We start from the raw sequence: 430,001 nt of genomic DNA, 5'->3' as shown, positions 1-430,001 counted from the left end.
CTGAAGACTGCTTTTTCTGACCAAAGACGTGGGCAATGTTTCTGGGATGAATTTTAATAGCTGAATATTACTGAACAGGCTGGAGACTCTGCAGGAACCAGAAATTGCAAGGAGGACCTAGGTTTGCTCTTTTTCCAATTATGTACTTTTTCTTCATAAATTACATTAAAATCCTGTAAAAAGATGTAAACTGGTTTGACTTTTCCTTGCAAGGTTACTAAGGCAAACAGAAGAAAAATTGAGCCTTTGTTCCTCCTCCCTACACAGTCACACACAGTCAAAGTTAAAGTTGAACCAACAAGTGCTTGCTGATTGGAGATGCCTAAAGCTCTCCCATGTCTTGCTCTCAGGCTAGCAGAATAAGCAAAAGAATAAGCCAAATAATTTTATTAATGCACTTCTTGATCAAAGAAAAGAGTAAGGCAATCTTCATTGCTTCTGCACTGCAGAGAAAGCTTTACTGAAGAAGTGCAACCACCAGCCCATCTTTTTTAGATTTTCTATAGTGCTAGTTTTCCAAAATATTCTAGATCTGTTATTCACAGCCAGTTCATTCCTGCTCTCTTCATTAGCTGCATCCAAGAGGTGCTGTGGGTTGCATGAGCTGAACCATGAGGACACAGCACTTGCTCATCACAGAGTGCAAGGCTCATGCTGCCTCCTACCTCACACCCCTCTTTTGTCAGGTCCCTCTTCCATGTTTGGCACTTGTACTGTACACAGCTCATTGGTGTGACACATGGTCTCCTCAAGCCACCACATCTGACACAAGAGAACATGAAGCAGGAGAGGGGCTGCAGCACTGTCTCCTTGATGAGGATATTTCCCATGGTGACACTATCCTCTCCCTAACCCACAGATATGGATTAGGGCCATGACTGTTCCCTCTTCTCGTGACAAGTGGCACATTGCATCATCCAACATGAGTTGTCTCTCAACCAGGAAAAACAATGCTGTGCTTGAACATGAGGTTTTTGACAGCTGCTAGTACTTCCCATGCTCCCATTTTTAGCTGTCCTTTATGCACTGCAGCCTGCACAGGCTTCATTAAAAGGTATGAGTTTGTCCCCACTTACCTCCTCCTTCCTTGCACTATGATCCTGGGAGATTTGGGAGAGCCTGCTGTGGGAGTCACACACCGGGGGACACAGGAGGGGGTGCCTGTTTCCCTCCAACACCGCCTCTGGTCTCACAAAAGCAGGCACAGGCTGGGAAGGGAGATGTCCAGGCTACCCTCCAGAGAGTGGAGAGAAGGAGCCTGTTTTGTAGTCACACTTAAAGGAGTTAAACTCCTTGCCCCTCCCGAGGTTACTGGGAATTCTTGCTTTTGTTTTCCAGCATTTGGATCTTACCTTATTTAGGGAGGGTCAACTAGCTATTAGATTACCTACTCCTTTTTCAAAACAAAATGGAAACCCTGGAGCACACATAAAAAACCTTTTTGTTATTTTTTTTTATTATTTTATACTCTCTAACATTCAAAAATAATTAGATAACAGCTATAATGGCCTCACCCACTCTCGATCCTTTCTGCTGCCAGAATGTTTTGTGTAATAAATCATGCGAGTGCTACATTATTCCAAAGCTAAAAATGGAGCAGAGTCAAGAGGCAGCACAGAGCTCTAAATACAGAATGCAGAGTCGTATTTGATAACATCTGCACTCAGTCTGATTTTAAGCTTCCTCAGGTTAGGATAATGAACTCAAATGAGAGGGGAAAGGTTCACGGGGTGATTACAGTACAGGCTGGCTTTTAAGCCGTGTTTCTTTCAACTTCACTTTCACCACATTTTGATTTAGATTGGGTTAACTCCTGGAAAGGATTCTGCTTAACAGAACACAATGAAAGCATCCTTTACAGCTCCCCAAATCCAAGACAGTTGTTGAAGTGTGCTGGGAGAGTGCAGGTGAATAGCAGGATGCAATATAATTTTTCCTCAAATCAGAGGGATGAGATCATTTTTTTCCTCCAGGCCTGGAGAGAGAGCTTCTGAAAAACAGTCCCACAAGCTGCACTGGGGCTAAAATACTCATTTAGACCTTAAAATGAGTAACAAGCACTGATCACAGGAGTGGACTTGATGAGCTCATTCTAGCTAAAAGCAAACATTATTCCAGTTGCCCATTACTCTGAAGCCCGTTCCAAAGCATCTTCATGTGAGTAATGGCTATCCATACTGAATAAGTAATCAGGCTAAAGGTGACACACCCACTGCCTTTGCCATGCTAACCTAAAATATCATCTGAGATTCTCCTAGGTTAGGGATGGAATGTAACTCTCCAAAGGCTTGTTGCTTAGAAGAGGCTTTACTATCTGCTAGGGAAAAGTCTGGTAACCATCATGAGCAGAAATTTTAGGCTTTAAGAACAGTCTTAGTTAAAATAGCTGATTTTTTTTTAGATAGCTAAACACATACTTTGTAAACTATCACTAGTTCAGATTGGATAAAACACTACGTTTCATCTATTGACAATGAAAAACTTTTGGGACATAGTCATACCAGGGAACCAAAAATAATAAAGCAAACAAGGGTTTTTTCCCCACGTAGTCCTAACATCTAGGAACTGAAGTTCAGTGGGAACTGAAACTCACAGAGAGCTAATGAAAGTACAGCTGCAGGCTGTTAGCCCAGGAAGTTTTAACACCCACTGTTACTGGAAAACACATGGGCCAGCTCACAGATTTCTGGCAGGTTTTTACTGCTGCACATTTACGCTGTCAATAACCTTCTGTGATGCAAAAACATCTTAAGCGTTCTTTGCATATCCAGATGGTGTTGTTCTTTCCAGGCCAGTCTGCTAGATATCTGATTTGAAGATAGCCCAGCAGGCTACTTAGATCTTCCCCTCAGATGACTCCACAGTTTCTTCTGTGACTGATTTACTGAAACAAGAAACAATAAAAAGCAAAACTCGAAATCGCTACTTGCGGATGTGCACAAACTGCAATCATACTGAGAAATCAAATGGAGCCACCTCACCAAGAACTGATCAAATATATGAGCACCTCTTCTAAAAAAAGAAGAGTAAAAAGACAGATAATGACTGACATGATTTGAATAAATGAATATTAAGGCCAGCAAGACTATTATATTCATCAGCCAGTCTGAACTGCAAAATAGCAACCAAAGTAAAGCTCAGAACTTTTCTGTTTCCACCAAATTATTTTTAAGCCTATACACAGGCTTTCATTAAGCACATTCATTTAGTCCTTTTATCATCCTGCACCATTCCAGTTTTATTACTAATTACAGATACAGAAAAGGAGGATGATTTTATTGTGCCTTTCTCTGCATGCTTTAAAAGCAGATTTACAGATTTTTGATCTGCTTTCTGAGGGCATTGCTTGGTATTCTGACCACAAACCTGCACCAAACTGTAGCCCCCCAATGAGGAAAACTTGAGGGACAGCTAAAACATAGTGCTTAGCTCACCAGTACTTTCAATCTGTTTTCCACTTTAATAAATTTTCCTTTTTAGAAATAATTTTAGCTGTTCTTCCTGTAAATGCATTCTCTACACTGTTTTCTCTCAGGTGCATATTAACATTGCAGAACACTCTTTCAAATACTTAAGACAACTGCCAGTTAATACCAAAGCATGGACCATCAATGATAGCATCAGTCTTCTTCAGTTTACTCATATAGAACATACATCTTCCTGTCCACCTATTATCAGTAGGCAACCTTAAGGAATGTAACTCAAAAAAACCCCACCCAAACTTAAAACCTATCTTTAACTTCTAACATGCAGCAATATCCCCATATATCTAGCAAACTAGAATCACTAAATCAATGTCCTCCTTCAGTCACTGATAAGTCTTAGATGCACCGGGCTTGAAGCCAGACCCAAAATATACTTTCAACCTGGAAGGGCAGAAAACTGCAGGGACTAGGAATGTTCCAGGCATGAGCATTGCCCTAGCTGCTAGGGTAGAAATAGGAGATGCAAAACCAAAATTATACTACAGGGGCTGATACTCTGCCCTTATCTCAGTTTCAGGCTGTTTAGCAGCCAAATACTATTTCTAATAAACACGACAGTCATGAAGACTCTATAAAGGCCCTGGAGAGCTTCATTCACAGAGGCTAGAAGAGCTCCACAGCTATTAAATCATGACAGAATGACCCAACAGAACAAATTCCCTAGTTGACCCCAAGTTTTACACACAGTTCTCAAGGTAGAAATCAAAACAAATGGTCAAGTTCTTGAGCTAGACCTAAAAAAAAAAAAAAAAAAAAAAAAAAAAAAAAAAAAAGAGTTCTTTTATTGAGTTCTGGTGCAGGAAGAACATCAGTCTATAAGAAAGATCTCTGCTAGAAGGGAAGGACTGCTCCTGTCAGGAAGTATTGGGTTTTAATGTATGGGCTGTTTAACAGGGCAAAGATGGTAATGGTGCGTGTGTGTCGAATCATGAACTCAGTCATGTATGTAAAATCCAGAGACAACAGAAAAAATAAGCATTAGGGTATCTTTTGCAGAATATATCCTTCAACTGAGAATTTTTTTTATAAAATATAACTCCTATCTCCATGCTGTGGATATCTGGGCTCTTAATCTAAAAATAATTGAACAGTTTCTCTCCAGTTCAGGAAATTTAATAGTATTAAGTGACTGCAAAGCAATGTACAACATTCATAAACAAGTCAGGAAGACTTCAGGCTAATACTGGCACTGTCAACTTGTAAAATAAAATGAGAAATTAAGGTTGTTGCCTAAATTGCACTTGTGTAATTGATTCCTTTGGAATACTGAAGAATTGAACAAAATTATGCTCTCATTCAATTTAAACACTAACAAAAATTAACATTTGAACTTCCAGCTAAGCAGCCAGGAATTACTTCCCCTGCTCATAGTGCATTGCTCATACTCTTGCTATAAATAAGTAGCCTAATGACATAGAAACAATCCAATCAGTCAACACAGAGACACAAAACTAAAAAATATTTTAATACTCTTGCCATTTTACCATGCCAAAAGTTAATTAGCAGTATTAACATTCAAGTTTTGAGACCAAAACGAGGCTGGTTTTAATGGCTATAGAAAGTACAAGGCTGCAGAGCAAGGCTAGTCAAAGCAGAATTTCAATATTTTTAAAAACTAAGAATCCCAGGATTGAAGACCTTGCTTTAAAAAACCAGCCAGGAGATGTTAGATTGTATGCTTTTAAAGCTTTTTTTCCTCTGGTTTACGGATCTCAATACTAATATTATCCCAGAGACTGAAACTAGAAGTGGTATTTAAATACAAGAAGCAACTGTTGCCATTTCAAAAACAAGACCCTTTAAAACCATCAGAGTGTAATGAGCATCCCTGTGAGTGCATGCTGCTAGTAATACATGCAACTTGTTGAGCTAATATTTAATATTCATGTGTTCACCAAGGGGGAAAAATTAATCTTTTAAGAAAGTTGCTGCATTTAATATTTCCCATAACACAAAGCACACGGTTTACTGACACATCTCCAGGAGGCTGTAAGAGGAAAAAAGCAGCCTCCATTCCTCCAAGTGTGAGCTGCAGTACTCCCAGATCCTAGCAGGAAGGGGAGGAGGCAGCTACCTGCCATCCCATCTCTGCAAAGTGGACCCAGCCTCAAAAAACGAAGAGAGCCTATCTTGTAAGAGCAAGCCCTAGGTGGTGGGCAAAAAAGAGAGTCACCTTTAATTCTAATCCTAGACCTTACTGTTCCTCTGGGCTTTTCTGGTCTCCTCAAACTGATTTCTGCAGCTCAGCAAGGATGGAGGCCAGTACCCTGGCAGGCTTCAGTCCCAAATGTTTGCTGGAAGGCTACAGGAGGTGATGTTCCCTCAGCTGCCTGCATGCAGACTGGCTTTCTACCAAATCAGTATCAAACACACTCATAGAAGTGACAATGTGACTGGATCAAGGCAAAGAACTCAGCAGTCAGCCCAGACAGCTCCATGTCCACCAAAAGATTTGGTGGAATCTTCTTCACTGATCCAAAGGACCAGCCCTTAATAGCAAGCTCTGTAGCAGCCAACCAAGAAATCTAGCTAGAAAAACTGAATGGGAGATACAGTGGTCAAGCTGGGATTGGGTTTTCTCCCTGTTTGAAAAATTCCAACAAGATCACTTTGTGCACATACCAGTTAAGCCCTAACTGAGGCTATCAAAACCCCCCTAGGTAGGATGGGGTATCTGTTGCACATAAGGTCTCTCTGGAATTATGAATGCCTGCTTGATCCTAGAGGAAACCCAGGATACTTGTCCATCCACCGAGATCATGACAATGCTGTTTTGGATGTCATCTGCTCAACAGAGATCTGTTTTGGCCAGGCAATGGGACAGGATACCCAGAAAGGCCATGGAACCTCCATCCTTGGAGGTACTCAATACCCAACATTGGCCTACCCACCTGCTTTAATAAGACCTGTTTTAAACAGGAGGGAGAAACAGAGGCATTGGCCCACCAGGTTCTGTGATTTGTCTCTCCTCCAAAATGAGCAAGCTGAAATTGAGCAAGATATTAATGTGAAAAATAATGAAGGTAAAAGTCAAAAGATGTTATACTTGGTCAGGTTCAGACAAAAAAAAAAATCTTAAACTGAAATTTTTGAGGAAAGATAAGAACAGACAAAGGTTTTGTTAACTCCTGCTCTGCTGTAATCAGACCAGCCATTTGCAGTTCAGCATAGGCAGATATTGATTTAAGAAAAAGGCTTGAAATTTTTAAACTAAATAAAACTTTTAAACAGCAAGAAAAATATTCTGAAGTGTCTTGTAATTAAACTATTAGAAAGCATCCAAAGGAGGGCAATGAAGATGGTGATGGACCTTGAGGGGAAGCCCATGAGAAGCAGCTGAGGTCACTTGGTCTGTTCAGCCTAGAGAATAGGAGACTAAAGGGAGAGCTCACTGCAGTGTGCAGCTTTCTTGTGAAGGGAACAGTGAGGGCAGGCACTGGTCTCTTCTCTGTGGTGATCTGAGAGAATAGCCTGAAATTGTGTCAGGGGAGGTTTAGGCTGGATATCAGAAAAAGGTTCTTCACCCAGAGGATGATTGGACACTGGAACAGGCTCCCCAGGGAAGTGGTCACAGCACCAGCCTGACAGACTTGAAGAAGAGTTTGGACAACACTCTCAGGCACATGGTGTGACTCTTGGGGACAGTCCTGTGTAGAGCCAGGAGCTGGACATGACAATCCTTGTGGGTCCCTTCCAACTCAGGATAGTCTCTGATTCTGTGTTTAGTGAATTCTTTTATCTATTAGAGCTCAGTTCAGCTCTCTTGAAGTTGCATTCCATGCATCTATTTTAGTGCAGTTTGGATCACAACCTAAATTAGTTGTCTGATCAACCTGTCTTTTAATCACAGCAATTTGGATATCACAATTGTAACCAAAAGGAGTCCTTCTCAGCCGTTCCACTTTTAGTGAGGTCCCCATGTTTTGCAGGAGGTTAAGTGACTGCATCAATTCATGCAGTAAATCAATGAATTCAAAGTGCTCCCTGTTGCCCAAGTTCATCCAGCTGACTTGCTTTCTATATCTGTGGCACCTAAATAGCTATCCCAGACACTTGCTATATCCTGGGCAAAGACGAGTTGTCATTTAAAAGCTTCAAAATCTTTGGAGTGAATTTGGGCTGATGTATCTCAATCTCCCAGTAGTAACAGCTACGGGCAGATCATTGCTTTTGCGTCAGAGATAGGACTCTGCTCTCTAACTCCCACTATTTTGGAAAGTAGACTATCACAATTTCCACTGCCACAGTAATTCTCTAAATAAAGGACAGTATATTCAGCAGTGATTATTGAAAGGAAGTGCAACAGAAATTTTCCATCAAAAGTAGAGACAGACAACACAGTGTCTGTAAAAATGCTGTGAAAATAGAAATTAGATAGATGATAGTTACCTCCACAGAAGAGGCAGACACTATTCAGGAACTTCCATTCAGCGGAAAATTTTCTGTCTTTGTGAGAGCAACAAATAATGCTGACTGATCAGAGATTGCCTGGCCTTGTTGAACTTTAGTTCACAGGAAACATGGAAACAGGACAGGAAATGAGCTCTCTGTTTGCAAACACTCAGAAGGTTACAGAGTGTTAGGAAAGAACTAACATGGATTTATCAGAGACAGATCATGCCACTCTTTCTCCTATGACAGGATAAAAGGCCTTTCTGTAAGACAGAAGTAGGAGATGCTCTACATCTCCAATGAATATACAGCTTTTTATGCTCTTTCACAATAGAAAACGTCCTTTTCAGGGGTTTCCTGCCAAACAGAAAGGCTGTGTTGTGTGGTACTCACTTAGGGCTCGACTGAGACAGTGAGACAGAAAACATATATTTTCTATGCACATACAGCATCTGGAAGGGACTGCAAGTACATGGGAAGACAGACTTAGAAGTTTAAATTGACTGGAATGGGCTTGAAATAAGATGATAACATCATATGAACATACCATATGTGCAACGTATCAGTTATACAAATTCGACATGGAAAATGGGCGGATGAGGAGATTAGATAGCATCAGAAATATGTCTGCACCATGGTGTTTGAAAAACAAATGACAGACAAACAATGACTCTAAAACAAACTTCACCTTGGAATCTATAGACATTTGTTTCACCTGTAGACATTGATCCATCAGCAAGAGTACTGAGCAAGCCTGGGCACTACACTTCTCTAAAAACACTACAACAGGGTGAACAAAAAAGAACTCTGACAATTAAATGTAATGAGAGAAATAATGAGTTGCATTGAGGATGCAAGATTTTTATGTTTCAGGTCTCTGCCACTGCTCAGGATCCCTCACTATGTTACATCTTCCACATGATTTCCATTCACATTATCCATCCTGCATCACAGATGGGTCTAATGAGATTTTCCATATTGCAGCATGGGAAATTTGGTTTCATGGAAACCCCAGTTCCTTTAACAAACACATACCATGACTCTTGTGGAGAAATGCAAGTGCTAAATGGGACAGCCAGCATCAGACCTATAACTGAGGTGCAGAGTTCAGATCACCCCCACTAAAAGCACAGCTTGTATGTTTTACCTTCTTGCCTACACCCTTAATTTCAATGTATAGGTAGAACAAAGGGGAGGCTGTGACCTTCAAGGCATTCCCTCTGTCCCCCATGACTCCATTGATACAGAAAGGACAGAGAGGCACAGCAGCAGCTCAGTAACATTACTACTTCTACTGTAAAGTGACAGGGAGAAAAAATATCAGTTAAGAGGGAAAAGGAGAGGCTAGAGTGGCATACTGACAGAGATAGAGTAAAAAAAGCCAGTGGCAGGAGAGAGTCCCTGCTAACTGAAGAACTGCTGGCACCTGAGAGTCCTGGAATCCAAATGTGCTCATGGGCAACTGTAGCACCCAAAAGAGCTCCAACAGAAATAAAAGCATGTCTTTTCCTTTTGTGTTAAGATAACCAAACATACAAAAACACCCCCAAATTTAAAAGCAACAGATGTCTTGAAGCAGCATGGAAATTCACAGGGGCCCATGCTTGTTGGACTCAAGTCAAAAACTTAGAAGATTCATAAAATACCCATAATATTTTCCTACTGTGTGATATTCCATACATCAATGGTTTCAGCTCATTAAGTGCTTGGAAACACTATATCTTCAGAGGAAATGAGTTAGAGTGTTGGTTCAGGAACCTCAGTTCCTCAGGCTGAGGGAATGCTATGGAAATGTTTGAAGAAGACAAGTTAGTCTCTGACCAGACAACATAAATGCTATGATGACCAGATATGATGTTATGTCAATGTCAGTAGGAAGTTAAGGCCACTCTGCACTGTCTCAGGGAGTTTTTTAATTTACTGGAAGCCGGCAGAGTATGCCCTGCCCTCACTGCTCCCTGGGGCTGGCAGCAGTCTCCCTCCTGCTGCTCTCCCAGCTCCTGCCTTACATAAGCAAAGGTAACCCAGAGGTCATGGCAATCTCTGTCTGAATACATGTCATAAGAGATATCTCCTGGCTCAGGAGCCCTTTTTTGTTTGCTTCAGATACTGCTGCCTGATAAGAGAAGCAGAATCATTTTAGCCTTGAGAATGGACTGTGCTTACAAAGGCATCCCCATCTCCAAGTCCTTAGTTATCAACAAGCTTGGGCTGGAGGACAAGCCATCTCTCCTACAGTTTGCCATGGAGGACAAAGAAAAGGGTTTCAACCTTCATCACAAGCCCACATATTTAATATGTGGTTGTCAGAAGTAAATTTCTGATCAACTTGATGAAATGAATTTATGTCTGATTTTACGGCTACAGGCTGAATATTTGCTCCATAGGGCACAGGAGAAAGGGGGAGACCACAAAGCTTCTCACTTCTTTTCTCCCTAGCTCTCTCCCCATTAATCAAATCATGCCCAGTCTTGTGGCATGCATGGTATGGTAGCTACATGGCCAAAGAATCTCCCTCCATTTTGGATCTTTTCTCTGTCTGTGAGAGCCATTCTGCAACTCTCCAACAAAAGAAATCTCCCTCTCAGAACAGCCAGACCTCAATTACAGATGAGTCTGTGTCTACATAAGAGACATTGGTTTGGGAAGGAGAGTTTAAAAGACTACAAAACAGAAAAACCAAAGTGCAAAATCTACAGGTGCTGAAAGAAACCCAGTAATAACCTGCTGGAGCACACAGATTCACTGGAATGAGATTATGTGCTGTCAGTTTCCATCAGTCCTCTCAACTGATTGCAGCATTTGATACGTGCAAGCAAGATTCTCAGGCGAGGGCAGATGAATACAACTAATTTCTTCCATCATTTGAAAGTCATTAGGATTAGAGCACTACATGCACCAGAAGCATCAAATTAAGCACCCATAACAGGATCAATCCCCATTATCCCCTGGGTTTTTGCAAATGAACACTGCAAATAATATATATTTTAGTGAAAGCACTTATAATTTGTTTTCTTGATTAGCATTGATTTAATTATGCCCATTTTTAAACACAAGATAAATTAAATTTCTTTTTTCACACAGCTAACAAATTAGTATTTCATTCCTCCCTGTTACAGTTGCAAAATTATTATGTGAATGTAGAAACAAAAATCCAGTTTTAAAATCATATCTCATTTCGTTGCTATTAAACTTATTAACATTTACATTACTAAGGATTACTTGAAACACTAGGAAAGTACACTTCACAAACAACCAGAAATAGCGGGAAAGGGGGGAAATGCAGCAGTACAAACTTTCAAATATTTTTATCCATCTGTACTATATGTAAATCAAGAAATGCTCTAACTTCAGGCTCCCAGCCTGTCACAGCACTACACAGATTGCTAGATCGAGGCATTCAGAAGCACAGAATGGGCTGAACAAACTTTTATGGTATTTTGATTTTTTGACCAAAGACACTCAATCTAGAATACCAGGACAAAACAAGTATCACCAAGCATGGAACAAACAGGCTCTGTGTGTTTGCCAAGTCACCCGACTATCATAATCTTTAACGTGAAATGTAATATCCTGCTTTAGGCTTGCTGGATTTCCTTACAGAGTAAAACAATTGGCACTGGGAGAATAAATCTGGGGAATACATCCCCTCATCCACTATGCCTCAGAGAGATAGCAAAGCTATTCAAGGTGCTGCCATGTATGTGAAAATATACAGAACAACAAGGAGAGGAAGCAGAAAAACACTCCATAACATATGGTTTATGTAAATTGAAACTGAAGTCTGTATACAGAAAATGAGAACAAAATGCAATATTTATTGAGTTCTGTTCACTTGGAACATAAAGCTGGAATTATAATAAGAGGTGTTTCAGATATATGTTTGAATGCCAGGAAATTACTTCTCTACAGTTTTGTCTAGTACAAAGTATATGCTAGTAATTTAGCCTCAAATTAGCATTTCTATGTCTCCTAAGACTGGGGGTTTCTTTAATCCAGGCCAGTTTATCTTCTGCTACCATTCTATGTATACACAGCATCTTTCACACAGTAATAGAAAACAAAACAAATCATCCAAAAAATTCTTAATAAAAATTGGTAAGTATTTCTAAATGGCAACATCCCCAGGTGTTACTACAGACAACCACCACATATTACCCCACAAGTGGAAAAGGCCAGAAGGTAGACTTAATGCCAGACTTATGTATTTCCAGAAGGACCTATTGCCACAAAATATTAATTTATTTTCTCTCTGTGAAAGAAGTACACAAACACTACTGAAAATAGAACTAAATGTTCTTAGCCCCTTCATACCTCATTCTATGCAAGTCACTTCAGAGCAGCGTCCCCCCTCTTTCACAGTGGTACACAATCTCCAAAGTAGCTGGTAAGCTGATAGACTCAAAATATTATTTCTGAAGTTCTTTTTGAGCCACTATGATACTGCAAAGCAGCTGTAGCCCCAGTCCCACAAGTTGCTTTAGTCCCTAGTCACAGCAGATCATTAAAACAAGGAAGGCATTTTATACACTCCATATCTTAATAAGTTAGAAGCCATGATTCTATACAAAAAGTCACCCCTGTGGCCCTCTCACAAGCCACATACACTGTCCCAATTACTTCAACCCAATTGTGTAATTTGGAGCCAATTATTTTTTCCCCCAGGTAGACAGTCAGGATTTTAATGGAAAACATGCAGATGCGAATATCCAACTGTGTGCATTCTCTTATGTATATGTTCATGCTTCATAAACCTTCTACCACAATTTAATTTTCACTGGATCATAAATATCTCAAGAAAATTGAACTCAGAGGATTTTCACAGAGTAAACACTTTAAACCTCAGAGCTGGAGTCTACTCCCTGCTGTTATGCAAGCAGCTTCAAGCAGTGAAATACATTCTGGGGCTACCAAACATCAGACTTGTCACCTAGTGATTGATTTCTCCTTCTTCCCAAACAGGTCACATATTTGTTTCAGTCAAGGATTGCACATTCTTATCATCTACCACAGCCAATTCTTTTTTCTAGTCTGTGGGCCAGATACAAATCAAAATTCAAGACAAACACTCCATAGTGAATCAATACTCACCAACCAAACACCTCTCTTGAGAATGGTTATGCAGAATATTTACCATCTGATCTTCCCAGAGGAGTGAGGGACAGCTTTAATTCTGCTTTGCATCCCTTTAGAGCAAACTACTGAAATATTCAGGTAAACATGAACCCAGCCTTTGCTCCCGCCTCACCTTTTTCCCAGCCAGGGCTGTCTCCCCCAGGAAACTCTAGCAAAGGAAATTTTCACCTTTATGGCCAAATCCCAAACTTCTGTGACAGAATTTACAACTAGCAGAAGTGGCTGTTAATAATCCCTTCAGAACCTTGCAAGGAATTCAAGCCTGAATCCAATTCTGCAATCATTACTTCTGAAGCCACAGGACCCTTACCAAAGGAGAAAAATCTTTTTAAAAATATCAGAAAAAGCTGTGTGACTGAGTCATCAGTTTAAACTTGTTTCATTCCAAAGGTACTTCTGAGAAGTTTTTGTCTATCCATGTGCTGTCCTAGGGGAAAAACAAATACAGCAATCTCAACAAAAAAAAAAAACCTAGAAGAAACAAGTTTTTGTATTGACTGCAAAAGAATAGCCAAATTCATTCCAAGGACAGAACTAGGCTGGAAACTAACACGAGAATGTAGTTCCAGTGGAAAGAAAATATTTTGACCTGAGAAGAAGTCTGAAGACAAAAACACCTCAGATAGGAATCTTGCTTTAACCAAGAGTCACTGCTACTTGCCCAGACAGCTGTAAATCAGGATCCTGTAGATGCAATAAAAATCAAAAAGCTTATATACCAACAAACAAAAAAAACCCCAAACAAATAAACCCCAAAACCAACCAAAATTTATTCCAAAAGACTATGAAAATGGTATCATCTCTAAAAGATGAAAGGCATATTTACATGCCAATTTACAATTTTTAAAATCATGCCTATTTTCCCCTTGTTATCTAGTTTTCAAATTATTATTTTTCCACAGTCTTCTCAAGAGCTACATGTCTGGGCCTACGTGTAGCCAAGCAAAGTCAGTCTGAGAAGAAAAAACAGCTGACTGCTTTATTCTCTGAAAAACACAGGTGAAGACATGTTTTCAGGGAGTGTGCAGACATTTCTGTATTTCTCACCCCTCTAGTGCTTACACACCTTGGTGTCAGCCTCAGGTAGCTTTCCAGACCTTCATCTGTCATAGTATGTACAAGACACTGTAATAAAGAGCCAGCTCTAAGCTTCTCACTTGCAGTCAGCATTGCCAAGTGCAACTCCATGCAAAGGGCAGCAGAGCAGATGCTTGAGGCACCCCACTGAAAAGAAATGAGTTTTCAGGAGCCAGGGAAGACAACCCCGAGGTGCAAGGAAGTTGTGAAAGCAGCAAGAAGCCCTTTTGGGGGCTGTGATCAGAGTCCTTTTTTTCTCAGAGGCCTATGGGATATCTCACCCCAGTAAACTGCTCCCACTACGAAGCCAAAGCAGTTCTTGAGGATTGTTGTGCTGCACTGGTGGCTGTGTCTTGAGGCAGCAGGTGCCAGAGCAGCATGCACGTGACACAACATGTGCTGGTAAGAAAGCAACACGATGATCTGCTCCTCTCCTTTCCCATGGAGTACTGGGCACTGCTCATGGTCTGCACACACACAGGTACAAACATGCTCATTCCTGCCCTGACATCCTTCCACACAGAGGCAGAACTCCCCACGCTTGGTGTGTCCTTGCTGGTGTGTGCAGAACCACACACAGGACTTCAGCTGAGGATATGGAAAATGCTCCTCTATGAGCAGAGATAAGCAAGTGGAAAAAGTGAGCAATGGATGAGAGGAATAAATGTGATGTGATGCTGAGATTCTCTGAGATCTCAGGCACTGGGATCTGTGTGAGGGCCCCTCAGTGGCATATAAATCAGTTCTTCCCAGCAGCAAGGGAATATGCAACATTAGGATTCCTGATGGGCTAATTTAGTGCAGACAGAGCAACAGCTTTAACATCCGATTAAACATACTTCTCCACCATCCACTTTGATCTATTGCCTCTAACAACTGCCCCAGCTGCCTGTAGTTAAAAGCCACACCTGTTGTGTGGCTCAGTTTAACTGTGGTACTTGTTAGCCTGGAGGATGAAAGTATAATGGGGCTAAAATATGGAAACCTCATGGAGGCTGTGAGAATCAGTAGCAAGTAAGAATGGCAGCTTGGATGTAGGTTTTGGCTCAAGACACTCTCTTAACAACCCTGATGAGGGCTATAGCAGCAGTGACCCCTTCCATATGTACCTGTAACTGTTCCTGTATATACACGCCTGTGCAGTCTGATGCTTAAATTTGTGTTCTAGTATCTGATACTGATTGTCACAAGGGACTTACGGCGTGTCCTGGTATGGCCGTTATTCTACCACAGACAGATAATCAATAGCATCTCTTCCCATGACTCCTGAGTGCCTACGGGTGCTTTTTCAGCAGCAGATGCAGAATATACATATCCCCAAGATGTGCTAGAGAACAGATAGCTAATGGCCAGCTAATGGCCAGCTGCATCAGCAATGTCCTGAGGCACGCTGCCACCTTGTTGTAGTTTAGAGAGATGGCAGCAAACACTCTTTACTCCTCCAGCTTCGTTCACAGCAACAGTACATGGCACCCAGAAAAGTGTTGCTTTGTTGTTGCAGAGGAAATGAAGGGTGATGAAGGTGCTGGATACTTATCAGTAGAATCTGAGAGTTCTGCAGGACATGACAATTCAACTTGGATGTATTGAAAAAAAATACTTTCCCCCTTTCAGCTCCTGTGGTACAAACATACTTAAAAACACATTTCATTTGATGGGTTCTGGTGTGTCTAGAGCAATACATGCTTGTCTAAAAACTGAAATAATGTTCCACAACAAGCAGGATAATACATCTAGACTGCCTAAGTCAGCCTAAGGACGTTCTCAAAATCTGGACTGTGTTGTTCTGGGTAAATTCAGTATAAAACACTGCCACTCACTACACATAGACATGAAAAAAAAATCAACCTATAGGAGGCAAAGGAATGAGGAATTCAATCCTTAAGGTGAGTGTGGTCTCTTGACATACCTGCCTGTTCAGAATATCCTCTGTGCATGTCTTGGAACTTATACACATATACAAGTTTAATAGGTTCAGCTTAAAATAGCTGGTTTTAAGAACTGTATTTTTACCCACATAATCCTGGATTAAAGTGGCTTAAAAATATATAGTCATATAGCTTTATATCCAGTGATACAGAAAGATTCCTGTAAATTCACACTGCCCTGTATCATGGTCAGTCTTTCACAGTGGTTCACTCCAAGGTACAGGCTGGGCTTTTCTTAGTATTTTCTGAGGTACTTGCAGAGTTCATACCAAGAATCTGGGAGCAATTACCAAAAGGCAGACAAAGCAAGAGGGCAAGTTAACTAGTTAAAGAACATGAAATTTAAATCAAACAACCTTGTTTCTGTGCCTCAAGATAGGATTCCAGATGTTTTGTAAGGAAACAGAAGACAAGACAGTAAGACATCAGGAAATACGTCTAAGCACTAATGATTTGAAAGCTCTATTCTTGTAAAACGGAATGATATAGTTCAAAAGTAAGGTGACAGAAAAGATTTTAGAAAAAAAGATGAACTAATTTTTTTAGCTTCAATCACTTAAAATGCTTAGTGAATTTACTTAAGAAGATAGTACATTCTGTTCAGACCTTTCCTAGTATCTTTTATTTTCTGGCAGTCAGCAAGAAAATGTTACCTTACATCATACAGTCCTTTGCTCAGAGATGGTGCTGTTCATCCCATTCTTTCTTTCCTTCACCTTAATTAGAATTGAAATTGTGTGATCTCAACATTCAGGAGATACATAAATTACAAGGGAAAACCAGCTAAGGGCTTGCCTGCATGTGTTGCACGCGAGATATAAGGCAATACTCTTTCCTTCCCCTCTGCTATTACAGCGTTTCCACTGCAGAATGTTTGGCCACACTAAGATATACAATACTACCAAAGCTATTTATGAACTCTCCTATCAGTGTACACACACTGGTAACAACACAAGACTGCAGTAACCAGAAACACTTTGATACAACATTTTTCTAAAGGAAACCTTATTCCCTTGATTTCTGCAGGAAAGGGAGGAGCTGCTCCAAAGCTTCAGGCCTGTGGTTAAAGCACTGATGGAAGACTAGAGCTCTGTCTTTGAAGATGAAATGTCATTTTGGATGCTTATTTAAAACTAGGTTTAATCAATTCATTTGTATAACAAAGAGAGTAGCTTCTGAAAAGTGCTCACCAAAAGGAAGTGAATCCACAGACACAATGTGAAGAGCTGAAAACAAAGTGATGCAGCTTATCTCAGGGACCTGGCTCACCTTGATTTTCTTATGTGGTTTCTGCCTAATACTGTCATGCAAAGGCTCTTCAGAACCCAGGGATGATTTTCAAAACATCCAGCTCTGGCCACTGATACTGAGAGATTTCACCTGTCACAGATTTCTCTAAAATTTGTTCCTGTATCAGCTTTTGCTGTTTGAGTGATATAGTAAGAGGAATAATCACTGCCATAGCACTTGGCCTTGGTAAGTGAAAAATTGATTGATATTTTTCTTTTCTCCGACCCCCCAAGAGAATTTACAAAGTGGAAACAAGCATTTTCTAAATTCCTAGCAAAACAAAAAATTCAAAGGCTTCTCAACAAAATCATACATTATTGCTTAAAATTTTAATGTTAATAAAAATAAAACAAAGTAAGGTGAGTAGAAAAGCAATTATACCTTGGATTTTCAGATCAAAAAATCTGACTAATGTCTCATTCATATAGAATGTGATAGGGCCACCAAATCTGCTTTATCTCTTGGAAGAAAATCTGTTCCACTTTATATCCATAAAGATTTTATTAACTTAACTTTATGTTTTATTCCATGAAGGAATTAAACTAAGGTAAACTGGCAGTAGATAATCAGAGGCAGCACAAACCCTCAGCAATAATTTGAGCTGATGCACACCCCTGGTGCTATGAGGAAAGATTCTGGTCCACTGCAACATCTCCCTTCCCTTCTCTTTCTCCCAGTCTTATGCTTGTATTTGGCCCCTTGTTGCGGACTGATAATGTTGCATATTTTGTAAAATTAGTTCTTGTGCTTGTAAATGGAAATAGTATTTCATCTGGTATAAAAAAACCATGCTGAGGTACCTACTGCAACTTTATTTTCTTCCTATATTTTTGTGTTGAACACAGTGCTGAATCTTCAGGGATTTGAGCTGTTACTTCTAGATCATTTGATATAACAAAACAAATAAACAGTCCCCAGATAGACACATGAATGGAAGCTATCATCTTTGCTATTAAAAAAGGGCTATTTAAGTCGTATAGTACAGAAAAATAAAATGCTTCAGCTCCTCTCAGACACCATTTGGGAAAGAAATATTGTGTTAGAGACACACCAGTATCATGGTTTTACTTGCCACAATTGTAGCAACCAGGTTTATTGGAATAGAAGGTGCAAACAAGGAGTAGCGGAGCCTGTCTGGTTTTCAAATTATTTTGTGCCTTTGACAGCAATTTTTATACAGCTGCTTTCAGAGCTTCCTCTTTCTTGTTCACCAAATCACTCTGAGAAATATCGCAACAGGAACAAATAAGTCCTTTTAAAACCACACTAAGAACATCACCATGAACTACATCTTTAAATAAACTGCTGTCCTCTTTAGAAGGAAGTTCTGACTGTGAGTTATTCTAATGTGAAGGACAACAAATGGCATTTTGACTTGTATTTGATGGGTCTTTCCCAACACTAATGAGGGCATCCTCCTAGCCCTCCTATCCAGTGGTTGTTTTTTCTCCTGCTGCTGGGGAAAAGAGACAGTGAAACTACATGAGTGCCTTGTGGGTTACAGAGATAGTTTGGGGTGCAGGTGAGCTCAGCTCATGGTGCTCCCAGCTGTTAGAGCCACCTCGTGAAACCAAGCCCAGCAATCACTTCTTCCCAGACAGACTGGCCACTGCTGCTGCCCATAATGAAATTCTTCAGCCAAACGAAAACCAGAGGGGAAGGGACAAATCTTCAACCCCTTTTTGCCTTTTTCTAGCTCCTTCCCCTTCTGAAGATCTTAAACACTTGACTGTCAATGGTAAACAAGGAGACAAATCAACCCTCCACTTCTAGCCAGCTGGTAGGTAACTAGCAGCACCCAAATGGGCACTGCACCATCACAACAGGAAATTTTCTTATGTCTTGCCAATGTTATGACACAATAGGACCTTGATTCAGCAGGATCCTCCTCTTTCCAGATCATGCAGAAACATTGCAAACGATAGAAAATTAAAATTGCTGCCTACCTGTAATTCAAACAATCAAAAGTCTCTGATGTTGATCTGGCCCTGCTGTCCTGTAGCACAGGAAAAAGCATCTGGCAATATACATATTGCCAAGTTGTTTATTACTGAATCATACTGCATCCATACATATCCGAAGCCACCTGTTGCTAGGTGCTGATTTATTTAATAACTTAATGGACTTTGAATAGTTTTCAGAAAAGAATGCTGGACCTCCATGTTGTGTTGTTATTTTGTTCAAATGAAGCAACAGTAGCTGAAAAAACTCTCATGACTCCTCAGCACAGGTAGGAAAAAAATAATTCTGCATTGTGGCAGACCTTGAAATCAGATCAAAGAGCAACTGTGAAGCACCCTCTTTTGAACTGCAAGCGTAGGTGAAAAGAATTATTTACCCCAATGCTCTTGAAGTGAGATTAGATCTACAGCTTGGAGAGACTGGTTCAGAAACAATCATAATCAAATCTTTCACAAGACGTAAACTGTTCACTATACAATAAATCTTTGAACTGGATGATCTTTGGAGATTTATTCTCTCATGCCTGCAGTCCTGTAATTTTGCATCATCAAAGTGAAACTGAAATACCCAGTAAACAGATAGTTTTTTCTATTTCTGGAGACTGTTTTGCATTAAAATGTGCCAAAATATCTTGCGGAGTCCATTAAGTGGCATTCTTTTTTGCACATGTTTCTCAGAAACCACAGTGCCCCCCCTGGAAGTCACAGAGCCCTCAGGATGCTTTGTGGACTGGGGGCTGTGGTAATTGCAGACCAGCAGCCCCTCTTTCAGGGTATGAAGACAAGACCTGAGGAGTGTGTTTCTTTTGACGAAGCAGACTTGTGGCTGGTGAGATGGCATGCGAGATAAGGTTTGTTATACTTCCCACAGGCATACTTTGGAGTCTTCTTGCATCCACACTGGTGTCCTCTCGCTGCCTCAGGTGGCTGATGTTCCCCTAAGCACCTCCCTCCCAGACATGGCAGAGCATGAGAGTGGAAAAGCCCATTGGAAATTAATTTCCACATGCACTTTGGCACAGGGATGCCCCATGCTGAAGGACCTGGCTGGTCAGTTGGGCAGGCACTGGAGGCACGTGGCAGGCACCGTGGGTGTGTGGCACTCTGTGCCCAGGGCTGGTGGCATCAGCACCAACCCCCCCACAGCTCAACTTTCTCCATGACTGGCTGAGTGATGCAAAGTCAGCAGGTGGCAGAGCCTGGGTATGGTCTTCAGTAACTGAGATCTGAGTATCAGACAAAAACCAGGGCCCATACTTTCACTAAACACTGGACTGGAAGAAACACAGAACTGGGCTCAAAACTCATCGCCTCTTGCTGCTGGTTAAGGAGATGGATCTGAACTCCTTATTCACACAGCCTTGATATTGGAGGTCTCAACATAGATCTGAAGGGACCCAAGGTACTGATAAATCTAGAGAATGGCACTGCATTTCCCCATAAGAACTTCTGTTTTATTCTGTGCTACTGGACAAGATTTTGAAAAAGAATGAAACAAATACTTGCTAATCTTTACAGTTTCAAGGGCAAAGCTATATAGTTACAGTTCACTCATGCTCTAGCTCTTCTGAAAAGGGGATGGTTACAGTGAATCAGGTTAGTTTCTGTTCTCTTTTTATAAACACGACACACAGGTTTCTCACAAGGTCTGTGCATCCTTATTGGTGTGTCAAGTAAATGTGATTTTGTTATTTTCATAAAGTTTAAAAACCCATGAATTTACAAGCTCATAGCAATTTCAAATAAAAATATATATTCACATGTCTGAATATTGTCACCTGTCCTTAAAAACAGGTCTAGCAAGTGCCTGTAAGCAACATGGTGAGCCCTGGTGAGCTACGTACTTGGCAAGAGCTTAAGGAAGTGAATTTTTCTAAAGTCAAAATGCAGCACCTGCCTGAACTGACCACAGCTGATACAGGCAAATCTCCCTGTTCCGTGAGTTTCCCAGTATTCCAGCTTCATTTCAAAGCCCCCAAAGCCCTAGAAAACACTCCTGGCCAGCTGCAGGCACTGGTGTCTTCTGGCAGCGTACATACAGATCTGCACTTAAAGCATGTTAGGCCTTACATGGATCTACCTGTCTGCCAGCTGCAGTGTTCACAGAAAAGTTGATGCAGAGCCTGTCTCCTGAAGGTCCCCCAGGAACCTGCCTGTAAGAACACCATGAGCCCTTGTCCCTCCTAAGAGCCCAATCTGAAACCACATTAGGGATGGCAGAACAAGCTACTCTGTTTCACTTCTGTGGGTCTTGAGTAGCCAAGGTCTTGTTGTAATTATGTATCTACACAGAGTGTGTACTCTATACATCTATACAAGTAGAATATTATATTACATTGTTACATCACAGACTAACTTTGATATAAAACAGCCTCCCTTAATCTGAGGGGAGGCAATAACTCTCAGAATGCGTAAAGCAGAAGGTCTCATGTATCGTACCTTACATGGAAATCTTGCTGATCTATCCATTTCCAACTAAATTCATCTAATCACTTAGAGGCAGTGAAGTAAGGATTTAAGAGCAGCTCTAGAGCCTCCTAAAGTCATCAGATACCTCAAGGCTTTCTGGAAGCTTTGGATTCAGAGTGCAACAGATGTTTAAAACCTAAACCTGAGAAAACTGAATGTACAAGAACAAATGGGACTGATCACAACTGCAGATGCAGAGGTTGTGGCAGCTTAGTCTTGTACTGAGAGAATCTAGGGTATAGGATGTGATAGGATTGGTTTCTGTGAGGAGATGGGGCTAATCTATTCCTTGCAGGGAATCCAGATCCTAGTAAGAGCTCTCTCATAAACTTTTTTTTTTTTTTTTTCTCTTGCAACAGGCGTTGGAAGGATGCAACAGAGCAGAAGGTTGAAAACTCAATTATTCAAAGCTCTCCATTGTACCACACTCCTGTCAAGCACAGCAGGGTTTTGAAGAACGACAAAAGCAGGTGACAAGCATTCAAGTGGTAGAACTCACTGCAGAGCCCTGGACACTGCAAGACAATGCATTATTTTACATTTTAGACCCTATGCCACTTCCACTTCCAAGGCTGAACACCCAGATTCACACATTGATCCTGCAGCAGGATCCATACAAGCATGAAAGCTGACATAACATTAATTACTCACGCCCATTAGCAGAACCTCTTTTCCTGCACAGCTTGTAGCATCCATAATAATTTTCCAGGGGATGCACCAAGAGGTGTAACTGAAACAAAATGACCTCACACAAGAAGCATGGAGAGCACATCACTCTCTGTCTTGCATGTTTAATCAGTTTGTGCAAATTCTTGTACATTTGTGCACCTTTGAGGTAAAATGTATGAGAAAATCAGCATTATTCTTTTTATGATATAATTTTCCAAAACTCAATCCTCTGTTAAAAAAAAAAAAAAAAGAAAAAGTGAAAATAATACAAAGGCTGCAAATGTGTTAAAAAGTAAACAGCATAAAAATAACCAACTTATTTACTGCTGGTGCAATTAGAAACAGATCAGAGTTTGGGTGTCACAAACTACAATGCTTTGGCAGATGTACAAAGGCCTAGCAAGATATCACATGGTCTCTTCACCTCACACTGAGCTGAGAAAGCTGAGAAATTTTCTAATGTAGAGAAATAAACCAACACTCACTGCACATGCAGTGGTGAGATCTTGTACTCAAGTGTAAGCAAGCCCTCAAGGCTGGCAATCGGAGATGTTGGAGGCAAGTAAAGGTCAGCCCATCTTTGTACCTGGCCATGAACACCAATAAGAGGGCTGGAAAACTACTGTGTTGCTGCTTTATACCTGAGACCGCTTAGAGGCCAGGGAATGTTTAAGCAAATACCTGTGATAAAAGACTCCTCTTTCTGACATAAGAAAAAATAGGAAGAGAGAGGAAAGATAGAAGAAAACCACTAGAAGACCCTGTGGAATGTGGTGCCTTGCCAGCAGTATGTGTCTTGGTACAGCTGTAAGCCCTCCTGAACTTAGGGGGCTGTACAGCCACAGGAAGTGTCTCTTCAGCTGCAATCCAAAAACCACTTTCTCTGTTTGTATTATCCTGAACACTTCCTAAATGTTTTCTTTCATATAAGAAAACCTGTCATTGAAGAATCTGGCAGAATCCTGAAAAGCTTCTTTCTTTGTCTCTCAAATTCATCAACACAATGCCAAAGGTAAGAAATGCTGTATAGAATTAACCTTCTGTCTCCATAAAAAATGCTTAAAAAACCTGCTGTCTCAAAAATACATTAAAAAAATTTACACTTTTAAAACTATGAGTCAAATGAGACTTCAAAACAAAGATATAATAATTGCTCCGTTAATATCCAACTTTTAATGAGAATATACTCATTTTTTGAAGTCAAGTTTTTTTCCTAAAATTTAAAGCCCTTTCTTTCAGAGAACTGGAGAAGTAAAATCATTCCATTCATCTTATAATGCAGTGTGAGAGTGCATAAATGCAAATGTGCTGCTGAGCATGATCAGCACTATACACCTGAGGATCACATTCAGCTGAGTAAGGTCTCCCAGTTAAGCAGGGAGCTCTGGCATCCAGCCCTTGCACATGGAGAGAAGGGAGCTGGGAGTTCTGGGATATGGCCCGTGCAATCAGCACACAGCTTGTCATGGCAGGTTCTACATGGTCACAGACATGTTTAGATATTTCAGAAGTTTTTTATGGCCTACCATATGTGTCTAAAGTCACCTGAATCTAGACTGAAATTACTTACCAGGAACTGCTCCAAATGTTGTAGTTACTTTATTTCCCAAATATATATAATTTTGGTATCTAGTAGCTTGTGTCACACCAATAAACCCGTCATGTGAATACTCCATTGAAACTGTTGATGCTGTTGAAAGATTGTATCAAGGGCACAGAGAAACATTATTAAGTTCCATGCCAGTGCGTTCTCTAATTTTTGTATAACACATACAGTCATTGTTTGATGAAAAAAAAAAAAAAAAAAAAAAAAAAAAAAAAAAAAAAAAAAAAAGCTTTATTACAATGAAAGGGAAATATCAACTAAACAGAAATAATGTCAGGCAGAAGCGTAAATCATAGGCAGGTCTGACAAGCCAATACCATGTATTAAAATTGCTATGGATGCCCTGAGGCAGAGCAGCACAGTTTTTTTCAAGTGTTATGAAAATAGACAATTGAAAGTACACTGTAAATTTGTTCCAAAACACGTTCACCTTCAGCTGGCATTCAGCATGAATTCAGGCACTGAACCTGTCACCAGCAGAGCTGTAACCGTCTGTTCCCAAGAAGAACCTGACCCAAGTCTGTGAGTTCAGCCATGCAGAAGTAAATGCTGCAGTATTGCTGGAATCATGGAAGGAAATAATGGGAAGGGTTTCACACGATCTTCCAAGGCAGCTCGTGTAGCATCACCTGCATTTTTCCAGTTTTCATGTTTGTCATCTTACATTGGCTGTAATTTCCATACTTTTGACTTGATTTAGTTAGCCTAGCTCCCTATGAAAATCAGATTCCCAGGATCAGTCTGTTTATAAGTATGTAATAAACTTCTAATGCTGGTTTCAGGCCAGTCAGACAGATATTGGAGAGATCTCAAATATGATGAGCTCTCTGTGTACTTTGTAAAACCAGAGTGAAGGATGCCAAGGTTTTGATACTGTTGGCCAATTAAGTTGAATGAAGCAGCCTGCATGTAGTTGTCAAAATATTTGACAGAACAAAGGCCGTAAGTAGAAGTATGGGAACTGTATAGGATACATGATAAAACCAGAAAATAGTAGTTTTATTTAGTTTTTAAAAGCCTATGAATGAAAACGCTCAAGACCACAGGAAACCATAGGAAACTGAGTTTCCATGGTATTCTCTGTTGCCACAGGACTTGACATACACACCTTTGTGAACAAGAAAAATTTATAGCAACAGTTATAAGCTACTACTAATGATGTGATTTTCATTACTAAGCTTTATTGTCTTCTAAAATAAATGGGATTGCTGCTGGAATCGGAGGGAATTTAACAGCCATGCTGGGCTGGTCATCTCTGCACAAGGCTTAGTAAAGATGCTGCATAGTGTCTATGTGCCTAAAAGAAAGAACAGTCTGTATAAACTAGTCCAACAGAGAGTTAGAACCTAACTAATGGCTCCTGGTTGATTTTAACTCCATTGCAATCAGCAGAGGGCTAACACTGGAGATGGCAGTGGTGATGGCTGTGTGAACTGCACTGAGCAGCAGAGCAGTAACAGCAGAATATCAGTCCCAGCTGCTCCCAACACATCCATCCCTGTGTCAGTTCTCATTCCAGCTCAAATAGTAATTTCCACAAGAAATGGATTTCTCTGCTTTCAGCAGGGCAGCAAAGAAACTCGTATTTCTTAATATCACTTCTGGGACTTCTGCATTGCAGTTGTTGGAAAAAGCTGCTACTTTTAAACTTAAAATTTAATTAAAGTATTTCCAGGATTTTTTCTCCTGTAATTTAGTGACACTTCTCTCACAGGCTAACCAGAATTATTTGCAAACTGTTATGGCTACTGCAGACAAAAGAGATCACCAAGCTGCAGCAGTAGCTGTAATTAACACAGTAACTTACGTCAATATGTAATTGACTTCTCAGGGAATTCAGAGCAGCCACACAACCAAGCAGCTCTGACAAGCTCTTGGCATCCAGATAGCAGCCACTCCTGCCACAAGCTGGAACAAGAGCAGGAAGAGACCGAGAGGACCAGTTTTTTCTGCAAGGATTTTTCTAATATCATCTTCCCTGGATGCATGGTCACATCCGATCCATGAAATCCACCCTGCTTATGGATCCTCAATTTAGGTGAGCAACAGTGATGGCAGAATTTCAAAGCTCTTGGCCAGGAAGCAATTATTTACCATGGCATGAATCACAGGACTGCAGGACTAGGTATGATGAATATGGGCTGCAGCTACCAAGATGATAGATTGTGCCGTCAGGTTGGAATGCAACATCTCAGCACAAACAGGAGCCTCAGGCAGTCACACAAGGAATCTGGGAGGAATGGGCTTGGAGCACAATTTTTGCTTGTGACAGCAATGTGGTGGGTAATTGTAAAGAGGGAACAGCTCTTCTTTGAGAAGCAAGCTAATAATTGCATTTTTTCTCCGTAATGAGTCCTGATTATGAAAGGTATAGTCCACTATCTGTGTGATCAGAAACACAGACAGTGACAATTTAATAAAGTTAGAGAGCCCAGCCAGATGCATGCCATGTTTTGCAAGGATGGAACACCAAACATCCATAATCTGAAACGAACCATAAGGTGGCACTGCTTTAAAACATTACCTGAGAAGATTTTCCCTGATATTTTCTATGCTCTACAAAACCCCATAGAGTTCGCACTTTTAATTTAAGTGAATCAAGTCATCCTACAGAAATCTCAGTGATACAGTGAAAGTGCACATCATTGCACTTGTATAATAATATGTACTTTCACACATATTATTTTCTCAGAAATCTCTAAGTTTTGTCCTGAAAACCAAAATGTCTCAGATACTTTTGTTTAAGCACTGCAACACCCATTTCAAAATTTATATTTGTGTGTGTAACAGCCAGACTCATCTTCTCTTTATACAACCTCTGGCATGTAAGAGCATAAGAATTGTGCTCTTTCTCTGTGCATGGCAACAGCCAACAAAGACACTTCTAATTAATTTTCTAGTTCACATCTAATGTGCAGGACAATCTGCCAGATAAAAACAGCCTTTGCAAGTGGAGTCGCAGGAAGTTCCTAGTGGTTATGGTAAAATGAACTACAGAGATACCCTGTGTCTATTGACTTGCTGTTATGTTAGACCTGGCCACCATTTTAAATGACTGGTGAAAGGGACACAAAGCCACCTATAAAAAGGAGATTACAATCAGTCTGAGAGAGAATAATAGAAGAGTGTGATTCTTAACAAACTCCTTGAATGCAAAGATAAGGACCCTACCGAATCTCCGAATCCCATCGGCACAGAGCACCAGCTGCTGGGTTTGTGTCAGGGTACAGTGCCAGTTTTACGTAGCACAAGAAAAAGAAATGGGTCAGAAAATAAATGCTCACCAACTGCAGAACCTTCTGTTGGGTTGTCATGTAAGAACCTAACTGATCTGAAAATAACAAGGCCATGAGTTCAGGTCCCCCTTGATCTTCTGTATCCAGCCAGTCTCCTGCCCTGCAAAGAACTCCTCAGCTTTCAGGCAGTCCTTTACTATGAACAATGCAAGGTCTTTAAACCACTGTTATTTCTGCAGTTTCCACCACAAAGTATGCCTCACCCACCTCCAGTACCACATGCTATGAAGAAGAACACATTAGGGAGAGATAGCAGAACTACCTGAGCTCAGCTTTAGATATTTTCTTTCTTACAGGTACTTTTGATCTTGCTTACATCCCAAGTAGTGACCTTGCACTGGCATCCTTTCAACCAATGGACCAAAGTGTTCAAAAAGCCAGTGACGTGATGGACAGCCCACAGACCTCTTTCCAAGTTAACCACATGGTAGAATGATGAACCAGTGTCAGACTACAGCTGACTTCAATTGCCAAAGCTGACATGCAATTGCCAGTGAATTAACCCAGGCTGCATGCTGACAAACAACATCGATCATTGATGCATTTCTTTGGGTTCATCTATTCATTCTGCCCACGGAGAAGAAGACACACTCAATGCACAGTCTGGCACAACGTAAAGCAGTAAAATGAAACAGCTGGAGAGGCACCACAACTGTCCATGCACATCTACATGAGGATGTTCTCACTTACTGTTACCTTACTCACATTTCAAATGGGAGAATAGGCTACTTCATACCAAGAATGTAAACACAGATCCCATCAGAGTGTAGTGACTCAGATGATTTTGAGCTGATCCCTACCATTCTGGCAAGGTAATGGGAAGCTTATATCAACTGCAGTTGGCTGAAAAAACTTCCATGCATTTAAATACCAGAAGACAGCAATAGTGGGAGACAGGAGGATGGATGAACTTGTAAATATCAGCATTCAGAGTTAATAAGATTCTACTAGTAATGTTCATATGATGAGTTTTAGTCTTTTTTTCCTATTTTGATCATCCAAGAGAGTCTTTATTTCAAACATAATCACGGGTGCAGTAAATAATTCAAATTAAGTATGATTTTCTCTAAATGAGCAAGGAAATTAGTCCAAAACATTCTGAGCTTCAAACCTTAACAAAAAAGAGAAGTATTTATCTTTAAAACTTGAAAATACAATTTTTAGAGAAAGCAAAACCTTTTTATCTTTTTTTAAGTCTGCAGGTACACTGTGGAAAGATGGCACACTGCCTTTCTTTAAGAAGTAGGGCACTAAATTCTCCTTTTCTGTCCCCAGTCATAGCTAACTGAGGAGTATCAGAGGCAGAGAAGCTCTTGGACCTACCTGACATTTACAGATCTTTTTGATTTAGATACTAAGAGCAGTTACCAAACCAGAGACCAAACATTCAATACTATTAAGTCCTTTGAATCCAATACAAAAACACTTCAATTACACAAGCTTTCTGTCACCCCAGATAAGGTCATGATTCTTAATGCTCCATATTGAATATTCCTGCCATATTTGGAAAGCATGATTATCAAAATTATCCGTTGTCCTTGGTGTCTCATGGATAATTGAACTTTAGACATTCCATGCAAAACAGGTTTTGTACCTCATTAAACAGACCTGTCTGCATTTCCACAATGTAATCCCTGAACATAATCTGTGCAGTTTACATGCTCGTGGCTGGAAACCATGATTATGGTAACTATAAGCTAAACTCGGCTTTAAGTCAGAAAAATCTAGAAACTCACAAATCCAGTGGTAGGGCTCCAGCTTTGGAAGCAGACTGATTTTCTGTGCTCCAAATAGCCATGCAAAATGGCACCATTTTTTGTTATGTTATTCAAGCTGTTTAGCTGAACAATGTTTCACCCATGTCTAACTTACACTGGGCACTAATCATCACTTGTTTTCAGCAAGAGGGAAACTCCAGAAGGCAAATCTTACACAGCTCAATTGGTTTAAACTAGTACTATAAAAATGTGACACACAGATGCTAATTCTTAGTCTGTTGTAGCAATGCATGATACTTAAACAGAGTAAGCTCAGCATGCGAGTTCACATACCTCCTTTTCTAGATACTGGTGAGGATTGCACAGAAGTTCTCAATATGAATTCAATCCCTGTGTTTACCCCAAACACAGAAGTACACAACAGTACTTGTGAAGCAACAGACTCACTGTAAGACACACAACCAAAGTCTGAGGGAAAACCAAACATTTTACACATTGACCAGACCATCTCCTTGGGAAGCACCCACAGAGAGCATGGGAATGTTCATAACTGCCAAAGCACCACAGGAGTCTTGTTCCTGGGTGGCAGCATGTACCCCTGGCTAACAGAAAATTCTCAAATACAGCATTTATGAAAACTGGGACATCACCTGCCCCTTTGTTTTCAGCAAGACAAGGGATACATTACTCTAATCCTGCACTCTGTGTAATTTTTGTCCCTCTTTAACACCTCATCTGAAGAACCTCCTAGAAACATAAAATAGCTGAGAGAGACCTGTACCCAAAGTCCAATTCACAAGGCAATGCCATGCAGAGGTGATGGCTCTGAGGCGCCTTTCAGGAAAGAAGTGAGAAAGTGGGGTGCAGTGAAAGAGAGGAGGAAGAAAACATCTGATACCTGCCTCAGCCCACTGACTGCAGAGAACAAGGAGCAGCAGTGAAAGCCAGAGAAGGGGATCAGAGAGTAAGCCATGAAGGAATCAGGAAGAACTACACAAACTTCACATAGATGGAGATGGGGACCAGGGCTAAAGAAGCCAGTCATAGAGCCTGAAGATAAATCTGAATGGATGCAGCACTGGTGGATGCACCCCAAGAGGACAGTAGTATGGTTGAAGGTGGGAGGCAGCATTTGTGGGAGCACCTCCTTTGGAAGGAGAGCAGAAAGGGAAATGCCCACAGAAATAGTTATCATGGAGCTACCTCAGGTACAGGAAAAATGGCCTTTGTAGCTTCTGAAACAATGTTACTGTGAGTAAATTAACCTGATCAGCCACTGAACAAACTGAGGTGTCAGGCTGTAGAGTTCAGAGAATTTGAGTAGAAATGTACATCAGAATCAGCAGGGATACAGATAGTGAGTTTTGTGCTATTTAAAATGCCTCAGAAGGGCTGTTTCATGGATACTCCAATATGCAGATATTTAATTTGATCAGAAATGTAATTTTCTGTGTCCTAGTTCTTCAGTATACCTAAGTATTTGTCTTACAAGATACTACTCCACATGAATCTCTAGATTTATGCTATGTAAAGACACATATAAAAGTCTTGAATTATGTTCACTGAAAGCTGATCAGAAAACATTAGTGCTACCAGTAAAAGAAGTAGCTTTTGTAATACAGTGTTTGTATTAGTAATCCTGACTAGGTTTTCATTTTTACCTGAGCTTTTTATTTAGGAAAGAAGATCCTCCCTTCCAAAAAGAAAGTTGTTTTATACAGCTAGAATTGGTTTATAGACTTCACTTGAAAAAACTTAATTCATCATCCTGAATTCTACCCTTTAGTGGTCAAAGTATTTCCACACATGCATTGCTCTAAACCGTAAATCCATCTGTGGGAGGGCAGTTTCCACAGGGGTGCCTGGTTGAAGTTGAGTTTAGCTCTTTGCAGGATTAAGTCCTATGAAGCAGAAGTAGTTTGCAATACAGCAGAGGTCAGAGTACAGTAATTCTCTACGTGAGGCTGCAGATTATATCTCATGTGGCAGGTTGCCAAGGAGCTGCTAGGAGCAGAGAACAAATACAGATGGGAGGAGGTGGATGCAGCAAGGGTAGAATTACACTGAAATGGTATTGGCTGCTAAGTGTGACAATAACAAGCAGGAGGAGGGTACAAAGACCAGGACCTACAGTGACCAGGAAAGGACGCTCCAGCAGAACTAGCAGAAGAGTCCCTGAAGGTCCCAGCAATGCTTCCCAGTGGCTGAATTTTCACACCACAGCTCTGTTAGGCATTCTCAGCCCCAAAACACCCCCCTTCAGCTACTCTCTTCTCCCAACTACTGCCCAGAGGCCCAAGGCTCACTCCTCACATGTTCTGAAGGTGCTGTCCCTTTCCCTCTCCTCCATCCTCCTTTTCAAACTGAGTAATGGGGAAGGAGAACTCACATGAAAAAAGTCTGAAATTGCTAAACAAGCTATAAAAAAAACCCCAAACCTTAGTAAGCTCAGTGATAGATATAAAAAATTCACAGTTTTTCCCTGCAGAATCATTCAGCTATTTCAAAGCTGCACTGGTTTCCCAAGCACTAGTTAAGGAACATTTCTTTGTTCAGGAGAGCACTGATGCATGTGCCTACACAAGTGTATGCTTTTACAACACAGCAACTTAGAAAGGCAATTTCTAGTTGTCTTGGATAAGAGAGTCATTTAAAACTGTAGGTTTTCCCCTTGGCTTCTCTGGCAATCTTTGCACAGGAAATTTTTCTCTCTTGCCATCCCACATACTGTAGTGATAATACATATTTACATCACTTCATGGTGGTGTCATGAGGATTCATGAGTTTCATGAATGCCCATAAGCACTCTGAAGATGAGATGTCCTACAAGCAGTAAGTTTGCTTGTAGGCAAGGGCTTTTTAATGCACACTCAGCCATGTGGTGAGTATCTCTCCTCTTTCACTGCCTTTGTTAGCATCTCAAAGCTGTTTGCCAAAATCTGTCCTGTGGAGAAGCAGGACCAGAGTATAGGCCTAGGGGGCTGAACCATTCAAATGAGTAGTCTCAAGCACAGCAAAAATACTAAGAACACACACATACTTTAAAAATTCCTACAGAAACAGTGCCAAGGAAGAAAATGTGCTTATGAAATTAAAATGGACCCTAGAAGCAAGAAACAAGTAAACTGATGGGGGAAAGTATTACCTTTTTCTTCATTTGATTCAATGCCATGATTCCCTCTGATTCAGTGATTTGTATCTTCCATTTCTAAATTGTATTCTGTCTAAATATAGTTATCACAGAGAACAGAAAACCCAGCCTGAACACCTGGGCACTAGTTACAGGCAGGCTATTCTGGAGGTGGTGGATCAGCACACCAGAACCAGCATTCACAAACCACCTCCAGTGTGCTCAGCATTGCTGAGAATAATGACACCAGCAGTTGGTTCATCAGGCAGCTCCTCTTCCTTTCTCCTGTCCTACCTCACCCATGGAAACCTGTCCACATACAGTCCCTGGACCTAGAGCTGGAAACAGGAGCTCTCTGGTTGACTTCTCAGGTACAGATAGCCTTTTGTCTTCTGTCCCTGCAGTGCCACAGTCAAGCAGTGATCCCACACTCTCATCCAAATTCACTGAGGAACCACAACTGGGAAACTGGAGCAGGCAGGGCAGGTTCCAATAAACTTGAACCACTGGCTCTCGAGGACATATGAAGTGAGCACAGCCACCCCCCCTGCAAACAGGTGTGGGTTTGTCCCCTGAGCATCCGGATCTACTCTGGCTGCACCAGCTGCACACAAAGGCGGCACCAGCACTCTTTGAAAGTGCTAATTGTTGTAAGTGCTACCTGTGTTACTCTTACAGTAGCGTTCCTATAGCAGCATTTCCAATGCCCAGCTTGTCAAAGCACCAGATTGCCCTCTCTTGACAGCAGTTCTAAAACTGTACACCCATACCTGAGAGTCTCTAGCGAAAGAATGTCATAGGGGATCCATAATTCAACATCAAGCAGTGCAAAAGCAGGTCAGGACACATGCTGGCACTGCCCCGAGCCCACCTGGGGTCAGGGCGACTGAGGTGTCAGGGACAAGGTTCAATCTGACTGCAGCTGCCCAGGACTCCTGCAGGCAGCTGCTCTCCCTCCGTGCAGAGGTCAGCAGCAGGAGTAGTACTTCTGTGCTCTCTGCCTTGCACTGCTGGATAATGGGGCCCAGGGAAAAAAAGGAATTTAGGCAGCAATGTGGAATTCCAAAGCTTTTAAGAGCTGGCAAGTAGAATATTGCCGCCTGTAAGTCTGAATGCTAGTTTGCCACAGGAGACTTTATATGATTTCTGCAATTCTAGGAAACTTTTCTTTAATGAAAACATTCTGTCACCACCTGTCAGGAATAAATTTAGGCAAAGAAAACAAGACAATATTGAAGTAGAAGGCAGGATCTTGCAAAACATCAGAGCTGATTCATCCCTTCCCATTCTTCCTCCCCATCCTACTCCAGGCACCATGCCGAGAATACATTAATTTAACTTGCCTGGGGATTTACATTAGATTACTATCTATTACCAGGGACTTCAGATTCCTTTATTCTCCACCAGTGCTGTAAGAGAGTACTGAATAAAAGTAACTTCACCTTTTTCTTCAGTTATTCTGGCGGCAGAGGTGCCAGGAACAAAAGTCTCGACTACTCAGTCCCACCCCTAGAACTGGTATGTCAGTGTATTAGGATATAGATCTGTTATTTTTGTCTCAACATGCATGAATTACCTGAGCATTATATATGTAGATATACATTCTTGCTTGCTAAATCTGCACTCCTACTTTTTAGTATCTGAAAACAGTAGTTGAAACAAGTCACCTGTTGTAGGACTAAGTTAAAAACTACTCTTGGATAAAAAAACCCCTCTTGAATCACACATTAAAAGAACGAATGATAAATAACTATCAGAAAATTGAGGCTTCTATTGTCACCCAAGGCTAGGGATATTTGATTTTTCACACCCTCAACTCATTCTACACAGTTTCTTCAATGACAGCACTCAGGATTGCAGCCTAGAGAGCTCTCTGGCTAACACTTTTCCCCAGTAATTAAAAAAATTGAAATCTATTCATGTAATATAACACTTATCACTCTTCAGAAGGACCTTTTCCCTGCTCCTTTCCCTCATTCATTGGTCTTATGCTCAGCTGCCCTCCTGTGCAGGTGTTCTGCAAAAGCACAGTTTGCCCAGACAAGTAGTTGACCTGGCAGCAGCGAGTGGCACTGAAAGCCTCGACAACCAGCCCTGCTTTCAACATCAGAGAAGAGAACAGGAAAAAATAAAGATCATTGAGTCCAACCTCTGACCAAACATCTCCATGCCAACTTAACTGGATCACTAGTGCCACATCCAGTCGTTGGTTGAACATCTCCAGGGATGGTGACTCCACCACTTCCCTGGGCAGTCCATTCCAATATTTGACAACATTTTCAATGAAGAAATTCTTCATGATATCCAACCTGAACCTTCTCTGGTGCAGCTTGAGGCTCTGTCTTCTTGTCCTGTTGCTGGTTGCCTGGAAGAAGAGGCTGACGCTCACCTGGCTACAGCCTCTTTTAGATGGTTGTAGACAGTGATGAGGTTCCCTCTTGAGCCTCCTCTTCTCCAGGTCAAACATCCCCAGCTCCCTCAGCCACTCCTCACACGACTCACTCTCCCAACCTTTCACCAGCTCTGTTGCCTTCTCTGGGCACTTCAGCACCCCAGTGAATTCCTCACAGTGAGGGGCTCAGAACTGGACACAGGATTTGAGGTGTGCCCTCACCAATGCTCAGTACAGAGGGACAACCACTGCCCTGGTCCTGCTGGCCACACTATTTGTGAAATGGGGTCTAACTATCAGGCAGAACCAAGTAGATTGAATCTGCATGGTAAAAAAAGCAATGGAAAATACATCTCTTCAGACTTAAATAGAAAAAGCAAGCAAAAGGATAAAAAAATCCCCTTAATTTTTGAGCAAGTCAATATTTATCACACATCCATTTACACTCATTAACTCAAGTAGGCCAATACCAAAGGTTTGCCACCAGGGGATATGTCCTTTTTAAACAGTTAATGGAGTTTTAATTAATTGTGTTACCTGAAAGTATATCTTGACAAAAAATAAGATAATTGAAATGCATTAAAAAGTGTGTTTATTAATCTGTTCAGAAACAAGCTGGAAAAGGCAAAGAGAACACGTAACAAAACAGTTTTTAGAACACCTGAAAAGAATGGAGAACTACTAGGAGACTTGCAAATTTCACTACTGGTATGAATAATTGTATGCTAGCAATGCCCAAGATTAACAATAAAACAAACAAACAAACAAACTACAACAACAACAAAAAAAAAGGAAACCCAAAAAATGAACTAATTTACAAATAAAAAGACAAAACATAGAATATCTGATCAAACTATCAACCATTAATACTGTATTGCTGCAGGGGAAAAAATATTTCTTTTTCTCCTGGAAAAGATTTTGATTTCCCATAGAGAATAAAGAGATTTAAGCCTTTTTTTTTTTTTTTCTTTCTCCCAAATAGAGGTTACTTTTTCATTGGACTAATAATATTTTCCTTAGAAATATATTTACTGGCTTTTGCTTGTTGAGGGCTTTTTAAATAAAAACATAATTTTCTATTTAAAACAGCTTTGATAAGAATAATATAGGCTAGTGAAACATTTCCTTTTATGATGGCTGCTGGCATTCAAGGTCAAGTTCAACTACATTAAATACAATGGCTTAAGAGAAATTGCTCAGAAGAAGGAAAACAGTGACCAAAGATCCATTGTCCTGATTTTAAAGGTCCTGAAGCCTCACGAGATCTGTCAAGATATGCACAGATGTTGTAGCAAGACAGAAAAGGGGAGCTTTATCCATTTTTTACCTCACAACTGGAGACTATTAAAGGCTTTTGGAAGTTTTACTTGCTCTTCAATCAGCTCATTTCTCCCTTTTTTTCCCATGCCTATTTTTTTCATATATGTTCCTTGAAGTTAAGATTTAATTGTTTTGTCAGTAGGACAACATTCCAGCATTGGAGAACATATAGAGGAAAAGATGGCCCTTCTCTGTGTCTTTTGTGCTAGAAAGTGCTTTGTCTCCTCCTCAGAACAAGAGGAAATGGAAATATTCATCCTGGCACAGGCAAGCTTTCAACAAACCTGCAACCAGCCATTCTGACCTACCCCTGCCCTGAATGGCAATCTTGAACAAAATAAATTACTTTAATCAAATCTTTCTGGCTTTAGTTCAGTGAAGTCAACATGTTTAAGATACCTTAGCCTTCTTCCATTCCTTTTCTCACTATTTCCATCTCAAATTATGCACATGTTCTCTGAGACAACATAGACTCAAAACTTTTCTCAGCTGATAGGCTTAATCAAGGGTATGTCTAACAGGTTCAGTGTCTCACAAGCAAGCTCAGCAGAAAATAAAGTTCAGTTCTGTGTTGCTAGATGGTAAGGAACATAGTGGTTCATATTAAATAGATGCATGTATCTTGACTGGAACAGTGGCCAACAGTGGATGTCTTGGGAAGACTCCCATGACTAGAATAATAACCATGTAATGCTGCTCCCCAGAATATTTCCCAGCTGCTGGAGACCCGTGGGTCAAGGGGGTTTTGAGTCAGCAGTGTTCATGTTATCCCCAGGGGCATATTCTATGTGAATTTAAATCCATGGAAACTCATGCTCTCCCCAACACCCAGTGGCCAGGAATCTCACAGCTCAATGCAGAGCCCATTCCTCTGCTCTGAACTTGAGGGGCCTGATGGTTTCATTTGACGGCTCCAGGTCTTTTGCTGACCGAGATTGAACAATCAGTCACTTTCTAATTCTTCCTCCCCGTGTCACTTATGCCTTGCTCTCCTCTCTGCTCATCAACAGATAAAAATATGACCAGTAAGAAAGACAGTTGAAAGCACATCAGTCATTGACATGCCATTTTAGAAAGTGAACCCAGGGACTTTGATACATAAATCCCATTGACTTTTCATTACATTTTGATTCCTTACTGCCCACTCTCAAAGAAATTTACTCTAGAATTTTCTTAAGAAAATAAATCTTAGGACAGATTTTAAGTAGACAGTAGATATAACTGAGATATCCCACTGACATTTCTTTATCCCATGACATTTCCAACTTAGGACCTCGAAAACTGCAGAAAATTCATCCTACCTTTTAAACATCCTATTTTACATTGCTGAGCAGAATGAAATATCTTCTATTGTCTGCCACAGCACACACCACTGCTGAGCTTGAAGTCTCAGCCTCATTGCCTTGGTCCCCTTTACATCCTTGCCACTCTCAAGTCTTCAAGCACTGGAAAATTTTCACCCCATTTTGATCTGTTTTTGCATCATAGACACTGTTGGAAAAGATGAATCCTGCTGCTAATCAGTTGAATCACAATTCAAAAAAAAAAAACAAAACAAAACAAAACAAAACAAAACAAAAAAAAAAAAAAAAAAAAAAAAAAAAAAAAAAAACACAGCAGAAGCAGTGATGGGAAAGATGAACTCCTTAGCAAAGAGGAACACTTGAGGTAAAGGCAGGAAATCCTCTCTAGTCCTTCAAAACCAATGCTGATGTCCCACTGAAATCCTCATGCACATTATGAGATCTTTTAGGCACCTGCAGGCACCTAAATTCACTGCAAATTCACTAAAATCCACTTAAATTCACCCCTGTCACAGCATGCCCAACTGTTGAAGAAATCTCTGACTGTCTGTTTGTCCTGCTTCTCCCGAAGGCAAGAGGCCCCTGTTTGAACTGCCATTCTGCTGTGTCTGGAGCCAGGATTTATTCAGTGCTCCCTCCTGCCAGGGTGGCCTGTGTCTTAGCCAGTTAAATTGACTGCATGTTAACTCGGCTAAATCTAATGCTTAAGTAAGTTATGTGTTGTCATGGATTTAACTGATAACACATTTCATATTCCTCGAGGGTAGTCAAAATAGTAGAGCCTCTAAAATAGCTGAAAAGGAAAATCTCTGTATTACCACAACCCTGAAATTTAGTCCTTGACTGACACTATTATATACTATTTGAAGGCAATTTCTGAGCAGATAAATATTACAAAAGGGCACACTTCTTCCCCAGCAGAGCCATAGTGCCACTCTCTCCCATTAGCACAAATTGTCCCAGTTTTTTCCCAACAAGTTGTAAACACCAGACAATGACAACTTGGTAAAAATAAAGCTTTCATTCTGCTCAAACACCTGATGAATAAATTTTATAGCAAGCACTGTTCTGTACTTGTCAAGGTATATTTGTCTCTCCTCACTACCTTATCACAGAACATTAATAAGCCAGACTGTTTCCTTTCCCTCTCCATAAGTGCTCGCAAGAGTAGTTACTGATTACTGAGTATCAGAGACCAAACCCATCTAAGAGTATTAAATTATACATAAAAACCTCAAAGTAGCACACAATTTCATCTTCATTACAGACTTGGTTTAGCCCAGCCTGGATTTTCAGTATATTCTGCTCATACTAATTTCTTAATTTTGTTGTTCCTAACTGCTAATTTCTTGTTGGTGTATTTGATTTTCATTAATTTCCAAGTGTAGGTGCACCTTGCCTGAAGAAATAATACTGGCAGTGTTTGACATGTGAATTGGTTTACCCTAGTGAAAGTGAACAAGGTATACAGAGAGATAAGGTATTCAGAGAGATAATATAAGGAGACATAAGTGAGAATTTATAGCTAATATGTGCTTCAGTGATCGGGTGAGAGATTGCTGAGACTGAATAAATTAACTTTGAATACGGTCAATTAGGACAGGTAGGTCATCTGGCAAGAGAAACTGAGAGGAACAAATCCAAAGAGACAAGACTGTTGAGGTCTGGAGAACGGGCTTTCCATCTGTTACCTGGAAATGTAGTCTGTCCTCTCTGTTACTGCATTCCTGCAATAGCTAATAGGCAGCTTGTCTCCATTAACTACAATGCCAGTCTACTGTATTTGAATGACCAGGAAGGAGGAGGTATGCAAAACCAGGAAAACAACCTCAGGGATCTTCCCCCTGCTTATATATGCATTTGTATTTTACTAATAAGAAACTAAGTGAGAAGAGGGGCATATAGAAGAAAAAGAATCAAATCTTTCATGTGGAATGAAATCAAGTGGACCAGCCTCAGCTGACATTAGTTACACATCCAGCTGCAGCACCCACATATTACACAACAGGGCTCATACAAGTAAGAAAGTAGTTGGACACGTCTATGCCATCTCTAACTACTATGAGCAGCTTGAAGAGCAAGAGGAGTGGTAGCCAGGAAGATCTGTACACACAGCTATCACATTTCTGAAGTCTGAAAAGAGTGTGTAGAGACAAGGAAAGGGAGGGGGATGACTCTGTCTGGAAAGACTGAACTCCCATAGCGCATCTCAAATATGGTGTTAGGACAATTACTAATCAATGACCTCACTAGTACTCCAAGGATTTCAAAAAGTGCTCCCTTTGTGAAGAACAGGTTGGACACAAGCAACTGGAGGAGCCAGAAGGGGTGGTAAGCAGAGGCAGGCACTCGGTAAGACCTGTTGAGCTAAGCTCCAGGCCCAGCAGAGAACCTTGAAAGCAGCAGGCTAGCAGAGCATTGCTACTGCCCTTCCTTCCCTGTCCATGGTGCTCTCTGTGCCGTGCTGCACAGCCCTGACACAAACAGTGCCAGACCTCACTTAGCCTGCACTGCTCTGCTTTCCTCCACAGACTACGGCAGAGACCTGAGGAGCACATGGAGGATTGTCTGCCTAAGATGTGCTTCTGGACCCAGCAGCAAAGGAGCAGAGGGTGCTGCACAGAGCATGGCTGTGTCACTCACATCACTGTGTCACTGCCAGCTGCTGCATGTCACTGCTGGCCTCAGGTCACCAGCCCTGAAAGACTCCATCCCCTGCAGTGACTGAAGCATGGGGAGCAGGCAGCTCCTCGGGGACATCAGCTCACCTGGGCAGCCACGGGCTCAGCTTAGGGAAAGCTCACCCCATCCACACAACGCAAGGGCAGCTCCCCTGAGGCACCAACATTTCACTGATTCCACCCATCTTCACAGATCCTTTTTCTCTGCACTACACTTGAAATTCAGTACACCTCAAACAGAAAGGGGAAGGACATTATTTCATATTTCCAGCCACCAACCCCAGGTTTTTGTCATGTTAGTGAGGCACCCAAAACAACTCTTTTACTTATTGCTCCTTTATGAGCACTGATGGCACTGGAAAACATGAACCAAATGGAAAGCGTAGATTTAACACAAAGTTTTTGACCCATAATAAACCCCATGCAAGAGGTTGACCCTTCCAACTCAGTGACCCAGCTTTTATTTATATATTTACTTACTTTTGAAGCAATCACTGAAACATAAACTGCATTTAGAGACAGCAAATCAGAAGGATCTCAAATGTTAGGCTTCCTCTTGCTGGCCATAAAATCACAAGACAGGGGAACAATATAAAAACAGGGAAAACAGGGTTTCTCTGTGTTTTATGTTCCCTTTCTCACAGATATAAAAGCAAAAAAAGGGGATGTTAAGATGGAAGTGGTAGAAAATCCTCTGGAACAGCAGAGAATAAAGAGGAGACAAAGCAGTCAACACTGAAGTTTCTCCATCCCAGAGAGCCATGACATGAAATTAATTTTACCGTTGATTCTGCACATGATTACTGATTTTCCAAGACATGCTAAGGACTGTGAACTCAGTGAGGAAGGTTGCCCAGTGGGATGCCCAAAGCAGAACCGGAGCACTCCTGATCCAAAGTCAGAGCTGCAATTTCTTTTTATTTCTTGCTCCATTTGTCTAAAAGGAGACTTCCTTTCTCAGATGATTTGTTATGCAGCCTTCATTAGTGCTAAAGTGTTGCCTAAAAATCAGAAATTACAAATTTTATCACTTTAGGCTAAAGTGAGCTTGGTTTAACGTCTCTTGGCAGTGCTGTGGTTGTGTACAGCAGGAATTTAGCACAAGTGGCCCATAATTCACATGGAGATCAGTCTGCAATGGACAGCTCATAAACATGCAGCACAAAACAGGCTGACAGTATAAACCAACCCTCAAAGCCTGATTCAGCCCTTGAGCAGCCACAGAATTAGGTATCACAAATAAACAAGGCTCAAATACCTTGTATCCACAATCCCCAAGGTAATTTTGCCCTTTAATAAACACTTAATTTCAAATCTTGACCACACTCTGCATTTCCTCTCCTTATAGCAAAGGACTATGATGGGCAGTGGAAGAAGATAAAATTCAGAAAAAGCATTTGTTCCACATTATTCACTAAGAGAGAGCAGAATTAATCAGCTTTTTCTTAACCAGTTTGTCCAAATCATATAACAAGCACACAATAATTAACACTATTAGTAAAATACCGCTGTTTGTAGAAGAGATTAGCAATACCAGCCTTAGGGAGTCCAGCTAAGCGGAGGGTTTCTCCCAAAACAAAGAGAAATCATCTTGTTTGTTCTCTGTTCCCCGGGCTCTGCCAAACCAAGCACAGCCTTTGCAACCTGGATCTGCCTCAGAGCAGCTGAAAAGGATCCCGGGCTCCAACCACCTCCTTCACCAGTAAGTGATGGAAGAGATTTCCCATGTCTTTTAACATGAATTTTGAGAGACTCTTACTACTCCAGTTGTCTGAGCTACTGCACACTTGGGCTAATGGGCCTAAGCATGTCACAACAAAATTTGGAGAGATGACACGAAATGGGAGCAAAGCAGGAACAACAGTGGGACAAGAGGCCTGGGCAGTTCCGTGACTCACTGCTTTGATACCGCGCCTTCTCCACCGGCACTGCCCTGTCACAGCCTGTCCCAGAAGGGAGCCCCAGCCTGCCCAGGACGGAGCGTCCCTTTTCGGAAGGAGCGGTGAAAATTGTGATTGGAGCTGAATGTCAGGGACAGGATCCCCACTGACTTTAATAGCCCTCGGCTGCAGTTCCACAGTGGGGTCTGGTAAAGCGCCACGCTCTCCTGGGCTAAGAGCCTCGGGTTATTTTTCTACACCCTTTCAGCAGCGCCTTGGGCAGTCATGGGAGCCTTGGCTCGCCTGCCCGCAGCACCGCCAGCGCTGCCCGGTGCGGCCGGAGAGCTGCTCCCTTCGCCCCAAGCCCATCCGTGCCCGCGATCCCACAGCCAGGGGATGGTCTGTGGCCGTGCAGGAACAATAGCGGCGGGGAAAGCCCCCGGCCCCCGCCCCGCGGGCAGCCCCGGCCGCTCCCGGCGCTCAGCGCTCGCCCCGAGCCGCCGCAGCCCTTCCGCGGCCTGGGGAGCCCCCGCGCCCCGGCCCCCGCCGCCCCGGCACCCACGGCAACTCCGCCGGGAGCGCGGCCCGCCCGGGGAGGCAAAGTTTGCCCGCACCCGGGGCCGCGACCCCGCTCCGCGCCCCCCGCCCCTCACACCGCGCCCCCCGCCCCCCTCACACCGCCCCGCGCCCCTCACACCGCGCCCCGCCCGCCCTCGCTGCCGCCCCTGCCCCGCGGGCCGCACGCTCCAGGGCGCCCCCTGCCGGGGCCCCGCTCCCGTCCCCGCCCGGTCGGTGCCCGAATCCGGCGGCGGCCCCGCGGGGCTCCCCGCGCCTCTCCGCGGAGCGCGGTGCTCACCTTGCGCAGCATGCTGTGCGGGCAGCGCGGGGGGCTCCCGCCGCGGCGCCGCGCTCTCCCGCCCCTCCCGGCGCGGCGGCCCCTCCGTGCGCACCGCCCGCCCCGCTCCGAGCGGCGGCTCCGCCACGGCTGCGCCCGGCACCGGCTGCGCGCCCGGGGGGGCCGGGCACACCCACCCCCGCCCCGCACTGCCCTGAGACCCCCAGGGAAAGCCCCCCTTTGGCCGGTCCGGGCCAGAGCAGGGCAGGGCAGGGCTGGGGCCGCCCCCGCCGGGGAGCGAGGGGACGCCGGGCTGCAGGGCGGGATGGTCCGAGGGGCCGCATCGCCCCAGCCGCGTTCCGCCCCGGGAAGCTCCTCGGACCACGAGCTTTTGGTGCTCGAACCCCGCCGTGCTCCGGCTTCTCGCAGCCAAACAAGTCTCACCCGAAGCAAATGACACGCATCCCAGCAGCAATTTACTTTTCCTGAAAGCTGTAGTACACCGCCAGAGTTACAGGCTGTTCTGAAGGTAAAATAGAATCCGATCTCCAAAGGTATTTATTGTTAATTATTGCACACTTTCTGTGATAGTGTTCAAAGGGAGAGGCCGGGGCTCCCGCTGTGGGCTGTGTGGGGTGAATCGTGGCTGTCCCATCTGCACACACTGCCCCGTGTGCCCAGCAGCCCAAAATACAGCAGCGGGGTGTGCTGTGCTCGGGAGGACAGCACCACACATTTCAGATTCTGAAGGATGTGACTTATCTTAGCGCTACCCATTATTTCAAGTTTTCTCTGTGTCCTGGTACATTCTTCAGGTAACTTCTCAGGAAACTTCAGTCCTGTAAGCATATAGCAACCCACAGAAATTAATTTCTAGCAAGATAGTTAAAAATAAAAAGCAGACAAGTTAGGGTAAACTGCCATCACATTTACACTTGAACTTGGTTTGACAGGAGCAGTTTAGCTGAAGCAAGAGAATATTCACTGGCAGGCTGGTATTAAGTTTGTAACATTGTCATGGAGAGCAGCAAGCCGAGTACTTGGCCATCAAATTTGACCATCATGTCTGTGATGCTGAGTCAAATATTGCTGCTTTTGATCTTATGGTATATGGTGTCACTCAGCACAATGCTGGCTTAAGGTGCTGAAATGGGGTTGTCACTTGAGTGGAATGTGCAGTTTGTTATGTTGGTTATGTCAGTGCCAGCTATTGGGCTAAGATTTGCTGTGCTCCTTTGAGCATGATGATTTGTGTCTCCTGGTGCTGGTTGTGAGGTCCTTCTTCACTCTCTTCTGCCATCCAGCCTCGGCTTTCTCTGCTCTACAGTCAAGTCTGATTGCACAGTCCTCAGTAGTGCTCCTATTCACTTGCTCATCTTGCCTCTTCCCTTTCTTTTGTCTCCTGAAAATGAAAAACCCTGAGTTTTGTCAAAATGTCTGTTTTACAGGTACAATGGGATGTTTTCAGAGTCACCGTAGATGACTGTGCACAGAAACCAGTGGTGTTTCCAAGAAAGCTGCCTGCTACAGTCATTAACTCTTCTTGGCCATTCCCCTGTGCAAAATGCTGACACATCCCTCTTCATGTACCTGCTGTCACCTGATTGTGACAGACTCTCAAACAGATTTCTCCCAGACATTTCTCACTGAATTGCACGTCTTGCTTGCAGGAGGTTTGAGTCTGTAAACTTGATATAGCTACTAGTTTACCAATAAGTGAAATGGGATAATAACAAAGAATCAGCAATAATCCTAGACCATAGATGTGGGGGAATCTTCTCTGGCTATTTAGCTTGTTTTCTTTGTAGTTACACTCATGAAAATATATGTGATCTGAAATCACTTGTTTTCTGAAGAAAATCTCAGAGTGTGATTAAAAAATAGTTGAAATCCTGAGATTTGCAACACTAAAATTACATGTATGGGGTGCTTAGCATCCTCCAAATGTCAGTGCTGGGTATCTTGGCTTTTTATCCATTAGTAGGGTTCAGTACTTTGGAACAGGTTTCATCTCCTGATAAGCCAGAAACTATCCAAGGTCAGCAACTGAAAGAGATTTTTCAGAGAACAATCTCCTTGGGATACCTAACAACAGATTGTGGAAGTCTGGTTCCCATCTCAAGGCCAGAGCTTCTGTCTTCTCAATTCAGGGCTGAACCATTTGCCCTGGAGATGGATCCTGATGTCCAAAGCTGTGTTAGATAACTCACCTCAGTGCATGTTTTTAAATTACCTTCTGGTAACAGCTGTCTCCTTCTCACATTGCTGACCTCTGTATTTATTTTTTTTTTTCTGGAGCTGTTAAATTTTAAGTACATCGCTTTATTTTGAAAATATAAGCATTTTTAGATAGATGAAAAGTTTGGAATCCAGACCTATCAAGAAATGTGGTGGGTATGGATTTTTGATACAACTCCAGGCCACATGGCCGAACAGCATCAAATAATTAAATTTACTGATTTGTCTTGTCTGACATAACATCATTTCAGGGCCTCAGGACTGCTTATGTTTCCACTCTTTCATCCCATCACTGTGTTTTTGGCTTTTGTGGTGTTTTTTGCTGGTTTTTATCAGTTGTTATGACTGTACGTAGCCCTTGGCAGCCACATTCTCCTGCCCCTCTGCTGCTGTAAGTTTATGTTCCTCCTCAGTACGCTCGCTCTTACATCAGTCCCTGTGCCCCTTTTCTCTCACAGTTTTACCCTACTTATTATGCTTGTTCAATACCAGACATCTTCAGAGGAAGTCTGGACACAAAGGAATGTGTGATTTGGTGGGATTGATCCACTGTCTCCAGGAACAGATCCTGTACAAAAACATACTTCCTCCTCCAAAAACCCTCTAACAAAAATTATGACTGACGAGAACTGTACAATTATTTTCAAGCTTGTTTTGACAAAGCCATGTTAGTTTGCTCATCTTCATAGAGCTTTAGCCACATGCAATAATGTCACTTAATCAGAATATGACAGGTGGGAATTCCACCCCATGCTGGACAGCTCAGATGAAGTCCAGAAAAACTGGAGAGCAACTGGCATTCAGTATGGACACACCTGCTTCTTATTTCCTCTGACTTTCGCTCATATTTTTTGGTGTCTTCCTTCCACAAAACTTGTCAAATCATTCTGTCTGTATTTCCTTCCCTCCAAAAAGCTTTAGGTAACAGCCTTCTCATATTTGGGTGATTTTACAGTTTTACATTACCAGCTGAATGGTGCTACCCTATGGTCCTCTCAACTCGTTCTCACTAAGGAATTTGCCAATAACACCAACTTTTTGTTATTCTTAATGTCATACTATCAGTGCCCAAAGCCAAACATGAAGAAAAGGTGACGCAATTTCCCATAAAATATCACTGTATACTAATATAATCTACAATCCTTAAAATACTCTAACAATGCCTCTATGTGTGCATTTTGTTGGCAGTTTTGTCCTTGTGGAGGAATTAATCATTTTTTCCTGGACCAAACCACTGTGCTTCTGACATGTACTGTCCCACTGAGCTGTTTATCTGCCAAAGTGAAATTCTGGATAAATACATGGAATCTCCCAGTTCTGCCTGAGCAAGACTTGTGCTGATTGAGAGAGTCTGTCTAGAGAAACACAGCTGGATGGCAGCCAAAGAGGTAGGGCCAGTTTATATCATCTTCCCTAAAGACTACTACAAATTTCTTCTGCCCTGTGCTTATTTTCCAGTTTTTCACAAATGAACCGAAAGTCCTGAAGCAAAATACGTTCCTTGTCTTGTCCCTCTGTCACTGAAGGCCAGTTCCCACAAAAATGACCCCTATTACTGTATGATCAACATTTAAGAGGTGAAAAAACCCAGAACATAAATTACTTTTATCCTCCAATCTTTGTCCAGTGGTGTCTTCCTTCAGCAGCTCCTTGTATTGGGAAAGACTTTTTTCCTTCATCCTGTCACTTCTACAAGAATCCAACAGCCCATCTGCTAGTGCTGCCCCACCTCTCTGATGTACAACCTCCCACAGTGGCTTTACTCTTCCTCAGCCCATTAGCCAGCTCCCTCCAAACATCTTCCTCAGTGGTGTTGACTCCACTGAAAGTAAAAGAACTCTTACAAAAGTGACATCTGAGCTTTGGGCTGACAGTTTTATACTGAAAGTTCTGGTGTCTAGAAAACTGATAGTACACAGAGCATTCTATGAGAGCAGTTCAAGGGGGTACCCTGGAGCACACCTACTATCACCAGGCTCCAGCTTCACGTATGTGGATGCAAAGATTTTTTTTTTATTTTTTTTTCCACTGGTGTTTGCTGAATAATTCTGTTGGATGCAAAAATGAAAACACATTGTAGAGTGCAACCTGCTCTTTAAAGGCAGCATGCTTGAAATGCCTGTAGCCAGCCTCATTTCTGCAGGTTTGGATGCAAAATGTTGCTATGGGAACAAAACCATCTCTCCACCCAATCAGCTGAAGCAAGAGGTGGGGTTTTTTTTAAACAACGAGATTTTCTTTATCTGCCCTTCACCTAATCAGTCAACACAAGAATGAGAACAATGATTTTCACAGCCAAACCGCTGAAAACGTGACTCACTGCCAAAAAAACCCTATGAGCTTCTTAGGTCTGGGAGATTGACATCTTATTGTAGAACATGAACAGACAAACTGACAAATCAATCTCATTTGACAGTGCAATCAAGGAAAGAAATGGGTGTGAAACTGTTCAAATCTAACTAAACCTGACTTTGGGAGGGAAAGCTTGAACGAGTCTTCAAAGGAATTGAAAGAGGAATAGTGCTAACAGAAGAAAAGACTTTACATGATTGTGTGATTGCTTCCTTTACCCTGCACATGTTGCAGCTGGGTTTGTGTGGTGATTTTCTCTTCTGTAAGCTGGTCCTGCCCATCCCATCACAGGAGTGTCCAGGCTCCTTTTCACACAAGGTACAGCCTGCAAAAGCCACTGTCAGCATTGACATCCCTCAGTGACCAATGGGACAAGGCTTGAGTCTGCTCTGTCAAGTCCTTCACAGTGGACTCAAGCACTGATCTCTTTATTACTGTTTTAATTCAGCCAAGGTGAGCCAGAGACCTCCATCCATGGCAAATTAAAAGTAAAAGTTTGAGCCTCTCTTGTCTGGAATGGTGTATTAGCCCTGTGGCTCTGCTAAGGTTTAGCAACATATTTAACTACAGCAAGCATTTATTTAAGTCCTGCCTCTGGTCAATCTGTAAGCAGAAAAGATATTTCAAAAAAAACCCCAACAATTGAAACAGATCAGTAATTTTGGGGTAGTTTTCAGACTAATTCAAACTCTGTTTGTTGACAGTGATTTTTTCAAAATTTTATATGAGGGGAAAGTACTAAATTATTATTGTTATAATTGTTATTATTAATAATAATAATAAAGTTTTAATTTTTTTAAAATTTGCCTAGCCGCTTCATGAATGGGAATAAAGTCAGTCTTTATTAATGACTGAGTGAACTGTCAATCTTCACTCCTTCTTAGTTATTAAAATGAATAAAAGCATAACCTTATCAATCTTGGATTCTGTACACATGTCACATGCTGTCTCTCTCCTCCAGGAGCTGTCAATTTAAAGCTATGAGACAGCTCACAGAAGAAAGGAAGTAGCTGTCTGCTCACAAGGCCCATAATAAAAATAAAATAACACTATATGCCCAAATACAAAATAAAATGTGAGCATCAATACTAAATGTAGGAAAATGACCTGTCCTTTGTCATTAAAAATCTGGGAGGTACATGATGTTTTTCCTGCCTGTATCAACACTTCCACCTGTATTTACTCAAGGAATTTGACTGGAATTGTAAAAATTTGGTGTTATTCACTGTTCACAAAGCAAAAGAATTGGCTCATCCTTGCTGAACAGTGTGTTACCACAGTTGTAGTGTAACTGTTAGCTTGGTGTGATTTTTAGCTGTTGTATTCAGGATCATTGAAAAGCACTTCATGTTTTCACTTTTCAGACAGCTATTCAGTTGCTTTTGCTGCTAGTACTGATTCACCTGATAATTTTTCATACACAAAGCTAAATCCTGCTGTTATTTACTAGGGCTTGTGTTCCCATTGAAGGCAATCCAGATTCATAATACCAAGACATTATGATGATAGCATTGGCTGAGACAAATACAAAGCTTCTCATGCTGGAGGTGAATTCAGGATCTTGTCAGATCCCAGAGTATTTCAAGTCAAAATAAAATTGCCATATTTAAAACAGAAACTCGATAGATTGTGTGTTTGCTGTGCCTGCAGAGGAGGGAAATACTATAATATATCCCTTTCAGCCTCTATAGAGAATGGGAAATTCTAAGAGCTCCATTAGAGATGCCTCACGCTTTAGTCATCTCTGCTGCTTTTGGCTGGAATAGAGTTAATTTTTTCAGTGCTGATAACACAGGGATGTTGTAGCTATCATTGATCAATGATCACACAGCACCAAGGCCTTTTCTGCCTCTCACCCCAGCAGAGAGAGGGCTATGGATGCACAAGGAGCTGGGAGGGGACACAGCTGGGGTGGCTGACCCCAGCTGAACACAGGGATTTTCCACACCATATGGCATCATGCTCAGTATATCAGTCTGGGGAAAGAAGGGGGAAGCAGGGGACATTCAGAGCAATGGCATTCATCTTCCAAGTCACTGTTATGTGTGATGGAGCCCTGCTCTCCTGTAAGGCTGAACACCTGCCAGCCCACAGGAAGCAGTGAATTAATTCCTTTTTTGCTTTGCTCCTGTGTGGTTTTTGCTTTCCCTATTAAACTTTCAAGCCGTTACCTTCTGATTCTCCCCCTGATCTCAGCAGAGGTGAGCGAGCGGCGGCTGAGCAGGGCTCAGTTGCTGGCTGGGGTTAAACCACAACATCATCATTACACAAATCATACATTGGGAAGCATATGTTTGTGTTCACTCACCTATGAACTCAGAGCAAACGGCCAGCAGCAGTAGGGAAAGCAGAGGAGTCCCAGCAGCACCAGCTGGACTGACTTAACTAATGAAGTGTGTGTAAACAGCAAGCATCCATCATCAGACATTATCCTCAAAGCCCCCTTTCACATCCAGTCATCTCCTTGCATCCGATGCTTCTTAGACAACCTGTGACATCCATGGCCTGAATCCTGCAAATGACTAGACTGAGTAGGAAATGTGCTCTGTAAACATGCTGTTCATTATAGCTATTTTACCTACTGCCAGATGGATTGATTTGAAATGGTTTATTGCTTACTCACCCTTTTGCGTATTTGGATTAGAAGAGTTAACAAATTGCCTAGTAGTCAGGAATCAAGTGCTTCAGGCCAGCAAAGATTATGAAACTGCCTTTTCTGCCTCCATAGGCTGTTGCAGGGGAGCTGAAAATTTTACAGGGGGGTATTTTTATCTGAACAGAGTTTGGCTTTGTTAAACAAGCTGCACATTGCACATAAAACCTGTACTTCAAGACTATTGGTAGGAAAAACAAATATGAAAAGATTGTAGCTCATTACTTGGCTATGGTATTTTTATTTGGATATATTTTAAACAACAGACAGAGAGAACTAGATAGATAGAGCTTAGTAAAAGAACTCAGCTGGGACATACGAAAGTTGATATTAGAAAGATATTTTTTCCCAGAAAAGACAATTGTAGCAAACATGTATTCATTCAGTATCACTATTTCAACATCATCCAGTACTCATGAGATCAAACTTATTTCAGTGATGGCATTAGTACCAGTACCAGCACTTACTAGTAAAGCAAATACAGACCAAGAGAACCAGGTAAGCGTATATTTTGAAGCACATGAGTAAGCTTAAGGAGCAAAAATCTATTGAAAGGAATAAAATATCACAGACAGGTAAAGCACAGCAGAGTTAATAGAAATACATTATCCTGCGGCTAAAGAAACAAGCTAAGCCAGACCTTACGCTCCCCTCCAACATTTTTATGGGATGATGGTAGGTAGCTACCCTGCTACTTACAAGATTAGCTGTATGTAACTTCACTGAACTCAGCACACTGAGCTGAGTAGCAATTTCAGTAACTGCTATTCTGGTTCAAGTCCATAGATTTTCTAAAAGATACAAAAATATGTTTGCATTTGAGTTTACCTGCTCCATAGACATAGTTATTCTCCCCGCAGCTGCTGGAAAAATAAGCCCAACTTTTTCAGAGTTGGCTAACTCAAATACAGAGCTGGTGTGTCCAGGAAATATTTCCCACCTCTTAACTGCAGTAACGTTGGAGAATGCCTGCCCTCTGGAAGGCTGCCTGGGCTGTAGATATTTATCAAATTGGGGTTTGCCTTCACTTTTGCATTCTCTCTGAGCTTACAGAAATTTTGATTTTATTTAAATAAACAGATATTAGTCCTGACTCAGGACAGTATTAAATAATATCCTTAATCATTTTCCTAAGGTGCTTAAAATTTACTGTGTATTGAAATGCTTCCTTGTACTGACTCCATATAGGGTGAGACTGTTCTGAAATGACTTTTGGTCTTTCCTAGCATTGCTTTCCACTGCCTCTGTAGAAGAAATGCAATTCGGAAGCGTCATTCACTGTATTCCTTCTCAATCCACTAGTAGTATCTTCTCCATGTGAAGGGTATTTTGAGGAGCAGACCCTCTCTCATTACAGCTTACCAGACAGGGCACAGCTCTCAACCGCCCAACAGTAAATCCACACCAAACTATAAACAGGACATAACACAGGGCATTGAAAGCACCACAGTTCACTTCAAAATCATAATAATGACCTACTTTTTATAGCAGCAAGGATTTGAGAACATGGCAATTCAGAACAAATATTGTAATTCAGAGAAATATTGCTCTGCCTTTCCCAGTTGGTACCTTCTGGTGAGTATTCACACGTGAGATGCTTATTGCCTAGCTCAACTGTTGGAAAGTTGTTTACCTCCACCTTGCCTATAGGCAGGCTCCTTTCATGAGAAATGAACTAAATTTACTTAAAATAAGTAGAGGAATATCCATTCCACTCAATACTCCTTCCCCACCCAATAATTGGAGCTGGTTCCCTTCTTACAGAACAAAGACTATTTTAAACACCAAGAGTAATAATAAGGCATAAATTTGGCAAAAAAAGGTGTAACATTTTCCAGAGCCATTTGGAAAACAAGACAGGCTCTTTAATTACAAAGTAGAAATAAAGCTGTCAAGCATTTGCTGACAGTTTTTCAAAATGATCTTTAACACACAGCACAGAGAAAATGTAACTTCAGTGCCCAGTGTTTGATCAAAGTTTGTCTGCCATCAATTAGAATTAAAGAATATATGAAGTCTGAGGGTGACATCTGGTATTTCAACACAAAAATGGAAACTCTCAGGCTTCAAAAGGCCTTTGTCAAGATAATCTCCATTTAAGGCTTAACAATGTAAACTGTGACCAGACTGAAGACTGCAAACACTAGAACACACGAAAGTGAGACACTGAAAAGATGACCTTTATTTAGCTGGCATTTTCTTATCTGTTAACACAGTGTGCTGTGAGCAGTATATGGGCTGTGCAGAGCAAAAGGGAACGCCATGGATGGCTGTGTTGAATTATCCGAGTAGTGTAATGTTTACTGCTCCATAAAACCCATCATATGGAAATCAATTCCCATCACAGAGGTTGTAGTTATATATTTTGGCTGTTGAATTGTAAATTGAATGGTGGAAGCTTAAGTTCAATATATAATGTGTCTTAATATAGAATTTTTTATTTTTGTTTTTAGCAGTTACTCTACACAGCTATGACTTCTTGTTTTGAACAAATGCAAAATATAAATAGTCTGTGGCAGCATGTATTAGACTGATTCAGCTCTTGTAGTCTGGCAGGAGAAGGGCAGAGAAAGGCCATGTGCCTATTGCAGTGGCATTCAGTCAAGCCCTAGCTGGACATTACTTTCTGTTTAGAAAAAGTAGGTGAGATCTTGGCCAGCATGAAGAACTCATAATGATGAGGCAACCTTTTGCCTCAAGGTTTGGTTTATTATTTTCAAAAAGTTAGCTGTTAAATGTGGTAAATACAAACACTGTTGCAGAAAAACTGAAACTAGGGAAACCCACATGGCCATATGCACTCACCAAAACAGCTCCAGCTTTTATTCCCGTGAAGTGCTCACATGCCCTGCCCCCTCTGTACACCTGGAATTCCCTCCTGCTCCCAGTGCTCGCTGCCTGCTGCCTCATACCCCATGCTGACTGACCAGCTGGGACACCTAACATCACAGGAAGGGTCACAGAAAGCAGAATCTAATGAGATAGTTTGATTTTATTTTAATTCCGTATGCTTTTAAACTGACGGGGCCAATGTGGCATACAGTATCACTGACGATCAGGGAATGCAGTCCAAGCATTGCTCTTGAGTCTGTAGAAATGGAGAAAACTGAGAATAGCAAGAGATTAAGAGCAGAGTAGGAGTTTCCATCTTTCTTTAACAGTCCCCTGACTATATCTACCCCAATAAAAAGCACTTGCATATGAGTCATCAATCATTTTAAAGCCTGTATTAGCTTGTGAGCAGGTTATGAGCTGAAATGATTAAGAGTCGTCAGAGAGGGCTGGGGAACAATTGCTGCTCCATGGCCTGTTCTTCCCTGTAGAAGTTACCAGTCTTATCAAACCTCTAAGAGAATAGATTCCTTAGTTCACAGGTTACCCTGAGTGGAAAACCTTCTCACCATTGCCTCTAAAGGTCAGGCAGCTCCTGCTCAGGAGGTTTGCATGCCAGCTGTGAGGCTAAGGTCAGTATAGAAGTACACAGAGAGCCAAACATCTTGGGAGAGTGGCTGGTTCAGAACTGAGTGGCGAAAGTGCTAATAAGACAGAACAGCTTATTATTTTTATTTGGAAAAAAAAATAGGATTCCTATAATTCATATAAATTAAAGAGGATTTGTTCTTTGATCATCTGGAACTGGGGAAGATCTGTAGGATGAACATATAGGATAACCTGGCATGTTTAGATGCCCATGAACCTCAGGAGTAATAGAATAGTTGGCTGAGGATTCTTTTTCACTGACCTTGATTTTGAAGGCACTGGGGGAATTCCAGGAGACTGAAAGAATACTTATGCTGTGCAAGTATATAAAGTGTTGAAGTGATTTGACTGAGATAAACATCCCCTAGCAGTGACAGGGAGTGTAGAAAAAACACAGTGGTAGAGACAACAAAGAGTGACAATACTCCAAGAATAAACAGTAGGCACAGAATGTCAATTGTGGTGATTTTTCTGAGACTTGCCAAAGAAATTGTATTTCATCATTTCAGATTACAGGTTTGTACAGGTACCTTTGGAGATGTAGCACACCTAGGTGATTGCAAGGAGGTTAATTTTGTACTGTGTAAAACCTAATGAAAAGTTAGCAATATACCATGTCAGAAAAGCCATTGCTAAGTGGTTTAGAAACAACAGTTCCTATGAGTATAGTTTTATTTAGCTCTTCCCTCAATATTTCAAGTATATGCTCCATGTTGTCCTCCCTCTCAGTGTTTGCTATTATATAATTCAGGAGCTCTTAGCTAGAGGGAGGTGTCTGAGAGTGGAGCTGGTGCTGCAATCAGCAGGATTCAGGTGCAATGAGAATGTCAGGGTACAAGGTAGGTCTGGAGCACATGGTGAGCAGTAGTCTGCACTGGAACTAGAGGAGCCCAGGGCTACTGCCAGGTGCCAGACCACAGCCAAGCTTCTTGGATGGACCTGTTCACCAACTGCCTTCAGAGCAACCTGAGTTCCCTGAGCAATCCTGCAGCAAACAAACAAAAATGTCTAGTATGTCCTTGAGTACTTGCTGGAGGCTTGAGGGGAATAAAGCAAGCGTGAGGAAAAGGATGAATTTTACACTTTTTATACAGGATCGGTATGATAGGTAATCCTCATTCTGAAAAGACTGATGAAAAAACAGAGAGGGTAGAGAACCACAAAAAAAATTACAAGGGCAAAGTGCTTTTCATGGAGAGACGGAGAGTTACATCTGTTTAGCTTGTCAACAAGAAAAGTGAGAAGTGACTTGCTTACAGTGTGTGAGTGCTTTCCTAGGCAGAAAATACTGGGCAGTCATCACTTCTCACAGCTTGCAGAGAAAGACAACAACAGGATCCAGTGGCTGAAAGCTGGAGCCAGCCAAATTAATTTAGAAATTAGGCCCAGCTTTGTAAAGATGCCTGCTTAGTAAACACATGAACAAGGAGAGACTGTTCACAGAGCAAGACGGTGCTTTGTGAGAGATAGGCTTGAGCCAAATGAGACATTTCACTCAACTTTGAATAAAATAAATGCAAGTTAGTGATTTCTAAGAGGAAGGATTAAATCATAAAATAACAACTTAAACCCCTCCCAAATCAACATATGAGGTCTACTTTGCTCAATTGGACATCTGTCAGACTAGAAGAACAAGGGGAGACATTTCCAGTCTCTTTTCCTAACCAAAGAGTCACAGATAGCTGAGAGAAAAATGGCCAAGAATGATGTGCTAGGAGGACGAAATGGAAATCTTCCATCTCTTGCTCCTTCATACTGGTAAGTAATTATGGAACCTTCCTGTTAGGATGTCTGGGGGAAGAAAATGAAAGACCATCTTTAATTATGTTGGCCATTGTACTGATGCATTTGCATTAACCACTCAGTTACATTGGTGATGAGCATCATCAACATCCAGAAGGGGCAGCCTTGCAGGATCAGATGAAAGAGGAGAGGCAGAAGGCTACTGGTGTGAGAAGGAACAGCAGATCCTGATGAAGGAATTCTGGGGTAGCACAAACCACTCGGCTGTGGCTGATGATAGATGGACAGGAGGCAGCATGCAGAGCTGCCATGGCAGCCCCTGGAATGAGGCAACACAGGATGGAAGGTGGCTGATAGTGTGCAGGAAATTGAAGGGAAGCAGGAAGGATGTGCAGATGCACCTTTGAGTAATAACACAAGCTCACTGACTGTTCAAAAGAAGCAAAACTATTACCTTTAGAGAGCTTCCCCCTGCTTTGCCCTCAACTACAAAATCTGTTTACACTACTGGCCTCCCACTGCCTGCTACAGTCATCGCTGTAAAAGCAGCGTGTCCTGCTGTGGAGAAACCAAGCTGCATGGAAAAGTTCACTCCTGAATCTCACCAGCTATTGCTACAGTGCTCTCAACACCATGGGGCTTCCCAGCAAAAACTGAACAATCCAGCATAGCGAGTGAAAAGCTTTTCAGTGCTCTTAGAAGCTTCACTAAAATGCAGAGACAAAACATTTATGGAACCCATGGGCTTGGGCTTTCTTGACCTACTGTGGCATGGGTTTGGGGGATTAAAATAAAAGAAGAGAATTTCAGGCAATGCTGGAGGTGAGAATGGGTCCCCTGTAGACTTAAGATATATAAAAGCTAAATAGCTACCAAAAGACAGTTACAGGCTTAAGCAAACTCATGTGATAAGCACAAATATTCCTGTATAACATGTCTATATAAATGAACACGGGTTCATTAACACTATTTAGGAGGTTACTGTCTTTCTTAGAGGAGTTTATTTTAAATTATAATTCTTATTTAAATGTTATTTTAACTGATGCAGAGGGGATGGGCAGAAAGGGGAGGACAGAAAGGAGGACAAGACAGTCCTACAAATTCACTCACAGCTCCTTGTTAACACTGACAAGCTCAGAAATTATCTAATTGCCTGCTGATGTCCTCTTCTCTGAAAGCCCTGTATGAATTACAATACACAAGTACTAGTCTACAGCAGCTTTTAAAGACTTGATTTTATGCAGCTTACCGTGGGTCATAGAAATGGTTTGTTTCCTTAATATCTTTCTGCAACAAGATGCTATTTTGTAAATTGCAGAGCATGAAGCTAATTATACTGTGGAATCATGGGTTGTGACATGTGGGTGTTCATTTTGCCCAGCATGGAGTTAGACAAATGGATGGTCAATCATGGCTTGCATTTCCCTGTTGCTGAGTACCAGCAATTATAATCCTGATTAATAGGAGCTACAAGTACAGATAAGAACCCACTTGGGCTTTAAAAGAAACAAAGTTTACAATGTGTAGTTAGACAAGTCCTACAACAGAGATTAATTGCTGCTCACTGCTTTTCTTTTGCAGATACATCACTGCCCTCAGAGGCTCGTTTTAGAACATCCAGTCAGTGCTTCGCCATGATGGACACATGCACTGTTTTGATGTTTGCTTTTTGAAAAACAGTTTGTGCTTTTCTTCAGCTGCCAGAAGCAAACCTGCAGCCATAGCACGGGTGAGTAGGTGGCAGGGTTACTGCCAGCCCCCTGTAGCTCTAAGGTGGCTGTTACGGGGGTGAGTTACACAGCAGTTACTTGCTGTCCTCTTTTGTAAGCTGCAGTGGTGAGTGGCAGGCAGCAGAGAGGACTGTGCTTTGGAGAAGCTTTCCAGCTCTGGGGAGGAAGGCTGTTATTAGCACAGAGTTGATAGATGTTCTAACGATGGTTTATATCCAAGTGAGGGGCTGGCACCTTGCCAGGAGGACAGATTTGTTGGGGCTGAAGGGTAAACAGAGCCAGGTATCCACTTCTCAACTCTGTGCTTTGTTGGGGAATGGTTGCTGTGGATTTGTGTGAGCTACAGCAGGGACAGCACATGCAGATCCAGCTCCAATGGGTAATACAAATCCCCAGTCACCGGGCAAAGCTCCACGTTAGATTTGGGATTAATGTCTGTGCCTCTGTTTTGTTGTTACAGATGTAAACAACCACAGAGCACTGAGTTAGAGCAGAGCAGACAGCCTTGGTGCCGACCAGGGGGCAGTGCCTGTTTCCTGAGCAGCCCCTTCCCGGGGCAGGCACAGCACTGCCTGCAGCCAGCGCCGGGCCACCCACAGCACCCACACATGCACCTGCCTATCACTGACTGCAAGTTTTGCAACTCACTTTGATGAGTGCAAACAAGAATATCCGTGATCAATTTAATTCTTCATTCAGCTCTGATAATTGGTCACAGCAAGTGATAGTCAGGTGCTGAATTAAGTTTTGCCCTCTCAAGTTCTGTACTTTAAAAGGAGTCAAAAGTCATGCTGCTATTTGCTGCGGTTTGAAGTGATCCTGGAAATATCAGCGTCTGTTGCTGCTTTTCAAATCCTAAACTTCAATGGCTAATTCAAGCTCTAAAAATTCAATAACTAACAGATGTGTAAGGAATTTTTTTAAAGAAAAATCAATCAGAAAAAATCAATCAGAAATTATTTGAAGTCTATAATTTGAAGTCTATTGGAAAGAATTTCAAGTTGATAAAACGCAGATTAACTTTTGCTGTCAGTATTTACAGCAACAACACTCCAGGACAGAGAGACCCAAACTGAAAAATCTTATTTATAAAAATGAAACCAGATTCCACTGGTAGAGGAATGCAAACTAAGTAGCAGGAGTTAAAGGAAAGCCAGGTAGATTTTGGTGGTAGATAGCCACCATGACTTCCAGGTGCTGGGCAGAGCACTTGGTAGCACCAGCATCTTGCCCTATCCATGAAACAGAAGAAAGGTAGTGCAAATCCCTTGTTTGCCTCTGTTTCTATTTCCAGACTAGCTCTTCTGCTTTAGATTCAGATTATTAATGAGTTTTCTGGGGCACAGACATCCAGAAATTAAGCTTTGCTATACCCAGAAGGCCAAGAGCACTGCCAAGAGTCGGCATCTGATTTAGACTCATGGTGATGGGGCTCAGTTTGAGATTCAGAGGTGATGTCCCCTGTCAGAGGCAGAGACGTCTCTTTCTCAGGGTGGCTTTGTGCTGAGTGGACCAAGCCACTTCTAGGCTGGGTCCCAGAGAGATGTGAAGGTCAGACTGAAGATGTTCAAGGTCAAGTGAAGATATGCCAAATAACAAAAATGTCCTTCTTGTGCCAACAGTGATCTTGCTGCTGTGTTGCAGGCTGGTGAGCTGTATCTGAGGCTCATGCATTTATTTTTTTTCTCTGGAAAGTAAAGCAGATCCATGAATTCCCCAACATCCAAGGTAAATAAATCCTCATTGTTTTTTGTTCTTCCTTTTTTTTTCTTTCTTTCCTTTTTTTTTTTTCTTTTTAACACAGCTGTCTCAAATGAAAACATGCTATGGTTTTCTTGATTTCTCTGGCCACTGCTAGACACAAGGAAAGTGCCACACACATATTGCTGAACTCGGTTTTGCCTCACAGGATTTTTATGGATGGTTACTTTCAAAAAACAAACTATTAATAGGCCTGTGTCTGAATGCTCAACCACGTGAGACTTCATCTGTTACATTCAGGCTGTGTTTTGATAGATTGTTATTCCATTAACTAAAAATGCTTTGGGCTATGAAGGATATAAAACAGTCCTACAACCACTTGCCCTAAAACTAATATTTAAATATCACAGGGAAAAATTGAGTAGTCCATTAGAGGAATGGGAAAGGAATTATATCACAGACAAAGAGAATGAAATAGATATGAATTCTAGCAGTACAATGTAAATGTAAAACAATGTAAAACAAAAATCTTTGGAGCTGTGATTTGTTTAAGTGATGCTAACAATACTACAGATCATTTAAATAGATTTTGTAACTCTGTTGTTGCCACAGAGATTAAATTACACTAAGATAATAATGTAGTTTGGGGATAATTTACATAAAGAAAAAGCTAGGCTCCTAAAATTTCAGTTCTCTGCATATCCTTCTTAATGGGAACAAATTCCAAAACAATTTTGATTTTAGAAGTAATTTGTGAAGCTGTCCAGTGATCATTGCTCCTGCTCTAAATTCCCAGGCAGAAATTAGCCAGTAACTTTTATTTTCATTCATGCACACAAACAAAAATTCTTGCTTAAACTCTTCTGCCTCTTTTGGTTTATAGTGCAGGATAAACCAGTTTAAACGAAGAGATTCATGATTTTAATTAATAAGTGAGAAGTTTTGATTTGAATATGAGTTTTTAACTTGCATTACATATCTTTGCAATTTGATTTGAAGAAAGTTTAGCATTGTTTGTTGGAAACTTTGTAATGCAAATTTCCATCTAAATATAATCTTGATGCTAAATGTGGTATTTTTTTCTTACCTATGTACCCATGCAGCTTTGTGTATACAGATCTTGCTTGGAGTACATATATTCGAGTTCTAATTCTTTTTTTTTTACTCTGATAATATTTAAAACCAAAGAAACCATTAATCAGAACATCCAAGTAAAATGCACAGAGGAGATATATAACTCTAACTCTTAAAGTGCTTTTTCAGAAAAACAAACCCTCTCATAAATGATTATTACATACATATATTTTGAAAACAATGCTGTTGTTTTGGTTTGGTTTTTTTTTTTCTCAAGATCCTGGTTCAATTCTACACTTTATGTTTGTTGCCTGTGAACAAAGCTAAGACCACCTGCAAAATTCATCAGCATGTGAAGTGACATTGCATGGGTTCAAGATTTATGATTCAAAACTATAAGGAAATAGCCAGAAAAACCAAAACCTGGTTTTGGCCCTTCAGCAAAGGGAAGTCTCTGGCAGCTCTGTTTTTTTCTGCAGATTGAGCACGGTCCTGCTGGCAGCTGGGTATGGTACACACAGCAAAGCACTCCCTTCCTGGCTCCATGCTGGAGCTAAGTCACCACCAGCTCTGGCACAAGGGCCTTGCTCTGCTTGGCAACCAGAGGGTGGTGTTCAAAGCCCAGCAGGTCTCCAGGACAAAATGCCTGCTGGGCCCTTCCCCACTGACATGGGCTGCTCTGATATCTTCCACTGAGACAGGCTTCCCCTTGCTGCAATCCAGCATTTACTGTGGGATTTGCATGAGGAACCTGGAGTGGCATTTAAAGGCTGCTACTTTTGCCCACACCTACTACTTTTGTACACTCCTTGTAAGCACTACCTGAAAGCAGAGCCTTTAGATTTGCACATTTTTTAACCTCTAAGCAAAGCAAGGATCTGATCCCTCTCTGTAATCCAGTTGCCATCAGAATAATAGGCCCCATAGAATTATTAAATCAAAGGTTTCACTCTGAATGCATTACAGCTGTGAAAAACATATACTTCAGTTTTCAGGGCTGATGACTTCCAGCTCTATTCAAAATAATTGCCCCTGTAATTCCCAATCAAGACTGCTTTCCAACACCAACTTTAGCAGGAAACATCCCAAAAACTGAAGCCTGAGGTTAGATGACATAGAAATATGAATTAGTGAATATCTGAATGTTCTCAGTGTGCCCACCTGACTCTGGTGTGCAGGAGTCAGTAGTACAGCACAAGCTGGGCAGGAACTGACAAGGCCTCCTACCTTCTCCTTTCAGCACCCTTAAATGCTCTAGGATGTCCTTGCCTGTCAAAAGTTTTCCCTCTTGCTGTAGCTGAAATGGTTCGAGATGGTCCCCTGAAGCTCCTTTCACCACTGTTCTCTGCTGCAACACATCGTGGGCAGTTTGAGCTGAGAGGGCAGAGAGGGGCAGGCGTGGGCAGCAGCGAGGCAGGATGCAGTGTCCCGGGGAGGGAAGGGCGCTGTGCCAATGCACGAGGCTGAGCTGAGCGTGCTGGGAGCACAGCAAAAGCCTGCAGGAGCTACAGCAATGGGCTGCTCGGGACCCAGGGGATGTGGAAAGCTACTGGTACAGACACAATTTCAAAATAACAGTGGGTTTCAGCAACCTGCTGCTCCTGGAAGAGGTACCTGTCTTCTTAATAAGCCTGTTCCCATATTCAGAAATTCATTTCTTTTAAAACTCACATTTAGTGCAAGGGGAATATTTCTGTCAGTGCTTCGGTTGCACTTGGTTGAAGACACTGCTGCGACACTTGGCCAGCTTGGCATTTAAAATGTCATTTACACCAGAAGGCAACTGAACCAGAATACAGGAGGCAGATATCATAAGCAAAGGTGAACTTCCGTAGCTGAATGAGGTTGCTGATAAAAAGACTGATTCTTCTGCGTGCTTTGTTTCCTGTATGTGCCTTGTGCAACCTACCTTGGAGAAGCAATGCTACAAGAGATGTAACTGAAATTTTGCAATTAATATCCAGCATTTGTGGTACCTGCTGGTTAAAGCAGGATGAGCAGGTTTCTGTCCTCTCCAGAAAAGGGATTGATGATACTTTCTAAACCAAGCTACCGAGTCCTAGACTTGCTTCAGCCCAGCAGGCTGGGAGGACATGCCCATTTTTCTCTCTTTCTGTAGCATGGCTGAACACAAAGTTGTTCAAAACTGTTTGCTACCTCAACCCTTCTGTTCCAGATGACAGCAAAAGGACAAGCAAGCCAAGATCTCTTCTTTCAGCACGGAACATGTACGAAGAGTTACTGCCTATCCCCTAAGTACAGAATCTCATTCCCAAATGTACCTCCTGATGTGCATTTAGGATGCAGTCCAACAATCCACAGGACCAAGAAAGAAGAGGAATGAAATTGGTAGAAGACGCATCAAAGAGAAATAGAGGGAAAAAAAATAGAGTTAATTGCTTTACCTGTGTTTGAGCCTATGGGGCTTGTATGGATAGATGAGTGTCAGTGATGAAGCTCTCCATTGGCGCCGGGGCAAACTTTGTTCCTAAGGTGAAATAATCTATCGAGATAAAAATGCTAAACAAGTCCTTTTCACTTATGCTGCTCAGTATGACTCAAATTGCTTTTCAGCTGTGCCCAATGTTTTTGCTGACTTAAAGTAAATTAAATGTCATTCTTTCTTAATTAGATAGGTTAGGAGATGCTGGTGCTACTTCATACTAATTTAAAGACTAGAACTAATTTAAAGCTAAACCCCCCACCTTTAAACAATTAATTATTCCAGAATTTGATTTAATAAGGAAGGAAGCAACTGAGGGTTAGTAGCCCAGTCAGGTGGGCATGCAAAGGAAAACCAGCCAGTGTAGAGTCAGTCGTGCAACCACTCTGGGGGTTATTGGGGAGCAAAGTTTTTTTTCTTGACAGGCAATTGCAACCAATGTAATACATCCAATCCCCTTCTCAGTCATCTTTAACGACCATTTCTGTCAGTCGTTACACTGAGTGTAATTGTTAAGGTGCTGGCAACGGGGGCTGCAGGAGCCTCATGTGGGAGAGGCCAGGGCTGCCCTGTGCTGGATGCAGCCAACGCACCACAGGGCACGTCTCACTCCGGCTGCCAAACGGGAACACCTCTGGGAAAGAGGATTTGAGGTGGGACAAAAAATATTGCATAGGCAGAGGATGAGGGGGAAAGAAGTGGACAGCAGTCACCTGAACACCAAGTTGAAAGAAGGAGGAGGGTGAGGAGGTGCTGCAGGTGCCAGAGCTGAGATTCCCGGCAGCCTTAGGAGGAATCCACACCAGCAAGCAAGCATTTCCCAGTTCGAACCTGAGCCTGTGGAAAACCCATACTGCATTTATCCAAAAGGACTGCAGCTCATGAAGAGGACCCAGGCTGAAGTAGGGGGCAGGAAAGCAGAGCCCACAACAGCTGTTACAGACTGACCACCATTCCCTGAGGAGGAGGCAGAAGAGTCAGGAGTGAAGGTGTGAAGTAGTGCAAATGGAAGGTGGTGTTTTACAGTTTCTTTGTTTCTCACAAATTTTAATTGGCAATAAATTACAGTCTCTTTTGCTCTTGATGGTAACTGGCACACACTCTTCCCATCTTTCTCAACCCATCAAGTTTCTCTTTTCTTCCCCAACCATCAATGCTGGGGTGAATGAGAGGCTGGGTAGGCACACCCCCCATCTGTTTTCCACAGAGTAGGACATCAGGTACAGGCAGCCTTGTGGAGAGGGCAAGCTGTGCTAAAACACATAAGCAGACTGGAATAAAAGTCAACCATTAGCAAGATACAGAGAAAAGCCACAGCCCTGAACAACTGTCTTTCGAATGTGAACTTGCCAGCTTCACGTTTTTGAAACTGAATTCTGGCACATTTTACTTCTCTACCTCCTAAGAGGTGTGCAATATTGAACTTCCAAACACCTTTAAAAATCTTGCCACAAGAGAGCAAACAGTCCATCTCAAACCCTTATGAAAACATCTTGTAAGGAACCGGTACAGCAAAAAAGATTTTTGTGACAGAGGGCCCTCTTCTTATGGCTGAGGTCCCTTATGGGTGAGATGTCATTTGATTAATGTAGCCTCACAAGTTTTATGTTATGTTTCATCCCATACGGGAATACAGCAATGCTTTTTGCATACTTATGCATATACTTATGAACATTTTATGAACAAAAACTATAATCCTGACCGGTCAGACTATTCTACTTGTCTTACACAAATTTAAAGAGATGGCTTCACAAAATAGTATATTCTGCTAAATGACACAAATACGAGGAGTAACTATCACAGGAATGGTTATCATGCTAAAAAGAGTTTGAGAGCTACTTATGTGAAGACAGGACACCAACAATATGAGAAAAAGCACAGTAACTTAATGAGATTTAGACTTGTCATGTATTCTGTCCTATTCCCAACATTTTCTCACTTGTTTCCCTGCCCCCAATTCAATAAACTGAACTACAACTGCTATAGGAGGCTTTTATTCTGAACAAAACCAGTGAAAATACAATTTACACTGAAAGCCCAAGCTGAGATAAGTCATGTTGTTGCTGTTGTTATTTGCTGGCTGTTTTAGGAGGGATCCACTCGTGAATCTTCTTGCGAGTAGTAGAGTAAGGCACATACTGCTCAGGAGTGCCACTCACATTGAATTTATGGTTCTCCCAGATAAATTTACGAGCAACTGGTGGATGAGTAGTTGGAGGGTCATCTGTCATTGAGTGCAGCCAGCGATGCCTTAAGAGGAAAAAGACATATTGTTATTAAGGAACATCAAATGATGTCTACCAAGCCTATCTCCTGACTCCCAAGGGTCCTTCTCTGAAGACACACTAAGTATTTATTCTGACAAGGAAAAAAATAATTTTAATTCAGCATGACTTTGAGACTACAGGTTATTGATTTTAATTAGTTTCACAAGCATAACTGGTAAGTAACAGTTCTGCCTCCAAACAACTGAAAGCACACCTAAGTTCAAATTTCCTGTTCCTTTGTACACTCAGTATTTGGGCAGAGTATGTTGTCACTTGTTTGTACAGCCTTCACCAGGCCGCCAGGTTAAGGCAGGCACTACAAATGACAAAACCACAAGGTATGGGTTTGTTGCCTGGGCTTTTTCTTTATTAGGTTATGGAGATTTGTTTTGTTTTTAATTACCAGAGGACTATGCTGCACAACAATTTTAATGCCATTTTCAAAGCATACGTGAGGCTGCCACCTGGGATACATATAAATGTATATAAATGACGTAACTACACCTAAAACAAGCACATAAATATTTACTGACTGCACAACACAATGATTAATACCAATCAGTAATAGGGTAATTACCAAGTGATTCCAGTGATTAGCCTTTACCTATGAGCTAAATGTCAATTTTCCTCTGTGCAAGCAACACTAATAATCAAGCAAATCATTCTCCCTAACAATTTACTGAAACACTGCAGCAGGAACTGAGTTGATTTCATCCCTTTCCTATTTCAGTGCCTGAAGCAACTTTCAAATATGAATTACAATTCAATTATCTGTCAGTTTACATGTATTTCATACTGTGTGCAGTTATGACAAATGTGAGGTTATGATATTTTTTGCAAGCTTATGTATTTTTTTACCGAGGTAGAATTAAGGAGACTTCTGCTAATCAGCTTTTGCAAAGACTTGACCTAAAAATATGAAGTAATCTTTTCTAGTTCTATTAGAAAACCTAAAAATTGCATCTTCAGCCCTTAGCAACAAATCCAGCACACTTGATTTATACAGCAAAACAAAACCATGATAAAAGTGGTGAGAAACAGACTGACAGGTATTCTAAATCCAAAGAGATCTACAGAAGGTTGGTAATCTTTTCAAATTACTTCTTGACATGTATTTAAAAAAAAAGAAAAAAAAAATCACAACTTTGGCTATAACTTTAGTACAAAAATGTCACTTTAAAGAAAGTGTCAGCCTAAAGTTCTTTTTCTAGAAGCAAAATCAAACCAAAACCCCCAAAGTAAAGCCACACATTGTAGGACTAAGGGCTGCCAGGAAACTGGCTTGAACATAAAATCAGATGGAACCATAAGATCATTTAAAACAAAAAGAAAAATCTGTGTTTAGAGGCAAAGAACAGCTTCCTGTGGGAAAAATGATCCACTTTGGAGTTTGGAAGTTATACACATGTTTAATGCTCTTCTGTCTCTGCTCTCCTTTGCAAATCTGGTCTCATTCAAAGTGTACATTTTGCACTGCTTTTATTTTTTTAAAAAAAGATGAATGGCTAATGATTTCCATCTGGAAAAAGGTGGCCCCGTAGCACTACTAATCATGATGTAGTCTGATGATACAGGATCAGGTCTTGCTCAATTTTAGCCCTGGTGTTTTAAACCAGCCTCTGAAATGCCCTGGCCACACCACACAAAGCTCTCACCTTGGGCAAACTCTCTTGCCCGATCACAGCTGTCAGAAGAGCTCTGTGCACTACAGTCCTTCACAGCACCTCAGGCACCAGTGTCCTGTGACAGCCTGCACCAAGGCTGCCAGAAACGCTGCAAATTGACAGAGGAGCTCTCCATTGCTGACACAGAAACACAGAGTTTGTGCCATGAGAGAAAGGGCAAAAGAACAGTCCATTCTGCTAATACTGACTCGAGGACTGCACTTCAAAATGCTTGGCAGTATCACTCCAGAGGAGCCCAGCTTTTCAAAACTGCTTACTGTAACATTTTATGCTGGCTCTGGCCAGGGTAGAGTTAATTTGCTTTTTAAAAATAAAAATTAAGGCTCTTATTGCAACGTGCAAGGGATATTAATAAAGTGAATGAAACTCTTATGTGACTGTGCTGCTTTGGGCTGGGGTAGAGTTAATTTCCCTCACAGCTGGCTGGTATGCGGCTCTGTTTTGGATTTGTGCTGAACACAGGGATGATAATATAGAGATGTTTTTGTTATTGCTGAGCCAAGGCCTTTTCTACTTTTGTACTGCCATGCTGTCAGGGAGACTAGGGGTGTATGTGACTTAGGGAGGAGACACAGCCAGGACAGGGGACCCCAACTGATCAAAGGGATATTCTGTACCACATGGCATCATGTTCAGTATATAAAGTAGCGAGAGGAAAGAGGTAGAAAGGGATATTTGGACTGATGATATTTATCTTCCCAAGTCCCCATTATGCCTGATGGAGGCCTGCTCTCCTGGAGATGGCTGAACACCCACCTGCCCATGGGAAGCAGTGAATAAATTCTTCTTTTGCTTTGCCTGTGTGCAGCTTCTGCTTTTCCTATTGAACTGTGCTCATCTCAACCCATGAGTTTTCCAGCCTTTTCCCTTCCAGTTCTCTCCCCAGTTCCTCTGGAAGGGGAGTGAACAAGTGGCTGCCTGGGGCTTGGTGGCTGGGCCTGGGGTTAAACCACAACACAGACAATTTAGAACACACACACATGTTCACCTAGTGATGCTTCTGGTAACAGTGGATAAGGATCCTGCACACAAATCCCTCTTTAGGCACCTGCCATCACACCTCACCATCCTCATGCTCCCCAAGTGTCACGCACACCACCAGGACGGACAAAAACTTGTCAGAGAGAAATCCAGCTACAAAGGCCCTGAAAGACAGGCTGGAGCCAGCACAGCACTAGAACTCTACTAATGCTCAGCTAAAATCAACTATATTCCAAGTTTGCTTGATATCTGGCACTTGTCATTACAAGTGTACCTGTCACACATTCATTCCTTGAAACAACAGAAAAAGAGAAAAGTTTCATGATATCATTTAACAGAGTAGCTTTACCTGTTATTTAAACTATTGTTTTGCAGCTTTTTAAGACTAAATTCATAAAGTCCTTTAAAATACAGCATTTTTCAGTAATTAATAGTAATTAATATCTTTGGGTTTAAGATTTTCTGGATTTCTGTAATATCAACATGAAACCAGGCTCAAATTTAAATAGATCAGGAAAACCAATCCTTGAATTGCATTTTCTCACTGGAAAGTAGAAATAAAATTGCTCACTGACAAGACATGCCAGTACAGTCACAGGTATTGAAAAACATGAAGAGATTTCAAAAGTTTGTTTAGACAATCAATCCACTATGAATTATGCTTACACTTAGGAGTTTCAGGGCATAACCTGGTCACAAAAGATTCCCCTTAGAAGCACAACATGTGACTTACAAAAGCATTTTGGTTTGCAGAGTCTGTTCTCTCAAACAAAAGCTCCCACTTTCCACTTAAAATCTTGAAAACTTTATTTTGGGAAGCCTTTCCCCTTGACACCTGCCTCAAAGAATCATTTGAAGCTCTGATATCTCAGACTCTACCCCCAGATGCTCAAGAAAAGCTTTTCATGCACTAGATTGAACAGCATGAATGAAGAGATATGATATCCTGCAGATGGCCAGATTTCTACACAAATTCTGCCTATAAATCCATCTTGGAAAAAAAGGATTCAAAAGCAATTAATGACTGAAAACCTACAAAGAAGGAGTCAGCTTGCACAGAGCACAGAAAAATCAGAAGGATGCAAGCGTCTCTGAAGAGGCTGAAGCAGCTTCCTGAATCAGTGAGCAGTCACTAGGAAGCAGACTGAGGCCAGCAAAGCCTTTGCACTTTTTCTTGCATAGATAGATAAAAGACACCTCAAAGTATCTTCAAAAGCTCTCAAGACTATGTAGAATTTCTTCAAAGGTTTTAACAAATATTTAAAAGCAAGTTGATTTTAAATTGAAGCCACAAGGGACTGGAGCCAATTATATGATGCACAAGCTGTCAAACAAGAACTGATGTGACACAAACTCAGCAGCCTCTACCATATGTGCATTTGCAAGGTTCGGGCACAGCCTGCGTCAGCTCACGGTGTTTGCCAACTTGCGAACATCCACTTCTTGCCACAAGTTACCCATGCTGCAATGAGACAAGAGAAGTGAAGGTGTGGGCTCAGGTCATAGGGCAGAGAAGGAAAAAGGGAGAACAAATGTGTTTGTTTACACATGGGAGATAACTTTAATTTCTCATCCAAGCTACTGCACCTTAGCAATGAGATGGAAAGCATTTAATCGATTTATAAAACCCCATAAATTTACTGTGAAGCTACTAGAAGGGTGGAAATTTTCCCAATCCCCTTCCTTTTCTGTTAAATCTTTCTGTTTTGTTTTCCTTGAATGCAAACTTGAAAAGCAGCATTTTTACAGGAGAATTGCACATTTCCTTACATTTTCTAGTGTGCTGGCACTTTAAGCCTGAGGTGCTACATTCCTCCCTGTCAGATCCACTAAAGAGGATGCAGACTATTAAACTGAAGGTAAATTTGCAATAATATGAAGTAAACACTCCTGGAGCTCCTTCCAGAGACGGCAGATTTGCACCATAAGGAAATAAACCTCAAAATACAGGTCAGACACCACAAATACACAGTACAGTGCTGGCAAAATGAATTGTCCCTACAAAAGGAAAAACTATTCTCAAATTACAGCTCTTCTTTCCCCACAGCATGACACTGACAGAGCAATTTATTTTTAACTAGTCCGTACACTTACAACAGTTGTCAATTTGTTGGTTCAAAGGATCTGGCCAAGATGCAAACCAAAGTACATTAAACCAGAAATACACTAAACAAATAGCTTAAACACAGAGGCCGAGGATTAGTGATGCTGCAATGGAGACATCCATGAAAGCACTAAACAGAGTCCCCACAGGCACGGCTATAAAGGGAATTCACTTCCATTGTTTATAGTCCACAGAGCACACACCATCAGCGTGTTCAAAAATGGAAGCGCTGAGCTCCTGCAAACAACACTGACTAGTAAGAACAAACCAAGTATTTGGTTTCCTCTCGCTGTCTAAAAGTGAAAAAGATGAATCTGTGTAGGGAAAAAAATTGTGCCAAATATCTTGTAAAGCATTACAAGAAGATTAATATTTGTCATTCCCAAGGCAAATATTAAGGAACTCTTTTAAAAATCTAATTAACTTGTCTCCAACAAATTAGATACCAACATCTGGATCTTAGAGGAAAAAAAACCCCAGAGTTAAAAAGAAGTCAAATAACAACAAAATCAGAATAAACCACAAGCCTACATATTCTAGTGTGGAAACATTTTTAAAAAGCAACAGTCTCGATTCCCTGGAGAGTAGACATATGTCAAAACAACACTCTGACTTCCTTTAGAATGTACAATTTCAGTACATCCGTTGTCAAAAGACATTACATCAATTATTTCAGAATACCAAAAATACTCAGTAGCTCCTAAACTGGTACTACAATATGTTATTACATATAAGGTATTTTTTCTTGATGATTTTTCTTTTCCTCAAGTATCTGAGAGAAGGTAAAAGGTAGCATTTTTTTAGTTGTTTCCAGAACTTTTCAATATACCAAAATGTGTCTTCCAGTTCGTCATACATGAGCTTCACTTGATTGTACTTGAACCATCATTCACATTCTACAATCCTGAAGGCACACAACTTACTGCAAGAAGAGGACACAACACCATACTGAACTGAGCTAAATTAACTGAATTCCACAGTAAAACCATTGATGTTTAGAGGAAGCATTCAGATCACACCCACCTTTAACAGTGGTACTTTAAATAGTTCCCAGCTGACCCAAGCATGACAAACTTGTATCATGCTATTATACTATGGACTAATTACTCTCTTTGTTAATATAAGTAATTTCATGCAGTTCATTTCCAACAAATTTCTGGGTCCAAAATAACCACTCATTACCTGTTGCACAAATCTAGTGTAACACTGACACCAGCTTGTACAAAATATTGTCAGTCTCAATTCAAAAGTCTATGCCATGTTAAAAATTTAATGCAATATAGCACCAGATTAAAATTTTAAAAAAATCTTAAAAGACAGCATTTATTCCCAGTCAAAATATTTCTATTTTTAAAGATGTCTCTAAGCTGTATGCGAATATACATCAGTGATTTAGATGTGCCACAAGGGTAGGATTCCTATATAAGAGCAAACATGTTATCATGGGATATACAACTTTATCTGCAAGAAACACTATCCCCCACCTTATCCCCAAAATATTTGCTACCTTATCTGTCCCCACAAAAAAAACCCAAATCTGACAAACCTCACTGGTACTGCACGACTAATTTTCCTGACAAAAAATACCTTAGAACACAAGACTGGTTACCCTTTTGGGCCTCATTACACTCACCAGTTTTGAAAATAATGAAATCTTTACTGCTTCTTTTAAAAGATTTTTTTCTACGTTGATAGGAAAACAAGTTTTTTTACCCCATTAATTTCTGTGAAGTAAACAAGCTAACTAACCCTTGAAACATCACTTTGATTCTCAGGAAGAAACCTTTTACTGAGGTTTGTAAAGAGGCAACAAACATCCCACAAACACAAGCAAGGGGAAAAAAACCAAACCAACAAATAAAACCTGTGTGAAACAAAACCTGTACCTCAAAATAAAGAAGATCTAATGTCACTTCCAAAAACAATGCCATTTAGTTCTTACCAAATAAGACAGAAAAAAGCACTAATCACATTTTACATAATGTAAGGCTGGGAGAGCTTGAAACAAAATTGACCACCTAGAGAGTCTACCCACACATTCCTCAAATGTTCCAGTCAGAGCCATAATTTAGAAAATTTTATAATCAATCTCAGCCTTGGCACAGAACATTTGTCACAGGAGAAATAAAAAACAGTGTTTGCTCAGTCTACCCAAACACTTCTCTCTTGATGTCACCTTTTGCTGCTTTGTGGCTCAAGTGCTGTTCCTGTTCCTTAAGAATCGCATAGAGATTATTTTTACTAGTATACACTGTTACTTTAAGTGGTGTGAGTTTTCTGGGAAAATAAAATAGAGTCAACAGCAGTGGCCAGAGACCTTCTGGAACTCAAGGCTGTACAGAATTATTATTGAAATGCATGAACAGAAAATAAAACTCTCAATAAAAAATACAGTCAAGTAGCAGTCAACATATGAAGCATCCTCGCACCTCAACGGCAGTAGGTTTCAATATACATTGAAACAACTATACTGCTAGTGGCTGTGGGTTAAGGAATGTTGTTCCACCACTGCCATATGTTCCTTAGGTTTTTGCTTATGATGGCAGGAACAAATATTTTACTTCTGGTGGCCCAAGGCCTTGCAAACCGTTAACAGGGAATCACAAGTAATGAAGAAAATTAGAAGACTCTCTTGACCTGCTCAATCTGGCTGGCAAAATGCTTTTCTCAGTTCAAAAAGCAATGAGTGCCTCTGCCAGGAGAGTAAGCAATAAGTATGAATGCAGTTCAACATTCGAAGTGACGAGTCTGAAATCTTATGGTCATATATAAGACAGCTACAACCACTAAAACTTTTTTTTTAAATATTCTGCTTTGTAATATGAGAAAATATAAAGCAATTACACAATTAGTATCCACCCACATCATTAAGCTAAATAGTTTACCATTCAGGAGGCACCATGCTTCCATCAACTTCCCAGAAGGTATTTTTGCCATTCATTTCATCAGTATATACAACCCATCTGTGCCGACCTTAAGTAAACAAACAGAAATATATTAGCTCAAAAAAAATTATTTTCTTATAAAGGAAAGAGTTCAGGAAAACCAAGGAAAAACATTTTGAGTGATAGTATCTACCATAATAGGCACTTATTTTTAAGCCAGCACAGCTTTTATTTTTCCAAGTCTTCTGTATTTACATTGTTATTGTAGTTTTAGATGACTGAATCTAACACTCTCACAAGGTAGCAAATATTGGCTGTTCTATAAATGATGGGAAATAGGAACTTACAGAAGTGCCACTTACAATCTAAGACTAAATTAAATTTTAGCTACATAAAACTACCAAACAATGTTAACAAGCAAGTGCTTTCCCTGGTTACAGTCCAAGTTAACCTACAGTCAGCAGTTAGCTTGGCCTGACCAGTGAGTCAATTGCTTGTGTCACCTGTGTTGCTTTAGGTGCTGCTTTTTCCAGTACTCTACAAGCTTGACTTAAAATCCCATTACTTAAAGTGATAGTAAGTTTAAGCCAAGCTGTGCGCTTTGCCCTGAAGTGATCATATAAGTGAGTAAAGCTGTGAGGCAGTTTAAATGTAGTTCACCACCTTTCCCCACCTGTTAAACTACCAGCCTTTAGGTCAAGGACCAAATTTAACTCTCAATCACCTTATCACCTGGCTTACCTACACAGAGACCCTATGACAGGCTTATACCATAGTCATTGTTTCAGACTGACTATTTGCAAATGAATTGAAGGATGCAGCAGAGGAACAAAAGCTGTCAAAGCATTTCTGTAAGTCTAAGATTCACACAAGGCAAGTGCAGGGAACTCAGGCAGGCAACAAGGTGTATTTCACTAGCAGAGAGCACACAAGCTATGTGGGAGCTGCACAGTTGAATGGGAGGTGTTCACATTAGCACACTTACCAAAGAAGTTTCTTTTGTCTTCATAGTATTTGTTTCCATATTTGTCAATTCCTATGAGATTACCAGTCTTCAAATCATTGACCCTGTGAATTATCAAAGCAACAGTTTCAGTTGGTGTCCTCTCGGAATGAAACTGGGACAGAGGTTTCCTAAGGGTTACTAAAATCTGTATACATGCATGCAACAACATTTTTTAAAAAAACTATTCAAGCTCATGGATTGCAAAACAATCACTGATTCCTGCAACAAATGTGCACTCCACTGACAGGATGATAAAAGCAACAGCAGAAGGCCTTCAGGAGCTCTTACTTATTTAACAGCACATTAAAGCACAAGATAAAGCAACTCTAAAATGTAACAATTTACCACCTTAAATATGGTGAGAGTCTCAGAGGCACAAGTTAATCCACTTAGTAGTTAATGTTACCATCCTTCCCAACTATTAGTAGCTACTATTTCAGCCTGGATCGCCATTGGAAGTGCTCAGCACTGAAGCAGCACAAGAGACCTCACATGTCTGTGTGGGGAGTAACTTCCAAGAAGAGAATAGTAATATTTTAGGCTGCTGCAGCTGCTTGCCAGGAAAGTACATGCTAAACTCTAAACTATAATTGTTACCTTCTTGTTTCTGTATAATCGTGAAAGACACATGCATTTACCCTGCAACTCCGTGAGACTTACACTGACCCAGATAAAGTATATGCAAGTTTCAACTCTTTAGACAGAACACATTTTAATGTTATTGTAGAAATCAATAATTAAACTGAGCTTAGGATTACATTCTAGTGATAAAACCTTAAAATTGACCTAAGTGCTCTTCTCCCTCTATATCTGCAATTTTGCTTTTCTTTTTACTGACATTCATCCCAGGCAGAATTAGACAGGGAAAAGTTTCCTCTCAAAGGTTTTAGTTGTTGCAATATTAAGCACACTCTCAACTCAATCCCAAGTGAGAGGAGGAATGTGCTCAGATGAAGTTTTTTTGTTGTCTTTTCTCCCAGGGTGCATGGCAGTGACAATTATTCCAGCAGGTACTCATTTTAAACCTCTGTGGGGGCAGGCAGAAACATTCTCTGACACATCTCTCCTCTGTCAAAGAAACACTCAAAGATCTCTCAAGCCTGAGTTCCCAGCTTCAGAAAAAGAAGAGCAATTCCACCGCTGCTCTCCCTTCTTTTTTCCCCTCTCCTTCTTGTAAGTGTTTTTATGCCCTTGTCATGACTTCATGCCCTGAATACCAATATCAGACACTAACAGTTATTTATGGCTTCTCAAGAATATTTTCCAGCCAATTTCACTGAATTTTAAATAAGGAGAATGTTTCCAGCCACAAAGGCTCTTAATAATTTGACTTTATAGCATATAAATCTTCTGCAGCTGCCTCAGTGGAAAATGTATAGAGAAAAACAAGGAAGAGAAATTCATTTCAGAGAAATACTCTCCTGACTTGGGTAAATAATTTTTTTCCAGTTAGCAGTGATTACTTCTGAAAATCCACTGTTGCAAGAAAGAAAACCTTGATAACTCCTCCTTTAAACACCAAGCCTATTCCTTGAGCTGGGATGGAAGATCTAATGGCTTGAAAGGTGAGCAGGAGGCAGCAGCTGTTTGTGGTTGGTGTGGTTATGGGGATCGGGTGTGATTCCCCACCTGGTACACTCAACTTCAGTCTTCTGAAGGAAAAAAAGGACAGCACTGCCTCCAGTCTAGCCTGCTCTCTGTCTGTGTGGTAGAAAGGAGTCAACGCAGCCTTGGATCTTAGACTCACAAAAGATCTGAGGAGACATTCATTAAGCTGTGCTCAGGAAGAGGCACTCTGATGACACCTAATACTCAAACTCTTTCACACTTTCATTTCTCCAGCTCTATTTCTTCCTGAGAACTGTCAGAGTAATCGCTACAGCCTACTGCTCTGAGAAAGGAAAGAGAAGGAAAACAAAGTGGAGGAAACAATCTGGGGGAGGGAGGGGGCATAGGTGTGTGACAGAAAATAAGAATTATAATTGCAGTAAAGCACTAGCCAGGGAAACCATGTATTACCTTACTGCTCAACAGGGACTAAAGCCACTATATGAAAATACTGATGAGGCCTCATCAGCAACAGTGTAAATGTTATGTTTAACTCTTCAAAAAAGATCAATTTAAGCCACAAGAAAAAACAGAAAAAGGGCCATTATGATGTGTATGTGCAGGAGGAAAGCCTTCAAGACAGCTCAGAAAGCTTGGCTTCTTTGTTCCAAGATAAGAAAGCCCTTAAATATAGCAGGGAATTTTATATTTTCAAATCACTGCTATCCCATATTTCTGACTTCCCAATATTGATTAAAAAAAAAGCTTTTTAGCATGTGGTCAGGCCTAAAACATTTAGTGGATATATCCTAATATTTTTCCAGGACTAATGACAAAGACAGCACAGGTTACTGACACTGCTGAATTCAGATCACGGACTATTTAGACTTCCACCCTACATTTCATCAAGGATCTGAACTAAAAAACCCAGCACCTTCGTAAACCTGCAGCTCTAGTTTGGGAGCAGCTTCAAGCATGCTGTATCACTATTCAAAATACCCGTCACAAGAGAGAGATGAGATGCGAGGGAGGGAAAAAACCAGGATAAAGTTTAATGTGGACAAGTGCAAGGTTCTGTAGTTGGGAAGGAAAGTACTCAGACATGAATGGAAACAAAGGCTGCAATTTATTTTGCACTAAATGCCACTGGGGCTGGAGGGCATCCAAAGCCGAGCATAGGTCAGTGGTGACAGCCCATTGCCAAAGGGCAGCTGTGATCTGCAGTTTGAAGTGAATTAGAAGAAACAGAGCCAGGTATTTCTCTTGCTTTACCCCACGGGATTTCAGCAGCTGCACGGCTTTCAGATTTGTACAGGCCAATGTTATATGTGTGTATTATAAAATTGGCTTTTCGCAAGATGTATGCTATATGATTAATAGCATAGTAAAGATATAAAGGTATAAGTTTATTTCTGCTATTGGTAAGACTAGATATAAAGGGAGTAGTTGATGTAGCAGCTGCTTAAACTGTCTGTTTGGTTGGGATAACATCCAGTGAACATGTAAAGAAGACTCTGCTACTGATAACACCAACTATCAGCATCTATCACCCGCAGCAAGCACAGACCAAGGCCCAAGCTGGACGCGATAACAAGGACACAGCCACGAAACACGCATGCTCTAAAAAGGCGGACCCAAGGAGGGACCCTGCAGGGCAGTTCCTGGAATATGGAAACTAGTTTATGGAATTTCATATATCGATATAACGAGAAGGGTATTTAACGAGTATCCCTGAGAAGGCAAGGTGTGGACTTGGCTGAATGCCAAGTCACCCGGCCGGCCGTTTTTGGTTTTTTCTTATCTCCTAATTGTCTTAATTATTTTATTAAACATATTCCTTAAAATTTACTAAAAAGTGAACCTCGTTTTTCACAATTTGGGGGCTCGTCCGGGATATACCTCATCCCTGAAACCCCAGGAAATCCAGAAGGGAGGGAGGCGCCCCGCCTGGGTTTTTGGCGGCCCAAAACTTTGTTTTTCCTGGTGAGAATTGGGGATTGCAGGTAAACATCCAAAGAGACAAGCAAGGAGAAAGAAAAAAGCAAGTAAGAAAAAGGGAAAAGGCTCCCTAAAACTGCAGTATTTTTGCTCCATAAAAACCTCGTGCACGAAGAACCTGAGGAAGAAAATGGTTGTGAGTAATTCTCAGGGGAGCGGGTTAAAAGGGGGGTCTGTGTGCTGTGTGAATGGGACACTGGCTGGATACCCCAGACTGGTGAAGTGAGTGTGGTGTGGCTTCTCATGCTGTTCGTTATCTCGCAAGGGAAACGGCTAGCATAGAGGTGAAGCAAAAGATAAAAAGTGTGAATGCGACCCCCGAGTGATTGGGACGGGATCCCAGAGGAAAGAGGGGTTGTAAAAAACCCCGGGTGGCTGGGACGGTCCCAGGGAGGGGTTGGACCCTCAGGAAGGGAGCCGATAGTTTTCCTATACAATCCACTGGGAAAACGGGATACTGGGGGGGGGAAACGTTTGAACCCCCTGGTCTGGGACGGGGTCCCAGGAAAAGGGGCTGGAGCCCTTAAAGGAAGAAAGCAAAGGACACCTAGACTTGCTGCTGAATTAAAAGGGTTATGTAAGACCCAAGAGCATTTAGGGTTTGGCCAAATATAGGTATTTTGGGGGTTTTGCCAGATTGAGGATAGAAACACAAAAAAGCCTTGCAGGTGTAAGGTCCAAGACACCTGGGCTTTGGAAAAGGCTGCCAGGTTGAGGAATACTAAAGGCTTGAAAAGTGTGATAATCTAAGAACATCTGGGGGTTAGTCAAATACCTATGAGTAAAAACTAACAATTTTTTTTTTAAAAAAAGGGTACCAATCTTTTTGTGTTGTCTTTGTGTAAGTGGAAGTAAGTGCAGCTGAAGAGGTGTGCTTGTTGTGGAGTTTATTTGTGTTAAGGAAGTGAATTGTTGAAACGGTTAAAATGTCTGAATGGAAAAGGGGGAACTGCAAGGGAATTAATGAAGAATTCAGGTTCAAGAGGGCTGTCTAAAAAGAGGATTGGTGCAGTTTTGCAGATTAATGGGGAAATTCATTTTGAAGAGTTTTTATTGTTGTTGTTATTGTTGTTCTTGAGTGAATGTATGTGTAATATAGACTGCTGAAGTAAAATAGGAGTTTTTGTTTTGAAAGATAGAGTATGCAGCACATGGTGCTGTGCTGCTGAGCTGATGAGTTTTCTGTGCCTCGGGGGAAAAAAGGAGGGGGTGATGTTCGGGCTGTTGGATGGCAGAGAGGAGACCAGGCAGTGACTGGATGGAATCCTGAAGGTGGGACAGAAGCTTGGAGAGTCTTATGTTAGAGGTCTTGAAAGGTTTTTTGAGAATTTTGGAAATTCTTAGAGGTCTTAGAAGTTGTTTTTGTTTGGTTTGGTTTTTGGCCTTTTTTTTGGGAGTGCATTGAAATTGCCTAAAGAGATAGCTATAAGACATCAAATGCTGGGGGGTGACCTCAGAAATAGGAAGGAATAGTTTTAATGGAACAGGAGATTGGAGTCAAAAGAGTTGTGAGAGTTCTGGTGTTTGATAAGAAGGAATTAGAAGAAGAAGGAATTATGGATGAAATTAGATCTTTTGTTATTGGGAATTTTTTTTAAACAAAATTAATGCTCAAATGCCATGAGTAAAATGTATGTTGGGAGTCCAAATGCAACCCAGATTGGAACCTGAAAGTAACACCCTATGAGATAATGATTAAATTATGAAATAAAGAGAAATTAATGTTAAGAGGGTATAGCTTTACAATTGCAAAAATGGGAGAGGAAGTTCTTTAACCCCACAGTGGGAAGATGCTTTTTCAGGTATTGCAGGCAACTGAAGCTGCGGTATGGCTGAAAAACTAAAGCTGCAAGTTTTAAATCAACGTCAGCAAAATCAAGAGACCGGTGTGAGAACCCAAGAATGAACTGTAGCATCTAAACCAGGTGATACAAAGTTGAATTTTAAACAGAGCTGAGTGGTCATGAACTGGAAAAGACTCAAGTAAATTTGGAAGTTTTGGACAAAGGACTTTCTCTGTTTTACTTCTCTGCATAACACCTAAAAATCAGTCCGGTCTGTCAAATGCTACCTCTGTTTCTTCACAGCTACAAAGGAAATGGACTTTCAAGTAATTCTAGTGTGGGGAGTTGAAATTGAAATATGTAATATTGGTTTTTTTTTGAAAGTGTTTATGTCACTCCACTGTATAATATTGCAGGTACATGAAAATCACAAGAAGAAGACGGGCTCCATATCCCTAACATTTTGGCTAATTTATTTTAGGTTTTATATCTTACAGAACAAACAATATGTTTTTGCTTCTTTTATTTTTTCTATTTTTGTGTGTGTTTAAGGTACTTCTTTCATACTAACTTAAAGGCATTTTATTACTTATTAATCTGTTTTGTTTAAAGAAGGAGGGCAGAGAAGAGCGCCTATGTGAAATACCAAGAGGATATGTTAGTGCTCACAAAATATAGGGTGAACTACTACCCGACAGAGTGGGAACTAAGGAAAGAGCTTTCAACTAAACTGGTACTGTGTCAAAGTTAATACAGGAGCTGTGATTCCTTTGTGTACACACACAACATTTGTAACCAATACAGGACATTCTTCAGTTACGCTGGCAGCGTTGTCCCCACAACAAGGTACAGATAATTACTGATAGAAATCTAGTTCTGTCAAGTTTATTCTCAAGAGCAAATTTTTCTTCTACTATTTAGAAGTCATGAGAAGGGATATAAAGATTTGTTCTTCAAATGGGTGGATCAAAAATAATTTAAGGTACTAATTATATAACTTTATAAGGTGGAAAAACTTTGTCATTCGCCTCTTAGACAGAGGTTGAGATGTAGATATTGGTTGAGAAGTTTTTTTGTTGTTGTTGTTGTTTGTTTGTTTTTTTTCTTTTTCTATGGGCAGTTCTTTGTGTGTCTTTGTTAAGAAACTTTTGAAGGTGTTTTGGTTTTCTTTTTTTTATATATAAGAAGATGTCAGATTTTCTTGTGGAATATAAGGAGAGATAGTATGAATGACAAGATACTTGCTGCTTGGAAATATTATTGTGGTATATGCAAAATTTTTCTAGTAGTTTCATTTATTTCCCTGCTTGATAAGTTACTATGAATTTTGCAGAAACTGTTTTGGAAGGTTTTTTTCTTAGTTTTCCAGCTGGCTGCAGATAAGACCTAGCTCACAAAACTGGTGGTGTTGATTGTCAAAGGGGGTTCTTATCGAAGTTTCTAAGGAGTATCTAATCTTTCAAACCAATGCATGTCAAATTGAGTGAATGTGTTTGCCTTAGATAGAAATAAATCCTATAGTGTATGTACCTTTCTAAGTTCTCCTAAATAGTGAAGGAAAATCTTCTAGAATAGCAAGAATTCATTGTCTTCCTGCCCTAAGAATAGGCTGAGCAGAGGATTGGCCCAACAGAAACCTTCAATATGATAAAACTCTAACATCAGAAGGGGTAAAAGAAGTTTCTGTTGTTTTTTTGTTGTTTTTTTTTCTCTTCTTTTCACTCTGTATTTTAAGTTATTTTTTTTGCTGAGTAAATTTTTTTCTCTCTTTAAATTTCTTTTTAACCTGTCCCTCAATCCTAGTTACAGTTAAAAGGTGGAAGCTTTCAAAAATTAAATGGTAGCAGAAGTGATTCCTCAGAGAGGAAGATGACACCCTAATTTCAGTAAAATGATCATGCGGAAAAATCACAGTACATGGAATAGCTGAACTAAAGATGCAGTTTTACTCGAAGTGCAGCTATGGCCAGCATAATTAATTGTCAGTTCTAAAAAGGCTTTGCAGCTGGCCTTTGGATTAAAAGACTTTACTGCCTTTTGGTGATGCATGTGTACATATATCTTGGTAAATGGGGATTACCAGTGCCTGTTGAGTGGGAAATACCTGAGGAACAGTGGAGAGAATTACGGTTAAAAAAAAAAAAAAAAAAAAAAAAAAAAAAAAAAAAAAAAAAAGAGTCAAAGGCAATTTGTCTGAAAACTAACAAACAAACAACCAAAAAGAATTAACAAGGAAATAGAGGGCAAGACTGGGTTGGCCGCTGTACTTGCCACCAAGAAGATCATATACTCCTGCTGTGGGTAGCAACCCCATAGGCATGGAGGGTGGAGGTATAAGCCATACCAGACCTCTGTCATTCCTTTTTTTGTCACTTCACTCATTCTTTGTCTTTTGCCTTATAGGATATTGGCAAAATCATGCTACAGATACTACTGAAAGTTCTATATGAAAAGACACCGAGGTTCCTTTCTTATTGCACATACCCGTATCGACAGTCACTGTTATAACCCATCCAAATTAGATAATTGGGAAAATATTAAATTGTGGAAAACTTAAGGACCAGTGGTGACTGGCTGGAAAGTAAGTGCCTATGAGAGGAAATAATGGAAGCTAGAAAACAAGAAATATGGCTCAAAGCCAAATGAATTATAAAAAAAGAAGAGGTGGGGTTTGTTATATGTGTGTATTATAAAATTGGCTTTTCGCAAGATGTATGCTATATGATTAATAGCATAGTAAAGATATAAAGGTATAAGTTTATTTCTGCTATTGGTAAGACTAGATATAAAGGGAGTAGTTGATGTAGCAGCTGCTTAAACTGTCTGTTTGGTTGGGATAACATCCAGTGAACATGTAAAGAAGACTCTGCTACTGATAACACCAACTATCAGCATCTATCACCCGCAGCAAGCACAGACCAAGGCCCAAGCTGGACGCGATAACAAGGACACAGCCACGAAACACGCATGCTCTAAAAAGGCGGACCCAAGGAGGGACCCTGCAGGGCAGTTCCTGGAATATGGAAACTAGTTTATGGAATTTCATATATCGATATAACGAGAAGGGTATTTAACGAGTATCCCTGAGAAGGCAAGGTGTGGACTTGGCTGAATGCCAAGTCACCCGGCCGGCCGTTTTTGGTTTTTTCTTATCTCCTAATTGTCTTAATTATTTTATTAAACATATTCCTTAAAATTTACTAAAAAGTGAACCTCGTTTTTCACACCAAGGAAGCCCTTGCCAGGCTGAGGTGACCGGACGGAGGAGCACGACGGCGGACACAGAGCGCTGAGCGCAGCCACAGCGGAGACACGGCTGTGGAACAGGGCTGGGGCTGGGGCCGACACCGGGACAAGCGGCCCGGGCAGCACCGACAGCTCAGCGCCCAGGAGCGCTCCAAGGCGCCTCGAGAAGAGAAAACAGCCGCGGGTCCTGCCTGGGGCCGCTCCGAGCACAGCATCCACCCCCGACCGGCGGCCGCTCCTGGGGCTCCTCCCGAGGCCCGCCCTCCCCGGCCCGCGGGCCCTCCCCGGCCGCGCCCTCAAGGTGACCCCGCGGGGCGGTGGCGGTGGCGCAGCGGGGCGGGGAGGGCCCGCCGCCCTGCCGGGCCCGCGTTACCTGAGCAGCTGCAGGATGGCGCCTCGGGCGCCGCCGTGGCCGCCGATGTGTTTCAGCGCCCGCTTCAGCACCTGCACGTACTCGGCCATCTTGGGGCGGGCCCGCCTCCCGCCCCCGCCCGGGACGGCGAGCGCCGGAAGCGGAACCCGGAGCGAGCGCCGCCTTTGGGCCCTGACGGCCGCCCAGGGGAGTCCTGTGAGCGGGGCGCTGCCGCTCGGCTCCCCGTCCGCACGGCCTGCAGCCACGGAACAGCCGCCTGCCGCTTACACCTGAGGGTTAGCGAGATACAGAGAACTTCAGGAGAGGGAGAAAGCACTCTTTATAATAGAAATATCTACTGACAATCCCTTGTTTCATACAGGTCACAAGACCTGTGGTGAGAAGAGTTACCAAGACTTGGCAGTGAGAATCCAGGGCTGCCCGGGTCAGGAATCCGGGCCAGGGCAGGTGACTGCGGGTGATGCTCAGAGGAGAGCTCAACAGAGCTGTCCCCAGCCCTGGCAGGCCGAGGAATGAGAATCTCTTGTCCCAGTGCCTTCTCCTGGTTCTGCACCAGCAGGAGGAAACACTTGATCTTGATTGCCCTGCTGTGAATGTTGGCAGGACTTTACTGCTGTTGGTACAAGGCTGAGCAGGCAAGGGGCGGAAGCTATTTCCCTGACCTTCACAAGGCTACTGCTACACAGGCCAGGCAAAAATACATCTATTGTACTTTGTCAGAGCAGGTGGGACTTGAAAAAACACCTGGTGAACATATTGCCAGTGCTGCAGCCACTGCTAGCTGATGAGCAGAGACCAGCTGTAAAACAGGGAAAGGCCAAGCTGCTGGACACCATCACTGTCAGAACCGGGGTTTTGGAAGGGACAAAACAGGAGTTGGAGTGAAAAATTAAGTAAGTAGACTAAAACTGAAAGGAAAATGACACTGGGAAAAAACCTGTGTCAGCCAAGCTCAGTGTGGAAATATATCCATTTCAATGAGAAGTCTAGTGCTCTGAGTTTCCACTCATTTTTTTTACTTTTAACACAAGTGGTTTTGTTTTCAAACACAAAACATGGACCCTGCTGATTCTGTGCTCTGTGCTCAAATGACAGCATCTCGTTTGTGACAAGTCTTAGGCTTCCGTATGCTCGTGGCATTTGCATTTTCACAGTCCAAAGTTAGAAAATTTATTAAGTATATTAAAATTTGGTCAGATAAGTGTACATTAGGAGGCATATAAACAGGGACAAAATTTACAGTTAGAATTCACTCATTGTCTTTAATTTCATCCACAGAAACCATTATTTTGATATAAACTACTGATGATGGAGTGTGTAAAATATGAAAGAAGTGTAGTTTAAATTAAGAAGCCAACTTTGGAAAGATTGTATAGGTTCAATGCTTATGCCAGTTTCTAAGCCTATTCCTGATTCATGTAACTGGGATAATTTTCACTGTGTAATTCCATGAGTATAATTCCATGAGCATTTTCTCTGCTGGCAGTGAAATAATATATTTGTTCTGGGGTTTTTCCACCAAGAGTTAAAATTATCTGGATCCATGTGGCACTTTGATCCATGTGGCTCTTTGTCTTAGAGCACTGTGGAAAACAAGGCATTGTGGCACAAAGCTGGAAGAATGGATCAACTTCTTAATGTGACTTTCATGCTACAGAAGATTTTGTGGGGAATACTTTCTTAGCAGGAACATTTTACAGCATCTTCTTCAAATTACATTTTAAATATCTTTGTACTATTTTCTCCATTACTTTAGTCAAGTGAGATCTACACTACGAATTTCATTACCTCGTAACTGCTCAAGTCCCATCACATCTACCTAAATTGTTTCTGTTAATACATCACTGTGCATGAAAAAAGAGAATCTGACTGCTGTGTTTAAAAAATTCTCCCTGAACTCAGTGCAAATGTCACAGTTGAATACAGGAATGCAAATGCAAGTATGTTTTCCTTAAGGATTTACTGGGACATCTTTGGGAGACAGCATTGAAATGGTGTCTCTTCACTCAAGATGCTTGTCAAACTCATGCACTCATACGAAATATTTAATTCCCAGGGTTTTCAAATTTAAGACTCTCGTTAGATGTTGCTTTTTTTTACCCCAAAATTAGCACACTGAACCTCACTGCCTCAAAAATTCTTGCTAAATATATTTAACGCTGCCTTGTTTTTTCTCCTCTAGTTTAAGTACATGTCACAAAATTAGTGCCAGAACTCTTTTTCAAGCCTAAAATACCCCTTTTCAAATCTGAACACAAGTAACTAGCTTCTTTCCTAATAAAGCTAACAACATATTTTTTGAAAATAAACAAATCCATTTCCCAAATTACTCAAAGGATGACTTGTAACTTCCCTTCATTTTGTTAGCATACAGCCATCTTACTGAATCTACACTAAACTACATAGTTTAGTTTTTCCTTTAAAGAGCTTTATTCAGTGGTACAATTGATCTTGAAAAACTTAAGTTCATATAATCTCAGAAAGTGCAAAAGTCAACTGATCTACAGAATAATTTAGTGTTTACATTTTACCTTAGAAGAAATCTTTTTATTACATTTGCCTATTCCACTGCCATTTCCTCTGTTCTTAGTGTGAAAAGTCATGTAAATTTACTCTGCAGTGGTTCACAACTGTGGAACATACATTTGCAACAATAAATGGAATTCCTTTTCTTAATTAAACCAAGAAAAAATCCAAGAGAAGAAAGACTAACAAATAAGAGTATACGATGCTCTTATTCCTGCCCCATCCTTCTAAAACTGCAAAATTCCAGAAGTCCAATCCACAACACAAATCTCCACAATTCAGTGTCCAATAATAATCTAATCCACTCTCTAATCATAGTGTCCCTCACTTAAGTCTAAGCAGTGAAATCTCTAATGCTTGCACTCAAATATTTTTTTAGTCCTGTCATCCATACATATTTCCCAAAATCACAGTGAAAGTTTTTGTCACTTGGGTTCCATTGACTGAAAGTTAGAAGATAACTTCATAGCCTGGAACTAAGTGAAATGTTACCAAAAAAGTACATACCTCATCATTTTCAAAAACATTTGAGTATGTAAACTGTGAGAACAGTTTAGGTTAAAAACCCCTAGAATAATAAATCTCCTGGCACTTTCTGGGAAGTGTCTGGGTTATTTCTCTAGCAGTAACTCTGCCTTCATCTTTGATTTTCCAAAATTCTCCTGGTTACAGAGTGAAAGAAAAGTTCCTTCTGGAACTGTTCCTCAGGTAGCTTTTATAAGCCAAACTACATGGCTCTTCAGTTTGCTCCCTAGGATGCAGGAGAAGTGAAGTCATCATAAAGGAGTTCAGACACCTCATGAACAGCTTATTAGAATGGATTAGACTGCAGGTCTGTAAAGGACCAAAGCCACGGGGTTGGCTGCTCACATCTCTTTCGCAAACGATTTTCTTGTCTAGAGAGCTGGTATTGCCAGGAGGTTCAGAACATGGCAGTTTAGTTCTCTGGATGTCCAGCAGACAGATCTACTGAGTGAAACATTGTATTAATTCAGAAGGACCCATGGTGGAGGAGTTCCATCTGTTTTCTCTGTTGTCACAGGCAAATCCACCACAATTTAGTTAAAAGCATTTCCATAACATCACTTCTGTGCTATCCCCTTTTCCCCATCATTTCACAGAGAATGCAAATATTCCTGTCTCCTTATCAGCTACCTGCCACCTCACCTTAATCCAAGCACAGTTAACTTGAAAATATATTTGGGCAAGCATTTCTACAAGATCCAGTTATTTAAAAAATCAGGAAATGCATCTGTTCAACCAGTAACAACAGCGACAAAAACCCTTAAGCATCGAGATGTTGATACTTGAAGATGGTGATGCTCTAGCAGTCCAAATGACTTGCTTTCACCTGCAATTCAGTGCCTCTGAGGGCACAATCAATTTTTATACTCAAGCTAAATGCACAACCCTGACTTCTTCTCATAAAGGTCACCTAAGAGAAAATTGTATTCTGTATTAAGCGTTGTGTATCAGGGCGAGGGTAGGGCTATCCACAGCATGTATTAACACAAGAATTGCTACACATGGGAAGAAAAACAAAGCAGCCATAGATGGATTCCTATGATGAAATAGAAATGTTCTTTGGAGTTACTTGGCAGAGGTATTAGGCAAAGCAAGACTGGGTGCTAGGGATGTTTGTTGACAGAAAAAGACAAATGCTGCAGAGGTGGCCAAAAGGCTGTGGAAAGTTATTAGCAGAAGAAAGAGTAGTTCATTAGCAAACTGACTAGAGTTCCCCAGCAGACTGGGGAACAGGGCCCTGTAGAAGGTAGTGGATCCAAAGGAGGGCCACAAAAATGGTCAGAAGGCTTAGAGCCCCTCTCCTATGAAGACAGACTGAGAGTTGGGGTTGTTCACTCTAGAGAAAGTCTGAGAAGAGCTTCTCGCGGCCTTTTAGTAATTAAAGGAGGTCTACAAGAAACGTGGAGGACATCAGGGCCTGTAGTGACAGGACAAGGGGCAATAGTTTAAAACTGCAAGAGGACAGATTTAGATTGGACACAAGGATGGAATGGTTGGACTCAATGATCCTAGAGGTCTTTTCCAACCTTACCGACTATGATTCTATGAAATTCTATATGATAAGGATAGTGGGCACTGAAACAGGTTGTCCAGAGAATTTGTGGATGCCCCACATCCCTGGAAGTGTTCAAGGCCAGGGTGGATGGGGCTTTGAGCAACCTGGTCTAGTGGGAGGTGTCCCTGCCCATGGCAGGGGTTGGATCTACATGATATCTAAGATTCCTTCCAACCCAAGCCATTCTGTGATTTTAAGTACCAAGAAAGGTTAAGTCTTCAAAAAAGAGGCAAGATAGAGCCTGGAGTAAAATTTCTTGGGAAAAAGACTCTAAATGCTTATTTCCAGCTCTCATAAGTAGTGAACTGACTGCATTATCCAAAACTTTATCGTTTACCAGTGTGCCTTACATTTTCTCTCCAGTGTGTCAGTGGGTAATTAATTTACTTCATGATAAAAACATTTCAGAATTTAAACATGGAAAGAATGGCAATTAGTTTCTCATTTGGGATAACATTCCGGGTTATCTGCACAGCCACACAAATGCCACATTCATTTATAATAGAAGATGACAACTAAAAACCTTACACTTTTTAAATTATCATTGAGAAATCAATTCTGAAATAGACCAGAACTTGTGCTGATTTTTCAATTTTAAAGATTAATAAATTCATTATTTATCCAGAAGTATTTAAAACTGAGATAAGTTTACTTGAACATTTGAAGTCTGTTTCTTTCAAAAGAAAAAACGCTTTGTTCAGCCATACTGTAATTTTCAACCTAAAACTGATCCATAATGAATCAAATACTTATTTCCAAATATCCATTATTGCATTATATGACATGAAGATCCATGATTGAGGTTCATTACAATACATATTTCCATACAGCATTTTAAAAACCAAACACTGGTAAATTAAATTTTACAATAAATTATTAATTGTCAAATGCATAGGCCAGAAAGTAGTAAGCATGGAAACGAAGGATTAATTGCAACAAAGATTAGCAAACAGCAAGATATTGCAGCTACCACAAATCCCAGAGACAGAATATAACTGAGACTACACTGTGTAATAAAAATGTGAAAGATCCACAAACTATTTGTAATCATATACAGTGTTCTAGGTTCATACGACAATCCGTATAAATAACTAATGAAGTAATAGGATATTGCAATTGTTTTCTATAATAGAAAGTTACAATTTATTTTTAAAAATACATCCAAAATAGAGTTTTCCAATTTAGCCAGGTTTCAAGACATTTAAAGTGATTTTTTTTATACAACAGCAAGACAACTACAGTGACACTACTGCTTACACTGAAACTGATGTACTACCAAACCACAAAGGCTGAATAAAATGAACAGGACCAGTTTCAAAAACAACAGACTGACTTTCACTGACCCTGAAGATCACACGACAAGAATAAATATATGGACAGAAAGATTTGTAACTATGGAAGGTATTGCAATGAAGGTACTCTTGAAAAAAGTTTAAAATGTAACAATTATTTGCACTAGGAACTTTAGCAGTATGAAACAAGCAACCTAAACCCACATACATGTGTGCAACATAGTTTCATGAAAAATATTTGAACTAGTAAGCTTATTATGTAACAGTACTATCATCTTTAAATTATAGGACTCTAAAATGTATAAAATTGTTTTTCCTTTCAGGTCATTTATATTGAAATGATTTTTCTTGCTCTCAACATTGAAAATTTTAAAGCTGTTGAAACTAAACTTTTCCTTTCATTGGCAAAGAGTTTTTGGTTGGTAAATGCCACAATTTGGTTAAATCCTGACTGGCTCTGAAAACTATCAAGGCTTGTAAAGATCAAAAAGTTGACAAGTAATTTAAAGCTGAAAAGAAATAACAAAAACAATGAAATATTTTAACATCCATGGTGGAGTAAGTATCAGTACTCACATTTTTGTTATTGCATTGACAGTGGTACTGACAACCCAGTAATATTAGCCAGTCTGTCATTCAGTATCGAGGAATATTCATTCACAAGACTATCTACAGATGACAATAACTCACACGGGTGGTAATGTGAGATCATGTAATCATTAAAAAAAAACCTGTTAGAAACACTAAGGGTCTCAGTTGAAGGTAACTTGATATATTCCACTTAACTTAGAAGCAGTTATCTTACAGTAACCAAAACAACAAAACCAGAACTTCATGGTTTGGTTTTTCCATGAGCTGTTGCATTGCTCTTAGACAACTGTAATGGTTAACATGGATGAATAAGGATAAACCATGTTGATTCCTGTGTTTACCTGTTTTAAAGCTCCCATTCCTGAGAAAGCCCCATTATGCCACATTTCTTACCAAAAGGACAAATTTATAGTTTAAGAATGATTAATGAAATAATTTGAAATAATTAATGAAGATCTTGCTGCATAAAGTGAGTAACACTGAAAGAACAACCTCCTGTATGGGATGCATCTCTTAGATCATCATAAAGACAAAACAGATTACTTGGCAGGCAGCATAGATCAGCTGCACTCCACATTTACATCAATCTTGAAACTTCATTATCATAAAAATGTAAAACTTTGGGGGTAAAAGGTCACTTACCAGCTCTTTGCTATGTGTGATGTGTATGCACTTTGGCTCTTTAGAGGTCCAAATGTCAGAGGTATCCAAGATCATAAAATGCAGGGGTTTTTTGACCCTCACAATATACAAACACCTGAATTCAAACAACCTGATGTGAAACATGACCAAGCTTATGAGATACTCTGCTTATGAGTTAACTACTCTGCTTATGAGTTAACACATCCTAAGCACATAGTCTTCACCCAGCAGTCCCTGGTAGCTGCAGTCCATGTGTAACTGAAGTTAACTTGCATTTAAACAGACTAGGGCACAAAGAGGAAACAAGGACAGGAATCCAGAGAAAATCAGGTTCTGAGGACATCCCCTTCAAAAACAGTACTCCAATTAAAATATAAAAAAAAAAAGAAAAAAAAAAAAAAAAAGAAAAATAAAGATACCTACTAGCTATGGAAAGGCAGCCTAATACCCATCAAGGACTGCAAAAACCTTGCTAGGGCACACAGAGATGCGGTCAGGAATGCTAAGGCTCAGACAGAACTAAAATTGTCGAGAATTGACTAAAGATGTCAAGAATAACAAGAAAGGTTTCTACAGTTATGTGAGTAGTAAGAAAAAGAACAGGAAAGATTGAGCCATTGCCTAACTAGGCCAGGAAACTACTCACTAGTCATGCTGATATGGCAGAGGTTCTCAATATCTTCTTTACCTTCATCTTCACCAGCATAGCTGGACCACAGAGCACTAAATCAAGTATTACACCAATACATATTTCAGCCCACCAGTAGGTGAACAGGTGGTGTGCAGCCTTTTGCAAGGGCTCAACCCACAGAAATCCATGGGCTAAGAAATCCACCCTAGAATATTAAGGGAAGTGGCTGACATTGGTGCAAGGCCACTCTCTTTAAGAATTCTTGACGATCTTGATATAACAGACATTTCTCGTGCTGAGAGCTATCGATCACCACAAGATGTGCTTGGACAGGGTCCTGGATAGTCTCTTCTAACGTCCTGTTCCCATGAAAGGTTGGAATGAAAGAAAGATGGCTGAACTGAGGGATTCAATTTTACATCTGTAGATACACTGCTGCCAAAGGCGGACAGTAGCACATTGAGAGGCTGCATCAGCTGAACCTTTTGGTCAGCTGTAAACAAAGAACTGCATATCACACCTGAGGCTCAAGCTATGGAGTGAAAAGTTTCTTCAAGGATGTGAGAGAGATTTGCACAGTGTACTGCATTATAAAGGAAAGCAGGTTTTTATTTCCATCTTACTATTACCTGGGTTTCATAAACCTGGAGAATATTAGTACAAAACTCTTCCAAGAGTAGTGGAATGCCTGGAAAACTACCTCCAGTATATTCAGGAGTAATACGTTGACAGTTTCCTTTAAACTTTTAATGCAAAGAACTGTAAATCTCCTGTGCCCTAGGGCCAGAAATGGGTTAGAGCTAGCAAGGGACTAGAAAGCAGAGTCAGAATTTCCGAGGAGAGCTGATCAATTTCTGAGAATGATCAACCTCACATCTGCAACTTGGTCCTACAGATCAAAAGTGCGCCTCTAACCCATGCAGAGAGAACAAGCACAGCAGGTTGACAGCAAGAGTCCTTCATAGTTCCATTAACACTGCTGATGAGATGCACACCTCTTGAAGCACAGGATAGTCATCTTCATACAGCTCTCCAGGAAACACAGATAAAGAACTTGAACCTTACAACCTTCAAAAGGTGTAAAATGATAAGAGCTCAGCTGCCATGGCCAGTTCCAACACTGAAAGCTGTCCTCCAGCAAGTCAGTAAGTGCCAAGGCAGAGCAAAGGCCCACACACACTGTTCCATTCCATCAGGGGTCCTCAGCACTAAGTGCTTTGATCTGTGGGACTGGATATGACCAGTTGTGTAGTATTGTCCTCCACAACATTCTTCTTTCTGAACTGGAGATGGATTTGATGGGTGAACTGTTAAATGAGTAAGAAAGTAGATGGATGGTTGCAACCAGAGGGTAGTGTTCAAGAGCTTAGAATCACATGGGACATCGGTGATATGTGGGGTCCATTATCAAGGCCAGTGTTATTTATTATCTTAATTTATTACATAGATGAAGAGATCAAGTCCACCCTCAGCAGATTTGCTGATGACACCAAGCTGAGTGGTGTGGTTGACACACCTGGAGGACTGGATGCCATCCAGAGAGACCAGGACAAGCTCAAGGAATGGGTCCATGGGAATCTCATGAGGTCTAACAAGACCAAGTGCAAGGTGCTGCACCTGGGTCAGGTCAACCCCTGCTCTCAGTCCAGGCTGGGGGATGAACAAATGGAGAGCAGCCCTCCTGAGGACTTGGGGGTGCAGGTGGGTGTGAGGCTGGACATGACCCAGCAGTGTGCACTCTCAGCCCAGAGAGCCAAACGTGTCCTGGGCTGCATCCAAAGCCCCGTGGGCAGCAGAGGAGGGAGGGGATTCTGCCCCTCTGCTCTGCTCCTGTGAGACCCCACCTGCAGTGCTGCATCCAGCTCTGGGCTCCCAGCACAGGAAGGACATGGACCTGTTGGAGAGGGTCCAGAGGAGGCCACCAAGAGGATCAGAGGGATGGAGTACCTCTCCTGTGAGGAAAGGCTGAGAGAACCGGGATTGTTCAGCTTGGAAAAGAGAAGCCTTGGGGTGACCTAACTGCAGCCTTCTAGTACCTGATGGGATCCTACAAGAAAGGTAGACCTTTTTACAAGGGTGTGTAGTGACAGGACAAGGGGGAATGGCTTCAAACTGAAAGAGAACAGGTTTAGATTAGATATTAAGAAATTCTTTACTGTGAGGATGGTGAGGCCCTAAAATAGGTTGCCCAGAGAATCTGTGGATGCCCCATCCCTGGAAACATTCAAGGCCAGGTTTCATGAGGCTCTGAGCAACCTGGTCTAGTGGAAGATGTTCCTGTCCACGCAGGTGGCTGGAACTAGATGATCTTTAAGGCCTCTTTTAACCTCAACCATCATCTGATTCTGCGATTCTATGATACAGTCTCTGATTATGAAGCTTTGGAAGAGCAAGATCCAAGCAGCTCAGTTAGTGGGATTAGAAGAACACAGAAATTCAGTGTCAGAAGCAGTTCTCAGGTTTTTTGTCTGGTAGCGATCCTCAGGTGCTGCGAAAAACCACAGAACTCAAGAACTTTAGAACCCAAGCTTCATCTAGTAGTCTCTTGGTGTTAGGGTGGCCTTGGAACTGCCACTGCAGAGTGGGCAAAGGCCTCCATTTAATCTGATCTTCTGGCTAAGCAATTTCTGGTGCAACCATGTGTTTCTTGATTGGGTGAGGTTCTTCCTCACTCAGTTTTACCAGAGAGAGAAAGGGGTAATGCTAAATAGAACTCAGCCTTGACCCGCGATGCAGAAAATGCTAAATACTAATGTCTGAAGAAGACCATCACTTTCACTAGGATATCTGTCGTCTTTGCATTTCGTGGTTTCAAGTGTTTGAGTCTTTGCAGCAGCTTCTCACGCTGCTTCATGTAAACAATATTGTATTCTTAGAAATTATCAGTATGTTTTGCATTCTTGTTCTCTGAGAGAGAACTTGACTGATGGTCATATTGACCAATGGAGTCAGGAGGTTGTAACCTCTTTGGGCCAATCTTGGCCCTCTGTACAAAATGTATATAAGCTATTAAAGTCAAATAATAAAGGAGCCTTCCATGTTTAACCCTGCTGCTGCCTGCTGTCCTCTGTGAAGGTCCGCTCCCACGTCGCAATGTGTTGCCCCTCTAAAAGCAAAAGTAACAGATATTCCTCTCATTTTAGTCAACAGGAAATAAACATGCCAGAGGTGTGTAACTTCCTGTGTCTAAAGGAAGCAAGAAGTAACACTGCATGTCAGTGTTACTTGTGAGTCACATCTTCAAGACAGAAGAACATTTAAGATTAAGAACTCATCCTTAGATGGAGCTATGGAGTACGATTCAGGCAACATGTATGGAGTATCTAGACTCATTTCTAATGAGGAAAGGAAAAGCAGCAGAGGCAATGCTTCCATACAGAAGGATACTGGATTTGACAAACTCAAATTTGAAAACTAATCATACAGGACTGGTTGGAAAAGAGAATTACATACTCAACATGGAAAAGTTAAAAGGCATCTAGAATGCCTCCATCACTGGGCACTGAGTATGAATGAGGAAGGGGCAGGATGAAAAAGCTTTGAGACCAGAAAATCAGGAGTATGCTGTCTTTGAATGCCTGCAGTATAAAACAGCTGGTGCCTACCATGTTATTGCTACAATACAGTATTTTGTTGCATCTGCAAAACTGACTCTGTCACTACTGACTCTTTGCTGCTTCTCTTGATCAACTGCATCATGTTAACATCAGAATATTTTAAAATGTGGAAGTCTTTTAATCTTCCTGCACTTGTAATGGTATCCACGGTTTAATTCAGCAAGAAACAAATCCCTCTTCAAAACAGCAACCAAAACTAAGTTGGGTCTTGTCTGCATGGAAACTGCCCTTTTCAGGATGTTTGAATCATGTATTTTCAATTTGATACGTGAAAAAGAACTAGTAGCAAAACACTGAAAACAAGACTCAGAGAGGAAAGTTAATTTATTTGTCTAAAACATCAAACTAAGTTGAGATACCTTAGTTCAGTCAAAGTTTCTTCAGTTTCCTCACAAGCCTGAACTTCATAAATATTTAAGTCTGTCCACCTACAAAAATAGGTAGATCAAATTCTTGACTTTTTTCAGATATCAAGTTAATTTACAAGTCCTTGAAGTCAGATGAAGAACAGGAAGTGATCCTATATCCTAATACACTCCACCGTGTTTCCCAAGTGTACTGGAAAGGAGGAATATGAGCCTTCTCTGGAAAGGTGCGCTGGAAGGCTTATGACCATCTCTTGGAGACAGGGTATGCATTTATATCACCATGATTGCCATGGTACAGAATCCTGGACTGCTACTTTTACACACCATGACCTATGATCTGAGAGTTGTAGTCTGCTGTCTCCATTCGCAGAATGTATGGGATTATGCTGTCAATCTGAACATTTCCAATCAGTCCTGCGAAGAACAGCTCTTCAGTGATGGCAGCACTCATCAGCCTAAGAGCAGGCAATCGGAGAAGAAGTCTAGATAGTCTGGAAAATAAGTTCAGTGAGAAGTGTTACTTAGCAGATCACAGATTTTGGTGCTGTTCTCTATGATGTTATTAGTAAAAGAAGAGAAAAATCTGACAAGGGACACTACTGGTCAAAGTTTGCTACATCTAGTCCATGAAAGGCTGAAATATATAAATCAGTACAGCATTAAATTTATGTTTACTCATATCTTGAACAGTATGGAAAATGTGCAAATGCCTGTCAACTACATGTACTATGTATGTTTGGATTTAGGACTAAATAAAGAAATAGTCCAAATAAATGCAATTGGAAGTGAATGTTACTAATATTTATTTCTGATATTTAATTTTAGAAATTAATAATGAGATGAAAAATACCACTCATAATATATATTACTACAGGCATAATATTTGAAGCGTTCTAAAGGTAATTTCTTAACTTTAAGGGGGTAAAAAGAAAATGTATATGTCTATTACATGAAAAACTGTACAAATCAGTGACTGTGAAAGGAGAATCAATCAAGTTAGCATCTAAGTTTACAGACCTGTAAGTATCATCCGGATACGCCTTTGTTACATAGTCCTGGAACTCCATGTAAGCTTTTTCTTGAAATTTCTCAATCTGTACCACATTTTCTAGACCTGGATGATCTGAAAAAAAACACTCTTCTTTGTTATACCCATTCTACAGAAAATGAACTAAAATCCAAACAGACTATCCAGCTGCCGACATACTGAAATAATTATGTGGTAGCTGCAGCAAGTTCAGTTTTAGTGGTAGACACTACTTTACCTCCTTGTATTTATCTTTCTTTACATTTTATTTAACTTTCCATAAATAAAATTAGACATTTTAAAGGGTTCAAATAAATTCAGTGCTTGCAATGTTTATGTTAATCTTGATGATACGACTCTGTTCTCTGCAGCAGTAACACAGGCTTGTTTTAATACACCGACATTTTCTGGAATATTGGATGTGCAAGTAATATTTAGGTGAAAAGTGAAGGACAAAATTAGGATCAGTGAAAGAAGCAGAATAAAAAGCTGTGAACTGTCTGTTTCCTAAGACATGTAGAAAACAGCACTGAATCTTAGAATATGCTGAGTTAGAAGAGACCCATCAATATCAAATCCAGCTCCTGGGCCTGCACAGGACACCCCAAGAATCACACCATGAGCCTGAGAGCATTGTCCAAATGCTTTTTCAATTCAGACAGGCTTGTATGCAGCAGATTCTTTCTCAACTATTTGGTGCAAAAATTTCAAATGTGGTAATTACAATTTTTAGCAGTGACCTGAAATGTAAGTGTTGCTAAAATGAAAGGACATCAACCTAACTGCCAAGTCACTCTTGGAAATTATTATCCAGTACTTCTGAGCTCTCTCCACGGTCTGTAATTCTATTATCCATCTATCTGAATGTAAAAATTTTACTGTTCTACAAGCATGACAAATTATGTAGATGAAGAGTTGGAGTCAATGTGCAAAAAGCATCGCTTCATGCTGCTGTTTTTAGAGCCATGTCAGGAACACAGTGAGAAGTCAACTTCTGGAAACAGTAGTTTGAAGACCATTGCTTGTACACTTGCAGCCATTTACTAAGATGTGAAGTTTTCTTGGCACACCCTTTACACTAATCTCTTTGCCCAAGGCTCTTTTGTGGCAATCAAGCAGCTTGGCACAGCTGAATCACTAGGGCCTACTAAAGCAGAGGTTCTTACCTCAAGGCTCTGCTGCATGCACAGCCCAGCCCCATCCTGCAGCAGAGCAGTAAAATCCCTGCAATTTTAATTTGTCATTGCCAGGACATCTCTTCTGTTCAAGGTATCAAACATGACTTTCATGTGTATGAAGATTTTGTTATATGGCTCAAGGATCAAGAGTCCTGATCACACATTACCATTAAAGCAACTACTCATTAGTAATGTGAATTTGAAAACATGAGCTAAAGAAAACTTCTCTCAATCACATCATTGGACAAGAGTTTTTTTCCCAAGGTATTTTTCCTTCTACTTTTTGTGTTGTAAATATAATTGGAAGGAGACAAATAAACTTCAGACAAAACAAATAGTTTGCAAGTGCAAGGTTCCTCAAGAAGTATTTTTTGGTGTCTAACAAGACTGATTTTTCCACACAGGCCAGAGGATTCGATTCATAAATCCTAGCAGACATCATTCTAAAAAATGGACTTGAGGCATTTGGCCATAATTTTGTTTCTTTCCTGGAGTAACCTGTACCAGTTCTTAGTATAAGAACACCATGAAAAGGATTCTTTTGGGGTAAGGAAAGCTTGCAGGAGAATTACATCTCTTGAAAGTATGATTTATTAAAATTAAGCCAGCAAACATCCTCCGACCATCCACTTAGAGAAAGTCTCTTCTGTAATAATGGTGCATTTGCAACTGTTCAGTCCTCAGCAAAAAAGGAAAACTGCAAACGTTTTCAAGCATGCTTAATATTATGTTTAAACTCAGTGGGTTTAATGGTGAGTCCTGCTTGTTAGGAAACTGAAACTGTTTCAGTGATATGATGAACTGTACAAGTAAACACATAAAACCATGCAAGACTCTCCTAATCATAAGGACAGACAGCAGAATTTTGTTTTATAGTAAAACACCCAGGATCTGATTTTCTTTAGTGATCCACAATAGAAAAATATCTCAATAGGAATATCCTCTGGAAACTGATCATCTTTCCTGAAGTGTTCTGACTCTACTTATACCACCTTTTATTTGCATGAATGTCTTTCATCTCAGAATGCAGTAATGTAATGTAATGTAATGTAATGTAATGTAATGTAATGTAATGTATCTCATCTGCAGTAATGGAAGACTCCTATATATATATATATATATATATGTATGTATGTATGAATGTATGTATTTATTTGTAGCAATGGAAGATATGCAGGGTTTTGTTTGTGCACTTAGATGAATACCATGAATTCCTGCTCATGCTGCCACTTTTACTGGCAGATACTACATATAGAAAAGATCATGCAAATCTGAGAGAAACTGCAAAGTAAGAACCTCACAATATATGAATTCCATATATTAGAAAACCTGATTAAAATTTAAATTTTGGAAGTGTCCAAGTTCTAAAAGATTTTCTCAGCTCAACTAACTTTTCTGTGTAAGGGTGAACTGCAACTGAATGCAAAAAGGAAGTTCTTCTTGGATCTAGTAAGCCTACAGATCCGACAAGAGCCGAATACCCAGATCTCCTCCATATCCTACACTACTGACAGGGGTCACTAAGATTCTGTGAGCATTTTAACATCTGCTCCATTCTCTTCTACACAACATCAGCATCTACAAAAAGCAGAGCAACAAGGATTAAGGAAGCTGCGGGTGCTTTTAAAACCTCCTAATGCAAAATGGAGTAATTGAAGACTTACTTTCTAAATGTGAAAGTGAAAAATTCTTGGAGACAGAGGAAGTACTTGAGATTTGTACATTTTTCTTCAATCAAAAGACTTGGTTTTGGCTTTGTATTAAACCCCAGTTCTGAATGATGACTCTAAGGCCTGCAGGATACTGATACAATACCTGAAAGCCTTTTGTGAAAAGTTAATTCTACAACTTTCAAATAAAGAAAAATAATTTTGTAACTTTTACAGTCCAGGCATATGAGTTACACAATGTAATTACCCAGTAAATATCTACCATAACCCAGAGGACTCTTTCCTCCCTACTGTAAACTAATCACCCAGAAGAGAAATGAAGTTATATTACTTTCACTGTCTAATGTATGTCTAGTAATGCTATTGAGAGTACTACATTAAGAAAATACTGTTTGGAAGTAATAACACAAGTGAACATTTGTGGTGTTCATTCACCAGAAATGATATTTGCATTGTCTGTGTGGAGGGAGGTGATGCTTCTGTAATTCTGAATGTGAGAACTGATGTCCAGATAGTCTTCCATATATTAAAATCCCAACTTCAATCCATCTCATCTGATGTGCAAGAGCAACACTTCAGAAAATTAAACCACAGGTCTTCAGAAAATGTACCCCAGAAAGGAGGCACAGAATTAAAAGCAATAAATAAATAAATGAAAAGAAAAAAAGCCCAAAACAACCAAAAACTCAAACCCAAAACAACAAAAACAACAAACAGCCAAGAATAAAAATTTACAAATAAAAAGAATCAAAGTCTCCCTGGGCAAAAAACATCCCCAAAGCAACATTCAGTTGTTTACATTAGAAGATTAACCCTTCTCTTGCTAACAGTCTTCACACACCTTCCCAGATTCCTCAACAACTAAAGCAGTAATTGCATATAATGAAACAGTTATATGGCAACAAATAGCACAGATTAAAATTTTACATTTGCAATAATTACATACCTGGACTGAAGAGGACAATTGCTTTCAAATATGCATATTCATATCCATCTAGACACAGTTTAACCATGCTGTTACAAAACTCTTGCAATTTGAAGACATGCTCCATTACTAGTCTTCCTCTGTCTGTTGGCAGCTTATCTAAATCAACACACACATTAAAAAAAACTCAACACACAAGCAAAAACGTGGTCACACTGGACTTTAAAAATTGTAAAAAAATTTTAAAACTGTAAAAATTATTTTATTAGATTCAAACAATGGCAAATCTATGCCTTCTATAAATTCCTATTAGGTCTGAATAATCTTGACACCAACAATTATGGAGTATTTTTTCCACCTCTTCCAATTAGGGCTCTTCCTGCCACTAATGCTTCCAGTAATCAGGCATGGATTAGAGCTTGAAATGATCAAGGAAGGAAGAGACTACTTAAAAGTAAAGCATACAGTGCTACTGCTGACCTGTGCTCTGTGTCTAAAGATCCAGTGCCACATGGTAGGATAGTGTACAGCTTCATGGGTTATTTTAGTCAGAGACCATGCCACTGCTGGGAAAGGTGTACTATACACCTCCCCTGATTTGTACTGAGGGGAATGTGGTTGGTGCAGAGCTGTTCCCCTTGAGTCAACAATAGCAAAACATCCTGAAACCCCATTCCCTCCATAACCCATCAAACAAGAGTCTCTAGACTCCACAAACTTGGTATCTCTTGGAGATACTGCAGCTGGTATACTGCACAATTGGCAGTCAACCTGAATTCTCAATTTAAATGGTAGAAATATGTATTTGTGATAATGATAAAAACATGATTAATTACTACAATACTTTTTCTGGTAAACATACTTTAAACATTATATAGACTAAAATTTCCCCATTCCATTTGTATCTGCCCTAGAGACAATCACAGATTTGTTAGTATCTTTAGCTGACCCAGTACATCTTGCGATTTGATCAGTTTGTTTTAAGTTATTGTTATTTATAGGAAGATCTTGTGGATGTTTTTAAATCACAAAATCTCCTTGGAAATAATTCTTTAATTACCTTATCATAAAAGAAGATGAAAAATCTATAGTCTGGTAGACTGTCTTTTTCCAGTTTACCAATCCGTATCTGCATACCATCAGCAACAGTGAATTTTCATAGCCCTAACAGCAAACAACTCAAAAATTTAGTTAAATCTGAAAATGCTTAGATTTCTGTATGTGCATCTACCATAAAAGGTAGATGACTATGAACAGATGAAGACTATACTATTATTAACTGGTTAGCTTTTAGTGCTGACAACCTTGTGAGTATCCACAAGCACACAAAGCTTAGCTAAAAGACTCCCCTCCTGCTCAGAAGAACAGAATTAAAGAGGTCAACTGGCACGTCCTTCGTTTGAATGAAAAATATACCAAAGATGCAGGACATAGGACTAACAAGGAACAAAGTATACTTAAAGGAGATCTGTTGAAGACTTCCATGTAGACTAAAACTAATACATGGAAGTCAACAGGCCAAGTTATGTAAAGAACTGTATCACCAAGTTAGCATTCAGCTGCTTGGTGTCACAGCTACGAAGAGCAAGGACAGATGGGTCATTCTTTACTTTGTATCCTTCATACAGAGGAATCATATTCACAGTACTCTTGTGTTCTTAAGGTTGATACTGCCCAAAATATTCCTGATCTGGGCTGATGATATTAACAGACAGCAGAACGCTATTAGACATTACAACACACAAATAAAAATAATGTGGTTTTTTTTATTTGGAGGAAAATATTAGCATAGCTGACTTTTGCAAACTTGCTAAAAAATTCAGTCTTGTGGACTGTAATTGCTAGTATGACTTTGTTTCAATACTAACATGAAATTCTTTAAACATTAAATTTACAATAATAACTGAAGGATAAATAGCTTCTGTGCACTTCCAAACTTAAAAATCATCAAGTGATTCCCCAAGTCTGGCATGTGCACAGTATACACCTTACCTTGTTGTAAACTGCCTTGAAGGTGATTAACAAAAGCAGTTAAGATCGTTGCCACATTCATAACTTGTGAGCATTGTGCTAGACCAAGCGTAAAAAGTTCATTCCAGCAGGCTTTTACTAATGATATGCTGTTATCCTGTCTATTAAAAAGCACAATAATTTAAGAAAACCAGCTATTTGCATTCACACATTTTTTTTAAAATTTGAAGAATACTTCATAAAACATTAATCTAATTCAATCATTACAATCAATGCCAAAATGAAGTTTTACATCATTTTTTTTCTGCATGCTAGAATTAAAGTATCTGGTTCAAAGTGACTTTTGTAAAGCAATAATTTTTTGTTTAAATGACCTAAAAGGAGATAGATTTCTATTACAAAGGCAAGCTGAAGTTATAGTAAAATGACAACTGTCACAGAGTATTCCATCATGCTAGTTTTCTTAAGATTTGGGACAACATTTATATCCATGGACAAAAAAAGATTGCACTGTTCCTGTATTGTGGACATAGAACAGACTCAAGGGTCTTTTTTTTTTTTTTTTTAATTGGAAACTGACATGTTGGTACAATTTTTTAATTGAAGATACAGATGAAATGGAACATGTGTGATCAAGCTTCTGAGCTTCCTGACTGCTACTTTCTGCATCCCTTTCAAGTTTGGAATAAGGTTTGAAATAGGGACTTCAAAGTACAAATACCAGTCATAAGGATTTATTTGCCGTAGCTTAAAATTAAATAGATCAATTCATATTCAGCCACTTCTGTATTAGTAATCTAACTTTCAGTAATGTCAAGCATCCCTAACTCACAGAGTTTAACATGAGAGTACATTTGAAAGCAAATCCCACCAGAGAGGAGTCTAATTTAGTACCATGTTCCACAGTTTTAGCCAGTAAATATAAATAATGAAAAATTAAAAGAAGTAAAGAGCTATCAAAGAAGAAAAGCATATTAAAGCTAGGATTTCAACTACAAAAATACAGTGGAATGGATTTTTGCAAGAATTTTGATGTAATCTTCAAGAACAGTTCTGATGATTTAGTGCAATACTAAGATGCCAAATGACAGGTGAACACAGACTTCTTAACTGGATTACAGAGAGTTTACTGAGAGAAATATTTTTCATGATAATCAAGTTCTTGTTATGGCAGGCATGATACTGTAAATGCCACTTCTCATGTATTTGTCACATCTTTGTTCATCTCCTATAAGACAATCAAAGAGACTATGCTGAGCACCCCTGAAAATAGGGTGCACTGGCTATTCCTCTGACACATGTGTGTAGAAAAACGTATCATCTACAGCATCTTTATGGCTAATCAAAGTTACACCAGAACCAGTTCTTAAATTTGCTTAAGCAGCCTCACAAAACCCAGAGGCTGTAACCAGCTTGGTGAAGGTTTCAATAACAGACTCTTGTGAACAAAGATGCCCATGCAGGAAGATGAACTAATCAGTGTCTGGCATCAATAACTACATCATTAGGTTAAAGGTAACTATGCTGCTGTGACTAAAGGAGAATGTTACCCATGGAGTAAACAATCTAGGTACAATTATCCATCTTCCTTACAAAACCATTACTCATGATGTTTCATGAATTTCTCTTCAGTTTAAAAGTGAAATGAGTCACCCTGCTGAAAGCCAAAATTATAGGATATAATGTGTTCTGACTATGAGGGCTGCTTTAATTATAAATAGATCTCCACTTGAAAATAGTTTGCATCTTAAGTGCTTCAAAGGAAAACTGAATTTATCTGCTGTTGCCCATGATCTTGACTTTGTCTATAAATGCTGTTACAGGTGAATATTAACACTACTATGGCAGCTTACTCCTCCATATTTTTATTTTTTTTACTCTTCCATTTTTTAAGCAGAAAAACATATTGTGAAATAACAGACAAAAAGAGCATATGCAGATTTTTCTTGTTAAATTTTTTTGGAGAGGGAGGTTTTCTGTATTACATTTTTTTTTAAGAAGCAATTCCCATTTGTTGTTAGAATACCAATTTGTACTAATTTGCAGTGTCTCTCTGTAACAAAAACCTTTTTAAAACTTAGAATGACATAACGTACTATGTTTATTTGCTATGCATTTTGTAATTCTGCAGGTCAACAATTTCTACCAAAATACAACATCATATTTACCTATTTTTTAGCCTTACTATTCTTTAACTTTATACAATACTCCTTTCTCCTTCCCCAAAACAAAGGCTTAATTACATACAATACATGATCTTTCCTTAAAAACTGTAGAATCATTTGGCTGAAGCTTCTGAGTAAACACAGATTCTGGTAATCACAGATCACCCTGCTTTTGAGAGCTTTCCTGGAAAACGGGACAATCCCTCATTTTAAAAAGGAATTCTCTTTGCTGCCACAGTCACAGGCTATTTTGATATTGAATTAAACAGAAACACTGCAGATGAGAACAAACTAACATGATTTATTCACAATTTGTGTCAGAGCTGATATACTGTATCTTTAATTGATGTATCTTCATAAAATTACTTCTGAATATAAAATAAATCAGTTTTTCCCATGCAGTTTGGACATGTTTTTCTTGACAATCAGCAACAGAGTACAAAACTGAACTTAAGAATTTTAAGTGATACACTGAATTCACTGATGGAGAAGCAGGATGTTATACAAACTGTAAAAAGAACAGTCAGAATTACCTTTTGGTTACAGAAGCCATTTATTTTTGGCAAATCTTCTGAAATTAGACAACTTCATTCTGAGTGTTTGCTGAATCTAGCTAACCATTTTCTTCATGTATGTTATATTAAAGGCAAAATTATTACTAGTAATTCACTTTGTAAGGGTAAAAATTTGGGGAATTCAGACAGGAGCTTCTTTCTGATGATTGCCTGATAAGCATCAGGATGTAGAGTTGTAGCTATTAAAAAGCTGATAGAAATACCTATTTTCTCAAAATATATTTAAGAAGCAGCAGTGTGAGGGCATTTGGGTTATTCGATTGTTTTAAATCTCCTCCTTTTTCTTACAAAGCCCAACCAAAGTCCTGAATCTGGACTCAAACTGGGACTTGTTTTGATTCAGAAAATTACCTTACAATTAAGATTTATAAGAGTTTTAATTAGAAGTTTTATTTTTAGAAGTCCCTGAAGAAGATAGCAAAAAACCAAAAATTCAAAAGCACATACCCACAATGTAAGTGAATAAAGTAACTGAACACTTACCCCAAAACTTGGAAAGATGGAATGGAACGTGCCCAGTGCATGGATAAGAAAAGCAACCTGGAGGCAGACTCGCAGATATAGTGAACGTTAAGATAATCAGGCATAGGAGAAGGCATGGTGAGCTGCAAAAAAAAAAAAGTAGTAAGAAAAAAAGAACAAAGTGTATGACAGTTATTTAACTTTCTTCATGGTATGTTTAGGAAGAAATCAGTCTTCTGAGTTTCTTTTAAGTGATAAAATAAGTTTAAATAAAAAAAAGGTATAATCCCAACACAAAAGTGAATGACTGACTGCCTTTTGCATTATTAATCACACTATTATACACTGTATGTTATATAACTACAAACCAACAAAAAAGACAAAAAGTTTGATTTGCAGATAAAGATTCATGTCTGGGACAACTGGAGATGGAAAATCTCACAACTCAACTTCTGAGACATTCTCAAAGAATAAGAGAGAAGAATAATTGTAACTGGAATGAGTTGTTTACATTGGAGGAGTTACAACTCTTGGAGAGAGAGAGAGAGACTGTATGTGTGTGAGTGAGAATTCTATTTCACAAAACATCTTTTTTTACTTTTACTTAATATTTTACAAATAAACACATGAGAAATCTTTTGCTGTTTGAGTAAAATACCTATTACATAGCTGCTCCCAAGTCCAAAAAATATAACCATCAGGAAGAGGACCCTTTGCAATGTTAGTAAGTAAAATTAGTAATGTTACCTGCATATGTGAAGAAAGAAATTTGACCCAAAATAGCTTAGAACTTGTAATTCTGTCTTCAGAAATTAATACTTTTTAATACGATGTTCTGGCTAATGCAATTTTTTTAAAAATCATGACATTTCCAATAGAGATGTCCATTTGAATGATCAAAACAGATGCTGGTAAGAGGGGTAAAGTTTAACCAAATGCCTGTTACTCTGATAACCAAGCATTTTGATTTGTCCATGAAAAATAAGGTGATGAAATAAATAGACAGAAGGATTTTCTGCAAGCTTGTAAAATGAGAAATAAATCCAGAAAATATGTGTCTAACTAACACAGAAACATTATTTAAGTCAATTACTACCATGCTAAAATAGGATATCTACACGAACAAGAGACTGACAAATACACTTTAAAGTCCAAAATCCAGTTGCAGATTGCATCAGATCCACTAGGTAACAAGTGAGAATGTGGATGCTGACTCTGCTTCATGCAAATACTCTGTCTATGTAAATGCTTTTGTACAGATTACCCAGTACTTTGAAGGTAAGAAACTATAAAATAACCAGTGCAGCTAAACCACTTTAGAGTGCAGTACTTTCTGCTAAACAAAGTGGCAGAAAGTACTAACTAACAAAAGCAGTTCATTAATTGGAAACGAATGCCAATACCTGAACAAATACACCTCTAAGAAATTAAAAATAAAATTTAGATCATTATTGTATATCACTATGTCAAAATAGTTATAAACAGTCAACAATAAGAAAGTTTCAGTACCCTGAATGCTACATGAGCATCACTGAGTAGTGGCCCCTCTATTTCAACGATGTTCATGCTTGTTTCTCCACCAAGCAGCTGTGCATTGCCATCAATACTTTCAGAGTTCTGGCATGCTGGGCTCTCTCCTGGATTCAATGCTTTTGCAAGAGTATCAAATGCCCTGTAAGATCACAAACAAACAAAAAGAAATTTTCGTTTTGGAGACCATTTCAATTTAAGAGGAACCTGCACAAGAAGTCTGAAACCTGTTCGTAGAAGTCTGTTTCAAAGAGTAAGATTTGGAAAATAAAAATCAGTAGCATGCTTTTCCTGACATTCCACCAAACTCTGAGACAAAAATTAGCAGCAGACCCTGTTTACACTAGTTGCCAACAAATTCACAGTTTTGACATATTGGTTGTGCTGCTGAATCACAGTTTGCTTCTCAAGATCTCTTTCATGATGTTCACTGAGAACGCTGGCATGAGTGTTTTGAGGACACGATCACCAGACTGCTGTTACAGTCACTTTCAGTGCATGGATAAATTTTACAGGCCTTTACTGCTATGAAGCACAAACAGAGTAAGATTTTTTTTGTTAAGTAATGAGTTGTCATTAGATTTTTCAACTTAACTTGAAAAGACTGCTTCAAATATGTAAGAGAAAGCACTCCCATGCTTTCAATACAATCTTTAGTACCCTCTGCTGCATGGCAGGGACTCTTGGCTTTCACAAGCACAGATGACAGAGGGCAGATGTCAGGACAAACACAGATATATTATTCAATATTTTGCTGCTTGATAACACATGTTGTTTTTCTGTTCATAAATACACCTGAGAACCACAACTGACACACTTTCAATCAAAAATACACAGACTTGATCACTGCCTACAGACAGATGACATATCCTGGTAACAGCAACATATACAGTGTTGCATGAAAAACTTATGCACTGAGGCCTGAAAACCTTACAAAAACTGATTATCAGCTTGTATGCAGAGCTCATTCTCAATCTATAGACATGTTTATTAGCACAGAGTCTAAAATCACTGATTTAATGCCAAAATCTGGGATAGAACTCGGCCACCTTCTGTACCCCCACACTCCAGCAATATGAATTCACTAACATGCTAAAAAATAGAGCTGTTTGACATAACTAGGCACAACCAAATGAAAAATCCAAGTGAAAGAGTTGCTCACACTGCCTCAAGGCTTGGGATGGTAAACAAACTACTTTTTGGTCCTCACTAGGCTGTTTGCCTTGATGTGTACATGAGTGTGACTGAGCCATACACAAGTAGACTACACAGACATACGTGGGCCATCTTCTGTCTCTGGTATGTGCAAAGTTGGCACAAAAGGAAGGCATTCATGGCTCAGCTCTAGAAACTATACTATAGACTCCTGTTAGAAGATCAGAGTTTCAGGTCTTCCACAATTCTCTTTGCAGTCTAAGGTAGAACAGGCAAACACAGCAGCTCAGTGACAGCTGCTTTTTAAGAAACAACAGGATCTCTGCAGGGCCCTTCTGTGGCAGGGACAGAAATTTAAGAGAGGAACAAGACTTCCCCTTTCCCCAAAAGGTAAATATTATACATATTATACAATACATCTGTCACTATCCTGTATTTATTCTAGCACAAGCTGAAGAGTCCTTTTTAAATAATGTGGGCATGTACACCTGTTAATCATGTCTGCCCAGGACACTTTTTCACCCAACTCATTTCTTCAATGTTGCTTTCAAAGAAATCTTCTCCCTCCTATCTCATAAACTGCCAGCAGTAAGCCAGCAGAAGACAGCAGCAGCTTTGCTTCTTCATGGCTCAGTAATGTGAGTCCTTTCCTACACAAAGCCCCAACATGAGCAATGTCTGTAAGGTACACCATGGAAAAGAGAATCTAGAACAAAGCCTGCCTGGGAGCTATGAAAATCTAGCCCACAAACTGAGAAAACAAGGCATAATTGACATTAAAATACATGGCATTGATATCCTTTGCTACAAACAATTTTAGTTCTCTTTTTGTCAGGCTCAGTCATCAACAGATATATTGCAGATAAACTGTAAAGAAAGAACATAATGAAGCATTAGAGGACAAGGCATGACAAATCACAATATAAAAGCAGTGGGGTGCTTGCAGCAAAAGTTGTACTCTATGTCAGCAAAAGTGAAATTGTAACTACTGCAAGCAATGAATATAATAAATTACATGAAAAGCATAGATGGATGAAATGTGGTCTCCAAAGCCCCTTGAACTCTACTTCCTCAATAAACACCTGCATCTGTTAGATCATGCTGCACGGGGAAATCAATAATTTAGAGAAAAATTTTAGTTTCTGATGGAGTAACAACTTCCCTTTCACAGCGATGTTTAACTTGAACCTCCCTGCTGTACAATTATTAGGTAACTTACTTGACAAAGAGTATGTCAAGTCAGAGCTCTCTGGCTGAGAGAACCTGATGCCTTTTCACAGACAGATTTTTAAAACTGAACAGAAACCCTGAAGTTGGCAAAAAAAGCATCTAGAGGTGCCAGCAAATGAAAGATTACTATATCTCTTTGAACAGCCATAGTATTGAATGAGTCTATCAGCACATGTAACAATACTACTCACACAGCATATTCCAACATTCTCTACTTGGGAGGACACAGCAAAGGAGCAAATCAGTGTCTATAAAGAGTCAGACTGACTTTCTAAGCAGTATATAAAGAAATGAGCAGAAAAAATGTAATCTGCTTGCAGTATACAAAGCAGTACAGACTGTAGGGAAAATCATCTATTTCAGTCCCTATATGCCCACCTTTTTCCCCTTGACAGATTTACTCCACACACTTTCACAACAGCATGTAAAACATAGATGGTATGTAAGAGAATACTGCTAGGACAGCAGTCAGAAACTTGCATGAGATGACAGCTAAAGAAGAACATGATTGTGATTGATGGAGTAACTGTGGATGTTCTGTATAGTTCTGTATATACATCTTACACATATGCTCACTACAATGGCTCAGTTAAAACCAGTGCAAGGCACAAGTTTGTAAGACTCTCAGTGAATGTATTGATAGTGAGAATTCTGTTACTTTTCCTGTGTAGAAGAAAAATATTTTTCAAGCTTTCAAGATAATTAATAGTTACAGGTACTTAACTATCACACAGATGAGATCTCTTAAGAATAAGTTTTCCAGGATGATGCAAAGTACTCAGACTATAATACAAGACCTAACATACCTTAGTAAGGCCAACCAAAAAATAAGAAAACAAGCTGTAACATTTACACTGAAACTAATTTCAAATACAAACAACTAAAATGATTTATTCCTCTAATGAAACTTTCTTTTGATTTCACTTGGAAGAATCTTACAATATTTATCTTCTGCATAAGCTTATGTTAATATTAATATTACTTCTAAAGCAGATAAATTTCCTACATTGTGATAATTTAACTAATGGACTGGTCTGAATTGACAGAGACCTTCTCTTGAAAAGGATGGTATTTTTAAGTGTGACATGCCTTACCTTGTAACATCGCTACTAGCTTGTTCTTCTTGCTTGAGATCAGATAATGATGCATCTCCATTACTCAAACTCTCGATCACAGAGAGCTCTGTACTGCTTTGTGAAATGTCTTTGCATTTACTGAGATTTGCTAATGAAGTCACTACATTTGCCAGTGTACTTAAATCTCCTTGACATGCTTCTACCTAAGGGAAAAGAACAGCTTTTAATTCTCAGTTAATTGGAAGCTGTTAACCTGCAAGAGAAGAGCCTAACTTTCACATAAATGAAGAACAGAGCATATGCAACGATAGACCTGTAAGAAAACTGTTTTCAGTATATGGGCAACCACAATACAGCAATTAGACACTGCACTGCATCTAAAACATAGAATATTTTGACATTTACTTGCAAAAGTAATAGCCATCTACTTCTTTCAGAAAGAATACTGCTGATGGTAAGCAAATGCAGAAAGATTTCACATCTCTATGCATTAGTCCATCACCAGGTTATAAGACTGCTCTAGATTGTATTTTTAGCATCTCCCTTCCCCATGTAAATGAGTCAGTAGTAGTAGGGTCAAAGAATATCTGAGAAGAAGGAATGCATGAGAAGTCACCTTTATAAACAAAGCAGAAAAAGAATTCTGCTGTTGCCTTTATGGTGTTTATGTCTTTGTTTAACTGCAAAGGAGTAAAGTGATTCAGCACTGGTTAGCAGCTCAGAGAGGCAGTAAGATGTGTCCCACTCTGTCGCAGCAAAAACAAAAACAAAACCAAAAAAAGGACATTATTACAGACTGCTGCTAACACCAGACAGAGGAAGCAAAGCAAAATGCATGAAAACAGTATGAGGTAATTTGATATCAGCTAGAAAAACACAAATGCTTCCTACTGTGCATATATGAGGAAGCTACCACATGGCTTTAGTGGATCAGTAAGTGCAACAAAATGGAAACAAAGGAAAACCAGCTCAGAAATAAAACTGTCAATGACATAGGTCTTATCAGCTTTGCAAAAAAAATAGTGATTCAGGAGAAAAAAAATGCAACCATATATATACACGGCACCGTGATAGTGCCATAAGAAGTTTTGTGGACATCTCACTTTATTTGTACAAAAGAGCAAGCCAAGTGTCAGGATTATCCCAACACAAAAATTAAAATAATACAGCCCTTAAGGTTCTCTAAAAATGTGAAAGAACACATTTACTCTGGCATGGTTTTAGCATTTTTACTGTGTGAGGCTAAGAGGATTCTTGTAAAGAAAAAGCATTTGTAACAACGGTGAGTGTTGTAAAGGTGTGTTTTAAAAATTAATTTAATCAAATAGAAAACACTTCTCTCCTTACATATACAATTACAGCAATTAGCTCTACTTACTACATCAGTCATATCATCACATACCTTATCTGGAGTCATCAGCACAGTAGGCTCATTTTTTATTGCAGAAGGATGAATGTTAACAAACATTCCTGATTCCAGCAAACCCGTTGATCTGACCGAAAACAGCACATGTTTTAATTTTGATTAATTTTAAAATTGAATTTCAATTTTTCAGAAAATAGAAATAGCCACTTCTGAATACAATGTACATACCTTGCTGTTTCATTGTCTGTTACAAAAGTTGGAGTTGCAGCTAATGGACTACGAAGATCTTTCCGAATGTAGATCTTTTCTGTAGAAGCTGCACAGTTTGAAGATTTTTCTCTTGACACTTCAATAGGTTTCCTCTCACACTGTACAGCTACAGAAATAATACCCAAATATTAAATCACATCCTGAATTACAGAATAAGAAATAACACATTTTTCTCTATTTAGTATTTGATTTATTTATAATTCTGAAAATAACTAATATATATATATATATAATATATCCCATAATCAACAAGCTAGCAAGCTGGATAAAAATCAGCATGTGGGAATTCACGATATCAGCACACTGACTTGATGAGTTCTAAGGGAAATGATGTAGTAGTCAAAAATCTGAGATCAAACATATATAACAGTTTTAAGTTAAAATTAACGGACACATCCCCTCATTTTTAATTTGAACCAAAGTTGCAATTTTAAAGTGTCTCATTCTCTCAGTTTCACTATCTCACACCCTCACTTCCTTTGTAAAGAACTCATGGTATGTTTTTCTGCGGATTGTGGGTCTGTGTTGAACCCATGTAACTTCTCTCACTTAAATAAGCTACTCAAGTTAGGACCTCAGACAATACAGAGGGAAAGTTACATTCACAAAGTTCAGTTCAGACCATTTAAAATCAATCTGAGCAACACCCTGGCCCAGAGTCACCGGCTTCAGAGAAGAAGTGGATTTTTAATTTGAATGACTCAGTGAAACAAGTTGGAATGAATCTGGGCTTTAGCCTACAGATCTATCACCTTGCTTTGAACATTAAAATGAAACTTACAGTATTATCCCCTATGGGGAAAATGTGGAAATGTGAAAAATGTGTAACTTCAGATTACAAAAAAAGTAAAATTTTTCAACATAGCAGTAGACTGTGATGCTATTCCAATTTTTACACTGATAAGTATTTTAAACGCCAGAAGTTGTAATATTAAGTATTGACAATGCTACTGAAGTCAGCCTGCAACCCACAAATAGTGCTTTAAAGGGTGGGAGATGGAGGCAAGTATTTAATCTTCCTTTGTAAATGCTGTGCTCTATAGCAGGGTCTCACTTTGCTGAGAAAAGGCCAAGGCATCTTCAAGGGACAAATAACCCTCACTGAGGGAGCTACAGTCCAAGATCATGCTAAGTTTCCTTTCCTTTCCCCACCTCATTGAGAAATGAGAGTTCTTATCACCACACAATCCTCTCCCCCACTAAGTATTCCCTCATGATCCTGAGATTATTTTCCTGCCTTCTGATCCCTAAGCCCAGTGATTTTGTTCTGCTTAAAAAGTCTTCTGTGAAGGGGCCTTTTCTTACTTACTGCCAGCTGAACTAGAGGGTAAAGATCCACTTTCACTGCCCCAGCTTTTCCTCCCTTTCTGAAATAATTTCCTCTGTGTTACTGATTTCTGCTGACAGAAGCAGGGCTGTAAGGAGGAAAATGTCCACAGAGGTTCAAGAGGGTCAGTAAAATAAGTGCAGGATGACAGAGAGCAGAAAACAAGACCAATACTGTATGTGCTGCAACAGCATCACAGTATCAGTCTGAAGAATTTGTGTTTTGTGTGATTTTCTGTGTATTTAGTATTCTGATACTGCTGTGATATTGCAATACCACTACATCTAATGTATGGAAAGCTAAAAAGGAACTTGGAATCTGCAGGAATTGGTAAGAACTGAACTTTAGATCACTATGGAACTCTGTCTTGTGAATAACTGTCTCTACAGAACATTGCCAAAAGTGAAAAGAAATTGCCAGTAATCTCAGCTGTGGAAAAACTGAAAGGAAGGCAGAGTTCAAAAAGTTCAGTAGCTTAATTTACACATAAAAAGTTGAACTGCACAAAAAAAAAAAAAAAAGCAGACACGTTTGATAATTGCCATGTAGGAGTAACAATTCATTCACTTTCATCACATGGGATGGAGCTTATCAAGCTTTTAAAGCAAATATCTGAAAGCATTTAATATTTCTGACACACGAAACTTGAACAATTCTTTACAGGAAAAAGATACAATGATTTAAAAATACATAACTAAGATAATGATTTGTATCTATACAAAGCACATCTTTTGTAGCATGAAGTAGCTGCCAGATAAAGTAGTTTGCTCTTATTCAGACTTACAATCTTGTTTCATCCCAAAGGCGATACATCTCTGCAGCCGACAGTACTGGCAGCGATTCCGGTGGTGTTTGTTAATGACACAGTCTTTTGCTCCTCGGCACGAATAAACTAAATTCTTCCGTATACTCCTTTTAAAGAATCCTTTGCATCCCTCACAGGTTACTGCTCCATAATGACGCCCTAGTTATATAATAACAGAAAATGTGACATTAATGTTACAGTACAATATTATTTTTTTAATTTTACAATAATTAAAAACAAAGTATTAGCTATTTTACCCAGAAAAGGAACACTTGTTTTTCCCCATGGGTTGCAGATCTTAAAATATATTGGGGATATAAAACAACATAAAAAAGCAAGTGTTCAAAAGTTCAAAGCACTTAAAGAGGATTTGACAAGCAGGCAAGTTGCTTATTAAATGATTTCCTGATCTGTTGACAGTAGTGCTAAAAAAAGCTAAGAAAACAGGTTAGTAAGAACACAGCAAAAAAAAAAAATCTTTAAATAATTATAGATTTCTTTAGTAATTTTCTGTACAGACAAGCCCGTGATTGCTCATTACAAGTTCAGCTGTTGAAATTGTCTGCATTAAATCTAATGGAACCATGGAAAGTGCACACATGGCATTTGACAGCATGAGGCAATCACTTCAAAGCTTTACTTTCACTTTTCATTTTCCTATCAGGGTAATGGTGTGTCTGTAGTTCTTGCAGTAAAACATCAATGAAAGAATAACCTAGAATAGCTACAACTTTTTTTTTGAAAACCAGTTCTTCAAGTTTTCCGTATATTACAAAAAATTCTAGGATATAGTACAAGAAGTAAGTTTTAAAATTATTTTTAGAAGTAAATTATTTTGATTTTGCATAAGATATAAACATTACTAAAAATTAATAAAAAGGATTGATGAAGGCATGCTTGGCAGCTATGACAATTTCAATTTATGAATCCTTGAAATACCTATGGCACATTACAAAATAAATCACAAATATGACCTAATTTAGGAGAAAACACTTTTAGATTATTCCCCGAAGCTTCTTGAAATTCTGACAGGTTTTCAAGATTCCTTTATCACAACCTTTTTACCACTACTAAAATGTGAACTTTCAAAAGCATCATATATATTAAAAGAATAATGTCTGAAACATTTTAGTGGCAGCTGAATTATGAATATTCATTCTGCAAAGTACCAGGGCTGCTTTTCACCTACTCTTTTGATGTAGCTTCTTAGATTCCAGTTTGGAAGTGTCTGTAAATCAGTTTTCATGACAGTGCTTGTCACATGGAAAGCTCCCCAAAAGCTGCAGCTGCTCAGAGGAACATGGCACTCTCCCCAAAGTCATTACCACTGCCCAATATTCCAAGGGAAAACCTCCTTGGATCTCCAGCCCCGCAAGGGAGACTCCAGCCCTCCTCTAGGGAGTCAGAGAAGTTTTAACAATTAGAACACACCAATCAGATGTTTGCCTTAAGTTTGGCAGAAATTTCCTTGAGATGGGTGAGGTCTGACAAGTATTTAGAGTTCTAGCAACTGTATTTATGTTAAACTTTGCCAATTTTTTGAAAAAAAATTTTAATATATTTTACTTTCTAGCAAGTTTGCTCCCTGCTGAAGGAAGACCTCATAGTGGTCTGCAGGTTCCTCAGAAGGGAAAATGGACAAGCAGGCCATAGGGAGAGACCTATTCCCTCTGGTGCCAGGACCCAAGTGAATGGCATGAAGCTGGTTAGGAAGATTTTAGGTAGGATATTAGGAAAAATGTTCTTTACCCAGAGGGTGGTTGGACACTGGCACAGGCCCCCCAGGGAAGTGGTCACAGCCCCAGCCTGACAGAGCTCAAGAAGCATTTGGACAATGGTCTCGGGCACATGGTGTGACTCTTGGGGTGTCCTGTGCAGGGCCAGGAGTTGGACTTCAGTGATCCTTGTGGGTCCCTTCTAACTCAGGATATTCTATGATTCTATGTAAAACAATGATAAATCCTATCCATGGATACTAGAGTACCATTTAATGAAATCCTGCACTGCATGTATAGAAATTTATACATGCATATGCATGCAACCTGTTACACAGCTTCAGAAGAATTTTAAACAGCTTTTATAAAATAGCACCACCTTAAAAAGAAAGAAAGAAAGAAAAAAAAAAATACCTGATGCTTTGTCTCCGCATACAACACACAGATCAAACACTTTATTTAGGCCTTGTTCATTGGAGGAGTTGTCTGTTAAAATCTGAAAAAAAGTGTGAAAGAATTTAATTTTCCTTTTTCTTGCCATCGAGAAATAGTAAAATATATTTCATGCTTGTGATTTTTGTCTAAGATAGGGGACTAAATCTACAAGGTATCATGTTTTCTTGATTATGTCTAACAGCCTTCAGAGACACAGTCACTACCTGCCATGTCACTGTGGTCTCTTTCAGGAGGGAACAAGAGTTTTACTTGTAATGCTTTTGAGAAGAATTCAAGATTTCATTTCTCTAAATGCTACTTCTCCAAAATGGAGTGACATTTTGAAAAACATTTAGCATCTGCATACTCTTACCTTTTGTTCAATTTCATATTTATATACTAATGAGCCACTAGTATTAGTACAAAAGAGACAGAAGCACTAAACAGATGGAACAAAAAAATCCCTTGTAAAGGCTACTAGATCTACACAGAGATTTATTAACTCTTTTTTTATAATACACATAAATATGGACCAAAAGAAAATGTACTCCGGACACTACCATTAACTCCCAACTGGTATATAGATTGGCTTTCAGTAACAGTTTGACATTATTAAAGTATCTTGTCTCATCCAATTATCTCTGGTACCTGTAAAGTTTTGTTAAGCACATAATTTTAGAATCCCAGTACTACAGGGCAGGCACCAGAACATTTCACCTAATCTTTGGAAACTATCCCACCACAACATAAATAAAGCACAGCAAAAACTCTGTTTAAAAAAGGAACACACAAATTTCAAGTAACAACCTAAAATTATCTTGACATAGAAAAGAAAAAAATATTCTTCTCATTAAAAAGAGAATATAGTTTAGAAGCTTGTAGAGTTTTTAACTTCTATTGTGCCTTAAAGGGAAGCCAGACTCCTCATTCTTGCTTTGTATATTCAGAACAGGACCTCTGATAAAAAGGGATGTAACCAAAACAGAAAGTATTCTCTCTTCCACAGAGAAAATTTAGAAATGTGCTTTTCAGAATTTGGAACACAGTACAGATGATATATGTAGGAAAGTTTAACAAGCATACTTTTTTAGTTAGCCTTGTTAACAATACTGTCTCTGAGATTCATCTCTTAAGTTTTCTTTAAAAAAACACCAACTTTTTAAGAAAAATAAGATGATGAGTTAAGGGAGTATTTACCTTTTGATCCTTCCAAATTTGCAGTATTAACATTATGCCTTTTCACTATATTATATAAAATATATAAAAATAAATTCTAAATCCTTCCATAAATTAAAGCTGCACTGAAATGGGAAATTTCACATAAGGAAGGACTACATCATCCCATGAGGAGATAAAAACCCCAGACTCAGATTACTTATCAACTAAAGAACATGAAGAATAAAAATTGATTATTAATATGAAGAAGAGCCATTGAAGTTAAAAGAGATGATGGGAAAAAGGGTCTTGCCAAATAAGTCAATGTAAAGATGAGATGCAATAACAGGTTTTTGGCAGAACAAACAAATGCGCACTTCAAGTGAAGGCTACAGAAGAAGAAGAAAACAGGTGAAATTGCAGATGGAAAAATCATTTGAGGGAGAAAATACAAAAGATCCCAAAGGGATGCAGGTGAACAACAAATGAAGGGTAGTTTGGATTTCATGAACTTTTAAATGGACAAAGGAAATTTCTACCCCTACATATCAGCAGACAACATTACAATTAAACTGGAGTGACAGAATACTCTGCTGCCTCTCAAACTGACCTATTTTGCCCAAATGATACAATCAAAACTATAACTTTCAATGTTTTGTACAGATTTCCTCTTTTCCTGAATTTTGCCTTTTAAACCAGTGTGGCACACATCTCATCTTTTAAGTTGTCTTTGAAAATAATTTTTATGTGGACTACTCACATCCCACTGGTTTATATTTTTGTTGAGGCTTACCTAAAATACAACCTGTAGAATAACACTAAGCATGCTTTGATGCCTCTCAATAGGATTGGCTTTTTCTGCTGGTCCCCTAGTCACAGTTATCAAATTCTTTGGAGCAAGGACCTAGGATGTCCATTTCCAAAGAACTGTGAGTTTCAAAAACAGAAGTATTATATAATACAGAGATTCTTTCAAGCTTACACAACGTCTGGATAGTGAATCAGTGGACTGGTTCACAGAAGAGCATGAACTAAAGAGTTTAAGGGTCAGCAGCTGAAAAGAGATTGCTTGAAAGAGGATTTTGTAGTGATTTATAAACCCCCACACAAATCCTTAATAGTATCTTATAATGCAAGAGACAGCTAATTAAACACTTCTCTCAGATGGTCAAATCATCTAACGTATTCTCTGCACACCATACAATACTACAGGATATTATACAGACTAAAGCTTACATGGTCTATATAAATAACAAAAAAGGTTGTTTAATAGCAGCTATCAAATATGATGGTCTTACTGTGGTCTCCAAATCAGCAGGTTGCTCTGTACCATCAGCTAATGGAAGTAAAATGATATGCTCAGAAAAATCATTATTTACTTGGCCATCTTTTAATTAATTTTTCCTTAAGCAGCTGTTTATGTTCATAATGTTTAAGCGTTTCATACAGGACTAAATGGACTGCAGCTATCTGAAGGTTGTCTGGCCTACCACTGATGTATTGTAACAGCAGCATGTGGGTAAATTATATGCAGTAACTGTACTTTAGCTGGAGTGCAGTAACCTCCTACTTCACACTGAAGGAGGTCATACCTCCCAACTCCTCTTGCACGGTTTTGATGTTCTTCACATCAGTGCCATCCCATCCCTGCCAGGCTGAGAATGTGGGACAGAGAGCTTGGAAGTTGGAGGGTGGCAACCAAGAAGTGGCACATCTAATGTGCATGAGAGTAAGGTGCAGTAGGGACCAGCTTAGGGGTTACAACCCTGGCTAGTTACAATATCACATTAGTAAACCCAAAATAATTAGTGTTATCCTCTCACCCTCATGGAGTAATGTATTTCCCTACTAAATAGCCTGAGCACTGCTGTGGACTATAATTCACACAGCTGAGCAGCAGTTGCAACAATGTACAAAAAGGAAAACGAGCAAAAGGAAATGGTAAATGAGAAGGACAATGGAGAAAACTGAGTGTTTTTCAACAGTACATGAAAACAGGAGAGTTAATGAGCAGAAATAAAGGACTGTTGGCATGGCAGAATCTGGAAATTACAATAAAAATAACCGTATTCTTCCTAATGTCATGAGCCAACATATAAATTTTAAAAGCAAGAAATTTACTAAAAAAAGATTTTTCATAATTTTAAAGTATCCACAATGAGTCGTAGTGCAAGGAAAATTGTACTTTAAAAAAAATCAAGAAGGAGAACCCAGACTTATCTGGAAATAAAACATCTTATCTCATTTGAATGAAAAATATGAAATAAAGTGGATTATCTACCTGGATGTGTTGTGCAGATATGTCAGGGGATGCAAAAAACAGTTGGTTGACACCTGCAGCATCTGGAGTTGCTAGGATAACTTTTCCTGGAGTGGAATCTTGTCTGGCAAGGATCACCTTGCTTGGGGTAGAGCCATCCTGATTTGTTAAGATGAACTGCTTGCCTGCTGAGCTCTGATCAAGTGCTGTAACAATCTGAATCTTCTGGCCCGTCTGCTGATCTGTGACAATCTAATAATACATTTATCTCAAATTGTTATGGCGATTTAAGTTAACTTTCTGGACCCAATCCGGGCACTTGAAGAAAATGGGAATTTTGCCTTTCACATTTGAGAAGCAGGATCATCTTCCCCTCCGTCACACAAGAGCAAATTTGCTGTTAGCAAAAAGTTGGATTTTCACTGTATTTGAAACACATTTCAGTCAAAGGTGTTTGAAGTCAAAACCTGAGTCTGTACTCAATTTTTACAACTGGTGCATGCTTTTACAACACTACTGAAACTCTTCACAATTCTTACATCCAGAACTCAAGGCATGTCTGTAGCTGAGCCCTAAGACTCATCAGGTTATAAGAAATCCTAAATCTTGAAATCACTGCATTCTACACAAAGTGTTTTACAGCACCTCCAAGGTTTAGTTACTTAGCAAAAAACTTCTTAAAATCACAAACACAGATGTCCAAGTGAAAAAAGTAAGCAGCAAACAGAAAGAAAAACAATTATATTGTTGCGCCTCTATATACATTTCAGACTTCAATTTGTGGGGACCTGTTTTTACATATACATTTCTAAATAAACTAAGTGAAACAGAATACCTTTCCCTGCCTTTTTTTCTTTTCCTTTTTTAAGGAAAAACTGCCTTTCCTTTTTTAATCAAGAACTGATCTACAGGGTGGTTTTTTTTCCATTTTATCCCTATTTGAAAGCATGAACTCAGGAGAATTTTATTAAGTAATCCTCCACTTTCTGCCAACTTTGTCAAAAGATTATAATCCTCACAGAAAATAATCAAGATTCTATATATATATTCCATTATAAATCTCACTTTTAGTCACTTCATTTCTCCATCAAAATGCCTATAGGGAAAAGTTTTCCTATGCCAGGAAAACTGCCTAGTTTATTCTGACTCAGGAGAATTATCCTACAAAGACTGTTTCCTGCAAACTATTTTGAATTAGAGATCAATAAAATATCAAGCTCCTATTAATTTTTTTTTAAACTATAGCCAAACATTTATGTTATTTACACATTCCCAACATCAACATTAAACATATGAATTTTATTTTTACTACAGATGACATTTATTTCATTGTCTTATACTTACCATAACTAGTTCCATAGTAATTGGGGTGCCAATATTAATTATTTTTCCTAGGTAGAGAACCATGGCACAAGTAAACTGAATGAGGCATAATTTCATATGAGTTTTTTATCAACTTTGCTATTGCACCTTCATGACAGGCTTATTACTTTCTCTAAATGCTCAATATCTGTGTACATTTTACAGTTTAAAAAGCTAAGCAGTGATGAGTATCCAATTTTAGCAGTTATAACGCAATCCAAAATCATGAGTTCCAATACAGAAAACAAATGGGTTTCCTTCAGGTGGCCTTGTGCTCTTAACATTTTAAGGGATCATATTTCAATCTTTTTCTCTGCAAAATATGATTAAAAGCCTATCTAAGAGAAAAGTGCGGGTAAAATCATAAAATTCTAAATGCTAAAGAACAAAAATTATGATGGGATTTGGGGTGTAGGGTGAGAAGACAATGCTAAAGCACGACAATAATTTTCAACATGATAAATCTTCTGTTCAGTTTTTTCATATATCCACATATCTGGGAGCACAAATGGTTACAGCTTCTTTAAATTCTATTATGTTGGTTTTATATTCTTTAGAAGGCAAACATCCTTGCCCTTTTCATTTCCTTCATTTTTTAATTTCCTTTTCCTTCTTCCGTTTTCCTTCATTTACAATCTTCATTTCTCCTGTGTTATTTCTGGCTATTTTCAAAGTAGCTGATATTCCATTCCCCTTCTTTCCAAATATCTATTTTATTCAGGTTAGGAGAAATCCAATGTATGTTATGCTCAACAGGGTGCACAGATGTACAAAAGCCAAAAAGAACACTGTGCTGTTTTTTTTAATTTCCAGACCTGCTCTTTGAAAGACACTCTTACCTAAAATCTGTCTCCCTATCAAATCTTAAAAGCACAACTGTGTGTACTCCGAAAAAGGAATATACTCCATCTACTCTATAAACCTAGTTAGATTTATACAAAGCATACTCAAAACTCAGCATGTCCCAAACAATAAAGACACAAGCTTGAACTACAGCTGAAACTGTTTTTGGAGCACATATACTAAGTTATCTTTTTTTCCTATTGTAGCCCAGCTGTGTAATTAAAAGAATTTTATGTATTTGTAGATAAATATGGCAGGACAGTAGACGGAAGAACCACTGCTACTTCATCCAATTCACTTCACCTTCTATTTAACAAATAGAGTGCCAGTCTTCAAATTGTTTCCTGCAGTTCTAGGAAGATGCCCAGGTAGTTTTCACTACATGACACGGTAGGTATAGTGTTACATTAATATCCTTACAAAGCTACTCAACCTTCACAAGTGAGTTCTGCAGCTGACAAGCATTTGACAACTGACAGGCAAAAGAGAAAACAGTTTGAACAATTAAGTGCATTCTGTCTGCAGCTGACCTCCTATGGCCATACACCTGCAAAACCTCCACCTACATTGCAATGGGGACACTGAAAAGTGGAGCAGCTCACCAGAGTACAACAACTTGCAATACCTAAATGTCAAGGTAAGAGAAAAAAAATAATCAAGAGGGAAGAGGAAAGCACTTATCTTCTGACCATGAATCAGTGGCAACACATTATCTTTCTTAATAATCTGAAACTCAATATTGCTAAAACAATAATACTATGAAACAGGAATATCTCAATTCAGGATTGACTGCATAAAAAATATACGACTCTCATATATTTCATTTAATCATTTAAGCACCCTGATGATAATGGAAGGTATTATTTTCCTTTTTTGCTTTTAAGCCTTGTCTGTTACCAAGTTTTGATTTCCATTTGAACATCATTTCAGTAAATGAAACACCTCAGTAAATGTGTGTTCCTGTTTTACTATAAAGAAAATGTCTGAACACAGCCAACTAATACACCTGTGTAAAACAGCCAATTTTGTGCAGAAGTGACTGTTGAACAAATGTAACATTCAGCTTTTCTCCCAGAAGAAATGCTGGCATTCCCTAAGAGGAGTGACTAATGAAACATGTTTTAAAGAACCTTTTACTAAGGATTTTCTATTTCAATATTTCAGATTATTAGGTGCACTTAATGATAATAAAGGAAAAAATATCGATTGAAAATATATACTCAAAATTATTCAATGCAACATTTATGGTGGACATTTTACTGAGATACTTTTATTCCTACAAACTACTTTTCCCTTCACATAAATTCTTCTCTGAGCCAATTTTTTATTACTAAGTTTGATACTAGTGATATGTTCATAGATGTCTCTTGCAGGATGAGTGTTTTGACTGAGTGTTGTTCCACACATATCAAGAGACAACAACCAAAGAGCTTATCATCCTTTTTGAAGACAGAATGGTGGTTAATTGATGAGCATAAATTAATTAATAAAAAGTACAGCTGTACACAAAGTGTAGAAACACAGTGGAAGTAGCTGAAAGAATGAAGACCGACTGGATTCGTAAGATAAATACCACAACTAGAGCACAGGTGGGGGGTATTGAATAATAAAAAAAAAAAAACCATCATGTATGGGGAGTGGTTGTAGAGAGCCTTGGAATGTTGACAGCTTGAACATAATGCACCAGAACAGGAGAAAAACAGAGGACAACGTTTTAGAGTGAAGCTAGTAAAAGAAAAAGCAGCCAAGATTATACTAGCAGCTGGCTCACCTAAATGTGTGCTTTCGTATGAACAACATATAAATGAGAATATTGCTACATTTATTCTGCAGTTAATATTTTTTCTCTACAATGAAAATTAAAAATAAAACTGACTTGCACTGACTTCTAAGGCATAAAATATAAAATGTAATTCCTCAAATCTTTCTAGTTTCCATATACCAATTCTATGTTGATTTAAGTATCTACATTGCCAAAAACTTCACTACCCTCACTTCAACTGGAGGTTATTACTTGGCCAGGCTATGGATTATAATATTAAGACATATAAGATGGGTTGGGACAACCAAAAACCAGTATTCTTCTCAGACACTAAGTTTCCCTGCACTTTTTCATGACTTCAAACACAAAATGCAGTATTTCACTCCCCACTTCTGCTCTAAAATGTAGAAATCCTCCAACTTAATTGAACTACCAAATCAAGAAAATATTCAACCTTCAAGGAATAGCTTGACTTGCAAGAAGTATTTTTCTGTTCAGTGATTTAGGATTTTTGTAATGTTAAAATTCTTACAAGGGGGAAAAAAAAAGGAAAAAAGAGAGAAACTGTGGGGATTCACGAGAGTAAGACAGACTTAATTAGCGTATCTAGTCTGGTGACTAGGATGCTTTAGAAAGAACAAACAGAACTTTGAGCTTATGAGAAGATAGGATTAGAAATCTGCTTAAGAGAAGAAGATTCAATCAACCCCCTACATGGATATGTTGAAAAATGTATGAGTTGTTTGTATGATCTTTTAACCTAATTATTGTAGTAGAAAATATTAACCTTACTGAAATGGTATATAAGTTCTTGGAAAACCTGAGTAAAATCGAATTCTGATCATGGTCGGTCTCCCCGTCTCTCCTTCAATCGCCGATAAGAAACGACTGAAACGATGTTCTATTCCTGTTTATATAGAAAGGTTCTCTGCCATCAGGGGCTGAATATTTACATTAAAGCAAGTAACACGATGAAAACAAAGAACTGCATGTGAAAACTGGCAGAAGCGAATAGCCAGCTCTGCTTTTAAAAGGCATCAGATGAAGCATACCTGTATACGCTGTGATAAAGAGAGGCCCGAATCCGCAGGGACAATCTGGATTCGTTGTGGTGTCCCATCCATTAGTGTTTGTGTACCAACTTCCTGGGAATGTGTAACCTACAAAGAAGAAACAAATGTTACGGACTGACAACAGATGTACTATTTTACTGGATCCACTATCTTAATGGATTAAACCTTAAGGTTTCATCAACTTCTAATTTCTGTGAACGAGACTGTGGAAAGTCTGTCACTCTTTTTCTATAAAAAATGCGAATGCTTGTAATCTAATTCAACACCTTAATTTTTTTAATTAGAAAATTCTGATTGAAACCCATTTTGAAATACCTTCCACTGTGAAATTTACAAACACTTTAAGTAAAGCAATTAATTGTTGACAAGTCCATGTATGTCAACTGAATTGAATATTTACTACTGTTGATGTTCATGAGACACAACACCTATCATCATAGCTGTGCTGTGCTTGTAATAAATGGATTTAATGGCTCATCTGAAGTGACAGAAGGGTTTTTTGTACAGAAACACAGCAATTGTCAGTTTTAATTCTGTTTTTCTGTAAAATAATTCTACACTGGGGAACTATTAACAAAGGTAGGGAAAACTAATAAACTGCACGAAATTTGCAAACAGTGTATCTTGTATTAAAATCTCTGTGTGAATGCTCTCAGACACAATTCACAGAAGTGTTTTAACAATTATCAAGATTTTAAAAATTCTTCACATCCTACAGCCAATGGCATATGGGGGAAGGTATTAGTCATTACATTATCTGTCAATAAAAATTAAGGACAGCTGCTATTTGTAGAGACTTGATCAGAAAGGCAAGATTTTTTGCTGTACAAAGAGAATTTGTCTTCACAGAGTTTACACACACTTTCAAATTGAAATTTTTGTGTTAAATTCCTGGGTAACACCAAAGCCTTTTTGCTATTCACAAAACTGCCTGCAACATCTTGCAAGTCTGTATTATCAATAATTCCCAGTATTTACACCATTATACAAATACTCCTCGGCACCTGATTGCCTCTCTGCCCCTCTCAATTAATATAGAGAATATATATGTATATTGCAGTAAAGGTACTATTTCAAAACAGATTTTGAGGGTTTTTTGTTCCTCCTCTATCAGCTTCCTGATTTTGCAACCATACCATCATCTAAATGGTAGTACCAGCACACAAAAGCAGGCCAGAACATGCAGCTGGAGGGGGATGAGAGGGGGACAGGGTGGAGGGTAAGGCTTCCCCTTATAGCAGAAATACAAGCTCCCATCAGCCTATGTTGATCTTGAAATTTTGCCCAAAAAGGTGTTACTTTTGGTGGCAGTCTCATAATCTACTTGCTCCTCTCCCCTCAGTTTGGCAGGAAAACTGGCTGGTTAGCCATTCCGTGATGTGGAACAGGACACCAGTGCAGGCTGAAAAGCAACCCAGCAAACAAAAGCTATTCTTAGCACAGATCAAACCTTCAATCCAGTCTCCACAATGCTCAGAAGCAGATGCATCAGAGCAAATGAGTGAGGCTAAGCTGCTAGAGAGGCTGCTTAAGCTGCTGCACCACCAAAAGAAATGTTTCTCAAACTACTGCCCAAGACATTTCTGGATACTGCTTTCTAAAAATACCCGATTTTTCTGAGTACAAGTACTTTTGAACAATTCATCCACTTCTTTGCTTAAGTAAAGGACAAAAAACTGCTCATTACCCAGCGGCATTTTCAGTTCAAGAAAGATACTTTCAAGCACTGAAGTTCTGCATCAGCCACTCAAATCGACAGGTTCACGTGGTGATTCAGAAGCAATTAAAGTTTTATGTGCATTTACCTTTGCTTTACAAAATACGCTACATATTATAAAACTGCTTTACATTTGCTCCCTTAAAATGTCATGATCCACATGTTGTGTAAGGTAAAATGGCTTTTTAACTCCACAAAATGTCAGCCTGGCAGTTTTACTTCATGCAGAATACAGGGGTTTTTTTATTGTAGTTAATACTGATAAGAGTAACTAGAAAATTTGTTCTGAATTGTAGTTTTCACTCAAAACTATGTAGATTTCCTCTGTTACAGTAAACTAGCAGGATTGTGGAAATGAACTACCATATACTCAGTGTACCCAGCCATAGATTAAAGAAAGAAGAATGCTGCAGGCTCTTGGCAGGAGCTTCTCTACATGAATCAAGAAATGTGGTCTTGATGTAGAAATAGGAATTATCTCGCACTGAGCAAAAGATGACTAGCAGATGGCAGAATCTGAGCAACGACAATCACTACACAATGCCTCATATAGACAGGGTTATATTTTGCTTCAATGTTTTGCCGTCGTGCAGAAAGTCCTAAATTAACAAAAGCATGTTTGTGAAGACTATTGTAAAATTGTTGTGGTAATTTAGTGATTTAAAATGCTTCATGAAAAAACAATATTATTAAAAAAAAATCAAAATCAATGTACAAAACACTTCTGACCATTATTTCAATGAGACACAGAAGCATTTCCATTCTCCTTAATATCGGAACCTTTTCCTTTCAGGTCTTTTTCCTTTCAGGTTCCACTCACTTGAATTTTTCTTGTAAATTCAATTAAAACTTCTACATTCAAAAGAATTATAAATGCTAGCAAAAATACTGCCAAAGTTTTCTAGATCTTAAACTATGATTTTTCAGTGCATACAGGGATTAGGAATGCCACCAAGCAATTACAGCCTGTAGGTAGGCAGGAATGTAAGTTATTGCATGGAGGCCCTGGTGAGACTGCTTCCCTTGCTGATTCCACCTTTCAGGCAGCACACTCATTCATGGCATGCACCTTTGACAATAATTCTGGCTTAAGGAGCCCCAGCTTGCACTGCCCTCAGGGATGCTTTTCAGTCCTCCCAACCATGCGCCTGGTTGGGCCGTACCTTGTATGAAATAAGGACACTGATCACAACCAACAGGGAGATGAGCTCGCTCCACTATGCTATAATTAATTTTTTTTCCTAGTTTTGTCCACTGGATGATGACACACAGAGCTTACATGAGCAAGACTAGTATACAGTGAGAATAAGTGGCTAAGTGAGGACTGGGGAATGGTTAAGCTGCACTGCTGCCAAACACGGTGTGACTGTCTCAGACACAGTGAAACCTTGCTAAAGGACAAATCCTAATCTACACTGCTGACAAAACACAGCCATGAAAACTGCAGAGCTATGATTTCACCATGAACAGGAACTACAGCTCTCTGCAGCACTGCACCTTCACTCTTATGTCTTTTTTCTCCCCTGCCTTCCTTTGGCTACCAGTCATCTTCTTCTTTGTCCTGGTTCTGCTAGTCATTGGAACCTTCTCAGACCCTACCCTACGCTAACCCAGCAGAAAACCTTCCACTTGTTTTGGCTGGGTTATTAGCTTACTGCTGGTGGGGAAATTAAAAAGGAAAGAAACAGAAAAAGGACCCTCTCTCTCTCTTATGATATTGAGATACTAATTCAGCTCAGTGTCTCCTGGAATCACATCATGAAATTGAGAAACAACCCCCACAGAGGCTAAACACCATCATCACACCATTCTCTGAGTGGAATGTACACTTCAGCGAGCTTTGACTAGCCTTGAACTGTCAAAAACAAACAAATTTAAACAGGAAATGCAGCCCTATTTAGACCTCAGCAAAAAAATTATAGTCCCAAAACAAAACCGCATTAAACACACGTTCTCGCTTAATGAAGAGAAGTAATAAAAAGAAAACATTATACATCCCAGAGACCTTTTATGTCCTTTTGAAATAGCCTTAACAACACTCAGATGCTACAAAAATAAAAGCTGTGAGAATTTATTCTGAGTAGAATTAACCATCCCATCCCCCACTCCAACCTTTCCATCTGAAATCTAGGCTGAGAGGAAATAAAATTACTTGAGAAGTAAGTTTATGTCTAAACAAAAATCCAAGAGTGGAAATTTCAAGCTAAAAAAATATATTTATTTAAGACAAATAAATTACTGCCTCCATCTTACTTAAAGTGGTGCTAATTTTAAATAGTCTATGCTATGCTGAAACTTACTAGATAACTATTATCTCATATCCACACTCTCAAACTATCTGTGCATCTCTGGCAGTTCTCTAGCTGCAGTACACAGATACTGCACAAAGGTCAACAGAGAACCAAAACTAGAAATCTGCAGAAAGAGGAGCTCAATCTTTCTTCTGACACATAGCAAGCATATGTATCTGAAAGTGAAGAACATGGCAAAACTATACTAGTGAAAAAAAATATGACAAATGAAGTAATTGCATAGTTGTAAAGTAAAGTGTCCTGACTTTTTTTAACTAAAAGAGAGCAAAGCAATTACACAACCAGATGGCTCTCTGCAAATCACTACAGGCTCAGACAGCAAGCTGAAAAGCTAGTGACTTCTGGAAACACTGCTAGATTGTTCTTAATTTCTGTCGGGCGAACTTTGGCAAAAAAGGCTTTGCAGAGTAATTTTAAAATGGACATAGTTGGTTCTTCTGCCTTCTGAGGGAAGTGTCCAGAAGCCTTGTCTGTACCAAAAATTTTCTCTTGTGATTTTGGTTTTTGTTTATCAGTCTGTGTATTTTATTATTGAATTTCTCTTAAACAGGACTCAAAATTTATGTACCTCTCCCATTTGCTGTTCAAAAATTTGATGGGCCAGTTCCTCTATGGTTGCCATGATCTTTAATCACCAGAATTTCCTGTCAAAGAAAGGAAAGAAGATGCTTAACATCTGTAGCTTCAAAAGTAAAAATACGCTGGGGAAAATACAGTTCACGTAAGTGCATTCACAGTTTTATGAAGATTACATCCCTGCAGAATTTAAAGCTGGATTATACTATAAAAAGAAATAATTTGCTATTTGAAAATTTTGAATTGTTTTATTTAAATGAAAAGTCACACAGAGACTTTCTATTTCTCCTCTTCTGCTTTTCCAACAAGGAACAATATAGTAAAATCAGAGTGAGAACAGAAGTCTATTACTGACCATGATATCAGGAGGTACATATTTAACAACTTATTAAACTGGAACACAGTTTTGTTAATGCAAATCAAGAGAGGCAAATCTAACTTCTGAACTCATGCAATTTTTTAGTATTAGCAAGAGTGCTTGAAGGTCAATTTTCTAACTAACAGGAGGCAGTACTTGGGAGACAGAAGATAAGTGTTTAAAAAAAAGGATGCTCTTTCGTTATCAATACTGTAGCTACAGCACGAGCCCAAATCTTCACAAGAAGAATTTTGTGGAGTTTAACAGTCACTGCTACATTAATGCAGTACAAAGGATTCAGATGCTTGCCTTGTTTATTTGGCAAGGCATATAGTATTGATATACAAATATTTGTAGGAGAAGGGGATACAGGTGACATTGCCCCGATAAGTAACAGTTGTGTTAATTACCTAATACAGCCTTGCCCCTGATGAGTCACAGCTATATCCAATAAAGGCAAGTGTGACAAAAGGGAGTGGGTTAGCTGGTGAGGGAAAGTCATGAAGAAGAAGGATGCAGGAGAGAGAGTCACTGCCGTGAGGTCAGTGTGGGTCTGCAGTTAGAGCCCATTGGAACCTGCAGTCACCGTTTAGCAGGAAATAACCAGCAGTCAGAGGCTGCAAGGGAAACCTACAGACAGAGCTTGCTGCAGCCAGAGTCAGTGATTGATTGAAGTCAGGATGGCTGAGCTGTAAAGAGGAACCAGCACCCTTTTCGTGCTGTGATAAACCAGAAGTTTGTGTCTTGGCTCATTTCTACCCTCTAACAAGAGGGCAGCTGGAACAATATTCACTAGGCAGTACTTAAAAGACCACTCACAAATTATAAAGCACCATATAAACAATTTTACTGACAAAAGCAAATTAAAACCACTCTAATACCTACTTCTTGTATGAACAAAGGCAGTACATACACTGGTTTGTGTTAACTTTTCTGGAACTCCTAGGAATTACCTCCTCCTCTGAATGCTGAAACCTCCCAATGAGCTATGCAAGTAAAAAAATTAACTCCCTTTTCGCTCAAATTTAACTCAAGCTGATTCTGCTCTTAAAATTGGAAACAGAAATCTTTTTCAACTAGAGTGAGAACTGCAGGCCTTGAATTAATGTGAAAGGGGAAATACAGAAATGGGCATAATACAAATAGCAAATACAGAATTCGGGCACTGTGTAGACCATTCTTAACCACTCCCTAGCATGCTGCATTATTAGTTAAATTAGGACAAAAGACAACAGGCATGCATCTATAGAGACATGATACTAAAGCTTATGCTTAAAAGCATTATCTCCTAGGAAGAACTAGGTGTCAACATCCTTGCAGGAGCACTCTATTAGCCCACTTCTGCATCCAGTCAGCTGCAGCACAATCACTATTCAAAGAGCACTTGGAATTTTCAAGGCAGATAATGTGTCTTATTAATGTTTTCTTCTTCTAAATAAAAAACTAGCAACAAAATATTGTACTGTTTACATATAGAGTGCCAGAAATGAGTGCTACTTCATTACAAAATAACAAAAAAAACCCACTCTGAGTATTAATTTGCACCAGCTAGTTAGTTCTCCTAAATCAGATGTGACTACCCTCACAGTCAAGATGTATTAGGAAAATAACTTAGCTTGAAAACTGAAAATTATTTAAACTGACGTGTTTCACCTTGAAGTGAAGCCGTGAAGGAATACATATGTATTCAACTACGATGCCCCAGTCGTAGGGAAACTGGCTCTAAGAGAGGCATAAACCATTAGCAGTGAATTTTTAAAACTTATCTAAGAGAGATTCATTTGAACTACACCTGCATGAACATAGGACATCAAGTACACAAACAACACTGAACTCTTACGATGAAGAGGAACCTGGCTGAAGAAAAGGTTGAACCTGTCCTACCTCTTCATGCTGTCTGGAACAAGCACAAGGAGATTAAACTTATGGATGCAGAACCAGCTGTCAAAGGTACATGAATCATCTGAGTTTGAGCACGTGAGGCACGCACACAATGGAAAACGAATGTACTCACTATTATTGACAAGAATTTACATATTAATCACATGGTGCTTTATATTTTGACACTTACACTTTCAATTTGCATAAACATTCAGAAGTAGGTTCTTTTGTGTATTGTTGCTTTATTTAACTCAATGATCCTCAAACCAAAGGGCACTGACAAAACCAGTATTTGTAACACCAGTACTCTGTACTAAAATATCTTAATTGAAATCACGCAACTTTGCTTTGAAAAGCATGTATAATAGTGAAAAAAATCACCTTCAATATTTCAAGTATAAACTCTTAGACAGCATTTCATGTTGCAGGTCAACTACAGATACAGAGAGCTAAATAGGCGTTCCTATCCTATTTTCCATTTTTGGTTTATAATTTCATCTCTTCTTGCACTGGCATACACATTATGTTTGAGAAGTCAGTTCGAGCAACTGAACTGGAAGAAACTTCTTTCTTACTTGCAGAGACAAGGAAATTTCAAAAGCAGTTTGAACAGAATTTACAGCTCACCCCCAGGAAGGAGGTCCTGCTCACCCTGACCAAGCTGCAGTGGTCTTGACCACACAGTAGGAAAATTCAACTCACTAAAAGGAGAGAAAACTCAGCTGGCAGAAATGTAGCGAACATCATTAGGTAAGCACACTGAACTGATTTCTTTTGCAGTCAGATTCATTCTATCGCAGACAAAAGGGAGAATATGTTGTTCTAAGTCAAGAGAGGGAGGAAAAGATGAAGATTTAAAGAGGAGACAAACCTCCATTCCATTGTCATTGGTGGGCAGCTGATAATTCAGTTGAACTGCACCATGAAACTGCACCCATTCATTGCTTTTGGCCCAGCCAGCTGCCTGATGCAGCTCACCCTGGAGTCAGACAAGCCCACAGCCACTTCAGCAAAGAAGGAAGGTCACCTCTGCGAGGAGCAGCTTATGTGTTAAGCTGTGCATCTTCCCCTGGGGACAGGGAAGCAGGATAGGTCAAGGAGAACTATCTACAAATTCTCAGCTCACTTTGGGAAAGCTGTAAAAGGTTTCGTAGTTCATATTTTGCTTACCTAGGGTATCTGTGTTAGACTTCACATCAGGTATGCTTAACCACCCTTTAGACATCCCTGTAAGGAATTTAGGAGAAAAAAAACCACTTCAGCTGTTTTTCTTCTATTCTGTGAATTTTAATATTTAGCACATTTTTCATGTTTTTTGAAAGCTTCCTTTCCTGAGTTACTGCAGCCAACATTCTCAGTGGCTGAATTGTTTCACATGAAATGACACATGTATTCTAACTTCAAAGCTTCAACTGAAACTGAGAAATGTTCCCTTAGCACCTCATAACCTTCATTTCCCAGGAAAAAAAATTACCTAGGGGATGAAGGAAAGGCCGTTGATGTTGTCTACCCAGAGTTTAGCAAACACCATCTCCCCCAGCATTCTCCTGGAAAACTGGCAACTCACGGCTTGAACAGGGGTGCTTTTCCCTGGGTACAAAACTGGCTGCCTGGCTGGGCCCAGAGTGGTGGTAAATGGAGCTATGTCCAGCTCGTGGTCCATCTCCAGTGGTGCTCCCCAGGGCTCAACATGGGATCAGCCCTATCTAATACATTTATCAATGATGTGGATAAGGGAATCAAGGGTACCCTCGCTAAGTTTGCAGATGAGACTAAGCGAGGCAGGAGTGCTGACCTGCTGGAAGGTAGGATGGATCTGCAGAGGGACCTGGACAGGCTGGATCAGTGGGCTGAGGCCTGGCTGTGCTGGTCAACAGTGGCTGAACACAAGCCAGCTGTGCCCAGGTGGCCAAGAAGGCCAATAGTATCCTGGCCTGGATCAGGCACAGTGTGGCCAGCAGGAGCAGGGCAGTGACTGTCCCCCCGTACTCAGCACTTATAAGGCCACGTCTCAATTGCAATGTCCAGTCCTGGGCCCCGCACTGCAGGAAAGACACTGAGGTGCTGGAGCAGTCCAGAGCTGGTGCAAGGTCTGGAGCGGGAGGAGTGGCTGAGAGAGGTGGGGCTGTTCAGTGGAGAAAAGGAGGCTCAGCAGAAAGTTACTGCTCTCTACAAGCACCTGAAAGGACCTGTACCAAGGGAGCTTTAGATTAGATACTCAGAAAAATTTCTTCCCTGAAAGGATAGTCAGGCATTGGTACAGACAGCCCCAGGGAAGCAGTGGAATTGCCATCCCTGCAAGTGTTCAAAATGCACGTGTGTGTAGCACCAGACTTAGTGGCAACCACAGGGGTGCTGGGTTAACAGCTGGACTTGATCTTTTTTCAACCTTAATGATTCTAAGTATCATCAGTCTGAGTTTTGATCTTCAATAACCAGAAGTGATCTTCAAGGTGTTCTCATCTAATGTGAATCTTCTTGATTTCAGAAATGCTCTTTTCCATGCTCGTCAAAACCAAAGGATATGCAAGCCCGTACATGAGAAATGTTTATTGCTAGTATAGGAAAGAAGTAGATGGAGTCAATTAATTGACAGGTTTTTCCCTAGAATACTCTCCTTTCAAAATGAATGAGACAAATCATGATAAACCAAACTTTATTCAGATACTTAAGACTGCTAGTCACATTTTTATTTCCCTTCTAAAGTTATCTAAAACTTTGAAAGGAGGAAACCTCGAATTCTGCAAGATCAGAGACCTCAAAGTTAAAAAGTTGCATATACTTTTAGGATCTGCTTTATAACGTCCAACAGAATTGTAATAATACTAGTTACATTATGACTACAAGGGAGAAAGGAGACCAAGGCTCCTGCCAACACACAAGCAGGATAATTACAACAACAATTACATTGTTTACAAACATTGCCCAAATAGTTTTACCTCATTTACATCTCACTTTGAATTCTCTTGCAAAAATTATTTTCAAGTGTTGCTGTTTCAACCAGCGAGCCAATAGCTGCTTATAACAAATATTGTTCGATTGCTCTATTGGTTTCCCTTTTTCACATCAGACTAAGATCCTTGCCTTTACTTTTACCACAAAATTTCTGAAAAATGAAGTGGTAAGAAGTGCTTTGTCCCAAGGCCATTTAGCCAATGACACTGTCACAGCTTAAGCTCTTACGTCTTTCTACAACCTCCTGCAGACCTACCATTAAGATCTGACACACTGTAAAACTACAAAAACAAACAACATGTCTAAATTGTTCCTTTAAAAAGATGTGTTGCTGACAACTATGTCAAATTAACAACTTTGAGACTGTCAACATGATTAGACGGTTGCCTCTGCAAATTCTAGTACATTCTAGTTTGGTAGCCTTGGTTCCCTTAGTTTGTGATGATCCCTTTGCATATTTTCTTATTTCTGGGAATAGGGAAAAATCCCCTTCTGAGAAGATCCACAGGACAGAAATGGTTTGCTTCTGCTGCTCTAGATACAGAGTAGCACAAATATCAGCATCTGTACTTATACTGATTAGACCTGCTTTACAAGGATATCACTGCACTTCTTCACAAATTTATTACTTGAGTGTTTGACAGCATTACTTGCCACATAATTAAATAAAAAAGGAAGCCATTTCAAAAACATTTGAAAAAAATAATTAACAGAATTATATAGCAATCTCTTTTCCTTACAAAAGCTCAATTCCCCCATCCACTAAAAGCAGCACCAAAAAGCAGGCATTTTGACAGAAGGCGGGCATTAGACTTCCTCTTAAATGCATTAAAATGCATTTACTGCTTTTCTGTTCAATCTTCAGACTCAAAATGCTTCAATCTTTTTGTCTGTAAGTTACATATTGTTAGTTTATGTCCCTAGTAAATGAGTTAGTGAGCCTTCTTGACAAGACTCAGAATTATTTTTAAATGCATCACTATAATCAGTTATTATAAACAGGGTGGTAGTGAATCTGGCATTGTCAAGCCCAGTGGTGCTCCACTGCCACTTTAGATAAGCACTGTGTAGGCCACCACAGCAGTGGAAAACTCATTAGCTTGCACCAATTAAATCCCTCCTCTCTACTTCTTCCTCAGCTTTTATGTGCCAGAGTTTTCTCTACGTTTTAGTCAAAATAACTTACGAAATACTTACTTTTTAAAGGTATTTCAGGCCTACTTCAACTGAAACAGGTCAGAAAACATTCCCATAAGAGCAGACAGCAATTTTGAAGGTTGGTAGTCAGAAGCACTAACCTCTCCACTAGTACAGTTAAGTTATACCCAGCAGACATCACTGTTTAACTCAGCCTTCTCCAGAGAGAAAGTTACACAACTTTAATTGTCCTAGTAGGAGCTTCCTACTAATAGTATTTTAAAATATTATACCAGTGTAGACTAAGGACTTTAAAAGTAGTAGCAGGAAGTACATTTCTCTATGTTTTGATGCTCAATTTGATATCAATAACAGCATCTCTCATTTTATTATATTACACTGTTGGTATAGCTGCCCCACTATCAAGTGCCTTGATTCTGATGTAATATCCCTTAAATGAGTAAGAATAAACCACATCAGCCTGAAGATACAACACGACAAAATTCTATCCATTCCAAAGATCTTTACTTTGGAAAAAAGTAAATAAACTGTCATACACCTGATCAGTTTTACTGGTACAAAAACAATGTTTGTAAAATTTTAGTAGTTTAACTTACCCTGCTGGCACTGTTAAACCAGTTTGACTCTGTATGTATGGAATGAATAAGGATTCTTCTAATTACTACGTATGGAATGTGTCCTAATACAGGAGTCTTTCCTAGATGAAATCAACCTGTTAAACTAACAAAGTTACACAAGTATGTTCTAAATACTTTAGAGGTACAGGTACATTAACTAGTTATGACTGCAGAAGTTACTGTGAACTTTACTTTTTGTTCTTTATCAGTGTGGTGGTTTGGGCTGGAAAGGTTAATTTTCTTTGCAGTAGCTGATATGGGGCTCTATTTTGGATTTGTCACAAACACAGGGCTGATAATACAGAGATTTTTTTTTACTTCTGAGCAGTGCTCACACACAGCCAAGACCTTTTCTGCTTTTTGTGCTGCCAGACTGGTGAGGAAGTTGGAGGTACATGGGACGTGCATAACAGATACAGCCAGGAGAGGTGACCAAATGTATATTCTATACTATGTGACATCATGCTTAGTATATAAAAATGGAAAGAGCAATGGGATTTGTCTTCCCAAGTAACCATTATGCATGATAGGACCCTGCCATTACATCGGATATTCAGCCAGCAACCAGCCCTGGAGATGGCTGAACACCTGCCTGTCAAATGGATACAGTGAATTATTCTTTGTTTCACTTTGCTTGTCTGTGTTGTTTTTGCTTTCCCTACTGAATGGTTTCCATATTAACCCATGAGTTTTCCAGCTTTTACCCTTCCAATACTCTCTCCAGTCCCACTGGTGGGGGAGCAAGGGGCTGCCTGGGATTAAACCACAACACACAGCAAAGACAAATGCAGAAAGGTCAACACGACTTTTTAGAAAAGCTCAAAATGTTAATATAACAGAAAACTAACTGCAAAAGAAGAGGAAACAATCTCTCTCTGTCATACTGCTTCAGTACTTAATGATTTCAATACACCTCAAAGTCAACTGATGATTTTAGCTCAGGTCATCACACTGGGCTTACAGGTACTCTGTACCTTAATATGGAAACTAGTCCTCGCTTTCATTATCAAACTAATCATATACTAATTAAGAATTCAGCATAGCCTGTGCCAAAGCTGTTTAATAAACTCCTACACATAAAATAGAACAGACTTAACAATCCCTCTATGATTAAATGTGCCTGAGTTAATGCTTAAATAAGAACCCCCCAAGATTCTCTATACGCTAGAGCAGCTCTCTGCAATGCTTTATAGATAATAAATTAAGCCAAGGAATTCAAACACATTTGTGAAACAAATGATGCTACTGTGCTCAGTGCTTCATACAGGAAAAGCTCAATGAATATGGCAAGCTAAATGAGCTATTCTTGGATTATTGTTCTATAAACCACACTGTTCAAGAGGGTAGAACAGTTAGCATATTTAAAGGCGTAAGACTGTCTTTACCAATGAACTGAGGAATATTTATGTGACCCTTGACACCCAGCTAGATACTGTTTTTAAACTCACATGAGAGCAAGATTTACACAGCACATATATAAGGGACAAGTAACAACACGAAACTGAAGCAGCTGGACCTGCAGGCAAGCAAGGGAAAATGAGATGATTGCAAAAGCATAAGGGAGTAATTAAAAGGCACAGAGCAATACAGAAAGAGATGCATTTATTGGCATGCCTGTGCAATTAATTTAAAATCAGTGCTCTCTTTTCTTGCAAGCAAGTTCTACAGCGGGAGGAAACACTGGAAAACAGAATCACTAGGATAAATTTTCAGGTGACTGACAAATCATTTTACAATCTGGGCCACCAAACAGATAGAGTCCCACTTCTGGCTTTGGCTCCTGCTTCTTTTATCTGGTATTGCTAGAACCTGTCCCATCAGCTACAGGTGAGCTGACTTAGCTCACTAGTCCCACAGCCAACTGGGAAAAGAAGGAAGAGGAAAGGGGAGAGGGCTGTCTGCAAGTGGAGTCTACTCACAGGAGTATGGGGGATGGAGAGCAGCCCTGCCAAGGACTTGAGTGTTCTCCTGGATGAAAGGCTGGACATGACCCAGCAGTGTGCACTCTCAGCCCAGAGAGCCAAACATGTCCTGGGCTGCATCCAAACCCCGTGGGCAGCAGAGGAGGGAGGGGATTCTGCCCCTCTGCTCTGCTCCTGTGAGACCCCACCTGCAGTGCTGCATCCAGCTCTGGGCTCCCAGCACAGGAAGGACATGGACCTGTTGGAGAGGGTCCAGAGGAGGCCACCAAGAGGATCAGAGGGATGGAGCACCTCTCCCGTGAGGAAAGGCTGAGAGAACCGGGATTGTTCAGCTTGGAAAAGAGAAGCCTTGGGGTGACCTAACTGCAGCCTTCTAGTACCTGATGGGATCCTACAAGAAAGGTGGAGAGGAACTTTTTCCAAGGGTGTGTAGTGACAGGACAAGGGGGAATGGCTTCAAACTGAAAGAGAGCAGGTTTAGATTAGATATTAAGAAGTTCTTTACTGTGAGGATGGTGAGGCCCTAAAATAGGTTGCCCAGAGAATCTGTGGATGCTCCATCCCTGGAAACATTCCAGGCCAGGTTTGGTGGGGCTCTGAGCAAACTAATGTAGAGCATGGCTTCCCTGTCCAGGGCAGGGGAGTTGGAACCAGATGATCTTTATATTCTGTCCCAACCCAAGTCATTTTGTGATTCCCTGGTTTTTTCCTTTGTTATCTACTACACAGGATTAGATTTTGTTAAGAGGGCATGGGTGTGTATTTGTGAATTTGTTTTGTTGGGTTTGGGATTTTTAAAATTCCTATAAACATGTGAAAAGCACTCTGAAAAAATCTTCATATTAAGTCCAATTAAGAGTCATGTTGACACAGTGTCCAGCTAATACTTCAAAGGAAACACATTACCACACTAAATGGGATAGTTCTCACACCACAAAGTTACTGCTAAATTATAAACAGAACCTCAACTTATTTGGAATGAAATAACCGTCTATAAGAGCTAATATGGCAATAGCAGAGGGTTTGGCTCCAGTTTTTTGGTGGTTTATATTTTTCAAGTTTCCACTTTAACTTCTGACAAATTTAAGCATTCAAATACTGAGCTTAGTCCAGCCTGGCCTACTACCAAGTTGAACAAAAGTAATTTAAGTTAAACAAATGTAAACAGCCTTTTAGAGAAGGCCTAGCAAAGTGAAAAAAAATATCTAAATATTGATACAGAAAGGCAGTTCTTAGACCACGATTTTCAGGAAGGAAGGTATTTCCCTACAGAATCTGCAGCACCGCATAATCACATACACTGGACTCAGACAGCACAAGCCATCTTCCAGTCTCAGAGAACTGGAATTTTAAAGAGTTTGGTTTTACAAAAAATAAATCCTTTGCTGATTTAAGATTTTTGGCAAGTAATGCAGTAATCTCTGGAATTAAAGCTGATGACTGAAGGGTAAAAATATGGACAGGTCTGCACACACGAGAGTAAGAATCTAATTAAGCGTACCTTCGCAGTTTTATCCATAAAATTCTACTGATACAATTCTGTTTTGCAGCGGGTTACTTAACCCTACTAACATACAGGCACAAGTTTAAAGTGCTAAAAGCAGCTCAAAACACCACTGAGGGTAAAAAAAAACCCCAAAACTTCACCAGAAAGTAGCCCAGGTACAGTTTCATTTCCCGTGACAGTCACTGCTGGGTGCACACCCCACCTGTGTGTGACAAAAAGCAGAGCTGTGGCAGGCAGAGCAGGTGGGTGACCCTCCCCAGCAGGTTACTGCTCCTTCACAGGGGATGTTACACCCACCACAGCCCAGAGGGCTCCCTCATCTCCATCAGCCAAAATAACCCAGGTTAGCAAAGGCTACTGTTAAAAGTGCTTAGGCCAGGATGGCTGCTGAGGCAGGACAGACACACACCCTGGACCAGCTGCAGCACTTGCCAGCTGGGAGCCACTTCGTCCACCAGCCGAACAAACATGGACAAGTCAAGATGTGGCACGGGTCTAGTTCTTACATAGTTAAACTCCTTAGTTAAGCAAGAGGTACTGCTTTTTTTTTGACCCAAACATTAGACACAAATTACTTCCTTTAGGGAGTAGCCTTTCCTTCACAAACTCCAGGGAAACTCCAGCAAATTCACTGACTGCACAAACTTTAATTGCACAATACAATAAGCACACAATAAATTACAGCAAAAATTGAGTATAAGCATAGGGAACAAACTAATCTTACTATTGTAAATACAAGATTTCACATTATGGATCAAAGTCAGTTTTCCCTGGACTACCACATTACCTATAAGCATTCTGTAGCTGAATTTCACAGGTGAGCTATTTAACTGCATGCTACAATATCAGTGGGGTTTTGTTTGGTTTTGGTTCCCTGCACACCTGTCTGCTCCCCCGACCTTTAATAACAATATAATCATGAAATAATTAATGCTGAAAGGTACTTCTGCAAGTCATCTGGTTCAACCCCTTTTCCCCCCAAAATGATGTTAGCTTCAGAGTTACACATGTTGCTCAGGGCTTTCTCTTCACAGGCTAAGAACCTTAAATTGTAAAATTAGGGCAGATTTTTAAAAAGCACCAAAAACATGAAAACCCCAAACAAAAAATCCCTCCTATCCCGCAATCTAGCCTGACATACGACTATTCTTAAAGATATCAGAATTCCCATGAAACCTGTTCCCTTCAAGAGTACATTTCACAAGAAGATACAACCAGTAAGAAAACCAGAAACATTAATAAAAATTGAGGAGAAAAGTTCAAGCTAGTTAATTTATCTACTGCGAGCCTCTTTCTGTAATGAGCACCTTGATTTGTTGTTGCAGAAGGCAGCAGATGCAGCTGGTGGTGCCCACCCATTCTGAGCAGTGCACGCCCCTGGGGATGACCTCAGTGCCCTCCCTGCATTATCACACACGTGCAGCTGACACCATCACATGGAAATACTCAGCCCTGCGACAGGAGAGGTTCAGCAACATCTCTGGAGAAAGAGCTACAGAGAGGAGCAGGCAAACATTTCCCAGACCTTAAGAGTTCACTCAAACAAGTGTCTCTGAGTGAAGCTGTACAGCAAGGAGCAAGCCATGGGGACACGCTCTGTTGGACATCTCATGTCCCAACTGCCAACCATGGACTTAAGGGGATGGAGAAAATATTCACAGAATTATTTTCAGAAAACTAACTTACAGAAAAAGCCATACAAAATTACAAAGGGTCACCAGATGAACACTGTCTGAACTGGCACAGAAATTGTGATATTTTCCCACCAATCGGATACTTCTATTTGTACTTATATAAGGCTGATTCCAAAATCAGGAAGCTGTCCTGCAGAAAACTATTGGAACTTTTTCCCATCTTATTTTTCCATGGCAAGTGTGGATGCAGCTTTTCCTGCTACACCACTTTCATAAGTCCACTCCTCTGACATTAGTAGCTTCAAATCAGAGATTTGGTTTTTCAGGAATCACGTCCACACCCTCGTTTTTCAGTAAAACCAGTATCAAGGCTTTTTTCCCGTCTTCTGTTGCGTAAATTCACTCGCACAACACATGGCATCTCCTCTGCTCCCTCCACAACCTGCAAGTGTAACCTGCATCCTGGGCGGGCCGCCGTGCTTTTCACATTTAAAGCAGTACATGGCAACAAATAAAAAATAAAGACTCCACAAACCCCGCAGCTTAGAAGAAATACCCCACGGAACGAGACAAAATAAGGAACAGCGACAGGGTCATCTGACCCAATGAAAATAATACGGGCTGTTGTTCAGGGCTGCCTTAACCCAAATAACCCCTGATAGCGGCCGGGGACATACAATAGGAGCACACCGGAAGGGTGGTGATGCCGTCGGCGGTCAGAGAGCGCCCGGGGGCTCGGGGAAGGGCAGGTCACCCCTCGGGAATGCCGAGGCGCGGGAGGGGGAAAGGGAGATGCGCCGGGGCCGAGCAATGGCGCAGTGCCGGGGCCCCTCCGCCGCCAGCGCTCCCCGCCGCCCCCTCATCTCATCTCATCTCATCCCCCCGGCCGGGGTGCCCGCCCCGCCGCCCCCTCATCTCATCCCATCCCCCTGCCCGGGGTGCCCGCCCGCCGCCAGCGCTCCCCGCCGCCCTCTCATCTCATCCCACCCCCCCCGCCCGGGGTGCCCGCCCGCCGCGGCCCCGCACAAAATGGCTGCGCGGGCCGGGCCCGGCACCAGGGGGCATCGCCCGCCGCCTCCCCCCGCGGCTCCCCGGCCCGGCCCCGCGGGAAGCGGCCGGATGCGGGGCGGCGGGACGCGCAAGCGGTTCCTGTAGGTGAAAGGTCGGGGGGCGCGGGGCCGCCGGGGCCGGGCCGGGCCCGGGGCGGGGCGGGCGCGCTCCGCTCCACGTTCCGCGGCGGGGGCGGCGGGAGCCGCGCGGGCCCGCTCCGTTACAGCGCGGCCGCCGTTCTCCCCGCGCTCCCGCCGCCGGGCCGCGCCCGCTGCGGGGGGCGCCTCTCGGCTGCCGGGGGTCCCTCTCTCACCTGGCGGGCCCGGCGGCCGGTCCGGCGGGTTTCCTTAGCGGCGGCGCGGCTCCGGTTCCCGGGGGTCAGAGTTCGCGACCCCGCCCCGCCGCCGCTCCGCCCCGCCCCGCCGCGGCCTCTGCGCCTGCGCCCCGCTCGAGACTGGCGGCCGCGCGCGCCGCGGGGGGGGCGGGGCCCGGTCAGGGGCGCGACGGGACCGGGACCGGCTGGGCCGTGAGACCGCGGGAGCCCGGCCGGGAGACACCGGACCGTGAGACACCGGGCCGAGAGACACCGGGCCGAGAGACACCGGGCCGTGGGAGCCCGGCCGGGAGACCCCGGGCCGAGAGAGCCCGGGCCGGGAGACCGCGGGAGCCCGGCCGAGAGAGCCCGGGCCGAGAGAGCCCGGGCCGTGGGAGCACAGGCTCATCGCGGTTCGAACGGACCTTTCAGATGGCCCAGTCCAGCCGCCCGGCCAGCGGTGCTGCCACTGTAACGCCCAAACCACACCACCCACCGCCAGGTCCAGACGCCTCTGAAAACACCCCCTGCCGTGGTGACTCCGGCATCCCTGACACAGCCTATTCCAGTGCCCGACCATTCTAACGGGAAAAAGATATTTTCTAATCTGGAAATCTCTCTTGGTAGCGCTTAAAGCCAGTTCTTTATTTCTCTCAGTGCAGGCACGGTAGAGGAGATCAGTCCTGACCTCAGTACACTGTTCTTACAGGTGGTTGTGAGAGAGAGCCATGAGGGCCCCCTGGGCCTCCTCTTCTTGAGATTAAACAAACACAGCTCCCTCAGGCCTTCCTCACAGAGCGTATTTTCGGGACCCTTCATGAGCCTTGTTGACCACCTTTGGATGCTGCTTTTTAGAGTGAGGGGTCCAAACCAGAACACCATTCTCGAGTGTTGTGCCCGTCGAGAGGAGGGCACAAGTCTCCAAAAGCCCCTGCAGTTCCCGGTGGAGAAACGGGACCAAGCATTGAACAGCACGGGTGCACAGCATTGGGCTTTGGGGAGTTTGGTGGGCTCTCCCGGCTGAGGCAGATCCATGAGCAAGCCTGGCACACTGGGCTTGAAACGTGCAACGTGATAGGGGCACACACAAGTGCCTCGCACAGTCGCTGCAGTTCAGCCAGCTGAGTCTGACAGAGCTGGGCTTTACCTGCGTGGCAGAAGCAAGTTCCGTCCTTCAGTGTAACAGTGCCCTGTGTTGCTCTTGGGAAGACAATGGCCTGGCTGCCAATGAATGCCTGCTCCTCCTGGGCTAATGCCACAGGAACAACCTCCTGCTGTTCTGGCTCTGTCTCGACATCTGTTTGGACCAAGGCTGTGTTAGCTACTTACTTTGTTTATGCTAATTATTTCAAATTACCTTGATTTTAAATAGGAATTTTATTCTTTAAGTATAGCCTTTCCCTTCTTCCTTTTTCATCTGTTCAATGAAGATGGTGTAGCTGTGATCAGAGATCAGCAGCAACTTCCAAGATCATTTAGGTCACTGGGGATGTATGTGCAATTTCATGATCTGAAAATCATTTAGATCATTTAATGCAATTTCTACTGAATCAGATGACATAAGCATCAACATCTGAGTGGCATTGATAGGAAAAAAACCCAAAGAATACAAGTAAATTTATGTATTATGCACGCTCTTGTCAATTCCTTTACTCTTCCCAGTCCCAGTCCCACAGCTGCACTTGTATCTATCAACCCTAGCTCAAGATCACTAGTTCAGTCAGTACTTGGAAGCATCTTATTTTGCTCTTTGATCAAAGACATTCTCAAACACCAAATGTAAATTAACTCAGTGAAGAATTTCTAAGTCAAAAAAATTAACTCTCTAAGCAATTCCTTTAAGTGTCAAATGTTCCAGCACTCCCAATTTATAGTACTTGTCACTTCCCGAACTAGCTTGAGCTGCACATCCACTTTCTAAATGATGGAGCTTAGAGCAGTTTAATTTAACAAATGCCAAGTAATTTGCACCAAAGCTTATTTAAGCCAAGTATTCTGATATCCTCAGTACAGCAGAAATGTCACTGTAACCAGTAAAACATACTTTGTTTTTTTCTTAGCAAGTGACCCAATTCATACTTGATCTATATAAGAAGGCATGCCTCTGTAGCTGTGTCAGCCAGGATTACAAGAGACATCCCTATCAAAAACACACAGAGAAGCAAAACCTTTTCTGCTATTACTGCAAGTTTTCAAAAAATCGCTTTCAAACATATATAAGGAAACAGCATAACTAACCTGACAGAAAAATCTCTACCTTACATGCCCTGCTAAAATACTTATAGAATTAAAGAATCATGTAGATTGGAAAAAACCTGTGAGATCATTGAGTCCCACTCAGCCCAGCAACTGCTAAATCCACCACTTAAACCACGTCCCAAAGTGCCACATCTGCACCTCTTTTAAATACCCCCAGGGATGGTGAGTCCTCCACAGGGCTGTCTGTGCCAGTGCTTGGCAACCCTTCAAATGAAGAGTTTTTCCTAACATCTAATCTAAATCTCCCCTTTTGCAACTGAAGCCATTTCCTCTTGTCCTGTTCCTTGTTATTTGAGAGAAGAAGCTGAGCATGTGGCTACAACCTCCTTTCAGGTGCTTGAAGGGATCCGTAAGGTCTCCCCTGAGCCTCCTTGTCTCCAGATGAAACAGCCCCTCAGCCACTCCTCATCAGACTTGTGCTCCAGCCCTTCCCCAGCTCCGTTGCCCTTCCCTGGACACTCTCCAGCACCTCAGAGTCGTTCTTGCAGTGCCAGAACTGGACATGGCAATTGAGGCGTGACCTCACCAGCATCAAGTACATGGGAACAGTCACTGCCCTGCTCCTGCTGGCCACAACTGTTGCTGATCCAGGCCAGGATGCCATCGGCCTTCTTGGCCACCTGGGCACAGCTGGCTTGTGTTCAGCTGCTGTTGATCAGCACCCCCTGGTCCTTTTCCAGACACTCTGCCTGCTGGGGCACCCACCCATGTGCAGGACTCAATGCCAACAGAAGCTGTGATTCAGGCATGCTTTGACTGATACAGCAGAACTAAATTTTGCAAAAGGATTTATTAATGTAAAATCCTTCATTTGATCTTCACATAGACATTAACCTCCTTAATTCTTTTGAGTGATTTTTAAAATAAGACTGATGTGCAGGCAATGGCAACAAGTTCTGCTGTTTGAAAATCACTGAATACACAGATTCCATAATACATAAAACCTGAAAATATTAAAAGACACAGACTCAAATAATGTGAATTTATTTATACAAAAAATGATGAACATCCACAGGAATATTTACAACTTTAAACAGTTACAAAATAAAGATTCTATTCTTCCTTTTAAACAGTATGATTTAGGACTGCTCCAAATAAAAGCCTATTTGGATAGTAAATAGGAGACAGCAGTTACAGCAAACAAATGCACTGGATGTGTCTTTCCAGACATCTCTTTACATTATGATGTAATAAGCATAGTTGAGTAATCGAGTTTCCATGCACAAAATATTTAGTAAAATGTGTTCCACAGCTAGCTGCTCAGTTTAAGTCCTTTGGGCACACAGTTTTAAGTTAAAGAGAATTCAAGATTCTAGAAACTTTAATTTATCTATGAATAAAAATGTTAGAACTAATATTCAATGCTAATGTTTGTCTCATACTCTACTAACCCATCTTAAATTGCTTACAAACTATATATAGATTCTTATAAGAAGAGGTAGTGAGATGTCTAAAAACTTCTGATCTTGTTTTAGTGTTTAGCCAAATCAAGATGTGAATATTTTACTTTTGATGGTAATGAATCAAACTGGGAGGTGAACTGGAGAAATAGGGCAAGTTTGAAAAGCAACCATCTGAGAGTGTTGTGAAAATGCTTGTGTTGTGGGTTCTTCATATGACACAAAGCACTAATGCAGGAGTGAGGAAAAGAAATATTCAAACACGTTTACAAAGATAATTTATTTCACACATTATGTGACTGTAATATGTATACTACTGTTTATAAGGCTCTGTTCCAGTCTATTTCTGTCACAATTTTTTTGATTGATCAGCCACTTCTGGAAGAAGTTCTCTGATTTCAGAACACTTTAAACTATTTTCTCCCTCTGCACCACAAACTAGAGGTAGTTTGACACCACGTGAAGCAGAACTTGGGAACCTTATTCAGTGTGTGTTTTGACTTTATTGCTCTGTTTTGCAGCAGGGAAAATATCAAAGCATAAACTGAAATTAAATTAGCTTGCTTCTAGCCAAATTTCTGATTCATTTGCTGCTTCAGGACTTGCCATCTTCGTTGGTGTGCAGTCCCTATGAAAATATGAAGAAGCTCTTTCCTTTGATACTATAAACCAGAAGAGACACATCACATTTATGTTATATTGATATCAGTTTTGTTTTGGATACAGTGAAAAATCATGTCAGAAATCACCCTGAAGAGACATGGTAATAATTTACTTAGCTTCAGTCAGCAGTAGTTTTTGAAAATTAAGTAAAAGACTTTTGTATATAACAAGAGGAAAATATTCATTTAGCACATTTGTATTACAATAAGAGAGAATAAAGGCTTTAATCAGACTCCAACTGCATTTCCAACACTATCTGGTCAAATCTCTCGCCTTCCTGAGGGCAGTCAGATCTACAGCCCTAAGTCCCTGATTCATAAGGTACTCTACTGAAATGCTGGAAGTCAATGAAATTTCTTGTATAGTTAATATTAAGAATTTGACTTCCAGGCCCACTACTAACTTTAGAGAAGCTCTTGGAAATTAAACTTCTTTAGAGCTCTGTTAGTATCTTGGACCTGACCTTGAGGTATATCAAGGGAGTGAGAGAATTTTGGTTTGCATTTTCATTCTTGGCCTTTTCGTGATGAATATTACCTGTTCTATCATCTCTTTCTGCTGTGAGGCCACAGAATAGCTATTAACGTGGAACTCAAACTATTAATTAAAAGTTAATTGCTCTTAATTTCCTTACCACAACTAGCTTGATTCAGGGGACTATGACAAGTGTTCATACAGTAAAATCAGCTGACTACATATGCATTGCATTTGACATAAAAATGGCTTCTTTTCATGTGGGTTTCATAGTTTTAGTTCCATATATGCTATTACAGTGTTAAAATTTTTAAAAAGTTAAATAAAATAAATGCACCAGAATCATCAGTAAGTATTTCCTAATGAGGTATACTGATGATTTTCTTTAAGAAAAAAAAAAAAAAAAAAAAAAAAAAAAAAAAAAAAAAAAAAAAAAAAAAAAACAAACACCCAAACACCTAAAGCTGAACTCTGTTTTAAAGTGTCAAACAGAACAAATGATATTGCAAACAAAAGGTATTTCAAAGAATGGTATGCATTTTGAATGCCTTCTGCACTAAAAAAGCTCAGTTGTCTTGGTATGGCAATTCCAGTTTAAACATAATATTTAAATATACAATAGTTTTAAAATTTTCAGAGAGGAGGGTACACATATTTGTTTACTGTTCTTTGAACAATAGTTTATACAGTGTTTCATAATGTGTACAGAACTCATTTGACATGAAGTTTTGAAACAAATAAGATATTTTGCCTTTGATTATCAAAAGTGTATTTTCACGCTGCCCGAATTATTACTGGAAACGTAAAAAGATAATACATCCTGTAATTGCTGAAAGATAACTCATTTAGTCTCTTTGGCATCTGTAGTACTGTAACAGCTCTAGTGCCTTATTCCTGTAATTACAAACCGGTATAATTGAACCGTATTTTGGTTTTGTGATACAGAATTTGTTGTACTGTTTTAATGTATCAGTATGCAAGATTTCAACTGCCATTCAAGGAAAGGAGCATCAGTATCATACAACTTCTCACAAAGGAGCTTACATAGTCAACAAAGATCCCAAATCTGTGAAATTCCTATACCAATCTGTTCTTGCTAAATTGCAAAGTGAACATCAGCAACTCAAGAACCTATACACAAATCACGAGGAAATGTACAACTGCAACAAATCTGTTTTGTGGGGTTTTTTTGATAAAGCATAAAGTTTATGAATCTGTTGACCAACAATCTGCCATTCTGAGGACACTTTGAACTTCAATGCACAAATAATTCTGCCCATTTAAGTAAACATTGGAATTTAATAAATAACACATTTTGTATAAACACAGAAATACATACAATTCTTTAGAAAAATATTACTTTACACTAAAAATGCAACAACTCCTAATCCTGACAAATATACAATTTTGTGTAGGTTGCGATGGATTCTGTTTCTTTAAACAGTTGTATTCTGTTTTATGACCATCCTTACATATTTTCCTTTAAACTTGCAGACACAGTGCTGACACTGCTATAATACAGTGCCTTCTTGAAAAGCTTCTATCCACCTGTTAGAAAATTAAACACTGTTAGGAAGTAGCTAATAAAAGAATAAATCTCATTGCTGTCACTAGCTACAGATTCACACAAGAAATAACATCATACTCTCACTATCAGTTAGTCTGTGAGTGCAAATACCAAAAGCTACCCAATGAGTCAAACATACTGAGCTGCCTGGCACAAGGCTATCTGATGGGAGCTTTTGTCTGTACCTCTCCCATACTGAAGTGACGTGCATGAAGAACCAGTGAAGCTGGGAAAGCAAATGCTCAAAAAGTAGTCTTTGCCAAGGTTCTTTAAAAACCCCCAATACCCCCTTCTCTTTTTCAGTGCAAACATGATGTGGGAGAAATCAGGACACTGCTGGCACTGAGGCAGCTATCTGCACAACCCACGCTCTGCTTCTGCAGCAGGCAAAAGCCAGGACTGCTGGGGCTGAGGGAGGAAGTCACCTGGCACATGGAAAGGCAGGGAAGGGCAAAGAGGACACAGGGGGAAGTCCCAAACAGCTGATCCAAGGTTTCTTTTCCAAGACAAGTTTCTTTCTTTTCCAAGACTGAAAAGTCAAAGTTAATATTCAGACACTTTTGCTCCCTATAGCTGTGGTTTCTTTTTCTACTTGGTTAGGGGGGTAATAAACATCCTCAACTTCTGAAGGAGGCAAAAATTAATGTTACTAAAGCACTCCAATGTTACAGAACAAATAATTCTGTTTTCTGAGTGAGCGCTGAACTGTCTGTATGTAAAGGTAAGAGGCCCACAAAATATGAAATCTTTTCCTGAGTGGAAACCTTGGAAGAACTGAATGAGACAAAGACTGTAACAATCTTTATCATGGAAATTCAAATTGGTTTGATATTCATAGAGTATCTAAACATTAGTCACAGATGTTGGCTCTTCCTTGCCCTGAGCATTTAATTTTTGTAACTGTGTGTATTTTCTTTGAATTCAAGCTCTTGGCATGAACATATTAATCATGTATTAGTGCTCACACATGTCTGCACACACAGCTCAAACATCTACCTTACTTTTTAGTAATATTTTTAGTATTTTCCAGTGCCTACATTAAAAACAACTAAAGTGGAATACATCAGCCAAAAAAAAAAAAAAAAAAACATAAGCAGCTTAAGCATTGAACATAGCACTGGAATTTAAAACCACATTGAAAAGTAACCATCAGTTAAAATTTATTACTGCACTTAGACAAATATATCAGATATTTCTTTGATCCTATCAGGAAAAAATAGTGCCCACTGATGCAAACAGGCCAAGAGAATATTTCTGTTTTTCCTTTTAAGGCTGTAAAAGCAGTATTTATGCTGAAGGTTCTGCATAAATCTCCTAAGGATATTAAATACTTGGAGAAAGCTTGAAATGCAAAGTACTTAATGTTATTTCTAACCTCAGTAAAATACACTATGTCCAATTTCAAGTTTTCTTCTGATGAGAAGAGCCATTGTCTGAGTAGAAAAATAAACCTATTGAATGCCTGGGGTTTTTTTTAGTTTGCTTTATATAGTAGAAATGAGGACACGGGAAACAACAGTATAGTATCTTAATTAACAAAGGACCTTTTACACTCCCAAAAATCAAATAAAGACTTCCAGATTTTTTTCTGTAGAGAAGTGTCATTAAGCACACTCTCAGCTGTTCAAAATTTCCTGTTGTACTGGATACTTTGTTTTTAGTATAGTATAGTATAGTATCTTTCTAATTTGCAGAAAACTAAACCTGCAGCCATTTGAATGCTAAGTATTAATAATGGATTTGTAAATGCGTCGAATCTACTTAATAATGTAAAATTAATTTGGGGAAACTGCAATGAAACCAGTCAGATAAGACAGACAGCTTACATATATTCCTTCTATGCTCATTTCTAGTTTACTTTATGAATCATGTAGCAAATGTTTTCTACTGATTAATGACAAGCTTCCAGGCTATTTTCTATGAAACTGACACAATACATAGCTTGATAAATATGACTCCAAATTTGGACAGGACTTGAAGCGAAACAGCTTGTGTGAATGTTCTTTGAATGCAAGCTCTTGGTCTGAGTGCATGCCTAGGTGCTCATGGGCATCAGCTCATAACACTTCAAACCTTGGCCCCCCAGTTTTAGTGTTTGCTTTATTTTTAACTCCCATATATTGATTAAAAATAACTAATATGAACAGGTGAAATAAAAAAAGGAGCATATCAATTAATTCTTAAAAACATTTTCTGGATTTCTCCAAAGGTAACATTCAATTTTCACTTGAGTAGACCAGGGTGAGAGGAATGGGCAAGGAAAGATTTCTTGTTTTATTCTTTGACTTTCTCATTCTACATTCAGTCCTTTGCAGAGGTGAGTCTGCTTCCTTAATCCCAGAAGCCCTAATGAAACCAGAACCTTATGTTTAAATAATTTAAAACTTTCATTTTCTTATGATATAATATGGATCTTTTATACATATGCTTAATGTGTGAATATTAACATTCACCACTTCTGAATTTTCTAGAAATGTGTAACAGAAATGAATTCAAATAGTTTCTTACTTTTGAGCTGAGTGGGGATCATCTGCCTTGAATATGTAAAATAAAGTGTTTTTGTGCAGTAAATGGAACACTCTAGACTCTGAGTTTTCACCTTTTACTTCACTGACTGTGAATCCAAGTAAAGGCTGGCTCTCTAATGCTGCCACATCCTACGTAACAGGGAAAAAAGGAAAAAATACAAAATTAGAGCTTGTAAGACATTCTAAGGCATGCATTTAGATTTCATACACTGCAGCAGACAATACAATTGTTATAAATACAATATAAATAGTTATAAATAATATAACAATTGTTATAAATGGACACGCACAGAATGCAACTTTTCCTATCCTCCATGCATGAGTCAGGGGGCAGGAAATAAAACCTCACAGACTTCAACATTGCTGATCCTCTTTTCATTTCCCTGATAGCATCTACCTTGGCTTTCACTGCATGGTCTCATCATTCTGCCTGGCAAGGACTTCTTGTATCAACAGATCAGCCACCACCTGGCAGCAGCCCAGAGGCCCATCAAGCCCAGTGCTGTCTCCAGCAAGCTCAGAAATGAAGTGGGATGTTATTAACTGCACTGGGTATGCTAAAAGGAGGAGCTACAGAGGCAACCTGTGTTCTCAAGTACTGAAGTAATTTCCAAATCTTTAAATGGCTAAACTTATCTCACTTTCTTTTATTGAAAATTAACAGGATAGGGGAAAACAAGGTTGCTGAGTGTTCACAAACAGTTGACTAGAAAAGACCCTTCCTCATTTACCTCAGTTACTTTTCCTTTTATTTAATACTTGTGTCTTTTTATTAGTGAACACAATACACAGCATTTTTGGAAAGGGAAAAAAAAGTATTTTTATCCTATGCAAATTCCAAAACAATGTTTTGTAACTAGGCATGGTCCTGCAATGCTTATGAACAGAAGAAAAAAAATGACCAAAACCTCCCCAAATTTACATAAACACTGACATATCAGGTGAAGATTTTGGTAACTGCCTCTATAATGAAAGAAAAGTGTCCTGTGACAGCAGCATTTCTTGATATTGGAAAGGAGTCACGTAAGGCTGAGAGCAATCTGTTTTACTGTCTCAGGTCATCATACCACTAACAGGTGATTTCTTTACCATTGATCTTTCTATCACTTGGAACAAATATAAGTAGCTTAAATGGCCAAGGCAACACTGCACCTTCCCTTTAGAGTCTCTAAACAATGTCCCCTGCAATAGCTCACCAAGATGAAAACTAAGGACAGATATTCCTCAGTTTAAGGAAAGAATTAATTTTGTGATTGTGAACTGCAAACTGAAGCTGCTCTGTAAGGCTGATATCTCAGAGAAAGCGAAGCTAAAGAAAATTTAAGGTGACTGTCAAAAACTTTGCTCTTTTTTTACCTCTGCCAAAGTTTTCTTTGCAAAGGCCAGAAGAGACACAATGCTCTGAAATGATTTTCTAATTGATGTAAAAGTAATTGTTTTCTACATAATTATTTAAGCTATTTTTAGACCTACTTGGCTTGGGCTTTTTTTTAGTATTGTCAGTGCTGTAGTGGAAATAACATCACAAGTTTTGGATATAATTCAGAAGTTCTAAAATAAAGGTTGGCAGGAACAACCCAGGAACAAATCTGAGCACAAATCAGGAAATAACTAAAGTGGGGGTGACGTGGAGTGAAGAAGGATAATTTTTTACATGGCCAGGATAGGTTGGGCCTTACATTTTGAAAGGAAGTGAAGAATAGCAATATCTTAAAACAGATGCTTTGGATATTTTGCTCTTGAAAGCTAATAGTAAACTAAAACAAACAATACAAAAACCTGAAACCCAAGATTAATACATCCATATATGTTACAAAACATTCTAAGAACATTCTAAGATGCAATAAAACTACATCCTCAGCACATGTTGGGATACCACGTATACATACCATATATATATATGCATGTATATGTTAGAGATTATTCCACACTGCAATAGGACTACACATTCTAAACAAAAAAGTAAATGCCATTACATAAGATGCATTTCTTTTATATCAAATAACAACTCCAGGCTGAAGACAACACTTTGAGGAGAAGTAAAGAGATTTTGCTTACTCCTTTTGCAAGCATTGAAAATACTTTATGGAACTGCAGAACAAGATAGTTCAAGATGCATTTATAATGTTGCCTTTGCCACTCGTACACTGTGATGCATGCAAACAGACCCCCCATGTATTCAACTGACTCAGAACATACCTACAACTGAGCAGTGGTGTGCAGTGCAGAGATACTGCTAGATCTAGAATCAGAAACAGCATAGCTATATCAATGTATTATGGTAGTGAGCCTCACTGGGCCTTTTCAAAATACTGCATCACAATCAGATCAAATACTGATCTAATTCTATAGCTTTTTTTTCCTAGAGCATAAGAATAAGCAACTTTGTTACAAAGATAGTATTATCATTGCATAATTAATTTCTAATTTGTGGCCTCTTACCTCACTAGCAGCATATGTGTATAGCACCTTATTTTTTATAACAAACCACAGGTGTTTCCATGGTTTCTTACTGCCTTTAGATCTGTGTAGGTAGCCACTCATTGTAGAGTCTTCCGTATTTGCTGAAACCTGAAGAGGAAAAACAAAATGAATCAACAAATCATAATAAGATTTCACAGTACAGCTTTTTTTTTTTTTTTTTTTTTTTTTTTTAACAGATTTCCAGAGCCCTACCTGTCAGAAACTGAAATTCTTAGCTGATCTCAGGTTAATGTTGCTAACACACTCAGGTGGATGAAGGACAAATTATTTTACCTGCTACCATCTATCTGGTCTGGAAGAGAGGTTTCCAGTAAATGAAGGTTGGAATTTAAGTTGGATACAACAGGACAAGAGAGAGCTGAAACACTGAGGAAAACATACAGCCGGAAGAACACACATTCCTATATAAGAAAAACCATAGAATCACAGAGGAGTTTGGCTTGGAAGGGACCTTAAAGAGCCTCTCATTCCAACTCCTGTCCCAGACAGGGATACCTTTCCTTAGAGCCTAGATGGCTCAAAGCCCCTTCCAGTCTGGTCTTGAACACTTCTAGGGATGGAGAGTCCACAATCTCTTCGGGTAATCTGTTCCAGTTCCTTACCATCCTTTTATAGTAAAGAATTTCTTCCTGGTATCTAATCTAAACCTACCCTCCTTCAACTTATGAAGGGTCCCCCTTGTCCTATCACTACATGCCCTTGTGAAAAGCCCCTCTCCAGCTTTCTTGTAGGCCCCTCTTCTGGTACTGGAAGGCTGCTCCAAAATCCTCTTCGAGCCTTCGCTTCTCCAGACTGAACAATCCCAAGTCTCTCAGCCTGTTCTATCAGGAAAAGTGTTCCAGCCCTCCCTCAACTTAGTATCCCTCCTCTAGACTCATTCCAGCAGGTCCATGTCCTTATTAAGTTGGGGACCCCAGAGTTGTACTGCAGGTGGAGTCTCACCAGAGCAGAGGGGCAGAATCCCCTCCCTCACCCTGCTGGCCATGCTGCTTTGGATGCAGCCCAGGACACAGGTGGTTTTCTGGGCTGAGTGCACATCGCCAATTTATGTTGATCTTTTCATCCAGCTCTTCCTCCCCAGGGCTGGCATCAATCCATTCTCCACTCAGCCTGTATTTATGTTTGAGATTTCCTTGACAAACATGCAGGACCTCGTGCTTGGCCTTGTTGAATTTTGTGAGGTTCACATAGACCCATCTCTCCTGCCTATCCATGTCCGTCTGGATGGCATCCCTTCCCTCTGGTGTGTGGACTGCAACACACAGCTTGGTGTAATCATCAAACCTGCTGAAAAATCACTTCCTCCCATTCCCAAGACCTACCTTTCTAATCATAAAATCTACCTTTCCTGATCATAAACGAAGAGCTGAGTTGGTGTAGAAGTCATGTCATTGACTGTTGGTACACTGATAAACCACAATTCAGGGAAACAGGGAAGCAAGAAAGAAATTACCAGTTTAACTATAGCTCTGAATCACAGTCTCACAGGTGTTTATGCAGTTAACACAGTGCTTCATGGTTCATGTCCCTGCCTGTATAAAACTAAAGCCCAAACCTCAGAGACACATTTTGACTTTTGATTCTAGACAAGATGGTTAAAATACAGATTTTTTTTCCCTACAAAAATAATATTGATGATATAATAGCAACAATAAAACACTTACTTCTTTGAGGGCTGCTGGAATTTTTTTCTGCTTTCTTCCAGATGGAATACTTTGTAACACTGTAGACAAGGCACTTGATGGAGATTTATGGTTGACTGGGGATCCGCTCTTAGGAGCGCACTGGTTATCTAAAATGCACAGGATGAATATATTAATTTCATGTCACAGGTGATTAAACACAGGCAATTCGTTCTTGGACTTAAAAACAGCTGGCATTTTTATTCAGATTACAGGGTTACAATAGTAACACCTAATCGTGTTAAATTCAGCATTGAATTAACTTTTCAGTGTTATCATCAACACCATGAGTTAGAATCCCCCAAATCACAATCATACTAAAAAAATCACAAGAAGTTTAAAACTAAACAAATTAGTCTTGTTTGTTTCCAAAGTCTGTTTTCTGGGTGTTGAACTGCCTTTTCTCATAAAGAAGGTGATAATTCAGTCTTAAAAATCACAGCAAATTTTTACAGCTGTCCTCTATGTTGTCTGTATTTTATCTCTACTTTCCAATTCTCTGCATCTGTTAACCTCTCAATCTTATTTAATAGCAATGCTCCTCTTCCAGTACACACACACTTCTGGACGCTCCCATCTCCCAGCATGTACTTTCTTCACTGCCACAGACAGTTACTTCTCTCTTGGAAGACTTCTGCAACACTTCACATCTTCAAACCTCCTTTTTCTAGGAACACACACCACTTTTTTTACAGCTGCACTTGCAATGAGTGGCTTCATAGAGTCCACTTCTGCAGTTGGCCCTGAACTCGGTAAGGCTTTGAAATAATGAGAAGAGCAGGAGAGCAATGTTATTGCCAGCTGCACTGCACCTGCTCCTCAGCCCTTTTCCCAGCTTCAGGCAGCTGCAATAGCCTGCAGCACAGCAGCCTCTAGTGCCCAGCGCAGACACCTGCAGGTGGTTCAGACAATGGCTTCCCATCGCCGCGGGCTCCCACTGTCATTTCCAGGGTTATCCATGCTGCCTTCTGCACCTCCATGAGAAAAGTCACCCCCAGCATGCTAGGATCCATAGCTTTATTATTTCACTGGGCACCACAGATTTCCCAATACCCTAAAGAGCTTTCGCACGGGAGTCTCTGCCACGGGAAGGGCAAGAAAGATCTTTCAGTCTGTTTACAGCTCATTTATGTGCTTTATACTCAGAGTATTTTAACTTCATTCACAGCAGGTCGTGTGAGATTGGACTGGATTCTCACCTCACTGGGAGGTGCTTCCATTGATTTTACATTTGTTTCTGCAGAATGATATGAAGCTTCTTCAGAGAGATGTAATAAAGTTTTCTTAGGATGAGGACACTGACCCTGGACCTCCCCATTAAGCAAATGTTATTACCATTAGGCTATCCAGCCACTGCTTTCCACCAGGCACCACATTCTCTGGAAGCATTTCAATGAAAACTGCTCTGGTTATGGTGTTTTATGTTGAATTCCATATTGCCAGTCTTTAGTAGGCGATGGTTAGTTTTCTTTCAGAATTGAGGTACAAATATGCCAAATCCTTGAATTCCATCTGAGCTGAGGCTTGAGAGTGGCTTGAGGCCAGTTCATAGACCTGAAGAGACTCAGCTTCAGAAAGATTAAGGCCTATGTCTCTACAGATTCCCAGAACTTTAGCCATCTCAGCAGCTTAGCTAGGAAAAATGAAGTTTACAGACGTACAGGTTACAGATTGTAACCATATACATGAACCCCCTGGGAGGTCAGGATAAACTGCAAGGACTCAAATGTACACTTTTACCCTGTGATTAATGAAAAACAATGTAACACTTGTTAGCTCAAAAGGAAAGCAGCACAAGCTACATGTCATTACCATAGGGTAAAGCAAATTCATTTCCTAGCTTGCTCCACAGAAACTTGTTTGGCTTAGAATCTCCAGTGCCTATTGTTTTTCCGGCACAAGCAGAATTTAGTGCTTGAACCCAGCAGCAAAGATAAGGCACACACATACCATGTTATAAAGGCCACAAAAGTAAGACAGACAGTTTGTGAAGGTGTTATTTACCTTGCTTTTGTAGCTCCCTGAAGCAATGATCACATACTCTAGCCGGCTGGTTTTTCATATAGTCTAAACCATGTTTGTTTGATGAACAAGCTTGACAGACAATCTGGGAACAGGTAGAAACAGGTAAAAGCATTATTGTACATGATGTGCACCTGTAAAGCACCAAACACCCAAAGACATTCACTTCAGCACTTTTAAGCCCATAAAACCCTGACATAGGCACTATTTTACAGCACAAATATTTTAAGATCTTGGCTTTTCTCCCATATCTTTATGCTTAACATGCTGTCCTTTCCTTCTCTAAATGATAAAAATTTAAACATTAAAAAAAAATCAGTGAATTAGGAGTCAATAAATGTTAATGATCCATTAAAATCAGAACAAGCATATTGTGTTCTATCATCAATTTTTTGAAATAGCTAAAATTTCTCTCTTGATTTTTTTACTACACAGATATCTCAACTGCATTGCATTCTAATTTTGTATTCCCACTGGATGAAAACAAGAAAGATAAAGCTTATTAGATATAGCTTTCATAAGTGTAAAATATAAAAGAAGGCTGGTACTAACTTAAAATCAAAAATCATTATATAGTTTATGAAAATTAGCGAGGAAGATACTTCTTCATTTCAGCTATCATTTGTGGGTATTATGTAATTGCAAAATAACCATAAATAGCACTCCAGAATGCAAAATAACTAATATGTAGCATGTTGAAGGTTGAATACTGGTGTCTCATAACACCTGTCCAAAAAACCCAAACCTCTGCCCTCAGACCACCAACCCAAACATGTTGGTTCTACCCACATTATTGTGTCAAAGAACAGGGTTGCTTAGAAGATTAGCTGGAGTGCTGAGGCTCCACCTGAATGTCACACAAGGAACTTGAATGAAAAGGTAACCACAGAATCAGCCAACCTTCCCGCACGCCCTGCAGTGGTGCCTTCTCCATGTCAGCGTGAATTCACTCGTACAAATCATGCACATCGTGGCTCTCGTGTCAGGGATCCAGATGGGAGCCTTTGATCCCAGAGGACTATCTTCTTCCTGTTTCTCTGGATCTGCCTGAGAGAACATAGGCACAATATCGTTACATTCAGTGAGAGATATTCATCAGTGATTAAAGGATAATGCTAATGGTGTTGGAAAGTTTTCTCTGATAAATTGTCATGGTCTTAAATGTTATTTACTATTTCATCAGTGACCATTATAAAGCAAGCCTATCAAAAGAGATGCATTTAATGACTTTCAAGCTTTACCAGCCTACTTGGATCAATAGCTGCTTTATTTTAAAACCTTTTGATTTCATCTTTCTGTGCACAAGAGAGAGAGAACTGTGAAAGCTGATTTGGTTTTTTTTGAAGAAAATAATTTTAAATTTATGAAGCAGATAACACTATGAAATATTCTGTTCTACCATCTGTTCAATTATTTACCATCCTGCTTTATTATTCGTCATTGAATACCTCTTGTGTCTCTAAGCACCTGTCAGGAAACTTTATATTCAAAAAGGGAACAAACCAACAATAATGGTGGGATATACCTCTTCAAGACTTTTGCTCGGATTAAATGTGATTCTCTTCTTTGTATATTCTTCAATGGACTTGGAGATAGCTTCTAACCACTCATCTCTTTCTGTAGCAGAACTGTTGAAGTAAAAACCCACAAAAGCAATTTATTATTATTAACATTCTAAGAAGCAAGTGTTTATTAGAATTCCACCAGCATTATTGCACATTGGAGTAACTCTATTTCAATTTCAGTTTATAAAACATCTACAACTCCTACTGCAACTGGCATTATTTTTTAACCTTTGGCATGATGTTATTTATTTATGTTGACTAACACTAAAAAAGATTTCTTTTTCTGTTGTTGTCATGTGAATTTCCTTCTTGCCTTCCCTCCTTCCAAAAATACTGTGATTCTTTCAAGGTTTGTCTGTCATCACTTCCCCCTCCTACCCAGACCGTTGAATAGCCTGAATAATACTTGTTTAAGTGATGCTCTCAGAACAAAGACATGAGCCTTCCATCTTGAAGGCAACCTGAAATTTCAACAAACTTTTTTCTCCCCACTTTCTTCTGTCTCAGAATGCAGTTTGTTATACCCAACCCTGTGAAACTCTAAGCTTCTGTTAGATAAAAACATAGTGACTCTTCTCCTGCCTTGTGCTCTTATTTGCTCCTATCAGGTCATGCCACTTTCAAATAATAACTTTTTTTCCCAAAACATTTCCATTGGATGAGCTAACTCAAAGAGGCAGGTAAGCTTAGTCCATCTCATTATCCCACAGCTGGTGCATCACTAATCAAGTGCAAGGAAAGCATTAGGCTGAAGTGGCATGGCACAAGGAGCACGAGGTGTACAAGGTGCAGCAGGACTCTGCAGCTATACTGGGTTATTTTCAGTGCCAAAGCACCTCCTCTGTCCATGGGCACAACACCATCTTCATAAATCCATGCTGTTCCTGTTGCAAAGGGCAGCCTACTATCCTTTCAGCCACTAGATCTTATTTTCACTCTTGTGCCAGAACACACCCAGTTATGCAGTGGGCTGGATTAGGAAACAAATCCATATTAAAGCAAGCCATCAACTGCCCTTCCTCTGGATCAATTTACTGACTAGGGTCATCACACAGCTTAACAACTACTTGTGCCAGCAACAGAGAAGGCTCTGAGGAAGGATGAAGCAGTTTTGCAGCAGAGGAGCAGCTAAACTGTTTAAGATGCCATGCCAGCTTAAATAGGGCTTCTAAAATTTAAACAAGAATCCACTCCCAACATTTTTTTCCATTCCCCACTTTTTAATTGGTATCAAATAAATTAATTTGTTTAAACCAAGGAATTGAACACAAATATAAAATATTTGTGGAATTGAACACAAATATAAAAAGGAAAGTTAGGGAAGGGGTGAGCAATGAGTTACACAAATGAGATGTCTAATGCAAATTATTATTTAATGGTTTTGGAGATGAATTTGGAAGCTTTTATCATCTTTGGACACTTAAGGAAAATATTTTAAATGGGAGCTTTGAATGGGATGAAACTGAGTACTACACAGAATCAGAGAGGACAAATCTGCTAAAGTAAACATATAGAAGCCTGTGAGATACAAGCTAAAAAAAAGATCTAGCGCACAACACAGCAACAAAATCAGAACAAAAGGAGAGCATGCAAGGGCAAAGCCATCCATTAGTGTCTATCCCAACATCTCACATTCTGAGTGGAACATTTTGCTCAGTCTATTTACCTTTGCTTCCTCCAGAAAGAACAACTGGTCTACATTAACTATGTAATATTCATAACTCTAATCAACTTTGGCTTTTTCAAAATCTGCTTACATTTAATTATATTCCTATAACTGTATTAGTTAATTAAATTGAAAGTTGACACAGGTTTTGGAGATTATGCATGACCACCACCCCCATCATGTGGGGACTGCTCTGTATGCAGCAGCTTGCACAATGAGCTATGGGCTTACACCCTAATATTTCATCAGGAACCTCGTGCTTGGTAGGTTGGTTTGGTAGTGGCAGCCTTTAGGATTGTTTACAATCCTTCAGAATGTAAGAGCAAAGGTGGTGGCACTGGCAATGGAATTGATGTAATGGTTTGTGGCAGCAAAATCGGCAGTTTCTTCCGCTGTCACTGCAGCCCTTCCCCACAGCTGCCCAGCCCTACTGCTTCCCCTGCTGCCGGTCCAGTATATGTTGCATCATTCCAAAAGTGATTTTGTTTTCTAAAATTGCAGGAGTTTCTTGGGTTTTTTAAACACTATTATTTTAATTCATTTATTTAAGATTTAACTTCACAGTAGAAAGCCTCAAATGGATTACAGAGAACCCCAGCAATGGCTACTACTGGCAAATGCATGTGCTGGGGGCATATATCCAGCTGCTCACTGGAGCTAAACAGCTCTGTGGCCCGAGGAGGGCACTGGGGGAGCATATCCCTCCTGTTTCCAGGATCAGAGCTCAGCTCCCAGCTGAGCCAGTCTTGCCTGACCATCCCTAGGTAGGATAGGAAGAGATGCAGCTCTATCTGCCTGGAGTAGCTCTTCATCACTTTTATTGAGGGTCCAGACCACATCAGGCTGGCATGACTGTTGTTGCCAGGACCAAAGCTTTACTTCTGTACAGTGCTGTATTATGTAGATACACTAACTTGTTTTTTCTGATGAAGAGATTTCTAGTACAATACTGCATTTGTACTATGAAAAATAATTCACATTCCTACAGATATCCCAGGAAAACCAAAACCTCAACCCAGACTAGATAAAGTAGAATACTAATGCAGTCAGTAAAACTAAATCTGAAGTGACAAAGACTCTTGTCTAGGCATTAATCTATATTTGCTATTAACTGGCCTGATTTTTATTATTAGCAATTTTTCAGCAGCCTAATTTTTCACTTTCCTGTCTCTGCTCCCAGGATCATTTCAGAATCTCTTCAAATATAATGCCTATTATTTGAAAAAAAAATATAAGTGAAATTTGTCTCCAGTGTCTTTAAGACTAATTTCAACAGTTTTGAAATTAAGGTGGGTTCTTTTTTTTATCATATATTACTTATATGATAAGCTGTAAGAATTAGGCATCATGCAAAGGAAGATGCAGCCTGGGTTGACAAGATACTAATTCTCTTCACATTTAGAATATTTAACAATAAGAACAACATAGTTGATTGGGACAAATATATGCAAGCACCTGTTGCTGGTAGTGTTTTTCATTTGCTTCCCTCCTACACAATAACAGGCCCAGTTCTGGTGACAGACAGAAAACAATCTGAAAACTGTCATCTACAGCTGTAGCCTCCAGAACCTCCTTCATGTCATGCAAATGCAACCTCTGTCTACCCCTGCTGTGTAACCTGGGGCTCCAGCACATGCATGGCTCCCAGCAAGTGTAACAGTAACAGAGCTGAATGCTCCCCAAAGAGGCAACATCAACAACACTAAAACCAAAAAAGCAAATTGCAGCAGCCTCAGTTGGTAATATGAGGTCAATTCCAGCAATTTCAAGGTTAAGACAAAAGCATATCACGAAGTGCTGAATTTGATGAGCATGTTCTATATAGTCCCCTATGGACCAGCACATCTTTCCCAGGAGTCGCTTTTAATCTACCACTTAATCAGTTCATCAAAAAGATTAGTCTATCCCGTTTTATGGAAAATAGGTAGCTTGTATGTTAAGATGATAACATTTTCAGAAATTCCAATTATTCTCTTACACTTTTTTTAAACAACTGAATTCAAAGTGAAACACTGTTTCAAGTCAAGCAGAGATAAATCCTCATTGCCTGCTGCCATCCCCTGAATGCCTTCATGTGTCTGTGTGACATCCAGTCACCAAATCACCTAAGCAGCACAGAGCTGTTCATATTACACTGGAGCAGAACCATACCCTAAACTGTGAAATGCATTTTTTCCCCAGTGTGCAGAAGACCTATAAGACATGTTTAAATTTGTTGAAAAAATACAGAATTACCCATTTCAAGTGTGTTGTTATAAATAACTACTGCTCTGACAATTGAGCTACTTCCTTTGGCTTCTTTGACAATGTTAACCTTGGTCTACCCCTCAGCTACAGATACTGCTATCTTTGTGCATTCTCATGTCAATATTTACAAGGTCACACAAAAAGCAGCCATCTGCTCTTGCTCAGCTTTGCTAAATAAAAGAGAAAACATGTCTTTCTTCATTGGTATCAGCACTGTCACAAATGTCAAAACATATAAAACTTCAACTCAAGCACTGTAAAAACAACAATCCACAAAACCAGACCTTTGCTAAAGGCATCTCAGTGAAGGTGACCATAGCTGCCTGGGTTTAGTGACCATATATCCTTTTGCTGTTACTTAGAGAATTTGGTAACATAGAGCATATCAGTAACTTTAGAAGAAAAGAAAAATACTGAAAAAGCCTAAAATTAATTAAATTTAAGCCCTCTCAAGAGAAGGCAGTGCAAGGGTAGTATGTCCATTTACTTGAAGTTTCTGCAGGTGTAGCTAGGGTGAAAAAGAAGAACAAAACAATGGTTTTATTCACTCTGATTTACTGATTCCCTCTATTCCGTAATCGCTCTAGCCAAGAGTAACTTTTCATTATGTTAAGTGCAAAACAAGCTCTAAAAAGCTTGTGTGGCCTGTTTGAAAGCATATAGTTTTAAACCACTGTTTATTTGAAAGACTTACCTCGCTGAAAGAATGAAGGATCTCTCTACGCTTTCAATGTTCAGTTCATTCTGATAGGCTTCCTGGGTTGGCTTCTTAACCTTCAGCCGTGAGAGAAAACTTCATATTCAGACTGAAATGGTACTTTTGTCATTGCTTTAATTTTAATTCCTGTAAAATCTCTTACATTTTTATTGCAGAAGGGGAGCGCTGGAGAGAACATCCTCAGAAACAGGAAACCATATACCAGTCCAAAGGGCCCAGTTACATTAAGATTACATGCAGCCCATCCTTTTATTTCACTGGGCCTCATACAAATACTGGAGATGTACAGGGGAATGAAGCTTGAGAGCTGTCAGACACCTTCCATACAGACCCAGTCATGTTGCCCCCTCAGCACCTCCTACAACTGGACAAAAAAAAGGCACTGCTGCTGCTGCAGGATGAGATGTAGCCCACTGGTGTACCCTAGAGTGGGCAAGGGCTGCACTACCCTGTTGATCCTTCTGAGCTAACATAAGGGGGCTTAAAAGTCAAGAGCGGGTGTGAGCCACCACAAGACATCTGCTGGCAAAAGAGATTTTGTAGCTCTGCTTACAAAACTTTGGACCTGAGTGCCAAATCCACACTGCAAGTGGACTTGGTGATTTTTCTGACAGGACTGAGACAATGATTCCCAAGGCAATGATCTGTTGTTCCCATTCATTGTCACGTCAGTGACTGAGTCATTATATGGCATGCATGTCCCTTATCATTACCCAGCAGGGCTCGAGGCTTAACTTTGATGCTTTTCACAAGGGCTCAGGAAGAAAAGCCGTATCTTCCCTCACAGTTAGCAAACCTCTATAAACCACAGAGAACTGATCCACCAGGATCTTATCAGGCAAAGATGCCTAATCTCTGGATGTCAGCAAGAAAAAGCACTTAAAAGGCAAAAGTGAGGCAGTTTAAACAAAATACAATACAAAAAGAAAGTCGGCAGACTTTTCCAGAGTAGGACAACACTGGGTGAAATGCAGCCAGGGTGATCCTGTGGCAACAGAATATTTAGGGAAACCTAGATAGTAATCCCACAGGCCACATTATGCAAAAAAAGTCAGGCCTGTAGGATTGCTCTGGAACATAAGCATATTTAATATCTCTTGCCAACAGTAAACAGTTCCATTTTCAAAATTTGAAGGCTTGAGTTAGGTAGATTTAGAGAAAGGAAGGGTCACTTCAACAAGAGACTCACCTTCATTCCAGCCAATGACAGCATGTTGTTGAGTTTATACATCCCCGACTGAACTGGAGTAGTATACAACAGGGCATCATTGAACTGTAATACAGAATGCCTTTTACTGACTGAAGTTTGTTAAAAGATATAATTTCAGATAATTTCAGATGCATTTTACTGGAAGTACAGAACTCCTACAGCACTGAGGTAACTGTCCAGAAGGGTATCCTCTACTTCCTATTATTCCACTTAGAATTCAATAAACATTTTCATGTATGAATTTAGATAACAATAGGTATCTATTTATATCCTCCTTGTATAAATATACATTTGGCACATGAGTAAACAGTGCACGGATGTCAAAGAACAGGCTCTCAAAAGGGAGAAAAAATGTTTCTAGTTATTATTATTATTATAACACACAGATAGATAATACAGCAAACTACTTGAAAGGGTATTAGAATTAACCATTCAAACAAATCAAAGCAATCCAGAAACTAGGAAATAGCAGAATGGATTAGCAATTAATAAGGACAAATTTAACCATACCTTGTGAATTTTACCAGTTTAAAATGCATCTAAATTAACATCATTGTTTATTTCCTGTTCTACCAGGCTTGAATTTGTTCAGTGCACTTACTGAACAGTAACTAGGATTTTTTTTCTGTGCTGCTCAACATATGGATCCAAACTTCATTTACTACACATAACAAATTCCAAAACCTGAAGTGTCTCATAAGTTTTCGCTATGTAATTCTTTGCAAAATAACCAAATGGTTCAAATGATTACTAAATTTTCACAACATGATAAATGGAAAAAATCACAGTGTCTAATGGTATGAATGCTACCCTGCACCACTTCTATCTAAGAAAAAACCCCAAACCAAATAAACCCCTTGCTTGATAAAACAAAACACAGAAAATCCAAGATAGAGACACTGAAATTATCAATATCTGGTTTGTGGAGCTTGAGATAGCACCACATTTTTGAGAGTATTTCCATAACTGGTATAACACACACTCCAGGACTGGCTGGGGAAGTATTTCTTCATATTAGGGTAACTACAAGGCAGAATTCAGCCATGACTGTGGACCAATAATGCCATAAATTACAGGATAACAGCTACTTTACTGTCTGAATAGAAGAGATAAACAAATGGTCAGAGTGGAAACAGAAACTTGAGAGATGCACAGAAGTTTCAAAACAAAGCAGTAGCAGAGACAGGAAGAGAACTCAGTACTTAACTTCCACCCCGTGCTCTGCTCAGGATGCATGTGGGCTCCTGCAAGGGGAAGGAGAGAGGAGGGAGAGTGGGGGGAAGGAGAGAAGGGAGACGGGAGGAAGGAAAGGAGGGCGGGAAGGGTGCAGTAGTAGTGACAAGAGTTGTAAGTTTTAAGATCTGGTACTGCTAAGAGGGATGGAGTAACTGTGCTACTTTCCACAGTACCACAGATAATGTCTTCTCATGAAAGCTCTCAGATTTCAAATGAGCATTTTCAAAATAGTACATTTTAGTGAAAAACTGTTTTCCATTAAAATTAGTGCATATGCCATAGATAATATCTCTACATCAGAACTAACTGAATAGAATAGCAATAATTAGTAATTTTTTCTACTACCTGTAGTTACTAGTTATATTTGCAATGTAATGTTTTAACCACTAAAAACTACACTAGAATAAGGCATGTAGCAACATACATAGCATCTTACCAGAAAAAACATTCTTGGCTGCATGACCTTCCGTGATAGCTTCATCAGTGTTCCCTCTTTCAAAAAGACCTAGTAAATTAAAACAAGAAATGCAAAATTTAGCTTTTTAGGGCACAAGCCATGTAAATGAGCTGACTTTATTATTATTATTATTATTATTATTGCTATTATTATTACTACTGCACTAGAAGTGTTGTACAAGTTTTGGGATTCAGAGTTCCCTTTCTGAGAAAAGCTGTTTATCCTTAGGTTTCTCTAAAAGCAAGTGTGGATGACTGCATTAGTTTTCTATGCTGCACAGGAAACCATGAGAAATACAGGGTTAAGCCTGAGGACAAAAACCTGCCTGCAAGATCTGGCAAGCAATTATATTCTAAAAATTCTAAGTTTCTGTCAGACAAATATCTAAAAAACCCCCACACATATTGAGTGGCAGTATTCATTTGACTGTTAGAACCTAATAATGAAGCAATGGACCAGTTTTCTTCTTGGTATATTCCAGCATCAGTCTTTGCTGGCAAATCATCTTCACTTTCACTGCAATCTGCTGAATGCCATGTGGGGCACTTACTCTTCCTGGCTGTACAATCTCATGGTGTCCATTTAAACTGTACTGGATCTGCATGAGTTTCTGAAAGTTATCCTATGATGGAAAAAAAGCAGAAGGTAAGTACTTGTCCTTGCATTCATGATTTTTTTTAAGGAACAAAAAAAAAAGAGAGAAAAAGAGATAGAGACAAAGAGAGACAGCTTTAATCAACCAGCTTCATGAGGCAAAATACTTACTCCCTGCTTCATGATGTCATTGGCATGGTTTGCAACTTCTATGACAACAGCTAAAGCATCTGAAAGATGAAGGAATGATGGTTTGGTTATACAGACCAGTTAGCATTGCTATAATGTAAAGCACAGATACTATACTGCATTTCCACATCATTCCAAGATTGATGGATCTTATTGTAGCCACTGCATTCAGAAGCACTTCCCAAAAATCCCAGAGTCTTTGGATCATGGTTTAATAAGTATGCCCTAGCAAGTCATTGCTTCAACCAACAGTGCCAATTATTTCTTACAGCTACTCAAAACAGTCCACAGGCCAAGTTAAATTCCAGTTTCTCACACAACAAATTACTTACTATACTTACAGTGGAAAAGTTAACAACATTTTAACAGAGACTCTATAGGGACTAAGTTTTTGCCATTTTACCTAAATGCCATCACTGCCATTCATGGAAGATTACTTAGAAAAATTATATAAATCGTTGCCATTTCTGTTTTCTTTCTTTAGTTTTGCTGCCTCTTAAAGTAACAGTATAGTTCAAATTTATAAATTTCTAACTTGTTATATCAAAAGAAAAATAAATCTCTGAAAAAAGTTACCAAACATGAGCAATTTTATAAAGTACTGATATTTAATAACCAGCAACTCAACTGTAAAATATCCTAAGATATAAGTGCAAAAAGTAGTTATATAAAATGATCATGTGAACACAGTGAGTGTTCAGTCCAAGGATCCATCCCAAACAAGGATCTTATTCAAAAACCTGCAATTTACTTAAGTAGAGAAAAGACAACAGAAAGCTAGAAAAACTGTTTTGATGAAATGTAGTCTTGAAAGCATTTAGCACCTTCTGAGTAACTGAATTACAGTCAAGCACTTCAAAGAAAGGAATAAATTTGGTTAAAAGTCCACAGAGAAGCCTACCAAACCAGGAAAAACCAAGGCCTTAGGGTTTTTTCCTAGATAATCATTAGTATTAGTACTGTAGAATGCATATATTTCCCTTATTGTTGACTCATATTTGGAAAGGAAGCATGTTAGAAGACAGAGCTTTCTGAATCAAAACGTTCAAAAGGTCATGAAGCCATGTAAGAAACTAAACAGACATGAATAAAAGCTCCTCTTAAGCCAGTCGAAGGAGAATTTTTGTAAAACATTGTCACGAACCAAGGTGATGCAAGCACAGAGTCAAACAGCTAAAATACATAGCACATGTCAAGCATTTGATCAAAATTTAAGTTTAGATATAGATGTCATGGTATCAAGCAAGCCTGCTGAAATGTAGCTGGTGGTTTCTGTCTAGGAAATGCTGGAGCTGCTTCAGGCAAAACCCTCCCCAGCTCCCACCCACGTGAAAGAAGATGAAGAAAAATGTAGGAAGACAGGAATGAGTACCCGATTCTCTCTGTTATACTTTCCTTCATCTCTCTGTTACTATATATTTTAAAATCTTAAAATCGTATTCAGTGACTTTAAGAAAGATCGAAGAATTTTAGAGAAAATTATAAAATTTGCTAGCTATTGAAGGGAAAGTTCCAGGATCTCAGGACTATTTATAGAGCCAAGACTAAATGAATTTAACAACACAAAATAATCTATAGGGTCAAAGTCCATAAACAAAGTGCTTTTTGGCAGGGAAGAGCATTCCATTTATACCACTTAGCTGAAGTAATGTATTCAAATGAAGGTCAGCAAGAAGAATTCTGCTAATTTGTTTTTTTTCCAAGAGTACTAATCACAACCAAACCTAGTCTCCCTCCCCACTCCTCCCAGGCCCTGCAGTGGAATTAAACAACTAAGCAAAGTCAGAAGTAAGTCAAGCTTCATTATTGCAATAAAGATCTTGATGACTAAAGATTAGATTTTCTTTTCTTACTCAAGTTCTAAGATGGACTACCAAATATGTCAAATGGCAAATTAATACTTAATTGTTGTTATAACTTAGCTTCAGCTTCTATCTTTGGTATAGAAAAGGAGAGAAAAACACTGTAAAAGATATAACTACAAAAAACAGAGAAGCTGGAGAAAAACACAAAAAGAGTGAAGTATATATTTAAGTTGCTCTCTTTTCAAGTGGTCAACTATTTAACATGCGGTACAAGTATTATTTTGTTCACAGCCATAAGAAATGCAATATGAACTTTTCTGTCTCTTGAAGAGCCATCAGTTACAATATTTTTGGCTTGTATGTTCAACATACTCAGATATGTCTAAATGTCCTAAGAAATATATTCACTCATATATTTCACTGTATTGTACCAGCAAACAAAGCAAACTTGACTCAGTACATTGAAGGTCCTCTTTTACTGAAGTTCAATCAACTACATCTGCACAAACCTTCTAAAGGTATAGTACTTGCACAAATGTGAGAGGATCTCATGCAAATTAAATGGAAACATCGACTGGGAGCATTTTTTGCACTGCTGAGTCACACTCTAAAGAAGGAAACAGCTCGAATGTGCATTGATATGCTCGAGTTAAACCACCTTAATCCTGCACTACTCTGAAATGCATGGTCTTGTCCTCTCCATCACCAACTACTTCTCATTTCCTCTGATCTCCTTTCTCCCCCCATACAGGCAAACCTGTTTAAGTAACTTGTGTTTGTGCAGCTTCTGTCAAGTCAAACTGGAGAACTCCTCAGGTTAAGTTTTACCCATGGCAGCTCCTTGATGGATGCTTGTCTTGGCACAAAAAAAGAGGAGGAGGCCAGAAAGGCTCATAGCTGGAGAGAGCAGGCTGCCTGTTAAAGGTCTACAGATTCAAGGGACTGTCTCTTGCAATTACAGTACCTAAAATATCTTTTTAAACTGCCTGTGGAACTTCACTCTTATCTCTTGGTTTCAACTCAAGCGTGAGCTGATATGACTGCCAGCTCCAAACTTTTCTGAAACACTGCCATCTTTTAGTATCTCTGCTGAGAAACTTAGAACTAAATAGAAAACATTTCTATTACTGATTTAGCATTTTGCATTTAAAATCTGGAAACATTGGTATATAAACTGTTATTTCTTTAAAGAGACATTTACCTTGAGTATCCCTATAGTCTGCAGATTCTTCTAAAAGATTCTTTAAATAATCTGTATAAAGAGAAAAATAATATAGAGATAGTTTTGTTAAATAAATAAACAACACCACAAAGTAAACCCCATCTTTTTCCTGGAAATCAGCTGTTCAGATCTACTACTTAATCAACAAAGATATACTACTTCATCTTTTTAATCTGTCAAGGTAATAACAAAGTGAAAACTAGCATTTCCATAATGAAAGTATGTCAGCAAAGAGATAGGTTACTGCAACAGTGGTCTTCTCCAGTGAAAAGTGATATATTGTATACATTATTCCAGAAAAAAAAGGCGAAAAATTAGTAGATTACTTGCAATCATTTACATTTAAGCTGATGCAAAAGCTTTTGAAGATTATGGATATTTGTCTGAACACCTAAACTACTCTATAGGAACTAATAAAAGAATTAGTCCATTACAGAAGATCTGATAATGATTAACATTTTTCAGTAACAAAAACAGTAGACTTCACTCAATGGTCAAATAGGTATTTTCTGTTTTCAATGACGCATAGTTCAACCACGAGATGGCACCCTCGATCCATTAAAGTCTTGGTAGTTTTAAAATCTGTTTTATTTCGCTAAAATTAACTCCAAATGTATGACTATGGAAGAAAACATCCCTCTCGAGTTTCCATTCCCTGGTTGAGTGCTTAGTTAATCAAAAAGTGCAACACCCTGTCAAAGATTAATAAATATCCTCAGTGAAACTTCAACCATCTACTACTCTCTCTGAGCTTTGACCTCCTTAAAATGAAAAGAAACCAAAACAGAAACATTCCAAGAGATATACATTAGGTTGATAAAAGCAACGAATACTGATCTATAATTACCTTTTAAATGAAGTATTAATATTCTGGCAGATCTAATGAAAACTAATTACATGCAAAGTAGCAAGCATTCAATTTTAGCTTCTCAGTTGTACAAGCTTCATGTAGGAGTGAAATAATTCAATTCCCATATGCTTGCCCTACCCAAATTCATTCTTTCATTCAAAAAGGATCAGGAGCAAATTGTTCCTCTCTTCATAAGATGTCTTGCTTCATGTGTGCCCCTCAGAGACCATTCAGTGCATTGTAATCTTTTCCTTATGCACAAAATTAAAAGGGAATTATGAAACATGTTTCTGCAGTAGAACTGCTACGAAGAGTGAGAGAACTTGTCACAGTTAATTAAAGCTTTGAGAAAAACAGAACTACAGGAAGGGAAACATTTGGCACTGACATTTTATTGTTTGGCAGAGACCTAAGGGAGGATCCAAGGGAGAAGCATGAAGAGCAGGTTGGGGTGCAGGAAGAGGAACCGGCTGGGAGGCAGAGAGGGAGCTCTGGGAAGCATGATTGGCTGGGCCATGGGAACATTCAGCTTTCTGCTCTCCTCAGAGCTCTGCCTGATCATTAGCAGGCTTTGGCTAACACGTGATCTTTTAAGACAAGTCTGACCTGGCACCAAACTTCTCCTACTGTACTACATCACTACTGCATCCTTCACGTCCCTCAAAATCTTGTGCTGTAGTAGCTACCAGCCATTCCAACACAATATTTAGGTAGCCATATATTCCACTAAAAAAAAAAAAAAAGTTATTCTTGCTTCACCTTGGGTTATTCTGGCTTATATGAGGGGGGAAAAAATTAACAGGAGGTATTTTGAAAGGAACTGAGAAGAGTTCACACTGGGTTTAATTTGGTTTAACCTTAAGGAACCTGTCACAGATACAAGAGCAGTTGCTCTCTCCTGCCCTGCCTGTGGATGGGTGGTGTCTCACGTTGGAGCTGTGCAATGTTGCTGAGGCAGAGCACTCCTTGGACTCCACCGTTAAGGCAACAAATTAAAGCTTTACAATTGCAACTTGATCTTCATTGGGGCCAGCATAAAAGACTCCAAAGGGAATCTCCCAGCATAAAAAATGAGTCCCTACAGCTCATACAGAAATAAGGCTCCCAAACCACACACTCACCTCTACAGGCGGGGAACAAGAGGTAAGGTGGGTATAATTTCCTCATCTGCAAATGTACAGCTGGCACTCTAAGACACTGCCCCTGCTACATGAAGACATCTAATTTAACATCCAAAGTAATTGCAGTGGAAACATAAAACCAGAGACCTAAGATGGGAACTAATTATTTCTTAGCATATTCATGCTTTATAACATGTTTCCCAAAACACCACCACTCGAACCCATTTTTGGATGGGTATTTTCTAGCATTTTAAATTATATAATCAGTGAATAAAAGAGGGAAAATTAAGACTTTAACATAACTGCATTCATTTAAAATTATGTATTTAAAACAGAAGGCAGCCTTTGTCTTACAAAACTGCAGCAGCCAATAAAACAACCGTAAAATACTGGAAGTGATAAATAGGTAATTTTCATCTTAGTACTCTCTTTATCTGGTAAGTGGACCTCAGTTCACAGCTAAAACTCAGCTTCAGAGAAGCATCAGAACAGATATTTTTAGTCTCTTCTGTGAATACACACTGGAAATTCTGTGCTTACAACAGCTTTCTGGAGGTACTGGCATGAACTATACAGACAAGCTGATTTCACAGACACGAAAAATGTTGCAGCAAAATTTTTACAAAAGTATTGCTAGGTGAAATAAATACAAAAGTCAGATATTAAGGTGGAATGACATCTAATGTCTTTGCAAAAAAAAAAAAAAATTCCCCTGTGAAATGAGCTTTCATTGTTCAGACTAGAAAGACCTTAATTATACCTTCAGAAATTCTTAATTCTGCTGGATACCCCAAAGCACAACAAAACTAAACATAAAAGCACACTAGTACTGTTTTTGTGATGAAAATTTCCGTATGCTTACTTCTACCTGACAACAGCCCCCAGTTCTCTCTTCCCACTTGCTGGGGGCAGTGGCTATCACTTCTACTTAAAATTATCTTCTGCGTCATTAACTACTTTTTATCTTGGGTTGTCTAATGTAATTAATTTAAACTCAAAGCAATTGTTCCACAACATGTGATTGGCCTTGAGTCTGACAACTCTATTTCCAATCTGCAAAGCTGCAGAGTGCAAAAAGGCTAATTTTTCATCCCACTCAGCCTCCTCTCACTATAACCCAGTTAAGGATAATAAAAGACACTCTCTGCCAACCTTATGCTGTGAAAAAGAGGAGAGAGGCTTATCCCATGACGATCAAGAGCCTGTTCATATAGTCTCAAGTCATCTACTCAAATCAGAGGTTTTTGAGGGAAGAGAATCACCTCTCCTTCATTTCTGTCAGAAATCAGAGGCCTTTGATTAACCTCCCCCATAAGCTATCTAGTATTTACTGTACAGCGCTCAGGGCCAGTATATGAAGAAGTGGAAATCCACTTACTGGATTGGAGAAGCTGTATAATTAAACAGAAACAGTGCTCAGCTGTGCGTCTCCTTGGCTGATTTAGGAATCCACCTGCTCCTGCTTATGCTAGCACAAAAGTAATTCCACTTCAAAGCACTGCAACAATCTTGTGATGTGACCGAGTAGCAGCAGGTCTCCAGTACAAAGCTGTCCCACTGACACAGAATAGCTAAATAGGAAGAAATCCCTGCTGACTCAGGCCTGACAGCTCAGTTTCCTGGATTATTTTCATTCTGCTGCTCTAGCCCTCCTCTCCACTGATCCCCCCCACCCCCGTCCTGCCCCGTCTTTGGCCTAGGCAGCTGCTCCATCGCTACATCTCACCCACTGCAACAAAAGATACAAATGTTTTGCATGTACTCCAGATGTTCATATAGCACAAGTTTATAGAGGCATTGCTTAATATTACAGAGAGCTGTTGGAAGGCAACTAAGCAGATGGGTCATCCACAGAGACATGGAAGAGTCAGAACTCAACATACATGCATGAAGGACTGAACATGCTGAAGATAAAACAGATCCAAAACATCACTCTCCAGCTCCAGCAAAATTAAATTCTTGGCCTGATCTCTTTTATTATTCACATAGAACAAGAGAAAATTACATTTCTAAATTTGCCACCAGCACGGCAATCCCATTCCTTTCAGCAGCATTTGCAGGTATATTTAAAGCTGGGCAGCCACAGTAAGGTCTGCAGACTGGGGACACCCACAATAACCCACAGCAGCACAGGATGAGGCTTTTTTCAGGTCTAAAACAGTCTGTCCCAGCCACAGTGACAGACAATCATCACAAGGAATTCCCCTTCAACATCTGAATTTTGTTTCAGTGCCATCCATCCCTGACATCTCTTGCTCTGCTGTGTATATTGACAATGGCATTTGCTTCATCCTGATCCTCTATTCAACTAAACTCTGTTTCAATTAAAACCTTTGACCTTACCCAGGGCTCCAATGATTTTGAAATGTATAACAATGTATACCATGCCCTAAGTGTGTATCCTTTTAAAATAAACCAAGTCCTCAAATGCCTTTTAAAGGGTTGATTTCATCAGGTGAGTGTCATTAATATTCTCCCCTATAGAGTATTCCATTTAATAAGACTTATCCCCCTTTTTTCAACATCTTGAGTTTAATGAGATGATTAAAATTAAAAAGTCAATGTTAATAACTCAGTAACTGCTCTGTAACACTTAAGTCTGAATCTGCCACAGCAACATGTTATAGACAGGTAATGCGATGGTTGGCTCTGGCAATTAAGATGAATATTGTGTGTATGTTAAGAGAAGTTTTATTGATGTACAGTTACGTTATCACAATTTGTTGTTCAAACATCCTCTGTTCTCCCCACAGTCCCCTTCCCCCATATGGTTGCCAAGGGATGCCTTGGTAGTCAGGACATGTGGAGGGAGGGCGTGTACCTGTGCCCCTTGCAAGGGGCAGTTGGGGGAGGGCAGGCTTGTCACCAGGGCCATGGCAACACCTGACCTCCAAACCAGCTGCAAGAAAGCGATCTCCACAAATGGACAGCAAAGAAGAGCTGATCGGCAGATTTTGGGAGGGACCAGTGTTACCTGATGCAACACCAAAGGTATCAAAGGGAGAGCAACCATTTTGAGAGTGAGCACATGGCAGTTTAGTTCCATGCTCTCTGCAGTGTAATTTTCCCTTATTCAGTCCTTTGATGTATTTTGTTAAGGTTTAATAAACCTTTGAAATTTTTAAAAGTGAGCGTCATTTCTCACAATCATTAGTCTAAGTACATGCTGGGGAACTGCCAATGAGCTGCTACGAGCCAAAAAAAAAAGGTCACAGAGCATTTTATTTTGCAGTTACTACATAAACAGAGGCTATTTTTATATTGCTCATCAAGAAGCAATGGCTCTCAAAAACAATGCCTTAAGTATTTCCAAATCCTTACAGGAGCCATCCCCCTCTTACAACAACCACATCTCAAAATACTTCACAAAGCAGGCCTCTGTCACTGCCCTCCCTTTACAGACAAAAAACCCCACTGCATCGTGGATGACTTGCTCAAGGCCACCCAAACACACCAGTGCCAGAGCAGGGTACAGTGTCAGATTTCCCAGCTCCAAATCAGCTCCTCAACTGGCTCTGGTAGCAAGTCTTAAGCACTTACTGGTGTGCACTAAAAACATGTGTTTTGTCTTTAAAAGAGAATGGACTTTACAGATAAAACACCTGGGTGGGGGAGAAATGGGGAAGCTACTTACAGAAGTTCACAGTTGCATAGATATCTTTCTTCTCCTTGCTCCAATTTTCCATACTGCCTTTTTTATTTGTTAAACCCCCATCTCCCCAAAAAAACAAAAAAGCAAAACTCAAAGCAGAACAGGAGCATTCCAACTCTTTGAGGAAATTACAGGCTTCTCTTACCACAGATTCAAGTAAAAACCATCACAGGTTTCATGTTTTCTATGCACTGCTGAATCTACCATCAGAACACACCGCAGTGCTGGAAACATTAGGACCTTGCTTGTGTATCTTACTACATGCAACATTAGCAAGAAAAGCCTCTAAACCTATGCGGTATTTTAAAAAGAGCTTCACTTATTGTGACATGTTTAAAAAACCCCTCACATATCTGAAGTCAGATAAACATGCTTTAGAGATGGATACAGCTGTCTGAAGACAGGTGTCTTGGGGCATGTGAAGACTGGCTTCTTAAGCTTGCAAAATGCTTGACTGTACCTGTCAACAGGAGCCTGTATTGGGGAATCCTCTGAACTGGCTTGAGCAGATAGTGCTTGAGGGCCAGACTAGCACAGCGGGGGCTCATCTGAAAGAAATACCCAAAATAAGTAACAATTCCACAGCAGTCAAAGGTTCCAGCAAAAGAAAACATGCCTACAAACAACTACTGATTATACTGGATAAGCTTTTTATCTTTGAAAAGTGCTACTGCCACAGTGTTAAGCACCACACTACCCAGCAAGCATTTCCATGTGGAAGACTGCATGCAAAATTACCCATTCGTGAAAGACACAAGTAAGCACTTGTTATATTCTGTAGATTCAAAACAGGTGCTTTGACCTAGGAGGAAGGGAGGTGAAGCTTTCCAGAAACAAAGGAAACAGGATAGCAAGGGCAACATGCTCCTTTGTGATTGCTGTCAGTGGCCATTAGGCAACAAGGCAAAGAAGGCAAGAGTGCTCACTGTGGAAGTTTTAATTAATCCACACCTCTAAAGACAACACAGAATTAAAAGATCCATGCTGCTTCAAATATGCTAATTATCTTGAATTTGGAGTTTACACTCAAAATTATCTGAATCTGAAACATCGAGTCCTTCAAAAGGCCTCTCTTCTTCCTGTCTTAAGCCAAGAACTGCAGAAAGAAACCTCACCATCAAAATACAAACAAATTTAGAACTGTTTCTAAAGCCCAGTGGAGGATCACAACTGCTAAGAAGTCACAAAACAGGATATATCTTTAAAAAGAATACAATACCTCGAAGTCTTTGACTACTGATGCAAATCCTGCATTCTTCTTACATTGTTCATCTAATAGTGCAACATTTTTATCGAATTCTTTGATGTAAGTTGAATACATCTTTAGGTAGGGACCCTTTTTAACAAATATATCAGCAATTCTTTGATGCTCGAGCCTAGAAGCAGCCAAAAAAAGAGATGCAATTAGAGCTAAAAATAGCTTAACCCTACAGCAAAACATCTTTTTCAGAGTAAGATGTGCTGGTTTATATTCTGAACAAAGGGCTTACAGCAGATAGGCACCCATCTCAGTTGCTATTCCGAAAAACCTTATTAGGCACATGTCAACACACTAGTGTTAGATGACAACCACTTAATACACAGTCTTTTTAAAATGGTCTTGAACTGTTTGAACACTTTAGTTCAAGGTGAGAAAAGTCTTTACCCATTGCTGTTCCTTTGTCAGAAGGTTTTGGTATAGCTTCACCCACCAGTGGTAACTGAGAATGGTCTTCAAGGGGATTGTGGCTGTCAATCAACACTGTGCCTGATCAGTAGACCTAAACTACCTCTAAAATGCAAACCAGTCTTCAGAACAGCCTTCTTTTTCCCCAGTGAAATCGGTGCACTTATCATGCTCATGCAGGGACCAGAACTTTCAATTAAAAATGAAATTTCATATAAGAACTGTGATTGCTACAAAAACATACTGGCATGCCTTCTGGACCTTTTGGGATGCATCTAAATGGCACAAAATCACATCTAAATGAAAAATAATCTCCTGTACTTTCAAAGTAAATTCTGACATTCAGGAAGGTACACAAAACACAAATAAGAGTCAAACCATGATCACATGAAGCCACATAAACCCCCCAGAAAAATTTCCACATCAAAGGAGTGGAATCCCTTTACTGATAGTCACCAGTGAGATAATCGCTCTTCCAGTTCCCTCAGGAGGTCCCGATTGAGTTCATAGAGCTGAGGTAGGTAGTAGAGGATCTGATTCAGGATTCTGTCCTCAATCACTGGCTTTCCAAGTTGCCTAGAGGCATGTGCCACAGCATCCCGGAAATCCTGCCGGAGTACAAAGAGGACAGAAACCCCCCCTTGCCATGAGTGAACAATGAGTGAACAGCCTTCAAAGCACCAACACAGCACAACAGAGTTCTCATCGCAGACATTCCATGCACTGCTCCCTATTACCAAAGGCAAGGCAGGTACCACCTGGGTTATGTTTTTCTGCAGCTTCAATTTACTCCCTTGGGACTGCCTTAATCCTTTTGGTTTGACACTGGAGCTTTATTTTCTTGGTTCTGTATGCATAATATAGAAGTTGTTCATTGTTTTTACAACATGCCCTTAAGAAATGTGTTGGTATTACTTAAGAGGAAACTAAGGTGGGCTAAACAAGGCTTGTATCTGCAAGGTTATTGGCAGCCTTGGGTGTCTTCTTGCAAACATCTAAGTCAAAAAGCAGAATTCTTAAATCAGCTAGCAGAGTCAGTATCTTACTTAAAAATCATCCTAGTGTTCATAACTCATCTTACAAATGCCATTTTGGAGGGCAAAAAGTAGGGTCAAAAAATTACTATGTGTAGCAGCTCTTCTATATACAGGAAAATTAACATCTAACAAAAAGATACCATAACAACATGGGAATGACAAGATTTCAAATGTTAGCAATGATCAAAGCCAACTCTGACTGGTACCTTTGAAACATTTACAAGGGAGGAGGAGCACCCTACTTACTCTTGAAGGATCTCATAGCATTTTTATGCTATAACCAGCTCCCAACAGGGCAAGAGCTGAGGCTCATTGGTCCTCATTAAACTATTCAAAATTAGAATCTTGATCCCACACGGACAAGATTGAAACTCAGTATCCATTATAGAGGGTATTTTCCCTATTCACAAGCAAACAAATATTTCAAAAAAATTTAGCAATCTAGCATTTCACTTGAAAAATAACACTGTCTTAACTGACAAAAAAGAAAATATAAATTAGTAGTGTTACATATTACCACGTCTCACTTAAATTTGGGCAAAAAGAGAATTAATCCAAAACAACTCTTTTGGAGTTTGTGGTTAATTAAACCTAATACAACATGCACGATCTGTAGGTATCTTGAGAAAAGTGACCAACAAAATGTTCTGAGTACAGTAGTAAGTTATATTTTAAATATGCATGGGGTCCATGCCTGTCTTTGGAAACCTGTAGGGTTCTCAGGTTGAGGAAAAAAACAAATTTTAATCTCCCTTTTTCCCCCTCCCCAGGTCTACTACTACAGCTCTTACTAGCTATGCCATCAGTCCAGCATTTGGCACTATTTAGGGTCTCTCAAACTGAAGCCTCAACTTTCCTCTGCTCTCCCTCCTCATTACATCAGCTCTGGGCAACGTGAGCTCCAGACATGCTTTCTTGCTTTGTGACCCTATGGGTCACAAAGGCTGTGACTGGGCAGTTCTGACAAGACACTGAAAGGAGATACAGGGCACTGGCTGTAACAGGAAAGACTGAGAGCTAAATGCAAGGGAGTTAAAAAACAGATGGCATTATTCATATGGAAATGTTCTGGTTTACATCCTCTGTGCAGACTACTGACACACAGGCTAACTACCAGCTGCATCTTATGGGTTTTTCTGACCCTGGGGCATTGCTTAACACTGAAATGATACATGGAATTACAATGGCAAAAGCTCAAATGAGGCATTCTGGAGAGCTTCATGCACAATGCATCATCATATTATGATAATATTCTTCCCCCAACCCCAACTATATGCACACATAATATACTGTATGTATTTTGCCATAGGGTGAGACAAGAATTTTGTTTGAGTGTCATAAGGTGACTTGCATGATGAAAAGCAAAGCAGTTTTGTCTGTACCATAATCAACAACCCAGGCTTTCCCCTGATCAAACAGTAAAAGGAGAGCAGGGAGCCAGGTTTAAGCACCACTAGATAACACAGGAACGTCAGCTGCAGTTAAGAGCATTTTTTTAACTTCTAGATACAGCATTCAAAGAGTCTGCAGGGCGTTTGCCAAATACAGATTTGGTTTTTCAACTAGCTTGATCCAAAGTCCATCAACTTCATCATGGTTTATAGATTATGCTATGAAGGGCTCTATCATTAAAACAGCCAACCAAAACTTTACTTCACCACCTCCTATGTCCCCTTCCACAACAGAGTAAACTGAGGAAGCGCTGCAGAGAGGAAACACAGGGAAGATAATGTGAACTTTTCAGATTCTGAAAGCCTGCAAAACAAGAGCTAAATTTCAATGCTCTTTTTTTATTTTTTTTAAATTATCCTCACTACTGACTATGCATTTGTCACTGTAATCATATTAAGATTTATTTTTAACCTGGCAGTGGGTGTGAAGTAACTGTCATGCCAAGTTCATCTTGAGATAAACTCAAGAGTTGAATGCAGAGAGCACATGCCTGGGGATTGGGGGTGGGAAAAGAAAAACAAATGTAACAAGGTTGGAATTAAGTGTTTACACTTGAAGGTACTGGCCGCCTGAGAAAGTAATTTCATATCCAAAAGGACAAAACATAGATCAGGTCTGTTTTAATTACCAGATACAGAATATGCTAATTTACAAACTAAACCCTGAAATTTCATCCCAAGGAGTGGAAAGTATTCAGATGACAACTTTTAATGCAAGTAGGTGAATGACATAGAAATTAGAAACTGCAGTAAAAATAATCTAAAGTACCAGGACCTAGATTCTTCTAAACCTAAATCAGTTCACTGCTAAATAAAAGCAGAATTGCTCTTGCAAATAATATATACATTGCTCTGGTATCTATACATGCCTGCATGATGTGATTTATATTACAAACAGATTTAGCACAGTGTCCTAGATAAAACTGCTGAAGAGCACTGCTTTCATCAGCCTGTTCAAAGGCAATCACCCAGGTTGTCCTAGAAATTATTCTGTTTGAACCAATGCAGCAATCCATTACAAGTGAATTTTAAAGACAGATTTTCTAATTAAAAATGGGTCTTTCAAATACTGAAATCTTACTCATCAAAAAACCCCCTAAAACGACAACAACAAAAAATTAAAAAAACAACTTGCCACACTTTGGAATTAATGTGCTTATTTCACTGAAAAACATTTGCAGCTCTAGACATGTTTCATATGCCACATGACAAAACCCAAAATATTATGCTAGTTATATCATCCCAGCTTCTTACCAGGATTTTTTTTTTCCCTTTCAGAAGTGGGGAGCCTATTGTACATTTTTTGAAATGCTTGTTTAAAGTTTCTGATTTGACATTATATTCTGGTCCAATAATAATCTTCTGATATCCCTTTTTACTAATTAGGTAATGGTAATTGTTTTCACACAGATACTGCAAGAGGACAGTGTGCATCGCCATCCCTGGAAAGAACATTTTTTCCAAACCAGAAACTCTTTGAGTTTATGTTAGACTGAGACAGCCTCCCACTGGTACTTGTCCATACGAAAATCTAGTCTATTAAAGGCTTCTGAGTACATACTGCTGCTGAATTACTGCCTGATAAAACACTTCCAACTTGAAAATGTGTAGGAAATTCTATTTATCCTGTTGGTATATGCTCCCCTTATAGCTGTGGAGTTTTTTAAACAATATTTGACATTACCATCATCACTGCTTTTGTTTCCTCACACCACTCCTTCAATGCAACTTCCTTAAATAAGCAGAAAGGCTGTGATATCTGAATAATTCTGACCCTGTTCTGAATCATCTGCTGTCAGCCCATGCACTTCCCCTCTGCAAAGGCCCTGACTCACCATCCCCTCAGTTCTTCCCACCAGAGGATTCCCAGCCCACAGTGATCTGCCCGTGTCAGTCTAAGGAGCAAAGGACAATTTTAGTTGTAAAACAAAAGAGGTACCGAGCAGACTAAAAGCTCACTCAGCTGCTGACTGGGTCAAGTCCACCTTCAGGTGTCTAACAGTTGAATGAAGATAATTTCAAACAGGTGAAATTAAAACTTCTTGCCAATTCAACAGGAAGAGAAAGAACTACATAATCTAAACACAGTCACGTGTTCTATTCCTAAAGCTTCAACCAATATCACCTTGGATCTGTTCTCCCAGAACATACCATCAGCAAAAAAAAGAAGAAAAAATCATAATCCCTTACACTGAGGAACAACTCCCCCAGCTAAATATACCTGCAGATAACTCAAGCATCAGTTTAATTTAAGGAAAAAAAAGTATGTTTGCACTTGGATGCTTTTCAAAGAATATACACACGCAGAGACATCCTATGTGGAAGGAGGAGGGAAGAGGAGGAAGTTTCACAACAGCCAGGCTGCTAGATGTGACAAAATGTAAACATGACTGCTTAGCAATACAGCTACAGAAGATTTCACAACTAGATTACTTAAAATATAAATAGGTACTCCTAGCTAGAGTCAGACTATTAGCCATAAACTGCTAAGTTAAACTATAGCACCTATAGTTAATCTGGACTATGACTAAGTATGGATCACAACATTTTTCAAATATATGCCATTACTTTTGGAAAGCTGCCAAGCACTTCCACACCTTTTTTCCTCCGGTAATAAATAATATATAAGTCTTTAATGAAATAATGTAGTTGATTTTTTTACAATAATCAATGATTTGATGGTGGGATATTCCCAGAATGCTATTTCAAGCAATAGGCTGGGTAGTAGAACAATACTTGCTTCTAAACTAAAATTATGTTAGTCTTCTTAGTAAGAGGACTACAGTTGCAACTCATTGTGAAATGTCTCAGCAGTTCTAAAGTACTTCAGAGACCAAAAATTTATCAACATATTCTCCTCAGACTAGTCAAATATTGAAATTTTGCAGATGAAGGAAAAGGAGTTGGATGTTGAGAGAATTTTTCCCAGTTAAACAGTAAGTCAGTTGTAAGCCAGGATCAGAGGTCAGAACTTTGCTCCAAAGGCCATAGCTATTTTTTTTCAAATTAATTAGTTTTCATAATACTCAGCTACAATAGACATCAGTTTATAAATATATAAAACTATGTATAGTTTTTATATACAGATTTTTTTCCATTTTCTTCTGAAAAACAGAAACATTAAACCAGAAATTTTCACTCTTGTGTTTCTGGAAGGACACACAATGGAAAATGATGCTTGACCTCTTACCTGCCTTCTTCAATAAGAGGTTAATCTTGTGGCTGCAGAAATGCTAAGAGGTGCCTGTTGACAAGCTCCTACTTATACTTGGTCTCAGAGTCCAAATATGGACAGAATAGGAGTCTAAGTCAGAAGCACAGATTTAAAGGCTCAGGCAAAAATCCACAAGCCCAAGCTTTTCTTTTCACACAACAAAAAGTTAAACACTAAGCCTTGCAGTGGAAGGAGTAATCTCAAAAAACCCAAGTACCTCTCCTGGACCAGAAGCCTCGCTGCTTATACCACATCAGCAGGGAGGAAACAGAATCCAAAAGAGGTGGAAAAGCAAAAGGAGCAAAGGGTTTGGCAAGAGAACGAAATTCAGAACAAAAATGTACAAAAAAAAAAAAAAGACAACAAATAAGCCAGGTAGCTTACCCTCACAGTGACACCAGGGTGCTACTGAAGTAGTCCTCTCATTCATGCAAAGCAAACCATCTCCAAAGAATCCCACAACAAAAGTACAAAGGACAGCAATCCTGCTTTGCTCCTTTTTCCAGCAAGACTGGGTGTTTTTTAGGCACAGGGCAACTCAGAGAGAAGTGACAAGCTTGTTTCTCTTATGTCACTTGTGTTTTACACCCAGTTCACTGTTTCTTTTTTTTGCAAGTGTCTTTAGGAAAAAGTAGTACTTCTCCCATATTCTCAGCCCTTGTTCTCAGGAGGCAATGCATGAACCATCTCACAATCATGCATACAGAAGAGCTAGTTTGATTTAAGCTCCTTTGTTTCCAGGAGTTTCTAAAAGCACTTACTGGAATCTCACCCTAAAAGAGTACTAACACAGTAACAGAAATACAGAGAATTCAAAATTACATCTAATGTTTGATTACATCCTCAAGCAACCCCATTTGCTGAGTCTGAGACTCTGTGTGCTGTGTGCAAAGCCAGGTGAGTCCCTTATCTCTGTTATGATCAGCTTGTTTAGTATTTATAGAAGTATCACCAAGTGTTTATAATTTTGCAGTATGTCTTCAAACAGAAGCAGTCAGATGTACTTAAAGTGTGTGACAGGTCCACATAGGCTGGCACTCTGGTATCTTGGAAGAGTTGTTTCACCTAACTTTGTCAACATAAAAGAAAAAAATGCTAAAAAAATTCAGTGGTACTTGTAACCAGTTTGCAGTCACATTCCTACCTCCTCAACTGCTTTAGATTCCACTTCAAAGGCTCTAAGATGAAGCAAATTAAAAGGCTTTTTCTTCCATCAACAGTCCTCTTCCTTGGCACCATGTGATGCATTTAGCTGACATTGGTAAAATATACTGAGGAGAGTATTATTCCTTTCAGATCATTGCTAATTGAATTAGTCACTAAATTTCAAGTGGAAAACCACTAATAGATGGCTCAGAAGGGGCAATGGAGCATCCTCTGATAAGCCAAATCTTTACTATGTGTAAAAGAGCTCAGTTTGGGGAGAATCTAAGCTCTAATTCAGAAATTTGTCAGAGGTTGCTTGACTGGTAGTTAGTAAGCCAATGTGGTTGGTGCACATGAAATCAAAAAGATAGTTTTATCAACATTAAAATATTATCAGTAAGAAATTTTATGATTAAACCAGCTGATGTAATAATGTGTGTGAAAACCACACAAATCCTCAGGCATACCACTCTGGAAATAATAAACTGGATGTCTACAACCTCTCAGCTATGGCAGTTTTTATTTAATGAAGAATGTACACACACAGAGAGCGCCTCAAAACCAGTGCCCTCTCTGACAAGGACAGAAGGCCAACTGACAAGTTAAGGACAAAGTATTTCCTAAACTCCTAGCATAGCATCCTCCTTAGACCAGGCTGAATACATGTTGAATGTTACTGCTAGCCAACAAAAACATTTCTAACAGTTTTTATTTGGCAGCTAGAAGAAAACAGCAGACTGTCATGAATAGAGTTGCAAGTTATCCATTAAAGGAAAAGCAAAACATATCCTACACCACTGCACATTGACACTGTGGGGACAGCTTTAAGTTTATCCTAGAAACTTCCTAAGCTCTCTACTCTTCCCTTTTTCACATTGTTCTTCTGCTTGCCTGCATCCTCCTTACCAATAGCCTTTCTTTCAGCACTGCATATATTACCTAAAAAAATGGTACACTGAAAAGCAAAGATACCTTTAAAAATAAGTTAAATTTCTGAAAAATATGATAATTTAAAATTACATAGCTTAAAACTTCCCCAGGACAACTCTCTTTCTTTTACCACTATTTAAGATTGAGTTCTGTAACCATGTTGAATATAAATTATTTATTGGCTAAGCCAGCTCTTAAAAACCAAGCTTGAAGAGAATCAGAAAATCAGTTACTAGGAGGAAAGCAAAACAGAATCAGCAAAAGATGTGGTGAGTTTTTTGTTCCCTGAAAAAAAAAATCTCTATTACAGAACTCGTATACAACCATCTATAAGAGCCTTTGTTCCCAGTTTCACAGAACACACTTCTCAAGAGACTGAGACAGACCAATGCATCTGTTTGCAATATAACCACTTCTATTGCCCAAGGAAAAAACCCACTATGTTTGCACTTAATACAGTGACAAAATGGTACAAACACATATCATTTCAAACTTGACAGAAAACACAAAATATAGAGCTAGAGAAAGAAAAATTCTTAATTAATTTCCTATTATCACCTGCAACAGAGCATGTTTTACAGATAACTGATCTGCACAAACACAGATCAAATACTTAACCCTTGCTGTGTACAACACACTGCAGGTACTACAATCAGGTATTTTCAGAAAGCAAACATCTGTCGAGGAACTGCAGCCTCAGAAAAATACACTGCCATGGTGATGGATGCACCATTAGAGCTATTAGCTATTAATTGGATTACTTCAAGAATGTGCATTTTAATGTACCATTTCTAAAATAAATTTTTCCTGCCTCCCCCCACCATTTAAGGAGTTATTCTAACCAAAACCTTTGTGTTGCTATATACATACTTATAAGCCAGTATAAGCTGGCTTATAAACATGATTCTGATTAACATAAAGTGATACATATTCAATTTTCAGTATTCAATACCCACATAGAACTGGAAACTGCATAAATTATTAAGAAGATCCAGAAGGAACCACCAAAATATTCATCCATTATGTAAAATGTGAAACTTTAAAGTTCAGTTTAATTAGATTAATTTTTATATTTTGAATATGTAGATGCAGCAGAAAAACAGCACAGCCACTACCATAAAGCCTAAACATAAAACTTCAGTAGATTAAACAAACAGAAGAGGAAAATGCTTTTCTTTTTGAGTACTTACAATGTGTAAGAGCTTTAGCACATCCACAAACCTATCAGAAAAGCAAGAAAAAGCAAATAGTTACATTTTAATTGTCCAATTAAAATAAATTGAGTAGTTATTAAGTGCAGCATTGACACTTACACTTTCTCTGAGCTCATGATCTCCTTGGCAATATGGTATACCTTTGTTTTCTTTCCAGGTGCCTTACCCTGCAAATAAAATTACATGTTACGCTATGTACCTACTAAAACTGTCATAAATTATCAATTATGGAAATTATCAATTTCCAGCTATTAGTTCCTTAAATTCAATGTAATTGTTTGATAGTTACTTCTAAGAAAAACACTTCATACTGCTTTGAAATCTCTTGGCTTTGACACCTTCTGGTTCTTCAGGATCCATGAGAAAAATAATTTAGCTTGTATCTGGAAACAATATTAGCTAGGGGCAGTTTTTACAACACTGCCAGCCTTTTCATTTTTGCAGGAAGCACTGAAGCCCATAATGAACGAAGTCCTAGCAAACAACAATTACTGTTTTAGCAAAAGTACTGAAGTATAGCTAGTATTTCTGTCTTATTTGGTTCCTTTTTTCTGATTAATGCAGTAACAGTAATATTTGCAGTGAACTCAAATGTGTTTCAGGAACATCTTAAAAGACATATACATTTTCTTTATTGAAAAATAAGATGACAGAAGAAAAAAAAAAGAAAAGAAAAAACCACACTGAAGAGAAAAGCCAGTTTCTGATGGTCTAACAGAGCTGCTGGAATACATAGCAACTCTACTCCAAAGATGCAGATATGTGAGCCTTGTCATCTGCCTGAAACACTGTGGAGATGATTTTGGGTTTCACATGCCTATTTGGCTTCCAAAAAACCAATGGCACTGTCCAACATCAGATAGAGGGAATAAGTATAACAAAGCAAACAGGTCAGGCATCAGGATGCAAAAGTGTTTGCCACACAGTATAACTTCCACGTATGATTTCCCTCAGATGGAACACCTCTCTCAGAAACAGCTCTCATGGTTTGCCATATGCTTCTGTGCTGCCAGCTGTCACCGCATCTATTGCACATTCAGGCTTTCATTTTAATGGGCTGCAAAGAAACAGAGGATGAGGAGCCCTAAAACATCACAGGATATACAACTCAAGTGAGATGGAAGTCCTGGGACAGCTGTATTGAGTATGGGAGTATAATATGGGCACTGAACACTTTATCTAGAAAATCAGGTATCAGTGGCATTTTACCCACAAAATTTTGGTTCATAAGCACTAATGCTGCAAGATTTCTCTGAAGATTTAATTCTTCTTGAAACTTACAAATTAGTCTCAAGTGCTGGAAAATAAACCATGGAACAGATAGTACTCATAGGTTGGTTTTAACACAATTGTTGTATTCAAAATAAAGGAATCTAAATTTTTTTTTTTCATTGGAATTTAAATGATACCACACCTAATTACTGAATTAAAATTAATTTCTAAATTAAATAATTTTGTATAGCACCACATATGTGCAAAATACATTATTTATTTTAGATACAGTACAGATAGACATCTGCACACAAATCTGGGATTTTAATTATGAAATTAAACTTATTTCCAAAGAACACTGATATCTATCCAGTGCGGGTCAGTTGCATTAAGGCGAGATTCTAGCACCTACTCTCAAGCCCCTGTGGCTATTTAGAAGGTACAGCTGACACCCTCCCTGCAAGACTGAATTCACAAGTAAGTCAATTATGCAAAGCAAGGTATCTGCCATCACTGCAGATGTGTCAGTTGCAAATGAGATGAAAATTAGTATTTTGAGAACAAGATACTACCGCTAAACAATTACAAAATGAAATATCACAGCCTGTCTTCAACCCCATTTGAAAGACTTTTCACATACCAGCTGTCGCTGAACGGGCCACTTTGCATTTGCTCAGACAAAGATACTCTGGCTCTGAGAGTCTCTAATGGGAGAACCAAAGGGATACAAATAAGGCTCTCCGGCACAACCCTGGAAAGAAGCCCTGTGAGTCCCCTAACAGATATAAAGCATCAAAACAGCCAGATGCTTGTGGTAAGGAAAAATAAAACAAGCCCAGCTGATGACCGATGCAGAGACGCTTCATTCTCCTCTGCAGCTGCTCTGGCTGTGAGGAAGTTGCTTGTTAATTCCCAGCTGCCGGCTGCACGTGCCACAGGCAGCTGAAGGCAGTGACAGCAGATGCCTCCCAGCAAGGGCTCAATTACCCCATAAAACCTGCCTGGGAACCCTCCCAAGGGGGACACTTGCCTGTAAAATTCTGTTTTGAAAGGCTGAGGGCATTTCTAGAGGCATGCAAGGTAAGTTAGCTTCTATACAGGTAAAGTCTTGTTTAGTTTCACAGGAACAAGCTTTCCCCTTGACTCTTTCCCTTTCCCAATTTAGTTCTCTCATTTGGTTTAACAACATTCAGACCCGACATGCCAAGTCTTCTCTTCCAGCACTAAAAAGTTTCATTTGGTTTTTCTGCTTATCTGGTTGGGGCTTTGTTTTTGTTTTGTTTTGGTTATTAATTATTTTTAAAGAAAGGAAGCAGATATAACTACTATCAAAGGAAACAGCTGCTGGGACTGGTGCTGAGGAGAGGCACTGGTCTACAGGCAGCCTGGTTTCAGGGTGTCCAGGATTGACAAATAAGAACATGGGTACCCCCAAAGGAAGGGATGGGACCCTCAAAACTTCATTTCATTCAGAGTAGTTAACACTGTCTTCCTGTTCTTCATTTGAAGAAGAAATAAGATTAAAATAAGGAAAATCACTCCGAGCTGGCACTCACAGAAGGTAACTGAAGGTGAGACCTCAACATGTAGTTTACATTTGAAAATATCCCAACAGGTTACAACTTATGAAATATTGCAAGAGTTAGGAGGAATAGTTTCAGAAGATAAAGATAAAAAGATACCTGTTTATCTTCTTGAGGATCAGTCTCCCCTTTGCTGGAATCAGAATTTGTGTCATCATCTTCATCAGAACTGTTCATGATATCTTCTTCATCTGACTGAAGATCTCCCATTACCAAGTTGGGATGATCATGGTGTTCTTCTAAGGACCTAATATTAAAATATATACATCATACTTCATTTATGTAAAGAGCTTTCTGTTTCACCCCACAATAAATTATCTATTTGGTATCAGAGACCAAACAAAACTGTGAAAACAGTAGTGGGCAGTCTGAAGATTACACCAGCTGGAGGCTTTTCCACAGTGGACTCGTAACTCTGCAATGTTTTATTTATGCTAGTATTGATACAGTGCTCATTGACAGCAAGCAAAAGCCACAGTACCTTTGGAGTATTTATATTATTCATGTCCATCAGAGTTTGCCTAACAACAATGTCTGATAAACCTATTCTCTTATTGTTATGCACATGTATAGAGCAACATTTGTACTGTGTGCCAGGATAAAGAAAGATCATAGCCTATTTTGCTATCCTCTATCTCACAGCAGCAGGTCTTGTTCCAGATACAGTACTCACACTGGAGCTTTCTGTGTGAAATTCTAGGTGCACATATACATATAGGCCTGTTTCTCAATGAATATGCTAAACAACTGCATCAGTGACAGCAATATCACAACCATTCTGTCCAACAATTCTTCTTAAAAGCATGAAAGCAGAATCTTTCGCAATTAAGAACACCCATCCCCCAGAAACAGACACCTTTTGGATAGCTGTCAAAGCTATAAAATATAACCTTGTTCTGCTGCTAAACAATCATTATAGAGGTCTCTTTTTATTAGTGTCAGCTGTATTTGCAGTACAGGAATTGCATGAGACAGGCACACAATCTCCTCCCCCTAACTAGCCTTGACAACTTCAGAAGAGATTTAAGAAATGCAATTCTAGAAGAAAATAAAAAAAGGTGGTAGGGAAAGATAGATAGGAAAACAGACTAGAGAAAAGAGCCTTAAGTATTTGAAAGGTTACATGGAAACACAGCAATTCCTTAGACTCCTACTTTTAATCCTTAAAAATATCTAATAATGTTCAACTACACTAAAGCTATCTAAAAATCACATAATCTGTGTTCAAGGTCTGCAAAAAGATGCTGGAATACCACAGATTTGTTTTGCCATGAGCCAAAACTGATTACCTATCCTGCAAAACAAAAAAGCAAATCCAGGAACCCTTGTCCACAAGCTGCTGCAAGCAGCAGACATCACACTGGGCTGACCAACACCTAATTTTGCAACAACAGCCAGGGCTACACACTTCTCCATATATCTGTCCCTCTGCCTCCCAAGGCAAGGCGTAGTTACAACTGGTTTTTTTCCTTGCTTTGAATCAGAGGAAAGCATGGATAGAGGGTAACTATTCAGACTTGCCACCTCTATCTGTGATAGCTACTAGAAAGAAAACCTGTCACCATGGCTCCCACAGAAGGTGTCTGCCAGCAATCTGAAAAGCAGAAGTATTCCTCAGGGCTTGGGTTATTGGGACTGGCATTGTTAAACAGGATTGTCAGTGACATGGACAGTGGGACTGAGGGCACCCTCAGCAAGAGTGCTCAACAGGTCAAGGAAGGGGATTCTGCTACAGCAAAGTGTTTATTACTCAATGCTCGATACAGAGTTAAAAACAAACAAACCAATACAAAAATGCTGATCACAAATAGAAATATACTTGGAGATAACAATTAGCTGGCCTGTGGACAGACCTTGGCCAGCCATGAAGACACAGAGAAGATTAAAATAACTTGGTTCTATTATGACAACACAGGAAGGACTTGGGAAACTCCCAAGCAGTTACTGTCTCCCAGAACTGAACTGGGGGGGGGTAGGGGAGGGAAGGAAGGCGACTGTACAGTCATCACCGTGTTCAACAAGGTCCTGAGCCAAGACTGCAGCACCCTGGGTGCAGGGAGACACCCCTTTATTTGGGTTTGGAAATTATCAGCTTCATGCAGGAAGACAGCAGCCACCAGAGAGATGACTGCTGATGACAACAGCACATGGTGTATGCCAGGGACTGCTCCCATAGAGTCTCCAGGAGTTTCAGGACATCCAAAAACCAGCTTTTTACTGGAGCTTTCCCTGGAATCATGCTAGCAGGAAATGAAGATTTCTGCAGTTATTCATTAAATTCAGCAATTCAGAAAACTCCTTGTCTAGTTTATGTAAGTCACAGTCAGCTGAGAATATATATTTTAGCAGATGCCATCTCATATTCTTTTATTATGACAAACATCTTTATTACCTCAGTAGCATGACATGAGGTAGATATATGCCCCAGCTTTAGTCAAAACCTGCAACAGAAATTACTGCTGTTCCTTCCTGTACTAAATTACTCAGCTTTACCATCTATATTTGTCACTGAATCTATCTCTGATCAAGGGAATTTTTTCTCCCACTGCAAAATATATTAAGTGCTTTATCTCTGGCCACACTGGAATACACTTTTTAGTCCATTATTCATTAATGTCCATTTTTGTTACTAGACATTTTATTGTCCTTTTTCCTAGCCTTAATATTTATTTTAATTGCTGTTTTAATTTTCTTTAACTGAGATTCCTTCTCATCAAGAAAACATTGTTTTCACACCTGTGACATCACTGTTCTTTTGCCTCAGCATATTCTACTGGATGACCCCTCCCAGACTTTGTTGTCATTTTCTACTTAAGCTTTTCAGGGCAGCTGTGCCAAAACTTAGAAGGTTTAGAAAATCCACCCTTTTGGAAGTCAGAAACAAGAATACTTCCAGGTGAAGCTGTATTTTACTTGCACAAACATAACCCCCTTACCACTAAAGGATGAAGAACTAACTAGCTGGCTTATGTTCTGTGAAGCACTTTCTAAATGTAAGATTAATCAGCTTATCTAACAGAATGTTTCAGTGAAAACAAAACAAAACAAAACAAAAAAAACAAACCACCAACCAAAAAAACCCCAACACTTAAAAATTTTAATAATTAACTTGTGATAATTTAGGATGTGTAATAAGTGTCCACAAATGACAGCCACTCACTGTATAAGTTTGGTTTTTTCCCTATAAATCACAATATTTAAGCTCCTTTTCTGGCCTTTATGGTGCTTATGCACCTACTATTCACGAAAAGGAAGCTATGACAGCTGAGAGAACCATGTATAAAATCCTACATACAGTATGTATCCACCTGTACCCTGTATTTGCTCAGTTCACAGCCCTCTGGTTCTTCCACATGATACACCTTGTTGAGGGTTTTCTAAGTGGTACATAATACTTTGCTTTGCTTTGCTTTTTAAAGAAAAAACACATTGGATGATTAGATGATTAGTGATCAAGAGTCAGCCATTTTCCAGAATCCAACAAGCCATCAGTTCAGGGATAGGATGCAATACTGGAGCCAGGTGTAGATACTTTTCTGGCAGTATCTGCAGTTGTGTCCTCTTCTTCATAGAAAATAGGGACAGACAAAATTACTGTGTTCATTTGCATTTTATCAGTCACTTGCCGAAGAACACACAATTCTGCACACACATTACACCTTAACCTTGCAAGGTAAATGCTACGCCTTTTCTGGTGAAACAGAAAACAGATTTGTATTTACACATTACCCTTTTCTGTACTTTTACCTCTGAAGTCATCCATAACATAAGTGTATGTATGGTTCTCTTAAAATTATCTTTGGAGAAGTGAAATTCCTTGCACTTTAACTGCCTTTGGAAATAGTAGTAGATCTTTAAATAAACAGAGTAGTTTCTAACACATATTAATCCCCCTTTTCCAAAATACCACAAGCATGCAGTAAGGCTTATTTTAAGTGGCTCTTCTGATAGGTATTTTGGGGATACTGTGAACTGTCTCTATCTTGTTCCCTCTTCATCACAATTCTTTGTCCTACCAACAGAAACTTCTGCATTATCAGTCATGTGAAACACCAGCCCTGCCAACTCACTGTGCTGTGCACTGAGTAAGAACATCTTGCCTTATCTCGTGAGCAAGTTACCTAAATATAGATGTGGGACTTTTTTATTTGACACAAAATGAAGGAATCATTAGTTTGCCTTGGAATGAGTGGCTTATGGGATGATATGTTGTGCTGTATTTTCCTATTGCAATAGTAAAATACTAACGAAATAAAACATGCTGGTTCTAGCAAGACACACAGCAAGATTAACTGTCAAAACTTAAAAACTGCCATCAGACTATTACCGCTGGGAATCAGCATAAAAACCACCAATGTCTTCAAGAGATGACGAAGACTAGTTCAGATTAGTTTGTCATATTATAGAAGCTTCAAATACACCTGTGGCTTCACTTTCAGGCACTGTCCACTTGGACCCTGCCTAGGGCACTATATCCTGAAGTCACGATTAACATTTCAGTCTCAGTTTCCAACTCCTGTAGAAGGCAAATAGTATTTTAAGAGATTCTCTGCTATGGAATGCCCCAACATTAAGCATTTTATAGTATATTGGAATGACTTCAAGTGTTAGCATCACCATAACTACTAAAAAGCAAGTTTCCATAGCCCCAAAGTATTTGCTATAATAGATTCATCCATGCTACTGCTTTACACACATTTCCTTGTGATCTTCATTATTTTTAGATCTTTTTCCTATTTTCAGCGAGTAACAAAAATACATAGGAATGCTGAATGAACAGAGCCTTGCACACAACACTCTGCCAAACTCTTCATTTCTCATCCTTTTGTTGTTTTAAAAGGAGTCTCCGGTATACTCTGCCTTATCCTTCTGTCTCTTCCTCCAGTATTTTACTGCATGTTTTTTTTTGTGGGTGTTTATGTTTGTTTATTTTTAAAATAAGCTTTCAACATGCAGGCAAAATTACACAAACTGAAGTTCCTATTCAACTAAAAAAAATACACACCAGAACTTTAGAGAGCAACTAAACATGTCCTATTATAATATTTCATCTCAAATCCTTTTTGTATCATTACAGCATTTCACAATCTTTTCACAGCTGCTTGAACCTCATTTCCCCCCAGAGAGCAAGCGACTATTTTTAGTGCTTATCCATTTTCAGTTTTTAACATCACCATTCCCTGAAATCAATTTTAGTAATTAAGGCATATTCAGCTGCTGGTTTTTTAAGACCTAAAAGCACACTGGCTCTCGGTGAAGGCAGTAGCTGGTAACACTTATTTTTTTCATATCCCCTCATACTCCCAATAGTGTAGGCATACCTCACTGACTGATTCCCTCCATGAACCCTACTTGTACACTTCTGTGAAAATGCAATGGTAAAAGAAACAAAATTTTCTATGGAATCTTTTCTGTTTGCTCCTATCTAAATTCAGAATCTCTTTCGAGAAGGGACTCTAAATATAGAACTCCAGTTAATATCCCAAAATAATTTAGGAAGTAATTCCCTGATTTGGGTGCTCAAACAACAGAAGATGCTCCTGGGAAGTCAAAGCAAATGTGCAATTAATGCTTGGTTAATAACCTTTTGTTTTATTTAGTGAATTTCTTCTGCTTTTATTTAATGCTTCTTTTTAAAGACAGCCCAGTGTCTTTATTATTTAATTACTGCAGGTTTTTGGAAAAAGAACATCCATTCTAGAAAGCAAGCACAGTTGGCTAAGCACTAAGATAATATAGGATGCCAACCAAAATTGTGAGTGAGCTCCTATGGAAGGTTTAAGGAAATACAGAGATTAGTGATCAGCAAGATTAGTAGAGGCATCAATTACTGCACTTTCTGGTTGAGTTACATTTTGCTGCAATACCTTCCCTCCAAACCAGCCTGAAGAAATCAACACCAGCACATTTCTTTTCACAAACCAGTCTAGAAAGCATAAAGATGAATTTCATATCACTCTAGATGCACTGGAGCTTAACTGCAGCTTAATAGTCACCTTTCATTGGAACTTCAGATTCTCTGAACAACAGTGGCTGTTTACCATTATAGTTAAAAATATCCCATTCCCTTGTTGTTGTCTCCATGTTCCCCTGCTTTTCCTTTCTCCTTCAGGCACACTGGACCATGAAGCAGCAAATGAAGATGAAATGCAATGCAGGCCTCTGAATTATTTCTACAGCATCAGTCACCTCTCTGGTTTAATCAGAGACTCACAGATGAAAAAAGCTGAAGCTGAGATCACATCTCTCTTCTCTAGGTGTAGTGGACAGTGTGAGAAAGGCTGGTGATGCTGCTGCGTCTCTTGCAGTGCTGATGTGGCTGCCAACATTGGAGACTGGTTGCCTTATTGCAGCCAAGCTGCTTGGGCTTCAACTTCTCTGCCAAAAATGGTGCCTTTTCACAGCAAGAGAGCAAGATAGCAAGGTGCCTTCTCAAATATGATTTTACACAATAGCACTAACGCCATGCCATTTGTTCTTCTGCAGTTAGAAGTCAATAATATTAATAAATTCTTATTATTATTATGACTAATAACAAGAAAAAAAGCAACTAGACATGAATTTTTATTGGTGTGATCCCAGGGAACATGACAATTGATTTTGATCTTCTTTTTCTTTATATCTTTTAAGACTACCTAAAACAGATCATGCCTGTGAGATTCATTAGTTCCTTTTGCAAGTGATCCTTCCACAGGTGGCATGCCAAGGAATAAAACAGCCCTCTACAACGGTCTTTAAAATCAAACACACCACAAAACAAGGGGCAAACAAACTAAACCAATGAATCCATGACTATTTGCATGGCTTAGAACTGTTGTGCTATATTCTCTCCAGGCTGGTTAGGGAATTTTAAGGACTCAATTACAAATATAAACACTCCTCAAGAATAACAGCTAGAAAACAGAAATGACTAGCATCCATCTGAGCAACAACAATTGAAAATATTTTGTGCGCACCAGGTTCCCTTTTTCAAATTCCAATTTAAAGACTACAAGAATTGAAACAGAATTATTTTAAACAACATCATATGTACTGTATGCACTCATTAGTGTCTACTTTTTTCTACAGAAAGCCAGGATCCTTGATGACAGAAATACACTATCAAAAGAAAAGCTCAATACAATCTATTTGAAATGGATCTTCATTCAGAGCCACGTGCACTTTGGAAGCTGTCAGCTGCCTCCTGGGCTATGGGCTGGCTGCTGAGAGAGGCCATGTGGGAATGCCAGGAGAAACACCAAGAACTACCCTCTTTGCTGCAGTCCTTACCTCTGGCGCTCACCAGGTACACCTGGGACTTCTGGGCAAGGAGCTATCACAAACACTGTGAGAGCTGCCAGCAGCATGATCTAACAGGCTGAATGTGGTGGCAGCTCTCCCAGTGCCAATCTCCTTCTACACCTGGCTGACCATGTTGCAAATTTCTGTACCTGACTTGCTTGAACCAAGTTATCCCAGTGTTTGCAGCCAGCAGCATACAGTTTAGCATTTATCCTCAGGTGAAGACAACACATACGACTTTCCTCAAGGAGATGCAAGAAATATACATCTGACTCACATTCTAAGTAAAAAAAAAAGAAGAAGAAGAAAAAAAAAAAACCCCACAGCCCATTTGTTATATGTGCTTCACATTTAAAAAAAGGTACTAAATTTACTAAGTAATCCATTCTGCCAGTCACCCTACTTCAGGCACTCTATGATCAATACAGTCATGACCATATTTCCATGGCACAATCTTAAAAAGCACAGTTTTAAAAAAAAGTGCAAACAGATCTCAAATGATCTCCTTATTTAGCTGTGATTTGCAAATATGAGCTCCTGAGGCCAGAGGCACCCAAGGATGGCTCACCAGAGGCTCACCGAAATCATCTTCAGTGAGACCATTTGTTGACAATTGCTCAGTCCCTTGGAAAGTTCAACATAAACACACATGCATGTTTCAGATGTTTCTACACTCACCACAGCAAAGCCACGTTAAAAAAAGAAAAGGATAAGAAAGAGAGATGTCTCAGTTTAAAAGTCTGCAAGAAAAGTGGTGCCCACAGCGGGACAGCTCAGCTCCTGAACAGCATGGCACAGCTGACATTGTGACAAGCAGGACAGACATTCAGACTGACAAATAATCATGAATACTAACCAAGATCACAAGTGGTTTCTACGAAATGTGTAAGAAAACATATAATGAGATTAGTGATCAGCAAGATTAGTAAAGGCATCAATTACTGCACTTTTTGGATGAGTTATATTTTGCTGCAATACCTTCCTTTCACAAACAGCCTGAAGAAGTCAACACCAGCACGTCTGTTCACAGACCAGTCTAGAAAGCATAAAGATGAATTCCATATGACTCTAGATGCACCTGGAGCCTAACCCATCATAAATTCAGAGCTGTCACCTGAACTTCAGATTCTCTGAACAACGGTGACTGTCTACCATTAGAGCTAAAAAATCCCCTCCCTCATTGTCGTCCTCATGTCCCCTTGCTTTTCCATTCTCCTTTGGGCATATTGGACCATAAAGCAAAAAATGAGAGTGAAATGCAGCCTAGACCAGGAGTCTTAGTAATCTTACCTATCCCAGTGAATGTGCTGAAAAGAGATGATGCCAATGTAGTAGAATATGATCCAGGAGGATACAGTGGGACACATCTCGAGCACTGCTACTGGAAAGTGAAATACTGTGGCAAAACCTAGGGTTTTAAACTCTTGGCTAGAAGCATGTAAAGGGAAAAGGGTCCCTGCATTGGCGCTTTCTGTCACCACCAAAAGCTGTGAGGAATTATCTGTCTCCCAGGTTAGGTAAAGAGAATTCACAGTCATGAGAATACTTTGCAGCCTGATTTTAGAAAGCATAGTTTAAAAAAGGTGCCAACAGCTCTCAAATTATCTCCTTACAGAGATTTACAGCAGAATTCAGAGCTTTTTGCCTTCCCCTATCATTAATTCTTATTTCATAAGGGAGAGCTGCAGCGCTCATTGGCAAGACCTTTGGAAGAAGCTCCTGGCAAAAACAGTAGAAAAAAGGACCAGAAAAATACGGCACCCATTCACAATCACGACCTCTTATTCTAACTTCTCTCAATTCACAAAACAGACCCTAGTGGGATGAAGTAGATTGAGAAGGAACAGCAGATTCAGAAGAAAAACAACACTTTGTTTTCCAGTCACACAAAAAAAGGAAAAACCACAACAGAACTCTAGCACACACTAAATAGACTTCTGGAAAGTTATAACATAATTGTGACAAAAAAATGTCAAAACAAATGTATCAAATAGGAAAGGGAAAACTCAGACCAAGTGAGAATAAGCTATTAATACACATTTCAAATAAAATTGACCTTACCCTGCCAGAGCTACCATGACATTTCAATGCATAACTTCTGCTCACTATTATCAGAGTTAATGCAAGGCCCTACCCAGTGTCTTCTGTATTGACTCAGCATTAGTTTTATCATTTTTGCATGACTATTCCTGAATCAGGGCTCCAATATCTCTCTTCAAACAGTTGCTCACTCACTTTAAAAATAACGCATATCCTATTGCACTCAGGTTTCTTTACATACCAGATATCGAGGAGATGACAAAAGAAAGCTGAGTAACAGATTACTCAAAAGGTAGTGATCTAGACCTGAAATAAAAATGGAGTGGCTTAGTTCCTAAACACACAACTCTCTTCATGCATGGGTGCTGATGCAGCTTCCTGGACAGTATGTCAGAAAACAGAGGACGAAATAGCTTGGTCAAGAGCAACAGACAAAGAGTAAAGAATAACTGAGCTGCTTGCAAGATAAGACTAGTGCTACATCCTCCTCTAATCTTTTGCATAAATTAGAAGAAGAATGGGATTTAGACACTATAAACTTTTCAGCTCATCTAAAAATCTGTACAGAACAGCCCACCTCCACAAACACCACTGGGAAAACAGCAACACAAAACCCAAGTGAACTCAGAGCAGTCAAAATCACTGAGCCATAAGGCTCAGGTTGTAGCTTTCAAAATGGTAGGTTTGGTAAAAACTACCTTTATTTACCATTTATATGCACCTTAAAGATATCTTTAGTCTTCTGCTTGAATAGAACAGTTTTTTCATAAGCACGAAGATATTTTACAGAAAATTTAAAACTTGTATAAACCTTATGTTTCTAAATGAAACTCACTGGATTTTAGCATCTAAAATAAAAGCAGCATTTCTTTACCTAAATTTTGTCTAGTGGATTGAAACAACATAGTTGCACACTTTTGTAAATCTAGTCATTAAAACATCTTTAACTAGGTCAAATAGAAATGTTGGGTAAATGTGGCATATTCATATCACTGTTGGCATTTAAATTTAAAAAATCATTTATATTTTGATCCCTTTCTTTACACTTTTACTTTGTGCGACCCAAAATCCTCACTGTTCTACACATACTAGCACATTAGAATGCAGTTGGAATATCATTGTGCCACAGAGCTCCACAAGCACATTTCCTGAGCTGATGCTGAAAATAACCCACAGGAAAAAGCTGCTGTTGAGCATATAAATGGGTCTTTCATCAATTCTCATATCACATTTGACTCTCCACTCTGCATCTGATGTATTCTCTAGAGCTCCATTTTGCTAATTTATATCATGTTGGCAAAAGGAGACAGAGCGCACACACGTTGGAGGCGGGGGAGAAAGGCCAACATCAGTGACAAATATGCAGTGTTAACTTGGCTTCCTCCGCCTTTAAGAAAAGGAAATACATATGAAGAACGCCAAAACTAGGAAAAACACAAACATGGAATAAAAGAGGAAAGAAAAAGATAAAGCATTGCAGATTAGTTTACGAAAGTGCGTGACACTCGAGTTCCTGTCACCCATGACCGGGGGTTCGGAAGGAGCCTGAGGAACACGGCGGCTCCATGTGCAGCTTTGCTTCCTTCGGGCTCCCCCACGGCACACTGAGCCACCCTCCAGCTGAACCAAGAGCCAGCGCCCTGAGCCGAGGGCAGCGGCACCGGAAGGACAAGGACATCCTTGTATTGTACAGGGGGAGCAACGGCAACAGAAGTCTGGACATTTTTGCTATCTGTGGTGAGCATTTCTTCAGTGGGAAACAAAGGATAGCACAGTTTACCCTCAAAATGGCTCTTTTAATGCATATGGATTGCATGTGCATCAAGGTTAATATGATGTAATTTTCTAGACTGCACAAGACTGTGACCAAAGTAGCCACCAAATCTTTTGGAGGGCAGGTGAGGATTCACCCAGCAGCTGGGCAGTGCTCACAGCAGTGCCTGCCTCATCACCACTGCCACCATCTTACTGCCTCTTGTACTCATAAGCACACCCAGCCCTAACTATATAAAATAAAAAGATAACATCAAGAATTGAAGACACATCTGTTTTTATGTAGCACTTGTAAAACCACCTGATAACTTTCACGATTTTCATTATCGCACCTCCAGCTCTGCCAGAAGTTTCCCTGGCCATGCCAGCCTTCTTCACCCACCTCTTTCTCTTTCCAAAATCATGAGGGAGCCCTTGAAAAGAGGGATTAAAAAAATATCAAAGACAAATTCTTTTTCATTACCATCTTGGGGATTGTCACAATTATTTGCATGTCATAAGGCATTTTAAATCTTTTCATGACTGGATTGTACACCAGAATAACACTACATGTAAAAATGTAGTTCTCCAACTTCTTTCTCTCCCTCATTGAAGATGAAGACAATTGGACCTCAGAATTTCTCCCACTGTCAAAACAGATAAATCAGCACGTCTCAAAAACAGTTGCATGAGAATGCGACAAGATTCTAAAAAAGTTCCTATTAATTCTGATTTTAAAAAGATCTTAAAAAGAGGGAGAGGCATCGGGGAAAATATCAGCATAGTTCCACCAGTTTGCTTGAGAAAATTTGAGTATTTCTCCAGAGTATTTTCTTCTTACAGTATATGTATTTTATTTCAGGTTGTACAGCAGACTAAACTATAAAGCTGTATAACTGAAAGACACTCCAATGCTAAGGAAAAGTTCTCTTATTGGAAAAGCAGACCATGGAGACATTGACTCACATAAAGTTTCTCAGAAAGAAAGAAAAGAAACCTCAAAACAGTCCATATACTCTCCTGAGTAAAAAAAATTAACTGCAAGTCTTCCATGTAGTTTCCCATGCTACTCTAGTGGTACAAAATAATTAACTAGACACTACAAAATAGAAGAATTCCAGATCCAAGGTTCCCAGTACCTGCATCCTCCCCAAAGTCCTTATGTCCTTATATCAATATTTCCAAGCAGCTGTACTACTACCACTTCTCACCAACATTTCCATGCCTCCCTGATTTGACTCTGATTAGACATGCCTAACAATCACAAAATCTGTTTCTTCATAATCTGTAAGAGCCAAAAGGGACAAGTCAGCAAAATAGTTCATTCCTTAGATCTGATAGGGAAGAATTGCTTTGTCCACTCCTGTCCATTGCCAGCTCTGGGGCGGGACTGCCAGAGAGGCTCTGCAGTCAGCCTTGTGGGGACTGGGAGCAGACCTGAGCCCTCTGACTCACTCCCTACCGACAGCCCTCAGAGCTGGCAGAGGCTCCCTGCTGCTCCAGGACTGAGGAAAGGACGGAGGGGAAAAGAAAGGCAGGCTCGAGGAAGCACAACACAAAAAGAAAGCCAGTGATAACACATGACCAAGGATAATGAAGCCTGATAGGAAACCTAAACAGCCCGTTATCAAAGCTATTTCATTAAAACCTGATGGACAATTGCAGAGAAAGAATTTTCTGTACAACAAAAGGTGGCAGAAGCCAGCTAGACACAGAGGAGAGACAAGGCAAAACTGCAGAGCTGATGCAGAAGGAAGAACTGACCTTCAGATCAGAAAATAATCTTTGAGAAACAGATGAAATAATAAAGAAAAAAATCTACATACTTGGCCTCTCCTTGTCAGGAAGTTATATCCTTTCAAAACAAAATTCAATAAAAAGAAGACATGGGTATAATATGTCCAATACCTGAAATGTATTTTGTGCATCCAAATCTCAGCATAAGGGTTTGAACTTGCAGTATTTAAAAGGCTATTTAGATCTTGCAGGCTTTTATTAATTTAGTGTTTCTGAATGGGAATTTTGCAATTGCAAAAAAAACCCCAAAAAACCCGCCACCACCACAAAACACACAAAACCCCCCACCACAACATCAAAGAGGAATATGTATCAAAGTGAAGTGCTTAACCACACAGATTTCAATACGAAATTCAATATTCCATGAAGATTTTCATGGACACTTAATTGACCTCTGGGGACTCAGTCCCCAGAGCAGAATTCAATACAGAAAACTAAACTTATATGTTGCATTGACATGCTAATTTTTGGTAAACCAACAGATTATTCTAAATCAGCAGGTGTGGGTAAAATACAAAGTAATATTTGATTAAACCAACATTGAAATCATAAAGGATTGTTGTTGCATGGTATTCCCCCCTCCCCAGGCCTTTCCAAAGAAAAATCCTAGCTGGAAACACAATGACAAAGCCATAAATAAATTAGCAGTCATGAACATTTGCAACATCTTCAAGGAACCCTGTCAAAAGTAGCCAGTAAATACAGTATGCTATTCCCAGAAGGCTAAAGGAGTAGACTCACTCAACCTAAAACACAACTGTCTTGCCTAGAAAAATGTAATACTAAAAGGAAGGCCAAAACATCCAAAACCATTTAAGTTTCTATTTTCTGCAGCATGACAGATGTTCCAATTCTTTGTTCATTTCCATCTTCAGTTCACTGCACAAACGTACAGTCAATGTTACTTTTAGATCTAAGGAAGATTTTGCTGTCCTCCTCAGAATAAAGGTTTGATACTAAAAATAATAACTAGTACATAAATATTTCTCTTTCATTTGGAATTTTCAAAAGAATGGTGTTACTTTGAAACAATCATTACAACTACTGGTTTCTGACAACACTAAATGAATTGTGGTACCAGCATGGATGACTTTTCATTTCCCTTTTCAGGCCTGAACCGTCATTTTCTCAAGAAAAACCCCAAACCACAAAAGAAACAACAAACAAAACCCCAAACAAACAAACCAAAACCCCAAACATTAAAAAACCCCACAAAAACCAGCAAACCCAGAAAGCTGCATTTCCTGTTGTTGTCTCACCGAATAGTGATATTTTAAATTTCTTTTACACTTAACACCATATTTTCTATCTCACAGCACCCAGTCTTCACTCACTTTGTTTATAGAGTCCTCATAAACACATTCATCTAAATTAGCCATTTTTTATTGGCAGTCAAACAAGTAGGCTAGACCAAAATAAACAATCCTTAAACATCATTTCAAAAGACTTCTTTTTTGTATAGTGAAAACAAAACATAGGCTATTCTATCTGCTCCCAAGCTACTGATATTACTGACTGTATTGAGAATATTCCCCTGAACTACTTAATAAAAACCTTTCTGACTCCCATCAGCAGCACCTGTTCCACCTCAGTGGTTCATACACTGGATCAGGACTCCGACTCTCTTCCTTTCAAAGCCGAGCCTTCTATTTCCCGTAGAAAGGAGGCTGACATCAAATATCTCAGAAATTAAGTCCTGACAACTGATACCTACTACTAGTTACCCAGGCCTGCCATTCACATTTAATTCCCTGTGGGAAGGCTCAAGTAAACAAAACACAGCTGAACTAAATGCAACATATGAAGTTCAGATAAAAGTGTCAAAAGCCGTTACCATTAAAGCATGCTGGTTTCACCAGATGGGACTGTGAGGAAATTCCTCTGTAGCCACCAAAGCATTGAGCAAAACATCAAAATTTTATTTCTTCCTCCAGAAAAAAATGGAGCATGAGCTAAAGACACCATTGAACTCTTCTGGTAATGGCAAGACTGGCATACAGACTTAATATATTGAATGTGCTATTATGACTAGAAGTGTTGGCAATTGGTCTGAATTTCTCAGAAGAACAATCTCATTTGTACATTGGTTTTAACCATAGCATAATTTACCTTGAGATCCCCATTAGCAGTGCATTACAGGAATTTGTGTGCCACAATCTATGAAAAAGAGCTGAGTGCATGTTCTGACGGGCTGGGGAAAACGCAAGAGGCAATTATTTCAATAACAACAGCAGCACTGTTTCTCTAACTGGTTTCATAATGCAGCCTGGCCCAGGAAATGATAAAAAGCTCTTACAGAACTATGCAGAAAGGGTAAGACAACATTGATAAGGAAGCTTCAAAGGATTTGAGATAATAGTGGATGGGAAAACCGGAGAAGCTGCCTGCCTGGACCGTCTGGGCAAGGACCCTCACACCTACTAAGGCAGAGCCAAAACAAATATTCATCCCTGCTCTCCCAGTAGCACTGATCCTGGTCAAGAGACTACTGTACTGTTGTGTCCCCATTTTTTTTTTTCCTAGGGATTTCTTTATTCTCTGAAATCTATTGAAGTACATGCATTACTTGTTTCATAAGATAGCTTCCAACTATTTAATTCAATTAAAAAAAAAAACCCATAAGTGGCTCTAGTTCTGGTTTTCTGTGTGTGCTTTTTGAAGAAAAATAACACAACTCCAGCTGTGCCAAGGACATCCAACTTAGGGAGCAGCTTGAAGTGTAGATGTGCAAGAAAGACCACTTAAACCCTTATATCACCATTGGTACTGAGGAAGATTTGTGTGGAGAGGGAATCTCACACATTTGGCCAGATAATAAAACTAGAGCATTTCACTTCAGGAGCAACTGCAATCTCATCTACCATGCTTCATACAGCAAAACTATCCTCTTCCTAAAGCAGACAGATATTCACCTGTACTTGAAGAAAACAACACAAACCAAAATGAGTCAGATAAACACATGAAATGCATCCTTATTCAAGTTTGGTCTCACCCTTCTTAGTACACCAAATTGAGGGAATATCAAGAGAGCGTGGTCAAAATCCCTGAAAGATGCTCAAAGATTAGACTTAAGCAAAAAGCATACACTCTGTCAGGAACTTAAAGTATACTAAGGACAAAACTAAGAAACATTCTGCTGTAAACCATAAATATACTCAACAACCACTTGAATAAATGTACCAGTACCTAGCCCACAACTAGAAATCCTACTTTCCATGGTAAATAGGAAAGTGTCAAAGGTAAGTTTCATGCTTTCCAACAAACAGGCCCATGTTGATAATATTAGCTATAAAACAATTAATGTAGGATGCCCCTTAAAATATTTGTCTCTTCCTATGTAAGAGAACACAGATTCTTTGGAGCATGTGTTTGCTATACACACATCCAAAATGAAACAAAGCTTAGTAACTCTCAGTGAAAAATGAGGTTATATGTGACTATCTAGAAGCTAGTTCATTTATTCTTGTTGTTATGCATATGTTCTCAATAGTGTAAAGAATTTTGCTGGGGACTTTGAAATATATAGGCTGCATATTTCATTCAAATCCTTATTCCTGGTTTGAGATAAATCTTTAGGATCTATCTATAAGACAAACTAATCAGCTAAAGTAAAGAAATTGCATGATCCCATACTGGGACAAAGCAATGCTTTCCCTGTTACCACACTGGCAGGCACACTGTGGTGCTGTTTATGGAGAGCACATGAGTCTGGCCACCCTCTGTGGCCCATTTCTCTTCTCAACATCCATCACAGCAATATGAATATTAAAAGATCTATTCCTGCTTATTCCATTCAGCAACCATTTTGGACATAGAATCACAGAATCATTAAGTTTGGAAAATACCTCAAAGATCATTCAGTCCAACTGTTAAATCAGCACTGCCATGTTCATCACTAAACCATTTCCCTAAGTGCCACAGGCAGGCATTTCTTGAACACTTCCAGGAACAGTGATTTCACCACTTCCCTCGGTAGCCTATTCCAATGCCTAACTGCCCATCCTTTCAGTGAATAAATTTTTCCTAGTATCAAATCTAAACCTCCCTGGGGCAAATGGAGGCTGTTTCCACACATCTACGAACCTGTCCATCCCTTCTTGAATCTGCTGATATTATCTATCTCCACCATCTCCTGAGCTAAAGAAGCACAGCAGCAACCTGCAGAGTTACCAAACTCCATCACACTAATATTCTATGAGTCACACAAAAATTGTGCACCACTACCACCTTTGCTGGGAGCACAGGCAGATACAGAAGACTCACTGTATTTAGAGAAAGGCAGTAGCTTGTTATACCCGAAAAAGCTTTCCAGACCTGATGAAGAATTTGCATAACCAAAAGCTTGTCTGCTTTTCCCAGCTCTATCAACTGATCTAAAAATATATTCATTTCCCCTACAAACCTAGCAGCTATGCACTCTTTGGATAGTTATTCCAGTTCATCGTGAGACTGCTAAGGTTCATTCCTCCCCATGAAGTATTCTTGGATACAAATACATGACTGTATCTGATTTGCTTTAATTAAACCTGGAAAAATTTCCCAAATTTTGAGGAATATATGAGAAATAACGAGCTTACTTTTCCTCTTGACTCACTGCCAAGTGCAAGCAGCTTTCAAAACAACAAAAGCCTACAGAATGGTATACAGGAACAACAGTCCTGCTGACATTTAATGAAAGAGGTACAGCCTCTCAAGCTATCATTTAAACATATCTACAACCAACAGAGTTACAAATGCAGCTTTTTAACTTCCCTTTCTCTTTATTTTACCTGTCAAGTCTCCAATGCCTACTTGTAGCTTCACAAGGCTCCTCAACTTCATAGAAGTCAGCGCTCTGGTCTTCCATGCTGCTGGAGTTCTGCCATTCAGAGCAGAGATTTCTCCTAGCACTCATAGCAAAAGGCAAGTTCTCATACTCGGGTATTTCCTCATAGTGACGCACATTCTCGTACTCTGGATCACAAATGCTGGTTACAGAATTCAAAGACATTTGGGACAAATTCTCTCCCAAAAGCCCATGTCTTTCTAAAGACTCCAGCCTTTGGTTATTTCGCATCTCAGGCTGACTTCTGTTTCTCTGCCTCTTCTTCTGTAATGTCAGACTATTTATTTCTACGGAATGCACCATTGCAGATTTAGCTTTCCTTTCACTTCCTACAGACCCTATATTCCTGTTGTTATTTCCATACCCATCCCCATTGGAAAGGTTGGCAATAGCACTCTCCACTGACTGGCTGCCTTTAGACAGAAATTTTTGGAAGTCACTTTTCTTTAAGCAAACCGACAGTTTCATGTTCAGAAGCTTTTTCAAGCTATTTTTCTTGGGATGGTCTTTGCAGGGCTTGTCTGTCCTGTCCATGTCCACAGCAGACAGAGACTTGGCCCTAGGCTTCGTCACAACAGTCAAGTGGCTGAAGCTGGTAGCAGTTTTTAATGATTCAGAATTTCCTGAAAACGGAAGAATAGGATGAGGTAACTTCCAGACAGGTTTTTCAGAAGAACGTTTGGGTATCTCACAGGATGAAAGTGCATCCTGCTCCTTGGCTCGTGCATGTGTGAAGTGAGATCCTTCTAGAAGGTTGTTTGATTTGTCCTCACTGGAGGTGTAAGAACTTTTGTCCACAAGCTCTGCTGATGCAGCTTTTTTCAGCAGGCCAGCAGCTGGAAGGCCATGCCTCTGTGGTTTCTTAGGAATAACTTTTGGGGAACTCTCAGCCTTTGTTTTAACTTCTTTATTTTCCAAGTTTTGTGGGGAAATATGGAGGCTGTTGGAAGTAGATGAGTGCTGACTGCTTGCCAATTTGAGCTGCTTTGGCAAACTCATAGACAGGGTATCACACCTGACAAAGTTAGTCCTTTTGTCCACAGCATCTGGCATACTGGTGTCATCTGTTATCTCATCCACAGAGTTATGGCCTGCATTTAAAGAAGATTCAACATGTCTCACCAAATCAGGACTTCCATGTGAAAACTGAGGCAAAAGGTTTTGTGAAGCTGACTCTTTCACAGCAGGCTCCTTTTCCTGAGGTATTGTTTCTGCATTGCTTTGAGTTACCTCACATTTTTCAGGATGAAACACTTCTGCATTATTGTCATAACAAACACTTTGACCAAGGACATGAATTCTTGCTGGCTTTTTTAAGCTTTGGTCCACAACACCATAAGAGTCTTTCTCTGAAATAGATGGTTCCCTTGTTCCTTCTCCTGTGCTGTCTATGCCATCCTGACGGACTAGACATGCAGCACGTGGCTTTCTGGGCTTAGGGATAGGAAGCACTTTGGAGCTCAGGACTGAAGATGTTTCAGGGGAGATTTTATTGACATCTGCTTTCATCCCTACTTCACCTGACACCATCCTATTGCTACTTAAATTTTCATTCTCTAGAGTTTCCTTGTCCAATGAGGAAGAACAATTGTGATTATTTTCAGTCAAACTAGGACAAATTTCAGACATCTGAAACTCATCAGCAATAATCTTACCATCAGCATTTTGTTGCTTTCTTTTAGCTACCTCAGAAGATAACAAAGATTGTTCAAGTTCCATAAACTCTATTTTAACGTCATTCTTGGAACTGCTGCCATCTCCTTTGTCAAATTTGTCTGCATACTTGTGCCTCACAGGACTGCTGTTAGGAAATACACCATGCGTTAGGGCATCCTTAAGTTTCTCTTCCAAAATGCTGGCTTTCAAAACCACCTGACTTCTACTTGCCAATTTTTCATTGTGACTATCCCCCAGAGATAGTGCATTTTTTTCACCAAGCTTGATGTTCTCCAAAGTGTCAAAGTGCTCAAGAATGATCTGAGTTTTACAGGTGTTCTCTCCATTTCCAAGTTTATGAAGGCATTCAAATTTGCAAGGTGACACAGGTAAAATATATGCTGTGTTTCCAGCACTCCCTTCTGACGTTTCATTTTTATAGTTCAAATGGTCTAGAGTTTGAGAAGAATCTTCCCTGTGCTCCTCAAAGCTTTTTGTGCTTTTTCGTGTAGACGATGGAGGTTTAACTTCCGGGATGGAGGAGCTCTTGAGAACCTTTGGTTTTGGTGCAATTGCTGGCTTGGGTTTCCTCGCTGCTTGTATCCCACCACAAAGTACAATATCAGGCTTTGGTGCAACAGGTGGAGGTGCTGCCTTGTGTGCCAGGACAAATTTTGGTTTGGGGGCCACTGGTGGCTTCTTAATTTCTAGGAAGGATGGAAAACAAAAACATTAATAACCGTTGTCCACAGAACAACTTCACTTGCAATGCAGTAGTATTAAAAGTTTTGTAACATTTAACTTATGATCTACATGATGTCAATCTGTGTATGGATACATTTTTCTCTTAAAGGCATGCCTTCCTTCCCTAACACCACTTCTTTACTAGTTGCCTTTTTTTTGTTTTAATAAGCACATCAAGGAGTGGCAGGGAAGTTATCAAAGTCTTTTCATAAACAAACAGTTTAACATAATATTAGTACATGTATTCACGCAGATGCTAAAGTCTAATGCCACGAAAAGCAGAGCAGATTGGCCTGGTTTTGCAGTTTTAACTGTAATATCATTTTAAAATGTTACAAGTATGTTAAGTGCCACACATATAATAAGCCACTAAGACAATGGGACAGCCAGAATAGTGACCAGGGTAGTTCAACCCCTTCCTCCACCACCTTGAGAAATGTGTAACCTAAAATTCCTCATTCTCTTCCTCTTCTCCTCAAACAATACTGAGATAAATTACTGTACCAGTTGCAAAACTGGCACGTCACTACCAACAGTTCAGTTAGTCTGTGGTATGAAGTAAATGCAGTAATTTGTGGCAAGTACCTTTCTATTGTAAAACACTGTTTCTGTGCCTCATACAGAATTACACTTCCCAACATGTCTCACCTAGTAACAGTCACCACTATTATGAATTATGACCCACTTGGCACAACAAGATGACAAACCCTGGGGAGAGTGTACAGCACGCAGGAAAAGGAGCTCATGAGGAACTCTGAGATTGTGGAGTTTTGATCCTATTGTTTGAGTGGTTTGGGGGTTTTCTGTTTGCTTGGTTTGTGTTTTGTGGTTTTTTTTTCTTTTTAACTATGTCTGAAACATTTGAATATTTCAGGAGATTATTTATGACCAGTTCATTTCCATATGCTGGAATGTTTTCAGATTTCTGAGTGCTTTGAGTGTTTTTTGATATGTGCAAATTTATAAAGTAAAGAACTTCCTTGCTGTTTATGTATTACCTCTGTATTTACCTCCTTTATTTTGATCAATATTTTGGTAAACTTTCAGTAAATCATATACGTGTTAAATAACACCCTCAAGAAAACACATTAGTTAATGTTTCACATGCAAATAGATAGGGTAGGCCATTGATTTAGTACTCCCTTTGAAATCTGGGTTTGGTGTTTGGTTGTGTTTTACCACCATTATTACTATAGATATGCACTATATCTAAATCTCTAGCCTAGAAATGCAAGAATGAAGTTTCAAAGTTTAGGTTTGTTTTGTTTGAAGGAAATCTAGATGGGTTAAAAAAAAAAAAAAAAAAAAAAAAAAAAAGACACGCCAGATGGCCTCAGTTGCAACCATTTCCTAAACAGCAAGCCACTGCTCTAAACAGAGAGCCAGAAAGATTAAAACCATGTTTTTCTATGACATGAATCACTAAATGGTACCCAGATCATCTCTACCTACACTCAGAATGGCTCCCTTTGCTGCCATTATATTAGTGAAAAGATAAACCTCTGATGTCTCTGATGGCAAAGACCATTTCCAGCAAATTTCACAAGAGGGAATCCAGAATATCTTTCCAAAGGTACAGCTCCCTATAGCCACTGACAACAGTGACCCGACTTACTGCCAAGGCTATCCCACCTTCTGCACCCATCTAAAGGCAGGTTTCCCACACAGAGATGAAAAACAATTTGCTAGGGAAAAAATAAAATTAACTCTTTAGGTGGGTAACTACTGATCCGGAGCAGCACTCACTTTCAGACAAATCAACTGCTTATTCAATTGGAATATGAAGCAATGGCAATAAAGAAGCCTGTGTTCCAAAGTAAAAAAAAAACAAAGAAGGGATGCCCAGTTTGTCACAGAACACAACACAGTAGCAGACCTGTGCCATGTTCAGTAATATTTACTAGAGTTACTAAAGTTCCTTGGAAACAGGAGAGAGAGACAGGCTGCTTTGGAACCCTTCCTGATGCCCAAGTGAGAGAAACAGATTGAAAAAGACACGGGAGATTAAACACTGGCTAGGTAAGCAATATCCTGTGGGTTATTTTTCCCACGCACAAACTGAAGTCCATAAACCTTGGAAATCTCTCTCACTATAGTGGGAGCACCTAATTTTTTGGATACCACCAAACTAGATTACTCTGCAAGTCTTTTAACTAGTATTTATTAGAGAGCACACTCAGAAGTTATGATGTGACACCATTATCTGAATATCAAAAACTTGCATGGTTTTATTAAAACTAAACCATAAGAATGTAAAGAAAAGAAAAGCAAACAGATCAGTGTTTTGTAAGTCAGTGGCAGAAACCTGGATAATGAACAGAGCCAAAAATTCACTTCTGATAGTAAGTGCAATTCAATGTGATTTCTGAAGCCTACTAGAATTTTTCAAATTACTCCAATGTTAAAAAGCATTGAGACAGACAGAAGAGACCAGCAAATTGTGTGGGATAATAAAGACACCACTGTCTGCTTTAAACTGATTGCACATTACATCTAGAGTAGATATGGGTCAATGTATTAACAGGCACATTATAGTCTCGGTATCAATACAGATCTGCAGTCAACCGCGCCGTCAGAAAGGAATGTGATGAAGAGCCCTTTCAAACATGAATGTGACGTGAGAGGAAAGACTCCAAGGAGGGAATGCATACCAGTAGTTTTCCTCAACAAAATATCTTTAAGTTTCTGAAGAATACAAGCAATTAACTACTTTGAAAATAATTACAGCAGCTGATAAGTATGGTAGATTTACATCAGAAATCAAGAATAAAAGTTCAGTTGCTTATAAACTAATTCTGTTGGATGAAAAACACAGTTCTACTTAACAGTGCTCTAAAAGGGACAATTTCCCAAAATAGAAAGAAAACTAAGTAGGAGGCAACTGTTACATATACAGGTGTAAGGAATGACTGGAAATCATATGAGAATGACTTTTTGTTATTTGGCAAGCATAAGCAAGGTGAAAAACAATAAATATAATCAAGGAAATGTTACAGAGCAAATGCATGGGTAGTTGTTTGGACAGTGGGCTTTTTCCTGGTGCCATATGGAACTAACTGTTCACCTAAGGACAGAGATGGTTGGTTATGCTTAGGAGCTTAAAAACTGAAGAGAATCTGGAAATCATTGCACAGAGCTATTTCATGAGAGCTCCATGCAGGTCAGAAGCTAAGCAGTAAATAATCTGATAAGTATAAAAGATGAAGGGAATTGAAAATATTCCTGTACATAGCACCTGCTGTGCTGTGACTGTTAGTGAAATGCAATGTCACCTTCTGGCAATCTCAGAAATAACTACAGAATCATCCAAGGTCTAAAAATCATGCTTCAAATCCCAAGGATGCTCATCCTGGTTAATTTAACCAAGAATTTAAAAACAAAGATGGTAATAGAATATATACTTACGCACACGTGAAAGGTTTTTGATAACAGGTGGCTCTTGGCTTACAAAAAATACCCCAAAACCAAAAAAAAACCAGCTAACCCCTGATGAGATTCCTTAGCTGAACACTGAGGTTTGACAAGTTCAAACTAGAAACAAAGTTCTAAAATTCTTATGAAACCTAAAGGATAATTAATTACAGAAACACCTAGTGTTGTGGGGGAGCCACAAGCACATACAGGCAACTTAAACTCACTTTCTGACACAGGTAGAATTTTCAGAGGAAACTCTGGACTAGACATTGGATTCTCTAGCCTGTCTTACTCAGGAAATTAGAGAATCACTATGATTTTCCCCACTCCCACCTCCAACCTTAACCCATTTCTCAAAGAGAAACTCTGCATCCAGGGATTCCAATAATAAATGCAAATCTAAGAGTAGCAATATAACATTTTGCATAAACAGATTAAATGTATAGGAGCCAGAGAAACTGTCAGAGACATCCTCCAACCTCTTTGACTATGCAAAGGAAGAAATCCATAAATAAAGTGACTAGCAATGCTGCCACCACCAACAGGAAATCTGCTGCTCACGTAGGAACAGCCAACACCATGCTCAGTGCTGAAGGGAAAGAAAAGGTGCTTAAAAATACCAACACCTAGCCCCCTTAGAAAAAGTGGATTTTAAAGGGCATTATTTTTCTAACAACAAATTGCCATTAGCATCATCTATCTTTGTCTGACTTCAGGTCACAGCACAGAAAACAGACATTTATCTCTCTGGTGAATTGTGCCCTTCGGCATGCTGAGGAAAAAGCAACACCTGTTCTCATCCTGCTGATCTCCTCTGTGACCAACACTTGTTCTTGCTTGACTGGTAAGTGCTCCTGCTCTTCCTTTGATTTGTTTCAGAGGAGGATGAGAACATCCTGAAGCAACACCTACTCTCAATCCTTTGACCATAAAGTGCTGCCCATTTCTGTTCTCCAGATGATAGAATGTGACAACTGAGGACCTCACTTAAACACTGGTGTGTCTTCTCCTATGCACTATCATGAGAACAAACAGAAAAGCCAATAAGATATTTCAATCTTAAGCATTATTATTACACAGCTTTAAATCTTTCTCAATTTTTTACCTCTTGTTCCTATGTAAGTCAGGGAAGAGAACAAGGAGAAACAATGATATATGAAGGTGAACTGAGGCAAAAAATCAAATAGCACCACCCCTTCTGCAATAAACCCTACTCTTGCTAAAGGAAAGTTTTTCCCAGGTAATTTTTATGCTAATACCTTTGAGATCATGTTTACAACTTCCATATTTAGGAACAACAACAGAACAGGAACAAGTCATGTTGACTTGCATCTGTCCATGAAAAGAGGACAAATGATTCTACTGTCAAGCTGACATAACTCGATATTCCTTTCCTTACAATGCTTCACATGAACAGAGGCTCCCCTCCCAGTATTCAGGATGTCCTATGGGACTATCTCAAGTCACTCAAGAGGTACCCTCTACAGGATACAGCAGCCTACCCTAAAGCAATGTCCCTGCTGAACCACAAAACAGTAGGAGGAAAGTAAAACAATAAATCAGTGTGGCATCAGATTTTGACAGCAGCTCAGCTTAAGATAAGGGTACACAATCAAACTACTGTGGGGTAAGCAAAGGTGTGAATTTAACAAATCAGCTACTTTATAGAAGCTGGTCATATGCATACTCTTATCTTACTACACAATATATATGGCAGATTACTCCTTTTCACCTATAATGTTACATATATTTCACATTCTATTTCACAAATCTATTTCATACACAGTAGGAACAGAAAAGGGCTTCAAACAGTTACCACACAGCAGCTGGCCTAGAGCAAACAAATGCATTGGCTTTCTTGTGGCACCTTGATTACATATGCACACTGTATTCCCAGATATAGCAAATCACATCTCTAGGCTATATATGAAAATAAAGCGATGCCCAGAGGGTATCTTACCAAGAGATTAATGTGCTGGTTTTTCTCACATGAAGGAAGAGCTTGCTCCAACAGCCAATTTGCTATTCCTGAGCCTATTTCTGGCAAAAAACACTACAACTCACAGTCTCAAAGCAAGAAAGCCAATATGGCTTTTAAAGAACACGTGGGGAGAAAGATAATTACTGCTATGTTTGGGATACGCTGAGAAATTATTGCATTGGCACTCAATGCACTGCAGAGAAAAACAGATAAAGTATTTTAAAACTCCTGTTCTCCAGCAGCCTAAATTTTAAAGACTCGTTACAAGGCTTTTCAGGCCAATTACTTTGTTTTCAGTTACAAAAAAAGAAAGTTTCATTAGGCAAATACCTCAAAAAAGTATTGTGAGATCATTAATTTATTTCCTGCAAATGTTTATTTATTTTCTCATTATGGAGAGGTTCTGATTTTCTCAGGTGCCACAATGCTCAAAAGAAACAAAAAAAAGAATGAGTCATAACATCCCGGAAGATAACACATGTAAGTTTTTAAAGTACGAGGGAAAAACTGTGGTTTCCAAGCCACTAGTTTTAGAAAACATCCTAATTAAACTGCAAAAGGAAAACACCAATTTCAAAATCTTAGGTTGTTCACTGGTTTATTGAAATACAACAGGAAAGTTAGGGATAACATCAGAGTAAGGACAAGAGAGGAATAAATAACCTTTTAAGATCACATGCAGAGAGAGAGCCAAGTAACTCTAATGAGACTTGACACATTTGAGGGTTAAAGGGACATTAAAACCTGCAGGCCTCATTTTTTTTTTCAATCCTTGAAAGCAATGAAGTTTGATTGGAAAAGTCATGTTGATTTTGTTTATTGTGTTCCTGCTATGTTTTTTTCCATTTGAACTACATTTCTGACATTAAAATACATTTTTCTCATTGTTGTTGTCAAATCCAATTTCAAGCCCAAGTTATACATTCTGCCCACATTAAATAAGCTCTATAGAGTCACATATAAGGACTGTTTCTTCAGCAAGAAATAATAAATGTCAAACTCATAACTCCAAGCTTTTGTTTTTTCCTTTTAAAGGCAAAGCACATACTTGAAGCCAGCATAATACTTTCAGGCAGAAAATGATTTAATGGACATTCATTGGCATCATAAACATAGTGTGCATATATAAATATATCTGTGCAGTACATGAGAAAGCAATGGCAGGAGTATAGCTGTAAGTGAAGATGGAAACCAACAATGGGTTGATCACTACAATAAGATAATCATCAAATTATATAGAAGTGTTTTTTAAAAGTGCTATAGTTCTTTAATTCCAACAATTCCAGACTCAAATATACATTTTAAAACATGTAAGCAACAGCTGTGGCAGAACTCCATCACGGAATTATGTTCAGCTCTGGACTGAGATATAACTGAAACAGTTTTGTAGAGGAAATAGAAAAGATATGCAGCAAGATGCTGAATATGCATTATTGAGAAAGGGAGAAGGTAAGCTGGAGCGAGGTTCAGGCTGGTTGTAAACTTTTCTCCTTGGGGAGAAGCTGTGTTGGCTTTTCTCCTCCTACAGTCCCTTCAAATAGCACGGTATCTCTCTTAGAGAAAGCCCTGCATATCAAGCATACACCTGCAAATGTTACTTAAAAGAAATTAAAGCAATACAGATGATGGTGTACCATGCTGCTTTGTCCTAAAGGTACATTAAAATAAGACACAAGAGAGGCACTTAGGCCCTTCAAGCCAAACTGAAGGAAAGATTTCCAGCATTTCAAGTTCCACCTGAAGCTTTCACAGACAGTAACATTTTTACTGAAACACTGTTTTGCCAACCAGGTGTCAGAAATCTGGCTTACATAGCACAAACCAGAGTAAGAACTGAATTCACAATGAAATAATTTTAATCTAGAAAATAGATTTTATAGATCACAGGACTGAAATTCAAATACAGGAGCTGTTAAGTTTTTATGTGAGCAATAGCTTTATAAAGAACTCCTATATATTACAGGCACAAAGTTCTGCAGCAATAACAAGAGAGGGATATTAAACCTTCAGAACTGTCTTCTGGCACTCTTCAGCCTTTTTGTACCCAGCCTAGGAACTCCTGAACTGAAATGTCAAAAGCTGTCATGATGCTGTCAGCAGGATCATGAATGTCTTATCTTGTTTCACCTGTTTCCCATTTTTTATTTTATTTTCACATAATACATCACACACAAAATACTCTTCATCCCCTCTTAAATACCCCTTATCTTCCCTCTTTCTGCCTCAGTACTCTTTAAGCCTCCCTCTTGAAAAAACTTCCTAAAATTTAGATTTGCCATGAAACCGTCCCACTTTCTGTTCTGATATTCCTCAGCATCCCTTTTTCACTTCAGCTTACTTTGTTCACCAGAACCCCTTTGTCCTCACCTTCCCCAAAAATACAACCACAGCGCACACTTAGAACTGATTTAGTCACACCATCTAAGACCCACAAGTCCTGAAATCACTGTTTAGTACTGAAACTTTGCCCAACTTTCTGAAACTTGGTACCGTGTTAAATTTTACCAGCCCAGCTCTTGAGCACCCCCTAACACTTATTTTCACAGCTGTTTAACTCTTAAAAGGTGTGGGGTGAACTGCACGACCAGCGGCACTACTGAAAACGGGAACATACAATGCGGCTGGTTAAACAGAGATAATCCGCTTTGTTACACGCTTTTCAAAATCTAAAGAAAACGAGTTCTGTCAAACATATTAAAAATGGGAACGTTTTAAATGAAGCAGAAAGACGCATTAAATCGCCTTTCATTTTCCAGTGAAATTCTGATTAGCTGTGAGATCTCGGCTAACTTAATGAACGCTGGAGTCAATAACACGTTGACACACTTGAGAGGCAAACACGGAGCACTGGACTGATATTTCTGCTTGATGACTGTATTGCTTGTTCTTTAGAACACCCACCACCCCAATCCTTACAGGAAGTACTTTGCTGCTTCCCGTTTAACCCTACAATTAGCTGTGTTTCCATCCAATACATCATCATTTACACGACACGTTTTCAATACAGAAACTCGTCTTTAGGCAGGTAAGAAGGGAATCTCCTGATCTAAGAGATGTCCGAAGGACTCGGTAAGCACACCGCCGTGCCGGCAAATACAGATACCAGCAACTCCCTAAACACGAGGTGCTCTGTTCTGAACCAAGAGTTTGGAGCTCTTTCAGTCATTAAATGGGCAGCGGTCAAGGAGCGGGGGGGGAAAGGTGAGGGAAGCACTGGAGTGGGTCAGTCCCAGCCCGCAGCCGGAGGGGCAGGAGCGAACGCCCCGGCGGGGCTCGGGCCAGGGCAGGTACACCCCGAGCCGAGCCGGAGCCGACACACTCCCGCAGCTCCTCGGAGCCGGACGGAGCGACCCCCCGGCCCCGGCGCTGGCTGTCCCGACAGAGCCGGGCCCCGCAGGTTTCCCCCGGGAAACACGGGAGCGGGGAGCCGGCTCAGCCCGCGGAGCCCCCGCCCCGGGCAGGACGAGCCCGCACGGCCCCGCGGGCAGAAGCGCCGAGGGGAGCGGGAAGCCCGCAGCGGCCCCCGGGCAGGGCTGTGCCCGCCGAGGGCTGTCCCCGAGCCGGTGCGCCCCGAGCCCCCGAGCGCTGCCCGCGGAGAGCCCAGAGCGAGCCCGGGGCGAGCGGCGCTGCCGGGACGGGGAGAGCCCGGGGCTCCGCTCCGCCCGGCCCCGAGTGCCCCTCGCCCTCCCGTCCCGCCGCCCCGGGGCGAGCCAGGCGGGGCTGTCCGGCCGCGGGGACACGCGGACCGCCCGCCTGCCCCGGCCGGGCGGAAACCGCCGCTCCCCGAAGTTTCCCCGGGCACTCACCGGCGGAGCTCATGGTGCTCCCAGCGCGGAGCCGCGCTTCCCCTCGTCCCTTACGCTACGGCCCCTCTAAGGGCCGAGGAGAAGGAGCCCATTGTTCCCCCGCGCCGCCACCCAGCCGGAGGAGCGGCCGGAGCAGGAGCAGCTCCCCCCGCCCGCCGCCGCCGCATCCCACCCGCGGCTGCCCCGGAGCGCCCTCAGCGCCGCCCGCCGGCGCCCCCTGCTGGCCGAGCCCCGCCCCGCTGCCTCCCGCCCCGCCCCACCAGCACCGCCCACAGGGCGCCCGAAACGGGCGCTCGCTATGCTTTCTGGGAGCTGTAGTTTTTCCCGGCGCCAAGCAGCGCCCAGCCGGGCGGGGCGGGGCCGGGCGGCCGGCGGCACGGCGGACTCGGTTTCCCAGCGTGCCCGCGGGAAGGGGGTGGCATGGCGGGCAAGGATGACACCGGAGTTCGACGAAGAAGTGGTGTTTGAGGTGGGCGCGGGGCGACCCGGCGCGGGCCGGGCCCGGCTGTCCTCGCCCCTCGTTGCGCCGTGGCCCCGGGGGCGGCGCGCACCGGGCGGGCCCGGGCGGGCGCGGGGCGGGAGGCGGGCGCGGTGCCCGGCCCAGGCAGCGCGGGCGGCGTCGGGCGGGACCGGCAGAGCGGCGGGCCGGGCCGGGCCGGGTCGGGGCGGTGCTCGGCGTGTCCCGCGCCCCGGGGCAGCCCCGGGTCAGCGGCGCGCCCAACGCGCGGGCCGAGGGCGGGACGGCCGAGCGGGGCCGGGCGGTCCTTTGTGCGGCGCTGCCCGGCCCCGCTGTCGGCCCCGCGGGGGGGTGTGCCCGGGGAGGCCCGAGGCGGCCCGGGAGCCCCGGGAGCCGCCCCCCAGCACCGCTCGGGCCGCAGAGCGCCCCCGGTCAGCCCGGCTGGGCCCCGGGGACTGGCCAGGAGAGTAAATAGATACATGGTTTTGCTTCTGAATCGGTGCCGCTCACCTAAAAGGTGTCTTTCAGCTCGCACACAACTGTGCGGCCAGCACTGAAACTGCTTTATCTCTGTAGTCTTTGTGTTATTGTTGGATTTGCATAAACCGTGTCTAGTTGTATCACGTCTTGTTAGAGCTACAATATCATCTTGGCCTTGTTTAAATAACAGTGGTTAAATATATCAGCTGTTGCGGTTTGGTAACAAAATCGAGCCTGTTTGCAGCAGGTAAATGTAATTGTATTTGTGATGGAGGGCACACCTGGTTTTGCAGGTGTACAAAGTGGTGGTAGAGAAATGCTGTCTTTAAAATTAATAATTACTATGATAGCAATAAGGCTTTTCAGTCAACCAGGTGCAATACACTCTTTACATAACCAATTAATTTTCTCTTAGCTGTGTAAGTAGATCTTTAGTCTTTGGTCCATACCACAAAGTTTTGTGTCCATCCACAACCAGCCTCGGATCCTAACAATAAGATTCGTTGTTTATGTTACTGCTACCTTAAATTGCTTCCTTTCATGCAATAAATCTGTGGTGAGAATTTATTCCACAGGTATAATGCCTGCTCTCTGCATTTCACTTCAAGTACAAGTGGTACTTGTTTTACAGTTTTGCAGTTCTTCAGTTCATGCAGCAACTACCGTTTTGATTGAAAAAATTCTGCTGCATAGAGAGTAAAAGATCTCATTGCATATGCTCTTCACTATTATCCTTGTGTTTTGGGAACAGACTTCCATCACTAATAAAGCCTCCTGGATACATTTACTGTCCCAAGTGTGTGTGTGTGTATCTGTACACACTTATAGGTATACTGAGTAACAGACCTGTCAGATATTATAGTACATCATAATAAAATCAAAAAAGCAGCAGTAGGGCAAATACAGGCTGTTAGGGTTGTGTCTTGGTTTGGAAGGACATGTGTCTGCTAAGGAAGGCAGGAGCCTCCCTTGAAGATGTAAACTCCCTCCTGCCGAATTGTAATTTTGAAATTAGGGGCTCTCAGGCAAAGATATGGAAATAGGAATAACAATTCTTTATGAGGAAAATCAAAATAAAAATACAGTAGTACAAAAAATGCACTGACAGAGTCAGAATACAACCTGACACCCTGTTGGTCAGGGTGTTGGTAGCAGTCCAGTTAAGTCCTCCTGGAGTGACAGATGTGGTTCTGTTGAAGATGATCCTGTAGAATGGTGTAGTTTTCTTCTGAAGGTCCAGTGGTGGTGAGATGGGTCCAGGCCTCCTCTGGGAATCCAGTGGAAAAAGGCTGTCCTGGTGTTCTGAATCTCAGGTTTTATCCAGGTAGGAATGTTTGGCTCCTCCCTTTGGGTGGAGCATCTCACAGTGGGATGATGTAATTTTATCAATCATGAGGTGAGCCTTAATGGCCCATTAACAGGAGATATCCCCCGAGGGAGGATGGGTCATGGAAGGGATAAAGAGCAGTTCTTCAGCTGTTTTTAACAGATAGTGATACAATACATACTTTTGGTTACACCTGGCCTTGCAACCCAGGACAGGTTGGCTGATTGGGTGGTTTACAAAACTGGGTGGGCTGCCGACTCATAAAAATGGGTACTCTGAAATACACACCAAAATTATCTTCAGGAATACTCAGCAGGGTTCATGCTATAATAAAAGGAAGACTCCACAGAGAATTATAAGCATACTTCACACGCATGAACCAGAGATGGGAATTGGCAAGGAGCCAAAAACCATTGGTGTAGTTAATGCTACAACATATTTGTATTTTTAATTTTTGTTTTCTTGGGCCCCAAACTCTTCCCCTTAATTATTTGTTGTTTCTGGTAAGCAGCTACATTTTCTATGCACCTCAGCCGGTCACTTCCCTGTTGGTCAGCAGTCACTGTTGCAAGAGGGCTTTAGCATTAGACCACAATTGCTGTGACCAGCTGTTTTCTCTATGCACTTGGAGCTGCCTTCAGCAAGAGATCAACTGATGGTATAAGGAGTCGTGGTGTGCTAACAAATGCATAATCAGGAAATAAGTGGTCTTTCATGTGTCTCATACCCAAAAGGATGGGTAGGAAAGAGAAGCAAATGGGATATACTTCATGTGTTCCGTATGATGGTTATGCTCAGGTTATTTTTTGGATTTTTTTTTTGGGTCCTAGCTCTGTCCAGTTGGCCCTGAAGACATCAGTAACAGCTGTCCACATTAATAATTTTGCAGCATCAAACAGATGATGGCCTGCTGATAAGTATTTCTGAGCTTCCAAGGACCAATAATTTTTCTCACTATCCAAGTATGTTTTACAGTAATTTATCTTTGAAAGCAAGGAAGCACAAACAGCGCATTTCTGTTCTGGCAAAGCAGTGTTTTCTATCAAGTTTGAATGCCACTGCAGATCATCATGACTGAACAATAGTGAATGATGGGCAGTTACTCTGTCCACTGAATGCTGCCATATTCTATCCAATTTATAAATGAATTCCTGCAGCAACCAGCAATATTTATTCACTGACTGAATAGTCCCAGCACTTCAATTCTTGCATTTCTTACAAGCAGTTGCTCTTCTAACTAAAATACTACAAACACAGTGGGGAGGAACAGAACTCAAGAAACACGGAGGTGCCTCTGATATGCTGGGTCTAGGCTTGTCCATCCAGCAGTGTGACAAATTAAAAATCATGGCAATGTAGAGCAGATTGTACTAAACAATGGAGGAACAATAACTGGTGTTCTTTTTTAGTGCTTGTCTGAATTTAGTAGGGGAGATCATGAGATAACAAACTGATGTTAAATTGCTTAAGATGAGTTTTTATACAAAACCTGGAAGACCATTATACTGCAGTTACAGTGTACCTTGGAATCCTCTGGAAAATTTCAGCATTTTGTGTATTTGTATGAGACTGGAATTGTGTTAGGTTTTTTTATTGTTGTGTGGACAATGTGATCTCCTTTTCGTTTTATTTTAAATTTTTTAATGTATAAATTAAAGAAGCTTCTTGTTCAAACTAGCTAAATTTCTGCATCATTATGCCAGTGGAGGGACTGTGTTGGAACTTTGATGATTTAGAACTGCCATCTGATTTCTGACTGAAATTCATTCATCGCCGCTTTATACCTACTTGCACATCAGCTGATATTTTCTGTTATCTTATATAGTTCTTATCTGTCTCTAGAATTTACTGAATTCAGAAACATTTAGGTGGGAAATACCTCTGAGATCAAGTCCAACCTTTGACTGATCACCACCTTATCAACTAGGACCATGGTCCAGTTGTTTCTTGAACACCTCCAGGGATAGTGACTCCACCACCTACCTGGACAGTAGTGTTTACATACTCTTTCTGTTTAGGAATTTCTCCTGATGTCCAACCTGAACCTCCCCTGGTGCAGATTGAGGGTGTGTCCTCTTGTCCTGTCGCTGACTCCCACCTGGCTACAGCCTCCTTTCTGGTCATTGTAGAGAGTGATGAGGTCACCTCTGAGCCTCCTTTTCTCCAGGCTTAACACCCCCAGCTTTTTCAGCCACTCCTTACAGGACTTCTGTTCCAGACCCTTCCCCAGCTTCACTGCCCTTCTCTGAGCACACTCCAGCCCTTGAAAGTCTTATCATGAGGGGCCCAGAACTGAACACAGTACTCTAGGGGTGCCTCACCAGTGCCAAGTACAGGGGAAGAATTTACCTCTCCTAATGTGTTCATAGAAAGCAAACTTGTTCTGGCTAAGCATTATGTTAGGCTGGATAAGCCAGTATATCTTAGCTTTTTTTAATGAAACAGATTTTTCTGTTCATAATTTTTAGTTTGGTTTGTTTGTTTGTTTTCATGGCTTTTCGGTTCATGCTTCTTTACCACATCTTGTAACATGGTATTTGGCATTCCTGCTAGGGTCTTACACAACTATTTTTACTTTTTGCTTCTGGGAATACTTTGTTTCTTGTATGCTAGGCCTAGAAACAATGTTTTCATGTCTTCATACTGTTTGACTCAGATATAATATGATAAGGTAACCGCTCGTATGTGTCCTTGATTTTATCAACAGCTTCCACATTATTGGAGAGTTTGTTTTTATTAGTCCTTCTGTGTAATGTCTTGCTGTTGTCTGTTGTTAAATTGCATGCTGTTATCAATACCCACTTAAGGTCCTCCATTTATTTTTCTATTATGTTTCAATACTTTTCTGCATATGTAATGCTACTTGGTGATATCAGGAAATGTCATTAGTAAGGTTTTTGATATAAGTTTTATGCAAATATAAAAAAATTTAAAAATGCAAAAGCTGTGACTAAAGACTCATTTTTTATGAGCTCCATTAGTAACCTTCTGGTCCAATAGTTTTCCATTCAGTGTAGACCACTGTTACCTCTGTCATCAACACACTTGGTTCCTTTCCCATCTTTTTTGTCTTAACTGATATGGAATGGTATCAAAAGTCCATACCCATACAACACAGTGTAAAAAATCCAGATAAACTTCCCTAATTTCCTTTATTTATAAAAATTAGCTGTCTTATCAAAGAAAGATGTCAAGTAAGTTTGGCACAATCTACCTCTGGTGAACCCATGTGATATCCTCTTTGATGATCATTTGTTTTCTTCTACTTATCTTTGAATTTTGCAAGAAAGAATAATTATTCTCAGTAGTGTGCTGGGTTTTGATCAAATTCATAGACCTGACATATTCTTGATTGCTTTTTCTCCTTTTAAATATAGGCACTCTGCTTGGATTTTTTCTGCTTTTGAGTTTATAGATTTATTAAAAATCCTTTCTGCTGCATCTTTCATCTCCTGTGCCCATTCTTTCAGAATACTGGGATGAAGGTGATCCAAATACTGCATTTTCAGCTTCCAGCTGTGTAATTTGTCCTATATTTTAATGAGTTTGTGCAAGCTTTTTTTTTTTTTTTTTTTTTTTTTTTTTTTTTTTTTTTTTTTAACCTTTGGATAGATATCAAGATGTGCTCATAGAACCACAGAATGAGATTGAAAGGGACCTCTGGAGGTCATCTGGTCTACGACCCTGCTCAAGTAGGGTCATGTAGAATCAGTGGCCCAGGACCATGTCCAGATGGCTTTTCAGTGTCTTCAAGGATGGAGAGAGATCTTACAATCTCTCTGGGCAACCAGTGCCAATACATAGTCACCTTCACACCAAAAAATTTCTTGATGTTCAAAGGGAACCTCATGTGTTTCACTTAGTGCCCATTCCTCTGTTTCTGTTACTGGGCACCACTGAAAAGTGCCCATTTCTCTCCTCTTTTCACTTCTTCTTTGGATATGAGACCCACCATGAGGTTTCCTCAGGCTCACCAGTCCCAGCTCTCAGCCTCTCCTCCTGGTGACATGGTCCTTCCTTCAGTTTCACTCAGACCATTGTTGAGATCCCAGAAAGTGATCCCTGCGGTCAGAGCAGTTCTGGTAGGGGGGTTGTAGGTGACTTTTGTTATTTTCCATTTTAATTCTGTGTATTCAGAAGAAAGTTACTCAGACTGCACAAATATATGATTTTGACACACACAATATCAAACTGCCACCACTTTAGATTTTTAAGGGCTTTTGCATATGCATTGTTTGAAGTATAAATTCGCATGTAGAATTATGTTCATGTAGAATTGTGTAATACTGAATTAATTTCATTGGCATAAAATCTCCATTTAAAAAAAAATTAATTAGGAAATAAATATTTTCTCACTTGAGACATTGTTTTAATTTATTAATGGATCTTGTGCCATTCCTACAACCAGTTGTGTCCATATTATTTACTTAATACTGCTATTCATTAGCTATTTCAGTACTAGTAGAAATACATGTTCAAGAATAGCTGCCTGTGTGTCATGATGGTTGTATAACTGTGGAATCTAATATTTTATTCTAGATCTAGAGGATCTGATCATTACTGTAACTCCAGACTTTTCTATCTGTGATTGTTTGACCCAGTAGAAATCCCAGGCTGAGCAATACCATATAAATTGTGTGTGTGTTCTTTCACGACTTCAGATTCTCTTTTTTTAAGTGGGATAATAATACCAAGTTAACAAAATGAGGCGCTCTTTGGTTCACCTGTCTGCCTCAAATTGCAGAATCTGTGCTAATCTATATTTAAAAAGAAAACAAGCTGGGATTGAACACAAAGAGCATAAAAACCTCTTGTCCAAATTCCAAAGTTTGTATCTGTGTAAAATATTGAACACAGCTGTACTGAACCCACAAACTCAGAGCAAAGATTTTGAACATGTAACAGGTCAGTCTCATGTCACAACCAGCCTTTGTTCAAGCAATCTTCCCACCTCTGGAGCAAAATACCTACAGAAATGGAGTTACCCTTCCCAGAGTTTGAAGAGACATGTTCTGTGCTCTTTGCCTTCTTGCAGTAGTAGAAGAAGCTAATGTGAGAACTGAGTCCTGAAAAGAGTGGGGAAGTGATTTCCAAGGATCATGCCATCCTGAGAGAGAAAGGAGGTACCAGAGCCCAGCAGAGCTGGCAGCTACATGGCACTGGGTCAGGCCTGTGTGGGGAGGAGATAGGAGTGGTGGGGTCTGCAGAACAGGGATGTGGCACAAAAGGGAAGTCCTGGGCAGCACCTTAATGTATTCCAACATCAGGTTCAGAAAGACAACTCTCACTGCTTATTTAGGCATCAAACCAAGGTGCTGCTTGCTGCTCAGGGGGATGGAGGATACCTACATATAATGTTCTGATCCACAGATTTCTGTAAGATTTGAAAGAGATTCTAGGAAGAAGCACTACCATTTCCCAGCATGATACACAGTATACAGAGCAGCTTTTAGGTGATGTGTTCTCTACATGCCTACAATAGTAAAACATGGCTAAAATATGGTATTTCTTAGAATATTGGTGCATCACTAAATGTTCAAATCCTTATCTGAACCCTTGTAAACCATATGTTTTAAAGGTTGAGCTTTTATCAAAACACTCAGTCACGTGTTTTCACAAATGCTTTTTTTTTCCCAAATAAAGTGTTGTAAAATAATTTTCTTTAAAAAATTAAATAAAAACAAATGAAAATCCCAGGGAATCTAACCTCAGAAACTTCTTGTGATTAGAATTTTCAGTCACTTTCATTCAAAAATGTTAAAACTTTAGGACTTGCAAAATAATGTGATTTTTGTCAAGCATCAGACTTGTAATGTTGTATTCTAAAAAATAAGGTCTCACACATTAGGAAAAATAAGCTGAAAAGCAGCATTCACATACCTTCAACAGTACTGTCAGTAATGCTCCATTAGCAGGGTTTCTCACCGAATATTGGGTGGACTAAAAATGTAGTACTCTTAGTTTTTATATATGCATGAAATAAAGCCAGTTATAAATATACAGCTCTGTCAAAGCCACAGTTCACTTGTCATTCTAATGAGCTGGTTTTGGGACTGTGCTTTGTGCGCCTGAAGTGTGGGCTGTTGGCAGAAGTGGTGTTTGGGCTTCACTCCTCTTTTGCAGTGTATTCCCATCCTCTTCCTTATGCTGGCACCTGGATTTGTGGGTGATGCTGCACAGTGGCTCAGGAGACTGATTAGATAAACTAACTTGGCTAAGAATGTGAAAAAAAAAAAAAAAATCCATCTTAGTTTTTTTCTGTCAGATTGTTTCCCTGTTCCATCTCACCACTTGGCTGCATAAATACTGCCAGCCGTGTTGGGAAGTGGTGCTGCGGCTCTCAGCTGCACCCACAGGTAATGGCAGGTTAAATTGACCGTGCCAGTGCAGCCTGGGGAGATGGCTCTGCTGAGGATTGCAGTGTACTCTTCAGGCACTTGCACTGCTGATGGGTGGACTGTTTTAGATATTTTGCTTCTCAGCAGTTTGCTGAGTTGAGGAGGAGGACAGACTTTGCTCCTTTTCACCACATGACTTGGGAGCAGGTGATACTAGAGAGAAAATAAAATAAGCTGCAAGCTTAAAACTATGTGAAGAACAGTCTGCAAGCTTAAAACTATGTGAAGAACAGTCTAGCTGTAGAGGCCAAGTCAACCCATCAGGCATTCCTGGATGTCAGAACAGACAGATAAAAGTATTATATGGACCATATAGTGTGTAAATCTATATTGCTGTTACTATTTTTAATAGAAAATTTTAGGATTTTCTAAGAAATTCTAAGAAAGTACATGATGATTCAGAGTCAATTTTGAGGTTTGTTTTTTAATCCTCCTCTGTATTAGTTGTTCTGGAGTAATTTACAGAGGGTTAATACTGTAGTACTCCTCTTACAACTTCAAGTCATGAGTCAACTTCCTTGAGACACTGGAATAGAATGAATTGCTTGGTATAGTTTTCTTTTAATCTTCATAATGTGAGTGCCTTTTGTTTCTTGAATGCCTTTCTCTTCAGTAAAGATGTTTGCACAGTGTGTTGTCATTAGAAGTAAGAATTGACATGATCCGTAATAGATAAGTTGATTAATTGGAGCTAATGCTTTAAAGAGGTTTCAAAAACATATCAGAAATATTTCACTAGTTTACCAGTCAGATGCATTAATTTAATTAACTGAGTTTCGAATGTAAACGAAGGAGTAAATCTGTGAGTTAGTGACTGGTATAAAGCAAACCAATCTTGCTGTATCATCAGTTTAGTCTGATAACTGGCATGATGAGTGACTTCCCATCCACGCCAGGTACAGAGTCGGCTGGCTTCTTACCTTGTCCTTCAGGGAAAGTAATGTTTACGTTTACTGCTTTTACTTGCAGTTTTTCTGGTGTTTTTCATCTGTCAGAAAGGAACTCGTCAGCTTTTCACCTGCAACTGCAGGTCCACTTTTGAACAGGTAAACAGTGCAAAGCTCTGGGTGAATTTCAGTGCTTTGCCTAGTATGCAATATTTTTTTCTAATGCTTTTCCATGATGGCAGTAATGTGCAACCACCTGCTGTACAATACAAAGGAAAGAGCATTCCCATGTCAGAGATACAGTGATGCAGAAATATACACAGGCTGTAAAACTTCCCAAACTCTTGAGGACACATGAGTCCATGCAAAATAGATACATACAGAATCAGAGAATATACTGAGTTGGAAGGGACCCAACTGGGTTATCGAGCCCAACTCCAGTCCCCATGCAGGACACCCCAATAATCACATCAGGGTCCTGAGAGCATTTTCCAAATGCTTCCTGAACTCAGCCTGATGCCATGGCCACCTTCCTGAGGAGCCTCAGCCACCCCTGAGGTGAAAAGTTCTCTCCTGATATCCAACCCAAACCTCCCCTGACCCAGCCCCATGCCACCCCCCCATGCTGAGTCCTGCCACTGGCCAAGATATTGTGCATCAAAAAATATCTGGGAACAGTAATAGGTTAATGGCTTTAAAGTAGCTCTCAGAGCCTACTTGTAAATCAGATGATACTGGTGCTGGAGAAGCCAAGGTCTGTGCTGCTGTGGCAATGAAAGCAGAATAGGAAATCTAAATGACTCTTTGGCTGCCTTGAAGTCATTGTCTAATATTAGCCTTGTCAGCAGTGCCTGGCTCTTTGTCAGTCGGTGCTCAGGAGGAGGTGGTTACCAGCCAGGAGAATATGACCAAGGCTTTTAAATACTGTTGCTTGGAAGGTCTTATTAATGGCTGAATATGAGATCAATGTGCAGTAATTCTTTCAAGCAGCATCTTTTTAAAAGCCTTTAGCAATCTGTCATCCTCATCTCCCTCCTCCCAGTTAGAAAGCCACATTAGTCAGGAGAAATCGCATGATCCTGGGAAGTTTCAAAGTGCATCCGCTGATGCTGTGAGGAAAATGCCACTGTGCAGGGACACAGGTGCAGTTACACTGACGGCTTCTTCTCATCCTCATCTCGGATCATCCTGGAGGGACAAGCAGAAAGAAACGGGGAGGTGGGAGAGATTCTGTCAGGTGCATGGGAGCAGTACCAAAGAGAAAAATGGAATACACTCTTCCAGGAGACAAAGATCGCGCTGTCTGTGAGTCTGAGCTCAACTTTTTCACATTCATTTTGAGAGAGGGGAAGATTTCAATACTGGTAATTTGTTCTGAGTTTAGCCACATGCTCAGCATAACTTAGCTTTTGCTGTCATTCTGGTAGAAATGTTTAATCTTCTGGAATTTTAAACTGATAATTCATAATTTGTAGTTATTTTGGAGGTGGGTTAAGCTCCCTCAGTGTTTTTGACATATTGGAAACTCAGCTTTGAACAATATCCTTATTTTAAGAGGAGATCTTTAGCCTCTTATTTTGTCCAATGTCAGTAAATAGTACTTCCAAGCCTAATCTGTTTTATTAGCTACTAAGTGGCAAATTGTATCATAGTAAAGAACGTGAGTGAGAGAAGCCCCTATCTTTATTGGAGAAATGGTGAGTCATTTACTTCATGATGCATCAGCAAAAATAATTGGGTGTGGTTTTGATTTTCAGCTGCTATTGTAACAAGGCTAGGAAAGCTAACAGTGTCTTAGTCTGACATGTGCTTGCAAAGGTTTTTCTCAGAATACTCACAAAATGCCTCAAATATTGAAGTGTGATATGTGTGCTTGCAAGGCTTTAATAGATGTAAATATCTGAGTATTTATATATCAAAAGCAAACTCTTTTCTGAGGCCAGGGAATTCTCTACTAATACAGACTTTCTATCACATAGTGATGTGTTTTTAGTGTTTGCCTTGATTTTGATTTTTTTTTTAATTTTATTTTTACAGTCTTATAATTACAAACACAATGCTTAGTCTTCAGTTTAGATGATGATTTTTCATAACCCAAGTAATTATTAAAATAAGCATTGGGGAAGTATTAAAGACCCACAGTAATTTAGTGGACTGTTCTTTAATCCTGCAAAAAATATCTTGGGTTTAGAATGAGTCTCAACCACTTTCAGCAATGAAGAATTGTAAATAAACATATGTATGTGAGTGAAATAATTTTTAGCAGTATGGATCTAAAATAAATATGCTTATTGAGTTATGAATGAGGAGGAAAGGATTTTCTTTCTTGATTCTCTTAACAGGAGTTTAGTTAAGCCTGTACTGTACTGTAAATGGTTAGAATTGAATGGCTTTGCAGTATTACTATAGCAAATTGGAAAAGTAAAAAGATAAGTTTTTTTGTTGATCTCTGCTGAGTCCACAGAACTCTGATTCTTCAAACTTTTAAAAACCCTGTTCCTACTCAATACAACAGCTGTTTCTGACTATCTCACTTCACTTGTTAAAAAGTTTTTTCATATATAATCTGTATAAAGTACACCAGAGAAGAATGGCTTTTAGTCTTCTGTCTGTTCTGGAACTATTTCATTTCCAGCACTCATTTTGGACAATTAATATAATTTTTCAAAACTCCTTGACCGTAATCCCTGTGTCCTGTGTCCAGAAACTGAGTTATAAGAAGGGGCAGCAACTTGGAGGAAACTTTAGAAATAATTACAGTATATTGCTGAAAAACCTTGGTTTAGTATCTGTTGGGGAAGATGAATCAGGGAAACCTTATAAATATAATTGCTTAGCAAAAGTTCTGAAAATATGAAACCTAGAATCGAAATAGAAACAGAAGCTTACTTTGAGTTGTAGGATACCGAGTCTTAGTTACTATATAACCTGGAGACAATAGCCTGGCCAGCTGAAAGAGAATCCCTTTTGATTGAACAAGACCTTTCTGCTGGCTAAGGGATCCAAAGGTCAGTGTAGCAAAACCGAAAAGTCTAAAGAGTAGTTTTTAGAGTTTAAAATATAACACATGGTAATGTAGTAGTTCTTATAGGCTGTATGTAGATTCTATAGGGTTTTGTGTCTTGTATTGGTTAGTCACTGTAAATTAGAATATTCATCACAAAAGGAGATATAATGTATTGTAACCAGGACCTTGTTCTCCTTTCCCTGCTCTTTTCCCTGCTCTTCCCCCTGCTCTTCCCCCTGCACTCTGACCCCTGCCAGCTTTCTCTCTCGTTCCTCTCTTCTTAGCCCATACCTTCTTGCTCTCCCTCCCTCTCTCTTTGGGACTTCCCTCCAGCCGAGGCTGGTGGCTGAAGGGAAGGCCCTTTCTACCCACGACCCTTGCAATAAAACCACATATTCTAGAATACCTCAGGTTTGCAGAGTACCTTGTCCCTGTAAGTCATGGATGCCCCTACAAGTATCACTTACTTTAGATAATATTTCCTATCAGTAACAGTATGATGGTAACATAATAATAAACTTGCTTATTTTTTTAAATTTTCTCTCTACTTTGTACATTATTCATTACCATGTCATTCTGCCAGACACAACTAGAAATAAACAAACAAACCTGACTGTCAAATGGGAGTAATACTAATGGTTCTAGTTATGATCTAAGTTGAGAGGGTTTGAAAGTAAAAATTCAAAAGTACTTGGAATAGATTCCTCTAAAATAATATGCTCTGTTAGTAGGAAGATGAGATTTTGTATTTAAAATTCCCTCTTTGGGCCATCCACTGAAACAAACTTGGAAACTTGCTGTCCCTTTACCTCACATTCTAATATAAATGCTTTTTCACAAGTCTATTTTTAAAAAATATTACTATTATTAACTATTACTGCTTGTAAGGATAAACTTTCTGGTGTATCTTGAATTTCTTGAAATATAAGTGTAGCATTTCTATCACATGCAGAAATGTAAAAGCTGTTGTGCTTTTTTTCTTTCTTAATGTTGGACTGTTGCAATAAGGAATGTATTAATTCAGGGCAAAAAAAAAACTGGTAGAAAACAAGGCAGAGGCCTCCTATTTTCCCCAACAAGTAAGGATATTTTTTTAATATTATCATGATATTTGCAGGTGAAAGCAGCTGAGCCTAGCAGTGCTGATGAACAACAGCATGAGTTCAAACCAAGGAACTTTTCTCACAGTTAGAAGTGCATCTTCAAGAATATGTGCATGTCTGTGATCTTTTTCATGGGAAAGAAGGCTTTTAGGAGTGAGAGGTTTGGGTAAGGATCTAAGCTAAAACTTCAGAGCTATAATTTGTGATACATAAGATACATTATGAGATTTAATTGTTGCTTTTAGAGCTTTGTGAGGATGAAACATCCTTTGTAAGCATTAAGTGCAGTACTTCTGTCTCTTGTACTGAAACACAGTATACAAAATAGGATATTTTAATGCTATCACATTGCAATTGTGTAGTTGCATAATTAATAATTTTCTGATTCCTTGATAATATTGGAAATTCTGTATGAATGTGCACACATAAAATCTACCCTTGGCTTTTAAAAATTGCTTTAATGGATTTTCTAGACATTGCTTATATTCATGGGACATATTATCTATAGAGTGGTGGAGACATCCTCCATTTTTTCCTCTTTTGATTATAGGCAACCATGAGTTTTACAGACCACACAGCTTTGCAAGTGACAGGCTTATTAGGCATAGGAAGTGAAATACAATAAATAAATAAATACTGTGGGTTTGTGTTTGCATAGACTGATGTATGTATGCCATCTGTGGTGTTTCTAATAGGAGTGTAACCTTCAGATTTCTGTAAGCAAAATGTGAAGCTGCCTGTGCTACACAAGAGACCTGAACTCTTAATGGAAGATTTTTGTGAATACTTTGTTAAGATTCCTAATAATCTAATTTCAGAAATGCCTCAACATAATTCTTATTCATTGCTTTCTTTATGCACATCTTGCATGCTTCTAATTGATTCAGAAAGGGGAACAATGGTGGTTTTACTCACGTAAGGAATTTTAGTCACAGCATACTTCTTGGTCATTGACTTTTATAAAAATACAGGATTTTTCCAATATGCAAGTAAGTTCTGTTAATAATATTTTAGAAAGAATGGGATAGTCAAAGCATGGGGAGGCAAAGAAGTCTCTTAGAGGAAGATTTTGTAGCCTGAGTACTTTCTGAGAAACTGAAAGAGAAAACCCATTATCTAATTAAAGGAATAACATTCACATGAAATTTTAATTAATTTTCATTTCCTAAGCTAATAGTCAAAAAATTGATTTCCAGTTCTGAACAGGGATAAAAAAATGTAAATTTACCCATTACAAGGCCATGTAAAAGTCTTCTAAGAGTTAGTCAGAAGGGTGACTAGTAAGATGCCCATATTCTACCTTAGTTACAAGAACAAATAAAATTATTCTTCCTAGTTAGGGGCTGAAATTTCATTAACATTTAGAGAGATGGTGTATTTTTTACTGTTTCTGTAGAGTAGAAAATCTACTAATTATAGTTAGATGGAAGGTTGTGATGTAACTAGGTCACCAGTAAAAGGGAAGAATTGGGCATTCTTACATCTATGCCATATTTCATTTACTAGTGATAACTTTCAGGATTTTAGATAATTCAGTTTCCAGTGGATAGTCTCTGTCTGTCTCTACTTCTCATTCTGCCTTCCTTCACCCATTTTTGTGAGGAAATGGAACTAATCTAAACAGCAATAGACGAGTTTTCTTGATCAGCTTTTAAAAAATTATCTCATCATGGACCACAAAGAAAGGTGCACCCTGAGATAATAGAAAAATTCCTCAGCATTTTTGGATTATATTTCCAGCTGTCTGTATGTTGGTGAGTGCCAAGGAAGGGCAAGAATAGTCCTGTGTCGTATGATGGCTGCCTTGCTTGTGGCAGGTATGGTCAAGATGATGGTCAGGTTTGCCAAGAGCCTAGATATGACTTCCTTGAAGTTCTGCCTGGAGTGAGCCTTATGAGTTTTGAAGAAAACATTGTCTGTTCACCTACTGTGTTGTCTGTGTCTTCATCTAAATGGGGAAAAGTCCATGCTACCCTGAAAGTTCTTGTGTGGAGGTGTTCAGGTTGTTCCAGGTGTGTTGGCAATGCACAGCCTGGCTCTATTTGAAAGCCATTTTAAGAAGACAAGGTTATGCACCTCCAGGCATATTCTCAGTTTTGTCCTGAAGTTATTGGGTGAATTTAACAGTGTCTAAAATAGAACAAGTATTCTAGTCTATTACATTTTCTCTTCCATTTTAATTAAGGAGTTCCGGTAAAATAGCATGTTCTACTTAGAGAGAAACAGCCAGTCCAGAACAGCACAGTTTAATTAGAGTTGGATGTGCTTTGAAAAAAGTATTCAACCATGGAAGAAAGGTACTTGGAAAAAACACAGGATTGTGTTGTCACACTGGAAATATTCTCACAGGGAAATGAGTCATTAACCTATCCTAGTGTTTTGCACAACCATTGTCATTGTGGGTGAGTGTGATTGTCTTTACCTGTGAGTTGGTAGAAATATTTAAGTTTCAGGTAATGACTTGATGCTGAATCTGTTGTGAGTAACTGAAACAGAGTAAACACAAGTATGATTTTGCATGCTTTAAATAGTTAAGAGGGATTAAAATAGCACTTTGGTGATAGGGTTAACAAAATTCCTAAAGGTAAGAAGTTAATTTGTTCAGCTGGTATGAATGATGGTTATATTTCATGGCAGGCAGTCATTTGAGATTCAGCTGTGTTGGTACATAGTCAGAGTTAGGTGGGCCCCTTCACAAGCATTTGCACCAGCAAGTTAATGACAGTCAGTGTAGCAGTTAGTGGTAGGTGTTCTGTTGGTGGTTATTTCTGCAAACCTCCACAACTGTGCATCATTTACTGTAAAGTTTTTACTTTTTATATCTAGTGTTTTGGTTGATAGTATGTGAAATTAGGATGTTGGTGTTTTTTCTATGCAGTTGGCTAGAGCTTGCATACTCTAGTTAATAAAATTTTTCAGAGGGCAAAATTAATCCCTGTCTAACTAGGCTGTATCAGACTGATTGCTGAGAGTTTATTCTTAAAAATGAAGTCTTTTTACATGTCCTAAGTAGAACTGGAGTTATCCTAGGTACTGTTTTCATCAAATGTGTCCTAGATACTGGCATATATGTAGCTGTAAACTGAAAAATAAGAGTTAAGTAAATCTAGATACCTGATGCAGATGACAAGAAGAAATTTCACAGCTCTATATCAATAAATATTTAATCACTCTAAGTATCACTCTTCTCTGGTGATCAGAATTCCATACTTTTTCTATGTTATTAAGGACTGTTTGCAAATCATTCATTTTGCCAGCAATTTTAAAAAGTTGAGTTGGTTTTTTTTTGTTCATATGCTGTGGGATTATTTTTTTTTTTAAGCCAGAATACTAGTATCATCCTTGGAGAGAGCAGAAGCTTTTTTCTATTTTTTTTTCCCATTTCTCAATCCATTCATTGCTGGTTGTGTGGTTGCTGAATTCACAGTGGTGTTTTGTGGGAAACACAGAATGATTTTTAACATTGGTTTTTTTCTCCTTCTTCTTTCTATAACTCCCTTTTCAGAATTCCCCACTGTACCAATATCTGCAGGATTTGGGACACACAGATTTTGAAGTATGTTCCTCGGTGTCACAGAAGGCAGAGCAATGTGCAGCAGCAGAAAGCCAAAGGGAGCAGACTGTGCATGCTGCCCAGAAGGTGAGCACCTTCCTGTTGCTGAGTATTTATCTTCTCACAAGGAAACTGCATTGCTTCACAAATAGGAGAAATCAGCTTACTTTTAAAAAAAAAAAAAAAAAAAAAAAAAAGGCAAAAACTCCCAGGCAATGAACCTCAGCCTATTATTGTATCTTGAAGTCGTTGTTAATCAGTATAGTTTGAAGTGTTTCTTTGCACTTATGTAAGCTAGGGAAACAAGAAGCTTTGATAAATAAATTTTTGAGTGTTGAAAATTATCTTACATAGTGGATCTTATTATGTTAGCTTAGCATGACATTCTGGGAATACAACCTGTAATTTTCTAGAACAGAATATTTATAGTTTCCAGCCCTCCCCAGACATTCAGTTGCTAAGTATAGCTTCATCTGTGACAAAACATATTAAGAAAGAGGATTTCTGGGAAGTAGAAATGCAGTAACCAATTTGAATGAGATAGTTGATGTGGATAGCTATTGCATTTCTAATAATGATTGCTTCTATCACTGGTCACAAAGCAAGGAAGCATTTAAATCAGGATTTAGCTCACAATTTTATTTATTTTGAGCTACCTTTAAAAGGATTCATGGAAATATTAGGTCTACCACTTTTGCTTTTCACAATTGTCAGCTGGCACTCACCATAACCCTCAAGAAACCAGCTGAAAATATGTTTTCTCTTTAAAGCTAACGGTTATTTTGTGGTATGTTTACATGGAAGATATCCATTCTGACTTAGTGTAGGAAGACTTTGAATAAGAATTTATTTATTTATTAAATGTTAACATTTGTTCACTGTTAATTAAAAAATAGAATGACATTTCATGGGCTGGTACTCTGTTGGTTACTATGAAGTAATGAATGGACTGTCACTACGTTATTTTGCATAGTTAATTTTGTGACAGTCACAAAATCAGTATGATATTCTGTATATAATTTCCACTGAATTTTATACAAGAGTGCTGTGGGGATAAGAACCTCAAAAGTTTTAAGATATACCACTTTTGAAAACCTCAGGTATTCTGTTTTTTCCCCCTTCCTTCCCCTCAAGCATTTTAGACTTCATTTTATTGTGTTGGCAGCAATTCCTCCAGTATTGTGTCAGAATTAGAAGTAATTCTTCATGGTTTGCCTTGCAACTTGAAGGGAGTGGGTGTGTGAAATTGGGCTGTCCATTTCTTACAAACACTGGGTGATGTTCACATTGTCTCATCTCTGTCTAGACAAGGATACATAGTGGAAATGAAGAAGAAACCTGTGTGCATTTTTTAGTGATAAATCGGCATAGGTTCTTCCTGCTGCAATTCTAGTACCAGTTGGAAGAGTTAACACTTTTCTTTTGTAATCTGATGTCAGAAAGTCTGTTTTTGTCATTTGATTTCTGTGTCCCATTTTGGTAGGGTGTCTCAATAGGAAAGAAAATGAGGGAGAGGCAGCTGGCCACACATTTAGAAAAATAGACTGGATTTAGGAGGATCTGAGGCTTTGCTGCAACTTTTTTATGACATACAGACAAATAATTTGCATTCCTATCCAGTCATTTCCTCAGTTTTACATGAGACTGTTACCATTTCCCTTCTCTTGGCCTTCACTGGCTTAGTCTACTGAAATGATAAAATGTCTGGAAAATAAATGGTTTCTGACTTCTAAATATGTACCTACCCACAGTCTCAATATAAAATGATCTTCCTTGAGGCTTGATGTAACTATGATTACAGGGAGCAGATGCTGTTCCACACTGAGTGATTCCCAGTATATGTATATCACTTTCCTTCTGTTCTGAAAATCAAATTTCCAAATGCCTTAAACACTTTATTAAAATAAAAATGTAAAAGCTAGAGTATTGCTTTCTCTTTGACTTGAGATTGTTTCCTCCTCTTGTGTTTGGTCAAGTGGGAACCCTGTGCAGCTGAAAGCAGGTGACACACAGAAAGAATTTGGCACGGCAAAGGTCTACCTTGGGATCTTCATGGACTGAAAAAACAAATCTGGGAAGAAAAAGAGGTTCCTAGTGCCTGATACAAATATTTCTGTTGTGTCTAGCTGTCCCGCCAAGCAGAGCGTGTGGTTCAGGCATAAGGAAAGGCAGAGGCACCAGTTGAATTTGAAGCATATTTTAAATACTGCTCAGGACGTGTGGTTTTGGTGGTGTTTTTTGGACTTTTTTTTTTTTTTTTTGATTGGAATATGGTCTTAATGAACATTGAGTTAAAAAGCTCAAAGGTGAAAAAAGGTGAAAAAACATTGAGTTAAAAAGCTCAAAGTGAAGGTGTTTTAAGGTTGTGTTCTGGGGGCTGATGAAATGCTAAGCTCCCATATGAGTGATTATAGAGATGTGATGTAGCATAGTAATTGTAGATGCTGTGTTCCTGGCTGTGCCAGTCTGTGGAGAAAGTTACAGCTAAAGTCCTGGTTTTGTGATCTCTTGCTACTCAAAAGCACTGCTAGTCAGAGCTCCTAGACTTGTTTTCTGAAATTAAATCCCATTTGGGTAATTCTGCTTGATCTGTACAGAATTTATTACTTCCCATTTACATCTTTCCTATCTCAGCCATTTTCCTAGACTGCTGTGCATATCTGAATGTTTGAGTTGATTATATTGTCACACCTTGTCCCACCTTAGATATGATGATATTTTGTCATTAGAACAGAGCTGGTGCTGGAGGCAGCTTCTGAGGATTGTGCTGGGGCTAGCTCTCAGTAGCTGTACAGGTGCCCTGATGGCAGAGGGACCAGTCCTTTGCCTTTTTCTAAGGCTCCCGCCCATTCAATGCAAGGTATTCAATGTGTAGCATTATCTTCTTCTGAAAAATTCCTCTACAAAAGAGAAATAGTCCTTAGAATTATTTTTTAGATTCAAATTCATTTACCTAAAATGTGTATGTATTATGCTAATTTTTAATGTATGCAATATTTAGGAGTTATGCATCTTTGTTATTTAATTTGCAGAGTTTGACTGAGTGTTGTTCTAAAGCAGTAAGAATACTCCAGAAGCATTGGCACCATGACCTGACTTGTCTGTTGGCGAAAGTAGTTTTACTTGTCAGTAACACTCCCAATGGGAATGCAAACTGTGAGACATTATTCCAAGGATGTGAATAATTCAGTCTGTTGCTGTACTCTATTGGGTCACAGCCCAAGACAGTGGATTGTCTTGCTTTGTATTTTCAAGCACTGACTTGCCTGTTGAGTGTTTATGCAAGCTCAGATGTTTTTTTTAAACTAAACCATGGAGAATAAACTAAAAGATTGCTAATGTAGCACACTAGGGTGTTTTTTTTTTTTTTCAGTAACTTCACAGTCTAGTTTAGTACGCTGGTAGCAGTTTAAAACTATCCTTGGTGTAGCTTTAAATGTTCATTATAAAAATCCAAAGACTTACAAAGGCTAAGCAGTTGAAAATGATAGGATTCAAGAGGCACATTCTTAAATTAAATGGATGACTCTTTCTGTACCCTGCTTTCAGTGTACAGGGAAAAGTACTTTCAGTGAAATCCCTGTCGGAAATTAAAATGCAGAGCAAGACCTTTGTTAATTTAATTTCAATTTTCTACAAATTCTAATTAGAAAATTTTATTTCCTTTTGCACCACTCCACAAGAAACTGGAAGGATAATCTAGTGCTGCAGTTAGAGACATTCTTCTGACTAATGTCATTGCCCTTGAGCAACATCAACATACAATCAGTTGGATTTATTCCATAGTCTTCAGTGTGAATTGCTGGGATAGCTCCTCCTAACAAGCCACAATGATGTCAGTGTTTCGGGAAGAGCTATCATTATGAGATCCCTGTTACTGGTTTACCTCTTCACTGACCTAAAAACACTTCCTTGTGGCATAGATCTCAAAATCTAACTGTACAGAGAAAGATGAGACATTTGTAAAGAAAAGCTTGAGTTAGATTACTTAAATGGGCACCAAAATAAGTTATCTCAAAAATTGTGGAAGTATAAGGGCTTTAGGGTGACAGTTCCTGATGATAAGGCTGTTCTGCCCTGGCTTGCTGCACTAGACTGGTCGTGCTGCCCTTCAGAAGACTGTCAGGCTGGTCACAGTTAACTACAAAACTCTGAGCTCCTGTTGCTTGGGTTTGTTCTTTTATTTCCCACTTTGTAGCTGGGAGAAAACCAAGAAGAAAAAAAAAAAAAAGAGGGGAGGAATAAAAAATGAAAAACAACCCAAACAAGAGGGAGAAACAGATGCTGCCACCTTTTATACATTGAGCTGTTACAATCTGTATGGGGTTTTGCTTTATTATTTTGAAATAGTATGCCACAAAATGTAAATACTTCACAATTAATTCTTTTTTAAGCATACATTTTATTTGGTTACTTTTCAGCAGTCTGAAGACTGAGACAGTGCCTCAGAATTCATGAAATATATATAAGTAAATATTTTGAAAAATACTTCCTGTCAGTTCAGTCTGAGGAAAGTAGATAGAATGGTATATCAAAAGTTGGGGATTTTTTGGTCATTGAATGGCTGCAGACTGAAGCAAAACCATGCATCTATTCAGTTATAATCTGTCACGCATCTTGTTTTAGGAGGATATGAGAGTAGATTGTGTGATGACTGAGAGGGAGTCCCTCTATTAGTGGTGTCTGAAGTTATGGTTACAGCTCAGACAAAAGTGTGGGTTTAGGTTGTGTGGGAAGCAGCACAGAGACAACGTACCTGGCGGCACACACAGTGGTGTGCACAGGGAGTTTCTGGGGTATTTCTTCTTACCATCACTCTCTCTATCTCTGTTTACAACTCTTCTGGATACTTGTGCTCAAGCTGCAATGGGCTGCTGAGGAGAGGTTGTCCCTATTCTGGTCTTTCACTTTTCTAAAGCCTGTCAATCATTTAACCTTTGGATTTTTATCCCCCAGGAGAGAGAAAGTCTTTCATATCAATGCAGTAGCTGCCAGCTTGAGATCAATCTAATCTTAGCTGAAGTTATTTTTAACAGAACAACATAACAATCTATTATGCTCCAAATAGGTGGGGTTACTGAAGGTTTTATTTTATTCTCTTGTTCATAAGCAAACTGACGGGAAGCAGATGTTCTCTTAGTGTACTCTGAAGTTAGGCCAGACACAGTAAGTGAAACTTCCTTACAGGTACTTGGGTCTGAGTTAACAAGAAAATCAAATGCAGAAATAAAAGCTTTGTCTGCTGTTATTTATTTAATTTTGGCTTTGTTTTTTGGTGTTTTTTTCTTTTCTTTTCTTTTAATTGGAGTAATTTCTGTTCCTTTCAGCAAGGCATCCTGTCAAAACTAGTTGAATTTTTTAGAAGCTGGTTTCCTTTTCCACAATATAAGAAAAACAATGACATACTTCACCGACTGGTAAGTGATCACTTTTTTTATTTTTCCATTTCCTTTCCTAATCCACAGGTCTTCCTCTCCTCTGTATCTCATCCTCTGAACAACATCTTTGGTCTGTATTGTTGGTTTTGGCTCTAAGAGTATTACTTATTCTTTAGATAATACTAAGTCTGGTTTTCAGTTACTGTGCCAAAGTGGGCACAAAAGGACAGGAGCAGTATCAATAGCCAGGTCAAAGATGTTCAAAATGTGGAAGATAATAAAATATGTGAGAAATTAAAGAAATTCTTGAAAGTTGAAATTAGGTTAATTGCAGTGTAGGTACCCCTTTGGTGGAAGGCAGTGGGGAGATGCTGACTGAGAAAGTCCACATGTGGTAGCCTAGTGCCTTGTAGAGAGACCACTTAAGAGGGAAGGTTCTAGAGCTTCAGCTGAGTATTGCTTCACCCTCTATTTCAGCTTGTTAGCTCAGGCACAGCACCACCACAGTGCAGCTGTACTGGCCGTGGACCCATCCTGCCCTCTTTGTTTTGACACTGCTTTCTACAGGGCTTCTGCTTTTGGGAAAGGCAAAGCAAGCTTTGTTTGCTCTTTCCCTGCAGCACTGCTTTCCAGTCTGGGCTTGTCTCAGATCTGCCTTAACTTGTACCCAGCTCCTTCACGCTCCTAGTATGGCTTGCAAGTGTCGCTTTAGTCAGACTGTTCCAGAATCTTTGATTTATTTTTTCTGCTATGATGTAAGGATGATGTCTTCAAATGGAGCTTCAAAAGAAAATGAGAAGCTAGAATTTTCCATTTCCCACTGAGTTCTGCTGTATCTCAGTTCTCCTTTATCTCAGGAGGACAAAATTTCCTCTGAAAATCTCTCATTAGTGATCTTTGATTGACTTTTTTCTTCCTCCCTCTTCCCCTACGAATTGAGGGTATTATCTTAACAGCAATTTTTAGCCTTACTTACTTGAGATGGAGGCATAACTGAAGAAAATGGAAAACATGTTTGTCTTGCTGCATAGTACAGCAGAGTAGTGAAGTGACACAGGATGCATCAGAGGAGGGCAGAGTTTCCTCTTGCACACAGTCCTGAAACAAATGTTTTCCATTAAAAGTAGAAGGAAAGTTATCTGAGGTGACATCTGTGCATGGAATTAAATTTCTAAACTAACTATCTTATGGTTTCATAAAGAATCTCATTCTGTCAATGACAGAATGAAACAGATTTTGTACTGTGAAATGTCACACTTGTGTTAAAAGCTTCTATTAGAGACTTTTCAGAAATATTCTCTTTTCTCTCCTGTAATTAGCTAGATGCAGGGATGCACATGTTCAGTGTTTGTTGGGTTTTGTTATGACATTCTTAACTTGAAGTAATTATGGTTTGGTGCAGTATGCAAATGAAAATTTCAGGGGGCTTCTCTGATGGTTGTTTTTGTCTTCATGAGCTGCATATTTGTCTTGAAGAGCTCTAGTTGGGGAAAAAGTAGCAAATGCTTAGGGCATCAAATTCTCAACTAAGTAACTCCCTAAATTTTACCTGAGGTTTAGCAGGTATGAGGTCTTTGGAGCTCCATGCCGTTTGATGTTTGAATTGAGTTCCCTTGGGAAAGGTACAGAATCCTGCAGGAGGGTACTCCACTGCCTTGGCTTGGGGCTTCAACCCAGTGCACTGACCCTACTGTAATTAAGTGCCCACAAGTGACTGTTGACTAATTAGCAATATCTCTCTTTCTAAGTTTTGTTTGTTCATTACTGATATGAATGATGTCATGACATTTAAAAAAAAGTATTTTCTGGTTTTTTAATGATCTCCTAGCAAATTCCATACCTCTCTTATTCTTATGCAAATACTTTGGCCTATTTCCAGTTATTGTTACTATCTAGGTCAGATCAAAAAGTCAGTGTGATGCATCCTGCAAGCCTGAATTCTTAGGCAGTGTGTGAGCTTTTAAAGTTAAACAAGTTTAATTAAAAAACTAGCTACTTGTGATATATCTGAAACATTCCTGTGCTCTGGGAACAGATTGTTGTCAGTAAAGTGTAGAATGTGTGGGTGTTTTCCTTGTTCTGCTAACTTAAGTTTAAGCATTTGCATATTCTTTACTAATGCCTGCTTTTTCTCCTGTCCATTTGTATGTGGCAAGGATGTTGGATTTCGATTTGACACGCTCCGTACCATCCTGCAACAGGAAGTTCTGCTGCAGGAGGATGTGGAACTGATTGAATTCCTTGACCCCAGTATCCTGTCTGCAGGGCAGTGTAGGCAACAGGAAAACAGACAGCTTCCAACGCTACGCTCCCTAGCAACTCCTAATATTTGGTACTGTATTGAGGATATTTACCATTATAGTCACGCGGAAACAAGCAAAAAATATATTGTGCATTCTTGATATAAAATGCAATACCAAAGTTAACTATATTTTTTTCTCATGTCCTTGAGTCCTTATTCTACTAGTCCCCAGATTTTTGTATAAGCATGGTTTTTTTTCATTGGGCATTTTATTGAAAGAGTGAATTTTAATCTGAGGTAACTACATGAACATGAATGAATACTCCCTGATTAATATATTCTATAAGGAAGAATTAACATAATTAATTTATTAATTTCTGAAGCTATATAGAGGTAATTTTGATAATGAGACATGACTGTGAAGACTGAATTGAAAACTGTTTATTTTGGTGTGGTCTTTATAAAATATATTGTGAGTGGGAGGAGGTGGGGTGGGATGTGCAATTAATTTTCAAACACAGAATATCAGAAGAATACAGAATATTTCAATAAGATACACTGAAGTCATCAAAGTCTTGTGGAATTTACTCAAGAATACTGAAGGAGCTGACTACAGCAGTATCCAAATAGCTACCACCTGTGTTTAAAAAATAACAATGCTAGTGGTTGTTCTGACAGTGTCTTGCTTGAAATGTAGTAATCAGTAGAAAAAAAATCACATAATATAGGCCAGTGCTATTTTCTCATATATACACTAAAATAACTGAGGTGAGTCACACCTCAACTGTTTAAGTTATGTCATTTATTGATGCTCTCTATCAAACAAGAGAATTTTTTAACCAGATCTTTCTAGCATTATTCAGTTCTTTAACTTTCAGCTGATAAAGTACACTTACAAAATTTGTGAATGTTGTTCACCCTCCAGATGACACTAAGTTTGTGTTTTCATAGACCATAGTTCAACAGTAGCTTGGAGAAATGCCTTGAAAACGATAGAAAATTCATTAACGACAAAAGTTTAATGCTACACTTGGGAAGGAAAAGTCAAGTTAATAAACACAAAGTGGTGAATAATTGGATATGCAGTACTACTCCAGGAAAGGATCTGCATATCTCTGGGATGGAATTGTGTTATGATATGTAGAAGGTGGTGATCAGTCATCATTTATTCAGTTCAGAAAAGAGAAGGATATGAGGAAGAATATTGCAATTAATCTACAATTCAAATTGATTCAAATTGGGACTTGGGGGAAATCTTTTGAACTCTACGGATACTTAGGAGTTGGAATAGCCATGGAATGGGTTGTGGAGTCTCCATTTTCATCTTTGGTTTGTCCATGATGATCTGGGTTAACCAACTAGGAGCTTAAAATGAAGAAAATGGGCTGTTAAATCCCTTCTAGTCTTTCATTGTTGTGATTTGATTTATTTTATTTGTGGGATTTATTTTTTAATGTGCCAAGGAAGTTAGAGACTGTGTGCATGTCCCTTTAAGAGGTAGTTACATATTTGGAATATTTAATGGACCTTTACTGAAACCTCTCAGTAGCCAGTAGCCCTAAAGAGTTAACACTTGTAAAGCTGGTTGAAGTTTGACCAAAAAACTGTCCAGGAAATAGAAACCCAGAGATTGTGCCTTATTGTGCCTTGTTGGAAATGGGAAAATATTCCATGTGAATACTTCCAAACCTAAATGCAAGATACACAGCTTTAAGGGATGAAAGAAAAAAATATTTTTCATTGAAAACATTTTGGAAAAGTATTGTTGTAATGCACCTTGAAGCTGGTATCCCTATCCATCTCTCTAAAGATTGTGATTATTTTACAAAACCATGTAATAATGTATATGAAATGCAGTGTATTTTCTAGCAGTTACTTATTTATGCTGAGTTTTTACAGAGGAAAGTAACAACTTTATAAGCTTTTAAAATGTCTTTGAGAAATAACTGAGATACTAAGAACTCTATTCTTTAAGGATTTTCAAAAGGTGCCAAATTATCTTAAGTGATTATGCAATCCATCTTTATAAAACTGTGTTAGAAACTAGTGGTGCATTGGTGTCCAAGTTAAATGAGTCAGACTGTAGAAAAAATACAGCTGGCGCTAATTGAGGGATTTGCTACCAAAAGAAACATGCCCTTCCCTGCTGTACTCTTGAACCTGGAAGTACAGATACTACAGTTCCTACACGCCCTGGCTTAAAATGCTGACTTGTCAGGTTTTTTCTTTTTTTAATTTTCTTTTCTATTTTTTTTTTAAAGTCGTATGTGTAAAAGAAACTGACCTTTCAAAGTGGTGCATTACTCTGCTACTCATGCTGTAAAAAAAGCTGAAGAAAGGTTTCTTTAGAGTGTACCAACCAAGTAATATCATGTATGTATTCATCTAAACCTGTCTCAAGGAATTTTCAGTGTTTACAGCTCCCTTCAGGACCTACATAAAAGCCCCAAAATAAGATGTTGTAATCTCAACTGTAACTGAAAACTCGGTAATTTTCCCACGTGTTTGCCCTGAGTAACGTGTGGCTGGTGGTGCTGTGTCTGTCTGCAGGGATGTCTCGCTGTTCCTTGGCTTTGTAAGTGTGCTGCTCATGTTTCCCTCGTGGTGGAAGGGATCATCATGGCTGCTGTGCGGGCCCGTGGTGCTCTATGCGGCCTTTAGAGTGTGGGGCACCTGGAGAACAGCCAAGCTGCAAATGTCCCTGCGAAAATACTGCATCCAGCTGGAGGAAACAGTGGCCAACAGCCGAGCCTTTACCAACCTCGTCAGGAAAGCTCTACGACTCATTCAAGAGACTGAAGTGATTTCCAGAGGATTTACGCTGTGAGTCTGTGTTTCACTTTATTTAATACACAGATCCATTCAAACCAGCTGTCGTCTAAAGTTGTCTTGTTACACTGTCTCCCATAACAACTGGAATTACTGAAAAATATAATGCTTCAAGGTTTCAATTTACATTAAATAATATAATTACTATTCATACTAAAAGTATGAATTCTAACAACTCAGTGTTAAAACCCTGCATCCTGAAGGTGAATTAAGTCTCACAAAACTCCTATGCCTTTGAATGTCCTGCATTGCTAGCAATGAAATATATAAACAAATGGACTTTGAACTAAGTTAACTGTTTTGGAGAGTCACTTAGAGAGTTTTTTTGTCTTATATTGCCAAACTGATGTAAATAAACCGATCTGCAATTAATTGCTCATGTTTTAGAAAACAGGATGACATGAAAACCATTCTATCTTTATATAACAAATCTCTCCAAAGTAGTGAGAACACAGTAATCAGCAAAAACCATCAAACATCATTTCCCACCTCAAGTAAAGTTAACATTAGTCTTTTTTGCTTGAATGGTTGAAACATGTAGATTCTGAAATTACTTACTGTTGAATTTGCCTCTCTTCCACTTAAGGGATGCAAAAGTGTTTTGATTATTTAGCTCTTGTAGTTATTTGATAAGTTTTGCTATGTGAAAAGACATCAGAAAGTGTTCAGTGTATGCAGTGATTCCAGAGCCAACAGGCCTGTTTCTGTGCACTCTCATTGCCGTGGATGTTTTTACGTTGTAACCACCTGTGATGAATCCATATGTGTGCCAGTTCCGCTTAAGGATAAAGGAGGTGGGAAACACCAACACCTAAAATACAGTCTCCCTTTGGAATGCATAAGCACGTCTTCAGTCTGCCTAGCTATGTGATTTTTGTATTGGTCTAGATTTTTGCTGAAGAAGCATATATTTGAGCAATAGGCAGTCTTATCTTTGCAAACGGGTTCTCAAAAGAAATTATTGTTCGGCCTTTTCCAAATTACATATTAGAAAAACATTTGGATTTTTGCCTAAGTTTAAGCAAACAAACTTGTGGTCAATGTCTAAATTGCTGCTGCCTTGTTCTTTTACTACATATCTTAGATAACAGATTAACAAAAAACAGACTGGTCTTTAAGCTGATGCTTGATCTAATAGCTTCTTTACTTGAAACTTTGGCAAGCTTTTCAAAAGACTTTGGTATATGGATGGAGTGGGAGAAGTCAGACTGTGCCAGCATCCTCACTGGAATAACTGTACAATATAAAGAAGTCAGTGCTGTACAAGTTTTGGGTTGGTTTAGCCAGGAGGAAGTTCTAACTCCAGACTGTCCTTTTCTGCATACACATATGCAAGAGAAGCTGCTTCACAGGGCAGTGTGAATTTCTTTGCTTGTATCTCTTTGAGTATGATCCAAAATGCTAGTTTTCCCTTTTTTTTCCCCTAGAATTTTGTACAGTAAACTTCAGCAGAACAAAGTTTAGTATGTTCTCCTGTAGTACGGTTATCAAAATCTTAGTGCTTATTCATAAAGAGTCTCATGGCAATTGAAATGGTTGCATTGGAAAAGTTGAGTATCCTCTTGTGCTATTTTACATCATTGAAGGAATGACATTTCAATCAGGTACAGCATCCTGGTCAGTGTTACATGTGCAGCTGTTTTAAGGTACTGCTAACTCAGCATAGTTTGGCCTGTGCATTGACCATATTGTGAGTGGAAAGGTACTGAAGCTGTCATTTAAATAGTACCAAGACTTTGACTGGTTGTACTTAGCTAACTCTGACAGGGCAAGTCCAGGTCTGCAGCTTTGGCCTGAAGTTCCTCGTGCTCCACTGCTGGTTTTCCTCCCCGTGATACCATCCACTGCTGTTCTCAAAGGCTCATTTACACATCCATTGAAATATCTATGGCTTTGCTTTCTTCTACCTATTTGCTCCTTATTAACTGATACAGGACTATCTCTGTAAATGGTAGATTATTACTGATGAGGTTTAGGTTAAGTTCTACTCAAATAGATAATCAAACATCCTTTTGCCTTCATTCTCCTCCCACCCAGTAAAACTTGACTGCAGCCACATAGATCAGGAACTAAGAACTTTATCAGGGAGCATGGATTAGATGGCCTCCAGTGGTCCCTTCCAATCTTAACTATTCTGTGATTCTGTAATCCTGTCAGGCTTCTCTTACATTAGCTGCTCTCAAAGACAACTTGTTAATCTGATTCCAGCATGGCCTTTGAAAGTGTTTAATGCTCTGTTGGAATTTCAGGTGTGTCTGCATGGTACCAGCTCTGTGATGCAGAGATGGCCAAGGCCTCACCTGGGTAGCTTGGATTACAGAAATTGTGGAGCAAAGGTAGGGCAGTGCTCCACTCAGGCAGAAGGGCAGTATTTCTGTCTAATTGCTTCATTTGCAATTAGCCAAATGAAGCCTGATCACAGGTTGCAGCCTGGAATTTCTGGAGGGTAATGAAAGTATGCCCATTGTCTTGCACCTCATAAAACAAGAACTGAAGGAATACATAATGAAAGGCTGCAGCAGTAGGCAGCGTTTATTCCCTTGATTGTCACCAAAATAATTAACTTCTTTTTACTGAATTTTAAACTAGCATTAACTGTGTGAGCTAAATACATATGGATGTTTATTAGTATCTTTAGAGAACTGTAGTAATAGATTTTTATTCATGTGTTTATATAAACTTGTTAGAAGTGGAAAGGCAATTAAAAATTTGGCTTGTAAAATTAATGAAGAAATACTTTGTTCTATATAATAACTAATAATTGTTCTATACAGTAAAATGGCTTTGGAGCTGTAGGAAAGGGGAAATTCACCCTTAAACTTTATTTGATTCTTGCTTCTTGTGGCTGATATGCAAAGCTGATAATATTTTGATAACATGTAAGTGTAATTAAAATACATAGAGGATAAGAGAGAGGCTTTTTACAAGGATGTTTGGTGATAGGGCAAAGGGAAATGGCTTTAAACTGAAATAGGGCAGGTTTAGATTAGATATTAGGACAAAAATTCTTGACTCTGAGGGTGGTGGGACACAGGAACAGATTGTTCAGAGAAGTGGTGACTTACCCATCCCTGGAAGTGTTCAGAGCCAGGCTGGATGGGGCTTTGAGGAGCATGGTGGAAAGTGCCCTTGCCCATGGCAGAGGGTTTGGAATTAGAGCATCTTCATGTTCCCTTCCAACCCAAACCATTCTGTGATTCTGTGAAGATAAATGAAACACTAGGAAATTAGGGATATGACATGCCTGACGTATACTAGATTCTACTAATCTTAATTAGTAGAATAAGGAAGAATTTCTTTATAAAAAGCACCGAAATAATCCATTCCAGAAGGAAAGCAGATTGTTTTGCTGAATACTGGCAGTACATGCTGTACATGAGTTGCACTATATTTGTTCTCTATAGGAGTTGGAAAAGTCTGCATCACTGTAGTACAACATAGATCTCTGTCTCTTCTTTATGGTAGAAGAATTCTACTCCTTTTCTTTGAGCTTGTTTCTGATAATTCACATGGGCTTGGGTCTACAAACTGATGTGAGCATTTATATATAAACACTTCCAGTTGTCATTTTCAAAAACTAGGGAAAGGTTAGAGATTGGCATGTACTGCATTACATGCTGTGTTCCCTAGTGAAAGAAACAGCAAGGATAGCATTTTAAATTTACATTTAGAAATGGAAATGAACACAATTTGGTTTTATTTTTTTCAGATTTTAAAGTAGTTTATGAGATACTATATAAACCATTTTAATAGCACGTAATTTAGAATGGTATGCGGATATTTTATATTGTATTTCAGCTAGCATATTCAATATATGGCAATATTTGGCATGAATCTGCTTGTGTTGATGGTGTTAAACATACTGATATATGGTTCCAGCCTTGCTCACTGGGTGGGCTGCTCTGGTTTTCATATTTGATAGTGAAGGCCACAAGCTATTTCCCCTCCCAGTCAATGTGCAGCACGGTCCAGCTAAGCACATGGGGTAGGGCTGACATTTTCCCAGCAGTGTCAGTCTGCTGACTTGGTCAGCTTTTTAGTCAGATGGACTACAGAAATAGTTACCAATGCAGCAACCCACCTCAGGCTTACCAGGTACCCTGTATGCTTTTCCCTTTTAAGAGTCTGCACATGAAATCACCTCTTCACTGTGCCCTGGGAAAGGTGAGGGCAGAAGCAGGCTTCCAGTCCCCAAACAATTAATCACAACTGATTGTCCTGTTGTCCAGACTATGTTCATTCCTGAGTTGATTCTAGGAAAAACAGTCCCAGCAAGTAGAGTGCACCTAGGCTGTTTCCAGAGTCTCAGTCACAGGTTTGACATACGAAGAGATATGTATATGAAGAGATAGAGCTGGAGCTTAAAGTTCCACAGACCTGTTCAATGTTCACCCAGTTCACAATTCATTTTATTTCCAGATGAGGTGATTTCTTACAGTGCTAAAGCCAATCTGAGCCAATCTGAGTTATATTCTAATAGGCAAATGGCATAGTTTCTTTTAAATGGTATATTCACCTGAATAGTCAGATACCAAATGTGTTTTCCAGTATGCTTGTGTGGTGTATACGTTTCATGTGTTTACCTGTCAAGACTCAAGCACAGCTGCCATTCATTGCATGATGATAAAGTCTATGTCACCTCTCAAATATTTCTCTTCACCTAGAAGACTTCCTACATCAGGAAGGTTAAAAGAATATAGTGTTTTGCATGAAAAGCTATGTATTGGCACCTTTTTTTTGCAATTATTGAAAAAATAAATTTGGATATAAAGAGGTATATGTTAAGTACATATTTGTTAAAAACTTCCAAAGACGACGGTGGGCTTGTAATAGTTTTGTATCCTGATTGAGATAATGTAATGGTATGTCTACCATTAATGTACCATTTTGGAAAATTTTAAACAAAGTAAATGTGCTCAGGAGTTTTACCATGGCTCAGATGAGAACAGATTAAGGCTGTTTACTGAGGAATCCTGGCTGCTGTCTGAAATTTTGATTAAATATATCATTGATGTGATCAGGTTTTTTTCAGTTTCATAGTTACTGAGTGATTTAAAAAAGCTTTCTGAATAATGAAATAGGAAAACTGATGTACTGTTCTTTAAAAATACTTTAGGACATCTGTACAGTTGTATCACATTTTACTTTTCAAGTTTGCTTGACAGGGTCAGTGCCGCTTGCCCATTTAATAAAGCTGGACAGCATCCTAGCCAGCACCTGATCGGCCTCCGGAAAGCCGTGTATCGATCTGTCAGAGCCAACTTCCGAGCTGCGAGACTGGCTACGCTCTACATGCTGAAAAAATATCCTTTCTCTAAAAACCCACCCATTCAGGGAGTCCACGTGCCTACCTGCAGTTGAGCCAATGAATAGAATCAGGATGTCTAGAAACATACAGTATCTAATTGGGTATCTAAACAAGGGGGGGAAAAGGTAGCTTAGTAAATTGGGGTTTGTGTTTGGTTTGGAACATGTGTAAAATTTCCCTTTTTGTGTACTGGGCAGTGTGAGATAAGGTTCAGTGCTCTGAAAACATTGTATCATTATTGACACCCATGCTTTGGGTGTGCTGATGATGTGTTTCAGAGCCCTTCAAGATTTTGTTTTATAATTCCTCTTATCCCAAAATATCCCTTGCACCAAAATATCCTCTTCTCTAATCAATATGGCCTTTCACTCGCCATCCCAGTGTTCAAAGGTAAGTTGGTTTTCTCCTACCAAAATTAACTGCAGCAAATTAAGCTTTTTTTGTTAATGTATATCTCAAATATGTTAGCAGGAGATCAGTCTGATGAACTTCTGACAGAGAAATAAAAATTTTAGGTCACAGCTTTATTCATGGTGATACAAATTGCATAAACTTGATACATTATCATTCTCACTTCTATTCAGTAGAACTAGAAGTTAAGCAATATTTACTTGTGGCTAGTGTATTCTCTTTTAGTTAGATAGCTGCCTTCAGTGAGTACAGTTAAATAATTTTGCCCTAATTAAAATTTATTCCCATGTAGAAGAGAAAATATGCAGTCATATTTTAGCTTTATACCAGGCAGTTGTGTCAAACTTGGTAGACCAGTAATTTAATGAGATGGAAAGTCATATTGCTTACATTTTGTAAGCATGGGCATTTTGTAGTTGAGTACTAGCAAAACAACTTAGCATTTTCTTACATCATTCTTGCTCTGATTTGTTCCTGTCAGCAAGAGTGTATTGCTCAAAATCACAGAACAAAATGCCATAGAAAGAGTATTTCTCTTTTAATTCAGAATCTAAGATTATAGCAGGATGCAATGGCTGAAAGCCTGAACTAAAAATTAGGCACTTTGGGTGAAGTATTTACAGGATGTCATGCAGACCAGTTCAAAAGCTCTCTGCACTGTCCTCCACTGAATTGTGTGGTAAATCAGGCAGTGCTTCCCTTCGCATGCTAGCTGCTTAATATTTTTATTCTTAAGAGCCTTGTGCATTCTGCATCATGGGAATCTGATGTAATTATATACAAGCTGGATGGAGAAAATCATGTAGCTTATGTTACTGGCTGATGTTAATAATCTCATCCTCAGCTGATGCAGAATGGTCTGATACTCCATCTCCCTTGAACTATTTTGATAGGTAGGACCTGGGCACTGGACTGCATAAACTTAAAAAGCTTGGATTTTGATGTGAGGTGATGTTCTTTGCTGTCAAGGCATAAATAGTGTTACTTTTTTATTAGTGATAAAACCAGACATTGGATCATATTAATAGTAATATATTAATATAAAATAATAATAGTAATACTTTAAGCTGAGTGGTATCTTACCCCATTAGAATGGAATGCATATAAAATGCATTCTATGTCTTTGAGATGCACCGAGCACAGGGAAATTTGCAAATTTTCTTCTCCTCTGTAAAGGTTTAGTTATTGCATCATGAACTGTTAGAAAAACATACACCTTTAACTAGGGAGAGGGAAAGTTCATACAGGAAAACAAGTAAGCTAAACAAAAAGTAGTACCCTCTTGAGAATATAAAACCCTAAATTGCCATGTTGAAAGGTCTGAGTAGAGACACTTTTTTACTGCAATGTTTCTTCCTTAAGCAGCCAGTTCATGACATGCTTAGCTCACCCTGGTGAGCAGGTGAGAATTTTGTAGAAGAGCAGCTTGGATTTCCCAGGGATCCTTTGAGGCCCTGCTGTTAGGTCTAGATGGGAATGTGCTTTTGAAGACTAGAGTATGAATGTTAAATTGTTACATACAGGGATACATTAGCATTCTTGTTTTTCTATAGGAAAATAAGAGTGTCTAACCTGATAGAGGTTAGACATTCACTGTACAGGTATTTTATTCTGGATTTGACAGTTCATTATTAAATAGCATTGCCTTCTCTTCTTTCAGGCTAATATGGTGTGTAAGTTAAACAGATGAATGAAATATTTTCACAGAGACATGGAAAAATTTAACTAAATTTAACTATCCAAGATAGTTAAGCTTTAGTATTTAACAGAAGGCATTAACAGAAGGCATTAGAGCTAAAAATATTACTAGATCAAAGTGCACTAAGGAAGTGTGTTCCTGTACATAATAGTGTGTATATGTTGTTTAAACTTTCTAAATGTTTGATCCTTAGGAAACTAATGAGAGCATGGAATCAGTTCTCTGCTTTCATCTGTCAGATAGAAATGGGAGTGGAAGGGCTGCAATAGAGGAGGGCAAGGCAGGAGGTGCAGAAGGCCACTGGGAATCCTTGGCTGAGCCACAGTATGGGTAAGTGGCTCCTTGGTCAAACCTCTCATTTGAGATGTTGCCTGGAATTTATTTTTAGCATGACTTAGGAATCCACATGTCTCCAAATTGCTTTTTGTGGCATTCATACTGTTGAAAATGCCATGTTGCAGGAAAAGGCTATCAAGGACTACCAGTAGTCTTTAAGATGAGTGGTCCTAAAGGTCCTGACGTGACTTTTCAATTTCTGCTGGAGTTACCATCCTTCATCCTATGTGCTCCCTCTGCTGGGCAAGCTGTCAGGTTAATTTAGAGTAGACATCATTTATGTGAGGCAGCTGCTGGTGACAACAGTAATATTCTGATCCTAATTAATTTATATTGCAAAGTTTTGTCTGAACACTTAATAGGCTTCTTCCTTTCCAGACATTAGGGATAAAGGATGGAGAAATGTGTTTTTTTAGATCCCAGACACTTTGCTTTACTGTTTCCTGGGATACAGAATATTACTTTTTAATGCAGTATTCTTCTGCTTAACTGGTAAACGTCTCTTGGGTGAATCAGCAAATAACTTTTGCAAGTTCAGTCCTTTGAGAATTTAGCACGTGGAAGATTTGGGTGTGAAAGCGATTGGAACTCATAGCTTCTCCCAGAAAAGATGTTAGCTGGACCAGAGACAAGGGCTTCTAATTGGCTTTATGTTCAAGAGGTGAGAGCATTCAGTTTCTAGATCAAACTATAAATGAAAAAACATATTTAAAATGAAGACCATATTTTCATTAATGCTTTACAAATATATATATATATATACTTCTGTAGAACCAATGTGATTTTGTACTTATGGCCATAAGTTTACCTACCTGTTTTAAAATGAGTTTTACTATTTTTTGACTGGATAACTATGAGAAAACATGCAAAACTCTTGAACTGTTCCTCTCCAACCTGAGGTTAGCCTAAAATTAGTGCTATTTTAAAATAATGCTGCCTAGTCTATGAATTATTTTATCTGCCTTCTGGTATCAGTTATATTGGGCTTGCTTCCTCCTTTTTAAGCATTTTTGAGGACTAGAAATGTACATTTTCCTACTGAGATTTTAAATGTGCTGAATGGTGTTGATAGATATCAGTTTGCCACTCATCCTGCCAAGACCATAATGTCTTTACAGTGATGCAATCAGTAAAGTTAATGTTATGACAGTGACAGTCAGGGAGCTCCTGTTCTTCACAGAGCTCTCTGAAATATCAAAGACCTTTCACTGTAAAGACCTCTGAGCAGTCCATCCACAGACAGACTCTCAGTGAAATCCTGAGTTTAGTCTATAACATAGGCTACCTTTAAAACTTGCACAATTGTTCTCTTTCTTCTGTTAATTTCTGGTTTAAGATTGACATTAACTGTCTCTTGGAAACTCAACATTTAAAAGTAAGCTGTTTCACTCATTTAAAAGGGATGCAGGAATTTTTCATCAATAGTTCGTTTCTTTTTATGTGTTTGTATTTTGACATAGGTGTTTTGTCAGTGTCTTATCTCTCATCCTTCTAAGAGCCTTTAAAACTTGTGCTTCAAATAAGGATTACAAAACTTTCAATTAAACGGGATTCAGGTGGATCCAGGATGAAAGTACGTGCTTTCATAAAAATTGCCTGGAATAAGAAATCTTAGTAAGTATTTCTTTCATTTTCTCTGTGTTTAATGCAAAAGTGGCTTTGTTTACCACCTTAACTCCAGCTAAACTTACCCTCTGAACTCTGAGAGTGACAACGTGACCAGCTACATCTGTGTGGTCCCCTTTAAGGAGCTGGGTCTGGGACTGAGTGAAGAGCAGGTCTCTGAAGAGGAGGCACACAATCTGACTGATGGCTTCAGCTTGCCTGCACTCAAGGTAAGCTCTCCTAGAAGGGCTTATGCCATGCAGGCTCCTGGTGAAAATCTTTGTTGTCATGAAGTCCTGTGGCTTGGACATCCTAGCCTGTAACAAGACACTGAATTGAGGGTGAGATGTAATCAGTCAGGCTCTTATCATGGGTTTCTACATTTATCAGCATTCATGTGATTTCTTTGTGCATGTAGAGAAAGAGAAGTTACTCAATACAACATGAGGATTTTTTTCTGCAAATCGTGGAAATTTAAGTCAGTGTTCTATAATCAGCTTGATCAATCCCCTTAAACATGATTTTTTGCTCTCTGATTTCACCTGATCCCAGCTGAATAAAATAATTTCCAGAATTAGGCTTAATTCTTTTTTTTATCTAATCTCTTGATTTGAATAAAAAGAGAGACATCAGAAATCACAAATTAGTTGTGAATACCAAGGGGAGTAGCTGCATTTAGTCACACTGTGGAGTAAAAATCATAAGCTTGGACCCCTGCTGCCATGGGCCAGTATGGTTCTTTGAAAAACTTTTAACTGAACAGAGTGACAACCATATAATGGCCTTTTTATCTATTTTGTTTTGAGATGTTAGGTATTTTTTATTTGCATGAGTGAATTGGAAGGAAGATCTAATTTGAATGCAAGCCTTCTATACTCTAATGATCCTCTGCCAGGGCAGTTCCCCTTTAGTATTGTCTTTTTTTAATGTAAAATTCCATTATTATATGAACTCTATGCTTCTATTGGGTTGGCTTTTTTTGCATTTTTCTCTTAATTTATAGAAACTGACTTATTTTGTTCTGACAGTAAATGCTACCAGTAATAGAGATTACTAAACTTTGAGGCTCTGCCTAATTAGTTGTAAGCGAAGAGCTACAATAAATAGAAGCTTTTGGGATTTTTTTTCCTTGCATTTCATTAACTGAAGTTCTAATTGCAACCATGTAAGCCTACTAATTTACCCACTTCTTTTTAAGCACAAGAAAGCCAGTCAGAGGTGCCCGAGCTTGTAAGCTAAGCCTTTGTTTACCTGCAATTTGCAGTAATTTAACTGATCTCTGTTTTATTTAAACTGGTTAGGATGCTTTCTGGATACAGTTAAGGAGTAAATCTCAATTTATGGTAACTCATAACAGCCAGCAATGTAGGCTGGGTGTGGTATAGCTGAAACAAGCTAAATTAACATACATCAGTCCTAAGCAGGTTCCTGTGTAGGTATAACATGCTGTGATAACCCTGGGACATATTTGTGTGATGATCCTTGGATGTATGTGCAGTCCTCTTCAGTTTTTTTTTTCAGTTGGAGAGAGTTTGTCTTTATATTAGAATGTAGGTCATGCTAAGCCATATGATGAATGTAGCATGTGTCTTTTGGTTACCTTGTCCTTGAAGTAAAGCAATTTAAAGAGTGAAAACTTTTTACTTAAGAAAAAAATACCAATTTAATCTGAGGAGACCAGTTGGACATTTTATGTGTCAGCAAAGATCATCAGTAGTTATTGGCAGAGCAAGCTGCTTGCAACCATAAATACATCTGGAATTTCCTTTTCTCTTGCTGTTGTGCTTTTTTTCCAGGTAGGTTTTTGATTATTATTATCAGTTCCTGAAGTCCACTATTCCTGTGTGCTACCTTTTTACTGCCTGTGATTTATGTCTGGTGGAAGGGATTGGTCTTTTGTGCTTATTACAGCATGAGCTTTTGATTTTTTATGTAGGGCACCACACGTTCAGGGACATTGGAGTGATAGCTGCCCATTTGTCTGCTTTGTATTTTTGCACCCAGCCAAATCAGTCTTGCATGTGTGCCCCAAATTAATTTCATGTCATTCATGTATTCGTTTTTCTCATGAGCATCTTTTGTAAATTGAGATTTATTTTTTTTCTTTTGGAATACTTTTTCAGTTTGCATCCAAGTTTTTTTGACATGATGAGAAAATGTTTTGTCTTCCTTTGTCTGGAATGCTTGCAAACAAGTTTCAGTCTGCACCTCATAATCACCTACAGCCTGTTAATAAGGGCCATTATTGCAGAGAAAAGTATCGTAACTTTCCTTTTCATTTTAGACATAAAAGGTGCTGCTTTTCTGTCATGGTCTACTGTGCAAACTTCTCTAAACTAAGAAAACAGTTCTTTTCATTTCATTGGAAGTGGAAGTTCTCAAGAAATTGAAATTTTGGGCTGCCTTGCTCCCAGATGGACTGGCCTCTTTAGTACCATATATAACATTGTGAATCAATACATTTCTTAAAAGCCTTAGCGATATTGGTGGAATTTCTTATTTTGGCTGAAAAAAGAAATAAGTTATCAGCTCAACATTCTTCAGATGTAGAATATTTTTTTGCTGAAGTTCAATTGGGTTCATGTTTCAAGGTTGGGTGAGGGGCAGTGCAGTAGTTATTAGATTGTAGAAATGACAGCTTGGCCTTATAAAGAGAAAAATGTCTTTGCTGCCACTGGAATTTTGGCAGCTGTTTATGAGCTGTAGGGTATGTGGAGATTATAGCAAATAATGAAACTGGCCGACGGGAATATGAGGTTTTGGACTCTGACAACTTTCTGAGCATAATTGCATTTAATATCCTTCATCAAGGAATTAACAGTCACCTAAGGTTCACAAGATCTGAACCTCACGTGCTCTGGAATAACCTTCAAAAACAGTCAGCGGATTTTTGCAGTTTTTCAAAGTTCCTCTTGCTGGCCAAGGAATGTTTTCCTCTGGTGTATCTGTACATTTACTTTGGAAGCTGGCTGCCTCCCCAGGTGCACAGAGCTAACCGTACCCTGTTTTGCAGGTCCTCTTTCAGCTCTGGGTAGGGCAGAGTTCAGAATTTTTCCGGAGGCTGGCGCTGCTGCTCTCCCCAGCCAACGCGTCCCCCAAAGCCTCGGTGTCCCCGGAGCGGCTGCCTCACCACATCCTGAGCGATGTGACTCAGGGCCTGCCCCACACCCACGCCGCCTGCTTGGAGGAGCTCAAGAGGAGCTACGAGTTCTATCGCTACTTCGAAACCCAGCATCAGTCGGGCTTGGAATGGCCAGCCAGGACCAAGCGGGAGTCCAGGGAGCTGAGCAGTCTCCAGACAGCGGTGCGCAGCTTGCAGCTGCATCTCAAGGCGCTGCTCAATGAGTAAGTTTACACATGCATTAACAGAGTGTGCAGAAGGCTTTGGACTTGAAGTTCTTTGGGTTGTCAGCTTGTATCCCTAACTAAAAGCAAAAAAGGCAGATACATACAGTCTTTGCAATCATAGCCATATCTTTACACAGTATGGGCTCAAAGATCCTTGGTTTACTGTGGGATCTGATATTTTTCCTGGGTATTCTTTGAGTATCTGGTGAAAACTTGAAGATAAGCAGTACACTAAGATTTTGCCTTGCTTTTGTCACTCCCTTATAAAAAATAAGAGAACATAATTATCTTCCATTGATTTTTCAATATATCAAATGCTTTATAAGAACATTCAGCTCATAGTAACTACCTAGTAAATATCCTTAAAGCTTTGTCACTGCCTTGGTGAAACAGTTGAGAGTGTCCTACTCCTTTAATCTTACATATAAGAATAACTATAACAAGTGCAGGTAAGCAATGTATCTTGATGTAGAAAAAAATATTTTTAAATTTCGTGGCATCTTTGACAAATTTACTGAGTTAGGTTCTTCAAACTTGAAGAAAATAACATTGTATTACATTAAATATTTGAAAGAATGGTGAAGTCAAATATTTATTATTACTTACTGCTGTTTGTCTCCTCATCACTTAGGGTAATAATTCTTGAGGATGAACTTGAAAAGCTTGTTAGCACTAAGGAGACACCTGAGTTGACAACCGAAGCTCATCAGGTTCTGGAACAAAAACTGAAGTTTATTCAGCCTCATATCCAGGCAAGCAACAGCTGCTGGGAAGAAGCCATTTTTCAGGTGGAGAAAATGAGTGGAAGAAACGCAAATAAAAAAGGTAAATATGAGAGATTGAGCAGCTAATGGGATATACATCAGAGATGAAATGGTCAAATGGATCAGTGACAGTGTTCAGTCTGTGTATCAGAATTTCAGCTGAAAAAGATCTTACAGCCATACACTTTGTAAAACTGTGTCCTTATATCAGACTTTTTCACTGTGATGGCATTGAAGCTTTTGTTTCAGCAAAAAATGCAAACATTTTAACTCAGTCCATTGGACTTGTGGATTCCAATGGTTACATTTTCAGGTGTAGACTGATGATGGCTTTTTGCCTTTAGTGAATCACCTGTGAAGGAGTAGGATTTTAATGAATCGCCCTCAAGATCTTCATTTATTTACTGCATTAACATTATGCCATTTATTGAAATGATAATGGCATTGTCATGAAACTTTTTTGACAATCACATTTCCCAGAACATTTTAAATCGTGGAAGACATGTTGAGCATATAATACCCATTTACTTCCTCTCTCAAAGAGAGTGAACTGATCTTTGGTGTTCTTAAAAGTCTTCATGAGCAGCACATCCCAGCATTTTGTTTGTTGCCCCTCTCCTAAGGGATCTGTACTGCCCATGCTGTTCTTGTGAAGCATAACCAGCTTAGATAACTGAAGTGAACTTAGGCTCTCCTGACATGGAATTGAACCTGTAATTTCTAATCTTTCTTTTTTCCAGGAGCATTTTTACTGTCCTAGGAAGGCACAGCCCAGCATCTGAAAAATGCTGGTAATAGAGACTGCACTAGGAAAATTGGGGGGAATCTTTGGGTATCAGCAAGTTACCTACAGAAATCCCAGTCTCAAGTGCACTGTGCTGTTAATGATGTATGGGTGGAATATGCAGTAGATGGATAAATACTGCTGTGTGCCTAGAGGCAGGCAGACCAACCTTGTTCATGCTTACATCAGAACTGGGAGCACTGGGAGGCTTCTTGCAGGCTCTGTGCAGGTCCAGACATGGTATAAACAAACTCCTGTACTTTGCCTGATAGTGCAGTCTTACAGCTTCCCCCTCAGTGCTGCATAAAACAGCCTGTGAGGATGTTAGATGTAGCCTGATACATCTGCATGTGCTGACCTGTTGTGTTTTGTTGATGCCTTCCACAACCTGCAGTTCCACTGATCTTTTTTCCCCTTTACTTAAAAGTTCTTTCTAGACTACACTCCATAGTATTTTTAGTTACTTTAGTTTTATTTTTACTTTGTGTATACATTTCACAGTAGGCCTTTTATTATAACTTGCTTCCTTTTAAAGTTCAGTACAAAAATAATCTTGTGTGTGATCTAGAAGGAAGGGATTGCGTGGGAAATAATAAAATAATCCTTCACTTTTGCCCACTGGCTTTCCTGGAAATGTGCTGGGATTGAAGCTCTATTTTGCAACAGGTTTACGGAACTACTCCACAGGAGCTACTTTAAATTATTTTGGTCATTGAAAACTATTTTTATCTGACAACATTTGACTTTCCTGATATATTTCTAAGCCATCCAGCTTTTGTGAATTGAACTTGTCAAGCTGTACATGAAATCAAGTTCAGTTCTTTTGCTGTTTTCTTACAAATTTTAACAGCTGGTCTGTCAGTCATGTTATGTAAATTACTTCAGTAAATTGTCTCTTTTTATTTTGCAATACTTTCTGAAAACTCTTTGGGAGAAGATACCTTTCTGTTGAATTAATATCTCAGCTCAGCACAGCTTTTCTGTTTATGCATTATGATCCAAAACTAAATCAATCTTTTGACAATAGCTGTTTCAAGAACCCCATGGGTTTAGAGCATTGTGTCTAAGTGCATGTTGAACACTTTTGCTACAATAGATGTTTAGTTCAACTAACTAGTTCAGCCAGTAGAGCATCTGTATAAAGAGGTGAGTCCCCTTCAACAAGCACTACATGCTTTTTGCCCTGAAGCATTATATGTCAGAGCTGGTTTCTCACAGGTACACAAAACAGCCAAAGCAAAGCCTTTCAGGGTAATAGATTGAACACTTGCACCCTCTTGTCAGCCTGTTGGTGGTGGTGACACCAGCATGTGTGTTATATTTTAGCATATGGTTCCTTCAGGGAATGCAGTTTGGCTTCTTCCTTTACATGATTTGGTGTATTTCTAGAATTACACCAAATAATATATAATTTCTAGAATTAATGCCTTTACTCACTGATTCTGTCTGGTACAGAGCAGAGCCTCAGAACAAGTGGGGCTTTAGCACATTGAAGGGAATTGACCTCTGTTTAAATTTCTTGAGCAGTGATGGGCCTATCTATCATTCATCTACATGTACATCTCTGCTCATTTCCTAGAACTTTCAGCTTCTTCTCTTTATTCTTTCACATGTTTTCATCACTGATAAAATTTACCACTTAAAGCTCCAATGATTTAAGCATGTAGTAATCTACTGCTAATATTACAGAATAGAGTACTCTTTATGACTAGTTACAGCATTCTATTAATGATCTTTAAAGCAATGGCCCTCAAACTGTTAAATTCTATCCTTTATCCTTTTAAACTGTCTCTATCTTTGCAAATGTACACAACTTTTTTAGATATTTATAAAAGCAAGGCCATGGTACTCTGCTGCGATGTCACCATCCGTTAAGTATTCAGTGTATAGATTAGAAATGGAAAATAGGCTAGGTGGGGCTTGGCAAGGTCATTTAACCCATTTCCCTTCTCAAGGATAAATTAGTATTTCTGAGTAAATGTTGTTTACCTGTTCCTAAAAAACTCTCTTTAGAGACATTTTACTATATTTCCAGGCATCTATTCCAGCACTTAATTCCATTACCAGTAGAAGGTTATTACTGAATAGAAGGACCTCTTGCTGCAATTTAAAAGTAGTACTTCTGTTCCCCCCACAATGGAAATCCATTTCCTCTTGATGGCTCTTACGTTCTCAAAGATGATTATTATATTTCTTTCTGTCTTCTCTACATGACTCCCTATGCTTCAGCTCTTCCCTGATGACTTGACTTTATTTAGTCCTCTTATAATTTCCAATGTTTTCCTCTATATTCCCTCTAATTGGCCCACTGTGTTACTGAATGAAGGAGCCCCCAGACTGGGCACTATGTTCCATCCACAGCCTGATCAGTGCCAGAGTGGAAATGTTATTTCATGTGTCTAATAGTCAGTGCTGCTGCTTGTATGTACTAATTTGCAGTTTGGCTTTTTGCTTGCAGTGGAGTAGAGATGGCTGTGAGGCTCCTCACCTCTTTCTCAGTGGTGCTCCCCAGTCAGTTGTGATGTATTTGTGCACTCGGCTATTCCAAAGCACAAAAATCTGCAGCCACCAAACTGCTGGGTCTGAAATCCATTTCTAGCTGTGTTGTGTCTCTGATTTTCCAATATTATTTTTTATTCTAGTGGTACCTTTCAATGTTCTGGCAGATTATCCCCAGATCAGCAGATTTAATGAGATACAACACTTCTCTTTCACCCGTTGGAAATATTGGAGAGTATTTGACTTAAAACAAATCCTCACTCCATGTATTCTGGTCTGAAAATGGTAACCATGCTGTGATGATCCAAGAGGCTGTTCTGTGCACCTAATAGCAACTTTTCATGGCCTTTACATTTTGCTTACAAGGATGTCATGATACCATGTCAAAAGTTCCTACTGAAAACAAAATGGAGGATTGTCTTTGGTTCTTTCTATACACAAGACCTGTTACTGCAGGGAAAAATTAACATCTTCTATTTTCAACAAATCCATACTGGCTGTTGCTTGTCTCCTTGATACCTCACAAGTATCTTCCTGTAAACTTTCCTTCATTATTTCCTCCAATATTTTCCAGTTTTTTGAAGCTGTTTTACCTATATTTTTTTTAACTTCTGAAGAAAGTCTCTTCTCTGGTTTTACTGATTTTCCTTGCCATCTGCAGGTTTTCAAAGTCTATAAAATTTCTGAGATTTGTTAGTTGAAGTGTTTCAGCACAATTCCATTGGACCCAGCTTCTATCAAAACAGCCAAGTTACTTAAGTGCTCTCTAACAGTGTTTCAGTGTAACCTAACCAGCCTTCTCACCATTTCTTTCATGTGTGCAAATCCTGCTTAAGAAAGTACCTGGACCCTGCCTGAGTGAGTCAGGAACATCATTCAATACTCAATTTTATTTTTTTTAAATCCCTTTTTTTCTTTCCCCTAAAGGCAAAATTGAAGTTTCCTGTGACAACCTACAGCATACTACAGTACCTTTAACACAGCCTGCCATATACATAGAAAACAAAGATCCAATCCCTGAAGAGCAGGTAAAAAAAAAAAAAAAGGATAATTTAAAATACATTTTAAATAATAATTGGGGATTATTTGCTGTATCCATTCTTTTTTTTCAGTTGCTTGTGCAGTGACCTTGTTGTCTTGCCAAGACAGACAAGTAAGTGGCCAGTGCCACTTCAAAATTTGACTTGTAGAAAAAAATCGTGTACATTCCTTTTGCTGTTCCATGGGGAGGTATTCCCCATCCTGGAAAAAAGAGCACTAGTATTCAGTTCTCATATATATCATTAGAAATGAGTGACCAAGGGAGGGCAGCAACACAAGTCAGAGTAATAAAGAGTGAGAATTGCTAAAAGGGAGTATATGAAATAGTCTGACTTTTGCTGGATAAACTGACACAGCTGCAAAAGTGACAGGTTTGAGCACAAACCATCCTGCCTTCCGTTTGCTTAGTCTCTGTATTTTTGGATATCTTTTTACTCTAACACTGAACAATTTTGTGTTGTTTGAGGAACTCCTGGGTGATGGTTGGGCTGTCTTGAAGAGAGGTGGGTCTCCTCCATCCCAGAACTGAGTGGCAGATGCATTCTGAAAGCACAGTGAACACCCATCCTCTGCTCTGTCCTTCCCTTGCTTCTCCCCTACATGTATTCTCTCTAGATGTTTTTCCATATCAAAAAGCTGGGACTAATTACTTTATTGAGTTTTATTAAATGCTGCTCTGTTTTTTATGCTTGTAATCCAATATATTAAAAATTGGAAGAGAAGTTTGCTATTCTCTATATCCTCTTAATAAGGATTTATGTAAGTTAAATTAGCAAGATACCTGACTACCAAAAATTGGTTACAGTGTAAATTAAAAAAAAAAACCAACCCACATCAGCACTGCTTATTTCCACTTGTAATTATGGAGAAATGGCCTCCTATTTTCAAGGTATATCGCTTGATCCTATTTATGTATGAAGGTAAATCCCATTAATGAGTGGACTTGCTCAAAAATCATACAGATGTCACCAAGAGCAGTGTCAGGTCCACTGGCTCTGCTCAAACAGGGCTTTATCCTATTACTGTGGTTGGCTTGTGCTGGCATCACTTGATCATGAGTCAGATTGTAGGATTGAGGCCACCCTGACAGTGAAGATCAAGAGTTTCTTCCTTTGTTTCTTCCTTTCTTTCTTTAGGAACTGGAAGCATATGTTGATTATTCAGATACAGATAATGAATACAAAAGGGAAGATTTTTACTACTTCTCCCAAGAAGAAAGAGAGAGGCAAGAGCGAGAGAGACAGGAATCTAAGAGGGTGTTACAAGAATTGAAATCTGTACTGGGATTCAAAGCTTCAGAAATTGAAAGACAGAAGTGGAAACAGCTACTATTCAGTGAACATGGTAAGCATTTCTTTTGAAAATTAATTCCTTCCTTAGAAAACATAGGTGTCTGTTTGCCATGAATTTCTGACTGTTAGAATTCAGACAGTGCTTAGCTATAGTAGTGTCTTTGATAGAGCTGTGTGGTCTTAGTTGCCATTCCATCTCTTTATATTTTAGCAATCATTTTACTATATATTGAAATGAACTCAGAGAAGTGGGAATTTGGCTTTAAACAAAACACTGAGCTAAAATATTAAACACACAAAAATATTAAGACAGCATAAAGAAAGCTGTCAGGATATAAACCATGCAGATTAAACTGACTCTTTCATGGCTTTCCAGTAAATACGATTTTTTAACAGGGTGCATAAATAAATTACTTTTCAGAATTCAAATAAACCAGCAGAAATTATCTTGGACATATAAAAGTTTATAGGTTAAGTGAAGAGCTAGACTTTGAAATGTTAGAGAAATAAAATAATAAAACTGGCTTTTGTTTCCATGAGAGAGTGAATACAGAATCTGTTCACAGACCACCCCCCTGCCCCAACCATCTAAGAGGAAGAGTTCTTTCAAACTAGCCTTTAGTAGCTCTGAGGGCTGCTGGGTAGCTCCATCCACTTGCACTTGAAAGCAGGAATATGAAAATTTCTCTTGCCTCAACAAGACAGTTTGTCTGTTACAACTTGATTCCTCTCACTGCTTGAGCTATTTGATTTACTGTCTTTAAAATTTTCCTTATTTTCATTTCTTCTTCCTAAAGACAGGTTAAGAAAAGCTTTCTAAAAGGTTTCATGTTCTGTGTTACGAAAAACAACCCTCAAGTCTGGCACCATATCCAAGGATTCTGCCTCTGACAGTGTCTACCAGAAAAATGACCATGGATAGCAATTTTTCAGTAATTTACTAGGAACACAGAGTAACAGACCATACCTATTTATGAGACTGTCTCTTTTGATATCAAACTATCAAGAATATCTGTTCTTAACAATTTTCTTCTTTTTATCCATTAAGGTACAACTGTTGTAAAAGAGATCACTTGACCATTGGTACTGGTTTCTCTTCTAGTTGCGTTAAAAACCCCTGAGACATCAAATTGCACCAGAGCTTGCTCAGGAGTAGGATTTCTGTATTATCCCTCTTGTGTTAGATATGACACCACACAACTTTTTGCAGAAATTTCTTCAAGTCTTTCTTTCCTAACTGTTGGAGGAAGAAGAGATCCTATATCCAGTTCAAGTCTTGACAGACCTAGTAAAACTCTTGCAGAAAGAGTTTTTGTCAGGAGGACTTGCATAGGATATTCCCTTACCTAATCAGCAGATACTTGTCCATATCAGCATATTCTCAGACCATTTGTGGCCATAGCTGGAAAGAGTCAGCTGATTCCTGTAGTTTGCAGTAACAGCTCACCAGAAAGCTTTTGTGGTTCATGTTGGTTCCCTTTCCTTTCCATGTATAGATATTACATTGGTTTAGGATTAGATATAAAAGGGTGAGGAGGGAATAAAGTATGATTTTCTTCAGCTGCATAGGACTAACTAATCTTTGATTATTTCCATCCTGTATAAACCTGGAAAACATGAGGGCAGTTTATGAAAGTAATAATATTGTCTCCTTTTGGCTCAGATTGTATGTGTCTAATCTGACAGACTGGTATGTACACCAGATATAACATCTTCTACTGTTATTTTTTATTTATTTCTTCAAAAGAAATACAAGTCAGTAAATATGATATCTTGGACCCTGGCATATAATGGTTTAGTTTATCCATACACAAATCAGTTCTTAAAGAGACATTTATGTGATCTGCACTTTCCACATTTCTGACTTGCTTTATCTTAAAGATTGAAACCCAGAAAGGTTCATATTCTTGTCCCATTGGCCCAAGCCAATGGATGGCCATGATACCACTTTTCCATAGTCCTCTTGAATCTTGCTTTTACAGGACAATCAAATTCCAGAAATCCTGTGTTTTCCTAACTTGTGATTATTGTGGAAAAAGATCCTGAAATATTCAGAGGCTTTTATCTGTTAGGCAGGGCACCCAGCCAGCCATTCTTACTTGTCCTAATGAAGACATGAGAGTTTTTGGTTTATTTAAGGGGGGGCTGGGGAAGGTTTCCACATAAGAGGTCAACTCCATGCAAGTTGATATGTCTTAAGAACACAACATGAGGTCAATTGGAGATGATAGGTTGGATTCCAGAAGAAAAAAACATCATCTTAGCAGAGCACTAGACTAAAGCAAGTTTTCCAAGGCCCAGTACCATGGTAATACTTCTTACAGTCCAGGTAGTAAGTAGTTTATTGGAGTGTAGTAAGCCTATGTTTCTGGTCCTTTGGCCTTCTGTTGAGCCACTACATGGAAGTGCTTTTGAAAAGGTCTGCTAAATTTTTAGTAGCTTCATTTCCATTTGTCAAACACTGTAAAACAACTTTATTCTCTGCAAAATCTCTTATAGCCTTTCCCTACCTCTCCTCTGCAAAAAAGTTCATTCTGTCAGTGGTTGTGTTGTCTCCAGCTGTTTCCCCTTCTCCCACCTTGTCCATACAACAGTTGTTATATAGCTATTTATCAGATTTGCAAACCCATGCTATCAAAACTGATGAATTTCACCCTGTTTATTAGTTTGTCAACTCCACAAACAGGCCAGCTACCAATCTCAAATATCTGTTTATTTTTTGAGAAATTTTCCCTTTCAAAGTATTCTTTGGAGGAAGCAGGCAAGCAGTTTGCTCCCATATTACAAGATTACTGTGCATATTCCTGTCTCTTCAAGCAAATGGGCAGAAATAAGTAGCAGCATATATTTTTATGAGACAGGGAAAGAACTACTCCATAAACAACTGAGACAAGTCTGGAGCAGTGCTCCTTTGGTATATAAGGTTTTAAACAAAAACAGTACAATACACATTCAATGCCACCGTCTTTCAGTATACTAATGACAATAACTATCAATATGACAACCATAACGATGTGCCTGCCTTCAGCTAAAGTGAATATTACTGAAATAGGATGCGGTTGAAAAATCCTAATACCATAAATTTTGTTTCCCATTAAAAGTTTGTGTATTTCCCAGAGTTATTTTCATCTCTGCTTACAGGAGTAAAGTCAGAATGGAATTAGAAAGGGAAATGCAACTTGGGAATCTGCTGTTGCCTCTCTCATTTATATTCGTGCTGCTACTATAATGGAGCTGCTGCAGTTTAGGGTATCTGTTACTTGGAAATGGACATTATATCGTTTCCTTAAAATGAGAGACGTCTGTTCTTCAAGGAGTGATTGTACCGAGTTACACTAACCCTTAACACTGGGAGGAGAGACTTCCTGGCAAGCATCCCTTTGCAGGCAATGGGACTCACTGCTGCTACTAACTTCAAGAGAGGCTAAATTAAACCATACTTTTTTTGTGAGGACACCTGACCTGACTGTGTAGATATGTGTTGTATTTGTATGTTGTGGTGTATGAGATGAGATATTGCCTTTAAGGAGTCTTTCACTTACCAGCTGTCTTTAGTGGATTAGGTGAACTGTTGTTCACAAGAAGACAGTTGAATATGTATGCAGTATGGTAGTTTTACTTGGGTTTTGCTTTAATACTAAATACATCCTCTGTGTTTGATTCTGGCTTTAAACACCATCAGTTTTGTGCTGTCTCTTCGTACTACAGATTTTAAGGAATAGTTGCAAGTAACTGTCACATTTCACTTCACCTTTGTGATTAGAAACCACTTATTTTACACTTTGGTGTGGTTTGTGTTTCTGTTGCTTTGGGATTTTTTAAAGTAATTCTAACTCTTATAATCTTGCATCTTTTCAGGCAAAAAAATTATTTTTATGTATCAGCTTGCTTTCAGTTATCATTTAATTTTTTCCCCCTTTTTAAGCTGCAGTGAAACCCTTGTCTCCTGTAGAGCCATTGAAGCTACTAAATAATGTGGAATCACATATGAATTCAGATACAGAAAAGCAGGACTGCAGCCAAAGTTGTGATAAATCTGAAGAAAAATATTCTAATCCAGAAGTGAATGCTGCTGACAAAAGCAGGACAGAATATTTGTATGAAGATCCTGAGACGGAGAAAAACAAAGACAGTACTGCAGATAAGGATGTTTCTATGGGGGCTGAAGAAAGAATGTATTATCAGTGTGAAGGGGATGCTGAAGAACTCAAGCCAAGCAGTGTGGATGGTGTAGAGGCTTCACAGCCTCCCTCTAAGGATGCATTACATTCAAAAATCAAGGATAGGCTGGCCCAGCTCCACATATCAACAGATTTTAACTTCACATCTGGTCTGGCTGCACAAGTTGCTGCCAGGTCTTTCACTTTTACTACAATGCAGGAAGAGACTTTTGGAGATGATGGGGAGGAGGAGGAGGAGGAAGAAGAAAAGACACAGGAAAATGAAGACCTTGTGGAGAACTGTGAAAATGATGGGAGGCTCTGAAAGTGAAGGAAAAATATAAGTCTGAGCTGGACTTTATTAAACCAACAGCAGGCAGTTTGATGGAAAAAAACTAAGGTGGGGGGTTGAAGCTGAAAATACTGGATGGGAAAAAGGAGACCTAAATATAATACATCATGTTCCCTAAGACTGATACACTAAATAGGACTTCTCAGTATATTGAAAATTTGCAGGTAAGAGAAGTTTAGGCTGCATCCAAGAAATAGATGGCTGTTCCCTTTTTAAGATCCTAGTGATAGGGGTTGGAATTTACCTTTGTGTTTTCTGGTTTTTATTTATTTATATTATGACATACTGTAGTTTTTTTTGTTTGTTTCTAAAAAGAAGGAAAAACAATGTTTTGATTTACAACAGACTCCGGTTTTTTTGCTCTCTGATTCTTTTGTCATGGTATCAGTGTTTGTTCCAACAAAAAAAGCCAGGACATTTCTTTTGGAAGAACCTGAACTGTTCCCTGTGATCTTCCCCCACCACTTTTGTTTCATTTCTTATGTCTGCAGTGTGTTGGCTAAGCCACAATAGACATTTGTGATTCTGCAACTAGTGATGTGGCACTCAGCTAAAATGTAGAGTTTTAAATAAAAATTTGAAAGAGCTAGTATTTGTGTCCTGGGGTATGGGGCTGAAATAGTATAAAGTTAGTCATGCTTCATATTAAGGTTTATTTAGAATTTTATGAAGGGTTAATAAATGATTTCTATAAATTGTAATCCATGTTAGAGAAATGTGTTGTAAGTAAATTTTAGGGAAGGTTATAAGAACAGCAGTAGAAAGTACTATAGACAGCTAGAAGCTGTCTGTTGGATGGACAGAGATGAGAAGCAAACACCTATTTATTAAGCAAGCTATTAATTGTTTGTTAACCTTTTGTAAACTGAACCTTAATGTAATTGTTTGATTTGATATAATGATCGATTGTACATTTTTGCTTACATCCTGAAGTAATTTTCTTAAAGGAAATTATCTGAGAGCTTAACAACATGCAGTATTTTGCTTGAACACCATATTTGCTTTTCACTAATGTTCTTTCACTTTTCCTAGATCACAACTTTAACCTGTGGGATTAAGAATCCATGAGAGAACTACAGTTGTGTATTTTGTTTCTGGTAACTTAATTAACTGATGATGAAGTCTGGATGTTTGGTATGAGGTTATGAAAGTTGCTTTTTTCTCTGTGGTGGTGTTACAAGGAGCAGGGAACTTATGCTTACCTCACAGAGGAGCTGATTAATGGTTTCATTGCCCTCTCTTCCTTTTGCTCTGTGACACAAAATGAAGCAAAGCTCACGTGTCTATAATGGCAAGAGCACCACTTCTTTGTGTGGAATACTCTACTTGGACCCAGATACCCTTCCAGGACAAAACACTGCATCAGTTGCTTAGAGTATTTATTAGGTTTTGCAGATTCTAGAGTAAAGGGGTTTTTAGATGCTGGTGGTGCAGAGCAATATCTTTCCTAGGATGGTGTCATGGAAAGTGGGGAAAGTAATGCAAGTCAGCAGATTAGGGTGGAACTCTTGATGATATGTCAGAAAACAAGTGTTTCCTTTCAGCTCCCTGGCCTGTATTACTGATTTTGCCTGAACACTGTGAAATGTGTGAACATTTTCACAGATGGTAAAGAGGGAAACACCAACTGATAGAGAAAGGAGTATGACTTACAGTGTTCTTTCATTGTATAAAGCCTGTCTTCTCCTTCACACACAGGTTTTGGGAAGAGTTTGCCGTTTTTCATTGACCAGTAACACTGTGTTCTGTGCCCTTTATTTTGTGTCAGTGACTGGAAGCTGAGTGCTTGATATCTTCAGAAGGTTGTAGAAAAAATATCTGATGCTTTTCATAATGTATTCAGAAGATAACCTTCCTCTAAGTGGTAGAGTATGTTCTTCTGTAAATAAAGATTAGGCTAAGATGATGAAACACTTTTATTTTCTCTGTGGTAAGCAATTTTTTTACCAAGTCTAGAATAGCTGCTTTGGATAGATTGTGTTTGAAGCATTGTCCATGCTTCTGAAGAAGTCTTCCTCATTCTTGACTTGAGATCCTTGAGTTCACAAAGTGCCCAGATATTTTTTGTTTGTTTGTTTTGTTCCTAGCCAATTGTTCTGGCAGCCTAAATATATCTTCCATTAATATTTTTCCATGAACTCATCTCATGATCTGATGTTGTGTATCCCAGAAAGGGCACTCCTGACCTTTTTCTGTGGGATCCAAATCATAGTTGACAGTGTGTATGGCTATGATACCAACCTGGAAATACTATCAGATTTCGGATATGAATTATCACTGTGCCTACAGTTTCAGATGAAGTCAGTAGTAACCTGAGTTGCATTGGTAGTGAAATCTATGACAGATCTCACATTTATAAAAGCTGCTATCTCTTTATTCCTTTGCTGCAGTGCTTAGTAAAAATCCTGGAGAATCTACTTTGGTGGCTCACTTGGGGCCTAGTTTTATTACATGTTGGTCTTGGTAATGAAACTGGCCTTAAAAAACCCATCCATCATGAGTTGTTCATTTTCATCCAGCAGATGTGTCAACATGGGGTTTTGTGGCCATGTTATAAACCAGTTCATGAGTCCACCTGGGTCAAAAATTCACCCTTTTTAGGCTTTTTTGCTTTTCACCATTGTTATTGCAGCAATGTAGTAACAGCAATTACTACAAATAGTTGTATCAGCACGTACTGTGTTGCTGGCCTGATACTCAGGATTGCCCACATTTACACTATTGGCAAAGATGGTGTAGTGTGAAATTACAGCCTTGACATTAGACATGGCTATGATCAAATGATCACTTTTTGGAGGAAGTCCTGATCCTACTTTGAACAAATAGATTTTCTACAAGCAATTTAACTGATTTCCGTGGTCTTATTTAATTCAGTCTTAGAAGTTGCCCATATGAACACCTGGACTCACTTGTTTTCTCTGCCTCTCATCACCTCTGTATGAAGCACCCATGAGGCCATTTGTTCTGATCCATTTAATATTCTCTCTGAAGAAAAATATTGCTAACAATGTACAGCACATAAAGCCTGACTGCTCTTGATTTGATAAACAGGTTCCATCTATGTATGTCATACACTCTGTTATGATCCAGATTTCCTCATAATTATGTCATTTGAAATGACTATATATACGTGCTGTAGGTTCCTTCACGAATCTGACAGATTTTTTGGCATAATTTATTGCTGCCTTTAAAATAATGTTTATGAACCACCGAAGTGTGCATTAGCTCTAGTGAGTTGTCTTAATATACTGAGCATGTCAAGGTCTCAGTTCTGTTCTGTATTCTTTGGCTCTTTACTTGAGATAGGGATTTTTGTGAAAACAGAACATTTGCTTCTTAGAGCTGTGTAACTTTTTGAAACATTTAGCAGGAAGTCCATACTAAATTATGGGTTATGACAAAGAATATCAGCAGCCAAAATCCTTTGTGAAGAGCAGAGCTAACAATAAATGCATTTTCCCTATCCCATTTCCAATTAGTAGTTCTGTGAAGTACAGAAACAAGTAATTATTTAGGGTTAAATAATTTCTTCTCCTTCTGTCCTACCTGGAAAGCCCTCCAAAGACAATATTTGCTTTTTAGATTGGATTGCAGTCTAACACTACATCATTTTATATTGCTTCACTTTACAGCTGAAGATCTAGGTAAAGGCTTAAATCTAGGCAAAGATCTGTGATAATAAGGTAACTTGTCCCTTTTGTTTAGTGTATGTATTCATGACAGAAATTAAATGGTTGTGTCATAGAAGCAAATGTAGAGAGGTACAGATAATAGAGCATCTATCAAATGTGACTCTGTCAACTACAGGCAAGATTTGCAAATGTGAAGGCTTCTGCCATCAGTCATAGAAATGACACAGTTTTACTCCCAGCAGAGACTGCTGGACATCACTGGATCTTGCACTTAGATTTCTAAATGCAAGATGGAATCTGGTAGAGAAGCCAGTTTTACTGAGATTTCAGACTTTGTCCTGAGCACATCTGTCTCCATATGGCTGTTTGTTACAATATTGAAAATCTTACGTTTATCAGAAGTGCAAAATTTGTAATGTTCTCATTAATTTTTTTGGTAGTAAAAACCCAGTTACATGGTGGACTGTGTGGAGTCATTTGCCCACACTGAATTTTGTAATCTTGTAGGTTATCCCTTTCTTCCTTTTTTTTTTTTTTTTTTTTTTTTTTAAACAAACAAGAGGACAAGTACACTAAACTGCCCTTGTCCTTTAAACTATTTTGTGACGGGTGGCTGTTGTTCTGCAAGTGGCTTGTTCCCAGGGCTAATTGCTTTTTAGAATTAACAAGTTTCATACTATCTCATCTGAAAAGGCAAGCAGAGTGTGAGAATGGCACTTGGTCAGTGTAAAGGGCCAGGCTGCTCTGGGGTCTTGTCTGTGACAGGGACTAAGCAGATGCAGAGGGAAGACTATGTGTAGTGATACTTCTCCAGGCTATTCCTCAGCCATTTGTGGCTCAGGGACTTCTTGAACCAGTGGTTGTGGATGTCAGATTAACAGGTTCTGATGGAATCCTTTTCCATAGATTTGCTCAGCCTCATGTTTGGTCAGTTATTCTTAGTTCCAGTGCCACTATGTGGTCATCTTCACATCAATCATTACCATCTTGTACACATGAGAAGATTTGTCAATAAACTTCTTTGATTTTACACTTTCCTCAGTCCTTCTGCAGAGGTCTTGTTTTCTGCCTTTTGATTTTCCTTAGAAATCTCTCCAGTTTTGGATGTATAATGACCAAAGTGTGGTGCAGTACTCCAGACTAACCTCAGCAATGCAGAGTAGAGAGTAATAATTACCTCCCATAAAACACCAAACCATTCAAATATCATTTGAGTCCATATAGAAAGAAAAATACTTTCAGATCTTCTAGCCCTAGCTATTAGGATGGCAAATGAAAATATTTGGTCTGATGGAGGAGAAATATTTATTCACTGTCAGCGGGATTTGGCTGGACAATGTTTTTCTTTGCTAACAAAACAAAAAGTTGTTAAAACAAAATGATGTCCCAACAGCTGACACCTGGTCTAATACAAACTAAAGATGCCAAAAACACTTATTTAAATTTCAGCCTGACTTTCAGAGCTTTTTTGGTCTCTGATGAATAAGTATGCATTGCAAAATACATTATCACACAAGAAACATGGCAGTGGATATATGGATATCAGAGATCAAACCGAAGGCCTCTGTGGCTAATTTTTAAAATGCTTGGTGGTGTGCTTTCTCATAATATTTAATTCCTTCCTGTATATGTGTTTATTGTGCCTCCTTGAATTTTAAATGCTAAAAAATACATTTGATTTATTCAACTTAGAAATTTGTGCAGAAATCATATAAGAGGTAATGGTAGTGTAAGTGTGATAAGACACAGTCATAGGTAGGGGTGAAATCTACCTCCCATGAACTTTGCTTTGTAGATGGATAAAACAATCTGGCTTGAGCAGCTGGATATGAAACTGTTCCTGATGTGCTGCCTTCCCTTCCAGAATAACTGCCATGGCTCAGGTTATTGGCAGCTTCTCAGAACACAACTTGGTTCAACAGGGTGAGCGCACTGTTAGCCCATGTTACACTTTCTGAATTGAACACAGGATTCTGAAAAAGTGACTACAGTTTAGTAGACAAGGAAAAAGTTTCTCTGTTACAAAGTGGCTTTTTGTAAAAGGGTTGAATGGGACCAAAACTTGAATACTTTCATGTGATCAGCATATTTGGACCCTTGTACCTTCTCAGCTTTAAATCTTACAGGCCTCATGGACAGTTTGCTTTAGGGGATGCAGTTCTGTGACAGCTTAAATCACTTCATGGCCATGAAACCCCAGTCCCTCATCTAGGCTGGCTTCTGTAACTACTCAGTGCTTTAGGATATGGATAGGCCTGGAAGTGCATCAGTGCTGTAACTTGTAGCTGGCTTCCTCAATCCTAATGAGGATGATGCCACTCATTATTTTCCTCACTCATTTTGATTCCTTTTGTTGTTGTTGTTCTTAAGGCCTAGGCTGCCCAAGACCACTTGTGTCTTATTCCCCAAAGTTTCTAGGAACTGTTGATGATACTGCCAGTAAAACTGAAATTATTGTGCATGTTTTTTTCTACTTACTCATTTCACCCTTCTGGACCCTCTGATACCCATGGTCCTCTCCCTTTACCACCACTCTTAAGAGGTTCACATTTTAAAATATCACACAAATTCTTTTTACCTGTATTTGTAACAGGAATAGCTAGATCTAGTGTTGTGTACTGACTTTCTCACTTGAGAACTGAAACAGAAGGCAGGCACCCTAATGGGAAGCATACAGTCAAAACAGTATAGCAACTCAAATTTATACCACACTCTTGGTGTATATTGGCTCTTATAAGTAGTTGTGGCTTACTGAAAAAAAAAATTAAAGTTGCATTTTAAAAATAACTGCAACTCTAGTACAAGGTTCCAAAATAAGTGCCATTAGTTGGCTTGATTTATGCTCAAATCTTAATATTTAAAGATTGCTTCCTGACCTTCTCCAGCTGCATGGATGAGAACTGAAAATAATCTCAGGTTTCCAAAAGAGAGAGTGACCAATCCTTTCCGTTACTTTGTGCTATTAAAGAAAGGTCCATTCCTAAACAAACAAAAAGAGAAACGTCAGTGCTTAATATCTTCAGTAGCCATTACTGACAGAGAATCATGCATTTGATCTCAAGAGAAGCACCACAAATGTGGGCTATTAATAATGTTTGATATGTGTGTTTCAATAATAAAAGGCTTTAACTATATGATGGGATAAAAGCCAGAAATCTACATACTGTCCTGTAGATCTTTCATCCAAAGGCACAGCTGGTGAAATTTAAACAAGTTCATGTTGGCTGTTCCTGCACTGCTCAGTATGATGCAGTCCAAGTTTTTCATGTCCCATGGTGAGTGTTCACGGGTGGTCTGCAGGCACCTGTGGGCTTGAGGTCTGCAAAGCTTGCAGTGATCACAGGACAGTGCTGAGTGAAACCTAAATAGGAACAAGATGCTTTACAAGCATTTTGGATTTATTGTCTGTCTTCTTCTATTGCAGCATCCATGCCATATGCAATCCCACTCGTGAACCTTTTCCTTCCCACCTTTCCTTTTCATAGGCCACACAAACCAATTGGGGAAGGTTTTATAGTTTGTTTCTCACCTATGGGACTATCTGTAATGCACCAGGTAAGTTTTCCCCAACAGAAACTTAAACATTAGTGGCCAATCTGCAAAAGATGGGGCCTGGGCTGGAGAAGCTCTTCTGGTTTAGCCACTTCTGCCAAGGGTTCTCCTGAGGGGGTGACCACAGGAATGCTGAGCTAGGCGCGGGGACTCTGCAGGTATCTTTCAAAGCTTCAGTTTTTACTAGGTCTGTCCTTTTCTCTGATTGTCTCTCTTTTCCCTCTTAGCTGCCCTCAGCTCTTCTCCAGTATTCTGTTGCTAACTGCTGAGGAATTTGGCCACTTTTTTTACCTTCATTCTGAGGCCTTTGTCTAAACTTTATGCAATGATGGGCTAGAAGGAATCCAAGGTAGTGCTGTGCATTCTCAGTCATAAACTTATAAACAGAAGGGTTCTTAGGGCTGGTGCAATGTCTGTCCTGACATTCCTCCTAGGAAGCTTTGACCTACATTTCAACCTGGCTTCCTGTTTCTTCCTGGACTTCAGAACATTCACTCCCAGGAATTTCCTTTGCTCTTTAATGATTATAAGATGGTAATGCCTCCTCAGCAAGACTGACCCTTGAACACATGTTCCTCATTACATGAGCCTTACTTGCTCTTTCCCACGGGAGGGTGGCACAGTCATGGCTAAGTCTGCCTTTCCCTAAACAAGCTTGCTGCTTTCAGCAGAGGGGCTGACCAGGTACTCTCCAGCTGCTATGCCAACGTTCTTTGGCTCCACAGCTGCCTGATCTTGAGCTCAGGAAGCACTGGGATCTATCAGTTGTGCTTAAACCTTCCCATGGGTAAAGAGCATGTGTTTTGAGAATACAAATATTACTAAATCTCCCCAAATTGAAGCATTTTGAATTTTTATTGAGGAGCATAAACAAATTATTTCTTAATTTAAGAGGTTTGAATCAGCTTTATAAATATATAAATGTGTATACATACATACATATGTACATACATGCACATATGTACATACATACACACACACACACACACACCCCTTTATGATGTAAATGTGTATTGCCAGTTATCCCACTGCAAGGCTTGTCTAGCAAAGAGGTTGTATTTTTCTCATATCAAACCATCCAGTTACTTACTTGAAAGGTAAACAAAAACTTGATTCTTGCTATCCAAAGGCAAAAGAATTGTATTCTATCAAGCAGACTGTGGAAGTATTTCAAACCTGATTTTACGTCTTTTATTAGAAGAGCTGCTTCACTTTGTTTTCACCTATCAAGGCTTTGCGCCTGAGCTGCTGTGAGTGCCTGTATGCCCATTTGCCCTGTCTTAAACATGAAAACAAATACATGTTTCTCAACATCTCCTGCCTGCTAAGTCTTAACATTTCCCAAAACAGGGCCTAAAGGCAGCATAGATTGCCAAGGAACCACAGAGAAGGGAAAGAAAACAATCTTGATAAGCTGCTGCTTAATTGGCTAATAAATGAGAGCTAAAATGTAAGAGGAAATGTTCAAAAGAGCAAATTGCAGCAAGAGACTTCTGGCAGGGCTATAGAGGGAAATCACATGATACATTCTGAAGTTTGTAGACACTGAGAAGGATCCACAATTTCTTGTCCATGTAGAGACAGGAAACGCTCACCAGACTGGTAGTCTTCAGCAGCTTTTTTTAAAAAGCCTCTATTTTATCTGTGTTTCATTTCCACAGAAAGACTTGGTGCTGCTGTCTCAAGCTGTGTGTAATCAATCTCTGCATCTCTTCCTTTAAGTTCTGTGTGAAATCTTCCTTCTACTGCACTGAAAACCCATGTGCTTCAGGTCTGTGGAGTCTCCCCTGCACCCGCCCTGCCAGTTGCTGATGCTGCTTTAAACACAGTTCACTCCATGAGCCTCAAGGAGGTTTAGAGCAGCAGGTCCCTAAAGCAGGTATGAAGCCTGGGGGCTGGCTGTGCTAGGGTTCCAAGAACTCAGGCTCTGGGTTGGATGTAGGCAGTAGCAGGAAGACATTCCTGGATGTTGACCTTTTGTTGTGATATGGTTTCCTGCCTATGATATTTTCCCGAATTATTTTGTTTCTCTTTTTTGTACTTTCATTTACCTCCATTCTTTTTCCCATGGATATGAATCAGGACCTAAAGTCTTTTTTTATATATTTAATCATGTACATCACCAGGATTATTTTTAAGCCATTTTAAAATTGTGCCTGGGTTCCCCCAGTTTCAGAAGTAGTTTTCTCAACTGTAATGCTAACCACTTTTAAAGTCCTTTTAGTTGCTATTATTTCTTCAGCACCTGTAATAAAATTCTGCCTCACTAATGCCTGTATCATCTTTTCCCTTTATCCTGTATCCCTGACAGTTGCCTAGGTGGAGTGGATGTAGCTTATCCATCCTCCAATTAGTAATGATTGAATGGAATAGAGAATGCTTATTCTCTGTTCCATCTTAGAGGGATGCAAAAATGCTGTATTAGCACTTTGCTTGATTTTTTTTTTTTGTACAGAATTTTATTTATAATTCCACTTTCATCCTGAAGATGAAATTAATTTTAAGCAATCCTGGCAATAGTTTCTGCAGTACTTTTTGCTGACTCCTTGGTACAAGCACTTTAGTAATGAGCACTGGTTACTCTTTTCTGGGTAAGTGATGACTGAAGAATGTTTTTCTGTGTGTCACATGCTTCCCATTGTACCTTTCCATCATCCTTCAGAGACCTCTGTGCTGTGGCAGTTGTTGGCAAAACCCCTTTTAGCATCACCTCAATGCCTGTGTAGATGGAGCTTTAGGAAGAAAATAATGTGTCAGTTGAGGACACTGGTAGCAGGTAGATCTTCAATCCAGGAACGGGGCTTAGGTGCTCTGCAGATGTATTCTATTTGTGTGTGACTCCTAAGAGACAGACTTCATTTGTAGGCTGTGAAAGTGCCAAAAGAACAGCAACAAGACAGAGTGGCTCCTTTTATTTGGAGCTTTTTGGTTCCCTCATAATGCTTAGACTTTTGTATCAGAACTTATCAAAGGCTGTGTTCTGCTGCTGTTAGAAGCTGTGGCTGACGTGCACCTCTTCCTGTAAACATTCCCTGATCTGATTTTAGGGTTAACAGCTATTGACCACTCTTCTCACTTAGATATGACCCACTCTCACCTAATTCACATCCCCAGGAAGGCAGGCTAAAAAGGTTACTGGGAAGAAGGGAAATAATTTGATCATGAAAGGCAAGAGGTGAGGGAGGAGTATTTTTTCTTATCTTTTGAATCTTGCTGCCAAATTGGTGCATAATTCATTGAGCAAAAGGTCTTGCTTACTATTTGCTGTTTTCAGGTTTCTCTGTTTTGATATTGAATACTGAACAGATTCAACTGCTGCTGTTAGAAGGAGATGTCTGTCTACCAAAAAGGAATCTATAATGTTTTCCTTTACTTGGAGACTTCTTGAATGCTAAATTGCCTGTGTGTATACTTCATAATGTACCATATGCAAATACTCTTCAGGAATTGATACTACCACTTCAGTCAATATTTTCTATGTTAGAATTGTATGTTTCCTATACTGCCAAGAATGTATCTGTATCTATGAAGACTTAAGATTGTATCTTTTTGAGCAAGCCTCTTTCTTCAACTATCTGAAACTTTCTTCCTGTTTCTCAAGTTTTCTGCTAATTTATTAGACTCATGTGTTATATTGTGTACTTTTTGTATCAGTTGTATTGCTGTATTTCTTCTTTCTTTCATTAAAACTCGTTCTTCTCATTCTTCTACTGTGCTGCTTCATATTGGAAGTACTCAAACCATATCAAGTAAACTGATCTAGTGTAGTGGGTCAGCCTGAGGTGGATCCAAACCAGTCTCAAAAAGCCAGTCATTCAGAATTCTATTATATTGTTCTACTGATCCCAACATGTAATCAACTTTATTGTATTCAGCTTAATTTTGCAGTGTAGTCTGTACTTTTATAATATAGTAAAGAAGAAACCTGTAATGGGACTCGAGGTATAAACAAAAAATGTACTGAATGATGAAGCCTGTAAGTCTTATGGATGGTTGTTTCTGCTTACATTCGCTAAGATATTGGTGGACTTCCTGAGGGAAGCAAATTTTGAGAAGAGGTTTGGAAGAGGATTCCAAGGGCTATTTTTTCCAAAGTCCACACCTTGCTATCTCAGAGACATTCATTAAATACTCCTTCTATTGCATCAGTTTATGAATATTCATATTCTTCCATAAACTAGTTTCCATATTCCAGGAACTGTTTTGTATGGTCCCTCCTTGGGTCCGCCTTTTTAGAGCACGCGTGTTTTGTGGCTGTGTCTTCAATATCAGCTCCAGCTTGGGCATTGGTCCATACTTTCTTCAGATGGGAGATGCTGATAGTTGGTATATCAATAGCAGAGTCTTCTTTACATGTTCACTGGATGTTATCCCGACCAAACAGACAGTTTAAGCATAATATATCAACTACTACTACTATGCCTAATCTTCTTTTACTAACAGCAGAAATAAAAAACTTATATCCTATATCCTTACCACAACATTATTAATCATACAGCACGCATCTTGCGAAAAGCCAATTTTATAATATACATTTATAACAATTTGGAATTCCACAGGCCAGTGTAGCCTTTTCAATCCCTCACAGAAGTGTTTACAAAACCACCCAGCCTAAATCTATCTGTCCAGAGTTTAATGAAGAACAGAACTTGGAGAGAAAGCATGGTAGGCCAGTATTTAATGTGTTTGAAAATGCTACTGTTAATTATCTATTATATTCAATCCCTGACTTTTTTGCCACTCCAGTATTTGTTTTGTGTGCACATGAAGTGACATGCTTCCTTCAGAGATGAATGGACTGCAACTATAACACATGCCATTGTTTGATATAAATGAAATACATTGTTTTGTTAAGTTAAAAAGAAGTCAAAGAAAGAGACTTTCCATGACCTGTCTAAGCTAGCTGAGAGCAGCTCAGCAAAAGACTGCAGAATTCATTTTGGCCTATATTCCGTATTCTTCTTTCTTGTCACTGTTATCACCTGCTTCTTAGCTATTAATAGTAGATTAATAGATCATCATCCTCATCCTCATCATTACCTGCATGAGGTATTGATTGAATCTTGATTTAATCAGCTGTAAATTGAAAATAATTATACGGTTCCAAAAGCCATGAAGTAAATAAATTGCAGAAGTTGCAATTATTTCCTTTTTCTGCTTGTCCTTGTTTCTGCATCGAAAACTTCTATGAGAGACCCAACTGTTGCAACACATGCTTTAGGTCCTGGATGTGCTCCCTCCAGGAGCTGTATGCTCAGTATGAGGATTTGACCACTAGGTTATGTTTCTAAAGCTTCTCTGCAACTATTAATGAAAGGAAGAAGCTAATTGCTAGAAGACAGGTGGCTAACATAATTTCTCCTTTAATTGCAATTAAGATTTTATGACTAGTGACAAAATGTAAATATAACAGCCCATAAAACAAGTTAAGTCTTGGTGAGGCATGCAAAAAGAAACAGGTCCAGGACCTTCCTCTCTTTTCTTGTTTCTTCCGTGACAGTAACTACCAGTAAAGATTCTGTGACTCAGCAGCTGGGCTTAGACAGCCCAAACTGTTGAATGGGACAGGAAGGAATATACAAGATGGAGAACTTGTAAACACACCAAAAATGTCCAAGTACTTTGATACCGAGACTGCTGGACTTGCTGCTCTGAGTCACAGTGCTTTTTATTTAAGGAAATAAACAAAGAAGCGAAAGGTCTCAGAATGAAATTATTAAAACCAGTGCTGATGGAAAGTAAAATACCTGAACGTGAAATCACTTGGAAGTAACCCATGTGATAATCACTCTTTGTCTTAGCTATTTTTTAAGGTCTTTAATAGACTGGCTGTACCCATTAAAAACAGAGTTGGCAAAGAGCAGCTTTCCTTGGATATACATCTGCCAAAGAAGAGAACAAAAAAATGCTGAATTGGCAAGAGCAACCTCTTACTCTAAATGAAGATGATAGACTGAAAAACAAAGAGGGTTATTAGGTAGCCTGACTTACAACTTTATTATGGCTTTCAGCTTTCACAACTTTCTTGTATAAAATACTTTATTTTATTTAAGAATTAAAAAATAAAACTCACATTCTTCCAGTCCGTCCAAGATTTCCAAAGACCATATGGGAGTGTACACAACAACATTTTGCAGGCTGCTTCATGGACATTCAAAACCCACCATCCAGCCTGGTAACATTTCAGTTTAGGTGTGTCATAATATGACATCTTTGAAGATGAACACAGGAAATTGCCTTAGACATAGGGGAAAACAACTGTTTGTTTGGGTTTTCTCTTCATATGCTAACAAAATGTTTTTCTTTGTTGTTGTTTTGTGTTTTTAACAAGAAGGAGTAAAGTAGGATATCCTGTTTCTAAACTACTGTAAGTAGCAATGAACTTTCCTGTTTAAATGCTGTATCTCTTAGGAAACTTTTCTAGAGAAGAAAGGTGCCCAGGGTTATTTTGACAAATTATTATAAACCTATAGGAATTAACTAGGTTTGATATTCAAGGACAAAAGTTTTCAAAATATGGGCAAAATCTGAAACTTTAGCAATTTTTTCTCCCTAGAAAAGTGAAACACAAAACTAAAGCTAATGCAGAGCTGTTCAGAAAGATCCAGAAATATTTCCCAACACTAATTTCCACAGTTTTGAACTTGATTTTGATTCTGAAGTGAATTTCATGATGTCTCAACCATTCAAATGTTTCCTGAAGCTGGCATTTACAGATTTCTGCCATTTATGACATTCTCAACAAAGTTAAAAGCCAAATTCTGTTTTGTGCTAGAATTCTTAAATAAGTTGGGTTAATGATACATTTTGTTGTAAGATGTCAACAAATGAAAGGAGGCAGCCTTCTGGATTTTTAGAGTGTTTCTGTTTGCTTCAGGTTTTAGTCACAGTATCCCACAATCTATGTGATTGTGTGACACTAATCCTATGTCCCCAGATTCAAAATTACCAGAGCAAGTTCAAATAAGAGAAATACTTTTCCAACATATTGCAAAGACTGTTCCACACAGATATAACATATGGATGATGTCAGATGTAGGGCTTGAGGAAAAGCCTGTTGAAACACTAGATAAAAGAAGGAATGTGAGAGCAATAGCCTCTTCTCAGTCAGAGACATAGTTGGGCCAGATTTGTGCTGACATGAAGGCCCCTGTCATTATTCTGGCAGTGTAAAGGAGTCTTTGTTTCAGAGAAAATTGACTGAATTGGATTTGAACTTGTAAGGATCATTGAAGCTGATGTACTATCCAAGGCTTCTTCCGTTGTGGGATGTTACTGGTGTTAAACAATTGGAAACCTTACTGGCTTACTTCAGGGAAGCTCTCAGTGTACAGGACTCCATAAACACTTCAGGGTAATGCATATTCAAGCAGCAATGGATGTATTTTTCACCAGAAGGAAATCCAAAGGACCACTGAATTGCCTTCATCTTACACTCATACCAGTATGTGTTAATCTGTCATGTAACTGGTAACAAATGCAACATAAAACACTGCTTTTACTTATGGGTAATTGGGGGGGGGGGGGGAAGCATTTTCAGTTCTATAGGCAAAAATTATTAAAGCACTGTTTTACTCGGAAACATTTTTCTTTCAGTTAAATAACATTAGTCTCATTACTATGAAGAGCTTTATTTACCTGTGTGAGAAGAGCACTCAGAGCAGCACAGATTTGGAAGTAATGAACAGTTACATCAACATAATACCTGTCACATTATGGTAAAAGTCCTTGTTTCTCTGTCCTCGTACCTAAATTCACTGCTGGGAGCTGTGTCAGCATCAAAACAAAGGAAATCCTATAAGCTCTCCTTGGGGTACAGTTTTGAGTGTATGTCAGCAAGTGGAAATGACACTAGCACTTGGCTTCACCTACTGATTCTCTGGCTACAGGGACCCTTTTATGTCTATGTTCTTTCCCTTGAGGCAAATTCTTACTCATTTGTTCTAACTTTCCTGACTCTTTCTTGGTTGTCCTATTCTTATTTCATTCTCTTCCTCAAATCTTGTACTATGTTTCTCTCCCTGCTTTTTTTCTTTTTGATAATGCCTCCCATAACTTCCCCTTCCATCTCCTTCCCTATCATGTTTTTCATTACACAGATCATTCAGGCTCTTAGTTCTCTATCTCTCATCATTCTTCCTCAGTTCTGCATGTTCCTTCCTTGCCTACAGTGGGAGCACAGAGAACATGAGAAGAAACCCCCAGCCACTTCCAGCCCAGCTTACTGCCTCTGCTCCCTTTGCCAGGGATTTGCACTTTGACTTGGTCCTCACGTGTAGTGTTGTCCAACTGAGCCTTTCACTGCCACATAGATGAGGAAGCTCCAACACTGGTCCCACAATGGCTTTGTAACCATGGGCATTATCCTACTGCCAAAATGTGGTGGGGTGCACACTGGCTGTGTTGTTTCATTTGGAGCTCTGACAGCATTTCAGTGTGGCTAACAATGGAAATGATAACAAGCAGATAGGGATGGAACCTTCTGTCGCTGTGGGATTGCCTACAGAGTGCTTTACAAACAGCACTGCTCTTCTCTGATATGTGTGGTCCATAACTGTACAAAATGAAGAGGCTGATAGAAGGGGTAGGTACCTCTGTTCCAAAAATGCATGAATGCACACTGCATTGAAACTTTTCTAAGTGAATATAAATTAGAGGGCTGCCTTTGGCAATTACCATCACTGTCAGAGGAATGTAGCCCTTTCCATTACAATTCACCTGGTTGATTCTGTGATGTTATGACATGGAGGAATTTCATTATTCTTTCCACCACAAGCAATGAATTTGTGCCTTCAAGCATAAAACTCAAGTATGCTTGAAGCTTTGCTTTGCTCGCATGGTATGTAAATGTTACCAGTCAAAGTTTTCAGTGTTTTTCAAGTTCCTGTCACCCTTATTAAAGCCTTCCATAACACATGACTATCACAGGCTGGCATTTTATGGCATAAGTAAAAATTTTACCTTCTACAGGACACCTTTCTGGCTTCCTTCACCTCTAAAACACCAGGAATTTATAAAATAAGAAAGTTTATTAGCAAGCAGCTCTCCAGATAAACTTTTCTCAGTAAATATAAACTGGCATAGCAAAGCTTTTACTCCTACTGGGATAAATTTAATCCAGAGTGTTTTAAACCCAAGGTCTTAAGTAAAAGCTGAGAGATAAATTTGGATGGTGGCATTTTGAAGAGGCGAGGAGATTTTTTCTCCTCTTAGAGCTAAACATAGTTCTGGCAAATAGCCCCAGACTGAAATTCTTGAGAGAGTCATAATAAGCAAGCCAGGGCAAAGAGGAATGTTTTTTTTCTCTCTGACTAATTCTTCCACATAAAAAGGTGAAAGGTCAAAGATGAACTTTAATACTAATGAAATTCTGAACTTCTGTGCAGTAATATGTCAGACAATTAAAAAAAAAGTCAAAATAAAAAGTGTTTTATTGTTGGCAACAGTAGGTTGGTTTTGTAAGCATATATATCTCCATCCTGATTTCATTTAACCTTTGGTAGAATAGGAACTTTGAGATATTAAATGCAGACATTAAGCAATGCACAGTAGGGGTTTTATGAGTTCAGCCCAGCCCATACTTTTCCTCTTATGTGCCCTTCTGCATCATTCCAGCTGACTATAGCAGTCAATTAGGGCTGTCTTCAAGTTATCTCGAGTTCTCTTTCCTAGTGTTTTTTGACCAAGACGGTCATTCTTGAGGTTAATTTCCTTCTTCCGTCGAGGAATATTTCATGTGCATTACCAAACTTCACATGCTCTTATCATAAAAACAAATCTGTTGATTTAAACTGCCCCTTAGAGAGGCAACTGGACAAATTCATGTGTATGTGCATGAACATTCAGATGTTCAATTAAAAAATATTTGCTCCTGCTGAAGATTATTTAAATTTAGACACTATAGCTGAAATACATTTAATGAAAGCTTTGTTATCTCTTTGGGTTTTGTAGTATCACCCTTCTTGGGCTGGTAATGTGCAAACAAGATGGTTGAGCTGTCCTTTTCACATTATACATTATCTGTGCTGGTGATGGTGACATACAACTTTTAATTGTGGAGTGTGCAAATAGCAATCTAACCTTACAAATTATACAAAGTATAACTTGTAAGTTCAGCAATGCTGGAGTGGCCAAATGTATATCAAGCAGCATGAAACTACAGGAAAGCAAGGGGAATGGCCAGAGCTCCAAACGATATGACCAATAAAGAAGGGTTGTATAACCTGGGCTTGTTTAGCATACAGACATGAAGACTGAGTGCAGGAGTACAGTTATGGGAGACAGAAAAGGACATAAAAATATGACCTACTACAGAAAGAGAGAGAACAGTCTGTTCTCCATGTCTATGTAAACAGAGCAAAAAAGAACAGGTTTTACCTATAGGAACTAAAACTAGATAGGAGAAACTGCCAAGCAATAAGAGAATAAAGCATTCAGATGTATTTTTGTAAAGATATTGTGGCTTCTCTGTCACTGAGTCTTTACAAACAGCTTAACCAGCAAGAGCAGATTTCAACTCACCTGAGGCTGAATCTCATAGAAGAGAAACAGGCATTTCCAGCATGTGATTCATTTGATCCACTCCCACTGTATATTGGAAGGAGATAAATTCCACTGTGGAAATGCCTGGTTTTCTTCAAGGGCTGTAAAAGACTCTAGAAAATCAATTCAAGTGTAAAGGTCTGTTTTGTAGACGTCTACAGCTCTGTCAGGACTGCACCATCTCTTGTCTCTGTAATGCCACTGACACAGTTGATTGTGTACTGGTAAAAATTGCAAGGCTTGATGACCTCTTCAGGCTATTTCTAGACTATGGAGAAAGTCAAGAACTGTTGACAGGTTTCCCTAAACTAAAGGCTAACTGAAAACCAAATCACCTGTTCAGTAGGATGACAGTAACAAAAATTCATTATTGATTAATGGCTGCTTGGCTGAATAATTTGGAATGAGACAGTGAATAACGTAATGGTTAATAGGCAAATGAGTACACTATCACCACAAAATAAACAAAATGTCATTCTTAATCAGAGAAACCAAAAGCAGAAGCAGCATAGATTTCCCTCTAAGTTTGTGACTGGGCTTTTCAAAATACCTTTCATGAACCATAAAACTACAAACAGCTGATGTGCGTATTGTTAGGTTCTTTGTATAAATGGAGGATTCCACATCCTGGGCTTATTTTTTAAGCATTACTTTTATTGGAGAAAAATTACTAAAAACACTATCATTTTCATTATCTGCAGCAAAAAACGGCAGAAACTATTTTGAATTATATTCTCAGAAGAATCCCATTCAACTCTTCAATCCAGAGAAGTCCAAATTCACTGGTACAAATTTCTTCTATGCTATTGTTAAGCTGCTGAATCAGCTCAAAGCATTCAGCCTGTCTCACAATGAGTACACTTAAGAAGCTGGCAAGGCTGGAAGGCAAATGCAATTACAGAACCAAGCCTTCTTTTAAAGAGTTTAGGATCCTAAGAATCCGCTGAAATGAAACGAATTGGTGTGATTTTCCCTCACCTTTTTCAGGGCAGTATTCTATTTTTTAAGGGAAAAGTGTAATGAAAACCTTATCTATAAAGTTTCTCGTGGTGATAAATTAGCTTAGCTAGTATAAGCAGTTATAAATGTGTACTACACCTTATCACTATGCTGTCTCCATATTTTCAACCTAGACTCATCTAAGAACACCAATGAAAAGTTACCAGTGGATTTAATGAAATCTTTGTTATGTTTATTGTAGTAACATCCGTGGACGGCAGGGACAAGGAACTCTGCAGACCTGAGATATTCTAGAAACACGTGGCTTTATTACAAGGCTTGTGGGCAAAGAGGGCTTTGCCTTCAGCCACCAGCCTCGGCTGAAGCAAAGCCCCAAAGAGAGAAAAGGGGAGAGAGAGAGATGGGGTAGATCTAAGGGGTAGAAACAGGGTAAGAGTAGGGGGAAGAGAGCAAGCAAGAGAGTAGGGGAAAAGAGGGTGGAAAAAGTGTGGGGAAAAAGCAGGAGCAACAGAGAGAGGAGAAGAGAGGGGAGAAGCAAGAGAGGGAGCGGAGAAGAGAGCGATCACCTTGTTACAATACATTATATCTCTTTTTGTGTTGAATATTCTAATTTACAGTGACCAACCCGTGCAAGATACAAAACCTACAAACTTTGCATGCAGCCTATAAGAACTACTATATTACCATGTCATTTTATATTCTAAACTCTAAAGACTACTTTATCTGTTTTCTCCTTGATGCCTTGGCAGAGTGGAAAGGCTACATTCCTGACCCCTTTTGTTTTCTTGTCCTTCAACCCATCTTCAGCTAATCACCGTTTTCCTGCCTCCCATGCCTACATCTCAAAGCTGGCTTTCATTTCTATTTCACTCACAGGTTTTACATCTGCAGTATTTCTTACCATACAATCATATCCGTAAGTCCTTCCTGTTCCATCTTTCCCAACAGTTTCCCATCTCAAACCTGCATGCTACGACACTGTCTGGGGATGGGGAAGTTTGGGATTGGTTAAGGTCTGACTGGTTTCACCTAACCTTTTATGGGAGTCTGGTACATATTAATATCTTGGGCAAGAACAGCCACAGACTCCCCTACTCTTCATCCCAGGATTTGCCTCTATGCTTGGATGGCTGATTTCCCCACAGATGTCTGTGTATGGATTTCACTACCAATGGCAAATGCAGCAGGTATTACTGAGGGCAAGCTTTCTCCTCTTTCTGCTTTGTTTCCTTTCTATTCCTCCTCTTCTAGCTTCCTCACACGTTTGGTGAGCTTGTGGCTGGTTTGTCACGCTTAGCAGGTTGCCAGTGGCACAAATCAGGCACACTGCTGCTTGCTGGCAGGCCTCTGTCATTGTTTGAGATAAATGGAGAACCAGGACTAATGGACCAAATCCATCTGTGCTTAGACTAAGTAAGTTTAAGTAAGTTTCACAGCCCTTGTTGCTTTCTTCAAGCACAGGAACGTATGTCCAGACCCATGGATAAGGGTTAGATTTCAAGTTGCTTTCCCCTTTCCATCACATCATGGTGTCAGTTTGACATGCTCCAGAAACTGAAAAATGCAGTTGTTGAGAATTGTGCTGCTAAAGGTGAGTCAGTCATATCCAGAGGTGATTATACATCTGAAATGTAATCATTTAATGCCAGTGCCCCTCAGCCAGCTCTCACGATATTTAACCATTGTTCCATGCAGTATGGCACTGATGGGGGAAAGAGTTATCTTGGCTTAAGTTCATTCTTAAACTTCTAAAACACTGTGTTTTGCATGTGTGTGTGCATGTAAGCACACTGTATTTTATTATTGTAGGGTCCATATGTTATCCTCGTCATTTCCTCACAAATAGTGCATGATTATCAAATAGCAAACTACACAGAACAGGCATCTACTTTGGAAAAAAGAGGAATGAAAATCCTATGGGAAAGAAAAGTGCAGGAATGTTTGCGTTTGGTGGTTATTTTAACTCAGCACAAACAATGCTTTTGAAAAGCCACTTCTTGCAAATAAAATGTTGGTTCCCCTCTGCCTCCCGCCCCTCAAACACAGAGCTCCCTAGCATTTTGAAAGCTCAGGAATTAAGTCCTGGCTGAAGATCTTTAGATGGGGGGCAGGGGGAGAGACTGGGATTGTCCATATGGCAGGAAGTACATGCCACAATCAGGAAAAACAACTGCCCCTGGGAGGAACTACGTTATTGTGATGATTCTGTAAAACAATTTCCTTGAGGCATCTAAGAGACTATATAGAAAGCTGTCTAAAGGCAAATGTTTCATATCATACAGCATTTCTTTCTTGCCTAACATTTTCATTAAAACTTGAACTTAATTCCTTTTTTTTTTTTTTTTTTTTGAGGCCATGAATTCCTTCTCTTAAACTCACTTGTATTTATTTAGCTGAACAATAATTTCAGTAGGAAATTAAGGATGCACTCTGTCCTATGTGTGCTGAGGGTAACTTTTGAAATCATTAGACACAGAGACAATTGTGTTTCATTTTGAAGGTTTTTTTTTTTTCCTGATCATCTGAGGAAATTCCAAGGATCAGAGGAAATTAGTAATCTGCTTCTAGAAGAAAGTATGTAAAATTAAGCAGGTTTTTAATCTTTTACACAGTTTGAGAGAGACCTCCCCCTTCTGGGAACATTAGTTTTGCTTCATTGAGGCTTTACAAATTAAAATACATACAAAATTGTTTGATATATGTTGCCAAGGATGACTTCAGAGGTAAAGAACCTTCTTCTCATGAACTCTGTGCATTCTCCTCCCTAATCCTAAAATCTTACCCCAATTAAAGCAATAACCTTGCACATACTGGTAAAAAACAGATGTGCAGGATTATACTAAAGGCTCATTTAACTTGCCCACTATCCGGTTCCTGCGAGTGGCTGGTAACTGGGGAAGAAATGGAACAACATTTAAAAGAAAGTCCTTCTTTTTGTGATCCATATCAGCCATAAGTAGTTAACATTTCTGGACTTCAATTACCAGGGGATTAACAATTGAGAGATTTCCTCAACCAAAAGCTGTGTCTGGGCCATCACTTTTCACAGCTGCCAACAGAGCCAGCCCTCAGGAATGTACCTAATTCAATTTTGAACACACTTACTCTTTTGGCAATATCCTGTGGCAAAGAGTTCCACAATTTAATGATGCGCTGTAAGAAAAAGAACATCCTTTTGTTTGAAATCTGCTGTTTATCTCTTCCTTGATATGTCTGATCATTCTGTGTGTTCAGAAACAATCAATAATTATTTCTCACTCCTTTGCCATACCACTTTTGCTTTATAAAGCTCTCTTACCTCAACTCAGCCTCTTTTGTAAGCTTATTTAGTCCTTTGTTATATGAACAGCCATTCTATATTTATATTCCTTATTGAGATGTGGTGAAGACAGTCATGTGCTGTGTACCAGAATCTCAAGAATGTTTTATTTACCCTTTGACTAACATTGTGCTTGCATTACAAAGAATGATCAAAAGTTTTCAGGGATTTGTCAATGAACGAGTCTTAGATCTCTTACTTCAGTGTTAATAGCTATTGTTTCCATTTTGCATCTTTATGAATAATTCTGATTCTTTTTCCCCATATAAATTACTCTGCAATTAGTGACTAGCAGACTACTAATTTCATACACCAACTGATTTTCAATTAGTGAGTATTGCACAATGCTTCTGGAGCTGTCTGTAACAAGCTTTGAACATTCCAGACAATCAAGCGTGACCTGAAATTTTGTCATCTCCGGCACACGACAAATTTTTCAGAAATACAGAAAAGGGGAGTTGTAGTCTACCCTAAATGTAGTGACTTCATTCTTTATGACTATTACTTTTAAACTGCAATTGGGCTAGTCCCAGATCTTCAACAGAGGCTGTGCTCTTGTCCAACAGAAAAGTACCATAGCCTATTTTAGAATCCAGAACTTCTGAATATTATTTATTACTTTGCTTTTGAGCCGCTCTGGAAATGACTGTGACCCTTTCCAATTTGTAACTTCTGTCAGCTTCTTATCTTTCTTCTGGCATTTGCAAGTCACTACTGTATGCAAGAACATAAGGAGAGCTGGAGCTGCTACTTCAGGCAGGTTTCCTTAGTGCCCCCTACCCTCAGAGAACGTCGGTATCCTGCGGTACAGCTTTGGTCAAGTGTAACAAGCCAGTCCTGGGAAACTGTTCTGAACTGCTACCCTCTTGGTAGGTTAAAGCTGTTCCAGCTGAGCATAGGAACAGCTGGGTGAGTCAGTCTGGAATTGCTTGAAGATGGGTTGAACACAACCCTGGAAACAGCAAAGAGAGCTCCATTTGTATGGGAGGTTCACTCTCAGCTGGATGGCCACAGGAAACCAGGTGAAAGAGGCTCATAGGCTGATTATTTACCATCTAAGAGATATTGAGAGTGTTGATAGGAAGGACTATTAACACATTCCTTCTAAAAACAAACTCAGTTCTTCCTTAAACAACAGCTTCTTGTTGAAGCAAAAGAACCAGCCACCTTGCCTTTACCATTCAGCTTTTAAAACAAGTCATTAAGACCCTGCTGACAGGATATTAAGTTTTAGGTTTTACTCCTCATGCATCTTTTGTTTATATCTGTATCAGAGGAGGACTAAAATCGAACATGTATTGGCGGCTAATCTTTGCAGCAGTAAATTACACGCAAAGTAAAAGTAAAAATTACAAAATCAACAGCAAAAATCAAACTAAGATGTTGCCCATATATAAGAATGTCTTAAAATTATTTTAAAAAGTAGTTTGTAAGCTGTTCTAAGGATTAACCAGTTTATCATCCAGAAAAACCACGTTATCATGATCTTTCTTTCAAAACTGATATATTATTTCCATATGAGAATACAAAAAAGGTAACATGGGACAGAATCAAACTGCATCTCAGCTTTTTGTTACCTGAGATACTCACAGCTGTTCACAATCATTTTCATCAGCTGTGGGTAATTCAGATTAAAGCATGTCCTCTTAATGAGTTTGTACAACAGGCCCTCAGTTCATTGTGTATTTTATAGAGTATTTTCTCACTTTGTCTCCTTCAGCCTTGTAAACTACATGTAGTAGGTTTGGAAGATGTTTTAATTTTTTTCCTGAATTTTGGTTTTCCTATTAATTTATCTCACTTTTCCACCAGTGAGGAAAGACAATGTTCCTAGTGTTACCAGGAAAAAAGCAGCTCTGTGGTTAAATCTTCTGGATACATGTTCTGTGGTGCTATGCACAGCTAACAATGTCAGATAGGCTGCTGGTGTCACCCAGTGGACAGAGAGGTTGATCACAGATAGGTGTCATGTAGAGAAATTTTTCTTTGTGCAGGAATAGCTTGTTCCTAAGTGACAATAACAGCTTTAATTTTGCTGTAGTGAAGATGACAGGATGATTGAAAATACCTCTGTTCTATTGCCATGGCCGGTACTAGTATGTACAGAGCAAAGACAGGAAGCAATGCACATTCCTCACCGTCAGTAAGAACTGAGCAAAGAATAACTAAACAACAATTAGAGGGTGCTCTCTCCTACTAGGAGAAAGTAACTAAAATAACCAAGCAAAACAATGTTTGTGCTGGTGTTTACGGAAAAGTATAGGGATTATCAAAATCCAATTTAATGCAATTCTGTGCAATGCAAAACATGATTGCATTTTTGTAGCCTAATAACAGCTTGCAACAGAGGTAAACAGCTTGTCAACAGGGGTGAACAAGATCTAGAGAATCCTCTCTTCAGTGTTACAACAGTAATGTATTTCAAAACATGCAATGTACACCTTGCATGCAAAACCTCAATGGAATAAATCACCTATAAATTAATCTCTTATAAAAAAAAATTCCAATGTTTCCAGATCACGTATGAAAACTATATAAGTACTTAAAACTAATGTTAGTGCGTGTTCCATCTTACACTTTTTCCTGATTTGCGATGGTACTTCTCAGTGTTGGAAACTGGAAGGTTTCTTACTCTTTAAAAGACTAAAATATGCTGTTGAGTGATGTACATTAAGACTTTTGGCAGAGATGAAGAAATGGGGTTAAGTGCACACAGATGACTAGATCATTTAAATCATATTCTTTTTTAATGCTGTGGCAATGGAGATGTGCTTCTTGCCCCTTGCAGGTGGAATGAGAATGACTTGATGCATTGAAATTCCTGAACTGCTAATAGATAAAGAAGAGTCAGGGCTGCTGGGACAGCAGTCAGTATTCATGAAGAGGAAAGATTAGCATTCTGCTCTCCTGATGGTTCAAATGCTCTTAAAATGCAGTCACTCATTTGTAACCAGATCACAGAAGTGGCACTGAAAGTTAAACAATGACTGTAATAGTTTTAACGTCCCAAAAACCTGCCAGGAGCTGTGTTAGGTCTCTTTTCTAATAAGGAACCCTTAAGATCTGAAAACGTGTCTGCAGAATTGATACTGTGTGTGAGAGGGCTAAGGGGATCCAGACAACCCAGAAGCAATAAGGGAAGTACAATTATATAATTAAGTAGGTGGTAAATTTTGCTGTCCAATTAAGCTAGTAACATTCCTTCTAAATAAGCCCCTATGAACTCAAATTTCTCTTTCAGATCAGATAGCAATGGTTATTTACGCTGTAAATTCGATGACAGGGGCTTCTAAATGTCTCAATTTCTCTTTTCAAATCTGTTTAACTCTTCCTAGAATTAACAGCTTCTCTGATTTATGAAGCCAGACTTCATAGCTGTGAGCACAGGGGAGGTAGCTACCCCTGTGCAACTTTCTTATGGATTTGTCATAACCCTCTGGAATCTAGGCTTTCAAAATCTTATGTTCCTAATATCAGTGGACAGGGGGCAACTGGACCACCAGGACCAGCACTGTGAATTGAGGAGGCAATACACAAACCTTTTTTTCCACTTATTCCCAAAATAGGTTTTTGGGTCAGGCTTCCAGGAAAAAAGGAAGAATATGAACATCTAGGTCTGAAAACATCCTTACTTTCTTCCCCATTAAGGTAGATACTTAATTCAGATTTAGCCCTTGATTCTGGGGCTAAAAATCCTGTTAGTGCTGAAATGCATGGGAATTCTCTCACAGACTTCATGAAGGCCAGAACGTCACTTCTTCTATGCTAACTTTTAAAATGCAAATCAGAAATGATAGTTTCTGTGTGACCAGTTTCTCAAGAACTGGAAAAATAAGACATAATGAAAGAAGTAACTTGGATGCCTTAATTGGTACTGAAGCTGCACGTATGCAGACTCAAATCCTCTTAACATTTAAATTTTAGTGCAGCTCCAGTCATATCTAGTGACAGGTGGAATATTTTGAATACAGAAGTCACTGATGATTACTGTTGTGCCCTCTATGCCAAGATGATAAAAATGCCTGTTCAATCTCTACTACCACTTCCAGTGTTAACTCTATTGAGAAATTTTCAGGTAACAGACAAAATTCAGGGAATACTGACACAAAAAACCCCCATTCCTTGTTTTAAAATGTTCATCATATTACTTGTCTTTTGCTTTTTTGCCTTTCCAAACTTTTAACTTACTCATATTTCCAGTCCTTCTATATACAGACTTACATAAATATACTTTGTGCTGTGTATTTCCTTAGTACCTGGCCATGTAAAGAGAAGATGGTGTCTTTTATTAAATCACTACTCACTAAGTTTATACTGTAAGGAAAATGATCTGGTTTGAAATTTTCCAGCAGTATGCTTCTGTGTGGAATGTTTTTTCACTCATTTTTATTAGAAAGTGCTGATTCCTTGAAACCAAAACAACAAAAAAAGACACTTTGTCACACTGCTACCAAATGACAGATTTCTGCTCAACTGAAGCAAAAGCTTCTGGTGGTTACTAATCTTTGGGTCCCAAATGCCACAGAAGTCACCCACACACCACAGAGTTTCCTGGTACTCTGCCACAGAGTTCTCAGGTCTTAGGGCCCTGATTTACATTAAGTGATTGTTCAGGGTTACTCCCTCAGCTGTTTCAGAAAAAAGAATTATGTGAAGTATTCATCTAAGCTAGGAATGGCAATTTACTCAATCGTCAAAGAAATGGATTCAAGTAATATTTAGTTTTCAGAAACAGGAAAATTTTTTGGTAGGAAGTTCTAGTATTTCTAAATTTTTGTTCTCCTCTGGAAATATTTTTTTTAATATGAATTTCCTAATTTCCTGTAGAACACATATTTTGAATTGGTGTCAGTTAGACATTTCTGGTGAGACAACTTTTTCAACAGTTTAGCAACCAGATGAACACAAAATTATTTTTTTTAAAAGCCTCTTTAAAGTTTTTAAACATATGTTGGGAAACTATCTACCATCTGGTAAAACCTACCTGAGCACAAGGCATACTTCTGCTCTTGTTCTTCCTTCATGCAGCTGCTCTGTTTTGTCTTCACAAATGTTCTTGTTTGTTTTTGAAGATGAGTCAGACTATTTTGATCTGCTCCTTAATGGACATTTGATTGTCAGTGAGATGATCAAACTCCAGGTGTGGCAGGGAATCTGATTATTACTTCAGCTGCACATCTTTCTTTCCTCTCCCATAATTCTGCAAAGCTGAGTAGGTTAAGCAGCCTGGGATGTCACCCACAGCTCGTCCCTGCCATGAGAAAGATAAAATATCAGGGGGAGTGTTACCAAGTTAGATTAACAAATAAATCAAGTACAGATTGAAGAGTAACATAAAATTGTCTCTATAAATGAGAGGCCTAGGCCCAGTCATCCCCTATTATCTAAGGCGTGCAGCCATCTCAGCATTTCAGGTGTTTCTTAAGGCCTGATGCAACCAAGAGTGCTGCAGACATCCTGGCTTCTGCCAAAACGGCCTCTGAAATCCAGCCAACAGGAGAAACAAGGATGTGTTTTAACTAGATGAGCTAACCAGGCCGGTTTTGGTAGCAGCCAAGAGCAGACTTCAAAGGTTACTCCTTAATTATTTGAAGGTCTCCTAGGTACCTCTTATCTCAGGCAGTTGAATGTAGTATACTCATTTTATATTCATGTGAATGTGCTACGTATGTTGGCATTATTTGTCTTTTACAAGTGTGGTGAAGACTAATTTGTTTAAGAAGTCCTTTGTAAATTGGGGGGATTCTGTAGGTTGTCTTATCCTGTAAAGCAGGCAGCAGGGATGCCAAGATCCAGAACCTTAACTTTACACCTCTAATGAAGACATCATGTCATCAATAAACACCTGTCACTCTGTTCTTGTTCACTTCTCTCTTGTTCCTTTAATTTTGCTCATTTTTAGACATTGTGGAGTTTGTAAAAAAACCACTGTTGTTATTCACCCATAGGAAACGTACCAATAAAAGCAGATTTGCCTCAAAGACACATGGTAACCTTGAGCCACCAAAGATGCAGTGAGAAATCATGTCATATTGTCCTGTTATGAGAACCTGCAGACACAACATAAAGGACAGTTGAGGATTATTTAAGTTTGAAAAGCTACTACTGTTCTTACTCACACACAATTCATCCCATGCAATGGTGTAATGGCTTGGAGGAACAGGTAAACTACTTAACTGTTTGCAGAAATTAACTGGTAGTAAACTCTTACCAGCAGTGTTTGCAGTGGAGCCATCACTGTCCAACCTTAGTTCGGATTCCTTACAGTGAATTAACAGCATCCAGTACATTCTTTCTCTTATTTACATAGAGCCCAGCCACAGGCAGCTTCTCTGATTTGATGTTACTATTCAGTAAAACAAAAGCCCTGAATGAGAAAATAACAGTAAATAAGGGAAGGTTTAATGGCAGAATCAAACAAATGAGCAACTTGCATCAGCAAGATGTGCCGTGTCTGGGTGAAGTCAGGTTTTAGAGGATTGCCAAGGGTAATGCAAATCTCTTTGCTTTAATGGATTAAATGAAAAGACATTCATCTGAGGCTAGCAGATTATTTAAAATCAAATATAGACCATCTTGTACTTGAAAAGGAAAGGACTCAGGAAAGATGCTGTAAACAACACTCCCTCCACTTTTCTGACTGCCCTTACACATTTTTAAGAAGGCAAACAAAGCAGTATGACTATGACCCTAAACAAACTCTAAGAAAACCAAGTCTGAAGCTTAGATTTTCCATATATTACACTTGTCAGGTGGTGGCACTTGAGAGCAGCAATCAAGGACAAAACACATAGGGCTTGTGTCTTCAGAAATGCTGGTTTAGAGAAGCATTGCTCCCAAATAAAGTTTTTTGGAGGGTACTATCACAAATGTGGTTGATAAGATTAATTTTTTTGTATTATTTTCTAAAAATAGTATTTAAAGATCTAATATGGGCATTTTTCCAGATCTTCACAACTGCAACTTCATTGTTGTTGTAGCTTTTAGAATGTCACATGAAGGCTCTGAGATACCAATAAAAACATGAAAAAAGAGTGTAAATTCTTACTGTGTGGCACAAGTAAGCAGTCAGAAAAGAACCAGTTAGTGACCAGGGGGAAAAGCAGTTAATTTATCTCCTCTCCTTGTCCCCCTCATTCACCTGAGAGGATAAGAGTATGGTTCCTGCTACATGCTGTGAGGAGGAGCATCTGATCTCTAAGGAGAGGAGTTTCTTACTTGGGAGCTTGGTTGTTCTCTTTCTTCTTCCCTTGTGATCTCTGCATAACTGAGGTAATTGAGAGAGCATCTGCAGTCTGAATTATGCCCTTCCTTAAGGACTGCAGAGGAAGGTCAGACATTTTCTGAAGGTGTTTGCAGTCAATTCCCAAAATACATGACTGCTGAAATCAGCCACAAAATAGGCCTTGATTTGGGAACTGATAGTGGTTTTGCACTTATAATTCATAATACAAAATGGAGAGCTAATAGTGAAAGTTAATCACACAATTACAGAATCACAGAAATAGTAAGTATGTAGCTTAAGGACTGTGTACAGAGACAGACATTATTTGTGTGATGATTTCTGCTAAGTAAATGTACTGAGACAGTGCATGTTTCGGAAGGTGGTGCATTCATTTTCCCAAGCTCAGAAAAGACATTTACAAGACACTTTCAGCTGGGAGGATGGACCTCTGCTGAAATCCTGAATTAAAACAGTTTCGGCAATTTGCTTTTCCCTCTTCTCGCCAAGATGCTACTTGAGTAAAACAGAGGTGAAGATTCCCACTCATGTAGGTGCTGTTTGGAGGGCTGTTCTCTGTAAAGAACAGACTGACAAGAGAAGTTGTCAGGGATGTGCCATTACTGGAAGTGTCCAAGAGCGGGCTGGGTGGGCCCTGAGTAACTGCTCTGCAGAACATGTCCCTGCCCAGGGCAGGAGGGTTGGAAGTCAATGATGTTTAAGGTTCCCTCTGACCCAAACAATTCTCTGATTCTGAGATATGCTAAAGAAATACAAGCATCACGTTCCCTGCAATTAAGGAACCTCAGAGAGAACAGAAGATGTGAAATTAAAAAAAAAAAAAAAAAAAAAAAAACAAGTTAAGAACAACAGCAAGAAAAGTGAAGCAATAAATATTACCTGTGCTATACCTGGCTGGGCATGCCTGCTATCCCAAGGCCGTTTCCATTCTCTGACCATTTGTTTTTATTAGTCACCAGACCTCCTTCCTGGTTAAGCATCACTGTTATGTTGTTGCTGTAAACAAGCAGAAATACAAAACCTGTTTTTCCTGGTGTATTTCAGTGAAGCCAACACAATTCAAGAAGCTCTCTTTGATCTATCCTTAATTGAAGAGCCACTTTGCATATCTGCACCTTTATCTGACTTTTCTCATGGTACAGGCCTGTGAGGCAGGTATAAATTTTTATCCCCATGATACAGACTAGAGGTGGGTTAAATTCTTGATTTAGTAAATCAAATTAAGAACAAACTGTGTTAAATGCTGTGATATTAATGCCATTTCCAATTATTAGTACATTCCTAGGAGTTCTAAAACATTTCAAAATCTATTTTAAATTTTAAAGGAAGAAAAAATAAGGTTAAATAGCATGTAGATGTCACGCATGTATGAGCCCCCAGCTGGCCATTTTGGCAGCATTTTTATGTCTCTATATTTAATACTTATTAAGAATAACATGGATGCTGATAACATTATCCAGAAGAAAAATGCTGATGTTCAATTTACAAGGTCTGGTGGGCCTAAATCTTCAGAGGAAATCACCTGTGTGCTTGCTTTCCCACAAGAAGGGATCTGTTTTTACAGCTGCATTTTAAATTGACACAGAGGATACAGAAAATACCAGTGTTCCTCCTGTAGTTTAACAACAGACCCCTTTAGATAGGAGACCCACCCTCAAAATGAAGAAAGCTGTATAGAACAATAAGCATCCAAACAAATCCTTGCAATTTTTTAACCAGATGGCATAACACAACCCTGGGAGAATGGAAGAAACAGAACAAAGATGAAAATATAAAACCATGAGCAACGCTTTTTAAGTTACTTTTCTTAAAACTGGCATCTACTAAGATCTCAAAAAGACAGTTACAGTCTTAATTTCTATCCTTATTGAAAATAGACTAGAAAAAGGAGCTGAAAGAGACTCACAGAAGTCAGATGCATTTAATTAGAGGAGACAAATATTTCGTGGTGGTGACCCACAAATATCAGTTCCTTGTTGTATGTAAACTTTTTAGGGTTAGGTCAGTAGCCCCACTTTCTCCATAGTGTTATGCCAACTATTTTTAATATGAAAAATCATAATTATGATCGAATAATACATAGAACAAATAGCATTTCATCAGCTCTTTTTATGACCTATATGATGCATTGTGCCTCACTGCATTGTGAGGCACTAAGAAGTGGTGAAGGAAACAAGAGTGTGCCTGCAATTTGCCTCCATGAAATATCCATCTGCAGCTCATATCATGTATTACAGGCACTCAGAAGGCTAGCTCCCAATTGCCTGCTGGTCTCATTTGTATATTTAAATTTTCTAGCAAGCCAAAGTGTTATAAACAAGGCTTGGACTTGGATGAAAAAAAAAAAAAAAAAAAAGGCACTCATTTATTTAACTGTAACCAACCACTAAGAACAGAAACCCAGGATAAGCCCGGGTTCCTCTCAGCAAGCCAGAAATCCAAAACCAGTGTGGCACCACACTGGGTGCTCCTCCAGACCCTCAAGGTGCCAAAGAAGACCCTCCCTCACAATCTGACAGTCCCTTTTATCCTCTTTGGTTCCTCCTGATTGGTGCATTTTGGATCCTCTTCCTGATCGGTTAGTTGTCAGGGCTTGGACTGGTCTTTAACAAGAGTCACTCTTGTTAAAGTGAATCGTTTCCCAAGGGCGTGGAGTGATTGGTCTGTCACGTCCACCAGTCAGGGTTCAGGCTGATGTCACCTGTGTGAACGAGATCTTTTCCCCCTTTCCTTGTTACACAGCACTTTCAAGTTGTTTTAAGCAAATTCAGGAACTCCTCTTGAAACATTTTAAAACAATCCCCTCTGCTATAACTTTGAAACAGATACAACTAACAAAAAGCAATTTCAGGAACCCCTCTTGAAACATTTTATAACAAAAGTGCGTCCTCGCAACAAATGAGAAATTCAATTTTCAAAGAGATTCCCATCTAGTTTAGCAATTTAGGTAACAAAGTGCTTCGGGGCTGCTTGAAAAAATGGTGGCATTTGACTCCTAGAAGGGACTTGTAAAGGGGACAAGGTCCTTCACCTCCACGTTTCTTCACCTTGCACACAAGATAGAACTGGTATTTTTCCTCCTCCCTAGTCAATATCCTCCAATGCCAAAATCTCCACAGATTATTCATCTGTCTGAGCAAAAGTCTGACCATCAAAGACTGTGCCCAGTTTTATGTGTTTGAGTGAAGAGGGTAGATGAAAAACAATCAACCAAAATAAACCCAGCCCACTGTTAAACACCCAACTAAGATATGACTCCTGGCTGCAGAAAAAAAGTTAGGTTGCACAACATATCACCTCTCTCATGTCCATTATTGTTCACATTGTTCATATTCCTTGTATGGATTCATGCTCTCTGCACTAATTTGCAGCTTCAAGGAAGTGCTCAGAGTGCACCTCCCTGCCTGCTAGGAAGGCAAATGCTGCCATGTCCAAAGGGGGTGCAAACTCCAACTACAATGAGACCTAGATAAGGGCTAAATATGCTGGTACAGAAACCCCCCTTGGAAGTTTGCAGAGCTTTGGCAAACAGCAAGATGCTCAGAGGATAGCTAAAACAACTCAATGAGTTATTCTCTAGTTTTATTACATGCCTCTGCAGAGAACATGGGACTAACTCTCTATCAGCTCTGTATCCTGGGTGTTGGGTCCAGGTGCATATGGATAAGTGAAGCCACTAACCCAGTCATGTCCTTCCCTGAACAAGCACATGGGGAAGAACGGAAGATGAACACCGCTCTCAGTACAGAATCCACCCACTTGACTAAGCACAACCTGCAGATCTCCCAATTCCCCTCCACCATCAGTATCAGCCTTAAGCAGCAGATTTCTCTTTTGTTTCATCGATGACCTTTCCTTAAGACCTCTCTACAGGGAATTATATGATTTTACAATCTTTTAAATTGTGTTTCACGTGAGAATACTGAGGAGCTTTTTAAACATTGATGGTAAATATTATTAAATATGCTAGTCTGAGATAGAAAGGGATGTAGTAAGATGTCCAAGATCATATAAGTTGCCTGTGGTTAAGCTGGCACCAGAAATGACCACACCGACCTACACAAGTACATAGCTGAGATCCTTTGACTGTAAGGAGCAGTCAACTTAGAAAGTCTGTCTGATTGTTTTACTTCACCTTCACCATCTTGTATTCCATATACCTGTTGTGCAGCACCTGTTGTGCTATTGCTTACTTCATCTTTCTGAGAAAGAACAATAATTTAAATATTTTTAGATTTCTTTATCTAACACCCAAATTTATGTCTATTTCAGTACCATAACTGATCTTGAGAAGGAAGCAGAGAGAGTTTGAGGCTGACTAAACTAACCCAAACCTAGGAGGCATTTATTTAGTCCTGCCTTTGGCTGACATCCCTTTCAATCAGACACTCTGTGCACTGTTCCACATGTATATATGAGCACATGTCTCCAGTACTTTTATCTGTTAGTCCTGAAGCAGTTATAAAAATGCACAAGTCATCACAGTAGCACCAGGGAAACAAAATCATTAAAGGAAAAAATGAGCACAGAAGTTGGTCAATTTTGAGGTAAGCTAATTAAGTAAAACATCAGCTGATAAAAATCAAAGTAATGTTATTTCTTCAAGCCAATCTTTCTTGCTGTTCCAATTTTGCCATAAAATATTGCTCAGTACAAACTTTTTGCTGACCAGGCTAAGCATCAATATTTAAGAACACTAAGCCAACTCTCATGGCAGTAACACAGGAATCTGGTGACAGCATCAGTGTATAGCAGTATCAGAAGCAGCATTTTACTTCCAACCTGATGGGCCAACAGGGTCTGCAAACCCTTGCAAACATGCTCAGGTCCTACGAAAGGGAACATTTTGCTTGCAGGGAGACCTCATGATCTATTTGTGCCATAAAAGTTATCTTCAACTAGATGATTAAATCAGCTGATTTCAGAGCTTTGGGGAATGTGGTAATATGGAAGACCCCAGAGCAGCTGCACCACAGAAAGTCTCTGGTGTTTGGATGAGCTCTGTGCTCTTCTTGTAACAGTTGCAGGCCAGGATCCAGAATCCATGAGGGTAAATGGCAGATACATTCCAGAGAGTTCTCTAAAACAGGTAATTCTAAGACATGATATGTCTCATCAGTGGGAAGACAACAGTGTTCATTTAAATAATCAGAAAATATGATGTTTCCTGTGTAAGCCCCAAACAATAAGCTTTTTTGTTGCTCTTCTTTTTCTTGGCTTTGCAAACACATTACATAGCAATTGGAAGGTGACATACAGAGGCCAGCCAAAAAATGCAAACTTCATCTTTTGCTGCAGCATCAATTCTTCTGGACTTTGGGCTACTCTACTCCCCAAGGAGTCAAGCAGTGATAATAACCCATTTCATGAGGAATAATATGTCACTGTACTATACAATACAGTGTAGGATAGTATTTCTACTTCACACATGGAAAACTGCTTGATTTTATACAGCCACTTGCCACTAAACCTACTGTTATGAATGATGATTTTCCATGTAAGATTAAATCTGAATATGCTTATAATTTTGCCAGTGTACAGGAACTGTCAGTTAAATAGCAAGATACAACAGTAGAAATTCAGAAACTGTGCTGCAGATACAAGATTATGCAAGTTAACTTTAATAACTTGTAATTAATTAATACTTATAATTACTTATCAGCAAAGATTTTTTTCATTTAAACCTAGTCTGCTTTATGAATGTCAATGTTTCTATTCTGATCCCTCCTCCATTCCTTGATACTATTTAAGCACTCTAGTTGGTAATCAGAGAATGGCTGGTGTATTTGGAAGCTACCATACATTTTAAACACTTGGCCAGTTCTGTATGGGGATCCTCCAGGGTGTTAAGGCTATCTGATGATAGAAGGCTTAAATATAAGCAGCATGAAGAAGTCTAGAGCTTGTCCTGTAAGATGACTGCGGTTGCAGCTGCACTATGGCAGGTATATTTTCCTTAGTAAATTATTCAGAAACAAGAACTTAGTGGGTAAGGCTTGTAGACACAAGAAATCCATGACCTGCTGCTGGCCATTCTCTTTACCAAATTAAGAAAATAAACCTGTGATGACAGACTAAGCAAATAGGAGCTCCCAAGAGACAGGAAAGAGTATGGACAAGTTAGTGGAAGCTGGTTGTGTCAACCCCTTAGGTACTCACCTGTGATTAAGAAAACTCCACCAGCTGCCAGACTATAGAGTGCACTGGCAGACGCACTGGCAGAGTGCTGAAAGGAAGAGGAAGTGTGCACAATCTGGACAGCACTGACACAGAAGAGTAAGAGGCTGCCTGTGAGCACGAGCTAAGGGTGGAATCAATACTCTTGCAAATTTAATAGCTCAGATTCACCAAGAGCATGCAGCTCTACACCAGAGCATTTCAGAAATGATTTGTTACAGCCAGAAGGAAGTGGATGCCACATTTTCAGAAAACAACAGAAGAGATGGCATCATTTCATACAGTGCCTGTTTATTTGGTTATGGAGCTGGTCTTCCATGCTAGGATGCTGGATGTCTCTGCAGCACTTTTAACCTTCAAGAAATCAAAAGATCAGTGCAGAGTAAGCAATTCTTCCCATCAGATCACCAAATCTGTCCATGTTTTAGACAGAATTGATATAATGCCTTGTGAAGAACTTTTCAGTTAGTCCATTAGTTCTCCCATTTAGAGCAAAAGTGGAATTGTCAAATATATGTGACCAGATGGTTTCCAGTAGGAAAAGTCTTAATATAGTATCTGAAAGCAGTTAGTTACCCTGTATTCAACTAGCAAAGAGTAGTGGATCTGCACATCTGTAGAAAACTTTGTTGGCAGATAATCAGAGATAATCAGAGAATGACTGGATATTTAAAAAAAAATTACATCCAAAAATCAAGGAGAGTTAGACAATTTCTCCCTTATGATAATCCACACTTCATTTAAATCAGACACTCAGAATAGCTGTTCAGGCACTGCATAATTCTAACCACCTCTGCTAAGAGCCATGTAACTCTTACCTCTTTCTTCACAGATGCTGGATGAGAGTGAAAAGCTGATTGTGACGGGCTGCCTGACTGGCATCAATTTGCACAGCATGAGCTAGATGGGAAGAAAACAGATTACAGTGCTTAGGCTCATATATTAAAGGGTGAGTCTGCTTTCAAAAACATAAACCCAAAGGGTTTTTTTGGTTTGGGGGCTTTCTTTGTTTTTTTTTGTTTCTAAAGAGTAAGACTGCAGTAGCACGTAAACAGCCAGAATGGGCTTGACCTCGACCAATGGTTCTGCACTGAGGATTACTTACACTTGCTGAATGAAATGCTCTGGATGCAAATATTTTTGCTGGCGCAATATGTTATGACTCTATCACTCACCTTGAAAGAGGAGGCTAAAAATGCTTTGATAAATGGTTTGAAACATTGCCCAGTTTCACTGGCTTTGTTCTCCTAAGTGTTTGTACTTCTTGCTTCAGCTGCAAAGTTATTTCATCATGTCCTAAAACACTGCTATGCAGAGAACTGCAGTATAACAAGTTATAAAGTGGAGCATGTTGGCCTAATCAGCCAGCTGAGAGTGTAGACTTAACAGAAAGTGTTTTCTATCCTTTGGAGGCCAAACATTACAACACAGCACATTTACACAGCACGACCTTACCTTTACTGCCGAGAGACATGTTTGGTGCTGTCTCGTGTTTCATCCTCTGTAGTGCAGAGACATACTGCTCTAAAGCAGAGCTGCTAAAGCAGAGCTTTTCTTGCATTGTTCTCTTCTGGTGGCAGTGACTTCACACTCTACACATTTGGATTCAAAAGCACCACTTCCAACATCCTCTGAAACTTGGCTTCACCTGGTTCCCACACTTTTGTACACTAGTGACTTCTGAGGCTAATTATGGTACTCAATCCCCTCACTGAGTTCTCTCCAGCTACAGGTTAGCATGTTACCAGTCTCATACCCTGCAAGGAGTTGCAACTTCTCTCCAAGTTCCTGCAACATGCTGGCAGCCACAGACTTATTCAGTATGTTCAGTGGTGAGCTCTCATCTATCTGCCTGTGGGACCAAAGATGTTGGGCAGGTCCTTGAGTTTGAGCCCTCCACAGTGGTTTTACACAGGGACACATCATAAAACTGGATATTTTTCTTTTCTTGTTGTATCACTCTTTAAGAAAGCATCTTTAAGCCTTCCTGTATGCTCCTCTGTACAGATGACACTCCTGCCTTGAATTGGGGTGAGGAAAAAAAAAGCTGTATTATCCAGTGGGACCAGTACCAGTTAAAAACCCCAGGAAACAGATCAGTTATCTTTGCTGCCACAATCATATGTGAACAGGCTGGCAGAATGCCCTTACACAGCTGAGACTGAGCCACATTTCCTCCCAAGGAAGACACTCCTAATCAAGCTTAGAAACACCTGTGCAGAGCAGCATGAGGAGATTTAGTGCAGACAGTGCCAAACCAGGATCCTTGCACTGACAGCACATGCTTTGGACTACACCAGCTGAAATACAACACAATGTAATTTAACATGGTTATTGATTTCTCCTCTCCTATGTAAAATTATTTTCTCTTGCTCCAGAGAATGGTAATCAAATAAATCCAGAATTTTCCTTTCTTAGATGTCACATGCAAAGAACTTTTCAATGTAATAAAACTCTGAGTGTCTAAAAGAGAATTCTCCAGGAGCTACTGATTCTATCTGTCCTATATTCTGTTGAGCCTTTTTTTCCCCCTCAGTCTGGAAACTGTGATTTTCCATGGTTTTGAGAGGGCTGTATTTATTATCATTAGGGGCCTGCCAACGGGGAAAATTTCTTAACAATTTTTTTGAGTTTTAGAAACTAAAATACAAAGAAAGTTTACCAAGCAAAATCTTGGTCTTCAAGCCTCTAAACACAAACAAGCTTAGCCGTAACCACATGGTTACTCTTTCCAGTTTCAATGGTAGCTTCTTTCACTCTCTGAATGCACACAAATAAGTTCATAAACTGAAACATTCTGGAATAAACTTTTGAAATTCCAAAGCAAGTTTGGCAAAATAAGGTTTGTTCTAGGAACAAAAATATCAGTTTAAAGCAAATCTGATGAGATCTGAACTTAAAACCCAGCCATCCTGGGGAGTCACACCCCAGAGGAATGCTGTGAACACTGGCTCCCAGCACATTAGCCAGCAGACATGAATTTCATGAAATCCATAGAGCTCTGCACTCAGTAATGTGCTGCTGTTCACTCCAAGCCAAAAAAGTAGAACGAAGCTATTATATGGCATGATATAACTGTTTAATGTTAAGTTAAATATATTTAAACCCTGAAGTGCTGACAGCAGAAATGAACACTAGGTATCACAGCACAAGGAGGTAGGGTTAGATGTAGGACACTGCCACCTTCCCACTCTTCTCTCTCTACTCACACTGCATGGCAGAGTGCCAGTTCTGCCCCTGTGCTTCCCCATCTCTCCTGCTCTGTCCTGGCCACATCTATCCTGGGGGTCATCTTTGTGTCTTCCTTCAATAAGTAGTTGACAGAAAGTTCTTTGCTCCCACCACTAATGGTGTCACAACATTACCTGGCACTAAAGCCAGGGGGAAGATCTATAGTGAAATACAAGAACAGTTCTTGTTTCTTGCCTTTCTCTTGCATTCAGGTTTTCATTTACAGCAAAATAAATGACTGTTTCCAGTTTAGGACTGGAGAAGGTGCAAAGGTGAAATAGAAGACTATCCTGGATATAAAAGAAAATGTCTGGTTAAAGAAATATACAGGTACTGCCTCCAGCACTGCAGCTGTAAACATCACTTCCATTACTGCCCAGAATGAAGAAGGGGTGGAGCAACGCAGAGGAAAGTTGCTGTCAGCAGGCTGTGGAAAGGAAATTGTTAGTACTTTTCACACTAACAGTGAAGCTGAGAAATTACTTTCTGTGTGAGCTCTTGAAAACTTTCTTCAGATAAGAAAAAAAAAACACTTCACTGTATGAATGGGAATATATTAATACATTTGTGTATTAAATTATATAAAATTGATTAGAAATATCAAGTTCAAAATATAACTTTCTGATAATTTAGGTTAATACTACTCTAAACTGGGGTTTTCAGGAGATATGACCTACAATTATTTCTGAGGATATACAATGTCTCAGTTTATTACCTGAAAAACAAGACTGCCTCTATAAGCAGTTATGGCTCAGTGAGTACATCAAGAAAGATGCTTTTATTATAAAATTTTTTTTTATGACTGTATCATAAATACCAAAAAAATTATTTAAAAACATCAGTCTAGGGACCCTTCACCGTCTGTAGCCTTCCCTCCCTTAGCAAGGCTGGGCACAGGCACAGGGATGTGCTGTCAGCCTCACTGCAGCATGGCCTAATGTATGTCTCTGCACACCTACCTAATGCAATAGCTCCTCGTCACAGAAATATAGGGAATCTTCCTGAGGCACTGACTTGTTTTGTTCATGTGAATCTTGTAGTTTAAAAGCAATTTGAAAGGTAAGCTCTAAAGAAAGCCATAAGCTGACTTACTTTTCTGTTTCACAGCATGCACCTATTGATGCAAAGTGAGAAGCATTTGCCTTGTCCCAGTCTGAGAACACACACAGCAGCCTGTGCTGCTCACGGTGACTTTCACCACTTGGAGAGATGAAATTTGCTTCTTTTCAGAAGCACTCATATATGCCTTGAAACCTGTCCTCCAAAGGACACAGGTGTTGGGACACCAGCTCAGGCAAGGCACTATGTTTGGATTTAGGCTGACAGAATACAATCTAACTGGTGTTTAAAGCAATCACTAAGGAATGTGGAAAGAAGACCACAGTGAACAGAGTTAAATGTGAATTTTTTTGTCTGGTTTTGCCTCTTTGATCTTGCTACTTCATCTAGGTTATAAGAAAATTTTAGAGATAGCTGAGGAAGTACAAGAATCCTTGGTCCTATAAACTTTCCTTCTAGAGTCCATAAGCCATATTTGCTCTCATGCAGGAAACATTTTCCTTGTCTACTTCCAGCATTTAATACTAATATTAAACCTCCAGTCATAAAAATTTTCCCACTGATTTCAGTGGATTTTTACAGCTGAGTAAGGACTGTGAGTTTTGGCCCTAAGCTGGGAAAAAGAGTATTAAAGTGTCATAAACACATAAATAATGGCATCAGTCCCAGAAATACAAACAGAAACAAACACAACATCCCGCTGCTCAACTCCTCTGGGGGCTGATAGAGGCCACTTATGCCCTTGTTGTCCTTGCTCACCCTCCTTCCAGGATTCAACCACAGCTGTCAGAGCCAGCTCCCCCACTCCACTCCACGCCATTGCTTGACACTTACAGATGATTTGAAAACAAAACACGAAAGAAAATGTAACACAGCCTAAAAAAGTCTTTCTCTGAAGATTATAACTTTGTTTGCTTGGAAAATAGTGCAATTGGAGCAGTCTCCTTAGAAGAAAAATAAGAGGAGGCGGCTCTCTGTGCTGTATTTCAGGAAAGTGTTTCAAATCCTGCTGAATGCTTTGGACTGCGTTCAGCCATTCCCTTAATTCCCCAGGCACTGCCTGCCTTTGTCCAGGAGGTTGGCTAATAAAAACGAAGAGTGAGAAAACAAAAACCTCCAGCTAAAAATGGTACTCCAGGTCTCTCCTGGCTATGGCCTGGCCAATACTTCCACCTTATCATGCTGTCTAGTGTAGTATGCAACTGGGAAAAATAGCACCCATTAATATAATGAGTCTTAAACGCTAGGAACAGCTGACTGGCAATAACAGAAGGACAAAAAACTCTGAGCTGGTAAGGGCGTCCTACAAGATTCTACAACATGTGTCTCACTCTCTCTGAGCTTGGATCCTCTTAAAAGCAGCCAGATGAGAATGAGGAACCAGTTGTCGGCCTGTTGATGTTAATGTTTGCTTTGTCAAGGCAGTCAGGCCAGCTTCTCACTCCCACTTTGCAATTTCTTTTATAGAACATTCCTATTTTTGCACATTGGTTATCACACTATTCCCCTCTCAGTTATCCGTATTCTTTTCTATATGCTGCTAATTCTGGGTCTGGAAGTAGCATAACCTGGAAACTGCTTAACTTTGCTTTGTCCAGTGTGCTCTCTTCCCTGAGAGCCTGATGAGCACAGCCTGGGTCCCAAACTGCAGAGATGTTCCATTAATCCTGCTTCTTCTAGCTCACTCACAGTTTGCTTTCACTCTGCTGGGCTGCATTATGTTCTATGTTGAGTTTGTGTGACACCACTCTACAATTCATTTTCAGCCTACATTTTAAAAGAGAGGAGGTTTATGCAAAGGTTCATTTTCAGACGAAATTGGTGGAGTAACACACCCAAACATACAGACACTTGGACACACTTTCTAAAAGTCATCAGCTGCGTAGACAGTGGCAGCCCAAAGGAATGTCCCCCCCAAACAGAGACAGGTCACACTGCTGGACATGTGGGACGAGCCATCCCTCCCTCCCTGCTGGAGTGTCACAGGGACTGGGAACGGTGCCAGAGTCACTCTGGGGGGAAAGGCAATGTCCTTTATCACGTATTGGAATCTTCCCTTTTTTGCTCTCTGTGACTTGGAACAAGTGATTTATTTTTTTCCCCCCCTTGTATTATTTTCCTTCTGCTCACCAGTTATCTCTTGTGTAAGTCACATTCCCTCAGTGCCCTCAAACGGTAAAACCCTAACAATCTAACATGCCGTAAGAGAAGGTAGCAGCTGTTCTTTCGGAGAGAAAGGGCTGTTTTTGCAAGATTTCTCCTTTCCATTTTTTATCGCTGCGCGCACGCGGCCCCGGCCCCGCCCCGCCCCGCCCCCCCGTCACGGGCCCCGCGCGCGCACAGAGGGCGGCGCGCGTGCGCGGCTGAGGGCCCGCCCCCTCGCGAGTCCTCCGCCGTCCCGGCGTGCCCCGCGCGCCCCACAGAGCGTGGCGCCGGCCCCGCCGCTCTACCCGGCTGGTTCGGTGCGCGCGAGGCGGCGCGGCCGCGGTGACATGGCGGGCGTGGGGCGGGCGGAGGAGCCGGAGCAGCACCTGAACGGCGAGCTGCCCCCCGAGCCCGAGGACAGGGACGGCGCGGCCGGGCTCGGCGCCGAGGATGGAGCCAAGAAGAAGCGCAAGAAGAAGAAGAAGGGCAAAGCGGGCCCCGCGGGTAGGGGCCGGGCCGCGGCGCTGACGGGCCGGGCGGCGTGAGGGGCCGCGGGCCGGGACACCGGGGAGCGGGAGGGGGGCGGGCAGGGGTGGCTCGGGGCTCCCGGCGTGCGGGTGCGGGGCGCCCCCGAGGCCGCTGTCCCGGCCCGTGGAGCCGTGCGGGCTCAGGGGATCCCCGCGGTGCCCGGGGGATGCTGCTGCCCTTCGGCCGGGGCTGGGGATGTCCTCCCCGCTCCGCTGTGCCAAGAGAAACCACCGCTTCCCTCGCCCTCTCCTGTGCCCCGAGGGGAGAAAGGTGTGAGACTGCTGCTGTAAAAGTCATCCTGCCTGATGGAGGCTCTGCACCCCTCCCAAGTTCTCGGAGAGAGCTGGAGCAAGTCTGGGCAAATAGCGTAAAGGCGCGATGGTTTGGGTTTGTTTTAGCAGGCCATCAGTTAGTGATGATCGTGCTGTGCGTTTATAATTATCTACTTAACGCCCGTATTATCTCACAAGAGCAGGCTGCTGCTATGGGAAGAAGAATTAGTTATCCTAGCAGAAAAAAGTAATTAGAAGTGTCAGGGTAATCTACCTTTGTATGGAGGTTTTATTAACAGCACCCATCACTATACTGTCCTACAGCCTTACAGTTTGGGGCTGCATTAAGACAGAAAAAAACATTAGGTGCTCAGGTGTCTGTAGGATGAGTACAACATAATGTTTTTATAAAGTTTTGGGGGCTTTTGGTTACTAACATGGAGCTAATGTTTTACTGTAAGGCATATTTTAACTTTACAAACAGGACAAGAAACTGATAAAGAAATGGAAGGTGCTCTTGATGATGTAGCAAGACAATTGGACAAGCAAGCACTGGAGGAGAAAGAAAAAGATGACGATGATGATGGCAAGTATAACTTATATTTTCTCTTAATATTTCCACTTTCAGCTTCTTCCAAGACTCCCTTTTTAACAGACTGTTTACAGGTATCTTACTTGGTTTGATTTTGGTTTGGTTTCTTTTTGGAGAGCTGAGATGCAACCATCTATACTTTCTACTTTTTCCCAACGATTTTGCTGTCACACAAGTGTACACATAAAAAATAACAGGAATACAGGGGCTTTGTTAAAGGTTTGTGTCTTCAAGGACCTACCTACTGAAGGGAAATGTTTAGCTTGAGGTAGGGTAAGCTATAAATCATTCCCACTTGCTTTACCATGGTCAGTAGACATTTATGTTCCAAATTGTGCCTTTTATTCTTGGCTTAAAGCAAAACATACTGAGAAAATTTTAAGGGAACATTTTAATTAATAGGTTTTAGAGTCTTTACCAGTGATTTGAAACCTGCTCGTCTGTACTTACAATTTTTCATTAAAATTGTACTGGGAGAAGATGAACACATAAGGAAAACAAACACTTTGTGTGTTGCTTGTGCAGTGTAGCTGATTTTCTAGGTAAGAACATTGAAAGTGTCTGTGTTGAAATCCACACGGGGTCCATTTTTCTGTAGGAGTATCAGATAAAGGTGCTGCATTTCCTTTGAGTTGATGAATGGTTCTCAACAGAAATGGTTGTTCAAGAAAACACATTTCTTAAATTAGTGGTTTAGTTTCATTTTTCTGAATTAGCATATCAAGTTGGCTCAGCACTTTAAGCAGTCTGCTTAGAAATCTTAGTTCACTTGCTGGAATTTGTCCTTCCAGAATTTCATTTTAATTAATTGGATATGGAAGTTTTAAAAAATTTCATCAGAGTGCTGAGACCTATTAAGTGACAAATTTATCTTTGACCATTAACAATCTGCAGCATCAATTTTAATGCAGGTATTTTGCATATAAATGTATTCCAGTGGTTTGTATTGTGGTATCTTTCAGGTTACAGAGGTGAAATTAATGCAGTATGTGCTTTGCCATCATTGCAACTTGAGGAAGAAGTATTGAGGAGGGTAGTGAAAACTGTATACAATGAAAAGAAATCTTCAAAATCATTAGAATAGTTAGAGTTCTATCTCTGGAGAAATAACAATGATAGTTGCAGATCAAATGCTGTTCTCACTTATCCTTTTTACAGTATTAGCAATTATATTACAGTATTTGAAAGCATTAAAAAAATGAAGTGATGCTATGACTGAATTAATATTTTTCCTTTTTTCCCACATATTAGACTTGGATGTGTTTTTAGTAAAACTGATACTTTAGGAGAAAAATTAAAACTAATTAAAGTTTTTTGAAGACAGCTGTGTTCTTGCCTGTACTGGTTCTCACTATTTTCCATCTTAATTGTGGGCTTTCAGAATTTTCTTAAGGACATGCTGCATTAGATTAAAATCAGTAAAACATCTGCTTCCTTTTTTCTTTTTTTTTCCCTCTTGACAAGCCTGTAACTGAGTGGCCTCAAAAAGGAGACTCCATAAATTCTCAACTCCAGGAGAGATTAGGAAGTGCCCTTTGGATTTCCTTTGCCATGTTAAAATATGCTGGTCTGTAACATTTTTGCATGATGCTGTGCTAAGTTATCGAATGGTTGTACAAAATGAGACGCAGTTGGGTTTCTGTTTTGCAAAGACCTGAAGTTGCATTTCCGTGAAGGTGTTTTTCCTCAGCAGGCGGATAACCTGGAGACAGAGTGTCGGTCAGATGCAGCAGTTGTGTTTCTGGCAGCACAGTTAGTCTGCAGCAGTCTTCAAGGACATGAAAGCATAGACAGGGTTAGTTTGGCTCTCACTTGGCAGTTTCATGTGCAGTGATGTATGAAAAAGCTACAATACTCAGATAGCAGCAGCATCAATGTTTAAGAAATGCTGGGGGTTTTTTTCCTTTCAGTTTAGGCCTAACTTTTAAAAAAAATTCAGAAATCACTTGGTGAATGAACTGGAGTGTGTCTAATTAATTTCTTTATGACCGATTTGGGCACTGCTCAAGGTCAAGACAAATGTGACAAAGTTACCACATTTTAAAGAAATTTATATTGCACTGGTAAGGATTTTGGTTGCCTATGAAATACAGATTGATGAAGAATCTGGTAGTTGGGACTGTGTTATAGATACAAAGTATTTATATTTGCAGGTTTTTTACAAAAACTTAAATTAAGATACTTAATACCAAAATGAGCTGAGGAGGGGCAGGAGTGCATTATGAAATTTGCCCCAGCTGCAGGATTACAGCATATTGGCTTAAAATTGCCAATGATATTGACCATCAGGAGAGGCTTGAAATCTAGTGACTGGAACAGCTGGCCAGTGTTTTGTTTTCAAATACAAGCTTCTGTATAAATACACTGAAAATGGAATTCTTTGAGTTGATTCTAGAAGTCTTTTTAATTTTGCTTCTTGCTGTAGTTGAAAATGTTCTATATGTTCTATATGTAGACTAGTAGGTGTCTGCTTTGAAGAGAACTTGTGTTTAGGGCCAGAAGGTTGAGGTAGCTGATGGCACCTGAGATGTTGCATATGAAGTAAGTCGGTGTTAGATGCAGCTGAAGGTGAAGTCTGCAGGCTTGTTGTGGCCTCTCAAATGTGACTATAAATGGTGTGGCTGATTCTTGGTGCTTACCTGCTGTGCTCCCTGGAAATCTCCCACTAGTACAGATTCATGCAACGTTTTGGGTTGGAAGGGGCCTTTAAAGGTAAAGCCCCTGCAGTGAGCTGGGACATCTTCAGCTAGATCACATTGCTCAAAGCCCTGTTCAGCCTGACCACGACTATTTCCAGGGATGGGGCATCTTCCACACCTCTGTGGGAAACCTGTTCCAGTGTTTGACCATACTTGTATCTCCCACATTCAGTGGTTTTGCTGAGCGTTGTTTGTGACCTTCCCTGTTATCTCAAGATTAAACTTATCCTGGCCTAGAGTGCTGTCATCTTTACTTCTCTCGGGTCTTTATCTTTCCAGATGCAGTAAGTTCTTGTAGCTGAAGCATCAGAAGATGGGATGGAAGCAGTAGCTTCTAGCTTTTTTGTTATCTTTTGTGTCTAATACAGTTCTCTCTCATGTCCTTCAACAACTCTAGGCATCTGTCTGCTTAAAAACAGAGGAATATGAAGTAGGACTTTCTGAAATGCTTTATCTGAGCTCTCTTTTTTCCTCTGGTGATACGTTTGTTATCAAATTTCAAAATTATTTTCCTAGGTCTGTGTTTGGTGTAGGGACTGAAAATGCTGATGGTTTGGTGGCAGCTTCTGGATGTTGTCTTTTAATCCATTAAATTCTGCTGTGAGAGAAGTGTTTCCAGATAGTCCAGATGTTTTTGTGTTTTGTTCAAACTTGTTTGGTTCTTTTAAGATTATTTTATGTTCAGCTGAGAATTTTGTTTCCTATAGATGGAGAGGGTGAAGGAGATGGAGCAACTGGGAAAAAGAAGAAGAAGAAGAAAAAGAAGAAAGGACGTAGGTATCAAGCACAAAAATACGGGCTATGTGAGGCTATTTGATATTAAGTGTGTGCAAGTGCTGTTCTTGCAGCTGAAAGATTTAGGGGTGCAGTTTGTTTTTGTAGGCTAAGTCTGGCCAAGTTTTCTTCTTTCTGGTATCTCTGAATGCCATTGAGGGCATGCATTGGCTAAATAAAGTCTTATGAAGGCATTGTGATAAAATGTCCTGGTAGAAGCCCAGATTCTAGTTAAGGGACTTAAATAACTTCTGCTGTTTAACTTTTATGGTTGAAATAAGATGGTTAGCATTTCCAGAGTCCCATGTGTAACACTTTCTTAAATTATACTCAACAGCCAAGGTCCAGACAGATCCACCTTCTATTCCTATATGTGAACTATTTCCCAGCAATGTATACCCAAAGGGGGAGGAGTGTGAATATCCACCAACTCAAGATGGGTGAGTGTTTTAAGCTTAATAAATAAATGTTTTCATTTTGATATGCAGAAAAAAAATAATGTACAACTAAATGGACAAAATGAGAAATGTACTTTGGGCTTTGCCCTTTTTTTCTTTAACTGGATTATCCAGGAGCTCAATGAATACAAGTCTTCAGGCCAGAAATGTTTGTCTTTCTCTACCCTTTTAATTGAGATGTACCCAGTATGAGCAGAATTGCATGAGGCAGGGGGCCCTTGAGACCCATGGTACCAACAGATTTTTCAATAGGCAGCTTTTAAGAAAAGCATTGTCTGAATTAGAAGTGAGTGAAGGTTTAAAACTCAAGGAGATGAGACACTATATTATGCAGCAGTTTTGTGGCCGTTGAGATGCCAACTTTTTCTTACTTATTTTTTGGTATAGACATGTAGAGCTCTTCATTTAATTTAAAAGCCTACGTGTTATATTCTGTACTTTGCTTCTCTCTCGGAATGAACATATAGTCATCGTAACCTCAGCTTTCTTGTAACTCATAGTGATGTGGGGATAATGTGCAATTTCTCTAAACAAGCAACAGCTTCCAGTGGTTCACTGGAACAGAGATCTGCACCTTCTCTTTTCACAGGAGACTACTATTTCTTTATGCATTGCTAGAACTAGGGCATATGCCAACTTAAATAAGTTTGTCTGATTTTTTTTTTCCTGTGTGAAGTGTGGAAGGTCGTATTTTACCTGGGAGAGACACAGGATGTGTGGCATAGAATTACCTTGAATTGTATACAAACTTGACTGAAAAGACCCGAATATTACTGAAAACTTTGAAACTTCCCAGGGAATATTGAATCAAAGCTCTGAAAAAATAGTTTAAACCAAAGGGAGAGTAGGTAAATATTTGTATGTCTGAAAGCATTGTCTAGTTTTCAATGACTTTTTCTTCAGAATGAAGTTGCTTTGAAATGTTTTTTTAATGGGTTATTTAAAGTCAGTGCCTGTTTCTCATAGAATGTAAATAAAATAAGTAAGAGTCCAGTACCCCCTATAAATTGTGTTCAGATATTATGGTTTCATTTTTATGAGATGAAAATTTGCTTTTAAGGAAGCTTTTTCTTCTTTTTCATTACTTCAATTTGAACACAAGGTGTACTCCTATTTATTTATAAATGACTGCTTCATTGGCATGCACGAGATCAGCATGCTGATGAAGAGTTTGGTCAAGATAGTTCTGACAGGATGATCCAGGAATGATTCTTTAATGTTTAAGAGTTAAGTATTCAGCATGTGGCCTGTTCGTAAGAATATGATTTAAGTAAAGCAGGAAATTAGATAATAAACAACTTAAGCACATACATAGTTTATTAACAAATTGCTCACTAATTTTACACTTCTGATACATATTCAGCTATTAAAGATTAAAATATTTGCTCTAGTTTAGCTCCTATATATTGAAAAGAAAAAGGACAAAAGCCATAAAACAAACCTCCTTTCATAACGGGATTTAAGTGGGGCATCTTTTCTCTACTGTGTTGTTCTGCTATGGAGGAAAAATATACACTTCTAAGGAACCTAAAATACTTTCCTCATTTAATGTGCTTAAGCACATATTTGCTTTAGTTTTCGTACTGATTTAAATATTTAAATCTTACTATGCTACTTTAGTATTTCCTAATATAAGCAACTACTTAAATTACTAGCTGACATTAATGCCAGGGTATTTCATATTCTGAGTAATAGCTTCATTTTATATATTAGTGGAGCATTCTTGTGCCATGTCTTATTCATGCTGAGGTCAGTAGGGTTTTGTCTTTGATTTTTTAAGAGTTGGCACTTCTATTCTTAACTGTTGATGTCATGTGCTTTCTAAAGTTACCTCTCATCAACCTACAATTGTGTATTTTGTGTGAGAAGTTCAGCTAGAAGTGGGTGTCATTCAAATTTCAGCAAAAAAATATAGCAGAGAGTCAGTACTTCCATAGACAACAGACCAACAGGTTTAACATTTTTTTATCTCTAGTTTTTTGGATTTTTTTTTTTTTTTTTGGAAGCTTGTGTTTTTTCTTGAGGACATGGGAATTTGACATGATACAACTAGGAAGGCAGAAAATAAATAAGCAGTATTTCATGATACACCAATTTTGTTAAAGTAGAATTAAGGAATTCTTGACTCTGCCTACTTGTTTCTGCCTCTGTACTGTTACAGAGTCACAGACTAGTTTGATTCGGAAGGTACCTTGAAGATCAGCTACTTCCAAACTCCCTGCCATGAGCAGGAACACCTTCCACAACTTCTCTGGGCAACCTGTTCCAGTGCCTCCACACCCTCACAGTAAAGGATTTCTCCCCAGCTTCTAATCTAAACCTACCACCTTTCAGTTTATAGCCATTACCTTGTTTTGTCACCACATGACCTCGAAAAAGAGCTCTCCCTTTCAGGTTCTGGGTGGTGCTGTACAGTCTTCCCAGAGCCTTCTCTTCTCCAGGCTGAATGGCCCCAACTCTTCTCAGCCTGTCTTCATAGGAGTGGTGCTACAGCCATGGTCATCTTCATGGCCCTCCTCTGCACTCACTGAAACAGCTCCACATCTTTCTTATGTTGGAGGCCCCAGAGCTGAATGTAGTGCTCCAGAATCACCTTCCTTGACCTCCTGGTCACACTGCCTTTGATGCAGCCCATGTGTGCTTTGGCTTTCTGGGCTGTGAGTGCACATTGCTGGGTCATGTGGAGCTTCTTATCTACCAACACCCCCAAATCCTTCTGCTCAGAGCTGCTCTCAATTCATTCTTCACCCAGCCTGTATTTGTGATGGGATTGTCCTGACCCAGGGTGCACCTTGCACTTGGCCTTGTTGAACTTCATCAGGTTCACACAGACCCACCTCTCAAGCCTGTAGTGGTCCCTCTGTATGGCATCCCTTCCCTCCAGCATGACTGGATTATCTGGATGAAGATAATCTGGGGAAATTATTTTCTGGAATTCTTTGATCACTAGAGCCTAGTTTACAGTGTGATCCTGTAAAGATTTGTACTAGTGAAAACTGTAGGCTGTGAACTGGAATGAAAAGCTAGACCAAATGGCTTGGAGCACGACTTGAATTTCTTCAGCTGACCCTTGGCAACACATTAGGAAACTACCAAAAGTTTATTAGCTCATGTACCTGTTGGAGCAGTTGATGTTTGATGTGAGGCCTTCATGTGACCAACTGATTTTTGATGTGTTCTGAGGTTCTTAGGCCCTAGTCCTGAGCTCCCAGGAGTGAAGCTTTGTCAGCAAAATTCTTTGGGTCTGATACAGTGTTTTTTTACATGTAGAGGCTGTTCTGTCCCCCAGTTGACTTGTGCGAGGTGACCATATGCTGAAATACAGTAAGACAGAGTGAGGATGGCTTCCTGCCAGTTTGCTGGAGTTTGCACTCAAGTCTGTGACAGATGGCAGAGCAGCTGCCCAGACTCTGTCAGCAGTTCTTGCTACCAAGGGGTATTCACTGCTGGAATCCAGAACAATCTGAAAGAATCCTTGAGCCTCTGTCCCCAGTGTTTTTCTGCAGTGCACCTTTTCTGTCTTCAATGACTACTGTGCTGGCTGGAGTCCAGTTTTCTAGTGGCAGTGCGGGAACCCAGGTTTTGCAGCCCATTGCTTTCTTTTTTTGGTAGAATTTGCCAGATTGAGGCAAATTTTAAGAGTAGTATGTGTGGTGCTTGCTACTGGAGCAAGAAAAGTGCTCAGAAAGGTAAATGTGGGATTTCTCCTTTGCACTTTTATCTGAAAAGGAGCAGAAAGTTCAGTGGAAACAAGCTGTATGGTCTCAAAATATTTTGCGTCCTCTGATCATCTTGAGAAAGATTTATGGAATAGCCTGTAATCCTCCTTTATCTTTTCAGCTCTTTTGAAATACTCAGTATAAATATATATACTTAAAAATTTACATATAAGTATGCATTCTTAGTTCAAAGCGCAGCAGAACTGTAGGGCATGGTCTCTTGGTTCACTTGTACCTGTTTTCTAGCTGTAAAGAAAACTTTCAAATTGGAGCTAAGTTACATGTCTGTGAAACAGGTAAAAAGCTACACCTTTGGATTTCAAAAATGAATCCATTACGTTCTGTGTACTCAGTTGTTTGCTTAGAATCAACTGATTTGGATTAATTTCAAAATTTGAAAATCAGTGCATTTCAGCATCTTTGGTCCATCTTGTCTACCACCCATTTTTTTTAAAGAACCTCCTACCAGCAAGTGTAGCTGTGTATTGTTCTTAGTTTTTGTCTTGCATAGCTTGTACAGAGCTCTCTGAGTCATCACTAGGGGTTTTTGCACTATTATGTGGGTGCAGCTTCACCATTTGAAGGGTTATATTTACTTGGTAGTTAGAGTAGTCTTCTAGCTAAGTTCTGACAGTTGTTGGAAGTATTTAAATTACATTTTTGTTTGTTTGCTTTCATGGAACCTTAGATGCATTGGATTTTTGCATAATGCAAAATATATTCAAAGTTAGTCTTATTCTTAATCTTGTATTAAAAAATATTTATGTATTTGTTCTAATAACCTACCAAAGCACCAGAACAAGTGGTGCTCTCCCATAACAAATGTTAATTCACCATCTAGCATATTTAGAAAGTAACATTCTGGCATGTGTCACAGTTACCATGCATTGTGTTAGGTGTTATTACCTCAATATTCTGAGCATGAATGAAAGTAATTCTGGAACGCCAAGCTCTTAAATTTTGAAGATACTTATTGTCTGTGTCAGCAACAGTTTCTGAGCCAAGCAGCCACACTACAGTGCTGAGGTTCATCTCTATATAGGAATGAATGTCTGAATGAATAAGATTGTGAAAAAAATAAACTTTTTGCATTAGTAGACCCTGTTGCAGTTTTTTGCCCTGATAAACTTAAGGTGGAATTGCAGGCATTAGTAGGAATTGTATATGCCTGTTCTGTCTCTTTGAAAACTTGGGCATCCTTCAAGCAACCTGCTTCTCTGGGCCTTTGGTAGGATGCTACTGCCTTCCACAGTTGCTAGTCTGTAGTGCTGATAGATTTAATTTTTTTAATAGGCTAACTTTATTCTGAAAATTGTATAAATCAGGATCTTTTCTGTTACACAGGGGAATGTAGACCTGACTGGTTAATTAGTAAACACTTCGCAGGCTTTAGACAGAAGTTGTAATGACTGTTGAGATTATACTAACTTGTTTGAAACATTTCCTTTATTTTCAAGGCGAACTGCTGCTTGGAGAACAACTAGTGAAGAAAAGAAAGCATTAGACCAAGCCAGTGAGGAAATCTGGAATGATTTTCGGGAGGCTGCAGAGGCACACAGACAAGTGAGGAAATACGTTATGAGCTGGATAAAACCTGGAATGACAATGATAGAAATCTGGTGAGGACACACATCTTCTGGAAGACCTCTGCTGTAGATTTTCCTTCGTTTTCCAGAGGGGGAGAGATTTAGTCTCTGTTTTGTGTGCTTAATTCTCTGTGTAATGAGCGTTTGAAGTACACAACCAATGTTGCCAATTATTTCCTTTAAGTTTCCTCTTGTATTTTTAGCTTATGCAGCTTTGCAGGGTCTGGGATTATACTGAATTTTAAACTAAGCTTTCCATGATGTTCACTTACTTTGATTATATGCTTCATTTAGATTTCAGTGCCTTTGCTACTCTGCAGCAATGCTGGGAGAAGCAGCAATAGCAGTAGCACTGCTGCTGCTTGCCAGAATTGTCATGAAATGCCACGTGGAGAGTGCAGGTGCAGTCTGTACCTGGGACTGGGCAGAGAGGCATAAAACCAGCATTGCAGGAAGATTTGGACTGTGTTTAGTCTTCATTGTCTGACTGATGTTTCTGGTGGAAGCACAGTGGGGTTTTTTTTATTATTCTCAGTTAGTAAGAAATAACTGAGCAAATGGATTCAGATGAAAGTGAATTTGACTAAGTTTAAAGAAATAATTAGCCTGGACTGATTTTTGTGACTCTTCCAACTATTACTTTTTCTGTCCTTCAGTTTGTCTAGATTGAATGTCTACTGTCCAAGTACTGCACTGATCCAGAACAGTTTAGCTTCCAAAATCAGGTGCTTTCAGCCTGGTGTGACTGAGGACTGTGCTGACAAGAGTAGGATAGTAAGAAAGCTAATGAGAGCTGATCCCCAAGGTAACTGTGCTAGGATAACAGAAGGACATAATATACCATGAGGGAAAGTAGAAGAAAGGCAGCTCACTAGTCTAGGTGAAACAAATCTGTCCTAGTGAATTATACAGCTTGACTGTTCTAAGCAGTCATTTTCTCAAAACATGACTATTCTTCCTACAGTACCTCAGGTTATGGGGCCTTGCTGATTAAAATATGCTGTCCTTTTTCATATATCTCTGGATTTCTTAAAATCAGAGTTTGGTGCAGTGCAGTGAGCTGCAGTTTACCTCATTCACTGACACTGAAGGAGAATGCACCGGTGGACGTGTATTTGTGGATTTGCAGTAGCTAGCAACTTGAGATTAGACAGATCAAAAAAACAAATGCTAGTCTCACAAGGTTTTATTTATCATAGTTATCACTCTTTTTTTTTGTTTAAAGGTCGTTTTATAATCAAAGGGTTTTTTTCATAAATAAGAGGCTTTACCTCCTTTTTCCCACCTCCTTTTAAATCACAATAATTGTAACGAATACATTTAATTTGCTTAAACTTTGGTTGTCTAACTCTGCTGTTCAGGAAGAATGGGTTAAATATGCTTCTAAGGATAAATATTTTAAACTTTGAATAAAAATAATAGAGAAGCACTCATTTTTGCCCAAAAAAGGGTAGAGGAAACAACATAGAGAACAGAAGATTGTTGTGTTGTGCCTATGGTTTTCAGTCTAGGGTTGTCTGTTTACTTAGCATACAGTTTGATTTGACATTAAAACATGTGATTTAGTATTTTTCTGAGTATTTTCTTTTTATTTTCTAGTGGGTTTTTTTGTTGTTGTTGTTCTTGCATTGATTTATTTGAAGTCATTGTAAGAAATACTAATGACAACTGTCCTTTTATTTTCTTCTCCCTCCCCTCTGCCTTTTAGTGAAAAACTAGAAGACTGCTCGCGTAAGCTGATAAAGGAGAATGGTTTAAATGCAGGTCTTGCATTTCCTACGGGGTGTTCTCTGAATAATTGTGCTGCCCACTACACTCCCAATGCTGGAGATCCAACAGTCCTGCAATACAATGATATTTGCAAAATAGATTTTGGAACACATATTAGTGGTTAGTTTTCATTTGTTAATGAAACTTTGAGAATGTTCTTCAATGTAAATACTATGAAGCTAACTAACTTTTGCTGATTTCAGGTCGTATTATTGACTGTGCTTTTACAGTCACATTCAATCCAAAATATGACAGACTATTACAAGCTGTAAAGGATGCCACAAATACTGGAATAAAGGTACAGTCATTATATAAGTAATTAACAACGTCTTTTTCGGTAAATGTTGTGATTATTTTCCATTTATATTTGCACTTCATTTTCAGTGTGCTGGAATAGATGTACGTCTCTGTGATGTGGGAGAGGCCATACAAGAAGTTATGGAGTCTTATGAAGTTGAAATTGATGGCAAAACATACCAAGGCAAGTTCTTTTCTTTATATAGGGATAGTTGTTTAAAAGTGTGTATCTGTATATAGATTTGTATAAATAGTGATTTTGATGTAGGATATTGAAAAGACTTTTCTGCTAGAAGTATGAGTCTTGCATAAATACATGTTTACAGCTGGCTTGCCTTTCCTTTGGAGAAATGTTCTTAGCTTATCTGTCCAAGTATTGTATCCTTAACAGACAAGATGAATGCTAAACAACAGTTTTGAACTGTAAAGATAATTTGATACTGCTGTTTGACTTTTATTAATAAGCTTTTATTACTGTTGGAGTGGCTGCTCTTCAATAATGAAGGCTTGTTAAAGCATAAAAAACTAACTCGTGTCTTGGCTGATGTTTGTACAAGATGTGTGGATAGTTTTGTGTTTGGTTCCTCTGCAATATGATGACTCACTATTGTACTTGTAATATGGGATAACAAACCAAATGCCCTAAAGGGTTTACCATTTGTTAGGAAATTGCCTGTCATGTTAATGTTTTCTTCCAAAGTGAAGCCAATTCGCAATTTGAATGGACACTCCATTGGGCCGTATAGGATACATGCAGGAAAAACAGTACCCATTGTGAAAGGAGGAGAAGCCACAAGAATGGAGGTCAGTTGAGTTCTTTATTCTTTCTGTTAATTTTCCCCAGTATCATTGCAAGAATATCACTTCCTGTGCACTTCCAATTTGTAGTTTTTGTGATCCTGGTGAATAATTGCAGTGGAATAACTACTGTACTGTGTAATGGTCCTGTACAGGAGTGGTTTTGTCTCGGTGGCTTCTTCATTTTAGCCCTGGAGTGTTCAGGTATCTAATACTTTCTGGAGCTGGAGCCTTGGAACCCTGCTATTTAAGAAACAAACTGCTGAAGAAAAAAAAAACAGAAGAAACCCACCACTGTTAAAATCTGAATGCCATAGTAATACTTACTGAAACTCCTGCATATTTATTTCTCAGTGTGTATACATTATTAAATGGAGTGTTGGAATGTTGCATTTAGGAGCATGGAAAAGGACAGAAATTCATACTTAGGGGTGAACTGGAATTCAGGAAATCAGAGGCTTCCTGAATGACTTACAAGTCATTCATTCTCCTTGTTTGTTTCTTCTATAGTGAAATCTTCTCTCACTCAGGTAATTCTTGATAAATACATCCATAGTGTAGTTTTGGATAACTTTTTCTGAGTACTGTTAGATATAGTATTTTTCTTGAAAAGCTTCCAGTGCAGTTTTTCTCCGCAGATACAAAGTAATTAAATGTATTTGTAGTTAATGTGAGAGGCTAGCTGAAAGATGCTGGTTGGATAGTGTTCTGGAGCAGGGGAAGGGCAGTGGCTGTACATGATGTGACAAAGTACAAGTTAGGAAGGCAGTTTTCAAACATGGAACCTGAGATTTAGCCATCATTTTCACTGAAGCTCTTGTTCTAATGAGATAAGATTTAAAAGATGGTTGAGAGAAAAAACTTTTAATTTCATTCTAAGCTTCATCACTAATGATCACCAGTAAGTCTGTCAGGATAGATAACACTTGTAAGAGCTGAATAGGCACAGGTGTGGTCTGGACAGGATTGTTTTTTGAGGTAGGTTCACTCTCATTACCCAAAACTTGTATTGTAGTTGTTGACCTATGATGTGCACAGAAAGACAAAATTTTAACTATTATCTTATCTATAAGACTGTGCAAAGGGATTAAGAGTATTGGAAAAGGAAGATAAAAAAGCTTGTGTGTTCTTCTTAGTTTGACTTCATTAATGGTTTGGTTTTTGGGGAGAAGACATTTTTTAATTTCTTCAGCTTCTGTAGGTTACTTAGGATGTAATCCTACGTCATTTAACACGGTGAGTTTGGCAATGAAGAATGTGAAGCATAGCCAAGGTCTTACTGTACTGTGCTAATTATAGTATCAAACTGCAATTCAGTGAGTTTTGTGACTAAGAGAGCCTCAGATGATCCTTCAGAAAAAGTGGGTGTTAAGTGAATCTTGTGGCAGCATTGTGTGGGGGTTTTAGAGGCTTTGTGTTTTTTTAATGAGTCAGTTGAATATTCAGGGACATCTTCAAGAGTTTGTCTTGAATTTGAAGCCTATGTTACTGCTTTTCATATGGCTTCTTATTTTGGGCTTGTGACTTTAAAAGTAGCTTAATAAAATAAACAATGCGACTCATACTGTCTGCTGGTGTTTGATGCCCTGGCTTGTTAAGTCCCTGTCACAGTCCTGCTGTTAAGGATGTGTGAATGCACTTGGCAGAAATGAGTTTGTGTAATGGCATTTCAGTATGTTCTTGGCTAGAATTTTGATAATGCCCTTGCAGATATATATACCTTCATTTCTTGAAGAAATTCATCTTGTGGAATGGAAATGAGCAGGTTATGGGTATATACTAGCACCTGTTACCAGAAAATTCTTGGAGAAATTGGGCAGAAAGTTTATCAGTGCGATAAGTATCTGTAATTAACATCTATTTGCTATGTCTAATTATACATTTCCTCGACTTATATCTGAATAGCACAGAAGTACTTCTAGTTAGCAAATGTAGTTTCATAGCTATGCTAGATGTATGCCTTGATAATGTTTTAACTGCAAGGATTTGAGAAATTATTTCTAGAAACATACTAATGCTTCTGGCTTGAAATAAAATGGTACTATTGTAAGAAGTAGATGACTTGGAGATACCTGTAACTCTTAATGTGTGAAATCTCCACGCTGAATTTTTTTCTACATTGATTTGGTGATTGAATCTATTTACATTTAATTATTTGTATTCAGAAGTGGTAATACTGAGATGTTGTATCAGAATGACACAGTATCACGTCTTCATAGTGCAACATGTTCCTTTTTTCTCTCCTTAGGAAGGTGAAGTGTATGCTATAGAAACCTTCGGTAGCACAGGAAAAGGTGTTGTTCATGATGACATGGAGTGTTCTCATTATATGAAGAACTTTGATGTCGGGCATGTGCCAATAAGGTTGGATTTTGTTCGTGTATTTTGATAGAACTACTACCCCCTTGGGATTCAAGTTTGATACACTGTGTGTTCTTCACTAATTAATAGGCTGTCAGAGGACTCAAAGGGCACTACTTGCAACAATGTTACAAAATACACTGATTGTTAATGTGGAACAATATGGAATTATTTCCAAGAAACCGAAAATGGAGAAAATATGTTTTCAGAATTTTATATTTTTTTAACAATCTTCCTACCATTATTTTTTTCATGATTAGTAATATATAGATTATATTTGTGTATTCATCTGTGTATTTAGTGGGGTTTTTTAGTAAATATCTGTACTGTGGTTCTGTGCCATAGTCTTTGTCTTACTGCTGTTCCTAGAATCTATTAAGCTATTTGTGTCTGTTCTATTTTATGGTTATTTTGAGAGTTCTGAGTTTTTGTTTTAGTGCACTGCGGTAAAATTAAGAAGTTACTAATTTTTAGTTTCACTAGGTTTGCATTTTGCTGTTTCTAGGAGTGCAACGTATTATCCAAAACAAAGACTACTCTGGTCAGAAACATAGCAGGCAGACATGCTTTTCCATAGCACATACTAGGAATGTGAGAGAGGATGAGAAGAATTAGACTAAAGATTGCAAAGGAACTGCTTGACTGCAAATAAGCTTAGTTCTTAGTAGATCTATAAATATATATATTTTTAATGCCTGTATATTGTAAGAAGTATGAATAAAAAGCTTTCTGAGTATTTGACTTCCGAAGTGAAAACTGAGCATTTTAAACCACCAAGCTTCTGCCAAAATTAGTTCAGATTACTGACCACTCTGGATCAGGAAGAATTCTGGGTTTTTTTATAAAATGAAAAGTCCTTTTATTTTTTAAGAGAAAGATTCCTGTCTCTGTGTTTAGTTTAGCTTTAGATCGGTTCACAATCTGCTTTGAAGGATATCTCTTTGCAGGAGGAGAGTGCACTTTATTTTCTATAGAGAGCATGTGATTGATGTAGAAAGACATCCCAAGTCTAGGCAGTCTGAAAAGACCTTGCAGTCTAACCTTATTCTTAGTTGGAGTGTTTTATTTCTGTAGTGAATGCATGCCGGGGACACCTCTTTCTTCTCCAACAAGTTCTTGTTTGGGTTTTTTTTCCTTCAAGGCTTCCAAGAGCGAAACACTTGCTAAACGTTATCAATGAAAACTTTGGTACTCTGGCCTTCTGCCGGCGGTGGCTGGATCGGCTGGGGGAGAGCAAGTACCTGATGGCGCTGAAGAACCTGTGCGACCTGGGCATCGTGGACCCGTACCCGCCCCTGTGCGACATCAAGGGCTCCTACACGGCGCAGTTCGAGCACACCATCCTGCTGCGCCCCACCTGCAAGGAGGTCGTCAGCAGGGGAGACGACTACTAACTCAGAGCCACCTCAGCACCTTTATACTCTAGGCTTTCTTGGAACATACTATACCAGAATTAAATTGCAACATGTTGTCTGTTTTAACAGTGGACTGATGTTAATACTTTCCGTATTTGGAAAGGAAGGAATTTAATCTAAGGCAAGTCTTCTAATTGTAACTAACCATGAAAAAAGCTTTCAGGCCTTTAGAAATACTTCAAAAGTTACTTATTTTTTGTTCAGGGAAATATGTGCTATAAAGCTCAATTTTTAGTTTGGAATGAGTTATACATTTTGTTCTGAACATTTATGATAAAAGATGCTTTTCAAATATTTATATGATCATATTCCTACTTGAATGCTTTGAATGACTACACCTGATTTCTGCGCCCCAGTCCTCTATGATACTGCCTTTTAAACTTCCTGGAATCCATTTTGTAAAAAATAAAGATAAATTTTCAAATCTGAAAATATATATACTTTTTAGAAGTCTGGTTATGATTCTGGTCAGGAGTCCACTGGGGAACTGCTCTATTAAATATTTTACAAACTCGATTTGCCATTTCTTGTCTTGAAACTGGACCTTGTCTTACCCTTCATACAAAACTTGGCCTTTCATGCTTGTTTAAATTGTCTTGTAAGTGCTGGGATACAGGGCAAGAAGTCATCAAGGCTTTACAGACAAAATGTGACAACTACAGTAAAGGGGTGTGGTAAAGGTTTTGAGTGTGCCAGTCTTTAGACTTCAGTTGTATTAGAACATGTCAAATGCAGCTGGTGCTCTCTGCTGCTGGTGGCATCAACATGCAGCTTCAGGCTGAAGTCAGTCTTAGTGTACACAATCTTTGCCATTGGCATGACCTCTTGCACAGAGTCATATTTCATGTGATTTCCTGTCTCTTTAAAGTTCACATTTGTTTGCTCAAGTGGTGGGGACAAGGAAAGCTATTTATTTTTGAGTGTTAAAAGTTACTTCATGCAGGCAAAACAATCTGGAGCATTTGATATTTTCTTGACGTAAAAAGTCATTATCTGTCTTCCTGCTGCAGTGAAATCTGACTGTTGAATCTCATTTGTAAAGGTAAACTAAATCCCATGGCTCTGCAGGTCTATATGCAATGTCTTCCAGTGCTGTATCTTTACCTCATTACTTGCATATTAAAATGTTCAATAGTTACTGGTGATAAAAATGACAACTCTGTTAACAAATCAGTAACAGTGCCTTAGACATAAGTGCTTAGAAAACACTTCACTTGCTCCTTTACAGTCACAGCCTGTCTGAGAAGAGTTCATATTAACTTAAAAATACCAGTTCTTTTCTCCTGTGTTTGGTAAAAGCTGCATTTTTGTCCTTTCCAACCTGATTATGTGAGCTGCAATTTACAGGGGAGCAGTGTCATGTAATGCCTACAGTACAGGTGGGGTTTTCTTCCCCAATTACAAGTATTGTTTAAACTCGGTACTGTTTAAACTTGCAAAAATGGATAAATGGGATACTGAAATGTGTATTTCGGCTGTTGCTGTTTGGGAATCTTGGCATCCCAGCAATGAATTTTAATTTATGCTGTGTGGTTATGTGAGTCTCAGCTTCCCAAGAAACAGTAGTTAGTGTAGGTTGTGTATTGCAGAGTGAAAGCTGGCACTTGAAATCTCTGGTGAGTGGGGTTGCTGGGTGTATTGCTGCTGCACTTTTCATTTTTGCTAATAAGACCATACTTTTCTGCACTACTTGCCTGCTATGAGCAGGTTCTTGTAGCCTGGCTGGCTTCCAGCTCACCTATTTTTGTACAAAGTCTGCTAGAAACAAGCAAGACAAATCTGTTTCAGTTCTTGCCTGCTTATTGGCAATTTCCAGACTTTTCTCTCTAGAAGGTGCCTGTTTAGTAGTAGCTCAGTGGGACTTGGTATTGTTTCTACAGTTTAAGGCTTTCTTAACTTCACTGATGGTTACTTTAAAACTATTTGGTTTTACAAATCAATGTGTTTTCTTCCCCCCCCCCCTTTTTTTTTTAATCTGAATATAATAGACCCAGACTAGCAAAGCTAGTTTGGACTATGGCTGCAACTTTTTAATTTGCTGGCTGTTTGTTAGCTCAAATGTGGAGGCTGATAATCACGTGTAACAAGTTGCAGTGGTAATGACTCAGAAAAATACTTGCAGAGTGTGATGATTATTGCCCATAAATTTAACTGGGTGTAACTGAATATGAGTGTCCTCATGACAGCTGCTGGTTGTCCTGCATCTTCCTGCCCAGCAGTACAAAAGGCAAGCCCTATTTCTGTCTCCTTACAATAAATGAATTTCCTACTGCTTTCATGCTCTTCAGGTTGCCTTTTCCAGTTGCTGTAAGTGGTAAAAGTCCTGGCTGTGTTGTCTGGTAAGTGAACCATGCTCTCTTTCCAAAAGACTTTTGAGCCAGATGTTGAAGTCTGTTTTCAAATACCCAGATGATGGGTCATCTTGTTTCCTTTACATGCAACACCAGAAACGATGATGGTTGTTGTAGAAATTATTAGGAACCAGAGTTCAGAAGCTACTTGACAAGCTGCTTCTTTCACACAGACCTTGTGGGACACATCATTTAGAGCATGTACAGCTTGACCCTGAGTGATGTGTCCTTTTGATGAAGGCATGGCCTAAGATTTTCCTAATTTTAGACTCAACTACCACACTTCTCTTAGATGTGGGTAGGACAGGGTTTGTGGGTGCAACAAACATAGCTGGGTGAGTATAACTACATTTCAAAGAGGAGGCTGAAATAGGGCATGTGGGGAGGCAAGTGGAGTTCCTGTTCCAGCAAGAAAACTGCTGCTGTGTCCTTCTACATGGTTGTGTCATGTTCACTTCAGCATATCAAAACACTACTTGTATTTCAGAACAGTACAAAAACACAGGAAGATGGTACAGAAACTCGATGATGGGATGTGTAAACTGGAATTTGTTAATTTGATTTTTACAACTGGTCTTTTGGAGATAGAGGAATTTTGCCAAATCCTTTCTTTAGGAAAAAAAAAAATCTGTCATTCATATTCATTGTTATTCATTTCCCAGGGTTATGCACTGTTGGTACTCGGCCTTCTGTGGAACATCAGTCAGCTGTCCAGAATGGGAGGTGGGCAGTATATTTTCCTCAGTCCAAACACTTTCACAAAGTTGTGTTTAGAGATAAAGACGGTGTAGCTTGAGAAAAGCATGGCACGCTTTATAACAGGTTATCATTTTTTAAGACTTGGGCATAGTTACTTCTTTCTACAAGGATTCAAGAGGCTTTTCTGTTTTTATAATTTTGAATGTTTCCGTATTTTTAAAGTAAAAGAAAAACCAGACAACTCTGCTGTGACTCTTATAATTTTTGATTTGTGTTTTTGCCATGGCAGGCACCCAACTCATATAACTCAAAGTCATACTTATTTTAGCTTTGCTTTGCATTTCTACTGATGCTTACATTTCCCTTGTTTTACAAAAGTACAGGGCTCTAGGAAAAAACCCAAAACCTGTGTAGGCTAGTCAGCAAATAAACAGTAAATTATTTACATGGTTGTTTTGGAAGTGCCTATGTCCCCAGTTCTTGAAACTACTATTTCTTGTTCTTTTAGTAAGGCTAAATCTCTGAATCCCTTAAATGGGAGAGGGCTCTACAGAAGCTTTCTCTCATACTGGAGGAAAGTAAAGGTAATGTCCTGTCAGGATGCAGAAATCAATTGCCACCTGGGACTGGAAACTGTTACTATTTTCAATTTAAGGTGAGGCTACTTTGGCCTGGGGTGCTGCATCCCTGTGATGTCTCAGCAAGTTTGCAGAAGACACAAAGCAGAACGAGTGGCTGGAAGGCCAGCTGGGGGCACTGCCACACAAGGGGAGCAGGACAGGCCCAGGAAACGGACGTGGGGTAGAAGCTGTCCATGAGCCAGTAAAGTGCCCTTATTGCAAAAGAGGCCAACAGCCTTAATCTGGTTAGTGGGTGCAGAGCTACTACCTGAACTAGTTAAGTATTAAGAACTGAAGCAGAAGCTGTGGAGAAGAGCACCTGAATTAGCTCAGCCTTGTGGACTGTACTAATCTCTACCCTCCCCACTGCCTTGATCAGGAGGACTAGAACTCTTTCTCCTCCCCTTCACTTGTTCTACCCAAGAGCAGCAATAGGAAGAAAGCTGGATTTGCTTTTGCAGAGCTAATGATGTCTTTCAGAGAAGGCCTCGAGACTTAGCAATCTTTGCTGTAATGCAGGGGAATAGCTGGAAGCACAGCCTAGGCAAACTTTCTAGTAAAAATGGCAGGGTAAGATTCCTTCTAAGGGACTTGAGTATGTACTTAATGGTGATGATTGAGACTAATGAACTCTCACATCCAAGTTGCTCTCTACTCGTCCAAAGACAGACTCTTCCATTATTGCCTGAGGCTCTGAAGACCCCTATGGCTCTCCTAAGAGATGTGCTTGGAGGAAGAAAAAGTACCAGAAGCCTAAAAGGCAAATTTTCTGAACTACCTGTATGTAGAAAAAAGTGTTTAAATTACATTCATTTCCTCACCAGCAAGGACAGTAGAGAAAGTATTTGAAAGATTGAACAGCCATAACAAATACATTTGTCAGATCACTCACTTCAGCACGTGGCTTTTAGCAAAAAACAAACAAACAAACAAACAAAAAAAAACAAACAAAAAAACACCCACAAAGAACCCAACCAACCAAAAAATTCCCCAAGCCAACACATGAACTGTTTTGCACACTTAATTACGATGAGCACACGACCAAGAAGTTTAAAATCTGAGGCTGTCCTTGCTATAATATGGCATCTTTCAGAAACAGAAATTATAGCAGAAGTCATTAATAAAACCAGCTGTTAAATCACTGACAGCCAAAGCATTTCTATAGTTAATGCCTTAACCCGTTAGACAAAAATCTAAAAATTTTTAAAAATGTAATGAAAATGTAGGAATTGATTCCAGTATACACACATTTTTATGTCCATATCAAGGCATTTTATTGAGGTATAAACTTTGCAGAAGATGAGGTAACAATTTGCATAGGACATACGCAAAATAACTAACTTCACAATTAAAATTTAATTTGCATTAACTACTGTATGTGGAGGATTGATAATTCCTGCTTGTTAAATTCTCCTCACTGCACAGTTCTGTTAATGCTAGTGGTAGGACCATGTAGTATAAGATACAGCAGTTGTGGGTAATGAAACCAGACTGAGAATGCTTTCATGCAAACATTGCAGCTACTTTTCATCAGCTGTTTTTTCAGGGATGAGTGAGACAGACAATGCTTGCTACAGCTTAAAGTAAGCTGGTCCAATTCAAGAACAGGGATGCTCATGTTCTTGTAGCAATGACAGCAGGGTGAGTGAGTGTGGTTTTATTGTTGGAGGGTTACTGAGGGTTTTTTTACCTGTTTGTTTAAAAAAGCTTTAAAATGTTTTTGGAATAAAAAAGCCCCTGGTTGTTAAATTACTTTGAATTTGGCACTTGAGTTTTAAGTTGTCAGGTTTGTTAAGGCAAAAACATGCAAGCCTCAGTAAAGATACATTCTTGTGTTATTAAACATTCCTCTTACAATACTTACATGAAAATAACTTCATGCTCTATTTCCTCAAGTTCAGATTTTAAGAAATTCTATCAGTGTATCTTTAGTATAGCCATTCAAGCTTGCAAAATAATTTCACAGAAAGTTGCCTACAAAAAACTCAGTTAAGTTACTATCTGACATGTTTTAACATTCCTTGCTGGTGAATGTCAATATTCTAAGACCTAGTAGCAATTCCTGCAAGACAGTAAGAATCATGGTATCATTAGAACTATACTATAAAATGTACACAAGCATATACAGAAAATTAACCAGAAAAATATCAGTTGCCCATTGAAGTACATTTTCTCAACCAATTCAAAAATATTATCAAAATACAAAACCAGCTTAAAAAAATAGCCTGAGGTAAAAGTTAAATGCACATAGCAATCTCTTCCTTAAAAAAATAGCTGTATTGAAATTCTAGGTACTTAGAAAGTTACTTATTGTCAATAAAAACTTTTGCTAACCATTGTAAAGAGTACTTCAACTAATACAAAACTATATAAACATTGAAAAAGTACAATACTGTACTTCCTTTTAAAAATACATAGTTACAACAATTTAAACCTTTATCATGCACACGCAGTTAACTGGCTTTGGATTAGCTGCTACTGTTGTCCATGGAACAGCCAGCTAATTCTGTGTGCTGCTGGCTTTCAGCTGTGCTAGGACAGGGGACTCTACCATGTCCATTTGCCTGAGTAAGTCGTTGGCTGTAAAACAAAATGTAGGCTTGAGCCTTGCATACTTCTTCCATAGTGCACATGTTGAGTTTTGAATCATTGCAGTGTACCCAAAATCCTACAATAAGGAAACATACCAGAAAAAAAATGTCATCAGAACAGTCATTTTAAGTAATTGCATCATAAGTAATAATTAATTAGTGTTTGGTCCCATTAAACTGTTTCAGTTGATCTGGTTTATTTGCCTCAATGTTTTAGAAGCCCAGCTTAGCTTCCTCAGATTTACAGGAGTTTATAGCTAGAACACACAGAACAAGCAATACAAAAACTGAACTGTTGGTCTGCAGAGCTGCGTTTCTCATTCCATGCACATCGGCTACAATTGATTCCCTTTTGCTTTTGAGAAAGAGTCATTGTATCAGTTCAGAATTAGGAACACCCCTTTCTCCCTCCCTGCTCATTTCCCAGCTGGTTCCTACCTCCTTCAGAATTGTAGCAGTAGGCAGTGTAGTGCCCTGAGCCAAATCCTTTCCCATGATGCATTACCACAGCAGACAAGTCGTAGATGAAGCAGTCAGGCAGGAGAGACTTGAGGGATTCCCTGCAGCAATAAGGCTCCATGTTTAGCATTTGATCAAAACTAACATGTACACCGATCTTCTCACGGTGATTACGTCCTGACCACCTGCAAAGTTAAATGAAAGCTTACTTTTTAAAGAAAGAGCACAGCATTCGGAATCATGTTCGAACATAACATAAAATTTTCATTATTATTCTGTGCACAAAAGAAATTCTAGGTTGTTTTTTTTTTTCTAGGCTTCCTCTTTCACTTCTTTATTTCAAGGCCTTTTAAACGTGTCTATGGTACCTACTGTTCTCATCTTCGGAAACATCGATCTTAAGATCTGTGCAGTGGTGAGTAGGAAGTACTTCCCACCTGTTTTACCTCTTTGGTATTTCTCATTTATTCTATCTCATTTTCAATTTTCTTTTTACAAGGGACAGATGGTGCTGATGTGGGGCTATGAGTTCACAGAGATGCAGTGTCCACTTCTTTTCTCTGAGGCTAAATGTATTTATGCATTTAAACATCAGAAGGTTATCTGAGACTTCCACTGAATACTGTCCAGGGTTTGTACATTAGTGATTATGAGCATCCTACTCTACCTCAAGACATCACAAGACATAAGACATTATTAATTTTTACCAATAGAGTTCAGAGCAAGGTTAGTAGGTTTTGACCAAAAAAAAGGATAAAATAATTTTGGTACTAAAGTAGCAAGTATCTGAAATCCAAAAAGTTAATTCCCTACTTGCAACATACCTTACTGATGTTTCAAGTGAACAAGAAAAAGAAGTTTCTAGTAACTATTTCTCACCATATCAGTAAAGAGAAATGGAACTGATGCTGAACAACATTGATTCTAAGCAATGGTAGAGCAAGACTGAATCTATCAGTTTGCAACACTTTTTGTTGTGGTACTACTTACCTAAACCGTTTAAGGTGTAATCTGAGAACCTGAGGTAGTCGACACACCATAAGCTGCTTCTGAGCTTCTGTGAGTATAACTGGTTTAGAAGAAAACTTCCTTCGTTTTGCTGAGGTCAAACACACAGTTACACAATACAAATCTTGGTAACAGCCTTGTATTTCAGTCTAAGTTTTATCCACAGATTTGTGTAGACCTAAGTATCTGTGATACATGCCTCCTTAAAAAGGGTTATTTTACGATGCAAGTAAAAAATACTTGTGGTCACTTACATTAGTCACCTTAATTTAAAAAGGTGATGGCTTCTTCAGCTGGGAATATTAGAAACCCCATCAGTGTGTCATGAGAATGTATCTAAATGAAGCATCACACTTCAAAACATTTTTTGAACAATTTCATCTTCTAGGGGGCAAGTAACAGCTACCAAGTGACCACACCAGGGCATAAGAAGGTTTTTGTTTGCAATATACTTTTAAGACTTCTATACTTGCACTGTCAGTTTATATTTTACACAGAGAACGTATGCATGAGTACATACTGCCTTTACTCACTGTTGCACTGATCACATGCATATATCTTTCCTTCCAAAGCTTCAGTTTCTGTAAACTTGGCCAGCATTTCTGTCAGCAGACATGGATACTGAGACGACATCTCCTTGCCATTGCTGTGATACCTCTCAGGAAACTCCAGGGATAGGTCCCAGAAAGGTTCTATGGTATTTGATTTATTGTCACAGGCAAGGCATGTAACCTGTAAAAAAGATATTCACCAGCTGCTTACATTCCAAAATGTACTTTGCTAAACATGTACCATAACATAGCTCTAAAAAGATATTCTTTTTCCTAGAGATAACCAAGGGTAACCAAAGACAAGACAAAATCATTTAACAACAGAGATGATACACCTAAGTTCTTTTCTCTGAAGCAGCATGTCCAAAATGTTATCACAAACAAGTAAGTGTTCTTTTGTTTTACTGAGAAACAGAAACAGTGTCAAAATGTTTTGTCTGGGACTGTCCAAAAGAAAGCAGCTGGTGAAGTCTCAGGAGTCTTTTCTCCAAAAGGAAAATTTACATGAGAAACTATAATATAGGTTAATTTAAAAATAAATCAAAATAAATCAAAATCACACACACAAAAAAGAAAAACAAAACAAAACAAGAAAAGGAACAGCTGGGGATTTTAAAGTCATATCCTTCTTACTTTGTAAGTCTTCCAGGGAAGCCTGGATTAGGAAGCACACTTCTTCAAAGAAAAATTAACAGGTAAAAATAATTTATTTCTTCTTTCAGTAAGTGGATCCATCGTCACACTAGGGAAAGGACAAGCAGTAAGACAACATAAATAAAATGTAAAGAAGTGAAGTGAGTCAACCTGGAAAATGCAGATACTACAGCAGGTGACAATAATTTATTATAACATTCAATACTTAGGAAAATAAGTTAAAAGCAGTAGCTCTTCTAAGCTGGAAAGACAACACATTAGGTGTTGCATGCTTCCTATTTAGGAAAATACCACAAGTTGTTTGGAACAACTAACACAAAGACATAGTAATAAAGGAATGAAAATTCATGTGACATCCAAAGATTGTTATTTCACAGGGACCCCTTTATCCTGCTGCTGTTCTACATAAATTCAGTGTAGCTCCCTTCAGTTTGGTTAGTAAGCCTACACAGGTGTGAAAGCACACACGGTTGTGTTCAGACACTCCTTTGTTTTCCTCTGAAGGTTTGCTCTTAGGTAATTATTCACCCTGCTTTGTTATTTCATGATCATTTATATAAGGACCTATCTGTCACCACATGGTATCTTCTTCCTAGGTGTTCTTGTAACTGCACTCAGCAGCTGCAACAGCTTATACTCCATCTCTGCATTAGCCACCTACTTGCACATGTGGATTTGTGTACCAGCATGAACATTTAGCAGTGCAGTTACAAAAACTGTTAACTGCTTTAAGATGAAAATGCCACTGCTTTGTTCTTAGAAAACAAAACTTCAAACTCACATGGCAGAAAAGAGGAGATTCTTCTGTTTAAATTTACACTGCCAGGAGCGTCTTTTGTAAGTGCTAACATCTGGCAACATTTCAAGGCCACAAATTATTAGTAATTCAGAGCTGAAATCTAGACACAGGAGACAAAATAGTATGTTTGGCCACAGTTCAACCACACTCCAGCTTAAACTCAGAATGACTAATAAATTTCTGCTGTACAAATGGGTAATTTTGTTGGGCCAAAAGTTTATTTAATTGATGAGTTACATCAGAATTTGTTTCCCAGGAATGCACACTTAAGATTAAGGAGCTCAGGATGTAGAACACAAATTACCTCAGTACAGATAATTTTAACACATACTGAGGGTTTAAATTTAGTGTATTAAATTAATAATCTAGATTAAGATCTTATTTCCCAACTGGCTAAGGAGTACTATCCCAGAGAAAAAGAAATTAATAATAGACCCAGCTTCCAATTTTGCCAGTCAAAAACCTGAAGAACACAAACAGATGTAATAAATCTGCTTCTCATCTCGTCATGCAAATGTGAGCAAAGCTGATTTGTGGGGACAAACTCCTGATATACTGATACAGAGCTCCACTTATTTCCTCAAATCCAAGCCAGTCCCCAGTGCAGCAGAGTCGCACTGGGATTTCTGCAGCTGCCAAGAGGCCGGTAACTGACACACCCGGGCAGCCCCATCAGCCCAGTGCTGAGTGCTCACTGCTCCCGGACACGGACACGGCGGGAAAGGACAGCCAAGCCTGGCTGCAACAAGGGGGGAAGTGATTTCTTAGCCAGGCCTGCGCTTACCAACTGGGTTACTCAAAAAGCAGGAGGATTCCCAGCCTCCTATGGAATCCATCTACATTGGCCTATCCATTGGCACTGCCTTCATGACATTCCCATCACTGTTCTCTCTGTCCTAAATGAGTCTCCTTTATCTCACACTCCATTATCATTCACACACTGCAATCCAGATTTCCTTTCTCCATGAGAGGGGCAGAAATTGTAAAAACTGTTCAAAAGTTGGTTGAGCGAGATGAGATTTTATAAAACACAAAACAAAAAGAACTCCAAACATGAACTCAACGAGCAAAAACTTTATGCATTTGTCCAGTGTAACTTTGTATAAGTATTCACAACAGTAACAGGGAAGGGAATCTACTCTAGCAATCTTGTTAGTGATGTCTATCTTTATGATAAATTCACAGTTGGATTTCACATTATAATTCACAATTTCCATTACAGTTCAGAATTGCTACTACAACAAGCTTTAATGCTGTCATTTATAGCAAAGCAAATGAGATGTTCACATTAGAGCAAAGTAAATTACTGATTTTAACTAGTCTGAAATCTCTACCTTATGTTCTGCCCTGACCACCCTCTTATGCCTTGAAACACGGGTACTAAATACAATTGTTTGGTTAAAGCTTAGTATTCAATCACGGGCCAAAGGCCAGACTGAAAAGAGTTGGATCAAATTGCTTGATTCAAACTAAGCATGGAGACTACTCAGACAAGCATCATTGTGGCCGCAATAACGTGATGGACAGCCACTGCCCTGGATGGCATTCAGTGAAAATGCAGCTAAAGAAAATAGTTAACATATTGCTGCAGAAAAAGCCAACTCCATCATCAACTGTTTTGCCTGTGTTCCCTGTACTTGCATGGAAGAAAGAAAACTCTAACCACCTCTGCCCCGACTGTTTTTTTCCTTTGTTGTTTTTAAGAAGAGTAAAATAGCCAGTCCCATTTTTGTGCTTTCACTAGATGAGACATATATATAACGACTAGTAACTCGATTTTTGCCCAGCAAAGTAACCATTTGAAGGGGATCTCTGAAATGCAGCTACAATGCAGAATTCATATGACAGTCAGCATACAAAAGACCCAACAGAACTTTGGTGATAAGCATACAGCATAATCAAAATGATCTTTATCTGTTTAGCAGAATAACATAAAGCATAACCACAGCTAACTGTGGTCTGTGATTCAATGGTCTCTTACAGATTAATTCAAAATGTTACTTTCATTTAGTTGGAAAAGAACTTGACAATCATTTTGTATGTCAGGCTAAAAATAAAAGCACAAAGACTAACACAAAATATAGAAATCAGTATAAAAGACATCAACTGGCTTAAGTGCAAATCCTCCCATTACCTGCCTGAAGTTCTTGTCTTTTTAAAAGCCTATTCAGTGGCAGACTTAACACCCAGCAGTACAGAGATGGCCCTCAGCATTCTCCCCCAAACTCACACCACACTATCCAAAACTGAAGACTTTCAAACAACTCAAGAATCACATTTCCTCTTTTCTCAGACAATCTGTCCTGAAATATTCTTTAAGAATACTTCACCTACCACCCCGGTTAGAACCAACTTCACTCACTGAGACTTGGCATATTTATTTCTCTGATCACTGCAGGATGTTATTTTGCCATGCTGAGCAAGAGTGGGGGAATCATTTTACTCAGATTCCACCTTAAAAATGATCAGGAAGTAATCAAACTGCTTAGGAAGTTTTAAAGTTTTAAGCATGCCTAGAGGTATCAAAAGCTAGATCCTACCATGCGTTGCTATGAAAAATATTGGAGCCAATTCTTCTGAACTCAGAGAAGTCTGCAGATGACACAAAGCAGGAGGAGTGGCTGGGGCACTGTCACCCAGTGGGAATAGGACAGGGCTGGGAAATGGGACAAGAGGAACCTTATGCAGCTCTACAAAAGGAAACATCACATCCTGCTCCTGGTCAGGAATCACCCAGGCACCAGTGCAGGCTGTGGGGAAGAGAATGGCCTGGGGTAGAAGCTGTCCATGAGCCAGTAACGTGTCCTTACAGCAAAGGAGGCCAACAGCCTCTGGAGCTGAGCAGAGCATCACCAGCCAGTCCAGGCAGGTGATTCCTGCCTTCTCCTCAGCTCCCAAACAGCTCAAGTGTTGGTCCCAGTGCTCAGAAAAAAGGGAGATATGGATATGCTGGACTGAGTCCACCAAAGGGTCAGGAAGATGATAAAATATCTGGACATATCTGACCTATGAGGAAAGCCTGAGAGAGCTGGGACTGTTCAGCCCAGAGAAGGAAGCTCAAGGTGGATTTTATCCTTGTGTGAGAATTTCTGCTCATATGATTTCTGAGTACCTGTGGCACATCACAAAATCTGCTCTTTCCATTTCTGGATTTTTAGAAAGACACCTGTCCTCTTCCTTGCTTAATATGGACAAAGCTGAAATAAAGACACTTCAAAAATTGTTGCACACTGTGCTATTTAGTTCCTACCATTTAAAAAAACACAAGCCAAAAAACTCTTGAGACAACAGCAAACATACTTGAGCTCTTAATGTGTATTTAAAGATCTGTGAGCCAGTGTGGGTCAGTTTACCGCTGCCACATGAGTTCATGGCACAGTTATTTCTCCTTTCCCACTGAAGGACTGAGGACAGGAGACAGTACTTTCCACAAGAGTACAAGCACTGAGGGATTGGAAATAACCAGGATTCTAATAGACACACTGGGATCTCCTCAGAGTCCCAATGGGTTTGAGACTTTGAGCCACTTTCTCCAGACAGTCACTGCAGGAAGACTAGCATGTGAAAAGACAGAACAGAGGGGAAGGGGTTTGCACCTACAATGCAGATCATTACTTCTCTCAGATGTACCAGGTATTGCAGTTTCACAGTACTGCAAAATCACAAGCTGAAATCCTAAAACAGGTATTGGAATAAATATAAAATAAAAAACCAATTTGCTCATGCTGTTCCTGGAGTTACCCATTACCTAGTCTAGTACTCAATAAAATAGTAAAATATTTCAAGCAGCAGATGAAGAAAACTTACTTTAAATAAGCTGAGAACATAGCAAAACAAAAGCAACTACCTCATATAAAATGTTCAATTGTTTTGACATTACGCAAAACTTTTTCTAATTATCAAAAAGCAATCTGCATAAGATTCTCAAACATTTAATTCTCTGCTTTCTTAATCTTACATCCTAAATTCAGTTAGTGCTGAACCAGGCAGCACTTCAACAGCAACAGACTGACAGTAAACTCAGGACTATGACTTCCCTGCAAGTTAAATTAGAACTAGAAAAAGGGGGAAAAAGTTTAGCTGCACATGTGAAAGTAATGTGATACCAAAGTAAACATACAGCTTATCAGCAGCGTAAGGGATCCTCTGTGTACTTTATCAGGAGTAGCTCATAGTATTCCTGAGGTTTGAAGGTCAGGGAGATTGACTTCATGGCACTTGAGTATCTCACAGAATCAAGTATCTTAAACTTATATTTTCTGTACATAGGGGCAGTAAGTATGGTAACATTTTAGGGGGTTTAAAATGGAAGGCAACTGCGCACTGAAACACGCTTCCCAATTCCCTTTTTTCAGTGAAGTAAGATGTAACTTAACATGCTAGGCTAAAATCCAGTCTCATTTTTAATGAGGGCAGCTGGGAACGGCTCCAACTATCTTCTAGAGAGAAACTGTAATACTGTCACAGTATTACATATTACTTTATTTTTATTACTATATTTATCAGGGTATTAATTTATCTTGAAGATAGATAGTTAAGCCTGTAAGGATTAAACATACACTCCTTGCTTTTAAGAGCTAACACTGTCCAAGACACAATGACAGCAAGAAGTTTGGGGTTTTTTTCAGCCCTTCATGGGTGTTTTCTTGCCTTTTTAGTTAACTTCATTAAAGCAGTTCTGACAAACGCCTAGTGAAATCATGATGCAGGAATCTTACTGAGGAAAGGAAAATAACTGCCTAATGGAGTTTTTAAAGTTCATCTTTCCATGTGCAAACACCAGATATATTCAGATGACCTGAATATATTTTACAAGGAAGAAATCTTCAGGGCTTACCTTTTCCTTATAATATTTATCACGTTCAAAACCACAAGTGAAGACTAAACTGAAAAAAAGGAGTGGCAGGAGACAAAGGGAACACTGGGAGGAGGTAAAGTGTGGAGACTGCCTAATGAGCCAGGGAGAAATTACTAGATAACAGCCTCAATACTCTTTTCCTTGTTCCTCTCACTTCAGGCATTCTTGAGTTCATCAAGGCTGTATTCTGCACACAGACATGGAGGAGCTGCAGTAAGAGCTGTATGTAGCCACAGAAATCAGAGGATACCTCTTCACATAAAGCTAAAAACACGTGAAAATAGTTATTACTGAAATGATGCTGAGTCTTTAGACCCTTGAAAATTCTTACCAAAGCAATAAATCCTGTGAGGTTAGAAGTGCAAGAAAACCTTGCCAGTATTCCTAAAAAATTACTTTATTTTTGCTGACAAAATTGCTATTTTGGAGAGGAATGGAATTTTAAAATAAAAACTCTTTCATGACATAATATACTAAACACTTCCAGTTGTGCAACACTGACACAAAGATATGTACTAGCCAAGGAAAGGAAGTATGCCACAGAAGTGCTCATACACTGGCCCAGACAGAAGGTAGCTGGTGATCCACTTTTATTGATAGATCTAACAGCTCCCAGTAGTTTCACCAAACCTAAAATGATGGAGGACTGACATATGCTGCAAACAACCCTGTTACCTTCCTATGAAGTTTATATGTATCATAGCAGTAAACAATCCTACCTTAGTCAAAAACCACTTGGATTTCCAGTTTTACATACTAAAACATTAAAGCATCAAACAAATAGACAGAATACCAGAAACAGACATTTTTGTGTTAAACCTTTTCTTTACACACAATATTCATCAAATGCTTCCACACTCCCTCAGTATCATATTCGTGTATACTACAGATCCATTCCAGGAGCCAGGAATTTCCCAACTTCTGTTCCTGCTTCAATGTGGTTAGTTTTCAGATTAATTCATCAGAAACAAGCATTTGTTTGTTCAGTCAGTATTCAGACATTTGTACACACGCACTTTTGGGATATGCATAATAGCAGTGAACACACTGAAATACTTAACAGGGAGCTGAGAGGTAGGAAAAAAAAAAGTTGTCATGCAGAAAGAAAGAAAACCACTATTGCCTCCACCCCACAAATTTGGTTCCTGTGTTGACAGAGCCCTCTGTATCTTTGTGTTGTAACAGAAAAGAAGAATTAGTATTTCTGTACATAAAATCATGACATGCAATTACTCACTGGTCATCAATCTCAAATTCAAGCTATTCAGTGAAATAACATCCTGTTAGACATCCATTACCTAATCAGTTACTACTTACACGAGATTAACACCTTCCTTAACATCTTTTATCTAGCAGCACTATAGTGATAAGCCAGATACTTAAAATTGTAAATTCTTTATTCCTTCAAATGAGTTGGTGCTTAACAGCAAATGCAAGTGTTTCTCTGTAGGTGGAAAGGTGTGTTTTATAATAACAAATTCAAGTCTTTTATGATCAACAGGTGTATTGGGTTTGAATTGCTTGGGTTTTGGCAGTGGAAGAGCTACAGGGTGGCTTCTATTGAAACTGCATAATATTTCTTCTGAAGCTGTGTAATATATCCTCACCATCCCACCTCAGTAATTATAAATGTATAAACCTCTGAAGTATGTCCATCCCTGACTGACTAAAGTAAATCTAGAACTACAAATCATTAAACACCTTAAAAAGAGTAATCAAAAAACATACCTGACTTAATAGCTGTCCATGAAAAATGTTGTTAACCACATTCAAAACCTGCTTTATAAGTTTTCTTTGAGAAGCAGGGATGAGAGCTGGGTATCTGGTCCCCGTAGTCTCCAGTTCCTGCTGCACTTTATCCAAAAGTTCACAGAGAAATTCCTGAGCATCTTGTTGGGCATACCCTCTGAAGGCTGGAATTAGTCTCCACACAGAATGAAGCATGGCAAAAGGAGACACCAGTGCCCATTTGCCAGACCACATAACCTGGAATAGAGTATGCAACTCATGACAGAGAGAAATGTGCTTTGAACTGGGCTCCCTGGGCTGGATAAGTTCCATACTTTTTGATGCTCCTCCACTTAATCCAGAGGATACACTAGGCCGCCTCACAGAATATGATCCCTTTACTGTCTCTTGGTTCTCATTCGTGTGTAATGTTGAGGCAGCTATTGACAGGTGTTTAGATGAAGATCTTGTTTTACCATTGGTTGCTGTTGCCAGCAGTTCCTGAGTTTGGTTGAGATCAAGCTTTAAAAAGCATTCTCGAAAAATAAGTAAGTGACTTAATACCTGCAGGATAGAATTCATATAGCACGTGTTTCCCAGGTTTCTCAGTCCTGTTACTCCAGGAGTCACTGTAGGCCTTCGTTTAATGGGAGAGTCACTTACTTTTTTCAATCTCAGTTCTTCCGAGGTATATGTTTCTTTCAACTCTGCCAAAAATTCTATGTTCTGTGACATTTCTTGAGGGCAGGGTTCTGGTTTTGAGGACATTCTAATCAGATTTTGTAAACGACTGCTCTTTCTTGGAGGCATCTTTTCCATCTCTGCTTTCAATTCACGCTTTCGTTCTTGTCTTCTCTTCCTAGCTTCGTCCTTTTTTAGCTCTGCTTCTTCTTGACGTCTTTCTTGTTCCAAAATCCTTTTTCCGGTAGGTGTCAACTCAAGCCAGGATCTGAATACTTTGCCGAGGACCGCGCGTCGCCGGTGCCAGAGAGCTGTGAACATCCTGTCTTCGTTCCGAAGCGTGGCCTGGGCACCGCCGTGTGCAAGGTAGGAATCATCACTTGTGCCCATAGAACGCAAAGTCCTCCCGCTTCGAGTCGTGCACTCATAGTTTTGACTCTTGATTGCACTTAACGTACTCCGCAAGAGTTTTAAGTCACCGGTTGCGTTGTCATTGAGAACGTAATCGTCGCAGAGATAACAGAAAACATACAGCTCATTTACTTCCAATGCCACTGGGTGGCTGCTCTCCTGAAAGTGCTTTAGTGCATGTTCTTCGATGTATCTGCCACAGGCCACATGTGAGCAGCTGAGGCACGCCCACACGGATTCTGTAGTATTGCAGTCCACGCAATGCCATTTCTGAGGATTGAGAATGGAGTGATCCTGGGCCAGTCGCAGACGTCCCACGTGCTTACACTTATCCATTGTTAAAACTGAAGTTGCAGAGATATGCTGGCAAAACACATAATCCAAACTATTTTCTGCCCATGATACTTCAATCTGCAACTAAAAAAAAAAAAGAAAGTTATAGTTCATAAATATCAAAACGTACCCCTTTTACAGGAGTCAATGTACCAAATTCATATTGAGATGAAGATCACTATCATCATCCAGCTGAGTGCCACCAAACACATGAAAGAAATCAGTGTGGAACCACACACACTTAACACCTTCAGCTGTTCCCCATTCACACTAAATTGCCTGCACACCACTCTTTATATTTCCAGTGCTTTGTGGCTCAGGACTGAAGCATACGAGCCACACTTTTGGCCTGGTTTAGGCTTTTTTATTAAGGGCACTGATTTCATTAAAAGATGCTGCTACAGAGTTCGGATACAAACACAACCTAAAGTGAGAAAAGCTGCTCCGGGAAGCTGTGGATGTCGCCATCCCTAGAACTCTTAAGGGCCAGGTGGGATTGGACTTTAAACAACTGGGTCTAATTGGATGTGCCTCTGTGCACAGCAGGGGATTGGACTACAGGATCTTTATGGTCCCCTGCAACTCAAACCATTCTGTGATTCCAAAATTCTCCTATTAATTCAACCCCTAAGCACAGAGGTGCAGAAGTGCAAAGTTCACTTAAATTTATTATGTTTACACAGTGCCAACAGTTCAGACAAATGAGGCTTTATACAACTCAAACCCTTAATTAATCCATACCTTTAATTAAATCACTGCCCCTCTGTGCTCAGTCAAATCCATTATACCATTTCTATAACAATGTATCTTAAATACCTACATTGTAACATGCCATCCTAACACCTCGGAAAGAGTAACTTGGCAAAGCAGAACTTGATTTCTTAAGGCAGAAATACCAGGTAGTATCTACATCAGTTACCACAAACTTTATAAAAACTTTCTAATCCAGATCTTCAAAAATCATTTAAAAATCTGTCTAGCACTGGCTTACATCCTTTATTAAGTTTGTATGGTTGCATTTATTTGTTCACAGTTGCTCTTTTTGCCTCCTCCTGTAAGGTACATTTACCCAAAACAGTCTCTGGTTAGCAAAATTTAAAGAGACAGTGATTCATTCTTGTTTTTACCATTTCCTTTGACTATCTTGTTTAGATATAACACCTAGAGCTAAATTATAACGGTGCTACGATGCATCAGGAAGTGATTACATTTGATCTGGGGCATTTGTGCCCACCACATCACTGACCAGAAGGGCCAAAGAGCACACAGCACCCGTACCATTATGCACGGTGCTTGCCAGATGAAACAATTAATTCACCTGAAGAGTTCAAGGCTTTGCCATTACAAATACATGCTCTGGACCTGGCCTAGGCTGTACAGTATCAAGGTCCTGGATTCTATGCTTTACAGGTAAATAAACCATACTACTTAAGTACTGAGTGATTTACACAACTCTGGATAGAACCATAAAAACTACATTCCAGCCATTAGCCTTAAATATGCTAATATTTATTAATTTCTACAGTTATGAAGCACACAAGAATAGGTTACTCAATACAGAACAGATATTTAGTGTAAAATAAGCAGTAGGCAAGGGGAAACCTAATGTGTATGACACCACTAAAGAAGAGAAACAGATAAAAGGCTGCAGATGGCTGGAAAAGAAGCTCTAATTTGCATCTGCTACTTCGATAAAAACTGCCGTTAAACGATTCAATCAAAAATGGCTTTGTTTGGTTAATTGGCCCATGGCTAGTGCCCTTTAAAATGTTACAGATACCAACATAAGAGCTGTAATAACTCTCTAAGCACATAATCACAGCCAGCATTGCACATGTCGTATAGAATTTATGCTGTAATGAAGAAAAGCTTGAACCAGCTGTAGAGAAACTAAAAACTTGTACACAGTTTTACATGCCCATATTAATCTGTCATTCATTCTGGCTAAGAGTTGTTTCCAGTCTATACTGACTGCACCAAAGAATTTCAGGCACCGTGACCTCTGGGGAGCCATTCAGCAGCTCCCAGATCAAGTACCAGCCATAGTGCATTAGCGGAGGTCGAGATCGCTTGTGTGCTATGGTCAACAGATCACAAAAGTAATGGCTTGCTTTACTTTTTCTTCTTGCTTGCACCCATAACATTCATTCCTTCTAAAAGGCAATCTTATCTGCAGACTGCCAATTAGATTCTTTTACAAATAGTTGTGCACAGTAAGTTTGCTTTTTATATTGTCGCTAAGTAAGACAGCCAGCATTATCTTGTGTCTTCTAGTCTGACAACCTCTTTTCCACAACTAAATGGAACTTTTGTAACACTGATAAAATTCGGGATAGTAATATGTATGTTAAGTGTGCTGCAATAATTAAACATGGTATAGAGAATTTTAAGGGACAAGACTCATCTTCGTGTTGGCCAACACACAGAGATTCTACTGCATAACATATTAGTACCAGTTCTTTCCAGCAGACCAGAAAAGAGCACTAAACCCTGCCTTCCCAAGGGCTGTCACACACAGCAACGCTGTCAGTTAGAGAAATCCAACAGGTCAACTCTTTCTGGATTTGCTAAAGTCACTGTGTAAATCCTGTACTTTATTTTTCCTTCTTTCTATTACTATATATCAGGGGTTTTTTTCACACTTTTAAAAACATTCTCAAGACTAAAACCGCTTACATGCCTCAGTGTAAGCAGATATTGGACTGAGGACAAAAGTAGTCCTCAGTGGACAGCCACTGTGTCAATCAGACTGCACATTCAAGCTCTTCATGTAAAAGCAGCACAATTCTACGAAAGCACCAGATCAGCACCTCGAAGGGAAAACCTAAAGCCCCAGCTCCCCCACCAGCAACCAAGCCAGCATGACATTTTCCCACCTACGTCGATGTGTGGAGAAAAGAGACGGTGGAAGGGGGAGGGGGGAGAAAACATCTTAGCATGGGAGAAGTCTTTCTTTGAAAAAAAGTAAAGAAATTAAAATGCTGTTTGGTCAAAAAGACAGCAATACCTCAAAACACTGCAAAAAAGCTGAGAGTACAAAAGTGAGACCAAGAAAAGTTCAGATGAATGTCAAGCAGCACACCGACATCATTAACGTTTGAAGTACTGAGACTGCATTAACCCACAACATTTAAAAACTGTACCTTACAACGAAAATATGGCAAAAGATCTCAGGGTAAAAACATGAGTGACGTGACAAATAATGATGGAAGAAATGGGAAAAATACTGCATATTCATTCTCACACCTGAAAACTGCAGCTGGAATAAAAATAGTACAATCCAATGCTCCGATGTTAAAATTCCCTAAAGGAAGTTATTCAGCCCTGGTTTCTGCATTCTTCTCTCCTGAGGTTCAGTTCTGTGCACACACACAAAGAAACTTTGAATTAGTTGACCAGCACTTCAGAGATCAAGCCCCCCTCTGTGTTCTTACCACAGACCTGAGCTGAAGTAGTAAGCAAAATAACAACTACTAGCATATAGAATAGTAGTATTGAAAGCATTAAGTTCTCTGGAAACAGAGAGATACACAGAAGTTTCTTCTTGCACCGAAATTTCACAAGCTAGAAACAAAGATATATAGAACAGGATTTTTTTATTGTACCATATTTCAACCTTACTGACATGCTCATTCCTTTTGTTCCACTCAAGAATGGCTGGCAAAATGTACATTTTTGGGTAATTCATGAGCTGAAAAAGTACTTGATGCCTAAACCAACTTAGAAATCATGAAAATTTATGGTTTTCTTCACTTCTGTTCCATGTTAAAAAAAAAAAAAATCCTATATTTTAACAATTTAAGGGGCATTTTCACAGCTGATAAATTTATACAACGTAACTATAAATATGAACTAAAGAATGTATTTTAGTCACTACCTGTGTAATTAATGCTTAACACATAAATGAGAAGTCTCAAATATTAGACCAGAAGTGCAGTACAGAATTGTACAATTACATATATTATAAATACACGTACGTGTGTGTGCTCTTGTGCCCCATTTATATTCTGGTTTTTAGTTTACCAACTGATTTTCATTAGTTTCAGAATACTCGCTGAATATCTGAAAACACAGGAATCATGGGTACTTAACTCAAAGTTTTAGATAACAAATACACTAACTAAAAGGCAGATGTACTGCTTTCTTAAACCAGTTTTCTTTAAGAAAACACATTAACGACACATTTCTGTGTGTAACTTCCAGCTGCAGTACAGTCCTGCAGGCGCAACAATTTGGACTTGAAATCAAAGCAGCACTTCAAAAAAGAAATTTTGTGAATTATTTCCGATTTCCAACAGAACAGCTTTTGACAAGAAACCCTCCAGTCTCCCTTTTTTGCAGCCGTGCAGACTTTAACTTTTTATGCCTTTTTTTTTTTTTTACCAGCTACAGAATGTACACCCAGCGTGCTGCCCAGAAGTGCCCATTCACCCGGGGACACCACAGCCAGCGGTACAGCCTTACATTCGACGTCCAGTACCGCCAATAACAGCGCGTTTCCTGCCGTGGAGACTCCACGATAAACACACTATACAGACCGAAGCACTTTCACACAAGCACGGAAAACAAGGCGCTTCTTACTGCTCTGAGGCTACACTTGACCGTTCTTCCCGTTTAGAAAGACGAGCATCTGTGACTGCAGTGACAGCTCCTGCTGTGACAGCCCCAGCCCGTTCGGACGCCGCGGCCAGGCTGGCCCGGGCTCGGTGCGGCTCCCGCCGGCGCTTCCCGGTGACATGGCGGGACCTCGGCCCTGGCCACCGCCGCGGGAGCCCAGCGCGGCGGGCCCGCTCCCCGCGCTCTCCCTCACCCCGCCGTCCTCCCGGCCCCTCCGGGACGTGCAAGGGAGCGGGCCCCAGGCAGGAGTTCCCCCGCACGCACCGAGCGCGGCGGGAAGGCGGCAGAACCCGGGCTGTCCGGCGGGGCTGGCGGGTCCAGGGTCCCGCTCCCCGACCCCCCGCCGCGCTGTGCCGTCCCCGGCTCGGCCCCGCCACAACGAGCGCCCCCTCCGCAGATGCCCCTCGGCGGGCTCCGCGCCGCCGCTACCGCCCCTCCCCGGGGAAAAGGCGCCGGTGTCTCCCGCCCCCCGCTCCCCTGGCCGGGCACCTGCTCCCCGCAGGCGGGCCCCGGCGGGCTGGCAGCGCTGCCGCCGCACTGCCTCTGCCTCTGCCGCTCCCGCTCCCGCCCGCCGGCCCCGCACGCACCCTTCGCCCGCCGCCATCTTGGGCGCCCCGAGCCGCCGCCGCCTCGGAGCGGCCCCTGCGCGACGTCAGCGCCGCCCGGGCCGCCCCCGCCCGCCCCACGCCCCACACCCCACACACCCCATGCCCCACACTCCACACCCCCGCCCGCCCGCCCGGGGAGCCCGCGGGATCCGCACCCTGGGGCGGCACCGCCAGCACCCCCGCATCGCACCGCCCGGCACCCGCGTCCCGCCGCCCCGCACCGACCTGCCCATTGCCATGTGCCGGCGGCGGGTCTGTCACCACATTTGTAGTGGCAACCGAAGTCCTTCCCACGTCTCCTCCCACCTCTCCCGGCCTCCCCGCCCGCCGGGCAGAGCGGGCCGGTCCGGCGGGGCCGGGGGCAGCGCGGGGAGCGCCGGGGGTGGCCGGGGCCGGTCCCGAGGAGCCGCCGCTGCCCGGGCCGAGCCCGCGGGGCACCTGTTCGCCCTGAGGGGGGTCTGTACCCGCCGGGGAGAAGCGGGTCTTGGGCCCCCCAGGAGCTGGTGTCCAGATTTCCTTCCCAGACTTTCACCCGTGGTTTGGCACCGGCGGCGCCTTTGTCCGAGCGCAGCCCGGCGGGCGCTCTGCGGGCCGAGCGCTGCCCTGAGCCCCAGGCCTCGCCCCGCCGCCCCAGGTGCCGCCAGGAGCCACCCCTGCCCTGGGCCCGCCCGGCCGTGACAGACACACACCGTGCCGGGGATCTCGGCCCTTGAAACGCCTTCCTATCGTATCTCTGGGCAGGTTGTTTGTGGAAACTTCTGCAAGGCAGCTCACGTGATAAAAAACCCCAATCTCTTATCAGGGCCCTCTTACCCATCTATTGAGTACTTTTTCAGTCTCGGGTTTCATTACAGAAACTTAAATAGGCAAAAGACTTGTAAACTCATGTCCTGCAGATGTCCTGGTTTTTACACTTGATGCCTCTTTACCCTGATACTTTTAGAACTAAAGTTTCTGAAGTGCAGCCAACTGGTTTTAGCTGCTTTCCAGTTCTGCCAGCGCTGAATTAATTTACCCTTGTGCACGCCTTCTGCTCTGCCCTGTGTACGGGCAGGCTGTGTTTGGAACAAGAGGAATCTGGTGAAAACCCCCTCCCGACTGGGCAGCATCACTTTCTGCATCCATGCTGAAGCAGACTGGCTTGTGGTTTTATATGATCCTGTTCAGAAAGCCAGTGCATGGTGCTGCTGGCCATTGCAGAGCATGATTGTGATGTATATAGTATATAGTCACAATAAATAAGTAGTGGTCTGCTGCAGAGTGTGAGCATTTCAGATCCTCCCCTCGTGTTTTGGATCCGTTATGCATTAGGATGTTTTCATGACAGCATCAAAATCTTTCACATCTGTTTCTGCGTTTCTAGTTGTGTCATCATAGAAAATGTGTTTCAGTTTAAACGTTTAAATCTATAGCCCTGGCTGCCTCAATGCTCCAGTGGTGCATTCCCATTCTGTTTATGATGAGGCTGCTGAGATGGTATGAGCAGGATGTGGCCAAGAGGCACAATTCCATTTGTCTGCAGGGTCTCTTTATCATGGTGCTTTCAGAAGCTCATAAAAAATGTATATAGATAAAGTCACCAGGCTTCAAATCTGTTTCAAACTTCTAACTTTAAAGTGAGAAATACTGTTGCCTAATCAAAATATTTATTGGAATTGTTCATGTTTAATGATTCCACATATTTGCATATCCCTATTAGGTGTTTTAAGATAACCTTAACAATTTTCAAAAAACTATTTTTGTCAATTTGTCAACTATTTTCCTATCTCCTATCTTTAACAGTAGCAGTTTCTTCTTGAGTCGTGGTTGGCAAACCAACCCTTCCATGCTTTTTCTTGCTGGAACCCTATTACACAATTCTCAGGCTCAGGATCTCAATGCAGTTGTGTGTGTCTGTGCATTGGTTAAGTGGATGTGGGATCTGCTCTCAAGATCAGACTGACTCGCCATCTCCACTGCAACCTCTTCAGCTGCCTTTGCAGGCTGCTTTCCCCCGGGCTCCTCAGCTCGGGAGCCTCCAGAGAGACAATCCAAGTTCCTGATGCCTCCGCACACTTTGGAGCTCTTGTCTGGGTGAATGAAGTACAGGTGAGGCTCAGGATATTACCACTCAGGACACTGAGAAAGAATCCCAAATCCTGTTTTTCCTAAGCATCCTGAGGAGACTTTGATCTGGGCTGCTCACAGGAAGGCTGAGGCCAGCAATGCAAATGGGAAATGGTGGCTCTCAGCCATGCACATACTTACCCCCACTCCCAGCCAGTGGCTCACTCAGACACAGCCTAAGGCCTTGTCACCGGCTCCCTTTACATCCTAAATGGCCACTTTAAGGAGCTATTCCCAAAGTGATTGTAATCATCAAAAATTCGTTTTTATTTCTGCCAATTTTAAATTTTGTAGTCTTATAATCTCTCTAACACCCCTTTCTCCTTCATCAAATACTGCCTATATGTCCAAACCCCATTCCAATGATAACAGAGATTGGCCATGTCTCTGTGGACTCTGCAAGTATCTGATTTAAAGCAGAATAAAGTTAGGGGTGGTGGTTGTGGTGTTTTTTTTTTTTTTTTTTTTTTTTTTTTTTTTTTTTTTTTTTCATGTTTGTGTGTGGTTTCCTTGTGCTAATGGACAACATTTCAGCTGATATTCACTAAGCACATTTCATATCCTTACTGGGTTAAGGCAGACTTCAATCTCTGTTCCTGCCGTGTTGGCTAATCCATTGCAAAACATTGATTTGGAGGTGGGATTTGGCGTTGGCATAACAAGTAAATTGCTGAATTGCTATGTGCTGTTCTTGCCATATTTACCCTGCTGCATGTGTTCCTTTAGTGACATTCTGCTTAAAATTTTTCACCTGCCTTTAACCTTTCTCTGAGTCATGTATTTATTCTTCTTAGTAACATCCACCTTAAAAACATTCAAGGCTGATAAGAGAATTCCTGGGCCTTAGGGACACATAATTAGACTCAAGTAATTTCCACCATCCAGACTTTACAGCTTGAATGGTGTGATTTATTGACACAGACAAATTGATTTCCCAAATGTAGTTTAAAATTCATGGGCATTTATAAAAATGGATGACAGATACAGAGTATATTGTCAAGAAGCAAGCAAATGTAATAAATTCCTATAAGGAATAAATAACCTCCTATGATGTGTGGAACCAAGAAAGGAAAGCAAGCTTTAAAGAAACACAGAGTCATCTTTTCCTCTTGCTGATGTGAACACTTTTACTTGTTTGCAGCTCGCCAGTGAGGAGTGGTGCTCACATATGTCCCGTACTTGTAGGATCTACAGTGCTCAGATGTGAGGTCTCTGCTCTGGTTTTACTCTGCCTGCACCCGCACTGCTTGCACCACAAACTGTCTTGAGGTCCAGCTACTCCTGTATGACATTTCTCCTCCTGTAGAGCCAGGCTGCTTCTCTGAAGTGCAAGGCAATATTGGTGATCAGGAAATTTGTTCTGTTTCTTTTACAACAGTACAGTCATGTCCTGTGTAGATGTTGGCAGATGGGCCTGACTACATGGAGTTCATTGCACATCCAAGGCACAGAAAAGAGATGACATGAGGGGAGTGATAATAAATCACAAATTTACATATGTTAATATGAGCAGCTTGGTGTTTTCTAGTTTAGCCTAGATGATAAATAGAAAACTTTTTTTTTCTAAAACAGTGGGAGCATTTTAAAACAGTGCAAAAGAAGGTGAATATCTAAAAGCTCAATACACATATGCACCAATATTTGCCTGTCTGGGGAACATTTGCATGCTTTCCTCCATGCAACATCTGCAGTGGGAATTTGTTGTCTTGCCATGTTTATTGATACGGAAAAATTACTTAAATTTATCTATAAACAGATTTAGGACTCAAAGAGAAATTCTGCATTTAACCCTGAAAATAACAGGACTTTCTCCAGCACCTGTGAAGCTTTTGGGCTGCAGTTCAGTTCAAGATGAAGACTTGTACATGTTGGTGTCTATATATGAACTAAGTATTTTAATTCCCAGTAGGGCTGAGGGTGGGGCTGGGGGACTTGTGTAAGATATACCTGGGGTACTTCTGTGGAGTGAGATGTTCAAGGCTAACCCACCTGGGATGTAACCTGCAGGACTGTAATGCCCTTGTGGAGCACCAGCTGGACACACCACCTTTGGTGCCCAGAGGCATCTTTGGAGGCTGACTGGCATGAGGGAGAGTCTGAGAAGAACCAAATCTTCCTGGAGCTACTTGTGAGCCTGGGTGTCTCCACAGCCCAGATGCCTCAGGGGTGACAGATGCCTTACTTATCCTTAGGCAATTGAATCCTGCACTTACCTTTTGTGGAGACACTTGTGTTTGGGTGTCTGACTGTGTACTGGATCCCACCCCTACTCATTTCATCAAACTTTAACTAGGTCCAAACACAGAAGCATTTTGCAAATATGCATTTTTCAAAAATGGGGTGAAAGTTTGTGATCATTCCTGAGTTTTCAAATAATATTCAGATTTAAAAGCAAAACAAAAATTGTAAAGTGTACATATGACGTTACGAATCGCTAGAAATTTTTCCAAGACTTTCCATACTTTCCTTCATAAGAATAAAGAAAACAGAAAATACTAACTTTAATATCATGGCACTTTAATACTGATCTGATTGAAAATTGTCAAGGTTAATGCCATGCTTCTTCCATCCTTCTTCCTCCCATTTGATTTCCCTTTGCTTCTTCATACTTTGCCAGACAAATGCAGTCAAAACTATCTCCATCGGTAGAATGGTTAAACAGTATGGAAGTATTTGGACCCAGGGCTTTGAAGGCCTATTAACAATGTAAAATACATTTATATACTTAATGAATTTTTAGGATTTTTTTTGCTTATTATTTCTCATTTTTAAAGAGCTTGAAATAGAAATGAACATTTAACAAACAGTTGTTTAGGTATCTGCCATTGATTTCAATTGAAAGGTGTGAGACTCTAAGGTTCCTTTTTATTATTAACTATTTGGCTTGTTCTCCTTGTGCTGCTGGTGAGCTTCTGAGTTCCAATTCTAACACAAATATTGTTACTAAAAGCAATCAGACAGGTCCTGTCTCTGCCAACCTTCCATAGAAAACAGCTAAAAATGCATTGGAAGTGTCAAGAGGTAGAACTAAATGCATCAGAATTATGTAAATCAAATCTTCCCATTGCTTCTTGTAAAAACAAGTGTACAGGGTAAAACGTTTTAAAATTTCAGACTCAGGAGTTGTCCCTTATGACTATGAATCCAAAGTATACTGGTGAAAACACCTTTGTCAATGTTTTCTCCACCTGCTCCACTGAGTCCTGCTCTAGGAGCAGACCACGGTGGATGTCTGATTTGGTTGTACTTAGATTTGAGCAGACTTTGAATCTAGACAGGAGAAGGAGATTTCTTAGTGATGTTGGGGTTAACAAAGATAGGAATGTTGCTCCAATTAATTCTTAATTCAAGGACAGTGTTACACACCTACCAACCAGAAGGAAAGATAAGTGCTCTCCTCTGCAGAAACCTTCATATTGTGGATTTGAGAGAGTGCTCAGACTCTCGTGCATTTTCGCTTTCCCTAAATCCTATATTCCTCTGCCTTTGCTTCCCATGAGCCTGGAGAGTCATCGTCCCACGTCCTTCCCAGAATACAAAGCACCCTCAGTGCATGACCCCTCTCCTTGGCCAAATGCTGAGTCCTTTTCTTCTACTCTAAGAGCTTGTTCTGCATGACAGTGCTTCTGTCTTTAACACGTCTTTTGTGTAACAGGTTCTGCCCTAAGATTTGCTATGGATCTCCCATCGAGGTCAATGGATGTGGGAAGTATGTCTGCATAGCTCAACCCTGCTTTACTGTAATTGCAAAGAAAGGCGAAGTGCTCAGATGTGATAAATGTGACATTCTTCACTCTGGATGCTGGCTATCACAGCTACTGTAGCTCGCTGGCTCCTCAGAGAGACTGAGGGCACAGCTTGCTTTTCCCCTCAGCCCTTCTCCTACTCTCATCCTCCCATTGGAGCATCCTTACAGTCACAGAGACTCTATTACAGATGTCTTCATTCCGCCCTCCTCATCACAAGGGAACAGGTCAAAACAGATGCACCGATTTGGACTTAAATGGATTTAGGCCGGAGAGTTTGCTTCAACCAACCTGGAGATTCAGCTTCAGCTTATTTGAACGGCGAATGCCTATGGCCAAGGACTTCGGTGGGAGCTGCGTCTGCAAATAGTTCTGAACCTGCAAATATTCAAACTGGCAAAAGAAACGACTTGATTTGGCCCCTAACACACCCTATAATTCCATTAAAGAGGCAGAAGAAGGACATGCTTGTCTATTTGTTTTGCTGCTACATACCTTTTTTTTTAGTTAGTTTTGTAACTGCAGAGTTGATGGTGTGTTATTCCCCTGGATTTTATCTGGTGTCCGTCTCTGCTGCACGGAAGTCGGACTGTACTCTTTTATACATTTTCAAAACTTTAATGAGCTTATTAAATAAGCTTTTGTTACTAAGTATCTCAGATTTTGCCCAGTATCTCAATTGAGAATCAGCTCTTCGCAATATCTCTGCAACTGGAAAAAAAAATACCTGTAAAAAAATTGGATTTGGGGGAATTCTTGCTGCCAGTGCACCGCATGGTACAATGCCACTATTTCTGCCTTCAGATGTAAATGCCTGTGCAAATGCTGCTTTTCAATTAAACTGTAGTACAATTCGTTGAAGTTTAGCCAAAGAAAGCCTGTGAATTGAAACACTTAAACGATACATTAGGATTTAGTTACAGACTTTGCATTTGCTTTCTCAACCAAATGTAAAACAATTGTTTAGTCGCCCATAGGAGAGAAGATTTTACTTGGGTTTTGTTTGAGCGTCAGTGTTAACGATCAGTGCTCAAGCGTTTTAGATTTCAATCTTAAATTAGCAATTTAAAGACAACAAAGAATGATTTTCATGCTTGTCAGTTCTGATTAATGTAACATTAACCTCTAGAGAACAGTATATTGCTCCAGTACTTTATTTCAACTTGCAAGAGACCAGTCCTGCGAAACAATGAAAGATTGTTTGAGACTTTTAAGTTTTTTTAAAACTTAAAATGTAAAGATAACACTCTTGCTGTTATCACTTTTTATTATTATTATTTTTTTTTTAATGGTGGGCCTTATGGTTGTTATCTTCTAAGAGATGTGACAACGAGAGATTTCCTAAATCACACCTCTGCTAAGTTAATACTATTTCATTGCTTCGTTCAGATCCCGGGGCTGACTTTGCCGCACTCCCCAGCAGCCCCAGCTTGCTACCTGCTGGTCTGAGCTTTCAAGGACAAATACTTCTGGCAGCATGCACAGGAAATTTATATGTCTCTCCCCTGCTGACAAAATTACAGAGAGGAAACAAAACCAGAATGCGAAAGTGGCACATAAAATAAGGGCAGTTTTTCTGTAAAAAGCAGTTGCTTTTTGATAACTACCTGTAAACCCAAAGTTTGTTGTCATTTTCCTGCCTGTAGAGCAGCAGTTTAAATGGTTGCTTTTAGTTATTCACAATTCAGGGACGGTGAGACAAGCATATGAAGAGGATGATGGAGATAAGGGGAGACCAGGAAATAAGAACTTGCCATCGGGGTGGATTGGGGTGTTAATGGGGGCCCTCTGGTTCCCCTGGTCCCTTCTCACAATAGAGTCAGACAAAAACTCTTCCCATATGAGACAGCAAGAGATCTGCCATTGACACAGTCCCCCAATAAACAGTCCCCCCAAATAAACCAACAGAAACCTGGTGACATGTTTGCAGTGTGATCAGTCAATTCTCTGCCAGACTTTGCTCCTTATGCACGTTTAAACGAGAGCTTTGGGACAGGAAAAAGCAGTTGCAGTAGAAGAGAAAGAAAGAAAGAAAGAAAGAAAGAAAGAAAGAAAGAAAGAAAGAAAGAAAGAAAGAAAGAAAGAAAGAAAGAAAGAAAGAAAGAAAGAAAGAAAGAGAGAAAGAAAGAAAGAGAGAGAGAGAAAGAAAGAAAGAAAGAAAGAAAGAAAGAAAGAAAGAAAGAAAGAAAGAAAGAAAGAAAGAAAGAAAGAAAGAAAGAAAGAAAGAAAGAAAGAAAGAAAGAAAGAAAGAAAGAAAGAAAGAAAAGTAGCCCAGGAAAGTTTCAGCTTCCTAGTTGCAACAATTAAACAGTTTTGTATAAAAATGTAGCCAGACTTTCAAATAATTCAAGTGTATCATGGCTGAGACAACTTTTACCTAGAAACCCCTATGTGGGAGAAATAAAGACGGTAAAACCTTACAGAGGCATAGAAAAAACCCCAACTTGTTTCTTCCACCCCAGCTCTTTATATCTACTTGTGCGTTTCCAGGGGCTTAGACCACATTTTGTTTTGTTTCCCTTCTGCTGAAACACTGGGGCGGAGAGCCAACAGCTGCCTCACACGAGCCCATCACACAGCAAAGAATGCAGCATGCACTCTTTGTCCTTACGATATTTCCCTTGACTCCAGTGTGAGCTTGAGGATCTGCAAGAACTACAAACCTGGCCTTGAAGGATGATTTATGATTCATATATTTATTTTCCCTTAGTATTTGTGTATTTGGAAACATTCACAGGTTTGAGTGGAAGATCAATGCGTGCCCATGTACATGTACATGTTTGTCTCCCACAAGATGACAGACTGATGGCAGCATCCTGCTCCTTTAGGCATGGTAAAAATGCACAGCAAGAGGAAGTTCCTACAGTGAAGAGACTGCATTTAAATGGATCATATAGACACAGGGGATAGGAGAGGAAGTGTATCATATTAATTTACTGTACTTGTCATACTTCTTGGGCTGCTTCACCTGCATGGGGTTAAGTACCAGTAAATTCTTCTGGGTGACAGCTTGCTTGCAAAACCTTGAGGTGTCTTTCAGAAAGCCCTTATGTAGAGAAGAAAAAGTAATGAACATCTGGAAACATGGTGGAAAATTATTGATGTTTTCTCAGAGAGTGGAAGTTCCCTCCCCAGATGACAGGGAGGGGCCAGGAAAGCACAGTGAAGGCTGGACTTCTCCATGGAAGGAGCTCAGAAATCAGCCTCTTTTCTCACCCAAGCCTTGGTTGTGAACAAGAGGAGGGAAGGGGAAGAGTGGCCAGATCCAGGGGCAGGGGTGCTCCCTCAGCCCCTAGGGTAGCCCCTGGCTGTAATGCCTGCTCCCACTGATCTGTACATAAAGGCACACTTCTTCCTTCCTGTAGCAACTTTTTTTTTTTTTTTTTTTTTTTTTAAATACATGCCCGATGCTATTTTGATAATAATGGCAATAGAATAATTCACATTTATGTTTCACTTTTTGTAAACTTTCTGGAGGCATCTTTTTCCTCAGCTTTTTGTTCCTTACACGGGAAAAATGTAAAAACAAAGCATTGACTTTTGAGCCTAACCTAGGATTATGACAACTTCTAGTTATTCAGTGATGACATTTAGCACAGTTTACTGCACAGTCACCCAGTGCTGTTGCAGCGAAGTTTCATAAAAGCTGCAACTGCGATTACAAAACAGATGTGACACTCCAGTTTACGTAGAGGAGGAGATGATGTAATTTTTGTGGTTCTGCTGCCAGATTAATCAGGAACCAGGACTCACTGCAGACTTAGTTGTGCTCTTTGTGGGCAGTGAGAAGTTAAAGCTGTGTCTTTAGGAAACTACAGTAGAAAACCCAGTTCTGAAAAAAATTTCACCTAATATGGGCAAAACTACCTCCTTAGTGTACTAGAGCCTGAAGCAATTCAAGGAAATGTCTTTCCTGTTTGTTTACTTCAAACTTTCAACAACCTTGTGGGCTTACTGTGTGTATCCTTTCTCTGGCTGTTTGGGGTTTTTTTGTACCCCACCACACAAGCAAGCCTTTTATGAAATAAAGTGAAAAAAAAAATGCAATAAAATGAGAGATCAAGATTGTGAAATCACTGCTTGTTGAAAGGGCATTTGGCAGGCATGACTTCAGAAACCACTCTGATTGTTTAAAAGCGACTAGATTTCAAGGCCATCTTTCTGACTTCCCAGGTTTTCGCCACAGTTAATCTGTTTGGTAGACCTCTCCTTGGGGCATACACTGACCTGGGAATACAGCACTGAACTTGGTCCTCCTATACACCTCATGAACCCTATTTCAAACATCTTTTTGTGTTGGTGGGTGCTCGTTCTCCAGCCTCGTGGACAGAATGCTCATCACTGACACACAACTGTTATCTCGCCACTGTGTCCAGCAGGGACCTCACGGTCATGGATGCTGCTACAGCAGCATGAAAAGATGGTCCCTCCACTGAAGCACTTAGAGCAAATCAGAAGCAAGGGAAATAAACATCAGTCCAGACAGGGAAGTAGGAATATGGAGAAAATAACACTGCTCTTGCATCTCGGCTAGGCTCACAGTCCTTGCGTATGTCAGCAGCAACCTCTTGCAAATAGCAGCAGAAAGGAAGTTGTAGATAGTGCTCACCACAATGCCACAGGCATAGCCTGCTCTAATTATAGATCCTGTGGTGACTTGGGCATTACACAAGGAGCATCACATGGACTTGCCAGACTGCTGCTGTGCAGAAAATTGCAATGTCCAGGCCTTAAATGGTGTGGTCAGCGGTGATAAGAACTGGGGCTTTCCAGTGGGAACCTCTGTATGTAGTTTGTGGTCAGAAGGATGGCAACCACAGGGAAGAGCTTTCAAATGCTCATTTAAAACAAAAGGTAAAACCAGCAGGAGTCTCTAAGCATTTGCAAAGACATCCAGACTGTTGTAGGGAAAACAAGCCAGTCACTGAGGCTGCAGAAAGTGCCCATTTTTACCAATTTCCTCAGTTAACAGACCTATTTTTAAAACTAAAAACCCCCTTGTGATTATTTTTTCTTTGCAATTTTGTTAAACACTGACCATCATTTTTCAATAAGTCCAGACTTTGCTTTCATTTGGTTATAAACTAACCTCTAAGGGTCAGCAGATAGCTCTGCTACTCCCTGGTATGTAAGTCTCAGGGCCAGATCTGTACAGGCTCCTCTGAGAGAGCTTAAGCAGAGATTTTCCTCTTACCTCTTGGGGGAAGGATGCTGTCTTTCTGGTGTATTTTCATTTGGAGCTCTCACCATATCTCACTGGTGATCTCACATGATTCAGATGTCTTGGATGTCAGCATGTGTGAGAAAGTTGAATAAACCCAAGCATTGCTGGGTGAGGCTGGGCGAAGACAGATTTGGAGCTAGCTGGTCCAAATGAGAGGTTAATCTGGAGCAAAGGCAGCTCCTTATCCTCTCTGCGAGTGGCAATTGCATTGCACTGAATTGGCTGGCCTCAATTTAAGGATTTTGAATGGGGTTTTCCTGCTTGCGCCATACCCACTTTATTATTGGGAAAGAATGGAGAAAAATGAATTATGTAGTCAAAGGAATTGTCACATATTTAATAGTTTGGATGATTTAAAGATCCTTTTAAAAGCTTTCTTTACCCAGGACACCTCATGCACAGCTCCATCTCCCTCTCTGAAACAGCAGGGGGTATGGGGTGCTGCACGCCCTCCTCAGAGGGCTGGCTGTCAGAGGCTCCAAGCTGCTCTGTCAAGGATGAGGGAAGATATACATCATGCTGCCTGTCTGCAACCACATGTGAGGGATAACAGCTGGGAAAAATGAAAACACAGAATCTGTGCTTCAGCCTGCAACATCCCAAGGGCAGAAGGGAGCTTTTTAAAGGTTCACTGAGGCAGTCATGGCCTGGGGAGAGTGCCTGGGTTTGCTGGATCTCAGGGTGCCTGAGGACAAGAACCAGGAAACCAGCTCCACTCCCAGTGGCTCTGGAGGAAACAGCTGGAAAGGGAATCACACAGCACTATGCAGAGTGTCTTTTGGCACCAACACAGCTGTCCTTCACTGGGTCATGTTCAAACCTGCTCTTGTTTGAGGGTTGAAGTCTGGGCTTCATGGACTGAAGCTGGCAGCCTGGAAAGGCAGCCTGGAAAGTAGAACCTTGAATGTTACCTTCCCTGTACAAGGAGCCTGTAAAAGTTCTCAGGCTTATTCAATCCATCATCCAAGACAGATAAGGCAGTAAACATAATGATGATCATCTCCACTTAACACACAGGGAAACAGATGTCTGAGGGGGAGAAATGACATTCTAAGTCACTAAAGGGAATGCAGCCCCATTTCCCAAGCTGAATTAGCAGGTAAGTGAGTGTCTCCTAGGGGAAAAGAGTTTTCACAGCAGGAGCACCTGCTCATTAGAAAGGAACCAGACTTTATTTATTTTACTTCCTCACTGGTTTCATGTGTTGAATTTTGGTCTTCTGGCAACTCAGTGCTTTCTTGTTTGTAATCTAATTTTGAGGGAAGGTATTTTGCTGACATTCATACAATATAACTGTTTCTCATGTCAAGTCCATAGAAAAGTTTTGAAGCTGCTGTTTTGTGGTTATAAATGGGCTCCCTTCTCAGTCCACGCAGGACTGTAATGCATTAACCAGGTGTGACTCCTGGTTTTGCAATCAAAAGCACAGGGTATTGATTTTCCAGATTGAATATCTAAAAAGAGGTCACATCGAGGCTTCATAACTTCAGGCAAGGTAACATACACTGAGAGCTGGGAGCCAAATGGGACTGAAAAAAAATGTTGATGAGTCAAGTATCTATTCCTGTACTCCATTTACCTTGCTATCTACAAATCAGCTGTAAGAGGAAATAACTTCATCCAGAGAACTGTATGGTCATAGAGGTGATGTATGTCCCTTCCCCAGCCTGTAAGTTGTTGCCATCAGGAGAGGGCTGTTCCTCAGACACACTGGTGCTGGAGGGAGAATGTAAATAGATCTATGGATTAAATAATCTCTGGTTCTGCATGGCTGGAAATGATAGACAGGTTTTCTCCAGGTCACTGTTAGAACAAGCAATGCTGTCGCTATAATTTCCTTTCTCTGCCTGGGAATTCGAGCAACTGGCAAGGGTCTCTACACCGCAGGTGACATCCTTGGTGTTTCTCCTTGTCACACAGCTACAAAAGACGCAAGGCACTGTCCCAGAAGAAAGCAGTAGTGGCTTAAGCTGACAATACTTGGGAGCAGAGCGGTTTCTTTTGGCTTCCTTCCTGAGCCAGACCTTGCTGCTGAAATGTCACCTGAGCTATCAGTTCCTCGCTCTCATGTGTACAGACTGCTTTCTGCTGACTTCGGTGTGTTTACAGGCAGGCGGATGCGCCCGCCGTGCCTGCGGGCTGTGACAAGCCGCTGGCCATGGGACACCCGCCTGCTGTCCCCTAGCGGGTGGATGAGGGAGAGCTCGGGCAGGCTGAGCGCCCCAGCCCCGCTGGGAGTCACGGCTGGACCGGCCAGTGCCGCACAGAGGGCTCCCAGGGGCCCCCAGGCACCGCAGAGAGGAGCCTGAAGGCTCAGAGGGCAGTGCAAGGGCGCCCTCCAGTCCTCTCTCTGCCATTTGTGTACACCGCATGCTTGAAGTGATTGCCGCTTTTTAAAGGCAGTTGTACATTGAATAGATGACACGAATGCACAGATTAGGTCGATTCCTCCCCACCCTTGCTCTAAAATGGTAAGAAGCTCCTTTGCATGTGTCTTTCTTCAGTCACAGAAAGGCCACCGTGTGTGGGGCAAGATGAGTTCCCTGCAGAGGAGCAGCCAGGACCAAAGTGGTCAGAGCAGCATCAAAGAGCTGCAGATTACCCTGCCTGCTTGCTCATTTCCGCTCATTTCCACGCAGAGCTCTCCAACATTCACACATTTGTTGACTATAGCCAGCTGAGGTGGCCTTTAGGATCATTTCGGTGGCCAGTAATTCAGCCCTGGTTTTCTGGAGCTGTCTGCAGACAAGCTCACCTATGGCTTCAGCAAAATCTTGTCACAGCTGGCCCTGGCTTTGAGAAAATCCTCCAGTTTGCAGGGATTTGGAGACCACTGAGAGCCTTCATCCTGCATGAAAGACACTTCCAAGAAGTCAGGCCCTCTCTAATGTACGTGAAGAGCAGTGTGTGTGTGTGTGTGTGTGTGTAAAACACAAGTGTGTTAGAAAACTTCCTGAAGAAATGCTCCAGTTGGGCATACTCCTGCCAGAGGTGCTGGCCAAGCTGCTGATCAGGGGTTTGGCAGTGCTTGGGACTGGCAGGATGACTCGGTGACAGGACCTGTGTGGTACAGAAATCAATCAGGCAACCATGGCTTCTTCCCTCTCATTGTTCAGTAATTTTTAAGACTAGACTTTTCAGTAACTGAACTTGCAAAACCTTTGAAAAGACTAAGAAAACTTACAGTTTAAAACTTTGCCATAAGAGGGCAGTCTGAGATAACCACATAAGCAAGTTACCTTACAAGGGCCTGAGCTTTTCTTCCTAAAAAAAAAAAAAAAAAAAAAAAAAAAAAAGGAAGACTGATAGGAATTACTGACTTATCTCAACCCGAAGTCTTATACTAAAATTTAGATTTTTTAGGATTTTTTCAACTGGTGACATAGAATGAGTGTAAAAGGAAGCATTTGCAGTAAACACAAATTTCTGTTTTCCTGGAAGAGACATAAAATGTTATCTGAGTTCTGAGCTCAGGAGTCAGGGGGATGAGATTTCCTCTTTGCACAGCTGTATTCTCCTACTAGGAACACAGATTCTGAATTTTCCTTTCAGTGGAAAAGCTATGTGGTCTAACGTGGGAAATAAATCACAGCAGCACATGTTCATGGTGAAAGAGCAGAGTAACTGCAAGACAGGGATGGGGCACTATGGCATCTTAAGAGAAGTGTTTATAAGGGGCTCTGAGGTCTTGCTGTTGAGAAGGCCAGGTTGTGCCAAGAGCCATGACCCTCCTAGCTCCTGCTGAGCTTTTCCCAGTTCACATAGTCTCTAATGTTGAAAATGCCAGCATGGTACAGGACTTGGAAAGGTTGCCTGCTGCTAGTCTGATTGCTGGGGTCTGGAAGACAAGATATCACCCTCTTTAAGCCCCAACTTATTTTTCTGTGGTTCTGGGCAAGGCACTTGTGTCCCCTAAGCATAAGCTCCTGATGAATGGAGGCAGGATACTACCCACAGTGTTGTTCAAAGACTGCCTCTTGCAGAGTGCCTTAAAATGCTGCCAGCACTGCTCTTCCATGTCAGAAATATAATGCACTGGCATTCCAGCCCTTGGTTGTTGTTATTGTTGTTGGCCACTCCCTGGCACAAAAAGTGGAGAAAAAGAGGATTAGAACTGCAGTGGCTGCTGCCTCTCAAGGTACTGCTGAGGGACTAGTGAGGCAGTGGCAGATAGGACAACCCCAAGTCTGGCTGCAAGGACCTCACCTCCAGAGCTGGGAGAGCTAGTGGGATGCCACCTCTTCTTCCTTCCTCTGCCTGGGCATCTTGGTGGCTCAAAACAAGTACAAAACATGTTCTGTTAAAACATCCTTTTACTGTGCTCTTTGTCCAATACATTTTACGCTTTATCAGCTCAGACACATTAACTTGCTTCATGGCGCAGCTCAAGGGCAGCTGTTCAGTCAATTAAAAAAAAACTAAAAGAGACCAAATGTTGTTTATGCCCTAGTATCACCCTGCAAGGCAAAACCAATCAAATTTGGCCTTCCCTGCAAGAAGAACCATGAAGAGAGGGCTGGTGAGAGTGTGATGCTGGAGCACAAAAGCAGGCTGCATTCAAACCCCAGCAGCATTCAAGGGTGGGAGGTCAAATCCCTGGCCTTCAGACACAGGGTGTGAATTGCACTCCAGTGTCCTTGGCAGACCTCTGCTGTCCCTCTCCTGCACTGATGAGGTGGCATAACTTGTCTTCTGGCCATACGTTGTTCTTGTCTTGAGCTCAATCTGTCCAGTATAGATCAACCTAGAACTAATTTTGTCTGAAATAAAGTACTGGTTTGTATAGGAATGGGCAAGGTTATAGCAAACTACAACTGGACTTGAGCCTAGCTTTCAGATGCAAAATTAACTCTGTTTTGATTTTAGTAATTCCAGTTAAAGTTGTTTGATGTACATTTTTCAATGCTGATTTTCAAGAGTGGAAACCAAAAGTATATAAAATATTTGCTAGTCTCTCCTCAGGTCTGCTTTCACTATAGCATATAATGCATCCCATAAATTATTAAAAGTAAACCACCAGATAGTCAGAAATAACAGCCTGTGGGAGGAAGGAATAGGAAACTCCCCAAGATGTTCCAATCCCAATTATCTGAAAAGAAGTCCCACATGGATTTCATGGATGTGCTAAGGAAAGAAGAGAGAGAGAGAGAGAGAGGGAGAGAGTGAAAGAAAGAAAGAAAGAAAGAAAGAAAGAAAGAAAGAAAGAAAGAAAGAAAGAACACATTTTTTTTTTTAAAACTCAAGTTCACAACATGTAATACTTAATAAAACTGCTCCTGAGAAAATCTACAGTAAATCAATACACACCCCATCTCACTGTCATTACTGTGTTAAATACAATTAAGTGTTTAATTAGTAGTTAGAAATAGAGATGATCTTGCTTTTTATGAGTAGGAGACAGATCTTTAATGAAAGTGATCCTTTGCCATTTCTGTTCACGTTTAAACTTTAAAACTGAGGGAACAGGCAAACAGCTTCACAGTCCAAAGGGGGTTTGCAGTTTGCTATAAATGCACACATAGGCTTCATAGGAGCAAAGTGAACTCCTCAGCTGTATATGGAGGACTGAACTCCTCAGATTCCTTAAATCAGTGCAGTCATCCTCACAGAAGGAAAAAATGGACCTGTCATCTCTGAGAAGCAGTTAGTCCACTGCTCTGCTCCCATGGGAAAGGGAAAGGCAATTTTCCCAACAGAAGGAATTGCTCTGTAATGTGAGAGGTCATTGAAATGCAAGTAACAAACCAAAACAGATGAAATATGTGCAAAGTAAATAGATCAAAGACATTGAGATAATTAATTATCGGCGGTCTAGTTCTCAGAGAAAGACGATTCATTCACAAAGAAGCCACTGTACCCGACACTTCCCTATATTGGTGCCTACAGCACGCATTTACTGATGTTTGTTAATGAGTAAAGACAGAATTATTATGCCAGATAACTGTCTGCCCTAAAAGTTTATGTTCTGTTACCATAATGCCTTGGCCTACAAATAAACTCTACTACATTCATAACATTTTCATTTAAGAAAAAGTGCCAAAAGTGCCGTTTTTGTGTTTACTAATGTGGAAGTTTTGATCTCTGTATGTTAATAATTTGTGAATTTACATGGCTATTTCAAAAGAAAACTCAAAGGTGTTTTGAACTCAAATTCTCTTAATTCTTAGTGCCTGGGTATCCATCTTTTTAATCCCATTAGCACAGCAGGAATATTTCTGCTTCAAGGACAGCAAGTGTGGAAAGGATGAAGTCCTTTCAGCCAGTCCTAGTGCTGGCTCTTTGGCTGCCCACACACTGAGATGGCTCTCTTTCCCCGAGGAATTACTGGAATGATAGAAAATAGATGGAATTTTCTTTTGTGCTGCACACCCTGTTCTGATGGGGACCCAAGCACCTTGAAGACACAGCAAAGCTTGTGACTACAGGGCTATTTCTGCGAGGAGGAGTGTGATATGAGCCAGGTGTGAGCAGTAAATGGTAGTTGCTCTGAGTCCACAAATGCAAAGGTTTGCAGGTGGGAGGATTTGCTGGGAGCAAGCAGTACGCTGAAAGGCAGCAGGAGTAAGGGGAGAAAGATGCTGGTTGCTATACAGGGGCAGCACCTCCCTACTGCAGAAAACACCAAGAGCCTGTTTTGGTTTTTGGGTTTCTCTCTTTGAAGAGTAATAACATTTGAAGCACCCCAGGGAAGCTGCATGTTTCTCAGAGATTTTCTGAGGGATGCTGAAGATGTTCATCCCACCCATTCCCAGCACCTTTTCTGTCGTGACCTTCAGCCTCTAATTTTTACTCCTTTAACAGGTGACTGAAGGCACAGTGTTGGAGGTACAGACCCTGCAATTTCTCCCAGTCCTTGAAAGAAAGCAACGTGTTTTCCTGAGGAGAGGACTGTCATGGTAGTGGAGTAAGGCTGTGGTGGAGAGGTCAGGGCAAGTGATAGGAAAGGTCTCTTATATCTGTAAATGTTAGCAATTTGGGACTTTAGAACTCTAGTTCTACATTCCCTAGAAACTTGGACTCCACTTAGGTAGGACCATGGTCTTGTGGAGCTGCCTGGAAGATGCATGGTGCCATACCCTGGGATTTCACCCACTCACACAGGATCTGTGAGCCCACCAAGGGGCAGATCAGGTGACTCCACCAGCCATGGCAGGAGCAGTGTTATGGAATGACAAGGGAGTGAGGGGACAACAGCCATGTTCCCCAAACACCTGGGGTGCAGGCTGGGGGAGAGGCTAGGAGGACTAAAGAGGCTTGGAGAAGAAAGGTGAGTGATGGCCAGGACCTAAAGGAGGAGAAGTGGGGACATCTGGAGAGAAGGAAAGTTCTGATGTGGCTCCAGGAGCTTGGGAGAGCTCTAGGAAAAGAGGGTGTGCACAATACAATGCTCCAGTTGGCTATGGACAAGGCTGGGATGATACCTTGAGGGGAATGAAGGCACATGTAAGGGGAAAAATTGTGCTTTGCAGCATGTGGGATGCAGTGTTGGGGTAAAGTAGTCTTTCCTCACACTCTCCTTTCTTTTTTGGTTTCCAAAGAACATGTCAGCCATGACCTGGATGGATGCATGCTTGTATGAATTGATGGATACATAATTGACAAGGGGTGGCTGGTTCATCCTCTTGCAGATTACCCAGACAGTTATATCCCAATATAATATATTTATATTTGGAATATAAAACCAGATGCGCTTTTATGTCTGAAAGTTTGTCACAGATTCTCCCTTTTAACAGCATCTCAGTAACTATAAAAATAATATGGATAAAACACTCTCTATTTATATGAACATGGGGGATGCAGCACATCAGTTGTGTGACTTTGGGTTTCATATCTAGCAAAGACCCCACCAGGTCAGTACACAACTGCACCTCCAGCTTTAACACTCTCCCAGTATAGTGTTCTCTCACCAAGTTAATAGAACTTAAGCAAAAGGATTTAAGGAGCAGCAAGCAATAGAGATGAGTGTGAAGGGTTAGTTTACTTTGTTTAGCATAGACCTTTAATTTTAGCCACTACAAATATAATAAGGCCTTTTCTTTATTTATCTATGCAGCCATGGGGCAGAAAGGGCAGAGGAGCTTAAAAGACTTACTCATGCAAGCAGAGTTGCTGTGCTAAGTCCTCTATTTACATACTGCGAATGTGTTTCATCCACATTAATGCAATCTGAAGGAAAAGGGATGCAAATTCTGTGTCTCCATCTCTATGGAAGTATAGAGACTGACAGTGCAAACAGAGGCCAGTAATATTGCTATTTTGCCTTCCACTAAATGGGAAACTCATCTACAGAAAAGGGCTGAAAGTATTTTCTAAGCCATCTCAAACAAAATTGGCTCATGTTCTGTGGCTCAGGGACTGCTATAAAAATTCTCCATCATCTCCCTGCCTGTTCTATTTTAAGCAGAATGATTTCCCAGCTAAGGGAAAAATAGTTGGAGACATTATTAGCATTTTTGAAGAATTCCTGCTCTCAGTCTCTTGCTCATGCCAGGCAAATTTGTTTTGCTGAACTCTGGCCCAGTTTATGCAGAATATTTCCAGGCAGACTTTTGGGCTGTAGGTGGGTGAAACCTTGGTACAAGCACTGAAAAATGGCAAAACCAGAAATCATCTTTGCAAGGTGCATTTCTGAAGTTGTTTTCCTGTATCCATGCACCTTTGTCCTACTGATACCTGTAAGCCAGAAACAAACTAGGTTTTTAAGATAAGAAGAATTAAAAGTCAAGGCCAAAATATCTTCTTTTCCCCCAGAAGCCAGTGGCAGAACTGGGTGCTGGATGTCAGGATGCCACCTATTCTCAGGCGAGCTCCAGCAGCTGGAAGTGCTGTGGAAATCCTGCCCTAGGGTCATGGCCAGCACTCACCAGCCCCTCCCAAGGCCTGGGGTTATTCAGCAAATCCTGAAGCTGTGACAACCTCTCAGCTGCTCTTGCAGGTGCATTTGGTGCCATGCAGAAGCCCAGAGCAGCGTGCTCCAGTCATGCTTGGCCACTGTCGCTATGGATTCTTGAGGCAGAACTCTGTGCAGGGCCTCAGGTGCCATTGGGGAAGGACAAACCAGTAAAGCCTTTGCTGCTTCTGCATCCTGTCCAACACCAGCATCTCTTTCTCTCCAGCTCCATAACAGACAAAAATGCTCAATTAACAGTCAATCCTGTCAATCCTACTGGGTGATGATTCCTGAAATAACACCTTTTCCCACCCCTCCTTGCCTGGAGTGTGTTTTTTGTGAGCTCTAATCAATGTAAGGACTAACCTGCACCATGGGGACACCTATTTAAAGAGATACTTTTTTAGCTGTTTCTTTTCATAGCCAAAGTGCCTGGAGAAAGGCCAAGAGTGATTCTCAGGCATCTCTGAGCTGCTAGGCAATTCAGTGACTCTCAGGCACTGATTCTTTGAGCTGCTGTAGGAGAATCATAGCTAGGGGAGTCAGAATGGCAGAGGATCAGTTTTATCTGGCTCATAGATTTACAGTCACTCTTTCCAGGAACACATTCCTAACTACTCTGGTTCATTCCTAACTACTGGTTCAAAAGTGCATTTCTTTGCACAGCCATCATTGCTTTCCAGCTCATTTTCTGATTTCTCTCCTGGCATGAATATTTAAAAGAAGGATGCATGCTGGGAAGTCACTGCTGGAAAGCTGCAGCCTTCTTTCTTGTCTCTCAGGGACTACCAAGGCACCAGAGACCAGAACACATGTTTTTCCTACTACACTAAACGTTTTGAATGTATGCGAAAAATGTTAATACATTATTGAAGGGCCTGGAATTTTTCCTTCAGGTGTGATGCCTTTAGGTCATTTCTGCTTCACACACAATTGCAGGTAAGGGCTTGTTACTCTGCAAGAAACATGCACTTAATGAAAAGTTATTCACTGTCCTATTGTAGTCAATAAGAGAGCTCAGCAGTCACTCAGCTTTAACATACCCTACATTTTCTTCTAAAGCTTTGCTCTGGAGTTAGAGCTGCCATGAGGCTGAGGCAAGAGGTCCATCTTTCCTTTGAGGAAGGCCCTAAATAGGTGCAAACACTCCAGGGCCAGACTGGCCACTGTGGGCTCCTGCTAACGCAGCCAGGAGATGTGCAGTGAGCAGGAGGTGAAGGCAGCAAGAGGAATGAACCCAAGGAGGAGAAGAGGGCACTGTAGAGCACCAGGAATAAAACCACTGTAAATAAGGGATGGTGGAGGCAAGGCACCAGATGTTGCCCTCTGACTATGTACCAATATGATTTCCCTGTTTGGTTCTTTCTGAGCTGCAGAGTCATAGTGCCACAGTTCAAAGCAGCAGGGAGGCTGCTCAGGAGGCTGGCGATGCTCCTGGGCAAAGGAAGGGCAGGTGTCCTGTAAGTGTCAAGTGTAGCACCTCTCACCCAGGGGTCTGGCAGGGTGCCATACATCCCAGACACAGCCTGCAGGGGTCCAGTTAGTTCCTGTGGCCCAGTGGCACCGTGAGCTGCTTCACACCAGGAAAGGTTAGTGGCACAAGCCCTTGTGTTTGGAGAAGCTTCTTACTGCTCTCAACAACTTTGCAGAAACTGGCTATAAGTTGGCACTCAGGTAATACCCCAGTGGAGTGTCCATCTCAGGGTTCCCTGGGTGACTTTGTGTTTCCTTTCTGGCCAGCTTTGTCATCAGTTGTGGTGTGACTATTTAATTCCAATTGCATATTATTAGTTAAAATTGTCCCACACTGGCTCACTTTTCCTGAAGCCTCAAAGAGCCAGCAGGCTCAGCTCTCAGGAAGGTGCTGATCAGTACCCATGGATATGGTTTGGAGTTCTGCAGTACACTTGAATCAACATCAGGTTTCATTTGGTTTCTCAATTTAGATTTAACTTCAGGCAATTTGAAGATGTTAAGGGCACATTCCCAGGTAGCTGCACTCAACACAAAGGCACGGGTTTTCTTGCGGGATGTTGGCAGGGTCTTGTTGTATCCATAGGCAGCTTCTTTAAGTACAATGCACAATCAGGGGCTCATAGTTCATGTAAAAATTCCATTTCCAAGGAGATGGATGCATATGGCTTTGCAGAAGGTGCAGAAGGTGCAGAAGGATTTGGCAGGGGATCACTGGGCTGAGCTGTATGCCTGAGACCTCAGTGAGCTGGCTGGGATGTGTGTTCTCCTCTCCCTCCTTGCAGGAGCGCAGCCATACTCTGCCGCCTGAACGCGTGTCCTCGGCGTGGCCGGGCGCTGCTCCCGCCTCTCCAGCAAACAGAGCGAGTTGTTTCGCCTGTCTGCCCGCAGCTTTCGCCTTTCCTCTGTCCTCCTGCTATTCTATCGCTACCATAAAATGCAGTTCTGACCTTTTTGTCCTCAGCAAGCTATTCATTTAAAATACAAATGCTGTCCTCAAACAGCAGTCATTAATATGAGGCAGCAAATTCTTTTCTTTGTTCTTTATTGTTGATTTCCCCCCATTGGGAAACTGGGTGGCAGGAGAACTGCATAGCTGCAGGAGCAGCTTGCTAATTGCATACTTTCAAATACTAATTTGTATGGGCTGGTTTGGTTAAAAAGGGGAAAAGAAACAAGGCAGGGGGTGATAAAAAATGTCAAGGTTATAAACTCCACAGAAGCTCTCTAGCCTGGAATTTTTATTAATTCATTAATGTAAATTGCAGGCCCATGGGTGCACATCCATGCCTCCTGCGGAGTGCCAGGTAGTGTGGAGCAATTTGCCCTGCAGACCAGGTGCAGCAATCCGAGGAGCTGAGCTCTGCCCTCGGCTGCCCGGAGCAGGGCCGGCCAGGTGCCAGCCAGGAGCCATTCCCAGGGCAGACATTGCTCCCAGCTGGCGCCTGGCTGGCTGTGGGCAGGAGCTAGCCCCTGCCCCAAGTGGGCTCAGGCATTGGTGGGGGCAAAATCATCTCTGCCTTTAGGGAGCTGAGGTTTGGAGTGCTATCAAGTCAGCCTTGCGTCCGTGATGGAATAAGGGAAGAGGTGAAAGAAGGTACTCATCAAGGAGTGACACTTTTTAATAAGCCAAGAGGTATAGCTGGAAAAGGGCAAGTCTTTGAGCACCTGTGCTGACACCGCTGCTCAGAGATTCCCCAACATGCATCCTAATACCTGCCAATGAAAATGCCTACTAAACACGAACTGCAAGCTTTCAGTGTTTTGTAATGTGCCTGGATGATTTGTATTGGAAAAGAAAACAAGACTTACAGATGTTCAGCTCTCTCAAGCCCCTGACTACCAGCTCCTGCTAGGTTATTTGGGGTGGTTATTACTATTTTGAGTGGTTGTCTTTTTTACCCACTTTGAGTTTTTTTGCCATACTTCATGTCTTCATACAGATTCTTCCTTGCCACCAACTAATGTTAGCCATTTCTCTTTGTAAAAGGATATTTTTAGATGCTCTGTTCTGAGAAGCTCACAGTGCCCATGCATGGTACTCATGCATAGTGGGGACATTTCTGCCTGCAGCAACCATCTCAGTTCCATTTGGACATTATTGTCATTTCATCTCCTTTCCTGTCTCTGTTTTGTGTGGTCACTTGTTTGGAAAAGCTCCCTGTGCTCACCTCAGCAGCAGTACTGCCCTTGCACCCAAGAACCATGGCAGCCAGCAGCCCCTGCAGGGATGTTCCCCCAGCACAGCTGCTGCTCATACAAGGGTGCCACAGAAATGTGTGCTGAACTGCCATGAATGTGGGAGAAAACAGCCCTAAGGGCCCCCTGTGCTGCTCTGCATGAAGGATGTGACAGGAGCCAGTTCCAGGAGGGACCTTCCCAGGGCAGCAAGGGTTGGAGGGACAGGCACAGCACAAAGATCTGGAATCACTGTCACACTGAGCCCAGCAGCCAGTGTATCAGCAGCTAAAGATACTGGAGGGGTCCAAGGCTGTGAATGTGAGGGAGGCAAAGTCAAGGAAAAATTTTATTAACTGTGTTATTTTGTGTCTGTTTGCTCAGAACAGTAGCTATCTCTGTTCATTCTCTTGTCACACAATGTGATACAGAGTCAAAGTGGATTTTATTGTGTACCATTCGCATTTTAAAAAAAAATCCTTCCCAGTGTATGCTACGATAGGTCACTTTTATTATTTCCTTCTCTGCTTAATAAAATTATCATGGATGCATGGCAGCATCAAGGGAAAAAAAGCATGTGGAGGCACCAGCTCTCTCAAAATAACTTGTGTTTCATTGATGAGAAAAGGTTTGGAGAATCATTGGCCAAGTCCCACAGCTCAAGTGGGTTTGCAGTGGAAAGCACCGTAACCACAGCCTTGAGCAGCAGCAAAAACAGTGTCTATTTATAACACATGCAAATGTTGTGTTGGCTGGGAATTGATACCTGAAGGTTGTTTCTCAGTTTATAAAGGGCAAAACAGTTGATCCCTTAACAGGAATCTCATTTCCTTTGAGTTTTGTGATGCTTAATATAATTGACCAACTGACCATTTCCATAAGGGTAAGAGAAGGGAAGAGTCAGTAATATTTATGGCCTATTATTAAAATAGTGTTTAGTCAGTGAGTGGCAGGGAGAAAATTGCAGTGGAAGCGGTACTTTTAGCAGCTTGTGAGTCATTGGAATAAACCCACTTGGTTGCAGTGAGTGAGGTCTGTAGCACCTCTGGTTTGCAAAATGTGACCCTTACTGACTCTCAGGTGTCTGCACACTCACTGAGGGATCTCCCCCTGCCCCAAGCCTACAAGAAGTGGCATTTGATGGGCTCCAAAGCCACACTTTATGTTTTGTGACAGCTTTCATGTGTGCTGGAGAACAGAATCACACGATGGTTTAGGATTAGAAAGGACCTTGAAGATTATTTGGTTGCAACCCCTTTGCCAGGAGCAGGGACACTTCCCACTACACCAGATTGCTCACAGTGCCATCCAACCTGGCCTTGAGCACTTTCAGGGACGGGAAGGTGGGTGGATTGAAACCAGAGAGTTTGAAGTGCTGTACATTACTGGTTTCCAGCAGGCTTGTTCCATGGCAGTGAGCTGTCACCAGCAGGCTGTGAGCTGGCACATGTTCCCATGGATGGGGGCTCCTGCAGCCAGACAGTGAGCGCTGCCTCTGCCCTGTGGCATCTGCTGCTTGACAGTGGGCTGCTGGTGGAGGGGATGGGCTGCAAAGCCTCTGTGGGGATTGTGGAGAGTGGGAGGTATGGTAGTCTTACCATGTGAGCACTGCCAGCCAGGAAGGCCCAGCTCCATGCTGCTCCAAGTAATGCCAGGGAAGGAAAACAAAATCCTTCGAAGAGGACAAAAGGGATAACATTTCTCCCCCAAACTCTGGTTTCCCCAGAGCCCTCAGACACTGCAGTCTTTTGGGAGAAAACTTTTTTGGACAAGCACCAGCATCCACCAACAGAGTGCAATTCTGCACCAACTTGAGAGGGGGAATTGGGAAGACATATCTCCATGGACTGTAGGTAATTAAAATTAAAATGTTTCTTCAGTTTAATGAAGAAATATTCATAATGTTACAGAAATTGTACTAAAATGATGGTAACACTCATATTCCTTCACCATCAAAGTAAATAGACTTTCTTTGCTACAAGTCACTCAGAAAAAAACCTTCCTTAACATAACATGGAAGCAAAATCCTTGCTTCCCCAGGTGAGGGAAACGTGCAGATTACCCATGTAGGTCTGTTTTTCAGGATGCCTTCAGATAACCTGTTCCTCAGAATAAGCTGCACTGCTAACACAGTGCAGGAAAAATAGCAGTGCATGAATTGTAGCATGAAGCAAGAAGTTATCACAGCTGTGGGTTTGAGTTTGAAGCTGGCATCCAGCTGGCAGAGACTGGATGACTATTAAATACGTCAACAGCCCCAGATGAATGCCAGGATAGCCTTGTGAACAGGAACTCCTGATGGTGCTTTTTCTTGTACTGTTGCTATTTTAGTTCTTTTTGATTTCTGTCTATTTTGGTTCTTACATAGAGGATAAAAAAAACTCTGTTAGAGAAATCAGAGTCCTGGAAGGAAAAGAATGAGGATGCCAGCTGGTCACTCCTTCTTTGCCCCTGGCTAGTATAACTGCAGTGTATTTGATTTTTTCAAGTCACAGAAGGTTAAAATGACAGGTATGGTATGGCCTCAGTGTATGTCATCATCTGCTGGGTATTCAAGGATTTCTAAGGATTTAAGCTAGCCTGTTGTTTGAACACAGGATGAGCAGTGATTTCTGTTCTCTGGTATGTGTTGTGTTTCCCTGAGGGTGGAAAGGGACGCTGAAATTTAAAGCGATTCTCATTTATTTAGTATTTCCCTGTACAAAAGCAGGGAGTTTTCCAAAGATGACTGGAGTGCAGTCATTTGTGGAGAACAACCTGTGGCTGCTACCTGGGTTACGTGGGCATGTAACAATACCTGTCTGCCCCATGAATGTCAGACAAAGCTGTCATAAATCTTGAAGGTCAGGCAGTAAAATTAATGGGAATTGCAGAGAGCAGGACCCTTGTCAGCTTCATAATAGTGCTGTGGGTGGAAAAAAATTTCTCATGGTTTTCTTCAGGCTTTAGGCAACCCACCTACTGATGCTCAGTGGCCATTGTCCAACTATAAGTGCTTTTTGCTCGGAAGAGTTCAGTCGTTACTGCTTTTAGTGTGTTCCATAGTCACCAGCGGAGCCCAGGCCAGGAGCAGAGCCCGCTGCAGTCAGTGCAGTCAGTGCAGTGCAGTCAGTGCAGTGCAGTGCAGTACAGTGCAGTACAGTGCAGTCAGTGCAGTCAGTGCAGTGCAGACAGTGCAGTGCAGTGCAGTGCAGTGCAGTGCCGTGCAGTCAGTGCAGTGCAGTGTGGTGCAGTCAGTGCAGTACAGTGCAGTGCAGTGCAGTGCAGTACAGTGCAGTCAGTGCGGTGCAGTCAGTGCAGTCAGTGCGGTGCAGTCAGTGCAGTCAGTGCAGTCAGTGCAGTGCAGTGCAGTCAGTGCAGGCAGTGCAGTCAGTGCAGTGCAGTCAGTGCAGTGCAGTCAGTGCGGTGCAGTCAGTGCAGGCAGTGCAGTCAGTGCAGGCAGTGCAGTCAGTGCAGTGCAGTCAGTGCGGTGCAGTCAGTGCGGTGCAGCCAGTGCAGTCAGTGCAGTCAGTGCGGTGCAGTCAGTGCAGTGCAGTCAGTGCAGTGCAGTCAGTGCAGTCAGTGCAGTCAGTGCAGTGCAGTCAGTGCGGTGCAGCCAGTGCAGTCAGTGCAGTGCAGTGCAGGCAGTGCAATGCAGTCAGTGCAGCGGCAGAGCCCCCACGGCTCGTCCCCTCCTTGGCCCGCCCGTGTGGGGGCGCTTGGCATCATCTCCTGTATTTTATCGTTTGCAATAACGCTTTGTCATTGCAGAGGTGACCGGGGCCCGGCCTCTCCCCGCTCTGCCCCGTCCGGCCGATGGTATCAGGCGAGGTGGGGCGTCCTGTTTGTGTCCCGGAGCGGGGCCGGGAGTGCCGCCCGCCCCCCCCGGCACCGCCGCCGTCCCGGCCCCGCAGCGCTCCCGGAGCCTCGGGCTGGCTGCGGTGACCGTGCCTTCAGGGGTTTCTGCCGGTCACCCGCCGCGAACAGGGAAATATTTTTATTCCCCCTCTGCTGCATAACTTGGCTTCTGTTTTCTTGTTGTTGTTTTTTTCCTCCTGCCTTTGTGGATGTTGGCTGCGGCCAGGGCCAAGTCACGGGGCAGGATGTGCTGCTCCTGCGGAGGTACAGACATGCAAGTAAATGACACGGCTTTCTGCAACTTCTCCGGGTGCTGGAAGGTGAGAACCTGTACCGCAGAGCTGGTGGCTTGGCTCACGGCACAGCCCTGCATCCCCTCCTGAGCCCTGGCCTGGAGCTGCCCAGGGGCAGCATCCCTCCCAAAATGTCTGTCAGAGGTGTTTGATTGCACAGACGGGGGTTGCTTGCATTGCAGAGTGGCTCTGGGCACGGTTATTTTGCACACACAGCTCCACAGGAGCATTTTCAACCCCCTCAGGCAATTGCAGGCTGCATGTGTTGACCATGTTCAGACTCCCTTGAATAGGCCTCCCTGTTCCAGTCACACCTGCAGCTCTGGGGGCCTTTCAAAGGACCTGCTTTGCAGGTCAAGGGACGGCCTCTTCTTGTAGATCTCTAGGGAAAGAAGCTGCTCAGGTCCAGGCAGCCGTGTCCAGCAAGGGGCAAATGCTGAGGCTTCCTTGTCTCCTGTGGCTGGGGTCCCTTGTCACTGTATGTGCCCACAGCTGCAGAGGGGACAGTGTCCCTGCTTGAACCTCTGTTCTGTTTAACTTCCTCTAAGCATTTGATTCCCTGCTTCTATGCCAAGAGCATCTTGCTGATGCTCCTCAAGCTACACAAGTACCTGTGCATCTTTCTGCCCTGTGGGGCAGCTGGGAGCTGTAATGACCCCTCAGGGTGCTCCTGGGTTTCTTCTGCAACCCTAGGGGAATTGGGGATCCTGTCCCAACCACCATCTGCCACCAGCACCTCACGTTAGATGAGGTGAATCTCTCCTTGTTTGTGTATCTGAAATAATGTTTTCTGATCTCTTATAGGTGTTACTCAGAAAGCCCAAGCAGAGACTATGCAGCAGATTTGATCACGCAGAGGCTTCACAAATGCTTGAGGTCCAGATGTGAGTTGCTCCTGATGCAAATCAAGGAAAGCTCTGATGAGCAGCAGAGACAGAGAGCAAGCATATTTTTAAACATATAAATCTGGAGGTAATAATAGAAATATCTTGTACTGGTCCAGGTAAAGATCGTGTGTCAATATGCCACAGGAAATGCAGTGAGGAATGCCCTTTCCTCCAGGTTAATGCCAGCCTAATGGATAGTTGTTGGTTTTGATCTTTTTTCACCTGTTCGTGTACCTTGGCATGTGTCCTGAGCCTGGAGCTGGGCTGCATTTTGCACCTGCTAGAAGGGGTGCATATATCCATGTCCACAGCAAGTCAGTTCAGGGAAATTTCACTAATGTTTGCTTTAGGAAGCAACTTTACTCTTCCCAGCAATTTTCATACAGATCTGAGGGCCTTTTTCCAGCCCTCATTTCTAGATGGCTTAAAAGTTGTGTCCTGTGCAAAATAACTACATTTAATGTCTATATGTAAGTCTGAGACAAGAGGTCAAAGAAAGAAATGCAGTCAATATGAGCAACCTGCCTGGTCAGGGGAAGCTCAGAGACATGAGCAGAGAAAACACTGTATTGGAAATGAAGAAGTGAGCATGGGGATGCACACACACACACACACACACACACACACACATACACACACACACGCTTTAATCCATGCCCACAACCCCCCTAGACCTTTCAGTGGCCTGGTAAACTTCTTTTATTTATCTTCTACAGCTGAGAAAGTGTCCAGGTAGTACTTGGAGATACCTAGAACTGCATATGGCATTGCAACAAAGCTTGGGCATGATAACATTTTTCTGGGCCACAGGACTTGGTTGGACTTAAGTGTTCCCATGACTGCATCACACCAGTGCTACATCACATGTTCAACATTGTTTTTGCTCCAGAGGACCCCTAAGAGTGATGGGGAAGTGAGGAGATGAGCTAGACACAGAGTGGCTCTCCCAATGCCTGCTGCAGCACATTGGCCTCTTGGCCATGCTAACATTTTCAATATGCCTACAAGTTTCCCATAGATAGTGTATTTCCCAGCCTTTGAGGGAAAGCATCATTGCCTTCCCTTGAAGCAATACAAGGCATTCATGAAGTTTCTGTGCTGAACTGTGGGAAAAGAGCAGCAAGAAGCTGTGACCCCTGGGTAAGAGCATGCTTTGGAAACACCGTCATCAGAAAATCAACACATCAGCCCAGAAGGCCCACAGACAGCTGATCCCCTCCAGCCTTATCAGAGAGAGAGCTCCTTTGGATGCTGAGGCAGCAGCCACTGGACATTTTTGAGATGTTTATTCTATCCTGTGTTGATATTGAAGTCAATACCATAACTAAAAATAAAGATTTAAAAAAAAAACCCACGCTGCAGCCATTTGTTCCTGAATTGTTATGTTTACCCACACCAGCCCAGACTTCCATTTAGGCAGGCCTGTAGTCCCAGATGTTCAGTCATTTTCAGCAACATGATCATATCCCATAAGATTTAGCCTGCTGGAGCAACTATATTAAACACGCCTGTAATTTTCCACTGTAACTGGAAGACTGCATTCCTCAGGGGCGAGCAATTGCTGACTGGACAGGCCTTGTGCACATGCAGGCAGCACAGCCCTGAGTTCTCTCCACCCTCTCACCAAGGCAGGAGGGCACAGCACTTCTGTAGCCCAACAGGGCTTGGTCTGGGTTGAGGAGGCTCCCATCAGTAGCACTTCCTAGAGAGGGGGCCATGGTGCTGGAAATCCATGGCCAGCTGCTGCTGCAGGGATGGATGTGGCTAGGTCTGCAGGTGGCTTCTCCATTGGCCCTCCTGGCACTCAGAGCCATAGGCATGGTTAATGTCTATTGAGGTGACCCAAAGAGAAAAATGGTCTTTAAATAAATAAAAGCAGATGCTTCACCTAATCACCTCCTGCTTCCTGATGAACAGACTGGGCAGAGGTACCCATCGCAATGGCTTTGCACAGCTGGGGAGACTCACCCTAGCACCAGGTACTGGTGTAAGGCCACCTCTCTGAGGGGGGATGTGGGATGTCTCTGAGTACAGCCTCCTCCTCCAAGAACCTGGCTTCAGGTTAGTGAAAACTAATGGACAGATCTGTGTGGCTAATTCTGCTTTCATCCACAGGTAGCAGTGGTGGCAGAGGACAGTGGAGAAAGCCACACTGGTTTAGGGTCTGTTCTTGACAATACTTATGGCACAGGATTTGCCTCGGAGAGTGCAAGGAGGCACTGAAAACTAGTTGGAGCCAGGTGTTCCCTTCTCTGTGCCAAAGCATCTGCTGAGAGATCATGTTCTGGAGAGTGGAGTGCTCATGTCCACCAGAAAGAGTGAAAGAGGTGTCCTGTGAGTGCTTGGAGGAATCCAGGTTTGGATCATGTTTCTGTGCTGGAGGGGCTGTGTATAGCCAGGATCAGTGTTGTGGTGGCAGCTTCTTCCAACACACCTGCCTTACCTCCTCCAGCCAAGCACAGGCCACCACCATGACTCACTCCTGCAGTGCTGACAGACAACCAGGGGCAGGCAGCCCCAGCCCCTATCACTGACCCTCAGCCACTGCTTACATCTGGCCTCCAGCCTTGGGAGAGGGAAGACTCCTCCATGCTTCCTTCAGCACCAGGGAGGTACTTGTTCTTTAGATGCAGGTGAGGCATAAGGACAACATGAGGATCCTCTAGGGAGAACTGTGGCAATTCCCATCTTTGGTTCCTGAAAATCCAGCACTCACCTCTTGACCAGGAGCAGCACAATCCAGAAAGGGCAGCCTGGCCTCAGCTGCCACCTTTGCCTGCGTCAGTGGGGCAACTCTGGAAGAAAAGACCCGTCTGTGGGTCCTGTTGCCAACTTTGATTATGACTGGGCTGGTTTTCCTGCCACTGATTTTTGTCACACAGAAGGACTGGTCAAGGCATTGCTACTCCTGGAATCATCAAGCAATACATCTACTCTTCAGGTGGACAGAGACAAACATCCTCTTCTCATACAAATACCAGAGGGGAGTAAACAGATAAACCAGGCATTAAACAGCTTATCAAGCAGGCTGCTTCCATTAACTCACTGAGCTGCAAGACTGAAGTGTCCAAAGAAGCTTTTCTTGCTAAGGAGGGCCTGGCTTGCCATCTTGTGATCTCATATGAATAGAGGGATTCAGAAGGTCTAGAGGGTAAGTCCTGTGAGGAGTAGCTGAGGGAGCTTGGATTGTTCAGCCTGGAGAGAAGGAAGATAAGGGGAGACCTTATCTCTCTCTACAATCACCTGAAAGGAGACAAGACAGGACAAGAGTACATAGTCTCAAGCTGTGCCAGGGGACATTCAGGTTGGACAACAGGAAGAATTCCTTCACAGGAAGGATGTTAAACACTGTAATGGGCTGCCCAGGGAGCTAGTGGAGTCACCATCCCTGGAGGAGTTCAAGAAACATCTGGATACGGCACTTAGTGCCATGGTCTAGCTGATCAGGCGGTGATTGGTCAAAGCTTGAATTCAATGATATCAGAGGTCTTTTCCAACCCAAACAATTCTGTGATTCTTTGATATCCAGCTCACCTGCTCCTAGTAATGGGACACTTCTTCCAGCCAAAATCCCCTGACAGAAATTTCTCATGGGCAGATTTTCCCCACAGAAGTTAACCCCTTTCTTCCATAAAACCATCAGTGCCCAGTTCCAAGGCTAGGACAGGAGTCAGATAAGATGATGTAAGCAGCACTGCCAACAAAGCCATCCTGATTTCCTACAGTGCTCCAGCTGGCTGGGATGGTACGATCACACCCTCCAGCTTTCACAAGGTCACATGAATCAGCTACCCATTGTGAATGTATTTTTAGTGACATTAAATAAAACGAAGCTAAAAATACATCAAGGAGGTAAATGCAGTTTTAAAATTGAAACAGCTATAGGAGGCTCTTGGTCTCTGCAGTGCGTCCATGGGAGAGCTTGTCCCTGCACTCTCCTCCACCAGGGAGATGGGTGCTGCCATAGTCACTGATTAACCACCCACCCAGGGAGCTGCTGCCCACACTGTGGATTATGTCTTGACCCCCTGGCCACTAATTTCTGATGCTTGACTTCACTCTGCAGTGTTTTTGTAGACCTTTTGCCACAGCACTTGTTTCCCACAGCCTTTTGTTTCCCCTTAGTAGTTTCAAGTGTAGGAAACAAACCTTATTTCTGCCATCCCTGACTTGCTTCTTATTCTTATAAGTACCTGCTCTGCAGCTCAGCCTTCAAGCCTGTGTGGAGGCAAGGATCTGGCCAGCTTTGAAGATATTTTGGTATAATTCCCTTTCTTATGAGAATAGCAGACAAAGGATCCCAAAACAAGAGGCAAAATGGGATTTTTGTGAGCCGTCCATGCTACTTCGCTTTCTACCACGTGTTGCATTTTACCCCCCAACCAGAGAGGAAAATATTCCCCATGGCAGCTTCTCCTCACCCTGTGCACTCTTTGCTTGTGCTCTTTAGTGCAGGCATGAAGACACTGCTGTCATCGGCATAAATAGTAACAGGAGAAGAAGATGTTGAAATCATATTATATTTATTACATACATGAGATACAAAAACAAATTACCAAAATAGTATCCATTTTTGTGAGTCCACAGGACCTTGAAAGAAAAATACATATGTAATGTGGATTGGTAGCCTAGTAATTTTTCTGGTGTTGTATTTCTTCTTTCCCCTCACACTCATGAACAAAATACACTCTATGCAATGCGGTTTAAAGATGTTTTACAGAAAAGATGTATTTTAGTGCTGAAAACTGCAGTAAACTGTGCTATATTTCATACTGGTGTTAATGAGGAAGTATAATGGCTGTATATATTGCAAACAATAACACAGAAGAAAACAAATAAAATGTTCAGTTTTAAATACTAACACAAAAATAAAATAAACTCCAGGCCCCCCATGAATCGTTGGGTGGTGATATGTGAAGGCAAGACCTTTCCGTTCTCTGCATCCACTCCTTTTCCTGCAGTCGGAGTTTTTTCTCCTCCGGCAATTGCATTTTTATCTCAAAGTCTCTCCTCCTCATTCTGTTTGCAAAGTCTTGCTGGAGTCCTGCCCATGGGCTCCAAGTGCTGGTCTAAAGCTGAGACTTCAGTGCAAATACCTTATCTTTCAGATTGCATCCTCAGATATTCTGAGTGGCCAGTGCCAGGCTGGCCATTCCCTTTATACTGTTGTCGCTGTCCAGCTGCGGGGGGTCTTCAGGAGTGCTTCTGTTTCAGGGAGTTTTTTTTCACATGCCACCTTCAAATTCTTCTTTCCCCAACACAATCAGACTTCCCACAACATGAAGTGGCAGGTAGTAAAGTGCTTTATACAATGAAATATTTACATTAGGGCTAGGTTCATTTTTTAACACTTCAAGGACAAAAGCTCAGAGACGCTGCACCTTCCACAGCTGGCTCCTCTCTGCAGCCATGCAGTAGGTGAAGAGCTGGCCTCTACATCACCCCTGTGACAAGGCAGAGGGATTCAATTCACTCCAGCAGCTCTCTCCTTAACAGCATCAGCAGAGAATCTAGCCCCTGAAACCTTCAGCAGGGCAAACAGGTTAAAAGCAAGTGGCACCCAATTCTCTTTGACAGGTGCCATGTGCTAACATTTAAGGGGGGATTTCTAAGGAGTGGTTCTCATTGCCACGCTGGTGCCAGCACCTACCCACTGCTGTGGCCATTGCCTTCCCCACAGCACCCTCTGAGAGCCCCTGGAAGTCAGTCAGGATCCACACAAGTGGCACTGGCAGTGTTTTGCTTCTCAGCAGTAGCACTTCTAGGGTGGCAATTTAGTTTTGGGTGATCAGTGGCTTCATGGGAGTTGCTCCAACATTACACTGGAGCGAGACAAGCCTCCATCACCCTTTCTTTTGTTTCCCTCAACATAATGATGAGCAGGGCTCAGGGTGAGGCCCTGACAAGAAAGCTACAGGCAGGTGAAAGAACATTGGCCAGAAAGGGTTAAATTAGACAGTGCCTACAACTCTGAATGCCTCACTACACAACGTGTTGGCACTATTTTCTTACATTCCAGTTTTCATGCTAGAGGTCTTCTCTCTGTGGAGGCTGTTGCATTTTGTGCATAAAGAAATGCCCTAGGCAGTTGCACATCTCTAGTTGCAGTCTCTTTTCAAAATCTCCAAGACCTTTCTTCCAAGAGCTGACTTCCACTGATGGACAAAACTTTTCATGTTGACAATGAGTCTGCCCGTTCGGACGTCCTCGTGTCCTGCCACAAGATACTCCAAGCCTGCAAACCAGCAAAGTGGTCAGGGACTGCACAGTACCATGCTTAAGAAGCCTATTGAGCTGCAAAGTCAGCCTGGACATCTAGTCCCATGTAAAAAAGCATTTACACGAAGAAATGTTTATATATATTGACTCTCACATTTATCTGTCTATCTATAGCTCTATCTGTATCTATGGGAAAACGACCCCTGTGGCTACCTGTCAGTGAGATGCAGCACACAAAATGTGATTTTGTTAGCTTCTAAATATAAATGAAAGCTGAACTCTGGGGGCGGCACTGCAAGTTTTTATACCTCTTCTGGGAACTGCTATTACCTTCATTTGGCTGCCACCTGACTCACTTCTCCCTGAATATATCTGGGCCTGGAAATCAGTTCAGCAAATTCAAGGAATAGAACAGTGCAGGATGGTCCAGTGCTTGGTATCTTGCTCAGAGTGGCCAGTGGCCTCTTAAAGGCAAAGGCATGCCAGACCCCAATGAGAGGCAACACTAAATGTGCTGGTACCAATACCCAAGAAGAGTCTGAAGGAGTGATTGACACACTGAAAAGAACTGCTAATTTCTGCCTCTGCCAGATATTTTAGAGACATGACAGCAGGGTCTGACAAAGCCTTAACTGATTGTCCAGAGACAGATAGAAAGGGCTGGAGTGTGTCCCTGTAGTGCCCTGCTGCAGGTCTTTCCTCAGGTATCCAGGTCGGCACTTCACTTTCAGGACACGACTCAAGACAGTGCTTGAAACCAGGTAATAACTGCTAAAGAGGGGGATAGAGCAAAGCCTTTGGTTTGAATTAGCTAAAGAAACACTGCCACAGATCCAAACAGCCTAAATGGGCCACAAATGTGCCATAAATGGGAGCAATAAAGAGGATAGTCTCTTTCAGGATCCTGGCAGGAGGGTCAGCATCCTACTGCAGCACATTTAGGGTACAGCCAGCATCAGGCCCCCCTTGTACCCACTCCTTGCACCGGTCTGGCGAGTGCAATGTGCTGGTGCAAACCAGGCATAGGAGATGGGCCTTCCCCGGTGCTTTCAGTCATCCCACTCTGTCCTGGCTGCAGCTTCTGTCCTCTTGGGTTTTCATTTTGCAGTCCAGAATAAAGGGACAGTGCCTCCCAAGTTAAAGGTCAAGCAATACAATTTTCTTTCTCCTTTATCTGAGGTTCTGGGCACACACATCCTCTTTTCTGCCAAGTAAACACAGGATATGTGTGGCAGCATCACCCTTTACAAGACATTAATTTTGGCCAAGTCAATCTTGCTGTTATAAACATTACTTTTCAACGGTTCCCTGATTTACTTCCCTTAAGAGAGGAACATGATATGCACACTCAGAGAACAAGCAAATATTGCTGAGGTTGTTGAATGTGGCTTTCTAGATTTTCAACCTGATGCTACAGAACTGTAAAATTAAAATGAGTCCAATGATTGAGATGCCACAAGCCAGGACTTGAGGCTGTGCAATTTTCCCTGGCAGGTGGCTCTCTGCCTTTCTGTGACTGTGCTTGGCAGAGCTATGGAAGGGATGGGCTCCTCTTACCTTGCAAACACACAAGGCCTTTAAATCTTTCAGCTCAAGGTGTCCCCAGAAGCACAATCTGCCTCTGTGTGTGTGTGTGTAGCAGAAGGTGTGCAAGGGTGGTGGAAGGATTCCCCTTGTAGGAACTTAAGGATGTTTTTCATCTGAAAATAGCCCACAGAGATTTGATAAATGCTTGGAGGTTTTTTTTTTCTTGACAGAGCCTTTAAGAGTCTACTCTCCTTTTAATATCCCTTTACTTCTGTAAAATGGTATAAACCCACATCTGTCTTACTTTTATGTTTATCTTTGATCTCCTCTATGTTTTTGAAGCTGTGATTTCCATTATAGCTGTATGTCAGAAAACTGTTTTATCAGCTTGACTTTTCATCCATCTGGTTTTGGTTTATTCACATGTAGGCCACAAACTCTTACTGTGATAGAGGGTTGAATCTGCTAATATTATATTGCAAGCCACTCAGAAATGAATGTGGTAGCTAAAGAAAATAGTGAATTTAAAAAAAGATATCTGGGATCCTTTTTTCCCTCTTTGACATTATTGAATCTTAAAGATTCACTCAACGGATGTTTTCAAGTTTCTTATTAGCAACATGACTTCTTTTCAACATGAAGGCTGAGACCAACTTTTACTCATGGGACCAGCAGCTGCATTTCAAAACAATACCAAGCTTTGCAGCGTAAACCATGAGAGCTGGCAAGGAAGTAACAAGGGAGTAACACCTGATGTGTCAGACACCTGGACTGTCACTAAAGACAATTGTATCTCCACCTTTCTGCTGTTGCCTAAGAGACCTCCATTGATTCTGTGATTAATGCTGTCTTTTCATCTGTTGGGGAAAATCAATGAAGCTCCTCTGAAGTTAGTTGAGTGGTAAATCTGGGTGTCAGGTGTGGGGCTGCCCTGAAGGCTCAGTTTTGGACAGTTTCCATTGCATTGCTTCAGGTTCATATCAAGGCAGCTGCATCTGGGCTTTCTTGCTTGTGTTTTCATTGCATATGGGAAAATAAAACAGCTATAGCTATTTGATTAGTGATTTATGGTGTTCCAGCAGTATCCAAAGTCTTACTGCACTTAAACAGTAGAGCCCTACCTAATGCTGCTGATTCATCTGACCTTTGCACCTGACAAGACTTCCTAGCTACAGCTGTGCTATCACAGCAGCTTGCCTTCAAAACCAGACAGTCACTCCTGTGCACATGAAAGAAGACTGCAAACACCTTGTCAGTGTTTGCAGCACTTTCTGCACTACCCAGCCTCACAGATAGTCCTGTAGCCCCCAGTTTCTAGTGCTGAAAGGGATGTCTCAGCACCTACATCAATACTCCCATTGCTGATTTCCCAGTGGTGTGTACACCTTGTGGAAAGAAAGCCCTTCATCTGAGTTAGTTGGTAACTGCTCATTATCTTGGAGTTGTAAAGAGAAGCGTGTCAGCTGGAGCTTAGTTTTGCACTGTGGAAGAAACCCCCGAATCTGCATGTCCTTGTCCATACTAGAGACTGCATGCATTGTTTAGCCACCACTGGTTATACTCCATTTCAGTGAAAAAAGATGGGAAAAAACTGTGGAGCTCTCTCCTCACTGCACAAGAAAATTTCTTCCAAATCTTGTAGATGTAAATTTGTGTTACTTTCAAAGAGAAATCTTCACTGGAATTTGGATTAATCTTCAGTGCAGTATCATGACTGAAATTAGATTTAAATGTGTTTTTATGGATTCAAATTAGCTTTAGCTTTGAAAGATATATCATGCAATTGTGGCGTGATGTGCACCTCCCTCCCTCTGGGAACAGAGACTGGTAAAGCTGAAAGCTTGTTACTACCCTACATGAAGAGAACTGTATGTTTTAAAATCTATAGGATGAACCAAACTTTTCTCTATGAAATTTCAATTTGATGGAGATTGCTGTTGGAATCCAAGTGATGTAACAGCCAATAATTTTTAATCAGCACTAGGCTGCAATCTCAGCTCATTGGTATGAGGGGTTAGAGGGTCAGGAATGAAATCTGTGTATATGTGGTGGGGATGTACTATTCAGGGAGTCAAACTTACCAGGATTGAGGATGGGACAAGTGCAGCCTCTGTTAGTCCAGGATTCAGGGTAGAGTCTTGTCTTCTTGTCCCGGAGGATCTTCAGCTTTGTAGATTTCAAGACTTTCTTGATCTTCACACTGACTTCTGCATGTGAGCCTTTGTCATGAGCTGACAAGATCTTCACCTTGATCACTGGGATCACAGGAAAGCAGGAATTTGAAACCAGGAATACACAAACTATTTACAGGGCTCTTTTTTTTTTTATTTTTATCCTGGTCTAGTGCTGGTGTCTGAGTGAAGCAGTGAGGACAATTGCTTAGTTACAGCAGAGTTAGCCCAGTGCTCCTTGCTGGGGAGCCCAGGATCAGAGCAGCTGCTGGGGAGCATATATATCCCCCTGGGATGGGGGGAAAATGCTGCCAGTTGTTTTGGCCAATGGCCCCTAGAACTGCCATGAGGGCATGAAGTCCCATTTCCCCCCAGAGCTCAGCAAACCCTTTGTGTTCCTTAGTACTTTTGGAAATCAATTGGATTTAGGGATGGACCAGAAGGCTTTGCTGGCCTCATCCTCCTCCCACCCTGGTGACAGTCCTGCTGATTTGCAGAACTGCCAAATCCAGTGGAGGACAGTGAGACATTGGTGGGGACTGGGGCAAATCAGGGAGTATTTTGAGCTCACTCATACCCAGAGGCACATTTTCACCACCTGACATTCCACTGCTGAGCCCCTGCATGGTGGAGGCTCAGGGCTCAGTTCCTCCACTCAGCCTATACTGGTAGGTATCCCCATGTGGTGATGCTTTATTCAGCACTCACGTTGGGGAGCTCAGGGCAGCCTCTCACAGTGTGGCCTCCTGGAGCTCATGATGAGCCCCGTAATTCATCTCTCTCTCTAGTCTAGCTGACACCTTCACATGTTGACTGATGAAAGGGGAAAGAACCTGAGTGCACTTTAGATAAGATTTATGGAGGTTTTGTAACTTTTCTTTTTCCAGTTTCTTATCTTTTGCAAGATTAAACACAGTTACTATCATGGCTGGGAAACAAGACAGAGCAGAATCAAATTTTTTCCTAAGATCACTAAGCCAGAGTTACATTTCAACAACTGGCAGCCCCTTGAACTCCACTTTGTGGGTTGCTCTGCAGCCTGCAGAGGTATGGGCTATCTCTGTGCATTTTTGACTTCAGTGTGAGATGAAACAGGTGCAAGAGACCCCTGCAAGAGATTCCTTGGGATTGCTGCACAGAGCATTCCTTGCTCTGCCACAGGATGAAGGAGGCAGTTCAGTGGCACAGACCAGGGAGGTCTTGGGAAACAAAGTGCCTCTTCTCATTCATTTAAATCCCAGAGACACACAGGCAATATACATTATCCCATCGCAACAGCTGAACTTTGTTCACAGGGGGAAATTCCCAGCAGCTGCCAGAATTATTTCATCCATGGAGTGGTGATCATGGTCCCTCCTTACATTCAGTATCATTCAGATACAGTCATTTCTAGACTCTGATTAGGGTACCTCATCTACAGACACTGTCTCAGTGACCCGTTTTTGGTAACAGTGGTCTGTCTTGGACCTTCCCAGAGACACTTCCAGCTTTCCAGCTCTTGTCCTCCTGTGATTTTTGTACAAGAATGTTTCGATAGCAAGAGGGATGGGTAACAGAACAAGTTGCTTCACCCACTTTGACTTGGAACTGTGATACCTATACACCTTGACTGAAGATCTGCCTTTAGACTAAGTATCTCATGGGTTTGCCAGGATGGAGCAGTGCACACACAGCACCTCTCATGCTTGATGTACACTTTTGCACTGCCTTGCAGACCTCCCTTTACAGCCCCCTCACCCACAACTCACCATAAGTGTACTTCATCCCGCAGAAGACCTTGGGATTCCCTAAAACTTGCTCTTTACATTCACATTTACCTGGGGAAAAAGAAGGAAGCAAATGGCTGTGAATTGTGCTTGAAAGATAGGAGCATTTGCAGGCAGAGCCCAGGAAGTGCCAGAGGTTTTTCAAGTGGTCCACAAGCCTCATGCAAAAAAAAGAACTTTGCAACTGTTTTCAGATTGAGAATGAATATAGACTCTTAGTCCAAGGGCAATTACTCCTTGTTTACAATTAGAAGAGAAGAAAAACAAAGGCCTTATTATTTTGCCTTGGGATGCAAATAACATGCGTATCTTTCCCTGTGGTATTTTCCACACCATAATGTACCAGACAAAATTTTAAAAGGAAATGTTGCAGAGGTTAAGGCAGATTAATGACTTCCGTGATCTTAGAACAAAGAACAACACGATATACTTATTTACGTTTAAAATGAAATCGCCCAGACAAATGATGGAGCTTTCCCCTCAATTAACTCAATTATTGTATCTTCAAGATGTTATCAAGCTGCTCTCTGAAAATGGAGGAAATGACGCTTGCCTGCTTGCATGCAGCAGCTGCAAGGGAGGACAGCCTGATGCTGCCCCAGGGGGCCAGCCTGCCTTGCACCAACCTTCATATAGCACCCACCTCCCCCAGGCTGGGAACGCAGGAGGGAAATAACTTCTCCAGCTGCATGCTACATCATCTCAAATCACATCATAAGCTGCAAGTGATGCCAAAATTGTTGTGGGTATTGGGGAAATAAATTCTGAGTTAGAAATCCCCTAACTGCCTGCCAGTGAAGTGGGAAACCCCACCCTTTGAATACCCTGCCCTTTGAATAAAGTTGCTGGTTCATCGAGTTTTACGGAATATAACGATACCTTTAAAACATGATGGTCAAGTAAAACATGAAGGCGTTCAGCCTTGAAATTCAGAGCTGAGACCACAAATTCTTGTTTTACAACAGCTAAATGCTGGGTACAGGCATTTAGCATGGAGCATCTGCCTAATGGGTTTGCATATCCTCGCATTGATGGGATGAGCCATAAGGCTCCTCTGGCTCTTGGAGGGGAAGGAGGTGGTCACAAGAACATTTCTCCACGTTAGTGAGGGAATGTCCATTCCCCCTGCAACTGCCAGGGTGCTAGGTACAAGTCAGTGCAGAAGACTAGGTCTGCAGTGGCTGCTGGCAGGAGGGGTTGGGCAGGTAGAACACAAAGTACAAAGCTGCAGTCCTACCAGAGTGCCGGAGTGCTGAGAAGCCCTGCTCATCCTCCCAGCCCCAGGTGGGCTCACTCTCATTGAGTACTGACTGGAAAGGAGGTGCTTCATTGTGCCAGGTCACATCTGAGCTGTTGAGGGGAAAGGGAGATGATCAGCCTTCTTCTGGGAGCCAGTGGAAAGCAGGGCCACTACCAGCCCATCTTCCAGACACAATGTGACTGCATGTCTTGATGATGGTAAATGCAAGAGGTAGTTTTGGAAGGTGAACAGTTGAGTGTTGTCAGAGAGGATCATGGATCCATTTTGGGTTTAAAATATGTTATAGGGATTTATATACCACGAATATCTTCAGTCTGGTAAAAAAAGCAACATGTCTGATTTGGAGAGTGGGGAATTATCAAAATGTGCTTTCTTCTATAAGTCAAAGCTTGACTCCAAGCCACAGTCAACATAAGCTGAGTTACAACAGCATGATTAAGCCTTTGGTCTCCTCTTACTCTGATGTCCCCGAGGCTTACATTTTGCTTGTAGAGAGGAAACAACTGTGAAGATTATGGAAAAGACCCAAAACATTAACACCAGCACTGAGAACAAAAATTCCCACATTGCTGGTGCTCTGCCATGGCGTGCCAGGTCCCCAAGGGAACCACAGCTTCAGCTCCACTCTATCCCCTCTTCTTGGCCATACCAAACCCCAAGTATTTTACATACTGGATACTTTTCAGCCTGCTTGCCATGTGCAAATAGAGCCTTGGCTGGAGCCGAGATCGCAGAGGTTTGGTGAGATGTGGCAGCCCCCCAGCTCACCTGCTGCTGTGGCAGTCCCCGGTGAGGGGGTCGCAGCTGCGGGCGCAGTCGCAGGGGCGGCAGCCGTAGGGACCAAAGCCCCAGTAGCCGGGGAGGCAGTGGTCACAGCGGGGCCCTGCCACCCCAGGCTTGCAGGGACAGTCGCCGGTGCTGGGGTCACAGAAGGTGCGGGGGCCCAGGGGGAGCACAGCCGATCCCACGGGGTGGCAGGAGCAAGCTGCAGGGGAGGAACACCGTGAGGAACACAGCATCTGTGAGGGCACGACCTCTGCATCACAAAGGCACAGGAAAAAAACCCTACCTCTCTGCCTAGGGACACCTCTGGGGTCTCTGGGCTTTTTTATCCCTCACTGGTACAAATCTGAGAAGAGTCTCCCTTTGGAATCTGTAGAATTTTAACTTTTGTGGGCTAGTTTTTAATTACTCAATCTACCCTGGTGTCGTGTTATGTTTTGCCAAACGGGCCTTCATTACTTTTCTTGCAGCATCTGGATTCTAATCTGGCCAAGTACCCAGGGATGTGCCTGCCTCGCTGTGATGTTTAAGCAGCTGCGGGTGCTTCATTGAAAAAAATGAATCAGAGCATAATTGCTTTTTAAAGTAATAACAACTGTCTTGCATCCAGGAGGTTAAAAAACCCCTCAGAACAGTCATTTTAATTAAAGTGAAGGCTGAGTGAAAAGTACCCCTATGTCTCTGATTTTTAAAACCATCAATTAAAAACATTAGAAAAAAAGAATGAGGAAACTGACAGCTCAGAGATGGGCTTTTGCATATTCTCCATGACACAGGTTTGCAGAGTGCATATCAGAAATGCCAGCTCCTCTCTTTTCTCCCTCACAGCCCCTTGCATCAGAACAATGCACTAGAAGTGTGCTGGGACATATTGGGTTCTCAGAAAGGATGCCCTAAAATAGGTGGTGTGAATTTTTCCTTACCTACTCCTTAGGGATTTGGGGGTTTTTTACATAAACATAATTTATATCTGTTAGAAGGCTGTTTCCCCCCAAAGATGTTAATGTTTTCAGAGAACAGAAATACAGTTATCAAAAGCATGAGCCAACCTGACCATGTGGCCAGGTGAGCAGGTGATGCTGTGGTCCACAGGACCAGTAACTGGGTGACTTGTTCTCTTCTCATCTCAGGGTTTGGCTCTCTGACCTGGACATGGTACAGTCAGCCTTATACATTATGGCAAAAAAATCCCTGCTGAAAGACCTTTGCCCAAAGCTTCATTTACATGAAATTGAATTTCCTGAAAAAATTATGTGTGTAGGGAATATTATCAGTAAATTCTAATACCAGTCTTTCTATTTTGCAACTGTGAAGGCAATAGAGCAGGAAAGCCACTACAGGCAAGACGTTTCTTTCTCTTAAAATACTTATTGCTGCATACGTACATTTAATTTTGCTCTGACATTTTTGTGGTTTCAGGAATCTGACATCTGAGTCAATCTGAGTATAGTTTCAAAATATTAAAGGATAGATTAATATTGGCAGTTAACTGGGAGACGATTATGATTCCAACATCTTTGCCAAAGTAATCCCCAAATTTTCCCCACCCTTTCCACTTGCAAACAAATATAATTATATAAAATTAAAAGATTAGAAAGCCTCTCCACAAACTGTGTAAGTAGCTGCAGGCAGTGAACTCTGGTACCTTTAATAGCATAGTTTTCAACAGCGTGCACTGAGACTTGCATACCTTTCTCCTGAAGTCTGTGAAGTGTTTTACACCTGATACATATAGCCAAATGCTCTCTTTTCCTACTAGATGAGAAGGGTCTTTCTGGCATTCCTCAGGCCCTTCAGGGAAAATATCAGGCACTTAAGGCCCTTCTATTCTCCTCCAGTTAATGAGATAAACCCACTGCTCAGCCAGAGATTTGGTCCTGTTTTGGTCAGGTTTCAGCTGAATTTTACATACAACCCCAGTGGGGCTGGAGCTTATGTTTCAGACAATTGTTTTACACACTTTTGTTTTTCTAATATAAAATTTAACATCAGTGGCAACACTACAGTGAAGCAAGAATATTAAATTTACAAAAGCTGTTACGAAAAAGAGCAGCAAACTCATAGGCAATTAAAAAGACAACTAAAAATGAGAATATAGTTGGCTATACTTTTTAATAAAAGCCACAGAGAGATGTGTTGTAAAGGCTGGTAATTTCTAACAGGCCTGCATACCCAGTTCCAGGGATCCCATCCTTCCTGGCTGCTCCTCAATGAGCCACCAAGGTGTCAATCCACTTTCCACTGGTGGCTGGCAAATTGATGCTTTTTGCTCTTGGATCTTGGGTGAAGGTTCAAGATGGCACTAAAGAGCATTAATCTGAATGGTCTGGCAGCCAAATTTTCAACACAGTAAACGTTTGTGATGGGTTTCAGTGGGAACTTGCTGAGCAATGCAGACATAAAGTGAAGCCCATCACTATGCACCAAGAACAGAAATGAGGCTGCCAGCTAACCTTTGGAAATGACAAGTATTTACCCTAAAAAACCTACAGCTGAAAAGCAAAATAAACTTGACAATTATAATAATCAATTTTATTGTCTGCAACTGTACTGTAGCTGAGGCTTAAAAACTCATGAGGATGGAAAGAAAAGGACTCATAGGTATGACGGGGGAAAGAGTCATCTGGTTGGTGTTTTAAACATCAGGACGTTTCATTTTATCAGGTACACGCCTACTCCTCAGCAAATTTTATATACACACTTTGCCTACAAGAATCTTTAAAGTATTCTTAAAGATTGTGGCTTAACAACTCCTTTATTTACTTTGACCTAGGTATTTTTAAATTTTCAATGGTTGAACAATAATGGTGTCTTGAGCCAGAAGCAAGCAGGCAATGCCTTGGCCTTCCCAAGAAAAATAATAGGGCTCTACGCACATCCCTTGTTATTGCAGATCATGGCATGGTCCTTGGAAATGTTCCAGGCATAGGCTGTAATTGATCTTATATAATTTAATTTAACAGTCATTAGTCATTTTCTACAACCCTACAGCTGCCATCTCCCCCTTGAGGTGTTGGGTCTCTGGGTGCACGGAGCATTCCTGGCAGCAGGAGACCAGAAATGAAGAGGTGAAGGGGTCTTAGGGAGGAATGTATTTGTGAGGGTTTGAAATGCCCAGAGAGAAATCATCTGGGAGTTTGTAGTAACAGGGTCTCTGAAAAGAAAGCATTCAGATAATCCCTATATTTATGGAATTCAGTTTGTGCTAGGAAAAGTTGTCTTGCTCAGATACTTGAGGGAGTATCATGCTCTGCAATTCATAAATGCAGAAAAAAAAAAAAAAAGAGTGATGAAGTGGATATACTTAATGCAGAAGGTAAATAAATGTAAACTTTTTCTCACTGTACTCAAGAGTATCTTACAGTTCTCGTTAAATATATGTTATCTTTGGCTTTTAAATACCAGAGTTCATGAACATCTAGTGGTCCATAAAGTCAGATTATTGCATTAAGGAGTAATGGAGGCACACTTTTTTTTTTTTTTTTTTTGAGTATGGAAAATGGAATGCCATGGGCCAGTGATTCAGAGATGAATGCAGAAAGCCAAGAGAAACAAGCACTGGCACATGCCAACAAAAATGCCCATTAATCATCTAATATCCACACCTTCTTCTGGCTCATAAAGGCAGGGAGAAACTTTTTAATCAAGAACCCTGGAATCTGGCTAACACATAGTTAATGATGTGATGTACTGCCTGACTTCATTATCAATGGTCTAACTTGCACACAGGCAATGCACAGGGTTGGCAGCCTTCCCTTCAAGCTGGGGCTGCTTTGAGGAATGTGTCCTGAGACCTCTTGTTTCCATCTGGCTTTGCAAGGATGGAGGCTCTGTGCTGGCCAGCCCAGGAGGTGCCATTTGACTTCCTCTTGGATCCTGCAAACAGCCACAGATTATGGACAAGGCATTCTGGCACAAACCTATAATGAGTTCCTCCACCCTCTCAACAGACTGAAATGAGGTGACAAAGGAAGATAGAGGCCACTTTTACTGCTTCCAAGGTGAAGGGTAGTGTTTTTAGGTGTCCAGAAAATCACACTCAACTCAGCGCCAAAGCTTCACTTTTCTTCAATGACCTCAGAAAAGTGCATCTTCTTCCCTGATGGGAGCTGGCATGTGAAGAATATCAGGAATTACAACCCTAGCAAAGGTACCAGAACCACAGTAAAATGATGTTTCAGAGGTTAAGGGTCCCATGCAGCATTTATTTCAGTCTTCTGTCCTGCATTACCTACCAGCAGTCAATTAATACTGTTCATTCCTTTTTTAATCAGCAAGGATGAATACATAGCCTCTGCTTTGGGTCTAAATGCAAGACTCAAACCTGTGTTTTTCTGAATGAGACTCCAAAACAAAAGTTCACTGCCTAAGTTCTGGCAATAATTAAGGAGGGAAAGTATCTGATGCTACAGAGGAGACTTAGAACTTTTGACGTATACAAGTAGATAATGAAACTTTTTAAAGTCATTAAATCCACTGTTTAAAAAAATATTGTGTATGTACTACAGCAGTGAAGTAATTATTTACACAGGCAATGGAGAATTCCATTTCCATAAAGAGAACTAGGGTTGTAAAACAGGCAGTTCAGCTGTTGCTGCCCCTCCTTACAATGAGTGAGAGGTGGAGAGGAGGAGGACCTCTGCAACAGACTGGTGGGGCTGCTGGGAATCTCATGAGGATAATATGCAGCAAGGGAGCAGGACAAAAGCAGCTGTTCCCCACCAGACCTCAATGAACAAACTGAAACCTCACACACCCTCCTAGCCTGGGGTGCAGCTCCTCATTGCAGGAGGGTTCCATCTTCCTTTACGTGCAAGTACCTCTCTTTGAGAGGTGAGAGGTGTGCTCAGTGTCTCCTCAAAAGACACAGGCAGGGTGTCAGTTGGATGTGCTCAGTGTCTCCTCAAAAGACACAGGCAGGGTGTCACTTGGATTTCTTTCTGTCACTTGTGAAGGTCCCCCTCATAGTAAGTGAGTCAGTGAGGAGAAATGTGTGGTGAAGCTGGTGGGCAGCTGTAGGCTCAGAGAGGAGGGCATGCCTGCACCTCATATTTAGCTGACCAGTATAATGTTCTCAGCATAATTTGGGGATTTGGAGTCCCCCATGGTGAGTCACCAGTGGTCCCTGGGGAGTGTAGCCTTTGGATTGCTTCTTTGCTTGGGAAAGATTTAATTTCACATGCTCTTGAATCATTGCTTTTAGTTTTGCCTCCTCAGTGTTCCACCTTCTGGAATATCACTTAACTGGTGTTCCTGTCTGTGCTTCCATACCCACCTGCTGCTGCTGCGAACACAAACAGGTGGATACTGCTATTTATTGGCTTCACCCCCGCTGGCTGAGGAACCTGATTCTGAGGTTGCAACAATCACCAAACAAGGAGAATGTGAAAACAAGACGCAGCTTTTCCTCTCCAAAAATAGCAATAGGAGAAAGTGAATGAATCATCTCTCTTCCCCTGCCCTCAGGCTAAAGGGATCCTTGGGACAGATTTGTCAACAGCATCTACAGACTTTCACCCTGCAAATATCACCACTGCTTTTTGCAAGTAATATCACAAAGAGGATTCAAAGAGCTCCCTGTCCTGCAATGAAGCAGGAAGATTGCTCCAAGGAGGGGCGAGAAGATCTCACCTTTCATTTGACACTTTCCCACTTGAGAAGCCCTTCACTAGTACAAGGTCACTGACTTACGTTTGCAGGCGTCTGGGGCAGAGAAGGGCTTCCTGAGGTCGCGGTAGAAGCCCAGCTTGCAGCGCTGGCAGTGCTGCCCCTCCGTGTTGTGCTGACAGTTGTCACAGACGCCGCCACTGCGATTGCCCGACGCCAGCCACGCATCCATGTCAAAATGACAAGTGTCGGCATGCCCATTGCACTTGCATGCTGAGGTGAAGCCAAGGGGAACAGAAAGACTCATTAAGGCAGTGAAAGATACTGATTTATAGAAAAAAGACACAAAACCATGTTTTGGAATGGGGACTTATGAACCTGTTATTAATTCGAATGCATGAAGTATCACTACATTTTCATCTACACTTCTCAGCCTCTGGAGATAACATTTAAGAAAATGTATTTTCTTTAACTCTTTATTTCCAATACAGGTTTTCCAGTACAAGAACAGCCACAGGTGGTCAGGCCAGAACAGAGAGACCCACATTCACTGGTCCTGCTGAGGAAGGATCCTTCCCTCCCAGCTTTAGAAATAAGTACTAACCTGTAAAACATCTGCCATGAGGGTGCTGTCAGGACACTCCCTGCAGCTGATGGAGGAAAAAGGCAGGTGGAGGAGTGGTGTGTGAGAGAGGACAAGAATTCCCCTTACCCTGTGCTGGGCATGGAGGAAGTCTGCATGCCCACACGATCGAAGTCAGGGGTCAAGTGACATCTATTCCAATCCCTGCTCATGAAATGCTGTTGGTGTAAGTAGGAATTCACTGTCATTCACTCAGGGATCATCCATTCTGCAGTGAGCATGACCATAGCCCACATAGGCAGGCTGATGGTAGTTTATGTATGGATAGCATTGTAGCCTAAGCAGGACGGCACTCAGCAAGCCTGCAAACCTTCCTGAGTGGTGTGGTTAGTCCTCAGCACCCTTCTGGCTATACTGCTCCTCTTACTGAAGCAGATGGCTCCATGACCTCTGCATTCCCTTGCTTCCAGCACTCACCCTAAGCATTCTCCTTGGCACTGCAGGACTAGTGTTCAAACCTCCAGAGCCCATGGCTCCTTCCACCCTCAGTGCCCAGGGGTGAGCAGAGCCCACATCCAGCAGCAGATGTCACACCTCCTGCAAATGTGTTTGTCAGTGGTGTCCACAGAGAGGACAAGTGTGTCTCCTTGTCACCTCCAAGGTACCCTGGCAGGCTGCAGTCTGCCCACAGCAGCAGACCTTATCCCTAGGAGATGCACTTGGGTCCCAAAGAAAGGTGAAACCAACAGACATTATGGTCTCGTGAGGATTTCCAAGTGAGGGGCTGTGCAAACAGGGCTGTCCTTGCCACACAAACATGTGGTGGATGCTGGGCAGGGACACTTCACTCACTGAGCTGCTTGGAAAGCACCTCCCCACCACCTCAGGATGTGCTGCCTCTTGGACACACAGGAGAAAGGCACGCATGGAGGAAGCATTTCACTGTGGCAGAGGATCTGGAGACACTGTTCCTGAGTGACTACTTACACTGACACTCTTTGGGGGCTCCGGTTTTGCCGTCGGCAGCCTGCCAGGGCTGGTCGTTGTACAGTGGGGCGCAGTGCTGGCAGTGGGGCCCGGCCGTGTTGTGCTTGCACATGCATTCCCCATGCACCTAGGAGAGGAAAGAGAGCAAGGATCACCCACAGCAAAGGCCAGAGCCTCCAGGGCACAAGCAATGGCCACAAACAGGAAATAGCATGCCAGCTACATGCTATTGCATTGAGTAGAAGGAGGAATATAGCATGATGCCCAGTTCAGCCAAGGGTAAATATCCTGTAGTTACACTAGTTACACTTTCAGTTAGGTTAGTATGTGTAGATCTGCATGTCATGGTATTCATGATATTATATAATCATACCTTTTTTTAAAATTTTTTTTTTTGAGATCTGAAAGGGTCTTTAGCAGTTTCCAGATGCTGCATAAATTTCCAGGAGACTTTAAAAAAATGCCAGGATTCAAAGCATTCTTGGGAAACACTGTAAAGTCTTTCTCTTTTTCTCTCTCATAAACATGAATATACCTTTGCAGTACTGCAGGAATAGCACCTACAATCTCAGCACCCAGCTCTGTGTTCCCAGCTATCTCCAGCAAAAATAAGTATGAGAGAAAAGAAAATAAACCCCCTGAAACATAAATATCTACTCATCCTAGTAGATGAGTAGATATTCTGTGGGGCAGAATTTTTGCCCCACAAAGGAAGAATCAAGGATAGCACAAGGCCCATGACTGACTATACTCGGACATGTTCATGACAGATAATTTAATAGCTAAACAGCCCAGTGTAAGGGCGTAATTAGAGATGAAAAGCCAGCACAGCACACTTGGTGCCAGCTGCCCTGTCAGTCACTGGCATTACTCACCCTGTTGGCAAATGCAACGAAAACAGGATGTAGCCAGAGGGTAGTGCCTGGATGCAACAAGATCAAGCTCTGCAGCAGCATGGCTCTGATGGCAAGATTGAAGGCCCTGCCCTTTTCTCATGGAGCATCGCAGGTAGCTACCTACTGTGGCTATTTTGATATGTGCCTGCACTTGCAGCTTTGCTCTGCTCCACATTTTGCTTTTAAATACATGGTTCAGCTTCTCCTGCAGCTTATGATCGAGCTGGGGGCCTCAGTCTGTCCTGCCAGCGTGGCCCCGTGCTCATGCCACAGGTTGGCCATAAAACCAACAGAGCTGCACCAGCTGCCAGCTGCTTTTGGCATTGAAAGGAGCACAGGGGGTTGGGGTGCCTGGTGATCCAGCCTGGAGCTGGGGCATGGCTTTAACTGCTACTGGAAAATGCTGCCTTCCACACAGTTTAACTTGTGGTTTTACAAGTGTGCTGTTCCTAATTGCATGACTTGCCGCCGAGGCTGCCACAAAAAGGTTCCTGTGAAAAGCCTGAACAGTAAACAAAAGAGAAGAGGACCTTGAACATGTTGTAAACAGCTGCTGCTTGTTACCTAAGTGCACACACACACACACCACACACACTCCTGGCTAATGATAACTTTTTGATTTATTCATTTGTAATGAACAGATTTCAGCTGCTATCTCACAGGAGTCAAATGTAACCAGTACAGATAAAATTTCAAAACTGACCTGGAAAGTCCTTCCAAGACTTTCAAGCAGAAATGAAAATAGCAAGATCTTTCAAAAACTTCTTGAATTCATTCCTGCCCTATTAAAATGTCAGATCATAAAAAATGCAGAACAGCAACTGGGCTTTGTAAGCAATGGATAGGTACAGATGGGAGTCAGAATGCACAAGCATCTAAGCTAAAGTGAAAATACTAAGCTAACATTGTTTTCAGTGCTCTCTAGCCTCATCACAGGTATTAGTTGGTCTCACTGCAGATACTACTTGGTCTGGCTTACTGTATTGATATAAGATTAAATGTGTGCTAATATTTAAAAAGAAATAGAAGTAAATATAGAAAAGAAACATCAAATTTGCAGAAGGTATATTTAGTTCTCAAAGTGTGTCATGTATTTTCATATTTTCATTTTTGCTACCACCAATAAAATGTTCTTCAAACTCTCAGATACCTCCCTTTCCTAAATTACCACTTGTCAATAAATTTCTGTCTCTCATATTTTTTAGGCAAGGTCCACACACAAACCAATGTTACAGAATCTCTTCACATACATTTAAAAGCATACACACCTGCATGGAATCAGAAGATGACTAAAACCGTACTGGTCATCTTCTGGTGGTTTTGTTGGTGTCCTAACTCTTTGATGCCAGTTTTGGTAGGAGTTTCTTACAAGCCCTTTGGCCATTGAATGGTTAGGGCTAGACATGTTGTACTAGCCTGAACCCCATCTGTGGCCAGAGACATCCTCCAGAAATCTTTCCTCGCAGACTGTGCCAGCTAGTAAGGGTAGAGGGACCCACCAGAGCCAGGACACACATGATCAGGAAGGGAAGGTGACCAGAAGGAGTCAGAGAATGCCATGGTCAAAAACAGGGGGTCCTTTGGGGCTTTTGCAATCATGATGCCAAAGTGAGAAGGGTATCGGAGAAGAATTGCAAAGAGAAATTTTGTCAGACACGGGGACACTGGGGATTACTGTGGGGATGCGTGCTCCCCCTTTCTGTGCCCACAGCCTGTAGCCTCACCCTCCAAATTCAGTTTGCTCCTTGCCAAAGCCACACAAGGCATCAGTGGAGACCCAATCAATCATCCAGAGGCCAGCATTAATAATCCAAAAACTCATCTGAAACTCAGCAGCACCTCAGAAACTGGGAAAGATAGGACAAGAAGGGTTGCAGGTATGATTGACTGGCAAGAAATACTGGAGATGTAAAACTTGTGAGTGAAATAGAAATGAAGGCCAGCTTTGAGATGTGATCATGGCAGGCAGGAAGATGGTGATCAGCTGGAGATAGGTTGAGGGATAGAAAACAAAAGGACCTAAGGGTGTAGCCCCTCTCCACCCTGCCAAGGTATCAGGGAAAAAGTAGATAAGAAAAGTAATTTTTAGAGTTTAGAATATAGGATGATACAGTAATATAGTAGTTCTCATAGGCTGCATGCAAAGTTTGTAGGTTTTGTATCTCGTGCCGGTTGGTCACTGTAAATTAGAATATTCAACACAAAAGGAGATATCATGTATTGTAATAAGGTCCTCGCTTTCTCTTTTACCTGCCCCAGCTCTCTTAGCCCTCTTAGCTCTTTTACCTCCCTTACCCCCGCTAGCTCCCTTAACTCCTACCCCCTCTCTTTCTTCCTCTCTCTTTGGGGCTTCCCTTCAGTCGAGGCTGGTGGCTGAAGGCAAAGCCCTTTTTACCCACAACCCTTGCAATAAAACCACGTGTTTCTAGAATATCTCAGGTCTGCAGAGTTCCCTCTCCCTGCTGTCCATGGATGCCCCTACAAGAAAATCTCAAAGAATTAAGCATCCCAAGACACCAGCAGAGAGAGCAAAGCAAAATGCCCCACCAAGGAGCATTTGTGGCTCCAAAGAGCAAGAGCTTGGGCTTTCTGAAAGCCCAAGTACTTTATAATAGAGCATGCTGCATTGCTGGAATAAAGAAAAGTGGGTGAAAATAAAATAGAATAGGATGGTATCCCAAGAATCTCCTGTGCCACCATTAATTTGGCATGGAGAGCTAATAAGTAAACCATTGAACAGCTGTGCACAACATATTAATATTAATCTGTATGTGAGCTCTAAGGAAAGAGATTGTATATAATTAAAATCAGTTGCAGCAACGGAAGGCTTGTGGTCTCTCATGCTGTGGCAAGGAGAGCTGCAAAAGAGCCAAGTTGAAGATGATGCAAATCAAGCCAGCTAGTGTTCATCTAGATAGACTCAGAGCCAGAGTACAGCATGACACTCCTGGTATCGATTGCTTGCAAAGGTGCCATGCACCTGGGTGAAAGGAAACAAATGGCCTGGATGAAAAGCTTTAAAAATAACAGAATAGCATGATTCTGACATCTGTGTAAAGGCAAGCACAGGACCAGCACAGAGGTCCTGTAGGCTTGGGCTCCCATCTTACCCAGTGGATGCTGTCCTGTCCTGGCCAGGAGGAACATGTTCCCCATTCTTATCATTCTTATCATAACTGCTTTGCAGTTTCATTTCCTCAGGGTTTATCACAACCAGCCTCCATCAGCTGCTCCCTCCCAAAGACAGATCCCACCGTGGATCCCACATGCCCTCTGCTCACCTGGGCAGGGCCTTGCATGGCTGTTACCCTTTGCAAACCTGTGTGCCCCTGCTCGCTGCAGGCCTGGGGACTCAGAATCTCAGTGGGATTCATGTTTGCATGAACACCTGCAGAGACGTGGGATGCAATGGCCTGGTTGACCCCACTTCTGTATCAGAAGCAGCTACCTAGACTTCAGTCTTTGGGAGTAAGCTTTGGATAAGGCAGCAGGTTTCCTAGTTCCAATGGTGCTGTGCCTTTACAGCATGACTACTTAAATAGACTGAGAAAACTTTGCCTCTCCAGGGTCCCCTCAGGTCTCGTGGTGGCCCCAATCCCTCTCAGCCAGGCAGAGTGTGGGGTGCAGACCCACTAACGAAGAAGCTGAACAGCTAAATGGGCAGTAAAAAAACCCGAGGGAGCAGAGAGAAACAGAGTCTTTAGCAGCTTGCTTCTCAGTGCAACCATTTGGTTAGTACCTTCTTTTCCATGTTCCTTTTTCACAGAGGTTTAATGAAAAATCAGACCTAGGTGATTCAAAAACCTTGCCTCAGGCTGAGGTATTTGTTCTCTTAGAATAGCAGCATTACAATGACTACCACCCAAAACAGCTCTGATTTAAAATGTTTCTCCAACCCAGCTTTATCCCACTGAAGAAAATATCTTCTTTCTTTTCATAATTCCAGCATGATGGCAAATATTTTTATGCATTGGAAACAACAAGAAAGGTGGATACTAGCAAGCTCTTTCTTACAGCCCATAGGTGGAAATGTATTTTTTTTAGTTATAAAGAAATACTGTGAGAGCTAGAAATATGGGAAAGATAGGACAAGAAGGGGTAATACAAGGAAAAGTGGCAGCAGGTGAAAAACAGCCAACAGACTGTCTACACTGGACAAAATTAATGTCTGTAAGAGCTGTAGGAGGGCCACTTACAGGACTGGTCTGCCATGCAAATACCCTGTCATGCCACGGAGCAGCTGGGAGATGGGGCTGAGAAACCAGCCCAGCAGCTCTGCTGGGACACAAGGTAGTCTGGGGAAATGACGTACCTGGCCTTCAGGATTTCTCCAGCATCTCAGCACTTTTCTGAAGGCAGAATGGGATCCCTGTGCATTGACAGGGGAAAGAGCACATATTTTCTTCGCTTTTCATTCACCTCAACTTATAGTTAGTTGTAAGGCGTACCCATTAGGGTCATTGTGGAGCATCACTAAGTACACAAACACAATTCCCAGTATGTCTCACTCCTTTAAGCATTCACACGGCTCCTGACTCATTTAAGCAGCAAGGCCTTCTTACAACATTTTTCATTTTGTCATGGGGTCTTTATATCCCAGTTCACTTTCACACTGTTCCCCTTCTTAGCTTGACAGCCCTGTCACAATGTCAGTCATTAGAAGGCACAATGCAAACAGTGTTACAAAAGTTGCCTTCTGTAAGATAAACGAGCCACTGATTTCTCTATACAAAGACAGTTGCTAGGGCATGCTTCCTTCCAGAGCCTTTTGTTGCCAAATTATAACCTTCCAGCGCTTCCTTTCACACCACAAATACATGGGCCTTTTTCTTTAGCTGAATCCTATAAAATCCTTTTCCCCATATTTATCATGTTCCAAAATGTTAGACAGTGATAAAGAATGCTGCACTGGGGGAAAAATGCTTTCAGTCACCTGTTATGAATTGATTTTTATTGTAAGAACTCACCCACTATATGGAGTTCAACACAAATGCACTCTAAAAGAAAATCGATGTCCCAAAGATCTGATAGCATAAACAGTCTAAATAGCTGGGAGGGGCAAAAGCTTTTAATAGAATTTCCTTTTTGGAACTGCTAAAACTGTATTCTTTTCTCTTTCTCGCTCTTTTTTCTTTTCTTTTCTTTTCTTTTCTTTTCTTTTCTTTTCTTTTTTTTTTTTTTTTTTTTTTTTTTTTTAACTTTCATGGAACTTTCATGGAAAACAGGCATGATACTAACCTGTGGGAAAATGGCAGCATTCACACTGAGTCTCTAACCATATAACCATAGCTTTTGAACTGTGTTGTGCTCAAACTGCTGTGCCAGTTTTAGAACCAATGCCTACTGGCGGCTGTCAGCACATGGGGAGGGGAGGTATTCTTTTTCCAAAGCACCAGACAACCAAATTTATGCATGAGAAAATCCTCATATCCTATCTCGTTCTTGTGAAAGAATACAAAGCTTGTTGTCCAGGGTGTGGGGGCTGTGTGGTGGGTTTTTTTTAATTCCTTGTACAATAGGCTTCTGTCAGTGTTGCTCTGGAAGACCTTGAACATCTTTTGATGTCAGTAGCATGATAACAATTTATAACAGCCACTGGGTTGGCCACATGGGAAGCAGGGATGAATATTCACCCTGCCTAACTACACAGAAGTGCTTTAGCCAAGTCCACCCAGGATTCCAACCTTAGTTACTACGGAAGAAGCCTGGAGATATCAACTGGCTACCTTGCAGGAATCCACATTCAGAGAGGGCCAAGGAGTCTCTGAGATGGATGAACTCCAGTTCTCACCTTGAGACCGAAATGCACAGCCCAGGTGAGGTATCTCTGGGTTTGCTCTCCCCACTTTGGAATCCTAAATTGCAAGATCCTACTTATCTCCATGCTTGCATGATGCTTGCCTCTCCGCCTGCATGCCACTTGCCATAGCTGCAAGCAGGCCATGGGGATGCTTTAGCTGGAAGAGGCCAAGCATGCAGTGCAATGGCTCCATGTGCAGAGGTACTGGCAAAGAGTGAGAAGCTCCTCTGCCACAGATCAGAGGGAAAAACAGTTTTCTCATGGGCACTGAAGATCAGGAGCGATCTCCTATATTGTATGAATTCATTTGTTTGCTCATATTTGTGGTTTGCCATGTAATGCAGCTCACAAAGTGATCAACTGCTTAGCATGGTATGGTAGGAGGCCTGTTTGTACATGTGTATCTTTTCCTGGGTATGCCCTGGGCTGTTGCTGACGAGATTTGAATAGTGACCCTTTCAATAAACCAGGACAATTTGGGAGAAGTAGGAAAGAGAGAAAGTATATCTGTATCAACCTGACAGTTGTCTGTTGCACACAGATGTACAACAAGGGACAGTCAGGATCATACTACCCATAGGAGCAGCCCTTGCCATCTTAAGCAGCCAGGTCTTTTCTGGGGAGCTCATGGAAATACACCCTCCACTAGAGCAGAAGTTCCACCTCTATATTCAGAATTCACCTGAAGGCTGACATGGCATTTCTGACACTCAAACAAAAACAGGGTTTTCTTACACAAATTCCATTCTCTTTTAGGAAAAAGAGTAGGTGTGGGACTTTCCAGGAGGAGAGGAGCATCATGGAGAGTTTTGTAGCTAGATGGTGATGAGGGCACAGAAACAAATCTCTTCTCAGACTCTGTAAAATTGAACTTTGACTCAGACAGATTGCAGACAGAGGTTTTCCCCACCCCAGAAAAAGAAGCTAGAGCTGCTTCTGCCAGGGCAGAAGAAGACCCTCTGTTCATGAAGCCACCCTGTTTGCATCCCAACCCCATACCCTGAAGCTGTCTCAGGTAAGTATTATCTCATGGCCAAGTGGACTTGTAGCTTCACTTCAGCCACTCACAATATTTACCTTCAAAACGGTCACCTTCTCAACACACAATTTGCCGAGATCGCAAGAAAAAAAATACTCAGGGAGGAATCCTGTGGCAGCAAGCTGGGCCCATGTCCCAAGCTGACCATCCTGGCCCCTTGGGTCAGGATCATGCATCCAACCTGCCAGAGCAGCAGCCCCCAGCATTCTCACATAACCACACTCTTTGGTCAGATCATCTCTGGGTGAGGTGGCTGAAATGCTTCTAGTCACTTTGCGAGATCTGGCTGAGACCTGGGAGCTGTGCCTAGTGCTGCTGGGATACCCTGGCTTACTGCCCAGAGCAGCCCAAGAGAAAAATAAATATATGACATCTGGATCTTCTGCTGGCCAAGGAGGGACTGAAACTAAGGCTGCAGTTAGGATTTTGCCTGTAGACTGAAAACAAGTGGGGGGTTAAGAAAACTTGCATATAGATTTTTTGGAAAAGTTGGTTGGTTTTTTTTTATTAAATGATCTTAAACATGCTTAAATTTTGATGTTAACTCTCTAACTTAGAGCATATTCTTCAGGAGGGCTTTTTGTCTACACAAGCATAAAAACAGAGGTAGATTATATAACCATATTGTGAAATGATCTTGTACTTCCCTGCTTTTGTTGTCCTCAATTTTACACTGCTGGTTCTGATAAAACCCTTTTTAGATAGAGTTACATAAAGATCATACAGAAGTCTCCATCTCCCTCTTGAATGACTGGTCATAATTCTTCAGAATTATATTTTATGTGAGTTTTTCAGCTGAAATGTCTTAAAATGCTCCCTCTTTGAAATCCTACTCTCTTTTCAGAAGTTTTCTGACTTCTACCACCTAAACAGCCACAGACATCTCAATCTTTCATCCCTTTTCTGTTCATTCATGTGTGTGATGAATTCTTCCTATCATCTTGGAAATAATTCTTTCTTCCAATCTTGACATAATGCACTGGCAAACCCCAGGCTGCATTGCACAAGGTGGGTGCCACTGAACTCCCCAAATAGCAGTAGCCTCATGCCACAGGAGCCTGGCACGGACTAGGCTCAGCCAAAACTGTCCCAGCTCTATGAAGAAAAAGTGGTATTTATTGGGAGAGGAAAGCTCTTACCATGCCTTGACCCTCCTTGCAAACCATGGGGCTATGTCATCCCTACACTGGCACATCCCTTACAGGACATGCAGGATGAGTTGTAAGTAAAACACAGTATGACACAGCAAAATGAGTCAGCCTCACTGTAGAAACGTCACCTTTGGGACTCCTGCCACATAAACATTTATAACTGGAGTTGAATTTCCCCCTTGGGGCCAGTGCAGGGGTTTGTTGCTATTTCTTGCTCTGTTTTCAGTGTGATTTTGGCACTTGCTTCCTTCTCACAGCACTGCCTGTTACCTGCATGCTATGGTTGCCATAGGCTGTAGCCATACAGGAAGCCTGTTTGGCTGCAGGCTCTGTTACAACTCTCAGTGGTGCTCCAGGCCACGCTCCCATGCAATTATATCCCACCAAAATAATCCTGAGCAAACAGCTCCTTTCAAAGACTTTCACTCAAGGGGACATCTGTAGAAAGCAGAGCAGTGCTACTTGAAACAGCGTTATAAATCACAGTGCTGCCTGCTTTCAAACTGGTATATTTTCAAGATGTTGCAAGGCTAGCTCTATTAGAAGTGAAACATCCTGTCTGCTTCATGTCTGAAGCTGTAATTTAAGTAAAACAAGACCTCCTCAAAGAGCTGGACTCCTTACCTTGACTAACTGCCTTCTTTTTCTTTTTCTGATCTTTCTAACATTATTCAGTGTAGTATGTTTGGCTGCTCTGTCTTTCCTACTGTTGCTCCACCAGCAAAGCCAGAGCTTTCAGAGCCAGCCTAGATGAGCAGAAAGGATAAGGTGTGCTGGGGGCAGCAAGTGTCCCTGGACTGGCTGGGTTCAGGCATGCCATGCCACAGGCATCCAACGTGTTGGCCACTGCTGTGCCCATCACCTGCCCTATGGATTAGTGGCTCTTGCTTCCCTGGAGTTTAAGTCTTGGTGGATCCTTAGGAATTTGAGCTCAGAGCTCTTGTGATGGCAGTCCCCTTGAAACCAGAGCAGAGGGTTTTTATCCAGAGAAAGGCATTGCAAAGTGCAATAGAAAACCCATGAGTGAGAGTCAAAACCCATCTCTGTCCCCTTGGTTCAAGACCCAACCCAATATCCTTGGATCTTCCGGAAGCAATGGCAGTCACATGATGCCTCATATCTTCAGAGAAGCTCTCCTCCTTCTTCGTTACCAAAATGCCCTGCATTTTTAATCCTTTAGATATTGTGTTATCGCAAGTTAGCATTTGGGAAAAGATGGGTGTCAGCATTTTAATTATTTTTAAAGATTTACCTGAAATAAATAAATTACTGTGGAACACCTTTGAAAGATGAAAGTCCCGCACCAAGACACAAAAGAAGTTCAGCACTTCAGCCCCACATGGAGACCACCTCCTTTGTAAAGACCCTTTCTGCTCACTGTTTTTGGAATCCAGGGCATCACACGTCAAATATCACATACTTGGACCTACACCATACTCCATATACTCTATACTGTATATACTCTTCACTATTTTTAAAATTCTGCCTTCCTACGGTGCACGTACATACCACATGGTAAACACCAGCCACCCTGATGGGCTTGAATCCAGCGACAGGGACGCAGTGGTCGGCGTGGCCGTGGCAGAAGCAGCTGCCCTTGACGATGAAGTCGTAGATGGCGTAGTGCGGGGCCGGCGGGGGCTGCGGGGCCGGGCTGGGGGACAGGCACGGACAGCCCTGCCACTCCAGCAGCCGCACCCGCAGGTTGGTGATCTTCAGCAGCTCCTGCGCCTCCGCGCTGTACGGGTCCTCCGTGGAGTAAGGCGGAGACAGCGCTCGGAAGATCACCTGGGCAGAGAAACACAGTGGGTGAAGCAGAAAGGAGGATGTCAGCCAGCCCCAGGGTGGGCCACGGGGTGCAATGGCAAAGACGGCATCCTCTGGGAGCATGCACCAGGCTCTCATGATGCTCTTCCCCCTCCGCAAGGGGTGGGAGCAGCAAATCCACCTCCAAATCAGTGTGCACAGGGTGACCCTTACATTCCATGATCCCTTACATTCCTCTCCACAAAAAGTAAGGACCTTATGGGTGTCAAGTGACTTTTTTCCATTAACTCAAATCAGAGGTGGGTGCCGCTGCTATGTGGTGTGGCCCAGAACAGGGACCAGCACTCTGCCAGGTGATGCACATGTGGAGGACTCTTCATTAACGTTCCCTGTCCCAGAATGGGTGTATTTTTAAACAAATATAGCTCATATTTCCAAATATTTGGTTCCTATCAGTCCCAGGCTGCTTCCTACTGGAAAAGTAATTAGGTGTGGCAATTAGTGACAGCGAGCTGATAATCAAGAAAACTGAGATAAGAAAGAAAGGAAAGAGGGGGGCTTCCAAAGTTTAAACAAATACTTATCATTCTTTCTTTATTTTAACTTCAGTCTGATTGAATAGGTAAATATTGGCTCAATCTGAATATTGAGAGCACTAGATAAAAATAACCAATTTTCTTGAAAAGGCTTATTTTAAAGTTTTTGGTCTAACTGCCTAGAATGAGAAATAAGAAACAGTATATGCTTTATATGACTACCATTGACATAAAACAACTATGACAGGTATTAGTTACTGGTACATTAAATTTACAGTGACACTTTCTGAATAGTTAAGTAGTTTTTCACTGAACAGTCACCAACGGCTTGATGAACTACAATAATTATAAACAACATTTGATCAAATCACTTTAGCGCTTGAGGGTGTGGTGCAGCCTAATGACTCAATGCACTACTCCCAGCAGTGACTTAAAACCTCCTCAAACTACAGTGCTGCCCCACAGAAACCATCCATGCCACCCAAAATGCCAGCCAGCCTCTTGCAGGCAGCAAGGAGGTAACCATTGTTTCCTGCACAGTGAGAGGCAAGGCACCAACTTGCTGGTGTCACTATCAGGGATCACAGCTCCTACCCCTAAATCCACTCCTTCCAAAGAAAGCGGCTGATATGCTTCAGCTGATGAAGGCTTCCCTTTTATTTGACCAGGATCCACAGATCCTGGAAATAATGACCGCAGTGCTGCCAGCTGGCCTGCCCACAGGCTTTGCCTACCAGCTGCTGCCTCCATCAGCCCCACCACTGCTGGCACTGTTCCTGGCTGGGAGCTGGCTTTTCTCCAGAGCTGCCAGAACCCAGCCAGAGGAAGCTTTGTGTCGGTCTGGAAGGAGATTTAGCCCTTGCTTTGGGGCTGAATGGCAGCAGAGTGCTTTTGCGTGCCCCCCAGCCTGCCAAGCACAGTTGCCACCAGCATGCTGGGGACAGCAGGGCTCGCCTGTGCTGAAGCTGGGCGTTGAATGCTGGCAAACACACCATGGCTGCAGTTCTGCCCTGCTCTCCTGTAAACACTCCCTCCCAAAGGTACCTGAGAATCTTCTGCCAGAAAGACACAGATAAGGGAGAAGGTTAACTAGGAAAGGTGGTCAGAGGACAGGGCTGGTGAGCATGTTCCTTGTGCAAAAGTGTTGAATTCGATGAAGGGTATAAATAAACAGTAACACACTTCAAAAGAGATCTTTTCCCCCCTCTCTTTCAGGGATATACAGAGTTTTTTGCTCTTCCCTAAAATAAAAATATAAGGCGGATATCAGTAGAAACTCAACTGAACCCCAACTATCAAGTCCTGCCCCTGTACCCAAGGCTTGTTATTTACCCAAATTTAGATCAATGCCATTCTGATCACATTTACTTGCTAGTGGTTCTGTGAACACAAGATGCTTTCATATATGGAAAGAAAATTCCTTGGAAAAAATCCAAACTGGAGACATTGATTTCCTTTGAGTGGAGTTGATAGAAAATGCTGGGTCAAGAATTTTTGGTGGAAACTAGCATTTTGGGTTTCTTGATATTACATAAATTACATCTCAGAGAATACTTTGTTTGTCCTAATTCAGATGAGAGCAGGAAAGAAACGATATAAATGGGAACAATTTATGCTAGATGGAGCTGCAGACTTTCCTCTCATGCTTTCACTTTTCCTTGTTTATCTATCCCTGTTTAACGCATGTGACTGATGTTTGTGGTTCTAGTAAAGACAATCACAGCAAGGAAATCAATAAACCTGAGTGCCTCTGCACTGACAGAGTTAAATCTCGTCTGTGTGGAATTCAGGGGGAGTTATGCTGCTGATTTCAATGGAGCCAGTATTCCTGCTCAGACCCTAAAATGCTACAAACATTTCTTTTTATGGCTACTTGAAAGCAGTGATGCTAAACATGAGCTCTATCTGTAATTCCCAGGGGCTGCAGGCTCTCAGCTGCTCCCCCCCGGCTGTCCTGTATTGCTGTGGCTGTGCCCAGCAGCCCTGGCCTGTGGAGCTACACTGTGCCCTGCAGATATGTAACAGGGTGAGCCTGGTCTCAGTGCTGCCAGGACAGTAAACATCCCTGCATCCCAGACCCTGGCAGCCCTGCTTTAATGAAATACTAACTGGTCATTATAATATGTAGGGTATCATACAAATTGCAATCTTCTGCTCTGACACAGCAGATTCAGCTGGGATTCTACAAGCCCTCAGACACTGCATAATAAGGATAAGGATGTGTTTCTCAGCAAGACTTCCCTGTTCAGTCATTAACATCACTAATTTATCCCAGCTGGTCTCAGGAGTCTGCACATCAGTGGGGCCACACTGGTCTTACACAGCTGTCATGGGTTTGCACCCCTGTGCTTTTCAGCAGCCCAGCCATAAGTACACACATACGCAGTGCCAGATTTCCGGCTTTTACCTCTTCTTGGCCTTTTCCATGCAATTGTTCCACCAATAGGATGGACACAGGGCTTCAGCATCCTCTGTACTAATGAACCATGGTTTGCACAGCAGACCTGACTGGGTTTTCACACCTCTGGTTCTGGTGGCAACTCCCAGCTACTGCAGTCAGAAGTCTCCTTAACCAAAATATTTAGTTTTAGCAGCCTTGGGAAAGAGTGTAGGAAAAATTGCAAAAGAACACTTTGTGTGTGCATCTGATGATGTGGTTTTACAAGCCCATTGTCTCCCTGGTGCCACTGTCCAGCCAGGACTCTGTTGCACAGTGGTCTCTAGCCACTCTGGGGGCAGCAAGCCTCACCAGTAAGCATCCCAGGGTCACCACACTTCTGTCTTTCCCACTCAAGCCCATCTCTGTGTGTGAGGTCTTCTAACAAAACATCAAACCCCAGTATCACAGCATTAGGCAGATGATATGACTTACGCAGTAGTCAGCCCCAAGTGTGATGGGGCAAAGTGTGGGAGGCCCTGATCTTTACATCAGCAGTTCTGAAATGTATGCACTAATTAAAATATTATATTTTGTAAAACAAGTCAGAAGTAATACATTGAAGCACTCCTGCATTTCTGTGTTTTACATCCATATTATATCCTATCAGAAATATGTTTTCATTCCCAGTGTTGCTAGATCACAAAAAATCTTATGATATTTGGGATTTTTCTTATATACAGTCCCAGGAACTGAATCTTTATCTCAGCTTCCATTTAAAATTAAGTATCTAGCAATAATTCATGTCATAAAACCAGGAAGCAAACAGAAACAAAATATCTAGTCCTTGGGGTAATGTTGCCTCTGTGACATGTGGAATGATGGTGTTGGATCCCATGTGCTATAAAAGCAATCTTTACATGAAGCAACATCAGTTGGGGGGTGATTTAAAAGTTGGACAGAGATTTTTTTTTTTTTTTTTTTTTTTTTTTTGGCATGGTGGTGGTCTCTATACAGCCACATAGGAGCTGTAGTCTGCAGTGTCTAAGTGAGGAAGGTCACTGCTCTTAGTGTGATGCATGTTGGTGGCAGGAGGGAGCCCACTCCACTCCCAGGGGAAGCCAAATCCACTCCAAGGGAGCAGGGGAGGATAAGCTGTCCCACAGTACCTTGCATGTGCCGTGGAGTAAAAATACTCTGCCCTTCTGCCAGACCACTGGTCACATCATTACATACACAGCCTCTAATAAATTTCCACAGGGTTTCGATTTCCTTAGGGGTTGTCATGAGCAACTCTTGCTCTGTCGATTATTTCACAAGTTCTAGTGGCAGAAGAAGTCTGAACTCCTCATCATTCTGCAGATGCAGTAATGTAGCCCTGTATATAAATAAAGCAGCAGCCACGGACATGGTGCACTCAAGTAACCACTTGCAACACAATGACCTTGATATATAAATACATAAAGTCCCTTTGCAAGAAGTACCCTAATATGTTTACATGTGAGAGGCAATGAAAGGACATCTTTATACATATCTCCCCAGTGGGAAGGAAAATGCTAATGAATGATTCTGACAGTAAAAAAATAGGCTGTTAAATCAAAGTTGACTTACTCAGTCAACAAAAACAATAAAAGACTTGCCAGGAGCAAAGGTTTCTCAATGAGTCACCAGCCCACCTCCACTGAATGCAGCTGCAAGGGCCTGGACCTTTGTCAAGGTGCAAATGTCCAGAGCAATGGAGTGGGATCCTTTGGGATACAAATGCCTGTGGCATTGAAGAGACATGGGTGATCCACAAAACATTTCTTCCTCACAGACCTTCAGAAATAGGCACAATTACAGAGGCTTTGCACAGGGTCTTGCAGCTGCTGTGCATGTGCTACTCCCGTGGATCCCTGTGCCTGGCCAGAGCTGCCACACTCCAATCTCCAACTGAGAGCCTGGCCTCAGCTAGGCAGGCAGCAGGAGATGGTTCATGAAATGGCAATGTCCATAAATTATAAACAGAGAGAACAAATGGATAGAAGACTCAAGAATCATACACACATGGGAACAAGCCAACAAACAGGAATACGGCAGAAAAAAAGCAATAAACAAATACTAAAAACATAACCACGTTTTTACTTGGTTGTAAATGAAAACTAGGGTAGTAACATTGCATGAAGTGATCTGTGGTTTCTTTCCAAAACAGACTGATGAACTCCACCCTGTATTGTCTGACCTGGATGCATGAAAATGTATCTATAAGTACTGAGTACAATAATGACACATGCATATTAGTCATTCGTGTAATTAGCTCAGAGGCATTTGATAAATTCAGTACTGGCTTGCTTGATTTTTGCTGGTAGATTTATCCCTTTCAATGCATTTTACAGGAGCAAATGAAAAAATAGTATGAATAAAAACAATGCAAAGTTTGTTGTCTTATCCAGATAGACAGCAAAAGCAATGAGGGATGTGCATCACTTCACAGAAGGGCATATGATGTCTAAGCAAGTGTTTAACAGAAAAACTAAAGTTTGCATTAGGAGTCTGCAGTGGCTCTTGGTATGTAGGAACTAAATAAATATGCTTAATTGGCCTGTATTCTGGGGCCCCATGGAATCTCCACGTCACTGGAAGTGATCTGATTTATTTAGTGCCTGGACAAGCCTCTGAAAATGTAGGCAGTAAATGCAGTGGTGGAGCTCTGCCAACACGTCCGGGACATCAGCCTTTTCCCTCCTGAAAAATTTCTCTCAAGCACAACAAGCAGCTGAGGTTAGGCACTACTTGCCTGGTGCTGGGGCTGAGATGAAAGCAAACCCTTGTCTCTGACATCCCATTCCCAGCTGTGTGCCCAGCATTGCCTCACATCTGCTTGTGCTCACAGGCCCTGGCTGTCACTTCAAACAATGGCACAAGCTGAGATAGTCCATGCTATATCCACTGCATGGTACGCTTCTGCCATCCCCCAGCCACTGCACCCCATCCCCTTGCACCTCCCTCCACAGCCAGCCCAGCCCATCCAACAGCCCAGGAGCTCTCCTGTAGGCACCAACCAAAGGTGGCAACTGCTTTCAGCCTTGGCTGGTCTTGTTCGGAGAAGCTTAGTAGGGAAATTTTATTGTGGCAATTAAGCTTTCCTGGTCAATAGATGTAAAAGTTATAAGTAGTCAATTCTCTTGGTAAACATTATGGAAAGCTCCCAGGGAGCAATAAGATTGGTTTGTAGAAATGTGTAACTGAAAATATTAATAATGATGTAATATGTGTGTCAACTGTCAACATGCCACAGTGTCTGCTTTCAACTTCCACCCAAGAAATGTACCAGGAGCAATAAGATCATCACCACAAAAGCCTGACTGATGGACCTGGATGTACATTTAACTGCAGAAATGCAATGCCAGTCAGGTATTCTCCCTTCAAAGACAGCATTCTCACACCTCTTTTCCATACCCCTGCTTTGTCACCTTCAGTGCTGCAGAGGAACCTTGGAGCTGAGACTGTTCTGTGCTTGTCCCCCTGTGCCTCCTCAGGAGAGAGTAATTAAGCAAGACTCAAGATTCAGCACTGAATCTAATTTGGTACCTTTGGGGAACAGGGAGAGTCCTACTTGCCCTGACACCTTTGGGGATCTTTTTTCTTTTTACAGTGGGAAGCCTCAGACACAGGAGCTGCCTGGTTTAACAGGGCTCTCAGCAAGAGCAGCTCAGGCACACCTACTGTCAGAGGCAGGTCTCAACACCAGACCTAGTGCTGGAAACAGCCAGCAGATTCCCTGCCCTCATATACCTTCTGAGAGAGACACATACTCTGCAAGTAGCTTCTTTTGTCTCCCACTTTCAGTATTGAGGGTGCAACTCTATGCTAGCATTTAGCCTCCTGGTTGGTATTTTAGTTTCTGGGATTTTCTGCATCCCTGTGGTGTAAATCTGCCAGGCTTTCATTGGCTTTTCCTGGAGGGTACAGCTGTGTCTGCAGAGGAATATTTTGCTTGCGAAGTTAGCTCCCTACAGAAATGGGCCCTTACACTGAATGTGTATCCATGTCCCTGCCCATCAGTCCATTCTAAAAACCTCTGAAACCACTGTCTAACTTCAACCACCTTTTGAAGATACACCTTAAAGATGTTAAGTCCTGAAAGTTTAAGAAAACAATTTCATTGCTTCACAAAATCAAGCCTGTTCAACTACTACTCCCTGTGAAGAAGGCTGATAGAGCCACAACACTGGTATCTTCTAATGACAAAACAGACTTATTTCATACATTACCACACTAAGCAACAAGATTTTAGGCGAGAAACCAACGTGCATCTCTGTGCTACGTTCATTGCACTGACTCTAGGCTAAAGAAAGACAAATCTCCTTTTGGCAGATGCTGCAAATAAATCACATGGTGTGGAAAGTTCATCAGCCTAAGCTGAGCAAGTATTACCCACCAGCTCCTCTAAAACACTTCTTTCTTTTTCTGCCTGTCAGACCAAGTGGACTGTAGGGAAGAAGAGCCTCTTTTTCTTGTGGGGAGCTCTGACCACCCCCATGGTCCACACTTCAGCATCACCTGGATGAGGTGAAACAACAATAGAAATTGGAAAACCTGCCTTTCCACTGCATTAGGGACAGTAAGATCACATTGGAACCTCGCAGGCCACAGTGATTGAGGCTCAATCAACATCCTCAAGCAACCATGACAGAAACCCACTGTGTACCACCAACAGCAGTCCCTGAGCTCCTTGAGATGCTGGAGAAATGGCACTCCTGCAGCAGCCTTAGCAAGGCTCTTTCATATAATTTAACATAAGAGAGCATTTGGCCCACATCTCCAGCCCTTCTGCAATGTTTTACAGGACACAAATCAAGGCAAATAATCTCTTGCCTCACCATTCAAAAGTTATGCAATCTTACATAGACTTCAGGATGAAAACCCAACTATTTCAAATAATCAGCCCCTGCAAATTAATTTATACCAAGGTAACTTTTATCTTTTGGGAAACTCAAAGCATTCTTCTGCCACTCTCAAAAGTAAGGAGCTGTACAGGAAGAGCTCCAATTTGCATGCAGCAGCTGACCAGTGAGGGGCTGGAAAAGGCACAAGGGAGCTAGAGAAGAGCCTTGGGATTTCTCCAGGATCCTTGAAATCTCTGGCAATAATCAGCCAGATGAGAGCCATCTCCTCAGCTTTTCTTCAACATTCAACCATAGAATTTCATTAGATGAAAATGAAACACTGCTAGGTCATTCCTGTCTTCATGCAGTCAATGATCACAAAAGTAATGTTCTTATCAGAAAAATCACACTACAGCTCAAATCTCTTGGATTTCTTCATCTCCGGTTTGTAGGAGCATCTGTGGATGGCACAGAGAGGGAACTCTGCAGACCTGAGATATTCTAGAAACACATGGTTTTATTGCAAGGGTTGTGGGTAAAAAGGGCTTTGCCTTCAGCCACCAGCCTCGGCTGAAGGGAAGCCCCAAAGAGAGAGGGGGAGAGAGAGAGAGAGACAGACAGACAGACAGAGAGTAAGAGGTAAGAGGTAGCAGGGGTAAGTGAGGTAAGGTAAGAGAGGTGGGCCAGGTAAGAGAGGTAAGCTAAGAGAGGTAAGTTAAGAGAGATGGGACAGGTAAAAGGGTGAGGACTTTGTTACAATCCATTATATCTCCTTTTGTGTTGAATATTCTAATTTACAGTGACCAACTGGCGTGAGATACAAAACCTACAAACTTTGCATACAGCCTATGAGAACGACTATATCACTGTATCATCCTATATTCTGAACTCTAAAGACTACTTTTCTTAACTACCTTTTCCCTGATACCTTGGCAGGGTGGAGAGGGGCTACACCCTTGGGTCTCTTAGTGTCCCTTTGTTTGTCATCACTCCATCCATCTTCTAGCTAATCAATGTTTTCTTGCTTGCCATGATCACATCTCAAAGCTGACTTTCATTTCTATTTCACTCACAGGTTTTATATCTTCAGTATTTCTTGCCAGGCAGTCATATTTGGAAGCTTTTCCTGCCTCATCTTTCCCAACACCAGTTAATAGTGCTTCTCCAACAATTGATAATTTATTCCACAATGGCTCCATTTTGCTTAACCACTACTTTCACTCATCAAACAGACAGAAACACTCAGTTTCTTGGCTCAAAACCCTCCAGATGCATGATATAATTGGCTATGAACTATCAAGGAAAACAATTATTGCCTTTTTCTCATCTTTAGAATCAATGCTTCCAAGGCTGTGCTAGCACAGTCAGGAAATTGAACCAGCACATCTCAGCTGATGATACGAAGTCCTTTGACCCATCAGCAAGAAAGATGATATTTAAGTACTCTTCCTTCCATCAATTCCCCTCCTTTCCCTATTCCCATAAAAGATTGATGTTCTCAGCCTTGGCCTGCCAGCAGTACCTGTTATGCATATGGAAGATCCCAGAAAACCTGGAGCTACCTCCAAAGAGCCAAACAAAGGACTGGACTTGTTTCTTCATTGGTAGGGCTGTAAGAGAAGCTGGCTCACTCCCCAGAGCTGCAGAATAACCTTTTTAACAGCGTCTGAGCACAACACACCACTGCAAAAGCCTGAAAGGCAGCAGGTTAGTGTTTCAGTAACTCCAATGATACTAAGGATCAAGGGGATTTCTTTCAGCATAAGAGTAACACAATTCCATGAATATTTTTCAATTGCTCTTGTTTATAATGAAAAGGCTTTGTGTCTATAGGACTGTCTGCTTGAACTACCCAGCTACCATGAGCTACACTTAATTCTAGGAAAAAGACCACCTGTTGGAATTATATGTAACTACACACGGTCAAAAAGGTCACAAGAAACAGCACCCCTCTTTCAATCCATAGCTATAGATTTTGATTACTGGAATGAGGGATGCTGCAGAGATACTGGTGATAAAAGATTCATATAATATGCATCTAGTAAACTGCGTTCTGGACATTAACTTCTTTTCTTCCTGTGAAATGTTACCCATGGACAATTTGAGAACTTCACCATTTGTGTAGGGTTTTGAATGTTGTTAGACTGTGTATCACACACTGACACCCACTGTTGCATGGCAATTAATCTCAAATGAGCTTTTGATCCAAAACTTCTGAGACATGCCAATACACTGCTTTAGGTTACATGCTTCCCATGTAACCAGTTGTATCCAGGAATCCCAAAGAGAAACATGGCAGTCCTACTTTCCAGCCAGAGAACTGGGAGCTGAATAAGTGAGCTAGCCTTCTCTTCATGCCAAAAATGAACTGTGAAATGAAGCAGTGGGGTGCAGTGTCTGAAGAGAGGCTCCGGAGGCACCATTAAAATCCCATGGCACTTTTCTCAAGGGAAGCAATAGTCCCGCTAACAAGGCCAGATGCCAATTTAGAGAATTAAACTCTGCCTACCCAAACTCCTCTTGTTTCATGTGGGTACAGTGCTCTTCGCATCCTACATAAGAAGTCTGGAAAGGGTCTCCTGGAGCCCTGGGACCCATTCGCTCCTGCTGTTGGCAGCCTACAATTTCCCCCTTTCACAGACTGGTCAAGTTCCCTCCAAAGAATAATTTGTTTTAGCCGTAATTGGAGGTTGATCCAGACGCAGTTGTTAGAAACTTGCTGTTCCAAACAGGGGACTGCTGATATGCACTGTTAAACACTGGCTATGCTCCATCTCAGAGGCAGCTGCATTTCAAGAACTGGCCGAGCAAAGGGCCAACTCCCAAGTGCCAAAAGCACTGGGAAATCCAGGAAGGAGACAATCCTATGGGCTAGTTGCAATGGGTGAAATCGTGCAGAGGATCATGGGGCAGGTTGATCTTCACATGCCCTTGTCCTCCCAAGATGCTGACCATCCAGGAGCCCTCATAAGAGGACATGTCACTCCTCTAGGATGGCCCATGGGAGAGGGGGAGATCTGGCAGTTTCATGCCTGATACTCCACATAGATAAAACTTAAAAGTAAAGTGCTGGTCGCCTTGACAGCCCTGTTGTGACTGAACTCTAAAGTATCTTTCATGGTAAAATTTGTCAGAGACCAAAGGTTCATCTCCACATGTGCCCAGAATGGCCTTTGTCTCTTGTCCTCTCAGGCACAGCTGAAAACTAAGCTAAATTTTGCCCTTTCCCCCATTGCTTTTTGCTGCCCCATTATTTAAAGGGCCTTTGTTTTCACTTTGTGCAGACATCAGTGGCACAGGACAATTAAAAAAGATGTTCACAGCCCTCTAATGGGTTAATATCCCAAGCTATTTTGAGGTTATTCTCTCATATTTGCCAAGGTTCTTTGTGAAGTCCTGCAAGTGACTGAACTCAAATCTGTTACCCACAAGATCCTTGAAGGACCTCAGCACAATTAAAATGTAGCTTTAGTTAAGGACAACAATTCTAAGCTTAAAACCCAAGCTTATTCGGGCCAAAAAGGTAAAAAAACCCAACCAGACAGAAGTTTCTATAACCCAAAACCAGGACTCAAAAATAAAAGTGACTGTCTTTAACTCCTATTTGTTTCAGCAGCGAGTGTTACAACCACCCACTGTCTGTCATGGTCAGACTTCTGAGTAGAAATACACAATTTACTTCTGCTCTATGCAGCTAATTTCAGGTAAAACCAGTAGGACTGGTGTTCAAATCCTCATGTAAGAGAGGCAGGCTGCATGCAGTAACAGAGAAAGGCAAAATATATTAAGGTTTTTCCACTACGGAAGGCACAAGATCAATAAAAATGCTCAGTAAGACACACATCCCACAGCAAAACAGTGGTAATGTGATGTTTCAAAAGTTAAAAGCATGTTAGAATTTGTTGCTGGAATATAGTCAAACTGCAAATACACCTCTTCTATAAATAGCAAACAGCAACAATGGCTGCGGTCTCCAAGAGATTATTAGCAGTATTCTGAATCGATGAACACTAAAATAAGTTACTAATTTACTAAAATCTTGTCAAGGAGACTCTGCTTCAGTAAGCCCTTTTATCCTGGAGCTTGTCTAAATGGGGACACTCAGGCGAGTTAATCTGAATTGACCACAGATGGGAATGTAAAGTGAATGAGATAATTGCATTGCAGAGTGGACAGTCACTCTCACTCACAGTTAAAGAATTAACATCTGCTAAGGGCCCCTTGTGGATGAGCCTTCAATAATGATCTCCAGCCAAGGATAATTTTAAGATTAGTGTGTTGAAAAGGAAATATTAATATGATCTGAACTATGGGAGGGAAGATAGCCTTTTATGCATATTAGTAAAATTAGTATTCCTCTCTGAGTGTGAAGCTGAGTTTATTTCTGCATCTTGTTTACTTAGATCAGATTATGTTTAGCTGGTGAGTCCAGTTCTGATTTCCCTTGCAATAATGTGGCTGAAGGGTTACACCCTGAAAAGTAACGAAAACACTCAGCATTTGTAGCATTTTTGTATGATTCAGGCTAAAACTTGGCCACAGCCTTTCTCTTAAAACACTAGTGATGCAAGGCTAACATTTAGAGGTTTCTGCCTATGCTAAACAAACTGTTGTTGTGAAACAACTCACTATATTAAGCATAGGGAAAGTCTGTAATGACCTCCCTGCATGCAGCTGATCCGAAATTATTCCCTGACAAGGGAATGTGTCCTCTTCACAATGTTGCAAATCCAACTCCTCAAACAGGCAGATGCTTGGAGCTAGCTGGAAACGCAGGTTGGCTGTACCAAGGTTGGGATGCCAGGGCAGGAGGTGAGCACCCATCTTCTGCCTCCTTTCGTGTTTTCTACTGAGGAGAGGCTCAGTTGGTTTGTTTGGTTTCTGTATACCTGCAGAGAAATCACTAACTATTTTGCTGGCTGTTGAAACAGTGGTTCTTCTTTGCATGAGGTCAGACCGCAGCCAGGCTGCCCTGCATGGAGATTAGCTCTGCAGAGCCCCGAGGTCTCTGGGTACATGCTGACCTGTGAACTCATGCTTACTTCCACCAAGAAAACCATTTAGACCAAACCCAGGGAATTTTAGTGCCGTGTTCCTGACATCAGTACAGCCTTCAAGCTCTTTGCTTGGCAGTTCTGCCCAGTCCTTTCCTTCTTACTCCCACCACTGGGCTGTTGATCCTCCATCTCTTGCCCGCCTCAGGCTGGAGCCTCATCCATATCAGAGATAACCATGTCTGATGGACTTGCAGCATTAGGGACAGGGAGCAAAGAAGAGCAGGGACCTGCCAAGTCCCTGATGAGGGGATTCTATCCATCAATAGATCATCCAAGTGCCACACAATGCTGTGTGACATAATTACCTCATCTGGCTCCCACTGCTGAGGTGGCACCCAGCTGAGGTGACCACAGCATGGTGCCCCTTCCAAAAGTATCACTCTCCCAGTGCTCTTCAGCACTCCAGTCCCACCACTGCAAAGGCAAGCCCACCCAGAGTCACACTGCTACAGAAGGATGAAAGGCATCTCCCAGAGCCATTTCAGCATTTCTGAGGTCTGGGTCTTTGAAATGAACCTAGAGGCTTGTCAGCTTGTTTTCTATGCTATCATAAATCTCCTCAAGAACAACAACAGTACAAATTCTGATGAGGGAGGATTTTTGTCATAAGAGTTGAAGTAGGCATCTAAGGAATGACTCATGATGATGAGGGCAGAATGCAAAAAGTCTGATATTTCTTTTTAATAAAAAGTGAAGCAGATACACCTTTGACCCAAATTAAGACAGGTGATATATTGAAAAAAAGCCCTAAGCCCCTGAGTACTCTGGGGTTCTGCACACTGCTGCCTTGAATTGGGGCTTGCTGGCACCATAACAATCAGCAGAAAGAAATGCAGGGGGATCAGCACCTCCTGTTCTTTACAGAAGGTAAAACCAGAAACCACCAGCCCAACAAGCCATAGGTCTGTGCTAAACTCCAGTGATATTTGGGGTGAGTCATCACCACCTGAGGCCTCACCTGAGACAAACTACTCATCCAAGGGGATAGACAGCAACGAGTGAGCTGCCAACAGCATGCAGAGAGACCCCAGCATCCTGCAAAATCCTGCAAGCCCTTAACAGTGTGCCCAGAAATGCACATGTGGCATTGAAATGTCTGAAGTGTGAAAAAGCAGTATACAGACAGTGTGACACATGGTTTGGATCAGGGGTTACAGTTGTTACATCACAGTTAAAAAAATCTAAAAAGTTAAGAAAGAAATCGAGTGGCAGTCACAGAATTTGTGACTGTGCTTTAAAGAAAATGAGTAATACTCTTCTGAGTAATGAGTTGACATACCCTTCAGACGTTGACATTTTGGATGACTGCATATTTGAAACCACTGTTTCAAGTGAAATTACTGTTTCCATATGTCTGAAATTAGGTGCTACCAAAGTGGGAGTAAAGCACAACATAACTCCAAACAGAACACAAAACTCTGATGTTTCTTTAGGTCAGATACATGTTGCTATTGGCAGCTACTGGTAATTGCTGGAATGCAGCACACTGTAATAAATTAAATGTGATATTTGCTAAGCATGCAGGCTTGCCATCTGGAGAGCTGCTGCTATTACTTAGCAGGTAAAAAGTGGTGTTTAAGTGCAGGAACTGAAGTGCACCATGTGAGCAAAATCTTCTACAGTCCAGCTCCTTGGATGCAATATTTGTTTAAAACTTGGAACAATTAAATGCTCTTGACTTTTATAGCTTCTTTGCAATAACACAGACTAAAGCGATGCCAAAGGAAGAGATCTCACAGGAGCAAGCCCAGTACATAACTTTGCTTTGCAGCATGCTGCTGCAGATGCATCAAACACCACCAAATTACTTTTCTTCTTGAGACAGGCATTGATTTCTACACACAAGACCTTGATTCTAATGTCTCCACATTGCACCAGCCCAGAGAGGAGCTTGCCCAAGATTGGGATTTGTACATGTTCTCTGGAGGCACAGCCACCATCCTGTGTGCAGGGACAGCACCATCCTGGTGTGCAGTGACCACAATGAAAACTGCACCTGGATGGTGCAACACGACACCCAATACCTGTGAGGCAAATGCTTCCTTGTAGGGTCCCCTGGCTTTCTCATCCCTGTGTAAAAATCCCTGGAAAGCTAAAAAAGCTGCACACAAGTCATATACCCAAGAGAAGTCCCAGTGGCTGGCCTAAGAGCTGTGGATTTCTCCCTGCCCTCCATCACAGGCTGGCGTAACTATGATTCAGATGGTTGGACACAGAGGCTGGCACAAGTACTGAGGGCCTGAGAAATCCCCAGTGGTGTATGTACATCCTTCCTTTTGTAGGTCTTACTTTGTAGTTAGCCTTGATTCAGAACCACAAAATTATTTGGTAGGGAAAAGACCTTCAAAGATAATTGAGTCCAACATCCCTGCCATGGTAGGGACATATTTCAATAGATCAGGTTGCTCAAAGCCCCATCCAACCTGGCCTTGAACTCTTCCAGGGATGAGCCACTCACAGCTTCTCTGGGCAACCTGTTTCAGTGCCTCATGACCCTCATAGTCAATTAATGCCTTATTTCCAATCTAAATCATTTTCAGTATAAACCTGTTGCCCCTTGTCCTGTCAGAAAAGGCCATGTTGAGAAGTCTTTTTCCACCTTTCTTGTAAGCCCCTATATTGCACTCTGAAAGGAAGTTTAGGCAGCTTTTTGGGGGCACAAGCAAAGGCTTGCAGGAAAATAAAGATAGCACATTTTCTCAACAGCCATTTTGTTTAAAATGTAATGGAATAGTCACCCTGGATCTGTCTGACAGGTCTGGAGATCCTTGTTTCTCAGCTGATGAGAGCATGGAACAGCTTTTCCCAGAGCAAGACATTGGCTGCCTGCTGAGACACAGCTAACAGATGCACTTTATAGAAAAAACAGCTCTCAATATTTCTGCAGAGAATGGCTTCCTAGCCAGAGCATGGCTAGAGGTGACCACAAATGATTGTAAAGGGGTCTGAATATATGATTTTTCTTAACATGAATGCTGGCCTCCAAGGACTGCCCTTTCACCTCAAAACCAGTTCTCAGCAGAAACTACAGTACTGTAAGTGATCTCCCGAGTCACTAACCAGATTTTATGCTTTCTCTGTGTTAGGCCAGTGGGAAATTTTAAGTTTGATTAAGTTCTCAGGCAATTTCATTAAATTAGGCCACTAGAGGGAGCAGCCTTTAAAGTCCAGAGCTGGTCCCCGGGGACGTGTCCCCGAGAGTGGAGGGACACAGGAGGGCGGCCCCACGCCCACGGCTCCCTGAGGAAACTCCCAAGCACTGGGGGACACAATTGCACATTGGGAAGAGTATCCTTGGCAGTGCCTCCAAATGCATCACTTGGTATCTGCTGTTTCTGATCATCGTCCCACTTCCATGTATATTTTTCCTCTTAGCAAATATGATGTTTTTCTTCCTTTTCTTCTTTTCACATAAGTGTGCACAGGAAAAAAGAAGACAAGGTGTAAGTTTTAAAATTCTCTGGCTAACCTGGTTTATGGGAACCATACTTCAGTGTGTGGTGAGCAGCTTCTTTCACTGGTTACAGGCCTACTTCTCACTGAAGGCAGTCGCTATTAAAAGTCAACCTGGTGACTATTAATTTTAACAGTTGCATTTTGGTCAGACTGATTTGCATCACCTTAAAACCACATGACTGCAAGATGTGGAGAAAGCTGTCGAGGGTGAAGTTTACCTTCCCTTTGGCATTCCTGAGGAATGGGCAGCACATGCCAAGGTTGTATAGCCAGTTGTATAGCGGGGTTCACCAGGCCAAAGGAAAGGAATTTTTTGGAAAAGAGAGAGACTATGAATGCAGCAGAGCAAGAGGCAGGGCGGTTCTTACATCACCTGGGAATGAATTACGCTAACCTACCCTGTGAAATACCTGCAGTGACAAGAGACGTTGGTGCAGTGAAATATGAAGAGTAAACACGGGTGCAGAGATTGCAGAGAGAAAGGGGCTGGAAGGGCTTTCCTGTCCCAACCCAGGCACGCTTACCTCTCCTCCAGTGCAGGGGAAGGGGCTCGAATATCTGGAAGTGCAAATGGCTCCTCTCTGCCTCACATCGTCCTCCAGCCCGAAGGTGGCCGAGCAGTTAGCAGCGAAGTATTTGTAGGGCTTCCACGTCTGCCCGAAGTCCTGGGAGCGCTCCAGCACCATGGCAGCCGGCCTGGGCGACTTGAAGATGATGATCAAGTGGGTGAAGTAGAAGGCGGCCTCCAGGTCCAGGCGGACGGTCTCCCGGGGCACATCCCGGGCCGCCTGCCACCACGTGCGGGGCCGGCGGAACGGGGAGTCGGCCATGGCGGCGGGGGGGTGCTCCAGCCCGGCCCGGGCCCCGCCGCACCGCCCGCACCGCGGCCGCCGGCAGCGCCGCTGCTCGTCCTCGCTGTAGCTGCAGAAGCGCTCGGCGCCGTCCCGCCCGCACCACGTCTCGGTGCGCAGCGCCCGCCCGTGCGCCAGGTTGCCCATCCGAGGGTTGCAGGCCTTCTGGCAGGGGCTGCTCGCCGCCGCGCCGCCAGGACCTGCGGGCACAGAGCGGGGCTGAGGCGGCTCCGGAGGGGGGAGCGCTCGCCCCTCAGGGCAGACACGTCCCGCGGCCGGGGGATGCTGCCCCCGCCGAGGCCGTGCGCCCCTGGTACCCCCCGGGCCCTGGAGGGGCTGCGGCACGGTGCGGCACTGCCGCCCTGCCCTCCCCTCTGTGGACCTCAGCCTACCTATGAAAACAAAAAGCCCCCACGCCCAAACCTTTCAGGGTTTCCCTGCACTTGGGAAAATCCCTACCGACCGAGAGATGCGGAGCAGCACACGGGGAGGGATGAGTACACCCTGCCCTCCCACCCTGAGGGACCAGAGCTGGGCTGAGGCTTCAGGGCCACAACAAGGGCATCCAGGTGGCCCTGGGGAAGTGGAGAGAAGCCGAAGAAAGGCAAGCTGGCACCAGGGCAGCGTGGCTGCCATGAGGCCAGGACACTACCCTGGGGACAGCACTGCTGCAGCCCAGCCCAGTGTGCAGCACGTCAGGGCTGTAAGAGCCACAGCAGCATCACCTGCCAGCAGTGACTTCAGTCTTCACCCCCTTTCCCGCCACTCCATCCCTACCCCAAATCTTCCCACAATCAGAAACCGCTGCTGACATCAGTGTTTGTCACACCGCTTAGGTTTGGAAAGGCTGTTCCTGGTTTGTGTAAAGGGAAGGAAAAGAAGTTTTGGTTGAAATTATGCTGGCAAGCTGCCGCACAGCTGAGGCTCTGTGGTTTTGTTCAAATTCTTCTGGAAGTCTTGCCAATTTTAAAATCCAGTTAGAGTCAAAGAAAACTAAAACCACCCTGGGCTTTACAGTGAAACTATGTAACGCTGACATGTAATCAACGCAACTCTTGGGGCAGGAATGCTTGATTAGGGGCTCTCCAACTTTTTATTAATAAATGCAAGAGTAGGTCAAAGTGGTATTTGGTGAATTGTTTAATATTAAAAAAAAAAACAACTCTGTTGACTTGGATGTGTGCAGGTCACAGCATCTGAGGTGCATAATGTCTTCTTTATCACTAGGCCAGTCATACAGAGTCAGCTTTGTGCACCAATTAATGTCTTCTTCTTGGCATTTTTATTATGTCTGAAGGTCATTTCAGTTTAGCATCCAATAAATCTTTTATCTGGGGCTTATTCAGCTTTTGCCTACAGTGTGATAGTTGCAATTAAGCTATATTATGCACTAATAGTGTTAAGCCTTCCAAGCCTGACAGCATCCCCCACTTCTCCTGCTCCTCAAGAAGCACCCTGGATAAAAACCATTTTTACCACCAAAGCTCTGTACAGGCTTTCTCTATAGAGAAAAGCTGTGGACTGCTGCTTGCTATGCACCCAGTACAAGGCACTTCTGAATCCAGTCTCTGAAGTTCACTGGGTAAGCAGTCTTGGGAAACTTTTAGTGAACAAAAAATGCTCAGTCAAGTTAACTTCCTACAGTGTGCTGGTAAAGCTGTGTTGGAGATGACCTGCAGCAACTGTGCAGAATACGTTTGCTCTAGAAAAGTAAACAAATTGAACTGTAAGGTCAATGTAATATCACTTAAAACTCCCGAACATCCTTTTCAAAGTGTTGTATAAACATTAACTACGTAGCTCTCCTGAGGGGTAGGTAAGTTAAGTGCTATTATCATATTATCAGTTAGGCTAGCCAGTAGTTGGCCTAATTTATGTCTTTGGCTGCTTTCCTGGATTCTTTGGCTACGTGTAACACAGTGAAGTTGGCTGCTACACAAACAGATGAACATTTACTGCAGTTCCCTCGGTTGTGGGATTGCAAAGCAGATTGGGGAAGTGGTA

At 40.6% G+C, this 430,001-nt stretch overlaps 7 protein-coding genes and 3 long non-coding RNA genes across 23 annotated transcripts; 2 read left to right on the top strand and 8 right to left on the bottom strand.

Moving 5' to 3' along the window:
- Positions 1-63,961: 63,961 nt before the first annotated feature.
- On the bottom strand, positions 63,962-82,012 carry NDUFA12 (NADH:ubiquinone oxidoreductase subunit A12). Its single transcript, XM_083859806.1, has 4 exons — positions 81,861-82,012; positions 72,891-72,973; positions 71,906-71,993; positions 63,962-64,233 (listed from the first exon to the last, which is right to left on the bottom strand). Exons 1-4 carry the CDS (start codon positions 81,947-81,949, stop codon positions 64,053-64,055), a joined length of 441 nt encoding a protein of 146 aa, XP_083715932.1. The 5' UTR covers positions 81,950-82,012; the 3' UTR covers positions 63,962-64,052.
- LOC310908611 lies at positions 65,335-71,875 on the bottom strand. The gene is made up of 2 exons (XR_014589888.1): positions 68,285-71,875; positions 65,335-66,052 (listed from the first exon to the last, which is right to left on the bottom strand). It is a non-coding gene; the product is annotated as an uncharacterized lncRNA (long non-coding RNA).
- A 5,106-nt stretch (positions 82,013-87,118) lies between the features above and the next one.
- NR2C1 (nuclear receptor subfamily 2 group C member 1) lies at positions 87,119-141,024 on the bottom strand. 4 transcript variants are annotated; one of them, XM_083859930.1, is made up of 16 exons: positions 140,945-141,024; positions 130,959-131,015; positions 127,542-127,617; positions 122,924-123,031; positions 117,926-118,156; positions 114,469-114,550; positions 112,319-112,498; positions 110,166-110,313; positions 109,974-110,064; positions 108,590-108,774; positions 105,090-105,252; positions 103,602-103,723; positions 100,400-100,539; positions 98,429-98,566; positions 94,625-94,730; positions 87,119-94,098 (listed from the first exon to the last, which is right to left on the bottom strand). In XM_083859930.1, exons 3-16 carry the CDS (start codon positions 127,593-127,595, stop codon positions 93,924-93,926), a joined length of 1,923 nt encoding a protein of 640 aa, XP_083716056.1. In that variant the 5' UTR covers positions 127,596-127,617; positions 130,959-131,015; positions 140,945-141,024; the 3' UTR covers positions 87,119-93,923. The 4 variants fall into 4 exon arrangements, with proteins under 4 accessions (XP_083716056.1, XP_083716058.1, XP_083716059.1 ...); XM_083859932.1 differs by lacking the exon at positions 127,542-127,617 and having other exon boundaries at positions 140,945-141,023; XM_083859933.1 differs by lacking the exon at positions 117,926-118,156 and having other exon boundaries at positions 140,945-141,022.
- A 3,147-nt stretch (positions 141,025-144,171) lies between these two features.
- FGD6 (FYVE, RhoGEF and PH domain containing 6) lies at positions 144,172-217,448 on the bottom strand. The gene is made up of 21 exons (XM_083860243.1): positions 217,305-217,448; positions 205,648-208,066; positions 188,108-188,255; positions 185,313-185,380; positions 185,190-185,220; positions 176,678-176,829; positions 175,775-175,931; positions 175,016-175,103; positions 168,912-168,962; positions 165,888-165,946; positions 165,673-165,744; positions 165,102-165,170; positions 163,409-163,492; positions 162,196-162,275; positions 157,549-157,651; positions 156,924-157,070; positions 156,006-156,108; positions 153,984-154,111; positions 152,278-152,406; positions 149,816-149,964; positions 144,172-147,288 (listed from the first exon to the last, which is right to left on the bottom strand). Exons 1-21 carry the CDS (start codon positions 217,315-217,317, stop codon positions 147,252-147,254), a joined length of 4,287 nt encoding a protein of 1,428 aa, XP_083716369.1. The 5' UTR covers positions 217,318-217,448; the 3' UTR covers positions 144,172-147,251.
- Positions 217,449-217,687: 239 nt separating this feature from the next.
- VEZT (vezatin, adherens junctions transmembrane protein) lies at positions 217,688-304,900 on the top strand. Of its 6 annotated transcripts, XM_083859259.1 has the most exons (13): positions 217,688-217,773; positions 234,469-234,603; positions 239,844-239,933; positions 242,051-242,226; positions 244,687-244,959; positions 250,119-250,268; positions 254,407-254,554; positions 257,338-257,669; positions 258,304-258,497; positions 262,647-262,747; positions 263,897-264,104; positions 275,621-275,751; positions 278,204-279,450. In XM_083859259.1, the coding sequence occupies exons 1-13, from the start codon at positions 217,738-217,740 to the stop codon at positions 278,288-278,290; spliced, it is 2,061 nt and encodes a 686-aa protein (XP_083715385.1). In that variant the 5' UTR covers positions 217,688-217,737; the 3' UTR covers positions 278,291-279,450. The 6 variants fall into 6 exon arrangements, with proteins under 6 accessions (XP_083715385.1, XP_083715388.1, XP_083715384.1 ...); XM_083859262.1 differs by lacking the exons at positions 275,621-275,751; positions 278,204-279,450 and adding an exon at positions 304,822-304,900; XM_083859258.1 differs by lacking the exons at positions 275,621-275,751; positions 278,204-279,450 and adding an exon at positions 267,978-269,153 and having other exon boundaries at positions 250,131-250,268.
- LOC310908343 lies at positions 293,185-296,609 on the bottom strand. Its single transcript, XR_014589837.1, has 3 exons — positions 296,527-296,609; positions 295,554-295,820; positions 293,185-294,975 (listed from the first exon to the last, which is right to left on the bottom strand). It is a non-coding gene; the product is annotated as an uncharacterized lncRNA (long non-coding RNA).
- On the bottom strand, positions 296,828-310,577 carry LOC310908342. 2 transcript variants are annotated; one of them, XR_014589835.1, is made up of 4 exons: positions 310,476-310,577; positions 304,808-306,009; positions 298,692-298,808; positions 296,828-296,936 (listed from the first exon to the last, which is right to left on the bottom strand). It is a non-coding gene; the product is annotated as an uncharacterized lncRNA (long non-coding RNA). The 2 variants fall into 2 exon arrangements; XR_014589836.1 differs by lacking the exon at positions 296,828-296,936 and having other exon boundaries at positions 298,279-298,808.
- Positions 310,578-310,756: 179 nt separating this feature from the next.
- Positions 310,757-328,209, top strand: METAP2 (methionyl aminopeptidase 2). Its single transcript, XM_083859738.1, has 11 exons — positions 310,757-310,928; positions 311,709-311,810; positions 315,223-315,288; positions 315,627-315,729; positions 320,924-321,085; positions 322,761-322,942; positions 323,026-323,120; positions 323,207-323,303; positions 323,820-323,923; positions 326,166-326,281; positions 327,420-328,209. Exons 1-11 carry the CDS (start codon positions 310,772-310,774, stop codon positions 327,670-327,672), a joined length of 1,437 nt encoding a protein of 478 aa, XP_083715864.1. The 5' UTR covers positions 310,757-310,771; the 3' UTR covers positions 327,673-328,209.
- A 4,416-nt stretch (positions 328,210-332,625) lies between these two features.
- USP44 (ubiquitin specific peptidase 44) lies at positions 332,626-350,970 on the bottom strand. Of its 5 annotated transcripts, XM_083858877.1 has the most exons (7): positions 350,641-350,663; positions 348,683-348,795; positions 344,012-345,520; positions 335,955-336,153; positions 335,404-335,512; positions 334,393-334,598; positions 332,626-334,031 (listed from the first exon to the last, which is right to left on the bottom strand). In XM_083858877.1, the coding sequence occupies exons 3-7, from the start codon at positions 345,437-345,439 to the stop codon at positions 333,832-333,834; spliced, it is 2,142 nt and encodes a 713-aa protein (XP_083715003.1). In that variant the 5' UTR covers positions 345,440-345,520; positions 348,683-348,795; positions 350,641-350,663; the 3' UTR covers positions 332,626-333,831. The 5 variants fall into 5 exon arrangements, with proteins under 5 accessions (XP_083715003.1, XP_083715005.1, XP_083715006.1 ...); XM_083858879.1 differs by lacking the exons at positions 348,683-348,795; positions 350,641-350,663 and adding an exon at positions 350,887-350,970; XM_083858880.1 differs by lacking the exons at positions 348,683-348,795; positions 350,641-350,663 and adding an exon at positions 350,887-350,910 and having other exon boundaries at positions 344,012-345,514.
- A 32,831-nt stretch (positions 350,971-383,801) lies between these two features.
- NTN4 (netrin 4) lies at positions 383,802-428,144 on the bottom strand (the record flags this gene model as incomplete). Its single annotated transcript, XM_083859055.1, has 9 exons — positions 383,802-385,530; positions 389,123-389,296; positions 390,961-391,029; positions 392,216-392,328; positions 393,008-393,224; positions 398,714-398,902; positions 400,200-400,326; positions 410,595-410,873; positions 427,671-428,144. 9 exons carry the CDS (start codon positions 428,142-428,144, stop codon positions 385,394-385,396), a joined length of 1,779 nt encoding a protein of 592 aa, XP_083715181.1. The 3' UTR covers positions 383,802-385,393.
- Between the last annotated feature and the right edge of the window lie 1,857 nt (positions 428,145-430,001).

The sequence above is a fragment of the Zosterops lateralis genome (assembly GCF_965231275.1).
Source record: "Zosterops lateralis genome assembly, chromosome: 4".
Taxonomy (NCBI): domain Eukaryota; kingdom Metazoa; phylum Chordata; class Aves; order Passeriformes; family Zosteropidae; genus Zosterops; species Zosterops lateralis.
The sequence above is the reverse complement of the archived record's forward strand: the minus strand, read 5'-3'. Positions and strand labels throughout refer to the sequence as shown.

Coding starts and splice junctions, on each gene's coding strand:
- NDUFA12 (XM_083859806.1), bottom strand. CDS start 81,949: ATGGCCGAGTACGTGCAGGTGCTGAAGCGGGCGCTGAAACACATCGGC. Junction 71,994..72,890: donor AGACAAAAGAAACTTCTTTG/GTAAGTGTGCTA, acceptor TGTTTACTTAAG/GTCGGCACAGATGGGTTGTA. Junction 64,234..71,905: donor AGCATGGTGCCTCCTGAATG/GTAAACTATTTA, acceptor TTTCCTCTTAAG/GCATCGCTGGCTGCACTCAA.
- NR2C1 (XM_083859930.1), bottom strand. CDS start 127,595: ATGGCAACCATAGAGGAACTGGCCCATCAAATTTTTGAACAGCAAATG. Junction 110,314..112,318: donor CTTTGGGATGAAACAAGATT/GTAAGTCTGAAT, acceptor TTATTTCTGTAG/CTGTACAGTGTGAGAGGAAA. Junction 105,253..108,589: donor GCTAGTAGCGATGTTACAAG/GTAAGGCATGTC, acceptor GTGATCTTACAG/GGCATTTGATACTCTTGCAA.
- FGD6 (XM_083860243.1), bottom strand. Junction 157,652..162,195: donor TCCTTCATTCTTTCAGCGAG/GTAAGTCTTTCA, acceptor TTACTTCAACAG/TTCTGCTACAGAAAGAGATG. Junction 154,112..156,005: donor CAGGGAGCTACAAAAGCAAG/GTAAATAACACC, acceptor TGTGCATTTTAG/ATAACCAGTGCGCTCCTAAG.
- VEZT (XM_083859257.1), top strand. CDS start 217,738: ATGACACCGGAGTTCGACGAAGAAGTGGTGTTTGAG. Junction 242,227..244,686: donor CTAGCAACTCCTAATATTTG/GTACTGTATTGA, acceptor GTCTGTCTGCAG/GGATGTCTCGCTGTTCCTTG. Junction 254,555..257,337: donor TCAGCTTGCCTGCACTCAAG/GTAAGCTCTCCT, acceptor CCTGTTTTGCAG/GTCCTCTTTCAGCTCTGGGT.
- METAP2 (XM_083859738.1), top strand. CDS start 310,772: ATGGCGGGCGTGGGGCGGGCGGAGGAGCCGGAGCAGCACCTGAACGGC. Junction 310,929..311,708: donor GGGCAAAGCGGGCCCCGCGG/GTAGGGGCCGGG, acceptor CTTTACAAACAG/GACAAGAAACTGATAAAGAA. Junction 322,943..323,025: donor TTTTGGAACACATATTAGTG/GTTAGTTTTCAT, acceptor TGCTGATTTCAG/GTCGTATTATTGACTGTGCT.
- USP44 (XM_083858879.1), bottom strand. CDS start 345,439: ATGGATAAGTGTAAGCACGTGGGACGTCTGCGACTGGCCCAGGATCAC. Junction 335,513..335,954: donor TGCATGTGATCAGTGCAACA/GTGAGTAAAGGC, acceptor GTTTGACCTCAG/CAAAACGAAGGAAGTTTTCT. Junction 334,599..335,403: donor TTACACCTTAAACGGTTTAG/GTAAGTAGTACC, acceptor TTAACTTTGCAG/GTGGTCAGGACGTAATCACC.